The 576,716-nt window shown below is 32.0% G+C and overlaps 19 protein-coding genes across 22 annotated transcripts in view; 11 read left to right on the top strand and 8 right to left on the bottom strand.

Annotated features, from left to right (window-relative positions):
- Positions 1 to 128,646: 128,646 nt before the first annotated feature.
- Positions 128,647 to 139,463, bottom strand: LOC131848366 (WD repeat-containing protein 5). The gene is made up of 8 exons (XM_059198190.1): positions 139,099 to 139,463; positions 138,882 to 138,978; positions 137,893 to 138,038; positions 135,021 to 135,165; positions 134,643 to 134,745; positions 134,146 to 134,377; positions 133,494 to 133,694; positions 128,647 to 128,964 (listed from the first exon to the last, which is right to left on the bottom strand). Exons 1-7 carry the CDS (start codon positions 139,225 to 139,227, stop codon positions 133,506 to 133,508), a joined length of 1,041 nt encoding a protein of 346 aa, XP_059054173.1. The 5' UTR covers positions 139,228 to 139,463; the 3' UTR covers positions 128,647 to 128,964; positions 133,494 to 133,505.
- A 527-nt stretch (positions 139,464 to 139,990) lies between these two features.
- Positions 139,991 to 145,181, top strand: LOC131848379 (phosphoglycerate kinase). Its single transcript, XM_059198202.1, has 10 exons — positions 139,991 to 140,164; positions 140,237 to 140,440; positions 140,670 to 140,896; positions 141,205 to 141,322; positions 141,590 to 141,728; positions 141,996 to 142,130; positions 142,718 to 142,839; positions 143,202 to 143,302; positions 143,885 to 143,983; positions 144,871 to 145,181. The coding sequence occupies exons 1-10, from the start codon at positions 140,103 to 140,105 to the stop codon at positions 144,909 to 144,911; spliced, it is 1,248 nt and encodes a 415-aa protein (XP_059054185.1). The 5' UTR covers positions 139,991 to 140,102; the 3' UTR covers positions 144,912 to 145,181.
- An 8,864-nt stretch (positions 145,182 to 154,045) lies between these two features.
- Positions 154,046 to 172,813, top strand: LOC131848364 (PDZ domain-containing protein 8). 3 transcript variants are annotated; one of them, XM_059198185.1, is made up of 14 exons: positions 154,046 to 154,203; positions 158,131 to 158,313; positions 158,676 to 158,868; positions 159,551 to 159,761; positions 160,014 to 160,179; positions 160,786 to 160,986; positions 161,341 to 161,571; positions 161,833 to 162,470; positions 162,935 to 163,160; positions 163,839 to 163,947; positions 168,908 to 169,012; positions 170,593 to 170,716; positions 171,139 to 171,331; positions 172,657 to 172,813. In XM_059198185.1, the coding sequence occupies exons 1-14, from the start codon at positions 154,051 to 154,053 to the stop codon at positions 172,810 to 172,812; spliced, it is 2,889 nt and encodes a 962-aa protein (XP_059054168.1). In that variant the 5' UTR covers positions 154,046 to 154,050; the 3' UTR covers position 172,813. The 3 variants fall into 3 exon arrangements, with proteins under 3 accessions (XP_059054168.1, XP_059054169.1, XP_059054170.1); XM_059198186.1 differs by having other exon boundaries at positions 171,123 to 171,331; positions 172,657 to 172,742; XM_059198187.1 differs by lacking the exon at positions 172,657 to 172,813 and having other exon boundaries at positions 171,143 to 171,246.
- A 3,702-nt stretch (positions 172,814 to 176,515) lies between these two features.
- Positions 176,516 to 185,879, top strand: LOC131848361 (leucine-rich repeat-containing protein 40). Of its 2 annotated transcripts, none has more exons than XM_059198182.1 (4): positions 176,516 to 176,853; positions 183,867 to 184,010; positions 184,405 to 184,572; positions 184,853 to 185,877. In XM_059198182.1, exons 1-4 carry the CDS (start codon positions 176,691 to 176,693, stop codon positions 185,017 to 185,019), a joined length of 642 nt encoding a protein of 213 aa, XP_059054165.1. In that variant the 5' UTR covers positions 176,516 to 176,690; the 3' UTR covers positions 185,020 to 185,877. The 2 variants fall into 2 exon arrangements, with proteins under 2 accessions (XP_059054165.1, XP_059054166.1); XM_059198183.1 differs by lacking the exon at positions 176,516 to 176,853 and adding an exon at positions 183,098 to 183,368 and having other exon boundaries at positions 184,853 to 185,879.
- A 5,648-nt stretch (positions 185,880 to 191,527) lies between these two features.
- Positions 191,528 to 243,469, bottom strand: LOC131848375 (probable E3 ubiquitin-protein ligase HERC2). Its single transcript, XM_059198197.1, has 91 exons — positions 243,233 to 243,469; positions 241,913 to 242,087; positions 241,269 to 241,413; positions 240,992 to 241,156; positions 240,605 to 240,862; positions 240,080 to 240,235; positions 239,672 to 239,800; positions 239,340 to 239,460; positions 238,685 to 238,853; positions 237,809 to 238,019; positions 237,036 to 237,184; positions 236,415 to 236,574; positions 235,865 to 235,962; positions 235,621 to 235,776; positions 235,382 to 235,487; positions 235,056 to 235,161; positions 233,316 to 233,391; positions 232,122 to 232,266; positions 231,955 to 232,040; positions 231,807 to 231,880; positions 231,508 to 231,650; positions 230,750 to 230,946; positions 230,093 to 230,309; positions 229,399 to 229,636; positions 228,810 to 228,980; positions 228,122 to 228,313; positions 227,676 to 227,778; positions 227,556 to 227,581; positions 227,086 to 227,266; positions 226,663 to 226,781; positions 226,268 to 226,440; positions 225,467 to 226,053; positions 225,261 to 225,385; positions 224,823 to 225,190; positions 224,376 to 224,542; positions 224,158 to 224,297; positions 223,749 to 223,932; positions 222,866 to 223,099; positions 222,459 to 222,577; positions 221,969 to 222,155; positions 221,576 to 221,727; positions 221,177 to 221,270; positions 220,944 to 221,095; positions 220,394 to 220,535; positions 219,944 to 220,069; positions 217,983 to 218,144; positions 217,391 to 217,492; positions 216,963 to 217,064; positions 216,353 to 216,582; positions 215,837 to 215,905; positions 215,586 to 215,757; positions 215,242 to 215,337; positions 214,757 to 214,911; positions 213,927 to 214,157; positions 213,689 to 213,808; positions 213,477 to 213,578; positions 213,240 to 213,395; positions 212,851 to 213,012; positions 212,443 to 212,673; positions 211,868 to 211,991; positions 211,421 to 211,539; positions 210,908 to 211,063; positions 210,157 to 210,397; positions 209,422 to 209,561; positions 208,882 to 209,034; positions 208,271 to 208,390; positions 207,569 to 207,704; positions 207,144 to 207,296; positions 206,406 to 206,573; positions 205,945 to 206,042; positions 205,470 to 205,626; positions 204,970 to 205,184; positions 204,249 to 204,538; positions 203,879 to 204,099; positions 202,948 to 203,042; positions 202,719 to 202,825; positions 202,433 to 202,610; positions 201,973 to 202,096; positions 201,314 to 201,443; positions 200,776 to 200,882; positions 199,895 to 200,022; positions 198,789 to 198,947; positions 198,246 to 198,368; positions 197,476 to 197,686; positions 196,681 to 196,875; positions 195,904 to 196,076; positions 195,316 to 195,446; positions 194,756 to 194,919; positions 194,141 to 194,295; positions 193,659 to 193,771; positions 191,528 to 193,558 (listed from the first exon to the last, which is right to left on the bottom strand). The coding sequence occupies exons 1-91, from the start codon at positions 243,467 to 243,469 to the stop codon at positions 193,333 to 193,335; spliced, it is 14,559 nt and encodes a 4,852-aa protein (XP_059054180.1). The 3' UTR covers positions 191,528 to 193,332.
- A 401-nt stretch (positions 243,470 to 243,870) lies between these two features.
- On the top strand, positions 243,871 to 253,876 carry LOC131848363 (cyclic AMP-dependent transcription factor ATF-6 alpha). Its single transcript, XM_059198184.1, is given in 13 exon segments — positions 243,871 to 244,074; positions 244,916 to 245,111; positions 245,514 to 245,635; positions 246,135 to 246,232; positions 246,774 to 246,861; positions 246,943 to 247,205; positions 247,645 to 247,835; positions 249,602 to 249,752; positions 249,832 to 249,956; positions 251,238 to 251,289; positions 251,966 to 252,209; positions 252,466 to 252,855; positions 253,022 to 253,876. Coding segments are annotated over 13 exon segments (2,373 nt in total). The 5' UTR covers positions 243,871 to 244,031; the 3' UTR covers positions 253,432 to 253,876.
- A 62-nt stretch (positions 253,877 to 253,938) lies between these two features.
- LOC131848367 (uncharacterized) lies at positions 253,939 to 255,950 on the top strand. The gene has a single exon (XM_059198191.1). It carries the CDS (start codon positions 255,238 to 255,240, stop codon positions 255,889 to 255,891), a length of 654 nt encoding a protein of 217 aa, XP_059054174.1. The 5' UTR covers positions 253,939 to 255,237; the 3' UTR covers positions 255,892 to 255,950.
- Positions 255,951 to 256,484: 534 nt separating this feature from the next.
- Positions 256,485 to 258,151, bottom strand: LOC131848371 (large ribosomal subunit protein uL30m). Its single transcript, XM_059198194.1, has 3 exons — positions 257,994 to 258,151; positions 257,246 to 257,375; positions 256,485 to 256,833 (listed from the first exon to the last, which is right to left on the bottom strand). Exons 1-3 carry the CDS (start codon positions 258,104 to 258,106, stop codon positions 256,537 to 256,539), a joined length of 540 nt encoding a protein of 179 aa, XP_059054177.1. The 5' UTR covers positions 258,107 to 258,151; the 3' UTR covers positions 256,485 to 256,536.
- A 371-nt stretch (positions 258,152 to 258,522) lies between these two features.
- LOC131848368 (uncharacterized) lies at positions 258,523 to 266,138 on the top strand. Its single transcript, XM_059198192.1, has 5 exons — positions 258,523 to 260,178; positions 260,335 to 260,395; positions 260,537 to 260,661; positions 260,839 to 261,059; positions 261,406 to 266,138. Exons 1-5 carry the CDS (start codon positions 258,599 to 258,601, stop codon positions 261,498 to 261,500), a joined length of 2,082 nt encoding a protein of 693 aa, XP_059054175.1. The 5' UTR covers positions 258,523 to 258,598; the 3' UTR covers positions 261,501 to 266,138.
- Positions 266,139 to 266,575: 437 nt separating this feature from the next.
- LOC131848343 (GTPase-activating Rap/Ran-GAP domain-like protein 3) lies at positions 266,576 to 455,094 on the bottom strand. The gene is made up of 25 exons (XM_059198160.1): positions 455,040 to 455,094; positions 407,189 to 407,294; positions 313,135 to 313,204; positions 296,824 to 296,919; positions 293,292 to 293,373; positions 287,450 to 287,556; positions 286,726 to 286,857; positions 286,086 to 286,212; positions 285,905 to 286,003; positions 285,085 to 285,188; positions 284,059 to 284,164; positions 281,037 to 281,179; positions 280,538 to 280,660; positions 279,133 to 279,292; positions 278,725 to 278,865; positions 277,742 to 278,008; positions 277,189 to 277,298; positions 276,776 to 276,889; positions 276,076 to 276,187; positions 274,945 to 275,034; positions 274,385 to 274,506; positions 268,332 to 268,489; positions 267,671 to 267,810; positions 267,286 to 267,412; positions 266,576 to 266,657 (listed from the first exon to the last, which is right to left on the bottom strand). The coding sequence occupies exons 1-25, from the start codon at positions 455,092 to 455,094 to the stop codon at positions 266,576 to 266,578; spliced, it is 2,973 nt and encodes a 990-aa protein (XP_059054143.1).
- On the top strand, positions 372,579 to 373,391 carry LOC131848346 (uncharacterized). The gene has a single exon (XM_059198163.1). The coding sequence runs from the start codon at positions 372,579 to 372,581 to the stop codon at positions 373,368 to 373,370; it is 792 nt and encodes a 263-aa protein (XP_059054146.1). The 3' UTR covers positions 373,371 to 373,391.
- LOC131848344 (ZZ-type zinc finger-containing protein 3) lies at positions 380,259 to 381,646 on the top strand. Its single transcript, XM_059198161.1, has 2 exons — positions 380,259 to 380,424; positions 380,584 to 381,646. Exon 2 carries the CDS (start codon positions 380,589 to 380,591, stop codon positions 381,591 to 381,593), a length of 1,005 nt encoding a protein of 334 aa, XP_059054144.1. The 5' UTR covers positions 380,259 to 380,424; positions 380,584 to 380,588; the 3' UTR covers positions 381,594 to 381,646.
- Positions 455,095 to 461,076: 5,982 nt separating the features above from the next.
- On the top strand, positions 461,077 to 461,978 carry LOC131848370 (coiled-coil domain-containing protein 28A). Its single transcript, XM_059198193.1, has one exon. The coding sequence runs from the start codon at positions 461,095 to 461,097 to the stop codon at positions 461,746 to 461,748; it is 654 nt and encodes a 217-aa protein (XP_059054176.1). The 5' UTR covers positions 461,077 to 461,094; the 3' UTR covers positions 461,749 to 461,978.
- Positions 461,979 to 462,232: 254 nt separating this feature from the next.
- Positions 462,233 to 465,908, bottom strand: LOC131848358 (putative uncharacterized protein DDB_G0282133). Its single transcript, XM_059198179.1, has one exon. The coding sequence runs from the start codon at positions 465,733 to 465,735 to the stop codon at positions 463,180 to 463,182; it is 2,556 nt and encodes an 851-aa protein (XP_059054162.1). The 5' UTR covers positions 465,736 to 465,908; the 3' UTR covers positions 462,233 to 463,179.
- Positions 465,909 to 466,855: 947 nt separating this feature from the next.
- Positions 466,856 to 475,539, top strand: LOC131848348 (RNA-binding protein RO60-like). Its single transcript, XM_059198165.1, has 12 exons — positions 466,856 to 466,966; positions 467,228 to 467,556; positions 469,496 to 469,670; positions 470,111 to 470,269; positions 470,809 to 471,020; positions 471,436 to 471,641; positions 471,929 to 472,065; positions 472,340 to 472,471; positions 472,947 to 473,114; positions 473,360 to 473,493; positions 474,134 to 474,381; positions 475,184 to 475,539. Exons 2-12 carry the CDS (start codon positions 467,362 to 467,364, stop codon positions 475,317 to 475,319), a joined length of 1,902 nt encoding a protein of 633 aa, XP_059054148.1. The 5' UTR covers positions 466,856 to 466,966; positions 467,228 to 467,361; the 3' UTR covers positions 475,320 to 475,539.
- A 3,926-nt stretch (positions 475,540 to 479,465) lies between these two features.
- On the top strand, positions 479,466 to 483,524 carry LOC131848350 (serine/threonine-protein phosphatase 6 catalytic subunit). The gene is made up of 6 exons (XM_059198168.1): positions 479,466 to 479,753; positions 480,479 to 480,624; positions 480,832 to 480,973; positions 481,694 to 481,848; positions 482,115 to 482,227; positions 483,257 to 483,524. Exons 1-6 carry the CDS (start codon positions 479,589 to 479,591, stop codon positions 483,445 to 483,447), a joined length of 912 nt encoding a protein of 303 aa, XP_059054151.1. The 5' UTR covers positions 479,466 to 479,588; the 3' UTR covers positions 483,448 to 483,524.
- Positions 483,525 to 483,964: 440 nt separating this feature from the next.
- Positions 483,965 to 487,048, bottom strand: LOC131848365 (eukaryotic translation initiation factor 3 subunit I). The gene is made up of 5 exons (XM_059198189.1): positions 486,954 to 487,048; positions 486,585 to 486,811; positions 486,010 to 486,142; positions 485,304 to 485,471; positions 483,965 to 484,497 (listed from the first exon to the last, which is right to left on the bottom strand). Exons 1-5 carry the CDS (start codon positions 486,954 to 486,956, stop codon positions 484,039 to 484,041), a joined length of 990 nt encoding a protein of 329 aa, XP_059054172.1. The 5' UTR covers positions 486,957 to 487,048; the 3' UTR covers positions 483,965 to 484,038.
- A 5,760-nt stretch (positions 487,049 to 492,808) lies between these two features.
- On the bottom strand, positions 492,809 to 522,722 carry LOC131848349 (hormone receptor 4). The gene is made up of 8 exons (XM_059198167.1): positions 522,635 to 522,722; positions 511,548 to 511,652; positions 504,950 to 506,056; positions 504,648 to 504,862; positions 504,171 to 504,566; positions 502,541 to 502,733; positions 495,226 to 495,341; positions 492,809 to 494,530 (listed from the first exon to the last, which is right to left on the bottom strand). Exons 1-8 carry the CDS (start codon positions 522,648 to 522,650, stop codon positions 494,450 to 494,452), a joined length of 2,229 nt encoding a protein of 742 aa, XP_059054150.1. The 5' UTR covers positions 522,651 to 522,722; the 3' UTR covers positions 492,809 to 494,449.
- A 50,358-nt stretch (positions 522,723 to 573,080) lies between these two features.
- Positions 573,081 to 576,716, bottom strand: part of LOC131848376 (uncharacterized) — a 4,105-nt gene continuing 469 nt past the window's right edge. The window contains exons 2-5 of the mRNA XM_059198199.1: positions 575,905 to 576,597; positions 574,571 to 575,521; positions 573,814 to 574,502; positions 573,081 to 573,139 (exon numbers count right to left, since the gene is read on the bottom strand). Coding sequence (XP_059054182.1) covers positions 573,081 to 573,139; positions 573,814 to 574,502; positions 574,571 to 575,521; positions 575,905 to 576,597 — 2,392 coding nt within the window. The remainder of the gene's footprint in view (positions 573,140 to 573,813; positions 574,503 to 574,570; positions 575,522 to 575,904; positions 576,598 to 576,716) is intronic.

Here is a 576,716-nt window from a genome sequence, read left to right on the forward strand (position 1 = left end):
GCATTCCAATAAACCATTATACAATGCATTATACCTAAGTTACATACAAAACTCATAGACTCATGACGCATAGAACGTCAGCTTAATTGCTGTTAAAGTGATATCCACTTCATATAGTTCTATATATAATCAGTTCTAGCGTAATGTTGTATAAAAGTATCATACTAAACTATAGTCATCATAATAATATGCATAACAAAATCTTTGTACGCAAAAATGTTGGCACTAAAACTAAATTATGCAGTTAAAATTTATAAGGGAAAATTCTAAACTATTTTTTATAAATATTATGCTTAAAAAAACATTAAACTTGTAAAAAAAAGCATACATACGTACTCTACTTTGCGATATATAACACATACTCTTCACTCCCTTTATATCTATTATTTATCTAAAATAAAAAAAAATCTAACTAAAAAATAATAGACTTTCCATCACATCGCAAATCAATATATAATGTGATCGCCCATCACATTATATGTTGATTTATTAAGTAATATAAGTCTAATATTTTGTGACACTAAAATTTTCTTCGCTTATGCGCGAACTTTCCAAGTGAACTCGTTAAAAACATACCGGACGGTCTACAGTATAGTCAGTATGTAGGTGCGTATGAAAAGTAGGTCTTATTCGATTCGTGAAGCACAGCATACACGCCAATGTCTTCTTTGTCTCCTTTATTTCAATTTAGGTCGAGCGGGATGAAAATGTTGGCGGAATTTCAACAAACATTTGGTGTCAGACTGAAGCGTCCATTTAGATTCTCCGTCCAACTGCACATGCAGTACAAAGCAAAAACTTGATGGCCTGCAAACTCTACTGTCGCATTGTTTCACTATTCATAATGTCGTTTAGTCCTTTTTGAACTGGTATATGATACGGACTGTTGGCCTGGATATAAATAAAAATTACTAATGAGTTTTAATAAAACAAAAACTTTTTAATGACCGTCCGATATTATTATGAATCTATAAGCAATTAATTTTCTCCTAATGGAGATTTAATGTGCTCTTCATATAATGAGGTGGATTTCTGTATACAGACCGAGATATATTCGAAGAGATATTTCGACCACAATGATTTGTCTCTATGTAGGATCAAATGAAACCCTGGGTTTTTGTGTGAAAAGCCCCTCAGTCTATTGAGTCATCGAGTTAGTTAAGTCACATTTTGTAAGTAAAAAATATAAATATAGATGTAGTTCTGAAATCGAACAAAAATTATATAACTAATTATCTAACTGTGTCTTCCGATTTCACTCATGAATTTCCCCGATTCACCACAGCGCGTCTCATTGCCCTGCCAAGCGCAGGCTTTTTTTTATCATTTATCTAGGTCCTTAGAATTATTTTAAATAATCATATGTTAATAAATTTGCGCGTTTAAAAACACAAACAACCTAATATTATAAATTCCAAAGTTATTATGTCTTAAAGATTGTCCGATTGTGTGTACTCTTTGCACAAATCGCTGAATGTTTTTTTTACCTAAATGTTTTTTTACGTGAACATAGATCGATTTACGTGGGCAGGGTATAATAGTATAATAATTAAATCTTCTATATTAAAATTATTTTACAGAGCATGGTTCACTACAATGAATGTAATTCATTGCCAAGAGACCGTAAAAAAGTGTTAATTAATATTTTTAATTCATTCTCCGGTGATAAAGACGGCGATAGGCTCGCCCCCTACCACGTTTGATTTAAATATGCCTTCGGATAAGTGGCCATGTTAAGTTTTGCGTTAGCCACAATACTGATAGTCGACAATGCCTCTGCCTACGCAATCTCGGATAGTAGTCATGACCGCACATTTTTTGTTTGTTTTATTTAAGAAAATATACAGAGTCATATAATATAACTAATATATTAAAATAGATAGGTAAAATCTACAAAAATGAATATACCATTCGATGTCGCGTCTTTTAATTTAGTATACAGACCTATAGTAAACAGCTAGCAGTTAACTATACTTCCATAAGAATAATGCCACTGAAGTGTTGAACACTCAGTGCATGCCCGGGTCGACTGATCAACTCACACGCTCCGTTCGCTCCATGTCTTTGACATGGCAAACAGAATTAACCCCGATTTTCCGTTATTTTCTTCCTATACGCTTAAAGTGTTTGGAAAATTGGCGAGTTCAGGGAAAAACGTTCGATTTTTTAATTACGACATTGCACTTTCACGTTTGATTTTATGGTATACTAGTTACTCGCACCGGGCTTCGCATAAGTGTACATGTATTATATATATAAACCTTCCTCCTGAATCACTCTATCTATTAAAATAAAACTGCTTTAAAATCCGTTACGTAGTTTTAAAGATTTAGGCATACATAGGAACAGACAGGGAAAGCGACTTTATTTTATACTATGTAATGATGATGAAGAATTGTATGTGTATAATGTAAAAGTTAATTGGCTCCAAACTTTATATGTATGATTAATAATGATTAATCATAAAAAATGATATTTTAACTGGTACACCTGCCTACGGTATCGTATACGCTGGCGGAGCACCAGTGAAAGATGATAAGATGAGCATAAGGTCAGATCTAACTGACCTGACCTTATGCTCATCTTATCATCCTATCGTGACAAATTCACCAGTAATTTATCACGATGGTTTCCAGACGGAACCTAACTAACAATCCCATTCCCCATCTGAAAAAGATATTAGTATGTGAATAGTATAATATATAAAAGTACAAAAATATAAGAAATCCAGTTGATTTCACTGCAAAACTGTTGTAATGAAGGATTAAATGTCAACTTTATTAGGCTGAAATATTTTAGTGAAAATCCCGAGAAAATACTATTAAAAAACATTGGAAATAATGCAGATTGGTCGTATAGGATGTTCTAATCTAATAATGCGTCCACAGAGGTATTCCTTGTACCAGAAGACTACTCTGTCAATGTTCTTTTGTCATTTAATTTAACTGCGTACCAAGGAGTATAGTTATAGAGCAGACGCGGAATCAAAGCGAGACATGTAAGAAACACAATATTTTGCCAAAATTATTATAGAACGATAATTAGTACGGCACGAATCCAATTTATTCAGAAAGCCGCATTGTGTGGTTGCTAGCTGCAGATGTTGTACAATTTGCTGGTGAAACGGTCAGTTTAATCTTATGATTTACAACTCGAATATGATTTTAGGTTAAGCTGGATGTATCTACTTGTATATGTAGCACTTTAGTGCTCAGATGTTTAAATCTTATGACTCAGGTGCCTCGATACTAGTAACTTTGCTATAGATTAGTGATATTATCGTGAAGAAACGATTATGTAAAATATATACGAATAATTAAGGTCACCTTATACATTTATAACATTACAGGTTTTTTCCTGTGTTCATATTTGCTGCACAGATGTCTTTATTATTATTATTTGAGCAAGTTTTGGATATTACAATAATAATAATATTTATATATGAAAAATAAATGAAAATGTTTCCTTGAGTGAAAATTTAATTGTAAAATGTATATCCTCAACGACAGTAGGTAATTCACATTACTTTATACTGCCACAACAGAATCATCTAGTATATAATTATATAAACATATAGTAATAGTCAGTGACCTCTTTCAATACAAATTTTAAATAGGAAGGGACCCTGAGAAGTTCTCATGTATGTTCTCTCCTATTATATTCACGCTTGAAGCTATAAAGACATGTAAGAAGTATGTTTGTAATATGACTGTATGTAGATACACTATTTTATAGGTAAAATACACTATAATAATAATAAAAATTAATTATATTTAATATATATGAATTGTTATCTTTACACTACAGTGTAATTACCGACAATTATAGACAAATTGAAAATTAAAAAGTTATCTCATAGACAAAGTATAAAACTCACAAACTGATACGTAATATTTAATCACAACAACAAAAACTTTATTAAAATATATTTTTAATGACAATTTTATTATTTTTGCTATATTAATATCTTAACTATGATATAAGTACATAAGTAAATTTAACAAACTATTATATATACTTATTCAGAAAAATATAAATAGCAGATATCTAGTTTTGTCAATTCCCATGAGAACTATTAAAATGAATATTATTAGGAATATTCCAGAACTTGAAGCGATCCGATGATGTCGTAAACTAAACCAATCGTACTCAGGGGGTTAAATTAAAATCATCTTGTATTGCTTATCATGTATATATATTTCCGTAATAAAATAAGTGTAAAATATTAAGTACCTGCAGTTACTCGCGACTTCGTCTGCCTATTTTGTGTCTTACCCTATGTCCACACTCGTGATATAATCTATCTTCATCTCAAATTTGCCTAAATTTGTTTAGTCATTAGTCAAAGGTAGCATACATATAGAAACACTTTGTTTTTATGATATTAGTTTGTTTAAAATAATATAAACAACTAATATAATTTTTAATGCTACTAGGTACGTATGCATAAAAATCATATGTAAAATATGTAGTATTTGATAGCATCCTTAAATTCGTTTTTTTATATATTGTTATGCATATATTAATTATTTATTACAGTACCTATAAAAAAGCTCTTCTTCCTTTGGTAATAGATCGCATTGTGTGAGTTGTTCAAGATAAATTAAAAAGAAACAATTTATAATTTTAGATTTCTCTTCATTACATTGGAAAACATACACCAATATAGCGCAGAAATAAATTTTATTGCTTGTAACAACACAAGAAATGTTAAGGCGGGAAACTAAACTACAAACATGTAATACTTTGTAAGAGTATAAATCTGTGCATAACAAAAGTCGCGTTTGCGTGCTGCCCAGTAATGGAAAAACTTTTCATGGCTTTGACAACTTCTCACTAATCACTGTTGTGATAACACAACCTTATTGTAGTTGTGGAGTATGACAAACAGTAGCTGGAACCGGACAAGGAAATGACGTAGGTTCTGGTACTCGGCTGTTAATGAGTATGCGATTTATATGTTTTAAAGAATCTAATTAGCTGTCTCTATAAATAATACAATCGTAAAACTGTAATAAGACGAAAGCAGCGCGTTTACTGGCGTTTGTTTGTCTGTCTGTCTGTTTGAATTAAGGTTTCTTGTAAAATCGGCTGGAGTAATCGAGAAGTAATTTTTAGAAACTTCTTTACTTCATTAAATTTAATACAATCGTTTGATGAGTTTTTATAAAGTCCACTTCTGCATATTCACGAAGATACCTGCTATTTCGGGTAATGTACAACAAAAACCAATAGATTCCCCTTCAGGGATATATGATTGTAGTCTGGTATTATAATCATAATATTTATTTATTATTGGTAAACTGTTTGTTACATTTATATTATTTAAATTACTCAGATCTACCAACCTTAATAAAAAACTGAACCAATAAGTTGAACGCTTGAAAACAATAATTTTAGGATTATTTATAACTATGGTGATTTTTAACCTATACCTAGCATATATATTGTTCTTTATTTTCTGCCTTTCCTCTGGAAAATATTATTGTTTTTATTAAGCACGTAATACATACATTTCATTTAAACCGAATTAGTTATTTATAAGCTTGAAAACAAAAGTTCTCTATTTTATAATTATAATAACTATAAAGTAATAACTGTGTAGAGCAGACAGCAAAACATACAATTCCATGATAATGTAAATAATTCGTGAATAGCTTTGAATCCCGGTAGAAGATCAATGTTTCAATTAGTTTGATAGTCTTTGCGAATGAAAACCTGAAACGGTTCTCTAACATTAAATAAAATCAGGATAATTGCTGTTTCTACTCAGTGTTAAGAAAATAAAACATGAGAGCCAACGAACAAGCTTCCTGGTAAAAGACATTAATATAGTGCTTTCCCTGTATAATAAATCAACTATTTTATGTACCACCACGAGTACAAAATCTACACTGCTTTTTGTTAGATTATATCGCGTCAACCAAAATTTCCACCTAATTACTTAGACTATATTAATATAGGGAAAGCGGCATAAAAATAGGTCATATATTGGCGAATGAGCGAGACGGAAATTAGTGCAACAAATTGTGGTATGGCGCCGTCTCGCTCCCGCGCCGGAAATCAATAATCGCATCTCGCCACGTGGAGGAAGCAAAGCCTGTTCCATTTACACTAGCCAAACGTCGCAAACGGTCGACTTCGACAACCCAACATTATTTGAAAATTGAATTCAAGGGCCTTCTATTTCTGTTGGGCAAAGATTGTGATTGGATTTGGAAATGTAAGAGTGGAATGAATTGTTTTGAGGCTTCAATTTCGGCTTTGTTTCAATAAAATCGGAATTTAAATCTGTAATTAAAACAAATTAAACAGATGTTTATTGAGAGATAATTATTAAAATGGATTGTAAGAAAATAATAATAATGTATTATAGATTATTTTTATACATATTTTTTTAAATATATATTTGTTGTAAATTTTTGCCAACTATTGGTAAATATTATAGTGAGAAATCATGAGAAAAGAGATATAAAGAGAATAAGATTATTATAACCTATGCATCCACTAATACTTTTATTTATATGGACAAAAAAATATCAAAATAATATAATTTCCCTATCTAAGATAACCAGTGCAGACCTCTATCGGAACATATCATAAATAGAAGGGTGGATTTGCTTTAAGGCTCTGCGAAACAACCCTATGTTACAACTCGAAAACGATAGATGGGAGTAGCAAGATGTTTTAGTTCATGAATTTTCCGTGGCGCCTCTGTCGCGTGCGTGCCGGATTCTTCGCTGTTTAGTCTACTTGTATTACAACGCAGGTAAAAGTTTTGTAATTTATACCCAGATGGCGCTCTGTCATTTATACTCTTTCACAAAAACTTTACATGATATCCTGAAGAAAGAGGCTATTTTTCTTGAGTAAGTTTAGATACTGAAGTTTACTGCATCTCTTTTATACCACTTTTTCTTCTTAAATTGAGTTATAATAATAGATAAGCGGGAAAAATATTGTATACAATATACATCATTCACTGCCTGTGATGAACATTAATTTTGTGATTTGAATATATTCCTTAACAGTGATAATTGCATATTCAACATTTTTATACATTTAAGAGAAATGGAACAATTTGTATCACTTCTATAATATGCTTTAGAAAAGTATTCAGCTTATCATTTAAGACGGCGGTCTTAAACTTATAAAGTAATATGAGAATAGATAAAATTGGGCTGATTTAAAAAGAAAAACAGTAATTTCGTTGAACCAAAATTATACTACAAAACGTGAGCAGTGCCTGATAGATCATAACAAACAAACGAATGAAATTTTACATAGTTCATAATATTAACATTTCACATAGTGCCATCTAGTCCCAGTTTAGGCAGAGCTTGTGTTAGGGGTACTAGACAACTACTAGAAACACTTAGATTTTTTTGTTTTCTATATGTATATTCGGGTCATTGGGCTCCCTAAAGTCTGCTCTAATCACTACGCCAGACTTAATCTAATTATGTATTTATATTTGATCCTAATAAATTTGTGTTAGACGGCAGTTTGTACACTTTTCGACTTAAAAAATCTAAATTTAGAACGATTATTCAAAAGAGCAAAACACAAGTTTCTTGCTTGTTCTTCTTGGGAGGAGACAGCTTTCCGAATGAGCGGTAGATTAAAAAAACTATTTTGATCATAACATTTAACCAAAATAGATATCCACAGATTTTATATAGTAACTTAAAAACATACTACCTACAAAAGCCTACAAAATAGAAATTTAGATGATATAGGAATTAATTACTTCGTATTTTAATAATTAAATGTTAATGGGGTTCTACTTTTGCTACGAAGGGCTCTACCATCTATTTCAGGACTATATGAAAAAGTTCGTGCTCTTTAAACTTTTCAAATTGAATATTATCGTAACATTATGACAGTGTAAACATACATGATGTCCCCCAATTTGAGCCTGGTATGTATGAGGGCGCATGTCTTTTGGTCGGTGGCGGCGAGCGCGGCGCGGCGTCTCCGCATCGGCCGCGGCGATGGCGGCGGCGACTCGCCGATGGCGGCAGCCATGCGGCGCACCCCCGGCGAACTGCCGCGCCGACGCACCGATGCGTGCCGCCCTCCCACGCCGCCCAGCATTCTGAAAAATATAAAATATAACATGAATTCAAATAAAACAATAATACAATAAACATGAAACTTTATACACATTTTACTTAACGAAAATTTTGCGGTTGGAGGAGTATGAAATAACGCACACTTACTCTTTATATAGACAAGGAGTGCATGCTAATATTTTTTTTTTAATTCATGCATAAAAAAAAATACATTAAATTAATAAAAAATATTACACACACAGCACTATATGTTTGCCATAAAATTCTTCGACATTTGAACCCTAATAAAGTTAAAACTTATAATTTGAATTAATTATGATCGATTTTCTACCATTGGACTACCATTAGTTTTAATAAATATATCTATATATTTAATTTTTTTTTGGTATTCTGTCAGTAATACTAATTTACTTAAATATACCTCTTAATCCTTATCGATAACGAATATTGTAAGTGATATGGATACGACACACATACACACACATAAAACACATACATTTATTTTTTGTGTTGTTGTTTTAAATTGGGAAATTTTAATGCCATACCTATAAATTGTACATGCTATAAAATATATTCAGTACTGACTGGCTACTGACCATTGGCACGGCTTTAAAATGTTCATTGCGGTTTGTTTTAATAATAACATCCCATTTATTAATATAATTACCCATTTCGCTACACATTGCATCAACGTTTCGGAATATTTACATTAGCCTGTTACGCGTAAATATATTGTTTTGTTCAAAATATATTATTTGTATAATTACAAAATATGTTTCATTTTCCACATTTAATGTAGAAATTATGTACAATCAAGTTAAGTTTACATAGGATACAGTCAGACACAATTACTTTAAAATTTATAAAAAATCAAGTACACCGACTGCTATACTGAAGTCACAAGAATATACTGATTACTGTAACGGAAAAAACTAGTCTATTTTCTTCTTCATCACATATGCTATACGCATATTTAGTTTCAATATAAATTGTTTAAGACAAAAGGGTAAGAAACATATAAATTGAATCTGTTGTAATATTGGTTGGGATTTCTAAGAAAATTTATAGACGGTTATAATAAAATGATTTTAGAGACTTTTCCGCTTTGGTTTTACTACATAACAACGTACGACAGCATGTAGACGTTGAGGAAATGTCCCTAAATGTATTACGATAAAGTCAATTCCTTTTATCAATTTATTAAGTTTAATTATTTTGTGAAAGCAAACACAAATGGAAATGTTGGGCCACTTAAAAATTGAAAATGGAATCACCTCATGAGATACAATTGTTCATTATTTTAACAGGACCTTTTGACCGGCCTGCTAATTAAAATGACCGCGCTTCGTCTGAAAAGGGCAGTTTTGTAATTAGCTGATTAATATGTCGGACAATTTTATTAAAATATATTTTGTTAAAACTGACAGTAATTTACCTACCTTCCTTCATTCATTCATAATTTAAGAGCTGTGCTCTTGTCCGTGGAGCTCCCGTCACCTTCCACGATCTTCTATCAATCCTTTTTGCTGTTGATACGATACTACCTACTATATGATACTACCTACCTATGGATTCAAATATAATACCAATGTGGTATGAATGTTAAGAAATACTTCTTATCTATATATATAATCAGCAATATTTCGATAAATCTTTCAATTTAGTTTATGCTTATGATTAGTGAAAATCTATGATGTTATCTTTGTAAGTAACCGAAAGTTTAAAACTATTGCTTACATTATCTGTCTCTAGTTAACGTGGTTGCTTTCACAAACTTATACCAATTAATCTCCCGATAAATGACCCTTGTAGAAAGGATCTACAAGTGTTATTTATCAATGAAGTTAGAAATATTGAAAATATTCAACGCTAATTGTATCTTACATACATGTTTTTAATCACTGTTTAAATTTTATTATCAATCAATAAAAAATCATAATTGGTAATAAATATTTAGTAGTAATGTATACCTAATGATTTTAATTATATACCGCCTATATTATATTGGAATTTTCACAACTCGTTTTCAATCCATTACATTCAACATTTTTGCAATGAAATTACCTAAGGATTAGAATTATTCAATAATGTAGAGCGCATAATACTTTAATTTATATTCACCAATATGTAAATGACTTGTAGAGTTTACTCAACCAGTTCTCAATTATTTGCTCCTAATATTGATCCTGCACCTATGTTCGTAGATCATTATTCCAAGAGGAATCCCCCGTTCCAATTTGCAATAGAAAATTGTCCGAGCGGAATCTTGCCGAGCTCAAATATCCAGAGTACAGCGCCCTACCTGTTGATTTTATACAGACTGCTTACGATCCATCCATACTAATACATACTATAAATACAATACATATTATAAAATTTTCAAGAATAAACATCTCAAATATTACATGGACATAAACTGTAAGTATTTAGTAAAATCTTACTTTTCTCTGACTAAAAATCTTTCTAAAATATGTTTTGTTCTGTAGTATATGTTAAAAATAATGTAGTTTAGTTCTATACAGATTTTATTTATATATATATATATATAGTATTGTATTGATATCATATTTATTTCTAAATTTAATTCAAATTAATTTAAAAAAACCCACATCCGTTCTCACTACACAATCTCAATAAATATAATATTATAGATGTTTTCAGTCATTTAGTAGTGACAAAGTAACAAACGAGATATCGACAGATTGATTGTATTGATAGTATGGATGGTATGAAATACTTAAAAAAAATCCATACAATTAAGTACCTACGTGAGTTATCTATATAATAAGTGTGTGTGTGGTAATCAGATGTATATTTGTAAACTCTTGTTTAACAAACACTATATTCCATTGAAGGGGTTCCTTTTGTTGTATGCGAACTTTAAAAAGTCACCCGCATTATTGCGGTCTTTAAAGGCACAGATTTTAACTACAAAGAGATACGCTTCATGCAACAGTGAACATGTTAATTGTAAGCAATCCCAGTTCAGAGTTGTTTATTTCGATTGTCAAAAGTATCCTTCTATCCAATTATTTTACTTTCTGTTTATTTACATTATATCCGCATGTTGATACCATCTATTGATGATAATAATCAAATGACAAAAAATATGTAGTATATCGTATAATTCAATACTCCAAGGTACAAGTGAAAAGGTACAAGTTTACAGAATTTTTACCTTATATATGTTATAAATGTTACAATATATACTTAAATAATTTAATTAATAACTACAACTAGAACAACTACAATACAATTGTACATGTATTATACATATAACCCTTGTTCTTGAATCAGTCTATAGACCTATTGCTAATAATGCATCAAAATCAGTTGCTTAGCTTAAAAAATCTAAGCGAACAGACAGAGGAAGCGACTTTATTTTATACTACGTAAATATTAATTAACAATAGTAGATGGCGAATACAAAATTATTAAGAAAAAATATAAATTTAGCCTTTTGGGGTATACTTTCTTGACATATAAATAAATATCTTTACCATGTCTGGTGACATTTACTTAATATTTCTTGTGAAAATTTTACTATATTTGAAAACAATTTTATTATATTGAAAGGAAGATAAGTACGATGGAAAGTAAGATTTTTTAAACAAATCGTAGTATCGCCATTATTTTAGCAAATAACACAATGCCTTACGAGGTGTTAAGATGAATACAACGAAGATGACTAAAGTACTTTAATTAAGTATGAATACTATGATTAGACAATTAAATATGTTATTACATCAATCTTGTTAAACAAAACAATTTTATCAAAAGTTATAATTGCTACACACCAGTCCTATGCGTCAATTACAGAATGTTCAATACAGTTTTTAATTCTTTTGGAACATCATTTATGTCCAGTGTTGTTTATTTTGTTGGTGACAGTTATCTAGGGCTTAGAGGTAATACTAGGAACAACGCTTCCCTGTAGTATTTGATAGTACTTTGTGGTCACTGCAGCGGCGACTGGTGCCGAGTGATAACCAAAGCTGTCCAATAACAGTATTGCATTTGTGAAACCCCTCGTATACAGTGACGTACCTAGTAAATATATTTTGAAATTGTTTTATTATGGTACTAGCTGAGTTTATACCCTCATAACTTCTTTGTATTTGTAAACTGATTGGACTAATACAAACACTGAATTTTATAAGTAATATTTACATAGAGTAAACATTACCCTACTTATAGAATTCAGTGCATTTTTTTATCAAACAACACCCAAGTCGGTGTTTTATGGCGTACAGACTCATAAAGAAACAGACAAAAATTACAACAATCATTATTTTAGATTCTGTTACGTTGACAAAGTTCAAGGATAGTTTTTCTTGTATATTTTCCATGTACAGACTTGACAGTTATATTTTGTTATATATGTATAAATTTAAGAAAATATAATTGTCATGTCTGTACATTTGAAAAAAAAAATATATATTAGGTATATTTAAACATGATTTTACTGCTATTGATTCCGTTCTTCCCTTATTTAGCAACGACCGTCATGAAATATAATTATAATAGATGGTTTGTTTATAATACTTTATTGTACAGTAAAAACCACGTAATACGAAAGGACAACGATCTTAAGAAATAAATTGTACAATGACGGACTTGATAAGGGATTTTCCAGCCAATATTTGAATGACTGAGAGGAATTGTGAAGTGGTGGAAACAGATGCTTATTAAGAAGTATTTACATTGTAGAAGAATTTATTTTAATTTTTTTCTAACTTTGTAACATAAGAGTTATTAAGTAAATCAAACTCATTGAATATAATAGAAGAAAAACAACTGTAGTTAATTCTAAACAATAAATGCCTTTAACATGTGCTTTTATTATGTATTCAAATGTGTTATAAACAATTTTCTTTTTAAAAAAGTTTATTATAAAATTGAAGAATTTATAAATGATAATTTTGTTTTTGTATAAAATATCTAACTTAAAATTCACAGTGCGGACAATGTTGTCAGATTGAATAGAACTTAAGTGCGTAGCGGTTTCTATGTTGATTGTCGCATGCCTAATCCTTGTTGTTAATTAAATATAAGTAAATCAATATTTGTTTAAAAGAGCGACACACAAGTTTCTTGCTTATTCTTCTTGTGATGAATCTGCATTCCGAATAAACGGTAGAATAAAAAAACTTGATTATTCAAAAGTTTTTTATAATAAATTTATTTGAATAAAGATTATTTCTATTTCTATCTATGATAAAAATGAATCTTTACATAGTATAAAATAAAGTCGCTTCCACTTTCAGTTCGCTTAGATTTTTTATACTACGCAATGCTTTTAATGCAATTTTAGCAATAGATAGAGTGATTCAAGAGGAAGGTTTATATGTAGGATGCCGGAACAGGTAGCTAGTAGTGAATATAATGTTTATAACATTGTAAAATGCGGTATGACAGTACTTCTTATTGTAGCAAAGCAAGGCGCCCGTAGACATTCGAAGTCGCAATATCAGCAAGTTATATTATTCTACACATTGAATATTCGGGTCATTATCTGCTTTGTTGAATATATTCAATAGACTTGCAATTTCAGTTGTCCATTTCAGGTGAACAATACAGATCTCTACGTTTAGTTCGGAGTTAATTGCTCTCCAACGTGTACCTAGCTTCGGCGGTATTGAAATATACACGTTATTGTATATTATATTTGCTTTATATTATATTCACTGCTTCATCAGCTCGACGCTTTTCAATATAGCGTATCTACTGAGCAACGTGTTATTGAATGTATTGTTCCATAGCAAGGCTTTGTGTTGAGTGAAAAGCGTTATTGATATAAGTATATATTTTGTTTTATAAAATATTTATTACCATAGTAATGTAAGTAGTAGGTAATATTAAATTATTTATAAATAGTGGTGCCCTCAACTTTGAAGTACAGGCAGTATTTCTGTAGATTTCTATTTATTGATTGTGGAGAAATGATAATGAATATAGCATCTATAGATACTCAGCTCTTACTTTACTAATTTTAACTATATAGAGAACTAGAAGAATAGAAAGACTACATAAGTTAAAACATAAAAGTAAAAGTATACAAATACTTTCACGCAGAGCTTTATATTAATCTAGTTTCTAAGACTTTCTTGAGAAAAGTTAGGAATTACGTAACTAAACTTAAGCGAGAAAGAGTTTTAGTTACAGCTAATGTTTGTGTTCTCATTTTTGCTGTTATTAGAAAATTTACTTATTATTACATTTTAAATGGAGTTACTATTATAGCTAAAATATTAATATTCTTCAATAGTTATTTCTGTGTTTGTACAATTGTTTGTGTCGGTCTGAGTGATTTATATGTATATTATGTATTTACAAAAAATGTGTATTTATGACAGTTATCTAGTACCCATTAGGTACATAATCTCTGCTTAGCTTGCGTTTTGATGGCGCTATGTGGGTTATCGTAAAATATTATATTGTAGTATTAGATATGTAGAGGCACCTCTTGTCGATACAATACATTGTTTAAAGTTTTTCCCAGAAATGAAATAAGTTGTCAACTGACATTCAACAGAATGTCAGTTGACAACTTATTTTTGGGATTACTGCCTCTATTGTTAAAGTACAATCTCATTAAAATTACCCAGTCCATGGAAACGTTTTCGTTCAAGAAGGCGATGAGCGTCAATGAAAGTATCTCTCTGATAACCTCTCAGAGCTGCATGGTGGTGAGCATAGGAATGTCTATCTTCCATTTTGAGGTCAGATGAGGATTAGAGCTGTAATGGTTTTAGTTAAGCACTTTAATCTCAGGAGATGTAACAATGAATAAATATTAATCTCCAGACATATTTATGGAAAAGTTTAACTATTTTGATTTACGATTAAGTGTAGTCAAGTGATTATTATAATAGATAACGTAAGTAATCGTTTTAACATGCGAAGTTTAGCGACTTATAAGTATAGCTATAGTATAATTGATTAAATTCTTAATTTTAGTGTAAAATAAAATTAAATGTAATTTTTGTAAATAATGAATTTATTCTATATAAAATAAGTTTTAATATATTTTTAACAATTTATAATTATAAAAACCTTTTAACCTAAAATAATAGTTATAGAAACATAGTGATTCATATTAAAATTGTTCTTTAATATTCTATGATTTGAATTAGGTAGGTACTTACATGTCTATAGGTGAACAGTTTCTATTTTACATAAACAAGGTTAACCATTTATCAAACTAATTAAAACGGGATCATAATTGCATCAATTTCACAATGTCCCTACCGCTACAAACATTATATGTACATATGCGTACCATCGCAATACTGAATGGATGTCGTGAAAGGGTCCAATTTACAGAGCACGAGGAAATAATGAGAGTGTGCGAGTCAATTTATGGTTCGAGTGGTACCGAGGTGAGTTGGAACAAAACCGCACATTAGGGGACGTGAAGGTAAGAAATAGTTTGTTTATTTATTTACTTGCTATGGACCCACGACTTACAACGTCACTATGAATACAACATGAAGGTAATGTAAAGAATCCCGTAGTTTCTTCAAAGATCAAGATTTTCTTCAGGGACATCCCTATGCAAAAATAAAAGTAGAAATTTATGCAAATAATAATTATAATATTTCCAGAACAATTGTCACAGCTTCACATAGTCCTAAGCTAAGCAGAGCTAATAACTATGTTATGAGTACTAAAAACCTCATGAACATACTAAAATACCTTTTTTTAAATACTTAAATATACACCCAAACTATATAATGCAAAAAAAATATTCTCATGATTCCCAATATTTATATCGTGCGAGGAATCGAACCGGCGATTATTGTAGATAAAATGGTATACTAAAACGCTAGATTGATGACTGTTAAGAAAAAAAAATATCAAATTGAATAACTTTTGAAAGATCATTTCTATATATTCTATTGGTAATTTAGTAGTTTCTGTCAAGAATGTGCGATTAGACTGCTTGATGTTTTACGATACCAAAATAAGATTTTACTCTAGTATGTTGTAGTACAGTGCAGTCTAATATTAATAATCTTTTTTCATTAATAGTTCCTATCACGCAATTTCGATATAAATCTAGCGGAACACAATAAAGATGTTTCTAATTCCCTCCTCATGCCTTCGCCAAATTGATTCTTCATTGCTTTGCTCTTCTCCCGCCTGTATTGGGAAACACATTTGTTGACGTTAAATAATTGATATAATGAAAGTAGCTTTTTTATATAACTGGAATGGTAATCAAGCTTTTGGTAAGTAGCAAATGACGCCGTCGTACGCGTGCTTTGAAATTCATATTGATTTATATATTTGTAGTCTTAAGTGGATATAAAGTATCCACGTTAAAACACGAATATTAATTATAAATATATACATATATAAGATGTATCGTAATTTTCATATATCATAAATCCATACTATACATAACTATGTATAATATAATCTAATATAATCTAATCGGGGTCATCACTGTTGCGGAGTATTAATACGATGTTGTCGGTTGAGACGATGTATAATTACATGAACTGACAAAATATACATAAATTATTGATCTTATATACTAAATAACAATAGTAAAATGTAAGGTGGGGTGGTGTCACCCAGTTTAGATGGCAATGCTTAGTAGACAATATTCAGATTGTCTTACCATAATTAATTGCAAGTATTACTTTGAAGTGTCTAGGTGTCCTATATAAATATATAAACACATATATATAATAAAGAAATTTTAGACTGGCTGAGTGAGTTCTTAGTGAGCGGGCATGAAACTCGTGGTATTTCTAATAAAAATATTTTATAACATTTTTTATATGTAAACCGATTAGAGAAAACGCATCCATATCAGTTACTCCGTTCTTTCGGCTTATCCAAATAATTGCTGACAGAAACACGTCCATGAGATATATACTAATCAAAAACATTATTTATATTGTTAACCGGTATGAATAATTTTATGTTAAATAAAGGTATTTACAAGAATCGACTAGGTTGCACTAGCAGTGGTCACAAGCTGATTGCTAGTGTAACCTAACTAAAACATCTCTCTAGAAAGAGAGAGAGGTACAAGGACAAAACATAAAAGATTATTAGATAGAAACAATGAACATGTTAGAATAATGCAAACAGACGTCTGCATCAATATTCATTATGAACAACAAATAACCATTATGGATATTCCTTGGAGAAAGGTTGAATAGGATCAAGGAGGTGTCGCAATAGTTACGGCACGATGGCTTGATAAGGGTTCATCTAACGGCTATGTATTATTATGTTTCCATAAAAGTATGGATATCACAATCGATCTCGTATTTTGAAATCTCAGTGCGTGATATAATTTATCAAGTAGATTGTGAGTATAAATAAAAGTAATATTGTTATATATTGTTCTTAGAGTTATTAAAAAAATGCCGAATTAACACTCCATACGACCCAGGCCAGACCGTACTGGCGAAGATTGACTAGACGGACCGACCCCAAATAAATGGGATTAAGGCCAGGCAAAAGAAGATTTTGCATTGTTATTAATTTCGGTTTTTTATGTAATTACTATTACGTGAACTACAAACATTACATTATCATGTAACGCCCTCGATATAGCTCAATTATGTTGACATGCCTCTTGTCTTGTAATTACACCGAGGTTTTTTACCCAACAACCGAGACACAACTTCCAAAGTAAGCTGCTTCGTAGCTGAAATAGGTTAGATTGAGGTAGACGTAGGTTTTACAGTATACCTCGGCATTTTTAATTTTTCAAATTTTTCGTTGATGCTGTTATAAAATATTTACTTTGTTTTAATGAATATTATCTTTACAGACTCCACAGACATCACTTGTCACTTAATTAGGTACCTAAGTCTGAAACCACAAACACTTGGTGCGGATGGGCGATCATTCTCGTACACGAGTGGCAACTTTATGACGTTTATTAATGAACACTCGCCAACTGTTTATTCAGTCTTCATTCATGTTAACACGTGTAACATATACACTAATTCTCATAGCGGAAATAATTTTATATGAGTACTGTAAACACTATTATTTTTATAAAACTATATAGGTGTACCAAATGAAGAAAGTAAATTTTCTGGTACACTAAATAAGAAAATACTTACATATTTTGTATCGCATAAAGTAACTGAATTTTATTGGATTTACATTTTCATTTTTTTATGGAGTACAAATAGACTAACACCAGTTCCCATCTTTTTGATGTCCAAGTAACAAGTGATTAAAAACAAAATCCAAATGCATAATATAAGGAGTACTTACAAAAACCGGTCAAGTATTCAAAATAAGTATAAATATCTACAAGTATTGTTACTAAGAGCTACCCTCGAAGTTTCGACCCATTATAATTTGACGCTCGAATAAACTTTTTCACTTATGGCTCGTGATCTAAAATCATGGAATTATTTAGCCTTTTTCTTCGTCCATTACATTTTGTTGTTATTATTATATTTCCTTGTAGGTAATTTAACAGGATAATTATTTCCAAAATGGATTATTGTCTAATAAAATGATCAGCCTTTTTACTTAATTCGTACACGTGCAAAGCTAACAGTTATTAATTATTAATAGTATATAATAGACAAGAGAAGCAAAAAGTTTCAAATTATTTAGTTGTTCCAATTATTAGTCTTACACTGCCGTCTAGTAAAACAATAATAAAAGAATACGTAATTTCAGGTCTTACTTGGCCGCTACTAGCTCGGAAGTGGGACACTCCTTTCATAAGATTCTGTATAGGGTAATACGAATGAGGCCGTTGCAGCTTTGATAAATTTTGATAAATCTCGCTACATGATGTAAGCAAATATATCTACATATTTATATGTAGATATATTCTATATATATTTATATATCGAATGCTATTCTATTGTAAAAAAAATACTGTCTAATTTAAGTATGTATGTATTTACACAATCGAAATACAGCTTAAAAAGTAAGCTGCTTGGCGGCTGAAATAGGTGAGACTGAGATACCGATACACAGATGACTCTACCATCCACTATGGTATTACTCCCATCGCATATAAAAGTTATTAAGGTATATTGTATCTATTACATTAACCTGTAAAATTTACTCCGAGAACAAAATCCCAATCTTGTTTGTAAAAAATATTTATCGAAATCTTCGTAAGTGAGATATTAATTTTCAGACTTGCTTGTATTTAAATAGGTTCCCAATTTTGATTTACGTCGTGGAGTTGGAGAGCGTATGATTTAATTTTAAAACTTTGAATACATAAATTAAAACCTCGTAAGGTGTCGTTCATTAGGAAGGAAGCTGGCGGAAATAATTGAAAATGAAAAAGGTGATATATTGAGCTGATTTATACAATACTAGCTCTGACCCACGACTTCGGCTACTTATTGGATATAAAAGATAAGAGATTGAGAGAGTTCTCGTTATAAAATTAATCTACATGTGTAATTTCATTAAGTTTTGTTTAGTCACCGGAAGTTGGTAACTTTGTACAATTATTTGTAATGGGCTAACCTTATGAATTAATTTCCCCTATAAACTGCATATTATATGATCATATGACGCCCGTCATAGCATTTCGAAGGACTAATATCATGCCTAATATCTAATAAATTCACTGCTCGACTCTATCTCGACCCTTCAATATAGTTTTCAAGCAAGCTTCTTAGCGACTGAAATAAGTGAGACTTGCCCACGCAGACAACTTTCAGAAAGTCTACCTGGTTGAAATTGTATAGCTAAGGATTCCACTCTTCGTTACTTTGGTAATCGTTTCAATTGTTATTAAACTTTGTTCAATTTGAATGGCTGGTTTAACTAAAGTACTTAACCAAGCTAAATGGGGGTAGGCAAAAATTTATGAGCACTATTACAACACACTAATACAGAATTACCTTCATTTAAACTTCTATAGGTATATGATAATCTAGATTAAAAACATTAACCATTTACTCATAAACAGTAATATTTTGTACAAATCTATTATAATTATCTTACAGAGAATTGTCTTACCTCATCGGTTTATGGTTTGATACCTACTAAATTGGTTTATTTAATTACATAAATACTTCTCGTGTTTTTTATGTCATTGGAATATTAAAAAAGATGATGCTCCGCCGGATAATCAGTAGAGACAGTAGTATCTACATGAATCGCATGAGCAATTCTTCGAACATCACGTGACACATCGTGAACATCATGTGATTGACCCTCGTGATATTCCAGAGGAGTTAGATGTCCCGCCTCTTATTCTATAATTTCACTCAGTAACTTTACGTTTCATTCGAAACATGGCATACAAAGCAAGCTGCTTGATGGTTTAAATAAACAGACCCATGTAATCCTTAGGAGAACTAGCGTCTAAAATACAGGCATGACCTAGACCAAGTTTAAATATTAGCGGTACTATTATATAGTATACAGTACTTTAATCTAAACAGTATACTGAACAATAAATATTATTATTATTTACTTATGTAATACCAAGTTATCTGTGCTTTTACTATTGTTTTATTATTTCCTTTTCAACTTCATATAAAGTGATTACTATAAAGTTTTTACTAGTATTTGTGAGCATCACATAGAGCCATAACAATTCTCAACAAATGTAAATTGATTAAATTGTAAGAACGAATGAAAGAACAATAAAAAGATACTAATAAAGAATATAATTTCTTTGAAATATCAAAAAACCAAACCAAAGACAGACAGCTGGAATAATGAATCAAAGATCTAGAGGATTTATAGTTACGTAATATACTTGTATAGTAGGTACTTTATTCATGTCCAACAAGAATTGTGACGATATCTATGCAGACCAGTCCGTTTTTGAATTGAAATGAAAGCTCTCACATATAGAAATTTCTATACCAGACAGACATGAATAGTAAGCATTTATTATATAACTACGAGTATATGATACAGATAGAATAGAATATAAGTAGCTTTCAATCGTTTTGTAACTTATATAATACTAGCTACTCGCCCCGGCTTCGCAAGGTTTGATAAGTATTATATATATATAAACCTTCCTCCTGAATCACTCTATCTATTAATAAAAACCACTTCAAAATTCGTTGCGTAGTTTTAAGGATTTAATTAAGCATACATAGGTACAGATAGTGACAGCGACTTTGTTTATTCTATGTAATAATGATGATGACTAGACTCGTAGACGTGCGACCCGTCCCGACTTCGTACGGAGTATACAAATCTTTGAATTTTGAATCTTGTTTGAATTTTGAATCGCAATTAGCCTCTATTTGGGCCGTTTTGTATACTAAAGTAACAAAAGCGCAGTATGTCTTAGGCTTATATATATAAAAGCCGCCGTTTCTTCTTATTTAATCAATTTTGTATAAGTGTTTGTTTAAGGAACAATGGTCCGTTATTGTCATTATTTTGATGAAAATTAAGTGAATTGCCACTTTAGATTGTTTGCAATCAGTGGTTAGGTTCCATCTTGATTGACATTTGAATCGGCTTATTTTATACTATAACACGTATGTATTATATGTATATATAAAACTTCTTATTTAATCATGTTTTAAATATAAATGAAAATTGATAAGGGAACAACGGTGGCCACATTGTTTTATAAATACATATATGTCAAATTATTGAGTAAGAAAATAATATATTCCTTAGGATTGGTAATGAGTGATATCATGGATGACAATGATTTTTTTTACGTTTTTGTTACTACTTGTGGCCAGATTCCATCCTGATCGCCAATTATTAACTACCCCAGTTACTTAAAAAGTTTGGAAATTGCTTTAAAACAATTACAAATACAGTAAACAAATGTTAATCCAACTTATTAGAAAATTAACAAAAGGGTTAATAATTAATCGATTGGGTAGAGGTAGGGTTACCAGTTTCGTTGTAAATCGATGTTACAACACCAGTTAGGCGGTTGTTTCGAATGATTTTCAATTACTCTTCTAAATTAATTATTCAGAAAAGGTTAGATACTTAATTAGTTTTTCCACTCGCTGATCCGCGATTATTTTTGTGTTAATTTTCAATGGTAAACAAACTGAGGTAAATAGGTAATCCGAGAAGATTGAAATGAAAGAGAACAAATTATGTAGCCTATTTTGTTACAAGTTAATTTCTAATTTTATTTAATTATTTGCGTTTAGAAATGTAGTTATTTACAATTTAGAGGTTACAAATCTTCCTGATGTTGTTTGGTATATTTATACATAGTTTATATCGTTCAAGATTTATCCTTTCTGATTTTTTTAAATAATTCTGGATATGACAAAATTGTAGGTTGCCAGTAGAACCTACAATTTTGTCATATCCAGAATTATTTAAAGGTTATGCTTGCTGCTATGCATATGCCAGTTAAAAGGTATATACTTTTGCAAATATTGCTATTTATTAACCAATGTTACAGCTAAGGTTTTGTTGGATATTGTATAGTTTCAAAGATTTAAAAACGTATTCGAAGACTTACAAGACATATTTTAATGCTGGCATAAATCAAACGTTTTCTTATTCCGGAGTAAAAATCACATCATCGTGTATAAATTTAGATACATACAACTTGACCTTAATACACATATTAAGAAACAAATTGTAAACTTAAAATCCTTTCAATGTAATAAGAGCTAAAGCGGCATGACCAGTTGAGTTGTTGAAAATGAGTTTATCATGTCTCGCCATCTGGGGCTTGCTGCGAGCGAATAATTAATTTGTGAAAGAATCACAATCCGTGAAATTTATTTCGAGCGCTATCGATTTTCTTAACAGAAACCTTGTCTAAGATTTTCCGAGGAAATTATGGTAGCTGCACACAAATAATTGGATCTACTTATGTACAATGTATTTATATATTCTGGCATTCCGTTCCGTTTATAAGAACTAAGTGGAATTCTTTTAATTTTCTCAAGAGAAATTATAAAATTTATTAGGAATGTACATATATAGAGTCTCTATGTAAACTATAGAAGATTCCATTGCATATTGCATATACACAAACAAGAAGAAAATATTGTATCGCATATATTTTTTATCTCAAGTTTCTATTTATTGCTCGAGAAAATGATTTATTAGCAATTTAAAGCTACTAACATATTCCCAATATTAGTAGGATAATTATATAATATACATATATATATATATATATTTATCGAAATAAATTAATATCTAAAGCGTAATATTAAAAACTGAGGCCAATTGCTACTATTACGAGCACATCTCTAATTTATATACCTATAATTAAAAAAATATGTAATAAAATTAAAATACCGCATATGCTATATAGGTTTCTGCATGGTAAATACATATTATAACAAAATGAAATACACATCTTGATTACAGGTACAGGTATATGGATGTTCATTAAAAAAGTCCGTCCATTGGTAGAAGTACCTAAGCACCCGTACATTGATTCAACGTTCACACTAATGTATAGGTCCTCTGTAAATGCAACAGATTCCATTAGAGTGGGCGTTTTATTACTTATTTAGAGATGTCGATAAATGGAATTGAACGCTCACAACAAAAGCCAAATTCAATCACTTTTGTTTTCGTTTTTTTGTCAAATGTTTCATTACGAAGGTATGGTACTTCAATTTCACTATTCAATTGTTGTATTAGGGCTATATATTATAAAGAGATTTGAATATCAATATTTTGAATACAAACTTTTCTTCGTTACCTTCGTTATGAGTGAATTTAGAATTAGATTTCACAATTATATTTTCTAGTTTTTATATAACTGGAATAACAAACAGGCTATTAAACATTATCTATTTTCTCTCAATCTCTCTCTCTATATACATATATATATATCTATATCTGTGAAATATAATTTTCAAGTACTATTAGCTATAAGCAAAGGGCGACGAACGTTGTTAGTATAATTTTCTAGGACTTTAACTCTAAAATTTCTTACATGAAATAGGTTCACTATTGCCGTCACTCTAGGCATCGTATATTTCTTTATCTTCTATATATATTTTATAACAGACATAAAATATACTTGAATATTGTAAAGTTTTATGTAAACGTAAAACGGCTGTTCAATGACCGAGCAGACCCTATATTTCTTACCAGGAACAAATCACTCGAACTTGCAAACTCACATTATTGAGTTTCACGAAGAAACTTCAATACTGTATAAACTTTAAGACTGATCTTTATTAACGTACTAAAACAGCACAACAAATAAATTATAGCTCGTTATCAATTTACCTAGTAGCCACTAACTAGTTCGCTATGAACACGTCCGCTTGTTAACGACTTTGTAATAGTTTTTAGAGTTTAATAATTCCAGATAATAAAGCTATTAGTTAGGCATTGCTGTAAATAAATAGGCTTTACTGGGTACTTATCTTCGTGAATGAACTCTGGAGTGACATGATACAGCAAATGTTTACTAACGGTTACCTTAGCCTCTAAAAATTTTTTTTTTCATTATATTGTGCCTTGCTATACGCTAAACGCAAATACTTTATTCTTATTATTATTAAGCAGAGCGACTATCGCGTATTATCCTTGGTCAATACATAAGACTACTTCCCCAACTTATTTTAGGGGGAAAATAATGGTGTGGTGTTCCTTGGTCTACGATAATGGTATTTTGGCGGGGCACCAGCATCCATCAGGATGGACAGGATATAGGATGGAATGATGGAAGTAGCTTAATTATGAGAATTCGACAAGAATTGGTCACGATGGTTTATAGAGAGAACTCCGATGGATCTGATACGTTGCTAGAGATTTAGCAATGGGAGCTCAATTACTAATAATATTAAGCGAAGGGTAAGCTTATATATTCGGTACTGCTAAACAAGCGTATCAGTATATCTGGATCAGTAGTCTAGGCAAAAATATACTGAAATTGATACTAGGTAATTCATTAAGCCATTTGACAAGAATTTAATAAAGCATTCATGCACGATCTCGATCGATATGAACCCAACAAATCATACCAAATTTTATCATATGTAGATGATAATAGTTTTACTTCTCAAATATTAATAACAGACCATATCAATTTCTTATACCTAAATGTTATTGCAAATGAATAATTAATGGTGACATTCCATTTCATAATAGATTGTCGCTAAAGTTTTGAACGCAAATTCACAGCTGCGGCCGCAGTATTCTAGCATTCTTGTTGTGCTTGAACTCTGACATCTTCATATACATAATTAAATATCGTGGTCTAGTGGTTTACTTCTCTGACTTGAACTCAAAAGTCGTAGGTTTGAATCTGGCCGATATAGTAAAACTTTGTGAATTTTATATTCCTGTCTGACTTTTTGAGATGGATATGTACATAAATATCAAACCAAATTAATCCAAGCTAATTTATAAGCTATCTATTCTATATTTTTTGTGATATATTATCGAGGAAATAATATACAAAATATTAATAATATAAATGTTGTATTTGGTGTTAAGAAAAATTTCTATAATTTACAAAATCGCCTACATTATTCATCTTTTAAAAAAACATTACAATGAAATAGAAAAAGTATATATGTACATAGTAGCCATTTATGAATTGAAAAGGACTTCTTCTTTTTAAAACAGCACAATATTTAACTAGAAGAAGGCAATATTACCTACTAATAATAGCAATGGTAACAACAATAATAACAATCCTTGGATACTTAGATATTGCTTCCAGTATGAGCTGACTACTATGAGTATTAGATTTCAAGATAGCTAGTTGCGAAACTCATCGCGTTATTGCACGCAATACAAAGGATTACAGTACCGTCTACGAGGACCAGAGTTTGCCGGGAAGTTAAGTAGCCACAGCACTCTCCTTAAGAGTACCTGTATTCCTTTAAGTTTTACTTACGTATCTTAAGTAATTACTAGAGGTAGATTTTATACTTTGTTGGCGTTTGCTATCCTTTATACTTTACTGTGTTTCGTTTAAAGAGTATTATGTTCTATTGAAATTACAAGGAACTTAGACTAACTTACAATTAAGAGAGCTGTCAGGATTAGTCTACCAATCTAGTTCTACAAAAATATTTATTAATAGATTAGCTTTAAAAATAATAACTTTTGAGTATCGTGCTAAATTTATAATACCTACTTGAATGAAAATATTAACATGACTTCAGTGGTAAGGAAGACAAAACTCACTCAGATATACATACTTTTATATTGGTTATGTCTAAAACATGGTAGTAGAATAATAAAAATGTCAATTCTAAAGTGATTTTATATTTAGTTTGCTTGAACAAAGATTATACACACAGAAATATTCTTTATTCAGGCATAGTGTTCTATTCTCATCAAAATATGTCAACCATCGAACAAATCCAATCTCAATGTGTCAATTACAATTACAGCGAGAACCTATTGAATGCAAAAACAGATTAGGTCACGAATATCATGAGAATTATATTGTCAAGCTTATATGTAGGCAAACACTCAATTTCAATAAAGGGATCTGGTCCTGAACTTTCTTGCAAGACTTGAAACATACAAGTGAAGTTAAATAAACGCTTGTACAAATATTACACAGTACACGTTACGTCGTAGGCAGTATTGGAATTGGTTTCCAACAAACTTGAAAGCGAAAGAGAATCTCAATTTATCCGAAATTGTTTGTACGTATTACCTTATTCGATATCACCGTCTGGAGAAGTTTGATGGTCTTTTTTTAATGAACTAGATTTTGATGTTGTAATCTTTGTCATGCGTAGTGACAATTTTCGTACACATATTAAATTTTTAAATGGCATCTATAATTGTACACTTGCACAATGGGCTGAGATTGATGATGCCATTCGAGATACTGTCATGCTTTATTTTCTCTTCATTTAATTAGGTGCTTAGAATAACAATAGTGTGTATGTTAGGTCCGTCTTGGTTTTTCAATTAATTATACGCATACATATGTTGATGACTCGTAAATAAAATGAGTAGTGGACTGTAAATTATTATATTTAATACGAGGAGTTATATAATATTACAAGGAACATTGTCTAATTAATAAGGTACGCGTGCGGTGACGTCGTAGGCGCAAGGCAAAGTGAAAGATGTCCCGGCTTAGCGGCTGTCAATAGCTCATGTTCGATAGCGCTCGAACACATATATTATATTTACATTAAAGCTAAACTACTCTAAAGACAAATATTACTGATTTATACTTTTATATTCAAATGTATACATGGGTACAGATTGTTTATATTCAAGTTCTGTTAAATAAACTGTCACGGAAATATACAATCAGCGATCCATTTGGCACATAACAGAGAGTACAGTATTAGTCGTAAGGAGCATTCCTGGTGGACGACCTTCGCTTTTAGGAATCGAATAAGAAAAAATAGTAAACAGTATTTAGTAACTGTCTTAATCTATCTGTATCTCTGCATACCTGATTATTCAAAACCACGCATGGTATGTACAATGCTGGTAATTATATATATGTTCATTATATTTTACTATTTTCAAGCTTACAGTGCAGTATAAATTGATTAATTCTTGATAACTTATACATCCAACTGCACTAAGTACACAACACTGATATTGTCATTTCCAGTATGGAATGCTCTGAATGTTGGTGTATATAGATTAGTGGTTCAAAACCTTTCATAACCACAAGATTAAGTATAAAGTTAATCAATCAATAAACTTCAAAAGATGATAATAATAGTGAAATAGGAATTTATTTAATTAGTTCATATGATTCATCCCTTACCTTTCTTATGTATATTACTCGTATCCATATTATAGTACTTAACACAACATTAGAATTAATGATATAAAATGACAAGTTGAATGTTGTTTAGAATTGTCGGACTATATTTTAGCTCAGCGGACCATTAGTGGTCTGCAGAACACTGGTTGGAAATCAATGGTGTAGATAGAATGTTGCAGATATCTCTCGTGTAAACAATACATGCCTGTTACTGTTATCGAACTGGTGTCAATACCGTCAGACCCTGTTGTCTGCACTAGGGAGCTGAACATGTCATATGTGATCTGGTTTCAATTCGTTAACATATTTATTACCTCTGTGTATTTAAAGTTTCTCTCAGGTTGAAAATAAACTTTTTATTTGGAGATAGTGAGGAATACATTCCTAAGAGAACGGGAAAAAACAAGTTCTACGCGAATGAATTTACGTTTTCAATCTTCCTTTTAAACTGTACTCGTACTTCTTTTTTACTGTTAATTAAAGTAAGATTTAGTTTTGTAAACAAATTAATACAATTAAATATTTAATACAGGGAGTAAAATAATAATTGAGAATTTCTTTTTCATAAACACAATTAACGACTTACTTATCATCATTTTTTAGTCGAATAAGAAAGTGACTTATCTATTTCAAGAAGAATCTTAAAAATTAAGAATTTATTTCGTAATATAATTACTAAAAACATAGTAAAGTTGAATCTTTTTATCACTGTCTTAAAGTTGATATTCATACTCTCTACTTTTGTAGCAGAGGAGGGTGAAGATAAAGATACATCCTTATATTACCAGTATTACCATAATATATCTTCGATATTTATATTATCTCAGTCTCTTTGATGCGACATACCAAGAGGGTGGCTTACCAATGTTTACAACAAGCAAAAGTAGGACGTCACTTTGCTCTACTCTGCTCTAGCTTGCGGCGTAAACATGCCAAGACAAGTAGGTAGAAGTGACTTGAATCATGTTCCAACATACCATTACAAAGTTTCTTATTAGCTATGAACAAAGCTATCCTGAAATCTGTAAGAAAGCTTCAATTAGATATGTTTTGTAAAGATTTTCGAAGACAAGGTGAATAATACATTTATGTTGATATTATAATTTATATACATTTATTTAATTATATTTCACTATAACAACTAACCAAAATTATGGTATGCTTGTAGTTATGATTGTTTGAATTTATTCATTATATACAAACATAATAAAAAATGTAAACATTCCTCTATAACTAATAATATAATTTATAAACTCAAACATCATTTTATCCAAAGGATTTATATGTATATTGACGTATAATATCAAATATAAGTAGGTACATGATTGTTGCTTCTTTATTTCCACCCATAACACACATAGAATGCAAGAAAAGCCACTAATCTGGCCTTTGAATGTAATAAAACATCCACCTAAACATATGTACTTACCCTATAGCCCCATTTAATCCGCTTAATTGAACACTAAAGTTACATAGTATCCGTCGAATTCTCCCGCCGAAACAATAATTATTTATACCCAACACCACTCGTGTTTCCATTACGACCGTTTCAAGCTGTAATAGAAATAAATTGTCCGCATCAAATAACTTTATTTGTTGACTGTACAGAAGCAACACGTAGTGGTTGTTTCCATTATTAAAGCCCTATTCGTAAGAAGTTTCCTTATATCTACTTACTAAATTAGAATGAAACATTGTTAATTACGTATTTCTTCAAATCTAATAAAGTAGGATCTTTTCAGAGGATAGTTATATGACAGTGATGCTGCTTGATTCTATGATAAGTGCTACATTGGTCATCTGTCAAGAATTAAAGAATGATAATGTAATAAGACCACAAAGTCTTTTGTAGTTAATTCATTGGAAATTAATTACAAAAAATCCTTGTGGTTATTAAATTGATAGGGTATATTACAAACAATGAGACCAATAGATCCAATTATCTACATCGCTTTTAGACTTATATATGAACACTAAAATTGTAGAAATTAATTTAATTAGTAGTATTTGTCATCACGGATTGAAATACGTGCTGAATGAAATACATCGCGGGTAAAAATATGTACGTTTTGTCAATGTAACAATTTTAATATATGATAATTTTCTGATATGAAATCTGGTAATAATTGCCATAATGTAGGAAATTTAAAATAATCTCAAGTTATCGAGTCCAATGCAATATCCTCATACAATATACATTGTGTACACACGTCAATCAAACATCAGGGCGGGAACTTTGCCAATATAAATGCAAAGCGTTCATCTCATAGGGCAATACCTGGATAGGTATAAATAAAACATGCTATTCTCAAAGTCACAAGAGAGCACGCGAGCGACATTGTTTCAAATGCTGACTTCCGATGCTGTACGTTCTCGCATGTTGAAACAAATCTCTATGATGAATATTGTACCTACATACCACAGAATATACAAATACAGCATATAATATTAGTACCAGTAATACAACTAAACAAATATTAAGATTTATCTACATATTAGTGTATTGTATTGCAACAAAGTTTTATTAAGATCTTACTTTGTATCTCGGTTAAGTACTAAGCATAGTATTTTGTACCTGTGATATAACAACTAGGTGATATTAAATAGTAGTAGTATCTACGTAGTATTTTTTATGGATAATAATATAATGGTGCGTCCGCCTGCACTACCGGTCTACACTGGCGCGGCGGGCGGGGTACCAGTAGAAGATGATAAGATGAGCATGAGGTCAGGTCAGTTATCCCATCATGACATATTCACCAGGAATTTATCACGATGATTGCTTATCAAACTTAAAATCTTCACTTGAGCGACAAAGATTTTTTTCTAGTAATAAAAAGCAATCTACATAATTAAAATAAAAAACGAGTATTGGCTGTAGATTATTTAATTGAACAAAGCTTCGAATAGAAATTTCATTATTACTTCATTATTTAGTGAATTAACAAGAGAGCCTAATGTTAAAATCGTTAATATAAAGAATAACAAAAGCAACAATTTTTTTGGACAAATTAGTGCGTTGACGTAACAGAAGAACATGGATAAATTAATTGGCGGAGCTCACAAAATAGCAGAATATTTTATAATTGAATAACTCACTCCTCCCTCGTCGGAATAATTTGTGTTCTATTGAATATTTTATGAAATCTTGACATAATAAGACACAAATGTTATTACAAACCATGGAGCTGAATTATTATAGTTTAATAAAACAATGAAATAGGAAAATCAGAATAGATTGATATAAGTATATGTATATTATGAATTTTTTATCATTGTTGATCAATGATGCGTCATTAGCGAAAACCTATAAAATGTATCATCCTTGAGTCATCATATCAGTTAATTTATATAATATTCATAAATATTAAACTATGACTAGATGTCATTCATTAAATCATTATTATCATTATCATTTTATAAATGATGTGTTGACAGCGAAGACCAAAAAGGTAGGCAAGAACACTATGTTATTATCCACCAAAATATTTTATATCAATAAAATATACAAAGCAATATCTTACACAGCATCTATCTATCTATCCTTACATCTCAATGTCACTTCATTAAAATAATATTTTTCATTATCCTTACTTTTCTTATTTATTTCTCTATAACATAATAAAATACAAAAATTGTGACGAAAGGAAAAGTGTCTGTTTACCTTTTAAGTTTAGTTTGTATGTTAAGATTTACGTAAAAACGGCTTTAGAAATTAGGATAAAATTTTCATAGACTACGTTGTTAAATATGTGTCTACTTATAGAATAAAGAAATTTGAGAAATATATTCACTAGAAGACATAACTAATATTTTAAAAATTGTTGAAAATTCTTACCACGCAACCTACAATGCAAATAAATAATCAAACAATGGACGGTTTATTACTGTACCTTCAAAATTCAAATACAACAGTAAGGATCTACAAATGTACTCGAGTTTAAAGTCGCGGGCACCACTAGTATTATAAATAATAAGACGCTTCATGGAAGGACTACGAAAATTGTATTCATAATCAATAACAGGCTCTGGAGAATATTAGCAAGTATAATTAGATCTAGACGAACGTCAATGTCAGAAGAGTTTGATGCAAGTAATCGCGTAACGTTTACATGGAAGTTCAATTTGAAATTCAATTAATGGTACCTTTATTATGTATTCATGCGCTTTAGGTGTTCCCCGTAACTCAATAGTTGGTTGCTGTATCCCATTACCCAAGATTATATTACAACTAAATCAAAACACAGTCACGGTCTAGTGGTTTATAATCGCGAGATACACCCATAAAGTCGTGAGTTCAACTTTGAAAAAAAACAAAAATACGAAACTTTTAAATTATTATATGTGTATTTCTACTAACTCTACGGTGAATAAAACACCGAAAACATAAATATAATAAACCAGAAGTTAATACGTAAAGCAACGGGAAACTCGTGCCTCTGACACGTTACGTAAGTTTATATCTAGCGTAATGTAGGTAAGTTTACTGACAATACCTCTGACAGTAAATTTATTTATAGCAGTCATTTTCAGAGACAATTGTTTATTAAGTACTGATCATTAGACAGAAAGAATAGGAACGCGTTCGATTTTCTGTCTGACAAAATAAACAGACGTTACCAACAACATATCTCTACCAATTTTTACTTTCTTTGCAATCTATTGAGCGAACTCCTATTACGCTTTCATACCATGTTATATGTAAGAGATTATTTATAGTAATAAGACCGCTTTTGTTACGTATTTTCTAATATAAATACTGTTTTGTACTTTGTATTTGTTCTATGTACGCAAATAATTCTTATGATTATTTATTTCCATACTCAATTATTTTTAACAAAACAACTTAGTAAGCTTTAACAAGAACATGTAGCGGGTAACAGCTATCTATACTGGTAAATAAAATGACGAAAACTCTGTTTGGTTTTGACAGATAATAACAAAAACAATTTTAAGAGTATATTTTTTCTCTCCGCTGTCAACTCGAGTCAGTGAACCAGTCTACTGTTGTGCGAATTGGTTACTGAAAATAAAGCTTTGTCGCACATTGCACGAGCATGTGTCTGTAAAATTACTAAAATATAGTCTTGGTTTGCCTGTTAGGAATTCATATTGAATATGATGTTATATGTGATATATATATTTTTTTATTAATAACATTCAATATTAAGTCAGATATAGTGCCCCTTGGTGTACCTTGGAATAAGTATATGTCCATCACTGGACTGACGTATATAGATAACGATGAAGTTAGTATTTGTTTGACGCGATCCCCTAAATATACACAGATGCTACTTTTATCCTTACATTAATATTAAAATAGTGTTTGTCACTTTGTCGTCACGTTTTCTTTTTATGACTATACGACTGAAAAAACCGTAATAAAATTTTACTTTTAAATAAATTGTATCGCAATTACGGAATAACTTTTATCATACAAAAAGCAAATAAACTAATGAAAACTACCTGGAAAAAAATGAGATTACGAAAATATGTGTATACAAAACATAAATACTACTGTATGTTGTTATATGTTTATACAATTTTACCTTAACAAAAAGCGGAGCAACGATTTAGAGCCAAATCTGCTGAAGTGTGTTTATTTCTTATCCACATTTAGACAACCTGTTGCTCAGTACAACATTGAAGCCGAGTGCAGCAATAAAAACTGAGCCTTACTCAATTCATGATAAAGCAACATTTTGCATTTATTTTCAAGTAGGTAGTAAATGATACTCGAGCTAGATGTAACATTGGAGTGAACTCATTTTTCTGATGCGTCAAGCGATACAAGTGAGGTAGGTTCTTCCTTTTATAAGACTTTCGTATTCATCATGTGGATTATGATGGAAATGTCCGAAAACAATCTTGTGTGTTCCCTTTTTATAAATCTGTATAGCCTTATATATTTACTTCCTTTTACGTGTACTACTGCACTGTGTATGATTAAGTATTACATTAGATTTCGTGGTAACACAGCAAATCTCTGTTGTCAAAAACAGCTTATTTTTATAAGCTATTATTAATTATTATAAAAGAAAAGATATTATGAATTTACTAAACAACTTAACGATTAATAATAGCCATATGAAGTCGCGGCCTAGACTAGTGTATATATTAGTACTTTATATATAGTACTCTTCTTTATAAAGTGTAAAATGAGTCATCAAAACTGTTTGTACATAAGCTTAGGAATTAAGAAACTATTTTATTTTAAGTAGTTTTCTGTAATACATGTACATACATAATGCAAGGGGATGATTTATATGCATAATAAATTAATATAATAGCACAGAAAAGCCGACAAATTCAAAGATTTGTAATCCAATGTCAAGTAAATCCGGGCGGGTAGCAAGTTAATTACAAAGCAGTATTTTGAAGATGTACCTAAGACATCCTTTTAGTTGTCTACAGAGTTCCCTTTCAAAGCTTTGAGACTACATTTATCCTCAAAGATTTTGAAACATTGAAATATAGAATGAATAAGTATTTAGAGACGAATAATATGAAAGAGAAATATAAAAATTACGTTACATTATTTAAATTGCGTTATAAAATCACAGTGCTTAAAGAGGAGATATTCGAATGCATTCATCCAAATATACTGATATGTGTGTTTTAAACTACTGTTATTACATGGTCGCGGGTTCCATTCCTCACACGATGTAAATATTTGTATTTATGAGTATGATAGTTTGCATTGGTCTGTGTTGTTTTTATATATATTACGAGTATGTATTATTATTATAACTACTGATAGTATAAAATAATGTAAATCTAAATTAATGTAATCAACAAAATTTTTATACAAGTATATAACGCGATATTCATAAATTACGTAAGGATTTTGGTGGTTATTTATTAACCAATATGGTTTATTACCATGTAAAAATTAAAGTATAATGAAAAACGTTTTATAATTGTTTTCTTTTTTATATAAATCGAAATATCGCCGCATTACATATTATATTTCACAACAAGATGTTCTTGAACTTTGGAGTTGGGTATGTACACAAAATATGTTTATCTTTATGCCTGTCAACCTTTCCCCTTGTCCCCCACTTAGACTTGAAAGTACTGTGAAGTTTGCGCAACGAATTACAATATAATCGAGTTTTAAACTAAACACGAGAATTGTCAGTTTTAGTGGTGAGATTATTTTTAAAATCTATGATTATTTTTACACTCTTATTATTATAACTATATACAGGAGATGCTTAATATGAAAGTGGATGAACATAAATGGAGAGGACGACCGAAAAAAAAAGATGGATGGAAAGTGTGAAAAATGACATGCATAAAAGGAGAATATATATATATATATCGACCTCAAATGATGGCAAGGATATGATGTTTTCGTTTTTCGCGACAATTGATCTGACTTCATCCAGAAAACTTCTACAGTATAAGTGCAGCTTATTCATCACAAACAGGAATCGGGAAGAAAACTCATAAATATGAGAAGTCTAATTCCTCCTTAGTAAAAATAGCTATAAGCTATAATGGTCAATAAAGCAGCTTGTTCTAGGTCATTTATATATTCTCGTAAGAATTATTTTAAACATTTTATTGTTAGTGGAAATCATTTACACTTGTTTTTTTCTACGAGTATCTTCCCTAAACACAGTACAATATGTCTGAGAGGATGTATTTTTAATTCCTAATAAGTATTTTAGGAATTAAAAATCTATGACAGTAGTCTCTGACCTAGTTTAGTGTAGAGCCCAGTCCAGTTTAAATGATCAAATAAATATATTTTTTAAAATGAAAAGAACAAATCTGAAATTCTAATTCCTAGATAGGCATACAAATAAAGAAATAAAACTACAACGAAATTATACTGAACGAAAAATATAGAATAAAATTTTTGGAATTTACTAAAATGTAATAACCACGGTAGCAAAAGCAAACAGCAATAAATAAATGTATCTAGGCGTATAGTGTAAGTATTAGTAATAAGATATTTTATTTAAATTAAAAAATATATTAACTTATAAAGTAAAAATAAAATGAATCAAAACATTGTATAGATAATCGTAAATAAAATATATGTATGGTTTTAAAGTACTGTTGTATTCCGTAGTAAATAAGTAGTGTAGTGTATAGTAAATAAATAATTAAGTGAACAAGCTTGGAATTTATAATCCGGGAATAGGTATTATTATTAAAAAAAAACACTTTAACTGATTAAATACATAAAATTTTTCAAACTGCAGAAAATGACTTTTATAAATTTACTACATTACAATAAAAACATAAACTAAATATGTACTAAAACTTATTTTGTATACATAGTATATACATATTTTAAATTGTGGAGATATTAGATGCGCCGTAGTAAGATGGGCGCTGTATCCACATCAATCACGGACAACTCTCGCGACAGTATTCAAAGGAAAATATTTCTTCCGTATTGTATTCGACTTTGTATCGTCATGGTAACCGGTTATCCGGATCTAACCATTATACCGCTTTTTTATAGTTCTGAGTACCAAAAGCCCATAAAGATTTGTAGCGATACGACATGTTCAAACATTTACGATGTGCAAATTATGTACAAACAATTAACATAACCTGTAATTACCACTTTATGTTTAATTGATATTGTAAAATTACGATTTTGTCATAATATTACACGAAACACGAAAAAAAATATATAAAATTATTGAAACTATATAAAAATATAAACTTTAAAAAAAAAACTCACACTTACTCTATATTGTCTTTCGATTCTAAAGTGTACTGATTCAATATTGGTTCTTTCGCTTTTCAAACTAGTTTCAGTTATTAAATCAAATTTCCCATTATCTTTCATTATGAATTCTATCTCAACTGTATAAACAACCATAAACAGTATTTTACAAAGAATTTAAGTACTTTATTTTGTTCCTATTTAATGCACAGCTGACATTTTACGAATGATCACCCATTTCCGAGTAAGTGAGTATATACAGAGTCCATCATACTAATTCGTTTACGTATAAATCTGGAAATTAAAAAACAGAGACGACACTGGCTGTAGCAATTTGATTAAAAAGATCTGATGTAATCGGATTTGGCGTTTCAGAGAGTATCTCCACTGTTTATTTTAGAATTAAGCCTGTAATTTCTTTGTTGGCCATTTATACAGTGTGCTCTGCTCCACACTTTCTTAATAAAATTCTTTCATTTAAGATCAGTCTTATATTTTTCTTTTCAATAACGTCTTAATAAAATGACAAATATTTGATAAAATTTATATATGAAAGTATGTATTTAACTTTAGAACTAGAAGTCGTGTAGTGTTATTAATGTTTTTAATAGCAAACAAAAAATATTTCTATTATCAAACAGCATCCACTTGATCAAAGTAATACATACACATATATCCACAAAAACTAAATATATTTATAAATATATCTATAACGTAACGTTTTATAATGCTATTTTAGTAATCCTACACTATATTGCTAAAATAGGGTTATAAGACGTTTTATTATATTACTTCAGTATGTATGTAAGTATATTACATATACATATATGTAGTCTGCCTCAATATATACATTTGCGGTTAGCGCAGAATGCTTAAAAATAAATACGAACTTTTTTTTCACGCACTTAATACACAGATTATAAAAAATAAGAGAGAAACCAGAGATATAATAAAGTAGCGGTGAAAATCATGAAATAAACGCAAATCGAAGTCATATGTCACGTCGAAACAGGTCACTTGGAATGTCTTCACGATGTCGGTAAATGGGTTCCCGATCGTTAAACGGTGTCCACACGACCCTAAAATAAAGGGGCTATATGGGGAAGTGGTAGTGAGTTTCCGGGATCACTTCCTAGATCGCCTCGTACGTAGGCAAATCGTTAGGGACAATTATCGTCCGGAAAACGGTTTCTTTATGTGTAGCGAAAGAGGGTGCAATTTCACGTCTGCATACACACCGACCGATTTTACCCCCAGAATCACTGCTCCGATGTTGCCCTTATTTTTAAACAGTCTTCACACGGCTTTACACTCAAAAAATCTAGCACCCAGTACGACCACTGCTTCAATATTTTCTTAATTTTAGGGTTGTGTGTAGACTATTTCAGAATAGCTTTCTCTGTGATCAACAGTCCATTACATCACAAGTATTAGTTTGTGTACATACAAGCTGATGATTTATCTTTGCCAAAAATATAAAAGGGTGTTTTATAAGATTCTGTTTGTATGTCTGTCCGTATATGCAACCAACTGTCCAATTATTTTTTGCCTCGTGAGTATTGAGGAAAGTTTAAATCATAATAAGATTTATTTGTTTGGTCATGTCTAGTTCGAAACTAATTATATAAATAAACTAATGCATCTAGCGATTAATTACAGAATTTCAACAGACAGATATTAATCTATCTGTATTATTGTAGGCAGTAGCCTAAATACAAATATGTCTGGTGCAATCTTTTCAAACAATATAGATGTATTACTGTTTTTAATCTCTTGTATGTTGTTTGTTACCTCTTGGCACTTTAGTAGATTTTAAAACATTTAAATATACATTAAAATTGTGCCTAGAGCTAATATATCGAATGGAGAAGAACATATTCTATAACTTAGGCCAACAATCAATTTAATTATGAATCAAATAAATAGAGCTCTCTACTGTTACTCCACGTCAACCATAACATATTAACGTATTAAATACAGATTCTTAAATCACACGACTCATATATACATGTAGCACAGTGTATACACAGTGAAACAGCCGCAAATTGCCAAACGCGCCATATAACCCGCTTGAAGGGTCACAAAACCAATCTGTGTTTACGAGCACAAGCTCTCAATAACTATGAGCCCTTTATTATCCATCTAAAATGATTACACACTCAGATCAATGTACTTAATGTAACCAAGACGTCAATCAGTGTTATTAACTCATAAATACTAGCTTACGCCTGCGATATCGTCTGCTGAGCCTTAAAACACTTCGAGTACCCCAGTTTTGTGTTGATGAGTTTTATATGCAAACATTCATACACTACTTAAATGCCTTGAAAGGCAAAATCTGAAGATTGTACTAGTTATAAATTTATAGCAAGTGTCCTCATGAATTAGGATCAGTCATTTAGTTAAAAGGCAATAAACAGAAACACAGTCATACTTTAGGATTTATAATTTAAGTATAAATAAATAGTCCATATATAATTATTTTATTGATGACCAACTACGGCCTAGTGTATACTAATTTCGTTATACTTTTTTATGCATGATAAATGAAATATTTCCCGCCTGTTTACGCTGACGGTACATCGATGGAAGATAATATAATGAAAAAGAAGTCTGCTCAGTGAATTCGTAGTGGCGAATTCTTGGGGAACATATTACGGTCATAGATGCAGTTGGTTTTACATGCGACGAGGGTAGCTACGTTTTTTATGATTTTCCTTAAACATTTAGATAATGCATTCAGTCATGCGTTTTGTTGAATCGTAAAGACTCTTGTGGGTTTTATAGCCTGTGAAGTAAACAGTAAACAGCTCGTAAAACGAATGATGGATCAAATAACCCACAAGAGACATGACGTGCTGTGAGAATGAGTGGATGAGAGTATACACCTTTAGGTATGTCAAATATACTGTATTTTTTAAGAAATTGCTTATAGCGATAAGATCGTCTTTTGTTATTAATTTTCAAGTTACTGTTTCTTCTATTGCACAATTTATTATTATTATGATATCTAAAAAAATGTGACATATGAAACCTATTTTAAATGAGTTTCCTATTTTATCAAATTAAACCAGAATTCTTACAGGAAGATAAGTGAAAAATATTGATTAATTACTGATCAGCCGCAAAACTTACTGAAATTGAAAAAAAAATACTTAGTAGGATGATACAAGAAATGAGGAATAATAAATTGTTTATAGTAATTCTACACATTACAATATAAATGAGAAAATCGAATATATTAGAATAATAAAATACACAGACAAACACAGATTTATGCTTTGTAAATAATTGAGATAAAACTCGTAACTTTATTACGTTTATTTGTCCGCAACTTTAAACTAAATCAATTAATATCAGTTCGTATATTAATTGTTCGCCTTCAAACCTAAATTGCGAGGAATCATAAACAAATCCCTTCATTATCAGTTATTGGCAAATATCTTAAGAATTTATTGCCTACAGTAGTACTTAAAGGTTCATGATTGTCCTTAAATAACTCCAATAAGCTCCTTTGTGAGTAAATATAAAGCGGATCGATGGTACGAATGATGGAGGTAGGGAGCTATATCAACAGGTCTCGCGCCATGGTAACCGACAGCTCTCTGAGGGACTTGTGGTGATTTTCCATTAAATTATCTTCTCTCTACGGTTTTTTTAAATATTTCGTGCGAACGCAGCTGAAGCGTATACGTGAGATGGCTTCATCGCATTTTAATTAGACGCTGTTATTACATTAATATATGAACACTTTTTCTATTAATATATAATTAATATAATTAAAGATAGGTGAAACGTACTCTTAAATACAACTTGAACAAAATACCTAGAGTGTGTGTTCAATGTACTTTGTTTTTCCGTGTGACGATATAATAAAGAATGAAATGTTTTTGTTCAAATAGAAATGGTAGGCAGATGGTAGTGATAAGCATATATATACAAATATGGTTAAATAAGTGCAGTAATATGCAATAGTCGATACAAACAGTCACAGGATAGAAACTTCGCATAAGTTTCTTCGCGGTAGAGTAATGCATGCCTGAGTTACTCTACCGCGTGACTCGTCATAAAGAAACTTGCTTTGCAACTATTCCTATATCAAAAATGACATCTAAATTACTAGCTACCCTATAGTGTTGCAGTAATCAGAAACAGCAACAAGTTAAGGCTAAATCACAACAATTTTTTTAATAATGGTAATGATATTCATGTATTTGACTTAAATATACATATATATTTACAATATGCAGCAACTGTCAGTTATCTCATTTCATTTTCATGAAAAAACAAAGTGGAAATCATATGACAGTGATCACGTGACAGTGCGAAATATATAAAGGTTTAAAGGGATGTTCAGGTTTCACTTCGCTTATTAAATAAGAAAAGAGTTCCATTTTCATGAGTATTACTTTTAGATTTCACCTTTGTTATACCTTACACGACTAATCATGTATTCTTTTTTAAGTTTAGGTCCATGGTTACCTTCCATCAGGTGGGCCACCATATCGTTTGCCATTTCAATCACATATAAAACACTCTCCTATAAAAGAAATATAATAAAGTTAAAACGCAAATAAATCGGACTCGTGCGAAGCTCACACCCTAATATTACTAAGCCCACCCATAGGGTGAAGCTTATACTCCGAGAATATTTACTTAAGTGCTTTGGTTGAGCTATAAAATTGTTCCTTTTTTGGTACTCAAGAGGTTCATACATACTCACGTTTTTTTAAGTGTTACTTATTTTTTTAATCTGACTGTATGGAATGACTCGTTCTTTGTATTTTTATCACCATAGCGTAAAAATTAAAAGATTAAAATAAAATTGTTATATTAATCTTATACTATTTTATTGATTTGGTTTAGGAACATATAAATCTAGAGCCTTATTTGATAAAAGTTCTCAGAACTCCTAATTTGTAAAAAAAATAGATGACAATTAAAAAAAATAGTCACAAAATACTCTATAATAATAGTTACAATGCGTTTGCTAAATCAAATAATTTTTGGTCTGAGAATTTATTGTCTAACGCTCAAAAAGATAGATTTACAAACAGATATTACTATCTGACAACAGAGAAAACAAGTCTTATATCTTTTATTTGTTTTTACGTTTTATACCTAGAAGCTACTTTACTTTCTTTCCTCCTATGAATTTCATAATTGCATTAATATTTACTTATTTCATAAAACCGCTTTCCAGAGAGCTTCTAAAGTCATTTGTTTTTACCTGCTTAGAATAGAATGGGGAATATTTTTTTCTAAATAACATTTAGTATCGATAAGTTTACTATATTATTATTTTTAATACAAAAGCGATTTTTAGAATATTACGGTTTTACTATATTTACAATTGGGTACGTTCTTACTTAATTTGTTTGACAATAACTAAATCATTTTACTGTACCGTACTTAAAACTTGGAATCGATAGATTAATGTTTTGTTGTTATGATATTATTAAGTGTCCATTGCCATTAGAATCCTACATTTTCCTTAATGAATATATAGGCGATAAAATATTATCAAAAACTTTAAGTATCCGTTTGAAAACTTCGACTTTATAACTCAACGATAATCTTATACTTCAGTTTAATAAAGATCATCAATATTGAAGGGTGTATGTGTGTATTTAAGTATATAATTAAGTAAATACGTACATAAAAAAGAGTAGATAGGTAGTATATAAGGAGTGAAGCTGTCACTGCTCCTCAGGAAAGAAAAACTTGTAAAAATTTGAATATTTTTTACAATTAATATTATGGGATAATAAATTTTAAAATATCGCCACAGGGTCCATTAATAAATAAATAATTATTTTCACCCAAAATAGAGCTGTAAATTTTCAGACATTTTGTATGAGATACATGTTTAAACAGATTACAGTCCTGACAATATTATTATGAAAGCCACGTCAAACCATATGATAAAAGTCAACGGAATCCTCAAAATCCTTTTAAGTCTTGACAAACATATCCTGTACTCGTTTACATATACATAGAAAATACCATCGAAATCGACGACGTTCTCCGAATCTATTTGACAGTCTATTGAAAGGAGGCTTTTTGTAGGCAATTGAAATTTCAATATGATTTATTTATTAACTCCTTATTGCATCATCATCTTACACAAGAATTACTTGAAAAAAGTAATTATTGTACAAAAAGCGATCTTATCGCTCAAGATAACTTTTTGGTAGAGAAAAACTTGGGATAATGTAAAATTTATATCAAAAACCATGTAATAACTTGACAAATATATTATTGCAATACCGATGTGTGAGGACATTTGGACTGGAAAATTTAAAACGGAAAGGATAAAAGGAATTCAATATCTTTGATATTGAATCTTTGATGTAGAGAGTGTCATGGTTTAGTAGTTAGTACTTTCTCGACTTACATAAAAAGATCATAGTTTCTGGGCGACAGCAAAAATCAAGCTTCGAGTGTAAATTTATATTTCTGACTGACTCTTTGATGATGGTAATACCGCTAACATAATAAACACCTACGTTGTATTCAAATTTATATATATGCTTCATACGATAGTTGATAATAATTTTGGGATAATTTACTTTCACTACAGAAGTATATTCTGTTAATTTTTATGTTTAACCATTTTGAGCACAAAAATTATAATATGTAAACGGAATTTCCTCGCTAATGAGCTGACATCTGCATAATTTTATATCGTGGGACTTAAATAGTTCAAAGAAACGGTTTACAAGCGTTGGTGTTAAAAAAGTTATTTCTTCTTATTAGAATAAAGCGGTGCTTTTGAGATTGTGTAATCACTTCTGTAAGAAATTAGTTGAGACTGTAGTTGAAGGCAATTGTATATTTAAATTAAAATATTCACTCTAATACAACGTGACATTTATGAATGTATTAATCGCTAGCTACATATAATATTTAGTAGACAGCGTACGTTTAAAATAATTTAACTTATTCATATCATTAACATTAATAAGTCAACGCTCCGAATGAGCGGTGGAATAAAAAAAAATACTCATATTATTAATGCTTAAAATTAAATTTGCTTGAATAAGAATTTCTATTTCGTGTATAGCTACAAATTATTGTTCAAACATGCTATATTAATGTGGATGTGCAAAGTATAATGTCTCATGACATCAGAGTATCATTTTATTGTTATTATAAATTAATATTAAAATATATATATTTATAAATTCACATAAATTGAGAACAAAATTCTAAACACAGTGAGAAATGGAAGTCAAGTCGGAAATAAGCTTGAAAAAGTTACTTTCAAGCGGAGCGAATTAGTGACTAAGATTTTTCTTCATTACTCGAATTGTCGACAATTTTGTAAATCCTTTGTCTTCAGGAGAAGCTAATTGTTTAAGCCTATATCGAATGAAAAGTTGTAATATATATCATTGCAAGTTGAGATAAATTTAAAGGTACTAACTTGCAGGCAACAATAGTTCTATTACAAAAAATATTAATAGAAGAGAAAGTATATAATGTCCATAACATTGTAATTAATTGTTAAAAAAATATTTTTAGGTGTTATATAATGTAAACAGCAATGTTAATTAATCTAGATAATATTATAATTAAAAGATATGTTTAAAAAATCAATAATATAATTCTTTACTAAATGCGACCCTAACGAGGGTATCAAAATCAAATATTTGCAAAAATAATGAACGAAATTTAGTTCGTTTTGTTTTTGTTTACATTCCGTAACATAGATACCAAACAAAATGAAAAATTAAGAAGGGTAATTGTATTAAAGTTCCTAGAATTATGTATTCATCACTACAAAATTAAAAGTAAATAAAGATGCGAGAAACATTTTTTCCGAAGCGGTTTAACAATTTTTAGAATGTCGGAGTCAACAAAATGAGAAAATAAAAAAATAACAACTAAGTTGAGAAATGGTTGTTTTTTTGTAGTTGATGCTTTCCAGAATAGAATAATATTCTTCGCAGACAAATCATAAAATATTCATCATATTAAAGCATTAGATGAACTGTGTCATATTTTTCAAATAACCTCATTTAATATACCAACCTAAATATTCCCAGTAATACCTACCACGTACAAGCTCATAATTTTGTCACGTGGGGGTGTAGGGCGGGGGTGGGGTCCGGCAACAGGTCGCTTGTCAGCCGCCGTCGATGTAACAAAGCTTTTGACGGCAAGCCAAACTCCTTTTATTATCGTTCGACCTCTCCTGGGTGAATTAGAATATAATTTAGAAACGTTTATTAATGATTGATAGACGTTAATTTTAATCCTTGTTTTGACTACACCAGAAAGTTGTCGTTTGTTGTATAAATAAGAACAATTGTATAGTATTTTATTAGGGACAGTAAAATTATATTTATTTTGGAAACGTAAATAACGTTTATATGGCAATAACAGTTATTACTGTTATTGTACGAAAATATTCAATCATCTTTTATGTTACAGTACCCTTAACGGCTAAGAAATTAAAAAGAAATTAAATTAATTTTTAATATTGATATTATCAGATGTCAGTTTCTTGTGATTTAGAAGTATGATTTAGATGTAATAGTGGTAAATATATTGTCTGTCTGATTTTAAGGATTAATTACATAAATAATTAATACAATATTAGTTGAACATAACAGTAATTTTAGTAAATCCTTTCTTTCAGTAGGTATCTATGAGTTCTCATAAGGATATTTTAATGGGAGTCACATTCTGGTTTATATATGCGTAAAACATTTCGCAGACGCTGTGTATATACTCATGCCTAAAATAAGACAAAAATTTGTAGACGATACTAAATTATATTTGTAGTATAAAAAGATAAACTTAACATACGAAAAATATATTTATTATCGATTAGTACAAAAATTCAGTACATATGTAGAAATTCTATATGAAACAAATAGTAATAGAGTTACTAGAACTCAAACACATCAACATCAAGCTTGCATACAGAAACGAACAAAATCCGACGTTCCTAAAACCAGGAAAATAGAAAGGAACGAATATACCATCGAGCGCAACATCGGCTGCATTTATTTTTATTTGGATCTCGTTGCAAAGAGAAAACTACATATAACAAACATTGAACCCGACTGTCATTACACTTGACATATAAGTATGTATCAAGTATATAACCATTGCAAGTTCTTAGTTACTTGTTCTGGAAATATAGAGAAAAAATTATAAAAATCTTAGATGACATTAATAAAATAAGATACAATATGATAAAAGTATAGTACATGAATATCGTACATTCCATACATACCTACTTCATGACCAAGATTACTCTTCCAATAAAATTTGTGATACAGGAAAACTGTCACATCAACTTTTGAATGTTTTATTATTCTTCAGATAGGAATCTCAATAAAAATCTCGTATCACCTTTCAATCAATTTATACATGTAACAAATACATTTATTAAATTATTAATATAGTAATTATTAGAGCAGCAAAAGTCAAACCAATTTTTTCAATAATTTGGTTTGTCTGTCTATATATCTATTTGTGCACATGTTACGCAAAAACTACTACACTACTAGTTTTCAGAGATATTTTGCTACAGGTTTATCTTAAAGTATAGGCTTTTACCATAGGAAAATATCTTTATCCGTAGTAAGCTAGGGCAAGCATAATTACTCGGTACACGAAACAATGCATTATTTTGCTACACACTCTTTTTCTGCAAGAAGCCACAAGGAATATACGCCATATATGGATAATGTATAGATAGGGAACTTTTACAATAAGTCCCTATTACATAATACTGCTAGACAGTGAAGCTTCATTTGGCGTTCTTACGGCTTCTCTAGACGTATTCCATTTATTTTCGTTTTCGCTCGCTTTGTGTTAAAGGAAAATTAATTTAATTACCTACAAACATTTGTATTTCTCTTGTGATTGAAGTTTTACAAGAGAGCTCTAACTTTGTAGGAAGAAATCTTGATCATATCTCACTGCAATGAGTGGTTAAACTAACAAAATATCTCGAGTATTTGCCACAGCTTTGCAACTTTCCTCATTACCAATTTCTGTAAATCTTTCTATGATACTTTTAGGAAGTCTTAGGCGAGTAACAAATAATGAAATAACAACCCAGGACAAATCACAGCGCCGTCTATTCCCAAACTAAGTAAGCAAGATTTAGTTCCATTTGTATACTATATAAGTAGTAGAAACTATAATATATAAATAGCTGAGGCAGCTCCTGTAAAGAATAGTTAATTTTTTGGCACTAAAATCTATCTATCAAAATCTATACTACCGGATAACTTTGTTTACCGTGTGAAAAAGAATGATATAACTACTGAGAAAACTTCAATTGGTTTTTTTTTTTTGTTAATAACTTTATATTAAAATATCTACGTATATTTCATTAATATATTGAAGAAGGTTATTTCATTATTTAAAGAGCTCTTAGATAGATAGCACGTATAAAAAATTAGATTGTGTGTGATTCTTTTCCTTATCTACGTATGTGTACACCACCGAAACTACAATGTAGCGGGTGGCACTTATTGGTCTATTTTTAAAGAAAATACAAATCATTTAACAATAATTATAATTCTTGTTAACCACGTGTAGTACAACTACTTTATTATAGCTTATATGTCATATTATTCTGAACAGCAAATACAAGGCATTCGGTATATAATCAAGACGTTTTTAAATACTACTAAACAAAATAATAATGAATTAAAAAGTTCATCAGGTAGACCATATCGAATTCTCTAGGGTAGCGAATTAACGTTTCAAAGAGAATACTCGAGCCGCTTTGAGAAAGATATACTCGTAAGTATCTACGCATTGAAACAAACTTTTCATATGTACCTGAAGTTGTTGTACGTAAATTGGATTTAAACTTGCACATATATGTAAGCTGAAATATGGGCCTAGAATTTCGTATGAAGTTGATAATAAAATTGTAAGCATATTCACATACCTATTACATATAATCATCATAACAATATGAGTTTCTTCGCAAGAGGTGGATTTTTATTCGCGACTATTGCGACGTTAGCCAAGAAGCATGATATAGAGTTTTAGTTAGAATTTTACTTATTTTGCACCTATTGGTGTATTATACACCTGGTCGCTTCTTTCGAGTGATAAAATTTTTTTATAATGTATATTACATATGTACTGCAAATTATACAGATAGAGTAAAAAAGTAAGCAGTGAGTTTACTGTACCAATTTGAGAAATTATTTCACTGTATAAAAGGTAGGTACACTATTCTAGAGTGATGTTAACATACACAAAACACACAAGCTTATGAGTACCCGATAGAGACCGGGGTGGGTCACTACTACGAACACAAACAATATATTTTGTATCTATTATAATCCTTATCGTTTTAGATATAGCATCGAAATTTCCCAACCATAATTATGCTATTTCCCGTGGCACCGCACCGAAACTATGTTATAGATAATAATTTCATCGATACCCTCACGTCATTACAGTAGGCTAACTAATACGTGGTCCCCACGTTAGTCCTATAAGCCGATTGATTACGTACAATATAATCCTACCCTCGCACAAATTAAATTATGGTTTCAAGATGTTCCCTTTGTGACAAAGGGTTGAATAGTCTATTATTACAGGCAATGTTATTTTTATTCATTACATTTTTCCAGTACCTATTAAACTCATCTTTTTTTGTTTTTACAGTTTTATTTACGTATCGTACTACATTTGTTTCGTATGAAGACGAGGTAAATAAACATATATCCATTTTGTCGTCATAAAAAAATATTGATAATGTATAAAAATCGCTTAGTTTAGAAACGCAAAAGTCGTGTGGTTTTTTATCTTCTCTGAACAAACAGCAAATAAAGAAACCATATAGGTACCATATAGAAACCATATATGTAGTGTTACTGGTGACTAGAATCGTACTTTGTGAAGAAATATGGATGCGAATCATGTTCATCACTGGATGAGAGACAAGTTATAATGATGATGACTACAACTTCTCTTGTTTCCTTGACTATTTGTTTTTTTTTCGATTCCTTGCAAACATTTGTATTAATGAATACGATTGCTTGTATTGGTCTAAATGTTCTCTATATGTTTATATATTTATATAATATTTCTTTATTGGAACTAAAAAATATAATATTTTACAAAGAAGGGTAGCTAGGTAGGAAGGTAACGATAACAGCCACATTAGTAAATAATACTGTGTCGTTCTCTACATAATTACCAATGAAACGTAGGTGTTTAAGTATTTCTATCTGCTGTCTAGTACCCATAACACAGCTTACCTTGAGACTAGATAGCGCTGTATAAATTGTACAGGATTATTATTATTACTGTACAGTCAAATACAGATCATACAATATTAGTCCTTCGGAATGGCAACGCATTAGCGGTACTGTTTATGTATATATGTATGCGACGGTTGCCACTTACTATCAAGTGGACTACCAACTTGTTTTCTATTCAAATTACAAAAATCAACTAACTATATTATCCATTATATTACCTACCTGTTACAATACACATTAACATTAGATTTTCGTACATAAAATTTCAATTACTTCCAAATTTTGCATTCCTACAAAGCTTTCTCGTGCTCTCTGTTACAAAGGTAGGCTTTTGTGTCGTCGATCCGTATCAACGCCACTCCGGCCACGTCGACTCCCCAATGACAGGAGGCTTTCGGCAAAACAGAACACGCGAAGAATTTGATAAATCGTAGTATTGTAAGGAAGAAAGGTTTTTGTATTTTTACCCGACTGACGGAAAAAGAAGAGAAACAATTTTGGGTGTAGGTGTGTGTGTGTTCGAATGTTTGGCCGTACCTGATGAGTTTAATGGATTTTGCTCATCATTCTACCTAATAAATATTAAATTTCTATTTCATTGACGTTTGACATTTGAAGTACGATGAATCTATAAATAATTATATATCAGTAAACTTTAATGTTGATAGAATGGAAGCTATTTGTTTTGTAATTACAAAATGAATATATAGGAAACAAATTAATGCCGGCATATTTAATAAAAAAAAAGATGCAAGTAAATCTGTACGAAAGTGACGATTATGTCAACTGTCATACACATAAAAGATAAATGATTATTATCATTAATTAAATTTAAGAACATATTGAATATCATATAATATATTATCAACCCCTATTAAAGAAATCGCACATTTAAGTACTAAATGAAATAAAAAAAAATATTTGTACAGCTTTACTTTCGTAAATACATACAGATGAAATTCTTTAATAACAATCCCTGCACTAAGCTGAAGGCTTGTGTCGTAGAAATCAGATATCTTTGAGTAAAGAAACTTTAACTTAATACAGGGTCTGTTTGAACTAGATACAAAACTAACTATTATATTGTATCTGAAAATAATGTACAAAAAAATAACAATAAAAACCAGGGGAAAGTATGTGAGAAGGCTGCGTATGTTATAATCTAAAAAGTTTAAGTAAAGAATCTTTTTCTCAATATTTTCAATTGTGATACAGTTTATTACAAAGCCCGTGATATAAGTGTAGAAAAAAATTAAGTACTTCGGTACAAAATTTAACACGAATCTGGTGACAGGCAAACAAATCTCTAAAACGTAGTTGTAAAGTGTGTGTAACTCATTTGAGAAGGCTCACTGTATTCAACAAAATAATTTATAATGTTGGAATGTGAATTATGATTAATAATTTGATTTTAACTCCAAAACTGTTACTCAAAGTATGTAATATTTTCAAAACATGAAATATTCACAGTAAAAATCACTAAAATAAGTGTCACCAGTGCCGTGATACAGCGAGCAAAGTATAAGACTTTTCATTAAGTACATTAATTATAGTTTCAGTGTTGTCTATTCGCTGATTTTGACATTTAATATTATTGTTAGTAAACCGCAGTGGTTTCAAATAACTACTATATAATATATTATATTATGTTGCGATGATATAACACCCTGCGGCTTTGTTGTTTCCATGTTGAAGTTTTCAGTAAAATTGTTGCTTTGAAATAATTTCAATTAGTGGTTTATTATAATTAATTATAACGTTACTTTGGAATAATTAAACCGCAACGTTTGCTCGCATAATTTATGTTTAGAGACTGCAAAGGGTTTAGAGGGAAATATGTCACGAAAAAAGTCACCCAAACAAGCCGACTTTTGTCTACGTGACTATTTTTTATTCTTTAAGTCGCCATTTATATATGGGTATATTTCAAGATATGTTCGCATGTGCAAAGTACATTACTTAAGTATTGGTACATTAGATTGACCTGGTGAAAATGATAAAGTTATCATCCAGCAATTACTACTATCAAAGTTACACCTTAAAAAGTAACTGCTATATTCGCAATGTCATGGTTTAGAACATTCAAGTAAACTAGTACTAGTGTAGTCTACTCAAACGTTCTAAGTTAGACACGGTAACTATTGACGCTAACGTTAACTACTATTATGCCGATACTATGTTTTAGAACTTTAAACTGTCTGTAGCTAACACAATCCCCCACTTTATCTCCTTTTTAAATTTACTTATATATGTATATATATATGCTTCATTAAACATTTTAATAAACTACAATAAAATGTAAGAAAAATAATTGGGGCGCTTAAAACAGCAATGATATATGACAAAATTTCCTGTATAAGGATTGAATGCACCCAAGTCTAACTTTCTTGAAAACAAAAACAATCGAGATATTTAATGACAAAGAAAGAAAAATCTTATTGCAATGATAGCATTCAAATAAATAAATTAAGAAAATCAATAATTTATATTATACGAATAAATTGTAAGTACGAAAATCTTATTTTTTATATTAGATAATACAAAACATACTAAATTACAAACAAAACTTAGTAAGAGTATACACAAAGGTAAGCAGTCGTCCAGAATGCGTAAACCCAATATACGTCACGTCACTACACGTTTCCTTTTATTGAGAATACACACCCTGATGAATATCTCATAGCGACTAGCTGTTTATTTATATCGTTTCCTGGAACCATAATATATTGTTGTACATTTGTATATACCTACCTATACGAGATAGAGATATACCTATATATATAAAAATATAACCCTGGACAATTAACACAGCGTAATCTAATAGTTTATGTAAAAGTACGAGTAGTAAAACAGGTTCTTATCTGTAGAAGCTGAGCAGCTTTCTTTTTAAACTGTATTTTGGTTAGCGACTAAAATATTATTACATGATTAAAGGCATTACAAGAAATGAGATAGTGCGTACCCCACTCGGCTAAAACTTTTTTTAGTCTGGTCAGTTAAATCTTGGTTAGGAATAATTTAAAATGACTATACGTATATGGCCTTTGTATTGTCACATCCACTAATAAAATATGTGTGTAGTTTCGCGGAAAGCGTTATAACGCTTTCCGTTTTCTATAATTGGTTACAACCAAATATCAGGAGATTACAATCATTATATTATAACTATACATTTGTATATAAGTACATTTATTATAACAACTGTGGGATAATTTGAACTTGCGTTCAAACCAATCTAATAATTAATATTTATTCTGTTCAGTAATTGTGAAGCATAACAAATTTAAAAAAATAAGGTAAACAATGCCACTAACATATGAAAGTTTTCACTCACCAAATCTATTCGTACTCATATATACGATTACATTTACGTTGGTCTATGAAAATACAGTGTTGCAATCCTATAATTCCTCTATTCTATTAATCACAAATTTCGCAATGATACCTTATGCAATAGTCTAGATTTAATAATGTTCTAATCCATGTTACTTCGACTTATACAGCTCAAAATTAGTTTCGTAGACTGAACGGGTGCTAAACGGGTGTGAAAACAAGGTAGAATGGGGAGGAAATACCCAGGCAACAGGTGCCTGGAGTGTTGCCAAGCGCCCCCCTACCAAATCAACGGGAAAGGCGATTTAATAAACGCTTACATTTTCCAACGATCCGTCCTGTTTAATATCTTTACTATTCATCTTATAAAGAGGAAGCAATGGAACACAGGTACAAGTATATTGAATAGAAGACGATAATACCAGATTTTCATTACAGTAATGAATGCCTTCTAATTAGTTGTATATTAACAAATATGGCAGTTATTGTTATTGTATATAATATTAATTTATGGTCCATAATGCTTTCATTATTGAGATTTAATAAATTATTTGTTTCTTTACTTTAGATAATCACAAGGAACAAGAAAAATTAGACGAGGCTAACTAAACGAACACCTCGTTTAGTTACGTCCTTTGAGCTCAGAGAAGAAATACTGGCAGGTAAAAGTTACAAGGCTGTGTGTGTACAATAACTTTTTGTTTCCTTGTGTAGGTACATAAAGTCTTCTGTTTACGTTTGGTTGTAGCGGCATTGGCGAAAATTGGAAAAATCGAAGTTTGGGCAGTATAATCAAATTATTTGTTTGTAAAACTTTTGGGACGGAACAGTAATTCAAAGCTGTAAATGGCCTTATGAGCACCCAAATGATGCTATATGAGTATGTATATAATCATGTATCATCTGTAATTTTTCAAAAACATCTTAGTAATTTTTAAAATAAAGTATTATATTTAACGTCTTTCACCGCTAAAACATTTGTAAATATACAATACCTTTACCCGCTCCTTTAATTATATACATTTTCATCCCCTATTTGACATTTCAAATTACTTTTTGGTATCAAAAATAGTCTTCATGTTTTTTTTAAGACCCATTTAGCCGTTCAGTTGCGGAAAAGCAGACAAGATACATATCTACTTTGGAATTTATATATTAGTATGAATGTACGTTAACAAGTCAAATTTTATAATTAGTACAGTAAAAGACGCCTTTAACAAATACATTTTAATGTGCTCTTTATTTTAATAATGATTCTTTATATACTTTTAATGATTTTTTAAGCCAGTACTGGGATTTCCCTCTAAGTAAAATTAAATAATTGTGTTATTTTTCAAACTTTGTATTCAGTTTGTATCCACAAAATTCTAAATGTGTAGTCTAATATGGGTAAACAACATTCATTTGAAAGAGAAACACGCAATATGCTCAGTTTTCTGAATAAGAGATAAAAAAAATAATATTATAGAACTATTTAAAAGTGCTTATATAAAGTAGAAATGAATAAATAATATTCCCATTTCTTCTCCTGTCTACAAAAGTTGAGGAAAATCTTGAATCTAAAACATTATTCATACAACAAGCTGCACTTACGTCTGCCATTAAAACTAACCCGTATTTAATATTTTATTAATGTCGGGTTTTATTAATTCTATCCCAAAACATGAGTATGCCAAGTATACCTCTGTGCCTAGTAATTTCAGTGCTATCTTACTCATCACGCCAAAACTTAGTTTGCGAAACACACTATTTAGCAGCTGAAAAGGTATAAGATCTCTTAATATATATTTACCAGGAATATGGTCAAAGTTGTGTACGTGTTTTCTTCTCTTAATTCGTGGTTTCTTTTAAGACTAAGATATGTCAGTGATAATATTAAAGAATATTTACATCAACATTCTAATTTAATACATAATATGTGCTACTACACTAAAAAAAGTTTGGAAAGTGAATACTAAACTCTAGTATTTAACATCAAAATAATGATCATTATTAACTGAAAAATATTGACGCCCAAATTAGCTGTATTCGTAACTAAATTAGTTTTGCTATTTATTTTACTCAACTCTACGAATATATACTTTTTTGTAGGTATATAATAAATAAACTGTTTACTAGTACGTTTGTTTATTTCTCAAAAGATTTATTCTAGATTTAGTCAATCAATTTTTTAGGTTATTCTTAGAAACAGTATAATCAGCTTATATTAATAACAATATCTTAAGACAATTCACAAAGCGTTATCTCAAGGTAAGCAGAGTTTGTGTTATGGGTACTAGAACTTTAAATACATAGATATTTTTTTATAAATATAAAAAAACGCAAAGATAAAGCCCAAGGCGATACAAGCAATCACAGTGCGAGGAATCAACCCGGGACCATTGGAAGTAAGACAGTATGCTAAACCGCCTTACATCCGATGGTGGAGGAAGCTAACCATCGGAACCGTCTATATGGTGTTCAAATCGTGTAAAAATAAATAAGTGACAGAAAAATTCATATAGATTTATTTCTTGAGACAGTTATCCTATTCATATAAATAAATACAGTGACATGTCAAAAAAACATGGAATAAAATTGGTACTTAATGAAATTATATTATTTTGTTTGATTCCACTACAATTAGCATATTTGAGGCCACAAATATTCGGTGTGGAAAGCTTAGAAGTCTTTGACTGTTCGACAAGTCGCAGTTTGGTCGCCGAACAATCAACACTAAGCTTCCTAGTTATATCCTAACTCTATTCAATGCCTGATGATGCCTTGTTCAGAGGCAAAACACGTGTCACCATTTGGGTGTAGATTCAATAACGGTCGGAATTTGATGACCATTAGAAAAGGTCGTAATGGTAGTCAAGTTCAGCACTGAATATTTGTTATCTCACACATGATAATTATAACAGAATTAAACGAAACAATATAAATGCATTAAGTAGTGAAATGAACTTCCGCAAAATGACACTTAATTCGCGAATAAAATTGTTTAAGTACGTATAGATACTATGGATATTTTGAGATTTTATAAAGTTAATTGTAGATAATGCTTTCACAGACCCAATTATTGGAATATTGTGTGGACTTTGCATCGTGAGTGCCGTATTAGTGTATTAAAGTGACAAGTGCGATACAGCGCGTCCAAATTTTCCATGTTTCAGTAGAGAGCTGTAATTACAGAGGGATAATGTTACAGGCGGTGGATTATAATGCACTCTGCACAAAGCGGAACCCACTGTATAATACAACGAGGAAATTGGAGCAAGATTTAGTGACACATTAAACAATTTACTCTTACTACAGAACCAAATATTATGTAATCGGATGTTTCAGGTTATAATTTAATGAATTTGTCAATTCACACTTTTTCTATAAGTATTCATTCCAAAATTGAGATATGTAGACTCACTGTTTATTATGTTAGGTAGAAACCACTTATATAATAAATTCAAGCAAAAACAAAAGCAGGGGAAGTCATAGGTAATGTCAGTTTTTTTAACATTAAACACTTTTCTTGCAAAAACAAGAAAAATACTTTATATCTGCATCGTGATAAGATCTTTTAGAAATTATTAGCTTCACGTTAAATTTCATTGATATTCATTCAGCCTTTTAGTCTCGAAAAGTTGACAATGTTGTCTACATGACAGACACATTTCCGTGTTTACATCATTACTATGCTATTAATAATTTTATTTCTCACTTATTATTAGAGAACAGCGTTGATCGTAAACGATAGTCTCCTATCACACCCAAATTTCCTTCATTTTATGTTTTTACTTGAAAATTACAGCAATAGATTCTGCTTTTTGCTATTATAATGTTAAATAAAAACTACAAAGAAACGGTACAAAATAACTCAATAAAATAAATAATTCTGCTCCAAGCTATTCTAAAGTAATGAAATCCTTTATTTATGTAAGTATATAGGCACCACAGCGCCGTCTTGATGAAGCTTTAAATGTAATAGATTCATAAAACCTTTCAATTAAGGTTATATTTGCGGCGGCTTTCACATTGGCATATTAAGTACAAACGTTCTGGAGCAAACATATTCAATTTATACATTATTCGGCGAACACTAAAATTTATAATAATTATTTTTAATTTTTGTGTACGCCGATTTTGGTTTTAAGTATTTCTTCAGTATCTTGACTTAAACCATTTTACGAAAGAATAGAAGTAATAGCAAATAAATAATAATTAATTAAAGAACTAACCTGCTCACGAGTTAATTACATGTCAATACCTACAGAGCACCTGTAATGATCGGGTAGGAAATCGTATAATTCCTAGATGCTTTAAAACTAGGAAATGAGTAAATAGTCTTCAAACGCAACTGAACAGATCTTTATAAATTCTAGCCAAGAAACCCTCTGAAACTTGACAGCTTTCAACAAAAAACTGCATTAAAATCATAAATCGACATATTAACTACGAAAGAAAGAGGGGCCATATACCCTCTTTTTTGTCAAAGGTCGTCATAATCAAATCTGAATAAGGGTTTATCAGCAAAATTGTGAAGTATTAAATGTTACAAATTTTCAAATAATTGTCCATCTCTTCTCATTCATTATTTACAAAAACATCTCTTCTAATTGGAGTTAGTAACTCACGGGATTTCTAAATGTAATGAGTTTTAATTGGACTTTAAATCATTTCATTAGACTGAGAGTCGAGTTTCATGATACTCGCTATTTTTCATTTAATATTTCCGAGCGACAAACCATGATCCTTTTGAAGTACCTACTCGCACTCTACTACTTTATATTTATAATAGTGTTGCTGGTGATAATATATAAAGAAAGTCATTACATATTTTAATACTTTTTTACTTTTTATGTAATATTAGCTGTATGTAATTTAATTAAATTTATACGACTATTTTAAAATCGACATACTGAACGTCGTTATTTACGCTAAGTTGTTTTATACTACGCGTTTATTTTAACTGTAACTCTATTGGAATTAAATAAAAACCCAAAATGTTACGGCAATACTGAAAAATGTAAGTTGTACCACATAAAATCAGTAAAACTGTTTCTAAGTTTAGCGCTCGGAAAAACTAGAGAATTCTAGATTCTAGACTATTTTTTTGACTAACTTAAGTACAACGAGTATAAATTCTGTGTTGAGAAAATTAATGTACAGACATGATCCATTTCAATTCCACAATTACAAGTAAGATAACATAGTGAAAACATTTTTATTAATAATATATAATATTCCTCTTAAAACATCATTAATTACTTATTCAATATTATGACATTGTATACCCTAAACAGTAGGTAAATAATATAAGCAATTGCAAATCAATCTCAAACCGGAAAGTATTATGAGATGAACATCAAATGAAAGTCACCTCTTCACCGATGAAACTCATTTTTATTTACGAGAAATAACACTTTCATCTTTTGAGCGGAATAAATCCCGACGGAAAGGCCTCAAAACATTCGGTAATCTGCTAAATAATCGAATATTTCACGAAAATGGAACACTGGACATCAGTAGTGACGGCTAAAGCCGCCGTAGATACTCAACAGACGTGCACGTATTAAATATAGCTGTAAGTGTTTCTGCAAAGAAGATGGATGAAATTACTGAGAAAAGCGGTTCAGAGTATAATATTTTTTTATGTTTATGGAATGGCTAGCAATTCACTGGTCCACCTAAAGGAAAGCGTTAACTATCACCTATATATATGAATATCATAACAGACATCACATAATCATGTGATATCATGTACTAAGTATTACGATTTTCCTTAAACTTGCTAAGAATATTGCTAAGAATAGTTTAAAGTAATCTAGTGTTAAAAGCCATCAATGATGTTAATCTCGCACTTGCGAGAACTTTGACACTTTAAAGATAAATTTTGATTATTATACTCAAAACGATGCCACAGTTACGCCACTTGCAGATTCCTTTTGGTTAAATATTTAATTAAACATCAATACAATAGTAATAGCCATTTTACAACAATGAACCTAAAACTAAAAACTTAAAAAATATATATATAATATCTATAATATATTTTATTAAAGGGAGTCCCTTTAGGCATGTGATATCTGTAATGTAATGTAATGAATCTTTGCCTCGTAATTTCCCTGTCTATTTTTACAATAATTAAAACTACATACTAGTTTTAATTATAGGTAAATGTTAATCCAGAAGAAATATACTAGGCTTAGACTAGGTATAAGTTTCAGGATTCATTATAGTTCGAACTGTAATTGTTATATGTATATTTTTAGGTGCAGTATACTATGTATATAGTTTTGTTATCATTTTATTCGAAGACACGATAAATAAAAAATTAACACCTTTATTTCGTTAATATGGTTTTTGTAATCGAGAGATTATCCGAGCGTAGGTGCACGGCACGATATATAATTATTCTGGTAGTAACTTTCCGTAATTGCAAAACTAAGTTATGAATTCTAATAACTTTCTATTATTAACCGTAAGAGAATCCGCCATTATATCAGAAGTTTACACCTAATCCAATCCCGGTACGCCGAGGACGTGGCGAACAACTTATGCAGTATTAAATTAACACTCTGCTGTCTTGGCGACAGAAAATATTCTCTGATTTTATTTTTCAATATTGGACAGATTGTGGGAAATACAAAAATAGAATGGAATCAGTGGAAAAAGGTGAAGGGGTGAAGGGATTATTTAGCCAAGAGTTAAAGTGAAGGTACTTAAAATGCCACATAATCATGACAATCGCCTTATTTCCATAATTATATACTGGTGGAACTGTATGCGTTGTACAATATTCTTAATTAATAATCATTTAGGAAAGAATATTTTTAATATATATTTATTATAAAAATATATAAATAAAAATTACATGATATATCATTTTTGTAAATAATAATTTGGATTGTACACGCTAAATAAAATACTAAAAGGTGAGATTCAGTAATTTTTTCTTTAACTCAAATTACAAACTATATAAATATATATTTTCATAAAGAGTTGTCAGGAGAGTCTACAGAGACTCCAGTATCAGCATGGAAATACACATGAGAGTTAACTACTCATATCTAAAACTATGATTAGTACTATATACCGAGATTTTTGAACAGTGTAGAATACTTTACCTACTTTGTTTTTTTATAGTATTTATAGCAAAGCATATAACAATATCGACATGCACATGATCTTGCTAACTTACAGGTATAAAAATATAATTAAGTAATACCACGGGAGAATAATATCAAGTTATAGCAACAACACAGTTTCCTACTAATATCTCTATGGTAACTACCCGCTACTCGAACTAATAGAACAACAAGTGAAACAATGTACGCGAATAACTTATCATAAGTTTCTTTTATGGACTTACATGAATAATTATTTTGTTTTACTTATTTTTATTAAGTACTGACATAAATATATATAATTAAATACTTATTACATGCTTTTTCAAAATATAATAGTTACAGGTAAAAGTTTGCAGACAGATATAATCTAAGTTGTGACTAATTGACTTGCCCCAATAAATATTTGTCAAGTTATAATTGCTTTTCGAGAAAGTTTCAACTTCTTCACTAACTTTCTACTGTATGTAGGCATAAAAGACCATTCGTTATGTAGTAATAGACTGTTAAATAGCTTGAATAAACAAATCGGTGACAGTAATTTCAGATCATTTACCACTGTGTTACATTAATCTGAACTTTTGTTAATGTAATTGAAATGATATTAATATTTTTTTCTAATAATCGGCACAAACGGACAGAGAGAGAGAGAGATACTTTCTCATTCATAATATTATTATAATGTAGAATGTAATAAATACCAATGCACTTTGTTTTACTGAACACAATAAACAGACGTGTCTTATTTATTACATTATAAACATGAAAGTATTTTCGTATATAATGTAATAAATATCTCTACATTTTGTACAAACAAACTATACAAAGAAAATATGACGATTAATTGTCTTTATTTTTTATCAACACCAATTGCTTTCTAAAGTCATTATGAAAACTGTTCAAGTTCGGTATAATCATCGCGTGATATACATAGGCACATAGAAACAGAAAACACAAATTAATAAGCTTCTTTTTTTAGATAAATCATTTCCAACCTTACACATTCGTTGCAAGCTCATTATAAAGCATCACAGATGTATTATAGCATTTCATGGACGATTCTTGGAACGTGCATCTCGGTTTTAAACAACTTTTTAACTTAAGTCGAATGCAAAATCAGCGGCTCGTCTCATATGAAGTGCTCCCAAGAGCACAACATAGAGTGTCGTGGTAGTATACCACTTAGTCAAATTAAAACTTACCTTCTAGTATTCTCTCGTCACCTTTATACGAGCACTGCATTCTATAATTATAACAGTAACAGAATATGATTCAATTCAAAACATTTTATTACAAAAGTAATAATATTTTTATATTTGGGAGTTCTTATTATTATCACACTTCGGTAAGCTCTTAATAATAATTACTTTTACAAATTAAGGCGCACTAAATTTTATACACTATCAGGCATATTTTAAATCAGGAATAAAAGTTCTTCATGTGAAGCCTTATATGTTCTCATGCTGGAGGATTAAGATATCTCTGTATTCTGTAATTTCACTACTATCACCCATTCTTCAAACCTTCTTGACGACAGCAATAGTTGACTTTGACATCCACCACCGCTTATTTTCTACTCACATTCACGCCCGTCACTTTGTACAAAGTGGTAGACTTTAATTATTGAACTCTATATAGCAACTTATACAAATTGACTTAAAAAAATTGTATAGACCTAAAATGATAATCATAAACCATTTTAGATACACATAATAATAATTCTATTTCAATTAATTTGATGATATATCTACGCTTAGTCATGACTTTTACTATACTCATATAACTAGACATATGTGCTGCAATGTGGTTGTTTGCAACGTCAGTTCACATGCAACAATTGATTCTGAATATATTGGCTGTTGTGTACATAAACAGATTCCCAATATTGTAACCACATGAAAGCATTTACGCTTCAGACTAATTAAGCATCCAACTAACGTAAATTGATGTACTTAACAGATATGCCATGTAAGCTTGCAGATTATTACTGAATTTTACTTTATTGATAAATGTGAAATCAAATTAAATATCTACATGCTTTTAAAAAAGAACAGTTATAAAATAAAACGGAGAAGTGATTTTGATTTTATTAATTGGAATAGTTAAGAAGCGTCGGGGGAAAGCCTATACATGAAAAACTATTGCCATAGAATTTACACATGTATGATCCTGTATATACGAAAATACACGTGTAGGACTAAGGGGTTGTACACATACCCTGTATTATATTTTAAAGTACAGAAGGAGCATGAGATGTCATAAATTATTAATATATTTTTACTTTGAATACACTTAAGTGGATTGATTTCTACACAAACATACCTACACAATTTTTCATAACACATATTATCGAACATATGGTTGGACGAAATATCAACATCATATTTACCTGGCAAGCAAAATGTGACAACACTCTTCACGCTATATTAAACATAGGTCGAATCGAAATATTAAAACAGCCCTGAGCAACACACAGAGACATATTGATGCGTACAACATCAAATAGTATCGCTATTGACTTAGATACCACCAAATGTAAACACATCCTTCAAGTGCTAAGGGTCAAAGGGTGACGTATCGCCGTATAGAAAACATGACAAAATAATATTCATTCAAATGTGATTTCTATATTTTAGATATCTGAAAAAACTATAATATCGTGTATGTTAATTGATATATTTATATTTGCGATGTCAAAGTTTTATTAATAAAATTAGTTAAATAAAATAATTTTTAAGAATGTATTTGTGTCTGATATTAAATATTAATTTATAAACTTACTATCTACAAAATATATTTACAAATTGATAAATGACTTATATTTGTGAGATTTACTATGTATTAACTGCATATAATCACGTAAAATATAGAAATCTTTGTTAATTGACAAAGACTACATAAAAAAACTAATTAATAGTATATAAATACAAATATTTTACTGAACTTAAATCTCTATTATACGATATAAAAAATAATCATAATAGATACTCTATAATATGTGTGTAGAAGTTGTACTTTAATTTCTGTACATAGAAATATTCAATATAAAATTTTATTTAGTCATAAATGGATATCTGTTTTTATTTTATGTGTTCCATAATACAATGAACATGGACAATAATAATGTTTATTTAAAAATTTAAGAGCTTTCCGAGTTTCTTCGAAAATAGCATTACTATTTAATAGTATTTTAGCTTTTATAGATACGGTACGATAGAACCTTTGCCAATATATTTTTATATACTACAGGGAATAACTAAACACTTGGTAAAGAAACGAAAATGTAATAAATAATATCGTGTTAATAATATATTACTGAAAATGTTGTTACTAAAATATTTAGAATATTTTAAACTGTCTGTAAGTCAACATTTTATTTCTATGCATTGCAAGTGAAATGTAAATGTAGCTGACGATTTCTGTGATTATAAGTATATATATTTACATGAACATCAGTACGTCGTCTTCATGTAAAGTAGGTACATAATAACAGACACCTGAGGAATGGAGTAATATTATTCCTGAGGAGACAGTACATTTTGCTTTCTTGTAATACAGATAGCATATTGTATTACAGCATTTTGCTTAATACAAGGAATGCAGATAGGATATTGTATTGTTTGAGTACTGACCTGTGTCGCGAGTCGTTGAGCGGCGTGAGGCGCGGCCGGCCACAGCCGTCAACTTAGCGGCATGACTGCGACCGCGGCCGGCCACACTCCCCCGCGGCACACCCACCTCACCACGTCACACCACTCAAACACAATGCACTTTCCATCACACTGGGCACATTGACTTCACAACACTGCACCTGTAACAAATGCAAAGACTGATTTTGGATAGATATTCTTTTAGAATTTTTGTAGGAAACTTTTATGGTCTAAGATGCGGTATTTATTTTAGGATTATTAATCGTGTAATTTTACATGTTACTGATCATATTGCACTGTCCTATGCAATTAGTATATTCCTTTCCCTTTTATAAGAAGTACTATATATTCCCCCATATAATATACTTTTCATGAACAAAATAAAGATATTGCTTTAAGCGATAAGGCTACTTTTGTTTAGCAGTTCTGTTTTTGTGTTTTTTTTTTCTGTACACAATAAAGTATATTATGTAATTATTATTAGATAAGAAGAATATAATAAATTAATTATAGAAATAATAAGTAGCGAAAGAGAGACACGCAGACCGTAATATGGTTTATTTATATAAATATGTAATATATCGTCAAATATCGTGTTTGACTTGACTAATGAAGTTGAAGCAATGACATTATGCGCTTTAATATCTAACGACATCCATTTGGATACTGGAAATCCATTTTCGAACAGAACGTAATGTAATTGTCGTAAATTGATTGAATGGAACCCACGCTAGCCTTGTGTGAATAGATTCATTGTTATTAATTACTTGAGCGACAAGAACAGATCTAACTATACTAATCGAGCCATAAATAATGAAAACAATAACAAAGATTGAACAGAAGATAATTCCGAAGAATTCTAAAGGGAAATAAATTCAACCGTCGGTAAATTCTTGATCAATTAGATGTCATTAGCAATAAAGATTCTGTAGTGACTTTTCATTCCGAGAAGGAATTCCGATTACGAAATTATGGTTTTCTTAATTTGCAATAAGTAGATAATTAAAAAATATTTTCTTTTCAAATACAACCGTCATAATTCTCAAAGGAGTACAAAAAAACTTCACCTTTGACAGTATTAGTGTAGAACTGAATCAGAATTATTATATTAGGCCTTTTGGAATAAAAATAATCATCAAATTAAGTTTAGAATATTAAAAACAATAACGTCGGGAATTCTGAATGTATATTTTAAAATACAGTCTAATTAAAACATTCGTCTTTTGAAAGTTGACTGAAAAAGGCGTATCAATTAGGCTGCCTTTACACATCTATAACACATGCTCACATACACTTATGTACGTATATGTACCTTACGGAATCAACTTACGACGTGACAAAAGTAAAATGCTCCCTACTTGTAAGTAATTTATCATATATTTTTGTGAACAAGTTGATCGTAAGTTAATTCCGAATGTTACTCAAATACTAACACTATTTACATCAAAAATATTTTGTAATAGCTATTTACGGATAGTGTTTAAAATATACACATTTACAAGTTTTATAGGTACTTATTGTTTATACTAGTCCATACAAATGTTATAAAGAGGAAAGATTTTATTGTTTATTTGATCATTGTATTGAATAGGCAACGAAACTACGAACTGCACCAATAAAAAAAAATACCATTAGAATCCTATCCTGTCTCTGGTCAACATATACTAGAATATAGATAGAATATTTCCAAAACCGGTAGGGGTTCCTGTGATCGGAACTGGTGAAAAGAAAATACCAAAGGAAAATCCCCATTTCGAGTACGGAAATTATTAACAATAGATTGAATTGATGAACTACAGTTTTATACAGGAGATCAATATCGAAGGGAATATAAGTGCGTAAAAATATACATTTTTTAAATGTTTGTTATATACTCGTGTGAAGCAGCCTGGGTCGCATGTAATACCATATAATAAAATTAGACTATTAGACTTTACATTTCACGATAAACAAAGAAAGAGTAAAATTATTGTCCTTACCTTGATTATACCTACATATAATCTTTACATAAATTAATTTGGATGTTGATCTATCTAAGTGCTATATATATAAGTACATAATAATAAATAACCTATGTATTCCATAGTATTATATATATATATATATATATATATATATATTTACAGATAAAAAATTGCTATAGCTATACATTTAGCGTCATTACTAAATGAGAAAGGTGCTATCGTAGTATTAAATTACAAAGGCGTAAAAATGATATAATCGTAAATAAACGTCATAGTATAAAAGTCTATTTACCAGAGCACCTCACAATATGACAGTCATAAATTGTTCGTTATTATAACGTTTCTCTTCAATATAAGCAACGAGCTTCGAAAATGAAGTAAGTATTATCTATATTAATATTGCAAAACAGAAGAATTTGTTCGTGTGCAAGACTAAGTATAGTCAATAACTGAAGAATTATCTTTGTGGTGATTGAGGATTCTATTCCATTTTACGACATTACTCTACGACTAACAGTAGAGAAACATTATTGAAATATCTTGCAAACACGGGGAAATAAATTATTGTTCAGCGCTTCTTCTTTTTTATGTGATGTATACAGAATTGCGCAGGTCAACTAGTAACAATTATACTGTCTGGCATTGTAAATAGTTACATTTTTAAAAAAGAAATTAATCAAAACTTTCTATCTCAATCAATATTATCATCGTTCTAATGTCTCTTCAAACCCACTCTTGTCATGCTGGTCTATCGGTTTTGTTCATAACATATGCTACTTCGACAACTATACGACTGAAATTTCAGAGAGACTATGTCTACAGTTGACTCTCTCTCATTTCTTCATTAGTTAGCTTTTCGACAATTTATTATATGTTTTGTGTCCCTAGTCCTACAAGATCTTTGTAATGATACAGTAGTAATATAATACTATAATATAATACAATAAATTAATGAGAAGTTTAGCTGTGTCCTGATATATAATCGTACAATATATATAGATATATTAGTAAAATAGTTAGTATAGTAATTTATATCATAGGTTAAGTAAGAATTCACTTAAATTAGCCTATGATATAAATTAATATAACCTTTGACAGTTATTCTTATTAGCATACCTATTACCCGCGTATATACGAATAAAAAGTATATTATGCGTAAACCTAGGATATGATCTATTCGTGTATCAACATTTATTCTAATCCATAGAATAGAATTTGCATAATAGTTAACAAACATCCATTCATCCGTTCATAATATTAATACCATTATAATCTCATTTCTTATTAATATAATTGTAGCATATTTTGCTCTCAAAGTATGTAAATAAATATCTACATAAAAGTAATTTCAATGAAATACAATTACGTTCTACCCAATGTTCCACCCTTGGGTAACGAGCGACGAAATGACGAAACGCTTCCAAACACACTCAAATTGGCAAACGAGTCAAATAAAACGTATACCTCCCTTTTTAACTTTATTGATATTATACTAGAGAATCTTTATTGTATTAATTTTAATTTAAATGTATTTTAGTTGTTGTATTTAGACTAAAATAATTAATATTTTAATTTTTTTAATTTATATGCGGGTACCTCAAATATGCCCGTGCCTGTGATCTTTCAAAATTATTAAAAACACCAAATCGTAAATTAACTTGTAATTATATTATACTAGTAATTTTAATACAATCCGCGTTCTAACAATAATGTGAAGGAAAAAAACAGAGGACAATCGTATTCTTGAAAACGAGTTCTCTAATTTAAAATGCAGGTTTTGTCAGATATAACTGCCTCAAAGTGTGATACTTAGATGCTGTTAGTAAATGGCTAAATTCTTAAATCTGTTTGCCTGAAAATTTAAATATGAGTATACAATTGCTGTCTAATATTCATGAACTAAATAAATATAAATTGTATAAAAAGTGCCTCTTATTTTTTTCGCATAAAGGGAGATAAATTGTAGTGTAATCACTCAGTCGCAATTTTTTTGCCTCGGGTGCCGTGCCTACTTATTTTGAATTCCTCCCTACGCTCAATTTTATTCACGTTCAATAAATACAGTATATACTTCATGCGTTATATATATATAGTACGATGCAATTGACAGGTCATCTAAAATTTAATTTACGTACGTGCATCACATTCGACAAAATAATTGATTAAGAGAAAATCTTATGTATTTAATATTACAATTTACTTCAAAAATCTCAATCTATCGTACAATTATATTACATACATTATTGTTTTGAAAATAAACATTAAAATGTTTAATGGTAACCAAATCAATCTACAATATGTAATAATGTTTTGATGTGGCGTCCCTTAAAAAGAGTACTACTCGTCCGGTTTGGTTAAAAGTAAACGACGAAAATCCACCTCAATCTTAACTATTTCGATCGCCTAGCAGCTTTGTATCGTCTACTTAGGCACTAAAATTATAGGATATAAAAGCATAACATCTTAGTCCCGCGCGTGTTAGAGTTGTTAGAATATAACAGGATGTCCCTGGTGCTGTTCATGTATAATTTATAGGCAATGATGACCAATTACCATTCAACTACATTAAAAACTAAATACAAAAAAAAAATTAAGACTCATCCTCTACTACCTGCCTAAAAACAGATCGTTCCCCGTAAAATAGAGCTATTTATTACTCTGAACACACTTGTCAATAATTTTATTTACTTGAGTTGAGCCTGATGAGGGCCCTCATTTCCCAAAGGGCACGGATTTTTGTATCTATACCTGCATTAGATATATTTATATATGTGTTTATTATTATTCTACAGAGAATAGTCGAATGAGTCTACGTTAACGAAATACACAAAGAAAGTATTTCAGTAAATTCTGGCCTCATGAGTGCTGTAAATTGACAAGAAAATTTATAGATTGTACACATTTTATAAACGAGCTATTTACCATGATATATGATTTCGACTGAAATTTCGGGAAATATATACTAAATATATTACAGTAAAACACCGTTTAAATATTGTGTACAATTGTAAACATTCATGAAAATTTTATAACAAATTTATACATTTCTACATCTCTCATATCATCTTAATCCGATAATTAAAGTATCAAAATCCATTTCAACTTATAAAGAAAAATGTTTGTGTGGATGAATATAATAGATAGTATTTGCTGCGTATAAATACGTAAAAACTATTACTTTGAAATATATATTATAAATAAATGTTCTAATCTTAAAAGTAATTACGTATGCCCGAGCGATCAGAAAATGGGGACATAACTAAGTAGACCTTTAAACTGTCCTTAATTTATTTAATTTGTGAATGTCTGATCTTTACCATAAATGTACTTGTTACATTATTATTTTAATTTAATTCAGGCAATGTAATACATAAATAATTATTAGAATATATAGGGTAAATAAAAATATTTTTATATGTATAAGTAATTATTACATTTATTTTTTCGAAGCAACTGTACAATAGTATAATAATCTTCATAAAGTGCTGTCATTTAGAAACCCAACATATTTTTGTTTTTTGGAGTACTACTCAGACCATCCCATTGTTTATAGATGTAATTCATTTATGAAATACATTTCAAAAGAAGAGTTACAACAGGAATAAGTAAGACTGTATTATTATCCAAGTAGGTGAGTCAAACTCAAGCACAAGCAAAATATTTATGTGCAATAGGTACAGCAATAAATTCTTAAACTTATAAAATTTTATTTTCTTTGAAAAGTGCAACAGCCAAGTTTCAAACCAACTGAACTAAACTTCTCAACTGAAATTATGTTGTTAAGTAAGTGGCAGTATAAGAAATAACGATTTCAAATTACTTGCAAAATATACATGATATATTAAATGAAGTATTTTTTATATAGTACAATATATTATTGACGACCTCGGTGGACATACCGATATACCAGTGGCGGTTTAGCATTCCGTTTTACGACCGATGGTCACGGGTTCGATTCCTCGCACGGCACCATCATTTGTATTCTGGAATATTATTGTTTGTATCGATCTGGGTGTTTTCTACATATAATATGTATGTATTTGCGAAAAAAATATATATATGATACAAATATATCGGTTGCTTAGTACTCAGAACACAAGCTTGATGAGAAAATTGATTCCATCACGATCATGGACATATTCGAGCTTACAACTAAAAAATCAGAAGAAGTGGGAGGACAATAGCAAGTATTTTATATTGTATTATAAATGACAAAGTGTGCCTGTCTATCTGTTTGGTTCTAAACGACTAAACGGCTCACAAACATAGGCATAAAGCATCTTTTATATTAAAGGAGGCGTACGACGTCCCGACTAACCGACAGTATTATTTAAGCCAAATTAAGCTCGAAAAAAGAAACTGCCTATCGCTAGTCCATTATTTTGTTGGCATGTTCCTGAATAAGTAGTTCAACTCGAAATCAGTTTGACGTAGTACATTAATAAAGGTAGATTATGAACATGGGTATTTATCAGCTGATAAGCTGTATCGCTAAAGTGCCTGTGGGGAGCTGTTTACAATGTACTTTTACGGTTTAATATAATACGTACATAGGTATGTAATTGAGCGAACTTTGTTCATTATAATCTCGGTGGTCTCATTATACACCGCCTTACCTCTGGTGGTCGGTACTCGACGCAAACATTTATATTAATTATTATGATTATTTGTATTGGTCTGGCTGATATTGATTTTCTTTTATATAAATAAGTTTATTCTTTCTATCGATTGTCTAATATCACCTCTATGCTATGACTATGTATTATTATCTTATATGTGCTTTGACTATGACAGTTTGGAACTAGATGGCGCTGTGAGAATTATTCTAGATTGTTTATTTCTTTATAATTTGTAAAGTATTCTGTTAGGAAGTGAAAACTTTCAGAACAGAATCAAGCAACATTTTAATTTGTATATAAGTAACATCATATATTTTCTGAAATATATTATAACAGTTATTTTTAACTGCGATAGGTAGTAGATATAATAAATCGAAAGTAACATTGTATCTACTTGCATATCCGATACAACTAAATTGTCTAGCCTATAGGTTAATTTTCTTGTATTGTATTGTAATTTCACTACTATATCTTATACTTCGACTAAAACACATCTTACAAGCAAGTTGCAAATATCAAAAACGGAGTCTTACTTATTTTCTCTTATAATATATTGGAAGTTATATCGTGTTACATTCTTCTACTGATGAGATCGAGTTAATGTTTCCAAGTTATTGAACAGAATAGATGAGCACCTCTAACGGAGCTATTTCCTATAGCAGTATTATAGAAAAATGTCAAGGTTCTTTTGTGTTCTATTCTCGAGCACATATCTCATGAATGAGCATTAAATTCGGTAAACTGATCGTTTGTCAAAATAGGTATATATCTATTAATAATGGTGCAAAAAAATATAGTAGTGTCTTAGAATGTGTATTCTTATTTTATCTAATACTAGCTGTACACGCGACGCCGTCCACGTGGAATGTAACTTTAATTTTCTAATTATAAAAGATTTTTTCTAAAATAAAGTTAGCCTAAGTTACTCCTTATTACATCAGCTACCTGCCAATAAAAGTCCCGTCAAAATTGGTCCAGCCATTTCAGAGATTAGCCGGAACAAACAGACAGACAGTCAAAAATAGTTAAAAATCTTATTTTGGTGTATGTACCACATTTATATTTATATGCATGTAGTAAAAAACATTACAAACAGACAAACCAATTTTATTTATATGTATATGTAGATCTAATATTCTTCTATTCATTGTCATAGACTTCTAGTATGTAATATTATGTTATCTGTGCCTCTAGTAATAAATGCAAGATTCATAATGCCTTTTTAATGAATGTTGCATTAATATCAAAATAAATAAATTACTGATATGTTTATCTAGATTGGTTATAAATTATTATATTCTAAAAGTCTAGCCAGTAATAATCAGTTTTTTATAAAATTAACAACCAAACCTGAACCAAAAGAAGAAGTCTTCAGTCTGCTATATTATTTAAGACAAATGTACCACGATTAAACACGTGAGAATGGAACAAATATACAAACATGCCTTTAGATTTATAATATTAGCAAACTGAAACTGAAAATTACTACACAAAGATAATTTTAGCCTAAATTTGTCTCAGGCTGGAAAGTCTAGTTTCAGTAGCCCATACTGTGTTTGGATCCGTTTTTACTTTGTTCGTTAACATTATTTTCTATATTATGACATGTATTCTAAACATAGTTCTTACTTATGTACATATTACTTATTTAATTAATATATTATACAAACATTTTATATTAATGGTGCGGTTTGCAACAAAACCATAAATACTAAACATTTCATCTATCCTGACCAACTGCACATAATGATAAAACATTTAAAAGAAAAGGGCAACATTTGGAATTGTACCTCTCTCTACTCATCACGATCTACATCAGTACCATAATATCAATATTTGATATATCAAGCCCTCTCTACGTACATTAATGAAATTATATATTTACCGAGGGTTCTCGTACGAAAGCGAATAAGCTCCAGAGTACAGTTACGCTAAAGGGTTAAGGATGGACATGCTCTTGATATAGTGAATGTTGGGAATGGAAGGCATAACGGTACACTTGTAGCAAGAGAGTAATACAATAAATATAAATGATTTATTGGAAAAGAATTGTAACGTATCAAATAAATCCTCAATATTCTGTCGAGTTTATTATTTTACTAGTCGCTCAGACGTCTTCGATACTCATAACGTGAGTATCTATTAATATACATATTATATTACTCCATAATAATGTAGCTGTCAGTGAAAGAATTTCTCAAATCAATGGAGTGTTATATTGTCTCCTCTCTGTATCTCACTTATCTATACATATAAATAAAATTGAAGTGTCCGTTTGTAATATTGAAATATACGTTTTTTACTACATGCATATGAATATAAATATGGTACATACACCAAAATAACATTTTTTTCAATTTTTGTCTGTCTGTCTTTTTGCACCGGCTAATCTCTGAAATGGTTGGATCGATTTTAACGAGGCTTTTATTGGCAGGTAGCTGATGTAATAAGGAGTAAATTAGGCTACTTTTATTTTAGAAAAATAAAGTTAAATTCCACGCATACGAAGTCGCGGGAACAGCTAGTTTTATAATATTCGTGATGATACTGATGATGATGACTCTGACAAATTAACAAAAACTATTAACGAACTGGCATGAATAAAATATACATAAACAAAGAAAAGTATAAAACCAAAGTCCATAAAGCAAGCTGTTGCAAGTCAATCCTTTGCAGTGAACCAGTCAGTGTTAAAAAAGTACGCATACGAAATGTATGTGTACACAACGTCCGTACACTATGTACCCACTATCTGAATTTATCAACTAACAGAAATGGATTCTGTAAAAGAAAATGGTAGTAATGAGACCCATCATTTTTTGTTTGTCTGGCATGAACTGATGTACTATTGACAGCATTATATAGATAGGTACATAATATGCATACGTAAATCGTTGGGATATATTGTTGTAGGACCCGCGCCTGCTACTTTTTGTAACAACACTGTAACGACGTGTTGTGCATCAGATAAATAAAATAGAAGTCTGTTTGTAATTTCGAATCAACAGCTTTGGACTCAATGCATGGTTGTTCCTGCTAATATCTGAAACGGCTGTACCGCCTTTAACAGGACTTTCACTCGCTGCTAATAGGTTTCTAAATTTTAGTATAGGTTCTGTACTTCTAGAATCACTGAACTCATATTAAAATATTCTCTCACCACATATAATATTTGAATAAGTATATTATAATTTGTAGAAATTCATAAGTATGATTCATATGGAGTGGATTCATAAGTATGATTATACTATAACTATTAAAAAGAAAATTTAATACTTACATCAAATGTTTAACATCGAAAGTATAAACTAAGCACTAACTAAACGACTAACTAAAGTTTAGATTATGCTGTGTTAATTATTCTTAATTATTATTTGTATTCACTTTAATAAATAAGAATTTTACACGCGAATACTTCACAATAGCTAGTAATATTGCAGATCTCGTCGTGGTAAATTGTTAAGATGTATTGTTTATATTTGTCGTTTATTTGCAAATCAACGGTATAAAACCATTAAGAGTAACTGCCAATCAAAGGAATTTCAATTGACTTCCTAAAGTTAAGCTTCTTAATTGGTTGCTTAAAATTCGGGCCACAAGGCAATAATAATGAAATGTAAAACGAAATTATATCCACAGATTTAGGGATCACATTAAATGTCAGCCATCCAAGATTTATTGAATATTGTACAGGTATATTAATAAACAATATTTTAATAATAATAAATAAAATTATCATGACAGTCATCCTGAATAGGGTAGTCAGAGTTAACTGTTGATGTCTAAGCAACACTTGATATGCCTACATTTCGCTCGCTATAGGGCGAAAAAGATCTAGGGGGGTCTACCCTTGCAGTATATTCGTAAGAGAAGCAAACGATCAACGCCTAGAAGTGCTTGCGGAAAACCCGTACTGAAAGCATTTGAGGGAAAATATATTTAAGGGATTTGGATATATTTAAATTCGATGTATAGCCAGTTTTATAACTCTTTTTACAATAATATGATTATTATTGTAAAAGTAATCATCAAAATGGCTGCAAAGTTGATGTTACTCTAATATCGTCTTCATATCTATAATTATACGACATGTATAAAAATACAGTTAAATTAACACCATCTTTATTTTTACAGTCGTATGAAATTCCTTGATCGCCGTCGATACTGTGAGTGTTTTGATGGCAAACGTCTATCTTAATATTGTTTTAAAAGTCTTTGATTTCATAAAATATTATCGCCGTCTACATCATAGATACGGTTCTCTTGTTGAAGTTATACCTACATAAAAGACATATTTTTCGATAATAAATCTGATATCAAAATTATGGTTGATATAAAAAGATGACGATCATTTTTATGTTTCTAATCTCATAGTCTATCAAAAGTGCTATTTTTGGATTTGTACGTCTATAAAATGTCATCTCTCAAAAAACTGCGTCTATATGAAAAATAATTCTACTACATGAAATATACTACGACGTATTTACAGATAGTCTATTTTCAAGTTAATTATGTACTTTGTTCAACCTGTCCGATACAGCGACGGACCAGTACTTCTTAATTAAACTTTATTACAAACGAATCACTAACAGTAAAATAGTAGACTGTAATAGATATTATGCATTTTGATTTAGTTAAAGAGTAGACTTTAACCGGCAACCCTGTCGATTACATCATCAAAATCAGTTTAGAATATTAAAAATTATACCGATAAAAATGGAAACAAAAACTACAGATTATTTGAGAATAAAAAATTATGTAAAGTCGGTAAAAATTGTTATACAATAAACTTTAATCTTAGTTACATACAAGTAAATATACGCAATAAAAATATATAGCAAATTAAACAAGAAACATTGAAATCTATGTATTAAATAACCACATACTTCACTAAAATAGAATCCAAAAGTTTTAAAATACACGTTTCCACTGGAAGTATTTCACAATAATATAAAAGAAAAAATCACGCACTTAGTTCCAAATACAAAATTCAAATTAACGTTCCACAGTGTAATGTCCCGCGCGGGAACGGCCGTCTCGCACTTTAGCAACCTCACTTCAACAGGTCGCGTCCCACACTGAGTACCTCAGCTCAGCCCTGCGCGGCGTTCGCGCTCGCGCCAAAAATAATACCTTCGGAAGGACATTGGGGGTTTCCAATGACCCTGTTGCTAAATGGAAAATGCCTTTCTCTGATGTTCCATTGTTGAACCCCATCTTGCCCAATTCTGATTGATTTGTTATTCGGTATTGTCGAAACAATTATTTTGTTCTTGCGGTTTTCTCTTTTCGATAGAATAATCAAATTTAAAATTAATTGAAAGTTAAACAAAAGCTATAAGAATCACCTAGTTTTCACAAGAAAAGATTTATCAATTTATGTACAAACTTCCATTCCCCATTTGGCCATCCTCGTGGTACAATCTGCACGTCAAATTTCATTAAAGCCCGTTCAGTCGTTTTGCAGTCCAATTTTCATCATTTCTCATTTAATAATATTTAAAGGAGTTTTCTAATCTGACAAATAAAATGCTAAATAGTTCTACTTACGGCATCGGGTAGGTATACTACTCCGCTGACTCTATCATTACAGTAAATATAAAGGTATATTTTTCATTATACTGAATTTAAATTAATTGTAATAAAGTCATACATATTTTTTTAAACTCTTTAATCTCAATTTAAATCTGCAGTACATTCTATACAGAATGTGTATCTAAACCTGCACTAGGAGCTTGCAACCAGATTTGGCTGGGAAAGAAACATGAGTGGTGAAGATAAGTATTGACATAGGTACGTCGGCCAGCGGCTCCTTAAACCTACATTTGGTCACAAGTTCCGGGAACTGGCCGAAGTTTCCCTCTCTGCCACACGACAGACCCGGCTCCCGCACGGTGAATCCACAGAATGCTAAGAAGTTCGTCCTTGTATTTGATTTTGTTCATATGAATGAACTAAAATATTTTATTTTTTTGTGAAAATCGAGTTTTTCAGTTATGATACAGATAACATAATTACATTGTTATGGCAACTACAAACTACTTTAAAGAAAATTTAACTAGTGTAAAACGTTGATATTTTAGTTTCATAGTAACACTTTTTGTATGAAGAGGTGCAGGAGATGTGAAAACTTAATAAGAGAAAAATGTACCCACATAAACGTTCAATTCACTTATGTTTCCATTAAAATCTAACATTTGCCTATTTATTGGTAAATGTTGGTATTCAATATTTTTTGTATTTTCTATAGATTTATTATTAGACCAGTTATGCCATAAAGTGTTACGGCCTCCGTGGTTAGTGGTTTAATACACTGCCTTACTTCCGATGGTCGCGGGTTCGATTCCCTGCACGGCACAAACATTTGTATTCATGAGTATGATTATTTGTCGGTCAGGGTATTTAGAAAAAAAATATCTATGTATTTGTATCAGTTACCTAGTACTCATAACATAAGCTTTAGCTAGCTTAACTTGGGTCTAGATGGCGCTGTGTTATTTGTCCTGAGATTATTAATATTATTATTAACTATTTCAGCGTGTACATTTGGTAATGGCATCTATTGCGAAAAAATAAGTGACTACAACATTTATATAATGTTAATTATACGTCATTAATTCATTCATTAATAGTAGACGATGTTTCTAATTGTTTTTTAAGTACCTATTTTAGTATTGTACTACATTTTACACCGTATCACGTGAAAATTACATCTTAATTCCTGCTTCAAGCTGTTTGGCGTAAAATATTAAGTCATACACAAGAAAGCAGACAGTTTTTGTTACCTGTTAATTTTATACCATACAATGATAAAGATTATATACAGTTAATAATTATAGTCTAACTGTTCCCGCGATTTCACCCGCATGAAATTTATAGCCTGTGTTATTCTAATGTATAAACTATTATATATTATTGTAAAGTAGTTTTTACATGAAATATTAACAAACATCCATTCAAGCGTTCATCCATCTATTCTCACAATCTTTCTCGTTTATAATGTTAATAAAATAAGAAACCATAATACGTAAAATCAATGTCACTAACTGAATATACCCGCAATTGTTTTGAAAAGGAAATCTTACTTCATAAATATAATATTTGAAACCAAATATTCGTTGAATAATTTCCACTCACGTTACCAACGTAGGTACATCGAACAAGCAGCTTTGAAATTCTGTGGTTTCTAATTACTGATATGATTTTGCAGATATTATATCACGTACCATTATACAAACGTATACCCCAATTAGAAAATTGAGTTCTATACTTATTATACGAATTCTATCATATTTCGTGTAATAAGGATAAGAATAGAAACATGATTATTTTTAAGATGATATGTTTTAGGAGATGTGTCTGACTATCTGATGGCATGGCGACGCGGCTCACCAAATCATTACACATACCACAAATTATATATATTTTTTAAGTAAATTATAACTAGGATTATGGAATGATGGACTATTCAGTCTGGTGTCAGACGAAATAGACTTTATCGTCACCCTATCATCCTTCACTGCAACCCCGCCAGTGCACACCGTTAGCGTAGGCGGGTGCATCATTCCATTTTTACCTATAATTAAGGTTACAAAAAGTGTAAAATAAAATTGTAACAATATTTCTTCGTTCGAAAATATAATTTTATCTTGTTGTATATACAAATAGATATCTAAATTCTTTTTATAAAACTATAACCTTTTAGTGTCAAATGCGTTTGTAATATAGTATACTTGGGTTCAGCCACTTTCACTATGATTCAACGTAGCTTGATTGATTACCTTCTAGCACGTTACTGTGTGGTGTATACACCAACGCTATATGTAAAACTATTCAAAAAGACCTTTCACACCGTTACTATCTGATACGTAATATATTTCCAATCAACTAAAAGGAGGTGCTTTTATTTTTCATTTATGTCCGCCTCTTCAGAACCGAATTTAAATTTAGAAAATGAATATTTTAAAAAATAATTTTTTATTTAAAAAATAGTAAGTACATATATATGCCGGCCTACTGAACCCATGTAAATTCCTTTTTAATTGAATTTAAATATGTTCCAAACTAAAAAAAGAATGTATATTCTTTTTTTATTATTTTATTACCATAATGGTAATTTAAATTTAGAACATTTTTTATGTCGGTGTTAATTCAGGTACATTGATGTAGAGTAAAATTACACGTAAACTATGTCGTTATAGCTTTGTGAAATAACCCACCCCAAAATTTGACACTGTGACGCCGACATCGTAAAATTAATTCTGTAGCCATTCTCCAAATATTATGTTTCCCAAACTTCCACTTCACTCCTGAGAAAAGCGATATTGTACCAATTCTGTGTATGTCAGGGAATTAATTTGATAGATTACGACACTTATATTATGTGGTACATATATTATTTCAAATAATAATTATATAGGTATTTAATAAATTATTCATTCATTTCAAGTGTTACGTCTCTGTGGCGACTTACTGTGGTAATTATACGTAGGGATTAAAGGAAAATCCCATTATTGCAAGTGACATTTATCCAAATATGTTCATTTCTACCAAAAAATGACTAACATATTCGAGCCATAATTTGTATATACCTAACAATAAAGGTAAATCTGTATAATTCATCAGTCATTTTTGATAATTTAGAATTTATAAATTATTATGTAATACGCAAAAGAATATAATGCAATTATGGTATACTACATAAGAACCACTAATTTAATGTTGGCTGTAAATATAGAGGCATATTGTTCTAGTATTCAATCTCGAGCCACAATTGAGCACTTCAGCAACGGCAATCTATTCAAAAAGTTCATAAACGCATACATGTTACAAAATCGAAAACGTACCATGTCTAAAATAGACATCAGAATTCATATATTCGGAACTCATGTATCTTTTTTTTATTTTTAACTTACCCCGTTATTGTCAATAGACTGAAGGTCCCTGCTGTAGTTTGCTTTTTATTCATCTAGTTTAGTTTTTTCTTTCCTCGCTTTGCTTGCTCCCCGAAAATATGTGGTGTGAGTTCCCGCAGTTTATCCATTAATTCATGTATTTTTGTCTGTACCTACATTTCTCCATGTTAATCTCAGAAACGGCTTTACAGATTTTAATGCAGATTTCACTAATATATGTATTGTTTCAAGTTTTATTTCAGTCGGGTTCTAAGGAAAATAATTTATTATTAATTCTAGAACCAATGTTTACGAAGTCACGGGTTGGACTAGTATAAATATACAACATATAAGTGTATACGTGCTTCAACCATAAGTGAAATCCCTCAACATGAAATCTGATTGCTTGTACGTTGCACTAAGACTTATGTAACCATCGCATTAATTCATATTTATCATTATAGCTTCCCTGATATAGTTCCCTCTAGAACAGCTCAAATGCTTGCTATTTTTACCTACTAACGAATAAATTCAAATTATAAAATAATATTTATTTTTTGCATATAAGCAATATGAATCTGTACACAAAAGTTAAAAGTAAGAGGGTATTCTTTACATAGTGGAAATACCGAAATTTTTAACCAACCATGTTAATAAACTGTATTTTATAGGATTCTAAAGTTATAAGTATAATAAGCCACCAAGAAATATATTAGTAATCGATTTTTTTTTTCTAAATAAACAAAGAGAATTTTTACTATCTAAAAATTCTTGTAATTAATTATGAATTTTCCTGAGATATTATGATTATTATAAATCAAGTGTGGTATGCAATATATTGTAAAACTATTATTTCTGATATTATACATTTTGTAAAGCTGAATTTAAACTAAAAAAGCATCAGAAAAACAACATACAATTTTCGAACGCAATGCAAACAACAAAATGCTTATAGAAGAAAAGCACGTGTATGCGGGAGAGGGAGCTGTTAGAATGTAACCAGACACCGTACCTTACCAAGTACAGCTCCACATATTAGATGTCTGGTTACCACCCGGCCGTCCCTAGAAACCATCGTGGTTAATTACTGATGAAATAATAGGCTAATTGAAAAGACTACATGCTATCATCTTCCCTGGCAATGTTAACTGAGGTGTATGCGCTATTTCGTATTCAGCCATTAAAACATGCTCGTGAAAAGGTCTCAACCTGCACATTAACAAAGTTTGAAAGAGTAGGGAAAGGGCAAGGATTCACACTCTTCATCTACTTAACATTTACAGTTAATTATTAAACAAACGGAAAATTTGGTAGTAGGCGGTTTATTCTTAAAATTTGTATTTTATATTGTAGAATATAAAAATGTTATTTTACAAACGTTAATTTTTTTAATGGTTCATGTTTCTTGGAAAGTTTTATTGTTTTTACTATATTATTTATTACTGGAAATTGAATATATTTTCCACATTTATATTGTAGATTTACAATGTATTATGTATATAATTATCATATGAAATATTAAAGAACGATTTTTATAGAAATTAGTGTCTACACTTTAGTTACAAAATACTCTAGAATTTTCAGACTTGCATTAAACGTAACTTAGTAGTTACGTATAAGTTAGTACTAACTTATATTCCACTTTGTAAACAGTAACGTAATAGATTAGAAAATAAATTAATTTTCCATTACAGTAGATAAACTACTACAAGCGTTAGATACTCCCATATACATCAATGGAGTTACTGACGAAGTGCCCTTCTTAATGCTAATTAAGTTATGAATTACACGAATAATGTATTCAGATAAAACTACATTATGCGGCTGCTCACGTAATCCTGGATTCATAACATTGACCACACAAACAAGTAACAAATCCTCGGAAGAATGAGATTCCTCCGTGAAGTCTGTGTAGACACCAAGGCTTCTGGGAGGAGTTTGGTTGACTACTTTAGTAATTTCGGCACTACTCGCATAATGGCCCAAATGAGCGACTAAATGCGGATAACAGAGTCTTTCGTACATTACATTACAAGCTTATATAATTACGCCATTTTTGTCGATAACAATATTATATAGGTACCATTTGTCTATAATACTTCTAATTAATAGTAGTATCACCTCAAATAAAAATTATATTGATAAATTAAATAGTTATTTCTTAAACTATTAGATATTTTAACTATAAAAAACGTTATTGATAAATTTCCGTAATAAAACGTAATAAGACATTATAATTTGATTAATTTTAGAAATATTTTCATGAGCCCTCTTCTAAGTAATCCATTGTAACTCAAAGAAAGTACGCGTACTTTAAAAGTTGTTTCAAAATACTTTTGATTGTTACAATGTTTCCTGCTTCTAGATTTCTAAATGTATTTCTTTTGTACTTACGTTAAAAATATTTCAGTACTAAAAATATAGTAAATTCGCCTCAAATATATAAAGCACTGTATTACTTTACAGACACATAGAATACCGTATAAATCTCACTATAAAGTCGTCCTCGTCGGTACCTCTCCTATTAAACCGCCAATCCGCATGCTTTGTATACGTATATGTCGGTTAGTCATTCATATGTCAATAGAACTACACAGTACGGAGAAATGACATGACACGACATGTCCTCTGAAATGGCAATGCATAAGTGGCGTCGCGGGTCTCATTTGAGATAAAATAACATAATCTCCAAGGAGGTATTTTGATATGTATACCATCGACACTTACTATTAGGTAGATTTTCACTTTATTTGCCTATTTGCATTCAAATTACATAAAAAATTACGATACTATTCCATGCATGAGTTATACTTATTACAGAAACTTTTGTAATGAAAAGGCAAGTATTATTGAATGAAAATAATAACATGCTACAAAGTTACAACTCAAATAGCTACTCCTTCGCATTTCAATTTCGATATTCTGTAGATATATTTGTAAATACAAACGGCCTTATTCTGTATTCGTTTGTATATTCTTTTTCCAATTAATGAGAGTGGCAAATAAACTTATGGCTCACTTGATGGGAAATGATAATCGGCGCCTATATGATTTTACTCAAAATAAAATTACGTGATAGTATTATTTTTTAAATTATTATAGCTATTATGATATTTTATGAAACCAAGAAGTGTTAAATAGCACTATATAGTTTTCGTCCTTTTAGAGTAGAACATTAGTTTACTTTTACTACAGTGGCCAAACGCACTGGCATAGACCTATTTCAACCAATTGTTAAACAATCTAAAAAAATAATGTAGTACGAAATTTACTATATTGACATTGATAATTCAATGTCTACGAGTTTTTTATTAATTGACTGTAATTTGGAACACCCTGACTATCAGAACAATGTTGATCTGTTATGTTCTTACACTTTTAATTGTCATGGAAAATAATAATAATAAATACCTGTGGAGAATAAAATATTAAAATATATATATATTTTTTTTATTTTACATTGTATTTTTTTCCCTCAAAATGTTTCATAAGTAGTAAATTTTTATAACCATGAAAATAATAATATAGTCTTAATAAAAAAAGGTGGCACCCAGAGTAGGAATAAGGCCGCCTACACTGTATGTACTCACTTATAATATCGAAGACTCTGATTTTTAATATTATTTTATATATAATTTATTTATTATATTATGGTTTTTTTATACCTGATATATAATTTTATAAGTACTTATGACACATACATACTACGTTTCTATCTGTGAAGACCTATAAGTGGCCGTTCTGATTTAATTTTGTTTATCACTATATTTGTAAATAGCCTTGGATTTCCGAAAATAAAGAAACATTGTTTGTTTTGAATATTCCTTATCCAAACTTATACTTACATGGTTAACGTGTCTAATTATACCTACATGTCATGTCAATATGAGAAGTACTATGAATTTTCCTAGAAATATCTTAAATAAATAACGCTGCTTATTTTGATTCTGCACCTTAATTTTTTAAAAATTGCTATAATGTATAGAAAAGAAAAGAATCTACCTTTTAGTCATCCATCAACATTAGTTTCATAGACTTTAATCAAAAACATTTTATTATATTATATAATTAGCTCAATGATTATGGAATCAATAAGAGAATAAACAAAATAATCGAACTCAAAAGAAAACCTTTTGAAATCATATAATAGATATCCTAGAAATAGATCAACCTTCAAATTAACATAGCACTAATTATACCTTGCATCTAAATTCCTAACATCCTTACCACACTTGAGAAATTTCTTGTTGCAAGCAATAACTCTCGCATCAAATAACTCCATACTAAATATCCCGCGGAAGCGCTCGAGGCTCCCAGAATATGTATATTTCCAGCAAAGGTGAAAGCCAGCTATCTGAACTATCGGACGGAAATTGCACCCCAGAAGGGGGAGATATAATCTACTCGTTGCGTGTACCGCCCCACAATCATTAGCGCTATCCACTGATAGTTCGGCATTTCTTTACATTCTCTCCACGCTTTATAACACAGTGATGAAGCAGGCTTTTCATTTTATAGCTACGAATGTTTTATTTTTGCCACTTAGAATGGCAAACAGACTGATGGTCGCCTAATGGAAAGATGGTTACTAGCACTTACAGACATAAACAATATCGTAGACATAGAACGAAGTATAATATGACAATAGATCGATTAGAACTGGTAGAGTTTATACTACTTGATGGATTTATATTATTTTGTTAAATTCCGCTACAATTAGCATATGTGAGACCACAAATATTCAGTGTGAAAATGTTACTACCGTTACGACATTCTCTAATGGCGATCAAATTCCAACAGTTATTGAGTCTACACCCATATTACGACACGTCTTTCGCGTCTGAACGAGGCATCTTCAACAGTTGAATATAGTTCGGTCTGATGTAGACTCATCGACGTCCAAACCGCGATTAGACTTAAATCCCACATAATTCAATTAAATATGTGGAGTTTGTACAATTTTGTCTGCTTGAGTACCTGTTCCTTACATATTCCTGCCGCCAAGCAGCTTGATTTGTACATTACGATTGAATATAATAATGGAATTACAGGAAATGGAGGCTCGTATAGGCATGAAAGTATGTTTAAAATTTGACAAATGTGATATCTCTTTGTATTGTTCTGTGTGTTTATATGTAAGCGTGTTTATAGGTACATGTGTTTATTAAGAAGGATTTAAATACTCTATTTTATCATCTAGTAATAACACATTATAGTTTCATTACATTAAGTTGATATTAAAGAAAATTTACATGTGACAAATTTACCTATACGAAGAAACGATTTTGACGATAAGACAAACTCTTTGAAATTAAGAACAGCGTGTGATATGTGGTACGTCCATAGGTTTATTATAGAAATAGTAAAAATATTTATCCAGGATACAATTTAATCTGCATGTTTTATAGACTGTTTGAATAAATTCATTCGTACCAACACTCCTCTAAATAGAAAAAAGTATCGTATTTTTTCTCTCCAAACAATCAAACAGCGATCGCGTGAACAAAACCCAATTAAGCGGTTTCGGGTCGCAAAATTGAACTCGACAACACTGATAAGGGCTGAGTTGGGAACTTTGTGAATAACAACGGAGCCTTTAATTTGATAATCTGTTTGATTTGCTTCATTTCAATTAAAATTTACATACGAATAAAAAGTGGTCAAGTGTACGCAAATGTGTTAATTAGTACATGCTGTCGGTATTATATTATATAAGTAATTTTATCTCAATATTTATAGCACAATAATGAGTAGTCCGTTGTCACTGTACTATTACATGTATTTTAATATATAAAATTATATAAATTATAGCAAATAATTATAGAATATAAAATACAATTCTGTGTCCCAAAAAAGGCAGTAATACCAGTGCAGTTACAATTTAAACATTTTGTCTTCTCGCCAATGGGCAAGTAAAATTATATTGTTACAAATTAAATAAAATATATATTTTTTATTTAACAGCGCTTAACAATGCGTAACTTCACTTGACGCGACCAAAGCTACTTTTCCACGAACCAAATAATGATGAAATATCATGATATATCGTCACACGTGCGCCGAATATATTTGCCGAAGTGGAAATCTGTCCTTTCCTGCAGTCAATTTTACGAAACTTTTTCTTTTGGTAATGTACATGCCAAACATGTATATAGTTTTCTAATAACAACACATAACTTCCAAATTTTGTCGTAAATTCCAGCAAATAAGTTGTAACTCTGTTGGAAAGTTTATTATAGTACAATATCCGTTCACTGAGTAGGAAGAATAAATAGTAGGTGATGGTAGAAGGTACCCGTAGTAGTAGTGAATTGGAAATAATTTAAGTCCTCTAATATTTATAAAACTGGATGGAAAGAATTAGCTTAGAATTAGGAAAGATGAAATACTAAGTAAAGAAGTACTGCAAAATGTTAACGAAAACATTATTCTCAATAATATTTATGATCATGATGAAAAATAGAAGTAAAGAGGGGAAGAGGAAGACCAAGACACAGCTACATCAAGTACCTAGATTAAGCAAACAGTTGGAGTTGTATCCTATTAACAACTAAAGAGATTGAATATTGTTGAAAATGGCAAAATCTCCTTCGACAAGCACGGCTCTTAAATTAAGAATGAATGAATGAAACATTTCTAAATCTTCTTTGTATCTTGTTGCATTGTGGTGACCTATCTGGTTCCAGAATAAAGACGTATGCGATTGCAACTCTATCCTACCCAGCTACTGCACTATCTTTCGATATTCCATTAATAGCAACATTATCCCGTTTTTCCTCATAAAGTCATTAGGTGCAAGTGCTACCTAACAACTTTCATTACTCACCTATATTTTTCGTCACCACACATCTTTTCAGGCCTATTCTTTTCTATATACCGTAGTTGACATTGATTAAAACAATCACCTAAAATATTTCGAAAGAAGGTTGATGTCATGCAGGCTGTTGATCATAAAACTGTGATATACTGTGATATGTGACTAAACTCATATATATATATATATATATATATATATATATATATATATATATATATAAATATCCCCTTGGGCACTTTGTGGCTCAGACGTGCCGTATAGGTAGTTTTTTGTTGATCCTTTTTCACTTGTTGATCCGGAGGCCTTTTGTTGATCTAATGCCAGATGACCATATATAAATGTTGATCCGTTTTGAGCCACAACTGTCACGACGAGTAATAATAATAATTACGCGATTTATACACGATTTTATACAAATCCACCTTTTTGGCATACGAGCAGTTCTTGATCCAATTCAAACGGGCCAATCAGGGTGCAGCATTTGCCAAGGGCTTCCTCATTGGCACGTTTGGGCTACTACATTATGGCTACAGTAACTTAATAATGTCTAGATAGTATTTCAAGAATAATAGTCTATCTAATCTAAATATTCATAGAAATCAGTCTGGAGTAACGTGACTCCAGATCAAACCTCAATACTTATTATTTTTTTGGACGGGAATCTTTTCTTTTGTAACAACGTTACTGAGCGAATAAAGAGAAGACGCAACGGCGGATCCAGGGGAGCGTCATGGAGGTCATGGGAGTCATGGGGGCGTCATGACTCTCCCCCCCTTAGCCCAGGACTTAGGTAGACCACTAATTGAACTAAAAAATAATGAAACAGCAAATTTTTTTGCACGATCGGAGTGTTGGTGCAGTAGTATTAATTATAATTAAACATTGTTACTTAAAACATATCAGTTAAAGTACTATAACACTAAAAGCAAAATAGGTATTTTCAAAATACTTTTTCAAAATAAATTACCCTTTGAGTTTTTGTCCAAACCTCAGATATTTTATTTATTTTAGGTATATCAATCATTACATAGTATAGTATAGTATAGTATAAAACAAAGTCGCTGTCGCATCTAACAAGTACATAAATAAAGAAAGAAGACTTTTTGGCTCTGAATATATTTCAAAAATCAATTACTTGTGTTAATCAATTTACATACTCGTTCTTATTTCATAGTATAGTGTTTTGATCCGAATATATACAGATACCGTAACGGTATATTAATTATGAATTTATTATACCTAACCTAGATATTTTATTTTGACGAAACTCCGTGTAGTAGTAGTATCCGATAAGGGTATGTGAACCCTAAGTATTATTTCAAAATGACCAGTAATTTCGAAGAAATAAGCCTTTGAATTTTGAATTTTGATTTTAATAAGCCTTTGAATCAACTTACCAAACGGACGCTCAAGGTTCGATTCCCGCCACCGATTTTTTTTGTTATTTTTTTTTGTCTTTATTCTAATTTTAAATTAACTATTTTAATAATTAAATGAATTTAATCGAACAAAACGTTGTTAAGTATTCAATTAATTTTAATTTACATTACCTATTGTACTTTCTAAATTGTAAAGCAGCTAACAATTATAGTAAGATCTTATAAATAACTAACACAACAAGTAAAACATTTTAAATGTATTTTCTTTATTATTACAAATATTTTTTATGCATAATATAATAGTTAATATCACTTAAAATTAATTTAATACTTAACAACGATTTTATCGATTAAATTCATTTAAATATAACCCATAAATGTATAAATATTATATATAAATAAATACATAATGATCTGATAATCATATTATAAGTACAGTCTCAAATTGAAAGTAAGAAAAACAGAAAATATAGAGAGAACTATAGGGATATAACAGAAAGATGTGAAAATTGGAGAAGGACAGTAAAAAAGTTACAAATTTAAATAATGTTCCCGCAATTTCTGTTTAAATGAATTTATTACATTATTATATATATTAGGCATACGACTAGCCTTATGACTGTTACTTTTTTTTAATCTATACATCTATACATGTAAATAAAATTGGAGTGTCTGTTTGTAATATTGAAATAACCGTTTTTACTACTTGCATATGAATATAAATACGGTATACACCAAAATAACACATTTTACAAGTTTTGTCTGTCTGTCTGTCTGTTTGTTCCGGCTAATCTCTGAAATAGCTGGACCGATTTTGACGGGACTTTTTTTGGCAAGTAGATGATGTAATAAGGAGTAACTTACGCTACTGTTATTTTAGAAAAATAAAATAAAATTTCACGCGGACGAAGTCGCTGGGGCCAGCTAGTCTATAGATATACCGAGATTTAATATTTAAGTTGCTATTATGTTGTTGACAAAATTTTACTGTAATGTTACTATTACGTTATCCTACACAATTTGTATTATTTTGGATGAATAAATAAATAAATAAATAATAATCTATACATCTATACATATAAATAAAATTGGAGTGTCTGTTTGTAATATTGAAATAACCGTTTTTTACTACATGCATATGAATATATATAAGGTACATATACCAAAATAACTATTTTTATAATTTTAGTCTGTCTGTCTGTCTGTCTGTTTGTTCCAGCTAATCTCTGAAATGGCTGGACCGATTTTGACGGGATTTTTTTGGCAGGTAGCTGATGTAATAAGGAGTAACTTAGGCTACTTTTATTTTAGAAAAATAAAGTTAAAAACCACGTGGACGAAGTCGCGGGTACAGCTAGTGTATAATATATTAGAGATACCTACGTGTTTTTTTATTGATGACTAGCTGTACACGGGATTTCGTCCGTGTGGAATTTCACTTTATTTTTCTAAAATATAAGAAGTTAAATTCCACGCGGACGAAGTCGCGTGTACAGCTAGTTATCGGTAGTCTAGCGATTTAGCTAGCACACCGCTTTGATTCCTGCTTGGTGGTCGAGGGTTCGATTCCTCGCACGCTGCAAACATTTGTATTCATGAGTATGATTGTTTGTAACGGTCTGGGTGTTTTCTATGTATAGATAATATATATGTATTTACCACAAAAAATCTTTGTATTTATATCAGTTGTCTAGTACCCATAACATAATCTTCAGCTAGCTTAACTTGGGTCTAGACGAAGCTGTGTGAATTGTCTTGAGATTACTATTATTACTATAATAAATCTTTTCAAATCAGCCGATGTTTATTTTTGCCATAATACGTGCTGTTACCATGTGATAATATTACGTACGTACTTATTAAACTATTAACTTATTATTAAATTATCAACTATTTATACTGTTTTAAATGTGATGCGTTCATTATTTATATTTCCTTTGAATTAAAGACAAATGTATATATATATATACATTTATATAAACTTGCACACTTAGTTGATCCAGCCACGATCCGTAGATATTGCTGATTCCACTGTCTCTCTCTTTCTACCACTATAACGGTAGCGTGGCTGAACGGCAACATGTTGCCGTTCCGCGTTCTACCACTATCTTTGTATTCTAATATGCGATGTTGCCGTTCCGGCCGAGACCATGCGTTGTTGCCAAATGTATTCGTCGATAGTAGTAGATACTCGATATATATTTTTTCAACAATTTCCTGCAATAGTGAATCCGTATCGGCAAAATTTTTTAAATGCACAAAGATTTTTTGGCTCTGAATATATTTAAAAATCATTTACTTGTGTGTTGATGAATTTATATACTAGTACATGAAGTACCTAATACTTGTTTTGATTTGAATAGGTAGCGATATTATGAATTTATTATACGTAATCTAAAGATTTTGACGAAATAAAAGTAATTAGTTATCTGTTAACCTTGACTTCATGCTGGCACCAGTATTATCAGATGATGAACATACTCTTCGAAAACTTACAGCAGAAATATCGTGTTTGGACTCATTAGATAGGTCTCGATGAATAGAGTTTAAAAAACTTAAAATAAATGGTAAATTAGAAATAATGTATAAATACCCCTTACGTAAAATTCAACCACTTTAAACTTAATAATAATAATAATTAGGAAAAGAGAAAAGCCATACATGCACTGAAAGTAATTGATGCCTTCCACACAATATTTTCAGTATTAAACAACTCTGTTTGTTCAGTAAAAGTGTAAATACACTGGTAACCTTTAATCCTATTTTATATGCAAACATTACATATGCAAACCCTAAAGTTTTATTTCAGAATGGCCAGTAGTTTTGAAGAAATAAGTCTTTGAAATTGTACGTGTAACATATATATACTAGTTTTTTCACCATAACAAGCAACACCAATATGGCCTAGTTAGTAGTTTACCTGTGTACCAATTAATAATAATAGTAATCTCAGGACAATTCACACAGCTTCATCTAGACCCAAGTTAAGCTAGCTGAAGATTATGTTATGGGTACTAGACAACTGATATAAATACAAAGATTTTTTTCGTAAATACATATATATTATCTATACATAGAAAACACCCAGACCGTTACAAACAATCCTACTCATGAATACAAATGTTTGCAGCGTGCGAGGAATCGAACCCTCGACCACCAAGCAGGAATCAAAGCAGTGTGCTAGCTAAATCGCTAGACTACCGACAACTAGCTGTACACGCGACTTTGTCCGCGTGGAATTTAACTTCTTATATTTTAGAAAAATAAAGTTAAATTCCACACGGACGAAATCCCGTGTACAGCTAGTCATCAATAAAAAAACACGTAGGTATCTCTAATATATTATACACTAGCTGTTCCCGCGACTTCGTCCACGTGGTTTTTAACTTTATTTTTCTAAAATAAAAGTAGCCTAAGTTACTAGGTAGTACCCTTATTACATCAGCTACCTGCCAAAAAAAGTCCCGTCAAAATCGGCCCAGCCATTTCAGAGATTAGCCGGAACAAACAGACAGACGGACAAAAATTGTAAAATATGTTATTTTGGTGTATGTACCGTATTTATATTCATATGCAAGTAGTAAAAAACGGTTATTTCAATATTACAAACAACAGGCTTCAACATTCTCAAGTACCACAAAAAAGATGTTTTTTCTATCAAATAAACCGTTTTTATTAAAAACAAGCTGTTCCCGCGACTTCGTCCGCGTGGAATTTAACTTTATTTTTCTAAAATAAAAGTAGCCTAAGTTACTCCTTATAAATCAGCTACCTGCCAAAAAAAGTACCGTCAAAATCGGTCCAGCCATTTCAGAGATTAGCCGGAACAAACAGACCGACAGACAGACAGACAAAAATTATAAAAATTGTTATTTTGGTATTATGTACCTTATATATATTCATATGCATGTAGTAAAAAACGGTTTTTTCAATATTACAAACAGACACTCCAATTTTTATTAAATGTATAGATGTATAGATTATTATTTATTTATTTATTTATTCATCCAAAATAATACAAATTGTGTAGGATAACGTAATAGTAACATTACAGTAAAATTTTGTCAACAACATAATAGCAACTTAAATATTAAATCTCGGTATATCTATAGACTAGCTGGCCACAGCGACTTCGTCCGCGTGAAATTTTATTTTATTTTTCTAAAATAACAGTAGCGTAAGTTACTCCTTATTACATCAGCTACCTGCCAAAAAAAGTCCCGTCAAAATCGGTCCAGCCATTTCAGAGATTAGCCGGAACAAACAGACAGACAGACAAAACTTGTAAAATATGTTATTTTGGTGTATGTACCGTATTTATATTCATATGCAAGTAGTAAAAAACGGTTATTTCAATATTACAAACAGACACTCCAATTTTATTTACATGTATAGATGTATAGATTAAAAAAAAAGTAACAGTCATAAGGCTAGTCGTATGCCTAATATATATAATAATATAATAAATTCATTTAAACAGAAATTGCGGGAACATTATTTAAATTTGTAACTTTTTTACTGTCCTTCTCCTTTTTTCACATCTTTCTGTTATATCCCTATAGTTCTCTTTATATTTTCTGTTTTTCTTACTTTCAATTTGAGACTGTAGGTACTTATAATTTGATTATCGGATCATTATGTATTTATTTATACATTTATGGGTTATATATTTATGTATGTATATTGTTATTTTTTTATAGAAATGTATATTTTGCTTTGTATTTATATATCTTTTTTTGACATTTCTTATTTATATTAGTGCACCGCCAATAATCTTTCGCTGCACCACTCATGGTTGCCTGGTAAATAACGCGGCAAGATATTAAGTCCGCCACATGTACAAATTTTTTTGTGCATTAAAGTTAAATAAATAAAAAAAATACAATACTGTTTAATGAAAATGCGTATTGTCTAGTGCTTTGAGATGTATCAAAATAAGGTCAACAAAAAAGTCCGTAATGGTATATGTCTATCTCTCAAGGATAACCAACAATAACCATTTTTTATCTTTTACATTTTACGGGAATTTTTTTTATCGTATGTTTCCCTTAAAATCATGTAAACTATGCTATTATGTCATAATCTAAAGAAATAATAATATTTTATAGTGAAATATCCACTATAAAATAGTAATGTAAGTAGCAATGTAATTCGTTCCGCGCGAATCGGCTGTTATAAGGTCAAAGGTCGGTGCACCCCGCGTATTTGATAAATAGTGCTTCTCTGGATGTCTTTAAGAGAAAATGGCAGTATGTACGTGTATATGTACAAGTCCTTAAGTGTTAAGTTTTTCAAATGTACAATAAAGAATAAATATTTTTAAGTACAGTACTTACGTACATTAATATAATACCTACTTTTTACTTGTATCTATTGTCATCAAAATTAAATTATAAGTTCTTAACTTGACAACGACTATGTGACCCTCTCTTGGCGCCAAAACGAGTGAAAAAATGAACAGCATACGACGACGACGCATACCTATAGAGTGGAGCAACTGCTTATTCAGTTTTATTCAACTATTTAGTCCCTCCACCGTTACAATGAATGGAGGCGGATATTATAATGTATGTAGCATTGCGAATATAAAATATCTAGATTAGGTATAATAAATTCATAATTGATAGTCCGTTACGGTATCAGAGCCAAAAAAGTCTTCTTTCTTTGTTTATGTACTGTTAGATGCGACATCGACTTTGTTTTATACTACACTATGTAATGATTGATATACCTAAAATAAATAAAATATCTGAGGTTTGGACAAAAATTCAAAACGTACTTTATTTTGAAAAAGTATTTTGAAAATACCTATTTTGCATTTAGTATTTGAAATACAAAACACAAAACTATTTTTGTTTTTAGAGTGACATTTCTATGAATTCACTGTCGATAGCGAGCGGTGCGATGGAAAAAGATAACCGTTTATAAAAATATAATAAATAGCCCTGGACAATTAACACAGGCTGATACTGAACTGATATAAATAGATATTTTTATTTTGTAAATACATATATAATATACATATAAAACACCCAGACCGATGACAACAATCGATGACCGATGAGTACAAATGTTTGCAGTAGTTTGCACCGTGCGAGAAATCGAACCCGCGACTATCGGATGTAAAGCGGTGTGACCACCGAGGCAGTCGAAATATATAAATAATCTTATGAATTTAATTTATTTTAATTTGTTTGTGTGCGCGCGGTGCGGTGTACGGTGCTCCCCCCTGCCTCCACCGTTGCTGGAGCTTGCATGTATGGAGCATTGCGAATATAAAATATCTAGATTAGTAAATTCATAATTGATAGACCGTTACGGTATCTATATATATTCGGATTAAAATAAGTATCGCAGTAAGGACCAGTATATAAAGTGATCAACACAATTAATTGATTTTTGAAATATATATACAGAGCCAAAAAGTCTTTGTGTATTCAAAAAATATCTAATTTGTTTGTGTGCGCGGGGTGCGGTGTACGGTGCAGGGGGGACCCTGCCTCCACCGTTGCTGGAGCTTGCATGTATGGAGCATTGCGAATATAAAATATCTACATTAGTAAATTAATAAATTCATAATTGATAGACCGTTACGGTATCTATATATATTCGGATGAAAGTAAGTATCGCAGTAAGGACCAGTATATAAAGTGATCAACACAATTAATTGATTTTTGAAATATATATACAGAGCCAAAAAGTCTTTGTGTATTCAAAAAATATCTAATTTGTTTGTGTGCGCGGGGTGCGGTGTACGGTGCAGGGGGGACCCTGTCTCCACCGTTGCTGGAGCTTGCATGTATGGAGCATTGCGAATATAAAATATCTACATTAGTAAATTAATAAATTCATAATTGATAGACCGTTACGGTATCTATATATATTCGGATGAAAGTAAGTATCGCAGTATGGACGAGTATATAAAGTGATCAACATAATTAATTGATTTTTGAAATATATTCAGAGCCAAAAAGTCTTTGTGTATACCAAAAATTTAGCCGTTCGGAGCCATTCAGTCACGAATTATCAGTAAAAAAATTGTCGAGTATATCGTACTATCGACGAATATATATGGCCGCATCGCAAAATAGAATGCGACGTTGCCATACCGCCTGAGATATACGCGATAGGGGTCAAGTTATTCAGTGCAAAAGGTGGTGAATTTATTAATTTACTAATGTAGATATTTTATATTCGCAATGCTCCATACATGCAAGCTCCAGCAACGGTGGAGGCAGGGTCCCCCCTGCACCGTACACCACACCCCGCGCACACAAACAAATTAGATATTTTTTGAATACACAAAGACTTTTTGGCTCTGTATATATATTTCAAAAATCAATTAATTATGTTGATCACTTTATATACTGGTCCTTACTGCGATACTTATTTTAATCCGAATATATATAGATACCGTAACGGTCTATCAATTATGAATTTACTAATCTAGATATTTTATATTCGCAATGCTCCATACATGCAAGCTCCAGCAACGGTGGAGGCAAGGGGGAGCACCGTACACCGCACCCCGCGCACACAAACAAATTAGAATAAATTAAATTCATAAGATTATTTATATATTTCGACTGCCTCGGTGGTCACACCGCTTTACATCCGATGGTCGCGGGTTCGATTTCTCGCACGGTGCAAACAATTGTACTCATCGGTCATCGATTGTTTTCATCGGTCTGGGTGTTTTATATGTATATTATATATGTATTTACAAAATAAAAATATCTATATCAGTTCAGTATCAGTCTGTGTTAATTGTCCAGGGCTATTTATTATATATTTATAAACGGTTATCTTTTTCCATCCCACCGCTCGCTATCGACAGTGAATTCATAGAAATGTCACTCTAAAAACAATAATAGTTTTGTTTTTGTATTTCAAATACTAAATGCAAAATAGGTATTTTCAAAATACTTTTTCAAAATAAAGTACCTTTTGAATTTTTGTCCAAACCTCAGATATTTTATTTATTTTAGGTATATCAATCATTACATAGTAATATAAAAACAAAGTCGCTGTCGCATCTAACAGTACATAAACAAAGAAAGAAGACTTTTTGGCTCTGATACCGTAACGGCCTATGAATTATGAATTTATTATACCTAATCTAGATATTTTATATTCGCAATGCTACGTACATTGTAATATCCGCCTCCATTCATTGTAACGGTGGAGGGACTAAATAGTTGAATAAAACTGAATAAGCAGTTGCTCCACTCTATAGGTACTGCGTCGTCGTCGTATGCTGTTCATTTTTTCACTCGTTTTGGCGCCAAGAGAGGGTCACATAGTCGTGGTCAAGTTAAGAACTTATAATTTAATTTTGATAACAATAGATACAAGTAAAAAGTAGGTATTATATTAATGTACGTAAGTACTGTACTTAAAAATATTTATTCTATATTGTACATTTGAAAAACTTATCACTTAAGGACTTGTGTGACATATACACGTACATACTGCCATTTTCTCTTAAAGACATCCAGAGAAGCTTTAGATTTATCAAATACGCGGGGTGCACCGACCTTTGACCTTATAACACCTGATTCGCGCGTAACGAATTACATTGCTACTTACATTACTATTTTATAGTGGATATTTCACTATAAAATATTATTATTTCTTTAGATTATGACATAATAGCATAGTTTACATGATTTTAAGGGAAACATACGATAAAAAAAATTCCGTAAAATGTAAAAGATAAAAAATGGTTATTGTTGGTTATCCTTGAGAGATAGACATATACCATCACGGACTTTTTTGTTGACCTTATTTTGATACATCTCAAAGCACTAGACAATACGCATTTTCATTAAACAGTATTGTATTTTTTTTATTTATTTAACTTTAATGCACAAAAAAAATTGTACATGTGGCGGACTTAATATCTTGTCGCGTTATTTACCAGGCAACCATGAGTGGTGCAGCGAAAGATTATTGGCGGTGCACTAATATAAATAAGAAATGTCAAAAAAAGATTTATAAAGATAATAAAGATAAGCAAAATATACATTTCTATAAAAAAATAACAATATACATACATAAATATATAACCCATAAATGTATAAATAAATACATAATGATCCGATAATCAAATTATAAGTACAGTCTCAAATTGAAAGTAAGAAAAACAGAAAATATAGAGAGAACTATAGGGATATAACAGAAAGATGTGAAAAAAGGAGGACAGTAAAAAAGTTACAAATTTAAATAATGTTCCCGCAATTTCTGTTTAAATGAATTTATTACATTATTATATATATTAGGCATACGACTAGCCTTATGCTGTTACTTTTTTTTTAATCTATACATCTATACATGTAAATAAAATTGGAGTGTCTGTTTGTAATATTGAAATAACCGTTTTTTACTACCTGCATATGAATATAAATACGGTACATACACCAAAATAACATATTTTACAAGTTTTGTCTGTCCGTCTGTTTGTTCCGGCTAATCTCTGAAATAGCTGGACCGATTTTGACGGGACTTTTTTTGGCAAGTAGCTGATGTAATAAGGAGTAACTTACGCTACTGTTATTTTAGAAAAATAAAATAAAATTTCACGCGGACGAAGTCGCTGGGGCCAGCTAGTCTATAGATATACCGAGATTTAATATTTAAGTTGCTATTATGTTGTTGACAAAATTTTACTGTAATGTTACTATTACGTTATCCTACACAATTTGTATTATTTTGGATGAATAAATAAATAAATAAATAATAATCTATACATCTATACATATAAATAAAATTGGAGTGTCTGTTTGTAATACTGAAATAACCGTTTTTTACTACATGCATATGAATATATATAAGGTACATATACCAAAATAACAATTTTTATAATTTTTGTCTGTCTGTCTGTCGGTCTGTTTGTTCCGGCTAATCTCTGAAATGGCTGGACCGATTTTGACGGTACTTTTTTTGGCAGGTAGCTGATTTATAAGGAGTAACTTAGGTTACTTTTATTTTAGAAAAATAAAGTTAAATTCCACGCGGACGAAGTCGCGGGAACAGCTTGTTTTTAATAAAAACGGTTTATTTGATAGAAAAAACATCTTTTTTGTGGTACTTGAGAATGTTGAAGCCTGTTGTTTGTAATATTGAAATAACCGTTTTTTACTACTTGCATATGAATATAAATACGGTACATACACCAAAATAACATATTTTACAATTTTTGTCCGTCTGTCTGTTTGTTCCAGCTAATCTCTGTAATGGCTGGACCGATTTTGACGGGACTTTTTTTGGCAGGTAGCTGATGTAATAAGGAGTAACTTAGGCTACTTTTATTTTAGAAAAATAAAGTTAAAAACCACGTGGACGAAGTCGCGGGAACAGCTACTGTATAATATATTAGAGATACCAACGTGTTTTTTTATTGATGACTAGCTGTACACGGGATTTCGTCCGTGTGGAATTTCACTTTATTTTTCTAAAATATAAGAAGTTAAATTCCACGCGGACGAAGTCGCGTGTACAGCTAGTTGTCGGTAGTCTAGCGATTTAGCACACTGCTTTGATTCCTGCTTGGTGGTCGAGGGTTCGATTCCTCGCACGCTGCAAACATTTGTATTCATGAGTAGGATTGTTTGTAACGGTCTGGGTGTTTTCTATGTATAGATAATATATATGTATTTACGAAAAAATCTTTGTATTTATATCAGTTGTCTGGTACCCATAACATAATCTTCAGCTAGCTTAACTTGGGTCTAGATGAAGCTGTGTGAATTGTCCTGAGATTACTATTATTATTAATTGGTACACAGGTAAACTACTAACTAGGCCATATTGGTGTTGTTTGTTATGGTGAAAAAACTAGTATATATATAAGTTACACGTACAATTTCAAAGACTTATTTCTTGAAAACTGCTGGCTATTCTGAAATAAAACTTTAGGGTTTGTATATGTAATGTTTGCATATAAAATATGATTAAAGGTTACCAGTGTATTTACACTTTTACTGAACAAACAGAGTTGTTTAATACTGAAAATATTGTGTGGAAGGCATCAATTACTTTCAGTGCATGTATAGCTTTTCTCTTTTCCTAATTATTATTATTATTAAGTTTAAAGTGGTTGAATTTTACGTAAGTGGTATTTATACATTATTTCTAATTTACCATTTATTTTAAGTTTTTTAAATTCTATTCATCGAGACCTATCTAATGAGTCCAAACACGATATTTCTGCTGTAAGTTTTCGAAGAGTATGTTCATCATCTGATAATACTGGTGCCAGCATGAAGTCAAGGTTAACAGATAACTAATTACTTTTATTTCGTCAAAATCTTTAGATTACGTATAATAAATTCATAATATCGCTACCTATTCAAATCAAAACAAGTATTAGGTACTTCATTTACTAGTATATAAATTCATCAACACACAAGTAAATGATTTTTAAATATATTCAGAGCCAAAAAATCTTTGTGCATTTAAAAAATTTTGCCGATACGGATTCACTATTGCAGTAAATTGTTGAAAAAATATATATCGAGTATCTACTACTATCGACGAATACATTTGGCAACAACGCATGGTCTCGGCCGGAACGGCAACATCGCATACTAGAATACAAAGATAGTGGTAGAACGCGGAACGGCAACATGTTGCCGTTCCGCCACGCTACCGTTATAGTGGTAGAAAGAGAGAGACAGTGGAATCAGCAATATCTACGGATCGTGGCTGGATCAACTAAGTGTGCAAGTTTATATAAATGTATATATATATATATATATACATTTGTCTTTAATTCAAAGGAAATACAAATAATGAACGCATCACATTTAAAACAGTAATAAGTACGTAATATTATCACATTTTCAAACAGTAAGTACGTAATATTATCATATACATGGTAACAGCACGTATTATGGCAAAAATAAACATCGGCTGATTTGAAAAGATTTATTATAGTAATAATAGTAATCTCAAGACAATTCACACAGCTTCGTCTAGACCCAAGTTAAGCTAGCTGAAGATTATGTTATGGGTACTAGACAACTGATATAAATACAAAGATTTTTTGTCGTAAATACATATATATTATCTATACATAGAAAACACCCAGACCGTTACAAACAATCATACTCATGAATACAAATGTTTGCAGCGTGCGAGGAATCGAACCCTCGACCACCAAGCAGGAATCAAAGCGGTGTGCTAGCTAAATCGCTAGACTACCGACAACTAGCTGTACACGCGACTTCGTCCGCGTGGTATTTAACTTCTTATATTTTATAAAAATAAAGTGAAATTCCACACGGACGAAATCCCGTGTACAGCTAGTCATCAATAAAAAAACACGTTGGTATCTCTAATATATTATACAGTAGCTGTTCCCGCGACTTCGTCCACGTGGTTTTTAACTTTATTTTTCTAAAATAAAAGTAGCCTAAGTTACTCCTTATTACATCGGCTACCTGCCAAAAAAAGTCCCGTCAAAATCGGTCCAGCCATTTCAGAGATTAGCTGGAACAAACAGACAGACGGACAAAAATTGTAAAATATGTTATTTTGGTGTATGTACCGTATTTATATTCATATGCAAGTAGTAAAAAACGGTTATTTCAATAATACAAACAACAGGCTTCAACATTCTCAAGTACCACAAAAAAGATGTTTTTTCTATGAAATAAACCGTTTTTATTAAAAACAAGCTGTTCCCGCGACTTCGTCCGCGTGGAATTAAACTTTATTTTTCTAAAATAAAAGTAACCTAAGTTACTCCTTATAAATCAGCTACCTGCCAAAAAAAAGTACCGTCAAAATCGGTCCAGCCATTTCAGAGATTAGCCGGAACAAACAGACCGACAGACAGACAAAACTTGTAAAATATGTTATTTTGGTGTATGTACCGTATTTATATTCATATGCAAGTAGTAAAAACGGTTATTTCAATATTGCAAACAGACACTCCAATTTTATTTACATGTATAGATGTATAGATTAAAAAAAAAGTAACAGTCATAAGGCTAGTCGTATGCCTAATATATATAATAATGTAATAAATTCATTTAAACAGAAATTGCGGCAACATTATTTAAATTTGTAACTTTTTTACTGTCCTTCTCCATTTTTCACATCTTTCTGTTATATCCCTATAGTTCTCTCTATATTTTCTGTTTTTCTTACTTTCAATTTGAGACTGTACTTATAATTTGATTATCAGATCATTATGTATTTATTTATATATAATATTTATACATTTATGGGTGATGAAATGAATTTAATCGATAAAATCGTTGTTAAGTATTAAATTAATTGTAAGTGATATTAACTATTATATTATGCATAAAAAATATTTGTAATAATAAAGAAAATACATTTAAAATATTTTACTTGTTGTGTTAGTTATTTATAAGATCTTACTATAATTGTTAGCTGCTTTACAATTTAGAAAGTACAATAGGTAATGTAAATTAAAATTAATTGAATACTTAACAACGTTTTGTTCGATTAAATTCATTTAATTATTAAAATAGTTAATTTAAAATTAGAATAAAGACAAAAAAAAAATAACAAAAAAAATCGGTGGCGGGAATCGAACCTTGAGCGTCCGTTTGGTAAGTTGATTCAAAGGCTTATTAAAATCAAAATTCAAAATTCAAAGTTACTGGTCATTTTGAAATAATACTTAGGGTTCGCATACCCTTATCGGATACTACTACTACACGGAGTTTCGTCAAAATAGAATATCTAGGTTAGGTATAATAAATTCATAATTAATAGACCGTTACGGTATCTGTATATACTCGGATCAAAACAAGTACTATGAAATAAGAAAGAGTATATAAATTGATTAACACAAGTAATTGATTTTTGAAATATATTCAGAGCCAAAAAGTCTTCTTTCTTTATTTATGTACTTGTTAGATGCGACAGCGACTTTGTTTTATACTATACTATACTATACTATGTAATGATTGATATACCTAAAATAAATAAAATATCTGAGGTTTGGACAAAAACTCAAAGGGTAATTTATTTTGAAAAAGTATTTTGAAAATACCTATTTTGCTTTTAGTGTTATAGTACTTTAACTGATATGTTTTAAGTAACAATGTTTAATTATAATTAATACTACTGCACCAACACTCCGATCGTGCAAAAAAATTTGCTGTTTCATTATTTTTTAGTTCAATTAGTGGTCTACCTAAGTCCTGGGGTAAGGGGGGGAGAGTCATGACGCCCCCATGACTCCCAAGACCTCCATGACGCTCCCCCTGGATCCGCCGTTACGTCTTCTCTTCATTCGCTCAGTAACGTTGTTACTAAAGGAAAAATTCCCGTCCAAAAAATAACAAGTATTGAGGTTTGATCTGGAGTCACGTTCCTCTAGACTGATTTCTATAAATATTTAGATTAGATAGACTATTATTCTTGAAATATTAGCTAGACATTATTAAGTTACTGTAGCCATAATGTAGTAGTCCAAACGTGCCAATGAGGAAGCCCTTGGCAAATGCTGCACCCTGATTGGCCCGTTTGAATTGGATCAAGAAGTGGTCGAATGCCAAAAAGGTGGATTTGTATAAAATCGTGTATAAATCGCTTAATTATTATTATTACTCGTCGTGACAGTTGTGGCTCAAAAAGGATCAACATTTATATATCGTCAGCTGGCATTAGATCAACAAAAGGCCTCCGGATCAACAAGTGAAAAAGGATCAACAAAAAACTACCTATACGGCACGTCTGAGCCACAAAGTGCCCAAGGGGATATTTATATATATATATATATATATGTATAGGAATTATATGTTACATTGACCTAAAAATATAGGATTAATTCAGAAGGATATTTTTTTTAGATCTTCATCATTATCATTTTAACTATTTTACAATAAACAATATTTACTTGATTATCTAAGTTTCGTCTCATTTCGCATTAAATGGATCTGTTGCTCTTTCCTGAATTCGACCTTTGACGTGCGTGACATCGCGCAGTTTTGATTAAGTTTAAATCTATGCTTCAGGCTGAACAGTATTGTATGGAAAACACGTATACTGAGGATTAGACACGGGAATGCAATTAATCTGGAAATCCTTGAAACAAAACCCATTAGTCGCTTCGGTCTTTCCTGTTGTAAATACATAATTTGTTTGTGACTGTTACTTTTAAGTAGCTAAGAATTATATAGGAAAAAATACTTACGAATGAAGTAAGCGATTCTGACTTCTAGTTCGGTAGAACTATAATCTAGTTCTTACTTCCGTAGACAAAAGGCTTAAATCTTTTTAATATGATAAACGCGAAACTTTGTAATTATGGCTGAATGGAGGTTTGTTAGTCTTTCACGAAAAAACTACTGACCAGATTTTGATGAAACTTTACAGTAATATAGCTTATACCTCAAAATAACAAATAAGCTGTAGATGTAATGCGGGTAAAGCCGCGGGCACAACTAGATTACAACTGAAATGATAAGTAAAGACATCATCAACATGAGATAATAAGTCACAGCCGTAATCACAAACAACAATTTAAGAAAATTAAATTTAAGCACTTTTTAATAGTTATACATACTTATTTTATTCTACCGCTCATTCGGCAAGAAAAACATGCGTATTGCTATTTTAAATTAATGTTATAACTTTATATTTTGAATACAAATTATTGACTAGCACTGTTTCACTACAGTCAAGAACATATATAAGTAATACCTATACTTAATTATTTTTTTGTATGCATTCTATATATGAGTAGTTATATCACTTCTACATGAATGAATAGATCTTAATACACATATATGGGTTCAATTGCAAAGTGTACCTATACATACATTTACACCTACACAGAATATTTAGATCAATACAATTGAATAATAAGTAAACCAGCATGTGTGTGCCATAGCAACACAAAATGGCCCATAGCTCAGTGTGATGAATCAATCAAGGGGCCAACAGAAGACATAATGTTAATAACATCTTAGAATCGAACCCGCGGTTAACGGAAGTAAGCTAGCATGCGAAATCACTAGACCACCGAGGTCGCCAGCAGTATTATTACTTCAATAATAACCCTGTTTGCATTAGTTTATACACAGATAACATAATATTACATAGTTTATACAAGCTATGGACTGATAAAGCAATACGTTTTATCAGTTACGTTTCATGGGGTGACCGTAGCATTACTAGTCACCATATCCGTCCGTTAACTGGGCGTGGCGACCATTTACCATTTATTATTGCCGGCACTTAATCGGAAAACTTCGATTGACACCGGTTTTTGTTCTGTCAATCACCATTAAGTATATTAGGAAGGAGGCGTCTTGCAGAGCTGACATCGTTCACAATCTTTCTTCTGTATGACAATTTGTCAATTGCAATTTATTTTTATATTACACGTAGCTGATATCTAGCTTTATTTTTGAACATATATTTTAGTATTTAGGTATTATTTAATTATTTAGCGACAATAATAATTTCAATATTAATTATTACGTCATAATTAATATGTTTTTTACCGAGGTAGACTTTGTAAAAATTCGTCTGTTTATAACTCAGTCTCGCCTATTGAAGCCGGTAAATAGCTAGCTTTGCAACCTGTATTCCGTTTAAGGGGTGAGTTTAGGCAATAAAATTACAGTATGAGTAGCATGACATTTTAGTCCTCTGGTATCACTAATGTTACAATAACGTAATATTCGTACCGCTGTTCATGTACGCGAACATTATCGCTTACCATCAAGTGGTACGTCATCCTGTATACCATTCCCTTGACCTACTTAAAAAGTAAATATACTGTTTATGGGAATATATTGAAATTAAAAAAAAACAAATTTCAGCTTTCTTAAATACTAACATTTCATTACTGTAATGAAGATTAAAAATAATGTAATTATGAAAAATCAGCATAGAAATCTTATTTAGTAATATAATAATAATCATCCTTATTTGTTTGAAAGAATACACTAATACAATTGCAGCCTATACAATAATAAAATTTAAATTCATTTAATGAAGGAGACAAAACGATCTATAACTCAGCCTTTAACAGTAAATTAATACAATATGAGATCGATGACGACAATAGCTTGTTAAGCTCTAAACTACTACTTACTAACAAAGTAAACATAAAAATTGAAAATAACTTAACAAAATTACAAACTAAAAAAATTGGACAATTTGTTACTTAGAAAAAAATTGTAGGTACCTACTTTTAGACTTATTGTGAATTTAGAAAATATTTGACCTGACTACTTGTCTATTGATAAACTAAATAATTAAATATCTACTAGTAGGTAATACCCCGTCGCACTGTCTACATAAACATTAATATCTAGGGTATATTATGTACCAAATATTTCTTTCGTGTTTATAATATTAGTAGCATTGTTATTGTATAACGTAGTATCCGGTGCCACTAACTTGTTTTGGTTGCAAATGAGGACCGCCCAGTAATCATAATCACAAAGAAATTGGAAGTCTCTAAGTGTAAATATCACGTCATTCTATCATAATTGTAGACGTTCATTGCCCACTGGTGAAAATAGATCCACACCATAGACTGTCAAATTAATATTCTCGATAACGGTGCTTTATCTGTAACACGATATTTCCTTTTGATATGAAGCCGTATTGAAGTATTGGTGATATATTTTAGAAATATAAGCTTTTACAAATTCAATTTGGACTTATTCAAATTCAAATTCAAAATATCTTTATTCATGTAGGTCTATTACAGACTCTTATGATATGTCAAATCTACCGTCAGTTCGGAATGATATCGAGATGAGAAGAACTGACAAGAAACTCAGCTCGTATTTTTTTCAAATAATAGTGGAACATGTTTATAATAAATATAGTTTTTAAAATTCAAATTTGGGAGAATAGAGTGACCACCAGCATATGCTATCGCAAAGAACAAAAAATTTAATCAGTGTTCACAACCTAAACAGACCAGTCCCCACAAGTAGCACCCGTTCACGAGTATGACGTATGAGCCAGCCATCATTGTACTCAACCATATTTGAGGGAGCACATCGACCCGGCCCACCACGCCGCCACAAGTTTGAACTTTATAGCGAGCATGACTGTTTCAGGTTACTCCACTACGTCAATTATATTATTTACAGCATAGGCTGTACCGATCACAGTTTTCACCCATTACAATATTAAATTTACATTATTTGATTTACAATATGTCATTACAAATTATAAAAAAATCATTTATAATAAGTTTCTTTAATGTTATTACATTATCCATGTCAATGGGAAAAATTATATGCCTCATAACAAAAGTTAAAATTGTAATTAAGTCCACACATTGTAGTCATTTAAGTAGTCGTTTATTTTATAATAAGCTTTAGAGCAAAGTGTTTTTTTTACATGTATCTTAAATTTGCCTTCACTTAAATTTAAAACACTATCTGGCAATTTATTATAAAAACGTATACAATGTCCCATGAAAGATGTACTTACTTTTTTGAGACGATAACTAGGCATATTTAATTTATTTTTATTCCTTGTATTATAAGCGTGTAAGTGACTATTTTTTGGAAATAAATTTAAGTTTTTGCGTACGTACATAATATTTTCATATATATATTGAGAGGGAACAGTAAGGATACCTGTTTCTTTAAAGCGTTCTCTAAGAGATTCGCGACACGGTAAATTATATATTGAACGAATTTCTCTTTTTTGTAATATAAAAATTGATTCTACATCAGCCGCTCTTCCCCACAATATAATACCATACGACATTATACTATGGAAGTAACTAAAATACACTAGTTTCGCTGTTGCAGTATCAGTCAACTGTCTAATTTTTCTGATAGCAAAAGCAGCCGAGCTTAGTCTTTTGGCTAATGTGAATATATGTGGACCCCACTGCAATTTATTATCTATTACAATACCAAGAAACGAAGTCTCATCAACAAAGTCCAAAACATGATGATTCAGACTAACAGTTGTCGTTACTTGTTTTACATTTGGTAAAGAGAATTTAACACATTTTGTTTTCATTGAATTAAGCGCTAGATTATTTGATGTAAACCAGTTTAGAACATCCTCAAGAGCAATATTTAAGCAATACTTAAACACATCATTACTGTACTCGCAATGTAGTTTTTTTTTTCAATATGAACAATCCGGAATTACATAGAAGTATCGCGAAGTTCAAATCTGGCTAATACTAAAATATTAATTTTCTATGTCAATATATATTTCTGTGCTACCTCTCCGGTACTCTATATCAAGACATTTTGAAATATACCTACCTACTCAGAAAAAGGGAAAGGTCAAATGCTGCATTTTCCACGATATCGAGGGTTGGTAATGTCTCTAATTAACTAATCCCATCTGAATTAATAAATATACTTTACTTATATACCTATAAGTAGAAATAATATATGTAAGTATATTAACTATATATTTGAAAAAAATAATAGTTTAGCTTTTTATATGAATGAAATTTGGACGTGATGTCTATATAACAGTTTCTTAGCCAAAACGGATCTGACTGAGATTATTATAAGGTTTACTGCACTGTCGGATATTAATTTTGTTTGAATTTATCACGTAAATTTACAGCAGTTGTTATAAATAATATGTGCAAAGTCAGAACTTCAGTAGATTATGTATATAATAAATATAAAAAAGTTCACAGTATCGTATACAAAAAGGAAAACAAATTTTGAAGAATAAGCAAAAGCTTTGCAATCACAATACAGTGAAAATCCCAAATAACCCTTGTGTATTCCCTTAACTCAAACACAACCTTGTCTCTAGAAATGCAATTTACAAAACGAAAAACTGATTGTAACAACGGTCTTGTAGGGTTGACTTTGTACACTTCTAAAATAAACCCTAATAAAATATACTAGATTAACATTTTAAATATTTAAAAACAAAAACTAGGAATATTACCTCTAAAGTTTTTTTTATTTCACAGCTGTAGGTAATATGAATTTATAAATTATATAAAAGACCATAGAAATGGTCATAATTATATATAAAATAGTATAACTATAAGTACATATTTTTCCTCAATCCCGTGGTCTTACGAGTACTTACCATATTTCAAATTTTTAATTTAAATTCTATCAACTATTCATACCCATAACACAAGTTCTTCTAAATTCTTAGTTGGGACTAAGTCTTACCGTGTCTACTGTCCTGTGTTATTATAATAATTGTTATATTATTTGCCAGATGACAGCCCTATAAAGATAAGATCCTATCATTTTTCACGGGCAGAGGTGCGTGACGAATAAAAATTACATTGAAGTGATACTACGGTAGGTATTCCTAATCTTTTTAACTCTTCAGATTCTTTTACCTTTACTGTTGGACGTTATTATCTTATGATCACATTAATATAGCACTGGAAATCGATAATAAGTTGACATTTTTTATGTAATTCGAAAAACAGACGACGACTCCTGGTGGTAAGCGGTAAGCGTCACCTATATACATATACAAGTAACATTATCATGTGGCACTCGTAATACCTACCACTCATTCGTTATCATTCCAGGGGACTAAGATATTTATCGTACTTCTTAGCGTGCAATTTTATTACCTAAGTTGCACCCTACAACCGAAACACTGTTTATATTACAAAGCAAGCTGCTTGGCGGCTATGATAGGTGAGATTGGGATAGCTACTGTTGACAACGTTTTACAGTCTATCTGGGTATATAGTTTCTAAAGATTAACTACACAACATATAAGTAGATAGATAATTTATATTATTATATACATAGAAACGGTGATAACTAATAACTTGCTATACTTAATTAAATATTCTGTCGCATTTCTGTTTCCTGCCGTTTTACACCGTTAAAAAAATGATATCAGTTTCCTAAAACCAATACCATTTTTTAAGTGGGTAAGAAGTATATATATAGTATATACATCACTTTTACTTTTTGTCTCTATCGACCTAACGATTTAATGAAAAGAAAATATCATACTTGTTCTACAATACTTATTCTGTATTCACTTCTTTCTCCCGTAGGTATATCATTTTCTCTAAGATCGGGATGAAAGTGTCATTTTTGTCTTTTCTTTAGGGAGTAAAAGGAAGGAAAATAAGTTTTTTGTACCCATTTACATAGATATCACATACGACAAGTGCTGATTAGTTTTAGTAAACAGTAACAATAATATGTGTTATATTAATCATATATATATATATATGTATATATTTTATTGATAGATAATATAATTGCCAATTATAAATTGCTTGTTTGCCACCTACATAGTATAAAAAAATACAAGCAATATTATATTACCTATCAATGAATAACGTAGTTTATAAATATTAGTCCATAGTTATATATTATTCATACAAGATACAGAATTAATAATTTATCGTATTATAGGGAGTTCTCATTATTCTCTGTTATGATTTTGTACATAGTGTTCCTGAATGTACAGGGGTTATAAAATTATTATTCTAAAATTTAATTACCAGCATCTCATGAATATAAATAATTTACAACAGTCATAACAACCAATTGCTATTTTAGTAACTATTTAACATATCAGGAGGAACTATAGTCAACATTTCAACGAGTTTGTAACTAAGGACGCTTGTTAATAACGATTTGTCAGTATCCATAGCATAACTCAGCATTAAGGATTTTTTTTTTCATTTCTCAGGATCTGAAATTAGATAGCTTTTCCGATAACATGAAATAAAGATATTACATTTCAGTTTTGTATCCCCAAACTCTACTACTACTACTTACACTCAATGAAATGTAGGCATGACAATTTCGATATTTGATAATGGCTCTGACTACCCCATCGAGGATTACAGTTCTGAACACATTTATACATTTTTTATTATAGTTATCGAAGAAGAAAATTTATCTTTCTATGGCAGATTTTAACAAAGTCCATTCTTCATTCACGAATTAAGTATAATTATCAGATTTGATTAGAAAATGGGTAGTCGCTAGAAAAATTTTATAGATGTAAGTGGAACTCTAATTGCTCTACTTAACAGCTACTCTACATGGTGCTAACCATACGAATAAATGCTACATCAATAATTGCTGAGTCCTTTGATAAATATTAGGTTGACATAAGCTTATTTATCGTAAGAGGCTACGCGCTTAATTCATGATATTTTTATTATTATATACATTAACCTCTATAGGATATTTTTCAAAACGTTATAATTTTATGTGTCACCCTTCACATTAAACGGTCTACATACGATGCTTCCTAGATCGTCTCAGGACCAATTTCTCATTGTGACCGTAGGGCCGATTTTAACCCCAACCACAACTGCTCCAATATTGTCCCTGATTTTAGTGTTGTGTGTAGGCCGTTTTATAATTACGCGCACATATTTCATATAAAATTTTATTTGATCTGTGTTTTCTCGCCTTCGCTAAGATAAAGCCATACATTTCTCACTCAAACTGTAGGTTGATGTTCTCGCTTCAGCCGTGCGCCTAAATGTCTTGTCAGCATAATGCCTGTTTTCTCGACTCGATTACCATATACTTACGTAATATTCCTTTGTGCAATGTTAAGTATATTTTTCGAGACAATTGTTATGGTAAACTCAAGATTTATTTATAGGCTAAGGAGGAATATTTACTATGATAACGGTTTAAGGAACTAAGAACATTTATTGTCAATTATTATAATAGTATGTTAAATAATTAATAAATATCCCAGATTAAATCATAGATGCGATATTTTGATTCTTTGTGGCAAAGCCGTAATTTACTATTTCAATAGTACCTGCAACCTAAAGGATTATGACTACAAAGTAAGGATTATGATATACTACAACGTAAAGATAAATTATTTTTTTCGACAGTCAACTTAACTAACATTTTGTTTATCTTATCAACCATAGGGCACTGACAGTTATTAACATCTTTAAGAATAAACACGACATTTGTTCGTGTTTATTCTTAAATATTACATACAATACATATAAATATTTTTTTTATAAATAATAGCAATAATATTCTAGCTACCACATTTAGCCCAGCTAGCATTATCCGTCAAGATATTAAAATCTACAATAATCCCACAACATCACTTATGCAAACCAAAATTGGTTTACGGTGGAAAAGCAATATCACCGAACGAAAGCAGCTATATTATGTAGATTCCGGCATCACGATAATTGCTACGTCACTGTCGGATTTTTCCACCGTTTTTCTTTCCCAAGAGTCGAGTGGCTTTTTGAATAAGAATTAGTTCTTCAAAAAGTTTCAATTAAAAGAGCCGTTCCAATTATAAATTTCGGCTTACCTTCATCAAAATGCAGACTACATGACTGATACTTTGAGTAACAAATTTTTTTACGTTTAAATTAAAAACAAGTTTGTTACTTATACCTAAGTCTCAAAACAGTATTCATTAGCGACACGGGACCTGTAACTGTGTGTAATTTTTATATAATCTCAGGACAATTCACACAGCGCCATCTAGACGCATGTTAAGCTAGCTGAAGCTTGTGCTATGGGAACTAGATAGCTGGTATCAGCTGTATAAATACATACAGATATATAGTAAACATCCAGACCGATACAAGCAGTCATACTCATGAATAGAAATGTATGTGCCGTGCAAGAAATGTATCGATGTATGGCGACCATCGGATGTATGGCGTGTGCTAAACGGCTAGACCAACGAGGTCGTCAAATGGAATTATAATTTTTACTCTATCGACTAAAATATACTTAAGTGAGCATATATTCTGTATGCATCTATAAAAAAAATGTATCAGTCGTCTAGTACCTATAACACAAGTTCTGTTTAGATTTGAACTAGATGACGTTGTGTGAATTGTCCACCGTTATTATAATTATTAATGCAAGTATTCGTATCATCAGCTGTGCTATTGTGAGGAATTTGATGCCCTATCTAAAATCATTATAAGCTACTTAACCCATAACTCAATAACATAGCAGCTACTATAAAGCACCAACAAAACATTATGCTGTCTGTTATCTATATATTCCATCGGTTTTTATTTTTTTCCAATCATCAATTATTTTGTTTGAGTGTCGGTCAGAAAGTTAACGTTCATAAAAACGTTGCATATAAGGGAGAGCTATGAATACAATATGCACACTGTCAACATAAACTTTTAACTAACTAACGTTGTCGAATATTTTTACATTTGCATTGGTTTATTTGGATTTTTCACGTAATCGAAATAGCAAACAAACTGAGTTCATCTGATAGCAATCAGTAACCGTTGATCATATAAACGACAACATGCATCATGAACATCGTGTCTTAATCGTGGTACCGTGCGTTGCGTTTATCATGCGTCGATATATCGAAAGACTGAAATGTTATTTTTAGTACCCTGTAATTGCAATAGATTACAAAATAAAATATAGCGATATTTTTAATACCGGCCTTTAACCTCATGTAGGTACATATGTTTGGAGAAATTATTTCACTGTTGTATATACACTGTATATAGATACATTTTTGGAGACCATACCAGACCATATCCTTACTATTATTATGTTTTTTTTATGATAATGGATTGGTGCACCCGCCTGCGTTAACGGTTTACGCTGACGGGGCACCAGTGCAGTCAGGTCAGTTAGGCCATCGTGGTAAATTCATCATAAATTATCGAGATGGTTTCCAGGGGGAACCTCATAGAGGTCAAGCTGACCAATGTACCATTGGTAGCAATAGGTTTTTTTTTTATGGATGATAATGGAATGGTGCGCCCGCATGCGCCCTAGTTAGTTAGCTAGCTAGTTTAGTGCCGCTAGTGTAAACCTAACGGTTTACACTAGCGAGGCCCAGTGGAGGATGATAAGATGAGGATGAGGTCAGGTTAGTTAGCCCATCGTGATAAATTCACCAAGATTTATCAAGATTTTTTCCAGGGGGAACCGCGTGGAGGTCAACCTGACATGGTGCATTGCTAGCAATAAGATCATCAGTCCACATTACGAACAATCCCCTTTCCCCCCGCAATGGGATTATTAGTCCCCATTACTAACAAACCCACCATTATTATGTTAATTCAGACCTACAGAAATACAAAAACCTATAACAACATATGTCGGTTAAGTGCAATGGATGATGATTAAATGGGTAGAAGCCATTAGTAATTAATGTGTTCAGAATGAATACTAGGTTTTTACAAAATCTTAAACATATGAAGTTGCATAGCGTTTATCGATATTGCCAATCTCGGCTGAATCTGCATTACCAATGAGGCGCTAAATTAAACATTACATATTTAGTGCCGTTTATATTTAGTTATTAGAATAAAATAATGTAATTCCATGATAAAACCATTTCCACCGCAAAGCTATCTATTGATCAAGAAATATCTATTAAGTTCTATAGAACATTATATTTTCCCTCCCACTTCATATTAAATGTAACAGCAGGAAACAAAGGCTCAGCGTGTGTTACTGGACTAATGGATTTCCTTATGCCTATAGCAGACGTGCCAAGTGCGAAGGCGACAAACGATAATGGAATGATTTATTTTTATATTACTCCTATATATGTATTTCAAAATAGAGAAATCTATATATATAAATATATTGTTAATAGTTAATAGTAATACAATATGGTATTACTATTAACAATATAGTATAGAAGTACATATTATTTAAGATTATACAATAAGTAACTTATTGATATTTGGTAACGTATATGATTCATATATAAATAAAAGTATTTACCCGTTTCTTTTGATCTTATCTAAAAGATGAAATCTTTTAAACGAGTTGATTTAAAGCTCATATAAGATATTTAAAAGGTCTAATATGAAATCATCTTGCCAATGTAAACTATACCGATGTATGACTAGCAAAAAATTTAAATAAAACGACCATCATAATATGTCTCTTTATGATACATAGCGATTTTCTAAAACCCCACAAAAACGAGTTTGGATAAAGTCCATTTCGGTAAAGTTATGAAATATTGTTAACAAGTCACCTACATGAAATACATTTCGGTCCTATATTTTTTAACGCATCGGCTAAAAAAAGAATTTTTAAACGGTTGCACGAATTTAGCTCATCAATATTGCTCAAGTGTTCCCTAAAAATAAATTTGACATTTAGTAAATGGGGACCCTAGGCTACAGATAGGTCCAGGTTGTATTAAAAGTACTGGATTCAGTTTATTATACCTAACCATTAATAAGAAATTATGTTATATTATGTACATATTTAAAAATTACCAAAGCATTAATAAACAATAATTGAACAAGCAGGATTTTTTTTATTTAAAGTTTACGACAATTTCGCAGTTATTAGACACACTTGATGTATTTCATGAGAAAAATGGTCTAATTTTGAATCGTCTCAGATTATAATTTTCATATTATAATTATTTTTAATTTACCCAATACCTACAAACAAAAAGTAGCCGTTAGTCTCTACTAACACGGCTACTTTTTGTTGTATATAGCTATAACAGACTGAACTTTAATTTAGAGACCTAGAAGTTTCGATCACTGTTATCCTTGTGATAATTTCAAAAAGACCTTTTTAATGTTTACTATAATAGTTATTTGTGACCTAACTATGTAGATTACGATTGTTTTTTAAAGAGGTAATATCTAGACTCAAGAAAAGGTTACTAACCTACAAGTACCTTCGTTCGAGCAAGCAATTTCTATTGTCTTTATATTAAAGACACTAGAAATTGCATGCAAATTTTATACAATGTGATTTTATTCAATAGGTGCATCTTGTTTAAATGAAAATGGTGATAAAGTAGATCTATAAATTATATTATTTTCAATAAACTGAAAACAATTATTATAGATAACAAAAATTAAAAACAAATAATATTCATTAATAAAACATATACTTCATGACAATCGTATTATTCTACTGCCGTAAGACAAAGGACACTACCTCTAAAATACAGAGTCTTAGATTTAACACTGTCTGTACATAGATATTCCAAATTCTGCTAATTTCGAACTTCGATAGAGAGATGAAAACCGCCTTTATAGAATTCATCATTTCCCATCCCCAGAAAGTCTTTATCAGGGACATCAATGAACTTCCTATAAAATTTCAATTAGGAAACGTTCAAAGACATTTATGAGGCAATGGCCAATCGATTCATTAGATAAACAAATTAAAAAATGTTCTTTGAATTTATGTGTGCTAAAGGACAATTTCGAATAAAAGCTGACATGGTCCAAAGCATCAACGTTTTTGAAAAAAGAATAAAATATGATGTTATTAATCATTTATAAAATTCAAATTTCGAATTAATATATTCTACGACTCGCCCTTTAATCGATATACTTAGAACATTAATAGTGACTTCGATCCGAAGTAATAGGTACGTCAAATTACTTTCCTTTCCAGTTTTCTACCCATATCATACTGGTCTATTTTTTTATATAAATAATAATGCCTTATGTTTGACATATCTAAATATATATAACTCAAAGGTGACATAGTGATCTATCAACGCACAGCCCAAACCACTGGACTGATCGGGCTGAAATTTGGCATGCAGGTAAATGATATGACGCAGGCATCCGCTAAGAAAGAATTTTGATAAACTCCACCTCTAAGGCAATAAATTAGCGCGAGCGAAGCCGCGGGCAAAAGCTAGTAATACATATACCTACAAATAAATTAATTATAAGTTGTTTGAAAACCTGTATTAATTAGCAGTTCCATTAAACAAAAGAAGCGCAGAGACTACTCGGCGCTAATAAATGTTCACAGTCTATGAAAGGAGGTAACTATATACCCTAGGAATAATTAACAGTATTGGTTATAGACTAAAAAATAAGTAGGTTCTAGAAATTATACAATGTACCTAATAAGAAAAAAAATACTAAAAGCATTTTTAAAGTTATATCTTTAAATGCTTTTGTTTTCTGAAGTTTGAACAACGTATATTTCAGTTATCACTTCAGCTAGTCCACAGTTGAAGTTTTTTTTCATTATGAACAACTTAGGTATGTCTTAGTTATCATTACAGCTAGTCAAACAGTTGAAGATAGACTACTATTCCTTATGAAACGCCCTATGTTGAGTGGATCAGAACCCTATCTGTCGACATCCATAAACTTCTTACACTTGACTAGATATGTTTCCTAATAATACAATAGTAAAGAAATAATTATTTAAAATCTTACCTAGAATTGACTCCTTATCTACCTGAGGAACAAACTATTTGCATTCAAATGCATTTCACAAAACATTGCACACTATTATTCGACCCTTATGATCAAGTTCTAATTTTAAAAACCCAATACTTTTTAATCAAATTCCAGATCACTTATTAATCAATATTTTTTCTGTACTGTTATTTTTTTAAATTTCGCGGTTTTCAGGCAAAGGCCTGTCAGTAGGGCTGAGGGCGTCCAAACCGTGATGTCTCGCGTCGCTCACTGGAAGCATCCGCGCCCACTCCCGCCATTTTCACATAGGTACCTGTGTTTTAAAGCTTCAATTATTGCATCGCCATGTCAAAGCCAGATTTCCACTATGATGCGCCCATTGAAAAGTGAATGAATTTTTTTTTCAATGCCTATAATAATGCTAAAATTGAATATAATTTATACTCTCGAATTTTTTTATTGCAGTCTTTATACAGTCCTATCATTGATTTTGTATAAAACAACTGACACGGGAACTTTGTAAGTACTGCCTCAGAATCAATCAATGTTGTTTTAACTGATATATTAATTTATTGGATAACTAACAGCTTACAATCTAATACATAAATCAACAGTACACTTCATTAGCTGAATTTAATAAAGTTATTTATTTATGGAAATTAGATTGGTTCTCATTTTTTTTTATAATTAGACTAGCAATCTAGCGAACATCATATGATGCTAAGTAATGTAAACGACTTATTGCAAAGTCTACTTCGCAGTATCGCGGGTATCACATAATAATGTGATGTCCGTACTGCTGTTACCATTTATGCGACAGTTGCCACTTACCATGAAGTAGGTCGTCAGCATGCATATTTATTATTTAAATACATGGATATGGATATTTCAAGTATCGAGAATTTCTTTAAGTATCAAGAGTTTATTCACTAACATAAAGTTAGTAAAAACGAGTTGGCCTATCGCAAATGTGAAATAAATAATAATAATATATATAGAATAAATTATAATATTGAATTTCGTTTTTAACAAATTCACAACAATTTCATCTGATCCCAGGTGAGAGACCGCATAGAATGCAAATCTACCAGGATTAAGTTCGTGATTGATGAAATTCCGCCAAAAAGAATTAGCGGCCAGTGGTTAATGAATCATCCTGCTGATACTGTGAAAAAACACAGTGATTTTTTAAACATAATTCTATTTTAAGATAACGCAATATAATTTTAGTTTATTACAAGATTTAAAAATATTGTGCAATTATTTCGAAAGTAATGAAAAACAATGGAGTGGTAAACTCGGGATAATTCACACAGCACTATCTAGTCCCAAGCTAAGTTAAAAAAGCTAGTGTTGCTGGTACTAGACGACTGATATAAATACTTAGATATTTCTTTTTGTAAATACATACATAATATACGAGACCAATACAAACCGTAATACAGATAAATACAAATGTTTGTACTGTACGCGGAATCAAACCCACGACCACCGGAAGTTAGGCGGCGCCGTACTAAGACGCTTTGACTATTGAGACCAACATTTTACTGCATCAATAACTGAAGCAGGCTTACCTACAAGCTCTTTTAAAATGTAGTATGTTTCATATATTTCCGAATCTAAGAAGTAAAAAAAGTAGTGGAGTATAGCTTTGTACAGACCTCCACCAGAGATGACCAATAAAAATCCGACAGCATTAAAAATAAAGGAGCGCTTGTGATTATTTCCACTTCATGGTTCCTGCTAAGATATACTCACTCTCATTTATTTTGATAGACCTACGAATTTATTTTACGGATGATTTTTCTTTGAAACATCAAGGAACGGTTTGTTATCTCAGATTATTGATTTCCGAAGTTTATATAAACGTAATGTAAATTGACTGTAGCGAGAAGTTGTCTTAACTCGAAATTTAAAAGTCGTATTTCTGCTGTAATCAAATAAAACTTAACAACCCCTGTAGAAATTCGTAAGATTTTCTCGTCTTATAAGTAAGTACTGAAATATTAATTAATTTTAATTGGTGCTATCAACGAATTAGTTTAATTAAACAGTAAAATCGATGTATTTCTTACAAATTAACTACGATCTTATAAACCATCATTACCTACCCTTTTATCAAGTTCGAGGGTGTAAAGTATAAATATCTTATAGATGATAATGAAATAGTGCACTCGCCTGCGCTAACCGTTTACACTGGAGGAGCACCAGTGGAGGATGATAAGATGAGCCTGAGGTCAGGTCAGTTGGCCCAGCGTGATAAATTCACCATGAAATCACGTAGAGGTCAACCTGACATGGTACATTGCTAGCAATGGAGTTATTAGTCTACATTACTAAGAATAAGTTTAAGTAAATTTATTCAATATCTGGTATTTTAATAAGGATTTACATCGATGGTTTCTGGTAGTCACATTTCACACACACAGAATTGGAACTGGAACTTACAGACAGTCTGTGATCTAGCCATATGGTCGCCTTACGGGAAGGTTGCGGGTTCTATTACTTGCACAATGTAAACATTTGTTTTCATGAGTACCCTATGATTTTTGTATCGGTCAGGTTTTCTCTCTGTATTATGTATGTATTAAAAAATGTATTTTAAGTATTTACATCAGTTTTCTACAGGGTTTTTATTATTACAAGCAGAAACGAAATGTTCAGTATCGTCATTGAAATGACTCAAGTTTCGTGTCTCTACCAACCAAGTCATTCCAACATCAACCATAATAAGTGCAGCATATAGTTACTTATTCGGTGACATTAAATAATGTGCACCAGCAGATGTACACACGGATTTTTAAATTTAGAAATTCATACTAAATTCACAAAGTACTAATGGTTTTTTTTTTTGTTGTACACAAGGAACCGTAGAATATGACGGATTTAATAATCTGAATTTAATTCAAATCACGATCGTGCTCCTCGCTGCAGGAAACTTGAAAGTAAAAAGAGTGGAGTTGTGGAATACCTACTGCTATTAAAAAAGGTTCGCGCCACAGAAATGGCGGATGGTGAGCGGGGCGGTGCAAATTCAATTTGTTAAATCGGGGTTAGAACCCGCACCGTGTACCCTTAGTCCGTCCTCAAATTATCAGAAATTTTCAACGGACTACCAAATAAATAAGAACTAAACTAAAGTCGTTGGTTTTTTAAGATGCATATATATATGGTTATATAACCTATATTCATAAAAAGATTTTAATGATTCTGATTTCAATAAATAAGGGCTACTTATAATTTTAGTTATACCTAATTGGTTTGTAATTGATGTTGGATTTTTATAATAATTATAATAAGGCTAGGTTCTCAAAAAGATTCGAATAACCGCTCGGAGCACAGTCTGTCGTTTAATGAGATTGCAATGCATCTTATAATGAAAATACCAGCCATCTTAGGGTTAGTATTAGAATTAATCTATGAATATCTACAACTATCGATGATATAGATATATAAACTTATGTGTTATCTGCGATACCTACGTCTTATTGGAAAAAATAATATTATTTACTGTCTGAAGTAAAATAAAACTCAATGAGATGTTTCCTTTATTGATATATAAATGTCAAACTGAATGTATTTGTTTACTTGTTATGCTTTCTTGGCTTAAGCAATCATCATAAAATTTTACACATACATTTAGGATGGCAAAGAACATAGGCTTCTTTTATCCAGTTTAAATATTGGTCACGCCGATAGAAGTTAGTTAATTATTAAACATGCAAATAAGCGTAGGACTCTATCAAGTCTGAATAAACGAATCATAATGATTTTGTTTAATATGTATATTGTTTTATCTGTTGCATGTCAGAAATGACAAAATGTGAGAAACTAATAAACCTTAAAAACCACATACGTACCACACTTTTTAATCAATAAATATTCATTTCATTTCATTTCACTATAATATTAATTCAGACATTCAATCCAAATCTCATTGGCTTTGAATAATCCTATCACATATCAATTATAACTGACAAGACACCAAGCGACTCTTGGCTTGTCTCTCGGACTCAATATTAAACCATCGGATTATATTATCATTACTTGTTGACTCAATCAAACATCTACAGGAAATATATCAATAGTTAACAATATACATATATTTACAGAATATGTAATGCTTTTGTTTTTTGTGTTAAGTGTTTTTGTTCTTATATTATCTTGTTGAGATTCTACAGGAATATACGAGTACATAGGTTTCTATTTTTGTTTTATTCTACAACATCACGTGTACTAAAGGCGAGTTTAATTCCATATGGCATTCTCTAACAGCTAATCTTTAGGTAGAAATAGAAATCATTGTAAAACATAATAATATTACATATGATATGAATACATAAAATATACAGTAAATATAGTCATAATATATAATGTACTTAAATACAATTTATGTTAATATAAATATACTTAGTTCAACACCAAGGAGTTAAATCTCATTCTGACGACTCAACAGGTAATTAAAAAGTTTCCTTTTAAATATGGGTTTACTCGGTGCACTGCGCAGGTCTACAGGTACTGTATTTCAAAGTTTAATTGTGGTTACTGTAAAGGAGTTGGATATATAGCTTGAATGATGGAAATGAGTAGAGAAAAGCTGAGCAGAGGTTAAGGGGATCGGAGTCACTGATAAAGTGAAATCTAATCAGATAAGTGGGAGAAGAAGAAGCTAAAATAATGTAGAAGAGTGTTTAAAGAATACGTAAGACTCTGTGGTTATCAAACCATTTAAGTTGTGAGCGAAATTTAGAAACGTGGACATACTTTCTTAGCTCAGAAATTAACCGAATACAGTTGGTAAGTAAACGGTCGAACTTATTCAACTGGTTTTGAGAGAGGTCAGTAAGATGTACGACAGCGTAATCTTACACAGATCCTGTTCTAGGTGTTCTTAATTTATTTCACAAAAAAAAAGTTAAGTTAGTGTTTGTTGTATGTTGTCTCAAAGATTAATATCAGAACGATTGCAATAAAAAAATGTACTCTGATACTTTTATATTAAAATTTTACTTATTAAGTAAAAGTTAAAAGCGAATCTCTAGCAAAAGCGAAAGAAAATGAGACAAAAATAATATGAACCCGAACGAAGTTAAGTAGCCTAAGTATTTAATAACCCGTAGCTAAGACTACTCAACAAGAAAAATAAATTTATTTGTTTAAAACGAGAAAAATGAGCTTCTTTCTCATTGCAAGTATATTGTTCTATTAAACAAATGTTGTTCAACTTGACATTTTTAATATTCTGTGTGAATAGAAACAAATAGATACCACTAATTCAATACACATATATAGTTACTTGAATAACAAATAAGTCAGTTGTAGTGATCAAAGCAGACTTGTCCCTACAAACAGCATCCATTCACAAGTGTTGACACAGATAGGCCACGTCACATATAATACCCTTTAGGACTAACCCTATATATTCTATTGTATCTGATTTAATTATGTCATTTCTAGAGAATAGTATTAAAGCAGTCTGAATAGCAATCTCAATTTTAAAGAATCCTAATACTAATGCCAAACGAATATCAAAACTGTAACATCGTATCTTTTTAATAAATAGTCCAGAGACCTTATCATAAATTTATAAAGACACGCTTCAACCTAAATGCAACTAACAACCCCATCGCGTCACATAAATGATCAGATTTTCCATTGGCCTAGTTAAGGAAACCAACTTTTCTAAATTGCCTCGGGCTTCAGTGTCCTGAGTACAGTCACTAGCGACAGAACGTTTACTTTGTCAGAATGATATTATTTAATAAACCAAATATTTTAATTTATTCTTAATAATTTGATATTGTGACACGGTACAAGTTTACATACTTCTTACTTTACTGTATACGTTAAAAATGTTACAATAAGTAAATCATTTTATGAATAACTAGCTATCCGCCATGGCTTTACGCAATAAATAAGTTTATATAATTGTTACTTCATTTACGTTATAAATGTAACAGTTAGTAAATCATTTTATAAATAACTAGCTGCCCCCCGGCTTTGCACGTGCGTATATGTATTACACATATAAACCTTCCTCTTGAATCACTCAATCTATTGCCAAAAACTACATAAAATCCATTGCATATAGTTTAAAAGATCTAAGTGAACAGACAGTGGACGTGACTTCATTTACACTATGTAAAGATAAAATAACAACTATTAGGTAATATTAGAACAAATGTACATACAATGTGTAACTAATCCCGAATTGCCGACAATATACCAAATGAATATTAGCATGGCCCAGGTGGTAATTAACCTAACTTCATCCTCATTTTCGGTACTGCTCCGCCATCGTAACACATGCGGTTTCAATTGATTTATTGATTGTCTACAAAAAAACAATACAAGCTATGATTAATTTGAAAATATATGGCGTTATGTTCGTTCTAGATTATTGACTATTTTATATTATCCGTTTCCCGTTTGTATGCTATTTTAAGATAAAAATTACCTATCTTCGTGATACAAAATAATTCATTAAGATACGTTCAACCATTTAATTAAGATTTATTCATGAAAAGGTACACAACAGACAGAGCACAATATTGTATACTAGTACGTATAGAGGACGAAAGGGAATTGTTAGAAATGTGGACTATTGATCCCATTATTAGCCACGTATCATGTCATGTCCACCTCCACGCGGTTCCAGAGAGAATAGCGTAGAAGTCAATCTAGCATGGATATCAGGAGGAAATCATTATGATAAATTCCTTGATTTGTCAAAATGGGCTAAGTAACCAGACCTCATGTTCATATTATCATCCTCCACTGGTGCCCCACCAGCATAAACCGTTAGCACAGATCGGGTGCACCATTCCATTATCATTAAAAAAATGTAGTACATATATACTATTTTCATATATTTTTTCTGAAAACTGCAACGTTTTAGTTTGTAATAAAAATCTTATGTAGTTACGAAATAAGCTTAATATTACAGAACAGACAGCACATTAAATGTAATTTTAGAGACTAATTGGCAAAGTTGAAGTCACAAGTATCATCTACAAACGAAAATTATAAAATAAATTGCATTTCCTTTTGCAGAACATAAAACCGAGCACTCAGTGCATTTACTACCGCCAGTGCTGGCTGTGCAGTCGTAGTTTTCTAGCATTCACCCAATAAAGCATGCACTATAACAGAGTTTCTCAAAGTGGAAAACGCATATTACTTTGGGTACACTAGATAATTGCAACAGGCTTAAAATTTATGAAATAGGCGAAAACCCCCTGTACCTGAAATCGACAAAAATTATATATGTCAGTTCTTCTAAAGTTAGTCAGTCAGTCACTGCCGCATCACTGCGAGAAGACCTTGGCCATGAAAGCTAGAAAACCTTTTTTTTTTCGGACTACTCTAAAGCTGTTAACAGCACTTTTACAGTTTCACCGGACAATAGGGGGCGAGTGCAGATGATACTCCAAACCCGCGGAAAGACTTTTGGAGCGGCTGAAGGCCAACTCTCGCCTAACGGATACGCCTTTAGTCTGAAGACACCACTAGGGGTTCGAATCTCGGCTCAAGCCGTCGCCGTCGTAATTTTGATCCCTGTTTGAGTTGATCGAGGCAGCGATCGGAGAGAGAAAACCATATAGTCGATACGTCATACCGTAAGATTGAGGAACAGTGCATTATACTCGTACATTCGCATCACTCGAATCTCGTTACCCCGAACCTCTACCACATGTTTACGATTATATGTTCATTTCTACGGCCGGTGTAAACTTCTCTCAGTTTGGTGGTCAATTTGATTTTCTTTATATAAATCAATAACATTGTTTCTCAAGCGGTCGCGTCATTTGGGAGGGTTGCTATTGTAGTACTGGGGTCACAATATTTACCTAATGGGCTGTGACACAAAAAAGGTTGTGAGACGTCTAAAATTCCATTCCTCTCAGAACCGAATGGTTTTTCAGATGAATTGGTTATCTATTCGTAGGATATCTATAAATAGTAAATAAAGGGATTTTATTACTGCTGCTCTTTCAACTTATTATTTTAACGAGATAATAAGTGGTTTTCTTACAAGATGGTAGTACTGAAACCTAATATCATGTTTTCATATAGATTGAAACTGCTTCAATTCGTTTATAAACACAAGCATTTATTTAAATACTCGTCATTTACTTTCATTCAACTATAATACTTATATAGTTTAACTGTTCACCGATTTGAATAAATTTTTTTTACTGATTTTGTACAAAGTGGTATATATGGTCTGCATGTGTCACCTCTATCTTCTAACAAACAGTTTTGTGCTTCTGTGAAATAAGACAGTATTTATTTATTTCCTTATTTACTTACTCGTTCATTTATGGCCAACGGCAAGCGGATATATTTGATTGAATAGAATATTAAAAATAAACTAGGACAATTTACACAGCGCCATCTAGACACAGACACACTAAACAGGACTTGTACTAAACTATTATAAATACTTAATTCCTTTTACATGGACTGTTTTGCGTTTGTTTGTACATTGACTTACTAGCTGTACTGTGCTGTACTGTCCTGATAGAACAGTATAGGCAACAGCTAGTAAGTACCAAAATATTTCTTAACGTAAGTACTAGTACGTAATATTATACAATAAGTGCGAAACCATGTTTGTCTGTCGGTCTGTTTGTTTCACGGCTGAACGCAACTTAATTAAATTTGACGTGAAGATTGATTGTAACTATCTATTTTAGGACAGACAAAGGCTAACATTTATCTAAAAAAAAGCAGTACTGACAAATAATTAAATAACAAAACATTTCTAGAGGTAATTTGATCATGAAATGTTGAAATGTTTGTTGCCTTGTTCAGCCACTCTAACGGGAAATATCTACAGCTGTCGTGCACAAACGAGCTGAATTGAAATGCGATGGAAGTGCACAGCCTAAGTAAATAATATTCTCCATTAGATACTACTACAGAGTAGCATAGGTAGCTAGCACAGTATAATGACTAAAGCAATAGAAACTGGACTATAATACTCAGATGGATTCAGAGTTATAACAGGTTTTTTTGGTAGATAATCAGATTTATAACACAAACTCAGTTTAAACTTGAACAAAACCTATCTAATTTTCTAAGATTTTAAGCAATTCGAATGCATGTACAATTGATAATCTATGGTCAGTAAGTACATAACCCTCTACCTCTAGTATAAGAGTGTACTAGAAATTTTACTTAAAGTAGGTACTTACTGACCACAGATTGTATAGTGTACCATAAAAATTTTAAAACGGTACCTACTATGTACTTACTATTACTACTACTCACAAATATTTACAAGTGTTGTACCTTGGTGTATTTCTAATAATTTCACCTTTTATAAATTGCTTAAAATACAACTAGCTGTTTCCGAAGGGTTTATCTGTGCGGTATGATTTATTTCACATAAATAAATTTCAATTTTTTTGGTATTAGACTTTAAGTCAAAGATTTAGAGTGGATTTTCCAAAATTCATCAATTCCAAATTAAAAAATCAAAACAAATAACCAAACCCAATAGGCATGCTAAATTATTATATATGTACCAAGTACCTACTGCAATTTATTTTTAATGTTTCCATATCAAGGAAATAATTTTCAAAAGATATTAAAATATTATAAGGATATGAGAGTATCTACCTGCTTACGTCTTGAGGAAATATTGAGCATTCTTTGTAACATTACATTATAAAATTCATTTCCGTACACAGTATACGCGATACTTTCTGAAGGAATTTATATTGTATCTACTAGGTACGTTTTTATTTGCGAAAGAAGGGCATTCATAGCAGCCTGCAAATTAGACGTTATTTTAAAAACCAAAAATCCATTTAGTACTGAGATCATATAGCAAACTAAATTCGTCGTCATAATTTGCTTTATTTTGGAATCACATCGTTTTCTTTGTTCTAGTCTATTAGATATTACCATTATTACCTATAATAAAACTGTAACCGCTGTATGCACATCGAAAGATATCTGAGATAATTATTGTTGTGGGATTTTATCAACCCAATGCAACTATTGTTAAAGTTTTGTCCGTTTGTATGTATTTTTTTATGCACTTTATTTCAGAAAAAGTTCAAACGATATTGGTGGTTCTCACTAATGTACCTATTAGGATAAGTTTCACTTTTTATTAACTCCAATTAGTTTACAAACAAAAATTTATACCAACATCACACATCACATATTTTTAAAATTCAGTACATAGGTATATATTAATATATTATACGTTAATATAAAAAAAAAAAATTTTATGAAATGAGTATAAAGTTTATTTGTAATTAATTCTGTAGTTAAGAGACGAGACCAACTGAACAGGAAATTATTATTGTTACGGAATTTATTGAATTTACATTTGAACCAATATTTATATAGGCATGAACATCATTGGTTCATTATTTGAATAGTTCCATTATTGCAACCCAACGCAATATCTACATAACTGTACAAGTTTATCGAAAATATTTTATTTTGTATTAAAATAACTCCATCTAGTTGTTTTCCACTATGTTGTCTGTGAAATACAAGCCGTTATTAATATTTATAGTTAATCAGGTCTTAACACTAAATTATATATTCTTTATTGCACTTAAGTACATTTTTAGATATTGATGGTGACAGGACTATAGGATCCCTGGTCGTACGGTCGGACGGCGAAGTAAAAATGCTCGGTTGTTTGCACTTATACCTATCGGGTCGCCAGTGAATGCTGACCGGTGTTTTTTTTCGGACTACTCTAATGCTGTTGGCCGCAGCTGGCCTTTACAGCTGCACTGGACGTTAGGGGGTGAGTGCAGATGGCACTCCAAATCCGCGGTAGGACTTATGGAGCGGCTGAAGGCCAACTCCTGCCTGACGGATACAACTTTAGTCTGAGGGCACCACTAGGGGTTCGAACCTCGGCTCGTCGTAATTTCGATCCCCGTTTGAATTGGACGGGGGATCGATAGGAGGGGGGCGGACCGCTGCGCGGCCGCGCTCTTTATATAGACGCCCGACAGGTGGCCTTCCCTACTGCAACTGTATGTTTCGTGTCTTTATTTTCTAATAGTTGTACATATTATTATTTATACGTAAAATTAGTAAAAATCACGGAATCTTACCACGTTTTATATTTATTTGCTGAGTTCCCGATATTTCGGTAATGTTTCAACCCATGGTGGTTTGTATTCATCTCGCATTCAACTCGCTCGATATTCATCTCGGCAAACTGGGAGCCATAGCGGAACACTTGTTGGGATCGGGACCCAATCACTGTATTGAATACACCAACCAAAAGTTAATTAATATATATATCCCAAGAATGGTTAGAGAGGCCATTGAAATACAGAAATATATAAATTTCAATCGAGAAGACGGTTATAGGCTCTCTAATGCCTGGAATCCAGTGATTGGTTTAATTAAACAAAAACAAAAAACGCGATCGAAAAGTGTATTAAATGTACGTAAAGATACTGTGAGTACAGTTTGCCGAGATGAATATCGAGCGAGTTCCAGTAGTAGCAACAAACGAAGACGTGTGAAGGTAGACGCATATGTCTGCCCATAAAAAGATTTCATTTTCCTTCTACCCGCTGCTCTTCAGTTTACCCGTGATCACGATGGTTGAAACACTACCGAAATATCGGGAACTCAGCAAATAAATATAAAACGTGGTAAGATCCCGTGATTTTGACTAATTATACGTATAAATAATGACCGCGTCAAGTTTAAAACAACATATTATTATTATTAACGAAATTGATCTTATTCACACTTATATACAAATTCTACTTATACTAATTACTTATATTTAGGGCAATAAAAAACACTATGTTATATATTTTATTAAGGATGACTTATTATACTAATTACAGCTAAAACTTATTTTCTAATTGATTCCGTCGTGTACAGATATATTAATTAGAAATAATGTCAACAAAGGAGGATTTATCTCTAAAAGTTATCTATTCCACTCAACCCAATAGAGTATGACATAGGAAGTGTTGAGTGGGTCAAATTGTACATAAATCTAATAATTTAATATAAATGTCATGAAGAATTAAAACAAAATGGTAAATAAAGGTATTTTATATATATATCTATATATCTCACAACTCGACGACTCACGTTTCGACTAGGATGCACTAGCCGTGGTCACGAACTGACTTGAATACAGCGATGTCAATATCGGTAGGTGTCAGCATTTTATTCAAATTCCTTCACTAGATTCTCCAATAAAAGAATCGCGAGATACATCACTCACGATATCAGTCCCTACTCATTGGTCCCCATTACCATCAATCACGCCCCCCTTTGTTAAAAACATTAATAGGTAACATACCTATATATAACACAAAATAGTTTTTTGTCTATCTCTTTTTTAGTTTATTTCGTCGAAACCCCCTACGGATTTTGATATGATTTCTCTATAATTGCGGAATTTTTCCGGGAAGTTCATATGTGTAATACTCGTACAAAACCAACACGACGTAGGTCGCTAGTGGATATATAAAAGCTTAAAGTATTTTGAGAATAGAAAAGGATAAGGTTTTTATCCGCAGATCCGTAGCCAACTAATGGGATGGCAGAACAATACTACGTGTATCTTCAGTGTAATAAAAATGATACGCTGTTTGAACAATCATTCTGTCTTCTCCCCTCCTGGGAGCCGGAGGCGAAAAAGGAACGTCGAAGTTTACGCGATATGAAAGTATAACATCGAGAATAATACGATTTGAAGACTAGTTACTGCGAACCATATGGATACTGGTTTTCCTATGAATTGAAATAAATTACATAATTGGTAGAGACACGACGGTAATTCCGAACAGGGAAGCCTGAGGCACTATAAAGTGTAAAGTTATAACGTTTCAATGCGAATATTTGCACCTGTTCAGTTTTATTTATTAGATAAAAATATTTATTTTCAATGAAATACAACCGATCATTCCTTGAATCATTTCAAACAGTAAAGACGGTAGGTAAGTACGACTCAAATTCTGAGCATCGTACTGCTAAAACAATCTTGCTTTTACTTTTAAAAGACTTTGTCTACTTGCACTAGCAGTGTGCCTACCACCGTTTATCAGATTAAGTTGATTTGTCATCAGTGTTGGCCATATCGTTGAATGTTAGTAAAAAATAAATAATTTATGGTAACAGACAAATTGATCGACAACATGATCTTTTATATGTAGATCTATAAATTGGGAAGTGAACTAGGTCATGACGCTCTTAAAAGTGACGTATATTAAAAGCAATTAGCATCTTAATTGCTAATTCACATATTTCTCTACAAATACAGTCACAGTATATTTTTGAATCGATTTATGTGTGGTACACACAAAAAGTAACGCGATATCTCAAAAAAAATGAAAGACGTGATTATTTTTGCAAACTCAAACTTTATTGACGTTATACTCAATACTTAGTTGACCTTATGCTCATTAGTAAACTGCGTAGCAACTGTGACAACATTTTGTCAGTTGCTACGCAGCTTACGAAAGAAGCTACTCATCTACTTCAATCGTTATTAGCTTTCGATATATTTCCTACATTATTCCCAAAGGCGCTATATTGACCTGATTTTTTTCACTTTACCCTAATGAGAGCAGTATCAGATTTATTACATTAAGTCCCAGCTGTGCAGTGTCGTTAGACTCTGCTGGTGTATTAAATCCATTTTACTCATGAATAAACAATATTCGTTTTCATTCAATAGGGTTGTATTCTTTTCTTAGTTTTTTATTTTCGAAGTTTAAATATATTGTTGATTTAATTGTGCACATATACTTTGTTTATATTTCTAGATTGAGATTTTTCTGTAGGCAGCAAATTACTTTGTAATCTGTGTCCCGGTTTGAAATATAGCAGTGAAGAGTACTTAGAAATGGGATAGGTATGAAAGCACAACTAGTATAGTATATAAAGTATATTTAGTTGCCTGTTTCCGTATATAGGCGACGGTTCAGCTTATTTGCCATTCCAAAAAGCCATATAAGTGCAATCGTCAATCCTTGGGGTAAAAAAAGGTTTTATAATCAAAACAGAAATTTCGTTATTATTATATAAACATTAATTTATATATATATTTTATTACACATAGTTTAAGGACAAAACAGAATTAAACACATAGTAACTACTAGATTTTTAATCGTATCCAACAAGTTAATTCTAAATGACATTCTTAAACTCAATCTTAACTAAACAAAATGGCTAAAACATTTCATCCTTTCATTTGACATGTCAGATACAAAAAATATGTATAATTATTACAACCGAAAATGCACACATTTCACTGTGATCAAATAATGAATGGAAATGAAAATATGTTCAGCGTCCAATATCCGGTACCACAATTTTGGTACCTACACAATTTACACAGGCTGGTGTCGTATGGCTTGCAATATGAAGCCACTTATACAGATCACTGCTTCTGCTTCTGCTAGAAAGCCTGTAGAAAAAACAACTATACTAAATAATTTGTTTTTTTTTTGTTTATTACAATACATTAAAGAAAAGTTAAGTTTAAATACTTAACTTTTCTTTAATATATTGAAATAAAATTAACAAACAAAAAATTACAACAACTAATAACAACGGAAATCAGTCAACGTAAAGTTTTACACACTTACAACTAAACTAAAAATATATTTATTAAAAAAATAATGTCATGAAGCTAATTAAGTAAACCGTCAAAATATTTATAAATATTTTATACTATTTATGGATCGTAAAAAGAGTATTACTATTACCAGTGGGGATCAATGGCATAGTAGCCATTTTTAGTTCGAAAAACGGATTTAGATGGCGTCATTGGTATCGAATGGAATTCAACATTGTTTTGTAATCGTTTAAAACCCAAAACTATGTTTTTAAAAAGGTTTAATCTATTTTTAAAAAGTCATATATAGATGTTAAAATGAAATAATGCGTTTTGAAAAGTAATTTTCATATATTTACTCATTTTGTTGTTGCCTTGTATTTGTTTACAATTTAATCATTGCTAATTGGGGCTTATTGTTTCCAAAATACTTTCATAGATGGCGCTGTTTTCATTTGTATCACCGTATTTTAAATGTTTATTTTATATTTTCAAATAATAAGTACTTACTATATTATTATGATAAATTAAACATAAAAAAAGTTTAAGTAAATATAAAACAGCTAAACAAGAAAACCATATTATTCCAGTAATACTTATTTAGAAAGTGTTGCCATATTAAATATAAATGCATAGATTTATCGATTTTTTCGAATAATCGATAACAAGATATTACAACGCATTATTCGATGGTGCTTTTAATTAGTCTTTGCAAACAGTAAAATTTCATCATTTTGTATTATACTCTTATTTGGAACGAATTGCAATGCATAATTTTTACTCGACGACGGCAAAATAGAGAGATTTTGACAGGTATGCAAGTACTATATATTTATCTGTTCGCTCATAACTTCGAAACTTGAAGAGGGAAATATTAATTAGATTGATCTGATACAAGTGTACTCTATTATATCAACCACCACGAGGTCGCCCTGGTAATTATAGCAATTAATGACATTAGTGACATAGTTCTTCTATTAAAAAAAATAAATACCTACTTATTGTAATTTAATGAATGTGAATTGAATGTGGTATAGAGTATATAAGGTCAGCTATACCTTTATGAAACCTCAATAAACAAGTGTTATCTATATGGTATCTAAATTACTGACATTGGTAGCTAAATATGAGGATCCTCGAATTTTTAAAAATACTCATAAGAAACTTTACAAATACTCGAATTTTGCTTTTGTAGAAGGATATTTTCAACCTTACTAAATTGTACAAGGTTTTGAAACGATAATCATTCATATTACTATGATATATTACTGATCCTAGTACCTACTATTCATGATAATTAGTTTTTTAATATCTCCATTCGAGGGTAGGTTATTCATAATTTATATTATTAGATTTCATCACAAATAAAAATATCGATTTAAAATCGTAGGTTGGTCCATATTTTTTTATTATATCGAAATGACAACGAGTACTGGCAACATAAATGAAATGTTAAAAATATAAAATATAGGAATAAAAGAATAGGATAAACGACTTTAAGTCAAATGCTTAAAACATATTTTCACTAGCATTGGATTTTTTCTCTTTTTTCATCATTTAAGTTAAGTAGGTACTTCAACTTTTGAATTGTTCCTGTTCAGAGTTCATTGAACTTCTTATTTTTTGTCAAACTCAATAATTTAAATGTGTCTAAGGACTACTACAAATATTTAGTAAACTATCGTGTCTTTGAGGATTATCTCATAACTATAAGTTGTTAAAAACTTGCCTATGTATGCGTGTGTATCTTTCATATTAAAATATAATAAACATAGGTACTTGGTGACCGCTTTAATGTGGTATTATTATGTTTTTATTATTGTTATGAATGTAACTTCAAAAAACTAACACTGATTTTATAATTTTTGATTGATTGAGAAAATACTGAAAATTGTTAATCAAAATAAAGTACTAAACAGTAGTATTATTTTTATATTTTATTAGAGCTGAATGAATATGATGTATGAATAATATGTTTATTCAGCAGTTTAAGGTTACAGTTTAGTTACTTTCATGTAAATTCATTCATGTAAGTTCATGAAAATGTAACATGGTATATGATATTGTTTTCAGATTTTCCTGACATCAACAACTTAATACTGAACAAAGTTTAAACAAATAAGAGATGATATTCTAAATCTCCTAGTCATTCAGATGAAGATAAATAACATTTTTACTGTAAAGAACAGGAGTTCAAGAGAATAAGAAGTATATATATATATAGGAACATTTTACTGTATAAAATAATAATGCAAGTAAAAATAAGAGAAAAAAGCAGAAGAAAAATCTGTAAATTATTAATCACAATGCAATTAATAATATAATTAAATAAGTAAGAAAGCAACGGACTAGTGATGAGAAGAAATTCCAAGTAATTATATTATGTGTAACCGACTGCAAATAAGTTTATGATTTAAGCTCATGATTATTATTATATTGCTTCATCAACAAATCCAGGAATATTTTGTGTACCAGGAATTAATTATGAAATGATTTTGATGAAATATTATGTCTTGATATTGATTTATTTGGAATATAATATAAAAATAACAGAAGTGTTTGAAGTTTTAGTGGTATAACAGACAAGCAGTGAAAGAAATATTATTGTAAATTATTAACAATTGTTTATTCTGTGATTAATAAATTATTTAAAAGTGTTTTATTACCTGAAATAAAAATTTTATGATCTTCAAGTGTTGTGTTCATGCAATGTTAGTTTCACCTCATTCGATTTAAAATGTCAGGAATTATTTACTACATAATGATTTTGTATTAGATGGTAATCATATATATTTTTTAATGCAATGTGTATAATAATTCCCATTTACATCAAAAAACTTTGTGTAAATCTATATTTCTCTGTCTATAGACTTTGGTTGCGGAATACTAATAAGAAACAAAATCTAGAGACTGTAGTATATCACAGCATCCCAGAACCTTGTATTTAAGTCATATAAGGACTTAGTACCTACCTAATACTTGCTACTTTTTTAATCAATTAATTAATTTGATCTCAATCATCATGATGAACAATGATGATAATGTTGAGAATACTGCCAATGATGAATTTTATGGTGGTCATAAATAAATACCACCGTCACTATCGTCAACAGTCATTATTGATCTCATCATCATCACCGTTACCCTCCTTCATCCATATTGTCAAAAGTTACTACCTACTATTATGAACTGAAATGGTAAATAAGCTGACGATCCATCCAACCACGACGCTATCCGACGTACATAATATTACGTATATATTATTAAACAGCATTACGTCATCATGTCGTGCCCGCTATATCCCGCATACGTTATCATTCCGGAGAACATAGATGTTATGTCCAAATATCCTGTAATTTCGCAGCTTAATTTCAACTGAATAACAACTTACATAAATACCAAAAAACTAGCAGTAAAGGCGTAGTTTGTAGATATCGAAGGTTCTACAAATAGGTATAACATCAAAATAAGTACCTACATGTCATTAGCACCGATGTAGTATCCCTGAAAGAACCTATACATATAACAGATTGATGGTTTGCAGATATTATTTTCAGTTTTACTAATTGCCAGTTTTACATAATTAACTACATATTGAGAAATAATTATATACTGAAAATTATATGAGGTACCCATATGCACATCAATTGATTATAGCTAAAATCTATCACTATCACATAACAATTTAAATAAAAAAAACCGTATTAAAATCGGGCTATTCGTTAAGGAGCTATTGCTCCTTAACCGATAGCCCGATTTTAGTGCAGACGCGTTACGACATATCTTCGTCGGGAGAAAAAAAGTAGGCATGTAAAAAAGTAACTGTAACATAGTATATAGATACATAGGTACATTAGCCGTGTCTGTAGACTGTCAACGAACAATATTATACCTACATTGAATTTTCGATTGTACCCAATCAGGAGTTCGATACAGTTATATATCTATTATGTACGTATCTTTGCAAAACAGATGTCATGTAGACCGAATTCTCTGCCATCTATTTTCATGCTTTATTACTAATCACCCACTAGTAATCCGAACTGCTTCAGATATAGCGACATCTAGCGCCTACGGCGGCGAAATAAAATAGCCCGAAGAATAGCCCGAGTTAGGAAGGAACCATTTTCTTGTATGGGATGGGGTATCTGTATGTAATATTATATTATCTGTGCTATTACTATGCCGTGCCGTATACCTAGCAGCGGCAACAATGAATATAATGTACCAATCGAATTTCTTACCAATTCTTCTTAACTAAAGTAGTTAGCCGAAATGCCTTCTAATATTTTTATTTTAAATAAAAGGCTACTTTTTAAATATTTTTTTATTTATTGCCATTAAAACTATATAGTAGTTAAATAGAATGCAAAACTCACCAAAGCTAAATTTTAAGTATCACTTTTCCAAAGTTTAATAGTCTTGTCGTTTTCAAGTGCGGCCGACGCAATTATGTTCTCGGTGGGGTGACAAGCAGTACAGAGAACCGTATCCGTATGTCCTGAGAGCCGTTGAACTATTTCTTTTGATTGAAGATTCCATATATAGACTAAGTTGTCTTCTGAACCTGATACTATCCACTGTAGACAAAGAATTGGAAAAATTAAATATTTTTTTACTTTCTTAACATGAATCATTTGTATGGGTTTGTGTGTATGGTGTGTACAAGTCAACAACGAATTTTATGTATAAGAATTAAAAATAACACAATATTAGATAATTTAAATTAGGGTTTCTAAATTAAGCAAGATGAGATGAAATCCTATAGAAGAAAATTGTTAAATGCTTAAAATTTTCAACTTTATTAGTATCCCAAAATAGATGGAGTTGTCTATTTTAAGTGTGCATATCGATCTTCTGATGGATTAATGACAATGATTGAGGATCGCTGTGGCTGTCACAATGTGATTGTGATGCTGTTCGTGTATTTACGCGCGTTACCACCTTCCATCAGGCGGGCTGTCATTTTGTCATTTTAGTTACATAAAATTCTACTAACGTATAATTCCATAGACAAAAAGATATAAGTACCTTTCCACCGGTGACACTGAAGTTAGCAAAAATACAATATTTCTCATTTTTATGTCCAGTGTATGTCTTTAGACACTTGCCGCGGCTGTAGTCCCATAATTTTAATGTGTTGTCTAGAGTAGCAGCTAATATATATTTTCCGTTTGGTGAGAACTTCACGAATGATACTGGAGGGTTGTCATCATCTATTAACGTCTTCAAACATTGCCCTGATGCCGTGTCCCAGATTCGACTAAAAATTCAAAAATAAAATCATTGATACATAAACTCAATAATTATCAATACTCCAAAATCTTGTTATTCGAAAATGAACATCCTTGGATATGTAAACTAATGTAAACTTCAGTCACAATATAATTATTCAATAAAATAAAATAATTATATAAATAATAAAAGTACTGTGCTTTGAACATTTTTATGCATGGTATGGTATATGGAAAGTGTGAATTGGTTTGTACCAATAAATTATAGGATATTAATTTACCAGATTGTCTTACCATAAGCCATCATAACTTGATGATACAATGAGACTCCCATCTCTATTAAAATGAACTGCCGATACTGGATCTGAATGTGCCGGTAATGTTTTCAAACACTTTCCTGTCAATAAATAAAATATATGTAGACAATCATAAGCCCATTCATAATCTTATTAATATCATAAACGCGAAAGTTTGTGAGTATGGATGGATGGATAGATGGATGGATGTTTGTTTGTTAGTCTTTCACGAAAAAATTACAGAATTACAGATATTGACGAAACTTTACAGTACATAGCTTATACATAGCCTATAAATTTCATGCGGATGAAATCGCGGGCACAGCTAATATTATACAAAAATAATATTTTATACATAGATCCTTTAAGTTCTTACCTGTTCTTACATCCCATATTCTTACACTTTCATCAAAACTGCCAGATACAATAAGATTGCTTTGAGGGTTAAAATTACAGCAGAACACATAATTACTATGTCCTTTTAACGTTTTTAAACATTTGCCTGAACTCAATTCCCACACCTGTAAATACAAAATAATGTACATAATTATGAAGAAATTCAATATAAAAAATTTAAATCAATATTCATAAAATAAGTATAGAAACTACTGTTAACTTTGGTAGAGATATTACGTAACACAGAACAAGTTTTATGACGCATTTTAAAAGGGAAAAATTATAATTAGAATTAATCTTTATTTAAATAAACTTAATATAACTTCACAGCACTTCTGAATAGTATTTTTTTTCTACCGTTCATTCAGAAAGCAGACTCATCACAAGAACACAGAAAAACTATTGCATATTCCTCTTTTAAATAAATGTTGTTCAACAGCACATATTCAGGATTTTGTTGAATACAAAGTTCCAAATAGCAAGATTGAGAAAAGTAAAAAAAACCTATTGAGTAACAACATATCAATCACAGTTAACAGAACAGAACCAGGCCCTGCAAGCAGCACCTATTCCAGCATGAGTATAACCGGTGACAATATTTTAGGGAGCCCAATAACCCGTCCTGGGTAATTGGGCTCCCTTGGTAATATTGTCATCACACCACCACTTGTAAATGTCTATCATTTAAGTGAGAATGACTGACTCATACACTTCACCAAGTCATAGAAAAGCTGTTTACAAGTTGGATAAAAAATGAGTTACATTACTTTTGATCGACACATAGATGCATCCTGACCACATAATTGATCAGATACGTTCCAAAATCAGTTTATTCATACACATTTCAACATGTAGAATATTTTTTTATAAATAATCTCCATTATAAATATACATATGTGACTGAAAATTATTTATAAAAAATATTCTGTTTCTAAAACTGATTATTTTGTAACTGTTTTACGTCAATTAAAAATATTATGACTAATATGAAACAGAATGAACATGCTGTATCTATAAATTATCTTAGTTTATAGAAGAATTTACATTTAATGTAAAGTTTCGCATACAAGATAATGTCCGTTTAACCTATACACTAGCACCTGCGGGACATTGCCCGCCGAACATAAATACCGACTATAAAGTTTATAATCGTGATCATAATATACGTCAGGATAAAAATGCAGGTGCTGCCCATATTATATGTACCTACAAATAACGTAAGTATTAATTTAATACCACGAGCTGTCTATGTTCAAGTTTACTTTGTTCAACTTTTCCCGCCGACTGTATATTACATTATCGTTCATATATTGGTCACAAATGAAGCAATTATTATTATCTCATAGTAATAAAAATGTTGTTTCACAAAGAAAACTGTTATCGAGCAAGAACTATTAAAGTTTCGCGCCGTCAGGTCAATCAACAGTTAATAAAAAAAATATGCGAAATTGAACCTTATCAAAGACCTCAATAATTATTTACTTTTTTTAGAAAGAAACTACTCTCTGGTCTCGTGATGTATAAGAAAACAAACAAGGCAACTTTAGTTAAAATCTTTCGAAACCAGTTGTTTGGGCTTTTATCACTAGTTTTATCAAAGTAAACCTTCCTTATCTAAGCAATAGTCATGAGAATTTTTTCTGGATGGTATCTTTGAACATATACTAAAAACTTTTACAATAGGTACTGATAACATGGTCTGATATGAAAATAGTAGATAAAACAAAATATAAATATACATATGTAGTAAAAGTTCTACACAATTAATATAAAATTATTAGACTGATTGTATCCGATATTATATATATTATTATTATTTTTATTATAGTCCTGTCATTTTAAAAACAAGAACTCAAAGCTAATTTTATTCTTAACACCTAACTTATTCATATTAGTAATGATATACAACTATTGTCTGCTTTCTTATGTCAGCTAATGTAATCTACTAATTTGGAAATCTGAAAAGACATTTGCAAACCTAACATTCATCAAATCACATCAGATTCATATTTGCAGTTTCATCTATACAATAATAATAAATGTCTATATATATTAATAAAAGTTATTTAAATAATATCAATAAAAAATCTAGACTAACATTATTATATTGTTAAGATTATTGACAGCCTCTGTGGTCTAGCAGTTTAGCTTTACTTCTGATGGTGGCAAGTTTGATTCTTGCAGTGTACAAATATTTGTATTCATGAGTATGATGGTTTTAATTGGTCTGGGTGTTTTCTATATACATTATCCAAGTATACAAAAAACTTTATATAAGTATTTGTGTCAATTGTCAAATATTAAAAATATATATATTATTATTATTATCTATAAAGATAAAGAATAATAATAATAATAAACTCTTTATTGTGCACATAGAAGAAATATATTAAGAAAAAAAAAACAATAAATAGAAAATATATAAGGTGGTCTTATCGCTATAAGCAATTTCTTACAGACAACCTGCAAGATAGGACTATCATACACAGAAGAGAAAGATCAATAACGTCATCAAGTATAAAATTAGTAGTTATTAATTTCTTGCTCATTCTTCTTGTGATGAATCTACCACCGGAATGAGTGGAGATTAAAACTAATGTCTATTCAAAAGTGCTTATATTAAGCATATTTGAATAAAGATTATTTCTACTTATAAGCTTTCCATTGAAAAGCCTCTAAGGATAACAAAAAGAATTATGAAACCGACAAGAACTATTGGGAGAATATTGAATAACTTTATCATAATAAAAAAATCATATGCCTCTAATTTTCAAAATTTGTTGGTAAATTAAATATTTCAGATTAGCCACTTTAAGTCAGATATGTCTATTTAAGCTGAGTATTTATAATACCTTTAATGTTTTGTCATCACTAGCACTGACAATGAGCCGACTATCTGAGGACCAGGCCACATCACTGATTCCCATTTTGTGGCCTGATATAGTCTTCTCAAATTTGCCATCGTAAGCACCCCACACCTTTATAAGTTTGTCAGCAGCTGAAAAGCAATACAAGTATTATATAAGTACAAACATTTTGTTTAAATTTGTATTTTTTTTATTTATAACTAACTAATACTAACTAATAAATTTCAAAGTTGGTGAATATTTAATTTGTAGATTGTCATAGGTACAAATATAGTGCTCTGGCAACTCCCTATATAATACCTATATATGATCTAATTAATACCAATTTATATTAAATATTAAATTTATGATACATATTTTTCTAATTAATACAAATCTAAGAATTTCATATTTTTTAAAGTACTTTAAAAGATATGTTAATTGTCCCGGGGTAATTTGTAAATATTATGTATTTTTAAAACATTAACATAGCTAATACTGTATTCATTCTGTATAAAGTACTTATTCACTGTTATTGAAAACCAGAATTATGTGTACAATAATATTAAACAAGAAATACTATGGTACAAATAACTTTCCATGGTAGTGTGTCATTAAGTTATCTAAAAACTGGGACATTGTGCAATATTTATCAAATATGGCAGTACCACCACATTTATTATATTATAAAGAAGGGTGGCAATTATAATTCTTTTTTCATTTAACATTGTGTAACATCACACTAAGTACAACAATAAGAAGCCACATTGGACCCTGACTTTTGACACAAGGTCCATAAAAGTACACAAACTTTATATACAAGAATTAACATATTTCTATCAGTTACACCATCTGTCATATATTTACTCATAAATTATGAGCCCTCAAGGACTGTACTTAAAGGTCTTATTTGAGTAACACTGCATATAGTATGCTAGCAACGACGAATTACGAAAATGTAGGATACTATCAAATCGAACAACAATTGTACTTACAAGAACTAGCAAGCCATTCTCCGTTAGGGCTGAATTTTACTGACGATACCGCTTTCGTGTGACCAGCAAGCGTAAATTTCAGAGTGTAATTCGGCTTCTGAAAAACAATTGAGAAATTAGCGCCAAATCGCACGTGTTCAATCATAAAGTTACATAAACATGTGCCGCTCGCGACTGACGCAAAGCTATGAAATAACAATAGTAAGATGAAACTTACCGCCACTGAAGATTTGTTAGATTGTGGAGCGCTTTGTGAAAGCGAATTTGGGCCTGTTAGATTAGTAGAAGGGCCACCGTGTGTTTGATGCGCAACAGGATGGCCTGGCCCCGGTCCTAGCGGCACCATGTTTTAACTTTAGACGCACTACGTTTTCCTTTGTTTGTCACCCACTACAGTCACTATCACACAAAGAATAACAATTATAAATACAGTTTAGAATAGATATCCGACGGAACTTGAGGGCCACTCGCGTTTTTTTATAATCTTCAACATAGATATTCATAGAAGATTCTAAATTCAGGCATCTCAATGCGTGCATATTTCGCGAAGAGGATCAATTATACCAACAACATAAAGTTAACATAACTACCGTGGAGGCCGCTGCCCGCGTCCCACTCTAATCTATGACCAACATACTAATAATGTAATGTTGCCATATTTAAGGATTTTCAAATTCGTACAGAATATTATATTATCTGTGGTAACACTGAGGAACAATTAGTGGACATTACAAATAGAATTATGAACTATTACTCAGAGCAAAAAAACTCGACTAAATTTCTTTTTTTTTAAAGCCAGTTTATTTAAATTGTTAAACACTTCGTAAATATTCAAATTAGGGCTTTCTGAAAATCCTCCTCCTAATAAAGGATTTGGTCCCTTTCGCACAGATAATGGTATAAGCTCATAATAAAATCATTATACATAATACAAAACCTTACAGTGAATAAAATTTCAAATATTATGCGGGTCATTAAACGTAAACTACCCAAAAAGTATAGAGGTACTTGCACAATCGTATAATCAATAAAAAATCCTTGGCTCTAAAACAGTTTTGATATAATTTTCTAATGTCAAGAATAGTTGTCATATTTGACCTATCGCAATCAATCAAGGTTAAATTTGACAATTCGAGTTCACCGTGTTGACCGCTGTGTTACGTTTATTTAAATTAATAATAAGAATTCTGCTTTACTTTAAATTTAAATATACAGAATATAATGGCGCTAAACAAACTTAGTATTGACGCTATTAATTTAAGTGGCAAAAGAGTACTGATTAGGTAATTACTTATATATCATGTAATAAAAGTTTACTTACTTCAATATACTTTAATTTCTTTGTATCTTTTTAGAGTAGACTTCAATGTACCGCTAAAAGAAGGTGTGATTACGAATAACCAACGCATAGTCGCTGCGTTGGACTCCGTTAAATATGCCTTGGATAAAGGTGCCAAATCTCTTGTTCTCATGTCACATCTTGGTCGACCAGACGGGCAAACAAATCTTAAATATACTCTAAAGCCGGTCGCAGAGGAACTGAAGAAGCTACTAAATAGGTAAATCAACTAAAATGTAAAACCAGTACTATAAAGATTATAACTTTGTAATATATATTTTAAAGACATAGATTTTCCCAAAGTGATGGTAAAGTTTTTCTTTCTTTTCAACAACGCAAACAGTATATCCCTGTTGTAGCGGTCTCCTTTCTTTATAAAAAATGTGATTAGTGATATCTGTTACCTAAATGCCTTAAAGTAAATTGTAATATAAATTTTTATTTTTTAGGGATATTACTTTCCTACCTGATTGTATAGGGCCTGAAGTGGAGGGTGCATGTGCTGATCCCCCAGTCGGATCAATTATTCTATTAGAGAATCTCCGATTTCATATTGAAGAAGAAGGCAAAGGAGTTGACACTAATGGATCAAAGGTTAAAGCCGACCCTGCAAAAGTTAAAGAATTCAGAGCCAGCCTTAGAAAGCTTGGTGATGTTTACATCAATGATGCTTTTGGTATGCATTGTTTCTAAATATGCCTAAATATTTATATTCATTGTGATATTGAGGCTTGACTAACTAAAATGGAGGATAATTTTAATACTACATTAATTTAATAGTTACTACTTACATACAAACATATGTACTAAAAAAAACTGCTTGTCAATGGGTCCAAACAGTCTTTCTTGTAAAGTACATATATACCACATTTCCAGAAGGATGTCTACTACAAATCAGTATACTGAAATAGAATAGAATCAATTTTGCTTTCCTCAAAAATATGTATTTAGTTTGGCAATAGTTAAAAAATACCATAAAAATAGGTACTGCACACAGAGCTCACAGTTCAATGATGGGAGAAGGATTTGACCAAAGAGCCAGCGGTTTCTTGCTAAAGAAGGAGTTGCAGTACTTTGCCAAAGCTCTTCATGAACCTGAAAGGTAAACTACAAAACTATAATTTTGCAACTTAACAATTTTACATGTTTAATGTTTCTCATATTATCAATATATATCAATATATAATGTTTAAAGCTCATGATGTAGAGCTTTATGTCATCACTATAATCATATTGAACTTATATCCCATTATATGTTTGGCAGTTTTCTCTATTTATCATTATACCAACTACTTTTTTTAACAATTAATTAGTACTACGATAAATAGAAATTTTATTAACCATCTAATAAATTGTATTCATCTTGTAGGCCTTTCCTTGCAATACTTGGTGGTGCTAAGGTGGCAGATAAAATTTTGCTAATAGAAAATTTGCTGGACAAAGTTCATGAGATGATCATTGGTGGTGGTATGGCTTATACATTCCTCAAGGAAACCAAGGGTATGGCGGTAAGTACACATTCTTTTGTTTCACCATTATTTCCTAAATATTCTAGATTATTAGATAGCATATACCTCTCATTGTTCTAAAATATAATATTAAAACCTGAAACCTCAAAAATCTCCTACTTTGTCGGAGATTTTTGATATTTATTTAAAATTACTTTACCAAAAATATAACATAATCTCATACTACTATAATCTCATCCTTTTTATTACTATTTTCTATTAAATTTTAATAATTATGTTTTAACAGTATACATTATTTTGTTTTAGATTGGCAACTCTTTATATGATGGAGAAGGTGCTAAAATTGTAGCTAAACTATTGGAGAAGGCTGCTAAAAATAATGTGAAAGTACACCTTCCTGTGGACTTTGTCACTGCTGACAAATTCGATGAAAATGCTCAGGTAATTCTTAATTTAAGTTTATGTTATTAATTGTAATAAACAAATCTAAATATATCATCAGCACCATCTAATTCTGAATTAAACAGAGCATTTGACTATGGACAATTGACAACTAATAGAAATATTTAAATACATTAAGGTTGAACCCACAGCCATTTAATATCTATAAATAAAAATAAAATTGGAGTGTCTGTTTGTAATATTGAAATAACCATTTTTTGCATGCTTTGATGAAAATAAATATGGTACTTACACCAAAATAACATTTTTAACAATTTTTGTCTGTCTGTCTGTTTGTTCCGGCTAATTTCTGAAATGGCTGGACCGATTTTGACGTGACATTTTTTGGTAATGAGAAGTTATATAATAATAAGGTATAATAATAAGGAGTTATTTAAGCTACTTTATTTTAAAAAAATATTTTATTTTAGAAAAATAAAGTTAAATTCCATGCAGACGAATTCGCGGGTACAGCTTGTAAATATATATTTTAGTGAAGGTGTTAATATATTTATGATTGAAATACACATGAGCTGTATAGAGTTTAATATTAAGATAATAGTAACTAATTTTATTTAACTGTTTAGGTTGGATCTGCGACCATCGAGAGTGGCATTCCAGATGGATGGATAGGATTGGATGTTGGTCCTAAGTCAAGGCAACTCTTTGCTGAACCAATTGCAAGAGCTAGAGTCATCGTATGGAATGGGTATGATTTAAAAATTTCTTAAATGTCCATGGTATCACTGCTGAACTGCAATTCCAGAGGACTAAGATGTCATGCCTCTTATCTTATAATGTCTCTGTCTAATTGGCATCCTACAACCGAAATACTGCTTTCAAAGCAAACTGTTTGGCGTCTAAAATAAGTAATACTATGCCACCAACATAGATAATTTTAATAATTATGTATTGACAGTATAAATTATTTTATTTGAGATTGCCAACTTTTTATATCATACCTCATATGAAGAGTTGGTATCCACATTATTAATTCTAAAATATCTACCTGGTTTAAACTAAAATAACTTTTTATGTATGTAATCCATATGGCTTATTTTTGTTTAATAGCCCCGCTGGAGTATTTGAATTTGAAAAGTTTGCGGGTGGCACCAAGGCCCTCATGGACGACGTTGTAAATGCAACTAGCAAAGGAACTGTCACTATTATTGGTGAGTATACTCACTCTGCAGTGAGACCATCGTACAAAAGTCTTAGTTAGTTACAGATTTTTTTATATCTGTAATGATTCAGGAAAAATTGCTTGTACATACTTAATGATTACATCTTGTATAGAAGACGGTTTCTACTTACTATAGCATGGCCTTTAGTTTGATTGGTATTCCAATGACATAAAAAATATTTCTGTTTTCGTATACGTATACGTGCGACTTTATACAAACATCGGTAACAAATACAGAAATAATAATAATAATAATCCCAGGAGAATTCACACAGCGCCATCTAGACCCAAGTTAAGCTAGTTAAAGCTTCTGTTATGAGTACCAGATAACTGATACAAATACATAGATATATTTTTATCATAAATACATACATATTATACATAGAAAATACCCAGATCGATACAAACAATTATAGGTACTCAAGAATACAAATGTATATGCCGTGCGAGGAATCGGACCAGCGACCATTGGAAGTAAGACGGTGTGCTAAACCACACCACACCACCGAGGCCGTCGTTAAATAAAAAATAGGATGGTACTGTTGTATTTTTATATTCCGTATATGACTAGGTGGTGGTGACACCGCTACTTGCTGCGCCAAATGGGGTACTGAGGACAAGGTCTCTCACGTGTCAACTGGAGGTGGTGCGTCACTCGAACTTCTTGAAGGTGAGTATTGTTTTTAAAGCCACTGTTGATGACTGATCGTTGCAAACTCTAGCATACCTAGCTGTTACAGCTGTGAATTTCGTCTGCTTTAACATCTTTAAAACTATTAAAGCTTACACGGAAATTTACTATTTTTATAAAACAATATGTACTCCTGATACAATCTATTTTTATGTTAAATTTCGTTACAATGTATACAACCGTAATAAAGTAATAAATAGCCTAGCATTTACAAGTATAATATTTGTACAAAGTTTGGTGTTAAGAAACCAAACTTTGTACAAATCTATTTTCCATATAACACACGTTTTCCAACATTTATTACTAATCTCTAGCTTTTACTGTCATTATAGCTCGCACTACTACTGATGAATACACAAAATTACATATCTGTTCACTTTAAAAGAGCATATCTCAAATATTTTAATATTTGTTGTATTATTTTATACTACGATGATTAAGTCAATCTATAACAATATATTGAACAACTGATATTACATTTTAATCTCTCTGACATACCATGACTTTGTCTAATGCCATACTATGACCAAAAAGATGCACATATACAATTATTTGCACATAGAAGCATGTTTATGCTTCTATGTGCAACATATATATATAGATATGTTTATATGTAAACGCTATTTTTACCAACTAGGGCTTTTGTCATGCGCCTCTTTTTCCAATTTGCTGACGTATATGATTTCCGTTTCGAGATGTGCCATGTTTGCAAGTTACTATTACTATTTTTTTATTGAAAATAAATTAAAATTTTGTATATATATATATAAATTATCTCCATCTAACTAGAATAGAACAATTGTAGTCTCAGTATAAAGTATTCATAATGTTTGCAACAGTTTTTATGCAAATATATTTGTTTTCAGGTAAAGTGCTACCCGGCGTAGCGGCTCTCTCCGACGCATAAATTACAAGAAACAAGAAATGAAATAACAAATATATTTTTACTTAATCATAATACATTTTAAGGCATAATAAAATGTGGTGCATTAAACAATAAATTGTTTACAAGTGAAAAAACAAATGAATGTATATTAGGACCTATATGTAGTGTATGAATTATGTAGAGTGATTAGATATTTGTACATTATGTAAGCACCAATGAAATATATATTGTAAATTATACATACATCAATTGATTCTTTTTTCCGTTTGTTTACAAAATGTTAATTAAATTTTAATATATTCAATTTATAATACTACTATTTTCGTATTCTTAAATTCTGCGTATATGAAAGACTTAAAATTCGCGGTATATTTCCGACGAAATAAGACGAAACGAATCAAAACCGAAAACACCACAGCTTACAGAGAATATGTTAGGTATGTAGCTGGCTGAAATATATGGATAGGATCGCTATACCTCTTCCTTACTCATAAACGTCTTTGTAAAGTCTTTCTCTGAAAAATATGTTAAAACTTACATTATCCATGCAACTCCACAGCTGATACACAGAGGCGTCCTGACCTCTGAAGTCACGCATAGTCCTTAGTCCGCCTACGCGGGTCCTGTTAAGTGGAGGCTAGGAGGCGTTTGATCATAGGTATATAATCTTATAAAGTATGTATATAAGCTAATTATATGTTATACTATAATATTATAGAATAGAAACTCCTTTATTCAAATAAACTGAATATAAGCACTTATCAATAAGCTGTCTCATCACAAGAAGATTGAACGAGAAATATGCGTGTTGCTCTTTTAAATAATAATTGTAACTTATGTATTTGTATGTGAATTGTGAATACAAACTACCAACTAGCACTAATTTATTAAGGTCAGAATATAAAATACTCAATAAGATTCTGTCAGTCGTAGTGATCGTAGTGAGCAGACCAGTTTCTACAAGCAGCACTCGTTCACGAGTATGACGGATGATATATAAAATACCAGACACAAGTATAAACATTACAATACTACGTTGCACTACTTGCTGCAATCTGTGTTTATCCAGTACCGCTACTATACGATCGCATAGGTCGGCAGAGGCACTATTTTATAGTAAATAATAAATAGCTGCAATCTGGAAAGTAATGGTCTCCTGGGAGCTGCAACAAAATTGCTTGCACATATAGCTCGGTAACAGTATCGTAAATTCAACAGGTGTTACGTACAATAGAAGTGGATACAAGCAAAAATATTTCGTTAGGCAGACAAAAGCCAGTAGGTACTCTATATTTATGGCCGTCCTCTGTGTGAACGTATATATTAACTACGTATGGATGCAGTTGGTTTGTTATAGGAATAGGATAGATGCACGCAATCGTTTATAAAACCCAAAGAGATATGCAAATAGTCAATGCACTTAAGCTCTATACTCCTATCCCATCGTAAATATTTTTGATGTTAGGATGGCAGAGGATCTAACGGCCCTTCTGATGCTAAATGGTAATCGTCAACTATATGGACACATGATCTGCGGTACCACTCATTTGATTCCATTCCGGAAGACTGTAGTCAACTGTCTATACCTACCGTATAATTTCACAGTCATCGCACTCTTAAACTTGAGACACAGCTAACATAGCAAACTGCTTGGCTGTTGAAATAGGCGAGACAGGGGTGTCCATAGCCGTGCCATAGACGACGTTTACAAAATGAATATAAATAAAATAGATAGACATATGATAATATCATCTCAGGACAGTTCACACAGCAGCGCCATGTAGTCACAAGCTAAAAGCTTGTGTTATGAGTAGGTACTGGACGATAAATACGTATACGTTATTTTGACGTAAATATTATACATACTTATCTAATATTTAATCCATAAAAAACACCTAAACCAATACTACTCATAAATACAAATGTCTGCATCGTGCTAGAAACGGAGTTCGCTACCATCGGAAGTAAAGCAGTGTGCTACACCGCTGGACCACATATAATGTCATTTATTGGTATTCTAAAATAATACTTGCATCCATTGAATAAAATATAATTTGATTTGAAATAACTAGAATGTATAACGTCTGTGTTTGAAGTAATATGAAGTGAGGGCGCGCATCCTATATCTTCATGAGACCGCTATAAAAATATACTAAGGAAAATACGTTATAAATGAAGTTTAACGATGTCATTTTACATGGAAAATGTTTTGAGGTACCGTAATTGAAATTAAATTGTCACGTAGTAAGTAATAAATAAAGTAAATTTAGGTATTTTCCTTGCCACATTTTCGAGAAATAATACCATTACGACAATATTCAATCTTACAATCATTTTTCGAGTAAAATAGATGTTATATCTATATAATATATTTTTGATGATAGTCATTATTCCATTTTGTCTTACAGAATACAAATTGGAAATTTATATAAGTTTCTATTTATTTTTATATCGGATCAAATAAGATTTAATTTAAGAAAATATAATATAGTGAACATAATAATATCTAAATATAGAAAATTGGCTACGCTTTCTAACATTTCTCCTCTATTCATTATAAATAAATTTCACCTCAAAGTACTTTACCCTTTATCAATTAGGTACAGATTTTTGGAATATATATAAATCGTTTTACGCCTGTGTACCTCATAGGCGTAAAACGAAACCAATTTGACCTCTATTGACATTTCCTCTCCCGTAAACAATTTGTTCAAAGTTCATGAATGAATCGGAATTCTGTAATGCTGTTGCATTTTGATCTTTACGCATTGGAGTTAGCTTAAATTTTTGCTGGCATGAGATGCCAGCTACTAAACACCTGTAACTTTATAGGTGGAACTGATTGTATAGAATAGGACAATATGGCAACTATCGATCGGTCCTACGCGCAAGCGTCTTACTTGAACATTCGTGCCAATTTCCAAAAAAATCTTATTCAATACGATTCTAGATCCAATGTAATAACAACGTGTAGCATTGGATACGAATAGTGTTGGAAATTATGCAGTGAATACAGTTTGATTTCAGGATAATCTGAAATAATCGAGAAATTATAACTGAAGATAAAAGACAGCTGTTCTTTATCAGTTTCTTCGCGTAAGACCTTTCCGATACCGAGTATGAACTTTGGTCCAATTGGCGAAGGGTCGCGCATGCCCATAGCCCTCCCAAAGAGCTTTATCAAAATAGTAAAGACACAAAATGTTAGTAATGTAAAAAACGCGCACGGCCGCCGGTGATCCGGCGTGCGTCAAAAAATGATTTTTAATAACACTTAAACAGCTCCTCTTTAATCAAAATAGGACAAACTTAGATAGATTATATAAGAAGATAGTGGTCAATGTCAATTGTTGTTGTGTATTACGAGTATGCGTAGTAAATAATTTGTTGTTTTTAGATATATCGGTAAGGTGAGTCGTGTTACGTTACGTTTACGTTTCATGGTTTTGTTGTTCGTAGAATGTAGTAGCATGTTTATTGTTTTTTTTTATTTCAAAATATAAAGCACTACATTACATTAAATCAAAATTAATAATTATTATAATTCATTAAAATTCTTAATTTAGCTGTATATGAAAAGATTCTCAAAATTTTCTTCTGTGTGTAATGCTCACGTGATGTCCCCGGTACATATTACTGACGTCCCTAGACTACGGGGACCCTTATCATCAGGTACTTCGCTCTACTGCCATCATCCATCCAAAAATATATATTTTTTATAGTGTAATAATTAGTTTAATTAATACACTTTCACTATTACAGAGTAGACAACAGTAAGTTCCCATATATCTATTTATGTCTATTATTATCGATTTATTATGAATTTTAATCGACTTAGATTACATGAAGGCTTTCAAGTCTTTTTTAGTGCTGTGGTATTACGTGATATCTTCACCAAAGGTCAACGAATTTGGTTATTCGTTATTTTTGCATTTATGATCAATCGTCAATCAACCGTATTGTTTCGTTATTTTACGATTATTAGGTACTTTTTAATTTTTTTAGTAGGTACTAAGCAAATAACTATTATTTCCTTAATATGACCATGTGTGGAGGTATAATTGTTGTCATTTGTACCATATGTGTGATAACTTTTAAACCCCCTCTGTAAACTACAGGGTATATACCTTAGTCCTCTAAAATGGCAGCGCTTTACCATGAGCGTCACATGATGACGTGATATCCCTAGTGCTGTTAATGTATATAAGCGACGGTTGCCACTTACCATCAGGTGAGCGGTTAGTTACGTTTTCAATTCAAATTACGTAAAAGAAAATTACGTATGTCAGCACAAAATGCGGGAACTTATTTTAATAACGAACAGATACAGTTTTTTATTTACTCTTATTCCAAATTCTCTATAAATTTATATATTTAATTTTAAATGTAACCAAAGTACGCAGTAAAACATTAGTGTGGCAATGAATACAGATGTAATCAAATCAATGAAAAAATCATCGATATCCGTACAAAATTGACGAAAATATCTTGTTATATATAAAAAACGATCTATTCGTGTACCTCCTCCTTTTTGAAATCGGTTGAAAAGTTGGCGAGTATCTACCGGCTGTTTTATTATGCATATGTAAAGTTGCTCTTTTTGTGCTTCGAACAAAAGACTATCCAGTCCTTATTCATTTTGCCCTAGTTTTGTACATTGTGTAGGCACTAGCCTTATTTTCTTCTATGAAAGTCTTTAGAATCCCGACATAATTTCAAACTAGGTACCTTGCCTTCAATTTTCCTGTTTTCTTTTAATTTACAAAATAAATGAATTTTCTGTTATATGTAGTATAGCTGTTTTTTTTTAAATTAACATATATCGCTTTTTTTGTGCCATCCTTTTGAACTATATTTTTATGTGTGTATTCATACTTTTATATATATAGTAGTGAAAAGGACAGACAGACATTAGTGCACATTTTTCATATGCATTAAAATTATAATATTAATACGGATTAAACAGTCACAAACTTTTTAAGAGTTCGAGTAACTCACATATTCTTTTTAGCAATAGAATCATTTTATTTTTAGCGAGAAACATAAGAAAGAAGCATGATATACTTCGATTGCTTTAGAGTCCATAGATTAAATAAAATAGGTTACCTACAATTGATTCCATCCGATTAGTGGAGTAGTTCCGTGACTTAACAACTGGGCTTATTGCTATTGCTATGCTCGTAACCATAGAACGATGTCGTAACCCGATCCGTGTAAACGGCAACTAAAACTGTTTGAATGCAGTAAACGCAAACCTTATGGCATTAGACAACGTCATAAATCATCAAATCACGTGACGCAATTCTATATATATATATATATACTTATAGTAGCCTAGTAGATTGTTGCTATCTGTTCGAATGGTGGCTGTAACGGGGCTAGTCGACGAAGCAGGATTTATAGAAATCTGAGTTAGTGACCCCATTGCTAGCAATGTCGACCTGACAGATTGTCCTCTACACTGTCCCTCCTAGAAACTATCTTGGTTAATTTCTGGTGAATTGACCACTATGGGCTAACTGGCCTCAACGTAATTCTATTATCCTCCAGTAGCGCCCCGCCAGAGGATATTATTAGCACAGGTGGGTACATCAAAATAGGTCCATAGCGAGCAAATACCCTGTCAAGTCGATCTATGGGAACCATTGCTATTAAATCATAGAGAATTTGTCACGATGAACTATTTGGCCGGACTTCGTCCTGAAACTATGATCCACTACTGTTACTTTGCAAGTGTTAATGTTAGAACCGACTGATGTTCTATTCAATCTATTCGTTCATATTTTCTGTATTGATGAATAGCAATGGAGTCACTAGTTCCCATTACTAACAATCCCCTCCCATTCCTATTCAAGTTTTTTAAACGGATGATCATGAAATATTCCAAATGAATCCACCATTATCGAAAAGTGAGGCAGTGTTTTATATGCCAACACCACTAGGAGTCGTCAAAAATAATAATAGCATTTGTTTTGTATAATACTCCGAGTTTAATGGACCTCTCCCGGTAAGAACGCAATTTTAACAGGCAATTTCATTAAGAAAGTCATTAAACAAAACAAAACATATTACAATTCATGTACAATATATACAATGCATTTTTAGAGACCAAATTCACAAATGCTCATCGAATAGTGCTCCACATTTTCAAATTTTGAATAGGTATATTATTTCATTTATTAAAAAAAAGTGAAAACATTACTGCAATATTTTTGTTTTTAATGGTCCAATATCTGTATAGGAGAGTACCTACTTATGTGAAGTATCCATAAATCTATGTTTATTATTTGGAAGGAATAATTACTTATTGGAGACTACTGATCCAATTGTTAGCCTTCTAACATGTCAAAACAACCTCCACACGGTCACCCCTAGAAACCATCGTAGTTAATTCATTCCTGGTGAATTCCTTACGCTTTACTAACTTCCCTAATTTTATGCTCATTCTCCACTACTGCCCCGGTAGCGAACAGCATCAGCACAGTCGGGTGTAGTATGGCCTTTACACTTTACAGGCAGGTAAGCCGTTAAAAAATCTAAACAACTTTTGTCGCAATAAAAATAGAAATAGCAATATTTCAGAATATGTCTTTACGTACATTGCATGCACGTCGGAGTTCGGTTGACATGTGTTCGTGTCCGAGTTACGAGGGGTGACACCTCTCCCGTCCTACCCTACCCTTGAGTGTAATACAAAACGTGACAGTCATCATCAACGTATGTTCTGAAAGCAATTTATATGTAACTTTAAACAAATAAAATACACACCACTTTCAAAATTAGTTATTATAAATAATCAAATATAATAGTTAGTTGTTATATAATTAATAGTTCGTTTATTCGCTATTATAAAAAATCGTAGAAAACCATTTAGTAATTTTCTCAGGATGATGCAAGCAAGTATTTTGAATATTGATAACTTTTCTTAAAACAGTTATCAATATTCAAAATACTTGCTTTGTTTTCATTTTAAAAAAGGAAGAGAGTCGTCTAAACATTTTATTGCTTACGTTATTTTTTTTCTTAATTTTAACACCGGTTTACCGTGTTGTTCCATAATAATAAATGTTATAAATATCTGACCAGTTGTGTTTGAGTTATCTTAAATAATTGGAATTAAGTAAAAATTTTGTCATCATCATTTCGTGGACTGTCGTAACATCAATAAAAGAGATATCGACGAATTATTACTATGATGTCAATGTTTCAATGCCACTAACCCAATGTAGATCCTATTAGAAAATCCATTACCAAATATTATGTAATGTAACTTAATTATATTATCTTATGAATGGTTATCTGTACTAATACGTTATTCGTGTATATTTTATTTTAGAAACTTATTCATGTTCATACTATTTCAGTAAATTTAGGAATCTTATATATAAAATTCTTGTGTTTGAATGTTAGTTACAATACTCCTCCGAAACTCTGAAATTTTATAAAATTTTATATGCATATTCATTAAGTCAGAGAGTCGGCTACTATCTCTTTTTTATACCGCTGAGTGATAAGAGTAGTTTAACATTTTTTTTATTTTTTGGAAATTTTTTTTATAATTTGGCATTAAAAAATACATACAACCCTAAATTTTCACCATTCTATCACGAACCCCTACTTTTTAATAGCGAGTTTAATTTATATGGCAAAACAACGTCTGCTGGGTCAATGTATAGTGTTGTTGCGTAGCGTCCTTGTTATGATATTTCATATATGGGTTCTTGATTCATTATCAATAAGATCTTTTGTTATTAAATAGATCCACAGAATAGATGACCACACAAATTTATTTTTTCGTTAGGAATGCCTTGCATGAGTGCATACATAACGAACCGTGTATTAGGGTAAATACCTCCACTTAAAACCTTAAATATAACCGGTTAATTAACTGCATGTAATCCAATATCAAATGAGGCGCAACGTCATACGAATATAAATTCGCACATGTAGTACCTACTTACACAATTATTTTAATGAATGAATAAAAAATAAAAACAAGTTTTCATGAAAACATAACTTTATACATATTGGCCTAAATAACCTGCAGACTATGTAATCAATGCTGATATGCTAACATAGTATCAGCCAGCCGACTATAGCTATGTAAACTCTCATAGTTTCTTCTTCCATGCTTATATTAGATATCCCCAAAATTATGAGATATTTTTTTATTACAAACTTCTTATAGTGTACAACTACATCATCAGACTATAATATTACACACCATAATATTATGTCTCACATAATTAATTATTAACTTGCAACTAGATCGAATGACACTGAATTATAGAATTGCCACCAATGTGTAGATATATACATACCTATAACTATATACTATATGTGCGGTGTGTACTATAGGTGCGGTGGTTCAAGTATATAGGTGTTTGTCGCTTATCTTAAGATAGGCCTTCTGCTTGTTCTTGACGGCTTCGGCGGTCTAGCGGTTTAGGACTCCGCTTTACTTCGGATGATAGCGGGTTCGATTTTATCGCACGATGCCAATAATTCTACCCGTGATTTTGTATACTTCTGGGTGTTTTCTATGTATTAAAAAAAAGTGTATCTAAGTATTTATATTAGTTGTCTAGTACCCACAACACAATCTGCTTAGCTTGGGATTACATGACTGTGTTAATTGTTCTGGGTTACTATTATTGTTGTTCTGTTTGTTATTGCTGCTTTTGAGTATCTAAATGTTAACAGAGAATAACATATCAGCACAGCAGCTGAATACTTATGAGTAGTGCCGCTGGCTACTACTGGTATACTGTAACTAAGTTATTTATATCCACTAACTTACCTACACATGTAAAATAAAACTAACCGTAGCCGATTATGATCGATCAGCAGAGCTTGAACGCTTCAGTGAACGCGGTCGTTGTTGTTTATTTATACTTAGACATAATGTGGAAATGTAACTTATTTACACTAATATCTGTATCTGATCTCACCCACATTAGCGAGGCAGTAAGAAAATTAAGAAATTTATTACTTAATTTTCTTGTCGCCTTATTACTTAATTAAGTAACTTAAATAAGCTCTCTTTAGCTTGGGACTAGATAGCACTGTGTGAAATGTCCTAGTTTTTTAATGTTAACATAAGAGGCCCAAAGGTTCTAGAAAAATAAATATTTTCTTACTTTTAATATAGCACCAAACAATGCCGGACTGGACGTGGTTGGTGTTAGCGGCTCTGTTTGGTGCACTATCAGCACTGGCGGTGCCGCTGCTCGTCATCTTGTACTTCGTACGACCCTTCGAGAAGAAATCATCCGTTGATGAACAATACTGTTTACCAGTTACATTGCCACCTGTAAGTAATAGAGATAGACATATTCTTTATTAAAATAAACTGAATGTAGCATATAGTAACTTGGGAATAGTTTTTTTTTATTTTACTTACTCTCAAAGCATATACAGGCAAGAAGAATGAAAGTGCAAGAAGCATATTGCTTATTGTTGCTATTTTAAATTAAATTTCTTCAACTTTACATTTTGAAGATTACTATACCTTCTTCTGTGTAAAAGTTACAGTTTAAAGTAGGAAAATTCACCTTGGAACAATCTTTAAAATCATAATCAGTAACTATAATAATATAAGCGTCTGTGTGTCTGTCTGCAGCATTGTTGTTCCTAAAGAAATGCAGAAATTATGTTGTGTTATTTTGTTGTGTCTCATGGGATAAATATAAAAAACTATCTAGATAGCTTTTAAATTTACAAAAGATTTATTGATTCGGGTTGACTTATTATAATTATTGTTTCGATAAGTTTCCTACCTCGACGACCTTTTGTAGGATACTTTATTATATATAACATGTAGTATAGAATAGGTTCTACTCTCAACAATAAATTATGTATTAGTTAATTATTAAAAACATTGTCATTGGCCTGAAAAAAAAACTGATAACGCTGTTATAAAGGTACTAAATATTAATAAATTAGTAGGTATTACTGCTTTCAATATGTAATTTATTCTTTAAAAATCTACTGTTAATTACCCTTCCAAATTGGCGCATTTAATTTTTAGCGGACTCCGTCATTTGGTTCGTTTTTCAGGCCTCGACCTAAATAATGACCTTTAATTATGCCTCCCTTATGAATAGGTACATAAATAACTAAGTACCTAAGCAATTAAGTAGTATTTAGATTGGTGTCAATAACTAACGTCTGTATCCTAATTTTTAATATCAATAACGGTCAAGGTTTTGTTTTTTATTATAATGTACTATCTAAATCTTATAATAAAAATCTGTCGTACTATTAGCTACAGTAGTTGTTGCATAAAAAATTTAATAAATCACATTTAATTAGTACTGTTGATGCTAAGTTACAGTTATCTCTTATACGTACAACTGTGATGTAATTGAAAATAAATTATGTTTACTACTGCACCACTGAATGTCTCCATCATTTACAATAACAACTTATATATTCAAATTAAAATATCTTTATTCATGTAGGTCTATTACAGACTCACACATATACATCACACAACATGTTTATATATAAATATAGTTTTTAAAATTCAAATTTGGGAGAATAGAGTGACCACCAGCATATGCTATCGCAAAGAACAAAAAATTTAATCAGTGTTCACAACCTGAACAGACCAGTCCCCACAAGTAGCACCCGTTCACGAGTATGACGTATGAGCCAGCCATCATTGTACTCAACCATATTTGAGGGAGCACATCGACCCAGCCCACCATGCCGCCACAAGTTTGAACTTTATAGCGAGCATGACTGTTTCAGGTTACTCCACTACGTCAATTATATTATTTACAGCATAGGCTGTACCGATCACAGTTTTCACCCATTACAATATTAAATTTACATTATGTCATTACAAATTATAAAAAAATCATTTATAATAAGTTTCTTTAATGTTATTACATTATCCATGTCAATGGGAAAAATTATATGGCTCATAACAAAAGTTAAAATTGTAATTAAGTCCACACATTGTAGTATTTAAGTATCGTTTATTTTATAATAAGCTTCAGAGCAAAGTGTTTTTTTTATATGTATCTTAAATTTGCCTTCACTTAAATTTAAAACACTATCTGACAATTTATTATAAAAACGTATACAATGTCCCATGAAAGATGTACACGGATTACTTTTTTAGACGATAACTAGGCATATTTAATTTATTTTTATTCCTTGTATTATAAGCGTGTAAGTGACTATTTAACTGTACTCAAATATAGAATTTAGTATGGCAGTTTAGGGAGTTAAAATTTAAAGATTACTTGACAATTTAATAATGTATTTATAGTTATGAATTATTATAATATAATTTATTATTATGAATTTATTATAATATATTATATATTAATTAATTGAGAATATACTATAGGAATTATTGGGAGTACAGTAAAAACAAAATAAATGTAGTAAAAATACTATTATGTAGGTAGTTAGTAACGTATTTTGTTGTTTGAGACTATGATTTAAACATTTCCAATATGAATCTCTAATATTTCTAATATTACTTTACAGTCAAAAGGAAAAAGAATTGTAAAAACTAAATACTTATTTTCCTATAAATAAAGTAAACAAGGAACAAACGTTAGGAATGTGATGAAATGACAACCTTAATTATTTAGATTAACATCAAAGTATTATTATTACGAGGTAATTTATATCATTAAATAGATTACTTTATCAAAGGTAATAAACACAATAGTTCCCGGTTTATCCAAAGATTTTCGAACTGCCGTTGACCCCGTTTGACAAGTTGACGAACGGGCAAAATTTCAAGAATTAAATCTTGATATAATCTTCAACAAACACTGGTACTTAATAATTATCACTTATTTTATTATATTTTATAAAAATATGTTTGTTTGTTAACGATTATTTATTAGTAAAACTAAATTAAAATATAAATCAAGTCAATAAAAAAACTTTCCCCCAGGTGAGGTAAGACCAAATGTACCTACGTTGTACGTGATACGTGGATCATCATTTTACATCATCTGAGGTAAGACCTCAGATGATGTAAAATGATGGCGAGCATAAAATGAAGCGTGCGTGTCCATAAGATACTTATTTATCAACTTAAAGTTTCTATGGTCCTCCATCGTGCATTGTCTAGAAAATTTTTGCCACTTAAAACCAAGTTGTGATTCACCTGGTACCTAGTACCTAGCAATGGTAGGTATTTCCTATCCGATACGATTTAAAACGTTCAAATGAAGAGGTTATTCCTCCATAAAAAGCCGGCAACTTACCTGCAATTCCAGTAGTGTAAAAGATGACAATGATTAAATGGTTACTTGTAAAGTAAAATTCCGAAATCATTACACGGATTAGGTAATTAATTAACTATTGAAGCAAGAGAATAAAGATGTTTCGTTTACATAGTGAAGTAATTATAGAACATATGTATTATTTTGACGTCATTTAGCACTTATATAACAGCATTGATATATGGTAAGGAAAGTAGGACTTCAGCTTCCATACAACACCTTAGAGAAAAAAAACCGTAGAAGTACTAGCCTCAAACAAATTTTTCTTTCACATTCGTAAAGCTTGCTCAGTTTTTTTCTTCTTATGGATGATGATGGAATGGTGCTCCCGCCTGCGCTGACGTTTTGCGCTAGCGGGGCACTAGTGGAGGATGATAAGATGAGCATGAGGTCAGGTCAGTTAACCCATCGTGGTAAATTCATGGTCAATTTACCAGGATAGTTTCCAGGGGTTTGCTAAGTTGGTTTGTTCATGTGGAAATAATAACTAATGAAAGGATAGCGAAAACGATACACATAGTTACATACAAGGCTAAGGCGAGGGATAATAGAACGGAGCAAATGAACCGTATATTACTTCTGATCAAGAATGAATCTGTCAAGAATCTTCTATATACAATTGTACATAGACGAGTGATGTATATTAGAGATAAACAAGTGTTGTATATCCGACAGGGGCATTTAGCTTTCGTTTCTTGCTTACAACCTTTACTGCTATAAATATAGACATAACTATAGTACTATAATAAAGGGGATATATTATTTTATGGTTGTTTGTTTGTTAATGTGATGTTTGGTAATGAATAAATAAACTCAAAAATATTTGAACAATATTAAACATTCATTAATTTCCTACATTATCATCGAGTAACATATAGAGTATATTCTATTGAATCAGCCGGATTTAGCTATTATACTTTAAAAATATATATAAGAACAGTTCTAAAATTTTAAGCCTTTTAAACCCTTTTTTTTTGCCTCAGGAGATCTTGAACGAGTTGACACGTGGAGCGGGTTGCACTCCAGAGGGCGCTTTAAACGCAATGCTCCAGTTCATCTTCCAACAGAGCACGGCGGATACGCGATGGTTACGACGGCGCATGGCCACCGAACTAGCAGAGCTCCTCGCCAAAACATCCTCGGGGAAAATATTTGAATCACTGACAGTAAATAATCTTTTACAATAATCTAACTTTGTAATTATTTAGAAAGTGAATATACATATTGAGAAAATGTTATTCTGTTTAGGGCATGATCACTTGAGCAAACAATACGTATTTAAGAGTATCTAAGTATGAAATTTAAAAACATTGGTAAGTTAGTCTCGAAGTCAAATATAAAATTTATATTTTATTTTATTGAAATTGATAATTTTTGTACGAAATATACGGTATATTTCGTATAAAAATTACCAAATCCAAACTCAAACTCCTTTATTCTTCACTTGTACGACCTTCCGACCTCTTGCATCTTTTATTTTTTATACCTATATATATAATAATAAAAATAATTAACCATTTATCACCAGCTCCGTTCCCTCGAGGTTGGTACAGAGTTCCCAACGATTACAAATCTGCGCCTTCTTAACGGTGAACTGGAAGACGATGGCGCCAGGCTCCGATCTCTCGACTTAAATTTCGATATTGCATATGATGGAAACTTCAAGATTGACGTGGATGCAGTTATGTTACTGGGAAAAATAGCAAATATTTCTATTACAGGTACAGTTTATTTACAAATTACTTTCTTGCTAATAGCTAAAGCTTATTTCTAAAGCTAAAGCTTTAAGCGTGTTTTGACTGGGATGAAAAATGGCCCATGTTTTTCTTCATCCCAATTGCGAAATGCACTTGCTCATTTATACCATTAGACTCGATAAAGTGTCAATCACCTTTAACGTCGTAAGGGTCAATTGATTAAATTGGATACGCAAAGTTTGACCGTTGCAAAAGATCGAAATTACGGCCACGTTTATATATTGTAGTTCGTTACCAAACCTTGTCTATTGAAATCAATGGTACCGATCTTAAAACTTTTCGTTACGTAACCAGAACTAAAAAAATCACTTCAAGGATTATAAAATCGAAAATCGATAAAAAATGAAAAAATAATACGAAATTGTGGTTATATTGAAATAATTACTCAGTTTACTTCTAATTTTGTGTAGGTGAAAATCTAGTACAAAATTGTATGAGGACGACGACTTATATCCCGTATCGAAGATTAAAAATCTCGTATCTGTATCTCGTAGATACGATTAGTTGGTATCTCTAATCATTTTAATAGATATACTATTAAAATGATTGCTAGTATTTTTGAGTTTGCGGGATTCTGAAAATACCAGACAGTTACACATAATGGTCAATATCTAACATATATGAATAACATTCGTATTTTTTGCAGTTGAAAGCATAAGTGGGAACGTACGGGTTATGTTCAGACGCACACCGTATACACATTGGGCACTGGCATTCGAAACCCAGCCTAAGCTGGAACTTCGTGTACGTGGTCGCTTTCAGGGGAGACAGCTCAAGCCTAGGCTGGCATCATTAGTTGCTGCACATATAAGACGAGCTATCGCGCAAAGGCACACGCTGCCTAACTATAAGATACGGTAAGTATTCTTATTGTGGTACAAATGTAGCAAGTTTTTACAGTATAAACCAAATAGAGGTCATTATTAGTTTCATACTTTCGTCATGAATAACCAATATAATGTAGATCCCTCACTATTAAAACAAATAACAATATATTTTTATTAAATTCTATCGTTAGTAGTATTTTCATTACGCCAAAACAATATTTGTGGATTGTTGAATAGTCAAATTGATTCTCCCCTTTTCCTGTTTCTTTAATTTCATTACAGATACAAGCCATTCTTCCCCAAGTCAGAACCAGGTAGTGTAGAAGGGGAGGACGGACCGACACCACAGGGACGCCTGACCGTGCGATTGATGGAGGTTACTCGTTTACAATGGTCGGGAGCAAACGGAACCGTGCGGGCCGCACTAGCTGTCGATTCACATGGTTGGGTAAGTTTTGTTCAATCAGATACAAATTAATAAGTTTAATTGAGTTTATTTGGCAGAGAGCGGCTTAACACAAAGACTACTACGTTGCCTGATTGAATTGATTGATACATAAAATATATTTAATATGTAATATTATGTTATCTGTGATTTAAATACAAGTTGACCCGGCAAGCGTTATTTTGCTATATAAATTATTAATATTATCTTATATGTGTTACTAACATTTCTCTTCCACCTATGTAAATACTTTCCCAGGGGGAAGAGGATTGTTAGTAATGTGGACTCATGACCCCATTACTAGCAATGTACCATGTCAGGTTGACCTCCACGCGGTTCCCCCTGGAAACCATCGTGATAAATTCCTGGTGAATTTGTCAAATTGGGCTAACGGATCTGACCTCATGTTTATCTTATGATCCTCCACTGGTGCCCCGTCAGTGTAAACCGTTAGCACAGGCGAGTTCTTCACTATTCCATTATCATCGATAAAAAAAAATACTTTCCAAATTTGAAAGAAAGTATCAAAACATTGTAAAGGTAAAAATAATTATGCACTAGATTGTAAATTTTATGAACAGAGGAATAATTATTACATTTTTCTTTAAGGTGTCCCTTAGGCGTGGAGTTCTAGTTCTGGACATAGTGTTACCGGCTGTGACAGGACCTCTCGGGCTAGTGTGCTGTCAAGGAGTAGGAGTGGTGTTGGTGGACACTGTGGTCCCCATGTCACCCGCATACCGCGCTGACTTGAGAAGAGATGACATCGTATTAGCCATAGATAACAAGCCGGTGAACAATGTTGCACAAGTAAGTTATATGTCATTTATAGGCTTGTTGTTCTTGAGTATAGGTGGAATTAGACTTCAGACGCCCTTCCACTTACCATGTATGAAAACAACCCTTGTTATATAAAAACCAATATTCTTTAAAGCGATGTGAAGAGAATTTTCATATCACTTATTGTCTCTAGATTATCTGCAGAACATTTTTTGTTGAATCAAGATGGACCTAATAACTCAATGGTTGAAACCCTATATACTGTGCATCAAATTCAAACTTATATTGACAAATTATGTTAATTTGTCAGTATAAGTTTCTTAACAGTAGAATATATCATAAGAGTAGAGTTATGTAGTATGGTAATTGGTATTCTATTTGTAGGTAGGTAAATTACTAAAATGCGTGGACCGTCGCGCGGTGACGGTGCGGGTACGTCGCGGCGCACGGCGTGACGACGCACTCATAACCAGCGGTCTGGCAGCCGGCGCCTCCGCTGCCAGCACCGAGCCGCGCCGCTTGCGCACAAACTTCACCTTCCGCCGCGTCTCCGAAGTTATGGAAGGAGTCCGGCTTCAGGGGATGAAGGCAGCCACGTCTAGAACTAATTTACATGTAAGGGATAACCCCATAAATTACGTCCCATATTAAAGGAAGTGTCAAAGTGTTATATTGAGTATCAACATCTATCAAACAAAGGGTGTGAATTATAAATTTCTCACCTCAAACTTTATTTTATATATTTATACAACATATTTAATTAGAATTCAATTATTATTAATTTCGGAATAGCTGATAGTTGTTACTTTTGTCGTTTAATTATAGTAATATATATGTATATATCTAACTTAATTCGTTTTTATTTTAAAATTTTAGGAATCAGATTCTCCCTCTAAACCAGCGGAACCACAAATGGAAACAGAAAGTCAGCCAAAACAAAAAGGAGAACTGACGAAGCAACCATCAAAGACATCAGACTCTACTGGGCCTGGCAATTTTGGATTAAGAAAACGAAGATGCTCAGTAGAAAATAAATCTTCCGACAGTTCTGCGGGTAGCACACCACCAGCATCGGGGGCTAGCACCCCTCTTCGCCAAGTTACTACTGTGAACAAAACCGTCAAACACCCAGAAATACCTATTATCCGAACCGACTCCTCAGAATGCAAAATATCGGAAAAAGCCGATATATTGGACGATGAAGACCCAATATTTGAGACAGGAGGACCCAGGCAGAGCGAGCACGTAGAAATCTGTCAGATGTTTTGGACTAAGAGCATACAGTTGAAACCGATAATACCTTTTGATGAGGAGACTGATTTCAAGTTAAACGAGAATCACAAATATTTGAATATAAACGTTTGGGCCACTGTACCTGGTGAAAAAGACGAAGTGCTATTAGGATATTTGAATATACCATTATCAGCTCTATTAGCTGAATGTCAAGATTCCACTGTACCTCATCATATGAAGAGATATCAATTTCTACCGCCAGATGTTGACATAAAATTTAGGTAACGTATTTGAAATTCTTATATATCTACATCCATTTACAATTCTCATTCATTTGTATATTAGTTAAATAATAATTTCTTATCGATTTTAAAAACTTTTGGTATTTTTCTAAATTATGTACTTATTTAATTTGTTTTAAATTTGAAATTCTCAATTCTAGTCATCCGTATTTGTTCTATTAAACTTTATTATCAATTATATCCTTTTTAACTTTGGTCTGTAGTATTCCTAAACTGACAGGATTCTACGAATACACTTTAACCTAATTATTTCATTACTATTAATATTGTTCATAACTTGTCTTGTTATGACTTATATTCAGCCTATACTTATCCTCGTGATACAATTTATTTTCAAGTCATATTTATTTAGATTCCGTCTTCCGTTGAGTCGAAAAAAGGACATAAACAGTTAGTCGGACACTCTTTCGCATTTGTAATATTAGTATTTATGGATATTTCAGCAAAAGTCACAAATTATCATCTCACCCGGGGTTTGAACCGTGTTTGTGCTTCGGCGATGCTTTGGTCTGGTGGGAATGGGAGGGAGTAGGTGGCGTCCGGTCATCAAGCCGCGCTGCGACTCGAGAAGCGGCGCCGCCCCGACCACCGAAACCAACGCGTGCTACACACGATTTTGTACGCACACATTTCCATCGATCGACGCAGTGCGATTTTTGTAACAAAAAGGTAATAAATATTAGATACATATGTACCTAAAATACCTTAACGACGTTACGATATGTGCTACACTTGACATATCGATATATTGAAATGATAATATATATTTGAAATCGACGTGCCACCGTGCAAGTTAAACGCGGTCTATTAGAATAATTTTGGATTTCTTTGTTTCTATCACATATAAAAAAAACTGAGACAACAATAATAACAATTTCTAAATTATTACAGATAAAAATGTTGTAGTTACAAATTTCGAACTCAAGACTCTCTGAAAAAGATAATTGAACTATCAGTATTAATCTTCTATTATTGAAATGTTAAACGACTATATTGCAGTACAAGTATGAGCTTGGGGTATAATGTCAGTCATATTTTAAAAACTGCTAACGGTAAAAACTACCTAGATGCCAGTGGATGATTATATTACGACGTGTTTCGCCTCTAAAAGAGGCATCGTCAAGCAATGATCTATTCATTGCTTGATGAGTGAGTATAGTTTGGAAGTCTAGTGTTGACTGTTCGGCGACTAGACTACAATTTTATTGTTTCCGTCGTCAAACTCAATCGTTATTCATAGAAACCGCGTTGTTTTGTACTGTTGAAAAATTAAGTTCCTTTAATTTAATTATATAAGTATTTGAAATAAGTATGTGTAATAAATAATATTGATATTGAATATTGTAGATTTGGCTGAAAGATGCAATGCAATGCCGCAACTGTGGTCTGTGCTGTCACAAAAAATGCGTCGCCAAATGTCAAGAGTCCTCGCCGTGCATACCTAAACAAGATCAAGGTATTTCTTTGTTATTATCTTCATTTGCAACTAAATTAAATTTATAAAATAATTCTGTTGGCAAACGCCTGTAAGATTACCTTGAGCACATTTAATTTCATTTACAGTCCGGAAATATCGTTTTTGCCAGGAGTTATTTTTCATTCCGTAAAAGGTTTCTAATACATTATACGCCTTTACTTAACATACAATATACGCCTGTATCGCGACGGGAAATAATTTATAATATGTATATAAATACTATTTCTCTCATTACGTGTGGATTTAGATAACGTACTACCAAAACTTATTCAATTTCGAGTCCTATTGCAAATATTCATCAGAAAATTTTCGACTTTTATGGCGAACAGTCTAAAGAGCATCCTGTTCTACCAAATTACACCCAGAGGTTCTTATGCATCTCTATTGCCTGCAATGCTGTGCCCTGCTGGCAAATTTTTAACAGCAATAATTCTGTGATATGATGTGTTCTTGCCATACCTCATAATGTAAACGAACTATGATATTTTCCTATATATAATTAGTAATCACATTTGTTTCTTAACCCTACCCAGGATATACTTGACAAAAAATAGATGTCGTTAAAAATGTTACCAACATTACTACAGTCTATATAAAAAAATCCACAAACAAAAATCAAGTATTTTCGATGAAAAACTGAGGAACTGTGAAATCGTCGTTTACAGCCTTTATCCTCCAAATGTACATCCTGCCAAGTGTTACATACATATTTCATTATATACATTTTTATTTTTCACTTGTAATAAAATTCAACCGGCGCCTCCGGGCGCCCCGCGCCCGTCCGATCGATCCCCGTCCAATTCAAACAGGGATCGATATTACGACGGCCTGAGCCGAGGTTCGAACCCCTAGTGGTGCCCTCAGACTAAAGTCATATCCGCCAGGCAGGAGTTGGCCTTCAGACGCTCCATAAGTCCTTCCGCGGGATTGGAGTGCTATCTGCACTCGCCCCCTAACGTCCGATGAAGCTGTAAAGGCCAGCTGCGACCAACAGCTTTGGAGTAGTCCGGAAAAAAATTTAAAAAAACAATGTTTTTTTTTTAATAATAAGAAAGGTGATTTGTAGGACAGGAGTCCTAAAGCGACCAAATTAATTAATTACGATCTCGGTGGATAAGAGGTTTAGCAAATATATATAGCATTGGTATGCTTGATTCTTTTGGTCTGGGTGTTTTGTATATATATTATGTTCGCATAACACTGCTGAGTTTGGAACTATATGGCGATGTGTGAATAAAAAGTGAAAATCTTATTATTATTATTATTAGACAGTTTCTGGTTCCGATAAATCCATTTACGGGTAAAATATTTTTTTGCTATATAATAATGAAATAAATTTTTAATTAACTATTAGAGGTTAAGATTTAGTTCATTTAGGTACGAGATTGTAGAGGAAGTAAAATACAATAGACATTGAATTTAATTGTTAGCAATAGTTTAATTGCAGGTAATAAATACTGCCCTACAACAATAAGCTGAACTCGGAACTGCTAAGTTGTTTGATTAATATATTAAATCGAGTATGTAGCAAAAAAAATTTTATCCTTAAATGGATTTAACGGAACCAGAAACTGTCATTATACTTACAGACATACAAGGCTGTTAGCTGTATGCAAGTACGTACATAGGTGGGTCAAAGATAGCTACTTAATGGATTTATATTATTTTGTTTAATTCCGCTACACATGCTAATTGCATGTATAAGACCACAAATATTCAGTGTAGAAACCTGACTTACCTAACTTGACCGTTACGACCTTCCTAATAGCGATCAAATTCCTGGTGTTGACTGTTCAACGACCAAACCGAACAGTCAACACTAGGATACCAAGCTATATCCGAACTCTATTCAATGCCTGATGATGCCTCGTTCAGAGGCGAAACACGTAGCGCAATATGGGTGTAGGAGGTAGACTCAATAACGGTCAGAATTTGATCGCCATTAGAGAAGGTCGTAACGGTAGTCTTCAACACTGAATATTTGTGGTCTCACACATACTAATTGTGGCGGAATTAAACAAAATAATATAAATTAAATAAGCAGTGAAATGTACTTCGGCAAAATAACACCTAATTCGATTAAATATATCAAAGAAAGAGATATAAAGTTATAAGTTATATAAAGATATTAGCGGAAATATCGTCCATCTGGTGACTATGCAATAGGATAATACAACATCCTTTTCATTCTCCATAAGATAACCTCCTTACTGATTAAAACATAATAATACAATTGCAACAGTGCAACTGAAACTATTCAACATATAACCGGATCTTGTAAAAATATTGCTCAAACCGATTATAAACACAGGCACGACCAAATAGCTTCCATAATTCATCAAGAACTAGCCAGGGTATGAGTTTATACAAAGTAAACAGCCTTACTATAAATACAGACCCGAAACCGTTCAAGAAAATCACAATTGTAAACTATACTGGGATAGGACTATTCTCATAGACAAGACAGTACTCTTCAATAGGCCTGATATCACATTACATGACAAAAACTCTAACACAGTATATCTTATAGATATAGCTGTACCTAATACACACAATATACAAACTACCATTTCAGATAAAGTTTCAAAATATCAGGATCTTGCAATAGAGGTAAGAACACAATGGCGAGCTGAAACTGTACATACTGTACTTATTGTACTTTCTTCTATGGGTATTGTACCCAAAACACTTCAAAATAGTCTGCAAACTTTAAATATTCACCCTTCCAAAACATATCTCCTACAAAAAGCCACAATATTAAATACCTATCGCATAACCTGAAAATTCTTAACCTCCTCAACAATATCTTCACCCAGTACAACCTCTCTCACACTTGGCTAAGGCCCGTGTAGGTGAGTATTACCTTCTTTTAAATGAATAAAAAAGAAAAAAAAGATAATAATAATGTAGATACCAGTTGATATTCTTACTAGTTCTTCATATCGAAGTATATAACTGGAGGGTAGGAACAATGCTAAAAATATATACTTGCATTAGTGCTAAAAAATGTCCTATACAACTAAATAATTTTGAGTTTGACTTGAAAAATATAGCACAAAGGCATCGGTCCAAGATAATTAATAAGGAATAGGTATAGGTTTAATATTTCAGTAAAGCGGTGCTTTATTGTTTTATATACATTCAGCATTGTGTCCAGTGCAATAAAAATTAAAGCCACAGGTCGAAATGGCATACAGAAAGATAGTTTAGGTTAGGTTTCGTATTATGATCTCTACACTATAACCGAAATTATATCCAATATAACATATTTGGAATATAATTTAACCTTCAAAGAAAAGACAATTTACGTGTTTGTATACTTTTTTATCCGCTTGAAATCGCGCCAAATATCTTTGTCCGTAACAGAAGCGGTTAACGACCAGAAGGTTACTGGCCTTCGGTTTCTTTAAGCCTAACCAATTCTATATTCATATATGTAACCATTATAATTAAATTATTAATGTAACTTATGTAAACACAATTATTGATATATTGAAGTTATGTAATAATAGTGTCATACATCGCACCCAATAATTGAATAAATAAATAATTTACTAAACCACCTGGTTAGCGACAGTAAAAAGAGATGTTTTAACTTTTTACAAATCTTTTGAATCAATCACAACTGTAATAAACAATTAGTTTAAAAATAGACACTATACAGGAAACTTCAGACGTTATTGGGTTATTTTAAAATGCTACATTTACCAAGTAGATTTAGTCATGAAAAAAAAACGATGAAATTATCTTTAACTATATGATATTTTACAATTCTTTAGTGCACAATAAAGATTACATACAAAGCATTCCAATCCAGTACATTTTAGAGGCTATTGCGTGACCACCGGTTGCTAGCACATGCGGAAGGTAAAAGAATGCTCTACTTCGTATTAGTCAGCGGTATGCACACAATCACAATCTCTCTCTTAATACCAAACTGCAGTAACAATGAAAAAATCATTTGCAAAATCAACTTTAAGAATAAAGCTTTAAAGTTGATTTCCCGAATTATTTTTTTGAGTGTAATGCAGTTTATTATGCAATATGCAATTGTACATGTTGTAGCTTATATACCGTGCAAGAATATATTGATATAAATTTCTAAATTTCCAAAACTCCAAAGTGATTTAAACACATATATCAATTTATTCACTTCGCCTATTTATTATCTCTATCATATCGTAAAGAAAATTTAAACACTTTCAATTTCAATACCTTTACAGTTATATGCTTTATAAGAAATCTCTTTATCGTTTTTAAATACTTTTAGTCAGTTTCCTCAAACATTTATTACTGAGTAGCTGACATAATATCTGAAAATGCTTATATCTAATTAGCACACTTATAATAAATGGAACACATCAGTTCCCTCAGATGGCATCTATCCACGAGCATGTGACGCATAAGACAGTCATTACCGAACCTAATCATATTATATTTTCAAGGAAACCAACTCATTTTGTCTTTTTAATATATACTCATGTAAGTGGATGATTTTTGTACTAATATTTGAAATGACAAATAAGCTGACAGCTCATTTATAGCGTTAATATAATAGTAACTAACTTGCATAATGATATTATGCATTTAATAATTTACAGAAACAGATTGTACCTAATTGACAGTTTTGTGATTGTGAACCAAGATTCAATTGACAGTTGAAGTTATAAATTAATGTGTAATCCTAAACAGTATATCATCACGTAATTAGTTTTAACCGAAATTATAATGAAGAAAGATTTCATTATTTATTTTTATTGTTAAAGTCATTACACATTTATTAATCAAAAAAGTTAATAGGTATCAAAGAGTAACATTGATTGCATACAATTTAAAAAAAATGTAGAGTTATCTACAATAATTGCACCCGTACAAAGCTGGGGCTGGTTACTTGTAAAATAACTTGTAAATATAAATCTCAAACCTGTGTTTTTATTAGGGCTTAATTGTCCACCGCCGGAGGTCATTATGACGGAACCTGATGCCGATGCCGATTCCGATGATGAACCTGAAAGAAAAGACTCTTTGGATGTTCACGAAGAAGGTATGTCTAAAATTGTACCAATACCTACGTTTTTATATTCTGCAAGTAGGTGACTACTTTGTCTTTCATCAACAAATATATAAATATTATGACGCACTTAGAATTCAATGTCAAGCCAAAATATTTTGAAATTATCTTTGTCTAACTTCCCATTGTACCATACACAGTTTGACTGCTTGTTATATAACTAGATACTACTGGTATTATAGTTTGTACATATTTTCTTTTTTCCTTCTTTGTCTCAGACGAATTGTACGAAAGCTGACGAAGGATACCATACCTCATTATTAACATCGGACACTCCCGACAACTACACACATAGATAATACAGGTTTATTCGGATACATGTTCAATATTTGTTTCTACATATTTTCCAGAAAATATGCAACATCCCTCTTCAACCACTGCCTTTTCCGTTTATTCATTTTCCGTGTCTCCACTATGTTCATGATACAAACTATCTAATCCTTGTACAATTGGTGTCATGTTCATTTTGTGAAATTCCAGTTTAAAAGAGATATAATTTAAAGAATAATTTATCTGGGAATTTACGAAATGAACTGTTCTCTACCTTATAAATTTGCTTAATTAATTGCCAAGTTTAAGTTCCTTATTAGCTCATTATACTTATGACTTGTCCTTTAACGCTCTGGTTAGCGCTATTACCAAGGATTGCAACTAATTTAAGCAGATATTTCAGAAACAATGCAATATAATGTATCTGTTACTCTGCTACTGTACGTAGTGTAATCTGGCACAGATTTCGAGAGCTATCCAGTATTATTCATTAATATGCGCAACTTCTCGCTTTATAATTAAAACTGAATTTCTATGACTACAGATTAAAAAGTGTAAGCTATAACCAAAAGTATATTATAATAAAATCAGACCTATATACTTGTACCTACTACATCTAAATAAATCTCTAAAAATAAAAAGTAAAAATGTAGTAGAGATCGAAAACTACCAAATCCGGAGAAATTATTTGAAAAATTACACAACATGTTGATAAAAACATTAGGTAGGCACCTATCGATTTCAAATGTAAAAAATATCACATAATTGTAAGCTTAGAATCAAAATCTAAATCTAAAAATAAATTAGAGAAATTTAAGTTTTTTTTTTATTAATATACAAAATAATATAATTGTATTTTTGAAGTGATTAATAATTTCAGAATCATATTTTATCAATTATGTGAGCAAGCCATACCACTTCACAATTATCAATAAAACACATCAGAATTGAATGACTTTCCTTTATGCCTAATTAGAGCACTTCTGTGAAATGTGATCCTAACCCAACAATCCGACAATATGTACTTGTAAATACTGTTAATGAAGTGACCACTTTGTTTGTTCATAAATACATGCAGAAAGTATCGTTCATGCAGACAATTAAAAAAAAAACTCATATTACTCATAGCCTCTCATTTACACAATTAATAAAATTGTTCTCACTCCACCTTCAGAATGGTTTACGAATCAATTAGACACATGCACCCATACAATAAAGTGGCCATTTTAGAACCTATCCAATACTTATGCAAGTGACTAAATAAATATGATCGTTTTGCTAAGGCGGTGGAGCGATGAGCGCGCTGGTTGCTGGATTGCGACGGGCGGGCTCAGCCCACTCCCTGTCAGCACCCAAGACTTGCGCATCCTCGCGCTCCTTGCCGCCATCTCCGAGCCACACTCCCAGGTACCTCGCCTAGTTTTATATTATTGTAGAGAACTGTAATATTATTACCTATTGATAATAAGTGACAGTAATCACGAGCGTTATCCCAGCTGGGTAGGTAGAATTATTATAAATCGTCGTGGGGATGAATTCAACATTCGCTAGGAATATTTGAATGTGAATCTAAAAAAATATTTTGATGTCTGTTGATTGTTTATTTGATGTTTATGAATATCTGATTGATGATGAAGAGTTTTTATAGATGCCTTATTACATTACAACTTACTTGCTTATTCTTGCATCCTTTTATTTAAGCTTTATAAAAATGCAACTATGACCAACTGTGCATCTAACTTAGCATAACAGAACAGCATGTAGCATATAATTTTATTTCTAAGAAAGAGACGACAACATTTGTCACGAACAGTTCTTGTAACGCAAAGGAAGCAGTCTCTGGAGGCGGTAGGCAACCCGTTCGGCGGTTGCGGCGCCACGTGGCTCCAGAAGGGGGGTGTGAGCGCAATGCTGCAACCAGCATTACGCAGCGCCCTGCCGCCGGACGCCCTGTTGGCAGCTGCCAGGGACTCCGCACCTGAGCTTGCCGCCAGGCTCTCGGCGCAGCAAATACATGAAATGGTAAATTCCGCATACTATTTCAAATCAACAACTCTTAACTCTACACGTTCCCCATAAAATCCGTTGTAATTAATTCTTGGTGATTTCGTCATGATGGACTAACTGATTTGACTTCATGGTCATAAATCATCATCCTATTATCCTGAATTAATGTCCCGCCAGCGTATACCATGAGCGCAATGGTCAATTCCATTACCTACAAAATAAAACCTTTCAACTATTCTAAACTGTTTGTAACTAACGGCCTTGCACTGTCTTTTAGTAGAAAAATTATTCTACTAATATTATAAAGGGGAAAGATTTGATTATTTGTTCGTAGAGATTACGCTCCATTATCTTAGTTTTCTTAAACAAAAAACTTTTCCAAAAATCTAATTCTGCTCGGGGGAAATATTTCCAGATTGTTAGGTACGTCGATCGTTTCCCACCATAAATATACCCTAAAATCATTTGAGCCAAATTTGCATTCATTAAATCTGTTGATGCATAAAATACTTTCAGAGAAGAAAAGTTCAATCAGGCATTTATACATTGTGAAGGTTACATGAATAATCAATACAGTTTATTACAGTGAGTTCAATGCACCGAAAAGCATATAAACATAAACAAGTCAGCGGGATAATATACTTCATATAATTTACAATTTTGTGTCTAAATAAATAATTATAAATATTTCTGTAAACAAACTGCCATCTTTCACATTCCACATTTCAGATTGTATCGTACACACGAATAAGCTACAAGAATTCACATTTTGCGGAAATATTAAACTACCAATCAACTAATTAACTAGCTTATACGTATAACAAATTGACCGATGTCACTACTAGCATTCAGTAGAAAACGTCACAAAAAGTTAAACGCGAAATAAAACTCTAAAACGATCCACGTAGAGGTCATAGTAGGGCAAATCCTTTATAAAGTGAGAGAGTTATCTACTACTGGGAGGATAATAATAATTTGAAATGATAATGACTAATATTAAATGCTATCTGAGCCCGCAAATTCGTACCTGTATAATGTTTTTTTGTTTGTAATTTAAACATTTGGAATAAAACAAAAAAATATGCGAACCTTAACACAATACATTACTGAAAATTACGGCGACCACAGCCACAAAAATTCTAGCATTGTTTTTTTTATTCTAATGGGGTGATAAAGTAAATAATAGTTTTTCTCATATACACACAGTGATTAGTTATATCCTATTATATGTATAGACAAGGATAATAAAATCTCTCTGATGATAAGGTCACAAAGTTTCAAAATGCTATTAGAACATGATGATTATGGACTACCCCTACATAATCGTATGATGGTTTTAGCTTCAAGCAGTTCGCGAGGAGTTATCAGCGGATGACGCAGGCGGTGCTGGCGAGGACAGCGGGGAAGGGCGAGCGTGCGCACTCACCGCTCTCATGCTGCACTGCTGCGCCGCAGCACAACTAGCCCAGCAGCGCGCTGAACCGGCACCCACTTGATACCAATAAACTATTGTTCATTGTGACGACATCGTTTCATTTCCCCAGTCCTAAGTCAATGATCTAATCATTATTTTTGGACTCTACATAAACTGTTTACGACTATGTTTATTCGAAAACATTATTTCATTAATTCGTCATTTCTAGCGGCTAAACTTGTATGTGACCTAGATGTATCTACCTAGACGCAATAGATAACACACAAAATATAAACAATGAAAACTTCAAGTCCTCTTGTAAACAACTGCAATGGCCAAGGATTTGTTAGCAATTTGCGTTGACGGTATTGTCTACTTTCTCAGAGTACCTTTTAATTTCAATCTACAACATGGTTATTCACAACATTTAAATTAAACCTGTAAGTACTTGAAGTTACTACCAAAATAACATTGAAAAAAACATTTCACACAAGTGGCAAGGTGGCAATAGTCTCATCTAAACATTAATTAAACAAAGAAAACCCGTGCAGGATCTTAAACAGTAATATAAACTGGGTATTGCTTAAGACTTTGGTCTTTATCACTTAGGACTACGGCACACTTTCAAATAGTGAAGAACAGGGATCAAGATACGAAACGTGTGCGATTTGCGTCGAAAGTCCGTTCGGAGAGAACTGGCTCGTGTCCAGGTTTTCCTGAAATAGCACAAAGGATCGACCTCTACGTTAAAAAATTTCTGCGAAATGTCAGCGGTCGAGTCCGCGCGCCGCTGTGGAAAATTTGGTGCGTCATTTAAAAAACTGCGTGTCCACGTGGCTCTTATGTTGTGTGTACGCCATAAACACGCAGTTTTGTAAATGTGGCAACTATTGATCAACCCTGACGTTGCGTCACATGTTATTGTAAGAAAGGGAAAAATTTGCACTTCATTGGAACTTTTTTAACCAAGATATAAGTTGCTAAAATATATATTCGTTTTATCTTCATTTATATAATCTACTTATAAAGCATTAATGCAAAAAAGTTCACTTTAAAAGCCGCATTTAACATTTTGATGCCACGCATTTTTTATTTATTATGTAAATTATAAAAAAAGGTTTCCCGGTTTCTTAATGTGAACCATTTATTTCTTATAAATAATACGTAGATAAATAATAATCATATCCCTAATATAAACACGTGTACCTAATTGAAACCGGAAATATAGGAACTATAGTCTACCGCCCGTTAATTCAAATTGTATATTTTTATAATTAGGGCGTAAGAGTATTTGTGATAATCCAATATTAATATGACTTTATAACGGGGTCATGAGAACTGTTCGACGCAGACACGAGGTCTCTGTATAAAATTAGCTAATGCGATCTATTATCAGCGCTCTACTTTCAAATATCGGTAGTCATTATTTTAATAAAAATTACACGTAATATACATCATAGATCATAGATTACAACAGATACAATTATACAGAGTACAACATATTGTCTCTCTAATTTTATGGTTTCATAAACGGCAAATCCAACGTGAGCTGTTTGTACATATAACAGCGATATGGTAGGCTAGTAACCTGCCGATTTTAATATTTATATTTATTTTAATCGAATAACTAAATTTTTTTGAGATTTATTAAAGGAAAACCTTATTTATATAAATAGAAATTAGGAATGCATGCGTATTTTCAAAATTATCAAATTATTCTTGCAAGATAAACGAATGTTGGTAAACATGGAAAGTTTACAAGCGCCTACTACTTAAATATTTAATTTCTTCCTTGTTTATTTGGTCCTAAAATAAATAGATATTAATCGGAGCACGAGACATAGGAATATCTTTGGCAAATATTCAAGGTTGGGTTGGGACATATGAAATTTTGCGTCTCAGTTTGGCAAACACGGCGACAGTGCGTTGAACGGGGCGACATGTGAAGTGAACGTCAAAGTTTTTCTTGACGCAATTTCATGCACGTATTATTAGCTAAGAGCATGCTTCAATTATAATTCTTAAATTATCTGTACCGAAAAGTATTAGAAAAGTATAACTAATCTGTCTGGCTGTACATGGAAGATATGTATATAAAAAAAATGACTGTAATATTATTGGGGACTTCGTGACATGAACCTAAAACAATGTTTATTAGAATTTTTGTTTGTGCGTTTAACGTAGGGTGCAACTGTCACTAAATTATTGCAGTACGCTGCATTTTCACTGTAGCGTTGAGTTTATTCCAATCGGTTTACAAAAGAGTTATAAACTATTGTTGTTCCCAAATTCAACAATATGCCAATAAATTAGTGTCTAATTTATAAGGCGAGTGAACAGAATATATCATATCGCACCTACTCGTACGTGAGATGCATAGTAAAATATGCCTGTTTAAATATTCGGTTAGGTACACAAGACAATGTGAATACCTATAATAATTATTATGAATAGGAATATAAATTTGATCTGATTTAATACACTAGCCATAAAAATTGTCGATCAACATAATAAATAAATAATTATATCTTTATTAAATACATATTTCCAAACAAAGAAAAGTTATCAGAGCATTTTTTACTGGGTCATGGAGAAATCATAATAGAGAATAATTTAGCTTTGTATTACGTATATTTAAAGTAAAATTATATAAGTACAGGCACATATAAAATATAATATTAAAGTTACAAGGGCATTGAGTTCTCAACTCCATTGTGAACTTCATGTCAATAAAAGTACAAAATACCTTTAAAAATAGCTATAGTTATATGAGTTTAATGACTACATTTAATTTTTAAACAATTCGAGTAGTTTTAAATGTATACTTGAACTTGGGCGTAAATAATTTGCCTATTTGCTGGTTCTGGATTTCCTTGGTCACGAACTTAAATAGGTACCTAAGCAATAATATTACATTGAAATTAGAAAATAAGTTCAAATTTGTTATGCGATACATTTATGAAATTAGAAAATATGGTCAAATGCGATACTTTTCTAAATAACATTTTTATTTTTTATTCCTTAATATTAAATATTTATTAAAGATCGCCAAATGTTTGTTGGGAGCCTATTTTAGTTTTAAAGTCGATTGTGAATTACATTCTTAATTTAAAAGAATGTAGCGAAATACAATTTGGTATTTTATTCTGTGTCTATTAAAATCTTACTTAAGATTCAATTAATAAATATATTTTAATTTCCGCCTAACGTTAAATAAACTTATCAAACATAGTAATATCTTGTTGTATAACTGTTTGTGTTTATAAATGAAAGAAAGTAACAAATTTATAAATGTGCGTCCGTAACGAAAACATTTTTAAATTTATCGCAATCGAGTGCGCATCGAGCACGTCCGCAATAAATTGCAATATATGCGCCCACCGTGATAACGTATTGTGAATTAGGCTGTAAAATTGTGTACGGCCCCCAGCCCATCCTTTCACATTGAACTGACCAACAATGATTGATTGAAATGATTTTTGTCCATAAACAAAGCCGCTTTGATAACAATCTTACAATGCCCTTATTGAAAATGTGACAATACAGTCAAGCAAAAACGAGACCGGAGGGTTATTTCCTGGTTTCCTTATGCACAAAACAGCCCTTTGTGACAGAATGTGGTCTGGACGGCTCCCCATAATTTCCACGTTTTCTCGACCCAGCGTGCGTCAACTGCGCAACAGACAGACAGTGCAAACGAGACGGACATTTGTTGTTGTTGCTGTCTCCCTCCACACCACGCTTCTTTGTTTTGGCAACGATATAAAGGCTGGTCGAGAACGCGGCGCTCGAATTTAACAAAGTGCCACCGTGTACCTAGGCGGTTTGCGTTTCGGGGCGGTGGTAGATGAGCAATTGAACATACGCGAATCTTTCAGTTTGTGAAAGACTTTCACTGTCGTGAAACCTGACTGTGACCTCAAATTGTGCAGTGACTGTTGGTGATAATCAAGTGCAGTGATGAGACCCCCAACGGAATATGATGGAGGCGCGCGCCTGCCGGCCGAGGCCGAGGAGCCGGATCCAAGGGCACCAGCCATGATGATATGTGCTAGATTAGCAGGACGTGCTATTATAAGGGTTGTGGGAAGATGCGAGGATGCACAGGAAAATAGTCAACTTGGTACGTAGTTTATTCATGATATCTATTACTGCAATGAACTTAAAATTTATTATAAATGAGGAGATGCTTATTTATTTCTAACTTGGAAATATTAAAATATTAAGGTACGAGTATATAGAAATAATATTGATTGTAAATTTTTACTGTTTAAATATTTTTGTAACATTTTTTATATAAGAATCACAAATTATTATACATACTTAGTACATACGTACAATATAACAGTTAACATAAAGAAATAGAATTCAGATAGGTGCTCTTAACTTTAAACATCAGTTACTACTAACATATTTAATATTTTTATAACATATGTTAATTTAATATAACAGGTACCTATATAAATAATAACGATATTAATTTTTATGAATCTATGATCTCAATGGATCATTGCGATCGATACAATATCGGGATCACAGATAAGATAATATTTCAGGACTCGTACTATTTAATATACACTCACAAATTTAGTTACAGTCACAAATAAATCAAAAATATAACCTGCTCATTACTTCACTTAATTTAAAGTTAGTTTCCTTCTTCAACAAAGAGTTCTTAACAAATTAAATATACAAATAGATCTGCCTGTATTGAACTCGTTTTTGTCAATTCAGTTATAAAAAAAAATACTGCCATAAGGGTACTATGAAACAAAATCAGTATTTTTAAATAATAGGTACGCCAAGCTATTTAAGCACGAGGATTTAAAAAAATTCAATTTATTTACTTACTTTAATACTATCCAAATGTCAATAACATTTACATTTGTTTTGAGATAGTTTTGAGTAGAAATATAGGTATTCTCATAAACCTATATTAATTTTTTAGAACTTAGAATAATAGTAGTAGGTATGTAAATACGTATTTATTACGGATAGAATATCTTATCTATAGTCGACAGTCATAATAAAAATACGTGTCTAATTTATGCGTCGTTGTTATTTGTAAATAAAAGAGAATTGGTAATTCTGTTTGTACCACGTGCGTAATAGTAGTTGTATGTGAAGTTTACATGATTGAAGGTGTAAACCTCACAAATATTTTAATTTGTAAAATAAGTTTTATATGTTTACCGGTAATACGTGACTATTACCGTTTAAACAACATAATTAATTTTGTATGTACCTACGTAACATTTGATATGGAAAAGGATATAGTTTACTTTTATCCCAGATATACAAACATAGTGGTAGGTAGAAACCTAAAGTTAATAGACATCTGCAAGGTACGCTAACAAAGCTTATACTCAGAATGGTTCCATTACAATAACAACTATTTATAATTCAAATGAATAATCTCCAGTGGTACATAATATTTATGAACTAGGTATTTTCATTAATTTGAAGCGTAAACTGAGAGATAGTACGATATTATTTTATTTGGTACAATTATAAAAACAGTAACTTTAATTTCATTATCAAATTCATGAGTCCAACGTTAGTCAATAAAACAAGAAACATTGTATAAACCGGCATGATCAAAGTAAAAATACTCTACATGTACCTACACGTACGTATCTACAAAGGCAAGTTGTTCTACACTGTTTCTGCGTAAATTTAACAAATTGGGCCAAGCTATTATCGAATCAATATAGTGAAATTTTGAGATGTGGCAAGACTACTATTTAAATAGGATATATGATAACACGATATAATTTTTTATTTACCGTTAAAATTATACAATTTATACAACTATTCATGTAACTCAAAATTGCAATAATTTGACTAAAACTCTCTTTTAACTAAGAACACAGAAGCAGATCAGACAGACTGAGTATCTGAGTACCGAGAGTTTTTAATTTTCTGTCTATTGTTTATTTTATGTTTAATCCCAAGATACATATTTAAAATTATATTAATTCAAAATTACCAAAGCAAAATACGCATTTCTGAAAAAAAACCTCACATGCGATTAAATTTAGAAATCCGCCTATTTCGACTGAGATCATTATATATTATAGTTTAGTAATTATTATTGTTTATAAAGATAACAAGTATGGCTTACTTAGATTCTATTTTATAAGTAAGTACAATGATTAGATATGCAAATGAACAAAACATTGAAATATAGTGTCGTTATCTATAAATTATAATCGACATTACATTATTGTTTCTATCGGTGTGTCACAATTAATCTCTGGATGAAAGTACATTATTTGACTTCATGCGAAATGCTTCTTTAGAAAGAATATATACTTATTCTATCTTGTTTGAAACATACGAAATCATTTTAAAATTCATAATCCTGCATTCGAAAATTATAAAGAAGTAAATGGACAAGTAATATTGATTGAGAAATTTAACTTTTCTACAAATGTTATGATTGCAATCTAATCACGTAGCCCTTTATGTGGTACCTACATAGCTCAAAAATCTAAATAACAACAGGAAAACGGACACATATCGTATTATCTGTTAGTTATTTATGCCTTAATATACCCAGACAGGTACCAATTAATCGTTTCTAATACTCAAGATCATTCGCATGTAAAAGGCGTTTAACATCCTTGTTCATTCTTGTATTGTTAATTACGACCTTTATTCATGCTTCGCCGCGATCTCGTAAACATCTCACTTGCAGTTAAACAATAATTAAGCAATATTTTAAAGGCAATGATTTCTTCACTCTTGTTTCATTTTAGATAATAGTGAGAGTTTGGGTAACTAGATTATTTTCAGACAATAATGTATTAAGGCATCAACATAGGCATACAAAAGTTCGAAACTCGATATTTTAGTAGAATAAATTATTATTTTTTCAAATATATTTTTATTTATTTTTGAGACAATAAATACGGTTATATTATTCTCTTATTTTTATATTTATTTTATAAATACACACAGTCGCCTGCAACCATGTAAACACTTTTACCCTATCATAATAACCTAATTAATTTAATTTAATATTTAAGAATATTACGAATTGTCTAAATTTTACTATGACTTAGTAGCAAAGTTTATATATCAGTACACGTGACTCCACCTACTTAAAAGCATGTCACTATGAAAGACGCTCCATTCGTTTCCCAATTATTACTAAAACACGTTGTGAACAGCCTAGTTTCTTGTTCACGGCTATTTATTGAAACAGATTATAACATACCTATCATTAGTTGCAACAAGCCACAGTTACGTGAGTTATGAGTTGCGATTTCTTCATTTTTCTCTGTGTTTTATAGAAACCTGAGTATGACTTGCAATTTAAATCACCTATATCTTATAGATGATAATGACTCACATTACACTATGGCGAAATGAATAAGCTTATTGAAATATGCACTTATAATATAATTGCAAGACATTATCTACGCTAATATGTATTATAAAGAAGTGAAGTTAGTAAGTTTGGTTGTTCGGCTATATAGCATCACGCAGACGAAGTTACACGGGTCAGCTAGTAAATTATATTAATAAATTACATTTCAAATTATAAAAAACTATACCTAGATCCTTAATTTTCTTGAATGCAAGAAATTATTTGATATATCTACTACCTAGAAACTACCACCAACCGACCAATTTACTAATATAGTATATATATATATAGATATGGTTCAAGCTCTTCATATAGGAAAGTACTAAGCACAGATAATGGTACTAGTGACAAATACCGTAGGTACATATTATATCACAGTAATTTCGCTCTCATAATTGCTATAGATAGATACTCTCATCATTCTAACAGTTCGTGCGTAATGACTTTCTACTGAGACTTTTTGTCTCCGCCATCCACCTTGTTAAATCGAGGACTTCGTTGGGGAACCGCAAGATTACCAACACAGCTAACAACGAGACTATCGATCTTATATTAATGAGCATAAGTTGAATAATATTTTGTCACATGTTAGATAATTACGCGAAATATGCTTGATTTACGCAACTAACTACTAAACTTAAATGAGTGTTCTCTTGCGTTCGCCTTTCGTAAACGAAGATATAGCGCAAAAATTTTGAAACAAACCAAGGTCGGCTCTACCTGGAAGTCTCATTGGCCTTTGTTACGAAGATTAATTTAATATACTTACGGGTACCTCTTTTAATTAATTCAATAATGAAATAGTAACGCATATATCACTTTCAACAGATGAGTTATAAAATCTGTAATCGTGTTGGAATACAAATAGGTACATGACAAAATATCAAACCTGAGATGTAAATTGTAGAGAAATATGTAAGTGCGTAATAAAAAGATCGCCCGCAAAAAGTAGCTATTTATTATTTAAGTATCTATAATTAATTATTAGATATTTATAGCTAATGATTTTAGCACTAGCTGATTATTATCTTTAGAAATTAAATCGAGGAAACATTAGTATATGATATCTACCACGCTAAATTCATTTATTAATAAACAAAATCTAAGAACACCAATTATATAGTTTACTATTGTTATTATGATGTTCATTTTTTAATATTTGAAACAAGAATATTTCTTTTCTTTTTTGCACCGAAAGACCAAGTGAACATAAAGACGTCTTTTCCAACCTTCATTTTAACTAAAAATAAAGTCCATTCCCGGAAAATCAGCTGCGCGGCCGCCGAACCGACAACCAAGTCGCAATTCCTAATATTAGACATGTTTTGAAAGGAAAATCTTTTGCGCAGTTATTGAAACGTATGTATTCAAAAGACGTTTTCTATTGCATGCCAGTCGTTGGTTAATTGCGGTTCATTAATCTTTACGAAAACAATTATTTTAGTCAGCGTTTATTAGAGGTATTTATTAATCCATGTAAGCACCGACTGTACTTGTGTGAATTAGTAAATACATGTACGGCTTAATAGATACTAACTGTAGTCGACACGTGCGAATAAAATATTTAAGAGATATACACCTATCTTTTTTACCATGGCAAACAAGCTGTCGGACTACTTGATGGTAAATAGTAACCTTCGTCTATACCTATAGATACATTAACAGCACTACGAATATCACGTTAATAAGTGAAGCTCTCGATACAGTTCATGCCTTATCATTTCGGAGGACCAAGATGTTATGCCCCATATCTGGAATAGGTGACACTGAGACTATGAAGACTTTTTACAGTCTACCTCTTTGATTTAAAAAATAATGGCAATTGCAACGGCTTTTATTAGGGATTCATTAGTTGACATTACTGGACCACGAGTCCAGTGTATCTACTTCTATTATGCTACATTTTGCACGAAACTTTCTTCCGCGTGGTCATATTTATAATACCGAAAAAATACTCGCTTTCTTATTTCTTTCTTAGTGTTATTAACTACAAAGACAGGTTTATAACTTTTATAAAAAATTTTACAATAATTTCCTTGATATTCCGTTTGAAATCCCGGAAGGGCAATTACTCGAGTACTACAATGATTGCCATGCGGAAGATATAACATATATGTCTGCGTTAGTAACTGACGCTCGTAGAGACATTACGACGTTACGCACACTACGCACAGTACCTACATAATGAAGAACCAATTTAGAACATCAGAAGCGCGTGCGCAATCGCAAACTAGCATCGACACATGTTGACCTTTATAGAGCAATTTATTCCATAAACAGTTGAACGGCCACATAGAGGTCACTACTCGTAAATATTGTACTTCCTTAAAAGAAACTATCTGTCTGTAATTATAAGTGTATTTGATAATTTTGAAATAAATAATATTCAGGAATCTTAAGTATGTATAGATACAATAACCTAATATGAATAGGAATTGAACTCAGATCTTTGTTATTAAGAACTCCGGCACTCGGTTCGCGATATATGTTATTAGAAACATGTTTGATATTAAAAAGGAGGATAAAACTTTTCAGAAGAATGTAAATACAATATCTGTCGTATAAAAAAAACTTAAAGTTATATTTTTCATTTTTCTAGTTGCATATGACCATATAATATAAAGTATATAAAAAAAAATTATAAATAACAATATTCAATAGAGTTTAAATAAGAAGTCAAAGTTGAAGGTAAGATTTCGAGAAGATAAGACGGTTTTCACTACTTTTATACATTTACAAACCACATTTATAAAATCAACACAATGAATCTTGTAACTTTAAAGCCTATACTAAAAACAGTTTCATTTTATAAAGATCCGTTATAAATATTATTTTATTGAAATGATTTTCAACCTGAAGAATCAAAGCAAATGATGTGTCAATGTCACTCAGTTGGCAAGTCAAATGTCATGTTTTGAAAAGTTCATACAAGAAAAATAATAAAAATATTTATTTTTTATACTTTATTAAAAAAGAATTCAAAATGATAAATATTTTATTTGTATATTTTCTATTTTAATATATATTATATTGGGAAGAATTTCTGTATAACCAAATGAACGCAAAATCTATTTTATAAATAGTCTATGTATTCGTTGTGAGCAAACTATTGCGCGATTTATAAATAACTGTAGTTCCTAAACTACATTTACTGTAGGAGCTTGTAACTAGCGTTAGTCGTAGTTGTGGAAATCAAATCATGGCTTTAGCCGTAACACGTGTAGTACTAAGGTGTGAAGAAGCCCAGGAAAATCAAACGTTGGGTATGATCAATTTATCTAATTTTACAAGTACAGGTGTTCTTTAGTACAATTCCAGTTTCTATATTCTGAAATATGACGTAATAGCTTAAACAGGTATTAATTTTATATAATTATTAATTTTGTAGCAAAATTCTAGTATATTCGCTAGAATTTTGCTACAAAATTAATAGCAAACTATAGCTACTAATTTTGTAATTGATTGATTATCACATCTTATAAAGAAACTTAAATAGTTTCTATACTTTGTGAGCTGTATACTCTCCCTTTTCGGAATCCTTAGAAATTGAACAGAATTCTTAAATATAACAAAGTATCTCCCTGATGGAAGGTATTTTCTGTTACAAAGTTCTGTCATCTTATTTACTAATCCAGTAACACAAATATTCTGTCTGACAAATATTGAAATGTATTGTCAATATACTGTTATTTAAATAAAAACCTCAAAAATTATACTTGACTACAAAACTGTACATTTATTTCACTGTCTATATTTTTCAGACTTGTCCGAGTGCCAGCTCATGCAAGTTCCTGATGCTGTATACCATCTCATGCGACACACAGAACTCAAGAGCTGCGACCTTAGTGGAAATGTTATAACAAAAATACCACCAAAGTTTGCTGTTAAATTTAGTTTAATCACAGGTAATATTTTTGATTTTTAAAGTAGAAATTTTTTCTTATCTCTCATTTTCATTTTTATATTAATTAACAAAGATATGAGAAACCAAACTTGGACTCTCCCAATTCACAATATATAATAAGATAATAAATGTGCTATAAAATTCAAGCAAATAATATTCTGTCTTCTTATCTGTCTTTATATTTATATATAAAATCTGTCTTTTTATTACATAATTACTCCAATATAGAGTAAATTAGCTTAAAATAAATTTTATAATTATAAAAGAATTTTTCATACATGTACATGTACATTTATTTAAAAGTAGTTTCTATTGTGTGTGTAAATGCCCATTAAATCTTAAAATTGTAGTAATGATGTAAGTGAAGTAAATAACATGAACTTCTTTAATTTCAGAATTAAACCTGTCAAACAATCAAATGGCGAAGCTACCTGATGAACTGTGTACCCTGGCGTGCCTGCAACGGTTGGATATCTCACACAACACCTTTGTGGCTCTACCAAGCATTGCATGCCAGTGCCCCAGTTTGCACACACTCCTTGCTCACCACAATCAAATAATTGGTAATTGATTTGTTTTAATTACATACTTCTTCCAAGGGAAATTATCAACTTATGAAATTGTGTAGACTCTACATAATTACATGCCCTACATTGTAGAACAAAGTCAAATAAAATTTTTGATATACATGATATTCAATAGTACTATCTTAACTTTATGGTTTTTTAACTACTAAATATTAATAAAGGTTATGTAAGAAGGAATAATATTGGTCAATGCTTCCAGATATTGAATATTCAGATTTTATTATTTATAATAAACAATTTTTTTATGTTATTACAGAAGTAGATGTCGACAGATTAGCCAGATCTCGAGCACTTGAATATGTAGATCTCAGTGACAATCCAATCCCTCCTCGAACATATGACGAACTGAAGCAGCTGTCACGACCATCAGTCACCGTTTCAGAGAGAGAAAAAGAGGACTGGGAAGAAGACCTCTTAATTTAGAATATTGCTCTCAACATACTCATGCATTCAGGCCAGAAATTTGTGATTGAAAGCAAGGCCTATATAATAAAAGGGATGGTGCAATCTGAAGCTAATTGATTACGAAAAGCTGGCCTTAACTCAACTGTGATTTATCTCTGTGAAAAGAGGACATTATCAACATGATATTGTGAATTTGATGTTTTGTGTATAACTCTATGATAATTATTATCATAGTTGGAGGCATGAGAATGAATTTAATAACACAGATGTGCTCAAAATATTTCATGTACCTACTTAATTAGAATAAGAAAACATTATGCCACATCCAAACTTATACAATTAAATATACTTCTGTGGCGTTTTGATATTATTGATCTATTTAACAATTACTTGACTAAATTCTATTGCTGATTATTTGGATTATATGAATAATAATATAAATATTTTTGATATGTAAAATGTTTGGATGGTATTATGTTGACGTATCTCATTGTATTGAATACTAGTCCATCATTTAATTAAGTGCAATTTTTATTAATAATTCCAACTATAAGAAAATAATATTATTAGTATTATTTTTAAGTAAAGGAACACCTGGGCAGTAACACTTAATAATGTTTAGCAAAAACAGCAACAACAAAGGATTGCATTTCTGCTAAAATATTTTTAGCTGTTTTTAGTTGTTTCAGTATATTTTGACTACAATAAAATATTTGTTGTGTCATAATTTACTATGTGATCATTACTATTGCCCAAAGACAATGACTGATGTTGTAAATCCCTTTATATCAACATGTTTCTAATGTATAATTAAGAAATAAGTCTTTGTGATGTGTTTTAGAAACTAAAATTTACTGTAAGTAATTAAAAAACATCAAAAAGATTCTTTGCTTTTAACTTGCCCATCACACCTTCCAAATCAATGTATTTATTAGGCACTTTGATTGAAAATAGGTTAATGTATAGGTAGATATTAATTCTAGGTAGGAAATGTTTACAAAAAAGACCTTAATAAATTACAATACTAAATAATAAATAATATTCGCTCCATGTTATAAATTGGAAAGTATGTCTGTCTGTTCCTTTTTGACAAGTAAACCGCCATACGGATATAAGTCATCCATTATCACAAATAAATTGAAAGGGCTGAAAAGACCTATATGCGAAAAAATACATGTCACAATACAATAGTCTCATAAGAAGTCAGAAAATACAAACTTACGATTTCACCCTCTTTGGTGTTGCAATGTAAAAAGAACAATTTAACATAAAAAAGAAAAGATGTTAAAAATCGCTTGACATGTCACATTTGATTTTTAAATGAAACATGCTTCTTCAATTATTAATATCCACATGTATTATTAGTTACTAATTTTAAATTAGCGTAATGGCGGGTCACGGAGTGGATGATGATCCTAGTCTAAAAGGTTTTAGCCGATATTTCAACAGCCAAACAAATAGGGGACGAGCTAATGTAAGTAGCTTCCTACCTCGATTACACGGACTATATAAGATGTATCAACTATATGTATATTATACATGAGGCTCACCACAACCGTAATTTGTGTTTGGTTTAAATGTAAAATATGGCAGTGAAGTTACAAGTACTTAAGCATGTCCTCCTATAAGAGATGTCAGCGAGGTAACGTACTATTTTTCTCATAGAATAGTTCCCCTCCGATTGGTCCCCCGTCCAATTCAAACGGGGATCGAAATTACGACAGCCAAGGTTCGCTACAAGCCCTAGCGGTGCCCTCAGACTAGTAATTGACGAAGTTGTAAAGGCCAGCTACAGCTGCATCAACATTAGAGCAAGCCCGAAAAAAATCATAGAATAAAAAATATTGGCAATTCGTTACACAGATATATTACGTTAATATTTTTTTATATTCCAATGTACTATTGTATTTATTATACTTTTATAATATAAAAAGAGAATTTAATATATACAAAGCAACATCTATTTCCTACGTTATCGTTTCACTGTGACAAAGTTCTATGTATTTAACTTATTAAAACGGCAGTATTTTTTTTCAAAATAGACAGCAAAAGTAACAATGGCGCTAGTGGCTGCATATTATGTATACTATAAATTATTCAAGTCTAAAAAAGCGAAATAATGCTGATAGATGTGTTTCATGGTAAGCAATTTTGTAATTGCATTTTTCTTAACTTATGTATATAATTGATAGGATAACATAATAGTACCTTTCATGTAGCTAGAACAGCTGACTATTGTAGTTATACCTTCTTATATATTAAAAAATCTATTTTTTTGCTATTTTATAAATTGTAATGTAGGCAACAAACAATAATACTAAAAAATATGTATATAGCCTGGAAATATCCGCATCTATATGTAGACCAAATTATTGTTTGAATAAAACAAGTTACTGACATGTAAATTGTATAAAATTTGTGAAAACTCACAAATTAAGTGAACTAAATAAAAAATAAACATTGACCAAAGTATTTTCTGTGATTGTCATACAAATTTATTCCGAAACAATATATTATGTACGAAAATGGATAATACATTTTTGTCATTAATTTTTCAGCTGGCGACACCGATCATAGTTCATTGTTGTCTAGTCTGTGCTTTGAGTTTTCTACCTAAATTGTACACTTTATTAATCTGTAGTCATTTTTCCTACATATTCCTCTTATTACATAATAAAATAAAATAAATTATCAGGTATTAAACTAAAAGTTTTTCATTATTTATGAAACTCTGTTAACTTACATTATGTAGGTAAATATATTGTTAAAGCTCGATTACACTACATTATTTGGTATACTTATTTCAGAATGGCTGGAGATTCTGTTGATGAATCCCAATTCAAGGGTCTTTCCAAGTATTTCAACAGCGCAACTAATAGAGGCAGAGCTAATGTAAGTTCAATATGATGTACTTTAGGTATAAATATTTATAATAATATCAAATTAATTCTTGCTTGATAAACCTGTAAAATGGAAGTTATATGAAAAATAATATGATTGTTGCAAAGAGTACATACATTTAAGTATATATTTGGTCATATGTTAATACCCGGCTTCTATGACAATGGCGATATAGAGAGAGAACGCGGGGCGCTCTCTGTGAGATGCTGACTCGTAGCTTTCCACGCTGTTGTCGAGAAAAGCTAAAATTTCATTATTTAGAGCATTTTGTACTACATCCTTTTCCACGTGCAGTTCGTGGGCTAGATTTACTCGACTCACATGTGCCAGTTCAGTGTAATATAGTATAGTATAGTGCATCTAAAGTGCTGTTGGGGTTGCCCCCTTTTCTGTAGTGCATTGGGTATGTATGCGGAGACAACAGTTGACTGCTTTAACTCAAGAGTTGTGGGCTCCCTTGTGCATAGAGTATAGGGAAATATTAACAATATCCTGGAGGAATTTGTTAGCAGACAGGTTTATTTATATGTGAACCATTGCAGCACCATATCTAGTGATGTTCTAGCAATAGTCTGGTCTGACTTCATTATTTCTATTTTATTATAACAAAATTAGTATTATTGACAAAATGAGCAGAGTGGCCTGCTATTTTAAGAAAAGAAATTATTGGCCTTTAATGCTTATATTTTAATTCATAATTGGGTATCAAACATTCAGGTTGATGTGCATCCTTTATAATGGTTGAGAGCTATGATATGAGGACTCGCTCATCTGTCATTCTCATGAATGGGTGCTGTTAGTAGGATCTGAATGAAACCATTTGAATATAGCTCTTTGTGATTATGTTAACATAAATTAATTATGATAGTGTCCATAGGGGGTCTGCATGGTGCTTGATCTGACATAGTACATTGCTAGCAATGTTCACCCATCCCCATTGCTATAAATCCCATTCTGTAAGATATTGTGATTTAATTTATGTTCAAACTGAAACATTTAAAATTATTAACTTATTGTGACATGTTACACTTCTAATTACTATTTGCTTCTGCTTACTAGTTTACAATTAATATCTATAAATTATCATGTGCCATTTGCCTTAATAATCTTCTTAGTAGATTCTTAAATTCTGAGGATCATGACACTAGGAAATATTCTTCTACTTTACTAACAACCCAGTTGATGGTAAGCATAACCATATATACATGAACAGCACTAAGGACATTAAACCACTCTTGCAAAGATATTTTAGAGGGCTAAGAGTAAGACTAAAATGGCATGTTTCTTATCCTGTAATTTCAATGCCTAAGGTCACTCTACAACCGAATCACAGCTAACATAGCAATCAGCTTGGAGACTTAAATGAGATGTCCATCCATGCAGACAACTTTCTATGAAATCTTCAAATATCTCTATTTGTTTTCCAATAATAAGCTATATGAATTATTTTTGTTTCAGACTGCAAAGGCGACATATGCTGTCTTCGGTGTAGTGATATTATATTTAACATTAAAACCCAAATCTAAGAAATAAATGGGCACATGTAACTATGAACTGTAATAATAATGTTATTGTTTTATCTTTATTTTAGCCTCATAATTCCTATTATGCAGTGTACATTTAGTGAATATTAAAATCATGTGAAAGTTTATTATGTTTAAATACTTATCATCATTCAGTCACTTATGTTTAGAGACTCCAAAATTGAATTTAATTGTAATTATGTACATTAATTCACAAAGGTAAATAAAATAAAAAAAATACTGCTTATTTTTTATATTCATTTGTAAAATTAATTGTAGGTTTCGACACACACTGGATGGATCTAGACAAAATTAAATTTATATCCGACATTGACTCGTTTTCCAGCCCAACTAATGTGGGATACAGCTACTAAGCACAAAACTCCAAAATGGCAGGCAGGATCCGAATTAGGTCTTTATTTTAGTTGAACCTTATTATCCGAAGGTTTTTCTTATTGGATGATAGGGGAATGATGCAACCGTCTGCGTTAACAGTATAAGCATGAGCTCGACTCAATTAGCTTGATCATAAATTCACCAGGTTTAGAGCTGACCATGTGGATATTGACCTGACACTACACTGGTAGCAATGGTGCCCTTAGTTTACTAATCATACCTTCTCCCATTTCAAGAAAAATTCTTATAAGAAAGAACAGTTATCACTACTACAGATGCAAAATGGAAAGCAGTGATACCCATTAGTTATTTCCATGGAACTATGAATGAAAATTACCATTGAATAATTATGAGCAGTTATATATCGATCATCAATTAGTTACGACATAATAGATAAGTGAGTGATGTAAATCATAACCACGCCTTTATTTTTCTGACGACTAGAAGTCATATATATTGCGTAACTACCAAGTAAATGAGCAAAATAGTTCGCGTAAATTAATAGATCTCGTGCTACTACCGTACAGACTTGTACCTCTGTTTCACCTAATTCAGTTGCACTCATTTTGCTCTGTAAGATGTGATTCCGTTAAAGGGTAAGATAATGAACTAAAATTACATACCTATATCTTATGCCAAACATAAGTGCGAATTACATAAAAAAAACACTTGCGTATAAAGGTTGAAATAAAACAAACATGTCATCATTGAAATAAATATTCCATACAATTATTTAGGTAGAAAATAAATAATGCTCCAATAAACAGATTATTATTAAATTATTAAATATGTAGTATAATATTTTCAGATCATTGATTAATAAGACATGAGTCTTAAGAAAATAGTTGTTCTTTCTTAACACAGTACTCTTTGGTGTATGAAGAATAGTTTTGTCACTTAATATACTTCGAATTTTGCATAAAAATGGAAGCTAATAACTTACTATATAATATAATAAAGTTCATAAATATATATATAGATTAGTAATGATTCGTTCTTGGCGCTGTTCACGTATAGAAGACAAAAGTGAATACTTGCCATGACAAATAGACTTACATTGTGTGTCAAGTTGTCATTTCAGTAAAATAAAAACAACTATAGTATTTTTGATATGTTTTATAAATATTTATGAACTTCACTTAGATACTTAATTTGACGGCTACTATTCGTGCTTTACCACTTTTCCATACAAAGTTTATACTAACCGTGAAGCACTAGCACCAAAAAATTTTAACATAAAAAATCCTAAATCGAGATCTACGTGAATTCGAAAAAATATGCATATTACAACAACCAATTATATACAAATTAAAATAATACTGTAATAAGCCTTATAATAGTTAACAACATATAATATCAGTAATAGTATGCGCTTTTGTTAAAGTTGTAGATTTATGAATCTTTGGGCAAACCAAAAATGTAACTAACACTGCTACAAATAATTATTACTTGTTTTCTAAAGAGTAGTTTTTTGCAGCGTGTCAGATTTTCAAGCAATATATAGATTACTAGAATATATAAGCAATATGAATCGATCCATCTAATAACCACTCTTTTGGGTTGATAGCATTGCCTTGAAAAAACAGATCATCCGCGACAATATTCCGCCTTACATACTTGTATTATGAAAACATACTAAATATAATAAATGAATAAATCATGTAGTAAACATATCGTATTGAAATAAAGTGTTAAACAATATTTTTTTGGGTTAATTTTTTAAAGGATATTTAAAAATATTATTTATTTTAGTAAAAAAGTATGCCAAGAGTATTTACTAAAGATGACAAGTAAATTCAACGAACTTTATATGAGTTTATACCTAACTATACCAACATTGCAACCTCAACTTGACTAGCTTTTCAATCCAAAATAAAAAGTCAAGATGGAACACTATGTACAAAAAAGAGAAGCCATAAAACAATATTCGCAACAACAATAAATATACCCATTTAGCAAACTCATTTTCGAAATGAAATAAATAAATATAAATTGAACTAATATCACTACTTCATTCAAGAGCTCTTCGTTATTAATGAATAGTATCTTCACATAATTTAATATTGTATTTGTGTCAATATAAATGTTTCATAATAATAGCACTTATGCTGACTGCAAACAATGGTATCACTTTTATTGTATATGGTGCTCAATCTTGACTTTTATACTTAATTAGATTATTCAATGTTTTCTAAAATGCACCTTTCATAATAATACCTATCTAAGTCTTTCAACTCGTTCACCAACATCTAAACATCACAGTTGCTTCAAGCTCCAATCTATTCGACTTTCATTATCAAATTAATAGCACTATGACCAGAATTATATAAAATATATCATAACATAACCAAATATTTAAAGTGGAGTTATAATTAGTATAGTTTGTACTCCTGTACAAATAATTGCTAATAGTGTCTACAAGCGATTCCGCAGCTATTTAGATATACGGTTAATCTAAGTATATTAGAAATAGCGTATAGTAATAACTATACTGAGTCTTATTTGGAACATAATTATCATAACTATTAACTTACTAGTCACGATATTAATGGAATGTTGGCAGTGGGCCTCGTTGTATTATTTATTAATCCGAAAAGTCTAAAACAGTATCCTAGTTATGCCATTATCAAAAGTTAATAACACCCGGAGAAGCTTCCTAAGCGACAACTAGCTTTGGATGGAATGCTACAATCAAAAGCAAGCTGCGAAACGCTTTATAAATATAACGTCGACTTATATTGCGACAATACAAGATAGTTATATACTATCGACAAATAATTATATAAAAATGTCTATACTAAGTAATAAAATGTAAATGTAATTAGTATAAGTATATGGATATTCTTCATGAGTATAGCGATAATAAGAGTATTCAATTACGATCGATATAGTATGTATTTCCAAAAAAATTTCGTCACATTCATGGTTAAAACAAAACTTGGAATTATTAAAAATATATCGACCAACAGTAACATATATCCGTTGACAGAAAACACTAACAACGTAAATAAAAAAAATGGTAGTCGCTCTTAGGTTGATAATGTACTTTGCAAAATATGCAAAATGTTCACGTCCAAGTGCTGTAATCGTAATAAAGAGCTACACTTCTTAACAACCCTATTTCAGATTGTTAAAGTTTATTTACACGCCTAATTTTAATACCAATAAATTTCAATTCTAAACATAAATACAATATCATTGAACACCATAAAAATGTAACCTAAAGACATACATCTACGGCGCCAGGCAACTTCAAAATTTGCATTTGAACAAAACTTGTCGCATACACAGCGTACCTGATTAATATACTTTGTAAACATGTGCGCCCACAGTATTCACTTAGTACTGGCCTTAACATAAGTGAGTTACGCTACATTTATTTAAACTGTGTACAGTTTGATCCGATACAAGACAGCAGCAGATTTTTAATACCCGTTCCGCTGTATAACTGTTATATGTGTATTTGAAGCTGTATGGTGCCGTGTTTATAATGTAATACAATGTATTTTGTCTACAACCATGTAGGGGCCCGAGTGAGCGAGTATAGTGGCGGCGTGTGAGTGGCGGTCGTGGTGGCCGAGGTTGAGGCGGACGCGAGCGTAGCGGCAGACTGACCGGAGGCCGGGATGACGTCACCGTCCGAATCCGACTCTTCGGAGGAAACGCGCTCGGCCGCACTCAGTGCGACACGCGCGTACTCGTCCGTGTCTATGCTTTTGCAGAAGTGTATGGCGTACCTAATAGAATAACACAAACGAGCAAAACATTAAGATGATGGCTAAAACCAGTATCACCATAAAGAAAAACTGAATATGTTCAATTTCATAATAAATTTACCTTAATTTCTCTCGTAAAACAGCTTTGCAGGAATATCTTGGCATCTTCAGCAGAAAGAAACATGTGTAACTCTCTGGCAAGAAGTGGTCGGCTGGATGATATTTATCGAGAACCTATAAAACAATCATCATTAGTAATTAACAATGTCATAGAAAAGTCTGTTTATATAGGATATAAAAAATACACCGTAGCTCGCTAAGTTCCAGGGCTAAATGCGGATAGCGGATTTTTTAAACTGTAATAACACAGCACTACGGACATCACGTTATACATCTCTGGTCCTCATACATACCACAGTACCCTGCAAATTCACTGTCTAATCCTAGGTCTTCAACTGAAATACAGAAATAATTGAAACAGAAGCACCCAATCAGACAATTAAATACAAAGTCTTCAAAATTAATACCTCAGTAAAAAAGGCATCATCGATCAACGTAACGTCGCTTCGCTTCGCGTCACTTCGCAATAATCTCTACACTAACCTGTAGCACAAAGTCCCTCTGCCTGGGGTCTTGAGGAGCACGCGGCAGTCGCGTCCGTCCCCACACGAAGCGCAGAAACAGAGCCCGTTCGCTACCTGACAGCTCTTCCATTACTTCCCAAAACCATTGCACTAGAGGCGCGTTCGGTTCTATACCTGAACGGGAATATTTCTCACTCTTTATACAATTTGGCATAATAAGACAAACCGCGGAGAGATGTTAAATATATTATAAGATATTTTAGATAATACCACTGAAAACAAATATTCAGAAAAGAAATATTGCATTCCATACTGACTTATTAAAGAAAAATATATAAAGATGTACAGAAAATACAGAAGAATAATTCTTATTATACCCAGCCATCTGATTAGTGTAGGAATAGCAGACTAAAAAGAGACCCGTGCTATGAGGTAGAATGATAATGTTATGGTTACTATAGTTATCAAGATAATAGACAAAGATTACTTTTGTTTAATAAGCACACGGCACATCTGATGATGAATGTTTACCGTAGCTGAGAACGTTTTAAACACAAGTTGTACCACGTGCGATTATTGGCCCTTACTGGTGTAGAAACAGAATTACGATGATATAAGGTGAGGTAGAAGGTACCTTTATAAGTGGCGGAAGCCCGTAACGCGTGTACGGGTATATCCGGCGAGCCGCATACGAGCGTCTCCAGCTCGGCCGCCTGGAACAACGCCAGCAGTGGCGCCGGCACCACGCGCGACATGCCGTCACGCACCGCGCGCACCTGCTCGTCGAACTCGTGCAGTCTACCGTCATATAAAACGTTGTACATTAATAGTTATCACTGGTTAATCAATAGTATGTTCATATTCTAATTTTGTACTAGTAATAATAAATGATGGAAAAGAGATATGTTTTTAGACGTTTACTATATCAGAACTCAGTGACACTATATACAAAAATAAAAGTTAAAAAGAATACTTCTATTTAAATATGGATAAAAGACTATACAAAACTTTCAGTTATAAGTCTAACAGTGTTTAGTTCTGTTATTGCACGATTTTGTTTTTACTTCAATTCTTGACAATCCTTCATGTAAATCTTCGTTTTCCTTGTATTTTTTTATACTGCTATTTACCTATACAAATGTTATCTCATATCTCTATATCTATAAGTAAGGTAAATTTGGTGTGGAATAATACCTGTAATGGAGCGCCAGTTGCACATATTCGTCCTTATTTTCAGGAGTGACACGTTTGTGCCTTGTTGACAGTGGTACCTCGTGACCCGCCGCCGATGGAATTGAGAAGGGCAATTCTAAATTCTGTAGCTCCTATAAAAATAGTATTTAAATTGTAGTATATCTTTGGTACTACTGTGTTTACCTTAAAAATCAGTATATACGAAACTAGCTGTTACCCGCGACTTGCATCCGCCATACGAAGTGCATCACTACAAAATATAGCCTATGCTAGTTCTCGAGAAACAATCTATCATTGTTTTGAATTTAATTAAGATCATTTTAGTCGTGAAAAGGTAACAAACAGACAGACAGATACAAATTTGCATGTATAATAGTATGAACAGCGTGAAAGTTCATACTATTTTTAAACGATTCTGCTTATGATCGTTTAAAAACAGTATGAACTTTCACGCTGTTCATACTATTATACAGAAAAAGCAAATCAATTAAAATTGTCACAACGCGTTCATTTATTAATTTTGATCGTATATTTTTAAATGAATCATGAAAAACTTCATTCTGAATAAAAGCATATAAAAAGATTTACCTTATTGTTAGGTGTCATATCTCTGATACAAAGTAGAGCAGGCAGAAAGTCTTTGTCAACTTCGGCTAGGTCTTGCGGGCGGAGCGGTTGACCAGCCAGTTGCCGCCATACTCCTTCGGCCAATGACAGTGACAGTGGTGAGCCGGTCCGAATTGCTATTCCCATTAATACACCTAATACAGAAATTTACGTCATGCATTAATAAAATACTGTATGACTCGCCTATATATATTTAATTGTATTTTCTGATAGTAGTAAAACAATATTGCATTATACATAAGTATTGTATGTTTGTAGTTATATCTATACTCATTCTACTCACTTAAAATAAGTAAACTTCGAAATTACTGCACCGATTTGAGAATTTCTTTCACTGTTTGAAAGATTTTAGGGGTTGAAATTGGGGATGAAAGATTGTATGGAAGTATCGTCATTTTTGAAGGTAGTGAAACTTATAATATATATTATCATTACATATATACAAAAATCATATCAATAAGCGATGCATTTATATTGTAATATTAAAAATAACAAAAATAAAATGCTTGTCCCTTTTTTGGTGTCGCGTGTTTACATTTAATCGATTCACAAAAGTTTTGCTGCAGTTAGGTACAGATTTTTGACTATTATTCAATTATTACATACAAAACAAATACAGTTGAATAGTTTAGCTTATTATATTCATTTCAGACTGCCTAACCGACATACGATAAAACAGACTTAGTCGAAATCGTCCCGTAAGAACTGTGGTTACAGTTAATTCAACAATGTGCTTACCGAGGAAACGGAAACAATTGAGATGTAGCGGCGTGTTAGCGGTGGGGTTGAGAAGGAAAGCATCTCGGGAGGCGCCCGCGTCGCCGCGCCCGTTTGGCGTCGCCATCAACAGCGGTAACGACCCGTTCTGCAGCTCTTCACACATCTCCGCTATACTCTCGCTGTACCCGCCGCCGCAGTCGTCCACACTCTCGCCTATTTGTTATTAATTAGAATTATAAGAAGAAAGCCTATTAAACCTTCAAGAAGGGTAAAATAAATCTATTTATTTATTTACCATCCTATCAAGTATTCTAATGGTGGTGACCATTATATTTAATATTAAAATAATATCGTCGAAATATTTTGTTTTATATCTTCCTAGCTATATCTACACAAGTGCGATTTCATCTATCGCCATTTTTGACTGTTGATTAAATATAAATAAAGAAAAATGGGTTGTAAGGAATTTAAAAGAGAGCATGTTTACATACAATATTGTCCTTGAAGTTTAATTTTTGAGAAATAAGGGGTTGAAAGAATAGCGTTTGCTTTGAAATTGTTTCAATGATGCGCTGACATCGAAACACTTTCAAACCGAAAATTGTAACGCAAATTGAGCATGAAATTACAATCGAAAGCGCACTGTTGTGAACTGTGTGGACGATCTTATTTATTAAAAGTCCCTAAAATATAATTATGTTGATACCACTTTTGATTAATAAACTCGCGTCCGTGTTATCACCCACGAACCTGGCACACTGAGCGCGTCAACGCAACATTCCATACAGAGACTTCTGTAAAACTGGTACGTACCGACAAATTTGACTTTCCACACCCGGTGCGGGAGCGCGAGAGCGTCCTGCGTGAGTGCGGGCAGGCGCGCGACCATCTGCCCGAACACGGAGCGCATGCCGGCCGCGCCCGCAAGCCCTGAACCGCCGCGGCGAGCGCGGCGAGCCGCCACACGCGACAACTCCACCACAGGCCCGTGCTGCCGCTCGCGCACCATCGTCGCCATTATCGCCTGCATACAATTCGTGTGAACGTTTGCCTACTTAATTTCAAAACCGTTTTTTATTATTTTCTCTAAATAAATCTATTTGGAAACTACAATACAATTAACGAAGACCTCGGTGGTCCAGCGGTTTAGCACACCACCTTGTTTCCGATGGTTGCGGGTTCGATTTTCGCACGGTACTAGCATTTGTATTAACGACTATGATTGTTTGTTACGCTCTAGGTGTCGTTTATGTATATATTATCTAAATATCTACAAAGAAATTTATTTATGTATTACTATCAGTTGTCTACTACCCATAATACAAGCTCTGTTTAGCATGGGACTAGACGGCGCTGTGTGAAGTAAGATAAGATATTGTTCTAAGTAAGATCGTAAGATATTATTATATAATAAAGAATGCTGTGCATAAACGAAATATACAATTAGAAGGAAAGTATATATGAGACGACTCAAATAACAGAAAATTCATTATTTATTTAAATATTGTATCTTAAGTGCTAAAATATAGGCTGGAAAACTTAATAATGTCACAACAGCAGAGAAAATTAATCACATATTTTACCTTCCTAAACGCTGCTTCCTTCACGCTATAAAATAGTAGAGTTCTAAGCTGATCTAGGGGTCCATCCAAAATCAATAGAGGCAAATTGGGACAAACAAGTTCCGAAAACTGATGTAGTAGAACCTGTAACAAAATTTGAAATTATAATCAATATCCTCTGGGCAATCAGTTAAACCTAACGATTGCCCAGAGGCAAGACATTGATTTAAAATATGGAATTTTAAAAGAAAATTACTTAAAACGTACGAGCTATTACGCACGAGGGAGTGATCACGAATAGTAAAACGCAATGACGCACGTGCCACACGTGCAATGACACACAGCTAGCGTCCGCAATGGCGCACGAATAAATTAAAGTGTATCGTGTAAAGTCATAAACAAAGAAACAGACACACTTTCACTTTTATAATATTAGTATGAATGTACAAATATGGTTCCCAAGGACTTCACAATGTATTCTACAGGTAAATATATTCAATATATGGATAGATTTTATGTTCACGTCGCGACGGTCAGCTGGTTTGTTGTTAGCGGGGTAGATACCAGACGGTGACAGAGTAGGTGGTGTTGGTTGGCGGCGAGGTCCCGCAGCAGGTGGCACTCGAGCGGCGGCGCGGGCGGCGGGCGCGGGGCGTGCGCGGCCTCCACACACATCGCCACCGTGTGCGCGCTGCCGCACGCCACGCGCGTCACGCGCTTGCCCTGCTTAACGTCACGTCCGTTCAATTCTCCATACATTTATTACTGGACTCTTATACTATGTTTCTTATTTTACATTTTTTTTTATATTATGACGTGGCAAACACATATACGACCCATCTAATGCTTAGGGTACTGTAACCGTTTATACACATGCGCATTGGCTAATTGATTTTGTGAAAATGTTCTTTGATTTTTTTCTGACGATAATTATTTTTTATTTCGTGTGTTCTTATACTATAATAAAATGATTTTATTATTTTACATAGTAGTTGATGATAATTTTTAATATTTTTTTAAGCTGCTGCTTCTTGTACAAATTCAAATTAGATCTGATCAGCAGTTTTAGAGTTATCCTGAAAAATTGAAGTCGTTATTGAAACTTAATAAATAAAATTTATCTGTTATAAATTATAAATCTGTATAAACTTTAAATTTAAAGGTAAAAAGATAAACATTAAACTTACAACAGTATTCTAATGTTTTATTTATCGAATTAATTACACTTATATTTGGTATTAAACGGGTACGGTAGTTGTAGGGCGTTTTGTATAACTGCATAGATAATTACTGTTACCGGGAATAAGTATTTGACTGTCAAAAACGTCTGCGTGGGTACCTCAGGCTCACATATTACAGCCGACAAACAGCTTGCCTTGTTAGTTGTGTTTTTGTTATAGGGTGCCATTAGGCAGTAAAATTGCAGGATACGAGGCATCTTTATCCTCAGGAATGGCAACCCTTGAGTGATATCACAGGTCTCATACGATAACCAGATATTAGTAGTGCTGTTCATGAATATAGGCGACGGTTACAGCATACCATAGGGATACTTTGTCATTTCAATTACATTAAAAAATCGCAAAAAAGTGCCGTTGTCAGGCATTATTACATTGCCAGTACACAGTACACACCGTGATACCAAGTGATTCCTATAGAATGTGTGTTACCTGTAACGCCATGAGTAGGCGTGGCCTCTGCGCCGCGAGCGTGGTGCCGTCCCCAAGTTGTCCTTCGTCGTTATCGCCCCAAGTGTACACTTCGCCGTTATCAGTACACGCTACACAGTGTAAACTACCTGCATAAAACAAAACCATCCTTGTAAAATTTTAATATAAACTAACGTCGGACTATATTTAGGGGGAAAGAATTATAAAATGTCCCCATTACTATGTGCGCATAACAACAGGTCGACTTCGAAAACCTTAGTTTTTAATATCTAATGAAATCGCCACGATTGGCAAAGCAACCTTACTTTGTACTCATACTATCATCCTCCAATGTCGTCCCGCCACCAGCGAGAATATGATTCCATCCATTTTAGTATTTACATCACAGAGATATATTGTGGAAATGTAAAAAACTGTTACATACTAGCATCAGCCCCGGCATTGTACTTATGGTTTACTGTCGGGTAGTGTAATTTGATAGAAAAAAAATATGATTGCCATGTTATAACATAACGTTATAATATGAAAAAATAGAAGCGGTTGGGCATTTCTTGAGTTTACAAGTTAAATTGTAATTATAATAAGCCTGGACAATTCACACAGTGCCATTTAGCTAAACAAGACTTGTGTTAAGAATACTAGACAATGATAAAACTACTTAAATACATTTCTTTTTGTAAACACATACATTAAAAATACCCAGACCAACACAAACAAACATACTCAAGAAAAAAATTATTTGTACCGTGCGAGGAATCGAACCCGCGATAATCGGAAGTAAAATGGTGTGCTAGACCGCTAATCCATTGAGGCCACCAAATATCATATATATCTCTTCATAATATTAATTTAAACAAATATGTAAACTACATAATTGTTACCTGTAGCAATGGACACAATCATTTTGCCCTGCATTCCAGTTACACGCATTGGACGTCTTACATGCTCATAGCTACCATGGCCCAGTCTATGATAGTCTCCTTTTCCCCTAAAATATTGAAGACAAATAAAAATTCGTAATATTTTATCAATTTTAAATGTTAAATAATTCAACTAAATTCGTCCCTGCTTGGCACGGCTGGATTACAAATATTTGAAATTTTCTGCGTGTTCTATACTATAATGCGCATGTATTATTATACATATAAATCTTCCTCTCGAATCTGCATTACATTCGTTGCGTAATTTAAATGATATAAGTGAACTGTCAGCGGCGAAGACTTTGTATTGTACTATGTAAAGATTTTGTGATTAGTTTATTCATTCATTTTTGTGATTACATTTGAATTTCCTTATTTTTCCCATATTGGTTCCTAAGTACTTGAAATTTATTAATAAATTTAAAATTAGTTTATGAAATAAAATTAAACGTACTCGTTTTTTTAAATATTAGCAAGTAACTACAAATTTTCTACATACCAAGTATAAACACTTCCACATTGGCACAAAGCAACGGAAAATTGCGAACCACATTCGACTTTTATAACTCGCAGTCCCTTTAGACAATCTATTCGCATTGGAACCTTACAGCCTTCTGAACCACCTCGCCCTGGAGAAGTTAATTAAAAAGTCGTATACATGACAGTACAAAGCTATTTATTTATATGAAACGTTCATCAATATCCAATAATAAGTGACAACCTTCGTCTAAGCCATGGACATTTCGTCGTTACATAATATCCGTAATTCCCATGGTACCCTATATGCTTTGCCATCATGCACGGAGTACAAAATTTTGTGTCTCGGTTCACTGTCATATGCTTATCCTTCAACCAATAGTAACCTACTAAGCGGCAGAAGTAAGTGAGAGTACACAGATGCACGCACGCACGCAGGCGCGCACACACACACACACACAACACAAAATTAATTACTACGGCAAACCGACTTTTAAAAGTAAATCAAATTTAGACATTAAAGGTAGACTGTTAAAAATGTCGGTTGTAAAGTTATAATTGGATAGTGAATTAAAGCATATACATGTATCTTAGTACTCTTGAATGGAAATGAATGAATATGCATGAGTCAGTTTCTTTGCAATTCCAATTACATTAACAATATTACTAATGTAAACTCACCTAATTTCCCATAGTCACCATCTCCCCAAGACCATACATTATCGTCATCAGTAATACAAAGTGTCTGAGCGTCACCAGAACCGCACGCGACGTCTATTACGCGAAAAGCTGTTAATGCTTCCACCTAAAATTAAAATGGTAATTAACACGTTCAATAGTAATTAACACGTTCAAGTACTGCTATTTTGTGAGACCATTTGAGTAACCTTACTTCGATAGAAGAGGTTATCGAAGAAAGACATTTTCACTGCATTAATTTAAGCTCAGTATACTACGGTTCGGAAGGTTTTCTCCTGGACAAGCTCCCGAATATATGCAATACAATAACTTACAAAGTGTAATTAGAATAGCAAAAAAAGCCTTAGAGACCTTAGAGCCCTTAGGACCCTGAAAAGACTAGCTTTTAGCGTACTCCTTGATTTAGCCAGAACAGATAATAAATATGGCTATTATTACTAACCATTTTCGGCACCAGTTGGTCCTCCGAGTCGCCATGACCGAGCCGTCCGTATCGGCCCTTCCCCCACGTGTAGATACGTCCACGAGCCGTCAGACATGCCGAGTGCGCTCCTCCGCACGCAATAGCTACTACTTCCATGCCAGATAAGGCTGTTATAAGTTTAGGACGGTCGTAGCTCCTGTTTAACAGAAAAACTACATCCTTAAAATTCCTATTATATGGAGACAAATGATATTTATTAGTCGATAAAGATAAAATCGGCTATATCGCCGCAAAGTTCACTTACACTCTGTTGCCGTGCCCCAATTTGCCATCTTCACCTTCACCCCAACTGTATACTTCTCCATCAGATGACAACGCTAAACAATGTTTCCCTCCAGAATTACAAGCGACCTGCAAGAAAGAAGTTTTAATTATAATACGTAACTATTACTACTGCATTATATACCTTTAAATATTCAGTTTGTTACAGCTATAAGCACTAAAATATTTAGATCCAAAAATGAACTAACTACCTTAGTTATAAAGATGTGCTGAATGGATGCTAATAAAGTAGGCTGAGCGACGGAATCAATACCACCTATACCTAGGCGACCACCTGCTCCATATCCTATAAAAAAAGGTAAAATAATATACAAATTTTCATGAGTAAATATACTAAAATGGACAATATATCAATTTAACTTCAGAACCGAACGAGTAAATAACCTATACTACTGTCGTATGTAATGCATTGGATATGTACAATGTGCATTGTTCTTGGGTAGCAAGATTAGTAGCAGTTTTATGAGTCAAATATATTAGAGTAACCAACCATCCTGTTTTATAAGGACAAGCCCCAATTTTTGTAGTGTCTTAGGATGTACTGAATAATTCTTAAGCAACGTCCTGGATGTTCAAATTTTGAAGTTCGGTTTTAAAATAAAAATTCTTTCCAATTTTAAATGCTGTTGTTTTAAATTTGGGTTTGGCCACTCTAAAATACATCCGACTTCGATTATTGACGGTTTAATGACTGAATCGTGAAGTGAACTATGTAAGATGTTATGTGAATGTGAACATGATTAGATTTTACCAGATCGCGAACAAACTGTGATTGACCTTATAGTGTGGATCTAGGCTACGCTGTTTGTTGCGGGGGTTAACTACTATAATTTATGTGTTGTGTAATTTTTTTTTCAGGGGTGAATATCTATGGGACACAGTTATGAATGTATGATATGAAGTATCTACTTCAAAGTAATATTTACAATTAATTATGGTCAGTAAGACATACTAAATATTGTGTCACCCCCCTTAAATTTTACTTTTGTTATTTAGTATAGAAGATCAATATTTTTGTGTACATTTTATCATTTCATTATCATCTGTAATATACATCGTCTCAACCGACAATATCGTATTATTACCATGCAACAGTTACAACAGATGTTATGGCAGGCTCACCAGTGGCATAGAGCTTCCCGTCGGGCGTGACGGCGAACAGCGTCTGCTCGCCCCCGACGAGTTGCACCGGGTTGAGCGCGGCGAGCGCGTGGCAGGGTGTGGGCGCACGCACCTTAGCGCCATCGACGCCGCCCAGCTGCCCGCGGTGGTTGTGTCCCCACCCATACACCGCGCACCCACGTGCCCCACCGCCCCACCACCCGTTCCACTCCTCCGGACGCCTGGCGCAAAACAATCGTACTTTAATCATTAATAAACAATTGCTTATTTTATTTATGGTTTATCTTGAATTTGAGATATTTGCTTTGAATAATTATGCATTAAGAAATATCTTTATTCTCTCTTGTAACAATATCTATACCATACTTACTTATTAACCCAGTGCAGCAACTGTTCGTCGTGTTGCCGAGTAAACTTCGTGTTGTCTTCCCAGGGGTACTGCGCATCTGTGCTACTCTCTTCCACATTATATATGCCCAGGTCCGCTAGACGTTTGCGGACGTCCGCTAAGAAAGCTATAGGCATCGGCACGCGACGTATAAGCGCGTCGGCCGTGCGTATACAGAGACAGTAGCGCTTGAACCACGTCCAACGAGCCGCATCGGGGCCATTACATACTCGTGTGTCCATACGCAAGCCGCATGCGAGCAAAACTAGCTCCTGTTTGACATTAACAAGAAAACATTAGTTTATAATTACTAGCGTTACAAGTAAATAGTCGCAAAAAGGTACTCAAATACGCCGAATTTTGATCAGAAACAGCTTTTGATCAAATCACATGTTGGTGTTACAAAAAGTTGCTAACTGTCCCATTTTCCCAAGACATGTTCTAGTTTTTGTAGTGGCCTGGGATATTCTCAATAGTTTTTAAGCAATGTCCTAGTTTTTAAATTGTAATGTTCACGCGTCTCTTTTATTAAATCGTTTTCAACAGACATAATTTAATTCAAATACTTTTAGTAAAAAATATGATCATTCCTGCATCCAACTTCAAATCGTGGTTTTATAAATTTCAAGTTGGCAACCCTAGTGTAATATTACGGCTACTAACCGTAACATTACACTAAGTTGTACGACAATGAGGACGTTACCTTAAAATAGTGCGTATGCATAAGGTGCGTGCCGGTCCGCAGCGCTGATTCCTCGTGCTCGTACTGCGCGTGCAGCAGCGCGGGCAGGTGGTGGAGCGCGGGGGGCGCGCCCGTGCCTGCCTCCGCCGCCGCCCCCGCGCCCGCACCCCCGCCCCCTCCCGTGCCGCAAACCACGCCGCGCAGTCGCCGCACGCACCACACGCGTCCGCGCCACGCTGTAGGGTAAAATTTAAGAGAGCCTGTAGAATATTAGTATCAAAACAGAACTGACTATTAACTTTATACGTACCGTGACCTCGATAATGGTAAAGATAGATTATATTTACATTTGAAAGGTTAGGACACATTGAAAATTCTTATTATCACAAATCACTCAAAATCACCAGGACATAAGTGTAAGTTATTTGTGTAGAGTTTTTAAAGTCCATAAACTAATAACCATTTACCTTTAAACAGATACCGCGTTGGATTACCACGCAAATAAAAAATAGTATACTTACACAAAGTGGGCAATTGGGCACATATGGCAAGAGCTTGAGCTAGCCGCGGCGCTAATTGGTGATCGTTCGATATAGCAGCCAATAGTGGTCCATCTAACAAGCGCCACGCTAACTCGACTGAAGGACACGACAACACGTAGCGATCTGAACCGGTCTCCTACAAAAAAAACGTTTAACGGAGTCATAAGTCTAAACATTAAAAGTAATAGTTAGTATAATCTATTACAACAAATTTCCGTTCTTCACTTATTGGTCAAAAGACATTCTGTGTAAAAAAATAGTAAAAAATACGTTTCACGTGATTATTAACTACTTTGATTGTAACACATAAAATATAATAACCAACTAATTCTAATATTTTATTGCCTAGAACAATACACAAAAAATAGTAATAAAAATAATATGTGACTAACCAACAGAAAATAATTTATACTGTATTTATAAAGTACAAATAAGGCAACAAGAAAGGACTTACAACAACAGAGTACGACTGTAATATAGGATGAGCAGTGAATCTCCAACCCCAGCCGTTGACGGAGCTATCACTTGTGAATCTCCATCGTAGTTCATCACCTATTGTAGAAAAATGTATCTATATTTAACCGCTCATCTTATTATAGCCATTAATTTTTAATACTAATAAGTCACGTGACGAAAATATTATATAACACTCTTATAAAATTTTATTTCACAATGAACCTGATCAGGTTAGAGCGGAAGTGTGAGATATGATACTTACAAAGACCGAATATGATAAACGATCAATTTTATTTAGGAGGTTCAGGTTCGGATTACACACATAATTAAATATCGAAAATTATAGGTAATATCAATGACTACACCAAAAGACATTTAGCACTGACCGGTAGAAAGTTTTTAATTCTATATAAGGACCGTAAGGCAGCTAGCTATTCATGAGTATGATTATTATAGTACCTTGTACGATGATTTCTTGGACCCAATCGGTAGTCTCGCGACCTGACCGCGTAGCCACTACGCGTCCTGTATTGTCGGATATAGTGAGTGGATCATTGCGACGCTCTGTAGAACAGCCCTGCTCAAAGGTCACACGAAGTGACGATGCGCCGGGAATCTTCACAACGCCTAACAAATAACATTATACATTAATAAGGAATTAAAAACATTACAATGGAGAATAAAAACATTTTTGGCTTATAATGTAATAGTGCAAACGCCTGTGCTAACGGTATGCTCTGGTAGGGCACTAATGAGGATGATAACATTAGCTCACTCTAATCGACATTATGGTCGGGTCAGTAAGTCCAGAGAATTACCATGATGTAGATAGACTGTGAAAAATCGTTTGTGTGGTCTCACCTATTTCACCTATTTTGCAGTTTGCTTTACAAGATGTGTTTCGTTTACAGGGTATGATTAGGCAGTGAAATTACAGCATAAGAGGCATGACATCTTAGTCCTCTGATATGGCAACGCAATGTTTGTTGTGCTATGTACATATATAGGCGACGATTACCGCTTACTATCAGATGGGCCATCGGCTTGTTTGCCATTCTAAATACATAAAAAAATGTGTACGTGAACATGATATGGTACACGCTAGCAATGGGCCCCTATTACTAACAATCTCCTACCGAAAAAATATTGATTTAACAGCACTGAACATTTAGACTACTATTACTAGTTTTTTCATACCAGATATATCAGTGTCATCTGCATACGGATGCGGGCTGTCGACGGTGACAGGCTGCGGGGGTGTTCGCCCTCCGCCCGCAGCGGCCTCCTCCAGTTCACACACGCACACTTCTACCACCATGTCTGCTACGGCAGGTTTGCTGGCACACAACGCTGAGAACGAAAGGAATATGTTTTAGTGGTGTTCTTTTGTAGCAGTATAATGTACGAAATAATGGTGTGAAAATAGGAAAACTTGGAAAATACGAGTATTGAAAAAAACAAAGGGGATTAGCACTAAGGTGTATTAAATAGCTGTGAAAAGGATATGAATTTGTTATTAATTTGAAAAAGGTGTATTAAGAAAAAGCTGCCCTAAAAATAAAATAGTGACTCTTAACTAAAGCATGTCAATCTTTATCAGTCTTTAAAAGCGAAAAACATACCCATCAACACGTCAGTGATGATCTTAACAGCATTATTTGCATCTGGTATCCGTCCAGCAGCAGCCAACTTGAGCAAATCCACAAGAGCTCTCGCATCCGACTCACCAAGTTGAGATGTAAAGTCATCCAAAGCCATCTGTAAAAACACAAGATTAATTATTGTTTCTAAGACAGTTTACTTTTGCTTACTTCTCGTCAAAGTAGTAATCGAATGCTAAGAAAACTACATTGATTATTTTTACATTATACGAGATACTATATGTTTGTTCCTAACCAACATACTGTTAACCTTAATAAAGGAAGAACTGGGTCTAAAGGGGCAGTGTGCTACCGAGGCAGATTTTCGTTGTCAGTACATTAGTCAATGTTTATATAATTATTTTTTACGCATATTTTTGTTATCTATACTAATATTATAAATAGGTAAAGTTTGTAAGATTCTAGGGGCAATGTATGGACCGATTTTTAAAATTCTTTTGAAAATAAAAAGCCACGTTATCTGTGAGTGGCATAAGCTCTATAACATCACGCTACGACCAATAGAAGCGGTACTGCTATGAAAAATGTTACATAAACGGGAAAAAAGGACGCAGACGGAGTTGCGCGTGGTACTAGTTATTTTATATGTATGTTAGTATGTAAAGCATATATGTCATGAGTAATTAAGGTACCTGAAACCAATAGAAAATAACATGGACTCACTTTAGGGGCCTCCGCTTGTTGTACAGTCATAGTAGCGGCTGCCACTGACACTGCGCTGGATGACATCACTGCCGAATGTCGCGACGATATTGAACCACTGAGGGGGCTACTTGCTCCACTCTGTGTATATTTGATGATATGATATTTTTACGTCGTAATGTATTAAATCTATACTTATATTAAAAATAAGAAAATAGTCAATAGTAATGGACTTTCTAATGGATAAACTCAAAAATAAACGCAGTGGAATCCAGCTACTCTAGTATAAATAGTCAGTGTATAAAAATAAAAATTGCTTGTTGGATACGGCTACTGCTTGAATTAATACATGAGTAGTAAAACTGTTAATAGTATTCCAACCAAAATAAGTACGTGTTAGAAAATGTTGAGTTAATGAGGTATTTAAATTATTTACAAAATATAAATCTTTGTTCATATGCCAATTAATTACCTTTACTTTAGATCTTATAGGAACATATCATATATGTAACGTCGGTTTGATTTTATACGAGCTTGTGTATTTTAAAGTATATCTAACGGTGCTTTTAGAAAATTTCGGTTTTAATTATTTAAAAAAATCTAAATAGTAAACACTCTTTTTGAAAAATTACCGGCAATGTGGCTCTATCCGCGGGTGCCTCGCCGCCTCCAGTGCGCGCGTCTGCTTCGGCATCTTCGTCCTCAGTGTCAATGCCGACAGATACAGGCGCTACGGTCGAACACGCTTCGTGTGCCCGCAACGCTTCTACTAATAAACTGCGTGCCTGTCAGCCATGAAGAAACATATGATCAACATAAAATTTTTTAGACCAGCCTACAAATCATTCAAATCAAATAAAAATATCTTTATTCATGGAGGTCTAAGACAGACTCTTAGGATATGTCTAAATCTACAGTCAGTTCGGAGTGCTTTTCAAATGAGCTTCTAGATAATTACTAAAATAAAAACTCATTTTTCAATTCAATTAAGGAGAATATAGTTTACGTGAAAATCTTTACTTTTACTTTATAATTAATATTATAAATCTGATAGTAAATTTGTATGTTTAATTGTTACCACTTCGACCTTTAGGATTCAACATGTGAAACATACAAATGTTGCAGTCAAGATGGATATGGACATAATTCCATTTGTTTAAATTTCTACTAACCTGAGTGATGTGTAATGCGAGTAATATAAGCGATAACGCATGTTGTACAGCCACGGGAGGCTCCAGCGCCAGAGCTGCAGCCGCTAAGGACGCTCGTGGACCTTGAGGCTCTTCCACCACGATCTCTTCAGAATACAATCCTAAGAACACATTAATTGGTGAAAAAACATCTTTTTCAACAAAATACAGTAAGTTTTGGGGAAGACGATATTTTTTAAATGGTTATACTGAAAGAATAAATAAGTAGGTGCTACTTGCACTGAAGGTTCACGCTGGTGGAGCACCAATAGTCTCGTTAATTATTCATAATGGTCTCCATGGGGCTTACTAATATGGTACATTATCAGTAATACGGCCACTATTCGGCATTTCTTAAAATCCTTAGGGGCTTTTCTTAAATTCCCTTGTAGGTTAAAGGGTTAGCTATTACAAATCGCTTTTTGTTAAGTACATTCTTCTAATGTTCCTTTTGTAATTTTATAAGAGCAAAAATAAAAAAAAACACAATAACTAGTTTCTACACAATAATTATACTCTAGTATCTGTGTTCGCGGCTACACCCGCATGATCTAATATATAAGCTATATTATTTTCAAGTTAGATTAAAATCCATTCATTGTTTTTGTTTGAACAAGCATTCATCGTGTGGATGGACAAACTTCCGCGTTTATAATACTAGTAAGATTTCAGGGCAGTAATAGCGCAATTATTCCAAGTGGTATCAGACTAACTTACCGAGACTTTGAGCTCCGAGCGGATCCTTGAGCGTGGGGAACGCCAGCGGCGCGATGTGCAGCGTGTGCGTGTCTGCGTGCGCGTGCAGGGCGGCGGGCCGCAGCGACCACGCGGCCGAGTGCGAGGAGCCGGCGGCGGCGCGCTGCACGCCCTCCACGCCGCCCACGAGCGCGGGCCGCCGGTTCACGCACGTGGTGCCGTTGCCTTGCTGCCCGTGGTCGTTGTCGCCCCACGCCCACACCTAATTACGCATTGTTGATCGATAGTTAGCGCACTTTTTTTCGGACTACTCTAATGCTGATGGTCGCAGCTGGCCTTTACAGCTTCACCAGATATTAGAGGGCGAGTGTAGCACTAGAAACCCGCGGAATGACTTATGGAGCGACTGAAGGCCAACTCTTGCCTGACGGATAAAACTAGTCTGAGGCTCAGGCCGTCGCAAGTTCGATCCCGGTTTGAATTGGACGGGGAGTGGGAAACTTGTAAATGGTGATCTTTAGCTAACTTAAGGATACAAAAATAATGTGATGTATTTATAAAATTACCATCATGAAAGTAGTTGCAATAATAAAATTCACACATTCTAGTCCTAAGTATAGCAGATCTTCTGTTATGAGTACTAAACAATTGATAAAATACATAGAAATATATTTTTTGTAAATATATATAGAAAACACACAAACTGATCAAACAATCATACTCATGAATACATCGGAAGTATAGCGTTGTGCTAACAACCTCACTCACTCACCTGGTGGTCGGCGGTGACGGCGAGGCAGTGCAGCGCGCCGACGGCGACGTGCACCACGCGGCGGCCGCGCAGCGCCTCCACCAGCGTGGGCCGCCGCACGTGCGCGTCGCACCCGTGTCCCAGGCGGAAATAGTCGCCCTTACCCCACGTCCACACCTGAGGTTTTCAATTCCATTGTATTATTTTTTTGAGTGTTGCCCGCAATAAAAATATATTCTCATAATGTTCATACAAGACAATTTATCCACTAAGATATTTTTCGACGAATTAAACCTAAGTTTAAATTAAAATACTAGGTAGGTATTCCTTTAGTTTTAATTAATTTCGAACCATATTGTGGGTTTTCGTGATTGACAATAAAATTTATTAGAAAATAAATGATTTGTGATCTAAATTAAAATTACAAGTTTATGAAATAATACCAAAATTCCATAGGGCAAAATATTATATAAAAGAATAACATGTTTATGTTCATGTTTTAAATAACTTAGAAGATATTTTCATGAATCTTACCTCTCCATCCCTAGTTAAAGCTAGGCTGAACTGAGCGCCGCATTCTACCTGAACTACTCCCAGAGTATTAAGTCTTTCAATGTTCATTGGAATTGCACATCCTTCTGAGCCACCACGACCTGAAAATATATATTAAGTAATCACAAACTTGTTGCATATATTTTTAGACATTTATTAACGATAATAGATCGACAAGTAACAACAATAAATAAAGCATCTATACGACGCTATTATATTTATTACTACCACTATTTAATTAACTAATAAAACAAATAAGTAAAATAAAAAAATATTCACGTACATAAAACTTGTGTGTACGCATAATTGGTGTCATATTCTGTTAACGTGTCATCCTAAATCCTGTAACTGTTTTTATGTGAAACCTTAACAAACAGATAGTTTTCGTCTTTTATATGTAAAGGTATAGTGGTGCTTATCGGGTTTTACCTAATTTACCAAAATCGCCATCTCCCCATGAGAAGACCTTGCCACAAGCCGTCAGCGCTAAAGTTTGGGCATCGCGCGATCCGCACGCTACTTGCACTACCCGGACACTGGCCAGTGATTCCACCTAAAAGTATTGTACAAGTATGATAATTCATATAAATACAAGAATTATACTAATTATAAGATAATAACATTATAAACGAATAAATAAAATAAAATATATATTCATAAATTACTTGTCTGTAAGATACATTGTTCACATTGATAAGAATTACTTTTGTAATGCAGATATAGATTTCGTACTATGTTTACTCTTTTTCAAGCTGTGTTTTGGTTGTACGAAATAACAAGGTATAAGTATTACACTGAAGTACCACTACAGGCATTACATGTCGACGTTATAACCATTTCTCTCAGCTCTTCTTGTATATAGATGACGATTGCCACTTATCATAAAGTGCGACGAAAATGCGCTTTCTAACTTAGTATAGTTTGTATTTATACTCTATACACAAAAAAAGTACAATATACTGATGTATGACGATTAAAAATAATATGTCATAATTATTCCTTACCATCTTAGGTACTAGCTGGGTCATGTCATCACCATGGCCGAGTCTCCCATACTCGCCGACGCCCCATGTGTACAGATGACCCCGGGCTGTAACGCATGCGCTGTGGGCGGAACCACAGGCGATGCTCACTACTCGCTCTCCAGACAAAGATTCAATTAGTCGTGGAATTTCAAGTGTGATGCGATTTCCGTGACCTAATTTACCGTCTTCACCTTCACCCCATGAATAAACCTAAAAAAATATGTAAATAATCGACGTTAATTACATAGCACACGTGAATTGCCAGAACTCTATTTATCTCACAAAACCTTATTAAAAAAATAGAAGATATGCTGCAGTCTTTTATAGAAGAAGTAATAACTATAATATATATGGCGGAAAATCATTACTTGCGAAAATATTTCATACCTTTCCATCTGCAGTAAGGGCGAGTGCGTGTTTTCCCCCCGAGTGAACGGCGACGCGACGCACGAGCACGTGTGACAAGTACGGGTTCGCTCGAGGCGTTGACACGTTATTACTGTGCCCCAGACCGAGTCGGCCATTCGTGCCCTCTCCGCACGCATATAACTACAACAATAAGTCATTAGTAGAAAAGGCTTCATTTACTACTAGGCTACAAAATTACAGTCTACTGGGGCTTAACATGTTCCAGGGATCTTCATTTGAGTCCATAAATATCTGTTAGAAAATAGTAGGAGATATAAATAGATATTGTACACTTTGAATTTACCTTAGAGTATGAAACACATAGAAAAAGGCAAATAGAAGTTTGTTAAGAAATTATAATAACTCACTTTTCCGTCATGAGATACAATGAAAAGTGTTTTCGAACCCCCAGCAATGTGAACAGGTCGCAATGCGCTGAGGCTGGGAGAAAATACTGGAACTTTCACTTTAGAACCTTTTACTCCACCCAGTTGGTCTTTATCATTTAATCCCCATACAAATACCTGCAAAATAAACAAACTTTTCACCTTGGCTCAATATTCTGAATTGTTTATGATTTAAACATAGTTTTCTTATTTTCTTACCTTCGGGCAGTCACTAGGTAGAGCAGGTGGGTTATTTTCAGATGCTACAGAACTTATTGAGTTATCTCTTTCCATCCAATCTTCGGCTACAAAATTCATACTCTACAACAACAATAGCAGGTTAGTTTTGTGTATAGAAATGAAAATGAAATTTATAGTAATTTAATCTAATCTAAATTTAAGTAATGTATTCCCAGAAATTATAAACTCACCAATAAAACGTCGTTATAAAGAGGGTTAGGTCTAAATCCCGTTATGTAGAGGCCATGCACGCGGCAATCTGCGTTAACGTTGCGATTTTGCTTAATGCCGATCTCGATGCACGGATAGAACTGTAACATTCACCAAATAAAATACATTACGTGTTTACTACATTTAGTAAATAGTCAACGTGACTATTTCCATAGGCTACGGTAACCATTTATTTCAGATCCCGATCTCCCAACCAACCTGTTTGCAGTCGGCGAGCAGCTGTATCTGCGCGAGGTGTGCGGGCGGGCGGTCTCGTGCGGTTGCGGAGGGCGGTGCACACGGCACGGCGGCCAGCGGGGCCAGCGCCGCCTCGTCGAACGAGCCGCCCGCGCGGACAGACAGCGCGGCCGCGCCGTGCCCGCCGCCGGCCACGCCCAGGCCCAGGCGGCGGATGCGGACGCCGCACCGCATCTCCACGCGGATCCAGTGCTGTATATTAAAAAACAAAAAATTACTTATCGCCGAAGACAAAAGAAGAAGCGATGAAGGTCTGCTTTATACGTTACAATATATAAATGGTTAATTAAAGTAAAGGTTAGTTATTATAAAAATAAAGTTAGATTTTTTCATATTAAATATTTTTACGACCTTTTAGCCAGACAATTATATTGTACAAATACAAGTCAACTATTAATTTCTAGAGCGTCCTTATAGTGATGAGGAATATATTAGATATATGAAAATAAATTTTCGTACTAAATTGATCACATCACCACGCAGTTTCCATGATGTTCTGATAACTTTAAATTATTCACTTATTGATGATTTTGTGCAGTTTCAAGAATAGGCATTGACTTTTAACTTATTATAATCTTTACAACTAAAAGTGTATACCACACGCGATCTTTATACCAATATGTGTGTTTCGAAACAAATACACATTCAATTCGAAAAACAAATACTGAATTGTTAATACTATATACTGCATTTGTTTCATAAACAGTAATAGGCTGCTTGTTATAATTAATATAGTAGTCGTATATCTAATATATCAAATATTCGGATTATTATAGTTATTTGATTGTCACCTGTCCATTGCCACTAGAGCTCTGCCAATAGGTGTGCGGCTGTGAGTCTATTAACCGCCTCGCCCCAGCACCCGGACGACAAGATGACACGCGAACAGCACGCACAGCTCCACGCCATCCAACAGTTGATCCGCCAGCACTTTCACCCCATTCGGCTACAAGATAAAAATAACATTTATACAACTACATGTATTATAGAACAGAACATTGCAGATTACAGTTGGACCAAGAGTAACCTGAACCTGAGTGTGACGCAGTGAGGTGAGCTTCAAAGCGTTTGTAGTCAAGGTACAAGCCAACATGCTGTCCACCTTCATAAAGGGATACTACTGGTCGGCGCTACCGCGACAGATTTCCACAATGTGAGTGTGGTGACCACAAAAACAATAAAAATTACTTTTAAAAATAATATAAGGTAAAATTGTTAATTCATCAAATCATTAATTAAGACTACCATAAAATTTTAACATTAAATAAACACTAACATTGATCTGTTACTAGTTCCATTTCATTAACTTGTCCAGTCCAACCCGGTTGTTGAGGAAAGTCAACTGTCAAGTCACGACCGTTTGCGGATATACCTGAAAAATAGTGGAAAACATATATATGATAGTAGATTATAGGGACTGCAAAAATATTTAACTGTTACAGGTCACGTCATACGTATCCAATATTAGTAACGTAGAAACACGAAAGCAATTTTCCTGAATATATAGAATCAATAAAGATAGCGCATACGCACGTACACCATAAACACAATTGCTATTATTTTTTCGGATGGTTGAGATAAAAGTAGAAATAATATTAAGTGCAGGTGTACTAAACGTACCGGTAACGGTGCCGACGCTGGAGTGATCGATGCATCCCCATTTGTATCGCGGCTGAGTGACGGCGGCGCGTACCCGTACCCTATCTCCAGGTGCAAAGGGAGGTCCGCCTGACACCACTTCTGCGTGCACTGCACGTACACCGAATACGCGACCCAGACCACGCCATTCCACCTAATAGAAATAAATTAAATTAAAAACAATAAATGAAACAGGAAGTAAACATGAACATTAATGAAAACAAAAATCTTACATGAAGAAAGATGTTTTGTTTTATATCTCGTTCAACTTTTTGCACTTGACCAACATCACCTAACGCCACCTGAAAATATATAAAAAGACTACTTTAGCGTAGTTATATCAGATTAATAATTTGTACAGTCTAACAACAATTATTATGACACAGTATTAAACATATCGAGCGCGATGCCAATAAACGTATGAAATGTCAATGTAACAACGTAAGATAAATAAAAACTACATAAACCACATGAATATGTATTAACAAGAGTAGCTGATAACACCTAAGTTGTACTGTTCACAATTGCAACTATTAAATAATCCGTATATAACTGCAAAGTTGTAGATTGTAATCCTAAATGAAATGAAGAGGATGTTAATTTATCATTACATAATTATGTTCCAGATCTTAATAAAATTTCACTTGAAATAGTTGATGAAACGAGTCACACTATATGATTAAATGAGTCACACTATCTTTTATCTTTAAAAGGCAAATTAAACCGCAGGTTAATAACACAATACTTACACTTTCGAATGCCTTACAGCATCTCACCGTCATGCCAGGTGTGATGACGTCAGATACATACTGAGCATACTCATCCTCGGATGCAAAACAACTACGCCACCGGTACGGCGTTTGCTTCTTCTCAATTTTGGACGTGTGTGGTTTTTCAAACACTGTATCGTCCATACCTTGCTGAGGTAGCTCTAGTAAATATGCAACTAGAGATTCCACTGATGGTAAACTAGTACCGCCTAAAAACATTTTAATGATTGAATATAACAAAAACGAATATGTAAGTAGCTAATTATTGAGTCTTAATATATTATTGTTTATTTTTAGTATTTAAAAATACATATACCGTTCTGTCAAAAATACCGTGGACACGATTTGTTGTACTTTATTGTGCATGCGGTTGTGTAATGTAATCGCTAATCAGTTATTAATACTATTATACTAATTTAAACCCAATTATTCATTAGAATAAGGGTACTTATAAATTGCAAAATATATATTGTAACAAATAACAAATCAGTACATTTACAGATAAAATATACTTGGTACAGCTTGTATAAATATGAAACATATTAAAAAAAATGATATTAATAACAATTTGGATACGAACAATTGTTACCTAAAGCTTGAATCGCAGCGTAAACCGCATGTCGGGAGAATCCCATTTCAATGACTTGTTGTACTTGCGACGAGTTCGCCCATGTATTGAGATCTTTACGAGCTGCAATTAGGTACGATATGATATTAAATTATACGGAATGACTATACTTATCTAGGACTTATATGTTTAACAGAATTAGAAAGCAGAAATTACCCTTCTAGCATGTGCATATTAATATATAATGTAGAAGCGAAAAAGTGTGTTTAAGTGTATACGAGTGTATTATAGTGAGGTGCGTTTCTGAAACTCACGTGTATGCAGGTTATGACTATGACATAGGATGAACAGAACCATGTAAGAGTAAATACGTTTCACACTCGTAAGCCTTGACCCATTGGTCAATATTGACAAAAAACTAAAATATAAAACAATTTTTGGCTACTTACACAACGAAGCTGTGCTAGTCGAGGGGCCCATTGATAACTGCATGACGTTACTTTTGTCAATAATGGGTAAATCGGGTGGAGACTCGTGCTCTTTCTCTTCACCTAAAATTATTTGAAAATGTATTATAAGGCGTTTCTATAAAGGAAACCGTACATCGGCAACGCCACCTGACCAATATTGGCGAATTTTTAGTAAAGTAATAAAAATAGAGTATAATAAAAAAAAGTATGTATAATACTGCTGATACTAGATAGTGTACGCTATTGCAAACTGTAGACGTTCCGTTAAAAATAACATTAGACTTTTACGCATTTTATAGAACTTAATAGTTCCATAAAAGGCGTAAAGTAGTGGTTAGGGAAGATAGTATTTCTTACCTCCGATCTGCGGTACTTATGGTCGGTAAGACCAATTAGTAGGGTGATTTTATTAAAAAACATCAAAAGACAATTGTCGTCCGCTGGTTTTATATAAAGGGCAAAAAATCAGGATCATATCCTTACTGATAACATTAATTTACTAAGTGTCCAACGAGGTTGATAACAAGCACTATAACAATGAGACCGCATTTCTATTATCCTAATTACGTACCATTAACATGCGCTGCCAACTGTTGTACTATAGTGAGTGCAGCGGCCGTGAGCTCGCGCGGCGTGTGCGAGGCAGATAGTGGACTGGGCCGCGTCGCCAATGCCAAGAGGCGCCGTAACAATGTACCCTCGGTTCCTAGACAGGTCCCTCTTTCCAAAGTACCTGTAATATTATCATGAAATAAGCGCTACTATCTGTAGCTTTATTTGCTTATTTAGTTTTATTTTTTCCGAATAAGTATTTTACGGGAATAAAATTTATGATGTCAACTCGTAAACGGTATTTTATATTAATATATATTAATTTGTTGTATTTAATATTAATAATAAAATCTCAGGACATTTCATGCAGCGCCATCTAGTCACAAGCTAAGCAGAGCTTGTGTATAAGTACTAGTCAACTGATATAAATATAAAGCACATTATTTTTGTAAAGAGTTAATATACATAGAAAACACCCAGACTAATACAAACAACTATACCCATTAAATCAAATCAATCAATCAATCAACTTCAGGGATAACGGACTGCTTCACAGTCAGCAATATGGTTTCACTGCCGGCAAGTCTACTACTGATGCAGGCGTAGCGCTTATTACACATATATTCGAATCATGGGAAAACTCACAGGATGCTCTCGGCGTTTTTTGTGACTTGTCGAAGGCGTTTGATTGCGTAGATCCTGAAACACTTTTGTACAAGCTCAAACATTATGGTATTAGAGATAATGACCTAAGTCTAATGAAAACTTATCTAGAGGATAGGGTGCAAACTGTAGATATTGATGGTGTAAAGTCTAAGGGAACTAATATAAAAATGGGCGTTCCTCAAGGTTCAATATTAGGCCCGTTTCTCTTTTTTAATTTATATAAATGACCTTCCCTACATGGTAGAGAAAGTTGCAGATATAGTGTTATTTGCGGATGATACTTCGTTAGTGTTTAAAATTGGTCGCCAATGTAATCAATTAGACGATGTAAATTATGCTATCTCTGCTTTAAATTGGTTTGTAATAATCTATTATTGAACTCCAACAAAACTAAGTGCATTAAATTCACGCTGCCTAATTAAAACAAGTAAATACGCAGCTATTGCTTAATGATGAAAAGTAAATTTTACAGTTTTTTTAGGAATAAAATTTATGATGTAGACAACAATTAGAAGGTATTAACAGTATTTTATATTAATATATATTAATTTGTTGATATAAATACTAATATTAATAATAAAATCTCAGGACATTTCATGCTTTAAACAATCAAATATCCTCACCGTTGCCTCACATACATTTATGAAAATATTATGTATACAAGGAAAAACTTAGATAGTTTCAAGAAACTTAAAGACTGTTAGAAACTTACGTAAAAATAAGCTACTTTTACCTAAATGCCGTCTACACAAAGTTAGTAATTCAATTGCGTAAGATATAATAAACTGCCAAATATAAAGCATCTTATATTAAACAAATTTTTGTAAGATAGATGAGTGATAGCAATATATACAAGAATAAGTTTATTTGCGGACAACGTTATAATTTTAATTTTCATACTGCTTTCTTGATATATGATAGCGTACTAATACAAACAACTATACCATATAGTAATTTTTATAGCTGTGATTAAATCTAAAATGTTTGGCGGCGTGGTGGGCCGGGTCAACTAAAATATGGTGCAGTGATGGCTGGCTCATCCGTCAATCGTGAACGAGTGCTGCTTTTAGGGAATTGTCTGCTCTTATCACTACGACTGATTTAATCTTATTGCATATTTATATTTGACCCAAAAATTAGTGCTTGTTGGTAGTTTGCATACAAGGATTATTTAAGACTTCTTTGTGCTAATTAAACACATACGTTATTTAAAAAAGATAGAAATAGTAAAATTTCCATATACATAAGTTTATGGTATGGAGTGTACCTGTAACACTTACGATTTATAATATTTTATATTATAAATTTTCTTACCGGCATTATCAGGCGGCTGCATCAACACTTTCCGAAGGCGTGTGCGTGTAGTCAATAGCCCACGTACAGCACACAGAGTTAGTAATTCCATTTGCTGTTTTCTAAGCCCATACAAGTCTATTTCGGCTAAAATTAACAAGTAACTAAATTAATCACTATACCTATTGTTTATTTTAATGTTTTATTTGAACTTGCTGACTTATGTCATCTTTGTTATTTGGAAGTAATTTGAATTCACACAAATTCTTATAAATGTAATTCTAAAGAACGTTAATTTATATGAGCAACGCGCGAATTTCGCGCTCATTCTTCTTGTCATGAGTTTGCGTTCCGAATGAGTGGTAAAATAATAACTTTATAGACCAAATAATACAAAAGACGGTCTTGACTCTATAATCATTCTTTACCAATCTCTACTTTTAGCATAAATTGATTCATCTTGATACATACCGGGTAAGTGATGAGGATGCATCGGTGAGGCCTGCGGTCCAGCACCTAATAGCGATGCACATACCCGCAATGCACTCTCGCCTCCGCCTAGCGGTTGACTTAGCCGGTCCAACTCTGAACTTTGTATCCCGCTCAGTTCACTCTGGTTAAATAACAACAAATACCGTTTCCAACATACTTAAATGAGTTGTGAAACGTACGTAGTACGTAGACGTAAAAATTATAGTCATCACAATACTAAATAATGAATATTTAGTATTGTGATGACTATAATTTTTACGATTTCCCGATATTTTAATGCCTATTACATCCTCGGTTATTTATCAGGATGCTTGTATTAGCATCGACATATTGGCAGCATATCAAACATATCACGATAAATGTCCTGTTAGATTCTTTTCATAAATATGTACAAATACTTACGTATCAGCCAATTTCTAAGTTTAGAGAAGAGATCTTATACAATATACGTTATAAATAACGTATCACATATAGCTTCTTCCCAATTGCATTTATAACTAGAAAGTAAGTTATTGAATATAACCAGTACCTTAGTATGCGTGTTGTCGTCGTGCACTAAAGTGATTTTTGCTCTAGGTGACAGTTGTGTGACGACGGCGTTCCGAGGCGGTGATCCAGCGGTAACACGTTGACCTAACCTTATACGCCACTCGACACCACCAACCACTCCCAAGACGCCCGCTGTCAATAAACCGATATTCAAGTTACGATCTTACGGTTTTGGAATATTAGATTATGTACAGAAAATGTAAGTTATCGTACCAATCAAACACGTGTCGAGCGTGGGCGGAGCTGGTTTGATCGTCTGTGTCAAATCTTGACTAGTATGTGGCCACCAATGCCAATCACTTGTTACCTGTCAATATAAAAATAAAATAAGTTTAAATTAAATATATATATTTCTCATATATCTCTCATGTCACAGGACTGCATGAATGTCGCATATAAAATAGATATTTTAGATATAATAGATGTTTAGAAGTGACGTCTTGAAAATTAAGGTACGTCTCAGTCCTTGTCACAGAATGTCACATTTTGCCGACTCTATCCCTCCCACTCAACCTATGACATAATTTTTAGATGAAATGGCAAGGTATGTGACAAAGAAGTAGATAATGATGATGATGATAAGCGTGTATATTGCGTGCAGCTGACGGGTACCATTTGTGCGGCGAGCTGCAGCTTGTCGAGCAGCAGCGCGGAGAGCGGCGTGTGCCACTGCGGCGCGGCGTGCAGCTGCCGCACCAGCTGCACCAGCGCCGCGCACGTCGCGCCCGTGTAGCTCGCCGTCGCTGGCGCGCGCCATCTGTTGTCTAAACGTCCACACGAGTGTAAACCACGATCGATTATCCGACATTTTGTAAGTAGGTTAAGAAATCTGACTTCATACGCATACTATCATCTTACACGGGTCGCGTATACCGATATCGTAGGCGAATGCACTATTCCATTATATTCAATAAAAAAGCAGATACCTAAGATTTTTCGCATCAGTTAAATTGTGAAATAAGTAGAAAAATGTCACATCGATATATAAGTTTGTTTTTTACATACCAATTTCTTCTTCATCGCCGCTGGGAGTGATAGCGTTATGGTTAGGTCGCAACGCTGTGTCAGATGCATGTGTCTCTAACCACAGCCGTCCAATTAATGCCAACAGTTGCGCTCCAACTGTACGCCGCCACTCATTAGGTCCGTTATGTTCTACTAATACTCGTCGCAGCAACCACAGTGCCTGGATCTGAAAGTATTATAATTGACGCCTATTTAAAAGAACATGGTAAAATAATTAGGATAGTAATAATTGGACTTTGTCTCATCAATAGAAATTGGTAATTTTAATGAGCAACGATTATATGTATTATTCATGCATCTTAATACAGAAAAACTCAGGCACTTTATTTATACTGGATACGTAAGAAACCGGGGATGGTTGTTAGTCATAAACAAAAAGTTTTTAAGTCATAATTCTTGATAATAATATAACTTTTCATGACTTAAATATCTAAATTAGTTATGAACACATTAAAAAGTCATGACTCACTTGGAGGTACACTAGATCTTGTGATATAGGTTTATCAGTGATCGAAATAATACTATAACATAGTTCAAACCACGAGTCAGTGCACAATGATATTCTCATCTCAGGACTCTGGGCGCTTGCTGAAATTGAACATCAAATATTAATACAAGATCATCATTATTATACAAACTTAAGCTTAGCTAGCTTGAGTCATTAATTTACGAGAAACTGTAATTACTCTTTAAAACAGTCACTTTATACGCAATTTAAATATATATAATAACTTTTTCATTTTAAATTGTAACAGAGTTGTCTCCGTCAAGTATCGGGATCGTGGCCTACATTGAGGGGATGGATTACTTTAAATTAAGTACTTTACTAGATATAAAAGAAAGCGTATGATAGAAAGTAAGTTCCGCAACAGGTACCTCTAACTAAGGCGAGGGCCGTATGTTGTTGGGCGGCGAATGCGGTGGGCGGCGGCGTGGAGTGCGTGTGTGCGAGCGTGAGTAGGCGGCGCTGCAGCGCGGCCACGTTCCGTCGCGAGGCCGCCGCCCGCGCCGCGCCCGCCGCCGCCCCCGCGCCCGCACACAGCGCCCGCACCGCGCCCGTGCACGCCGCGCGCACCTCGCTCACCGGCCACCACTCGATTGTGTTGTCCACTAGACAAAACGACCTTTTTATTTTTTAAGCCATTACAGTTAACGATTTCTTAATTATGCAGCATAACATTTATTTAAAAGAGCAACACGCAAATTTCTTGCTCATTTTTTTTGTGATAACACTGCGATCCGAATGAGGGGTAGAATAAAAAAATTATGACTATTTAAAAGTGCTTATATTAAGTATATTTGAATAAAGATTAAACAGACAGCACTACGGATATCACGTTATCTGAAGCCCGTGACTAATGCATGCGATTCCGGATAATTAATATCGTGGTATTTACTACTACTATAATTTCACTGCCTTATTGATATAAGGGATATAACAACTAATTTATGCTTTTCTGTGTATAAATGTACTTATGTACGTTGCCATAAATTTGATGTATATAAATACTAGGTTTTATGATGCTAAATATACAGAATTATACAGCTTTCTTGTTTTTTGCCTAAGTCTACATTAGGCAGGCGACAGAATCACAAATCAAGATAATTTTAAAGTGTTTAAATATAAAACAGTTCAGGTACACAATCCTTTCTCTTCACTTCTACTCTCCGTCACAGCTTTAACAAAAACTTCGAAAGCGATATATACAGTACACATATAAATAAACAATTAAACTGTATATAAAAAATATTGACTCACCAGTTCCATGAACTGTCTCGTCAATAGATGGCGGTGGAGACGGTGAACGTGCGAGTTTTAGGTCGTACTTGCCCTCTTTACCCATTCGGTAGGAGTTCGTTCCACCCGCGTCCCAAGCTACCCGCACCCACCCATCCTCGCCGAGCTCACCGATCACCCGACCCTCCCCGCCTGGCACTCCATCCTTCATTACAAAGTGGCAATAATTAACTTAATTATACAATATTAAGAACATTCGTTTCATTTTAGTTATAGTTATGCAAAAGCAATTTTAACGACTTTTATAGTCATTTTACATTTTATTTTAAGCAAGACCCACTAGATACGTCAAATTAACACATACCCAATTACATATTAATTTCAAATGATAAAATATGTAACAAAGTATATCAACATAATTATCGCTTACTTGATCACCCCATTTCCAGTCCTTGCCACGGACTACACGTGTTCCAATTTTCATTAATGATGCAAGTTCAGGCCCTGATAGAGAAGCACCTCGAGCGCGAGCACCTAAGCGTTCATCTTCATAGATAATTAAACAATCCACTAGAAAAAAATAATTGAGAGTGATTTCTGATTCTTTCCTATAAAATTTAAAAATATTTGTTTATACCTTTTACTTACTTTTTGATTTAAGACCATTACAAAGTAAAGAAGCATGTTGAGATGTATCACCACCAATTTGTTTTAATAATGTCAAACAAGAGCTTAATGCTCCGCTATTTATCAGTTGTTCGAGCTCTGGTCCTTGACATCCTTCAATGAGTAGGGATAGCAGCGTTATTAAGAACCTAAAATATTATAAACTTTAAATAATAACACACTTACTATCTTTATATTGCCTAAAAAGTGGTTTACATTAAGAAAAGACATTCATATGCATTAAAAAAAATGAAACTAGACATTTAAAATTAGTCTCACAATCACCTATTTCAGATATTGGACTATAACATAATTTTGTCGCAATTAATTTAAAAGAAAATGACAAAAAACTCCAGTAGTTAAAATCTGTATGCTTGAGGTTTTACTTATTATAGGTAATTCGATAATATAATATTCTAAAATACAAACCGTGCCCTAGAAGGTCGATTCAACAAAGCATGTGCTCCATAATTAGCACTCATCTTCAATGGTAGCGGTTGCGTATGTTCGCCTTCTAAAACTCTCGCCTTCAATTCTATGAGAATAAAATCCATTAACTTCGATCTTTCCAGAAGCACCATATATTTTGAATATGGTATTACAGATTCAATTCCTGCAAGTGGCGGGGTCAGCGGTATGGTAGGTTTTAGAGGTATTGGCGGAACTGAATCTGCAAATGATGCACCTAGTAAACCAACTAAGGCAGCATACTTAACACTCTCAGACATGGTCTGTGATGAATGTAAAATAGAATTTATCATATCGTATCCATTTCGTCTCATCTCTGCTCTTTGCACCTAAAATAAACAACATTATAAGAACTATTATCACATACAATGCAGTGTAAATCTGGACATGCAAAATTACCTGGCAGTATAAAGCCCTTCTAAGAATATCAATATCGCACGGATTTTCAGTCATAACGAAGTCAATAACGGCAGTAGTTAAACTTTGCTGCTCTGGGGTTACTTCTTCGAGCATCCAATATAAATCTAAAAAACAATATCATATTTATTATGTTCGTATTGGTATATACCTAGTAGTAGATATATAATAGTAGTATAAAAACTTACCTTTTTCATCGCAAGCTAGTCTAGAGACCCAAGCATTAACAAATTTATTTCTTTCAGAGTTATCGTCGTCTTTTTCTTCATTAGCCATAATGAGGTCATTTTTAAGATCATCAGCAAGCAACATTACTTGTTTCTCACTTTCCATTGATTCTTTCAAAACCGAATTGTCAGTCATATCGTTCATGGAACTCATAGATATTTCGTTTGTAGGCGTCTTATCGTCAATGTCTTTATCCAGTATATCCTCTCTCTCGATCAGTTTATAGTCACTACGTCCTTCATTGCGCATGTCATCGTAGTTTGATGCATTTTTCATGTCCTTCTCAAGAGGTTTATCTTTTATTTTTAATTTAGATTTCGTTATTTGATTTGATAATTCTTTAATGTCACCAACACCTTCAATTAAATGCCCTCTTGACGTTTCTACAATAATACTCGGCGGGATATCCTCTGGAGTTTTGGTAGATGCGTTAGCAATTGAGGACTTTATTAGCAAAGCGTCACCTTGTAATAAACTTCCGGTCGCTTTTAACATGCTTTTGCTTAAACTGTTTTGTCTATTTCTTAAGTCTTTAGTTGTTTCAAAACTGCAATCGGAATTCAACATGGTTCTTATTGAGAAAGGATTATTATACGACTTCTAATGGCAAACTAGTGAACAAGCTATCTGATTATAATAACCACATGTAGACATTACAATGTCTCGAAGTACACTGTAATATCTGTAGTAGCTCGCGAATTAAGTTTATACTATATGCAATTTTTGCAATTTTGCGTAACCATAATGTATAAAAAACTTACCATTTATTAAAACTAGGCGTCTTCGCGGCCCGCATGACCTTCTGGAAAATTCTCTTGGCAGTGGGAGGGCGATGTGAGGGCGGACGTTTCTGCAGCGCAGCGACCGCCGGCGATACGGCCGCGCGTACTTCGTGCAGAAGGAACCGCGCGCGCTCTAATGGTGCAGCGCATACCTAACAAATAAACGTGATTACATAATCAATATAACAGTACAGAATAATAGCACCTGACTTCGATTTGTATAATTTCCTACAAACATTCGTATTCTATGAATACATACATATATTCTAGCATATATAGTATTTACGAGTCTAAAATGTTTAATATTTATGTAGCTGTTATTTAATTATGTTATGGGTAAATAACATAATTAAATAACAAGAAAAAGATCTTACCTCCTTATATCCACGCGATAACTGTTGTCTTGTCCTCATTAGAGTCCATTTGCTTTGCTGTACTGCTTTAACGATCTCTGACATGGCAGGCGATAATTTAACTTCACCCTTTTCCATTTCTATACATAACAATAAAGATAAAATTGAATTAGAAATTATAACCTCATTGTTGTATAAATATGTAATAAAACTATTAATGATAATTTTTTTTTATATTTTTGAATAGAATAGAAAAAACCTTTAAATATATTAATATCAAAAGAGTTTTCTCAACATATAATCAAAACATATATATATAACAAAATACAACGTAACAAAAACAACAGTATCAAAAATACAACATAGTAAAATATATACACGGTTCCTTTTCAACCTCCGTGTACTCCACTCAAACGGCTAGACCTTTTCTGAGTAAGTCCATACCGAATCCATGTCCGATGTTCCATAAATAAATTACCCATTTGTCACAATTTCTGTTTTCCAATCTAGATACAACTACAGGACAAAGGTAATCCGTTGTATCTTGTTCTATTTTGGATACATTTCCCTTCTTGTCCCTTTTAAGTGGAACTATGTCCATACATTTAAAACATATAATAGGCCTCTACTTTTAATTGCGGTGGTTCTGGACATTTTGCTCAACAACTTGCTTTTCACCATTTCCAAAGACTTCAACACTAGAGTTTTCACACAAACAAATGAATGCAAGAGTATTTATTTTTATTGGTCTTTATATTGTCTAGTTAAAGTTCAATTCATTCCAACAGAATAATTTTAGAGACTGGAACAAAGGATTTACCTGCAGCAGCTGTAGTTCCAATAGCATCTTCATTTTAATTTCTAGCGTATATTGTTCACATTTTATCAATATTTTATTACCACAAAAATTAAGCCCCAGCATGGAATATGTATGACGCAAAAATATAAAAAAAAAATTATAGCCAGCATTACATTCGTCTCTTAGTATAAAGATATTTTTATTCTAATGGATGTTCCTGGAGGCTAAAGTGTGGCGATTGCTCGTCTCAACTCTTCTAATGGATGTTCCGGAGGAAAGTGTGGCGCGCAACCTTCTCGCCTCTCGCATGCCCACCACAGATGTAATGCTAAAGGATCCTGAATAATTGATAGAAATTGTTGAACATTAACAATAATTAAGCAATAAGCTATTAATTATAGCTACTTTGTTATTTATGTATACTATATTTTATAAATAGTTAATTCAACTGTATTTAATAAAAAGTATTCTGTTTACTTAAAGCTATAAAGCTAAGTAATAAAATAATAAGTATATACATAATATTCTCGAAAGTGAATATTAACAACAAAAAATATGTCACAAACATTATTGTAATACAACAAATTAATCTTTTTGACCTATTACTGGCATTAGATATATTTGCCCTACATCGCGTATACATAAATCTTCCAGCGTTTTAAAAAAATGTGTAAATCTTACATGCAATTTAGGTTCAGCGAGCGCGTACAACAACGCATCAGCGCGAGCATGCGAGGTGTTGACGTTACTCTTAGGAGGCGGACGCGAGTTACGTGCGGGCGGTGCATCGCTTGCAGGACTGTTTCCGCCCGTTGATGAACCGCTACGGGCTTCCGCTTTTTCCTCCTCGAACGGGTTCGTTAGTTGTGATACCTGTAATTAAATATTGTAATTAAAGAATACTTACAAACTGAATTGCTAACTGCTCCATCGCGATTTATTTATACGAACATTTTACATTAAACAAGTTAGACAATCAAATGATTTATACAAAAATTTTAATATCCTACGTATAAAATATATAAATAAATCATTATTATCCCTTATTAAATTATATATCATGTAGTACTAATTAGTAATTACTACATCTAATTAACAATGACTTCTGCTCCGACCACAAAAATGGGATAAAGACAACGCAATGTTGATAATGCACTAATTAAAAATTATATAAACTAGTACTATACATTATCTGAACAAATAACAGAAATCTAAACAAAAAAAAATACAAATTCTAAAAGAGATGTACAGTGAAAGTAAATGAATTAAGATGTGATGAAGGAATTATTGTAAAAAAATACGGTTGAAAGTTATATATATAGTTATATAAAAATGGTTAGATTAAAATATAACATATACTAATAATTACTTGAAGACCGCCTCTAAGAAATACGGCAGCGGCGTAAGGCGCTGCGTCTCGCTCCGCTGGCTGCACAGGTAGCGAGCGAGCAAGTCTCGCTCCGCACTGAGTCAGACCCACCGCTAAATGAAACGCACTCGAAGATAGTACGTGGTAAGCACGGAGACTTGATGTATTCTCCTAAAATGAAATAAAAAAATATCGATACAATCTACTTATCAGTTCCATAACAGTTAAAGATTCATTTTCACAGTATATTGTAGCAGCGTTCGTCGGGATCACCAATTCTAGCGCGATGGTTATCACCTCACCACTGTAGCGTTATATATGACGTGATAAGGTCGCTACTTTATTTATTTTTTTCCTGTAGTATGTATGTAGTGAGAAACAGGTGTAATAATTGAATTAAATTAGTAAGTTTATTTGATCCTGTGCTACATGGCTTATTAGAAACGCGAAACGAAACATTCACTGAAGTTAAATCTAAGTAATGTGATGACGGAAACAAATGGATGGGTGTCGAATATTGATAGAAATATTACAACTGTAGGCACATTATATTTACTTAGCAGATAAGTAATTCCAATGAAACACTCACCTGACACTTGTGTGTGTAGATTTGGTCTGCGTACAAGCCAACGCACTTGGTCGTTATGCGCGACAGATAAGCAGCATGTGGCTCTACGCTGAGCGCGGCAGTCGCGTCGCACCCGCGCAGCTTCCGTATCACCTCCACGGTACTGGCGCTTTCACATTCAAAGTTTTCTACGTCGTAGACATGCCCGCTTACTACGATCCATGCGCCACCATCTTTTGTGTGATTTTGAAGATCACATCTATAAATTTTATTGAATTTTTTATATTCATTTACAGCAAAATGACACAATACACCAAATCTAAATAGTACGCCGATTAGTCAGTATAAAGGCACTGGTTTCGCTATATCTATAACTATTAATATATTCCTAAAAGCCCATTGGTTACATGAATGTAATTTTAATTGGCCTTTTTAGAAACCTAATGTATGGCCCACTTAATATATATCCTCACTCTTATGTATCTCTTTCTTAAAGATAATATATCTCACACTGTGTGCAAAGTTATCGTTGATTATAAAAGATAGCATTTATATTCAGCTATGCAGTTAATGTAATCATAAACTTGTAAGAGTTTGTTATTTGCAACAAAGAACTGACAAAGTCATTTTACAATATGTGGTACAAATTTAGAATAAACAAAGGAGGCCGCCTAATTACATTTTTTATTTGAATAGTAAAATATACAATACTTACTTTCGTATAATACTGTTGTTCAATTGGTGTCTCTTAGATACTAGTCCAGGCCATCCTAGTAAATCAGCATCCAATTTGGCAGAAGAAGGTAGACACCGCGCGGCTTCATCACAAGCACGTGCTATTTTTACTAGTGAACTAGCAGAATCAGTCAAGGCACCGGGCGAGCGACTAGCGCAAGCGTTAACCCAAGCATTCAATTCGCTGATTACTCGGCCTAAAGAAAAAGTTAATATATAATGTAACAAACATTAATAATCGCTCCCCATCATAGATGTACGAACTATGTCTGTGAATTAATATAATTTCTTAAAAATCAATTTCTATACGTGGTATTAATGCAACAAACCTCAAAAAAATTGTTAAAAATATTTGTTTGCACATATGTTTACGATAATCGCAGAAAGGATTCAAACTATATGAATATGACTTTCACTGGTACTCTTTAATTTTTATTGTTTGATTAATTACAATCGGTTTACCAACAATCTATTGTCATTCCAAATACTACGTCGCAAGTACAGATATTTTAATACGCATATTACGATGCGAGTACGAGTAGTAGTAAATGTTTTAAATTTTATCGTTATCATTCGAAATTGTTTTAAGAGATTTTTTTTATTAATAAAAATTATGATGCGCTCATCATTCGCTCACCAACGATGTCAGCGGCGATGAGGTCGCAGAGCGCCGCGAGCTGGTCGTTGTCCGCGCGGTGCACGGCGCGCGTGAAGCTCGTGAGCGTGGCGTGCACGTGGTCGGCCAGCAGCGCCGTGTACTGCGCGAGCAGCGCGCGCACGCCGCCACGTGTACCGCGCCCACCGCGGCACCACATCGCCTCGCAGAATAACAACCTGCACGTGCAACATACACGTCTGATAAATAGCAAATAATGGATATCTTATATACAAAAATCTCATGTCACGATATTAGTTACCATACTCCTCCGAAATAGTTTGATCGAATTTTATGGAAATTTATAAGGTAGTAGGTAGATCTGAGAATCGATTACTATCTATTTTTCATATCCCTAAGTGATAACGGTTGTCTACCCCTATCATTTTAATTTTTAGGACAATTTTTTTTACAATATGGCTTTATTGAATACATACATATCACCCAAAATTTTCACCTTTCTATCACCAACCCCAATTTATTAATAGCGATAGTAATTTATATGGCAAAACACCGTTTGCGAGATCAGCTAGTTGAATATAGATCATATAGGATATATTAATGAAGAAAAATACAAAGGGATAAAATAAGTTTAGTTTTTAGGAAACTCAACTAATCGTCATGAATTTTGGCATATACGTAATATTTGTGACGGAGAAAGACGGGTTTTTATTTTTCTTAATAATATAAGTCGAGAAGCCAACAATTATATAAATATTAATATATAGAATTATACATACCTTTGGAATCGAATAAGAAGCTCACAGCTAGGGCTAACGGTGTCGTGTCCCTTTGGATCGTCAGTCTTGCTTGTATTGCCGTTAATAATACAACTTATATGCATTTGTGTCTGGCTACTAGTGTTTCTAATCAGATGTTTTACCTACGGAATTAAAATTACATTACATCAGAGCACAATTCTATATTTACATAGCAGAAATATCTTAATTTGCACATCGTAATATCCGACCAATCCTTAATAAGTAAAAATGTAACTCTACATTTATTGTTTGATTCAAATATTCGTCATTATACTAACCAGATGCATAAGAGGTACAGATGCCCCTTTATCTGAAGATGTAGCATTATTTATTTGATATTCCTCCGTGAATCCTGTAATAAAGGCAACAATATTATTGCAATAAAAAAAACAATAACGATTTTAAAAAAAAAGTTTATTTTTATACCTTGCACAGTTTCCCCGTTTTCACAAGATGACGCTGCTTGACGAGTCTTGCATTGTCCAGTTATTATATCTACTTGGTCATAGCTTCTACAAACAAAAACAATAAAATAATTATTAAATAATAATTTGAAATTTTTTTCACAATATTCAGTAAATGTTATAACTTACGTATCAAGTTGCAAATGATTATAGGCGTCCGAGGAATTAACTTGTAGAGCATGTTTTAGGGCATCCGTTAGCCCACCGCCTCCAAGTAATGACCACACCAATAATTCAGTCATAAACCTAGCACCCGCACTAGCTGGCGAAGAACCTGCAAAAAATTAATTTTCTTCAAATCAAGTGGGTTCAATAAAATAAATGCTAAGTTATATAACTTAACTTGAAAGAGAATAAATTGAGCAAAATAATAAAATATAAATGAAAGTAATTAGCAAAATAGTTTAAAAATACAATGCTTGTTTTATTTTCCATTTCTAATGTACAATACGATTTGTACGGCTCGTAAAAGTTTTAAATACAAATTATAAATTTCTTATTAAATTCGTCAGCCAAATCCCATCGTAAATACAAGTCAGGCGATGTGTATTATTTAATGCGACATTTGGATTTCGGCCGTGCTGACGACAGCGGGACGGTCCCAGCCCATTAAGTCCTGAGTAATCATAATTGGCTTTTGTTTGCTCGAGAAAAGTCGAGACTCGAGAAATCAAGTCTAGTAAGAAACTAAATTTCCGTTTGTTGTATTGCGTGGCGGCGCAATAATTCATGATATTAAGGTTTTCTTTTATGTATTTTTTTTTATTTTACGGAAACTATTTTTATTTACAAGTTTAAGGTAGATTTTTTCTAAATAACCAGCCAAAAATGGTGCTGTCATTATAAATATAAGTCTGAATAATATTTCTAAATATGTGTGTGTTTTTATCTGAAGTATTTTTTTTCAAATATAACATGTTTATTTAATCAAACTATGTACCATTGCTATTTAAATCGCGCGCCTTTATTGTTCCCTTTAGTGAAAAAAACATTTGAACGGGAACATTTGGACATATCAATTTTTTGTACTTTGGACAGAACCATCGATTTGAATTTTTTCCCAATCAGTTATCCAAATTTCGAAAAAAATGGTAATCTGTTGGAGCAAGAGCGCGATGAGCAATTGTAAAGTCTTAGCGCGCATCTCTTCTAATTGGGCAAATGTCAGTTGCCAGTGTGTGGTCTGGCGTTGTCGCGGCGCGCGGCGAATGACCAGCCTCGGTTGTTTAGCAACTAGCTTTTCCATTATGGTTTCTCAATTGCTGACAACACACATCTGCTGTAATCATCTGGCCAGATTTAAGCTGCTCGGCTCGCACGCGCCGAACTTGTTCACTAAACGCCGCAAGCCGTCAATTTTCGTGCGCGCGACCATTTGGTTGGTTTGCCATGCGTGCACCTGCATGTTTCAGATAATGTTTTTGTTTATATATATGGGGTTTAGTGTATTGAGGTTTACGGCGTTTGTCGTCGCGAATTGTCTACTCAATTCATGAGGGAATATTAAATCAAGTGTGTAAACCAACACCGCAACCTGTTTGACGTGGTTGCGATGGATCTGCTATCTACAAACTTCAATTTTACAACTTGGAGCTGCCAGAGTTGTTTTGCAGTCGAAATTTCCAGAACGAAAACGTTCAAATGTCTTAAAAACATTGTGTTTTCGTTTGTAAATCATTAATTATAAAATTGCCATGGCGGAGATTTTATGTAAATGACGCGATATTTTAAGTTTTCCATTTTGTAGAAAATAAAAAACTTAACATTTATAAAACAAATGCGCTGACAATGCGTATAAATTTGATTAAACCAAAGATTGAGATATTTAAGATCAAAGTGGCCAGTACGAAAAAACACTAATTTTATATGTAAGAACCTAATATATTTCAGTATTTAAAAAAAAATTTGCTTATTCATAATATGTATAATGTTTTTAAATATACTTCAAAACAACATTTATAATTAATTTTATAGTTAAATTTTATACAATATTTCAAAAAATGCAATGGTCTTCTTGTTATGAGTTTTTTGACGTTATTCAAATAATATGAGAAAACGTTAAAATATTCAGAAAGAGCTTATATTAAGTTTATCTGAATAAAGATTATAATCATAATTTCTATTCTATTTTTTATTAACTAAGCGGACCGCCGGAAATAATGTGCGAACGGATGCATCGTTCATTTTTTTATTTGTGTGTGTTCTATATTATACATATCAAACCATCCTAAATCGATTCTGTTCATGAGTGAATTAAATTGAGCGTATAGGCAGGTAAGTTTTTAAAGATATGTGCGCACAGACAGCGGGGCAACTTTGTTTTATACTATTTAAAGAATATACGTCTTGTTTGAGAGTTAGACGTCGGAGAGTTAATTCTGCCCGCGCAAGTCTGAATTGACATGATACGCCGCCGCGCATGTGTTATGACGGAACTGCGCGCGATCATACGCGTCTTTGTAGGTTAATGATGTTATATTACCGTGTGATTTATCAACAGCACACTATTTTTTTCAGTGTGTAACCAATGTTATTAAAGGTACCTTCTATTCAAAGGAATAAAATAAGCTTCTTTAACCATAATTGACATAATATTTAATTTTCTCATTAAATATTTATAAATCTTAATAATATAAAAGCAGAAGTTGTTGTTGTGAATGGATTGATGGATATTTCTTACTCTTTCACGCAAAAATTGGTGAATGGATTTTAATGAAACTTTACATTTGTTTTTACATTTACATATATTTTTTTTATTTAATATAGCACATACATAAGAAATAATAATAAAATATGAAAAATAAAATTGTCTCTATGGTCACGGCACTGACGACGGCAATCATAAGCTTATACATCAGAATAATCAATAGGTTATAAATTTCACACGGATGAAACCACGGGCATAGCTCATGAATAAATATTGTAATTTGCTTGCTTCCAGATTATGAGACGAACATTTGTACATTCTTTTATTATAAGACCTACACACTACTACGTGCTTAAAAAGTACATATTTGATTTTTTACGGCTCTCTACAATTAAATAAAATATAAATTTAATTACCTGAAGCCTCAGCAAATTTAAACAAGAAATAGCGAGGCATTCATTTTCTTTGTTATAACCCGAATTGCTTTGCTCCACGACTATCCTTAAAAGTCTTTCTAATAACCTGAAAAAAATATACAAATAAGTAACAAATTTAACAGTTTTTTCAACCTGACAACCACCTGGTAATAAACGGTAACCATCGCCTATATACATAAACACCACTGCGAACTGCAAGTTACTTGATGACAAAAATAGATGAGACTGTACCCAGTGTATCCTGTACCTACACACAGTCAACTTTTTACAAAGTTTAACTGGATAAATATACGAAATGTACTTACTTGAAAGTACTATCTGATAAATCTATAACAAATGGCATGGAAGAAGGCAGATCCCTAGGACTTTCTTGGCTCCAAGCAATGATTTGTGTCGGACCACTTGTAACACCTAAAAATTATAAAAATATTATAAATATCCTCCTAATATTACACCTAGTGTATGTTGGTATGGTAGGTACTAAGAATTTTTTTTTTATGAAACAAAACATGAGATAATAGTATAAATATAGTTGTCAAATTACCGTTTGCTTTAAATGAGGGATTAAGCACTTGCAACAGTTGTGGTACAGGTCGATTTATTTGGGCACGTTCATGCGTACCCCACGCAAATAACGCCCCTTCTGCTGACAACGCTATACCATGCGACGCACCCAACGACAGATCCACTATTCGAATATCTACAATAATTAAAAAAAAATACATTATGTTTTGAACAAAAATTATCAATTAAATTGTATTTTTAATAGGTATAAGTGTGTAGTTTACCTTGAAGAGTATCCAATAATTTAGGCACTTTAATGGTTTCTAAATTTCCATGACCAAGTCTATAACCATCACCTTTACCCCATGTATATACCTGACCACTGTAACAGAATTTTATTGAAACATTTTAATGTTAGTACATACGACATACATACAAACAAACCGATATTTACAATTTAAGCTACGCAAATGTATTTTATTGGTCACATTAGAGTTGGCAAGGAAAAACTGTTCTTACTTACTCTTACACTTAAGTTCATAATTAAATAAAAGATTGGAGTCATCAAGTAATAAACATCATTAGTTGTTAAAGTTTCTGTACTCAAAGATATTTGATTCCAGTAACACAAGCCTTGAGCTCAGTGCAGTCTGTTGTTGTGCATTTTATTTATATTTATGAATGTAAAAGTGTACAAATAAGTAAATATTAAAGTTGCTTTTTGAAATTAACATACACAAGAGCATTTCAGTAAATCAACTTTATTAGCCACACTAGACAAATTAAAATAATGTCGCTTATTCTTTAGATACGTTATTATATTAAAAAAAATACCCGTCAGTAAGCACAGCATGCCAATGCTCGCCGGTGTAGACACGAGTGATCCTCAGTACTGCGACGGAGGTCAGAGCTCGCGGCGCTCCGGCTTCGCTGTCGCCGAATACCTGCACTGCCCCCTCCAACGTAGAACAAAGCGTTTGTCCTTCACCCCACCCTACAAGAGTATAAGGTCATATTAAAATGTTGTAATATTCAATCATAAAATACAAGAAAAATAAACTTTTTCTCGGGTGTGTGTAACAGTAGCAAAGATGCCGCAGGTTGGTGGAGAGTATAACAGAAATTGAACATGGAAGGTAAAAGCCTATTTCAGCAATCAAGCAGCTTTTTCAATACACTAGCAAGGTATTAGTGCAGGATAATAGGATGAGAATACACATGGTCCAATTGTGGTTCTATTGAAAAGTTGAGTTAAGGAGTGAAATTACAGGATGCAGAAATCTTGGTCCATCGTAAAGTCCTCTCATGAGTATCATAGGCGAAGATTGGTATCTAACATCAGATGGATTCAATGAAATTTAATCGCATTCAAATCACGAATTGGAGTGACACGAGTTGATAGAGTATTTGGAATACACACAAGATCGCTTTGAAGGAATAAAGAGTGACAGGTACCTAAGGCGACGTCAACGACACGTTCTATGTTGTGCGCGCTGAAGGATACCGGTTGCGGCGTGAGGCAGCTTTCCAGCGTTCCGTGCCCGAGTCGACCCTGCGCGCTCCGGCCCCAAGTATATAAAGCGCCACGAGACGTAAGTGCAGCACTGAAGAGACAGATTTTCTTTTACAATATTTTTATTATTTTTATTTTATTATTAATATCACAAAAATTTGCATCACATAACATTCTTACATTTGTAATACTTTTATTAAAGATAAATTATTTATACCACCACATGGTATGTAAGTGATTGCTTATAACAATAAATGCTCCTTTTATAATGCATTTAATTTTTTGTTCTTGTTCTTCATTTGTTATTTGTGTGCAATAAAGAGTTATTATTATTCTTACAACTTTATTTTAATATACATCTGGCCGGTATACCTAATCAATAGAGATATGTAAACCTTCATGTTTCTTTTTAAGTACATTTAGCATGCTAATATTATGAATCCGAAAACGTGTTTGTCTGTATGTTTGTTGCCTTTTGACTACTAAAGTCAATTAATGTAATTTGATAAGAGTATAGATATCACAGGGTCGGAGTATCGGAGATAGGGTATCATTTATCTAAAAAAAACATGTAAGAGGGTAAAATGGGGGACGATATATCTGTTTTATTTAAAAAATCACATAGGTATAAGAAGGTAAAATGGAGGACAACATATTTGATCTCCTAACTATATTGGAGGTTACTCTGGGTTACGACGTCATGAACTGCGGTCACCTGCACGCTGGGCCGACTGCGACTCTGACGACCTCGTGGTGCGCGAGGTGGTGTATGGGCGCGGGCGCATCACGCGGCGCGGTGTCTCCGTGGCCGAGGCGGCCGTCGTCGCCGGCGCCCCACGACCACGCCGCGCCGCACGACGAACAGCACAGGTAGTGGCGCGCCGCCGAGTGGCACGCCACTTGGATTATCGTCTTGCTTTCTAGGCCTATCAAATTAACATAGATGTCGTATGCATTCATAGGATTAATCAACTATCTGAAATTTGATTACCTACCTATTAATTATAATTGTTGTATATTGGTCATTTTATTTTAATTATTGTAATTAAGATGTTATATATAATTAAAGTATTGCCATAATGAAGGATTAACAAGCCATGCCTAGTATCCTGCAATTTTACTGCCTAATCCCATCCTACAATCAAAACACAGCTTACAAAGCAAGCTACTCTGCAGCCAAAGTGTGAATAAGTGACCCTGAGGTATCCAAATTGCAGATGACATTTTACAGTCTACCACAGTCAAATACGGGTAATATTATATAAGCATGTTATATTAGTTCATCATATTAATCCACATCATATCTAGGATAATGACCAGAATGAGGCTTGAATTAGGATAATTCAGTGCTGTCCTGAGAACTATGTGTTATGCCACTGTGTTTTTAGTAATTTTATACAAATCAAACTGAAATGTATAGATAAAAAAAAAATAGTAAGCCTGTCTCACTACTTTTTTTAAGTCTTTCTGTGTAAGTGAATTGAAGAAATTTCTACAGACATATTAATAAGTAACCTCTATCACAGTCTAAAACGGTAAAATGCAGAATTAGTAGTATGAATATCTAAATATTACTGTTAATTTTTAATACCTGGAATAAGTTGTGGGGTCATAGTATCATATGGAAGTGTGTACACTGCACCATCGTGAGTTAATAATAATGCTAATTTTTCAGCACAGGCAATCTGCTGAATTCTTAAAGTTCCTAGTTGCAGTGGTCCTGAAGACACCGAGACTACATCTTGTGCTGATTCTGTACACTATAATAAATCAACATTTTTAATAAACAACTTGTATTATTCACAAATATATACTGATCAATAACAAAACATTAATTTAAAAATTATATGACCTCCTATTGTTTAATAATGTAACTAAAATTAAACATTCTTACACTAAATAAGAATCTAACACACTACACTATATAATCTAGCAAGAACCTAAACAAAATCTTTATCACAACTACAATAATGAACAAAACTATTTTTTATAATGGCATTTGTGTTACATACTTTTTTACATATTTAAAATAAAAATAAATATGATAACTAAACTAAGTAAGAATGTAACTAAATACTTAAACTTTGCTCTCTTTTTTAATCAGTTTTTTCAAATAATTCACCAAATTTGAATTTGGTATATTATTATGATACACCATAATATATAAAGAAATTTTCAAATCTATTCATATACAAAACTAGAAAAACTTTTCAGTAATATTAATATAAACAGGCTTAGACACTCACAGTGACAAATCCCTTTAATGGTGGTAATAAAGGTGCTCCTAGACGGTCTAAATGACATAATAAGGCAATGCCAGCTTTTTTAACTTCCATTAATCCATCTCCACTAGGTAGATTGAGTTCTCTGTAACATTATAAATCTTAATCATACTCTGTGATAAAATACTTACTGTTATATTATAAATCGTGTCATTTACGTGTGAAAAAAAAAATTATTATTATTATACTTATTTATTAAATACCAATAAATAAAAATAGATAAATAAATAATCAATGGTAGAACTACCACAACACGTTTTCTTTATTTTTTAATAAGTCATATTTACTGAACTTACTTTAGATATGTCTCTGTAGGATTAACTTCAGTTGTTGGTTCGTTGTTTAAAATAGGATTTGGCGCTGCTACTTTAGCCATACGTCTTAGAAATGGTCCTAATGGTGCAGTACATTCTTCCAGTGTTATTCTAAAAAAGAAAAATACTTTCTTAGTATAGTCCGTAATCTTAATGTTTTATAAGAGGATAAAAAAGCACATTATTATACAATGTCAATGCTGATGCTTGTTCTATCTTTACATCAAATCCCGATAGACAGCAATGTTGATCCCACTTTTTTTCAAATAACTTTTCTGGTATTTCTTTACATCTTCACATATTATTAATATTACGAACTTTCGCAGTGGGTGCAAAATTTTAAGAGCCGCCGATTTAATCGTCTTTGTCATATAAAGTAAAATACATTACCTGTTGTCTGGTTGCCGTTTCTGACGCGGCGGTAGAGTGACTAGAACATCAGCTGCCTTGAGCAGCGCCGGTAGTTCCGCGCGACGGGCACACAGCTCCACCCACACACATAACGATGTACGCCAGTCGCCAAGGGGAACGTTACAGCCCACCTCACTTTTTATATAAATAAATATATAAGTATAAGGGAAGGATATAAGAATATCATATAGTATAAGGGAACTCATAGTAATTATGGGCACATCTTAAAGGCAGCGTATGAGAGGTTAGAGGGCGTCATCTGACGACGATATGTCTGCATGGTGCAGGATATGTATATAGGCGACGGTTGTCAGTTACCATCAGACGAATCATCAGTATATTTTCAATTACAGTTACAGAAGACAATTACTAATGTCGTTACATAGAAACTTATAATAATCAATGAGAAAAGTCTTCAAAATGTAACCATACTTAGATAACATTGAAATTAAATTTCTTATTACCATTTGCATAAAAAAGTACCAATAATAAATAGATACTAACCCAGCCACAACTTGATGAAGGAATTTAGCTGCACTATCAACTACTTCCGCCCATATCTTTTGTGAACGTGGCGCTTGTTGCAGCGCCCCTGTGCCAGCGAACAAAGCCGCGTCGGGTAAGGCTCGCACAGCGTCTAACGCATCCCGCAACAATGCCGAACATACGTCAGCGTCTTCACCACAGCGCCACGCGCGCCTCACCAGAGATAAAGCAAGCCGAAGAGCCGCACGGGCACCAACTCGAGCGAGGCCAAATGCACTAAAATAATTAGGACAAAAGTATATTTAAGTGCGAAAAAATAATGAACAGTTTTTATAACAATTTTTAAATTAATAACAATACCATGAATTAGTATATTATAAACAAATAAATATGAATAAAACTTACTTTTCTGAATCGTCTATCTGTTCTTCTGTGTCTTCTTGACTATCAGTAAGTTCCACAGGATTATTCAGTGTACTGACAACTTTACTGAGAGCTCTATTACTAACACCATGTGGAGGTTTTTTATCTAATTTGTTATTTTTTAATTCTTTATGGTGATTTTGATCCCTGGGAGTTATGACACAACAATATTAGTTACATATAAGATCAAAGTATTGACAAATAAAAAAAAGTTCTTATTAAAATAAAGAATTATTATGAGTCTTATGAAATATAATACCTAATAACAGCTACAAGGTGTCGATAGCACATTACTATCAAACGTCGGACTTGTGCAATGTATGGACAAGTGGCAGCTGTGTTGATGGCACGGACACGCTGTTCCCATATCAGTGACTCCATTAGACTTTGTAAACATTCTGGACCTGTTTTTATTATAAAATGTAATTAATTTCGTATTTAACATAATGGTCACTGATATTATACTTAACTAAAATGCAAATTAGGATAGAATATGTATAAACTAATAATTTATTTGCATATTGAGCTTTTCTTATTAACTCTATATAAGTCTAACAACCTGATCTAAATTAATACCAGTAAACACAAACATTAACATGAATACTAAATATCATAGTGTCTAGACATTATAGTATTTACAATATATTATTACTTTGAGAATTAAACAATTAATTTACATTAGATAACAATGTATGAATATCATCCAAATATTCTTTATCATATTCGCAGATAAAAGTTCACAATTATATATTTTTTAATAAGTACTTTCAAGACATAACTTGATGCGATTTTAGATCATTACTATTGAATACATCACTGAAAATTGTAAATATAGAACTTCTTTGTCATACATTGAAATATCTATTTTTATCTAAATTCGAAAATTATGATATATTGTATCACCTGGATCTTGCTTCCATTTTAAATCATCTACAACTTGAATAGACGAAGCTGGTGCAACAGTTTTTGATAGCAGAGCCTTCCGGAGATCTTCCTCTGCAGACAGTGTACTACAAGGTGCACATGCACATCCAGAATGGGGGCCACAAAGACCATCACAGCATGTGCAGTTTAAAATCTATAAACATTCATAGTTTTTAGTTAATATCTAACACATTTTTTATCAAAACTATTTAATAAACTTAGTGTTTACATAAACGATTAATTAACAAAAATTATTATTTGTCATGCAGTACTTTTATAGGAGACAAGAAGAAAGGTTTTCTCTATCTAAACGACTAATATATTGAATACAGTATGTATTCATATATTTAACTTAGAACTTACAATAATTTCAAGTTTATTTCATTCCTACATAACTTCTTGGGATTTGCCACAAGACATGCTGACAAATAAGGGTTAAAAATAAGACCAGCTTGAACTTGTTCTGTGTTCTGAACTTATGCCACATTACAAGAAATGCAAATTAAAGATAAAAAGTATGGTAATATATTTAAGAATAGGATGGACTAAATATTTATTTATTATTTTACTTTCTTCAAAAACAGGGAGTGAGTTTTTAAAACTGTACAATCATCATCTACTTAATTGAAGTCAATTTTTTTGGATTTTCCTATTAAGATGTCAATAACTCCTTTTAGTGTTTTGTCCTTTCTTTCAAATAAAGAAAATAGATAGAAAGTCAAGGACAAATTAGCTATTATGTGAAATCATGTATCTCCTTCAGATCCATATCCATTATTTGGGATTGTAGAGGACATAGTACATTTTTATTATGATTCAGTTACCACACCATAAACATTCATATTTATACAGTTTTTTGAGTAATAATGATTTTTCTATTAAGATAATATTTTGCATAAAGGCAAACCTATTCTAGACAATACTATTATAGAAACCTTATGTCAAGAAGTTGTCAATTGATTTAAATTCAAGTGGTAAGATTTAAGTTGAATCAAGTTTACCAACTTTCAGATTTCCTCATATATGGTCATTATATAGTATTTGTTACTACTACTAATGATAACACAGGCCAGTCTATAAATTCTGATAAGTGTACTTGTATTATTTTCTAAGTCTTCACTCACTAATAATAATCTTAATACTGGTGTGAAGGATGAGGTTCAAGATTATTATGAGAAACTACTTAAACAAGTAGTCAGATTTAAATAATAAATGTTTAGATTAATGAGTACAGTTAGTGGTTATGGGTTACTTGATCAAATTAAAATGTACAACAGACATTGAAGTGCCAAATCTCACCCTCAATCCACAGTAATATTTGCCACTATCTCCCAATTTAGCTGTAATTCCAACACTATTTACGAGCCCGTTTCCAGTCTCAAAATATATTTCTCGGTCTTGTAAAAGGGCGTTAAATAGTGTACACATAGCTTCTGGATTGAGCAAAGCATCTTGTAGTTCCGGATTCAGCCATTTAGCATCCAAATGGTGCTGAGGACGAAATATGAAATCGTCCTGTTCGTCAGGGCCAGTCATTTTCGTAACCGGCACTTTCTAACACGGATTGAATCACTATATCAATATATTGATTAGTATTATCATATTTCTATAAACCTAAGCGAGTAGTCTAGCCAATAATACATAATTATAACTACAAAATAAATAAACTGTGAAACTGAGATTAAAATCAGACAATACGTTTAATAGTTACAGAACTTTTTTATTACTAAAATTATTTATTTATTATAGTACAAAGACAGAGTCACAAACACTAATACAGAAACATGCAATGGTACTCTGCTCTGTCACAAAGAGATACTGACTTAAAAATTGATGTGCAATGACATGACAGGCTGCTTAATGATTGACTGCATTTTGAACTGACAATAAACAGACGGTAGATAATTAGGTACATTATGACAGACAATGACAAACCATTAACCAAACTAATATTATTATAAAATATAAATAACCTAAACGCATGCTTATTTATTTTGACCGTGGCATTTTGATATATTGCAATAAGTAATTGTTATTATCATAGAAATAACGAAAATTAGTATATATTAGATTTTATGTATGTGTTCTAATTGTTCTGATGGATACGGATATTTTATTTGACAATAAGGACTGTCTCTACGGTAAATATAAGCGAATAATAGTAAAAATAAAAATCCTATTGATTGAATTCAAACCGGATGCTTTCTGTAAAGATACTATTAGTTTATAATAAAAAAACAATAACAATACAATCAAAGAAGAAACATTTTATCTACCCAGTTTTTGAAAGGATGACATTTTATTTGCTTTAAATCAAGTTTTCCATAAAATTACAGTGTTAAGTACACTGTAATTTTATGGATAATAATTTTATTTATATTTTTTTATGTTTCCTTTTTTTGTTTCATATTTATAATGCCCTAGTGCAAAAAATCAAACATGAATACTAGAAATAGTTGAATAGTGAATCTTTTATAATTTTATCGCCAGTTCTTTTACTTGAACTTGGCTTTGACACACGCTCTCGCGTGTCTAGATCTATTCAAAATAAACTAAGAAGTACCAGACTCTGCACTGAGCTCTGAAACCATCTCAACTCAAAAACAGACACAGTTTGTTCATATACATATTTTGGCCAATTTCTACTTTCAGTTAGAAATTAGAATCATTCGTAATTATTCGCAATGAATAATTTGTGTAAATTATTAAAAAGTAGTTACTGTATTACATCAATTGTTTTATAAAAATCATAATTTATTTATCTTTATACAATAGTCCAATATGATGTGCCTTATTTTACTGAAATGGTTGTATCTGTCTCAAATGATTAAGCTGGTCTCTCTCATTCTGTCTGTAAATCTTTCTGCTAGTCCTTGCTACCATATCTTTTCACTTGAGAGAATCATTCATACATTTTGTGTAGGTGACTAATAGACATAAGGTTATAAAACTTAGTATTATTGTTATATTTATATATTACAGTGGATGATTTTCTAGAAGAGTTAAACAAAGATTATCATTGGTCATCATTATTGAATGCAGCAGATGCATCACCTAGTGAGATATTAGCTGATGCAGCACCTGTATTGGTGCCATTAACATCACCAACAACTAGTGCCAAATCTTCTGTAACAGAGAGCAGTAATTCAGATTCTGGAAGTGATGATGATTCCAAAAAGTAAGTAAATTGCAACTTTATTATTAACTTAAGTTGATTAAATGAAATGCTATTATATACCTTGCAGCAGGATATAAAGATACTTTCTTTTGTATGTTATTGAAGCAATATATTTTTGTAACAATTGTCCCGACCTAAGATCCATAAAACAATTATGTTTATAGATTTTTATTTGTAATTCTAATTTTACACTTTGTTAAAATAAAATCTCTTGGTATATTAATAAAGATCATAAAAATGTTTAAAACATACTTAAATATGTACAAAACAAATTGAATTAGTTAATTGAAATAAATTTTGTATATTTATTAAGGAACTTGCAATAATATAATAAACATGTAATTATGAAGTAAACTAAACTGTTGAAACACTTTATACTAAAGCAAAATGTTATGTTAGCAGTTCTAGTCCTACATCAGCACGGCAGTCCTCACAGTCACCATTCGAATGGATGTCCAATTTGGATGAGGAACCACCAAATAATTTAAAATTGGAAGATGTTGAATTATTTTTACAGAAAGCAGGTACTTATGTTTTATTATTTGAAGGTGGTTTAGCACACCAATGTACTCCCCATGATTGCAGGTTTGATTCTTCTCACAATTCAAATATTAATGTTCATGAGTATGATTGTTTGTGATTGGCCTGAGTGTTTTGTATGAATAAAGAAAAGTATATTATTTCTGTCAGTTGTGGTTCCCAAAACACAAGTACTTACTAACTTGGGACAGGATGGCATTGTGTGAATTGTGCAGAGTTATTATTACTATTTTTTTATTTATGAGTATTGTAACCTCATAGATACTACACTGTCATAGATTTACCAGTATCAAGTTCAAATGTTGGATTAAAATATACTTATCGAAATGATAGTTCACAGTACTTCTTACCCATGTTGTGTAGCAATTGTGTAGGTGTATACATTTTTTTTTATACACATTACCATAGTAGTGTATGTAAATTGTATCTTCTAAGTAACTGTAGCACCTAAGTAAATATTGCGATATCTTATATTTGCTTCAGATACCCTAAGTGATGAATCACCCAATGTTACTGTGCCTAAGACCTCTCCTTCAGAAAGAGATGGACCTTTTATGGCTATTGAAAATGGAATCATAAAGGTAGTATTTTTTAATAGTAATGTGTAGTAATATAAGTAGGTATTTTATCTTATTTATTTTGTTATGTATATGTAGGTGCCTTTTATAAATTATATTTTATTTGGATGAAAAATTAATTTCACTTAAATTAATTTTTCATCCAAACTCTAACTCTAAAATCTTGAAATAATACAGTTCAAAGCTCAAAATTTGTGTTTTATCTCAAAATTTCCTTTCTCGGAGTAATAAAAAAATTGCAGACAGTAAACATTGGCTTGATTACAAAAATATGATTCAAATGTTAGTCTATCTCCTGAATATACCATCCTTACGCTATGTAAGGATCTTAGCTCTATGTGGAAAACTTCATACATGGATCAGATCTTTGTAATCAAACAGTAACGGAGTCCTGTATACCATACTTTCCATGCATACTTGGTACTTTTCAAATAATTCTGGAGTATGACGCTATTAAACATAAAAAAGGTGGAATTTTTAAACTACTTTTTTAAATTACTTGTTTCTTTTTATTCAAGTAAAATATTGCAATATTCATTTACAGGGAGTTAGGCAGGAATTTTATAATTCTGGAGTTCCATTACATTCTTCAAATATAAATCCAAGTAATTCAGTACCTTTTGTACATAATCGTAAGTATTTGTGATTTATATTGGCTTTATTTAATTGAGTAATTTAAAACAATTATGCGATAAAAATATATATTTTTTTAGGAAATAACAACATTCAAAATGATTATTTCAAAGTTGTTAATGAAAACTCTTCAAATGTTGTACCAAATCAACAAATAATATTACTTGATGAACAAAAATATTTGGTTGTGGACACAAAAAATGCACCTAGTATAGTTAGAAAACCAAATATATTGATGAAAAAATCAGCAGTTGTGAAAACAGCAGCGAGTACAAATAATGGAAAGATAGTCATATCACCACTACCTCAAGGCAAATTAACTGGTGTTAGTATTCCAAAACAGGTTAGAACTTTTTTAATTAAAAAGTACTCACATTAATGTAATTAGACCACTAGTTAAATTATTTTTTTATGAGTCTTATGTTATCTACTGTTGCATCATTATCTATGTGAATAAAAAAATATGACGAACGAAACCTACAAATATCATTGTAAATTTTAGTTCTTTTCATAAATTACTGGTTTATACATTTTGAACATTACAAAAACTTTTTTTACTTTAAAACTGAAATTAATCAATTTTATTTGTATGTTAACATTTTTACTAGAAACTATTAGAATAGATTTTCTGTCATATAACGAAGAATATAAAGTTACTATGAAGCAATGTAATATCACCTCTAAAAACCCATTTACTACTTATACATTACATTTACATTAGAATTTAACTTTTTTATTATTGTACAATGTATATTATTTATAATAATTTCATTACATTAAAGGTTTCTCCACCTAGAAGTAATATTGTGATAAGTCCAAAGCCACTAGCCATTAAACAAGAAATAGCTCCTACAACAACAGTACAAAATGGGTTACCAATAACTAATACCACTGAACTTAATGTAGACCTGTCAAAACTAAGCGATTCTGAAATAAGGGCTCTGAAGAAACAACAACGAATGATTAGAAATCGGTAAGTTTTATATACTGAAATAAAATAATTTAATTTCCATAAATTTCATTTAAGTGATACGGCAAGTGGATATTAATCCCATCAAAAACATAAATGTGAAATGATAGCCGAGTTTAATATTATGATATATACCTTGATTGTTGACTTCTACGACAAAAGAGATGAGATCTAAATGGGTGCCAAGTTCAATGGTCTGTCCTGAAATGTATTTATAACAATATAAAATATCATTTCTTCTTATAACTTAGGATAATATACTGTAGCCTAAGGTCTAACTTGGCCAGTTCTCATATATCAATTATTACTTTCGATTGCTAGTTACTACTAATAATAAAATAGGAACCGACAAGTAGCATGTTTAGAACTTGCGAAGGCTACAGTATATTTCAACTAGACAGAGAGAGGACTGCTAAAACTAAGGCCTTGTGATTTGTGGATAGTAATAGCATATGTTAAGCAAATACGGAATTGTTCTCTTTCAACATATACATTATTTAATATCTGAAACTTGGTATTGACACGTTATAGTTCGTAAAGACGATTATGTAACAAATTGACTTATATCTATTGAATTCTCAAGAAAACAATTTGTTACCAATGAGTTCTCATTCTCGAGTTAACTATACATTCCTACTTATAACTATACTAAAATTGTTATTAATTTTTGGTTTAAACTATTATCTAAAACTAAAATAATGTAATAATAATATAACCACAAATATATAAGTATAATTTAAGAAAGCTATAAATTTCGTAGCATAAATCGCAACCTTATAGGTTAGATATCGAGAAACAAAACATTGAGATTTAACAACGAATGATTAGAAATGCCTATTATTTAATAATTATTTATAAAAATAATGATTTTACACTATCGATGTGCGCTAAATATTGAAACAATAATTAATACCAAATCTCAGTTAACAACATAATAAATACGAAATTTATACTCCTAGTTATAAGTACGAGTATATTTTAGACAGAATCTAAATTATGGCAACTAGTGTTTACCGCTCAATGCAATATTTGAATAGTTATCGACACTCAACGTAAATTGGTAATGATCGACGTTTTCATACAACATTACTTTCCGTCCAGTACACGATGAAATTTTTCGCCAGGGATCAATGTCAATTGGTGGCTATCAACGTTTTCATAGAATTTTAGTATTCGTCCAGTATAAGTTGAAATAGAATTGAAAAATTGTAGTAAAATGATAACAATTTCAGATTTTTTCCTTTATATTCACCTAATTACCTATCTGCATGCCAAATTTGAACTTCCTAGGTCATCTGGAAGTGGGTTATAATTTTGATCTATAGTTGATCAGTGATAAAAATGACGATTTTTGGACATTAATATCTAAATCTAAATAACCGTTTGAGAATGTTTATGAAATTTGGAACACATATTTATCTCGCAAGTCTCAATATATGAACCAAATTTGACAGGTTTGTGTGAAAGAGTTTTTGAGTTATGAGGGGGTCAAAAGTGGCTCCAAATGGTTCGTGTAAATATACACACGGTGCTGCTTGCCAGTTTACTTGAAACTCGGCTTTGACACGCTACCGCGTGTCTAGATATTGACTCCTTCACTAGTTCAGTGATACTTCTGCTTTTACAGAATGGTTTAATTTTGATGCTTATTTTTTTATTGTTTTAATAGAGGTATTTGTTGAAGTAGATTAATTCAAATTTGAAAAATATTACGCCACATAATTAAATGTATTATTATTAATGACCATAATTGTTGGTTTTTTTTAAAGTGAGGCTGCTAGTCAATCACGTCAGAAGAGGAAAGAATATGTAACGGCGCTGGAATACCAATTGTTTCTAGCGCAACAAGAAATCACGCAACTGCGACTCGAAAATAAACAACTCAGAAAACAGCTAGAAACAAATGGCAGGCCTCGGAAAGTCAGTTATCTTATTACAGAAAATACTTTATGTATATAAATTTCAATAAACTTGTAACTAATTGATATATAATTCACAGATACCCAGAATCGACTTACCTGTATTAATGCCAAAGAAGAATATTGCTGTTATATTTGCTATGGTTTTCATGATTTCAATTAATTGGAATATTCTTGGGTAAGTTTAAACCATAATCCTTACTATGTATCTTTTTATTTGAAGTATGTAATAATCTTCCAAATTAAACTCTGTTATAGCCATAACTTTAAATGTTGCCAAGCAGAAAATGAATCTAGTGTATATAATACTGTCTTTTTTTTATGGATGATAATATAATGATACATCCGCCTGCGCTAACGATTTACGCTGGCGGGGCACCACGGAGGATGATAGGATGAGCATGGGGTCACGTTAGTTAGCCCATCGTGACAAATTCACCAGGAATTTAACACGATGGTTTTCAGGGGGAACCGTGTGGAGGTCAACCTGACATGGTACATTGCTAGTCATAGGGTCATGAGTCCATATTACTAACAATCCCCTTCACCCCTATAGTATTGTCTTATATTACATTCTATAGCTTCCTGAAGCTCTATGTTAAATATCTCTATAAATACTTTAAATAAAGATGATGATGATCTTATGCTTGAAAATAAATAGTTAATATAAAAACTATCATAGTATTTTATTTTGGAAATAGAATTACCGTGTTTTATAATGCGTTTCTGTACACAACAGTAACTGGATCACAGATACAATTAATTTAATCTGGTTAAGTATTTATCAATAAGCAATTAGTATCAGACATTCAGAACGTGCAAATGTAGTAGCATATATGGTACTATATGCTACCATATTTGCACGTCCGTTTACCATGGTGCAGTAGATAGGGCTACACTGTGATTAACCTAACCATTTCTAGTGTTATTAAGAATTGTTTTCGCCGTCAAAGATAGCGTTCCAGTGTAGTCGTATAAGACATTTCCCTGCATACGCTGAAGGGTTGTTAGTTCGACATTAAAAATAATCTTTGTATTCGTTATAATTCTGTCCGGTGATGTAAACACCGACAATAAACGAATTTAATCCGAGATAAATATCGCTATAAAGTGAAATATGGCGAGGTCGTCCTCGCCATAGACATAGTTTAAACCAAAAATTAATAACAATTTTAGTATAGTTATAAGTAGGAATGTATAGTTAACTCGAGAATGAGAACTCATTGGTAACAAATTGTTTTCTTGAGAATTCAATAGATTAAGATTCAATTTGTTTCAAAATCCTTTACGAACTATAACGTGTCAATACCAAGTTTCAGATATTAAATAATGTATATGTTGAAAGAGAACAATTTATTTGCTTAACAATGGTGCCTTAGAGCAGTCCTCTTCTCAACATAGGCTCCTCTATATTTAATAAAGCGCAGGTTTACGTTGGACTCTCCGTTAAAACCTTAGATGGAGTAGGTACGTCTTAACAATTTAGATCCAGTCAAAGAAATACAACCATCTGTGGACGCCATTTGTTATGGACAATCGTTGGATAATCGCTATAAAGTGAAATATGGCGAGGTCGTCCTCGTTTCATCAGGTTACTTTTATATATTTTTGATTGGAATCTATTATTGTGACAATTATCTATATATATTTCATGTGACAATTATCTATATATACCTAGAATTTGAATAAAACTGAAATTTTTAAACTGATATAAGTGATGATGATACGGCGACCGCTTCAATGATTTCCACGCCTTTTATATGACTAACATTTAAAATAAGGTAGTATAGCTCATTTCTAAAAGTTCGCGCACATTATGGTCATGTGGCGCACATTTAATGTAATTTTCGTCCTTCATGGTAATGTTTCAGTGTACCTAACACTAAAACATTGTCGTGAAGACATTATAGTTTATTAATTCATTTTATGTTTGTTTTATGATAACACATAAAACAAACATAAAATGTATTAATAAAATATAACCATAAATTTTAATCTTTGAATGAAATGACAACCTCGATGGTAATAGCCGTTATACCATAGGAAATAAGACGGTGTGCTAACACCGCCTTATTTTCTATGATCGCGGGTTCGATTCCTCGCACTGCACAAATATTTGTTTTGTGAGTATGATTGTTTGTATTGGTCTGGGTGTTTTTTATATATAATATGTATATATATATTTGCATCAGTTGTCTAGTGAATTGTCCTGAGATTACTATTATTATATTTAATTGATATAACATTGTTCTTGCAGATAATAATAATTTGAATAGCACTTATGGTACAGATTGTCAAAACGCAACAAATTTAAATGACATTAGTATTAATCAAACTGAAAGCATTAGGATAGCTGGAGAACTAAACCGTTGGATTAAAGGAGGAAAAACACTAAATTGGACACTTGATGCTCCCCGGAAAAAACGACAAGTGTATATGAATGATGAGAGAGTCAATGGTAAAGAAATCCTAAAATATTTCTATATTTTTTTACGGCCGAAAGGATGCGAATGAAATCGCATTAATATAGTAGTCATATAAAAAGTATAGAATAACAGCTAATAATTAATTAACATTTTCACATTTCGCATATTCTTATATGTTGAATGTATTCTAATCAATAAAAATACACTAGCAAGGATATATTTATTATAAGATATTTTAAATATTATACTTTCATACATACATATATAAAGGTTTTCCTTAAATTTTAGATGGCTTTCTGGAAACATACAAAATGTTTAATAAATTGAACATAGATGGTACTTTTCCTGACTTTGCTGCTACTAAGAATCAAGGCAGAAATGTAAGAGAGAAATCACGCTTACGTCGATTGAGAAGGAATAAAGATATTGATTTCACAGAAGATTCTGTCATAGATTACAATAGATTGTATCACAAACCAATGACGAAATCTGTCGATCCCTTCAATATGGATGATCTGAGTGAATGGAATGCATTTCTACAAGCATTACAGAGAAGGGATGACACATTTTATATTGTGGGTGTTGGGAAAGGAGAACACTTGTTATTGCCAGCGGTATCACACAATACCACGAGGCCGCCTAAAATGGCGTTAATTTTACCAGCAAGAAATGGAAATGGTAAGACTTGTCTCAGTCCTATATACCAATTACCATACATAATAGATTTTAATGTATTTATATGAAAAATAAACAAGCAAATTTATTGGTATTTGCTGATATTTTATGAATACATTCTGAATATGCAGAAGAAAACTAATTTATTAAAAAATATATATTGTTTCAGATTCATTGACTAAAGACCATGTAACACTCATGCAAATCGAATGTTCTGTTGTCAACACTTCTCTTGTGAAATTAAAATCAAACACATTACCCGAGAGCATTAGAAAGAAATCCAGTGATCAAGTTAAGTCATCTGTGAATGCATCATTTTCAGAGGACAAACAGCATTTTAATAGAGAAACTACCAAGGACACGGTTGACACTAGTCTGTCTGACATTTTATATAATACAAATAATAATATTTCAAACTTCCCGGACACTTTAAACAAAGTTAAAAATAGTCTGGATTCTGGTAAAGAAGATTTATTCGCTCAATACTTACGTTCAAAGTATGAGAGCTCAAAAATGTCCGAGAAGTACTTTAAAAGGAAATTAAAAGGAATGTCAAATGAACATCCAAATCAAAATTAGGTGTAATCTAAAATATGCTATCAATTATATCTCTCTTTTAAGGTTAATTAATATATATTGTTCATATAAAAAAAGGTCACAGTATTACAAGATCTTCCTTTTAGTGGGCAATACCTCTCGTCCATGGCAATAGTATATTATTTTACTTGCGCCTACATTACTGCAAAGTGTAATCACTTTAATTGCGGAGTTACATCCATTTCCTAAATTTTACAATTGCAAATTTCAGATTTGTTTCTTAACTGTATGGAAAGTAAAACTGTGATCTATATTTATGAAAATTAATACTTAAACATTACTTATTAACAGATCTCAATAGGATATGACAAGTGATAATACGTATAGACAGGGATATTTGCACTTATTTCTAAACTGTCAATTTTTTTTATATGTCTATGTTTACAAATTTAAGCATTCCTTAAAATATTTCTATTACTTATATATATATATATATATATATATATATATATATATATATATATATATATATATATATATATATATAAACTATCCAAAGCTCACATTATTCCTACTGTCTACATAAGTAAAACACTAAACGACGTTATTTTAAAAAGGTCGACTAGTTAACTATTACGTTTTCGATACGTAGCGGTAGTGTATTTAGGTATTGATTTTGTCACAGTAAGGATTTCGAGTATATTCACTTCAATGTAAACAGTGTCTATATTTTGTAATAGTAATTTCTTTTGGTTATTAATGTGACACTAGTGATCACACCCAAGACTTTTGCTTATGACATTTTCTTAAAACAGTGTCCATAATATAGATAGCTAGTTCCAAATTATATTTAATGTTTGGACCTGCGGATTGTGCTAGCCAAGAACAGGTAAGGATCCATTCCTTCTATGAGTTTTTCAGTATTTGGAACAATATTTCTATGTAATAATCACAAAATTAGTTGTTATATTATTATAGTTTCTACATATTTTAACGGGTGTTATATTTTATTACGTGCTATTGTGTGGTATGACCAATTCATTTGTGAGCCAGGAGAAAAATTTGAATTGCGAGAACTGTATTGGTATTATGATTAGGATATAATGCTAGGTAAAAATATATGTTGTTATTTTTGTTTTATCATTTCATGTCCCGTGCCGTCCCATTTCGTCACAAATACGCTTTTCTTCATTTCACACCTAAGTTTGTCGTACTATGCAAAATTATGTATGTATGTATGGTGTTGATTTTTGTTATACTTAATATATAATATCACAATGAGAAGTGTTTTATAATAAAAATTACTGCACAGTGCGCCTGAACCCACTTATACATCCATCAAACTCATTTCCATGGTTGAAAATGTCTTCATGTTTTATTATATAATATAATTAGATCCCATGCATAATATTAGTATAGGTTGTTAATCTTATACAAGCAAAATTAAAGTCCTTTATATTATTGATTCAGAAAGGTATGTAATTTATAAACAATATACCTATATTTGTATAGAAAAGTATTTGGCTGTACGGCACATTATCTTGTTACGATTCATGTAAAAATCATATCAAATTTTAGTTGTCACTGTCATATAACCACATGGTTCCTAATTGTCAGTCTGCCTTTTAGCGTTACAATCAGTTTCTTTTCATTCTGTAAGTCATTTCCAGTAATATAAAAGAAAAATAGTGAATTTCAAGTTGTATATCTATTATAATTATTTAAATATTATCAACAAATTATTTTGAACACTGTAATATTGTTACACAAAATAATTTGTAGCTTAATGTTTATTCAAGAAAAATAACTATTTCTTATGCATATCCGAGTTCTGTGTATGGTCTTACGATGAATTGTATGCGAATGTACAGATCAGTATACCACCGGCTATATAACTTTCAAATATCAACAGCAAATTATGTTACACAACACCCTATAAAATTCCTAGAAACACAGGAAAGATGGAGGAAAGCTGATGGTGTTTCTAAACGATGGCAGTTAATATATAAAGCACCTATGGAAAAGCCACTTAATTATTTGACTGCATATTTAACATTTTCTACAACTACCATTGCTTGTGGAGGGTTATATTATGCCGCATTTGAGTTTAATATGCAAGACTTGAATAAGCCTATTGTACTAGGAGAAGATGTAATTGTTGCGAATAGTCCCATAGAGTGCCTTGTTTATGTTGGTGCATTTGTTCTATTTCATGCAGCAATCAAAATTCTTCTATCTAAATATATAGTTAGAATGTATCAGGATGGCGACAATTACTTAGCCATATTTAGAGGACATTTTTTTAATTTAATCAAGAAACATGAATTTCATTTACAAGATTTCAAAAAATTATCGCCTACATTAGTAGTATCATGGGGCGATGCTAGATATGATATTGGAAATAAACATGCAATAATATTGGAAAATTATTTTAAAACACCAGAACACTTCAATTATTTGGTAAACAAAAAAGGTATTGATAATCCTAATAATGACGATTAACTATAATATCAATAGAGGTACAGCAGTAATTTATAAACTATTTATGTAGTAATAAAGTATAGATGATTTTATGAGGCAGTGTTTCATTTATGTTACTAATAATAAAAAATAATCACTTACATCCTATATTAGTGAAAAAATAAATGAAAACTATAATCTTACATTTGGCCTTTGCAATAACAAAGTTATGATCCTCATTATTACAACAGCATTCATATTTAAATAACATACTGTAATGTACCATATTTTACTTGTCAAAAACAATAAATTTATTATTTATTGTTTTTGACAAGTAAAATATGGTATAGACGGTACTAAGATCTAGCTGTACTGTAGCCTGAGAATATGATGATGAATGGATCATCTTATAGTAGACAATGAAATTTCTGGGAAATATATTTGCCTTCAATAAAAGGTTGAAAAGGTTTCAACATAACTGTTTTTAAAGCAGTTTGCCTGGCTGACAACATCCCTGCATTGAGCCCTTTAACATGCTCTTACAAGAAAGGTCTTTGCACAATGTCAATAAGTAATCTAGCCAAACTTAATTTTCTTTCACTTTCTGGTTGGCAAAGGAGAATCAATTAAAAAGACAAATAACAATTTAATCTATTTACTATAATATCCTAATTTTGTGCATGTCATTTAAAATCCACCAGTATATGGGTTATTCCATTTCATTCTAGAGTCCCTTTTGATAGTGGTGGAATCCATTTTTTTAACATCTGTATCAAATTTATCTAATGCTTCTATTTGATTGCTTTGTGGTTCTAGTGACTTTGTAACAACACACTGTCCATTTTCCTTCAGCACTGTGTATTTAATGTCTGCCTCAGTTGGTTCTCCATATGGAAATGTTATAGGTGTCACTTTGATCAAATGTTTCACTTTCCATAGTCTCATATTATTTTCAGGAATGTTTTTTACAATGGCTATATTGGACTGAAAAAAGGATTGAAGCAGTTAGTAATGTTATTTATTCAATGTAATATATATTAGATTATTTAATTTAATTTTATTTTAATATTTTACACATTCACAGCAGACAAATGTTTGGTTTTTATAAGAAACAATTATAATAACAATAGGTTTATGGCATTAGCCATAAGTTTGGTGTCATTAGATTTGCATTTTGGCATCTGATAGTTAGACAGTTTCTCATAGTCTGATAGTTTAACTATCAGATGCCAGCATGTGAAAATGAAATAATATAGATTTAGTGGTAAATAGCACAAGCAATACTATTTCTTGACCTATTAGCAACCTTAGTATGACACCTTTAGACAGCTATATCTTGATAAAATATTTAGGTATGTATAGTCCTATATTAATAAATTAAAAATCTGAGTTATACCCCATTTAAAATTCTAAGTTCTTCCAGAATTTTCTTATCCCAGTGTGGATAATGTTTGGCAGACTTAATTCTTTCTACTCTGAACAACTTTGAAGGTTTATATTCAGGGTCACTGTGAGTTTCAGGATTCCTAAAATAAAATAATATGCTAATAATTTTACATTTTTGTTTTATATAACAAAAATAATGGCAAAGTAGAAATATAAGCAATTTGATGGTTAATAATGGTCATGCATGATCATCTTTTTCATGATATTAGTTTACTGTTGAGGCTAAGATTTGATATTAACATTTAGAGTAAAAAATATTTTGACTTTTATAATTATCTTCAGATTGATCATTACTTCTCTTCAATTAAATTCTTACATAGTAAATAATGATGCACATATAACTTAAAAATGAAAATTGGTAAAGTGCATATACCTTTATTGGTATACTTATACTTAAAATTATTAAGGGCTACAAATTAAACATTTGTCGCCCTTAATAATTTTAAGCAACTTGAGTCAACAAGTTGACTATACTTTCTGCCTCTTATACTTAGTTCTAAGGAATCTAAATTTTACCAAATATGAACAAAATTTATGTTGGTTGTATTAATCGCCAAGCAGCTTGATGTCGACTATCATCAGGTGGACCGTCAGTTTATTTGTACTTCCACTTATAAATTTACTATAGTGAATTTATCGATTTGTTAGGAACCATGCTTTTAAAACAAATGTTGATAATCCAACATATTTATAATTACCTTGGATAATAAACTATACCACCAGGATATCGTATACCACCCGGAGGCTTATATCCTTTGAAACGACAGCATGAGAGAACAGGATTAAAGCTTTGTAGCAGCTGTTTATTCATTTTTATAAATAAACAGAATTGCTATTTTTCTTTCTTTGTATATTTACATTAATTGTTACAGTTTGATAGTTTTAAAAACAGGTTTTAAATAGAAAATTGAATATTAAAACTATTGTTAAATTTACAGCACAGGGTATATTCTAATCAAGATTGTAATAATGTGATGGATGGTAATGGATATCAGTCAGTCAGTCACAGTTTCACAGAACAAAAAGGCATACGGCCGTGCATAGATTTTTTTTAGCAGTTGACATTCATACTGATGTCAACATGACAATTGTCATATTTTGAGTTGTCAAATACAAATTCAAAAAACTTTGATAAATCGAACGAAACTGACAAATTAGATTTATATTTGTAACTTTTATGCTCTAACTTTGCTTATTTATGTAAATTGTAAATAAACTTTGACTGCATTCAATTAGAGATAAGATGCACAGGATTGTGCAGTGATAATTTGATTGATGAAATTTAATAACAATATAATTCTTCATGAAGAAAGTGCGCTTTGAAAGCCCTGTGAAAACCTACGGAACCATAACCATGAGCGACTCCGAATGCCATTCCCCACGTCCATTTATTGAAAAACGAGCAGACATTGGAAATCCTGGTTTATATTATAATTATCCAAAATTATTACCATTTAGCTTGGATCCAGTAAAAAGGTTTGAAAATAGTAATAGTACACCATATCCTCTTATACAAAAGACTACAGTGGGAAGCAATAAAATCCATGGAGACCAATGGTCACCCTCAAACGATTTGGAACTGAGTATGCTTGACACATCCATTCATGAACCCAGGCCGCCTGTACTGCGGAAGCCATACAAAGGTACACCGGTTGATACTAACGTTGATATGAATGGTAAGGGACAAAATGTACCTGAAAGCATGCAAGTTTTGACATCACTTGAAAATACTACTTTAAAAAATCCTTCAAGTCAAATCAGTGAACATAATAGTTTTTTTTTAAAACGTGGTAATATGAATGCAATGCAGTACTCAACAGATCCTCTGCAAAAACATTTCAATGTTTTAAATATTGATAAAGAAAATAACCCTGTGGTAAGAAAAATGGAATTAAACAAAGTTGGTCTTCCTAATAATGGTGTATTTAAAAATCATATTGATATTACCACACCATCTACAGATAACAGTACTATTAATGTTGACAAGGGTTATGACTGCAGATGTCATCATTGCTACAAAATTTTAAAGAATAAAAATTACTGTTCTATGAAACACCCTAATGAAATAATTTCAAATAAATGTCAATCCATGCATTCAAAAGCTCAACAGTTTTGTGCTTGTATAGCTCAGGCTTATTCTCCTCCTAGTTGTACTCATTGCAATCACCATGTTCTATTGAATCAACAGACTACATATAATTGCAACAGTAAAGAAGAATTGAAAAAAATACCCCAAAATATGGTTGATAAAAAAACATGGGCAATAGAGAAGTATGAACAAGACAATGCTAAAAGTATAGAGGTTGAAAAGCCTGTTAATTCAAAGGAGAAAAGAGAGCCAACTGTTTCAGATTTGTTTAAAATTATTAAACTGCAGAATGAGCAATTACAGTTACTACAAGAGAAAGTTGACAGATTTATTTCTATCAGTAAGACACCAAATATTCCAATTGAAAGTTGTGCATCTGAACATGTTGCTCTTGAGTCTATTGACCATGAACAGCACAAAATATCCATTGGAGTTATGACAAGTTTTGAAATGGTGAGAACTTCCACGGTAATTAACAAAGAGGTTGTCAAACAAATGTGTGAAAATGCTCAAATACAATGCAACAGATCCCAAATAAGCATTAAAGAAGTAATTGCAAAATCAAAACCTGTCAACCAGAATTTTTTGGAGGGCATAACTCCTATTACAAGGACAGTTCAGGTTGAAAGAGATGACACACAGCTTAGAAATGCACCTAATGTCCCACCTGAACATGCCATTGAAGAAAAAACATTGAATGATTTAAGTTTACACAATATCTGTGTGGATAATGCAATTACTCCTCTCATTTCTCCTGACCAAACATTATATTTAGATGTAAGAGATTACAGTGAGTGAGTATACTTCTTACTATACCTTATAAGGTATATATACTTACCATATAGTTATTGCATATAATTTGAAGTTGATTTTATGTAGTTTCAATTGTTTGCATACAAATTGTAATTATTGAAATGTTATATTATAATTTTGGTTAAAATATTTTACAGATCTGAGTGTGGCAGTAATGACCAATCCAATGCAGGATGGACATATTACAATAAAGTAATGGTAAATATCTGAATAATAAAAATTCATCAATTAAATGTTTCAATAAATCTTCTGTACTTCAGAATATTAGTAGTAGTAGAAGTAGTAGTAGTTTATTATTGTAGTTTATTTACTTTAATTAACATCTTCTTTTCATAACAGACACATGTGAATGGAATGTTACAAGATTCAGACATGCCATCATCTGCTAGTGCAATGTATAGAAATACAAGACAACAATGTCTTCAAATGCAAATTGACAAAACAAATGTTAGTGTCACAAAAAGGTAATGCTATACACCACCTCACCCTTTTATTTTTTACTTAATAACTTAAGGTTTTGTTGTATAGATAATAGCAAATTAAAATAGATTTTGTCACTCAAAAATATTTTTAATTTAGATATGCGTTTAATTATATTTTTTTAAATATAAATTTTGTTATATTGAAATTAATGATTTTAGAGTAAAATTTGGAGATGACCCACTTGGTATAAACCAACCACATATTTATGCTGCATCTACTGACACAAGTTTAAAAATGAACCAACTTGCAGCTAAGTATCTGAAAGCAGGAGCTCAGACATTAATACCTCAACCAACAATATCAGCAACTAAGACCACTGTACCAATTGACATGTCTTTTGCCACAAGGAATTACATGGAGAGACATAAGTTATTACAAGGTATTATGTTGTTTACTATCATATTATTCTTGCTGTTCCTATAGAATATAGTACATACTTATACTCTTTTTGATATCATTGCAAGGGCAAATGCGCAAAGGGCACTGATAGAAATTGGTTGGTACAAACCACTGTCCATAGCCAAATTCAGTTTGAGTACCATTGACTTCACAAAAACCAGTTTCTTTATTTTTATATATCTCACTGCCATGTTACATTCAAATATTTACAATGATATGTCCATACATCAAGTATTGTGTTCACTATGATGTCGACAGTTAGTGACTCCCATGTCCCAGACATGTAAATCAATATCAGGTTTGCCTACTATTTGTGTCCTTTCCAGGTTCATCAGGAGTACCAGCTAAACAACCATTAACAACTGATATACCAAAATTTTTAGACATAACTGCTTTAAAGCAACAAACAAAGTTATTATAAATTAAACTATTATAAATTGTGAATGAAATGAGTACGAAATAATTCTGAACAGACATTTATTTAAACTTCAGAGAAAATAACAGTGAGTAAAATACTAAATTGTATAGGTATAATTTTATCATCTGTTTTTGGAACAGCCAACATTGATTATAATTATGTTTAGTATCTTTTAATTATACAATTCTGACTACATTTTTTAATATATGGTATTATTATAATTGTTTTATTTTTGTTTTGAATATCACATTTTTGTGAAATGAAATATATTATACATAAAGTGTAGTAATTATAGGCCCATCAACAATACCCGACTTTTTTATCAATATTGAACATTATATAATATATGATTTAATTCATTTTTAGAGGTATTTAAGATTCATACTAATTGTACTTATTTAACATTGGGAAACACAATTTCAACAAGATATATTTATTTGGGAAATCATATAATATACGAAAAGTTGTTGTTTAGTTGTAGTCGATATACCAAACCAGTCAGTGTCTTCAAGAGTACATAAAACAAATTGTCGTATACATAATATATATTAAACCGCGAAATATACATCTATAACCGTCACCTATATTCACGGACATACCCCTGACGTGTTGCCCTTTCTGAGGTCTAAGGTGCTATGCAGCTATAATCTCGCTTTTCAGGCTCGCACCATATAAAGAAAATTGCTTAGTAGAAGAAATCAGCGAAACATTTATTAGGCAATACAATTTAGTTTATAGGTTACATCTATGAAGTTATGTAGTTTTAGAAACCAATTCCAGTATACAGAGAGGGGTATTGATGTATATTTCGGAATATGTATTTTAAAATATAAAAATATTTTTAAGTTATATGTTATACCACTAGCGTGTTATGAATGAATGATTAAAAATATTTTTATATATCTATTATTGTACATATGTAATTGGACTCTGGTTCGGTATAGTCAACCATTACGGTTAATCCTATATGTAACATCTACATTTTCTAGTTGTTGATTTCGCATAAGCAAGTGTGATTGAAACAAATTCTCTTGTAATCTACTGAGTAAGTACATTAATTTTATTATATAATAGTGTTTAAGACTTGAAAATTATTTTGGTTCTCGGCAAAAACAATATCTACATTATTAATAAGTAGTAATATTCAACTATCCCAATATTACACAATTCATTTCACCATTGTTTAATGTATATAGATAAAACACGTTTTACTTATATTCACATATATTTTTTTCGAGTCATTGCATTGCATTGCACGAACTTCTTATTCTTTTTCTATTTCGTTAAACACCTGTTCGTCTATACATATACTAAAATTGGACATCTATATAACTTTTAAAGTATTACATACTTATTAGAATATTAGAAGTAGGTATTTTTTATTATTCTAATATCTATTTAAACTGCAAATCCATTGTTTATCAATAAACAGTTCTTAAAACTATCAGTTTGGTTCTTTTCTTCTTTGGTAGATTTACATATTCCGTTACACAACATCGATACATATAAAGGCTAGCCCGGCAGCTGTATAATGTAGTTCCATACACAGAAAGTACTAGATTTTCTAGAATAATATAGAACTTATTTCCGCCTACGGTCATCTGTATATACGCATATAATTTTCTGAGTAGGTACAAAATTTAGACTAACTGTGGGAGTACTTAAAAAATATATTTATTACTATGAACTCAACTGTGCTAATTTATTGCTGTGCGATCAAAATAGGTTTTAAATCCTAAATAGAAACCGAATTTTATCTCTAGATTCAGTTTTGGTAAAAGTTTTCTTTTGAGATTGTGTTCTACGATTTTTAAAGTATCTTTTCTTATCTTTATAGCTAAATAATTTTAAAGAAACGTCGTTATGAGTTACATGTTTACTCAAAATACATTTTGTGTAGGATTTTTCGGATCCGTTATTACACATTAAAATCATCATGTTGACATTAGAAGTTTCTAAAATTATTTCAGTGTGAGTAGTTCTGTGTACGCAACTATACTACAGCATGCAAATAGTAGGCACAACCGTAACATCCACTATTCTATCGTAACATGAAGAACTGGTGAACGATTATAAATCCATAGGTACCTAGACATAATAACCTTTTTTATTACCTAGATGCAAATGAAATAAAAACATTAAAATATCGAAATTAACTTAACGTCGAAAGACATGTACTTACTATACTTGTATTGAAATCGTAACCGGATAAATATGTTACTTAAATTAAATACATCGTCAGACATACAAGCCTTATTGTTTTAATTGATACAAAAATATATTGAAGTGAGGTAAACTGCATAAAAATCCTTTTTTTCGGATTGTTTATATGTTATTGTACAGATTCTTCAAACCCACGGTTTCGTCTCAATAATTAAAATATTTTTATCGTAGGTACCTATTGACTTTCTACATTTTCATATTTCATCTCATATGCGATGTGCAGACCCCTGATTTGACAGCTATCAGTCAGTATCCCTATCTAAACACGACACCTACTGCATCGTCCCATTTTCGCATTAGGTTCTATCAATAGTACCTATCCCTCATTCTATCCAAATACCTAGTCATAAAAGGGTATTTACCAAACTTAATATTTATTTAAAATCGTTCACCATTTTACGGGTACTCATATAGTCTGTATCAGAAGGAAACAGTAACTACTTATGTTTAATATTTATACTACATAATATTTACATTGAAGTTAAAATTTGTATTAACACTTAAATAAGGTTTCAATTCTCTTGCATCGCAAAATATTACAGTTTTATATTATTAAAATCTAGAAAGATAACCAAATACTTGGATGGCACTTCTTTTCTGGTGTCGAATAGACATTAAACAGATAAAACGATAGAACCTTATTTTGTAACGCTAAAAAGACTATTTTACATCACTTTTTGTCTTACATGTCGCTCTTTATGTAGAACGTTCGATTATGAGTTTGTTTATAATCTAGTTACTTAAATAGTTATAATAATATTTATATATAAACTTCAGTATAATAATATACTCCAATTATAATAGTAAGGAGCTGTGGTAATTGTAGTAGGCATAGGTACTTAGCGCGCTGTTCCTAGATTGGGTATTTTTATGATAAAAAATCTGAAAAACCATTTAGCAAAAATTTCTGGAGTAAATGACAATGTAATATGTAGTTATAATTGTAATTTATCCACAATCAATACTATTGTGGAATGCTGTGAGCCTTTTAAAGAACTTTCATTTTTCATCATTTTTATTCATAGGTACCTAATGAAATAGAGATAATATAATTTATTTATGTATATTATATAAATATTTATATATTTGTGAATTAAAATTTGATGTTAGGTAGTAAATAGTAGTTACAAATTGAGAGATAATTTTCAAATTATCAATGAATACTAAATATGAGCGTCATGTATTTTAAAACAAATGTGGCAGGGGCGAGCTTACTATCATCTCTCTCAGATTAATTAGAATTATTAGCATTATTAATAATAATTAATGGCATACATGAATACACTCCTAATTAATAAATAATTTTGAACTCCAGAGTTGTAAACTGCTAGGCCACAAAACTATCGTAAAATAATACTTGTGATTAAAATATTCAATAAATAAATATACTTTTATACCTATGTATATAAATAATTTCCATAATTTGTTACAACAATTCTGAATACGTTGTATATAATTTTTTCACTACACATCAGCCATTTATCACATTTTTTCCAGTAATCATTCATAAAGGTATAATATCCATTCATATCTACAAGAACACTTACACTATATAATCTGACTACAAACAGCAATATTTATACCATTGAGGTATCAGATACCTACGAATCATAGAGTAGATACAAAGAGGAGGCCGCTTAAACAAATAGGGATAGTCATTGCATGAGACTAGTTAAGATTCTTTAATCGACGAAAATTTAATTGAAACTTAATAATTTAGATTATTTTCCAGAGTAATTATAATACATGAAGTTTTGTTCACATCCAACAATGATTTGCTAATGTAATTTTATCAATATTATTGCCATTTTATTTCGATCATGCCTTTTAGAAGCGAATTTAATGCTTTAATCGTTTCAACTATGTCATGTTATATATGTATTATTCATTATAGTACAATTACTTGCTATCTCTTTGTATTAACTCTATGCCACTATCGTACTAAAGAAGATACCTACTGAATATCTACTCAAACAACTTGCACCATGTAGAAAATAAAAATAATTCCGTTTTGCATTAATTTACATTTCTTGCATCTATCTTAATACAAATCAAGTATTTCGTTTACTGAACTTATTTTATGTATCCGTGACTACATAAAATGTGGTGATATAGCCGCAGTTGATTGGGACAGCAATGGCATGCGCGATATCTTCTCTAGTACTTTAGTATACCTTAATAGACTAGTACATCATATAAGATATCAACATATAATTATAATCTATATATTATCTCATTTAAAAATTGTGCACCTGGTTCCATTTCCTTTAATAATAGGCAAGTAACAGGGTATATGCCAACTATTTTATACTATACTTATATACAATTAAAACAGAAATTCTTTCCCGTAGTGAGGTAGACGCAGCATAGTAAAATTACATCATCCACGTCATCTTCCTGCTCTTGTCTCATTTATAATTTATAATAAATATTTGTTTATTATTTGAAATAAGGGATTTGACTTGACACTTTTATTACTTGCGTCCGACCTACATTGGAAAGTAAGATCCGAGAATATTTTATTTTATAATTTAAAAGAAAACTATTTTACACAACTGACAATTTATTGTTCAATATAATTAATCAAAAATGGACATTTTTCAATCGCAATACACAATATTGATATATTGTGTAATTTATAATTTTTGTTACGATCATCATTATCAAATCTATACAGTTTCACAGCAAAGATATTATTTTTCGCATAGTTTTTTAAATCTTTGAACTGTTGATTCGAAAATATTTATTAGTCATATCATTTGACTTCTAAATTCAAATGCAATAACATTTATAAAGAATAATCTTTACGTTGTAAGTAGGCATATACCCTTTTATTGTGGGGAATATCTGCTTGTTTATAAAGTTTCGTCGTCGCCTCCGCCCCTCGACTTGCTGTCTAGCCTCAACTCTGCTAGCCTTTGCCGGATACTATTTGGCCTGTAGTCATTATAGGATAACGTTAGACATATAAAGTTAAAGAGACACTTATATATCCTGGGTGCAGCTGATACTGATTATGTAGATTTCTAAGCTAATTCATCATGCTTGGTTTTTATAAAATTATTTTCAGTCATTCAAACTTTATATCATACAAACTATAATTGTAAATAAAAAATAATTTTATATGTGAATTTCGGGAAGTTACAAGTACGAATTCGTAAAATTAAGTTTCAGAAATAAGACAGAGCATTTGGTTCTCCATCTATGCATCGTGGGCCTATGCTCATATATCCTTCTATAAGGACAACTAAATACTACAATTACAAGACTACAATTTTTCGACGATGTATTATAGATATAATCGAAAAGCATGCATCTATTCCAATTTCAAATTTTTAGATAAAAGGCATGACATCTTATGATGTTAAGATGTGCTATCGTTAAGAAATACTATGGAAGTAAAACGTGCCTATACAGTTTTATGGACAGGTTTAATAATAGTAGACTTGTGGTCTTCCACAGTATTATTTTTTAAGTGGAGAAAGTACTAGTAGGACAAATGTTTGTACTATGAAGTCTGTATTCATTCATATTTATATTGTTTTTCGTAAGAAATAGATTTTACCTATGTGAGAAGTAGGAAGTGACGACTTGGTCCGCGGAGACGGACTGCCTCTGGTAGGCGCCCGCGCTGAGGTTACTCTGCGGGATTTTATAGATGCGCACGCAACGTCCACTGTTTTCTGGTAACACTGAAAATCATTATCAATACTACATGTATTATGTGAGCATATATATATATATATATGTATATTTGGTTAAAAATATTTCTTAGACATTTCAAATATATGAAACGTGTTATTTTTTTTTTAAACAAAGATCAATTGAATTTTTAAAAGTTTACCTATATTAGAAATAGAGTACGACGTAGTCTACTTTTAATCCCAGACTACGAATATGTTTGAATTAGCGATATCCGCGATAAAAACTACGTTTATTGTAAGTTTTACCCTGTGGCGAACTAGGCGGCGAGACTGGCGCCATGCGCTGCAGCGGCGGTCGGATGTTCTCTTGCTCGGATGATATTGAGCTGCTTCGACTGGACGCAGAGTTGTCCTCCGATGTACGGTTGTTATCTTTGGACTCAGCCCTGTTTTAAGTTTATTATTATTATAATATATTATTGTATAGTCTTTACCGATGTACAAAGTCCGAGTTTATAAGAGGGTAGTCTACGGATATTTCTGTAACACTATTTTAGCCGACAGGCAGCTAGGTTTATAAGCTGTTTCGTTTGTTGGGTTAGGTACGGTAGTGAAATAATATAAGACTACAGAGGAATATTATCTGAAATTTCAGCAATAACAAGGCATGGTGTTAGTGCTATGGGCGTCATAAGGCGATGTGATATTCGAGTTGTTATTCCTGTACCGAACTGGACGGTAGGATAAAAAAATATAATTAGAATGTAAAAATTTGACGTTCATAAGCGGCTAAAATGTCCTACATGAATAAATGATTTCTGAATTTGAATTTGAATTTGTATATAGGCGATAGCCATTTTCTATTCAGTGGATCCTTTCGGATGGGAAACCATTGGATGAAAACACAGTCTATGTGACTTAGTTAACATCCAGTAGGAACAATGGTTCAAAAACATAAACAACTAACTTGTCGTTGTCGTCCTCGTCGACGGAGTATGGCGGGTGCGGTGGGAGCGGTTGCTTGGAGGCCGCGTGTCGAGCCAGCTCGTATTCATGTAGCAGACTCTGGTCGAGTTCGCGGCTCAGCGGCACGTACTCCGGGGCACACGCCACGTAGAAGATATCCTATACACAAAGTTTGCAAATAATTAATTTAATTAAATAATAACTAATCTAACAAAATGTTAACAGAGAGGCTTGCCCTTGCCACGTTGGATTCAGTCAGTCGAGGTCGTCCGCTGGTCCTTACGGACCGCCGGGTGCGGGCCTCGAGCATAGGCTCTTTGCCCGGGCGTACTGCTGGGGTGTGCCACCCCAGCGTCGTTCGTTTACCGGCCGGCCTGCCGGCTATTTAAACTGCAAATCCATTGTTTCCCAGCAGCCGGCTGAGGAAGTCATGTGGGAGGACTGTTTTCTTTGGTCGCTCGCCGAGCCGGCTTAACGCCGCCACGTCACGTAAATGACGTGATCACTCGGTGGAGAGTTAGTCGCGCGGGAGCGCGCGAGTGGCGTCCGGTGGGCGCGCGTGGAGAGGGGCGAGGTCGCGCAGGTGCGCTTCGCGCCCGCTGTCCGCTCGCGAGAACATCGCGCGCGTCAACCGGACGACGAACTGCTCCACCGATGGGACCTTGAGGTCGCGGGCGATCACGTCATTACGGATTTTGTTGGACCTGCAGTCTCCGCCGCTGTGAGGCCGAGCACAGTGCGTACCATGCGGGGGCGGCATATGTGAGCCGCGAACGAATGTAGGTCTTATAAATGCCTACTTTCGTCCGCAGCTGCAGCCTGGATTGCAAGACCGGTCGCAGCATAGCGCGCGCAGCCTTGGCTTGGGTAACAGCCCGGTCTACCTGCGGCGTCATACGCAGCGACCGGTCGATTTCCACCCCTAGGTAACGCACTGTGCGCTCCCACTGGATGGGCTGGCCTCTCAGTAAGAGGGGCGGCGGGCATTTGCACCCGGGGCGGGTAAGCAGCGCCACCGTTTTACCCACGTTAACGGTGGTACGCCACTTATCCAGCCACTCGGGGAGCAGGTCCAACAGCCGCTGCATTTTGCGAGCGGCTGCGTAGGCTCGGCGAGACGACGTAAGAAAGGCACTGTCGTCGGCGAAAAGAGCGAGGACGACATCCCTCTCTCCCTCTCGGAGCTCATCCCTCAAGGTGGGGATGTCGTCTGTGTACGTCGCGTAGAGCAAAAATATATGGCGAAATGCAGCTGCCCTGCGGGACTCCGGCGGCAATTGGGCGTGTGGTAGAGTCACAGTTCTCGACCGAAACATAGAAGCTCCGGCCCGAGAGGAACGAGTCCACTACTCGCACGTATGCTGACGGCGTGTTGGTGTCGAGCAACTTCGACACCAAACCGTCGTGCCACACACGGTCGAACGCCTTCTCTATATCGAGAAATACGCCGACCGTGTAGTGGCCGCGGTTGTGCTCGACAGCCATATGGTGGAGCACGCGCGTCAGCTGCAAAGTCGTCGAGTGTCCGCCTCTGAAACCGAACTGCTCGTCGCGAGGCGACAGAGTCGGTCTCAGGCGGCGGAGCAGGAGGCGCTCGAACGACTTCGCTACGTGCGAGAGCAGAGTGATGGGCCGGTAGCTTGCCGGCAGGCGCTTGTCCTTGCCGGGTTTCGGGAGGACTATGACTCTACCCAACTTCCAGTTGGTAGGGAAGTGGCCGGTCCGGAGTATGCCGTTGTAGAGCCTCGCTAGACACGCTAGGGCTCTACGGGGCAGCTGTGCGAGCGCTGCGGTGCTGATCCCGTCCGCTCCGGGCGCTTTGCGCTTCGGCAGGCGGCTGACGAGCCGCCTTACCTCGCCGGGCGAAACGAAGCTCACTTCGTTTACGTCCGGCGACGGAGCGGTACGGAAATCGCATACGCGACGTACGACTCGCTCGTGGTGCTCGACGACAGTGCTGGGTGCGTCGGCGGCTATTGGATTGGCCGTGAATTGCCCCTCCAAGTGCTGTGCCAGGATTTCTGCCCGGTCTTGGGCTGCGTAACGACGTCTGCCCGTCTCGTCAAGCAACGGGCAGACGGGGGGTCGTGCATTGGTGAGCTGTCGATTGAGTTTGTGCAGGTCGGTATCGTGTTCGCCAGCCCGGGATATGACACCCTCCCAGGCGGCCCCACGCCAATCCCGCACTCCCTCCGACAGCTCTGCAGCCAGGCAGTTGAGCTCACGCTTGACCCGCGGGCAGCGGGTTCGGGCCCATAGGCGACGGAGGTTCTTTTCTGGGCGAGTTTTTCGCGCAGATGGTGTGGCAATTCCTCTCGACGGCGAGAAGCCACGTTTATTGTGGTAGTTGCCGCCTCCACTGCGGTGCGGATTCGCTCCGTTATGAGTGTGGAGGCGGCTTCGACACCCGCTGGCGATGATAGTTCGCCGTCGAGGTGTAGATGCTCCAATTCTGCGCGAAAAACACGCCAATCCATCCGCCGCCTCGACGGTCTCGTCGGTGTGGTGGTGGTGGAGAGGTCAAGCGTGGCTAGAACTGGGAGGTGCTGTGTGTCTAGATCATACAGCACCTCCAGTAAGACCGGGCAAGGCACAGCCTGCACTAGGGCAATGTCCAGAACGTCTGGGCTATGTGTGGGATTTGAGGGTACGTGGGTTGGGTGCGCTGGGCCCAACACCTCGTACCCGTGGATCTGCGAATCCTGGAGGAGTCTTCGACCTATCGGCGAGCACAGACGGGAACCCCAAGCCGTGTGCTTCGCGTTTAGGTCGCCCATAAGTAGGGTGGGACTCCTCCCATCCAGAACGTTCCGGACATCGGAGGGGCTGAAATCCAGTCCCGGGGGACGGTAATGTTATATAGGACCTTCAGTTCCGCGCCGTCGACGTTGATGCTGACTCCTATGGAGCGCATGACGCGGAACTCGGGGCGCTCTAACTCCACGTGGACTACGTCTCGAAACTAGTACCGCCGTACCGCGGTACGCAATGCCCGCCGGTGACGTTTCGTCGCGTCTATACACGTGGTAGTTAGGCACCCTCAACGTCTCCTTTTCTGTGAGCTTCGTTTCACCCAGGAGTATGATGTGCACATCCTGGGTGCGAGCTAGGAGACGGAGGTCCTGGACTTTATCCTTTATTCCCCCGGGGTTCCAGTACACAATGCGCAGGCTAGTACCCGCCATTTGTGTACTGTTGGATTTTGGCCAATCCATTTAATGCCGCCGACTTAGTATCTGCGCCGGCCGCGAGCGTAGTAAGCAGCTCCGTCAACAGGCTAATAAGCATGTTCAGTGCTCTGTCGACGGGCGCTTGTGTGAAGGGCGCGGGCGCGGCGTGTGCCGAACGCGGCGCGGGGTATGTGGGAGGCGCAGGAGGTGCGCGTCTTACGTCCGCCAGAAGCGGCTTGAAAGCCACTCTCGGCACATTGTGTGCCGGTGGCGCCGCCTGGCGGCGACGTGGCGCTGCACGCGGGCCCTGATTTGGGACGGCATACATGGGAAGGGTGGGGGGTGCGTTGTACGCAAATATTGGGGTGGGATCAGGTAGGAAGGGGATTGGGGTTGATGCCGTCACGGGCTCATCTCCGCGCCTCTTCTTGCCGCGTCTTCGGCGGCGGCGCTTTTTCGTAGCACCGGCGTCGGCGCCTCGTTGCGTCGGTTCGTTAGCCGGCGCCATTAGGTTGGCGCCAGCGGTTTCCTCGACCGTTATTACGGGAGGGGGAGCCCGGGCGACGTATGTACGAGGCGCCGCGGTGGGATTGTTGCGCCGCCGTTGCTGCGCTGTGGGCGCCGTCGACGTCGCAGTGGGGACGGGGGGACGGGGTTTGATTCCCCTCTGCCGGGCCTCTCTTTTATACACCGGGCACTTCCGGTCGTTGGCGGTGTGCGGTTTGCGCAGTTATATACAGGTCGGCTTTTGGTCACGCGGCCTGTCGCAGTTCGCCGCCGGGTGCTCCCCACCACAGCGAACGCATTTGACGGGCCGGTGACAATTGGCCGACGCATGGCCGAATGCCTGGCATCTGTGGCACTGAGCTAACACAGATGTAGATTTCCACGCTTCAACGACGACGTTTTTATAAAATTATTTTCCACGCATGTACAGGAGCTCGTCCACCGCATATAAGCGTGCGAGCTCATCCTTGTCCATGGGGTCGAGTTGAGCGTGGAAGATACAGCCGGGACGACCGCGACGGGCAGGAATACCCCGCACCATTCGCACTCCGAATCCCTTATCCTGTAGGGCATCCACTATCCTCTCATTAGGGGTGTCGGCGGGGAGGCCCCGTATCGCCACCTTGGTGGGCAGTTCCGAGGCCAGACTATAGAAGTACCAACTTATAGTTGGGTCCTTCTCGCTGGCCTCTATGAGGTATCTCTGGACGGCTCGGAATTCGTCGTCCGTCCTTGGCAGGAATCTGACCCCACTGCCGAAGGGTCGTGCATTTGGAGCCTCCCCCAGGACGCGCCTAAGCTGCTCGAAGTGGCGCGTCCAATTTGGGAGGCGTTCTGCCACTATGGGGGGTATTTTCCTCGCCCTGTGGCGGGTTCAGCGCCTGCGTCGGCGTTCCTCGTCTGAGAGGGGAGGGGCGGAGCGAGTGGCGGGGCACCCGAGGTGGCAGGGGCTGGGGTGGCGGGGGCCGAGGTGGCGGGACCCGCCGCTACTGCCGCGAATGACGGCGGGGTTCGTCGTCGCGGCGAGGGGACGGGGGGGAGCATCGGCTCGGGCGATTGTGGCATATATATATATATATATATATGACGTGGCGTAAAAAATACTCGCCCCTATCTAGCGTATAGGAGCGAGGTAGCGGCGAGGGCACACGCGAGGGTGCTGGCGAAGGCTCAGGCGAGGTCGCAGGCGACACATGTACGTCGCCGTAAAAACGCCTGTCTTCCCCTTCCTCCTCGCTCCCGCTATCTGGCGGGGGAGGGTGAGCGCGGAGGGGGTGAGGGCTTTCGCCGCACGGTACCCGACTGGGACGGTAGGGGTTGGTAGCCCTTGTCCACGAGCCGGATTCTCGGCGTCGGCGGCACCTTCACTAGGTCGAGGTCGCGGGGGGGGGACTCCTCTACGTCCCTCCGTTTGTCGCCTCTAGCGGGCGAGGTCGGCGACGGCGATGCGCGTCTTTTAGACGGGCCGGGTTGTGCGCATCTTTCCCCTCTGCCTGGTTCCCGGTCAGCGGCATCATTGCCGCTTCCCGCGAGGGCAGAGGGGGTGCCCTTGGATGCCGGGCGAGCGTGGAAGGTCCCCAGCTCAGTGGCGGGGACCAGCTTGGTCGGGTTCCTCAGATCCCGACGCACAACTGTTCGGGGAGCTCCCCTGTCAGGAGGTTTCCTGGGGGCTTTGCCCCTTTGCGACATCACGACACGAAAGGGGACTGGAGGGGTGGAAGAGGGTGGTGTGGGGGCTGGAACCCCACGACGAACCTACCGAAAGGTAGGGAATTCCGCCCAAAACTGAAAGGGCAGGTGATCGCACTGTAAGACAGTCGCAAGTGGATTGCAGCAACGAATTTGCGTCAACAAATTCGGTCTACAATCCTAGCGCGTTCTCTCGCTAGACAAAGTACACTTTGTGTAGCTGGATTACGCACTGTATCGCTCTCAACAATTTGCGCAAGTGGGCACCAGTTGCGGGGCTCACTCTGGAGACTCGACGGCGAACCGGAATCTCACAGAGGATCACACGACCAACGGTAAACTCAGCAAGCAACAAATTGGAAAGCGACCTCACGTTGGATTTAAATATACCCATCGAAATGTCATGTCAAGTGTTGCTTTTACGAAAACATTGTCAGTAATATGTTGTGTTTTAATATTATTCCAAAATAATTTACACAACATCGTCTAGCCCCAAGCGGAACAGAGCTTGTGTTATAGGTACTAAACAACGGCCAGAAATACTTATACATTTTTTGTAAGTAAATAGAAAACATCCAGATCAAACTCTCATGAATACAAATGTTTACAATGTGCGGAGAATTTAATTCGATTCGAAATCGCGAACATCGAAAGTAAGACGGTGTGTATGGTACATATAGGTGCTTACCCTTCTACCACAAAGCAACTTCAGTCCTGGAATACAAGCCGCGTGAACAAGCGACCCATTTGCTACCAATCTTATTTCTAACAAGTCCTCGGCAAACGCCATAATATAAGGGAAAGCACACACTGAAACAAAACAAATAAATAAATAACAACCTTTAATTCAATCTATGATAATATTATAAATATAATATACATACATAATCTCGGTATGTCTGTCTATATACTACATGTTTACAATTAAACGGTGCAACAGATCTAATTCTAGAAATATTAACTGTATCACAAAAACAGACAAAGGTGTAATTTGAGAATGCGTATAATAGAAAAAATATAATGGCGTAGAGCATAGGTGAGATTGAGGTGTAAAGAACCGGAGTGTGGCTGGTAGACTGTAAGTATTAAGAGACCCAATTTGGATGTTTTACATTGTACACACATATATTGTTCAAGTGAAAGGAAATGCCTTTAATATAGACTCAATCCCTATTGCCTAGCATGGTGTCAAGACAGCATACTTAACAGTAACGCGAAGTGACTTTGAGAGAATATAAATATTATTACCAACAGCAGCTGGCACAGTTGTCCAATGGAAGTCATATTCGCCGTCGCTTTCAAGACCTTTACTAGTTAATCTTTCGAAATGACACGTGTCTGAAACAAGAGCTTATTTTTAACTATCTTCAGAAAAGGATAATATACTCAGATTAGATAACAATTTGTCAGACCTGCAATGAGATTTACTGCAACTTTTGTATAGGTATTCGTTTATCTATACTTGAATTAGAAGTGTTATTTGTGACTGTTGTTTTTATTTTCACCTCTGTCTGGCGAATTCCGCCGGTGACTCGTCGCAGTTTCTTAATCCATAGTCGATTAGGAACATTTTCATGCCGACGATTCTATGACGCGAAATATGCTATGTCCTTCCAACTTGGTGATCGATGGGACTACACTTGGGATTAAACTTCAACTTGTAGTTGCCGAAAGGTTTCCCGATGCACTGGTGGTTGGCCCGCGCTGAGATTCCACAGTTTCGGTATTTTCTTTAAGCATGTTTGCCCATAACCAGTAATAATATGCAAAACAAATATGCTTTTAAGATGTTTATTATAACAGCGCAGTGTCAGAAGTGATAATAAAAATAGGCCGTGTTTTCGTGTATAAGCCGTATTTTTAAATTTTATTTATTTCTTTATTTCGCAATGAAATATGATATACCTACTATACATGGCGGGCTAAAAAGTTATGGGCAATCTTTACCAATTAACCTAAAAGTGTGCACATATATAGGTAAATAAGGAATCCGTTTGCATGGAATGAACGTATTAATACTCTGTATCTATGTCTCAAAAAAGTTCCGGCCTTCAATTTAAACAGAATTTTGGTCATTGCTAAGCTTCAAGAACTATATAAGATTATTCCGCCATCGCTTCAAGAACTATTCAAATGCTCTGCAACTTTTAAACCAATTTATTTTTTTATAAACATTTCAATTATGGACACATACATGGACTTAACACAAACTTATAATTAATGAAAAGATTAGGCGATATCGCCTTGAAGAATTTTTGAATTTCATGGATACTACTGAAGATTAGGCTGTATGGTCTCGTACCTTTGCCTATCCACTTGTGGATAAAATATATCACTACTAGTTTTTAAACTCATAAACATACTGACATATGTACTTACGGTTGTAACATAGAACTATCTGTCCATCCCTTTCATCCCCGATGTGAAGAGCATTGACTAGTGTACCGCGACGAGGTCCACTGTCTTCGGAGTTTTCTACACGTTTTACAGACTGTAATATTTCCATAGATAACGAGTTAACAATCTTTTTTCTAAGCTAATAAGTCTCACTCACTCATTCAATATTTCTAATAATAAAATACATTCACAACTTTTAATCCACACGGCCCTAATATTGGGCTTATCTAGCGAGTTGTATAAAAAAAAATGTGTTGTCATTGACACTAGAGATGACAGATAACATAAAAAATCCTAGAGAAGGCTGTATGTTTGTTATATTGGATTCAAATACTTATATACTGTGCTATGTTGGCATGTCAATTGTTGGGTTTACCACAGCATGGGCAGTTGACAGTGCTTATATATGTATATAACTGCTCTATCAGGATGTATTATATTCCTATATATTGAATGTTAGATATACGTAGTATTACAAAGCTCGTGAGATGCTTTGTTGCGTAAAATGACCCTGGGTTCCATTCACGATCAAATCACATTTGCCATTAGGTACTTATGAAGTCTTGCACCGAATAGCGTGTAAAGTTTAATTGGTAACTTTCTATTAATCGACAAACAGTTTGCTCTTTTTATTTGGTTAGAGTTTGGTTAAAGATCAGATGTAATTAAAATATTTAAATACCTGTCCAGCACTAGTTTCCAGCACTTCCCAGTGGTGCTTGTAGCCGACCACCATCGTCGCTACTTCACCGTCCATCAGTTTAATTAATACAGGTGATTCGCTTAGTTGGATGTCCTGGAAATTATACATATGTATACATATGCAAAGAAACGTAGACAAAAGATTATTTAGAATTTTATTTATAGATATTTTTTTAGCCTAAAATTTGACTATTAAAACATTTCATAGCTGAGATGGGGTTCCTTTTAATTTCATGCGCAATTATCTAGGGGTCTATGACGGAATGTAATTCGAAAAAAAGTTGAACTATTTTTACTTTCTATTTCCTAGAAAGAGTTTAGAAAAAAACAATAATACATATGACTACAACACACGTCATTATAATTTCACACATTAGGTACCTATATACTTACTTTGATATGTGTATATTCGAAACCCATTTCATTATCAGTCTTTGATTCTTCTGTCATAAGCATCACTCTTCTACCAACAGCTATTGCAAGTATAGTTTTACCATTTTCACCTGAAAATCAATAATGTATACATACGAGAGTATTTTTAACCGTTTTGCTTCTTTGTCTATAAAACTATAAATTATTTCATCATTTTATGTATGAAAGAAAAATCTTTATACAAATAAACTTATAAAAGTAAAAATTTTATTTAAATTATGTGGTACAAATATTTTCTTATTATAATTTATATTCCTACATCCTAAGATTTTTATGAAATATGTATGTAACATATGAAATAAATAAATATAAATTGTCTTTGTGGTCTCGACATTGAAGACGGCAATCTGCAACGATAGCGTTGATCGGGTGCTATATCGGCGAGTAGTCTTACTTCATGAAGGTGGTCTAGAAACTCGCTTTATTACTCGACTGCAGCTGCGTCACTCTCAATGTCAGGTTACCGCTGGTCCGTATGCCGACAAAATCCTGCTAGATGAAAACCACCACATACCCGATTCAAGTAGGTCAAAATAGTGTGCGGTTTTTGTGCGAGGCAGGCGTGCGTGTTTGCAGTCCTGTAGCGGACGCATGGCCCACGCGCCCGCGCATAGCTCCGACAGCGGCAGCGCATACATGCCCGCGCCGCCTGCTCCGCTCGTGGCGGTCCCGCTGCCGGCCAGCGCGCGCGTCCCCACGCGGAACAACCCGGCGCGCTCGCTCACACGAGCCGCGCGCACGCAACCCTCCCATCGGAGGACCACTCTAGTTGTGCCGCTTTCTAGAAATAAGATTGTCGAGTTAGTGTCGTAATACGGTTTGACTTTATACTTGAGTTAAATGTAAGTTATGTGGAGACGTAAACTAAATGGAAGAGTGCCGAGTGTTGACAGAAAAGTTACAAGTGTCTGCATACTTCTGTCTATCTATTTCAACCACCCAATAGCTTGATTTGTAAACCAATAGGTTGAGTGATGGGTTACGATTTCAGACAGAGAAATTACGGGATAAAATGTATGACAACTTAGTCCTCCTATTTGTGTGTGATGGATTCCAGGGTAACCCACTGTGGAATCTAACCCCATTCATTAACTTACAAATATCCTTTGTTCTAACTATATTTGATTACGCTGTACCTATTTAATTAGTTTTTTTCTCTTTACATTTGATAAGTATGTATCGAATAAACATATTATCTTTCTTCTTTATTCTAACGTACATATATACAATTCTCATTTGTAAAAATACCTTTTGTTCTATTTTTAAAGTCGTATTTTACAGCATTGTCAAGACATCTGACCCATTATCGCACAAGTTAGATTTAAAACTCTGTCTCGAACAAAACCGTTCATCTCGTTCCGCTGAAAGCGTTCATTAAAGAAGTAATTTTTCTTTTTTAAATCCACTTCCTTTTAAGTGCTTAATTTATGATAAACTGCAAAAAAGCTGATAGTTATCTATAAAGATTAAACTTAATTATTATTGTTATTTTAATACCTTCTAATATATAAGTATTGGAAGTAGTTGATAACAACAATCGCCCTTCAGCCATTTGTTCTGCACAAATTGGCGTTGCAGGCAATGGAGCCGCTCGCCATACACGTCCTTCCCAAGGTGCTCGACGGGAACCGCCGGATCCTTCAAAAACCATATATTAAATTATAAAAATTAAAGTATTTGTATTAAAGGACAAAATTCATTGAAAGAACTAGGCTCGAACTAAAACAATAATTTGCAAATAGTGCTTATGAAATCACTTCATTATTTGCGTTTATAACGCTTGTGTTTTATGAGCTACTTTATATATCGAAATAATACAGGTGAATTTAGATCCACTATACGAGGGAGTGTGTTGAAAAGATTATTATTATATTATTTTTGTTATATTATATAGACAACAATTACCAGTGGACACGAGACTGGTGGGAGCATCTCCTCGGAGCACGGCATCCAGTTTGAGCGCCTGTCCCACGTGGAGGAATCGTTCGGTGCGAGCCGCGCCCGCCCCGCCGGCACTCGCCCCGCCCGACCAGACGTCCGACAGGGCGCGACGAGATAGCATCGGCTATAAACAATGTAGAACAATTTTATAAAAACCAGCATTTGAAGACTAAAAAGGTCTTATATATTGGATTCACATTGGATTGAGTACATTTTTATATATTCTCAACAGACACTACCAGAGTATGCTTATATCATGAAAGCGCATAAAAGTTAACTAGTCCGCTATATAATTTATATTGCTTATATTATTTACTGTCGTAAATCTTGCTATTTGTATTCAGACAAAATCTTAAATACTTATTGCTGAATACTATTCCTTTAAAAAGAGCAACACGCAAGCTCCTTTGTTATGCTCATTCTTTTTGTAATGAGTTTACTTTCAGAATGAGCGGTAAATAAAAATAATATAGTATATGAGTATTGAAAGTACAAAAGTGTAATTCAATTTATTTGAATAAACATTATTTCTATTTATATTGATTGGTCCGCTATATCATATATTATTTATATATAGAGATTGTTAGTAACAGAGAATAGTGATTAGCTGTCATTTAGCACCATTGTGAACAGTATACCAGTCATTCGATCTTCACGCGGTCTCCCTGAAAGCCGTCCTGATGAATTCATCACGGTGAAATAACTAACCTAAACTCATGCTCATCCTATCATCTACCACAGGAGTCATGCCAGAATACATTTCATCTACATTGCTTTGTAAAAAATACAGCGATTTATAAGCTCCGGGATATTGATTGGACCTCATATTGTTTGACCAGTCATATTATATTTACATAACGAAAAGGAAAAAATATAAAGCCCTTCAAGGACGCCCTTTTCTATCAAAAGTGTCTACCCTTTTTTCAGATAAGAAATATTAACTTCTATTACCGTCATCTTTGAAACATTAAACTTTCATCTCAAAAAAATATATTCTATTATTACTCACTTCAAGAAAAGGTGAAGCTTATTTTAGCTTTCTTTATTCAACTTTAATTTTTTTATGTGTTACCTCGAACTTTTTTCTGCATACCTAACCGATTTTGTTAATTTGATAGCTGGTGCTTCCCGTGTAATCCCATATAAATTATATCTGACCCGTAGTAGTATGAGTTATTGGAAATAATGCGAGAGAAATCGTTTACATGACATTTACACTCTTAAGTCTTGTCCTTTGCTTTGTCTAAGCGAACAAAATCTTAAAAGAATCTTGAGTAATATACAGAAAAAATATAGTAAGTTCTTATGAAGAAATTATATTTAGTTTCATGTGTCCAAAGGTCGTATGATATACTCGTACGAGACTTACCACCTTATGATCGGAACAGTGTTCGGCGTAAATGTCTCGTATTAGCGTGTCCAGAGTGCGTTGCCGTTTGAGAGCAAATGTTGGTGTTTGGAATGATGCCTTTTCGCCATTCATGAGCTTTACCTACGAACATAATATTATATTGTGATATTGTAATAAAAATATTATTTTGATAATAGCAGAGTTCATTCATAGTTGTATATAAAATATAGGTGCAATGTGAACATAATCCGGTCGGAGGACTTGAATTGAGCTTACGATTGTAGTAATTGGCTCTTAGAAATTGGTAATAAGAAAACAAATAGATCACTTGGATTTATATTTCTTTTATATGATCTGTATAGAATTGGTTAAAATTGTAACACAGAATTACCTTTATATTTCAATACGTACGCAAGAAAGTTCCTAGAATACATAATCAACGGGGAATAATGTCCTTCGCGGAAATCAGGATAAAAAAACACACGTTGTTGGGGCTAATTTAAATAGATTTACTTACCAATAAAAAATCCCTAAAGAGTTGCGGGTCATTAAAAACAGCCGGGCAAGGCAGGGAGGGTCCGAAGGGAGGAACCGTATCATCGCTGTATACACTGAGCCTATATCCCTCTCCCTCCACTTCGGACACAACAGCAAAAATATCTGATTTGCTTCTAAGAAATATATTACGTATATAAATAAAACGATATATTATCGTAAGCCTAACACTTATATGTACTGAAAAATATACATATCAGTCTTATATAATAAAAAAACTATATTTTTTATGGTTTCCAATATTTGTTAAAATGATCAAATCTTAGATCATAGGAAGTCATTATAGTATCCATTTAGTAATCAGGATATATATAAATATATATATATATTTCCACATGATAATGAAGTGTGTACCCGTCTGCGATAATGGGGTACGTAGTCCAACGTGACAATTTCACCATGAGTTAATAAGTAGATTTCTACGGTGGACCACGCAAACCTGATTAGTGTGACCACCATAGTAACCAGTGGAAGGGCATTGTTAATTATGAGAACTAATAATGCCCTTCCACCGCACATATATTTTGTGAATTTATCAAATTGTACTAATATCATTACGAGAAAACAATTTTTTATACATTAATAACCCCTCTTCGAGCGATCCCCCGTCCAATTCTAACGGGGATCGATATTACGACGGCCTGAGCCAAGGTTCGAACCCCTAGCGGTGCCCTCAGACTAAAGTCGTATCCGTCAGGCGGGAGTTAATCTTCAGTCGCTCCATAAGTCCTGCGGATTTGGAATGCCATCTGCACTTGCCCCCTATCGTCCAGTGAAGCTGTAAAGGCCAGCTGCGGCCAACAGCATTAGAGTAGTCCGAAAAATAATTACTTACGTAGTATTTTCCTACTGCAGCGAATAGTTGGATATCGCAGAAAGACCGACATATCTTTAGGTGCTACACACGTACTTATAGACGTAGTATCAGGCAGTATCAGGTTCTAGAGCGTTGATAAGTACCTAATATCTAGCACGCGATACGTTTCTTGTAGCTCATATTAAGACTATTGGAATTTCGTTGGATATTCGCAGTAAATAAGGGTTATAAGATCGTTTACTACAATTTTCATCAATTTATATATTGTATATTCTATATGTTATATGCATGCTTAGGTAGGCATAATTATGTTCTACTGGCTGTGCCTGCGGTTTCACTCGCAGGAAATTTATAGCCTATATGTTATTCTGATGTATAGCTATATTATTGTGAAGTTTCATCAAAATACGTACCGTAGTTTTGTAACAAATATCCATCCATACTCACAAATGTTTGCGTTTATAATATTATTAAGATTACCACAGAAAAGAGATACCACCACTACAGATAAGATATTATATTAGTTACTTTACATTTGAATTAAGATATATACTTTAAAAAAAAATAATTACTTAAAATAATATCCGTTACAAAGTCATGGAAAATTTCTTATCTTTATTACTTTTTGTTGAAAACACTTTTCCAGTCTGTGGGAATGATTTTATACATTATTACATTTAATTTCAGTGTTGGAGCCTGGAGCCATTGGAAATGAAATTGTAATCGAGGAGGGCGAAATTTCAGAGACCGTTGTAGTAAAAGTTTACTGTTAGTATTTTACAATAATAAAACCTACTGACCACGTTATTTCTGTTTATGTATAAATATGTATATTTAATGAAAGATCAAGATTAGTTTTATACAGACGTTGCTTACTCCAATACGCTTTTCGCTGATAATATTGTAAATAAATAATTTAATTTTTTTTTTACTTTCGATTTTTAATTTTACAACCTCATGTACCTATATATGTATAGAATGCTTACCAACGTTACCGAGTGCTACGTATTTTTTTAATATTTTTTTTTACCATACTAATAATGTAAATGCATAAACACAATAATTTTATTTAATTAATTTATAGATATTTGTGGATAGTAATAGGTATGTAAATAAGTATCTACTTGACCTACATATATGGACTTTTAAAGTAGCAACAAATTTAATCATGTTGATGTTCAAATGTAAGTATATATAAACGGATTTGACTAAGTAAGCGTACGTAAACATATTAACATATAAGGTACCGTTACCTCACTTTATCATAATAATATAGCTAGTATAACGATTATTTACATAAACGCTGTTGATGCAAACCCAAAAGTGTATAATATTACAGTTACGTTAAAATTTTCAAGTTTTGTAAATATTAATATTATAGTTTACTGGATTTGAACACCAACTATTAATTGAAATAGTTACCTTTAGGGAATACTGTACATCGTTCAATCGTAACCACATCTAGTACAATCTAGTTGCGGGAAAGGATTGTTAGTAATGGAACCCCAATTACTAGTGATCTAGTTGCTACCAATATACCCAATCAGGTTACCTCCTAGCTGTTTATTATTCTTATGTTACATACGTAGGTACCTAACTTATATTTATATCCATATTGTATAAAAGTTTGTGTGTTATATTTGGTATGATATGATTAAATGTTACAGAATAAATTCACAAAATATAACTACGTGAAGTTAAGTCAAGATATTATATATATATACATTTATTTGAAAAGTTACTGTTACTAGTTAAATATCTATTCTTGTCAATTTTCTCTTACTGATTACCGATTATACTAATAAGTGAAGTAAAAACTTAGTACCCTTCATTACGAAAATTGCGCGGACGGAGGAGTATGAAATTGCGCACACTTATAGTTTATATAGTCCACAATGTTGATAGTATTTAAAACACTTTTTATATAGAGTAGGAGAGCACGATGTTAATATTTATTTAATTATTGCATATAAATAAAAAAACATTACGCACACTATATACCTATGTTATTTATATTTATTACTACAGTCATATTTCGACCACCGGGCGACCACTAGTACTAAAAGCAGTATTTAAAACTGTTCATATAAAGAGTTTATTTGCATAATTATTATTTTTTGTTTTGGTTGATGATTAGTTGTCCATTGTGAATAATATAAAAGGATACGAGTGAAGTGACTCTTGACGCATTGCGGGTTGAATGTGTTGTGAACAGAGTCGTCAGTAAATATGATGTTCACTATATCGTTGCCTATGTGTCTCTTCCGCTCGAGCTGTGAACACCAAAATAATAAAAAAATCCATTAGTAATATTTAATATATTATTCTTTCTACTGGTATTACGTGTCTAAATCGAGGTACATTGCATAAAATCGTTTGCGTCTCACGTATTTTAACCGCCAAGTAGTTTGCTTTTGATGCTGTGTTCCGGTTGTAGAACTCACAGATGACTTTGTACACTCTACCGGGGCAAAGTCTCTATCTAGAGTATAGTTATAAACAAAATAACTATCTCAACAAATAACAATTCAGTTGCACGTTTTAGAATAAGCATGTATAATTGGTTTGCTTTAACAATGTATTTCGAATTCCTAGACAACATTTCAGTTTTCCTCTAGTACAAAGTTGAAATCACAAACTTAACAAGCAGATAATATCTAGTAGTTAGAAGTTCTTACTGTCAGTGCTTAAAGTTTATGTAGAAGATAGGTACAGTTACCTACCTAAGTTTCTCTGTGGTCAGTAGTGGTAGTGGTGGTAGTCCTATGAGGGTTAGGTATAATAACATGTATAGGTAGGTATGTATGAATTACGTATAATTAAAGTCTACAAAAGAACCTATACTATACTGAAAGTACCTATATTCTAAAAACCTAATATATATTCACTATTACAGATATATAATACAATAGAGTTACGGCTACTTTTCTAAGCAATAATAAAATAAGGGAAATAATATAACCCCCTGTAAAAATAATCCATCACTTTATAATTTTGATAACCAGTTCAGCAATTGCATAGAGAGTAACATAATCGTAATAGGTCTGCTGATATCATCATAATGCCAATATAGTCTATGAATCGAGGTAACATAAGTTGGCCCTTACAATTGTCTCAATATTGTCAAATTCTATTAATATTAATAGTATTGCTTATATGTGTGCAAGTTTTGTAATAATACAATATTAGCTACCTGTTGCTTATTGTCTTTAGAGAATGGCAACATTGTGGAAACATGGAACATTATCTCGTGTCCTTGGTGCATCGTGTAAATGGAATGGCTGCCAGTCATGTCACCTGTAAACAGAACGACGTTGAGATGATGGCATGCACTTACTGTTGTTGATATTCGTACAGACAGCAGTTGTAGCTAAATTATTGTTTTATAAATAAAAAGAGGTCTTTGGAATTAATTTTTAATATATTATTATTATTAGATTACATTTACATATTATCAGACAGACTTATAGCACTAAAATTACTAAGTAATATTGTACAGTTAAATTTGAATTATAATATATAATTATGTATACCAAATGAATAATCTAAATATGAAGTATTATAGCGGAAAGTTATAGTTAGTGTAATTACTATTTGCAGCTGCTAATTTGTAAATCACTTAACACACACACAGACACAAATTACACGCATTCTATTCGGTAGTGAATAAATTTACTATTCCATGTGATTTTGTATAAAATGTTAGTAATGAATAAACATTAATATATTATTTTATTTACACTTTGTACTTGTTTCTTACGGAGTCTGTTTAAAATTAGTAAATCCAGTGTTTGTAGCCAATACAAAAAAATGCAATAATAGGCATAGATAGTGTAGATAAAATACAAACAATGAAATCTTTGTGCGTCATGTTCCCTAGCAATACTATTTTCCTTGTTTGTCTTTATTTCGCTTTAAGAATCTACGCATGAAAATTATTATTATGGCCAAAAGTCCGAGATACCCGTGCTTGAGTGTACCTACGAGATAGGTAGTTGGCAAACATTGCTTACCTTTGACATCGAGTCCTCCACGAAATCGGTTCCAGCTTCGTAATCGAATTTTGTCGCCCAAAAGTGAAATAAATCGGTCCCATTTCTCGTCTCCCTTCTCTGAAAGGTTCGCGGAATTTAAATTATCTCTCGTAAAAATATTTTTATAGCATTTTAATAATAAAATCTTTTTTTTTCTTACCGTTTGAGAGCATTTCATCGTCAGTCTTTTGGCCAGGGTTCATTAAAATAACACCTATTTTGAAGTTTACTGATCCCTCTTGTTCTTCTAAGAGTAGTATGTCTTTTTGAAGTTCTGCACATGTGATCTGCAATATATATATTTTTAAAACATATACATAAATAACAAAATGTATATTACAATTTATTTGTAATCAATCTTAATAATCTGTTGAGAGAAGGATTACAGGAACAAAAGTCCAGAATGTTGCATCGAATTAAAGTAGAACTCTTTTTTATGGTAAATATTTCATTTATATAATCTGTACAATATTTATCTGCTAAACGTTTTATCATTATCCATTAAATATACATCGATCGTGATATTTCATGGGAACAGAACCGGAAATGATTAGCCTCCTACAGCATGGCCCATAAAATAGGATAAAGCGGTCCGTAAACCATTTAAGTGTTATTTGGAAATCACGATATATGTATTAACTGATATTACAAAAAATAACAATATCGGGTCGTTATTCTAAGATAAAATAAGTGCGGTACCCGTTATTTATATCGTTAATTATATTTGCCAATAAGTAATTGTAACAGGCAAAATTAATCGATATGGGATATTAGACAGTTAGTATAGACAATATTCTAACCTCTCTCGGCACTTTGTCGACTCTCTCCATAGCGGGGAACTGTGCTAGGATCTGCTTTACTGTCGGTCTCGTCGGTGCTTGCCCTCCACTTGTGTTCCACGCACTTGGTGGTAGATATATTTTGTGAGCACCCTACGAATAAACGAAATTATTAGCTTCATCATAGCATATATACATAATATTTAAATTCTATTTAATATTTTTTTTATTTACGCTTTTGTTTCTATAGACTTTTTTAGTTTCATTTTAAATTATTTTTTTTGTTTCGTTTTCTCACTTAAGTTTGTCAAGTGTGTGTCTATTTCTATATTCCATCAATCCCCTTCAAATCAGACATTCATTATTTAAAATAAGCCGTAAATCAAATTAAATATTGAAAATACTGTCAATTATTTTATATTCTGTCAAAAATATTTAGTGCATTTTATTTGAAACATATATTTTTTAATTACAAGTATAATATATTATAAAAAAAGTATGCTGTAAAACAATATTTTTTGAGCCTCTTTTGCAAATATCAATAATTGTTCTGTAATATATTATCCAACAATGTTTCTACACAATTAATATAAATTATACTCAACAAAAACCGTTACGTAAACCAAAATAAGTATTAACCTTATGTACCTAAGTTAGCAAGTCGATCAACTGGATGTAATAAAGTCGCGCTGGTAGGTAATAAAGTATATACTTATTAGCTGTGTGATGTGTCCTTTCTGCTCACCATTTTGTTGAAAAGTATCGCTCGTAAAAGCCCAGCACCGCCTTCCTGGACCACACTTAATAAGTACGGCTCCCTGCTGCCATCCACTCCTATGTAATTCTGATGCACTAAAACCAAAATTGCTATGCTTAATAATTTTGAAATTTATTTATATTACCTTAGTGACAATTATTTTTTATATTTTGTTAATAACACTGAAGGAGTATTACTTGTATGTATAATTGTATCTTTAAAACTTCTAATGTCGATGAATTCTGTATATTGAATAATTGAATGTTGAATTGAACATTGAATACCCAAAAAATATAGATTATACATAAAAAACGAACAATAAGGTATTCTATTGCTAACTGCATAATTATTTGGTTTCTAAGTTTTAATATAGGTTTTCAGTTATATTACCTAAATGTCTATGTAGTTAACTAGTACAGTTATGACAGTTTAAATCCGTTAACTTTGTCTAGAGACTGGTCCATTCTGAATATCGATTTGTGTTATTTCGTAGAATATATTCTCACAAAATCTTAAAATGTATAATTGTGTAAAAAGGCAACTGACAATTTTTTTCTTTTCGTCTTAAACTACATACCAAATGAGTCGTAGAATAACATTCAACAGTTGCTTGTAGTGTTCATAAATTAAATTTATTTCAATAAAGATTATTATTTCTATAAATATATTTATTATTGAGCTTAAGCAACACCTCCAGATTCTACTAGTTCTGCCCGCGGTTTCACCCGCGTGAAATTTATAGACTATATATATATATGTTATTCTGATGTATAAGCTATATCATAAAGTTTCAATAAAATCCGTTTAGTAATTTCTGTGTGAAAGAGTAGAGTAACAAACACACATACTAACAGACTCTCGCAATAATAATATTAATAAGATAGGCTATATGAAATGAAATGATTTATTGTGTAATATTGGTACAGCAGATAAGTTATTACATAAAAATATTATTTATCAGTAATATTTACCATAACAGGCATGCTAAGTAAATGAAAGTATTTGTTTTTGTCAAATATTCTTGGACACTGAAAAATTATAAATCGACAGCCAACTATTCAGTTTGCGTTTAAACGATGTGTGGGATTTCAGTTCTGTAATATCTTTCAGAAGATTATTGTACATTTTAATTGTCAATTCTTTTATATAAATGTAAAAGACACATTGGTGTGTATAGTGTCATTAGGTTTCATTATTCGCATTGTTGAATCTGTTAATTTCCTAATATAGTTAGGATGCTCTCTTACAAATATACAAATGTCCTTAATATAGATTACATTATTCTATTCCATTCCCACGTTTTATCAGAGTGACAGTAAGCTTTTTTGGTATTCCCAGTTCCCAGCACCACAAAAATATTACAAAATTTTTAGAGTAATATATTGAAATCTCGTTATTTACTTTTCTTAAATAGAAATGTACCTAAAATGAAGGAAAAATCCATTACTTTTATTTTTATAATTCCCAAGATATTGCTACCTAAATGTCTCAGTATATTTAGTTCATTGATTTTCGAGAGAAACTCATTTTGTCGTCTTACAATATTGTATTTAATAACGTATATTCGTTATGAAATACAATATTTTAAGTTTAACAGAACGAGTAGTTACTATAACATTTAATAACCATTAAACTTCTTGCAGGCGCTGTACTGATTAATAATGCACTTAATTGCACATTAAATAGCATAGGCCTACATTACAATAAGCACCGCAAATTACTTTGACGGCGTTACAGCTTCTAAAGTAATTAGTACCTATTTACTACCGTTTTACGGTACTAGCAGTCGAATGCAATAATTATGTTAATTACAACATTTTTACTACACGGGAAATTGAAAAGAGGCCGGTGTGTATATGAATAAAGATAAATATATGTATGTACGAGTATACAATTTATCAAAAGAATTAATGTACGTATGTTGCACATATGTTTAAACTTATAGTATTCTACTTACTAAGAATTATAACCTGATGATGGTACATTTGCGTAACGTAGTCTTTAATTTGATACTCGTAAGTTACAGAAAATCAATTAGATTATATAAGATATTTAAATGAAAAAAATACGAAATATTAGACTGGTTTATTGAATATTACATAATGTGTATCTTGACTCTTAAAAAATTAAAAGTTATAAGTAACAAGATAAGAAGCCTAATTTTGTAAATTAAATTGTAATATTTTGTCGTAATAAACTCAAAAAGAAAGAAAGTACTAAAAAAAGTTATGGTTAAATTAGGTTCATTAGAAGTTTTACATCTTCATAATGAAAGATACTTTATTACACGATTGTGATCCGCACAGTGGGATACCATATTATTTGCTCTCAGTTCCAGTCCCGGCTCCCAGCTGCCGCCTACACCCGACATCTGGACCGGACAGTGGGTCAATAACAATCCCATTACCCCATCTATTGTGTAACGCTGAAAACGCGGTGAACAAACAAACTTTGTTACCGCCAACTTAACACCTAATACTGACTAGTTAGGACTAGGTATTGGATTTAGGTTAACCAGATTGACCGATTAATGAGATAAATTTTTATATAGGGTAATATATAATTAGATTTCTTAAATAAATGTAGATAAATAAATGTATGTAATACGAAATTCGGGAACTAATAAAAAAAAACATCTAAATCATACGTTAGTAATTAGTTCCAATTAATTAATATGTGACTTAAGTACCTTCATAATAAGATAATAGAGTCCACATAAAGATTATCATCAGCTATATGTTACTTATAGGATTCGATAAGATTAGCACTAAGGGTACAAATGACAAAAGTTTCTATACACAAAGCATTATTGCGTCACGCACGAACGATAAAATACCTTTATCGAATTCCTTGAGATAGTCTGTACGTTTGAGCAATAATGAGTTGTACTTTCAGTATCTGCTTCAGGAAAAAACACTTCCTCTATTGTAAATTGTTATTCATGAGTTAATTCTATGTAATTGAAACTCATATATGTTATTGGATACTTTAATACAATATGTGTAGATATTATAGGAAAATTATGTATTAATTATTCTATTTATTTTAAAATTATTTTATATTTTAATGACCTTAAATATTCGTCATTGTTTCAAGGTTAGAATGACTAGAATCAGAGATGTGATATGCTATTTTTCAGGTATATATATATATGGTTACAATTCAAAATAACTGCAATAACGTGCGATTAGCGAAAACTACCTACTCGTATATGAAAGGAGATAAAATATTACGACATTTATCTACATATGACAAATGTCGTGAAATAACTAGAAAATATTGTATACGGTAAAGGTTTAGATCGTTACAGCACCCATCGTTACAGTTTCCATCTTTCGTCGTCGGTTGTGGTATCATAATGGCGACCATATATTATAACACAAGCGGGTGACTGATCATAGCAGCCATTTCATCAAGATTTTTTTTGTAAGGTTTCAACATATTGGATTAGAAATTTATTAGAGTACATGTGGTTACACCTTCCACCACCGTCTTGTCTAGATATATATTACTCATATGTAATTTTATTATAACTTTCAGTATATTGTACAAAAGCACCGTAAAGAAGCGACTCTGCAGCTAATATAAAATAATTCCTTAGTACAATATGTAGAAACGAAGATGGAAAGAAATGTCATGACTTGCAGCAATGGTAATCAATTCTATCTAGAGTGTGTTAAATGCGGTGAAATGGTAATTATATCGAGCGTATGATATTATATAGTAGTATTAGATATGATATTATGTCTATCTTATATGATTTTTATTACCGGAATGCTAAAGTTTAATATCTCTCAATTAATGTGGTAAGTGTCCTCCATTACATGGACGTTCTTAATGGTTGGAAAACCAATTTCTAAGACATATAGACAAAAATAGAAATAATGAGGTGACAAAACGACTCCGATGTCTACCTCTACATAATATCGTAGAAGGGTGACACCGGTTATTAAGTAAACAATACATTTTAATAGTATGATGTAGAAGAGTATACGTGTTCATTTAACTGACAGTAACCAGACTCAACATACTGGTATATATTATTATGATACGGTAACCTATAATTTACTGATTACGGCGACGAAGGCACAAATTTATATGTCGCACGACAGAACGCAACTGCTTGTTACGCTCGTACGAGTCTGTGTTATAATATGTTTAACGCACATATTAATGAACTCTTGTGTATGAAATGTTCCTTATTATCACTTCACTTCGTGGTACTCCGTTTATGACTGTATTTATGTGACGTGAATTAGACTGAAGAATACAAACGGCTTTATAAATACATATATTTCTATTTCATACCTCGATTACCATAATGTTTCGCATTCCAAATGATATTTTAAAATACCCCAACTACATAAAATTGGAGCAGTGAGCAAATCTTCTTTATTTAGTATAAATAGTAGTCGTTCATCGGTGTCTGTAGGTATGCTTAGATCTTTTACTCTATGCAACGGATTTTAATGCAGTTTTCAGTAAGAGATAGAATGATTGAAGAGAAAGCTTTCATACCCGTGCGAAGCCAGGGTGGGCTTACTAATTATATATCTACTAATATTTGTGTTTGATAAACAGAAAATATATTTCACTATTTTAAATATTACGTACAAAGTTATGAATAGCTTACCACAGGCTGTATTCTACCTCAGCGCAGCAAGATTTCGCTGGTTTAAAATGACTTAAGATTTGTTACAAAAGAAAATTTCAATAGAAAATACGAGTAAATAACCATAATCAGTGTGTAATCACTTTATCACTTATATACAATTCAGCTAGATTTAAGTAGAATAGGGAACGTTTTCGTTTACGTCTCTAGCTGTGAAACTAAATATGTGTAAGAGGAGAAAATTAGAAAGTCTAAAAGAATGGCGTTCGCTTTTTATTATCTCTGTTTATATGGGACCTGGATAGCTTAAAGATGTACTAAGACAGATATAAATAGATAGAGATTATACGAATAGGTCTTAGTAGGAAGTTTAACGTTTGAAGGAAGTTCGTAGTCGACATAACAGTAAAAGGAAATGAGAATTGTTTTGCAATTTCCTTCTGAGTTTGCCGTATTTCTGAAGATGATTCGATGAAACGGCTAAGAGCAAGAGGCTAAAACAATTGCATTTAATCTAATATACTTACTAGACTATTTGTTTATCAATAATTCATGATGTAGCGCTAGAACGGAATTAATGTTTATATACTGTTTGGGGAAGTGAATAAAAGATGACACGGTTTATTTCATGGCGTCTGGAATTTTTATCTTAAGTAATTGCATTCCTAGAATATAGTTCCTAGAAGATTTTATTACAGTAAACAGGTCCTTATAAATGTATTATTTATTATTATATAACTCAAAGTGTAGTAACCAATTATTCTAATGTTGTTTACAGTTTATTTAGTAAGATATTGAAATGTCGGTGAATTACATATATTACTAAACATTTTTTAACATTTTTTTTGCTTTGATACAGCAAATAACAAAATGTAGGCAAATACTTCTTAACAGAAAATGGGGTAAATAATGTATTCTTTTTACAAATATCTTTTTATGAATATAGACTAAATAATTATAATAAATACCTAAATCTAACAGAACAGCACATTTAATTAAGTAACAAATTTGTAATTTTTAAAAAATTAAAATTACAAATTTGTTTCTTAATTAAATGTCTAGAATTATGCGTCGCTGTTATGTATGATTGTAAATGTTTAATTAAAGATATCTACATAAGTATTCAAATTATTTTTTCCTATTTTACGTTTTCCTCTATTATTTTTGCGATGAGAACAAAATTAAATTCAAATGACAAAAGATGATAAAAATACTTACTTTTTCCAAGAAAATACTTGAAGTACCATCTTGTTTGGAACTCGGGATTCTCAAGTACCGGAGCGCTCGGTGGTCCAAATAACTGTAACAAATGAATTGAAATGGAAATGTCTAAATTTTATAGCTGAGCATTTAGGTATACTGTATGCTAGGAGAAAGCTTCTCTTATACGGAAACTAAAGCAAAATATATTTTTGGGCTTCGTATATCAAATCCTTTTGGTTGTAAGGGTGAGTAAGAATAAAAATTGGATTACTAAGGTAATCCAATTTTTATTCTAATCTATCCAAATAAATAAATAATAATATCCTTATATTTAATTTGGTTTATTAAGTAGAATAAATAAAATATATTTTTGTTTGTGACTGTTTTGATCTGATCTACTTTAATGAAAGTTATTTAAAAGGACACTAACTGAAATTATAAAATGTGAATGATTAAATACGGCTCCTTATATATATTTACATACTGTCATATGTCACTATATGAATTTTCACGAAACTATTTACAGCAGAATGTCGATTTAATACACTAGAATACAGGATGATAGTGTTAGTGATGACAGGAGCGGTGGTGAGAGTAAACACACACAGTAGGGTGGACTTGTATATTAACTGTTACATCTTGATGTACTCTACCTTAGACTAATTACATAAACTATATATATATTAACAACTACGTGACCTACGTGTCCTTAAATAAAACGTATGCTGGCACAATCTACTATCGAACGTGCCGATTTGCATCACTATATCACACAGGAAATCCTATTATTTAGATCATATCAGCATCTATATCTACCTATCAATCATCTTACATTTATTATGTTGAATAATATTAATTTGGGCATCAAAATGATGCCAGGGAGCAGTTATATTTTTTACAATTTTCCTGATTCAAGCTTCATGCCCCTTGGCAGTTATTATTTTGAGATCTCTACGACATCTCCGTTATTTGCAGATAAAAACGCGGTCTTTTTTGACCCAATGGTTTGCATATTATTATGAATTAATAAAATTCTTCATATTTCTGAAATGCTATGCTGATATCTGATATATATCTGAAAGGCCTATGCTAAAACTACGATGAAAGACAGATATTTTAAAAAGGTACATTGTACTTTAGTATTGGAATGTTCTATATAGAAACACTAATATGTATTCAATAATTTTAATAGGATAAGGGCAGGACTATCGAGATCGAAATTAGATATATTCGATCGTTATAATTTAATAATACAATCTAGACTTTAATATTTCAATTTTAGTTATTAGTTGTTAGCTCACTATTAGAAGTACAAATGGGTTTGATATTTTTTTCTTATCTTTAGGATGTTTTATTGCTCTACCAATGTACCCTTCATTGATAGAGTAATAAAACGGAATGAAATAAGAAAAAAATCAGGTCAACCTCTACAATGTTTTTACAGGAAACCAATATTATTCATTCAGAATTAGTTACGATGGCATCTTACTGCATTCTCATCTTTTCATCTTTCAGTTGTGCTCCCCCAAAGTGTAACGTTAATGCCATAATAAATACTGTGACTTTCATCTCGTTTAATTAGTATATCTCAGTAATACGCATAATCTCGAGGATATATCTAATACAATTTGTGAATAGATAAACACGTGTCATATAGGCCAAAATAGGCGTAGTAAAATTTTATGTTGATTTCAAAATGGCGTCTAAGAATAATTCCGTATTAAAATTAAGGCAACGATTCTCTCGAGATAGCTTCCTCAAGATGTTACGAAACGTCTCAAGTACGTTTTAAAGAATAATTTCTTTAAATATATTTAGGACGTAGAAGTTATAAAAGTTTGTGCCCTTTAGCGAAATGTACCTACAATATTGCTGAAAGCAAGTATTCGTCAGCATTAAAGCTATTTAAATAAATTAAAAATTAACAAACGCTACGAATAGGCCAAAATTCAATCATAAGAAGGTCATCATAAGAATACATATAGTTATTATCTCAACTTCGTCTGTACTATCTTTCATCCTGTATCTTACTCCATTCCAGACTATTTCTTGAGGTAAACGGCTTATACACGTCATCGTGATACAATCTATTTTCACTTTGAATTTCATTAAGATACTTTAAGAATGTAACAAATAGACAGATCAACATAATTTCGCATAATTATATACTATTGGATTTATGCTAATGCAATGAAATATAATACAAGGAAGACGTAAGGAAACCCAGTGCAATCAAACAAGAAATTTGATTTACATTTTATTCCATAGACTTCTTTTGTCTTCTTAATTTTATTAGAATAATATTATTGCCTTCAAACTTACGCACTGCGCAAAATGTGAACATGCTAATCATTATTTTTACTGCAAATTACACTTGCAAAAGTATTTAGTTGTACGAGTATGTTTGCTATTTTTTGACACCTGGTAACCAATCTCAACTTTGGATCACGTACATAGGTCACATTTCACAAACCAAGTCACAATATTGTAATTATTGTAAGGGCTTCGCATACCGCTTTACTTCAGATGGTCGCAGGTTTCGTCGCACGGTGTAAACATTTGTATTTATGAGTATGATTGTTTGTGTCAGTGTGAGTGGGTGTTTTCTACGTATATTATGTATGTATTTACAAAATTACAAGTATATCTATCAGTAATTATTATCTATCCTTTGCACTAGATGGCACCGTGTGAGTTGTCTTCAGTATTATTATTAAAATTTATAAACTGTATTACATGTACAATAAATGTACTAATTAAGAGATATAAAAGTAACGTATATATCGCATGGATGCTAACTATTACGTTATGTAATACACTTCTTTCTATGGACGAGTATGGGATAATGTTCCAATATGTGCCAACGTTGTACAAGCAAAAAGATCAGCTAGCCCGTCGTGACGAATTCTGTAGGAATTAACGTATATACGCTGGAAATAAGGATTATAACGACGTTGATTTCAAGAAGGTACCGCGTGGCTGTCGACCTGATTGAGCACATTGGTATCAATGTATTCACTAATCCCTATTACTAACATTACTAACAACCGCTTTTCCTTGGCAGAACACTAAAATGGCCAAAATATCAGTAACGAATTATCAAACTTGTATATAAGAACCACAATTGAAATATTAAAGCCTAGTTAATTCCGATCATTATCATAGCCTTCCTGGCCTTAACCCATTTAAGTTACGCAAAGTCGAGTATCCGACTATTGAAGTATGTACAATAACCATTAGTTATTGAATTAAATAGCGTGCTAATGAGTAGTTATGTTTCACACGACGCACGGATGTAATATTATGTTTAGATACGAAGATAAAGAGATAATAACACAGATATGTACATAATTGTTTAGTCCTCTGTAACTGTCATTATAATCTCTGATACACAGTGACGATTCCATGAACTGTTATAATTCAATTTGGGACAGACTTTGGCAACTGTGCCCAACTTTATCTAATTTGTCGGAATTACAAAGACGATGTCGCGGATAAAAATTAGTAAATATAAAGAAGTGTTATAAAAAATAATTTAGTTAGTTACCTCGTCTTTCTCTCCGAGCGAATTCCCGTTTTCCAGACGGTAGCGTCGTGCCACCGCATCCACCGCACCGCTGCCAGGCTCCCCACTCGCTGACAACTGCGAATGTATAAATTTAGTTACAACAATATATTTCTTTTCAGTTTTACATGTAAATGGAAACCTCAATTCGTATTTCATTGATAGTAGGCATACGCGTATATGCGCTCTGATTTATTGATACAGAAATTCCAATGAAACAAAAAATCTTTTGGTGTTCCCTACCTGTAGACACGAACAGCAGTTATTCGAATTATATTTATACGATTGAATAATTCTCATATTATTCACGTTAGTCTATCTCTATCTTCATAATTAGTATACGAGTACACTTAATTAAACTTAAAACATAAGTATTTGAGTCCCTTTCAATACTCATTGAATAGGAATAAAAATTATATTAACCTATAAATTATGTACAATCTCTTTATACGAATAAAAATTAAATAACCATTTAAAATATTTAGTCTATATATATGATATTTGTATGCTAAAATGAAAAATTTCTTCCATGGACCATAGTTAAAAATTAAAATCAAAAAATTTAACTCTGACATATTTGCCGTGGAGTAACGTGATTAATTAAATATGAATGTTTAAAAACCATTTTTATAATTGGAATGTGTTTTAATAAAAAGTTATTTAGTTATATGTCTAGCAAGTAATCACTATGTTTTATATACGAGAACAGTTACTATAGACAGCAATATGTAGTGATTATACCCTCATATTTGCTTAGTGCTTATTAACATTCAGAGTTAGTAAAGGTACTTCTTCTGTTAAAATACATACTTATATACAATATTGCCTTGTGATTTATAACCTCTATTTAATTTGATTTTAGTTCAATTAGGTTTTGTTTTTTTATCGAATTCTAAGATTAATTAATCAAATGTTGACAGAATTTTCAATTTTAATATTACTTAAGAATTAATTTAAAGAGCCCTTTATAGATCAGCACGATATTGAATCGAAATCTCGAAATTCTTTGCTGATGAATAATAATTAATCGTAGGTAAATACTTTTTAGTTGTTTGTTTAATTTTACAGACTTTATACAAGCTGGTGGTAGCAAGATTGCGATTTGAATTTATATTAATATTTTCTATAATATTTAATGCAATATTAATTTAATGCGATGTATGTCTATTACCTTTTTTCGTCTAAACGACTGAACTGACTTTAATGAAATTTGATTTTGATTTGCGCAAATAGATTGTATCACGAGAATGTACATATAACTTTATTTTTCAAAAACAAATGCAGTTCAGAGTTACAATTAGTAACAAATTTACAAAAAGTAACAAAATTACTTATTTTATTTTACGAAGCTTCAAGCAGCTTCGTAATAGTTAATTTAAAATAAATGTTTTTATGTGGAACATTAAGTTTGTTGTAATTTAATTATATGCAAACTATTGTTAAGTACATTTCTTATGTACCTAATTAAAATTGAAGTTAGGTTACCTATGTGCCAAAGTACTATATACATACTCAGCAAAGAAAAAGGTAACATCGAAAATTCAATTATCTATAATGTACTTCACATTACAGAGGATAAATGATATATGATAACATTTAGATGTATTTATTTATTACTTTTTTTTAAATAATTAAATATGTATAACAAAAATATCGAAAGTATTTATATATATATTTAAATTAAATTTAATGTCTATGACATTCATTATAAGTAGTAGTAGATATTTTTTTATATAATGTAATGAGACCTACCTTTGATCCGTCTCCTCATTAAAGGCATATAATAAGTACCTGCCTAACCAATGGTTGAGTGAAAGCAATTAATTTTATAGAATGACGAAAAATTTGCGGACCGTTTTGAATGCCAAAAAAGGTCCCTGAAAAAAGCGGTCACGATAATTATCCTCTCGTCCCGTCTTCAAATCTGTGTTTTAATAAGAATTATTAATTTTCTAATGATGCCAAATTAAAGTCAACGGAGATTATTTTTTTTATATGTAGACATTTATATAATGTACGGGCCGACTTTATCCAAAATTATTTATGGATGTTACGTCTATTTCAACTACAAGTAGGCGAGACAAAAGTTCAGTTAAGTTTCAGCAATTAAGTAGTTCTGTTAGTTGTGCATTATAAGCTGCATTTCGGTTAAAAGGTGATTTAAAGCAAGTAAAATTAGAGGGTGTAGAGGCATGACATCTTAGTCTTCTAGAATGATAATGCATGAGTGGCTTCATATGATATTTATATTTATTTGATAACGCGATGTGACGTGCTGTTCATGTATATATACGACGGTTATCGCTGGCCATCAGGGGGATCATCACATATTATATGGAATAGTAAATTCCAGATGTATATAAAATATAAATTCGTTTTTTTATATTAATTTTTGTGATAAAATCCCAAAGATAAGTGTGTTTTTTTTGGGGGTGATTGTTGGTTTACTCTCGTGTTGTTATCATAATAATTTATTTTCATTTCATCATATAATTAAAATCTAATACTCATATGATAGCATACACATCAGTATCTTATTAACATGATTTTAGTCTTAATTTATTCACACTTCTTTTAATTATCTTAATATCACTATATAATGACCTAATACAAACAATAAGAAAATAAGAAACGATTAAAACGACTAAGAAATAATTGGTATGCGGATATTTTTAATATTGTTGCAAAGAGGTACAGCATAAACGAAAAAGTGAAAAATGTTGATTAATAATATTCATAATATAAAAATATATTAATTAATGTTAAGTTGTTGAGTTTTCCACATTGTTTCAGCGAATCATTACGGACTCTATTATATTATTCGAACACTACATTATATAATGTCTCAACAATCATCGTCCTAACGGTAATTGTAATAAAGCCACTCAAAGATAAATACAAAACAATATATCTTCTGTGAACTTTGGTAATATCAGATATACCTACGTTAAATTTCAATATAATGGAGGAAACATGAGTTTGGCGCGCTTTTAGATCTTCACAGAGCGAACGAAATTATGAAGTTTAACGTATCTTAATTCAATTTTTATGAATAAAGTAAGGTTACATACTTCATTTTCTGCAGTTAGAGTTTACTAGTTAATATTATAAATAGCCCATATCTGTCTGTCCATCTGAATATCACATTATTGTAAGTTTTATACAATTAATTTTGATCTTTATGAATCAACACAGAAATATATAAAATTGTAAAGCTGCTGCTGCTGCTGTACCTCAACTTTTTACAGTTTACCGTTTCCTATTTTTTTCTAAAAGTCATAACTGACGTGGATAAACTATAGCACACCACTTATTTTTCGATGTATGTGCTATAGTATGTAGTATATGTAGTAATGTTTCGGGTTATTTAAGTGGATATTAATGTAACGTAATGGGTACTCTATACATATAAAAAAATGTAACTACATGATTTGTTTTCTCGTATATTACCTATATAAAAATATACCTTACTTAGTTGAAACTCTGACACATTTGTAACTCAATTCTCAAACATTATTGTCAGGCGGACTCGTCTGACAATAATGTCCATTCTATTAAATATTTTTTAACATTTTTCTTGACGAAATTACTAATACATATAACAAAATTTTATATGTTTTAAACCACGTACCAATCCAATTATAATTTAAGAGTTTCTTCATAAAAAAACAATTTACATATTTAATAAATTGATATAAATCCCAAATTTAGAAACTTTTAAGTCCAGCAGATTAAAAATCAATTAGTATTGACGAATTAATTACATTTACTCAAAAAATAGTCGGTTTATTGTATTAAATATACTAATTCTAAGTCATTTTAGTCATTCCAGACTGCAAAAAACTAAGAAACTGTTCTCTCATTTGGGGATCTCCACATTGCGCCTTCTTATACTAATTCTAAATTATTTCTATTTACAATGTTTACTTTCTTAAATATAATACTATATTATAAGTATTCAGCTTTTCTTTACTATAATATGATTAAGTATACATGCATAGAAACCTTGCTCTTGAATCAGTCTATCTATTGCTAATAAAACTGTAATGTATAAAACTGTTACGTAATTTAAAAGAACAAAGAACTATGTATATAGTAGCGGGAGTAACTTTTTATACTATATAAAAGTTATGTTTATTTTGGAACTATGGACGGCTATGTTTTTTAATAATTTCTTAGGGGAATTAAATAAACTTACTACATTATTTAATGTTTTACGACCATTGTTTCTACTTCTTTCGGAACTTTTCTGCGGGGTAAGTACAGCGCATTCGCTGTAACGTGTACCCTCGCAGCCAGTGCTATTCCACAGGTAAACTATAGCTACTTATTTTCGTATATAGATAAAAATACGAACAACTTTCATGTTTAATATCGAACCAACAAAGAATTAACTCTGTCTATTACAAAAATAATCAAATAATCATAGAAATTATTCACAAAAATATGATCAAATATAAGTATACACTAAAAATACCACTAAACCTGTTATTTTTTATATTCAGATAAAAATAATGGCATAGCTACAACCACCTATCGTGAAATAGATATCTCATGATAGCCCTCGTGTCATATCTTCCAATTCATACATATTTATTGGATGATCAATGGATTGGCCTAATCTACAGCTGAATATAGACCCTACAAGTTGCCATACCATGTGATTGGAATTTCAAATAGAGTTGTCTATCAGACGGCATCGATTTGCGAGCCTCATTTGTTTTAATTTGTAAAGAATGTCGCTGGTTTAGACCGACCTTAATAGGTGCTGCAATGTAAATACACTTAATACGTTTTTTGTTTACGTCTATCACTCCTATTGGGGTATGTAATTTAGTTTAAAACTGTGCTATTTTGAAACTTATAATTAATGTATTTTTCGTCAATACGTTAGAATAAAAAATATGGGAAATTAAAGCAAAATATAATTTTATTCTGTTATAAAGAGATATAAACTTGAAATAAAATGTTATAAAAACATGACCATTCACTCAGTATCATCTAGTCACAAGCTCAGTAAAACATATTTTGGTACTAAATTGTAGTAGATACAAGGTTTTTTTTTATAATTTAATATATACAAAAACACCTAGACCAATAAAACAAATGTTCATACGTATGTATGTATTTTCAATAGTCCAGGGTTGACAGTTTGCTGAACTGCTAAACTATGAAAGTTATGATATAACGAGGCAGTAGCAAAATAAAAGAAAATAAACATTAATTACGATATATTTACCAATTATTGCCACTTTTTACTTGTTTATTAAACCCTCGTCGTTTCTTTCATGTTCATTTAGTCAATAAATTCATATGTGATAAGTTATGTTACAATGTATCTATTTGTCACGTCCCTTCTTACTTTATAGCCAAAAGCCGTTTAGCAAGCCCTTGTCACTTGCTAAAGTCTTGTGTCGTGACTCGCAGCTCCCCAGTCCCCACAGATGCTGTCGACTGTCCTGATATACTGAATGATTAATCACCCGTTTTATTTTGGATATTATACTAATACGGTGACTTGGCAATTGGTGGATCTTTGAATATATTTTCTATAAGCGCCCGCTCGCAAATTTGTAGCGGAATGTCAATCTAGGGATCTTTGCTTTTTTTAAAATTAATATACAGTTATGTATAACTTATTAACAATAAAATTTAACCTAAAATGTTTTTTCTTTTCTTGTCTAATTATTTAAGTTAGTATATTTATTTATATTTTTTTTTTAAAACTATGCAAAGTTAAGTAGCCATGCATTTATTCATGTATCTTTGCTTTCACCTCATTTATAGGGGTATTATAAAATACACATTAATTAACCTAAATTCAATCATGTTCATCGTGGCGTTTACACCCACAAGAGATATTATCTGTTTGCAGCAGCGTTTATAACTCATTTCCTAGGATATTAAACTTTTAGTATGAAGAAGGTTGACATCCGATTTATATTATCACTCACAAAATTGTATTGGTCATTAAGTTCAGATTTATTTCTGCAGAGATTAACCTTTATGGTATAAATTACATTAAATAAAATAATTAAGGACGTAGCTCTGTTTAGCTACTAACAAAAATATCTTTACTTTTGTGTATTTTTTAAAATAATAACTGTGGACAATTCTCACATCACCATTAACACACTGTCCCAAGATAAGAAGGGCTTGTGTTATGGGTACTAGACAACTGATATAAATACATAGATACACAGATATCTGTTTTTATTTTTTGTTATTGTGGATACAATTATGCACATTTAGAGCGAAAATATGAGTAATTAATATCGACTGGAAACGTAATATTGAACGGTATTGAGAAGTATTCAAATACAAATAGTCGATTATATTTACCTAGTAGAGAAAAATGTATTATTCATAATAATTTTTTTTCTTGATAGTTTGCATATCTAGTATTTGTTCATTATTAATGTATATATTTTTTAATAAATGTATATTACCATTGTGTTTGTTTAACATAATTTATCTGGTCCAATCTTTTAGCTTCTTTATATGTTCAACTACTACTATTTTGTTTACAAGCATTTAAAGCTTCAGGTATAATTTTATAATAATTAAAATAGCCTACATGTCATATTTTCAAGTTGACATGGGTTATGAAATCTAGTTTAAAATGTGTCATATGAAATAGGATAATTATATGTTTATTAATAATAGCTATACTTAAACGGATGTAAGGGAGGGGAGGGTTGAAAGGGCAGCCGGCCTACTCAATTTGCCCAAGGTTGGTCAAAAGCTATGACAAATTACACGTGCTAGTGTAGTTACTCTACAAGTAGGAATTACTTATCAAAGTGTAGTTGTAAACAAACTCACTTTTACTAATATTTGCCTGATAGTTCAGCTATCTTTGGTTTGTGCACTATAAGCAAAAAGTTAGTAAGTAGTACTTCGTAGTATAGTTATAACGTGAATATACCAGAGGTAGAATGTAAAAGTTAATCTGCGCGTGGTAAGTTTGCTTTGTAAGCTGTATTTCGGTAAAACCGTGTATATTAGGCAATGAAATTACAGGATAAGAGTCATGAAATGTTAGTCGTCTGGAATGATAACGCATCAGTGGTATCGTGGGTGTCACATGATAACGTGATGTCTGTAGTTCATGTATATAGCCGACCGTTACCGATTCTGTCAGATCTGCTAATTCAATTACGTCAAAATAATACAATCTTAACAATCATTATTTAAGGCTGAGAAGTTAGTACAAGTATAATTAGGATATTAAAGCGGCTATTTTTTTGCTGTTCGGAATAAAATAAGAAATGTAATTATACATAGCAGATATATTTTTTATACTATTTGCAATTAGATCCGTAACCAGGATTTCAATCTACTCTAAAAGTATAGTAAAACTTCCATCCTCCACGTGAAAAGATTTATTTTTATTAGTAGTTATTTTTTTACCAAGATATCAAAATGTTATAGAAAAAAAAATGGTTTTTACTAAAGTACTAAAACTATTTAGCCTAACAATAGCCTTCCGTCATATATAAAAAAGTGAGATATGTAGAAAAGTATAAATTGAACAGTCTTCAATGTACTTATATTAAAGATATATTTTCCACCCGATAAACTAACCCATATATATGTATATATACTAAATAATGGGTATGTTATATCCACAACCTAACCTGAAATACAATGTACCAATGTACATTGTATTTCAGGTTAGGTTGTGGATACGATCTCCACTCAATATGCATATGTAAATATTGTGTAGTTACAAATATGACTGTTTGTATTGGTTTAGGTGTTTATGTACACATTTATATTGTTTGGTACTGCAATGGTATAAAGTAATGCTTTCTTTAGAGCAGTGTTTCCCAACCTTTATAGAATCATACCCCACTTTAGCCTTTCTAAAATTCTTATGCTAGTTGCATAAGAATTTTAGAAAGGCTAAAGTGTTTTTTTTATTTTAAAAATTAACATAATTTATAAAATAAAAAAAAATTAATTGTCCACTTTCAAAACTTATAACAAAAAACTAATATTCACATTCCATACAATTTTAATAAAGAATACATTTTCGAATTACCGCCCTTAACAATCAAATTGCGCCCCTGTGGAGCGTGGGTCACACGTTGGGAAACACTGAAATAAGATTTAAAAAAACTCTAGTGTTATGAATCTAGTTCATGTCATACGCAATGAAAGTTACATCCCTAACATATGTACGCTAAGTATATACATATACATTTAGGGAGAGGCTGTGATGAGATTTTTTTATTGTTTTGTTTGTCATTGTTTAGAATATGACTGTACTTGTACTTGCGAGGAGCTGGGGTGGTAAAATACGTGCATTTCTAAGATCTTATTTTGTTCTCTTTGGGAATTAAATTGGGTACATTATACATAGTAATTCACTATATAAGTAACCTTAAAAAGATGATTTCTCATAAAAAGACGAATACTCATACTCCTTGCTTTCATTATAGTGAATTACGGTATTTATGGTACATAGAATGAAGTAAGCCCTTTTAATAAAGGTGCGGGTATTAGCCAGACTTATTACGGCTATTATCTCCTACACCAGCTTTTGCCTTTTAGTGTTGGGGCTTGAGGCACTGATATATATCTGTACTATATTAGATAACTGTACACTGTACAGTATATATAGTACGGTAGATAAATTTTACCAATATGAAAATTTTTATCATGAATTTGAACGAGTAAGGTGCAAAAATTACTCTTAAATTTTTTTACTTAATTAGTGCAATAAATGTTATTTTGCTTGTAACAAATTAATATGTAGCAATACCACAAATAAAAGAATAATACAAATAATTCTCTGTAGATTGTTAAAATAATAATTAAATATTTATACATCTACTTATTTTTTAATATTACCTTACGTATGTATATTCCTTTTCAGTAAGTAAAAAATATTTTGTAGGGATTAACAACTATACTAATTAAATTATTAAAACTATAATATATGTATAGTATATACAGAAAATTATAGAAACATCAATTGTATATATACTGGTATTCTTGAAAGCTTTGCCACAATTGAGTCGATTATTTATAGATTTATATTATTCAGCATAAAAAAAATTTTTGAAACATTTGTCTGATAAAAAATACATTCTGAAATGTACAGTTTCATTTAAAACAATAATTGTACAAGCCATTACAATAATTACATTATAATAATATCTATATTTAGCAATCAACAACACCAAACAATCCAATTTGTTTGCCATTGCTGATTGTTATATTGACGTAGGTAATATTTATATCGTTTTAAAATATTTTACTTACAATAAATTACAATTGATTACTAAATCAATATTAGTTGTTGCGTGGGTAGACACTTTGTTCCGTAATTAGTTAAACTCACCTAATGACCGTAACCTATTGTGATAAGTAAGTACCTTACAAGTACACTCGTACGAGTACGAACAGAAATATTTATTTAGTAAAGAAAGTGTCTATAATAAATATAATATATTGATAGAAATATTTTGTTTGCTATATAATATCTTTGAACTAATAAAAAATATCTACCTATTAAAAATAAATTCATGTGTATAGTACTGAAGTTTTCGAACAAGAAAACTAAAGTATTCATTACTTTAGTTTTCTTATACATAATTCGTATTCATAGATATAATATAATATTACATATTACACTAGATATCTACAAATAAAAAAAAATATGTAGGATTAAAATTCGAATATTTCAAAAGATTTGATATGAAAAAGAAAATAATATGCCATATAGAATTTACACAAAGAGTTACGATGTTTTGAAAGGAAAATACAGAAATGCGACTACATTATGGGGATGTTATAGGAAAGCCTGGGATGGATTCTTCCATGCTGTTCACAATTTATCTTCATGTATATCAAATAAAGCGGGCGAAGGGTTAAATTTGTCTAACCCTATTCCACTGTGAGGGAAATTCAAAGCCACGTTTCACGCTAATAAGACCGTGTCAGGGACAATGGTGACCGTCACGAAGGTAACATCGGAATGTGTCCAAGAGATGTTTTGCGTAAGTCTGCGTAACCCATTTACACAATTAATACCGTTAATGATGGTGAGTAATAAAATTAAACCTTCTTGCTATTTATATAAAGTTTAATACAAGTAGTTGCACATTTGTAATTTAGTGAATATATTATAGTACTCATCATAATTATTTATCAAGCAACTTTAAAAAAAATATAGTATACCTATACACAAAAAAATATAGTAGTGTTTATTAATAAAAAAATGTCGTATTAATAATAATACATGTTATATTATTGATAAATTAATATAACAATATAGGTAATAAAGGCAATAGTAAAACCTACATTAATTTTAATGCCTTACTATCTTCGTCGTAGTAGGCAAGATACACTGCTAAAACGAAACTTGGGGCTCAAATCTCGGTCTTATTTCGGTTTCATGACAGCAAAAGAATATTCCGCCTTTAGAGCATCTGAACATATACCTACTGTGCTGAAAGTTATTAGTATGATTAGTCAACATTTTAATGTATCTATATTACATGTTATTTATACAGAAAAAAGTAAGAGCAACTAGATAATTAAAAACATTAATTAAACCTTGCCAATATCATAAAGGTCGATTAGATGAAAGTAATTAAAAAGTAAGAACTTCAAAATTCTAAACCTCCGTTTGCTATTTATTCGAGATCATATCTAGAATCTCATAAAACGGAATAATTACTATGTATCATACGAGTAAAAGCCTTGATCTGATTTCTATATAAATATGCTTTAAATTACCGAGATATATGTGGATACTGTCAGAATAGATACTGTATCTATATAATATACTGAGGAATAGGGATACCAACCATACGAGCATCCTTGTATTAATATGAGATTAGCCTGCGAAAATTAGTCGTAATACTATGATGTATAAGGTTGAGAAAATTGAGTAAATATCTCATATTTTAACAGATTTTTTAGTACTTCTTAAGAGGCTAAGTGTTTTATAGTTGGAAACCGTACAAGCAGTGTGTGAGGTTTGAAAAAAAGAAACTCATCTTTTGGTATAATTTTACTGTATCCTGTTTATTTAAAATATACTTCAATTGCATAAATAATGTTATAACATAACAAAACTACATATTAATAACATGAATTTAATTAATAGTAAATCAATCTAAAATTATATTGAATCGTCCTCGAGGTCACTGTATAATATAATGCCTATTGTCTGGCAGTTATCACGTACGCTCATCATACTGGCATTGTGTTTACTGAATGTGTCCACTGAATCATCATATCATAACCGAACCTTACAGCTCAGTTCACGCAAAGATAATTAACACTAAATCGGCGTTAGTATGTTTTATTCGCATATATACTCAATTGCAAACAATCAGTCATACAACGATAAACAAAACAGTAACTGACGACATACATAGTACTTCTACGTCTATGGATATCAATGGAGTATTTCATATTTGGGGATCGTAATATCCTTATTAATAAATAAGGTGACACTGCGTCGTGGGATAGAGGATTACAAAACTGAATTATAACGAAGTACAAAAGAAACTTTGTGTGCCAATTAAAATTTTTGACATACTCTCCGGTTAAGGAGACGACAACATCAAACAAATAATAAAACAACAGGCAGTAGGCTCGCTCCCTTGCTTATGTTGGATTCAAATATACACAGCGAAATGCGGGTACCTATGTTAAGTGTTGTTTACTACAACATGGACAGTTGACAATGCCTCTGACTATCTCAACTGGAATAACAGTCTTGACGGTATGTTGTTTTGTAATTCCAAACGTTGGGAAATATATCAATTTATTTTTATTCCATGGGTAACAACATAGACTCATTCATTCTACTTCTATAATTTTGATTTATAGTAGGAGTACTAATTTAATAATAACTGAAATCTTCAGTCATTCCTTGAGTCTCTTTTGTGTTTAGTTTTTCTATAGTGGATCTAAGTTGAAGAGCTTAAAGAAGTAAGCGATCGTCAAGTCTCCGGTTTATGTTTCTGGATTATCTTTTCACCCCACTATTCTATGAATGTTGATTTCTTTGTAGGTTTCACCTTCGGCGCTATCTTATGGGTACATGTAGGTGGTTCTAGCGAGTAAAGGAGTCATGTCTTCGGAGTTAAAGAATTATCAAATTCCGTGAAAATGTGTTTTCGTTTTATTTACTACCTTTTATCTTCAAAATATAGTGTTTCCTAGATTAAAGACGAAACATTTAGTGATCTGTTTAATAGTTTATTATTTTATTATTAGAACATATTTATAACATCGCGTCTAGTGAAATGTAATTAACATTCCTTATTTACCTGAATTATCAATACCTCTTAACAATATACAACTACCTGCTTGAACAACTAACATAACTTAAACTTTTCGAACTCAGCTTACAGCATTAATCAAGTTGTTTCGCATGTAGCAGTCTATCCGCAGTTTAGTTCAATTTAGTTTGCTTGTTGTTAATTAACGCTGAAAACAACTAAACTACATTTGAAGTGAAACAAATTACGAATAACTGTTTAATATACTTATAGGTTGTTCATTTTTGATCGCCGAATTGGGCTAATTTCAAAATTATTTTGTATTGAGTAAAAATGAACGGACGTATAAACTTAAACGCGTCGGAATTTTATAGATAATATTTTTGGATACGGTATTAGTTTTCATACAGATTTCACATAATATTCCTGAAGAAAATCTTAATAATAAAAACAATCTATTATACTCACATAGGTATGTACAACTACAGTTCAACAAGCAATCAATTTTATTGTTTCGGCCGACTTATTTCAACTTTTCATTGTTACATTTAAATATCATTATTTCGGAAAAGTCCTAAAAAAATAAACGGGCACTGCTCTTACTCTTTCGCTCTTTAGGATCATGGTCCGAAAACGAGATCAAACTAATTAATTGTAGAAATATTTCACCCTACTGCGCGGCTTTGTGTCTACAAGAAAACGTTAATTAAAACGAATTTAGATTTCTAGTTCTTATTGAGGAGAGAGTCAGCCGAGTCATTTAGATGAAATTTGTTATATATGTATATATATATATATACATATATATATATATATATATATATATATATAAATATATATATATAACATATTATACAATTACGGGTAACATTAACAATTTTTCTTATGTATTACGTAATAATTATTTGTATATGGGGGTAGTAATAACAAAATATGAGAATCAATTATTTACACAGAAAATAGTGTACTTAATTAGTAAGTAAGTTGTTATAATATAATAACAAAAATGTAATATCTTCCTTTTGAAGCCGTTTTCCTCTTTATTGAAGGTCGTAGGTCATCATGCTCAGCACTATCAGCTTACCTCCGATTATGTTTCTACATATGTGTCTGTCTTTGGCATCATAAAGAGTCATTGAATGTAGTGTTGTACCAGGCACATATTGGGCTATTTTATACGCTAATCCAAAAGATATATCATTATTTAAGAATAAATATGTGAATTTAATAATTATTACGAATATTAATAAAATAAAATCACAATCAAACTGCGAGCAACACTCGCACCTCTAGTAGTTGTTGTTTCTACAACAACTAAAAGATACATAAAAATGCGATAGTTTTCTTAACAACCAATAAGTCTATGTTAGTCTCTATTCCATAATCAAATTATACCATCATATATATTGTTTTGGCCTGTAATCGAAGTTAGTTCACTTTATTGTTATTGTAATGTGTTTTATTTTTAATTTAACTCTATTTTATGAATTTATATTTATATATATATTTTTAAAATTGTTCTATGTACTGATTTTGCCTGCGAGCGAATAGTTCACTTTATTGCTTGTAATATGTATTATTTTAAATTTAGCTAAACATTCTATTCTATCATATACGTACATTTTTAATATCCCGCATAATATTAGTTTTCTAGTCTTATCAAAGTAGGATTGAAATTGGAGGTAAATAATGTTTTCATGAACATCCCAAAGCTAGAAGAGATTCCAATTTCCTCAGTTCTAGTATTTTAAAAGCTTAGTATATCTCGATAGTCAAATATCGTCGCTCCGTTTTTCTCGGAAATTAGTTTTATACGTATGGTTTAAGTAAACAGAAAAAAGCCCAGTTTTGTTTGAGTAAACTGGGGTGAATAACAATTAAGAGGTTTAACGAAACGAAACAAAGTTAATTAAATTCGGGAAAAAAACATTTATTTTTTAATTACTTATATCTTTTATTTCAATCTATAAGTGGTATTTATAATCATAGTGAATAATGCTAAGTAGCTATATATATGGATATCCTAGAATAACGCTATTTTTGAGTTAATAGCCTCTTAGGCTTTATTACTTGTTAATTACTGACACTTCTATTATAGTTTCGGAAATATGGAAAAGAGCCTTCTGTTTCACTTGCATAATTAAAATGATTGTACAAAAAACGGTCCCATTCTGCCGAATGGAGAAGATTAATTATTACAAGTTGCAAAGACTCGGAAGTAACAAGGGACCTACTCAAACTTTTTTGCGTTCGTTAGCGTTGCTTTTGTAATGAAAACCCAATTTTAAATGGATTGCTAGCAGGAAAATACTAGCATACGTATAATTGTTCCATTGTTTGTGGTACAGCGTTAAAAAGCCAAATGAGAGAATAATTTTGCTTTTATTTGTACTGATCCCACTTAATTTGTCTTCAGGAACTAATTGCTAATTAATTGGATGACGGTCTCGGTGGTCTAGCCGTTTACCACACAGCTTTATTTTCAGATGATCACAATTTGTGACAAATTAGATTCCTCAGATGGTGCAAACATTTGTATTCATGAGTATGATTGCTGGTATTGGTAGGAGACAGAAATAAGGTATAGAAACATCTATGAATATTATATATGTAGGTACAACAAGAAAAAATGTTTCAGGATTTATATAAGTTGTCTAGTATCTATAACATAAACTCTTAGCTTGGAACTAGATAGTGCTGTGTGGATTGTCCCGGGTTATAATTATCAGTATTATTAATACGATATACATTATAATAAATTAATTGCAGTTTCTTCATGACTGAATGTTACGATGACGTGTACATATGAATATGAGGTAGTAGATGCACAGACAACTGTGAGCATTCTCATAACAACACAGGGGGAATTACTAATACATTTTTAGACTTTTTATATTTATTAGTTGTGTAAGTACAAATGGCAAAGGAGAGATTTCAATTATGTTCGTTAATTATATTTATCATATTACTAACTCCTATTAAATCTGTGTTTCAGTAAAATGTAGAATCAGAATAGAAATAAATAAAAATAGTAACAAATTTCATATAATAATACTGAATTTTAACATTATCACCAATAGATAATTATTAGACGATTTCACGGATGCTTATAGAAAAATTCAATTAAATCAATCGTAAACATGAACCGTTTGATCCTATAAAGATTCTTTATATTTATTCCCTTTAGTGGTTCACTAAAGGGAACATATTAGACTTGTTTGGCTTTAACCTTAAAAGGGGACCAATTCAAATTGAAATGAAAGAAATAGGTGTATCTCAATTCGGATTGCTAATGGAAATGTAAGATAATATAAAAAAAGAACGAATTGATATTTGAAATTCGGAATGAAATTAAATACAAATAAATTAGCAGTCGTATAAATTCTGCGAAAAGTACTCGTAAAAGCGTATCTAAGATACGCTTATTTGGGAATAGGATTTGGCAGAATTTATAGGGGTTAAAGATAGGTCGTACCTGGCCGTACTGTATGCGAGAGATAAAAAAAACTAGTTTTGTATCTATACATATTATAAAACAAACTAGCCCGCCGCGTCTGTTTGGGTGTTTGCGATAACCACAAAAAGGACTGAATAGATTTCCATCTAGTTTTACATCTAAATGTATCGTCATCTTACTCAATTCGTTATGGTTTCGTGAAAATTAATCGAAAACCCTGTGCAAAAACCTACTCAATTTTATATTATCTTACAATAAGTAGTTAGTTTAGCTATTATATTATTAATATACAAATCTATCTATCTGACTATATAATCCCCGTAAAATGTAAAATCTCCTGTACATGTGAACAAGCAGCTTGCTAAGCTAACTGTATTCTTGTTTGTACGACGATGAAATATAACAGTGAAATTACCAGTAGGATACAATATTTTTGTCCTCTGAAATGGCAATGCATTAGAAGAATAAGGGGAGTTGTACTGCAGTTTGTAATATTAGAAACTCTGTTTAAGTCCAGTTCGCTTACCATTAATTCATATAAAAATAGTTATAAATAAATACTTGGCGTTATTGATAGCTAATTACCTGTTCAACGGATCCATACTGTCTTCGGGAGAATACGCCACGTCTCGAGATCAGCTCGCTCGCTGATGAACTGTGAACAAAATTCTTACATGAATATAGGTACCTCCATTACTGTAAATCCACATTGGGTAGTTAACTGTTGACGTCATAGTAATCGTAAGATATCCACATTTAAAGACATGTACATATTTCATATATATTTTCAAGAATATTTCGCTCATTGCAAACTTTGACAACAAAAAATATTTATTGCCTTTTTCTTAGCTGGAACATGCCGTAACCGAAATCTGTAGCACATATTATTTATACATACATTATATTATCTGTTCTCATACTAACTTTATGGTGATTAAACTTCGTTATTGATTTTCTAATATTAAAGAACTTGTTATCGCTCCCTGTAATAATTGTAATTGTAAATTGACTAACCCTTTATAGTAAAGCCTGGAAAGTCTAATAAGCCTATTTTATTGAATTATTTTGTTGATGCTCTACATTCGAGTTTTTGTAATTTAACAAAAATAGTAATTGAAAGGACGTTTAAGTTTTTTTATTAAGATTGTCTGTTACTATGTGAACTGTAACAGGACTAATGAACGTATCTAAATATTGGTAATGCTTTGTGTTCAGTATTCGTCGAGCCAATGTTAATATAACCATGAAACGAGTCGAACAATAAATTGTGTATTACAAATACACTAACTACCAATTGAATATAGATCAATTCCATTCAAGTCAAGAAGACAAAGATAATATTAATAGGAATAGAGTCTTGGGCTTTTAAGATGAGACTCCATCTTAATACTGGTATTCCAAATAAGTAATTGGATGTGGAAATTGTTGTGTGCGTTGCTTCATCAGTTAACACGATGTGGCTTAAGATCTTAATTATAAAGAAATATTATTTAGCCAAAAATGTTCATTGTAGTAGCTTTTAATTAATAACGACTGCTATTGGAACTCAGTGACATTAAAGAAAAAGATCTCATATTGTTTGAAAATTTTAAAAAAACTTTGGCGTCCGCTGAGAAACACTCTCTGAATGTATTTTGTACTAAATTTTTGCTAGAAAGTTTCAGAAAAAATAGAAACCGTACGTAATTATTCTGTACAGTTAATTGATTCCGTGCGATAACTGTAATTATATACAGACGCCAATAACTATAAACATTAATTAAATATCTAAAAATATTATTCTATTAAATTTTATTAATTTGGGAGCATATTTAGTGACGTGCTAAGAAAATATTTAAGAGTATATAAATTGACCTAGGTTCCAAATTTCATTCTTCTAAATTTAGCGTTTAGCCTTCTAGGGCGTTAGTGGTTCATCATGACAAAGTATTTTTTAACTATACATTATTTTCCCCATAAAAGTAATAGTAATATATAGATATACAATCTGCGTTTTACCATTACAATAAATTTCTCGTACTCGAACAGCTTTATATATGTTATATACTGGTATATGATGATTCCACAATAATGTTGTTTTAAAAATAACCTCTGCTAATACTATACACGTGTATATACTCGTATTCTATAGAAGCATAAGTATTTAGATGTTATGACAAATCGTATGTGACTGAATAACGTATATGGCAATAAAATAAAAATAATACTTTCGGTTTATATAGAAAATAGCGTTTTTGCTTTACTCGCACGTATATTAACCTCATATAACAACATTTTTCACGGAACGGTTTCTTCATAATAAATCTTCCTCTATATCAACTCGCAAAACAATTCTATTCTATGAGATTTATGTCGTATTTAGATACGGATAATTAGGTACTTAGTAACAGTAAGATAAAGATAATGAAATTGTTTATATAAAGAATAATAATTTACTAATTTAGAAAATGGTATTTACTTTATTCATTAGTAATTTTATAAACATTCATTTATCAATTTCTAAAAATATTATCTAAATGGAATATTGAGATTGATTTTGTTATAAAACTATTTAATTTGTATACATGTGGTTCTAAAGACCATAGAGGAAATATTATTAATCTCTAATTTCGCTTTCAATATTCTAAATCGGATATTTCTGTTTAAGTGATAATGTTTCACTTAAAAACGGCTGAAAGAATTAAGATAAAATTTTCACAGCCAGTGTGAAATATGGGTAGAATAAAATACCGCCTTTAATTAATAATGTTTATATGTAATCTACCATTTTATTAATTCATTAATTTATAAAATATAGGTTATAGTTTGATTATCGTCCATAGAAGATGTCTACAAATGTACTTTATACTAGTAATGAATAAATAAACTAAGTTTATTAAAAATAATATGAAACACATATATACAATACAGGTAGGTATTTATAGACTGTACAGTCTCTTACATCACAAACAATTTAAATTAACATCCAGATTATATTATATTTAACAACGTTTTAAAATATAATGGAGTTTATACTCTTCAGACTAATCTAAATGTACTTGTGCCGTTAACAATTAACGTGGCTTTCGGTAGCCCTTGGACCCAAACGAACTTAAATCTACTGCCAGGGAGTTTAATCTGCCTCTTCCACTAAGAGTATATAAATTTGGTCTGTTTCTATGCTGAGATCACTAACAACAAATGAGAACTTCATTTGTTAATTACAAATCATTTGTCTATTTTCTATTGACTAGATATTATTTATTAAAATGAGTCTATAGCGTTCTAATGGATCTTTATAGTTTTAGCTGACAGCTCACTTGTTGGAAATCTGTTGCAACAATCGCCTATATATTTGAACATCACACATCGCATTCACATTTTCCATACGTTGACTTCCGAGGACTGATATGTAATATCTCTGTATCCTGTATTTAAATGCCATATGTCACCTTTCAATACATAACACATTTTACAAAGCAACTGCTTAGCGGTAGTAATATATACAAAGGTAACATAGAGCTAACAACGCGGACGATTTTGTGTCTAACATATTAAACACGCTTCTTACAACAAAATTGACATAGAATAAAATTGGAATATTTAAATATAAGTTTTGTATCTCTTAAAGCAAACTGCCCTTAGTTTCGAAATTTAAATACTTGAAATCAAAAATATTTACGGTTCCAAAATTCATTAAATACATCTGAATCTCATTTACACATATGAATGCTTTTATTTTACCTAAGAGGTGGGTGTAAAACCATTACGACCAGCCAATCGAATAATGAAAGTATAATGAACGTGGAAAGCTAATTTGATAGAAAGGTGTTTGGATTCAAAATTCTATTTTTGTTACGAATGCTATTAGTGCGTGTTTGTAGTTAATGGAATTTTAGACCTGTTATTATGTAGTCAAGACCTTTACATTTTCACATGTTATACATATAAGAGCACCAATAAATATGTGTGTACACTGTACTTAGTGAGTTCTATATTATCAACTAACTTTTGAAACAACGACAATTTTATTTCGAATGTATTTTTTATCAACCGTTTTTAATACTAATAACTTACACAGGCTGTTTTAACCACTTATGAACGTATTTTTTTATATTAATATTTTTTTCCCTTCTTTCCAGTTTATGTTTGCTACTGGGTTTTATATGTTAGTAATAAATTATTGCACTATCATTTTTATTTATTATATTGTAATACAGGTAGTGTTTTATGTATTAGCATCTTGCAATTAGCTAATACTAGGAATATTAGAATTGATGATGGAAATATCAATGTATATTAGGTCAGGAATTAATGTTTATCATTTAAACTAAAAGAGATGAGAAGTATAATACAAGTATTGTTTCTAAAATACAAAGACAACAAGAGATATAGAGAACAAGAATAGATATAGGTTTTATAAAAGAATATAATTACGACTAATATAAAGCACAAATATTCTCAACATTGCTTCTTAATTAATATACTGAAATAGTCTTTATTAATACAGACAAACTTTTCACATTTTATTTCCAAAAATTTTGGAAGAATTGATTATTTTTAATATAAGTTAATTAAGAACATTAATATAATTTCTCAAGAGTTCTCGAAAATATTTAAGTTAAAACTAAACATCATTTTGTCTAACTCAACTGCTTGAATTGTAGTAAAATTTCCAACGATTTGGAGTGCTCTGTTCCACGGTGACTTTCTTGAGGCGACTTTTGAAATATCGCTTACCGAGGCCCTTATTCCGTACTGCTCTCGACATTGGCCACTCAAATTCAATGTGGGGTCGTGGTAGCTTCCACTTGTATATTGTTATAGACATGCCAGTAGGCATTTTGTTGGCAGATAAGAACAACCTTAAGGTTATGAGTTTGGTATTTGTGTATTGAAGTAAAATTGGACCGCAATAAAGCAACCAATCATAGTAATTTTACTATTTTATAAGCATAGATAATGAAGGTAAATACAAATTATATATTGAATTGTGGGTAATTTCGTTGGTGGGTTATAAATCTTAAAAATAACTTTATTATACACATTATTATCTGGTTGCTACGTGAAAATATTTTAAGTTAATGAAATAGTAATTATTAGTCTGTGAGTTGTCAACACTACCACTTTTATAAAGAGACATTAACTGCGATAAAGAATGAACAATAATTTAGTTTTATATTATGATAGGTAATGATTTTAATTACCCATAGTTAGGTAATTAACCATAGTTAGGTTGCAGATGGTGGTTGATGCTAGCTATAATTAAGGATATAAAATTAAAATTAAGCATACAAACTATCTGGGGGGGAAAGAGATTGTTAGTAATGTGGACTAATAATCCATTACTAGCAATGTACCATGTTGGGTTGAACTCCTGCGCGGCTTTCATGGAAAATGAAATGATAAAGTCACTATGGCCTGACCTCATACTCATCTTAATATTCTTCACTACTTCATCACTTCTTCACTCTCCTCGCTAGTGTAAATCTAAGGTCTACCACTCCATTATTATCCATAAAAAAATATAAACTATCGTAGATTGATTTGCTACAAGCAGGTATTAAGAAATTTGAAAAATATGCAGCTAAATGTAAAATGACTGTCTCGTTTAAACACTAATGAAATAAACCTAAAATTAGTAAATAATTGTTTAAGAGGATTATTATACACCTATATACTTCTAAAGAATATTATTATTCTTTAGAAAGTTTATTAAGTATCATAATAAAGCTGGTACAGCGAAAGTCTATTAAAGAGCACTGTTCCAATCGGGCAAGCTTACACTTTGCAAACCGTGTTTATCCCATTACGTATCGATGTTATGTTTTCTTCGTTGGCATTCATTATACATTAAGGACCAGGAGCAAGAATATAGTCTGGTTCATTTCAACCTAATTTAAAACAGAGGAGAGTTTAGATTCAACTGCGTATTTACTGTACGTAAATTTTGATGAATTGAAAAATTATGTATACTTATAAAAATACTAATAATATTTTTTATATTATATGTATTCATAAATTGTTCATTAAATTTTAACAACTAATAACTAATGTGATTATTATTGACAGCAGTTTAATTAAACTTTTGTTTCCGACAAAGATAGGACGCAATATTTACGCACGAAGAGAAAATTATGAACATTCATATCCCAAGGCACCTGTTTTTCTTGAATAATACAAGGAAATATCTCACACTCACAAGTGGTGAAGATAAATAACCTAGACAATAAACAGACGGCTTTGTATTTTAGACTTAGTGGCTACCTATTACTTCATTATAATTTTGTTTTGATTAAATTTTAACACAAAGTACTAAATTAAAATTTAATGGGCTTAACTCATTAAGAAATTATTATCTATGAAAGCCTAATACACTGTAAACCCTTAAACTATTAAAAAATCTCTCTCAAATAATCTTGCACATTACGTTTATTTCATTTTACAATTATCCTCATGATTAGAATATTTCCAATCCTCTTCTACCTTTTTCATTTTCTATAATACCTAATAGCTCTCAAGCTTTCAAGCGTTAAACTACCATAGCTTCAACCGACAGCTTCACTATTTTTTTATACCTCGTTATTCTGTCTCAGTGTGTTATCTTTCTAATTTTCTATAGACCTAGTTTTGTTATATGTTAATATAAGTTAATATTTAAAATAATCATCATCATTGGTTTATCTTTATTCCATTATTTGCGATCGACGCTAAATCTGAGCATACATTTATGCATATCAATTATTGAATCAATATTTGTATAAAAACCTCACATAAAATAAAAACTAACACTATATACCAAAAGATTTTCTTACTCCAATACCACAATAATTATATTATATCACTAAATATATCCTCATATTTTACTAATTAGAAAATATCGACTATTTCGTAACTACAATGATTAAAATCATGTTTACTCAATACGTGACTTGAGCATAAAATTAAACAAATAATATTCTATTGCTACATATTCTACACATAGACTGATAAATTAATTCCAGTTTACATTTCATTCGCACACACTATGGACATGAATATTATATTCTACAAGCCGCCAAATTAATATTTCCCGGCCAGGATTCACGTAGCTATTAAGATCAGTGGTGTAGAAATTTCTAGAACAAAAGGTCTTCCGGAGAATTATGTGAACATCTGTTGGTAATAGCAATTTTATTATACCTTTATTGTCTCAAACGCTTTGAGTTATAATATAACTTTCGAGTAACTTTCTAATATCACTGGGGAATATATTATTTTAAGTTTATCCTTACGATTGTAAGAAATGTGAAAGTAAGCAATTATATTTAAGTTATTGACGTCTTAATTTCTCTATCGTATGTATTTGGCGTACATATTCGTAAAATATAGGATCGAAAAGATTATGGGTTATTTTTAATTGCGATTTATAAATAAGTATGTAGATGAAATCGCAAATAGATAACACTAATTCTCGATATCTATCTAAGTTGTGAATTTCTGGTCGAATTGTGATCGCACTAATCGAGTCAGGAACACAGTTAGTAATACAATCTTCACTTTGGTGTATTGAGATATTTTTAATATTTAATTTACCTTTTTATGGTATTTACCTAGATAATGAAAAAATAAATTTCTCTGTTCTTCAACAAGAATAAATTCGCTATACCTACCAGTGGCATTTTCTATATGCAGTTATAAATAGGGGTCATTATTAGACGTTCGATATTACTTTGGAATAATGTCAAAGAGTTATATTCTTAGAAAATACATATTTGCAAGTAATAAACGACTGAACCTTTATTTGATACACTACTTAGAAAGGTCATCCCTGAATCTCACTCGATTTTATTGCCAGCTATTGCCCCCATTCCTTTGGCGTGTTTCGATGACTAAGGAAATTGAGCGCATATGGATTTTTAACATGTCTAGTCGTATAGAAGACGTTAATAAAAGATGATTAAGTGGAAAACATGATATGTACGTCGTTTAAATATTGTAAATAAATAAATAAAGCAAATAATATGCAAATTTGTGGGTACTCACAAGTTGTGTACATGAAAATAAAGGATTTATACAGGCTTTACAAAATTTAAATTAGGTATACGCCAATCTAATTTAAATTTTGAATAATTATAACAAAATCATTTATCCTGACTTTCCGAATAAACTTTCTAATGGTAATTATGTAAATAAATTATGTAGGTATATGAATTTTATATTACATTGGAATAAAACCAGTTAAAATTTACTTGTTTTACTATTAATATAATCTTAACAAAGTTCTTCATAAAACTTATTATAAAATTTCCTTAGCATTAGACTGAGCTGTAAAAATATACCTACGATTAATATTTTAAGTAAAATTCTTATGACGCGCGAAGTTAGTTCACACGACTTACATATCGATGATTGTAATTTTGGGGCTCACGTACCACAATACTTCGTACCCTGGCTGTCTGTTTATAGGATTTTATTTTTAACAGGTATTTATATTTTATTTGCCAAGTATTCAGTTGTCTAGTGAGTGTATGCTTTGTTACTAGAATAGTTTGGGACTAGAGTTTGTGAAATATTCAAAGCTCTTTATTATTATATGAATTTATATGATTATATCCTTACTAATACTACTTGATGTTTCTTTTGACACCTAAACGGATGGCCTTTACAGCAGATAATAGGCTATTATTATTCTAGTCACGTTCACAAAGTCACGAATAGAAACAAGCATTTTTATACTTTATTTTATACATATAACAGACAATTATTGAATCAACAATGTTTTGTATTCAATAAACGAGCTATACTGTATTTATTTGTATTGTGGTTTATTACAATAAATGGTACTTTGGAGGCGTGGGTGGGAATCAAGAGTATATCCCGGGAGCACCTTTATTTTTCACTTGACGAAAATAGTGCGGTGTCCTTGTAAGTATACTTCTGTTGGAACGTCTATATAAATGAGTCGATAAATTAAAAGTAATGAATAACATTTTCTATTTCTATTAACAATGAATTCTATCAGTATTCATATTTGGAAATGGATCCCTGATTACAAATGTTGTTTAAAAAAGTAGTATTATTATTAAAATTATAATATGCCAAGAATGATGTACTATATGTTAAATTTCATATGTAGATAGTATTATGATTTTATCAATCGTGAAAATAGTATAGATAATAACAGTAATTGATATTTGTTTTTGTAAGAAAGGAAGTTAATATCTTATATTAAATGAACTGCAGTTCAAATAATAGATATAGATATAACAGAAACTAACTAAGAGCGGTAACTTTAGTAGAAGTACTTTCATTTATGTAAGTTATGAAAATTATTTAATTATATCAAACTGGCCCTAAAATGAATTTTCCCAAAAAGCTAGTTATCAGTCTTATAATAATTTTTGTATATGAGTTTTCTGTACAGTTAATTATGGGTAAAATATTGTCAGGTAAATATAATTACGGTGTTTACAACCTTGTTCTACCTCATTACCAAAATACAGGGACCAATGCCACCTAAGACATGAATGAGATCATAGACGATTGAATATCTCTGTGACTAGGATTGTTGGAGATATGCTCGCACATGCCTTTATGAATATTAGAAAAATTCCGCGCAATATCAAATGCTCGTCGTTGTCGGGCCTTTAGAGATGTATTTTATTGAATGCATCCTGCATTCTATATAAAAAATATGTATATTACTTTCTATGTAGCTGATAAAGCGTTCCTTTCGAATTTGTGATGGTTTTACTTAATGTGCTTTTAGGACTAACTACTACCAATTTATAATACTTTATTACAATCTCTACTACAACTAATGATAGCTACTATATTACGAGCTTTAATAGTATAGAACTGGCGGTCCACGATATACCTATGATAATTATCACTTCACAGATTGTCTTAAGCAATTATTAAAGTACACGCATAGTTACTTCACACTATTAAGGAACTCAATTTAAAGTTACAGTACAGTCATGTTAATTCTATTAAAACAAACCCTAATTAATAAATAAAAGGAAATGATAGTCGTAGATTCAAGCTCTTTATAAAACAATACATTTTCAATAAATAATTTATTTCCAGATTTAATACACGAACCTGTGTAGCAATGTAGAATCATGCAGAACATGTTATCCTTTAAATCCTTTTGAAAGTTTCAGAAATCTCTTTTTTGGATATCTATTGATATTTACTTCAAATACAAAAGTATCAAATAATGTATCAAATTTTCAGTTTTTAAAATTGAACATTATTTTTTCTGACATGTCAGTCTGTATTGCGCGTATATTTTTTTTTATTTGAATTTGAATTCGTAAAATTTACAATTGCCGCTTGACAGATTCTGAAAAGAAAAGCCGGAAAATAACTCAATAGTTTTTAGATAGCAGATATGTTTTATAAATATGTAGTTTATAAGCATTGAATATCATTTTATCATTATCTGTAAATTATTAAAACCTGTAATTTTAAGTAATTTTATTGTAAGTTAGTCTACGCAACGTGTCAAAATTAACAAATATGTACAAATTTATCTAATATACGCAGATAGGTACAAAAATGGTAATGTTTTAGAACAGCTATTATGAATATATGATGTTTAGACATTGTTATCCTTATTATATTAAATATTAATAGCTAACCGTATTAATTATTTTACAATACCATCAAACAGTAATTCAAATTCTTTTCCTATATTGGTTTGTTTCACAACATGTAGTTTACATCCGATTAGTGATTAATTTACCGAGTACAAATTTCATATGCGGGTAAGCTTTATTGCTGGTTCACACAGAGCTATTTAAACATTCAGGTGACATGGTGGTCGCAATTTACATGTTGCATGTGCAAAGTGGGACATGCCGGCGATAAATGTTAGGTCTAGTACATTGTGCCCTAAATGTATTAGAGAAGACGCTCGCTGCATACTTATGGAAAAATGCTAACCTTATGTTCTTCATTCGATTTTTTTATCATATAGTAATATTAATTAAACTAATCTAACTACAATAACAGAACACAATTCACACAGCGGAGAGCCTAATTAAGCTGAGTTTCTACTATACTATATATGTGTATAAATAATAGAAATACTTATGTACATTTTACAACATTAAACTTTTAAATACATTCATTTAAAAGTTTTAAAATGTATTGTTGTTAGTGCACAGACTAATATAGAATATAAAAGTAAACAATAATAATATTTCCTTATCGATTTTGTACATTTGTGGAGTTGTTTAATATACATATATCCAGTTTAGACATATTTTATATATCTAAATTATATTTTTTTAACGAAATATTTCATATGCCTATTATTATTTGTCGTACAAATAGTAATAGAGAGTGCTCGAGTATGACAATAGTGCGGCAGTAGTGCCGCAATTTTTGGGAATGATATCTCTCCTCTAATTTCTACATGTACTTCAATAATCCACAACTGGACAATGAAATATATCAAATCTAGTGACGAGTATGGGTGTGTGTAACTAGAACTATTTGGACTTAAGCCAGGTGTAAATATCTGCCTCGAATGTGATAAACGGGTATATAAATAAAAGTATTAATTTTCTTAATAGTTTTTGATGCCCATTTTCAATCAACTTTAACTTGGAGATAAGTTTATAATTTAATGACTATATATTGAACATGCTATCGATTTTTAATTAGAAATTAGCTAGGATGTACCTAAGCAATTCTGAATCTCATATTCTATTATCATATTCATATTTTAAAAAGGCTACAATAATTTAAACTCTAAAGGTAATAATATGTACAGACGGATGCATTAACTTATTTCCGTGATACGGTGGAAATACAAAATAATTTTCCTATAACTAAGTATGTACTTTACAAATGTATGTGTTTGACTGATAAATAGCTTACGTCGGTGAATGTTTGTGTTTGCCCTGGATACATATTTTCGCCGCTAAAGTTTCGGGTTACGTATTCATGTGTCTTGCTCGCTAACTGACAGCTTTTAATTATAAATTATTTTATTTCGACCTCTGTTTATATTATGGGAAGATACTAATTTGAATATATTTACATCATAATTTTATTACGGCATTGTTGTTTCATTTTGATTATTATTTGTGTCTATAATAGAGATGACTGATAGTCGATACAACGTATCCAGACTGACAACCATACAAAGATTTTGAGTAATATATCTTTTTTTATGCAGTCTTTTTCTATTATATTGTTTTATAAGATATGTGTTAACTTTGGTTTCTTTTAAATTCTTTACCGTGTATAAAGAACTGATTCTGTTAAAAATCCCTATTTTTTATATGATGATATCCTTTTGAGAATATTATATTAATTAACAGGGATATTATTTAATTTGTCACGCTAATATTTCTGTAATTGTTGATATTTGTTATATTCTGTCATTTACTAACACTGTACCATAGACTTTTTACAGTACAACCGATAAGATTTCATGAGCTGTATTCAACTAATTTCTTTTCTACCGACCCTTTCATTGAAGAGGTATAGGAATTCAATTAATTGATACGGGTCCACTGCAAATGCACGAGAAAATTGTACTGGAATTGTTCCATTTTAAATTGAAAGGCTTTATTCTGCTATTGGTTCCAAAATAATTTGATTCTTTTTTAGATTTATGAGAAGTATTAAACTGCAATTATACTCTTTTATTAAGATTATAAAAATTCTTACCATTCTAAAAGCATCAATCTATCTACGTATATAAAACGAATCTATAAATGTCTTTCAAAACTCGAGAACGACTGAACTAATTCAGCTTTTCTTATATATTACTTGAACTTCAAGGTAGAATAGAATTAATGATTCTAATTATATTTCATAGAAACTGAAGTAGAATGGGGCAAATATAAAGCAAATGGAGTAGAACAGAATAGTTTTTAAATTCTGAATGTTATAGTGACAGATATCAGTAACTGTGAAAGCAATTACCTTCATATCATATAATTGCTTTCACGGATCATTGAAATCAAACAAAATTTGTAATAAAATGTATATATCTTATATACCACGTAGGTGGCTATCAGGCATACGGACCATCGGATAGTAAACGGTTACCATAGCCTATGGACCTCTGAAACACGATGATATCAAGTGCGCCTTGCCGAACCTTTAGAAACCTTAATATACCCTTTTTGAAAACCCCATGCTGTAGTCGCTCGAGAAAATCTCAGCAGATAGTTCATTCCACAATCTAAGTGTACGAGGGAGGAAGAATTATATAAATATACTAGGTATATAATTGATATATCAGCCACATACTAATCATTAGACAAATCAAACTTCACATACAAGACGTGAAGGAAGACGTGAGCAAAAGTCTAATTATATTAAAATCTCATCACAACGATGATTTATATAAGTGCCTTTGTCTTAGAATAAGACAGGTGGGTGTTTATCAACCCCCGTAAGCTAAGTGAAGTAATATCGAGATATTTACTTCTAGATAATAGGTCGACTGTAAAAAGTTGTCTGCATGGGTATCTCAGTCTCGCCTATTTTTACCGCCAAACAGCTTGCTTTGTAGGCTATTTCCGTTGTAACAGATCAGATCAGGCAGTGAAATTACAGGATAAAAGGCACCTTACACCACCTTGACACCTTAGCTCTCTGGAATAACAACGCATGAGTGGTATCGCGCGTGTCACTTGATAACATGATGTCCGTAGTACTGTTTATAGGCACCGGTTACTGCATACCTACGAGTGTACCGGCGTCAACCTGTTTTAAATTCCAATAAAAAAAAAACAGATATATAAATAATGAAGTAATTATATATTGTACAACTCGTACATAGAATACCTACCTTATTTATAAAACAGTAGAACTCACGTTCTTGATATGCTGGCAGCATATCTTCATCATTTATTTTTACCAAGAATACAATAACAATGTTAGTGGTCCTAATGCATCTGTTTTGTAATTATGTACAAGTTCATTTAAAAAGAGTAAATCTAAGTTTTTTCTTGCCAGTTCTTCTTAGTCTGAAACTACTTTCCGAACTGTCGGTATATTTGATTTATCGTGTTTGTATGTAGTAGACATACAAGTACGATATTTCGATTTAATATTTTTTAAATAACTGTATATTTTGTACACGAAACACTCTACATTATTCAATAAATTATTGATAAATGACAGCTCTTATGAATATATTTCAGATACGTACCTACTTACCATAAATGGATTTATAACTATGTCGTATACGTTTGGCAGGAACCTGAAGTTGAATCCCTCAGCCAAGAGTTGGGTTTCAGCTGCTACATAAGACATTCTTGGTTTGTAGTGCCTTATAAACAGGAGCCTTTTTCGTCCGACGATACTGTAAAGACCAACTACTGCCAACAGCATTGGAATAAGTCGGAAAAAGATACTTCCGATTAAAAGACTTGCCATGTTTGTTTACGAAACGTGCGAATTATGAAAAACAGTATAAAATTTCAATCCGCGTACTGTTTTCAACAGTGCCGTATGCGAATGACAGCTAACTCGCGTCCATTCAAATACAATGTAGGCGGTCTGTTTTGCATAACAAACTTAATAAATAATAGAATAGGTATATAAAATTATTTTGATTTGAACATAAATTATACATTTGATCAATAACTTCGGTTTATTAGAAATATACCGTAACTAGCTTTTGCCCGCGGCTTCGTTCGCGTTAATTTAACTCCTTAGAGATAGAATTTATCAAAATCCTTTCTTAGGGGATGCCTACCTCATAGTAACTTTATGCATGCAAAGTCTCAGCCCGCTCGGTTTAAAATTGACAAAGTTTCATACAAACTTTCATCCCCTATTTTATCACTTTGGGGATAGATTTAATCAAAATCCTTTCTTAGCGGATGCTTACGTCATAACATCTACCTGCATGCCAAATTTCAGCCCGATTGGTTCAGTGGTTTGGGCTGTGCGTTGATAGATCACTACGTCAATCACCTTTGAGTTATATATATTTAGATTTCGGTGTACCCCACACTAATATACTTAATATACACGAGTTCTGCGGTAATTTGTCTATACGCAGGATTACAAGGTATTGCTAGGTTAGTGAAACGGGAACTCTCTATTCTGTTTTTTTTTTTTTAAGTTTAATTGTCAATATTTTTTTTGCATTAGATTGCGAATCATAAAATAATTAATGGATCGCTGGACATTTTCTATAATATAAGTAAGTAATGTAGGAGGATGTAATATAAGTAAGGATGTTTGTTAATTTTGTAGAGAGTTAGAGAATTTGTTGTATAATTATTGGACCCTATCGTGGTATAAATAAAAATACATAGCTACTTGTATGGTATAAAGAACAATCTTATTCACATTATCTTCTGTATGATTATGTGTAATCTGTGTTTATATTTACGAACATGATGTTTCAAAAATATATTACCTCCTTACAAAACGTGCAAATAAGCCTGAGGTAAATATTATTGTTATACATTATTATTAACGACACATTACAATTAGCACATTATTGGTAATTTTACAGACGCAAACTTAATAAAAAGACGCCAGTCTTACTTAGTATTTCAGTCGCCAAGTAACTTGCTTTGAATACTATGGTATGTTTCGGTTAATTGTAATTGGTATTTCCTTCACCGCAGCTGACTCTGCGGTGAAGGAAAGCAAGGAAAGCAGAATTATAAATTGCCACACAGTTATTTTTCGGCCTTAACTTTGTTTGTATTCTTTGGGTGTAATTCAGCATATTAAACCACTAGGCTATCGGCGACACTCTCAACGATGTATTAGTGATACTAGTAAAATGTTTGGACTCATTAAAAATATCACTGGTAATATAGTTTTCATATATCAAATATTATATCTATGCAGTGTTGAATAGAAAGCGTGTCAGTTGGTACACTAATGATATGCAGTTCTCTTAGTTCAACTAGTGTGAAATCGACACTCCGGTAATTAATTTGTGCTAACTACTTTAATGGTAACTACAATTCAGTACGTACAACATGCTGGTAAAGTACATATTATGTACCTACAGCGCTAATTGGATGTTCCTATCCTACAGAACATAGCTATGTCATATGTACATTACTTAGTCAGGTTATATAGGGTTATGAACGCACCAGCGATCTGATTGAAATATCGGAATTGAAAAATAGACACAAAAAGTAGTCTATGTCTATCATGTAGATGAATTACCCACATGACTCTACTCATAACCTAACCTAATCTAACCTACCTTTCAAATTCTTCTTCTTCCCATATTTATACAGAATATATTTTGAAAAGTGACTAACCAACTTTTATAATAAACGATTTATTACTATTTATTGTATGTCTTTATGTTATTTGTGTAAAATAATCGCATATTTGTCGACTTTTTGTAAGTAATTGGAATGGTAAACAAGTTGAACTACCTGGTAAATGACAACCAGTTGTTAAAAAGGTTAAAAATATTACAGATAAGATAATATTACTTACCTATACCTATATATGAACAGCATTACGAAATATGTCTTGACTCTTACTGTTTTATTTCAGAGCCTTATATTTCCATTACAGCAAACAAAGTAAGTGCATTGACGGCTGATACGCAGACGACTTTTTAAAAAGTCCTTATTGATGGCAAAGTTCAACTACTTGCAAAATTTCCAGCAGATTTCAGTTTGAAGCTTGGAAGTAGCAAAATAATCATTCAACTTAAATGTAAAATGAAGGATTGTAAAATTTAAAGTGTAAACATTTTAAATTACAGTTTTACGATGCGATAAGAGATCACTCGAATTACCAGCACAAATAACAGTAACCCAGTTTACAGTGCTTTTATAAAATGCCGTGACCTTTTTAACTTTCGTCATTATATTTGAGGTATTTAATAGGTCTATAACAACATTAAATAAAGAAAAAATGTGAAAGCAGACGCCAAGTAGTTGAAAGAGAAATAATCTTGATACAAATAAAGTTATATTGATTTCAATATAACTTTATTTGTATCAAGATTTTTCTCTTTAATAAATAGGTATTTACTTTTGAACAGTCTTTTTTGCAGAATGGATAAGCAAATGGAAAGATATATACATCAATTCATTTGTATAGTCACTTTAGAATCTCTATATGTATCTCTCCAAGTAGATTAAAACACTTTGTGGCTTTGTATACACAAAATAAGCAAACAAAAGCTAGAAATCGATGGTAACCGCAACAGTACCTGTACTGTTTCTAGTGAGAAGTAACTTTTTAAGTTTTTGATGATTTTGTCTATTTTATTCGAATTATAATATAGTGTTCTTGTCCGTATGTTACTTTTTACAACTAAACGGCTGAATGGATCTTAATGAAATTTAACATAAAGATAGATAAATATGAGGAACGTAATATAAAGCTATTATTCATCTTAAAAAGCAGACGTAGTCGAGGATAAGCTAGTATTAAATTGTATATTAGTTCATATAAAATAAAAAAAGAGAACGACAAAACCTCTTGATATGTAGTAATTGTGGCATTTCATTCCGTTATCATGAAATATAACGTAAGTTATTGTTGTATAGATCAATATCTGTTTTCGCGTGACACCTAACAGACGGGCGTGAAAATAAGGGTGGAAAAGTACGGATTTTGTCGTGATTATTTATCGAATAATTGAAGAATGTTTATGTATTATTTTCTTCAAATAATAACTTTGTCTTCAACATAAGGTGTATTTCGAGTGATGGATAGGATTGATGACTTTTGTTACTTTCGTATAATTGATTGGGTTAGTACTCATAAATCATGTCTTATGCGAAAATCGTACTAATTTGGCTGGAAGTACCGACTTAGGAATATATATGGCTATAGTAGGTACTATAGTATCTTACATATATATTATACAATATGTAGGTGCAATGACGGTCTACCATAGGAATTTGTATGAATATAGATTAGATGTAAACCAGTTGTAAAATATATGCTGAAATTTATTGGTAAAAACAATGCAATAAAGAAAAGAGACTGATTTAAATACATGTAAATATATTACTAAAAATTTATTAAGTAACTAACTAACAAACTTAGTTTACAAGCCTGCATTCTTTTATATAACTTTTCACCTATAAAATATTACAAAATATCTTTCTGTTTAAAAAAAATAGCAAGAATTATGTATATCATTCATACATATTATACATCTAAAACATTCAGACCAATACAGACAATCATATTCATAAACATAACATTTTCGATTTTAAGTTGTGATCATTGGTAGTACAGCGTTGTGTTAAACCGTTAGACCACCACAAAAAAAATTCGAACTGCGTTTTATGGCTTGTTCTCTCCGAATAATAATAGCCTTTAAATTGATTATTTAATTTATAATAAAATAATAAATGCTACCCTATTAGAATATTTATATTATGTACATAAATATATTATTATACATATATTTTATAATCACTTTGTCGTCTGATGTTTAAGAACTAAAAAGGAATAAATAAAATTGTTTTACACTTGTGAAAATGGCCGAGTTAGAAGAGTTGACATTTTTTATTCTTCGAACCGCAACAAAGTGTAGAAATATATATTATAAAAATATAAGGATTTTTTACATATTCGTTTCGCAATCCAATATTATCAATGTACATTCATTTGGAGAAGGATCAAAAATAACTGTGGAACATCACTTTCCTCTTAAAAAACGCATGCATTATTCATGTAAAATTAAAATAATACGTAATGAAATCAGGGAGGTTTCATCAATTCATTTGTTAATTCAGTTTGTAATATGAACAAAATGAAATAAGAGATACGTCGAATGCTTAATATTACTGAGGTATTCAATTTGATATAAACGCAGTGCCAACTCTTAAATGTTGTGTTTATTAGCTCGGTAGAAGTAGTCGCTCATGAGACACAGCTCAAAGAGCCTTCGATTACTTACCACAGGAAATCTCGTCTACAATTTTCCGATATTCGGGAATGTGTGCTGCTTATTGAAATGGTGTGCATATTTTTACAACAGAGTTACTTTGTTACTTTTTTATTACGTTGATTGGATTTTTTCGGTGTTATCGACCTGTAATACAGAGACATTCGGAGGTCTATTGTGCTCGCTCTATATAGGGTTTGGTTATTAATTGCTGTCAGGGTTGAAAAGTGGAGGATATTTTTCAGAGATATTTTTTATTTTGTTTTGTCCTAGTGTTAGAGGCCCTTTGTTTTTTATTGTCTTATTCGGCCGTTTGATACTTTCTAGTATTGACTTGAATATTATTTAGAATCCTAAATTGATATTTACAAAATTATAGATTTATTTAAAAAAGCTACAGCTAAGTTTTTTGTCTTTCATGAAGAACTGCCATTGAAACATACTTACAGCAAGATGATTTAAATAAAGATTAATTTTACTTTTATACCATTTAAAACTGTCTATATTTAAAATGATTGCTCGATGAAAGCAGCAATTTATGTTACTTTTATGAAAAATGAAAAGAATCTACAGCGTATTATGTAAAAAATTAGGCAGGCATGGCGGTGTAACCATAATAACGTTGGCGGTGTTACCGCGCTCGTTTCCCGAGCTGATATCTATCTACCCGAGCTGAAATTATTCTTAAGTCGGAGACGTTTAAATGAAAATATAGACTCAAAATGAGTTACACCATACCTACGTAAACTTAATTTTGTATAACTACCTCCATCCCACATTTCCTTGGTGGTATTTCATTATGAGATATTTTCTGTATTAAACCAAGATATGTGTTGTGATGAAATATACATGTTTATAATAATCTTCTAATGTAATACTATCATTTAAAATTATACTAACCTATAATTTGTTTGGACACCGTGGACTATAAGATGGAATATATGCTGTATTGCATTACATATTTGCGTCAATCCATTATCATCCATCAAAATTCTAGTGGCCAATGGACACTTGTCATTTAGGAATGCAACTAAAATGGAATACAGAGCATTCCATTTTAAAATAATCCATCCATTGTAATTAATATAATAACAAATTATGATATGACCTTGGTGGTCTAGTAGTTTCAGTGCCTTAATCCGATTCGATGCCCGTACAGCTTATACATTTGTATTCAAAAGTATAACTTGTTATATCTACAGATTTTGTTTTTTACATTAGGTTTTTTAATGTTACATTTTACTGTTAAATATATAACATATATATTGTTCAATATTTATAAAAAATAATGAATGTTTGTAATTTGTCTATCAGTTGTCTTACCAATAGTACAAACTTTGCCTAGTTGGCGCTGTATTAGTTTATCCAGGATTTTCTTTATTATTTCACGTATCCTATATTTTTTAAAATAGAATATACATATAAAATATTTATCTGTATCGTTAATTATGTGAACATATCCCATAGTTACATTTGCAAGTAAGCGACGAGTTTTAGAGTTTTGGAATGTTTCCAAAACTGTGTGTACCTGTTAAAGTACTAATTTATTACAGACGCAGTGTACTACAACCTACCTCACGGTATGCAACTTGGCAAATAGTTTATTCTATTGAAAAATTTCATTTCTCAATTCTTTTTTACATAAAATATAATGATATCATAAAATCATGACGTGGTGAAAAGTGGTCAGACTGTTCGTCTGTTTGTGTTAAGCTTTCACATAAAGACGGCTAGATAAGTTAGTATTAAATTGTCACAAAACATGTGTTTATTGGCCCATATTAAAAGAATAATTCTCCCCTAAAGGAGTGAAATAATTAATTCGGTGAATATTTTCGTTACGCTATCTACTATTTAATTAGTTTGTTAAATAACAGATCATGTTATATAAATGCTTCATTTATTGTTGTCGCTTGATTGTCATCACTAGATAGCGTCTACAAACGACGACGAACGACGAAGTCGCGTCCACAGACAGTTATTTTATATATTTATAACAACTATTGCAAATATGTCAGTATATCCGCTCCAGAGGCACTGGATATCGTTGCACTGTAGCGAACCCAATGCTTCTGGACACGGACAAAGATAAATGAATTAAAAACATGGTTTATAATTTGATTACTAATACAATATTGATGCAATCCGAAATAAATTCAATTTCAAATATATAGATTTCAATCAACAATTGTACCACGTTTGTAATTTTCAAGACTTTCCTATTTACGTGAGATTTCTATATAGCTACAAATTGTCGGTGAAATAGAAGTGTCTATTTGGAATGGGGTTGGTCGTGCGCGAACACGCACACCGAACTGTAGACTCGCGTGAACTCCTTAACTTGCGTGACATTGGACTCAGAGGAAATCCGCCGCCAACCAAGACAAACAGACGATCAATATTTACGAGGGTGTTGACTTTGATAAGGCTGCGGTTAAAATTGGCGGTAATTTTTTCAACTATTCCGATACAAACAATCATACTAATAAATACTAATGTTTTTACTAAGCGCGGAATTGAATCCGCGACCATGGGAAGTACATCAAAGAAGTACATATATCAAAATCTCGAGAACTTAAATATTACACGACGTCGATTTCGACGGCAAAAATGGTTGAGATATATAGAATAAGATTTACTGTTAGGAAGAAACAAGATCACTGAACTGTGATTCGCTGATAAGAAAGGAAATCATTAAACTACAAAATATAAACGTAATATCCTTACTTACTTAATTGCAGTACCATTAGCATGTATGAGATCAGAAATATTTGGTGCTGAAATCTAACCACCACTACTAGAGACATTGCGACTTCCATATTAATGATGAAATTCCGACCAATATAGAATCTATCTATATTGCGACCCATGTTTCACCTTTGAATGAGACATCATCAGCCAACGAATAGAACTAAGATATATTATCAGATCATATATATATGTATATTTACAATACAGGAGACAATGGAGCATGCGGCTCACTTGATAGCAAGTGATTAGCGCCCATGAGCACCCGCAACACCAGTGAAAATGCAAGTGCGTTATCGACCCTTTAAAAATATATATTTGTGGTCTCACACAGGCTAGATGTAACAATATTAAATAACATAATATAAATCCATTAAATAAGAATCTTAATTCTTATGAACCTTCCCCAAAATAGAACATTATTCGATAAAAAAGTAGGTAATACCCATTCTGCCGATGTGCGAAACTCAATATTTTTTCTCAAGGAAAAAGGACAAAACTTGAAAGAAATATTTTATTTTAGATATTGTATCAATCAGTATTCAATTTTTTATATAGACCTTATCTTAAAAACGATTTATAGAAGGCTGGAATACCGGCCCGGGATTGGAGCTTACTTTAGAAATGCAATGTGTTTTTCTAAGAAGAAGAGTGGGAAGGGAATTCTATAATAAATAAAAGATATCAAACAGCGTTTCTTTCCACGTCATTGAAAGAAATTGATATTTATCATGATATTATTTTATCTATGAAAGTTAATAGGGTTAAAAAAGTCACGTGCTTTGAAAAGTTTTGAGCGCGAAGACAAGAGCGAATGAAACGAATGATTGTCATTTATTATTTTTAACAAGAATCTGGTACAAGAAATACAAATTTATTAAATATAATATTAGTATAGTACCTATAAAGGGCAAAACCTAAATATGTTAATTCACAGAACTAGGTGTCAAGTTATGTTAAGTCAAGTTATACCTACACAATTTGTGCAGTCGAATTGAAAACTGATTTCTAAAAGGATCCCTTTTGAAGGCTGCAAATGACAGCCATTTCTTTTGGATCGCCTCGTCGCTTACAGTTTGCGGAAATCATTAAGAGGAATTAATTTCGTCTGAAAACAAATAGGGTCAGTTGCAATTAAGTATTTAATAGAGATACCACGTTAGTTACGAAAAGCATAAATGTTCCTCGTTTAATTAATCTTAAATATATTACCACATATAACATAATATTACATACAGATACCCCATCCCATACAAGAAAATGGTTCCTTCCTAACTCGGGCTATTCTTCGGGCTATTTTATTTCGCCACCGTAGCCGCTAGATGTCGCTAGATCTGAAGCAGTTCGGATTACTAGTGGGTGCTTAGTAACAAAGCATGAAAATAGATGGCTGACTGCCATCTATTTTCATGCTTTGTTACTAACTACTATTCAGTCTACATGACATCTGTTTTGCAAAGATATGTATATAATAGATATGTAGGTAACTGTATCGTGTACCTCATTAGGGACGATTCAAGATTCAATGTAAATGTGTAGGTATAATATCGTTAGCCGACACACTCCAGATATGGCTTATGTGCCAATGTATATACCTATTGTGTTATGGTTTATTTTACATTCCATGCCTATTTTTTTGATATGTTGTAACGCGTCTGCGCTATACGTATAGCCTGATTTTGATACGTTTATACTCGTACGTATCAAAATCGGGCTATACGATTTTTTATTTCAATCGTTATATGTAATGTTATATGTATGTTAATTGTAGTTAAAATCAGTCTCATGATTTTAACTACAATTAATTTACTGGTAAAAACCTCATGTATTCTACGATGTACCCCTCTTTTACCTAATGAGAATTCCGCTATATCTTATATATAAATTTTGTATCACAGTGTTAGTTGCCATATTTCTCCCACATTTTGATGAAATTTGATATGCATACTTGCCAGGTCTGAGGTAGGGTTGTTATCTATTTTTTATACCCCTAAGTCATAGGGGTGGCCTACCCCGAAAAAATATTTTTTTGTATTATGGACAATTTTTTATTTATTTATAATGTTACATTGAAAATACATACACGCCTAAATTTTCACCCGTCTTTCACCAACCCCTATTTTTAATAGCGATATTCTTACAAATATTATAAATGCTAAAGTAACTCAGTCTGTCTGTTTGTCTCGCTTTCACGCCAAAACTACTGAACTGATTTAATTGAAATTTGGTAGACAGATAATGTAGACCCTGAGAAAGGCTACTTTTTAATGCGAAAAAGTATTGAAAGGGGAAATGAAAGGCTATATGAGGATATCGTAATTTTTAAAGTCAGATCTTGTAAGATTAAGTGAACAGGGTCGGTCTAGGTTTTTCATTATTAGAAATGTGTAACGGGGTAACACGTTATTTAGTGCGAAATTGTGTATATTACAATAAAATTTAACGAGAAAATATTATAATGATATCACTGGGACACTCATTGCCTTACTACTATATCGTCCGTTAGTCGCGAACTTTCTGGAAACACGAGAGGCGCGCTCCTATTGGTCGGTCGGCGCGGTTACCGCGCGTAGATGAGTAGATGAGGTACTTAGACGAGTCTCACGGCGCCGCAGCGTAAGTACTTACTATACATACGTAGTATACATATGGGTATTACAAATGTTTTTATTACTAGTAATATTACTCTGTTATCTAAGCAAGTAATGTGTGCTTATTTTGAACTTGATAACATTCTGAATTACTCGTATATCTTTCAATATCTTTAGCGGTATAAACCAGGTTATGTACTACTACTAGTATTGTTAGTGAGGGATAAAGTTGATGAACAAAAATAAAACAATATTCGTATTAAAAATATATTCATCTAATATTTTTGGCATTATTTTTAAGTTTCTTCCAAATATAAGGGGTCTGACATGGGGTGTTATGTACCTACATTAAAAAATACTTTTTGAAATGTATGAAAGAAACGTATTGTATGAAATTTTTGAAATGTGTGAAATGTATGCACCTACATTAAAAGATAATTTTTGAAATGTATGAAAGAAACGTATTGTATGAAATTTTTGAAATGTGTGAAATGTATGCACCTACATTAAAAGATAATTTTTGAAATGTATGAAAGAAATGTATTGTATGAAATTTTTGAAATGTATGAAATGTATGAAAGAAATGTATGTACCTACATTAAAATATAATTTTTGAAATGTATGAGATGTATGAAAACAATGTATGTACCTACATAAAAAGTTCATTTTTGAAATGTATGAAATGTATGAAAGAAATGTATGTACCTACATTAAAAGATAATTTTTGACATGTATGAAATGTATGAAAGAAATGTATGTACCTACATTAAAAGATAATTTTTGACATGTATGAAATGTATGTACCTACATAAAAAGTTCATTTTTGAAATGTATGAAAGAAATGTATACACCTACATTAAAAGATATTTTTGACATGTATGAAAGAAATGTTTGTACCTACATTAAAATATAATTTTTGAAATGTATGCTCCGTACAATAACAATACACGTTAAACATCATACCACAGAGTCATACGCAAGTTAAAAACAAACTGCTATGATATTAATGAGAAAGGAAAATAAACTTTATGGTATTCGAGTTAGGGTCGATTTCTCTCTTTTTTTTAAAACTATTTTAATCTTACCAGTTGCCAGTATTCGAAGACAGCTACGATTCGTACTCGATATTTTAAATTATTATGTAATCGATTTTTACAAGTACAAATGTAAATAACCAACGACACTAATAATGTACTACTATATTCCGTTCTTTGAAACGGAACACTGCTATAATACAAAATAATGAAAATTTACTGTTCACAACGACTCATTAAAAGCATCATCGAATAATGCGCTGTAATAAAATCCTGTTATCGATTATTCAAAAAAATCGATAATACATGTATTTATTTTTAATATGACAACACTTCATACATAAGTATTATTGGAAATAGTATTATTTGCTTGTTCGGCTATTTTTAATTTACTTAAACTTTTTTTATATGTTTAATTTACAATAATAATATATTAAGTGCTTATTATTGGAACATATAAAAAAGACATTTAATTAGGCCGATACAAATGACAACAATGCCATCTATGAAAGCATTTTGAAAACATTGAGCCCCGTATTAGCACTGATTAAAGTGTAATTAAGTACTGGAAAATAACAAAATGAGTAAATATATGAAAATTACTTTTCTAAACGCATTATTTCATTTTAACATGTATATATAATTTTTTAAAAATGGATTAAACTATTTTGAAAACACAGTTTTGTTTTTTAAAACGTTTGCAAAACTATGAAGAATTCCATCGATACCAATCACGCCATCTATATGCAACTTTTAGCAATAATAATGGCTATTTCCTCATTGAGTGCCACTGATATTACTAACGACTAAACTAATTTTAAAAATTATGATTAAACCAATTTTAAAAATTATAACTTATAATATAATGTAGTATATTTTAGTAGAAATTATCGAAATCTGTAAAAATAATACTATATTATTACAAATGTGAAATTGTTCGAAATAATAAACAAATCATTCGTAATTTATAAAAAAGCGTATACAACGTAAATGGTTTGATTACAAAAAAAGAAACATTAAAATCGATTAAGAATTTGGGGAAAAAAACGTATAACATATAACATATGTTATACGTTTTTTTCCCCAAATTAAATTATACAAAAAGTATATGACATTATCATCCTTGTTGAGTGGGTTGATAATAAAAATATAAATTTTATAATTGTATATTGTATGCAAACACAAATACGTATATAAAGAACTAATATCTCTTCATTCATGATCTTCTCTTCACTTCGTCGTGACTTTCATGATGGTATCAGCGAATTCTACTCATTATCCTCCTTGATGACAGACCTCCTCGCAATTTGTCTCCATCTGGTACAATTTTTGGCTGTACGAGAAGATTCCACAATTGATTGCTGTATAACCGTATATAACTTAGATCTATCTACTAATATACATTAAGATTCATGTGTAACCTCAAATTAACCCAACTAAGACTAATTTCTCTTGGCTATGTTAACACATACATATTAATATGCTATACGATTCCTAATGGAATTCTAATATTTGTATATAATACTCAGTTGCGTAGTAACTATTGTATGTTTAAGGCAATTATTTATTCTTAAATGATTATGTAAAATTCACTAAGTTCACAACGAAATAAGTACCTATACAAAAAAATAGGTATAGCCTCTTAGAATGTTTTTAACACTACACAAAAAAAAATTAACGACATGATAAAAAACAAACAAACAAGGACTGGCCTACTCATTGATTCTTCTGCCTTTCGAATCTTCTAATAAACTATGTGTAGGAGATATTAAACACTGTATTTAAGTCCATATGATTTTCTATCTTATACTTCCCACATGGAGTCAATAAAAGGGATTTCGAGTACCCATTTTCAAATTCCTTTTATTACGGCCACCCACCTATTCGCAGTTACGTTGGAAAGCATCCTAGATGTCTAAATCAAATAAACGAGTGGCACAAATTTTCTCGTCGTCAGTTTTATATTCGTTCGTGACTATGAGCAGTAAAGCCAATTTAGCATTCAGTTATAATACCCAATTACTCCAACACACTGTGTCCTGCTGCCCGTTCATGTAGATATGTGTTTGGTTAAAAAATCATCTAATTGTAACTACTTAGTTAAGTAGGTACGTAAGTATGTTTAAAATTGACAATATTTTTATCCTAGCATTACAAAATCTTGCAAAAGTAAGTTAGTAGCATAATTATATAACTAGTTTTGTAAACATCTAAAGAGTTTAAATACAAGAATTAAGTAATCATAATGAACATATATACTATTATATAATATTTTATTCTTTATCTCCCCCAAAGTTAGTATAACTCTAAATAGAAGCATAAATTTATTCCAAAAGAAAAGGAAGTGTGCACAATTAAGTAAAATATCTTATATGAATAAATTATTTTCAATTTACGAATGTCCTCATTTTTAATTTCTTTAAAAACTCTTATATAAAAAGAACTAATGACGCCGTTGCTTAATATATTGCCAAATTATACTAAACGATTTTCGTTGGATCATGAATGAAAAAAACTCAATAACCTGACTTTCAGATAATCGACTTTATGTATTAGATTATTATAAATTACGGTATGATGATCGGTATAAAATACTCGAGGAAATTGAAATAGGATTGGAAAATAAATAACTCAGTGATATATTATCATCCATATCGCAATATGTCGTGTGTCAACAAAAAATGGGTCTCATTTCTGTACTACCAACAGGATTTCATTACTATAGTTTTGGCGGAGATTATCTAATCGGAATGAGTCTTATGTTAAATAAAATAATTGTTTAAAAGTTAGTCTAAATAGGAATATTTTTGGGTTTTCCTGATACTATTTTATTATATATTTTTGTTAAAGTATAGAATTTGAAACTAGAAATTTGTCGTCACAATGTCGTTAAGATGACGGAAGTATTATTTCTCTCATTATTAATGCTGGAAGAAAATTCTAAGCAAAAATACATAGTGTATGAGAAGAAAACATTGAAATAAGACGCTATGCTACGCAAGCTATTAAGGTAATATTAGGCTATATTCTTCTCTCTTGAAAAGAGAGAATACTCAGAGAGGGACGATAAAGATGATATGTTCACACTATACTAAGATTTATATTTTGAATTATGATGTACATATATAAATACATAATTAGTATTTATACTAACCTTAATACTTTTAAAACTAAGCAAAATATTCAACAAAATTTTATTGTAGTGTCTTATCGACCTAAACGATATAAAATCGTAGCATGCCTGCACTAACTCAGCAATCAAATGGCTAACGGTTACGTGAGAAGCATTTGGAAACGTAGTAAAAATACGTTAAAGTACTATTTTGTGTACTTTCATCTTTAATTTATCATGTTAAAAGCTGGATCTTATTTATGATTAACTGCGCCTGCGACTACGTGATTGTGTAATTTTCTGAACAGTCGGTATAAATAATAACTAAGCAACAATAAATAAAATAAATATACAATGCTCTCTACTATTTTCTTAATAAATATATTATATAATAGATAGCGTTATATTAGCAGAGTATTGAAAAGTATTGACCTAAATTATAATACCCCTTTGGTGGGTATTTTGCTTAGCTTATAATTAAGCAAAGTTAAGAAAAAACATAAAGTTAAATGCTTATGTTTATTTTGACTCAAACTTAACACATAGTCCGTGAAAATTTAATCTTTTTTCTCTAGCTTCATTCATTTGTAAGTGGCATAAAAATAGATAGTTTTCGCTATATATCTTTATCCGACCAAAATACTCATAAGACGGATTTTAAAACGACGACGACGCAGTTTAAAAAAAATATAATTGAAGGAATAAGAAACTCCGCCTTTTGCCAGTTAGTTGAAAATTAATAACTGTTCTATTATGCCTGGGTTGTTATAAAAGATTACGTGTGTAGATATGAGAGGGAGCGTTGGAGGTTACAAAGTTCCTGATTTTATCAAATGGTGAAACAATGGGTCTTAGTAAATTGGTCACTTATTTGGAATGTCTTACCTAAAGGTATAAAAATAAAGTTTGTGGCTGAGCTTCGTACGGTGGTCACAAGATCATGTATTTCAATAGTATTGTATGCTAAGATATGTGCGATGATTTGTCTGGCTATTTAGTACAGTAAAATATTGAAATATATACATTATTACAAAATTTAATTTTAAATGTATTCTTTCTTGTGTTACGAGTAGATTACAAAGACCTACAGTGATTCTGTAGTGTCCGTTGAACAAGTAATGTTTACAGACGATGACTATCCATCAGTTGGACTATAAACATTTTTAATACTTTTTAAGTAAGTTTCACAAAAAAAGATGATTGCAAACTATTATATTTAAAATAACAGTAATCAAATTCGATACAAAATTTGCGAAGTTATCGCATATATTGTTTAGTAATAAAGGCAAGCTGTTTTTAGGTATCCTTACTTTATGGTCACACTCATAAAGTAAGGATACCTTACGACATACACACGGATACGGCAATTTATTCTTGAAAATATCCAAATATTTCAACATATTACATATTATTCTAAATATAGGTTTAAAGTATTTATATAGACGATAAATAGCAAGTTTTTAACATGAATATTAAAAATAATAATAACGAAAGACCCTATATATAGTATCCCTAAGTAGAGCACAAGCTCTGCTTATGGATGCTAAACAACCGATACAAATAATTAAGTACATTTTTTTAATAGACACAAAGAAAGCACCCACATCATTGCAATCAATTACACTGCTGAATATAAATGTTTCTATCACAGATAAGAGGTAATATACTTTGTAACGTGCTAGAATTACAATCTGCAACCATTGAAAGCGAGGCGGTGTGCTATACCGAAGCCGTCATCGAATTGAATACCTCTCGTTTACGAATTCGGTTTACACAATGATGTAATTAAGTAACAAACTCGACTTTCGACCTATTCAAATAGTCTATGACAGAGACAGCAGGTCACTGGGCCACTTAGATTATGAAATAGACGGGGGCATGACCTGTTTTTTTTTTTCACTCCCCTACATTACTGTCAGCCTGAAAGATGACTGGCTATTCATTAATTATTGTCTGCCGCAAGGCAAAGTGCAAATGATATTAGCTAATGTGACGGTTTCATGACATTAATATTAAAAGTAATCCTGTGATTATATAGTTATTTTTAAATTGAGCGTACCGTGATACCGAGAATTGACACTAACTTTAATCATAACTGTTTTCTTTGCGTGTCAAATTTTTTTAAAAAAGTTTTCAACTTTCTTCTTTGGAGAAACAGTACATGAAGGGCGATGTCATGTAGGGCATAGTATATATATGTAATATTATGACTATAGATGATAGTTTTTATACCAGATCGTTTGCCATTCCCAGAAGTGTACGTAAATTCTTTATTAAGCAAATTATACTTATGAGAATTGTTATAAATATAACTTGCTAAATAACTAGTTTATATACAATTTTGATACAATATTTAAAAATGGAACAATAGACGCTGATTACCCAGAGCTCGCGTCAGGCAACCGTATTTTGTTCGTCATACTCTAATTAAAGAGGCCATCCTGTCATTTAAGTATAAAAGAACCTTTGAATTAAATATTGTCGTCATACATCTATTACAAATATAAAATTTCTTACTTATAGTTAATGATGGTTAAAGGCTTCTTCTATTACAGATAGACAAACATTCGCATTTATACATATGTTTGTAATTTAATTAATTTTAAAACAATGTTTCGAGCACTAAATAATAATGAAAACCACAAAACTTATCTGTAATACATACTTTACTTATTTATATACACTCGGTATACTCGTAAGTTTTGTGGTTTTCATAAGTAATGTCTGTGTCTGAATATATATGTATATTTAGAATGCGTTTCAAGTCATATTAAATGTGTCTTAATCATTATATAATTGAAGTTTTTTCCCTTTATTAGAAAATTGAAATTATTTTAATTAAACTGTAATATAAGATACTTCTCAAATTTTTTGGGTATACTATAGTAAAAGTAACAATAAAAATATATACATATTAAGCCATTGCATTTTGGTATATACAGTACTTAAAATGTATCATTACGCTAGGCTTGTGCGTCAGAGGTATTTGTTGAACCAGGAACTAGGTCGGCCATATTTGTCATTTTGGCGGCAAGTGACGGTATCGAATTGCCATCACGGGTGAATGGATAGGCCGCGTAACTCCCTTTTAAAAACATGACAGTGCGACACCCTTGATAAAACACGTTGCAATTTGTCTTCATATTAGATTTGAATAATTTTAATGTAACTACTTATTAAAATAAGTAATTAATACACATGTTAATAAAACCTACAATAGATTCTTTTACTTATGTGAATATAATGTTTAACAATACTTCTAATGTATCAACAAGACACGAAAAGTTTGTGGTCCGTAGATTAGAAACATCTGAGAGTTTGACTTGTAAGTTGTTGAGAGCTCAAGCAAACTGACTAATATCAATTATATATATGTCTATTTCAATTTAAATAAGTTTCTACCAAATTCTAGTATAAGGAATATCTGAGAACAACTATATTGTATATATAGGTACTAATATCTAATTTCCTGTTACTTTATTCCCACTAACTTATATTATACATATTTTCTGGTATATAATATCTCTTTGCCTCGAATTTCGAAAAAGGCATTCTATTATATATAGCTATGTACCTAATATACTAAAATGTAATATCCATTTATTTCGTTTTTATTACAGAAACTTTTCGCATAATTTTCGAGAACAGCCAACTCTTTCCATTTACTTATAAATTGTATGTAAATCTAATAGCTATCGGTGAAATCTCTTATTTGAAGTTGTTAGAATTTCAATATTTCATATAGGTTCCGTTGTGGATATATATCTATCTCTATCGATTCTCAAGAGATTACCCATGGCTGGGTATATACGTTGTACTTACTATAAAATATGTTTATGTGGGGGCATATTGTTATGCAGACGATAGTATTGGGGACTCTATAATGCGGACCTTGACAATATAAGGGAAATTGTGTAGGGATAAGTTTTGAGGTGAAGGAGCCTTTCCTGACTGAGGTACCTGGTGGAAACGGATAGAAACTGGGTCGTTAATTTATATTATAATACCTGATGGAATCTTTACTACTCTCTAGACAATACCTTGAAAATACCAGAATGCTTGGTGTAGTTCTTTTTTTATTAAAGAGATAAAATATTTCAAGTCCGAGTTACGCATTACGCGAAGAGTGTGGTGAATTTGAAGTTATCATAAAGTATCATCTTATTATAGATATATGTTACATCACACTGTGTTCAGAAAGTCTAGAATTAATCCTGGATCAACACTACGTCTTTATGAGTGTGTAGAACACATAATTACAGCTCAGTTATGCAGGTTAATATCACGTTATACATATATCTACTATTATTGACGATAAATTGATATATTTTGCTAAAGAATGATAAGTATAAGTCTTATTACTTAATATCAAAAGGTCTAATTTAAAATATTATGTGTACGTATATTGTGCGTTGTTTTTGATATATGTGTATTAATTATACAAATTTTTAGAATATAGAGCCCATCATAGTGCAATTATTAGGAATTAACATGATTTCAATGGTTTCGGAAGGGACAGCGTGGTGGTCGACCTCACCTGAATATATCTTACATTAATAGGGAAAGTGCTACCACTCCTTATTAATAAATATTCCCTCCCGCCTATAGATATGGTTGTCATTTATCATGGTATGCCGTCACCTTGTTTACCATTCCAGTTGCATATAAAAAAAGTTATTCTGTTTTAAATTCGACTGCTTTACACAGAATGTTCATGAGTGTTACTTTTATATTAGCTTTTGTCATAATAATATCGTATATTTTGGTACCATAAAATTCTCAGGATTATTTGAAGTATGTATTTAAATCGATAATTGTAAAGAATTGCGATTTTTACAATTCGTAGCAGCTGCTACGAACATTCATGGTATTAATATTTTCAAGGTCTCGTGTACGTAGTAGGTCACCTCGGTAGCTGTAATATCTAAATGACGGGTGATCAATCTTAAAGGGTCTGTTGGTAAATACAAGTTAAAAGTTTTAACTTTGTTGAAGAAAAGTTGTCATTATTTTTACTACGAACACGATATCTCAACGCCAACTTTAAGCATATTAACTTGTATATTTTTAAAGTTTCCATATACATTTTCATAGGATTTAAGAAAAGCAATTGAAAAAAATAAATGTTATTTCAAATTTATGTTGAAAAAGTTTAGAACACTGATATAAATAGCTGATAAAAACGATTACAAATAATATTTTAGTGTTAATGAGGGTTCAATGATACGAGTAGTTTTCGTACGCAGATACCTATTTGCGGTGTTTTTATTTATGTATTTATAGTATGTGACTTCCAGTAATATTGCATTAAATTCGTATCTGGTATATATCTCAAGTTCAGTATAACTCTAATGTAAATTCACCTCAATTTTATATATAGTAAGATGCAAGAATTTTCACTATTGGAATTTTAAAAAATGTCAATATTATTCTAGTAACTTCTCTTTTATGATACTAAAGCATATTACAATAAATTTCTACAACTAAAAAGTGTGTTTCCTTTAAAATACAAAAGTAGCATTTCGAGACTTATTTACTTTGTAATATTATGTTCGGTTGTTGTTGTTGAGAGCGTTAAGGCTCTACAAATATTTCTCTAACGAGTTTTTTGTATGTATTCCACGTCTACGGTTTCACTCAAATTATTCCGTAAACAATAAATAAATCATTCGGACAACTCGTTTTATATTGGAATTATGATGTAGTTTATAAGGATGCTCCGAATAATTAAAAGGTTAATGATTTTATTATTCGCGACTTATTTCACTCGATGTGATGTGAGGCGATTTGGAAATGTTTCGGCATCACATCGCCAGCTTTTGTATTCGAGACACGAGTTGCCGTGGCATGATTTAATTCCAACGTAACTATAGTAGCCTTTTCCACAGGTCTACATTGAAATATAATCTTTATTAGAAGTCCATAAGGTGTACCCTGTTTTTAAGCAGGAAAATATTTTCTTCATTCAATATGACGACAACAGACGTTTACTGATCGTGGCACGAGATAAATATTTCCGAGTGGCGCTTTCCAGGATACTGTAATCACTGAATCGTAAATAATTTATGATGATACACAAGTACCTGTATAATATTGAATTTAAATTTGTTCTCTTCCTGTATGATAAGTGACTGCCAAATTAAATCATTATTACAGTTGTTATGGATATATCCCGGTGAAAGCGAGTTCTTGAATTAGAATAAGTTTCCCTCAGACGCAATGTCTGAGAATATTTTTTAAACTTCTATATGACCATTCATATTCATAATAGCTCAGCTATTTAATAAAGTATCACATTCGTGAATCATCCCTAAGGTTTACTAGTACAGAACACATTAAGGATTAAGTAAATATTTTACAGTATATTTTGAATTGGGCAAATAAGTTTTTAAATAAATGAAGTCCATAAAGCGTACATTATATGAATGTCATAATTTATTTGCTTTAGCAAAATAATATAATTACTTGATTTTACAATATAAATAATTTGATAAATCTGTGTCTTATGTGCAGAGATTTAAATTTATACAAATATTCTTTCTTTCTATTACTTTCTATTACTTCTTTATTTGACTTATGTATCTATTTACAACATATAATTTTCTTGTAATGTTGTTATATGTATCTATATATTTCAACCACTAAGCAGATTGCTTTGTAAATTGTATTCGATTAGTGGGTCAGATATGCCAGTGAAATTAGAAGATAAAGTGCCGTAATCTTAGTCCTCCGTAATGTCAACATGAAGGGTACCGCAGGTGAAACTAAGAACTAACTTCCGTTGAAGAAGAGCCGTTAGCTTGTTTGCCATTTCAGTTGCCTATTTAAAAACAAAACATCCACACATGTAGTTTCTAAATATTAATATATCTTCTAGTCATAGGCTTTAATCGGTTTTTGTATAAACATAGCGAATATTAAATTACGGCGACTATAAAGTGAGGATAATAATGAGCTTAATTTGTAAATGGATTCTCGAAAACTACCGAACATTTTAGGCATAATAATTAACAGGTAAGATAATATTAGATTTTGAGTTTTATAAAATAAAAAGTAATTTTAAGGAAAACTTTTAAGTCTCTATTTATTTTAACAAAATTTAGACGTAAGGAAATATTGGTCCGTTAACTCGAATTAACAATGTTCCCCTTTCTGATGACTTTAAATAAGAGGTGTTTAATATGGCTGTTTATTTTGTCTTTTTGTTAAAATTACTACAAATAGTCTTTGATCAAAATATGGTTTATTTAGTTAAATAGCAGTCTAAAGTGTATTTCTTTTCCAGAATTTGGCTCGATTGTAGAAGAATTTTAGAATTTCTTTGTTAATTTTTGTAATATATACAATATATAATAAAATGACTATTCATATTCACGAATATAAAGATGAAATTGATTCAATTAGTGTATTCATACTAACTGAAATGTAATACTAAATACTAAACGTAGTAAATAATAGTGATCAATCTAAATCTGTACCTGAATCTAAAATTTAAATGATATAATTACAGTGGGCTACCATATAAGTAATAAACTTTTGTAGAATAAAGTTAACGTTGAGAATAATACTAAATAAAATCTTATGATACTAAATAAAATGGTTCTAGAAGGAGTAGTAGTAAAACATACATAAAACAAAAATAAGAATATAGTATCTACCTACTTAATCATTTTCTTATCAAGATGCCCATTTAAAGAAAAAAATTACGCAGCCACCTATTAATTGCTTTGATAATTATCAGTTCAGCGAAGCTATTTTTATTGTAATTAATGTGTCCAACCGTCCAACCGATTAGTATTGTAACAAGAGGCTTGACTGTATAATGACTTTGTAGAAGGGGAGGCCGAAGGTGTCAGTCCGATGCTTATGGATTACGAGAGGTCAGGGAGGTAAGAAAACGAGGAAAAAGTGTTACAAGGTTCTCGGATAATCTCAGAGAGCGTTGGGCACAAAGGGCGTTATATTTCTTTTCGAACTATAGGCCTACCTATACATTTTAACAACCGTGATTTAGTTAGAAATCAAAGTGAAATACAATAGAATAAAATTGTAGAAAGAAAGAGAAGAATTAGGATTGAATATCAATTGTTAGGTAATACTATGTAGTTAAATAATAAATGCATTTCACGATATAAAACCGGTTTCAAATCCTGTTAACGTTTGTAGGATTAAAAGGGAATAAATCTATCACACGTTAAAATCCTCTGTTCTGGTGGAGATATCGCATAAAATATAACTAAAAATACCGTCGAATTTAGAATCGCTTTTCGGCTGAAAAAAATGTATAAAAAGTGTACATGTGAGTGTCCTGTATTTTAGAAAACTTTTGTTATTGTGTTGATAGAAAAGATATAGGTTTATTAATGTGACGAAAATTGAAGACATAATATTGATACCGAGATTGCTAATTTCGCATAATTTTGACTATATATTCTTAGTATCTATTATTTTGCACCTTCTAAAGTAGGCTATTTAAAACTGTGAATTAAAAAAATTACATAAAAATAAATCACTGTCCCCGGAGTCTTATTTAAACACATAGAGTAATTCGTATTTCATATCTGTTTCATAGCTAAAAAAACCTATATAGGCAACATTCTCAGAGTAGAAACGCTCAAGTATCACGGTTCCCCTCCGTTTACACGTCGCTGGCTTAGAATAAATCGCGTTAGGGTGTTTTATCTTCAAGGATCAACTCATTAGTGCACCATTTTTATGGGTCATAATACAATTATCCCAAGTTGTTTATTTAGATATTTATTTTAAATTATTAACTTATTATTTCAGTGCGTTACAGGACTTTAACGATATTTCAAATTTCTTATTATTTGCAACTTGACACGAAGAAAAGGAGACCAATTCCAAAGATGACAAACAGCTCATAGAATTCTTTAGAACAAGAAGAAGAAGCTATACTGCGCTGATAATATGATTAATGCAAATCAATATGCAATCATTGTGTTAGTTTTAAAATTAAATATGTAGTTAAATTTTGACTTATTTCATGTCACGTAGTATTTTTACAAGTTTTTATGTAACTTATCCGATGCGTAGTCTTTCTAATATTTTTAGTCTAATCAAGCACTTGCTGGATTGTTCTAAAAAATTTCATGCGTTTATAATAATAATAATATTAAAATGAGTATTATATTGTGACTGTTGTGATAATGCTTTGGTCTATGCATAATTAAGTAATTATGATGAAAGGAGTATAAAATATACAATAAATAAATGTGATATTACATTAGATACAACATACACATCACCATAAAAGGTTACTTTAACGAAACAATATGTAATAAGTTAAAAGAAGTATTTTCATTGTTTGTTATGTATACGAGTTTTATATTTATGATACTATCAAATATATAATAAATACGAAGCACAAATCATCATAAAAGTTTAAGGTAGACGACCTTATTAGGAATACCTGGGCTAGAGAGTTTCATTTGGATTCTTATTTTTTTGTATAGTCACATTTTAGAGCATAAATACAAGTAGAAAGGTTTGTTCAAATTGTTAGTCAAGTTTTTAATGGGATGTTTAATAAATGGTGGAGTTGTACGTTATTATTAATATATCTTCAGCAAGAACACTATTATTGTAAATATATAGGAGAATATTTGTCCTAAAAATAGGTTTATCTCGTAATATTTAGCCAAACGTAATCAAGTAGAATTATTTTTTTATATAGTCAGGAAAATAGATATAGACAGGAAGCACATTGCAAATATTTTGACGTCAGGAAACATTTCTATTATTGAATTTAAAAAATTCTGTGTTTTTATATAATCCAGAACAAAAAAATGATCGTAATCCCTCATACTTGTAATTAATGTGGGTTTATTTAACCCCGGATTTATTTGTGTCAAGTCCTTGTTAGAGCTCTCGTGTGGAACAGGAAGTAGAACCCCTACTTCCGTTGTCAAAATTGAAATAAACACGAAATACTCGTATTTAACAAACATTACTTCTATAAGCGTATAAGAGCATAAATAGTATAAAACAGAAATGTGTATTTGCTATCTATTCACATCTTATTATCAGAACTACTTTTTTTTCAAATATTACTAAATAATAACGTTTCCTTTATAAAAAACACCTTACGAGTATCAATTTAAATTTTAATGAGCTATTACTAGTGTAATAAATCTATAACTCTGGGCAGTCTGAAACATAAGAGTAGAATTTCCACTATTGGTAAAAAAATCAATTGATACATATATTTCGACATATTTTTACAAGTAGTTAACATAAAATCTGGACCGACATAAAAAGATATTCATGTATACAAATGTATTGCACCAATCCATATAATGTATATACCTAAAATTTGCATGGCCGTAAATTGGGGCAATTAAACAGTTGCCAATAATATTATTACCTGGACATGTTACCGAATGTCTAACTGTATAATACGAAAATAAATTTCAAATTACGCAAATAAATTTAATTTCATCCCGCCACCATTGGAAAGAGTAACAGTATACTAAACTACTACACAATTTAGTTCAAATTGGCTAGATTGAGATATAATAATAATTAATCAGATTTATTGTAAAATAAATTCAATATCACTTAAATTATTGCAATTACACTTATATATATTAATTAGTATTCTTGTGAGATGGAACGTTCCACTTACGGTACCGATTACAGAAAATAAAACAAACGTTCTTTTTATGACTCTCCCTACAGTCGGGAGCTATCTGAGAGAGATTTTTCTTGTTACTGGCGACGATTTTGTCGTATTTACCCCAGGGAACCGAATTACTATCTAATCTTCATTGATCGAGCTGTTCAGGGATTTATTACTGTTGTTTCCTTTTAAGAAGTCATCTCATTCTTTTGAGTGCTTCTAATCTGGAGGAGGATGAATGAAGAGAAGGTTTGGTCGAGAGCAGTCTATAATTGTTGTTTGTGGAAACGTTTCGGTCTCGACTTCTTCATCAGCATCTTATGGCGATATAAAGGGAACAAAGATATTGGTATTTATTTTATTGTATTTACCTACCTTTTTTGCCCAGGACTAGTCTCTGTGAAGATTTCCCCATGCTAAAAGCCATTCGCTTCAGGGGCACGAGAGGTTACTAAAAGATTTTACGCATTCGCTTTCAATTTTGTATATTGCTATTATATTGAATGATGCATGAATAGTAAGGTTGAAATTGCATGTTCTAAAATAATAATATAATAACTAAGGAAGTATTTAATAAATCCTAAAATTCAATAGGAACTGTAGATAACGTCACCAAAAAGCAGGTAAAATCACGGGAAACAATTAATAAAATATAAAAGTTTACGAGGCACTGGAAAATGTTATATTATAATAAGGGTATGGTAAATTCGCCGGGTGTCCTTTTGTAACGATATCGTAGAACGGCTACGTGGCTACGACGCTACGACATAGCTATGGCGCTCATTATTGTTTTATGCCGATTTTTTCTTCCCGGATACCAAAAACATCTTACATATATATTTATATTATTTACATATTTAAAATAGACAAAGGTATGAAATGGGTTCAGTTTATTTTTGCATATTTAAATCACTAATTATATTTAAACTAACAGTTTCCCAAACTCGTTAGAATATAGCTCTGACAAGTTTACATATTTACGCAGAGAGAGAGTCAAAGTTACATCCTATTTTATTCTTACGTCTTAAGTCGAGTAAATAAAATATTTTGTTTATTTGGTACAGTAAAATTAATATTTAATTCTGAACTTACTTGTTATTGTCTTACTATTCATTGTCTGTTGATTCATACTACTCAAAGTCCTAAGTAAACTAAAACTAAATCTTGTTTTCAATCAGGTTGTCTGTAAGAGATTACTTTAAGTGATTAGGTCGTCTTTTGTTAAGCAAACATTTATGCAAAGTGTCTTTTTTTACTTATATTGTCAGTTCTCAATAAAAGGTTATATTTTTATTATTAAACAGATTCAAATTTCAAAATGTATTTTATATTTTAATTGTACTCCTATATCGCAATACGTCAGACGTACACGCGAACTGCCATTGTTTCCGTTCGCTATTGAGAGGCACTAAGTTATTTGTGTACTACAGTTTCACATATTCCACTTTTACCGCATAATAAATGTTTTTAACATGCTGTTATTTTATTGTTGTACATATAAATGAGTTTATTGACTCAGCATTTAAAAAAATATGTATCTACACATATTTCACAAATACAAATACAAATAGGCTAAATTAATGTTAAAAAAGTCTAGCATAATATTGTAATATTTTTAATTAGTATTATATTTTATTTGTTATTTTTATTGTAGCACACTAAAACAGTACAGAACATTAAGAGATCATACATAACATAAAGTAGAATCCATACAAATTCTCTTAATTCCTGAGAAATGGAAGTTTAAAACGTATTCACTTAATGAATTATTAACTCCAGCAACGTCAATTATATAATGAATGAGCATTCAATTACAAAAAGCTGTTGATAAGTACATACCTACTGTCTTCAACTGACAATAAAAGAGCTGTATCAAACAGGTATTAAGTCAATTGTTGAGTTTAATATAACAGCAGACATTCTAAAGTGTGTTTCTTTTTAATAATTAAGTATATGTTTTTAATTATTATATACTTAACTATTAAAAAAAACTTTTAATGAAACTGGTAAAAGTGGTAATTATTTGGTATAGAAGTAGTTTACTTTGCCTAATACAGTTGAGGTGGGCCAAGTAAACGGTTTATACTTATAACTATACTATTACTATTATTATACTATTTGTTATAAGACTATAGTAGCTAAATCTAATATTTAACGCACATTCAACTTTCTCCCTTATTATTATGTTATACAGAATATTAAAGGACAACATTATAATTTTGTTCCTATTAAAAGTTGAACAGTTTTCTTTCCTATTTATTAATTAAAACTTTTCATAGAATTTCAAGACAGAACAGTCAGAAATACGCTGAGCAGCGAAATATCGTGGTTCTCATAAAATATTTGTCATGTTTTATTTATCAAACTGCATATGGAGAGTGTTAGAACAAAATGGTCTACGAGTGCTAACTAACGCAGAGTGACATTAATTATATTTAAACGGATTACAGAAAGAACTGGTTTTATTCGACATTATTTTCTCTTTTTAATTTAAGCGATGATTTCGCTTAAAGTGATGATCTTTTGGAAACAATTCGCTTCTGTCCCACGTCAATACAGTATCACAATTAATTGTCGGTTTCCTTTCTGAACCTCAAGTAATTGGCTCATAATAAATTTTCAAATAACATATACTGATTCTTTATTAATATTTGTCCTAGGTTACTTAAAAGAAACTTACAGATACGAAGGTTGTCTAAACATATACACTTTTTATATATTTATAAGGCGTGTTCCAGTCTCTACCTGTACTTCAGAGGATTGCATACACTGATTTTCCTAAAACTTATATCTATTTCATGTCGGAAAATTACATGATTCCCTTGAGACTGTACTTGGAATGTTCTACTTATGAAACACTATGAAGTAGTTATTTCTAAGAGGAGGTAGTATCCGGTAAAACTTTAATAAATAATATATATATTATTAAGTTGGTACTGAATTTATATTAAAACAATTTACTTATAGATGTGACTGTAATAAGTAGTTAATTTTTTAATGTACTATTTTATATTATTAAACGGTAATGTATGGATAATTAAAGTTTGACAAAAAAATCCGATGATTGATGATGTTAATTCGATTAAAGATATTTAAAACTAGATGTAAATCATTCGAATCAGTATATGTCCATCTATCTGTTTGTCTTTTGTAGCGGCTCTAAATCACCGTCTAGAAGGATGAACAATCGTCTCTTAAATTGATTTTTAATTTTTTACAAATTCCATATACCTACTTCAATGTTTTTCCCGTTTCTTAGGATGAAGGAACATCGTAGTAAATGTGTCTTAGAATAAATTTAATCAACATTTAGTTCCTAGTAGATATTAATTCAGAACCAGCCGATAAGTATGTCAGGCAATCGATTCAGTCCTGTAGATGGAAGTGGGCGTTTAAGTTAGTAGACGCTCATAACGATTTCAATCTTGGGATGGAATCTTAGGAGACCCATATTGACATCTCAGTACTTATCAATTGAGTTTATGATACCTAAGTCATTTTGGTTTATACAATTACAAACTGTAACAATACAATAATAGGTATTAATTTTATTTTACTCATTGTACATCAGAGATTCGGTTGTATCTTGTATTAAAATCGCTCAATCACTAGTCATTTTTAAGAATGATAGAATTTTTATATGTATGTTGTGTATAATGTATGTATATGTGTTTATATGATATGTACATATGTGATGTATTACTATTATTGTTTATGTTTATTCATTCCATCATGCGCCATCCACCACCTTCTGTCTTTTCTCCTATACCCAAAGGTTCTCTGGAAGAGATCGCTTAAGTGACCGCCTTATATATTTTTTTAAAGGTTCAATAAATAGTACCAAGTAAAAACAAATCAATTCGTCTAATTATATATGATTTAGAATGGCACAGCTTTATTACAAAAAATAGTCCTGATTTTAATGTTAGCAATAAACCTGTGTAATTTATTGCAATACCAATATATATCAAAATAGATACGTGGTCTAGCAATAGTGCGATTAGTTTTCATATTAAACAAACCGACCCGACAGACAAATAAAAAAATATACCAGCAACTTTCTTAATTTTTTCGTTCATAATAACCTTCTCCTTACAATAGCAACACAACAAAAAAAGAATTAACGAAGTTGGTCCAGTCATTCACGCGTGATGTCGTGACCATCGGAAATAGTGATTCATCTGTATATATATATATATATATATATATATATATATATATAGTTACTTACTACTTAGAGGTATAAAAATAAACATAAAGACAAAATTTCATAATAATCAGTGAATCGTTGTTTTGTGATATCAATAGTGAATCTGTATATATATATATATAGATTACTAGCTGACCCCGCATCGTTGTTTTGTCATATCAATTGAAATCGCTATTAAAAATAAAATAGGGGTTGGTGACAAAAGGGTGAAAATTTAGGGTTGTAAGTGTTTTTTAATTTTACATTATAAAAAAATAATTAAAATAAATTTTGTCCAAAAAATAAAAATAAATGTTACTTACTACTTAGAGGTATAAAAATAAATATAAAGACAAAATTTCATAATAATCAGTGAATCCGTAACTAACACGAGAATTTTATATAAGTAAGTACATATAATATTAAGATAATGATTCATTATATTTAAAAATACAGGACATTATATTACTTGTTTGTTTTAAATAATAGTATTAAGTTAAGGCAACAATAATGTTTAATATATTTAACGTCAAGGCTATTACAGTAGCCGTTTTGCCAATAGTTAATTATTCACGATCTCGATCTCAACTCTGTATTCAAGTTAGTAAATTAATTATTGGATTTGACTCTTTGTGATCTTCAAACGTAATTATAAATTTATAACCTACAATACACTGTAAGACTGACTACGATTATTAGATTAGGTATTTTCAACTAATCAAAAGATTTCTCGTAATACAATTACATAGACTGATTAAAAGTTCATATTTCAGGAAAAACAAGACGTAACATAATTACAAAAGCACTTTGAATATGTATGTACATATTTTTTAAAAAGTTCGTCCTGGTCACTCTCAAAATTAAAACAGCCTGGACATATTACACACAGAACTATTTCTTTAACACCTTGATGTTGAACCAGTAAAGAGTCTATTTAAAATACTTTAATATATAAATTTCCTGTCAGTATCAGACAGTATCTAAGGCAATCTTCGTAAACTCTATTTTTTCTCTGCGTTAAGCCCACAACTTAATTAACTAAATTGGTAATTAAAATGCTAAGAAGAACTTTGAGATGTAAGTTTTTACATAGAATTTTGTCGTGACAATATTGCAATATCGAACAGTTAAGATTTATTTTCAATCTTGGTAGATTTTCCATTAAGTTAATCATTATTCAATGTAATAGTTAGGTATAGATACAAAAATATATTGATAGGTGCCGGTACTCTTAATCATAAGATTTTAATTAATATAACATATCGTTTTTGTTTTGTAAACTACTCTAATAGAGTACCTACTATAAATATTAATGAAATGAATGATATTACTATTAAATACATTTTGCGCTTATATAAAATACATTATGTGATATTTGAACCCATCAAAGAAAACTTAAAATATCGTTTTAACATTCATAATGAACGAACAATTCTATTACTGATAAAAAAATCCTAAGTTGAGGACCGGTACCCACAAGAAAATTGATTTTCTCCAAACCAAATAAGATTTCAAGTTATTTTAATAAGTTCGTGTTTTGTGATGGTAAGTATATTGTTTCATCTACTCTTAAGATAAGATGTTTAGAATATGGGCCAAAGGACTAGCGCAGTGCGTGAGCGGCTTGCTTTAAAATTATATTACGTTTGTTTTATAAAAACAAGGGTTGTTTTTGAAATTAAACAAAAAAGGAAACGATTTCTTTTAGTAAATAACACCTAATTTAACATTTTTCTAATAACAAATATATTAAATTCTTAGGTAGGTATCTCGCCAAATTTCTGTGCTAGACTCGGAAATTATGAATGTAGTTTTTTTTATATACTTATTATATATGTAATGGTAATTATATTACTTAATATACTATTAAGACAAAGTTTTTAGACTGTGGGCGAAAATGTAAATAAATACTGAACAAAATGTAAAAAATATTTACAAACGCCATATAACACATATACGTATTATCTAACAACACAATAAAAAAAATTGGATCACATAACAAAATGCTCACGTATTCACATACTTATTCTTAGGATGTACGAAATTGGGGGAAGTTCGGGCCGTTGCATCTTATTGCCAATCTCCCCTCTCCGGAATGACCTAATTTGAACTATAACAAAAAGTAGGCCACCAATATTGCAAGTCATTACGAGTCATGAACATTTTTGCATGTAGATAACTTTGTTATGCATTTAATAACTCGTTAATAAAATTAGCCAGTATCAAGCCACTATTCCCAGTGCCTATGCCCCGCGGTCAGCCGCTACAGCTGTACGAGTATATAGAATATAAATAAACTTTATATACCCGAAGCATTATACAGTTTATTGCTGGGCTTTCAAGAAATATTCTTAACTATAGAACATTAATATTCGTTTATGTAATCAAAAAATTGGAATCGCATAGATATTATTTTAAAAACAGTTTTTCAATTAAGGTTGAGTTAGTGGCTAGTTAATCTATACAACTTAAAAATAATATACGCTAATGATCATGACTAACTATAAATAATTATATTACAAAATACTATACAATACTTACTTAATAGTAACAAAGACAACAAAACAAGATTTCTGAAAATACATTATTCTATATTTAATTTAATTATATTGTAATTAATTATAATATATTTATTATTTCAATTAATCGGTTAAGCCTTACGTCATCCAAGGTGATTGGACACAATTTACCTCTATAATTAAATTAATATGAACTAAATAAATAAATATTACAATTCCCTAGATACTGAATTGTTTTGTTAGTGATTTACTACCTACAAATGCGTAATTAAATCACTGACAAACCCACTCAGTATATTTATAAAAGGGCATGACATCTTAGTCCCCTGGAATAATAATACATGAGTGATTTTATGAGTGTCACATGATAACGTGATGTCCGTAGCGCTTTTCAGCGTCTACATATAATAATAATAATAATAATCTTTATTTACTGCTCACAAGGAAACTTACAATATTGACAAAGTAACAAAAGTATGTATTTAATCTTACAAGCTATTCCTTGTGAGAGTCTGGAGTCTGAACTAAGTCGAAACCTGTACTACAGATCTCCAGAAGAAGAATCTATAGACGACGCTAACTAAGAGGTTTAGCTTTAGTTTTAGCTTGTTTGCTACTTCTGTTAGGTACATAAAAATATTAAATTATGTGTAACAGTCGGATCGGGTAATAATAATCAACTATCACCGTTATATTATAATAGTGAATTCAATAATTTTGTAAATATAATAGAAATAGAAACAATCTTTATTCAAATAAACTTATTAGCACTTTTGAATAGTAATGACTTTAGAAGTGTGAACTTGTTAATAAAATATATTTCCTGAGAAAATTGTAGTAACAAACAATATTGTGATTATATTAATTATTTACACAAAAGATATGGTGGTGAAATAACTGGCGTAATATCACCATCTACAGTTGCGTAAAAGCATGAAGCAGAGTTCAATGTCTAAATAAACAGTAGCACTTTTATATCTGAAGGTAATAGTTACACCCTTGAGTCCTATTCCAAGTCATATAAAAACAATATAGGTTTGACTAAATACACGTACTAAAAAGTCCGATGAATTTGAAAGGAATGGTTTCTTTCTTTCTGCGATTAAAAATATATTTTAGTAATCGGTTGGATGATTTTAATAAACCTTTTATGCATACCATTATGTATATTTATAACAAAAAGAACTGAATTTACATATATGTACCTTATATGGTTTTAATGGGTTTTAAATGTTCCTTTTTTATATACAATACACCGCGTTGTTTTAGGAATCCGATTTTTATACATAACCAAAAGGTTTTGCGATATCAGAATATGCATGTAACAAATTGTTATATAGGTTCGTGATGTGATTGTTTTAATTGAGGTTTCATGATATACATGTATGTGATATGAACAGATGGAAACTATATTTCAAAACAAATTTTCATTTAAAGGGTTCTAAGGGTGATATAGATGAAAGGACAGACAGTGAAGTAGACTATGAGAAGGGCGATAGGGGTAGAAGGTGAATAAACAGAAATGGTGTCGGGAAAGGACTATTTTGGGCACTGCGAGGGTTAGTAAATAGTCTCACCGGAATTGGTAAGTTACCTGTCACCTATGTCCTATGTATATATGAAGGAACATTATACCAGAAGTCTTCCATGGAACGTGGTACCCCGGAGGATTAAGGCATCAGATTTATGTACCCTGTAATTACACTACTTTATCTTAACAATCAAACCTAAAGACAATAGAGAAAGTTGCTCGGCAGCTGAATGAAGTGAGACAGATGTCCCACGTAGACAACTTTGTAGCCAATATACCTCAATAACACTGTAACCATACTTATTCCTATATATTAATACGTCAAGCAAAAACTTTGTATTCCTTTTAACGAAAATTGCGCGGACGGAAGAGTACAGAATGCTAATATTAAAAAAAATATATATATACACCCTACCATGTATTTGACACACACACATGCATACTACATACTCTTTTGTTTATTGTTAAAGTCTGTGCTCAAATTGAGAATAGATATTAATCTTTAATATTATTTTTCTATATAGTCTTGCTGAATGTTAAATTAATTATGCTCGAATTTCGACTACTGGGCGACTAAGCCGCTTGGTTAGAGTGGTAATGGTAAACCTATATCCTTCTCTTAATAACGGAATCCTGTACCCAGCATTAGGACATGAATAGGTTATAATAGTAAATGCACATACTACTTCTTATTATGACTTACATGGCACTACTAGCTCTTCTATGGAGTAATTGTAGCAAGCTTCCATCGGCTGCTGAGGAACAAAGGCTACGGGATCGCGCGCGTCGTTCGCCTTCTCGGTCCGGCCGCTCGCCGCGCTCCCGCCACCGTGCCATCAATGACTCCAGGCACAGCATCGCGCCACCATCGCACACCATCCAATTTTTCGACGCGTATTATTCCAAAGCGTTCTTTTTTCAAAAATTCCGGGTCTATTTTTAAAATGCTACGAAGGCAAGAAGCTCTGCTACTTTTTATAGTTGTATATTCATGTTTGCTTTTTTTATTGCCTATTGAACATAGTTACTTCATGTTTATTAGGAAATTGTTAATCGTTTTCATATCATTATTTCTATTCTATAAATTTTCAAAAAAATCTCAACTTTTAATTTGGTAATTTACATATTATACATTAATTATAATCTATTATGTGTTACATTATAATGGCGCTAACATACAAAAGACACATTTACATCAATGGTAAACTTAGTTTACTCTTAAATTAATAACGCTTAAGTCAACCAGCTACTTTAGTGACACACAACTCTGTTACACTGGGAAACAATCGCATTAGTAAATGGGACTAACTGGTTACATCACGCAAACGTATCACCCACCGACAAAGTTATCGCATCAACTGTAAAAGTTATTACAAAGTATGCATTCGTAATTTAAGTAGAGTAGAACTGACAGTTTAATGCAGTGAGACTAAGTTTGTTAGTACGAAGTTTAATAGATCGCTCCGCGCCGGCTGGACTGTAAATCGGGGAGCATCGCGCGCGGACTCCACCACGTAACTGAAGGAAATGGTAGTGATACCACGAACTCAACCTTGCAGCCAACCACGGCGCATATGCGCAGTGTTAGAACATGCGGTAGGCAACGGAAAACTTTCAGTAATGTGGTTGACGAACTATCTAGATGTTAATGTTTCTGTTACAGCTGTTGTAAAATAGGGGTAATTTTGAAACGAATTAAAAATATTTTATCTACTCATTTACGGGTTCCATTCCGTTTCTATTAAGGAATACGACCTTCAAAGTGCAATATCAAGAACAACGAAAGAAAAATTATTGCACGCAATTATGAATGAAACATATATGAAATCAAAAATTGCATATGCAAATATCAAAAACACAATTATCATTAGCATGGTAATTACAATATTTTTGAGTTTATATAACTACTTTATTTTAGAAAGAAAGAAAGAAAGAAAGAAAAATATTTTATTCAGTGCAATGTAAAAATACAATATAAACACAACAAACGAAAAAAAAAGAGCAAATTAAATGTACATATAATTAAACTTAATTTACCATTTAATTTACAATTAAAAAATAAACATAAAATAAACATTTTTTACATCCAATAATGCACTGAAATGGCTCCACTCAGCTAATGTATGGCCTAGGTGAACATACAGCTGGTTTTCAGTGGCACCAAAAATATATATATAAAAGGGGGGGAGAGAGAGGGCACTATTTAAAATATTAATGATAATAATTAAAACAAAATTACAACTAATAAATACAAACCAATTACATATACTAGAGATAACAAAATAGAATAAAATAACATTAATAAATAATAAACATTAAATATATATACAACTACTTTGCCGTAAGATTTATAGGTTAAATAGTACATAGATAATTCTTGTATAGTTTTTTAAAGGTGAATAATGATTTGGCGTTCCTAACTGGCGGTGGAAGATTGTTCCAGCATTTCGTAGCAGCGTACTGGAAGCTACCACGAAAAGCAGCTGTTCTGTATCGTGGGCAAAGTAAAAGAGAATTTATTCTTATGTTACGCTTTGAAAAATTTAATTTATCATACAGATATGAGGGCTTTTTACTGTGTATTACGCCAAAAAGCAATGAAGCAAAATGTAAATTTCGACGTGCTGTCATATTTAACAAATTATTCTGTTCCAAAAAGAGAGTGATATGAGCACGACGAGCAATAGGAAAGCAAAATCGGGCACATGCGTTTTGGATACGTTGTATCATTTTCTTAGTTCGAGCTAAAAGGCACTCCCCAAACACATTATCAGCGTAATTAAACTTAGACAATACTAACGCTTCGCACAATTTGATTCGAATATCAACAGATAAGAATTCACGCAGCCTGTATTTTATAACTTTTTTGTCTTTATATGTAGTTATTTGCAAAAGCGATGTACCTAATGTTATTTCTTTAATTTGTATGTAGAAAAAATAAAAAAAATATTTAAAAAAATATATTAATTTGTTACTCTGATACGAGATCTCTTATGAATAGCGAAGCTATAAATAATTATCTATAAAATTATTATAGTTTGTTTTTCAGTCATGTTTCATCGTAATTGTTTGTTGCTACTGCCACTGAATACCAAATCTGTAAGATCACAAGCCATCAATATTTATCACAACAGATGGCAGCCATGTCGGACTGAATGACATTATTCTTAATTTTTTCATTGCAAAAAAGCCAATTTACCTACTCATTTACGAGCATAGTAAAAATAGGGTCTCTGGTCTAGAGACATCCTCTGCCCCAATAATCTTCTCCGGAGGTAACGGAGGTTCCCTAGTTTCTTGATTCATTGACTGACTTGCAGTGCTACTCATTTGTTTTTCTTCTTCTGACTTGAGTTTTATTTTTTCTCATTATTATATTTATTTACGTGAGAGGTCCGACACCTATTCGTAGTTTAAATTTATTAAATGTTACAAGAAAATAATATACATCTTTATGCGTGATAAACAAAGAACTTTTTCATTTTGATCCGTTAATACGCGGTGACATCAAATTGAAAGTACCGTCTTAGTGGAGTTGCAACATTTGTTGTGCACTGCAAATGAAATACGTGCTTTCCAAGCAATCTCCGGACTATTTAGGTAAGACGTCTTAACAATATCTACAAATATCTTTAAAGCATATATTATGGTAAAGAAATTTACATTGTATATTAAAACTAATCCAAAAAAGATGTGCAGGATAAAGTAAACAATATATGTCATATGTAATTTAATATAACCTCAAAGCCGTTTGTTCATTTATTTCAATAAACTTGAAATCAATATTAGATAAAAAAAATGTGGTCACCATAAACACAGTTTTCTTACTCACTTATCTGATTCTTAAAATATTTTATTTCATAGAAATCTAAATGAAATTTTAATTCTAAATGTCCAATGAAATCGCAATAAAAATAAACACTAGTAAACAAACACCCTGATTCTGACTCGGTAACATTGACCTTGACATTTCGTACATCTGGACTCAACCTGAGATGACTTAGATACGGTAATTTTTCAGGAGACGATAAAACGTATAATTTATTAGTTATGAAAATTAATTTTCATTTTACACTTGTATCATGTCACAACATTGTTTCTTGCAGAAATACAAATTATAATGGAAACATATTGTAAGATTTTTTATATTGCAAATGTCGAAATCAGGAAACCGCAGTAAACTTGTTATTCACTACTAAAACGTATTGATACAAAATCATCATCATCATCATCATCGCAGCCCGGAAGACGTCCACTGCTGGACATAGGCCTCCCCCAAAGATCTCCACGACGATCGGTCCTGCGCTGCTCGCATCCAATGCCTTCCCGCGATCTTGACCAGATCGTCGGTCCACCTTGCTGGAGGCCTTCCCACGCTGCGTCTTCCGGTCCGTGGTCGCCACTCGAGGACTTTACCTGCCCATTGCCACTTCAAAGTCGCAATTCTTCGGGCTATGTCGGTCACTCTGGTTCTTCTGCGGATCTCCTCATTTCTGATTCGATCACGCAGAGAAACTCCGAGCATAGCCCTCTCCATTGCCCTCTGAGTGACTCTGAGCTTATTGATGGGGCCCATAGTTAGCGACCACGTCTCTGTTCCGTAAGTCATCACTGGCAACACACATTGGTCGTAAACCTTCGTCTTGAGACACTGCGGAAATTTGGACGAAAAGATATATCGGAGCTTCCCGAACGCTGCCCATCCGAGTTGGATTCGACGATTGACCTCTTTCTCGAAATTGAATCTACCTAGCTGGATAGTTTGCCCTAAGTATACGTAGTGATCGACAATTTCGAGTGTAGAATCTCCGATTTTTACGGGAGCAGGTACGACATGGACGTTTGACATAATTTTCGTCTTATCCATGTTCATTTTAAGACCTACTCCTTGTGAGACTCTACTGAGGTCTTCGAGCATTTTGCTAAGGTCTTCCAGGGTCTCAGCCATGACCACGATATCGTCGGCAAATCGAAGGTGATTGATGTACTCGCCGTTAATGTTGATGCCCAGCCCGCTCCAGTCCAGAAGCTTGAAGAATCTTCCAACGCAGCGGTAAACAGCTTTGGCGATATAACATCGCCTTGTCTGACACCTCGCTGCAGTTGGATAGGCTTCGAATTCTGGTCGTGGAGGCGAACTGACATAGTGGCGTTTTCATACAAACATTTCAACGCTTCGATATATCGATAATCAATTTGGCACCGCTGGAGAGACTGTAGCACAGCCCACGTCTCGATCGAATCAAAGGCTTTTTCATAGTCCACAAACGCCAAGCAAAGTGGCAGGTTGTATTCTTCGGTCTTCTGAATTACCTGCCGCAGCGTATGAATGTGGTCTATGGTACTGAAGCCTTTTCGAAACCCGGCTTGTTCGGGAGGCTGGAAGTCGTCAAACCTGCGCGCGAGACGATTCGTGATGACTCTCGAAAACAACTTATAAACATGGCTCAGCAGTGTTACGGGTCTGAAATTCTTCAGAAGCGATTTGTCTCCCTTCTTGAAGAACAGAACCACCACACCCCTTTGCCATGCTTGAGGCGTTTTGCCCTCGAGGATGACGGAGTTGAATAGCTTCTGGAGGATTCGTAGAACAGGTCTACCTCCAGCCCTCAGAAGCTCAGCAGTAACTCCATCATCGCCCGGCGCCTTGTTGTTTTTAAGTTGTTTAAGAGCCATACCAATCTCGTACAGGCTGACGTCCGGGATATCTTCGGTATAGTGTCGGGTTAATTTGGCTCTAGGGTCTTTCGCCGTGTTGTTAACTGTCCACAGAACTTCTCAATTTCCCTCAAAAGTTCGGGTTTAGACGAAACGATCCTGCCGTCATCCGTCTTAAGTCGCGTCAGCTGGCTCTGTCCGGCAGCCAGATCCCTGTTAAAGACTTTTGAGCCCTTGTTTCTCTCAATAGCCTCCTTTACACAATTTGTGTTAAAGTGGCGTAAGTCACGAGTCAAGGACTTAGAGATCTGCCTGCTAAGTTGCCGATACTGAGAAGCGTCAGTCGGAGACTGCAGGACCATACTTCGCCTTTCATCCATCAATTTGAGGGTAGAGATAGATATTTTTCCGGTTCTTTCTGCGCGGCGGGTTTGAAGTGCTTAGACCCAGCCGCACGGACAGTTTCCACGAACCTGTTGTTGTAATCGTCCACGTCAACGCAGTCACCAAGGCTTTCGAAACGGTTTTGCAATTCTAGCTGAAAGCTTTCGGGGTTTTGGATCTGTATAGGTGTAGGGCGGAGCGTAGATTTCATCAGTATATATCAGATTCAATGTGTACAATCCGGTGATCACTTCCAATTTTGACGGCATTGATCACAGAGACATCATTGAAAATCTGTCTTCTCGTTGACAAGATGAAATCTATCTCGTTTTTTGTGGCACCATCGGGACTAATCCACGTCCATTTCCGGTGTTCCGGCTTCCTGAAGAAGGAGTTCATCATAAAGAGGTTCTCCTTCTCCATGAAGTCGGCCAGCATTTGACCTCGGAAGTTCCGATCACCGATACCAAATTGCCCCACTCTCAGCTCATCACCGCTTCGTTTGCCCAATTTTGCGTTAAAGTCCCCCATGATAACGCTATAATGAGTCTTTGTACTATGTATGGTATGGTAATATATATCTATTATGGTAATATATATCTATTATGATACAAAATAATAGATATATATTAGATCATTAAATAAACCATACAGCATACAAATGGCTCATGAATAATATCGAAACAGTAAGATAAAAAGCCGCGTTAAATCCAAAATAACAATATTATGGTATAAACTCACTAATATTCAAGTTGTATTATTAACTTATTTCATAATATTCACAATTGCTCGTTGTATACTATATATAGTAGGTATATAGTATTGTCCACTGACTAGTATTTACATTTCTAAAACTATACATAGACAACTAGTAATTTATATTTTATGACTAATATATGTCATGACGTAATAAGGATATACATACATATATTGGCATAAATAATCTTATTAAAGCGGTTAATTATAACCACATTAAACCTAAGTTTTAATTCCTTTTAAATAAGTAAGAATACATAATTCATAATGATTATAAATTATTACATACCGTTACCATTTTAATAATTCCTATTTTACTGATACCAGTTTGGTACAATTTATTCTATGAAAATGTTTATTTGGATATCTATCGACATACCTAGGTAAGTTATTTTTATTTATGTTTTTAAATAAATTAATTAAGATTGTTACGATGATGATGATGGTGAATAATATGATGTGATTTTATTTTAATATCTATTATTTAGCAAAAAAATATACCAAAATTACATTACATACAGAACATTTTTTCTAGCCGTGGTAGAAAGCCAGCCTACTCTATTCCAGGCAAAGCGTCGCTCTGCAGTACCGTCTAGCCGTCTATATATCTATGTATATAGTATATAAGTTTACTTAGTTTTATTAACACCCCATATAGATAATTATTATCTAAGAATGAAAATAAGTACCTTTACAGGAGGCGTGCACGAATGAGATGACTGTAACAATGGAAAATGCAAAGTGTTGAATGCCTATGGCTATTGTCACCATCGTAGTATAGAAATAAAACTATATGCTATCTGCCTAGTCTGCAGGACTTAAGGCGAAGTTAAATATAATTTTCTATAAAGAGTACCGTAAAGCAAAGTTATTTTCATTAGTCTGTTTGTTCACTTATTTCCTATAAGCAACCCAATTTATTTTTTATATAGGTAGTTTCGAGAACTTTTTTGCGGAAATGTCATATGTATGTATAATACATGTATTATATATGTATTATATATGTATAATACATGTTATATATATATATATATATATATGGAGTAAAAAAATATTTTATGTGAAGTCTGGAAATTTGCTGCAGTTATATATATAGTAGAATAGATGCAGGTCAAGTCAATGAACTCTTTATTATCTGTTACTTTCAGTTGCCAAAATCTTGAATGTTGTTAGTGTGCTCTTGATATCTATTTTTAGAGTTCAGTGTTTAAGAGGATATTTCCCGTAAAATTGTCAAAATCCATATTATGTGTATAACTATATAGATTAGTTTAGTGTTTTTAATATGAATCCAATCAAAATTGTTTTGATAATTCGCATGTACAGGATAGCATTGCTAAATAGTAAGTGAGAGTTACAAAATTACAATTTATTTAGCTCTTATTTTATTTAATATATGTATATACAAGAAATTTCTTCAAATGTGAAACACTAAAAATGCATGTTATTATCATGTTAAACAACGCTGAATATAGCATTGAATTTTTAATACAGATCTTCTCATAATGAATTATATTATGTAAAATATATTAGAATCTCAAGCTTATTCTTCGTCAAATACCTAACTTGGAACGTCCTTATACGGCCGGCAGTGCATAAATTGTACAGTAATTTCAAGCAAAACCTTAAATCATTTTGCTTCCATTCCGAATAAACCTAAAAAATAAATTTGGAAGTAAATCATTCGTAATCCCAGATTCTAGAAAATTCGTCAAATAAACTAACCGAACGGAATCCGGAGCTTTAAGTAAATAGACAAAAACAAATGCTAACAGATTTCTAGGAAAAAAAAAAAGAACTATCACAAGCGAGTTACAAGAGTGAATGAATATTGAAAACCGATGAACTTTATTGCGCTTCCATAAAGCCCATTTTGTGATAAGTCTTTATTGTTTCTGTGATTTAAAGAAAAAAGAGAATCTGAATCTGTTTTTATTTGTTCCCAACTAAAGTACAAATTTTCAATCTATTTAAATGAGAGTAATGTTCACAATTTAACACGAAATGTTTATCAATATAGATTCTAGTCCATTTTTTATTATTCCTTTTACAGACTTTACCTCCAACTTTGCAATATGAATAATGAAATATATGTTATAATAGTTATTCTAAGTAGTATTTTTACAAGAGACCGCCGCCTTTGCAAAATCAGTACTAATCGATTAAATACATGCTAGGACTAGTTGTATTTTAAGTAGGCAATATTTTTTCAAGAGTTTCCTCCTTGGAGATTTCAAGCCTTTTAATTCTTTACTTGGTGGGTGAGCAAATAAATCAACCCATCCGTAAAATAACTCAACCCACTTGAACATGTAAAAACTCTTATATGTTAATATATTTGCTTGGGTCGATTTATGCGATGTATTTCCTATAATTGTATATTTAGTGCTTGTTATTATAAAGCGTTTCCTTTTCATAAACTTTGAGTAACTGACTCATGTTTCATAATACAGTTTATTGAACTATATTATCTCCTATTCTTGAAATTATATTCTTACTAGATGAAAACCCGGCTTCGCTCGGGTAGATATTTCTGTAGTAATCGGTTCTCAAAGAATATTAAAGGTAAGCAAGGCATAGATTCGTAAAGCTTCGTTCATTGTATTTAATAAATACTATAGTAAATAATAAGTGCAAAAGTATTTATACAAATAATTTTTATTTTAAATTAACATTCAAAATAAATTAACAAAACTAACTTTTAAGGTTTATTCTCTGTTAACCTCTTTGTTTTAAGCAGTCTCTGCTTTGCCAGATATTTAAAACCAATTACTTCATCCAAATTTCCCATTTTTGATCGTCATTTTCATTCTTTTTTTTATTTAGTCCGCGCGACTCTCTGGGATTTGCCGAGTTCCTAGTTTTGTCGCTCTTTCAGTACGACGATGACGTGGTCCACCACCATCCTTTTCCCCTTCTTCCTCTTTTTCCTATCCATTTCCTCTTCCTTTGAACCTTCCCTCTCGCCCCGCGTTAGCCATTTGCTATGCTCCCACTCTGGGGTCGAGCCCCCATAAACATGCGGGGCTTGGGGCTACAGGGACACCAAGTAGCTTAGTAATTAATTTGTAAGTGCCATACTTGGTTACAGTTTGTTTTTTAATCCGGGAAACTAAACTGACAGGTTTAAATGTCAAATTTTCAAATAATGTAACCACCTCGGCTGTATGGGCTCAGTTCCCTATGCCTTTCCGATTAGCTTGGCTTTAGCGGGGTAGCCATACCGATTAAACAAATCAAAAAAAAATGTTATCACCTGAAACGGGGTAGCCATACCGATTTGTTTAATCGGAAACTTTTTTTTTGGTTCTGTTTATCCTTATAAAAAGAACCAAAAAAAATGTTATCACCTGTAACGGGGTAGCCATACCGATTTCTTTAATCGGTAACTTTTATTCTAACAAATTAGTTTTAAAGTTTAAAATGACGTTTCCATAACAGAATTGTATAATTTACGTACATATACTAATGTTTCCACTACTGTTGTAGTGTTATACAGAATAAAAATATATTTTTGTCGTTTCCGTACAAATAGTAATTTTTACAGTATTAATCTACAAACCAACATTTTCCGTCTTACAATCAGTTAAATAATATATGACACTATGAAAAGGTCATTTGTTTTATAAAAAAAGGCAGTTAGTCTATATTTTAGTGAAAAATAACAAAATCTATTTTGATACAACAACCATATATTTATTAATACCTACCTATACTTTATTAATTTTGTGTTAATGCTTTTTAAATAAACACCCACACATTATTTCCGTATAACCTATAAAAATGGGTAAATAAGATTAATTTCCAATAGTGCCACAACCTTATTTAAAAAATGCAAATACCTGGCATAATGTGTGTAATAATAAAATGTGAAGGAATTGTGATTGTTATTAAGTTTTTTTTGATAAGTTCATCAGAACAGAGAAACACCATTGAACATTTATTATTATTTGACATTGGACATTGACTTTAATTTTTGTAATTTATATTGTAAAACTTTAAGTTGGGCTAAAAGGGACTTGTAACCAGAGTCGTCAAACAAATTAATAAAAAAAATATTGTCAAATTTGTCTCGCAATTGGCCAATTTAAAGAAAAAACACAACTGTATTATCATAAAAAAGTGTCAAAAACTATATTTTTGCGAAACGTCAGTGATAAATGTCGTATGTCACAGTTCTTTGTGATGGATCTTTGGCGCGAACGCACGCGTAGTGTTGATTGGTTGTTAGCTAGTGACATGAAAAAATGGCGACTGCAGTTTGTTTCTCAGTGTCATTAGAATTTAACCAAATACTCCATAATACGAATTTTGTGGATATATGTTGTCGACTCGAAATCAATATTTTTTATGTTTTGTTATTCACATAAGATTTCGTTCGGGTCTACCGTACCCCTTGACGGAATTATTAATATAGAATAAACGTTTTATCACAGTACCTATGTTTATTTTTATTTTTTTTTAAATGGTGCTGTATAATATATAAAATTTTCATTCTCATGATTATTACCAAAATCGTACCGAAAAGGTTTTACCGATAAACGGCGGAACTAATTAAATATTTTTTCATTAACATAGATTGTATGACGGCCATATGCTACCTTTTGTCTAAAGAAAGCAATCGAAATCACGGGAAATAGCCATTATAAACAGGTAAATTTGGAATTGATAGACTCATCCAAACAATGTCTAAGCTCTACCAATTATACCCTACGAAAATAAATTGTTTTCAATATTATTCTTTTTATTTTGCGACTGATATTACATACATTTAGTACATACATTTATTGATTCAGTCTTTTTATAGTTCAGTGAGTTGAATTAGAAACTTTATTCGTACGTACCTACACTTAAAATTTTCATTATGTGAGCCTTCTTTTTGACAGACAGAAACAGAAAACCTATTTTCACTTTTCTATACTATCAGGTCTATATAACATACTTATACCTATAATTATTTACCTAATAATAATGTCTACAACTATCTGCAACTAAATTTATTACAACATAAGTATAACTGAAAAGGCTTATTTATATTTAAATAGGACAGTCATTAAGAGAGTTAATTACCTATTACCGTCCTTGTACTTGTGTACCTTTGATGAATATGCCGTCTATTTTTATTTAGGGGAAAATAAGTAAACGTAGGTACGTACCTACAAACATTTCGCTAAAGTGGAGTCTTATGAACTTGTAAAATTAATTTATTAACCGTAGGCACCATTAAGGATAAGAGTTTATAAATACATCTGCAATACAAAGCAAACAACATTTTGAAATAAATTTAGGTAATTTATATTTAATTAGGTACACGTTTCACTAATATATATGTACTACTAAAGTCTTTGCTATGAACTGCCATATTTTTTTATTTTATTGATTATAAATAAGAATATGGCATATTTTGTAGTAAGCCGGTAAAACATAAATAATATATTGTAATTGCCTTAGTTTACAAAACAAATCTCTTCCGTTGTAGTTGGAGAAAAATCTTCTTCTTTCTTCGATCCTCAGATCTCAAGCAATCCCCTAATTTTACGTTTAAGCTTCCAATGTAATTGATTAAACATTCAATATGAGTGAAGGGATTAATTGATCTAATACTTTATATACATATTACATTATATTAGTATTTATTTAAAAATATAAAACTCTAGCACTGAAACCACGAGTGCTCAGAAAATAAATGCACAAAGAGCAATCCTTCAAATATAATTTCATAGAGAGTTCCTCTGTGTGTATTATAAACAGAAACATTCTCTAGTTAAGTCACGTGTGCTCCACAATAGTTAAAGTTCTCGATAGACGTCAAGTGGCTAGTGGTAGTATGACGTGACATTCATTTCTACCATACGTATAGTAGAAATGAACGTGAACATCACGTGTCAGTAGACATATATATATATAGTTTATTATCTAGTCACTTTTGGGATATAAATATCAACAATGATACAGTAGTCTGCTCGTTCTATGACATACGCAGAAGCGGCAGCCACCTACCTGGCCAACGAACTCTGTGTTGCGGTCATGGTGGAACCCTACTCTGACCTAATACAAGACCAAGCTGAGGATCTCAGGAAGCAGATTGAGGTGAGGCTCAGGCAACAAATAAGAGCCAACCTGACACTCCCAGCCAAAACCAGAAAGGACCTGAAATTCCGAGGCAAGGCTCATTTTGCGGATGGCGTCCTCAAAACCTGGTGCGAGGATGACTTCACCAGAGCCTGGCTAGAACAGACCGTCCAAACCATGGCCTCTCCAGTGGAAGACTCGAGCCTAGTCGTTCGACCACAATCGGCCATCCCGAAGAAGGTGCCGTGCCTGCTCTTCGTTCCAGGGGAAACCGGGGACACCACAGAACTGCGGGAACTTCTTTCGGGACAGAACAGTAACCTAAACATGAACTCCTGGACCCTGACACACGAGAGGATCAGGACAGACCCACCAGGGACGTGTCTGTTCTTCCGTATTCCTGAGACTGATGTCGACGTGTTAAGGGCCCAGGAAAGAAGGATTTACTACATGATGGGAAACATCTACGTTCGCTTCATGGACAAAGATGGTTCCCATCAAACAAAACCAAATATTAAACAGTCGGAAGTTACGAAAGTTGCTGAGCAGCAAACGGATCCTAAACCGACAACGTCGACAGTGGTTCCCGTAACTGCGGCAGAACGAGTAGTAACTCCGACTGCGATGGAAGTGCAGGATCCACCTTCTCCGGATTTCATCCTGGATGAAGAGTGCTTTCCGGCGGAGGGGGGAGAGAGCGAAGCTAGCGATAGCGTCCTCTACTCCTCCCCCCTACGGGAAGACTAAGATCCTGCAGTGCAATCTCCAGCACAGCCAAACTGCGACGGCTTCTCTTCGCAGAGTGCTGGAGAACAACGCAGAGACCATAGCCCTGATCCAAGAGCCGTGGATCAGGAAGAACAAAATTTGTGGTCTCGGAAATAGCGGAGGAAAAGTGATACTGGATACCTCCGTAAGTAAACCAAGAACATGCGTATTCTTACCCAACCATGTACAAACAACACTAATCAACGAATTCTGTTCAAGGGATTTAACACCAGTAAGAATTACCAGTGCAGCACACCTCCCCGACATCGTCCTCGCCTCAGCGTACATGCCGAGCGACGGGGAGATACCACCACCAGAGCTCGGCCAGCTGGCTGAGTACTGTGAGAGGGAGAAGCTGGAGCTGGTCGTCGGCACTGACTCCAACGCGCACCACACGCTGTGGGGCAACAGTAAGACGAACAACAGAGGTGAGGAATTAGCTCTTTTTATTCTTAGTAATAATCTCACTCTACAAAACAAGGGCTCGGAACCAACGTTCATAAATGCCCGATCACAAACCATAATAGACCTAACACTAACATCAACAGGCATCTCGGGGTCCATTCGTGATTGGCATGTGTCCAGCGAGCTTTCATGCTCCGATCACAGATGGATCCGTTTTACTATTGACATATCACTACCAAAACCCCAGCCGAGACGGATACCCCGGAACACGGACAAATCCAAATTCATAGGATTAGTTAGTGCTTACGTAGGGGAACAACTCTGCCTCCCTGACAACCTTGACAGAACGGAACTAGACAACTATGCGAACAACATTACGTCCATACTTACCTCTAGCTACGAACGGTCTTGCCCTCTTACCACACCCAAAAACAAAGGTAGGCAACACTGGTGGTGTTTCGAACTAGAGAAACATCGACGGAAGCTGAGGAAACTGTTCAACGCAGCTATGAACAGTAGATCACAAGGTGACTGGGACAAATACACAATTAAAAGGAAACAATATAAAAAACTAATTCGCCACAGACGACAAGAGTGTTGGAGGCGATTCTGTACCAACATAGACAATAACAACCAAGCAGTCAAAGTGAAGGCCTGCCTTTCCAAAGAGAAAGAACACACAATAGGCTGTCTTAAAAAACCGGATAATAGCTACACAACAAATGACACAGAAACCTGCGAACTACTACTGTCAACTCACTTCCCAGGATTCCTTGCGGACAATGACCACTCATGGAATTCCCAGGAAAGTAGGACAACCAGCAGCTCGGACTGGGAGATAGCAAGCAGAGTAATAAACAGAGAAAGACTTACATGGGCAATCAACACATTTCTACCTTTCAAAGCTGCAGGACTAGACGGTATTTTTCCGGCTCTCCTGAAATGGAGCGGTGACATAATAGCTGAACACTTGGTTCAACTTTTCCGGGCATGCCTAGCTCACCGATACATACCTTTGAAATGGCGTGAAGTGAAAGTAATTTTCATTCCGAAACCTGGCAGAGGTGACTACACACAGGCCAAGTCCTTTCGACCAATTAGTCTCACATCGTTTTTACTAAAAACAATGGAGAGGCTTTGCGACAAAGAGATCAGAGACCTGATATGTATAAACAAACCACTGCACACCAACCAACACGCCTACAGTGAAGGCAAATCAACGGAATCAGCACTCCACAGCGTCGTAAGTCGCATTGGTAACTCGCTAAACTCAAAGCAGCCTACCCTAGGTGCCTTCATAGACATCGAAGGGGCCTTTGATAAAACGAACTTTACCAGTATCAGTCGCGCTCTTGCCATACATGGAGTACCAACAACTCTCATAGAATGGATAAACAACATGCTGAAAAACCGTGCAATCCAGTTCACCGTAAACACTACCACACGTGGGATCGTAAGTAGAGGATGTCCACAAGGAGGGGTCCTGTCGCCACTCCTGTGGAACTTAGTTGTTAATGAACTCATTGAGGAGCTCAACGACAACGACCTCTACACGGTAGGTTACGCAGACGACATTGCTGTACTTATATCAGGAAATTTTGAGGGAACCTTATGCGATCGCATGAGAGAAGCCTTCAGAACAATAGAGAGATGGTGCGAAAACCATGAACTCTCCGTGAATCCTTCTAAAACAGAACTCATCATGTTCACCAACAAAAGAGCTCCAGGTACTTTCAATTTACCGAAACTCTTTAATACAGAGCTTAAACTTAAGGAGGAGGTCAAGTATTTGGGAGTCATACTAGACAGCAAACTTCTCTGGAATAAACATCTTGATCACAAAATTAACAAAAGCACAATTGCATTCTATCAATGCAGGAAAATGCTTGGTAATAAATGGGGTGTCTCCCCGAAAATAACTCTCTGGCTATACACATCAGTAATAAGACCAATGCTGGTATATGGGGCCTTGGTTTGGTGGACAAGGTCGAAACTTACGACCACAGTCAACAAACTAAGATCTTTCCAAAGACTTGCATGCTCCTCAGTTACTGGATGTATGAAAACAACCCCAACAATGGCAATGGAAATAGCCCTTAACATTACACCCCTTGACCTATACATACAGCAAGAAGCAGCTATAGCTGCCACAAGATTATACCATCTTGGTCTATGGGGCAAAAACCATTACAGTTCTCACACAACCATCCTGAACCAAGCAATCGAATATGAACCTTTGATTGCCGCTCCGTGTGACAGAACTCAAGCATACCACTCGTTTAACAGGAAATACCAAATACAATTGAAGGAGGAGGAAAGGGACCAATCTGCAGTAAATGAACTACGCATCTACACAGATGGCTCCAAAACACAGAACGGTTCAGGAGCTGGGGCACATTCCCTTGACCTCAACATGAACATATCTATACCGCTCGGCAAACACAGTTCGATCTTTCAGTGCGAATGTGTTGCCCTGACCGAGGCAGCAAAAGCTGTATACAGGTTAGGGGTCAACAATTTCAACATTAAATTCATATCGGACAGTGCAGCCGTGCTTAAAGCACTACAGAACAGAAAATCCAACAACAAACTAATAATCGAGTGCCACATCGCCCTGGAAAAAATTGCAACGCATAACGGAGTAATTATCCAGTGGATAAAGGGGCACAGCGGATCATATGGCAATGACGCCGCGGACGAACTAGCGAGAGTAGGAGCCGGCATGGTGGTTGCAGGCCCCCTCCCGCTCATGCCAATACCATTCTCGCAATTTCGCACCTGGATTCGCCAGAGATCCACCGAAATACAAAACCAAAGATGGAACCTAACCACTGATTGCAAACAATCTGAAGTGGCAATTCCAAAAACGAACCATCGGTTAACAACACGTCTACTTAATCTAGATAGACAAAACCTAAAAATAATGATAGGGACAATAACGGGCCATTGTTCCTTAAACAAACACTTATACAAAATTGATGCTACAGACAGCCCCCTCTGTCGGGGCTGCTTTGAAGCTGAAGAAACGGCGGCTCACGTAATCCTGGAGTGCACGGCAGTGGCCGAACAACGAAAACAAATCCTCGGAACGGTGAGGTCGCTCCGTGAAGCCTGCGAAGACACCAGGAGTCTTCTGCGCTTTTGGGAGGAGCTTGGCTGGCTACGTTAGTAGTCTGGCTCTACACGCACAACGGCCCGAATGTGAGGCTAATTGCGGAGAATGGAGTCTAACATACCATACCATACCATAGTCTGCTCGTATACTATTTTTATCGGATGACAATGGCCTACCGTCGGGTACCAGTTGAGGATGTTATGAACAGTATAAATTCAAGTTAGTTAGCCCGTCTTGGCGAATTCGCAACGTTTCCAGGAGGTACCGCGTAACAATCTAGCTTACTTTGGTACATTGTTAGCGGTGAGACCATTCGTCCCTATTACAACTATCTAACAATCCTGTCTTCTTCTCGTGAACTATTGCAATTTAGTCGAAACGTCTTGTGCAAGTATTTTGACGTACTTACTGGTCTAGCGGTTTAGTACACCTACTTCTTCTAAAGGTCGCTGATTCGATTCCTCCTACGGTTAAAACATTTCTATTCATGATCATATGTAGAGCAAGAATAGTGTAGTCCTAAACGTAATATAACGTAAAAAGTACATAATAGAATTTACAGTACAGATTAAAGTGTACTTAATAGGTACTCAATATATTGTATAAGCTAAAAAACAATAAATATTCTATTCTATAACTTGGAACATAGTACATGAAATACATCGATGTACAATCAAGTCCAATAACGAAATGCAGTTTTTATCACTGTACATCGCACTTCAAAGTTTTAGTGCAACTTTATATGGTTTCTGGCAATTGTCCAGCGTTGCTACGAGTATGTGTATACTCGTACATCGCCACTCATAAATCGAACTTGCGCCATTGAGTATTAAAAACTGCACAAGATTATATCGATGTCCACATGAACTACTTTCCAACTTTATTGCAGTTCCCTTTTTAAAATCCCCATATAATACTCAATCATACCTAATTATTATAATTATAAATTTGGATTATTAATATGAGTTTACTTAATCAGCACCACAAACACAAGCCGTCTGATAACAATTTTTTATGCGATTGTATACAATAATATACGTAATACAAATATAACATGAATAATACCACAGATACCATAATAATACCAACTATGTCCACCTCGGAGGTCTAAAGCATATTCGACTCTTGTGAAATCGCTAAATAAACTTTATAGGGTAAGATATAAAATACTTTATTTTATACGACCTCAGGATTTTTATCTATGAAACTAGTTCAAAAAATTAGTTCTTCTTTATCTTAAATGTCTGCCAACAATTTTGATCGCCAATTTCGCCAACGTCTAGCGCTTCCTTAATGAAATTGGAATATTACAATTGACTCTCACAACATTAAAACTTTCCGAGACTTTAAGTTCCACTTTTAATAATAAAGCTCTTTATAGAACACTAATAAAAGTATAATAAGTACATCTTCTTGTAAGTATAAAAGTACACATGATGCTAAATTAATTAAAAATCGTGGTGAGCATAGGGCTTCATGTATTGACGTAACTAAATCAAAGAATTTGGTTTCATAAGTGCATTAAATGCATTTATATAACCAAACCCTTTAATTTAATTAGAGGTTTACATGTTGACGAAAATAGTCCGTATTATTTCATATCTGTAGACTAAAATTTGTTAGCTCCTAGAGTAATAGGATTTGTTGAGGTTTACCAAGTTTATTGTAGCGTCTTTGGAGCATATGGAAAGTTTCATAAATTGAAAACTGGAATCGACAAACCCTTCTCGTGGTCTTGACAAGTTTGATCAAAGTTATAATCGAATTGGAAATAATATCTACGAGCCACCACATTATATTATGATAGGTAGGTAGATACATCATTGTCTAGGTACATATCTAAATATCTAATCATGTATATGAGTATACTTTCTGCTCTTATCTAATACCACTGTTGTGCTTTCATTCCGTAGCTCAAGATATCACCTGCCGCTTTACATAATCTAGTTATGGAAACGGCTCAACGGTTGGTATCACATATTTTTATAAAGTCCTCATGTGAATGGCAACTCACGATGTACTCCTATACAGCTTCTATTAAATATATACTTATTGGGTATATACCTATATATTATACAAGTCAGCTATCTAAATTTCATCAATTTGAAATCATATAAACATGAATCACAGAAACTACAAAATTATTTTTTCCTTGTACCTATAGTAGGTACCGTTCGCGCATTGTCTTTTCTGACGAAAGCATATATAGCATTCCGTACTATTGGAGTCAGTTTCTTATAGAAAAAATGCAGTTTTAAATTAGTCAGTTACTTATAATATTTTAAAGTTTTATACAAATTTTTAAGGTATTTGCACAATCATTATATAATGTTTCAATTATATCTAATACAAAAAATAAATTCGAACAAAAAGTAATTCAATACAGAATGGAAATAGGTGTTAAGTTCTACATTTCAAAATACTGTAATTATTTTTAATTAGTATTATTTTTAAAATGTCACACCTCTGATTATATAATATATTTGCTCTACCCACGACGTCGTCCGCGTGGAATTTAACTTTAATTTTTTAAAATAAATGTAGCCTATGTTACTCTTTATTATATCAGCTACCTGCCAATAAAAGTCCCGTCAAAATCGGTCCAGCCATTTCAGAGACTAGCCGGAACAAACAGACAGACAGACAAAAATTGTTAAATATGTTATTTTGGTGTATGTACCGTATTTATATTCATATCCATGTAGTAAATAACGGTTATTTCAATATTACAAACAGACCCTCCAATTTATTTATATGTATAGATAAAAAAAATCTATCCAGAGTTCACACTATCCACTTCACAAACATCGTGTTTCTTAACAGGCAAATCAAACCTTAGTTTCATTAAATTCAATTAGAAATTTAAAATATTGACTATGGTACCTATTTAATAATATTAGTCAGAAAACAACTGTTTAAGAAATATTCAGAAGTTTCTTTCTTGTGAATAACGCCATCTATCTAAGAATACGTATGAATAACAAGTTAAGCTAAACTCTTCGTCAACGGATCTGTAATCCAACGCCCTCTGTAGAACTGTTGTAAAAATGTTTCAAGATGGCACAAGAGGGCTCTGAAATGTAATATGTCGAGAAACGAAATTTACAGAAAATATTATATTATATTCTATAATTATTGTAAATTAATAATTGTTTAACGCAATAAATTGTAAAATTAATTACGTTAAACAGAACTATCTACTGTTAGAACTTTTTGTAAATACATTTAGGAAATAAAATACGCTGCATACTCTGTAGAGTTATAATCAATACAAGATTCTCTCAGAGTCTCAGTACGTCTGTTAACTGTCAATGTAAATGTCAAATTGTCAAAGTCAACATGCATATTGTATTCATGTATTCGCCGATTGTTTGCTTACCTGTATTTTTAATATTTAACAATAATTAATAAATAACTGGCATAATAGTAAATATTTATATTTTGTAAAAAAAATAGTACTTGAATACACTCACCGGCTCGTCCATCCTTCAAGTGAGGAGCTCCTGTTTTCTGGTTTGCACTTTTTATGTTGAGAATTACTAAATTTATTTTTAATTTTAGCACTCAATTTCTTTGGACTGTTCGATAGTTTTACGTTTGACTTTATTATATTCATTGTATATATTGCCTTTGATCCTAATTATCATCAGGTTATTGCTATATTTATTTTAGGTGGAATGGACCCAATGGAAATTTCCGAAGACGTTGAAATTCCTGAACCTGATGATGAAGACTCAGAATCAGATGGCGAGTTTGCCTTTGAAACTGACCATTTGGCACTACGTGGTAATAAGGATTACTGCAACCTCCTCAAGTATATAGTAAAACTAGAAGCTCAGAAAGTAAAGGCCCTGCAAGATATTGAAGATTTGGCAGAAGCTCGAAACAAAGCTTTAGACGATCCTATTGCGTTTGTTCACAATCTTAAATCAAGTAATATTAATTTTCCACCAAGACAAACTATAGCTGACATACCAAATGTAAATTGGAGTCAATATGGAATTGATGCATCATTGTTTGACAGTGATGGTGTGGTAGAGAAGCCTAATAATGAAGATCTCGATAATATTAAAGTAAGAGGCAGAAAGTTCACAGATCAGAAACCAGAGACATTTAATCAGTTGTGGTCATGTGAAGAACAAAAACGTTTGGAGGAACTACTTGAAATATATCCTGAGGAGCCAATAGAAGCACATAGATATAAAAAGATTGCTCGAGATCTTGGCACAAGAACACCAATACAAGTAATGTGTAGAATACAAAAATATTTTACAAAATTAGTCAAAGCTGGATTACCGGTGCCAGGAAGAGCACCTAAAGGTGTAGGTTCTAAAAATAAATCAATACTGTATAAGAAATCAACATTTTTCCCTCAGTTACATGTGCCCGTCAAAATGGAGGATCCCCATGACATTAGCGACACATATGAGAATATGTCGACATTGGAAAATAAAGGCAATATTAAATCTAAAATTGAATTGCTTAAATCTGCAAGGGAGCAAAGGATGTTGGATGAGATATCTCCAGTTTTTCAGACGAAAGTCATGTGTGTTGGATGCCAAACTACAGGATTCCTTGGTGCAAGATGGACTGATAACGCTGGGACAGATTTTTGTACAGATTGTGTAGTCCGGTTATTACCAGCTGAGAGGTTAACACCCATTCGACAACCTCCTATGTAAAAATGTTAATTATGCTTATACTAAAATAAATGTACCTGACTTTACTATTTTTATTTCTGTGTAATTTATTATTTTAAACTATTAATATGCTTTGAAAATATTGTACAATGTTATTTAATTTGAAAAATAAATAGGCTGAAAAAAAAATTTCTGGATTCTCATGATCTCTCAGGAGAAATACTTCTTTTGTACTTGGTAAATCAATGATTAAAATATATCTTATTATATTAAGTATTTTTCGTTTTTAATGTAGAAATTTAAATTAAAATATTTTTTTTCCTACACGAGATTAATCTTTTTTAAATTACAGATTGTTAAGAATAATTTAAAGTAATAATTAATCTAACATTACTGAACAGAACATTAGTCATAGAATTTGAATTAATGAACTACTACTACTAATTACTATCTATATAATACTAATCATCTTTATTTGTCTCAAATAAAAACTAATACAATTACTGCTTATATAGTAATAAAATTTAAAAGTAACTAGTTACTCGCCCAGCCTTCGCACGGGTGTACATGTATTATACATATAAACCTTCCTCTTAATCTCTATCTATTAAGAAAAAACCGATTCAAAATCCGTTGCGTAATTTTAAAGATTTAAGCATACATAGAGACGGACAGACAGTGACAGCGGCTTTGTTTTATACTATGTAATTATGAACGAGACAAAACGGTCTATAATTCAAAGGGGCTGTGAATCCACCGTCTCTGCTATTCTGTTACAGCCTTTATTAGTAAACTAATACAATAAGAGATCGACGACAACGATAGTACGTATGTACGATATACGTATATGTTCCAACAATTAATTGTGCAATTTTCTTGCCACCTGGGCTGAAAGAAAGGAAGGGTAATGAATTTAAGGTACATCAGTAAATTCTGTAATTCTGCTGGAGATATTCGGTTATATGGTACTTATTTCATTATATTTAGATGGGAACTAACATAGGTTTGTTTAATTATGGGTGTGTAATTACAGATACTTGACAGTAATATTTAAATGAATAGTCCATAAATGATAACAGCTTACGAATATAATAATTTTTTTATAGATTGAAGTAGAATTTTTATCACTTTCACGAGATCTAAACTTGCCATATATATTACACATATTGCATTGTACTGTATCTAATTCTTCAAGATTCACTAAGTTATTTCAGATACAATATTCTTTGTGTAAATAAATAAATAAATAACAGCTTTCAATTGGACCCTACTGAGTGGGGCACCCGCGGCGACTGATGAAGATCCACTGGATTGGAACAGTGAACACGGCCCACTCGACTAATAGTACATCCCTACTGATATCCCTATATGTGCATAGCGATCGAGAGATGATGAGATACATACGAATGACGACTTAAGCTTCATTAACACCGATTAGACAAAAAACTTAGTACATTCTAAGAGACAAAAAAATATTTTTAAAAAATTTGTTAAACTAAAAGTTACTACTTCTGTAGTAACAAAATTAGAATGATATCAATATGAGTTAATAACATAGCAAAATTGCAGAATTGACGCGGATCTTCGTCAATTATGCACTGATTTTGGTACTACTTAAAAATTAATGTTAATTTGTGACTAGTTGTGTGACGTATAAATAAAACAGTATTAAATTTTTCTTATTAATTATCCATAATTTTACTTAATTTCTATATAATTACATATAATAATGCCTGTGTCAGAAGATACTTAATGTAAGTAGTTTAAACGTATCTGTGTGTCAATGGTTCCCAGCTTATTAACAATATTGGGCACTTCCTCTATTGTTCAATGTTGCTCATAAACTTTTAGAGTAGGTAGCTAGTACCATTTATAGTAGCTATAGAGTAAAAACAAGAATATATTGAATTGCTTATGTTTCTTGTGATGAAGTATACATTTCAAATTTCTGCAAAAAATACACGTAACAATGTTTTTATTATCTAACAAACTAACGGGTAACGTAGAATATCGTCTATATTATATTGTAGTATATATGAATACACCACACATACGTCAATTAATGATGTCCTTGTTACCTCTTGGACTAGAGAGCCTTCAGATAGCTTACTACACTGTAATTTCAATGCCATATCTCATCCTTTTTTACAGAGGCACCCACAAAGTTAACGTTTCTTAAGGGTTGCTGATGTACACGCTTCGGTATATTTCTTCATATTAGAGTATTGTAATTTATGACGACTTAGACGTGATATATGTTTAGTACTTACTCTATAATAAAGCTGTGTTGCGTTTGGGACGATGCTCTACCTATAGCACACTATAATTTGCCGAATTGTATGTCCAATATACATAATACTAAGGTATTTGTGTAGTTTGCCTAAATCATATCCTTTAATTATTATATCTCTAATTATTTTAGTTTAAATTAAAAGCTTCTCTTATAACTAACCATATATAGGTTAGTTGAAGGTACATCTAATACTAAATAGGTACCGTATTTTGCCAAAGTTACGGCTTCCTATTAAAGAGCACTGCACAGCGGTCTGATACAAAGTGCACTTTGGTAGAAACCTATTTGTTGTGGACTTTGGGTGTAACACAATTAACTAGATAACTTTTACTTCGTGCTGGACTCACATTGTTCATAGTCCGTTATCCATCCTAACTCACTTACATGTGCTTGTTAACAAATAAGCTATTATTCGTTTATTTTTGTAAAAATACAGAGCGAATATTTATAAAACACATAATTATACTGTAGGTATTATTTGGTTATTATGAGAATGTATATAACTGTTTTCCACCGTAGGTCAGTGAAAGGCATTATCAAATGTCGATATTGTAGAGAACGCATTTCTTAACATACTTATAACTAACTAAACCTTAATCTTGTGGGAATTATAAACATATGACGTAAGGTACAAAATAAAATCTAATCTTTCAGTTCCTTACATTTCGTTAAATTTCCGTAGCTTGTTGTATCTTTTTATATAATATATACAATTATGATGTAGGTACCACTTACCTATTCAAATTTGAATCATATTAAAATTAAAATATTGATTGTCTTAGAAAGTACCTGTTCCATTCTTGATAATGAAGCCCACCTAATGGAATAGCTGTTTCTCTTTATTGTATACCTACTTATTTCACCTATTACCTATAACAAACCTATTTAATTATTTATTGAAGATTTCGTGTCACTAAAACAATTGGACTTCATTCATTACAAAACTAGTGGGTATGGAGAAACAAAACAGTAGGTAATTAAAAAGGATTAATTAAAATCAGTTCAATTTGTGAAAATATCATATATGAAAATATAGTGTAGGCGTACTGTAGGTAAAATGTAAATTATTTCAGTACTTAATCCCATTCCGTAGTTAGTTGATTATTATCTTAGACAAACAACGTTTTTGCTTTTATATCAAAGTGGTAGGAAGGTAAACGTAGTTCATTTAACAAGCCGACTTTTACAATAATAACAATTTTAACGTTATATTATTCTAGTATATTACGGATATACCTACGGGTTACTCCTTTTCTGCTACTTTACAGCAAGCAAAGGTTTGTTCGTATTTTTCTTCTCTTCTACTGATGTTATTCTGTATCTGATAATATTTAGAAGACAAAAAGAGGTAATAACACATTGTATACTTAATTTTATCACCACCCGAATTATTCGTGTAGTTAGAACATTATAAATAAGCAGGCTTCGTAGCTAAATAAGTAATAGTCACAGGTTACCTACTCGTACCTGCATAATGTGAGCTAAGCGAGTTAAATAAAATTTACATGCACTTTGTTGACTCTGAAAAAGCTTTTTAAAATCTTTATAAAAAACGCCAAGCCCGATGTATATAATCGTTAAGAAAAATCAAAAGTGTATTTATGCTATGCACACGCGAAACTACGAGGTATTACTAGTACCTATACTTTATACCTATAGGATTTTTCAATATGGAAGTATATTTGTCAATTTAATCTCTCCATTTTATTAATTCAGCTATACAACAATTCGGCCTTTATTCAATTTCTGATGCCCACAGATGTAGGTGCATAACTTATATCTAATGTTTCAATATTAATATATCTAACACACAAAACCACAGTTATCACCAAAGAATACAATGCACAACTAAGTTTGTAGTATGTTCTAGTATATAGGTACTACAATAGTAGGTACCTCTGAAAGAGCTACGCTATATTATACACACGATATAATATTTTATACACAGTAATAAAATTAATTAATAAAACGTGTATCTAATTTATTAATGTATTTACATATCTACCACTACAAAGAAGACGTTTCTCGCACCACTGGCCTTTTGAAATTTATTTTCAGCGGGTCTGTACGTAATATACCTATGTACAGGTAATCAAAATATTATAAAATAATAGTTGGTGCTATAATATCGTAAAACTGTCAGACACGACTTAGATTTTTCTTTTTTTTTTTGTTGAAACATTGTATATATATATATATATATATATATATATATATATATATATATATATATATATAATTATCTATATATGTTTATAAATTACATTAAATATAGGATTAACATTGACTATGTTATATTTGTAATATTTGTTATATTACAAATATAACATAGTCAATGTTAAAGATCCTCCTTTAATTAGTTAAAATGGATTTCACAAAATGAGGTCGATAATTTTGTCACAGACACTAGTGTAGTTTTTATCAGAAAGTGATTAATTAGCTGCGTTAGTGTTAGTGCGTTGATGGTACAGGGTGTAGCGAAAAGAGGCGTTATAATAGGAAATTCAGTAATAGCATATATAATAATAAATAATGTTTTCAAGGGTCATCTTAAATACTGAGCAAACCTAACTTAAAAACTCCTAAATTGCATTTGAAAACATTAGAATAGGAGTGCCTTTAACTTAAAAAGACTAGAAATCAAGGTACTGTTTCCATATTCATGACCGATATAGAGGTATAATTGACCTGGATAAAATATGAACTACTGAAGTCCTGTATTCCACCTCTAGTTATGTACTAACATCAATTTTCATCACTACTGGTTGCATTGTTGAAATGTCAAAGGAATGAACACTCTCCAATGACTACACACACACATACGTACTAACAGTCTACCTACAATATCATTAAGGAAGTAGTTTCGACCCACATTCCAAGTGGAAAGTACAGATGATCAGTTTCACGAACGCTGCCAGTGAGTTTCAGATTATTACATTTCCGTTACATCCAATAGATAGAGGAATTTTTGATTTAATTTGCTAGGGTTACTTATGGCTCGCAAATTACACGTTTCATAATTGCGTCGCTATTCACTTGGGCTAAATCTATGCATGCAATTTCATTCCGACCCGCTAAGCATTAAGCGTGTTAGTGCATTCTTTGTTGACATAAAACCGGCACATTTCATATTTACGGCAAAATTCATATTTTGTTTAAAGTTTTATTCCACCACATTGAGCGTAAAGCATTCTCAAATACACCGACAAGAACAATTAAGATCACATACCTTATACATATATTTACATTAATTTAAGTATTTATAGCATTTTTAGGTATAAACAAAAATCTTAATTCCAGCAATTGCGATCGATCAATATTATAGGTAAGTAGTGTTAGTAATAGTTTTTCGCAAATTTTAGTATTTTTGCAACCATAGCAAGTTATTAGTTCTATATTTTGTGATTGAACAAATGATATTGTAATCGCTTTTTTCAGATGGGTAGAAAACTGTATTATATTAAAATCGGCATTGTACTCAAAGAAAGGTTTAATTTGGAACCTTAGGATTTATTATATGTTTTCTCAGTTAAATACAATCAAACAGGCATTTGAAAAAAGCGATATAAGATATCTGATACTCGTATATAATATGGAAAATCCGCTGAAACAAATAATTTCGAACGAATACTGTATCTGAATGGATATGGCGGAATAAAACAATATGTAATTGCCGAGGTTTTTACCTACTGTGAGAAATATGATATACAAAATTCCTATATTATTGCGCTACAATAAAGCATTTTTGTCGGCAACTAATTTTCACACTACCACTCAAATTTTGACTCACCTATGTCCGCTTTTGTACTGATACACTGAAAATAATGAAAATTCATCATAATCTAATATGGCAATCAATTATTACTGTAGTTTCTTATTATCTATTATTATATTTTAATAATTTGAATTAAATAATTTATGTAACGTAATAATATTAGCGCCCTGCTCCGACTCTACACTCTTTCAATTATAGCAGGGATATAAAAAAAGTTATAATAAATTACTGGCTATCTTACACGCTTATAAAATAAGCTTTCTATAGCGAGATAGAACTATTAACATCGGCTAAGTATTTTCAAGAATATTCATTACAAAACATAAAGTGTAATTTTCCCTTACGAATGTAAAAAGAGGAAAGATTTTACTACCCTATTGGCATAGACTACTATTATTAAGAGATAGAAAGTCCCTACCGTTTCCTATTCTGTGCAGTAGATTACATTTAACTTGTAAAATATTTTATATAACTTTTTAATTCAAAAAGAATTCAATTGTGCACTAGTAGTATACGCTAATGAAGCATCTGAGAACTGATTAGATATTTAGAAAATGAATGGAAATGGAACCAAGTCTGTTATCTTATGCATTAAGCCATATTCACCAGCAATTAAATACGATGATTTCCAGAGAGGACCGCTTGGAGCATAATTTGAAATGGTTTATTGCTGGCAATGGAGTCACAAATACTTATTAATAGTCACATCCTCTTAATATTATATACTGTGTACATAGGTAATACAATGAGGTAGGTAGGGGTAGTATATTATAAATAAACAGACGATTCTCGTCTCGTCAAATTTTATTATTTTATTGTATGTAGAGAAGTGACGATATATGTCACCGGCCATACCATAAAAAATAGAAAAATTCGAACCCACGGTTAATCATACCCGACATTCAGACACAACGTGACACGAGGAAGTTAGAATTTATTTTTTACACATATTACACATATCTTAAAACTTTTAACCAACTTCATTACGAGTATGACATTATTATTAATTATTAATATAATAATATGTGTAAAAAATTTTAACCAACGTTGTGTCTGAATGTCGAGTATGACGTGGGTATGACATTATTATTAATTATTAATTTATTATATTAATAATTAATAAATAATGTCATACTCGTTACAAAGAGAAAACCAGTGAAGAAAATAATATAGGTATATAAATAAATCAATTCCGTAAATAGTCAATTTTGAGAAGTAGGTAGACGTTACATTATCACTAATAGCTCGTTGGGTCCCTACGGGTTAGTCAAATGAAATGCTTTGAATCTGTCTACGCGGGAAGCATCGTAATTGATGGATTGGGAAGGGAAGAATGGAAACAAATGTCTTTGCATTATTGGGTCAATCTCTATATTCTTATAGAGAACAATTTAGTCTAATTTAATTCCGCCTCTTGCATTGTCATTTCATTTAACGATAACAATAAATTGACAAATCATCTACATGTTTGTACTTCTTTATGTGTACTGACACATCTTCTGACCTACTCGTATATAAAATATTTTTATGTCACTTTTAAAAACTGGATCATTTTTAATTTTGATTGATTATTTATATAAGTTTGAGTGGGTTGCTGGATGACTTCCATTTACATTTGAACGCGATAGGATTTCAAGAAAGACTGAATTAAAAACGAATATAATTAAAGTTAATTAATCTAACATCATTGTGAATTTGTGATGTTTCTTTATTGAAATAAATTATTACACCCAAGCATAAGCCCAACATTCGGGCAGGATACATGCATAAAAAGTTACATGTCATGATAACATCTACCTACTTATGTAATATGTAGCTATATAGGTACATGGTGAAACAAACCAAACATGGAATATTATCGCATTTCTCATCCGATCAAAGTATCTGTATCGGAGATTACATATTTAGGTAAGTATCTGACATTCAATATCCAATATCAACGATCTATGTTTATTGGTCCTTAGTATTACTTATGAGTTCTCGTAAACGTAACTAATGGATAATCTATCATAAACATATGATTTTTAAAACTTATGTTCATTTTCCACGTATATTTTGTAATAATGTATGAGAATTTAATGAAACCGTAGTAATTTTTCGTCTATTAAGACAATTGTTTTGACTTCAAACGAAACTCTTCTTCAGTGAGAGTACAGTGTGTTTATCACTAAAGTCGAATGTATATGTATATATACAATATACCTACACGAGTATGCATAAAATGTTAATACAGAACATCAACTGTATCTGTATTTAAATTCAATAAATGCAACAATCAATCAGTTGAAAAACGTTCTCATTTAAACTGTATATATTACTTTAATAAATAACTCTGAACAATTATCTTAGCACTCATCTAGTCCCACGGTAAGCACAACTAGTGTTATAGGTACTAGAAAAGATATAAATACTTAGATTTTTTTGTAAATACATAAGCAATATACATAGAACACACCCAGACAGATACAAATAATTATACTCTTGAACACAAATGTTTGTAGGTACCGTGCGAACCAGCGACCATCAGAAGTAAAGAGGTGTAGTACTAAATCGCTAGACTACCGATGACGTCAAAGTTTATTTTTTAAGTCGATCATCTCATCATCAATCATATCATCAGCTACGAGTAATTCTGTACAAATTTATATAGTCTCTCCAAATGTATACAGTAGATCTTATGTAACTACTCATACAAATGAAATATCTATAATATTTGACATGCAAATTAGACATTCCGTTTGGAAATAATGTGTAATACAAATGTTTGCATCGTGCAATGAATCGAACCGCGACCATCGGAAGTAAAGTACATACTATGCTAAACTGCTGGACAACCGAGATTATATGTATGACATATGTAGACATTCGTAGTATAGACGGTCATGAGCGAGAAATATTAAATTTGTTTAGAGTAATAAAATTTTATATAGAAGGCTCCAGTAAGGCGGACTCTCGCTATAAAGAGGGCGCCCAGTGGTATGCAAGAGCGGCGTTGAATCGTTATAAAATGAAAGAAATTATACGTAGCTGCAATCTTTAGACATGAAGAGAACGAGTCGAGCAATATAAAGTGTGTACAGGTTTTATCCCTAAATAATAAAATAACATTAAATGAATCTATGCCTCAATCTAAAATTGTAGAGAATATATAAATTCTAATAAACAACGAACGATGCGTAATGAATGTACTTAGTTGCCTAATTAATATTTAAAACAATATAAAAGTGTACATAGGTACAGCTCTGATAAATTGAGTATTAAGCAAGCTGTTTGCTCAAATATGTACCTGCCCACCTAATTCAACACTAATTTTCCTCATTATAACTTACAAAGACTTTAATGTGCTTGCTTATTATTCCCATCATAAAATTAATTATTATAATAATATAACCTAATTATAAAGAATTACATTTATGGCTGATAATACCTTTTAGGAAAGTTTATCTTTACGATCGAATTGTAAGGAGCGCAGCAGATCATACAAAATACCGTAACAATATCCTATTAATATTATAAACGGGAAAGTTTGTGAGTATGGATGGATGTTTGTTACTCTCTCTTTCACGGAAAAACAACTGAACAAATTTTTATAAAACTTTACAGTAAATTGAACTATATTAGTATAAGTAATAATAACAAACATTATTAGTAACAAACATCCATCCTTTCATCCATACTCACTTACTTTTGAGTTTATAATAGTAGTAAAAAGTAAGATTTTATTCTAATATTACTGTAGTTAGTATTTAACGTACTCAACCTCATAAACCAACACCACCGTTATAAAACAACACACTTCCGATATGATAGCTACATAAATTGGATCGATCGAATATAAGTAAAACTTTGTTTTTACAATTTTTAATTTCGTTTCATATTCCTATCTGCAGGAAAATTGAGCACGTCGTTCGTGCACGGCGTCCCTAAAACGGGCTTAGTAATGTGTATGCCCTCTAGATATTGTTGCTATCCTCGTAAACCTAGCGCATACTGAAACGTGGCTTCCGTAATACTCCAAAGATTATCATATATTTTTAGCAAATAGGTCAATAACGGATTCCATATAATAGGGTTTACCGTGATGTAGTATCGCCATAAATTCACGGGAAGTAAACTTATAGCCATAATTCAAAGAACATGACGCCAACACAAAGCTCAATTTTACAAAGATTGGGATCTTCTCAGTTACTAAGAAACATAGATAATATTTATGTTTTCTTACGTATTATATTCGACTTATGCCTTCAATAGTGCTATAATATAAGTATGTCACATAAAGTTATGTAATTAATTATTATTAGTAATCTATGTTTTCCCACTGTTGAGAATAGGTGTTCTCTATTTCTATCTCCTACGCCACCTCGAAACAGGCATTGTTGTATGCATTTTGAACATCACACCATCGCTTCCTGGACGGCCAAAGAAACTTATATAATACTAGCTACTCGCCCAGGCTGCGCACGGGTGTACATGTATTATATATATAAATTTTCCTCTTGAATCACTCTACCTGTTAAAAAAACCGCTTTAAAATCCGTTGCGTAGTTTTAAAGATTTAAGCATGCATAGGGACAGACAGCGACGGCGACTTTGTTTTGTACTGTGTAATGATGATGATAAAGGAAACTTTTATTGTTGGTTTATAACGAAAAACTTAAAATATTTTACTTAATCAATTTCTAAAATTCTTTCTCCACTCGCTAACAACCTAGATTCTCTTATAAAAATCTACATTGTTAGCGAGTCATGTGTACTCATTTTATTTTGAAAATTTAAAGTAGCTAATTTGAAATACATATATACCGCTGGTCGACTCTATTCGAATAAACTACATAACTAATGTATACAATTCTTAGCTAACACCTTTATAATATCAGAAAAAAGACTTACAAGAAGTAGATTTTCTCATGTATTTTATCGATTTTCTGTCGTAACCGAAAAGCTTAAATTGAGATAAGAATCACTGAGGTGGAAAAAAGTGTAGTCGACCCATTCATCTTATTAATTCTTTGAACGTTTAACTGTTCTGATTTTTTGCATAGTCACCTTGTAACCACTGCAGTAAATAGTAAATATTTAAATTAATTTATCTACTTATACCTAGCATTTTTTATCCACCTAACTAGCCATTCATAGACCAAACAAGTCCAGAAAGTTGAAATTTAGAACGTAAACCTCCTTGCGGGTAAAATACTATAATACTGACGTACGCAAATGACTTTTCACTAAGTCTACCACGGTTCTTATAAATCTTTAGAAATCTGAACCTAAAGTCATTTAGTAGCGATTAATCTTGACTCTCTAGTGTAGTACACCTAACTGCACGCAAGTCTAGGGTTAATGAGCAGTTCGGATAACACCATTAGGCGCAGCATAAAGTTAATATGTAGTTGGTCTAACATTCTATTAAGTTTTTCGTTGTTTGTTTCGTCTCTATTCAGTACTATTGCTTTTCTTCTGAATATTTAACCAAGTATATCTAATATCATTTTCTGATTTTATAGAGCCTGATCATGAATTTAGTTAGTTTTAAATCTTTTATTTATTTTATATTTCGATTATTGAAAATTATGTTCAGAATTTTACTCGTAATACATAAACAGTATTGCTTAATTCTGTACATATGTTAGCAACATTGCTTAATGGAGCTATATAACCACTAAATGTTATAGTAACTATAGTTATAAGTATATCCGCATGTAATAAATAGAAATAAGTATATATAGTTGGTATAAGGAAAGTAGAGTCCTTGTGTTGAAGTGAAATTGACAAGATGCTTGATGTTACAAGTAATGGCAGAAACTTCCAGAAATTTAATTATTTCATTTTGATCATTAAAATACTGATATAAAGAAATTTAATTTCCTATTAAATTATCTATTCTCCTTTCTACTTTATATTAGTAGTCGCAATTTTCGTATTTAAAAACATTCAATGTTAGTCGTAACAAATATCGTCTTATCAGACAAAAAAGGATCTATCCATCGTTGTTGCTTTTTTCTTCTGTGAAGCTGTGTTTACTTAGCCGTTGTGTCCTTATTCGTAGGTCACTCGTATAACATACGACTGTAAATTACGTATAGCCATTACTGGAGCCTCCCGACCGTCAGGCGTTGGGTGTCGCCTCAACTCGCCTCGTATCACTAATTAGGTCTGGTTGTACATCAAAGAGTAAAATCACAGAATGTACATTTCAAATAAGCAGAATTTATACCTACGCATTTCACACTATAGCTATGTTGACTGTGATTTTAATAGTTCTATAAATTTAGGCAAATTAAAATTTACAACGATACGGACACACTCAAGTTGGAAGGCACTATTCTTTAAAGAAAATCTTTGCGTTTGCCACAGTCTTTAAAGAGATCAAATTTTCATTTACTTTATATAATAATTACTGAACAACATCTGTAAGCGTCTTGCATTTACTTTACAATTTAATTCAAACAAATATACATAGTGTTCGGCCCGCATACTCTTTGTTCCATTAAATCTTGTGGTACTGTTGGTCTCGTTACGTTGACAAATAAAAAGCCAGCAAATAAATCTCTGTTGGAAATGTGTGGTTTTATTTACTCTATTTCCATGGCTTCTTTATATATTACTAGTTGTTTCCTGCAATTTTACGGCACGGAGAGGAACGGGAGATAAAAGAGCTCCTCCTTTATCTCCCGTTCCTATGGGAATATTGTCATATTCTTGCAGGTAAAAATCTTACAAGATAATAAAATATAGCTACATTGCTACTTTTAGCAAGGCAGAAATATGATCATAAATACATCATAAGGTCGTGCTATATATATAAATAGAATTTTGTAAAATTATATACAATTTACTTATTATGATAAATTATCTTAAATGTGATTATTGCATAATACTATCTACAGTTCACACCTATCGCAGATGTACCTATGTTTATATAATATATATATATATATATATATATAATCGTTATTGACACAATAACGATTTAGCCCTACTCGTATGTACTTAACGAGGTAAAATAAGTAGCAACGTATGTATTCAATTAATAATAATAATTCAATTAATTCATATTAATAGTCTTTCATTTATATGTATTCAATGAAAAACTATTAATATGAGATTACAAACAGACACTTCAGTTTTATTTATTTGTATGTACAGAGTTTAGATGTACAGATTGTAATTACTTTTGGGGTATATGATAGTTTATTGTACACTAAAAGAAAACAGTATTGTGGGCTACACGCCCACAGTAATTTCTTTTATTTTAATTAACATAAATCTTTTACGTATAAAAATGTTTTTCTATAATTCAACGAATACTTAAATAGCTCTGTTTTTAGGCGTTTGAAAAATAAATAAATATAAAATGTTGTCGAAATGTTGTAGAAGTATAGAAATTATTCTTTAACTAAAAATGGAAATAGTTGGATTATTTTTTAAAAGTTTTATCTATAACTTCACACTATTATAGATTATAAATAAAAACAACCGGTTTTATTAATTTCTTACTAATTCTACTAAATAATCTATTACTAAACAATACCAAGGTGAGTAATATATTGAGGTAAAATTGGATGCTTGCTTCTCGGGTATATGTCTATCTATTCTTTTATTAATTAAGTTTATTAATGAAGAACGCCTTAGGTCTTCCAATTATCCTCTTTCGTCCAATTTCCTTATACCTATATTGGATCAGTATTACGTGTATAAACATATTTTAATTCGCTTTTCATCTTTAGAGGTGGATCTTAGAAGTAAGTATTTAAGCAGGACTCTATAATTGTAATAATGATTTAGATGAAAAGGCGAAGATTCTCAATTCCACGGTGTTTTTAATGTTTTATTTGAAGGAAATAGCTACTACCGTTTCAATATATACTAAAAAGTACATACTGCACTTCAATATAGCATAGTAGTATTATAGCTAAAATAACTAGAAAAATGTATTTCAAATTTATTCCACAGATAAATAAATTTAGATAACAAAATTATTGACTTACTACATGATACTATTATATTAAATTAAAAGTATGATGGATTCTGATTACAGTTGGTAGTACTAATAATAAATGTATAATATTATTTCAATATAATTGTTAAGAAAATTAAGCCCACAAATATGTTCAAAGCGTGCCCTGACACTAAAATTTGATATATGTAAAGAGATAATATATAACAGTTATATAATACCTCACCGAAATTTGCAGTCTATATTTTAATAGGTATATCAGTAACACCCACTTAATACCGAATTATGTAAAGACTTAGCTACCCAATAGAAAGAGAGTCAGCAAAATTACTTTTTCTTGATATTTGTTAGAAGATAAAAATATGATTGAGTACATACTTGTATGTATAATAATATAAATATATAGTAGTTATATAAATAAATAAACAAAAAAAAACACTAAGTAATCTATGTAGTAGAAAGCTAAGTAGAGCTTATACTGTAGTTAACTAATGTACACTTTAATACTTTTTTGTAAATCCACAGAGAAAGACCAATAAAACATATACAATAATTGTATTATGTATATATTAGTACGTTACTTAAACCCTACATATCGAAAATCATGACCCTACATCTGTTAGCAATCGGTACATTGTCGTCATTTACTGCTTTATGAGTACCTAACTCGTATATAAAAAATAGCAAATAACATTAGACACAAGTCAAGTACATATATATCTACATAAAAATAACAATATTTATGGAAGAGAGGGGAATTTTGGGTAATGGGGACTAATGGCCCTATTGCTAGAAATGAACACCATTAGATCGATTCCCATCGCCCGAGGTTTCAATCTCATTAGGTATGTCTTCGTACACTGGAACCCATCGAGACATACAAAATATCCACCATCAAACATACTTCTATGCTTATATTACAAATTCGAAATTATGTCTGTCTATTACCTTACGAATGTGATAATATTGCACGAATATGATAATGTTTGACATGAAAAAGAAAGACACGTAAAAGACAGCCCATGTAGGTTCTACGATCTCGGTGGTCTAACAGTTTAACACACCGCTTTACTTCTGATGGTCGCGGGTTCGATTCCTCGTACTGTATAAACATACGTATTCATAAGTATGATTGTTTGTATATTTCTGGGCGTTTTCTATGTATATTATTTATGTATGTCCAAAAAAATAAATATCTAAGTATTTATATTAGTTGTACCCATAACACAAGCTCCGCTTGCCGTGGGACTAGATAGCGCTGTGTTAATTGTCTAGAGTTCTATATTTATTTATATCTATGTTCGTAAAAGGTTTCAGATGAAGTCGCGGGTAACCAATAATCATTTATAAAGTATACCTACCTATAACATTGCCATTTTTATTCTGGTACAATATAAACATTTGTACTTCTAGCGTATTATAGCGCCTAAATAAAATACCCTGACTAACTATCTCTGTTTCAAGTAAGCACTATAACTACTAAATTAAACAACGGAACTACACAAACAATATAAATAATCGTAAAGCGGCGCTAGTAGGTAATACAAGCACGATATACAACAAATAGAAATACATTTATATATTTATAGGTATTTCATAAATATTGTACATACAAAACATGTGTAACGAATCCACATGTACATATGACGCTATAAATATTAACTATGTGTTTTGTATAAATTTTATGAAAGTTATATATCATGAATTATTACAGTTATATGAGGGTAGAAATAACAAAGCAGTTTGTAATTTATCTTTGTCAACCAAGAATAAAGAAATGCCTAAAGTTTGGCCGGATAGCGGTTTTCCGCTTGAAATGCCTCTGGGTAGATACCTATTTAGGAATGATTTAACAAGAACAGATAAAAGTTTCTGATGAGTAAAAAAAGTATATTAAACAAACGGACATTTGTTTTATGACAATAAATTTATATTTTAATTACTTATATAGCTACGGGCAGACTGGCAGACATCACCCTGCTTCGAGAAGAAGCACCATCTGCTCATTGAAATAGTCTTAGGTGACAAACATGCATATATTATTATATATGATTTGTGTGGTGGTGCTGTTCATGTATGTATATGGCGACGGCTACCATTTACCATCAGGTGGGCTATTAGTTTGTCATTCCACTTGCATAAAGAAATATTTTTCATTTCATTCAAAACTTTTTACTATTAGTTTCTCTTCTGATCGTACCCAATTATATGTCGCAACAAAAATTAAGCTACCATATTTCGTATCGACAATTGACGTTATTCCCGTGGGCTTATATAGTATATATAGATATACCTATATATGTACGTCAACGGTGTCTAATGCCGTAGATTGTTAGCGAATAGAGCCCTGTAATCTTCCATTATGAAGCCGTCGGGAGGTAGGTACCTCAATAAATTAAGCTATAAATGTGAAATATGATCGTACCATTTTATTGCACCGCAGTAACTCCTTCAACAAGATTGTTTGGTTGCGACACGAATAAAAATTCTTTATTAAAAGTCGTTCCAGTGATACGTAACTAGAAATGAACATTATTAAGAAGTTCTTATGCAAAGGAAAGGTTTAGAATAGAGTATACTTACCAATATAATCTTAAAGTATCTTTATATAAATATACCCTAAGAAGGGATGTTCGAAGGCGTAGCCAATAGTCAACGTGTCACGGCGAACACCATTCCGCTGGGTAGGATTGCTATATATGAATACAAAGTAGCAACGGGCGAGTCTACTGCCATATCTCGGATTAAAATGTATATGTAAAATCGAAGTGTCAATGACAAATATAAATAGACACACAAAGATTATAGTATCGGCCAGATTCGAACAACTATCGGATGTACTCAAGCCAAAATAAAACCTACTAACCCACGACCCTTTCACATCTAAACTAAAAACATTGTAGTACAAAATATAACTATAATTATAATGGGATAACCATACATTAGAATGAGAGTAAACAAAGCGATGTAAATATTATAGTGTTGATGGTTGACGTTTTTTTATATTACTGAAATAGTGAACACCTAGCGGACCAACTAATGGCAAATGGTAACCGCCGCCCATCACGTGACGCCCGTGACGACGTACCACCTACGCGTTGAGACATACCGTCATGTCTCGTATCCTGTAACTTCGTTGCCTTATCTCATCTCTCAACAAAAACAGTTTACGAAGTAAGCTGCTTGAATTACACAGGTAAGACTGAGGTGTACACACAGACGTCTTTGTACAAAGTCTATCTCGCTATATAATATATATACCTTGAAACAATACTTTTTTTAGTTAGTGTGCTAAATCGCTAGACCACCGATGCCGTCAATTACATATATGTATATTCGAAATATTGTCAAAATTAAACTATACGACTTCGAGTATATGACTGCGATTACGCCATTAAAGATTAAATCATGTAGATTACTTTGTAAAAAGTTTTATTGTTTTGTTGGCGTAAATTATGTACCCGTATATATATGATATATTTGCTCTGTCCCTGTTACCAACAGAACAGATGTGAGTAGTAAATATTTAACTAAAGTACAATCCTCGAGGTCTCTTTTTATTGCTCTCGTTAGGGTCTTACGATGTGTGGTATTCCGTAATGCATTTTATATGTATGTACGTATTTTCGTATACCTACTATAAAGGCTGTACATTTACTATACTACAATCTAAAAAAATCCTTATAAAATATCCATTTATTTATTGCTTGGATTCTTACGCTATACCTAACAAAAATAGATTATTTTTTATTGTATGGCTAAATACTCGACGATTCTTGTCTGTCGTATTTGACTGCAGCTATTTAAATAAACTATTTTTTTAATAATATACCAAGTATTCTGTAAAAAAATTGTAATATTCTTTCTATTTCTTTGTATTATAGTCGTGAAGTACATAGGTATACACATACGATACGAAGATAAAAAGATCTATTTTAAATTCGATAAGATCCAAGATTGAACATGTAATGTTAGAATACCTGTCACGAAACTATTTTTATCACACCATTGACAAAAATATCGTAACATGCGATTTCGTTCCATATTTATGGAGGTTTCTATTTTGCATCTTCTAGTAAAATTTCATGACGATCAAACATAAACTGCAAAAGTTATGACGCTGTCACATACGGTTAGTCGTCTAGAGAAGTTATGTAGGTTACCGTTTTATCATAGGTGGAATTTCAACAAAATCTATGATTCGGACTAGAGTGTTATATATGTTTGGACGGACATTATATATTGATTATCACAATATATAACTGAAATACAATGGCAGGCAGGAGGAAATAAATAAGGTTTACCCAACATTGGTCATAACCGATCGACACATTGTAAATCGTAGGGTTTTGTTCACACAAAGATTATTATTATCTCACAAAACACTACCATTTGATAGCACATAATTTATTACATATCGGCAGAGGATTCCGACAAGGGAACTGAGATTGTCTGGATAGGTATCTCAGTATGTGCCTTACCTATTACCTACTTACTATTGTCACAGATAATATAACATTACATACTAGTATCAAGGTAGCTTGCTATAATATGATTCGACAAGATGAGGAGACGCGATATAGCTCTTAAATTATTGTGTACCATTAGTTAAGATATTGGAAGCAGTCATGGGCTTACCATCAGGCTAGACGTATGTTCAATTTTTTAACTTTATTGATGTCATATTTACTAATTCATCATCATCATCGCAGCCCGGAAAACGTCCACTGCTGGACATATTTTTAATTGTCGCATCCAATGCCTTAACGATCTTGACCAGATCGTTTTGAGGCCTTAGCGATGGTCGATTCTTTACTGCCCCAACGGCCATCTGTCCTACGAGCTATGTGCCCTGCCTCCTAATTAAATCGCAGTTATTTTTAATTGTACAATAGCGAAACACACAATAGTGATTTTGATGTGGATTAGTCTCATATTTTAAATGTGTGTGGACTTTTAAATACATATTCAAACAGCTTTAACATTAAATCGCGATAAATTATACAGCGTTGTGTATCCTACAAATTGCTTCTGAATGACAGATATTGATTTTACAATTTAACGTCACTTATAAATGTAAATTGAATATAGAACAGGATGAATGTGCTATTTATCTTGTATTCAAGTCACAAAAATATTATAAACTTGGTTGCTTACTTATTTAACGTTCTGTTATAATTAAATATTAATCATAATATAGTATAATACATAGTCACTGTATTTTTTATAACTTTTTTTAAAACCCAAACAAATAAAATACCCAGTTGTGATAGGTATAATTTTAAACTTAGAAATATTTAGTAGCTACTCGGCTTCGCACGGGTGTACATGTATATATATATAAACCTTCCCCTAGAATCACTCTGTCTATTAAAAAAAATGCTTCAAAATCCGTTGCGTATTTTTAAAGATTTAAACATACATAGGGACAGGCAGCGACAGCGACTTTGTTTTATACTATATAATGATTCCTAAGTATCCAAATAGTCATTAAAATATTTATTCAATTTATTCTCTATTCTGAGTGTAAAATGTACCTATATAGTAGGTATAATAGAAATAAGTATAATGTAGAAACATTGGATTGAACTCGAATTGAATCACCTCATGTGAATAGCATCACTCGCTTCAATAAATCTAGAATGTTATGAATGAATATTATGTTTCTTCTTTCATTTATTCACTTTATATTCGTAACTAGCAGCGCCTATAACTTCATATGTATGGCATAAGGAATACTTCATATTTTTTTAGCACCGATAGGAATGAAAAAAATATTAAAGTCATGGATGGGTTGCTGCAATATGTACCTTAGATTATTAGATAGGTACGTTAGTTATGATATTTTTTATGTCGGTATAATAAATACAAAGTGTACAAACGAAAATATTTCACAATAGAACAGACAGCCCTCGTTTAAGATTCTATAATAAGCACTCTGTATATGATCTTTACTCTTCGTAGGGGGAATGTTAAGCTTTAGATTAGAAATATTAATTATAATCTTCTTAACTTCAACTCGGTACACTGTTATACATTGATGTGTTTTCAATTTACCTTAGTCTGTAATAATCTTCTTTATCTTTAAATATCACAAACCTATATAATACTTGATATAAATTTACAAGACTTAACTCAAAAAAGTATAGTATATAATACTAAAATAATAATACATTTTCTTCAAATACATATAATATATATAGAAAACATCCAGACCGATAGAAACAATCTTACTCATGGATATAAATCTTTGTACGGTACGAGGAATCGAACTCGCGACCATCGGAAAAAAGACGGCGTGTTAAACCGCTAGAACACCGAGACCGTCATATAATAGATAATGTTTCTTAATACATAAATCAAAAGTAGGAATTATATTCTTATATGTTACTAGTTGGAATGGCAAACAAATTGACGGATTAATATAAATATAAATGGAGCCAAAGATTTTTGTATTAAACAAATTTGAACTTATGGCCTAGTCTAAGTAAACTACTATGTCACGATTAGACACAATAACAGCTATATACTAAAACCATAAGAATAATTAAAAAACATTACATACTATAATAATCATCATTAAAAGCCAAATAAAAAACTAATTGCCTATTCAGAGTGCCTTCATATATGGACCATGAAAATAGCCGTTCTACAATGAAAAACATTTCAAAGTGCGCCGACAATTTGCAAGTCCTTTGTTCAACTTTTATATTTTAGCGGAATTATGGTACAGCCCTTAATACTCGTTATAGACTTGCGGTTTGATTAATAGCTTTTTGTTAACACAAAAACATCTTTTTATCATGAAATATGTAGTCATTATACTATTTCATATGTTAAGTCCATAACAATCACGGCGATGTAGAATTTACAAGCGTAGTAATTACAAATAAAAAAGTAAACATTTCCATTACTTCATGATGCTAATATCAACTTGTATACGCACATGTCGTACCGTCACGACTGTTATATTAGATGGAGTAGCCAGAGACATTGGTAAGTATCGACGTCGTAATAAAAACAGAACACTTAACATATCCACATTTGACCAAGCATATTTGCTGACACGACAAGTCTTAACACGACTAATTTTATCGCAAATAAGTCGTCAATTCTCTAAAAATGTAAAAATAACAATGATCTCTATTGATGATGTCTAAAACGCGAAAAGTTAAAAATCATTAAGCATATTAATAACTTCACCCTTACTAACAATTATGTAAGGTAATTCCAAACATTATTACTTATTAAAATGAAGGTTTAAACCTCTTAAAAATTAACAAGGGTAAATGAACCACAAACTATGCAGGGTACAGTGGGCTCTATCTCGAGGTCGCCAAAATACGTGCTTATCTTATTGAAAGCCCTTTGAGATAGGCCTCTACGAAACTAAAATAGTCATATCTTGGGTTGCAGTTAAGGTAAGGTACCGTTGATTATGGTATATCTCAGTAAATACTTTATCTACGTTAGTCATGTTCAAAATGTCTGTAGGTTTGTGTTTATATCAGAAAATTATATAACGGTTTTATATATATAATTAACAGTTTCTTATGACTATTTAAATATATATATAAACCTTGCATTGAGTCATCCCCCCATCCCCATCTATTTTTGAATATTACATTAAAGTTCGTTGCATAATTTAATAGATATAAGCGAACAGACAGCAGCGGGTACTTCGTTTTATACTTAACTAGCTACTCGCCCCGGCTTTGTCCGGGTGTACATGTATACACTTAAACCTTCCTCTTGAATCACTCTATCTATTAAAAAAATCGCTTCAAAATCCGTTGTGTAGTTTTAAAGATTTAAACATACAATGCACAACAAACAAAAATGAAAGCGACTTTGTTTTCTACTATGTAATGAAGATGTAACTGGATTGGAATTTACACTACACCACGAGTATTAAATCTTACCTTACAACTGAAACATAGAAGAAACTGAAATAGACGTGCCGAAACAGAGGACTTTGTACAAAATCTACCTTGGAAAAATTATTCATGTACGCCCATTATGCATGCAATACTCTTTAATACGTCTTTGTTATATTTCTCCATGAAGTTATAACAAAAAAGATTGTAAGATTCCTTTCTATGAGTATATAAGATATTATCAGTCTATAACAAATTCAGCTTAAAAATAAGCTGTATATAAATATGCAATCATCCATCAAATAGTATCGTAACAATATCTAAACCCGCATATCATAATAGATACTCATATATCGAATAAATATGTACATATCAAATACAATGACAGATTACTCCTATGAACGGGAAATTTTATGTAAATAAATCGCATAAAATAAACGTCAAAAGGAACTAACAATATGATGTTAAGTTTGAGATGGTCTGAAAGTATATTTAAAGCAAATTATTCACTTTTCTAATTTATAAGTTTTCTTTATTGCCAATTATATACATACTATTAAAAGTAATAAAATATGGTCTTCTAAATATTTATTTGTCACAGTAATAATTAAATATTTTAATTTAAATCTATTATAATTTTTTTAATAATTCCTTCTTACTATCTGATTATATTGATTTATTTTTTGCACACAAAATTCTACAGATGGCGGATTTAATGCTTGATGGTAGTTTGTACCAGTGCACAATAAGGTAGTGCAATTGAAAAATAGATAATATTTAGATATAAATGATTGAATGAATGAATAAATGTATAATTATATTTATAAAATATATATTTAAATAAATAAGCAAAATAAAATATATGCATTTGGATTATGCACAAATTGAATATAAAATTAAACCATAATAAGTAATGTAATATATCTACGGAGAGTAATTTAGTTGAATATTGTTACAAAAATGTTACATTGGTTTGATAACTTTTGAGGTCAACAGATAATGCATTCCAAAAATCTTCGCTCTACTTCTAATCTCCCACTGTATATTTTCTATATTTAGTAGGACATTACAAGCAGAGCTAAGATCACGAGAATATGATGAACTTACATATAAAACATTTTTATGTCAGTTATATGAAAATTACTAAGTAACTTTATTGTTATGAACAGTTATTTTCACGTATGGCTTTAGTTTTTACGATAATAGCGCTTGCCTTTACGAGTGTAGTGGTCAGACGTTAAGTTTATTACTTTCTAGATTAAATATATTACCCAATTATGTTCTGTAAAATGTAACTTGAATCTTAATATATAATATTATAAACGCGAAAGTTTGTAAGTATGGGTGTTTGTTACTCTTTCAAGCAAAAACTACTGAACGGATTTTGATGAAAGTTGAGCTTACTTATGCATCATAATAACATATACTATATTTTAAATTGAAATTTAACATGGGTGAAACCGAGGGCATAGCTAGTCATTATATGTATATATAAACTGTAATAGATAAGTTAAGTAGATATTCTTCACAATAATTTTATTATTAACTAGTGGTATACAACAGTAGTATATTACAGTAATAGTAACCTCATAATCGTGTATTTATAGATCGCGATCTATTGATGATAATTAAACAATAAAAGTAAATGAAGCATCTATACTATGATCTTTATATTAAGACGGGCATAAAGATGGTCTATTGGTTTAGCACACCACTTTACTTTCGATAGTCCCGGGTTCGATGCAAACATTTGTATTCATAATTATTATTGTTGTATAGATAAAAATATTGAGTTGCGTATTTAAAAAAAACCACAAAAATTCATTAGGTTTCCTGATTGGGAGGTACTTTTCAGTTTTCTTTAACCCAAATCAAAATATGGACAAAAAAAAGGTTAAAATACCTTCCGAAGAGTTGTTGTCCCATATTTAATAATATGTTATAGGAAAATTTCTCTCTCTCCAGCCGTATTTACGCGATACCTCAGCACGCAAATAGACAAAAAACTCACGACTGTTATTCTAAATAGGTTAAATAGAGGCGTTTATTGTCAAAGTCATATTTCGTTTTATATATTTAAATAGAACTTGGCAGGAAGCGTGTCTGCCATCGATATAATTTTATTATGCGTAAAAAACTACCCTCCACCCTTCCACGCTACTTTATCTTGCCGTCACAGGGTGACTTCACACATTCCAATTTCTGCCAGCACAAAACTGAAATTCATACTTGACTTACACTAACCCCAAGGGTTAAAATTAAATTATCTGTACAGAACACGCCTGACCAATTTTTGTACAGGCTTATTAGGGTTACCCTAATGGACACAGTAATTTTATGTGCCATAGGGAGTACAGAAGTTCTTTGCTACAAGGAATACTGTGGTTGAAATTTAAAGAACTCTTCAGTTATCTATTAATATTCATTAAATTATAAATCAATTTATGATTTGATAATGATAACATATTAATTACTACCTCGGCATACGCCTTCTTTTCCATGTAACTTTTTATTTATTCAAAGAAGCCTTACATTTTAAGTAAAGTTACTACAATAGTCAAGTGAAAACCACAACCAAATCGGTTAAGCGGTTTCTAAGATTAACACGTACTAATGTACCGTTAAACAGATAATCTCCAGTAGTATATTTTTTCTTTGATCTTTCATGTATAAACTAGTCACTTTTTATTATTTGCATAGATCAGTGGTTCTAAGAAAATACAGAATTAATTAAGTAAGTTAATATAAACAAAAGGGTAAATGTGAAACATTTCAATTACAAAAACTTCATTGTTTAATCCACATTCGGAATCGGATACCAAAACTGTTTAAACTTTTGTTTGGGAAAATTAATATTTAGACTTGCTTTTCAATCATAGAAACTGGTCAATCGATTCCTTCACATTTCCCGTTCGGAAACATTGTAGAATGTTACCGGCTTGGCGTAATTAAAACTTTCTTCATTTATGGGTATAACTTCATAACAACAACCTGAATTTCAAGGAAGTATATGAACGATACAATGTTTCAATATTTGAGTTTCGTTGAAATGCTCAAAAATAATGTAAATGAATATTTATCGGTATATTTTAGTTATATTACCCTTATCCCATGACCCTCATCTCATTTCCATTGTGAAACCTTTAACAAAAAATGTTGACTTCGATATGTGAAGGTAGTTTTATTTCGAAGATAGAAAACAATCCAATATATAATCAATATTCCGTGATCCGTATTTAATATTTATTTATTATAAAAAATCTCCTTCCATATGATTCCTCAGTTGGTTCGATGAAATTGAACTTCTTTTAATTTAAAAAAATATTTTTGTATTCATAATTATTTTTAAGTCGCCGCGTTGCCGATTATTAAGAAACCTTAATATACCCTATTAAGGTTTCTTAAGAATCGGCAACGCGGTCGTGAAAACATTGGTGTTTCAGCCATCTATAGGCTACGGTAACAGTTTACTTTTTTGCTCGCTAATATATGACAAGGTTTATATAGTAAAATTGATACTTTTTTAATTTCAGCAGCTGATCTGAAGAATCCGTCTAGAGCGTTAGTAATATTTTTACTGTGTGACAAATATGCTACCAGGTATTTTATATACTCGTAAATTACATTAAAACTTAACTGTTTCGTTTCTCGGCAAAATCGTCATAATTTATGAAAAAGCGGCTGTATTATATTAAAAGAAGTTATTTATAAGAAAATTTGTGTGTAATTACTCACTGGTGGTCCACAGTGAGAGCACGACGTGGAGGAGCCACGAGTGCCACTGGCCACGCAGCCTGCACTAATGATTCTCTCACAAATTGCTCCCAGGAGGGCGACGTTCCTGAAAAGGAGATACCCATTAAGTTTATGTTTATTTACAGAAATGTTTTAGTTATTAGATGGCTATGTGAAATATGTAATGTATTGTATTATGTTTACGGCAAGTAAGTTCAAGATGTATTACAGTACCGACTTTTTAAACAGTCAATTACGGAAGTACCTCATTGTTTCAATTGAAGGCTGAGGTAAGGCAGTGAAATTATAGGCTGTGAAGGCTTAACTTTTTAGTCCTACAGAATGGTAACGCGTGAATGATCACGTATATAGGCCACGGTTATCACATACCTTTTGTGCCTAGCCTACCTTTCTGTACATTATGAATATTGTTTTTTTCTTTGGATCAATAAAGAGTTATAAATAAATAAATAAAATACCAGCTTATTTGTCAATGCACTTCCATAAAAATGGCTAAAAGTATTATATTCTAATTAGGTCTGCTTACAGTTTTTTTGTCCACAGGTCAATTTCCCTTCAATGCCACATGAAAATAGTCTTTTTCACAGAATAACTATTATATTTTTTAAGTTGTACTGTATATGTAATTAAATTATTTTTAAAATTATAAAATATGTTTTGGCTATGTTACTAAAATACAAAAATCATAATTTCATAAAAAAACGAACAAATATTACAATACAAATACAATAAATATATAAAAAATAGCAATTACTGGCATTTATAGTGTCATTTTTATAAAAATAAAACGTAGTTTGATTAGTCAATAAAACTATGCTTTATTTTTCCTCCTGAAAAGTAGCTATTATAGATAAATTGAATATAGATAATCCTTCAGAGGCACAGGTTTTATGATAGTATGAATTATGTATTATTATGGTGTCACGGACTGTCATGTGGATATGTCATACCTACCTACATGCCTAGTTTCTTTTCTACTTATACTTTCTGATCGCAATAGGTAGTCTTTTTAATAATACCATTACATTATATATTTATGGTGCACATTCTAATTATTTGATATGATTATTTATATATTTATTTAGGTTTAATAAAAATGAAAGGGATATGTTTCAACAACGTGTATTTCTGCCGGAAGTGTGTTGGATACAAAAGATAGCATAAATAATTACAAAAAAATTTCGTTATAAATACAATATTTAAAATGTACACTTAGTAACGTAATGGTAATATTTCAGTAGAGCGTCCTGTAAATATATCACTAGCTTTGACGTATTTAGAGATTAAAACAAATGTAGCCCTTGTTTCATGAATTGTTTTGAAAATAAAGTAAGCTTTCATGTCAAAGAAACATAACTGAGAACATTTTAATATCTAACGTATTTTACACTCCAAATAATAAAAAAATAACTGTCCATCTACAGTGTCTACAATGAATCAAGGCAGTAGTTATTAATAATTTAGTTAGGGCATAATAAAAGATACGTTTTTCGTATCTTTTAATATTTAACTCCGTTTTAACTTATAAAAAAATTGACTTTACCTTCTATTTTATTCAAACATGCCTAGCAGAAAATTATATACATAAATAATATCGAAATGAAACATTTATTTACATCTCTCTTCATCAATTTACCGGGAGCATAAAAATAATTTAATTTAATTTAGTATTTAATTCGAAGCTTTACTGACAAACAATTTATAAGTAAAACACCAAAATGTCTTTATAGGTGAATGACCTATTTATTTCCAATCCGTTCGTTGAAACTTCAGTTATCCAAAGAAGAGGAAAGGGAACAGTGAAGCGAGGCCTTTAGCCGATGGAATACCAACGCATCGAATCGCTTTACCAATCTTTTCTAAAATTCAGCTCAAGAACCAATAAGGTCAAAACGACAAAATGAAACTGAAACGGACAAAATGCGAGCAAGTTGACAACTATTTTTGAACAAATACATAGTGTGAGATAGCGAGATGCAAAAGGCAAGTGGTGACATACTCGTATCTACGGTCCGTAACGTGTGACGGCTATTTTTCTTTCACGGGCTTCAATGGCTCTTTGTGTCGTACCTGACATTTCCTTCTAGATATTACTTATCGAAATGGAAAAGAAATATTGACAGCAGGAGGGTTTGTCCATCCCGCTGTCTATGTTATTGCGTCGAGTCATCGAGCCGGAAATTTATATATAGGTACATTTTACTATTATCATATTCGTACGTAATCTATTTGCGTATGCTGGACGCCTAAAGGACAGGCGGGTTTTCAGTACCTATATATGTATGTTTATTACACATACAATCTAATATTGAAACCATTTAATTAAAACTCATTCCTATGATTTGAATGAAAATTTGGTATTCATTTGCTTCTATGTTCTTATATGTTCTATATACTCAGCTGTGTATTTTCTATTTATATTGAAATCTTTTGAGGTAGTTGCTATTACAATTAGTAGCCTAAATCTAACTAAGAGTTAAGAAACAAAACAATATTAAATTTAATAAACGTTAAGCGATGATAATGATTAATAAGTCATTTCAATATTTAGAAGCTGGAAGAGCATACCCACAATCTGACTAGTACTAATCATATTTTCATGAACCCCTATAAGTAATAATCAATAAGACATATAGAAGTAAGATCTTTTATGACAATTGATTGAGACGACGAATAATAACGAACAAAATCACTCTCACATTTTACAAGTAAAGTGCAATACCTTCTTTACTATTCTTTATAGGTACTGTTCTTTTTAAGGTCTATTATAATTACTATGATATTTTAAATCAACTTTAAAAAAAGTCGACTACAAATTACTACCCGTCTCTACAATACGTATAACATGTCTGAAACACAGTAGACAATAAGTAGATATCGACCAACACTCCACAGAGCGTTACAAAGCATTGTGCGCTGGTCTTACCTCACGACGATTAACACGACCTATTATGCCAGTGGTAATCCCTGGCCCACTATTCAAGTTTACAAGTTTTTTATGCAAAAACTACTGAATGGATTCAAAATAGATCTTTACTAAAAATATTATGGTACATATTACGGGACACACGAGCGTATATATATATATATAAGGTTTCCTTTGATCGATACTACTATATATGAGGAATACAACGCTTTGTCAGTATGATTAAACCACATTTATTACTATCTTATATCAAAACTAACACATTTAATTCATAACACCTTGCTACTAATTAATGAATGAGTAAATATAGATTAAGGTACTTTTGCGATTCATTTATCTTTGCACTGTATAAAACAAAGTCGTCGCCGCTGTCTGATCGCTTATATATTTTTTAAGGATTTTAATACAGGTTTCAGCAATAGTTAGAGTTATTTAAGAGGAAGATTTATGTGAATAATATATGCGTGTTATAGAACAAGCCGAAAAATTCAAAGATTTGTAATGCATCAATGTGATGCCGTGACTTGTTGATAGTTAACAATTAATTATTAAAGCTGTTATGGTAACATTTCAACAACAAACTTAAGCTGCTTAAAAATGAGAAAAATTATTTTTGTTGAGTTATACATATTAATATATAAATAATTCATTCGTTAAAATAAATGTAATATTTAAAATCAGTGAATCTTTATTGGCCTAAAAAGCCTTTATATTTAATAACTGCATTGTAATATCACAGTTGTAGTCAAATATGTATATAACATGTACAAACACAAATACGCATACAAATAAAAAAATATACATTAAGATACACACACTTAATAGAATTTACTGTCAAAACTGTATAATTTACTTTAATATAATTTTAAACGCAAAAAAATCTCAAATTAACTGTTACACAATGTAATGTAAGTAATAACTTTGTTAACCAGCCATAATGGATGCCGCTTCGTTAGCAAAAATTTCTAAACAAAGTTGCGTCCCGTATACACTTCCACTTAAACGAGCGACCGACACAAAAGTGAACTTTCATAATTTATATTAATTTATAATTTGAATGTAGCAATCTACGCACCAGAATATAATGTAGGTACCTAACACAAATAGCTTCAACAAAGTTTTCATAACACGTTGTTTGTATACTTAATATAAATGTAAGCAAAACCTTCCAAACACTTATTATAAACTATAGCTGTTTGCCACAGGCCTTCCCGCGTAAGGGAGTATTTGTTTTTTTAATATTACATTACGTTTCAAGCAATCAGATTATGGAGATTAATAATGTAATTAGAAAGCATTTTAATATTCCTAGTCTTCATTAAAATGGAAGAGGTTTATCACATGATCTTGATAAATCAAAAGTGCAATTTTTAGTTAAGTTTAATATTTCGCTGAATTATAAAATTAATAGATCGTATCGTAAGATATCGTATGATAATCGTAGATAGTACCTACGATTTATAATATTTTTTTATAGCTATGCTCTTACCCTCGCGTATTACGAAAAAGCATCCTTTGTGTAGTTCTAGAAAAATACATAAATACCAATACTCATTTGGAAATCTGTGCAGCGCTTTAGGCGTCATCAAATATTAAACATACGAACATCTTTACAAACTTTCACATTAGTGATATCAGTAGGGTTCGACAATGTGACATGATAGAAATACAACTGTCACTCGCTAAGAACAATATTATTAGTTGTATGCTTTTGTTATTGTTGTTACGTTATATGACAGAACAATATTTATATTTCTATCAAATAGTATTACCACAACCTTGAGATGCATGAAATTAATAAATCGTTTATAACTTCATATTAGTGGTGTAGCAATATAGCGGGTAATAGCAAGCGGGTATCAGCTTGGCATTGGATTTTGACGATTTAACTAAAAAAGGAAGGATCATTAAAAATAAAATTCATTTTAATAAACTAAAGATAAAATATAAGTTTATTTATCTATAATATAAAGCTTTTTTGTTTAGAAATACTTAAAGGATACAAAGTTCTTTAGAAATGAATAAATACAATGCGGATCCCAATAAAGATATTTCATTTTATTTCCTGTCAACCTTTGAATACCTGACAGGAATTATAAAGGGATAAGGGAAAGGGAAAGAGAAGATTATTAAAGAAAACAAGTAGCAATAAACAATTCATTTAAAATAGGCCGGCAGCCACTGAAAGTCCTGAAATACTTTTTTAACAGTGATCTTTGTTGAAAATTTGCGGTAAACAGCTAGTAATACAATAGTAGCTTTAAAGGCAATAAGAAATCGAGATATTATACAAATACACCTTTTACCATAACCAAACGTTTTAGAATTGAGATGGAACAAGTTTGTTATATATGTTATTTTATATACTTCAATTTGCTTTTTCATTTGCTTGGCATAACAACGATGCTTGTTGGTTTTGTTTAACAGGACCCTACAAATTAGGAACATAACACTAAATTAACGAAAACTTTTCTTTGATTTCACGCTTAATTTAATCTCAAAGGAGCAAAGAAGCTGTACAATATCAAAAATCACTTTGACTAAGGGAAAATGTAATAAACAAGGTATTGTGTGCTCACTTCTGAATAATAACAAAAGAACCTACTTAAATTCGATTCTAAAGCAGGTAAATATCCTAAACAGAAATGTTATAATATTATTTTGTTTATAATTATTTAATTATTTGCGGAAATAAATGTGATATCGAAATTGTTGTTTTACGATAAATACAGAAATATTTTAAAAATTATCATGTACAGGGAGACGGCTCCTAGGGGATTTTATATCTTAGAAAGTAAAAACTTGTTTCCGGCCCTTTTCGTTCCATCAAGTTGACAGTCGTTAACCACGTCTGATTTGAGATGGGCATCGCTCCAAAGGTGGGATCCGTCCATTAGGTAGTACCGTTAAGTAATCGCTTTATGTAAAGTAAAAAAAAAAATCTATACCTACGTACAGTCGTCTGGAATAATTTGTAAAAACTTTACAATTTTTACAATACAGTATTCCTAACAATTGCGTGAGCAAAGTAGTTTACTAACTCTCCTCATTGAAGGTAAAATCTACGCCGATCATCACATTATTAAAAAAATGTCCAACTACTACTTAGGTTACTACTACCTGTTCTTTGTACTTATGTTCAAATTTCAAAATATGTATTGCATTATCTACATAATCTAAATACATATATATAACTCAAAGGTGACTGACGTAGTGATCTATCAACGCACAGCTCAAACCACAGGACGGATCGGGCTGAAATTTGGCATGCAGGTAGATGTTATGCCGTAGGCATTCGTTAAGGAAGGATTTTGATTAATTCTACCCCCAAGGGGATAAAATAGGGGATGAAAATTAGTATGAAACTTTGTCAATTTTAAACCGATCGGTTTGAGACTTTGCATGCATAAAGCTACTATGACGTAGGCATTCCCTAAGAAAGGATTAGAAAGGATAAGAAAGGATAAATTCCACCCTTAAGTGCATGAATTAACGCGAGCGAAGTCGCGGGCAAAAGCTAGTTATATATACCGAGAGTTGTTCTACAAGATTGTAATAATTTCAAATATATGGTAAAATACGAAAACTGCGCTGTGGTATACAACAGCATTACAACTAAGGGAATAATGTAAACATACAAATAAAATTAAATTGTCATAATGGCACAGTTATGATACAATATTATTATACAATAGGAACCAGTTAACCAAACGAAGTCAACTGTTTTTGTTAATTTATGGCCGCCCTTTATCTATACTACATACATATTCCCACCAAGGTCCGGATACGTATACGTCTGAAAACGCTCCATTCTTCGATAGTGGGTTAAAGCTGGACTTATTTCAGCGCTTTAGATTCAGTACTTTATACGAGCTTTATTTGCGTCCCTTAATAAATTTGGTACCTACAAAGGTACTGTTACTTCTAGTAAAACCAGAGTACCCTCGTCAAAGTCGTATTCAGATTCGAATACCTACTATATATATATATGTATGTACATATATAAATGTAATAGTTGTAGTTTTCGAATAACTAGAGGGGTAAGTTCGGAAAAATTACGAAACAGAAAAAAAGACAATTCAATTCGTATGTATTATGCATTACGATTAAACATTAATAAAACATTTAAATTAATATACCTATATACGTAATTACGTATCTTATATATTTTTTCGTAATATTAAGCATAACGTTAAGTCAAAAGTTACATATTACTAAGTTTTTGTTTGCACAAATGGCAACTATTTCCTCCTACTCATATACCTGTAGATTTGCTTGAAATTCCAATAGTATGATACTCACCCTATGTCAATATCCTCCTCTTTTTAAACTATGGAAAATTTCATTTTGTAGACAAGAAATAAATATAATAATTTATTTATTCGACACAATAAAAATATTATAGGTGGGTATCTATTTTATAATAAAACCCGCGTCAACCCAAAACATGTTTTATTGCGTACCACGAGTATAGAGGTATACCCAAATCCGTTCAGCCGCATTCATGCATGATTGAATAACAAATATCAAAATGTATTGATACACTTATTTTGAATGCTTAGATAAACTGAGTTTGTATTTAAAATAACAAATAAATTAACAAAACCTGCAATTACTGTTGTTTGTATAGTTTTTGTAATAAATAAACGTTGGTGAAGGGTTGTATATTGCCTTAGCGTAGTGCTATTTCGTTATCAAAGTGATTAAAAATAACTAATTAAGTAACTTCATCTATCATTTACTAGCATCTTCCTCCTATTTCTTCCTTCCTATAATATAATTTTGTACTCCAAAAAATGTGTATATGAAATAAATTTATTAGGAAAGAGAGAACTTTTTCAAGAATCTCAATAAAAATTGCTATCAAAGTACAAACTTTAAAAGCATTTTTATTCAAATTCAGCTTTTTCGAAATTTTTGAATTATTTTTCCTTGAAAAATTAAAAGACTGAGCTAATCTCTCAGTATTACTATCTATTTAACATTACGCAGAATTCAACCAAAATATAAGGAAGGATATTAATATAATGATAAAGTTCTTCAAAGGCATAATCCGGTGAAGCAGTTCACTGTACTTAGATGAAGAAATGCATGTATATAGAGGAAACAACGAACACTTAGAGATACCTAAATGAGATACCTAATACAAGAAAATTTAGAATTTCAATCGCAACTAAATAAACGAGAAAGAAAAAAGCGTTTGTTTCTTTGTAGTCACTACAAATATAAGCTGAGAAACGTATCAAGGAGATTTCCTTAAATGTAGACAGAAAATGAGATTGTATGTAACTATTATTTATAATAACTGCGACGGAAAAGTATATGCTAATCTTTTCCTCTTTCTTGTGAAAATTAAAAAAGATTTTTAGAAATAGAAAAAAGTACTGTATTTATTGTAATGAAATTTTGTACTATCTTTTCGTATAAAGTTATGTAAAATATTACAGTATAGCCTACTCTTAGCACAATGACCTAACAGCTGTACGTAAGGTTTCACTTTGAGTTTTTTTTTCTCCTACACCTACATATTTAGCCTTTTTTGCACAGATCCCTCATTAACATAGTAATATATTGTATCCCCACAACGGATTTAATTAAGTTTAACAATTCCTCATCATAGTAAAAACCCTTATAATCTAACCCTATCATCACATTTAGGTTATTTTGAAGTAACAGCATATTGAATGAGATCAAGGTCGAACACTAAACGAAAAAAACGAAAACTGTACTTACAGTGTCGTTGAGAGTTGCGATGGACAACCTTCCTGATTAAGCCACTTTAAGCTGTTAATCGCATCTTATCTTAAACTATGGACAAGTTGTTAATCGAAATATAGTTTACCATTTTGTTTCAGAACCCTGAGAACAACAAACTGAAGGTTCTTCTTTATGTTAAGATGTTAAGTCAACGATTATATCAATTTCACTAAATAGATAAATTATTGAAATATTGAACTACTTTTATTTATTTTTTTCTAGAATTTGTAAGTATGTAATGTATATGTATATGCCATTGGAACGGCTTCATTCATTTAATCATTGTGTCTTACTTTAGTTCACGTAATCACAATTGTTAGCTAAATTTGTGTATAAAATATTATAGATACTGAGAAAGTGTAATCTTTTTCACATGTTTGCTTGATTGTTATAATTTAAAGTATACGATTATGCTTACATGAAATTTCCATAGAAACAGGAGATAATACTTTAAATCCAGTAGCATCATTATTTCTCAGTGAAACAAAAGATATAAAGTAAAATCGTATCAGATCAATACAGAGTTTAATATTTTATTAACAATACACGTAAATAGTCAAAGTAAAATTATTTCATTATACGTAACACTTCAGGCCAATTATACAACTTATATTTTTATCAGTATACCTACCGTCTAGTTCAGCTAACTACTTCGGTTATGAATAACTGTCGAGAAAATCAACTGGTACATTTTTGACAATTTCAATCTTCTACTAAATGTATAAGATTAAAATATTTAAATATCTTATTAACATTTTAATAAAAATAGTATTTAACTGTGGTAGAATGTTAAAGTCCCAAAATGGTAAACAATATTACGGCGTGGCTAATAAAACCTCAACTGGAAGACTAAGCGGTAACTGTAGCACGAAACGTTTATCGAGGATATCGTTTTAAATCATTGAAAAGCTGTTTTGAAATTGAAGATATTTTTACGTTATCACACCTCGGTAAACTTTACAAAGTAACCTGAGTAGATATCTCTCTCTGACCGCTCTCTTCAACCGCCAAGCATCTTGCTCTTTAAACTATATTTTGGTTGAAGGGTGAACTAAAATAGTGGATAGTGAAATTATAGGTATAAAGGCACGACAACTTAGCTCTGAACTCTTACTTAGGATTCGTGCGGCACATGACATAATCTTCGTGGTACTGTTTATCTATTATGCACATAGACGACGGTTGTCTCTTACATCGCGTGGGCCGCCAGCTTATTTGCTATTCCAATTAAAAAAAAAAGTCATTTTTGAGCTACTACCAAATAAGTAAACAAATTTTGTCCAACACTTTTTAAGCCGGATTTAGAGGCACAGCGCCTATTAAACGTCGGTCATCAAATCAGCAAGTTTCTGAGAACAACAACACGTTCTACTTTAAAAATTCTGTAATAGAGTTTCCAACAACTGAAACTTTTTGTTGAGGAGTTTGCAGATACTTCACTTGTCACTTGGGAGTGAGCCACTGCATAGGAATATTCAACCAGAAATACATAATATTATTTTGAAAAAACGTATATTAGACCAGAGAGCAGCAGTATGTCAAAGAAAGAATGTTCGGGAAGGGTGAAGTAAGTAGAATGAAATGCCAGCATTCTACGTACACGTAATATGAGGAAACGATTTGGGAATTCATATATTAGGTTACATTCTTTCGAAATAAAATATGTTTTAATAGAAATTAAGATAAAGAAATTACCAAAGGCTTGATGATGTTAAAATTGAATTATTGCATATGTTAAAACAAAAATTATAACTATTAATGTCAATAAATTATTAATATCAATTTTAACATCATCAAGCCGCTGATAATGAAATAATGTTATTTTGGAGGTCGTATATATACGTAAAACTTTATTCTTATTCTTTTATTAGTATCAAGTAGTGATTTCTTTTAAATCACTACTTGATACTAACGTCATAATAAGTATGGTAACGCTTAATACGAGAGATATAATGTTCTTTTTTATGTTGGCATTCCTGTTCATGTCTATAAGAAATTTTTTCGTTTACCGAACTAAAAACATTAAACGGAATCTTTATTATTATTCTAAATATGCAGGTTCATACCGCATACCGTCCTCGCTATTTGTTACGAAAATACTTTGTGCATAGGGGCATTCATGCATTCATGGCTAAAAATGTAATAAAATATGTTTAAGACCACTACGACACAAAGAAAATGTGCAGTCACTAACAGCTACATATGCGAGAGAATTGCTTGAGCGCGCTTTTAGGGGAGGATATAAGGGGTCGTATCAGGTGGGTAGTTTTCGTATTGTCATTCCAGTCACATAAAAAAATCTCATGTCGTCCTATTGGATCTAGATTAGATAAATTTATCAACGATGTCCTCATTATTTACTCATTCAAAACCGAAGTAAATTCTAATTACCTTATAGCAGGTTTTTTAAAGGATGATACTACTCGCCGGCGCTAACGGTATATGCTAGCGGGGCACCAATGGAGGATGATAAGATAAGTAAGAAGTCAGGTCGCCCATAGTGGCAAATAAACCAGAAATTTAACTTGATGCTTTCCAGGGGGAACTGTGCGGAGGTCAACCTGATATGGTACATTGCTAGCAATGGGGTTATTAATCCATATTACTAACAATCCCCTTCTCCTGTTTACAGTAGGTTCATAATACAACAGAAGTTGTACGAGAAAAATAACATTTTATTCTAACAATTTATCATACTCATAATAACTACATATAAGAATAAAGACTGAAGAAAAAACTTTTTTAAAAACAATCGAAGCCAAACTTAAACAAACGAAAAAGTGAAATCGCGCTGAATTTTTGCCTCCTCAGTTCAGGTAATAACGAGATTTGGAACAATGCAAAGATTGGTGGATATAATATCGTGATATTTGTGCTGTAATAATTTCAAAGTATGGAGTGTTTATTTTTATTAAGTATAAAGGCTGGATTCTATCTATATTATTTTGTAATGTCACATATTTGGTTTTAACTTAAGGTAGGCTGAAACATTGATATTTGTTACCGATACCGTTAACAAATATCAATGTTTTCATGGAAAGTCAGTTAGAACTATAAATTGACACACAAAGTTGAACTAAATTTGAACCACTAAGCAAAGGTGCTCGGCAAAGCAAAAGCAACAATCAAAGCCCAAAATTTTCCTTCAAAACGTTTTCCTATTATAGGATCAAGTGGCATTAAATATAAATAATTGTTGTGATTTACGAGACATACGAACAAATCCCTGTCGCGATAAGGTGGAGAAAAGCTGACCCTCGCCGTCTCTATAGATATTTCTCTAGGGAATTACAAATAGAGCGTGCTACATAAATCGTCTAAAGAGTCTTTTCAAACTAAGTTGGCAAACATAAGTTTATCTTGTGTATATTTTTGTCAATCGACTTGAAAAAGAGGGGGGCTCCTAATTTCACTGTATCGTGTATTATTTTAGACTCAGTGAAGACTTTGTACATTCTTACAAAGTATTTACTGAGTCTGACTGATAATTGTGTTTATGTTATTATTTTTGTCGATGAAAATCTTTAATTCTTTATTTTTCATATGATTCTATTATTATTTTCTTTTATCGTTTTTTGTCTATAACATTTATTCCTTAAATATTATTTAATAAATATAATTAGTTAATTAGTATACGGTAAATTAACTTCGGAAGTAGATAAAAAAATAATTCCCTATTTAAAATAGGGAATTAATGCACGCTGGAATCTAAGTGTTCTCGGACAGTGGAGGAACAGGAGCTTCCTCCGTTGTGAAATGTACTACCTGTCGAGGTTTACTCGAGAGACTACAACATGGGGTTTTTCAAGACGGATAGATTAAGGTTTCTTAAGTGTCGGCAGCGTGCACGTGACACGCATGGTTTTTAGAGGTCCCTGTAACCGTAACGCTACTGTAACCGTTTTACCATCAGATATGTTGTATTATTTGCCACCATCATATGTAGTATAAAAAAATCTAATCATTTTTAAAATATGAAATCATTCAGAAAGCATTTTTTAAGGTAACTTTTAAAATTATATGATTACATGCTACATAAGTACACTATATACCTTAAGTACACTGAATTTATATTTCTATTATTTTCATAATTTCTTTCGCCCTTCAGTGATTAATATACTATTATATACTAATGTACCTGCCTATAAATGAATTTATATTCTGCGTATATTAACTCCTTAATACGACTTAGAAGACCTTTCGTAATTACATTATATCATAATTATTACGTTATACTACCATCAATGTCAGATATTAGGTAGATATCTACTAAACAATATTACGCCCACAAAATATCCTTACTTATATGTTGTTAAATATAGTTTAACTATATTATGTAAAGTTGTTTCTCTACCTGATATGGAGCCAGGATAAATACAAGTATATTATTCATCTAGGTTATGTGATATCGATTAGTATAAATGTTATTTTCTTGATTCATATATAAGTTACACAATTATTTTCAATTTTCTTAATTGAAAATTTAAAACATGATAAGAAAAGTATGATTTCATATTTCTAATATAACCTTCATTGTAGTTAAACAAAATTTTCAGGGCAAAGTACATTCACCTTATATTACTGACATAGCTCCATCCGCTTCCAAACAAAACAAAACTAGTACTATAGGTACTATGGCTAATAAAGAAATTCGTAAGTACATATTTTGTAATTGCATAAATAATATGATAACAAATGAACCAAAATAATATATAAAAAAAGAAATGTACTTAATTAAACGGATATAATCAAGTACGCAAACATTGCATGATGTGGTGATCGTATCCGCGAGCACGGTGTACTAAAACACTAGAACTAGTCATGAATTGCGATGTGTTGAAAACTAATTCGCGACCACGGTGTCCTAAATCCTTAGAACAAGTCATCAAATGCGAATCAACAACTTAGTTTGTAACTTCCAAATTTTACGTAGAAAATCGCGAAACTGTAGATTTTAATCTGTTTCAAATGAGAACTGTAAACCACCGTCGTTACATAATAAAGCCCCTGGGATTATAGTCGTCTAATCTAATAATCTGTAATCAAACTAGACCGACATTAGCGAAGGCAGTCAGCATACCAATTAAAATAACAACCTAATAAACTCGTAACACAAGTTCTTTAGATAACGACTAAAATCTGGACCAGTGCCAAACAGACAACTAGTTGATTCCTTATGAACAACTGGTTCATGGTAGCTTGTAGAATTGCCAAATAAATGCCAATTTTATAACTGTTACCTACGTAATATTTTCTACGAACAATGATTGTGTTTTTATAAGGTTCCTACATTATTTACTCTTCTTTTTCAAGTACATTGTCCTTAACGTCCAAATTTATTTCATCTCTATTAGGTACTTCCAAAATAAGAGGATATTTGGAATTATCCCAAGAAAAACAAGCCATCAAATATTTCAGTACATAATATTTTCTATTAAGGAATCAAGTAATGATACATCATTTATACACTTATTTTGGTTATAAAAACGTGAAAACGTCACTTAAGTAACGTATTAAATCGCATTATTTTATTATATCTTGAGCTAGAGATGTTTTTTCGATTTTTTTATTTATTAGGAACAGCATAAACGCTGATCGTGTATCAAATGGTAAGTATTAATTGTCGATTATATAAATGAACAACACTACAAACATTACATCGCCAAGTGACTCATGCGTTAGCATACCGGAGGACATTTACATACATACATTACATTAAAATTACAGGGTATACTTCCGTATCCTGTAATTTTACTGCCTTATTCAACTCACCTTTTAACCAAATCAAATAGGTGATAATCTAAAACTAAATCATTAATTCAGATATATATATAACACATATTGTAGCATAATTACAATCAATTTTTATTAAAGAAACCCGAAAGATGCTTGTATATCAAACAACAACTCATATGGTATACTTCAAAGCAAACCAATTGTCAGCATATTTAATGTTCGAAATTATATACATAATATCAATATTTGATTTAATCCATTAAAAGTTTGACCTTTAAGAATCTTACTTATAATAAACGTCACCTTTTCCAAAGTTGAGGTAAAAAGTATGTATATTGTCTTTGACGTAGGATAATGATTAAACTGGAAACCAAATTTCATTGTAATCAGTTTACAAATTTCCATTTCATTTTCATTGTAAAAAAAACGCCTAAAAGATAGAACGAGGATGTTAAAATAAATGTAGCTTCTTTTCCCTTGGTTATATTTCGATACGAAATCCCAAAATGATTCATTATTATGTCATCTTACAGAACCCATGTCAACGTTCGAATTTTCTTGTTTCTACAAGACTAATACTTTATTTCATAGACTTATAATAGAGTACGGTGTCCGAGCCTACCTATACTAATAATGAAGAAAGAAGTTCGGGTAAGTATATCAATCAACGTAATGTCTATCTAGGATGATAGTCTTCGCGAAATTGATTATTTATTTATAGTATTACTAGGAGAGTTGTGTAATAATGAGTTGAAATCTAGCCGGTGTAAAAAAAATATGGTATATTTTATTTCTAACTCGGGTAAAGAAAGTATCGATAATAAACTAAAAATTTGTAAGGGAAACCTATCCTGCCACGTTAGATTTAAATGTGAGTATGATGACAGTTGCGTTCACTATGATAAAACTGTTGACAATGCCTTTGAGTGCCCTATCTGTATAATAGCCCTTAGGGTATATTATTCTTTAATTTATTATTGGTATGGTGTACTCAATGTAATATTGATTCCAGAGTCAGGGCAGAGCACCCTTTCTACTTCTCTTTATTTCGTATTTCTTTCACATTCGTCCCTTCTTTTCGTCGGTCGTCTTTTCTCTTTACATTTATTCGCGTTCTTGTTATATATTTTTAAACATTCCTCCTAATTAGGCACACTATCAATCATTATGTAGGTATTAATTTATTACAACATATCATATTTATGAATATATTCTATTTGTGTTTCAACAATAAATGATAATGGACTAATGAATAGATGGTTGCAAATATCACAATTATTTTTATTAAAGTATATACATATCTAACAGTATATCAAAATAGACAAACGGGTGATATAGATGCAGCATTCAGCTGTAGAGACAGTAGTAGATTAGTAGTAGATTGTAAATAAAGCATCATTTTAATAGTACCATAGAAAATACTAGTGTGATATTTTCTCATCTGTGTCAATTCTTAATTTAAAGCTTCGTATGATGATGATAGCTATTTAATTATTATTTCCTAAAAAAGAAAATGGAGTCAATATTTATGACATCACTCTACTCGTCCAAATATTTTTCTGTAAAATTGACATATGTTTTATTACTGTAACCTATCATATAAAAAGTTTATTACACATAGATGTCTACAAACCCATAAAAAGTTTAATTTCCGCGATCGCATTGTCGTGGCAACGATTCCTATTTTCGTACAATACTTAGATACTTATATATACCTATTAAAATAACCTGAATTCATTTTCTTGGAGAAATATTCTATACAATATTATGAAATCAAAAGTTATATCTGTATTCGATTGCTTCTAACATTTTAAAGCTAATATAATAAAGTAAAGTCCATTCATCTCTCGACCCTATAAGTGAACGGATATTATAATGTGAAATTAATGTTTTAATTTATATTACTGTATAATGCAAGCAGGAAGGTTTAATTTTTACTTTTTTAATGTTTTTTCCTACTTAACTCTTGCTCTCCTCTCATATGAGAATTACAATAGCTTACTTTTAGTATACGTACAAGGCAAGCAGCAATATTTTTTATTTTTTAAACTGATGACATACCATTCCGTAGTTAACTCTCACGACATCCAAGAGCTAAAAACTTGGATAACATACTTTAGTATTCTTATTTCGTTACTTCACAGCATAGGGAAAACTTCAGGAAAACTTTAAAACAGTAATTTTTTGTAAATACATATTTAACGATTCATATAATATCGTAAATTCTCTGCAGATGTATGTCATCTGGGAATTAAAACTTTAAAATCAGATATACTCTGTCATTGTTAAATTAAAATCTTGTTATTTGAAAACTTTCCGAATACACAAGACTGTCACGTCCTGTATCGTTCAACTGCTTCTAACGTGTCGACAAACATAAATATTTACGAAGTTGAATTATAAATTTACGAGATACAGTGTAGATGCCATTACACGTTCAAGATTTTAAATTTCCAACGTGTTAAATATTTATTACAATAAATTTATTAATGAATGCTTGTTTACGCCTCGAAACCATTCAAAAGGGAAATGATGTTGTTTTCACAAGAGTTTGTAGCAATATAAATCCTGATTACGTTATTACGACTCTACTTCGGATTTAATAACATTATTTTATATCTGTACCCAAAATGAACAACAAAATTAACATTGTAAAACAATTTTCTTTCCGTTCTCCCTTTTCAACACTTGTCCTTGAACTCATTACGTAAATTTAAGTTTAATAATAAATGCAACAGTAAAATACTACGTATTATCTTTTCCTAAAGAATTGTAAATTACTATCAAGACAAATGATGAAACAAACTATTTATGGAAATTTTTGATACTTAATATGGAATAAAGTCTACCGATATCAACCTTATTGATTACTTAATACATTAGTACTGATTAGTACCTACATATTTAGAGAAAATATAATGTAACATAAACATATAAATACAACAAAATCAAAAGAACTTCTTGAAGTTGGTAGCAAAGATTCACCAAGGATAACAAAAAAGTTTAAAATTTAGACAGTCTTTTTGAAGACGAAATTGAACAAATATAAACAATAATTCATTATTCAAAGTTTTATTTTATTCTTAGTATACCAAGTGACATTTTTTGGAAAATTATGTAAAATAAAACATACAACATATGAAAAAAATATTCTTCTTGTTTTTACCTAGGCACAAGTAATTATGTTTATCTTTATATATAAGCTGTGATAAAAGGAATTAAAGTAACGAACAGTTATGTTACTCGAACGAGTATTTATGCATAAAAAATAGAAGATTACTTACATGATATAAAAATGATAAAAGATAAGACACGTGTGTATAAGCATCAAATGAATAAAATAAATATTATAACAGACAGATTTAGAATTAAACCAAATTATTCCATTTTATATAACTTGAAGTAGAAGAACAAACGCAGAAACTTTGGTTCGTATTAGACCACAGTCAAAGGAAATATTCCTTTGAAGTAATCAATTCTATTATAGCTATAAGTAGGTATAATTATTTTTAGACGAACCAAAAGTTAATTAAAACCAATTACTGAACCGAACTAAACTTTTACAATTACCTAATGTATCGATTGAAATTAATGCAAAAATAAATATATATATATAAATTCTGTAACTAGAAGTATACAAAAAATATAATACATTTCTAAATGCTTCATTCAATTCGGTATTCGTGTCTGCCGCGTTGTGTATCAGCAAAAAGCTCTCTCGCTAACTCTATAACCTCGCTACCAAATGCAACTTTTGTAAACGTGCTTGCGGCATACATTCCTACACTTTTCAAAGGGAAGTACACACTACGTCTATAAAACGTAGGTACCTCTAATCGTTATTAACTCGCGCTACCAACTTTCGGAATGGTGGCCAAGAAGGACGCAATTTCGTTTCTAGGCAGTGCTAAATCAATCACGGCCTACCTTACCTTTTTCACTAAAAAATCTAAAAGCCTTTTCGATTACTCTATAAGTTAATTTAGTAGCAAATATCTCAAATTACAATCTATAACCTTGTAATGGAAAAAAATTGTCACGAAAGATTCGTTATTAACCTGTCAAGAGCGAGTTGTTTTTTTAGGTTTGTGAGCGGAAATAGAAATAAAATTTATTATTAGGTAAAAGTAAAGTGTATTATTAATTATGTAAATTTCTGAATTGAGTTTTATATATTGGTTACACTAGATATTACGTCATTTTAACTTTACTGCTACATGTACAATGCTTAAATTCTACTACTTGAGTGCTTTTTGCGAAATAACAATATGGTATAAACTTTAAATGTATTTATAAATCAATAAGTATATGTCAGAATTATCAAGGGTTTTACTATTTACACAGCACCCTAAATATTGTATTATATTTTTATTTACCATTCCGTGGGTGAGAAAAAATTATAGTTCTTTGTGAAAGGCAGTCATGCGATAGTATTACATCACTTAAGGAACGCTCTTTAATATTAATAACACTCAAATGAATAATTCTTTTATAACATACTACTAGTGCTTGCAACTTCGTGCGCGTGTACATTTATACAACATCGTCTATTAATGGTGATTATACGATGACTATAAATAAAATATCTAAAATGGGCTATATTTTAATTCATAAAATTGTAAGTGGTTTTGAAATGTTTTACAAAATTATTTTTTGCCCTATTTAGGATTTTCTTAACTTGTTAATTTTAAATATAGGTTAATTAACAATGCAATGCAATGCAAAGATAATGCAATTTTCACAGAGTATGTACAGATAATGCAATTTACACAAGGGTAACGACATACTCTGTGAAAATTGCATTGTAAATCCTCGAACCATTTTTAGGTGAAATTTAACACAGGCACTGTTCGCGTCACCACTATTTTACATTTTATTATATATAAAGAAAAGTATAAAAATTTAATATGTTTTTAGTAAGATTACTTATCTCACTAATAACATCTTAAATTTTTATATAAGTAAGTACTTGCTTAATAATTATAATCTTTAAAAACATGTTGTATCTATTAGATGCGTACACCGGAGTCAGTTGAGAGTATATAGACGAAATTTAATATAGTAAATACTGTAGTGTAACGTATGCAGACCGAGAGAAATAAATTACTGGACCTATGCGTATATACATATATACATCTATAAACTGCGCTTTATAGCACACTGCAGGTAACAGTCACATAAATCATTAAAATATAGATAATTTACGATGGTTCATGATACGATATAAGAATTAATAATGACAAAATATCGATTACATTTATTAGATTGCTTTTGCCACTACAACATCCTGTATGTACTATAGAAAAAAACTATATCAAGAGAAAGTCGATACAGTTCGTTTTCGTAAAATTTCTGCTGTCGTTATAATCGTAGCATGGTATGGTTATACCATGCTACGATTATAATTCATAGAAGTGATAATTCGGAAAGTGGGATGACATTCAATTTTATTAGAATAGCAATATCAAAAGGATTTCAATGAAATACAGTTAGAAATATTTACAAAACACACATTTTGTTTTAAATATTTAAGCATATATAGTGACAGATAGCGACAGCGATTTCATTTTATCTTATGTAATGATGACATTTTTTATTAAATTATTATTTGCACATTTTGACTCACTCAACAACTTGACATAGGAAGTGTCCTATGGAAAGATTAAGGAACTAACTAGATGAGATCTCTTTTATAGATAAGTCCTCCTTTATTAACATTATTTCTAATAAATACACCTAAATAATATTAAACTTTAAGTAATAGAAAATATATAAAAAGCATCGTACAGTTCAATTTCCATCAAACCACTTAGTCTACACGCTGCAACATAGATTCAAATTCTCTAAACATAATAATACATATTACATTACGATTATTTATTTATAAACTCTTTATTGCACCAAAATATTTACGAGAATTATACTGACAAGTGATATTGATGTAAAAAGCCGACTTTATCGCAAGCAAAACAATCTCTTCAAGACAACCTTTGGGTAGAGAAAAAACAACAAAAAATTGAAGTTGACACATGAATAGCATAGTAGAATATGTATACATAATATAGGTAATAATAAAGGCAGAGTAATATTACAAATCAATTTTAGAAAATAACACACATTATACTACATATATAAAATAAAAACATAATAATTACGATTATGTTTGTTACATATACTCCTTTACTCGGCAATTTGGTATAGGTATACACATGAGTAAATTTGGCAGTTCTTATCGTTTACTCTCAACATGTAGAAAGCAAAAGGAATTAGGGCGCTATATGTGATAAAACGTGACATAGATTCCTTACATTGGGAAGAGTTGGTTGCTCTATTTGAAGAGCTCTGATGAAAATTATTCTCTGCACTATCTGTTATTAACTGGTAGAAAATGCTACATGTTGTTAAATCAATCCAAGTTTCGTTTCTGTATTCGTATTGAGTTCATAAGAGTCATAAAAATAGATAAATGAAAGTTTGCTAGGTACATCATAATCCCTACAGGTGCACAAAATACACGCGCCCTTATATAGGAAATCACCCAACAATAGGCATCTGGGACAATAGTTGTTGAATAAAGAAAGTCAATTAACTACACACATATTGAATAAAGTAAAGTTATTTATCTTTTGTACATTCAAAGTTGGACTCAGCTCTCTCGCTCTTAATATTTTATTTTTTATTCACGATTTTCTTAGAACGTTATTTATATCATAAACTTGAAAAGCATAACGTTATCAAAGTGCAATTTTTTTTTCAAATCTTTATGTCGCCGAGGTAATAAATTCATATGTATAGATCTGGAAGAATTACTTATATCATATTATATGTAGATATATTGACTTGTTTACATGGGCATCGGGACCTTTTTTCGGAATTAATTTTTAAAGGGGTCGATGTATATTGTATGCGGGTTAAACGTTTCATTCATGTATCTACATATTTGCCCCATTTATTCAGATAAACGTGTAGGTATGTTGCTACCAATAGATGCTGTACTATGTACTGTTGAGAGAATATTTTTTATAGCAACCTCAAACTTAATAATACTAAACTTAATACTGTAAAATTAGATTGTCTTGTTTATCTCTTAGTGCCTTAAGTATTTAGAAGTCAGTCGGGTCTTTTAGTTTTTCGTCCTTGCAAAATAAATCATTTTTTATCTTTTTAATGACTTTATATATAGTCTAATGCTCATGCATTAAACTATATACAAAGTCATTAAAAAGTCCCTCTACTTTACTTTTATAGCATGTGTTTAGGTTTAAAGGTCGAATATCGCAATGAAATTACTAGCTACGGAAACATGACACCAAAGGCCAACAGATTAGGAATACATGAGAGCACAGGCATCATGTGATGAGGTAATGTCCTTTGTACTGTTCATATAAATCAATTCCTGTAACCTGTGCCACTTATAACTCAGTTTATTTACCATTCCCTTTACATTAGTAAATAATTATGTACCAGATTTAATACACTTATGTGCTAGAATATTGGGTACCTATATTCTAACAGTAGTGAAAAATACTAGCCGTATAAAAAAATATGTTACTAACATTTAACCTAGAAATCGAACCGAGTAATCTAATTCACAAATCAGTAGCTACCGCTTAAGTAGTTGCACGTAAGTACGTAATTTATAGTACCCATTCACTGATTAAACGATCCAATCACATAGAAAACCAATTAGAACAGAATATACAAAATGTATTACAATATGTACGTGTATTTTTTATTTATTCGTTTATTTACTTATGTATTTTATTTATTTAGTTACATTTTACTTTTATTATTTATTTTGGCATTTATGTATAACTTGTATGTCTATGAATTTTGTATTGGTATCTACATTATTTCTGTATCTATAATGAGACACCTATTCTCTGTTCATAGCTTCTAACTCGCAGGTTATCTGTAAGAGATTGTTTTAAGCAATAAGGCCGCCTTTTATTATATAAGCACAAAATACATATACCTAAGTGTCGTAGTCAATATTTCAGTGCGGAATAAATACAAATCACTACTTATACATTACAACATTACTATTAAACCTTTGAAGGCAAAAATTGCTAAATACAAGAAAATAAACAACATATAAAAATTATGGTATAGGAATTTTATTAAGCCCATTTTGCACAAATATCTAAACAGCGTGCGTCGGCCTACATTCACATTACGTGACAGCATGTCCGGACCATTCACACGTAAAACCGAGGTGGGATCGTACCCCGGTTCCTGGATGGTCGACTGGCCGGATGGAATCATCCGGTCGCTTGAGTTAAATATCGCTTTCTGTCAGAGTGACCACTAAAAGCACAACCTCAAGCTTTCAATGGTTTCATTGCTTACTATAGTCATAATTACTTATCTACTGAGATGGCACCTGAATGCTGAAAAAAAACAAAAATTATTAGTTTTATTTTTGTGATAATAATTATTATATGTATGTATATGTTATATGTATTGAACAACTAATGTCTTTTATAAAAAAACAATTAATCCTGAATTTCTGACCTAAATAATAAATTATTTATCATTTTAAATAATTATCTGACATACTAAGACTATTATATTTGAAAGAAACTATATATGTACTTATAGTCCTATCAGTAGATTCGATAGCCATATATAATTTTATTTTATACATATTACTGATTTATTATATAGTTAGAGCTATATTTAGCAAATATATTGTTTCGTATATTTAGTTTATTTAACATGCTTATATAATTACTGTACATAGTAGCGAATATGAATCTGTACATATTAAATATATGGGATCTTTACGATAATATTATTTATGAGGCTTCGAGACAATTGTAAACAACCGTGAAAAAGTTTAATACATTGCAAATATAGATTATTTTTATTAGGACAATTTTTTAAATGTTTATTTTTTCATGTTTCTTTCGTTTTTTATCTTCCGATTTTCATCTAAAATTCTTAATAACACTGGTTTACACATGTTATTTGGAAATAATGAAACGTCTATTATGATATAATAGGCACATAAGTGGTGTTTGTAGAAAGTATTACATTTTTCTTGCAATAAGTCTCATTTTCTCTGTATTATTCTCTCCACTGCAGTAAGAAAAACAAAAGAAAGCGGAACTTGTCGGATTCCTCTGGGGAAATTAAAACCTCATCGACCTACAACTGTATGCACACTATAAACTTCAAACAAATATTTACGGTACAACTTGAATTTAAACCCTAAGCTTAGTTTTAAAAGATTAATAGATAAGTAATTGTAAATATATTTTAAGACATATAAATAATTATATAAATAGACGTATAAATTTTGTTAATGGTCGAGTGGAATGAGTGTTCATGCTCACTAAAATGTCCAGACATGTGGCGGCGTGGTGGGCCGGGTCATTGGGCTTCCTTAAATATGATCAAGCACAGTGATGGCTGGCTCATCCGTCATACTCGTGAATGAGTGCTGCTTGTAGGGACTGGTCTGCTCTTATCACTACGACTGATTTAATCTTATTGTATATTTATATTTGACCCAAAAAATTAGTGTAGGTTGGTAGTTTATATTCACACGTTTCGACTTGTAAATGTAAACTTACAAGGATTATTTAAAAGATCAACACACAAGTTTCTTGCTCGTTCTTCTTGTGATGCTTTCCGAATGAGTGGTAGATAAGCGAGAGTAGAGAAGATAAGTAGAGAGTAGAGAAGCACTTTTGAGTAATCAATCAAATTTGAGTAATCTTAATTCAAAAGTGCTTAAATTAAGTTTATTTGAATAAATGATTTTCTATTTCTATTAAATTATTTATGTTTTCTTCTATATTGAAACTTTTTGTTCAAACAAAAAATACTGGAAATAATTCAAATTTTGGAATACCTTTTAAAATAATCATAAAATTTCATGTTTAATTATCATCAACTGGAATATACCAGTTCCAGATTGTAAAACTGTTCCTTAGGCTGTCTATTTCTCATATTCGACGTATTATTCAAACGCATAAAACTCAAAAATCAAAATAGTGATATTAAATATATAAAAAAATACTTTTGAATTCACTATCGAATTTTTAACTCCCGATGGAATAAGAGAGGTTTTATTTTAAAGCTTTTCTACTTATTTGTGCGTATCTGTAGCATCGTTTGATCCACAAAATAAAAAATTCACCTACATGAAGTAAATCGATTTCTGTGTCTTTTTCTATCCAAAACCTAGTTTCATCGGGTTAGGTCCTAAGAATATATGCGCAATATTCACCGTCAGATAAGACCAGTAATTTGATCAGATATGACGCAATTGCAATAATTCTCATTTTGAAACAGTATGAAATTAAAAGTTATGCTATTATAATGTATAAACCACTTGACTAGTCCATTTGTGACTAATTCATCTCTGTGTATATTTGTGACATTATTCAAACAAAACGAAAATTATAATGTATGTTTAGCAATTCTACTTCCAATTAAATTCTATATAGTTTGTATGTAAGCATTATTTATAATTATTTGTTTAATCACTGAATCATAACCCAATTAATAAAGTAAAAATGAATAGTAAAAATATTTACTGCCAAATGTTATCTATATGTTACAGAGATTTTAGTATTAAGTAGGGCAGTTGTGCATGAAACGCTGCTCCGACTGTAATTGCATAATTAGTGACCTAATTAGTGGAAACGGAACAATGTTAACACACGCTTCTGAATTATATTTCGTACTAGCCGTAACATAATACACATAACCGAGTTACTATCATATTTATTTTGTTTTATAAATATAATATCAATGGGGTTGTCTTAATTTGTTTTAATATTTTTTTAACATTTGACGGCTTTGGTAGTAGTTTGTTTCATAAATATGATTGTAGTCTGAATATTTTCTATGTAATTAGTTCTATGTATTCAGGAAAAAAGGCACTTAAGTATTCCCGTAAGTTTTTTCATTCCCATAAAACAAGCTCCGATTAGCTTTGGACTAAATGGCAGACTTTGTTATACCACATTGGATAGTTAGAATCATTGTTAATGGTTAACGTAATGGTAAACACAAATACATATGATCCAACGTGACATAGACCCAGCTTACCACCGTTTCAGGTATATCCATCGTCAAACAGTTGGTCTGAAATATAAATAAATAAACTGATAAGTAAAGTTTTTTGTCGTCAACCAAATTATACTCAAAATCTTTGGAAATTAAGTCCACTATTAGAAACATTACAAGTATAGCATAATTATAAAAAATAAGCCAATATTTATTAGTTAGTTATTTGAAGGACATTACGCATTAAAATCACGTTGCAGTGTTCATGATCATTTCATTGGTTTAGCCTATTCATAGTCCGTAGCGGGTGCTACGGAGCGTACACACGCATGCTTAATGTCCGTTATATCGATTCGACGCATGACTGTTCCCACAGTTTCTACCATCTGACAGTATTCTGACATACATTTGGATATACAATGTAGTTATACGAACATTACATTATTGTCTTTGGCAATCGGGAAAAAATACAATAGATTTTTATTGAAATTGTATTTTAGAAAGACAAGGATTTACATTACTCTTCAATAGTCTGAGTCTTGTTTTTTTTATAGTTATTCCCGCAAATATATTATATTCACTAAATCTGAGAGACGAATGCGACACATGTAAATTACAATGTAATGTATGATTACTACCACATAGATACTGTGATAGTATTAGGTGAGACGACATAAATTATTTGCTTCGAACTGCATAATAAACTGCCTGTCGTGGTTTCTATGGTTAGATCAATCGTTAAACCAAGTTGAATGATTTCTTACTGCTAAAAGAATCTGCCAGTGTCGTCCCTGGAGCCGAATGATAAATTAGGGCCGAAAGTAAGATATTGCAGTGTTGCCATATTCAAATTCAACATTTACATTGATTGGATGTTTGCTATATTCATTATTATTTAAGAGTAAAGTCTATAGCAAAACTTTACTTTATTCTCTTAAAAAATAACTCAAATTCAAGTCTTGTGGATACTAGTATCTTGTGATTCTTTTAAATATCTCCCCACATCTACTATAATGTTAAATAGCGTTAATAAACCTAATTCATACAAGAAGTGACAATAAATTAATCACTTGTAATTTGATTCTTAAATATTATGTGAAGAAATAGTAATTATGAAATAAAAATTTTTAGGTAACTCCTAAACGTAAAACTGAAAGTAAAACAAATAAATTTACAGTAACTCGATCACGTCATCTTTTAAACAAAAACATTACGCCATTATTTTAGGAGACACAAACATGCCAAACTTGTATTTTTCGTCTGGATTTAATAAAGGCAATACAGTACATATTATATATTATAACAGCAATGTCTAATAAAAAAGTGAAAATAAAAGGTAACGTCTAACTAAAGCCTGGTACATAGTGATTGACAAGGCTTTAACGTAGTCAATTTCTAATATATGAAAACGACATGATGTTTTGGATAGAAAACATAGATGGAAGGTTTCAAACGGTAAACTAATTATATGGCAAGCTGTAAGAGACATGACATACCAGTGTAGACGTCATGTCACTCTAATAATTATATATCCATAGACATATATACCTTTAAAGTTAGTTCCCATATAACACATTTGCTTATTTCATGAATATGAGGGCTTAACTTCACTTCACTCGCGTACTGTTAATCTGTCGCTTTACAAAGACATTTCACGATCTTAAGCCAAATTCATATTTAATTTAGTTGATGAACAAAATTTACGTTGAAACTGGAGTTCAATTTTGTGCAATAAGACCTATAGTCTCTCTTTAAGAGTGGCAAACATACTAACGGTCCACCTGACGATAAAAGATAATCGTCACATATAAACATGAACTGCACGTCCTACGTTATCATGTGATACCCGAGTTACCTCTTTCTCCAGAGGACTACGTTATCAAACCCCGTACCCTGCAAATTCACTGTTTTACATCGTCCTTCCGAAATATAGCAAGCTGGTTAGCAACTTGCTTTTAAAATATATTTCGGTACTGATATAGGTTAGACGAAGGTCCTACGATATCTTGTGATGTCCGTGCTACCTCTTTTTCCAGAGAACTACATTAGCATGCACCTGTACCCCGGAATTTCACTGTTTTACCTCACCCTTCCGAAATACATTTTAAAGGAAACTGCTGGCGGCTGGTAAAGGTGAGATAAAGAAGTACCTTTATCACCTCTATCACCTTTACCACCGTTATCTTATGATGCCCATGCTACCTCTTTCTCCATAGAACTACATTGTCATGCCTCCGTACCCTGCAATGTTACTGTTTTATCTCATCCTTCGCCCGCTGGCGACTGATATAGGTGAGACAAAGGTACCTAGTTAGGCGACTTTGTACACACTATACCTCAGAAATACATACCTACCATTATTATATGTACTTACCTATATAAAGTAACATAATTTGACACACTGCCAAACGTATATATCATGTTATTCTGATTACGGATAAATAATTTTAATGAACCGATTAAGTTGCTTTGACCTACTTCATAAAAACAATTATAAACCATGTCATAAATAATTACTTGTGATGTGTTAAATTTTATTATTCTTATGCAATAAATAATATTTCTATTTCAATATTTGTTATAATTTTGACTTGTTCTCTTGTACTTTTACCTCTATGTTATAATATACCTAATATTTACAATAATTCAAATAATTGTAGTATAGTTGGTACATAAAAATTCTCCTTACGTTTTGTGTCAGCACAACTTGAACTATAGTTAACAAATTCAGATTTTTTACACGACGTTTTAATTTTATATCTACATTTTTTTAAATAGTCTATAAACCTAAACTCAGAGGAACGGGAAATTAATAATTAATGAGTCATAGCGAGGTGTAGTCAAGTTTAACTAATGTACCTACTACTATAGTGACTTCAAGTAACAATTTTGATCGTCAATGTAATAGAATTTTTAGACATTCTAAAAGTCCGCATTGAGTATCGACGAAGAAAACTTGACTAGCGTTGCAGACGAAATAATAGTAAGATGTGTCTATTTATAGTTCAACCGCAGTCAATTCTACTAATATTATTGATATTACAACTATTTTTATATCTTTATTACCCAATTAAGCTGAAACATTACGACAGATGCAAATTAAATTTCTTATACAGTTAAATCATATTCTAAGTTTATTGCTACTGAAATTTATTTTATCTAATAATGACAACATTTTAATATTAAACAGTTGTTAAGGAATCTAAATAATGGATATCAGTATTTTAGTGAAACTACTGTTTCACGCAAATAATGGATAAATTTTAGTGAAACTTTACAATAATACAGCTTCTATATCACATAGACTATAAGTATTATGCGGGTTAATTCGCGAGTACTCCTAGTATGCTATATAAAATACTTAGTAAAAATAATGTAAGTATAGTATTCTTATCCAATGTAAAAATTTCATCATTAATTAAACATGTATAATATAATATATACATTTGTAGAATATCGCTGCTATTTATTTATATAAAAACTATACTAACTATATATATTAAAATATATGTACCTACGTACTACGTTTATCACGTACACATTTCTTTTTAAAGAAAAAGATTACTACTGACGTAGTCCTCATATAATCTGTATTATGCAGGTATAAAACAGACCTCCCTTGTGAACACTTTATTCTGAAAAGCGACACTCCGAATATTGTATATGGTAATGAAAGCATTACTCAGTTACAGAAATATTGTGAAAATCATTCAAATTTATATAAGTACGTTGCGTAAATTTTATATTAAGATAGCCGTGCCCGCGGTTTCACTCCGTAAAGTGTAGGCTATACCTATGTTAATCTGATGTATAAATCATATTACTGTAAAGTTTCATCAAAATCCGTTCAGTAGTATTTGAGTAGAAGAGTAACAAACATCCATCCACCTATCCGTCCATACTCACAAACTTTCATGTTAATAATATTAGTAAGATATGAATTCTACTAAGTATATTTATATACTAAGTATAGAGTATACTATATACTATATACTACTTATTATATACTATTCCATTGTTTCAATACCTTGATTACTTACAATATACATATATAATCTGTATAATCGTTGTAATGATTTTTTTCTATTAGTTCAACCGTTAGTTTGTTTGCCAAAAAATGTATGTATTACTTATTAGTTGATTAGTTGGATTGGTTGTTTTAGATTATATAGTCAGCATAATCTTTTTATAACATTTACCCAAAAAAGTATTCAATAGAATCATATTGATTCTACACAGGCTACTCTGTATACTGGATACCTAATAAGAATTAGAAGCACATTACTTAAAATCCTGACAATACTATCAAATTTTATTCAGTAACTTACTGAATATATATTTTTTGTCTAAAAAGTAAATTAGAGTAAATTGTAATTGTATTAACCAATTTCACATATTTACAAAAGACACATAGAAACATTATAAAAAGTGAGAACAAGTAAATAATAATGGTACTCGTGTTTATTTACTAATTTCCCACCAGTTCCAAATGTCATAACATTTTTATGAGACTTATTCATTCATAATAAATTAGATCAAACATGATTGTCATAATGTTAACTGTGATTCTTTATAGATAAAATATCATCAAATATAATTACATAACTATATTCAATCACACCTGTACTCAGTAATTTGTTTGAATAGAGAGAGCATTGATTCGCATGAATAGATTGGCCTGATGATCCATAAACGACAGGCATGATAAGTGCCAATTAGAGTCGGGAAAGGGGATTGTTAATAATGTGTACTAATGATCTTATTGCTAGCAATGTACCATGTCATGTTGACCTCCACGCGGTTCCCCCTGGAAATCATCGTGATAAATTCTTGATGAATTTGTCACGATGACCTAACTGTATATGTATGTATGCCCCGATAGCGTAAACGGTTACAGCAAGCGGGTGCACCATTCCATTAACATCAATAAGAAATGCCAATCAGAAAGAGACCACCTGAACAACGTCTACATACAGATTATATATGCATATGTAATAAATTAAATGAAACAGCTTTGTACTAAAAGAGTTACCGAATTTTTATATACATAACTGAAATGATATACAAGCTGACGATTCATCTAATGTTCAGTTGTCGGTGACACAATTGCTACCTACGCAAACGATTTTGTAGAGAGTCTACCAAAATTATCTAAACTAGGTAGGCTAACAGTTGTAGGAGTCATAATTTAAGCATTTTATTTTTGACGGCGTAATAATGTTTGGATCATCTATAAAAATATTCAATAACTCTTTATGGCACCAGAAATGTATAGATCAAGAAACATACTTTACACAATAATAAGGTATAAAAGACGAACTTATATTTACCGTAACCATTGGTTATAGAAGAAAAGAAGGTGGATGATGCATTAATGGTTTATAAGAAAATTTATAAAACAGTAGTAGACCAAAAACTATTGTTACTTATTTCGTCCTATGGATACGATACACTTGTCATTCGTTAAGGTACAACTCAAGCCTTTTTATATGCAACAACAGTATAAAAGAATTTTATTCACGTCATTAAATGACATTCACACACTGTAGATTCTTTGTATCTTACTTTATTTCTGAATATATGGATATCTACATGTATATATGATCAGGAATATATTATTTTTGCTCAAACCCATATTACCGCAGTGAATAGCTATACATAGCTTCATATAATATCTAATGAAAACCACGGAAATATATTCGCGTAGAAAATATTACGATATTGAAATTCGGAATGCAGATTTTGTTTAAACGCTCTTCAAATATTCTTCTTTAGCAACAAACTTTGCGAATAAAATTACCTCACTTGCGATGGCATTTATGTAATCTAACTATATATTTATTTCCCGAACTCGTGAGAATTTTCAAAGTGTCTCTTAGCTACTTTCGTTAACGAACTTATTTTTCAAAATTCTGTTTCCCCGACTCAGGACAGACTATTTTATAAGTAGATTCTATCTACATTTACCTATTTGGGCGTCGAAAGATGTAAAAAACTCGAACGTAGGAACCCCCCGCACTCCGCAGGAACGAAGCAAACATAAAGTTTACTTACATTTCATGCACAAATGTTTTTTAAGCAAAGTAATATCGAAGTAAAACAGAAAACAATACTTTTTGTTGTTTTCCATTAAGAGTTAAATAGTAGTCTGAATACAAAATCCTGTCATACGAAACCACAAGCGCCTTTAACGGTGGTGAAGAAACAAAACAATAAAAACATTTTATAATCAGATACTCTGCACATATCCTGACGTCGCCCGCATAGTTGCAATGCGAATTGCAATGTTCCATACACTTTCATTATCTAATCTAGCCATATTAAATTTACATTCAAACATCTATTATTAAATTATCTTGTTCAAATTACGAGCGGCAACCTCAGTCTCTAGATTCAGTCATCAGTTCGAACCAAAGCGACAACGAAAACTTTGGGTGTCAATTTAAATTTCTAACTAACACTCTGATATCAAACCAAATTAATTCGAAATACTTCGGTTACCTTAAATTTAAATTTGCATAAGCTCACCACAACGATGTCAGTTGAAATTGCTTCTGACTTGTCCTGGTGTTACAATCTGAGACATATTTCTTTATTCAAACATATATAGTAATTTTTAATATTACTTAACGTATTTAGTAAATACGTACACAGTAACATTTTTTCGATAACTCTGTACAAATAAACGGAAAACACAAAAACTACAAGAGAAAACACAACCTCTTTTCACAACCATCCCATTTCGCTTGAGTAAAATACAAATAGGTACCTACAATGAATACTTGTGGTCCGATACTGAAATTTTGATTGAGGTCTTATTGCGACGTAAACAAAGAAATAACAATGGAATATATTTCGAAACGAGAGCTGAAAGGAATTTAATGGCTTCAACCGCAGTCGGAAGGCGTCGGTTTCATTAATGTTTAAATCCGAGGGTACTTTATTATATTGTATTTTTATACGTAAACGTGTAGTTATGTAACAATAGTCTCAACAAAAGGGAGACCTCGTTCGGAGTCGTCTACGTGGGTTGCTTTGTCTCACCTGTTTCTGCCACTGTCTTTTAAACGACATGCTTTTCAAGTTGTGTTCCGGTTTGAAGAGGAAAATGTGGCAGTAAAATTACGTGGTACGGAGGCATAACATCTTAGTTGAAATGAATGGCAAAGAAACTTATAATACAGAATGCAACGAAAAAAACTGTAATATTTAAATATTATTGTTTGTTCTTGTAGGCTTGCATTATACCGAAAATACGAAATTATAACGTCCCACTTATTGAGTGGAAAATGTATTGATGATTTCATATTGTTTAAATATATTTAAGTTAATAAACATCACATAAAAAGTATATTTATCTACCAAATTATGCCAAGAAAATACCCATAGTCAGTTTTATAATCCCAGAGACTAAATTGACAGGTGTGAAATCTTAAATTTTTAAATAATGTTACCAGCTGTATCGGGGTAATGCTGTACCTGCAAGTACAACATACTTATTTGTTGAATCGTATTTTTTTATTTTTAATATTTACGCACGTATACTAGTGTTTCTATTATTTCCTTTCGTTTCATTATTGTGGTTTCATTACATACAGTATTATTTACGGTATTAAACTACAAACCAACTAGTTTTTTCTTTAAGCAGCGAAATATTTTAAATAGGTATATGTTTTAAGAGATACTACACCATACGAATGTTATAAAAATGGTAGTTCTTGTTTCAGTAAAATAATGTGAATAATATAAATATATTTTGATACAAAACCTAAAATTAAAGACACCTTTACTATATTAATTTTGTCTTAATGCATGTTAAATGAATATCCACATGTTATTTGACTGATATAAATCGCTAATTAATATTAATTTCCGTTTGTGCCTCAACGCTATTTAAGAATTGCAAAACGCTAGCAACCTAAGTAGATCTTTGTCCCTGAGATAAATAAACAGACTACACGTATTTGTTAGCTACCATTTTCCATTGCATCATCATTGCCTTGCCTTTATCCCATTATTTGGGGTCGGCGCAGTATGTCATTCTCTTCCACTGCTCTCTATCGGTCGTCATATCTAAACATACTCTTCTTTTATTCATATCAACTTTTGACATAATCCATCCATCTTTTCTTAGGGCGTCCCCTCCCTTTACATCCATCCACATTCATATATTACATGCACTACCATGTATGTGACATAGACACACGTATACGATTCTCTTTTGTTTATGTAATCAAATTGAGAATAGATTAACATTGTTTGTCTTTAATATTATTTGTCCATAGTCTTACTGAATGTTAAATGAATTATTGTCGAATTTCGACCACTGGGCGACTACTAGTATGGATAAGAAAATGAGGACAAATTACGAACCTACATAGTTCTTTGTTGACTTGTGATAATTAGTTAAAGTTGTTAACTAAGTTTTACATAAAAGTATGTAACATAAGTTACAGGTTCCTGATGGTTACCATGGGGACCCGACAGTTCTTCGTGGTATTCCGCAATACTTGTTGTAGTGAAGTTTGTTACGAAGTTCCAACAATTACAACTTGTCTAATGCCGACCTCATTAAAATTAAACAACTTAATTTAAGACTTTGTTCCACAAAGCAAAAGGGACTTGTACAAAGATGCGTGGATCTTATCTTACTTATTCTGCTGCTAGCAGCTTATCTAGCGAAGTATATTTTAAACTTAAAGGTAGCATCACAGCTCATCAGTATGAGAACTAACCGTTGACTATGCTGATTAGATATAAAAATAGGAATAATCTTTATTCAAATAAACTTAATATATGCACTTTTGATAATTCATATTTTTTTATTCTTCCAATAATTCGATACGAGTAAGAATCTTCCGTGTTGCTCTTTTAAATAAAACTTATGCATAATTACATTTTTAAGAATTTTGTGTTACTACAAACCAAATAGCAAAGTTGACATAAAGAAGTAGTTACTTGAGTAACAAAATAAATCAGTCATAATTATTAGAGTAGACTAGACCCTACAACAGCACCCGTTCACTAGTATAATTCATCATTTTAACTTATTGGGGACAATAGAGTTTTTTTTTCTCTACTTGATAGTGCCAACGCGTTCATATTTCGCTACTCTGCATATTTTTAGTAGAATGTACATAATTCTGTTATATTTAATCGACCGCTGTATACACAACAGAATAATAAATCGTATCGTGTATAACGGTCATGTATTATTTACAGCTACTGATTTTATTATTACTTAATTATATTTTGGTAAACTAGTGAAAACTAAAGTCATATCCAGTTTATTCTATTTATAAAAAGTGATCACTAGTTCCGTATAAGTACATATGTGTAAGGTATATACATTAAGTACTAAGTTTTACAATAATATTTATATGATATAGATGATAGATAAATATATAAAATGTACAAAAGTCCAGGAATCCGCAGTTATGCGTAATAATATTAATAAGTAGTTTTATATTTTACTATATACAATCTGCATTAAATTGTTCCAAAATTTGTCAATAAACAAAATTCTAAATTTATATAGAAAAATAGTATATACCTACGTATAAAATTAATTAATTAAAGTACTTTAATAGGTGTATTAAAAGTTATCTTGTTAATGCAGAGGTATATGCATGAGATAACACTTTCAAAACTTGTGCTTTTTCAATATTAATTTAACTTGTCTAGACTGCACGTCCAGACACGAATAAATTTAGAAATTCGTTCATTAAATTTGCCTTATTGAGAATCGCCTGGGACCTCGTTTACGTTTGTGACATTTATAGCAGCAATGTTGTGAAGGGCAAATATATATGAGAGTAGTTTACTACACTAAAATATATACAATATTTTTAACCTATCCAACGATTTTAAAAAGGAATTAAATATATATATTTTCTAATTGGAATGGTAAATAAGCTGACAGCGCACCTAATGTTAAATGGTAACAGTCGTCTGTATTAGAGATTAATAACACTACAAATATCACCTTATCATGTGTTTCAATTGAGGAGGACTAAAGATGTCATACATTTTATCCTGTACTTTCACTGCCTTATCTCACCAGTCAACCGATGTTTCAACACGGTTTAGTAAGCGAGACTCAGGTATCCAAACTGACGGATTTTAGAAAGTGTAACTCAGAAGACAATACGTATATTATATCAGATATTCTTCAATGCAGCTAAGGAGAAAATGACATTAATAGTAATAATGGAGATGTTATCTAGTCCTAAACTAAACCTAGCTTGTGTTATGGGTACTAAACAACTAATATACATACATACATATATGCAGACATATATATATATGTCAACCGCTATAAACTATAAAATACTATACCAATAATAATAATGTAATTGTATGTTACTAGAGATGAAAAATAAATAACTGAACTCAGTAAGAAGTAAGAAGTAAAACGGTCAGATATTTTGTTCTGATCTCGACTTCGACAATTGTCAAAGGGAATTTTATTTTGTTTTTTTATAAATATACTAGTTATTGCTTTTAACTAATTAGTTGGCTGAGTAAAGAAATTACTAAACCTATAAAATATTAATAATTATTTACCTGGTGGCAAAAACAAAATTAATTTGGTGTTATCGAGATCTAGAGTTTTGCACAAATTAAACAAAGGCTAATATTGACCGCGTGTTCAATTTGTATGTAAATCAGGCAGCTATTGAATACAGTGTAGTAAAACTCAAATACCGCCACATTTAGAATTCATTTAGAGTCATGGGCTATTTAAAACAAGTACATTTTTTAATCTATAAGTATTATCAATATATCTTATATAAACTAACCAGCATCAAAGCACTTTTTTTAAGACATCTCTCTAGTTGCACTTTATTACATTATATATTTCTAGTATTCTAAGTTTATCTGTCAGTCAGTCATAATTATATTTATTAATAACTTACGATATGTAGGTATTAAAAAGGTTAATTGTATTATTACAGTAAAATAAAATATATCTATTTTCAAATGGAACAAACAGCTCAACGAAAATATTGATATTTAAAAACACTGTTAGAGTTTCTGCACCACAAATCCCCAAAGCATTAATTTGTTTCAAAAATTTCCATTTACGGACTCGAGTTCTCATTGCTGTTTTATTATTATGTTTTACAAGAGAGTGCTCATTGCTTCTGCAAAAACGGGATTGTATCCCATGGGTATGTTCCTAGCATAAAAAGTATCTGTTGTTAAGACCTTACCTTTGAATATTCTAATATTAAAGTATCTTCATAAAACTTCTAGTAATATTATATATCTACCTATATTAGTAGCTCTGTTTAGTTTGAGCGTAAATGGCGCCGTGTGATGTATTCAAATGTATTTATGGCTATTATTAATTTAATTATTAGCACACCAAACGTGAATAATGTTATTACCATGTCAGGGAGTAGACAATCATATAAGGTTGCTTGTGACAATTATTTGACCAAAATGCGGACAATATCGTCGCAAACGCGTTGGCGTTGGGAGGTCCAGGTTGAGAGGGGCAAACATTACGTCGCTTTGTATCCGGTGACCCAAATTATCCCACTTTAAATGCAAATCATCCACAGATCGTTTCCATAACAGCGGATATTTAATTTTGTTATATTTATTTTACTTACCAATAAAAAATATTTCCTGCTGATAGCATAAGGAAATAGTAAGAAGTTTACTCGCAATTCAGTATCGTCAGCTTATAGTTTCATCTGAATTACTTGTATCAAAATAAAAAAAAGTTGAGTTTTAGTCGCCTACCTAGACCTACACATGCTTACAGCATGTCAGAGAGAACCGACAAAAAAAGACGGCGCAATCTAAAACGCTATTTCGACGTCTTCTGACGAATGAAAATAGCCCTTTTCGACATTAAGCCTGAAAATTATTTTTACCTATTCTAAAACCATATACCATATAAACATGTCCTTGTATATTGATATTATTGATAATTGACTCGACATGAATCAGGAGGAAACAGGATTAGTGGGAATCATACCACTAATTCTGTTTACACATGATTCCTTGACAAACATGCTGATTGATGAGCCAAAAAGTATCACTAGCACTTTATCAAATAAACTTAACATAAGCATATTTTTGAGTAGTTATATTTTTTTTTATTCTGGTAAATTATAAAAAATACAAAGTAACAAAATAATTTAAACAGTGACAAATTGAAAATTAATTCCGCAATACAAATTAAGCTCAGAAAATATTTAACAATACATCTAAGAATTAAAATTGTCTATTTACTCCGCAAACAAGTCAAAGTTCGTATTGAGGGACAGGAAATAATTGATAATGAAAAGAATGCGATGCAAAAGGGAACTGTTTGGCTGAAGAGTAAACAAAATTACCTACTTTGTTATATGGCCCATTAATACAAATGACAGTCCGTGTACATATACATTTCCATTGCTCTTGGTATTATTTTGCAAAATATTCATTGATACTAATGATTTAAATACGAAAGTGTAATAGAATACAGAGACAAACTGACAGATGTCAGTTCTTTGCCTTTCCACAACGAAATGGCATTTAACATGAGAACAGTTTGTATTACAATAGTCAATATGTCTGATATCTTTTATCTCAAAAAATATCTGAAAATTTTGAAATAAGAGATTTAAGTTTGTACAGATATAGTCGCAGGTAACAGCTAGTAATACTATAAATGCGAAAGTATTTATCCGCCTGTCTATATGTTTAATATATTTTCATAGCTGAAATTTTCTAATTTAATTTGGCATGAAGATAGATTGTATCCTGAGTGACAAAACTCTCAGCACAAAAGGTCTCAGGAATAGCTAGTAAATAAATCACCCTAGACATCATAGTTCTAATCCCAAATGACAATAACCTTTCCTATTTTTTTTACTACTACCACAGATAACATAATATTACATACTACTACTTTGACTTTGTCGTCATAAATATACAGTAACGTTTTTAAATTTTGCCATATTGAGCATACGAGGTTTGCCGCTCAATAAATTAATTGCGAATTGTTTACACCGACCACCCACGCTGCCGCCAACGATCAGAACAGATAAATGTTTTCGATTTATTTACTCAATTTCTAACTTACGTAACACCAACTGCTACCGAGCTAGACTTTGTACAAAGTCATAGACGTACTTCAGTCTCACCTATTTCTCTCTAATCTCATATCATATAATCTCACCTTAGCTGCGAAGCAGCTTTCTTTTTTTGATTGTAGAGCAGTGACATAATGTCTGAATCCTTGTCTCCAACAGAGCACACTTTCGCATTCATAATATTAATATGATATACTATAAATGAAAAATTTTGATTACGACGATTATTAATGAAAAAAGCTTACAGAATGTTTAATGCGTAATATTTAAAATGGTTATCTCGTTTTGTATTCCCCTATCTTTCACGCTGGTCACGAGTCAACTGGAGATGACGGTGGATGTCAACTTTTATTACGAACAGACAAATCTACCCATTCGCGTTCTTAGTATTTTTCGTTATTATTACCAACGTACAAAACTTTAGACAAAAACCAAGCACACTTACTTACAATGCTCTTTTTGGTTCATAACTAATATTTAAATATATCTAACATTGGATTACATACAGAAGATGACAAGCCATATTTTCTATTAAAATTTTAATATTTGAAAATTTCTGAAGCTGCTTTTACCACTCTTCATCAAATGTTTTCAAAATATAACTGTGTGACAGTCGAATGATGCCGTAAAAACTTTTAACGGAAACACTTTTCAAATACTTATTTTAAAGAGGTATTCTTTAAAATAAGTGTGGAAAAGTAATATCTTGAAATATTAAATAATTATTGATTACTCTAGTAATTTGAGGGCATTTCATAAGAATTCAAAGTTAGAGTCAATAACTTTGTTATATTATATATTATTCAATATTTTGTGCCACTTACAAGAATACATGTTTACTAACATTTTCATAAAATTTTGCTAACCCTACCGCTCAAATCGACTACGTTGATAAATAATTTCAAGAAACTTTGGTACAGATTTTTATTGTTATTCTTTACAACATTATTGTTTAGATAGCCAAATACATTTTGTACCGTTTTTTCCATTATATATAGTTTGTAAACTAATATATAGGGGAGAGTGGGGCAAGACGGGGTAGCGAGGTAAGACGGAGTACCCCCCTTACAGAGAAAACCAAATGAACCTCAGTCAAAACAATAATACCAGTAATAAGCTATTACTTGACCCCCTCGGTCGCCTAAGAACCACCGCAGTTAGACGTCGCGTTTAGATGTTTGAGCGAAAAAACTAGTTTTGACCATGTTATTGCTATTTTTTGGGAAGAGTAAAAAAGCATAAAGTAAGGTGAGAATATTTCGACCGCTTAAATTTATTATTCCTATTTTTTATTATTTTTTTATAAAATTAATACCCGAAGGGGCAAGATGGTATATGGGATACCCCATCTTGCCCCGTCCGAGTCTAATTTTGTATTTTTGAAGAATGGTACGGACCTACGTGCGGGAAACCAGTAGGGTAAGTTGGTCAGAGCAGACAAATGGCACCCCGATATTTTATATAGAAAACCGGAGAACACTTCAGCGGCAAGAGCTGCAGGACTTAATAAAATAGCTATAGATAGATTTTTAATTTGTTAGGCCAAACCCTCGACCTCAAGAAAATTTCTCCTGACAGAATAAATAACACAGACGAGACTGGGGTATCCATCGTTCCTAAAAGTAAATATAAAATTATCGCCAGAACAGGGAGTACGAAAGTTGGATTTTATCTTCAGCTAAAAGGGGAGCTTCTATCACTGTAGTGTTTAGTTTCAGTGCATTTGGGTACTACATGCTACCAATGATGCTATTTCCTCATAAAACGATGAAGCCAGAACTGATGATAAATGCTTCCCAAGGTACGTGGGGTGTTTGCAGTGAGGCAGGCTGGATCACAACAGAGCTATCCTTGCAGTTCATCCCCTTTGTAGTTTAGTCCATTACTTATAATCGTATTAAACATGAGACTGTTTTGTTATATTTTAAAACCATTTGTTTTTAGTTTCTAACTGTATTTACCGTAGCAGCTATTGTTATTTTACGTACACCGTCGTACCCTATAGGGTACCCCGTCTTACCCCAGGTATGGGGTAAGATGGAGCAAAGTGACCTTTTCGCTTTAACTATTGATTGTGAGAAAAATAATAAGCTAATTTGAGTCTATTGTTATTTATACAATAAACCGATTACCAAAGTTTGTAAAACGAAAGAAAATATGGTTGTCCTTATTTAAATGTGAGTTTTATTCAATGTCAAACCTTAACTACCCCGTTTTGCCCCACATTAATCATAATTTTCACTTACTATTACATTCTATGATAAGTATTTTTTAATTTTTTGGTAATTTGACTTTGAAACATAAAAGGCCTTCCAATGTTATATTAAGAATAGCTCTTTATTCAGTTTATGACAATAAAAGTTAAGTTTATAGACCCTTTTAATATTTTATGATCAAACGCCTGAGTTTTTATTGCATATTAAGAATTCTACAATCACAGAAAGATCAAATCTCTATATAAAATTAAAAATATTTCTAGATACAAAGACTATAATAACACCCAGATATATGTCAATGTATCTTTTATAGAAAACATATTTTCATCTTAAAGTTTTTAACTTTAAAAAATAACACATATTCTACACAAAATCAACAGAATTTCTGTAAAGGACAATTATTTCTAAGCATTTATCATATTAGTTTTTGTTTATTATAGTTGGAAAAACAATACAATGCTTCATTATATCCTTGCTCTTATCGTAATTAAATTTATTATTCAAGTAAATGCGCGTTTCGGACAATACAAGATAGTGGAGTAAAAACACAAAGCGGTCACTACCTACTCAAAATGAAGGAATACGAGAATTCTAAAGCTAATTAACGCTCTAGGATAAAAAACCTTCTTTAACCTAATACTGACTGTGATACAAAAGGATTTATACTAGTTATTACACTTGTACCTACAGAAAAAGATATATTATAATAGACTTAACTGGGGGAAGGGAATTAATTAGTAATGTGGACTAAAGACCCCATTGCTAGTATTATACCTTGTAGTTGACCTCCACGCGGTTACCTCTGAAAAAATCGTGATAAATTTCTGGAGAATTTGTTATGATGGGTTAACTGACTTGACCTCATACTCATCTTATCATCCTCAATTGGTGTCCTGCTAACGTAAACAGCGCAGGCTCGTGCATCAGTCTATCATCCATAAAAAAATAAACCTAATGAACTAAGCTGGACAGAAATATTCTTAGAGAAATTAGTAAAACTAAAGAGGTATAATATATATACGGAGTTTATACATATGTATATCGATCTAGACTATATGAAAAAGGCGTACCTATATCGTTTAATATACATATATGGAACGACAAAATATTGCACATTGCGCATACGAGTACTTACTACTCCAATATATTTCTTATTTTTTTATTTCAATAATAATATACGAAATCTGTTATCTGTTCGTTGAATTAATTTTTCAAACTTAAACGAAGGGTAGGTATCTACATTCAAGGAGAGTGAAGTCAAATTAACATAATTGATACTAACTTTATTATGTTAGGTGGACCCGACATTTCCAAATATTTCATCCCTAGCTAGACGGGTCGTCAATTTAATTAATTTTATTTCCTTTATTACACAATTGTATTCACCAACATAGGGTATGTTATTGAACATACATGATCGTGTCTTCCATTGGCCAATTTCTTTTAGCTTCATTTATAATAAATAATTTGAACTCAGGATAATTGACACAGAGCCATTAATTACCAAACTATGCAGAACTTTCACTATAGGTACTAAACAACAAATAGTTTAGTACAATAACTAGTTATTTACAATAAATTTTTGCAATTTACACGAATCGAACTTTATCGCCTTAATTCCAATAATGGCGACTATTGGAACTAAGGCGGTATGTTAAATTAAGGGTTTGACCATCAACTAAACATGTAGTTCCTACTAAAAAAATACACTCAATTACATTTTTAGCCTTCTGCTATATTCTATATAGACTACTTGACTATACTTATACTGTTGAAATGGCTCATAAGATTGTAGAAACCTCTCAGTGGAGTGAACCGTTTTTATTAACATAGGCTATTGTTGTTGGACTGTACGTAAGTGTTTTATACAAGTGCAGGGTGAGGCTTCCGCCAGCCGCTCGCCCCACATCCGACGGTTTTATCTCGACAGCATCGTTTGACATACATCCGTATACTACGTATACAGCCTCTTGTCTTTGACACTATGTGAATGTTACAGACTATATGTATTCAACAAAACAAATCATCTCACTGTACAATGCTATAAAAGGCAAGTTTAACGTTATTCTACTAACAAAGAGTATTAATTTTAAATAAGAATTTGTACCACAAAATCAATATCAACTGTCGTAACATAATGAAGTCGGTAATATATACAGTAAGTAAATCCTTTTTACTATAAAAACTATTCAAAATCTGCAAAGATATCAACTACATTACCGAGGTAGTATATGTGTAAAAGACGTCTGCGTGAGTACCTCAGACTCACTTATTTCAGCCGCCAAACAGCTTATTTTTCCAAGACGATTTTGAGGTAAAACAGTGAATTTACATAGTACGAAACCATTGGGCAACGTATAAGTGACACTATGGTAATCACGTGACAATGAGAATCTGTGTGTGTCTGTCTGTCTGTAAGTGACGGTTACCACTTACAATCAAGCGGACCAACAGCTTGTTTACCACGCTATTCACAAAAAATATTTCATATTACAGTTTATATTTAAGTGATAAAATGTAAATAAGTCATTTTGTTTTGTAAAGTTATTATTTCAAATAAAATAAGTGTGTCACGTGTTTTCACCCATTACCTTCTTCTTAACTTCTTCGTATTCTCTAAAATATAAAGTAGGTACACATCAAAAAGAGCACTTTATTTTCTCTATAAACAGCGTTAAATTTGGTATTCAGAGTATAAAACTTTATGTACGTTTTATCCGAGCTTGATGAAAATTGAAAACAGATAAACAAAATAATATTCGAAAATATTTCAATGGCTCATACATTACATATCATTATTAGGTCTGAGTTAGAAATAATACACATAGCAATATAATGAAGACATACTATTGTATTTATGAGTTAAATTATAGACTAGAGTAGCCAGATAAATGAGTACATATTTAAGGAAATCTTTATTAAAGTAGTTCCGTTACTCCCTACACTATATATTAAATCTAGCGAGCAGCATACTAGTCATTCCAATATTCGATTTTGAACTCCCTGAAATACTGCAAACTTCCTTCCTTGTAGCCGAGTAATGTCGTGCACTTAAAGAACGTTATCTCCAATATACGGACAAAGTTTACAACGAAGAATTTATAGACAAGAGTGCATTTTCTATCGTTATCGTATCCATTATACAAGTGACGTAGATTCATTGAAGATAACTTTCTTTAAACGCATATTTTATTTTACACTATCATCATCTTTATCTTTATTATCTTTACATATAATTAAATCGAATACTGACGAGCTAAGAACTGTCTATTTCTCTTTGTCTATCTATTCTGATTATCATATGTTTTTATATCATAATTCAAAGATAACTAGCTAACATAACTCTAATAAGATACGATGGGACTGGCATTATCATATTATGATAAAAGTCCCTAAATAAATGTAAGACGTTCAAATTATATATAGTAATATACTTATACGATTTACATTCTCTTTTCGACTTCTCCAGTCAATACTGACACAAAAAATAAGACAACATCTCTTCAATACAATTCAATTTCAAAACATCTTCACCTATACAACTATAAAGTTAATGCCAGTACCGGTATACACAAAATAAAGAAAGTTGTTTGTCGCAATATTGCCCACAAAAGTGGAAAGCTCCAAAACTCGCCTGTCAATTTTATTACGGAGGAAGTTTTGGGTCACGTGACACATAAATAAGCACATAATAAGGAAAAAGAAAACCAGCGAAAACCTCATGAATGAGAAACTGTAATAACAGAGTTGGCAAACCAATCATTGCTGGTACAGGGACATAAGAAGATAGTCATTTCTATTTATTGTAAGTAATATATACAGTAACAAGTAATGAATAATAAAGTATAAAAATAAATGTACCTGTAAATATATAATACAAAAAAAACTTTGTTTGTCAATTTATATTTCCGACTGGCTGTCCGAAATTATAGGGGATCATCTATAGCGGAACCAAATATATCAGAGAAACGGCGGTAAGCACGCCCTTGCTCTTTTAGAATTTCACCACACCACGTCGACTATAATGACAATGCCTCTGACTACCCCAATTGGAATGACAGTCGTGACTATATAATGTTTACTGTTGATCACACCTGTTGTAATTAAGGGAACTGTTACGAATATCAGAACACTCAAAATGTGCACTCCTAGTGTTAACTTATAACACTAGGAGTGCACATTTTGAGTGTTTGTGATTTAAGTACTTACTTACATACATGTGAAGTATAAAAGACTGACTGTTTCCAACGAGTTCACTTATTCATTATAATTTTAACTAGTCTTTCTAGTCTCATAAATAAAAGTTAACGTCAGCACTTTGTAAGTATGGTAAATGTATAAAATTTAACCTCTAACCTTTTTTAGCCTAGTTTCTCTTAAATAATACTTTGAAAACTGCCACGGTATATAATAATGTGGCGCACATTAGACTGCCTTTTACTGTACAAAAGTGAAAAGAGCGAGAGTTTCTATGATTAAAGCCGTCGCTTTGTGTTTAGTTGCTCAGTGGGCAGGATTTCAAACCGTCAGTATACATTTTTAAATCACGTAGGTGGTAAACAAGCATACGGCCCATCTGATGGTAAATGGTTACCGTAGCGTACCAAGGGTGTCATACTATTAAGGTGTAGAAAAATTAAAATTACTTGTCATGTAGAACAAACATCAATGTTATTGTGAAATTATAATTTTGAATTAAAGATGTCAATCGATCTATCCATGCCACCTGTGGATTACTGAGGCACAATTTCAATAACTAGCACACTTAACTGTGCTACTTACTGAGCAGAGAGGCTATTATACTCTCAGCATTTGATATAACAATGCTTTATGGTATTGATGAACTCTCTCTGTTTTGTACAGTATATTACGGTTGTTTGCTCAATCGCTTATAGCTTTCACGATATAGTGCACAGAAAACAGCAAATGTTACCTTAGATCCGAAAGAAACAGAATCATAAAAATTATTGCTAAATGTACAGGAAATTAAATATTAAATGAAACAATATGATAAGAAAAAACACAAAAAACGATCATCTTAAAAAATTTTATTATTGCAGTCATAAATTTGAATACTAGGTAACTAGATTGTTCGTAATTATTTTATTACAATCCACGAATTTGATATCATATGCTATGTTTTATTATTTAATATTGTCTTATCTGTGGTTTAACTTAAATCAGAACTATACATGCGAAGCGATTAATGGTAAAAGTAACTGTTATCCCAATCTTCTCATGGGTAAGATTACAGTAAAAATAGGGTTTAGTATGTACAACTCCATACATCTAAGCACAGGGAAACACGACATTTGTAAAGTATTTTCATAACCTAAATCAACCAAACCTCTATTAAATATCAAGCAATACTTCTTCATGTTCATAATAAAAACAGAGGTAAATTCAATTTGAGGCAATTTCCGTTCCCCACAAAACTAATGTAACAAACATAATAAAGCAACTAAAACTTATATATATTAAACGTAATATAACCAAAATACTTAGGAATATTTCCATTTCTTCAGAAATTTATTTAAGCATGCATGCTTAAATAAATTTCTATATATCGGTATAGAATTGCATAATCCGTATTTATGATAGTCGCAAGGAAATTTGAATTCGCGAAAACTCGAAATAGCGGGTAGAAAAAAGATGTTAGGTAATCTTATTATGCGCTCTTACTTTATGAATCCAGTAATTGAACGAAATTACTAACTGTTTTCGTGATTATATTGAATGAGAGAAATGTATTGAAATGATATGTTTGTTTGAAGAATACTGCAATATGGTATTTATAATAAACTATAAATTTGATAAATCGTTTTTAGACGTTATGTCTTTATTGGTGACGCCGTGGAATATGTATGAAGAATGTAACATATAAATTTATAAAAAGGTTGGTATCGTCAACAATAGAATTGCCATATTCGAAATTCTATTGTTGACGTTCCATTTACAAAATGAGTAATAGTATTTTTCAGATATATGTATTTAAAAGCTATATGTGATCGTAAATAGTAGGCATAACATTTATCCAGTCTTATTTTACTTTTCAACAGATAGGACTTGTTAATTTCGATTTTCCAATTTACTTACCAATTGATCCTAATTTAGAAATCGAAAAGAAAAGAAACGGCAATTAATGAAATCGGTAGTTTAGAGGCGGTATTTTAGTAATAGATCCTTCTTTACTGTCATTAAGTATGAATAAATACCATAAATAAAGTATGTATAATCTCCTAATTTTAATATTAATTTCTCACATGTAGGTACTATCACTGTAAGGAAATCTTAATTATTAGAAATTACTCTACTGCATAAACATTTAATAAATAAATAGTATATGTTGCTTGAAATATCACTATCTGTAAATTGGTCCCGACTAAACATAATGTAAGTGCTGTTATAATTAATTAGAAATACCTCAGTGAGAAATCTAGCGTTATCTTAACAAAGAGAGAGCATTTCAGGATTTAATGCCTCAGTTCTTGTTGAAATAGTTTGGATTTCCGTGTCTTAAATAACTACAAAGGCGAGGGTCTCTAGTTCACACGATAATGCTTGTAACTTTATTCCCATTATAATTTAGAAATTCAACGATAGTATATATGTTTAGCATATATATTTATATATATATATATATATATATATATATATGTAGATATTAAATTTTTAATATAAAGATATTGAAAAACCCTTTGTAAATATTTTACCATGTCTAAATAGATTCGTTTTTTTGTCATTATATTCACGATGTTCATTATCAATATTATAATATATGATTCATCACGTCATACATCAATTTAATTTCAATGTGAAATTAATACTATATTAGTATATAGAGTACAAATTACATACATATGAAACAACAAAACTGTCGGTATTATTTTTGAAACCGCTGTCCCTCAAGAATATCTAATATCAGGAATGTACACGAAATATTCATTAGAGGACTGTTTAAATTAATACTCAATATTCTTAGTAAATATTTAATTTACATAAATAAGTTAAGGTTAGGGACCTGTACGTAATTCTACATCAAGTTTAAGTAAGGAACTTATTATTATTCAAATACTTACCTTGTTCTTGGGGCGTCGGTATTCGTAGCCTCGAACCATCGGGACGTTTCTCCATTTCACTAATCGATCCACTTACACATTACATTTCTACGAATACGAAAACAAGTTTACAGTGGAATATATTCCATTTCGGTAAACACGTAGTCATTAAGTACATTGAACAGTTAAGTACTTTAATACATTGTTATAAGATGTTTTTCTCGTAAAAGATACGGTCCTGGAAACCTGAGCAGCTGATATATATGTATACCGATATACACATGGATTGCTATTTCGAATGTATACTATGTTAGAACTATAATATAAATATAAACGTTTTTTCAATGTAGTTCACCATTGCTATTATACATAGGGTAAACACATGCCCACTTTTCGCTGAATAGATATGAATGCAAACCTACCTACAATAGTAACAGTACCTACTATTGTCACAAGAAAGGCAATGAGAAATATAAATTGATAAAAACTTGAAACATCCCTCTTTTGGGATAAGTCTGCCATTGTAAGCATTTATTCTTTCAATTGTGTCCTATTTATAATTTTATTGCATAATAAATGTATGCGAACAAACTTTTGACATCGCCCGAATTCAAACTCAGATCTCTGCAATGATTAGTTGAGATAATAAACTAGGCCGCAACACTGTTAAACATAGTACATATTTTTATATTAATCATACATTTAAAAGCAACAGATAATAAATAATATATAAAGATAAAGCATAAAATAACTCATGGGTTTCAAGGCATTAATATATATCATTGTCATACTAGTATAGGACATAGTAGAATGTTTGTTGTGCGGCTGTCCTTTTTTCTTTTACACATAGCTCTGCTATATACTGTATCTCATAATGATACAGAATTATAGGGTTGATTTCTTTATGCTTTTTATAATATACGTTTGCCAATTTTATGCCAAGTTTTAGAGTATAAATATATTTAATGTAACTAATAGATTCTATTTAATTAATAAAGAAGAGTACCTACATATCAATAATAAAACACATTCTATTTTGTAAAATTATTTACCTACATAATGTTCTTTGCTGTAATTACGTATTATAAAAAATAGATAATATTAACATCAATCAAAATTTTAAATTGTACGATATTCACTCAATATCGTACAATTTAAAATAATATCGTTATGATTAAAAAAGTACGATATCGAGAAAATTGCAGCTTTCTTTTCGATGTTTTAACTCAGCATGCTCTATATGAAACCACTGAAAACCTGTTAGTAATCTCTTTAATGTTTATTTCAGTTTCACAGAATATAAAAAGCAGCAGAAAACGTACTAACAGAGCTGTATATCTAAATTATCTTAATGTACCGGATATGCTGCATGCCTTTGTTCGCATAAAATAGTAACTCATAACGTTTCGTATGTTTATAAAGTTGTAACAAAATACAGAAATAAATTCCAGATTTCACGTACATGGTCTGTAGTTCGGATTATATGTATTAACATACGGAATATATTTCCTTATTGATTATATTTATATTTTTCTAATGTATTTGCCAATTTTAATTTGTACCCACGAAATATAGTAAAATATTTTACTATTATTATTGGTTGAACATCAAATAATCTCAAGTAATATAATAAACTAAGAGTTGAACAAATCTCAAGAAAAAACTCTTTTAGTGATGCATAGCCCGGTAATCGAAGTTATGAACTATATAACTTCACGCTATGGCCAACAGGAGTTGAGCATCAATGAAGAAAGAAGCAGACAAAGTTGCGTGGATGTATTTATTGAACACAATGTTATAAAACGCTATATGTAGCACTATGAGTGCTACGGATATCTTGCGTAGCAAGGCCGTAGAACTATACAAACTATTGTGATACGTGAACGATACATAGTAAATAGAAAATGTTTAAATTACAATAGGTACTTTAACCTTTTATGCTACTTTATAATAGCTAGGTAGGTATTGCTAATCTATTCCCTGTGTTAAGGTATTAAAAAGATGAGTAGATTTTTAACTATATGCCTACCACGAATTTCATGTTGCCGACACAAATTTTCATTCGAATATGCATATAAATTTTTAGCGCAATCAAGTCAAATTGAATTTTGAATAAAATTGATATAACAAATAGATGTCAAAGGATAGTCTTGATTTTTTAACTTCCAATTTTATTTAACTAGTACCAAATAATGCACATAAATAAAATTCTTTTTCGATCATATTATTTGAAAGTCCTCTATTTTACGTAATTTCAATTGATTTGCAACATTTATATCATCTTATTGTTAGATGTATTAAGGGGTACCTAATTAGACATTCATTAAAACATTTACTATACAAACTATGTAGATATAGTATAATAAAAATAATAATAATGATCTCTATATTCGTCTCCAATATTTTTTTGTTAATTTTAATTCTATTTGAGCACAATCAACAATATTAATAATACATTTATTATTTTTTCTGTATACATCTGTGCTAAATGTATAGGAGAACAAATTTCGTAAAATGTTTTCAAGTCTACAGCAATAAAGATTTTACGAGATCTCTCTCTATAACCCGCCCACCTGAGACGACCTTGCGTACACAATTCGAATTGGTATTCCCAAATTTCTTGACGACCTCACGTAACACGCGTTGTTCTCGTAATTGAGGTATCGGATTCGTTTTTAAATTAGAATTTTTAAAAAAATATTATGTACAGTATTGTATATTTTTGTGGTACGTTTTATCCACACTACGTTACTCACACCGTTTTTTTTTGTACCTGTATTGTATTGTATTTTGTTGACTGACTACTACAATGTAATTGTGTATCTACTTTTTATTTTTGTTGTTAATATTACAGTTATTATGTATATACCTTTAAAGTTAATAAAAATTGTATCTATCTATCTATATACTCATAGTGTTTATTAAAGCCGCCTTAGAATTGTCGATTTAAACAGAACCTGTGTAATTACCCAGCGGAAGGATATTGGTTTTTTGATAATAAAATGCCTCCATTTGTTTTAGGATTTTTAGTTGCCCACATAAGTTATTTCATGAATTATTTAATATTTGTTTGAAACCTTGATAAAAATGTAGTACTATGATTTGGTAATTAGCAGTATTAGATTTATATAAAGTACTGAACAATGAAATTGTGTGTCTACTTTTTATTTTTGTTGTTAATATTACAGTTATTATGTATATGCCTTTAAAGTAAATAAAAATTGTATCTATCTATCTATATACTCATAGTGTTTATTAAAGCCGCCTTAGAATTGTCAATTTAAACAGAACCTGTGTGATTACCCGGTGGAAGGATATTGGTCTTTTGATAATAAAATGTCTCCATTTGTTTTAAGATTTTTAGTTGCCCACACAAGTTATTTCATAAATTATTTAATATTTGTTTGAAACCTTGATAAAAATGTAGTACTATGATTTGGTAATTAGCAGTATTAGATTTATATAAAGTACACTAAAATTATTATTTTTTTATTAATTAACATAGAATCGACTTGCATCTGAAAAGAGTACAAACTTTATTAGGTACATAGAAATTTCCCACGACCGTAGCTTTTGCGCTTCATTCAATATTCAAAACTTTTCCTAATAGTTACAACACTTTTTTAAGAGGGCACCAATGTTGAATATTAAAAGAAACTTAATGAAATGTATGTATATTAAATTCTAACCAGTTTTCTGTTTTCAGATTCGATATTTAAAATAAACAGGATGCGTGCAAAATGCGCGAGAATATTTCGCGGTATACGCTCACGCAGAGAGCGCCGTAGCTCGCAACTGACCGTAGCCGCTACGCTAACGTTCGAGCTACGAAGAACAGCAGCGTGTCCTCGCTTATGTAAGCCACTTCATGCCGGGTATCGACTTGCCGCCGTCATCAAACTTTCAGTACCAACAGCATTTGATTACCATCAGGCCAACTAGAAAAGTACATAGAGCTTAGAAGTTTTATCGTTCAAGAGTTAAAAATGTTGTAGCCTACTGTTGCCGTAGTCTTTAACATTGGTGGTAAGTTGTATCTTATCTCGTAACTGTATCGTCGTATGATGTTTATATTATTAAGTAAGTTTTCTAAATAATTTTTTTTCATAGAGACGTACTTATATAAAATAACATTATTTATTGCGGCATGTTTGATATAATCAAATATACCAAAGCAACACGCCTTTGCATTGGGTAGGAAAATAAGTATGAATTACAAACTAAATGCATATTATATGTTTTAATTTAATGCATTCTATATTATCCTTAATTTAAGGCTAATATAGGCTAATAAATAATATATTACAATATAGTCATATAGTATAATTATGTAAACTTCCATAAGGTAATTAAAGATGTGTGAGCAATCACTATGCAGTCAAAGCGTTAACGTTAAAAACTGTACAATATCAAACTTTAAGTTTAGTTAGGTCTTATTAGTTGATGCACAGCGAATCATTATTGTTACATAGTATAAAACAAAGTCGCTGTCGCTGTCTGTCCGTCCCTATGTATGCTTAAATCTTTAAAACTACGCAATGAATTTTGAAGCGGCTGTTTTAATAGATAGATTGATTCAAGAGGAAGGTTTACATGTATAATACATGTACATCGGGCGAATAGCTAGTAATATATAAAAATGTTTGGAGTCATCAATCGGTCTGATTCCAATCAGAAATTCTGTAAAACATCTAATACCAAAATTTTAGTTTGTGATAACTCCTTAGTACTAAATTCGTAATAGACATAAAATATTCTCGATAAAGCAACAAGCCAACAGAGTTTATCTTTGGCGTAAACGAAATCCTTTATTTTCATTATAAAGAAATATTTAAATGCCTACCTGCAGAATTTATGTATTGCCGCCTGTAGAAATGCAAAAAGAAGATACCTATATTTTTTTATTATTATTTGTATATTACATATACAAATAATATTACATTTATAATCACACACAATCACATGTTCATAAATATAAACAATACATAGTACGACATGATATGTTTAAGATATAGGCTCAAAAAGAATATATTTTAATGGACCACAATGGGCAATTTGATTTGACCTAATGCTCATCTCGTTATTCTCCACTGGGGTGCCCCACCACCTATAACGTTCCTTTAAAAAAGAGAACAAGATGTTTTACTAATCACACACAATTACATGTTCATAAATATAGACAATACATAGTACGACATGATATGTTTAAGATATAGGCTCAAAAAGAATATATTTTAATGGACCGCGATAGGCAAACTGATTTGATCATATGTTCATCTCGTCATTCTCCACTGAGGTGCCCCACCTTCCTTTCTCCGTTCCTTTAAAAAAGAAAACAAGATGTTTCATACAGATTTTACTTAAGCCTGTTTCTCATACAGTGCACAACCCTATTGAAAAGTACTAAAAGGCAGAACTTACGCGTCGAAGAATAAACGTGGCCGCAATGTACCAATTTGAATATTGTAATTGAACAGCTTCAATTGAAATATTGTTAATTTCATATTAAATCTGAAAACGAACAATATGTTTTTATGGCAACTGTGGTTTACGTTACAGTTTTGAACTACATTCTTTCAAACATCGAACGAATCAACTATTTTAATTTTAGTTTTAATTACTGAGAATGTAGTATTTTATTATATAAATTAACAAATAACATGTCAACTACTTCATGTCTGGACAACATTCAGGTTTATAATATTTATAATATGATTTTAATGACATAAATAAAACATTCATATTACAAATCCATGACTGTTCAACATAATATTGGTATTTCTAAAAATAGTTCAAAAAGTAGTAGCACATATTTATTTAGTCGTAGATTTAACAAGAATTTGAATCTGATCACACTGTTCATGTGTCAAGTATGATTTTTTCCAGGGCCGTAAAATAATTAATAAAAAAAGTTTCAAGTAGGACGTAGTACGAAATGTCAATGTCATATTCTGTTGTCAATTTTCTGACCTGAGATGTCAATCGATGTCATAATAATTTATTAAACTATTACATTGTTTGTACCTGAATGATAATAAATTATAATTAATTATATTACAGCCATTCCGTTCATTTAATGTCATTGGATTTTATTACTTGTGAACATCAAGTTTTATTTTCTTTAATACACACCTACATGAGTTTAGACTTGGAAGAAGCTAACGAAACACAACAATTAATGCAGAATGAAGGAGAGGAGGAGGAACAGAAGACGTTCCAATCAGCGACGTCTCCTGTTACCAGTAATAAAATGTCAAGCGGCGCAGCCAGTCTTAGCTCACAGCGGAACCCACAGCTCCAGCCTAGTTCAGGGGCAAGCTTAAATGAGTCTACTAAAGTATCATACGTAAACGAAAGACGATTACATCGAGATTTAATGCGTTCGAATTATAATAATAGACCTAAACATATACCAAAAGAGGCACCAGATGTGAAGCATATGGAAAAGGCTTTACTAGAATTACTGGATGATTTTCATACTGGTAAGTTAAGTGCTTTCAGTTCTGGGTGCAGTATGGAACAGATGATCAATGTCAGAGACCAACAAGAGCACTTGGCTCGATTACACTTCCGGCTGTGTGCAGATGTTGAGAAACCAACTGACAACAGTTTTGACAATTCAGCCGCACGGGATAAGATGGCACAATTAGTGCAAAGTCTTGAACAATTATCTACTTCAATAGAACATTTACACTCTGGAAATCAAACAAACTCTACTAATGATCAATAACTTATTGTGTGAAGAAACACATGTTAATTACTTAAATAAAATGATTGTATATTGTTTTAAATAAATTAATATTTTGTTAAACATTTGATACTTTTTGTATAAAATATTTAAATAATGTGTTTAAATTAATGTGATCAATTTCTTATATAATCCTTCTATTAATAATATTTTATTTAAGTATTCAATTAAAATTTGCATTCCAAAACAATAATAGATCGTTTTTTACTAACAAATCAACTTTATTAAAAATATATGTAATTGTAAATAAATTGTATTATAATAATATAATGTTTTATTTTTACTGGATATTACAAAAAAGAAAGCTGGTTTAATAAATTTATGAATTTTAATAAAATTCAGGTGTTTATTACATATTGTTTTAGATTTATCTTACCTTTCTTTGCACTATTTTTTACACTATTCTTATATCACATTTTTGTTATATGTTAATTGGATATTGTACAATAATATTTATTTATATACTAATTATCACTGAAATAAAGAACTTAATATGTAAGTAAATATATAAATGTGCTATACATAAATTACAAGTCTAGTAATCAAATCACAATATTACAAAATATCCTGTATATTCTTTGGTAAACTAGAGCACTAAAAACATAGTGTCAGAAAAATGTTTACTTTATCAATAAGACTTTTTATGCCCCAAATGATTGTTATCATTATAGGGGTTAATTTCAATTTAGCACAAATTGTACCAAAATTATGAAATAATAGATTCTAGACATACATTCTATATCATGTGTATTCTTACATTATTAAATGATATAAGGTATAAGTTATAAGTACCATCAATATTTTTTATATACACACAGCACCATCCCAAGCAGAAACATAAAAAAGTTACAATTATATAGAGGAATACAATGTTTGCATCAAGAATGGATTGAACCTGCAACTACTAGAAAGTGAATCAGTCATAATCACTACACCAGCAAGTTAGAATTTGTACAGTTGTATAAAATTTGATAACTTTTAAAGGCCCAATTATTTTTTAAACCAACATATTTTGCTGTCAGCATACCATTAAATTTAATATTTATAAAGCACAAAAATTATAGCAAGTACTACCACATCATATTCCAAATGTAAACTTTCAATGTTTCAATTCAAAATGAATCTTGTATGTGCTTACAATATATTTTAATAACTTTAACTATTAATATAATTAAAATCAACATATTTTGTAATCAAAATATTATTGACAATAATGTCTACTAATATACTCCTGATGACGACTACAAAATATTGTCTATTCATGGTATATTCAGTCATGATATTTATAATTTGAAAGGCCTATATTGTATGAAAGAAGGACTAATATATATATTATTATTATCTGAAATGATAAAATAATTACTTATCTTTATTTAATTATGATACTGGAATCAAAGTTGAACAATACAATAACTATAAAAACAATTGGTGATAACCAACACCTTTCAAATTTTTTCGACATGTTGGACATCGCTTACTACTTGCTTTGATGGCAGCTTTTATGCATGTCATGCAAAATACATGTCCACATAATGTTGATGCAATTGATTTATTAGCAAGACTGTCCATACATATTGGACAGTCACCAATACCATTTGATTTTTTATTTGCTTGAAATACTGTAGTTTGTGCTGGTAGCTGTGGGAATGTAGATGAAATAGGCAATTGCTTTTTACGATTCCTGATATTTTTTCTTTTTGTTCCAATATCTTGCATTACAGATGTTATGGTGTCACCTCTGGCAATATTGCCTACATTCATTGTATTTCTGTGATTAATTGACTGAATAGAAGTGTTGTTGTTCATAGGCATTATAGTAGATGTTATGGTGTCACTTTTGGCAATATTGCCTATATTTGTTATATTTCTGCGACTAATTGAATGAATAGATGTGTTATTGTTGTTATTGTTCATAGGCATCATAGTAGATGCTATGGTGTAACTACTGGAAATATTTCCTATATTTGTTGTATTTCTACGATAATTTGAATTAAAAGAAGTGTTGTTGTTCATAGGCATTGTTGTAGACGTTATGGTGGCACCTCTGGCCATATTGCATACATTCAATGTATTTCTGTGATTAATTGACTGAATAGAAGTGTTATTGTTCATAGGCATTATAGTAGATGTTATGGTATCACTTCTGGCAATATTGCCTATATTTGTTGTATTTATGATATTAATTGAATTAATAGAAGTATTATTCTTAATGGAAGCATTAACTGTGTTATGAACTTGGTTAAACTTAGTCAATGGGGTTACTGTATTCTGCAAATTGTTTGTGTAATTAACAGTATTAACTGACGAAATATTGTTATTGTCAAATTGAATTGGTAAATGTAAAACTAGGTCAGTATTTGATGTTGTGGGTAATGAACTATTAACAATGCACTCACTCATATGACCAGGTGATATAGTAGGAGTTCCATTTTTATTTATAATGTTACGATAATTAAAATTTTCTAACCATGTTGCAAAACTATCCAATACTTTATCAATTTTATTCTGTCCTCTAACACCATTGACTTCATTAATTACATTATAGGTACTTTTCCCAGAAAAGAAGTTTTTTACTATTTTATTAATTAAAGTGTAGTTATGACATTCATTCACAATAGATGCCTTAGGAACACTCTGTATATTATAGTCACTTGATAAATGCAACTCTTCATTTATTAAATTGGAATTATTTTTCTTTAAAGTTACACTTTCATTAAGTGTTATTGTTTGATTATCTGTATTGTTTTGTTCACGAAGATTAACTTGAGTAACAGAATGTAAGTTTTTAACTTGAGAAAATTTTTCAATAATGGCTTGATTTTCGGCAATGACATCATCAACATCAATTGTCTCTACAATATCTTCACAACTCAGATTTAAGTTAAAGTTGTATTTATCAATATCAATTGGAAGTGTAGAACCTATATTTTTAAGTTTTTTATTTTCTATACTGGTAGGTTCTACTATCTCTGCATAATCATCACAATCATCCACTGTGATTACTTCAGGAATTGTTTTCTGCTCTGTAATTAGATCATCATCAAGTATGACAGTTTCACATGACAGTTCAACTGCTTCAACATCATTTTCAGATTCATTATTTATTTTTTCTTGCATTAAACTATCATTAAATCTTTTGTCATTTTGTAGTATAGTATTATTATCTTTAGATGTACTTGGTAATGGTGAAAATGGACGTGGCATAAAACTCATATATTCATATGTTACAGTTTTATCACTGTCTGAACTAGCATCACTGTCCTTTTCACAATCTTTTAACCATGCAGCAATATCATCACTTTTAGCATTAAAAACAGATTTTGAAAAATTCATACCTTTTGTTCTTTTTGCTCGTTTATTAAGGCAGTCATCAGAGTTTTCTGAATTCTCAATAATTCCATAATCATCACCTTTACTAAAACTTACCGAAGGCTTGTATGGGACTTTTGGGCGATCTTTACAACCCACAATATAAGGAACATCAGGTTTCTTCCGTTTTTTGGGTGGTATAACTGGTGGTGGAGGAGTGTCATCTTCAATAAGTGTAACAGAATCAGGTACATTTGTAACAAAATTGATTATTTTATTTGTAATTTTCTCTAATGTTGTAGGTGAAGTTAATTTTACATCTGGTATAGACATAGATTGAGTTTTACTTTCTTCATCAGAATCTGCAAACATTAGTTCAAGTTCAGCTAATGGTGGCATAGGCTTACCATTTCCACAGATTCTAGGTTCAATTCTCACCACTGCAGAGCGTTGCTTTCTTGTACTTGATTTGCCACCAGTTGTTTGCAATTTTTGTATTAGCTTTTTCGATTTTGTGATACCATCTTCCTGATACATCTTAGCAACACGTACTTTTTTCTTAGGAGGTACATGTTTTGAATTTGTAGACCCAGCACCATAAATATTTTCTGAATTAGGCCGTTTTCTTGATACGCTTTTCTTCACTTTGTTTTTAAACATATTCAATAGCCGATTCTCCTTGCGTCGGCAACTCAATTAAATTAATTTAATTTATGACAAGGAATTTTAATATAGTTTTCTAAAAGTTGTTAAAAACTAATAAAAATTTAAAAGAAAACTTTTACTAATATGATAACCAGAATCATACAGACATTAATCAACAACCAATCATGTTTATGTTCTTTCCTTCCTTGAACCTTGTCAACAACCAACAGCGTTTTTTTCTTTATTAATCTTGTTTACGGGCCTGGGTACTAACTCCTTAACACGCCACTCTAAATCCATGGTTGCCAACCTTAAAAGACATTGCTTGCACAAAGAAAAAAATATCATTATTATATGTCATTGTAGTTCTCAAAATTCGTACATTATAGTATTTTGATTGTATTCTTACGAATTACGAGTTGAAATACGGTACAAGCTTATACGAATATTGTCGAATATGTCTTTGCCAGTTATAGACATCTCTTACATTTTAATAAGTATTTGATAAATGATCATACCTACTTTAAGAAATTTGTGCAACGACTGATATACTTATACGTCTATAGTATATTGCGTTATATTTGAAGTAGTAATAGAAATATCGATATTAGGTTAATAAATATTGATTAATAGGTTATTATTTTTATGATTCGTATTTTTTTATATGCAGTACTAACAGTATACAGAACAATTAGCATGGACTACTGTTGATTACACTGCTACAACACTACTCACTTGTTTGTCGTTATATGTTAAAATTAATAAATTACGTTTAATACATACATCCACGGACCTCGTTGAGATGCACACAACGTTGTTATACTTTAATTTCAGATTCACCATAGAATATAAATACCGGGCAGTTGTATATTTCTGTATAAATAGTGAGTTTGAGGTTGGCAGTATATTTTTAATTTAATCGGATAAGTAGTTTTGCGCATAATAGCGATGCGACTGCGTTTATTCGCTTTAGTTCGTGTCTGTTCGGCCCCGGCTAGATTTAGAGAAATACTTTACTACATCAACCTCTACACCTATCAGTATTTTTTCCTGGCAATGTAACACATATTGACTCATTATTGTTTTAGTAACATTATTCTTATTGTATCAAATTAATTAACGAATTATATCCCGTAAGGTCTGCGAACTAATCCTCTGTTCGTCTTTCAGACGCTCTTCCGAACTAGGTCGTTTAAGAACAACACAAATATACTGTCAAATTGTCAATTAAAAATCGAGACGCACGGTATGTGCCATAATATTTTCTATTTTTTGGAATATTTGTATAGAATCATAAATATTAGTTTAAATTTGTAAAAATATTTCTAACTAAAACGACGGACATAATATTTTTGTTAATAAGTTTAATTTTCGGCTATGAATTACATTCATAAGCGTCCATTGTCAATTTTTTCTGGCCACATCCTCAATTTATTATAGCACATGTTTCGCTCGAATACCGACAAAAAATTAATAGCTTTCTATTGCAGTGCGTTTACCTTTTCAGTACAGTTTGCCGTTTCGAGTTGCTGTCGAATTCTTCACGGCGCGACTGGATGATAGTGGCGCATATTTTGCAAATATTGTATCTTGACCAGAGTCTTGAGAAACATTGGCAAATTTTAAATACGATATACGAAAATGTCAACACCATCCCTTGATCCGGTTTTGCATAACCGGCTAACACGGTACATCCACACTGGCAACGAAGTTCCGACCTACTTCCCTGGGTGCTGGACGTCTCATAAGTACTTTGAGGCTGACAAACTAACTGTACTAAACGAGGCGCTTGCAGACGGTGCCAACAATGTTGAAGTGGTCAATGTAATTCTGCAGGTAATATGTATAAACCTACCTTACAAAACCAAATTGCTCATTTAAATTTATTATTTCCACTATAAATATATAATTTCTTACTGTTGAATTTTTTTAATGGATGATAATGTACTACTGGCCTATGCTAATGTTTTTACAAGTGGGGTACTTGTGGATTCATCTAGGAGAATTCACCAGGAGTTTATTGCAGTGATTTCCAGGGCTGATCACATAGAGGCCAATCTCACATGGTATATTGCTGGCAATAAGTCAATACATAATAATAACAATCCCCATCTCTCCACAAGTGTATTGTTAACAGGTTGCAATTAATGTAGAAAAAAAAGAAATGTAGTGTATGTAATTTAGTGGCTGGCTAGAAGAACTAAATAACTGAGGTGTAGTATGACACATACTGGAAGTTATATGTGTGACATATGACTATGGAAAACCCACATAAGTTTTCAACTTCTTTATGCCAACCATGGACATTAGTTATATGTACTTAGATTATTATTTTATACAGTATTTTGAATATTATAATTTAGTTGTGTATATGTGGTGTTAAGTAAAAAGTAGCGGAGTAATTACTGAAAAAAAATTACACAATGTGTGCGAAGGATGGAGACCAAGACGACAAGTTTATATATATAACAGTATAGTTGTAAAATATGGTGTAATAAATTACTTATTGCATATAAAACAATATAGAATATAATAAAAAACATGGAATAAAAAAGGTATAAAAAATAGTTCACAACAATGTGGCTTGAAACATTAACAATAGTGGAAGATGTCTTAAAAGAGATATACCCTCGTCTAATTCCCTATATAGTAATGACAATGTTTATATTTTAGATAATTAAAAAAATGTTGATAAATAACAAATGAGAGCAAAAAAATAGTTATAGTGTATATCATTTGATACATTAGCTAGCCCCAGGATTTTATCAGGCAGTAACTTGTGCAATTTCTAAATCTGCATATTACATGACATTAAAAATTGTCATAATAAAATAAAGAAATAAGATAATAAGTAATAATCGAAAACTAATAATAATAACTATAATGTTTGAAAAATATTATGTAGAAGATTAAAGCTATAATATTAATAAATAATCAAATAAAGAATGAGGATATATCACTCTTAGAATTTATTTTAGGTTACAAGTTACATGGCAATAAGGAGAGAGTTAAGTTATCTCCTTAATGCCTTGTTACTGTAAGCCAGATGGTGTAAAAATCTAATTTTTCAGATACTTTAACCAATTTCTATTTCCTTCACTCCACAGATATATTATAACTTGTATTTTTAAATGACTACAATAACAATACTCTAATGGCCTACTTGAAAGAAAGTTGTACTGTGGGGTTTGTTAGTAATGGAGTCTAGTGTCCCCATTCCTAATAATGTACCATGTTGATGTTAGGTCGATCTCTATGCTGTTCCCCCTGGATAAAATCATGATTTATTCCTGACTTTACCTCATACTCATCTTATCATCCTCCACTGGTGTCCTTTTAGCGTAAATCATAAGTGCATCAGATATATTATTCCATTATCATCCATTAAAAAAAGTTAATAAAATTCAATACAGATATTAATTTTTTTAATTTGTTTTACTAAATGAATCATGCATTATACAAAAATGTTAATGTACATGACAAATTATAATCTAATTTCAACAGATGACATAAAAATGAAATTAACTATGTTGGAATATAATCCCACAAAGTAACCCTTTAAATAATTATTATAATATTTTTTTAATAATAAAAAAGTCTACTTAACTCTAATACTGACATTGTTATTATATTGAAAAAATGTGATATTACTGTGTCAGTATTTCCATTTAGTGAGTTTGGTGATAATTTTGAACATACTTTGTTTATTGTTTTTGTATATACTATTTTAACCTAGTATACTTAGTAATTAATTGTCTTATATTTGTTTTTTTAGGCTTACAAAGATGGATGGTATACTCGATTCGAAACTATTGCTTTTGCCCTAACTAAGTGCTTACTGGTTGGTTCATCGGCTGTAAAGGAGGCTACATATAAAGCTGCTGCTGAAATATGCAAAACCCCTGAAGAAATGATGCTTTTTAACAAGTTTACTCGGTTATTGAAAACAGGTAATTTTTAATAAATGCCATTGCCTTGCTCTCTTTAGGCTAAGCTAAAAGAATTATGGACTGTAATTTTGTATAATTTGAACTATATAGTACATAAAAGGAGTATGAAAAATATAGTAGATTGTCGGTGGTTTTCGGTTCGGTTCTATTCCGGCCTCCCTTTCTGAGATTATCTTTAAGGAATGCATAAAATAAACATACAAAATTCTAACAATCATTGTTTTATTTGTTTTACGTTAATAAAATCTTATCTAATCTAATCTTTTATATACAGACATGAGTTATATTTTTACATAATTATATGTAGGTCCATTCTTATACACTGTTAACCGATATATATTTATAACAATTGCTGTGTACTTCTTAATGAAGGCTCTCTTTTATATACATATTATAGGAAAGATTGAAATCAGAACATAAACAATTTCTTTATTTCTCAGGTAATGGCCGAGGATGGTGCAAGAATATAAAGGACTGGTATCTCAAGAAAGAACCCTTGGAGCTAGCCAAGGAAATGACGAGAGTCCGAGCTCGATATGGCCGTTCTCATAAAACACTGCTCCGGAAATCTCATTTCAAAATACCAGAAGAGGACCATGGTACATATACTGACTTAAACTATTACATCTACCAATATTAATATTTTTATTAAGAAGTATAGTCTGTTAGTTTGGATGTATAGGGTGATAGTCTCCAGTACTGTTTATCGATTTTGAAAATTCTTTTATTGCATTTCTTATGTTGAATAGCCGATTTATCATTGAACGGCATAGGCTATAAAACATGAACGCTACGACCAATAGGACCTGAGCGGCACTGAAAAATGTTGCAAAAACGCGGAAAATCTTGCCTAAAGTGGCGCGAGTTAGCTAGTAATACATAGCAAGCTGTTGCATACCTCGCTAGCAATTAGTCTGCATACATCCATGTGAATCTTATGATTTTGTAAATAGGTTTTGTGAACAATTAGTGTTATTCTTCAAATTTTTACTGCTCTATTATAAATGCTGTAGAATTAGAAGTATATTAATTCATGATTGCTACCTGTATCCATGTAATATAAGTTGACTCTGTTTTCTTCATTCAGACTTTCAATGGGTCCGTTGTGTGTGTAGATTATATATGTATGTTTGTACAGCTCGTGATGCAGTGGTGAAGTATGCTATTTTCGGCTTGAAACGCGCCAAGCAACTGGTGGGTGATGCACAAGGCACCAAGGAGATATTTGACTACATCCAGATAGTAGAGGACATGCGACACTGCGAGGATCCTGTCGCGGCCGGTGCCCTAGCGGCACAGCATAAATTCACTCTCGACCATGTCCCTGGACATTTACTTACTTCTCAACATGTAAGGCATTTGTATTATATATATATATATATATACACATATAAGATGGCCTCAGTGGTCTACCGGTACAGCACACCACTTTACTTCTAATGGTCTCGGCTTCAATTACTTGCATGGTACAAACATGTGTATTCATGAGTATGATTATTTGTACCGGTCTGGGTGTTTCCTATAATATGTATGTATATGTTTATATCAATTGTCTAGAACCCATAATACAAGCTCTACTTAGCTTGGGACTAGATGGCGCTGTATGAATTGTCCTAAGATACAATTATTATATGTACCTACAGTAGGAAAATTAATGATTTCAAATAATAATAATATGAAATAAAAATATCTTTATTCTATGTTATATGTAGATAAGTTAATAAATTAATGCTATTATATATTCAAATACTTATTAATTTCTCAGGTATGGAATGCAATAATGCCCCAGTTCAAGTTAGAAGAACTATTGTACCATATCCAACGCATCCACAATATGGGCTTCCTAACCAGTGATTCTGCTACAACTGCTATACTTATCTCTTTGCTGAATGACCAGGAATTCGTAAAGAATTCCAATGTCACTCCTCTTGCAGTTTACATCACTTTGTGCAACTATAAGAAGAAAAGCAGGTAGAATTATATTTTTAGTATCTGTTCACCATGGTATTCCAAATATTATTGTGACTATATAATTTTATGTTTTTAACTTATTGGAATAAAATAAACAGCTAAAATGAATGAAATAACGGATAAAAGTTTGTGTAGGCAAAAGCAAATAAGCAGAAGAATTTTAATTTTTTTTTAAACAATTTTTCTCGACTTACTGGACTAATACTGTGTGCTGTAGAATTATATAAATTTGTTCAAAATTAGAATTAGTTTCTGTGTTGTAATTATCTTTATCACTTTGTACACAGACCTCTGAAGCACGATAAAGCTAGAGTGGCGGCTGATAAAGAACTGCGTCGTCGGTCAAAACAAATGTTCGACAGCAAAACTGGATTATGGGAGTGGACTGTGACCAGGAGGCATCCCAAGGAAGTCAAGCACTGGGGTTAGTTGATTTATTTTTGGGGGTATTCTTTTATTTTACTAAATCTGTTTGAGAATTCACACAAAATGTAAAACATGTAAATTTGTTTGAAAATAGCACCAGCCAGGTTAAATGCCAAAGACTATCTTCTTGGCTTAATCTGCTATCAGAATGTAGTCCTAGAGTAAAAGAAATTACTTAAGTAATGCACTAGTAGTATTGTGCATATTACTAGTGTTCAGTATCTTTGGATAAAAAATATATCAATTCCATATTATGAAACTGTATATTTCAGGTATTGACCAACCACCAAATCCAGCAGTTTTGGCTGCACTCAATAAGTTGATTGATCTGTCATGGTTGCTATCGCCACCAACAAAGGCCCGCTACATGATCACCATGGACATGAGACATCACATGTTTAAAGGTATTGTCCCACATGTATTACTATACAAACCCATTATTTAAACAACCCTATGACAGTACTTATTAATATTGTTGATATAGTTATAAATTAATAATATTATCAAACAATATTAATTTATAAAGCTTGAGATAATTATAATATATATTCTGCAGTGCAGAATTGGGTTAATTAATAGTTTCAATTTATTTACTCTTCTTGCCCTCTTTTCTTTCATATGAAAAGGGATGTATTTATATAATTATATGATAGAGAGGACTTCTGGATTAAATAATTAAAAAAAAAACAGAATTCCATAATGTGATTCTGTTCTTTTAAGATTCTTAGCAAGAAGACCTTATTACTGCATTCATTGTGAATAATTATATTGAAGAACCCATAACGTTGCGTTCATACTAAACTTAATTGAGTTACAAATACAATGTGAATATGACGAAAGACTATATTTTTCTTTGACATAGTGTCATTTGTACGACAGGTCGTCATTTTTGCACCAACTACGTAGTTCCGAAGAAAGGAAAACGGGCAAAACCCAGCAATCCTCCCGTAATCCCCAGCAGTGACGCTGCTACTGCCGAGAAGAAAAACAAGACGCATTTATTGGCAGAGTGTTTTTATAATAAACATGTTACACCAGGCCATGCAGGTAAAAATTTTAGATTTTTCACAACTTATATTATATGTCTTAATGAATTGTATATTTTCTTCTTTTGTTTTTACGTGTCCTCCTATATTTATAAAATCTTTAATCCTGACTGAGTATCAACACTTCATTATCTGGGAGATTGTGATGGAGACAACTAGTAATCAAGATTTTCGTTTAATGATTAATTTGGACAACTGATATCTATTTGTGTCATATTAATAGTATTAAAAGTAAATACATTTTAGCTATCATTCTGGCGCTGCAAATATTGAAACGCGAGAAAAATGTAAAGTTGGCAGTATTCACCGAAGAGGGTGTGCAGATTGTTACGATCGAACGGAACTTCAGCAACATTGAAGAAGCAGAATTTGTGCTGAGAGTAAGTACATTATATGTATCTTGTGCCTAATTTTAATATGAATGATTAAAGTTGAGTATGCTAATGTTCATGTTAAAACCCGACCCACATTTTTTTGTAAGTGGTGAACCATTTTAACCAGGGTAGTTTCTAAGAGTGACTATCTAGAGATCGGCCGGACGTGATGCATGTCGGGTTACGTCACGTCAGGTCGACTGGGATCACTATAATAAAATAACTAAATTAATAACTCCAGTTGGTTTGTCTTTTGCCACGATGGATTCCAATGATATGTTTAGTGTTGCATTCGCCACGACTTGGACATATAATCCCATATAAAATAAAGGTCAAAAGTGGAATTTTAATAGGTAACGGCGGCGCTGTCGTTTCAATTTAAGTATTTCAACATCATCAGCCCACTGCAGTCCACTGCTGGACAAGGCCTCTCCCAAGGCACGCCACTGGGCACAATCTTCAGCCCTTCTCTTCAAGTTATTACCTGCAACCCTACGTATGTCGTACAACACTACGTTTGACGATTCGCATTCTCCACTAGAACACGTTACATATAAGACCAGGCCACTTTAACTTGCAAATACGAAGAGAGAAAAACCAAAAGTGCTTAAATTAAATTTACTCTATTCAATAATTTTAAATTTAGAAAGCGAACTTGGGTCGCGTTCAACTCGACGCCCCAATCGAGTGGGCCGCCAAGAATAATCACAAGGTGGACGTGTTCATCAACATGGTTGATCGCACCACTCGCTACATGGAGCTGGAACAGGCGGCCCGCGGCGGACGAGGACCGGGCGGCCGTTTCGGTGCACCACCAGCTCCTGAACTGACCGATCACTGTCCGGTGCGCTCACTTCAGCGATACAGGGAGAGCGCGGGCGTTAAGGATGCTAAGTATGTTATTTTGATAATTATTTCTACTACGTAATTTCATTGTCATCAATACCTTTATCGGCCTATGATGGCCTCGGTAGTCTAGCGGTTTAGCACACTGCTTTACTTCTGATGGTACTTTAGTTATGGATATGATTTTGTATCGGTTTGGAGTGCTTTCTATGTCTATTATTTTTCTTATGGAGGATAATGGATTGGCCATGGTAAAAAAAAGCACCCGCCTGCGCTAACGGTTTAAGCTGGCGGTGCATTGGTTACACCGGCGATGGATAGGATAATAACCAGTGGAAGCCTTCGTAATAAATTCACCATGAATTTATTACGATGGCTTCCACTGGTTATTAGTCCACATTACTGTATGTATATTATGTATGTATTTATTTAAATTTTTATACCATGTGTGTTATACCAAGCAAGCTCTGCTTATCTTGGGACAGTGTGTTAATTATCCTGAGATATAGTTATTATTATCATCCTATTATTTATCCGCCCATCTTTTTATTGTTATCTTCTCCTTTTATATTAATCCACATTCACTTTAAAATCTTTTAATACCTTGTCGTTCATTCTTCATATGATCCATTCTTTTTTCTTACTATAATCCTATTAAATCCAATATTTAAAGGCCTACACTGCAATTATATATTTATTTCATTCTTTCTCAACTCTTTTTACTGACAAAGTGAGGGTATTGTGAATATTATCTATATATCTTGTCCATATGTATATTCTTCTTATTCACTATTCAAAAATACAACAAAAAGGTTGATTCGAATGTTTCATATATTATATGTCTAAACAGATTGATCGTCATGTCCCTGGCATCGCACCGCGTGGCCACCACCGATGGCAGCCACGAAGGAGTCCTCGACATCATTGGAATTGATGAACATGTTCCCAAGGTTATGGACGCGTTCACACTTGGCCAATTCAAGTGAATAACTCACATTCGAATATCAATATTTAAACACATCTGTTATTTTAAACATGACACAGCGTAAAGTAACCTAGATCTCAACGGGAGCAAGTATGGAGGCCTACCATCCTCTAAGTAAAAGTATTATATGAGTGAATTTTTGTTCCATAATTCTACTACAATAAGTACATTAAGTTTACAAATAAAATAATGATTCTTTACGCTGTGATTATCTGTCATTAATTATACTTTGACGTCTGACCTCGAAATTGCAATTCTATAAAAAAATAACCATAATGTGTTCTGGGCCTCATTAAATAAGATTGGTTTTATTGTGACATTTCGATAGTACGTGAATTTTATATTAGAAGCGATAGGTGTTTGTTTAAACTATAAGGACATATGTATCTTTTCTTTCGCTGCAGTAATCTGTTACACATTGTTGTTGTCTACATAGTAATTAGAACTTTAGTCTATCTTATGTAATGATATTAACAATACTAGCAGGTAACGAGATACTAACGAGTAATGTCTTATAGGATAACGATAGAGCAATATGAATCCTATAAAGCGCAATTTTTTCTTAAAATTAGAGTTTTGATCAATTGTTTGGTCATTGGTAATAGAAAAAATGTTACATACATGATGTCATCATTGCATGTGCCTGTATTAATTATTGTACAAAACTTTGGTGCAATCAAGTGTGGTCTAAATGTAGTCAGTCGTCCTATCTTCACTATTATTCATCAGTTTGTGGAGATGTACATATTCCCTTTTTACTTGCATATACTCGTATATCAATCTCTCATAGTATTAACATTAGTAAAACACCATTACAGTATAATATTAACTGAAGACAATAAAACCTATTTCATATTGACGAATAACATTTTTTGCTGATTAGTCAGTTGTCATTTTACTTTGTAATATGGACAGTTTCCTGGCAGATGATGTAGTTAACTTTGTTTTTGGATCTCTGCTTATTGTTTTTCTTTTTGGGATATTGTGTAAGTACTTTTATTCGAAAGTATATGTTCTTATGTTGTTTAGGTTTAATTTTGACCGAGATATTTATGTCTATGAGTTATGGGTCACCTCGATTTACTGTATACGACGTTACAGTGATCACATACTATTCAGTCGGACGATTCCCCGTTCCGATTGGCTTATTTGTTTGCTACGCCCTGCCTGAACGACCGTACTTAGTCGGAAAAAGAATATCTACAACAGTTCGCGGTAAATTACATTAACAAAACTCTCAATTAAGGAACCTACGCAGTAAATTTACTTCGTGAACATAGGACTGTCTGTAATGAGCACAGTTAAAATATTTTTTTTTAAAGCTGAAACCAAAGTACTCCCCAAAAATTTCATTAAACCTCATAGTCATGTGAATTGGAGTGAAAGGTATCAAAATATTTTTCTATTTCAACTATGTTCATAGATCAGGTTTTGTCATTCTAAGTTTATATTACAGTACATATTTATAACTGTCTTAATTAAATGTCACGTTACAATGTAACGCATCATCAATCATTAAGTATTTTGTAAATCGAGGTGGCTATTTGGTTTATTGTTATTTATATTTAAGAAAAACATTGTATGGTTTAATTTTAAATATTGTGCTTGGCTTACGCTTTCATATTTACTTTCAAATCTCATTGCAGATTCATTGATTAGCCAACGCCGTTCTTTGGTTATATGCATATTAATATTTTAAAAATATTTTATAATCCAAAAAAGAGCACTTTTATAATATGTTTGCGTGAGCTTAATTTTGTATTAAGTATAAAGTGTGTATTTTGTAGTTAATTTTAAGCTTAGTATTTGTAGCTTGAACCGTTACAACAGGGTCGTTTTGGTTATTCAAAAATTTGGCGCCTGATGCTCATATCTTAATGCTATGTGTTCATTCTTACAATTAATAATGATGGGGTAAACAGTGACAATAGAGGGATATTTCTTTTATGTATTTACTTATAAAAGAAAGTATTTCACAAGTCCAATGTCATTTCACCTCCTCGGTTTGATCGCCAGTACTCTTTTAGTTGATGTTGAGTTTCAAATTATATTTATTACTTTGACTATAAATAGAAATAGTCCTTAGGTGAGTGGTTGTGTGTAGTAAATGAACCTTTCAATTTGCCAAAGCAATTATGCATTTGTAATGTTTTATTGAGTACTGGTCGTCAAACTTTTTTTTTTAGCAAATAGAAAATAATTATAGCATATCTTTCGTATTTATAGACATAATGAAAACAGGTACATGCTCATGTTTTTTATATTTACTATGTTGTGTTGTAGTGTGTAGAGAAATATTTCCAAAGTAAACAGTAACCATTAGTGAATATACTATAGTAATATAGTCATATTTGGATACTATGGGCATGAATCCGCTTTCATACTGTTTTGTAGTAATAGGTAAATCCGTTGTCAACATGTTGGTTACTTTTGTACTGATATGAACGGACTTTCAAAATCTGTGATCACTTGGTACTCTCTCAGGTTTAAGTCGTTTTTATAACTGAAAATGTTGAAATTTTCAAAACTTAGATAAAAAGTAACTCTAAATTGATGAGCACGCTTTTTTATATTGTATGATATTGTTTTGTTGAATATTTTAGATTACTAGTTCTCTTAGTATACTCTTGTTTATTGTACCCAATTATTTATTTAGGCTTTTTTTATTGATATCCTTGTCATAAATGCATTATTATTTAGTAACTGTTCATAAGTGTCATTTGCACCATTCTTGGTACTTACGCCAAGTCAAAATATTCGACTAGACAATTGTTTTTATGACATGTTATCTGTACCTAAAATAGCATACTGTGATTTGGTGATGCCTTGGCAACTTTAACCTAAGTGATATTTTTGCTAAATGGGGGCTGAGTTTCTAACATACTTATTTACAGAATTAATTACCAGTTGAATTTAGATTTTAGTAATTAGAATAGGATATCTGTCATTATTTGCATACACATTTTGTTACAACTATTCAACTAATTTTTAATATTATTTTATTTCTTTGGTTGTTGAACCGTAAAAGTTTTTTTCTGCTAGTATATTTTTTTTCAAAAATATAAAAAAGTGTTCCGTCCCATGAACTTCATCTGTTGTATTTCGAAAACGCTTTAGGAATAAGTTAATAATAGTCATAATAATAATTATTATGTTTATTAACCCACTCACAGCATATCAACAGCACCATATGAATAACAAAGTGTAATAACATTTATGAAATGTACTTGCATGTTTGTTTTCATGTTAAATAAACTCTTGGATAAAAAAACTTCTTGGTTTATTTATTTAAAATAAAAATATATGTATTTAGAACTATCCTTGATCATATTACATCCATAGAGAAATTCCTATATATGCCTGACATTATACACTTGGTACTATTATGTAATATTATCTTATTTGTACTAGTAATATTATTTATATTTTTTATATTTGTACAATTTTGTACTAGTAAGAATATATGACTAGAATTGGAATGGACCGGCCACCCTTGCTAACATTGTGCTCTGGGCTGTGGTTAGTTCTTTGGAGTATCCACCAAGAACTAACAACTATTTTTCAGGAACATAGCGGTATAAGAAAAATCCTCTCCCAATGACTGGTACACTAGAATAAAACTATCCAATCGCATCTCTGTCTCGGTTCTGACGCATATATGTATATACACTTGGTACTATTATGTAATATTATCTTATTTGCACTTGTAATATTATTTATATTTATTATATTTGTACTATTTTGTACTAGTAAGAATATAGGACTAGAATTGGAATGGACCAGCCACCCTTGCTAACATTGTGCTCTGGGCTGTGGTTAGTTCTTTGGAGTATCCACCAAGAACTAATAACTATTTTTCAGAAACATAGAGGTATAAGAAAAATCCTCTCCCAATGACTAATGACAATAAAACTATCCAGTCGCATCTCTGTCTCGGTTCTGACGCATATATGTATACTATAATAAATGGTAAACAAACTTAAACACAAAGTAGCTGATAACATTTTACTAAACAAATAGATACTTTCTACACTCAATTTTGTTTTAGCACAAATTAATTATTATTTAACTAGCAACACATTTTTTTCATCTGTACCAATAGCTTGGTACGTGATAATGTAAACGGAATGTACCTATGGCTGTCATTGTCTCAGAGTAGTTTATTACATTAGAAATTTGGTTCTGTTCTCTTCTGTGAACTTCTGTTTCTTTTGAAGTTTTATTTAATTTAGATAAAAACAAGAAACGCCTATTGACAAAGACCACTAAAATGACCGACGTAGATAAATGGATTGAAATTGCGAAGACGTGTAAATATTTGCCTGAAGACGATTTACGGGAACTGTGCAATATCGTGTGTGATTTGTTGTTAGAGGAGCCAAATGTGCAACCGGTTCAGACCCCTGTAACGGTCTGCGGGGATATTCACGGCCAGGTAATATTGATGATTATTCTATAGTTTCTGAACACTAATAAACATTCTGTACTGTAGCTGAAAGAAGCAACGGTTAGGTAGGTTTCTATCCAATATGTAGATAATGTTATAAGATAAGACTACTAACATAGATATATATATATATATTATTGATGCAGAGGTAATCAGATCATAATATTAGCTATATAGGTCTATAGATAGTGGTCCTATCTGAAGACATAATATATATAGCTAATATTATAATCAGAGTTTCAGTATTTTTTCTTTCGTTAATGTTTTATTGCATGGGCAACAGTACTAAGTATTAAAAGGCGTTCTTAATGCTAATCAGGGCTGAATTAATCATGTCATGTATAATAGATAAAGATATTTAAGAGTTTTAACAGTTGTTAAGTACCCATAGAAATATATAGTTGGAGACTGGAAAGCTGTATGAATTCTTCAGGTTTTTCAATGTAAGGTCACTCAAATTAAAAAACAAGTTGTTGTTGACCTTTAGCAACTCCAGGTTTTACTGCCCTCTCTTCTGTAAGCTGAATTTGTATAGGTCAATATCAATAGAAATGTTCACACAAAAGAGTACTAGTAGTAAATTAGTAAAAACTGCATTATCCTTAGTATTGTACATTGCATAATATTTCCATATTCAACTAATATGTAATAGTATGTAAAATCCTCATAGAGGTAATGGTTCTGTAATTAAACTATTCTATGCTATATTTCAGTTTTATGATTTAGAGGAATTATTTAACCGAGGTGGTCAGGTGCCACAAACTAAATATATATTTATGGGAGATTATGTTGACCGTGGATACTATAGTCTGGAAACATTAACATTACTTATGGCATTAAAAGCAAGGTACCCTGACAGGTAATATTTATCTTATATTCTATTTATTGCCTGTATGTATTGAATATATATTACACGAACACAACACGAAACAACAAAACTACTTGCATATAAGTTGCTTAAATTTTCACAATGCGACTATTACTATGATCCTAGAAAAGATGATTGATGGACAAGAATTGTTATACTACATTTGTATATTGATTCTATAATTTGCATTTATTTCAGGATTGTTTTACTAAGAGGGAATCATGAAACATGTCAAATCACAAAAGTATATGGTTTTTATGATGAATGTCTTAATAAATATGGAAATGCAAATGCTTGGAAAGATTGTTGCAGAGTTTTTGACTTACTCACAGTAGCAGCTGTATGTATATTTATTATATCAATATATTCTAATTTGTTTTGTAATAATTCTGAACACTGCATAACTTATTGTAATGTAAGGCCCTTAACAATTCTTCACCTTACAATGCTTCTCAAATAGTGCATGCATATGGACAAACATATTGGGACTAAAGGAAGGGGATTGTTAGCAATGGGAACTAGTAACTCCTATTGATAGCAACATACCATGTTAAGTCGACCTCCACGCAGTTCTCCCTGGAAACCATTGTGAGGAATTCTTGGTGAATTTGTCACGATGGGCTAACTGACCTGACCTCATGCTCATCTTGTCATCCTCCACTGGTGCCCTGCCAGCGTAAACCGTTGGCGCAGGCGGGTGCACCATTCCATTATCATACACAAAAAAAAAATTCTGTGCTAAACACTATCATGCAAGTGGCAGGTGATTATTAAAAAAAAATACTGTATGAAAACTGTACTTAATAGGAATTTTGAAATCAAATATTGTTTATAAACAATTTTGTTACAATGTTTTATGAATGCAGTGAGCTTATGACAATATTGTGGAGTAGATAATATGTGTTAGCAAGCTTTGTTTTGTGTCTTAAACTACAAAAACAGTTGAGAAGTTCATCTTAAAATATGTTTTATTTTATTTATTTTCTTACTATACACAACTTTATAGATTATTAAAACTAGTTGCAGGTAAACAACAATATTGTATAGTATATTGTTTCAGTTAATAGATGATACAGTTCTATGTGTCCATGGTGGTCTATCTCCAGAAATATCAATGTTAGATCAGATACGGTGCATTGATAGGAACCAACAAATTCCACACAAAGGAGCCTTCTGTGATCTGTTATGGTCTGACCCTGCTGATGTAAAAATGTGGTAAGTTTTCTCTCATTACTTTAATTCTAATTAATCCATTATATTTAAATATAATGTCTTAAATAAATGATTATTCATATTATAATTATAATAATATAATTCGTCATACAACACTTTCTTATTATCGCCGTATCCCAGAGTATGTATATATATTTATTGCCACTAATGATATTGTCACAGAAAACAGCATTTTAGCCTAGGTACGATATTTAACCCTTTTATTTACCAATATATTATTTTGATTGCACAATTTGCATTTATTTCAGGTCTGTAAGTCCCCGAGGAGCTGGTTGGTTATTTGGTGGATATGTAACAGAACTGTTTATGAATTACAACAATCTAAATTTAATATGTAGGGCTCATCAGCTCGTAAATGAAGGCAAGTATATCTTTAGTATAAGAGAAATAAGCAGGATGTAATTTTTTTTTTTAATGGAAGCGGCAGAAATATATCTTTATCTCGTCACGGCAGAATAATTATGTTTTCACAAGACAAACAAGAGTATTGTTTGCTCTAAAAGTACAATATAAATACGAGTACTATTGTAGTGGTTCATATGTGGTTGATAATAAAACCACTATATACCATCGACATATGGACCCAATTTACAAAATTCATAATTGTTTTGTGTGATGTGATGACTTTGTGTTACAAAGTCTGTTTATTTTACTAAACAGATTTTCTGTTTACAGTTGTTTCTCAGGGGTCTAGCAGTTTAGCACATCGCCTTACTTCCGATGGTCGCGGGTTCGATTCCTCGCATGGCACAAACGTTTGTATTCCTTAGATGACTGTTTTTATTGGTCGGGTTTTTTTTGTTTTATATTTATTTAAACCAACGGTATCTGGCGGGTGTATTTTTATGAAGTTGTTTAGTACCCATCGTGACAAACACACACGATGGTTTAGACGTGGAGTTAGACCTGATCGTAGAGATAGCAATTATATTAATACATACTAAGAATAATTGGTCGGGTTGTTTTCTATTTATTTAAACCAATATCTATGTATTTATATCAGTTGTTTAGTACCCATAACACACGCTCTGCTTATTCTTGGGACTAGAGATAAAATTATATTAATAATGACTAGAATAATCGGGAATGTAGAGACTAGATTATTAATGTAATTTTCTCATTAGATACATTGAATAATACCTAATATAAATTACAGACATATATGAGTATGATTCTTTGTATCGGTCTGGGTGTTTTCTATGTATAATATTTATATATTTTACGAAAACAAAATCTATGCATTTATCAGTTATCTAGTATCCATAACACAAGTTTTAGGCAGATTAACTTTGGACTAACTAGATGGCACTGTGTGAATTGTCTTTAGATAAAAAAAATTATGAACATGCACATAAAATTCGTTAAGATTTATATAGAAATTTTTTTTTAGGTTACAAATATATGTTTGACCGACGATTGATCACTGTTTGGTCAGCACCAAATTACTGCTACCGATGTGGTAATATAGCGGCCATATTGGAATTCGAGACTGTAAACGACAGAACTGCTAAACTATTCCAAGCAGTGCCAGATAGCGAGAGAGAAGTACCACCTCAACATACCACCCCGTATTTTCTGTAAGCTCAGTGATAGATATACTCATAAGACAGTAAAAGTATTCCCAATTGTAATTAATATTTTGTACAATAAATTGTTGAATATTTATGTATTAAATTAATTTATTTCACCTGACTAAATATTACATACTATGCAACAGTAGCTGTAGTAGTAACTTTGTTAAAAAAAAAATAAAAGAAATTATTTGACAGATTGACGAAAGTAATTTATATCAATTTGAAAAATATTTACTAAAACAATCCCTCCCACCCTTTTCCCACTTGCAAATGAGCCCAAGTTGATTGCTACGATTACCTAAACTAGAGTAAACATACCTGCAGTAAGTGTAATCCTATGTTATTAGTGTACTCATCGGAATAAAGTAATGTTTTGTACTGCAACTATTATGTAGCGATATAGCACTTTGTAGATGCTATGTAAAAAATTCCAATGTATATAGGCATATTTGAAATTAATCTATCCATAAATTGTTAGGGTTTGAAATAAAACATTTATATTGTGACAATTTGATATAATAGTAATTTTATTTTAATAAATTGTTCACAAATATGAATTTCTCATACAATAGAGGTAACCAACAAATCTCTTATCGTCTTAGTCTCTGTTGTAATCGAAAGTATAATCAAAGTAGGACTGATCAAAACTCTGTACTCTTACATAACCATCTTCACCACCTGAAGCGTAGCTCTTTCCGTCAGGGTGGAAGGCTAAACTGTTGATGGGTCCAAAGTGACCCTTGACACGTCCAAACTCCTCTTCAAATACCAAGTGGAAGAATCGAGCATCGAATTTTCCCTGTCTTGTTGAGGTAGTGGTTACTTCCATAGCATCTTGGCCACCACCAAGAACCACATGGTCTAGAATTGGACTGAGAGCAGCAGAGTTAACTGGGCGCTCAGTTTTGTATTCCTTCAACAGCTCGAGAGAGCTGGTGTCAAACAGCTTAGCAGTTTGGTCCTTGGAAGCTGTGATAAACATGGTGCCATCTCGGGATAACTGCATATCATTGATTTGATGGGTGTGTTCCTTGATGGAATGTACTTTCTTCCCAGTCTATTAAAGTAAAAAAAATTGTGCTAGGATTAATTTTAACCATTTCAATAAGAAAACAAAATTCTAAAAATTTGTTAATTACTAGAAGGTACTCCACAAGAAAAATCTTAATAGTCTGCAGTTCCCAGAGGTTAGAGGCGCTATGTTAAGTGAACTATAATGTAGGGATTTAATTTTGATAAAAATGGTTACTTTTATTAATAATTGCATTACATTAGAACATGGCACAAGGTAAGGAACAATTTCAATTGATTACATTTATATGTAGATTCTTTAATTTACAAGGAAATGTGTTAATACCAAATGAGAAGTAACAATATTGGCTACATAAGGTAAATGAGTTTGCAGGTCTAATTTAGCAAATATTTGTCAATTAGCTCAACACTGAGTTAGTATGCTAGTGAATTTGTTAAGAAAAATATGTGACTATATGATAGCTTATTATCGCCGATCCCAAATAAATTGGATAAGGAAGAAACATGATCAGGACATACCTTATTATCTGTTATATTACTTAGGATATTTTATAGTGTATCACATCAAAATAAATCATGTATGTCATTCTAACTTAACTTTTTTTGGTTACATCAGTTCACACAATCCCAATCAGTGATATTGGAACATATAAGCAATATATACATATATGGAAATGTAATGTGTAGGCATACCCTTATAGTATCAGAATGTCTTTATTATTGTGAATGTGTTTACTACTTTTAGTTAAATTATTCTGAATTATCCCACATGTTTTTACATGATCTATCGGAAATAAATATTTATTGATTTTTACATGAAATTATCCTTACCCTAAGATCCCATTGAATAAGGTCCCCAGTTTCATGGCCTGTGATGATTGTCTCATCTAGAGTTCCCCATACCATGGATGTCACCTTTGAATCTGTGATTTCCCATTTCAGGATAGGTGATTGGGTGGAGATTGAGTCATCAATGGTCCTTGTGTCAATTATAAAAACCTGCAACATAAATGCAATAGGTAAATAATTAAGAATAAAAGATTCCAATAGTTTTCCTGATGGATTAAACGGTTGGAAATCTTGTAAGATTTAAGATTATACAGATTAGTTATATATATGTACTTGTTTGTCCATTTAGGGAAGATTGGGGTATATTTGTAATGCTATATCATTATATAATAATGTAATAGTCAAACTTTAATTACAATGCAACATATGATTAAGTAATACTTTGTTATTTTTCTTTGTAAACACTTTGAAGATTCCAATTTACTGTCACTGTACATATAGATATACCATCATATTGATTTAGGATAATAACCAGAACCTTGAACTGTCTTCAAGATGGGAAAATATATCATGTATTTTTGTTACTTGTCAAATATTATTATAGACTAAAGTTCTTTATTTAAAAATAAAGTGAATTCTCAAAAGTATTAATGAAAATTTCTTAATTGTTTTTAATAATTTATTGTCCATTGAATATTCTTGTAGCTATTATGCCATATTTTTTTAACACAAACAAAGTCATCCATACCTCACAGGGATGTCCCATAGCCTTATCTGTAGTGTAGGCAGCCTGGTATGCACTGAAGCTGAAGTTACATGTTCGCACTGATGAATTTGTCTTAATTGTTGCTATATTCTTTCCAGTTTCTAGGTCCCATAATCTGTATAAAATATCATATGATTACTACATCATACAATACTGTGTATGATTTTTATGGTACTTACTTAATTACTTACATATGTACAGAATTTCCATATGCACTTGAATACTTATTTTGTGTATTTTGCCTATATTAATTATTCTTATGATTGCATTATGTGTAGGGAAAATAGTAATAATAATCACATATAATATTTATAATGATAAAATTGGGTGCAGACATGAATTATTGTCAATTTTTTATCTCAATCACAATGGCTAATTACAAAAGCAAACTAGTTGATATTTTAACAATTATTACTATATCGTAATCAATCACTAATAATATTATACAGTTACTAAAAGTAATATAATAATACATACATTCATTTACAAGGGCGTCAGGTAAATAAGTTATTGTTTGACCACATTTCCTTGAATATGTACTGCTATACTGTACAAACCTGCAAGAACTGTCGCCACCGCCGGTGATCAGGTTTATAGTTTGCCAATCTACATCCAAGCACCACACTACACCGCCATGACCATTGAATGTACCGAGCCGCTCGCCATTTAGTGACCACCAGACATTCGGTTTAGAGTCTTTAGCAGCCGAGAATAACAAATCTCCTTCACGATTATATTTGATTTGCGTTATGGCACGCTCATGCCCTTGCAACATAAGGGGTTTCTGTAAAAATAATTGGTCATCATCAAGACGCATCAAAACATTAAAGGTATTAGTAATGGTTAGAGGAAAGACAATTTTTAGCTAGAAATTAATTTTAGTATGTTATGCTGAGTTTGAATAACTGTTAAGTTTAAATACTTGCCATTTTTGTGGTTATTTGCTAATTTATATTGTGAATTATTACAAAATTAAAATTTTACATGTGGCGAAGCCGTGATGAGAATTATGTTTGACAATGACAGAATAATCTGAACAATCATACTGTCATTGAGCGACTGACAGACAGAATGATAGTACTACAGATTAAAAAAACATATAATTTCAGTAAAAGAGAATATGTGGAAACAATTTATTTCATTGTGGTGTAAATATTATCCATATTGTTGCAAAAAAATCTTTTGTATATTCAAGCAGTTCTTGTCCGATGTTTGCCATCTAGGTGTAGATGAATTAGTTTTCTAGCAGACGAATGTCTACAATTGTATTATTAGCAATATAAGGCCCAATATTTATTCCTAATTTTAGTAGTTTAGCCGCTTTTGACTAGATGGCTCTATCCGATTTATTAACAATAATGAAATAAAGACAATGTTCATTATATTTTTAACAAAGGTAACCTTAACATTTATAATAATATGATGTATAACAAATATTTAAAAATATTTTGCCTCCTTTCATGAGTCAGGTGGATATTGAGTCGAGTGTAAATTGCGACACCTCTATAAGCGAAGGGACTTAAATAAAGCCGCTGCGATGTTTTTATAAGGGTTGCGATAAGTACTTTTAAAGTGTGGTGACGTCTTCAAAAGTATCACGATAACTATATACTAGTGAAATGCAGTTATAAAAGACGCTACAACGCTTCATGCGTCGCGACGGTCCTTATGGGCACCTTTATAAAAGCCGCGATGCGGTTATGCTCTTAACACTGTAGCGACTACTTTATAAGAGTAGTGAGGTCGATATGAGAATCCCGGCGCGTTTATAAACGCCGCGATAACATTAAAAGAGCTGTGACGCATTTATGCGATAGCTTTGAGAGTGTTACGACATAATTTTGAAATGTTTACTTCTGAATATATATTTTAAACTGACTGATTGTCTAACTCTAGACGCAATCCAGTTGGTTAAAATAGTGACTTGTTTACTAATAAAATAAAGGAAGTTGAAATTTATTTGGGTATTTTATTTTAATGAAGTACCTATTTTGAAAATATTATATTGTTAAAATACAAGGTGAGAATTAGTATTCTGTATTGAAATTGGAAGAAGTACATTTTGTAATTAAATACATTTTGAAACGCAATTTGGACATTTCTGTATATATCTATGAGTACCTACTTACATCTTACCAAATCAGATAGATCCAGAGGATGTCGCCTACGTAGTAGAAGCTGGGATAAAGAGACGGGGGTCTCTGCAACTACCTACTGCCTACACAGGAGTGCTTAAGATATGGACCTTCGTCGTCATATTGTGATTTGGTTTTGCTTCGCCACATGGGGCTAGAAACGATAGATGATTTCTAAAATAATTTCGATACTCGGATTGATTGGACAGTATCTTAGAATTCTTCCTTATTATTTTAGCGTATCGTCGTCGTTTTAAGTGATTATTCGACCTAAATGTTCATAATAAAGAAACATGTAGTCAGCAAAAACAAAAGCGGCTAACTTAGACAAAATCTGTATTTTGTGTCAACTGTGTTGAATGAAGGTAGTCGCTAGTAGATGGAGACTAGTGGTTCCGTAGGATTAACTGGGTTTAAAGTTAAAAGTCATCGTATTTCACATACATTTTATTTTCTTAAATTATTAACCATTGATTTCCAAGAGTACAACTAAAAAACAAATTAAAGTACAAACACGTTATGCATCGCTAACTAAACACAACTGTAGGTAACTTCTCTTGGCAAACCGTACTTTCGTTTGACTAACGACCGGCGCACCACTCAAACGAGACAAAACAATTAGTACCACTTACAGTCATCTAACTTGGTCGTATAACAGCCTTTCCTTCGAGAACAGTACTGCAGTCAGCAACTAATGTGATTTGCTAGTATAAACATAGAATTCTAGATATTGATAATACTTAAAAGTATGCTAGATCTGAAAGCGATAAGTCTTGGTATTGAGCGAGCCCAACTAAATACGTGAAACAGCACACTCATACAAATTGAAATCCTTAAACAGTGTTGTCACTATTTCGATAAAGTAAGTCTATTTTGAGTCACTTTATGCATACGGTGTATAAAAATTATATTCGACTGATTTTGGATGATATCAAATAACACGGGAGGCGCGATTTATAGATTTCTACACTGATAGGAGCAATAGAGGGTCTGTCAAATATATATGGTCATATGTACATTTTATCGTAAGTTATGAGTAAAGGTAAGAAGACAAAGTTATAATTGCTCATTTACGCAATACGTGTATTGCAATGACTAAAGTGATGTGAAAACCACATAAATTTGTAGATAAATAGATAATACAATAATACATTGAATTAGCTGTACATATACAATAAATACTTGACAGTATAATAACACTCTATTATAATCACACTCATTTCAGTCGATTCTGCATATTTTGTTAAATAACAGTATGCAGAACCCAATTTTAAATCTATAAATACATGCAATTTTTATTTTATTTGAGTAAGTACTCCTCCAGTGTTAAATGCTTTTATGGCACTGACAATATTTTTTTTTACAATATCAATGCTATTTCAATTTAGATACATGTTCGAATCAGAAATAAATTAGGGTAACATATACTTAGTTTTTTTTAATATATCAATAAACTGAGTATGTGAACATGTGCATGTGTGATGAAGCTCAGATTTAAGTCATATTGTATATTACAATCGGTGCTTGAGGCGCAAATCTGAAAACATCAATGAAAGATTTAAAGATAAGCTTTTGATGTTTATCGATATGCGTACAAAAAAATAGACTGTTTTATTTCTAATGTAAAAGAGTTGAGTAATCATAAAAGATAGATATTATACAATTCAATAACGATGAAAGAACAGAAGCTAAACGTGTTTGTTTCGCAACAAATATCGATTACTGTTGAATAAATTATGAAGATTAACTCGTAGAATAGATATCTAATATGTACCTATAGTAACCATCTGTGACACGAATTACATACAACAAACACTCGTCAACGTTTCCAAATATATATTCTCTTACAGATTTACACTCGTTATTCATAACTAATTTATTACAATGTCTAATGTACACAATTTCAACCCTTCTTTTACCCGAAATACATGCAACGCTATTTTTATACACAACAAACCTTATGCTATGAATGTGAAAATATTTCATCACGATATCTTACGGCGTAACTAACTATTCTCTTATGGACTGTAAGGAAACTGTGAAATGCATTAAGTTTTTGTTACATCCTTACATTAAATTATTAACATTATTATGTTTAATTACTATTTTATCAGTCAAAATATTTTCGCAGTATTATCTACTCATCAGCTGTTGGATTACTCTTGCCTGGATGATGTCATGTGTATTAAAAATATTTAACATGGTTTATTAAGGCTTCGACTATATGTAACTGTTGCTACAGTTTGTCACATTATTTCGTACAGTACACACGTACGTACACGTACACGTACATACACAGTCATTTATAAAGTTAATCAGTTTACAATTAACTAAATGTATTTTATATTTGTATATGGTGTCTTATGTTTATTGATTATAAACTTAACATCAATCATCTCAGACACGAGCATTTCAAAAGCTAACGGGACTGTCTGATTCTAACAACAAGATCAGAGAACTAACATTATGAAAACATTTAAATAATCATAACAGCAAGCAGAAGCAAACTATTGTTAATAATTTAGTTTGTTTCAATCAGTCATTGACAACGTTAGAAGTACCAAAGTATTAAAAAGGCGAAAAAGCTTATAAACGAAACGCAGCAAACAATTTAGAAGAGCAATGAAATTTGCGAGTGGCCATTTTACACGTTGATTATCATATAGTTACATATGAATGTATAGCCTCTGTGGGCTTTCGTGTACTATCAACTAATTAGGTACTCGCCAGTAATGCGCCAATTTGATTTATTAACAATACTATCCTTTGTACAACGCCAATAACATGCTTAACTCTAATCCCATTTGATACACTGCCGTTAGTTTCGCCTTAACGCTATTATACTAACAAAATAAGTGTCAATATTACTTACATATATATATACCATTAATATATTAGTAGAACGATGCACGATTCTCGTTAATATTTATTTACGATTTCCGTCGTTACTTGTTTAAAAATCTATAAAGGCATCTTTACCTCAGACTTTAGATTTAACACCGTCGATTTGATGGTGTTTTATAAACTAATGTTTCTTTTAAAATTAAGTTAGATAAAAATAAATAAATGTAGTGTTACCAATTGTCGTGAAAATAACCGCGGAGACCAAGATCACTATAGCTCTGAGACCGAACGGACCGCGTTTAAGAACGCGCAGTCGTACTTACTGCGACAGTGCATTTAGACTATCACTGTTTAATTATCACAATTAACTAATAATTTCATCAACTTCATTATCTTAAACTAAAACGTACATAAAGTATAACAAATTAATTCAAAACTATTTAGGCATTTGATGGCAGTATCGTAACTGGTTACTGATTGTATTCAAACTAATTAAAATTTACAAAACACGCTTCATATCCACTAACACTTATGTAACTAATGGTAACACGTGAGGAACGGACGTGTGTCGCTCATTCAGGTAACAGGATTCGCAAATTTAAAGACCCCTTTAGAAAGGCAAGCGTAAGTAAGGTAAGGTTTAAAATCCTTCTACGAGGACGGCCAGATTTGTAAATAATATAACAAATACACATAAATATACGCAAATTACAGACGGGTGCATATATTAATAACATATTTATATTTTATTATATAATATTTTAGGTTATTCAACCATCTGTCATGCACATTCATTAACGACCTTCCCTCTGAATCTCCTATTCTTTTTTTTTGTTGGAATTTCGGTAAAACTGGATTGAATACTATTTGAGATTACAAAATACTTAAGTCTAGAGTTAATTTAATACCTGTGACGCAATTGTTTGCATGAAAACAGAAATTGTAAAAAGACTAGCTTGAAAATGAACCTAAATTCTTGTATAAAATCGACTACGCTTATTAATATATTATATTCCTGATCTATGGAAAGGGGTCGACATGTATGTACAATTGTACGTATAAATAACTTATAAGGCTGTTCAAGCTTATCGTGCTATGCCTTTCTATTTCTATGCATGAAAACAAGTTTCGTAAAAACGATTTAAATTACAGACAATTTTTATAAATTGTCTTCCGATATCTGTGTGCTTTAGATTTAGACAAATTATATTGTCATTGTGTTTACATCGTGATAATGCTAAGGCATATTGTTAATTAACTAGAACCTAAGTCCCTAGAACGAACTTTTTGGTTGTATTACTTAATTTTAATAGGCATACACTGCCATTCCTATACTAAGGTAACTGTTCACCGTTGTTGGAACGTTTATTACAAATTTATTATTAACGATTAATATGAGAATTATTAACGATAACGGCAGATAACGACTATAAAGAAAACAGGCAGTGACATTGACAGTGTAAGATTAGAAAAGTCTATTATTATTCATAAACTAACTATAGGTTACATGGGTTTTCTGTGATATTAAGTAGAGGTATTTGAAAATTTGACAGTTTTATTTTAGGGTCAGTAATAATGAGAACTAAATCCATACAGGCTTCAGTAGTAGCATTCATAAAACTGAAGTAACCACTTTTAATAAAATACGTACTTACATAGTCTTAAATTGTTGAACCTTCTGATCTATGTTCCTCGTGGAAATTTATTCAGCTTTATGAGAAGTAGGTACACTTGAAGTTTGTGTATTTGAATGAAAAATAACTTGCTTAGGATCGTCATAATGAATGAAAGTGATTTAATCATGATGTAGAGAAACATATTTAATACCGTATTGGTTTGTACTTACATCGATATTCATTATAGATACTTTTAATTGTGTGAAAACAAACACCAAATTGAATGACTGGCGAGGTTTCAACATTAGTGGGGTATAAATGATTAGAGATCATTATTATCAGCCACGTCAAAATTTAATATACTACAATAGCACTAGTAGTATTTAGAATTAGAATTTTCTGGATTGTTTGATTATAAAAATGACAATAACACTGAGTATGTTTAAAATGATATTAAAAGATTGAGCACAATTTACGTTTGAACACATCAAAGGAAGCAGAGCATAAATAAGGTTGGTAAAATTCTCAAGCACCTATACGCAAGTAGCAAGACTAAAACACAAAAGTGGAAAATATCACACATCTATCTGCTTCAAAATTCATCCTATTCGAATAGAATATTTGGTATGAGTCCAAAAACAACATTGCACGTATGTGGATTGTGGAACCAAACAGTGTTATTTATCATGTAAGTGCACGCGGACATAACAATGAAACAAGTGACAAACACACACGTAGAACCGGTTACTTACACCTAGTTAGACCAGAATCAAGAGAAGTATATTGTAGGACATAACATATAAACAAGTTTAGTGTTATGCGAAAATATTGGCAATAAAAATGCATACTTAAGTTGTGACTACAAGAACCGTGCGAATGAACGCCGTATTAGTTATTGAAAAACAGTAGTTGTATGTAAACAAGCAGTCTTAGAAAACTGAGAGTAGGTACTTAGTGCTACTTATATTAATATGAACAAGTCATATAAAATTAAATTAAAACTTTCAATATTACACACCCAGCAATATACCCTAGTGGTTAATCCTAGAGGATACAAAATGCAAACTAAAACAGCAATATTCCATTTACAAGAAACAATTCTGTTTAAAAACAACATCTTATTATATAAACTATTTTCTATATTTACAGAAATAATATATTATGCGATTCTCCATCTGACATAATTAAATAGTAACATAATTATATATTTTATTCTATTTAACACTATGTAGTATACACTACCACGTATAAAACACGCATTCAAGTCCCTGGTTCTTATCACTAAGTATTTAATAATAAATCAGTCTGTCGATTGGGACGTTTTAATTCCTCTAATAAACAATAAAACCAATTCACACATCGATTCAACAAAGGTATAAAACGTACCGCACTTTTCTCGTGCTTTTAACTGTCACTCACAAAAGAAGGTACTCGTAGGTACATACTGAATGTGGGGAGAATTGACTGTGTGCACTTCTTCAGCTCTAACACAGAGGAGCCCGCGAAAGTCTGTACCACTCGTCCCTCGTAGTTCACACTCCTTGCTATCTGATCATAAACCTTAGTGCTATTACGAGTAGATCTACTTTTAAATCGTTATGTTTGCATTTGCGAGCAATAACTTCACATAAAGTCAAGAACTAAAGTGCTGAATGAACAGCATTGTCTATGTGCCCGAGTAACATTTGTACGAACTTGTGCTGGACCGGTGCTCTGAACACAGGGTGGTTCTATGTGCGGTGATCATAAGACGAGGGTGCGGCGTGGGCTCGGGCGAGGGGTAAGCCGCTCGTACATCGAGAACTATACACCCTGTTGTGCCATATACTATCTGATCTCAGCCGAATTCAACACGAAGGGCACGTAGAACATTTTGCTTTCGAGCAATAGGTTTGCAGCGGCTTGGATCTGAAAGTGGATGGTGAAAACGAATGAGTACAGCGAACCGAACCGTGTACTTTCTATTGAAATTGTAACTGGTTTATTGGAACAACAAGCAGCAAAAGTGATTGGAACTAAAATTTATTAATAACATTTTATAAAGAAATTAAATAAAATAATTTAATAACTATTCTAATAATATCTATAAATAATATATGTATATAGCCAATAATATCTATTAAATGAATAATCATATTATTAATTTAATAGATATTATTGACAATGTTTAGGTTAATATAATTTTAGAGTTGTCACAGAAGACATTTGTAGTCACTTATGCATGGCAACCTTCTATTTATTGATTATTGTTCCACCTAATACAGAATACTAAATTTAATGCAATAACTTAAGTCCAGGTTAGCCATTATATCATGCAGACCTTATAAAAATTAGGTAGGTATATTCATTGACACGTAAATTAATTTTTATGATGGCCTCAGTGGTTTTGCGGTTCAGTTTTACTTCTGATGGTCGCGGATTCGTTCCTTGTATTCATGAGTACGATTCTTCGTATTGCTCTGGTTGTTTTCTATGTTTAAAATGTATACATGTATTTAAGTATTTCTGTCAGTTGTCCATTATACGTAATACAAGCTCTGCTTAGCTTGGGAGTAGTTGGCGCTGTATGAATTGACTAAGGCTATATTATTATTTAGAGTTACCTCGGGTATCCTGGCGAAGAGTTCCTGAAGCCGCCCGGGGTGGTGCGGAGCTGCGTGTTCCAAGTAACTTCGTAGCACCTGCACATACCTATCCTGAATGCTCTCCAACTCGACTTCTGTAATAAAAATATTAATTAAAAATAATATTTTAGACTGCATAAATTAAATTTGCATATTTAAATAAAAAGAACGAAATAAATTAAAAAACAATAGCGAAACAATTCATATAAAACAATGGTATAAACGGAATTATTAAAACCATACATTTAAATTTATAACTAAAAAGATGAAAAGCAGTCATGTTTTTTTAAATCGAAAACAAGAAGTAAATAATATTACAAGTATATTATTGAATATACCCATATTTATAAGGGTATTTTTTTCTAAGTTAGCTTACTTAAGTCCTAGGTAGGTATAAAACTGCATGTAATCACGGTTTGCATGTCGGATGGTAACCTGCTGGCCATGAACTGGCATAAGTAGGCATTGGTAATAGATACATTCGCAATGTTATAACTTATACAATATTAATATTTTGGGCTTTAAAATAGTCAACATGGTTTATAAATTGAATTGTTAACTATTCAAATTTATTACTATGTAATATTTATTTAAATTTTCTCAACTACATTTGTGTGTGTGATCCCTACTCGCCACTAGATGGCGTTGCATGGTAGTTATTAATCAATGCCATCGAGCGCGCGGTGCGGCGGTGACGTCACGCGCTCAGTAGGTCACTCCGATAGCAGGGCAACGACCGCGGCTAGCCGTTGACCTCCGCTCGAGAGCGCTTGCTCACAAACTGTCGTCGTCTCTTTCTGGCGCGCGCGTTTATCCACTGTATTGTATGCTCGGCAATTTTATATGTGTCGTTTGATGCAGCTACAGCATCTTTTAGATTGAAATGTACATAATTTTAACATAGTCGAGTATTTTATTAGGTAATATTACAGCACTTTCTTCATTTAATATGTCCGACGTGTTTACTGTTTTATTAAAATCGTACTGCAACCTACTGCCTTATAAGCATTTTTCAGAATGTAAATAGCGTAATTTGGTTAAAAAATGCATCGAGAATCAGGCGTTTTCCATAGTGTGTTATCCATAATAATAATAACGTGTATTCAAATACGATTATAATTCATAGCAATAACATATTCTGATCATAGATAGAAAAATATTACAATATCAAGAAACACTATTTGAGGCATATGCTATACCTATAGATAGATCGTACGCTGAATTAACATATAGAATACTCTTTACTCGATGTTACTAATCAATTATGTGACGTAAAAGTCAATCTGCGAATTGCAACGGTACCGGCGCAGTATCATAGAATGACGCGAGCGCTGCGAGGTCGGTAGGCGTAATCTGCGCTTTTTTCAAGCGCCCGCCGCGCTGCGCAAAAGAGAAAGTTTTTCTTCCGCGTCGTGCTTTCCGCTCTGAGAGTGAAATGCTGTCCCATTTCAACTGACGTAACTATTCAACATTCATACTAATAGTAGGCATGTTATTATGCGACTGTTTAGTTTATGGACGGTGTGTTTATTTTTGTTCGTATTTTATGTAATATGTAATCAAATGATAACAGATTGCAATGGATGTTATGTAGGCAAATTCGCATAAACACTTGTGAATAAAATAAAACGCGGAAGTTATGATATTCACTGAATTACACTTTGTACGAAGTCGTTAGATTTGGTATCTTCGTCTCACTTAACAGTTGCAATACAGCTTCATTTGTAAGTGTTGGTTAGAGGGTGATAAAAGACAATGAAATCACAGGATGCCTCTCTTACCTCTCTCTCCTCCTATATATAATCTGTATATTCTTATTAAAAATGTATTTTTGTTTATATCAGTTGTTTAGTACAATAACACAAGTTTGCGACTAGATAGCGCTGTAGGGACTGAACAGGTTTGTTATTATTATAGGCGACAGTATCACATATTATAGGATTATATAGTTATTTTGCCGTTCTAGTTACATAAGAAAAAAGTAAAATGACACTCTAATAGCATATTGAGAAGTATTAGGTATATTATTAGAAATAAGTAAGTAAGAAAACAATAATATTCAGATACCTAGTTAATTTAGCAAACTATAAATAGAAGTGGCTAACTATGGGATGTTTTACTTCATACATTAAATAAATGTTATAACTATATAGAGTCATTAAGTGTATTTGAAATGCATAAAAAAGAAACGCTTCGATGCTATTGAAGCAACGAAAGTTGCGTAAACGCTTTCCATTTCACTTTGCACATAATGCACCGCTAAATATCACGAAGTACATACAAATATATAGTTTTTTTTATCCAGAAACTACATAACTGTCGTTTAAGAAGATATATTGAATAGTCATGTTTTTTACGACTACTGTTTTTTAGTTTCTGTAACAAGATATCTACTTGTTTATTACAATAAACACTTGACATATCTACATGACATTTGTAATTTGATGCCAAAGTTATTATTTGTAAAATAGGTGTGTATCGCACTGATATTACTGAGCAATAATAGTAGAATAAAGAAACATATAGTCAGAGGAGTAAGAGACTAGCGGACCGCTATCTCTCCGAGTCAGTCAGAAATATTACTTGAAACAAAGTTTTTATTTTTAGTATCGGTCATGACGATATGTTGAATGTGTAATTCTAAACAATTAGACCAAAGCCAGTAGAATTATACTGATTAATATTGCAAGAAAAAATTTCTGGTGAAGGTAAAATATAATAGTTATGTGCTATAAAAAGTGCGACTGAAAGCCGTGAGCGCGATCTATAATTTTCTATTAAAGTCCTTGGTACGACAAAGCTTGCATTAATTTAATATAACCAAGAAATTTTCACATATTGTAATATGTAGTACACTATAATACTTGAAGCATAAAGATTAATAAAACGTTATGTACAAATTTTATTATTACTAAATTAAGTATGTACAGGTGCGACTCCATAGTTTTTTATTCGTACAAGTTATAAAAGCGGTAAGTGTCTCTGTTCAAATTTTCAATCTAATAAAACAAACGAACATATGCTTACATAAATATAGCTAAAAAAAAGTATAAAATAGACTGTGTATATATTTTCTCTACGTTACACAAACTATTAAGAGACGGATATATTATCGTTGTATTATCACTGACACATTTAGGTACCAACAACAATGACTAGTTAGTGCTTTCATAGTTTGATAAGTAGTGTAACACGAATGCGTGTACGCAGTGAAAATAATTTTCAAACATGGCGTGTGCGGGCGACCCAGTTACAGTGTACGATAACGCAGGATGTCATAGTTTCCCCAATACTAGGACATTAGTGTTGCACTATTTTCATATGTAATATTGTTATTTAACTATTAGTCACGTATCTATCTATATCAATTTAAATGCACTGAGTTAAGTTTGAATTCGAAGAGCTCCGACAGCATTTTAGGATTCCTTATTCTCTATTTTTGCTTGGGTTTTATATTTCTAGTCACCTAATAAAGCATTCTGTTTGTTGCTCAAACTACATTTGGTTATACAAGTATAGTTATTAAAAAAAACATATTAATATAATTAAGATAGATAGGTATTTAATCCAAAAAGTATTTGAATTTGTTGAATATATGAAGATTTGTTTGATTGATTTGTTATCCAATTTGATAGATATATATCATATGTAAATAATAATAGACTTGCCTGCACATTAAAATTCATAATATCTAAGTTACGTTTCAAAGAGAAAAATCGAAGAAATATTTGTTGAAATCAATATTCGTACTGCAGTAAAAATTTCCATTATATATGAAACGACTACAACATTTTATAAAAAATCAGTAATGTTAATAAAACATAAGATATTTAAATATTTATTTCGTTTTATAAGTGGCAAACCGCTAAACCTTATATACAAAGCTAACGTATATACAAATGTATGTTGACTAGATTCTACAAGCGCTGTATTTGTTACAGAGAAATGAATGAATTCGAAACTTTCATTTCGCTTCGAAACTGAGCAATGCCGGTGAAATTGTTATCACCGGCAACTCGCTCGAGTCTGAACTCCTAATCGATTTCGCAATTGTATGGACTCTCGAAGCACGACTTCCAACTGGGTTACATGTATCATAAATCATAATAATACTAAAGAGCGAAGTGCTCCGTATCGCCGTTTGTCACATAATAAACTAATGTCTTTGCATACATAATTTGTCAAATGGAATTGAAGTAAATAATTCTAATAAAATAGTAAGTTTTATCAGAGACTAATTGAACCGTGCATCACCTTTTCCCCTTTTTTTACAATATTTTTATTGATGCCCCGATCTTATTGTTCGCAACGTGAAGTTACACAGCCTATAATGGGAATCCAACACTATAAAAATATTTCAATTTGAACCAGAAGTTACTGAGATTAGCACATTGAAAGAAACAAACTCTTTAGCATTATAATATTAGTATAAATAAGTTAAATTTAAGAGACGGAAGTTAATGTATGTAATATTATGTTATCTGTGGTTAAGGTAAGTTAAGATAATTTAATTTACTGCACATTTTCGTTAATAATGTCTTAAGAATATAATTTTTTAAACTGCATTTGCACTTGATGAATGATGCAATTATCTTTTAAGGTATTTATCATTAAGTATACGTAAGAGACAAACAGATAAACTTATGGAAGCCTGTAGATCGTAAGGTGAGTATGAGTTGATAAGGTTTCATAGCCAAGGCAACAATAAAAACTTGTAGCTATATTACTAACTAGCAATCTTGTGATGCACTATATTAAATGTAGACAGATACCAATAACTAATTTATCAGTACTAAGTATTACAAGTTTATCGTGAACTGCGAATCGTGAGAACACATCACAAATTTATGAAATAATTTTATAAAACATAAAAAAGCCTTAAATGGTCATTACATTTTTCATACTTATATAATCAAGGTGCATCTTATTCAATGTGTTATACTCAAATAGATTTATGAAACCAATAGGTTTATATAAACATATTAGAACACCACATACCACTGTCATTGCATTATAAATTTATTCTATAAACAGTTACATAAGATCATAAAATCTGTGATATATAATTTTGCGCAAACTTCAGAATAGCTGTCGCTACCGTAATTTACGCCAAATAGCGCAAATACAATGTTAGTGATGACGTTGTTAAAATTCATAAATTAAATGTAATATATCCATTTAAATTTCTGAATTAAGAAACTTCTAGCTATACCTACTGTTATGCGTTATATAAAAAATAGAATCTCCAGCAACCAATTTCTAAAAAAATTTGATGTTTTTTAATAAAAAAAATATATTATAAGAAAATTATAAAACGACTAAGTAAGACGACTTAGGAGCTTTTATATGCAAAATATAGTTTCTAAAGTCGTAGGCACTCATATATATGAACAAAAGTAAAGTTTTGAACAAAATAACATAAAATATGATAATAATATAGAGTAGAATCTAAAAAGGTATAATAATGTCTTTGAAATATCTCACTGTATGATATTTGTAATGAAAAAAAGAAATTGGCTTGTACACTTCACTTGCATGACAGCAACATATACTTAAAAGTAATTTTGAATATTTCATTGAATTACATTCAAACTGCAACATTAAATATACAATTATATGTAATTTGATTTACATTTTCTGTTGGAAATAGAATATATGTTTTATATAGGTAGCGGTATACTTAATAAGCTAGACTCTATGAGTAGAGCACTGAACCTTTGTGTTATGAGTATGAGTCAGTATGAACGTCACATTGGATGCCTAAGTTGCGTAACTGGAACTGACCTACATGAACTGTAGGTTATTCGTTCCTGTTAATTATAGCCGGTATAAATAGTATTTAAAATAATAATACACATAACATCTCTAATAACAGCGACTCATATGTACCTAATATCTTAACTAAAAGGTTATCATATTGTATGATATCTGAAATCAAGTTTAAATAATAAATGTATCGATTTAGATATAATTTGCAACTTATTATTCTTTCCGAATTTTACATCTTATGCAGTTGCATAAGATGTAAAATTAAATAGTAAATCTAAAATAGTTATTTTAGCGCACATATTTTCGAACGAAAATATTATGTTGCAAATTTAACATTATCGATCACATGTCACTCACTGAAGCTTCATTGTAACAGTTTAAAAACAATTTTATTTTGGAAATTGATTGATGATTTTATCTCTATTTGTATTCTTTAAATAAATATCTAAACGGCTTAATCTAACGAATGAAATACATAAACAAAATCAGCAACTTATTTGTAGGTATAGGATATCTGGACCTGACCTACATGAACCTAGATGCACCCCTGTCATAACCCTGTCCAGTATAAATGGATTACTTCCCACAGTGCGTTGACATGCTAAACTAATGAAGCGAGCTCTCCCTTCAGGGTCCGCTGACGCTCTGAGTGGGATTTATTTTGTTTCATCTCTAAAGAAAATAGGTCGTAGTTGATTGTGACAGTTAAACAATAGTTTTTTTTTTGTAAACTATTATAATATTATATAGAGTTAGGCGATATCTATATATATATATATAATAGAATACTCATGAACCCTGAACCACTATTACCAACCAACAAAGTTAAACTACGAATATAAATATAAGAATTTTAAACTTTACATACTAAATTGATCTAGTGACTCCACGGTTAGTATGAAGAAGTTTCCATATTACTTCATTGCTAAAGTTGGTGAGTTTCATGTATATTTACCATTTTCAACATAGTATATTGATTCTCTTTATGTCTAACCCAGTATAGAGAAGGTCAGATATTTTTTAAATAGATGTACTCCAGAAATGTTAATCGTTGTAAAAAATCACCTACATAATGTTACATTATTAGCGAGTATCAGGGGTAAGTAATATAATTATTAAAACATTTATTTATAGTTTAGTAATACTACTTGTATAATAAAATAATTGTAAGGAAAATAAATATAATAACATACAAGTATGTACACTTTTAACCTTACTTGTGGATATTCAATGTTTTTATTACTTCGATAGTTACATTATTTATAGTTTAGTCTTTATGTACCATCAATACCATTCAAAATATTAATGAATTTAGTGATTACGGGAAAATTTAAAGTTTTTTAGAAGTCGAGACTAGTTTATTGGTATAAATATGAAATCCTATATTAAAAATAAAGAAAAAGTTTGTTCCATTTCTAAAGAAACTAGGTCACAGTTGATTGTGACCATAAAATCAATAGTTTTTTTTTATTCCATAATCAAAAGAAAGAATATAAATAATAACAGTATTAAAATATTGTCATACCTTGATTCAAAAGTATGTAGACCTTTAGACACACGTACTCTTCCATCCTGAGCTGGATACGTCTGAATACGCATGTAATCTGTGTCATCTTCTCAACGACGAGTCCCACATCTAGTCTTAGCTGTTCTAACGTTATGGGCCTGCCCATTAACGACGTTAGACAGTTTTGCAGAGTCCGCAGGTTGGCGTTAACCTGATGAAAATGAAGCTTTATATATAACTGAAAATTAACATTTGGGCATTATAGCTTAGATACAAAGCTGGGCGATAAACAATTTGGTCGCAGCTGTATTTATTCAATCATTAATTACAAAACTGCATTTATAATACTTAATGTCCTGTGTATATATATAAAATGTTTGCTTTGTAGATTGTATGGGCCAATGTAATGTTATTAGCAAGCCCATACAGACTTCTTATATTATTACATACATATATTACAAAATGGATAAGAATAACAATAAAAATATTAAAAATACGCCTGTCTGTCTATATGTTAACTTTCAACTTTTTAGAGTTGCGGTTGTACCGATCTTATTGAAATTTTGTCTAAAGATAGATTGTATGTCGAGAACCAACAAAAGTGATATAATATTATATCTCTAAAAAACGCTAATGAATTCCTAGAGAACATCTAATATTATTTTAAATGGAATGAATGATTGTCATGAACTTTGGCTTAAATATTGTTTGGCACTACTTTTAATACCAGTAATATATGTCACACGTCGACAAAGTTGTAAGTAAAAAGTAGTATTGCTTGCCAATGTGTTACATAACGTTGAACACGAAACATTTTGTTTAGAAATAATAGGTACATTCTCTAAGGTAATTAATAATATGAACAGTTAACGAGGGATAACGTAAAATTGAACATGAATGTCTATTTTATGTAACCACGAACATGCAAGTTAAAAGGAACTGCACTAGACAATGAAAATTACTTTCTGTAACTACCGTATTACAGCACCGTTTATGTAATCCTAGCGCAACTTGCAGAATGCAATTGTATTTTCATAATTTAATAATCCTAATTAATACTTTATGATATATTTTAATCTTTAATCTACGAGTAAATATAGACGATATTTACTAGTAGATTAAAGATTAAAATATATATAATATGAATGGGAATGAGGCAAAAATTGTGTGTACAGACGGAAGCCACTAGGTTCAATCTGCCTACCCGTGAAAGATCTAGTATTGCGATGGATAGATAGATAAATAAAGCACGATTTAATTATGTTGACTTTCGATTTCTAATATCATAAACAACAATTGTAATCAATTTCTATTTACTCACTGCATAATTAAGAATAGATAAGTACGATGTAATGTATAAATTTATGATTCTAATACAGGTTATGTAGCGAATGTGTTCGCGTCCGAGTGCAGCTAGCTTAGTAGGCGCAAGCGGCGACTTTCTACGATGTTGCGCAAGCGCCGATGCGAATCACGTAACTGCACTCCGGTGCATATGGCGGAAGTCTCTGGAGCGAATTTGACCTGGAGTTCACCCAGCCACTCGCTCTAAACTTTAGTTCATTTATTGCTTTCTTTAACGAGCAATAAACATATATTATGGATAGTTTATTATGTAAACTAATTTTAATAAAAAAACAATGCTCACCTCTTGTACAAAATCGTGTTCATGATCTGAAGAAGGCTGCGTGTGTGCGTGCTTCCCATGCATCGCCTGGTAAGCCGCCGTCGTCAGGACTGAGATCTCGTGCCATTTCTCCATTAATAACTTGGAATGAATTTCCATAGGTATTTCCATTATGAATGGAAGTTTCTTCGTCCACGCCACCATTTTATGGACAATTGAATCACCAATTTTGCAAAGTTTGTCACCAATTTCCGATGTATCATGAAGCAAGTCTGGTAAATGTCGAACGGTGGCTATATCTTCCATTGCGTCGCAATCGATTAATGCTCGGATCATATGTAATGCCCTGTCTAAAGGAACAGCACGATCCCGTGACGAAGACACAGCACTTTCGAGGCGCGCTCTTAGATGGACCACCTGCAAAAAATTGTATATAGTCGATAGGAGAATAATGTATTCTAAATATTTTTCGTAGTATTTTCATATGGAGCATATTACCTCGCTAGGATTGGTGAGCGCAGTCTTAAGAATGGTACCATTAACAAGGTGCGGTGGGAGCGGTGGTAGGGGTTCTTTAGGTTTTTCAGGTGGCGATGCTCGACTTGTCGCCGTCGCTGCTTTATTTGCTTTCTTGTGTTTCTTATATTTAACTTTGTACAGATTATAGACAGCACCGCTGTTCCGCCCTCCTGGCATCCGATCCTCTCGTACAGCTGTGATAAAAGTTTAAAATTTTACATACCCGATATTATTAAAAATTCAATTGATAATTACAGTAGGGATCTGTCTTTATTACGTACCTTGTAATACCATTCCTTGTTCAATACACTTCTTAAACCGGCAATATTGGCATCTGTTCCGTTGTGCTTTCGTAATTTCACAGCCACCATCGGCGACGCACGTATAAACTCGCCGGTTTTGTACAGTCCGTTTAAAAAAACCTTTGCACCCCTCACACGTGATAATACCATAATGAAGTCCCGTTGCTTTATCTTCACATATCATACAAATCATAGGTTGATCGTCCTCATCACGTTCCGCTTCAGGAGCATAGGCACGTAATTCAGGTCGTGGAAGAGCTAGTGCGCTGGCTCCTGCTACAGCTGATGCACCTGGTATGCTCCCTGCTGTAGGACTTAAATTTAATGCATGTAACTGTTGATGCGCAGGAAGTTGCGATACATCACCGGCCCATAACAGTTCCATATTCAAAGGTGGTCCCCGCGGTCGCCTAAGATCACCACCTAGATTCAGAAGCAATCTTGCTGCAGATTCTTCAGTGCAGTTAGTCGGATCGGGAGTAGGAGGTGTTGGAGTATGAGAAGCACTTGCTGCTGGCTCTCCGCTAGTAGTAGGAGCGGGTAACGTCCAAAACATTGTCCGTACTCCACCTGATTCTCCCATTATGACTGCCGGCGTTCCTCGCCATTGCGTGGGTCCTCTCGCACCTGATTTGTGTTCCAAAGATTGCGTTGGGAAATGTCCACCAATAAGTTCTGGTTTAACACCATTGATACAAGCCGCCGGTGGCCATGCAGTCGGCGAGAGTGATGTATGTGATCCGGGTGGTGGTGGAGCAAGAACTCGAGGCCTGTACGGCTGGGGTGGTTCCTGCGGTGTGCCTTCTAACTTCACCGAGGAGAGTTGAGAAGGCGAAGGTGTGTCATGTTTCATAGGGGTTTGATTCTCTATTTTAATGGCAGATGGTGCTCCCTCAAATTTAATGACGGAATATGGCGGCGCAGAGCGAATTACGGTGGGGTGGCAAGCAGGCGATGGCAACGGTGAACCGCCGCCGTCGAACACGGGCGGAGGGTGCGGCGGCGTGCTGCACCCCGCTTCGGCCATGCGCGGCGACGGCGGGCCCGGATCCGGCGACGACGTACTGGTGTCGGCGGCTGACTCGCCTAAGAACAGACAGAAGTTGATTAATGCAAACACCAAACTCCTTCCGGGCTTATTGAGAATGAAAAGGAGTACCGCAGAGTTTGTAGATGCAACAATTAGAAACTAGGTGAAATGTCAATGACCGAACGCCGTGATCGTAGTTAGAACGCGCGGGGCGCGACGCGGGGACGCGACACTGCACTTCCCGACGCCGCCGACTAGATTAGCCGGTTGCGTCACGATGTGAGCGTCGCGGCGACCGCGGCCATAGAAATTTGTAGTTTATGTGAATGCAGCATTAGGGTACATAGAACTATGAATTATATATAGAAACGAACTATGATTCAGCAATGCTAACTGATGAAACTTGAGTTCAGATGGACGGTGTAATGGAGTTATTATAGATATGATTTCTGTTTTTATTTATCCAGAATGAACTAAAAAGGAATCGTAACTGCAGGTCTGCAGATCGGACTGAATACGAACAACGAGCGCGAGATACGGCGCAGCGTACGAGGAGAAAGTGAAAGCGGCGCGAGCGCAGATGCGGTGCCCGGAAGCAAACGCTTGCGCTGCGCCAACACCACAAAGGGCTCTACGTCAAACAATAGTTATGTATACGCGAATGGTATACAAATAAAGTCGTGACGCACAAATAACAAATAGGTATTCAAGAAATAAATAGATTAAATATAGTGAAAACAAAATACACACCCTGATGTTACAACTGCAATAAATTATTTATTTTTCACAAGCACAATAACTATGGATTATTTTTTTTTCGATAAAGCACACATCGACAATCAAATAGGTAATTTAAAAATTAGAAACTTTACCGACTTTTTATTACTAAATCCATAGGCGAAGTTTTACCCTCTCTGTCACCTGGCTTACATTGTTAAACACAGTCAGTCCATTGACGTCGGAAATGCTCTATAAAATCACATAACTGTCCGCGAGGCTTTAACCGTCAATAAGGAGTAAGTTAATTGAATATCCCGAATGACGTCATTCGCGGTAAGCCTGTCCGAGCCTACGAGTCGCAAAAGCGCGAGCGCAATTTTTTCGCGGTTTCATATTCGGGAGGAAAAGTCACGAAGAAAGTTTTCCACTGTCGGCGGCGCGACGGCGGGCGGCGGGCGCGCGCAGTGAGCCCGACCTACCGCACGAACAGTCGCGCCCCGCTCCCCGCACTATGCTTCCCGGTCCCTCCCTCCAGCCGCTATTAGGTCACCCAGACGGCCGTGCGTGCGAAGTGCAACCGCACAATGACTAGTGCAACGCGTGCACCGCTCTCGCTTCGAGGACGATCTCTATTTCACTTCGCGTCCTTTGCCACATCATTGGTGGGGACCGATCTTTCTAGCCGCGTGATGCAATCTAGGTTCTAGGTAGGCTCGGTCGCCTAGATAATTGTCCCGTTTTGATTGCAGCTCGTTATGTTAGCAATGCTAACTGGCCACCTAGGAAAGCGAACACGGTTAAATTTCTCATAGGGCTTTCGTAAGTGAATATCGATTACGTACTTAAAATCTCATTAGCTGGTGAGAAGTGAACGGTTACTTTAGTGAGTTCAAAAATCTATTGAAAAAGTATAAAATTACAGTGTACTTATTTCATAAATAATACGAAAACGAAGAAGAGAATGAAACGCGAATCGAGATAGACAGATAACAACAATACACCGATGTTACGCAACATGCAACTTTTATTCGGTGGCAGTAGATCGCGGGCATTTATTCGATCGTTGCAAGCTCGAAGGTCGCATGCGGTCACCGACTCTGCGGAAACTAGGTCACACCCCAAGCCCAAGCCACCCTGCGCCCCAGCGCCGACCCAAGCAACGCGACGCCACGTGCCGCTGAGCCCTGCCCATGTCGCGTCACCTCAAGTTTTCGATCGAAGCGAATTTATTTAATAGCATGTAGTTAAATGATGTTATATAATGTTCATAAAAGAATGTTAGTAAAATACATGTGTATTAACAGAACAGATATCTTGTGAATAATTTACGAATATACTATTGTAATAAAACCTGTACTCATAAAATAAATTAAAAATCTTTCACAATTTTATCAATGTGGTTTTCAAGTAACTGTATGATACTATAGATAGGATTTAAATTCACATATAAATCTATTGATTTCAATTCTTTAATTACGCATATATAGCGCAGATATCTAAAATATTACCTATAAATACTCATTAAAATTCCTCCTAAGACAAGGATGCTTTCTGTAACCCTGGTTTACGGAGTTTCAAGGTATATCGTGTAGTTTTTAGTGGGAAAAATCCCACATGTTACACCTGCTTACCTACATGGACGAGTACTTGATGAAAATTTTAAACACATTAAAAACATTTTAGTACACTCTTGGTATAGACCTTATTTTAAAGTTCTTTTCTCTCGCACTGGTGCGTATGTTTAGTTCTGAGGAACCACAGGGGAAAATCATTTAAGCGGAGAGGCTTACAAACCAAAAATAAACAGAATTTGATTTTTCAAGCTTTTGTAATTTAGTTAAATATTTCATGTTCCTGTAACTAAAATCATTGATAAACATTAGTAAATCGTATATTATAAATTTTATCTAATTTTCAGATGTAAACACATTGGGGTACATTATTGTATATTTTACTTACTTCTTTGTTAACTGAAGGCGTTTATCCGTTCGTTCAGAATGCTCTGTGTAAACTAGTGTTTATAACTGGCTGGCTTAAAATCCATTGACATTTGACTCCAAATTTTCATTGAGGTTATTGTCCTAATAACAAAAGGTCTGAGTAAACTACGCACGCAGAAAATGTGTAACGTTAAGAGCAGGACGCGTCACGGCGTCATTGTGACGGCAGGTTGCGTCACCGCACGTCACACCCCCAGTCACAAGTCACGTGACTTTGCGTGTACTAGCCATCGTCACACGATACCGTACCAGATTTATCGGAATCTGTTAAATTTCATAGTCACGTGGTCATTACGTATTACTCCACGTTCCGGAAAACATTTGCTAAAACGAGATTTTTTTTCAATTTTTTAAATATAAATATAATTCTCATTATGATCTTCTGTACTATTTTTCATTTATTTAACAATAAAATGGTAAAATTGTAATGGCGCCGAAACTATCGACCTGTTTATATACAGAAAGTATAATATTTTAAGTAGAAAAGAAGAATAATAATGATATTTTTAAAGATTAAATTTCAAAGCCAAGTTATAGACTTAAGACAGTAAAAAAAATTGGGGACAATAATTATTTTTTTGATCTTGAAATTATTAATAAAATTGTAGTACCATTTAATGACGTTTATAGATTCATTATTTATTATCTAGCTTGGTCACCACCACCAGATGGCGATCTATAAATGTACAGACGTACGATGTCGCCGTTACCATTAGTATATAATAAGAAATAATAATATATAATGACGTTCTCATACATATTATTTTTTGATCTTAATACATAATAACGCCATTCATCTCGACTCCGACAATTGCGAGCGCCACGAACTAAACGTTGTGTTACATAACAGTGAATCTTTCTCTCATGTGTTATTCATGAAGCCACAATAGCAATAATTACGACAACATTATTTATTGCTTTCACCTCTATGTTTACGTAAACTTTCTTCGTTGTGATTACACGCGATATGTCACGATTATGTAATTTGAACTGAACGTTATAATTATTATAGATTTATAGAGCTTATATGAAAAAAACAATATTGTAAATCCATAATGTATATTTATATTATTACAAATAACTAATTTCAAACAAAATTCATGAAAAATTGTGATATTCCAGAAATTGTAAATTTTACATAAAAGAGAGAACTATAAATAACACCTCATACCAAGTCGTATGGCTTCATGGTATTACAGTAGGCTAAACTATCCCCATAGTACATAGAAGAAAAACCGGCGGCCGGCAGTGATACTAAAATAGATCATGTTATAGGTTATAATGACTTGTTTTATGTCTGTGATACATAAGTAAAATTGAAACATAATAAACTCTTACAAAATTTACCGCAATAACAATAAGTCACTATTAAATTTGTAGTAGTTAAACAAAAAGGAAAATCCGTTTGTCTGTCGTATTGTAACGGTCGATTATAGAAATTATACCCGCTATTCATAATCCGCACGACATTGTAACCGTCTGTGAAACCGGACCTCGTTTCGGAACTTTTTGTCAGAGTGAGTGAAAGTTACGGCATTTCTCAAAACCGGTTCACTTCTCTCGCGTTATGTCTACGGATTATTCAACTTTCTGCAGATGACGACGATTATCAAATACTAATTCGTTTACGATGTTTTCATGTATTGTGTAATACGGAATATTTTTTATCGGACTTATTTTTGTTTTTGTGAACGTAGTTTTGTATGTAATGGGTGGACACCATGAATTCACTGTCGTTGTCGAAAGTGACAGCGAATCGTGAGACGAGTGACAATGTTGGATAGTAGTGTAACTAGAATAATAATATCTAGTGTATGAACTATATAAGCCTGCGACTACATAACAGTAAATAATTTTTGTAAACCGATTGAAATAAAATTAACACCAAATTTACTTATACTTGTATCCAGATAGGTGGTTGAGTAACTTTGTTTATTGATTTTTATTTTATTTAGTATTACTAAATCATTTAAAAAAAATCAAAAAAATATAATTTAATGATATATTATGTGGTTATTTAGAAAGTTACTATGTAGAAATTAATGTGCTGATTTATAATAAAATAAACAAAGAGAGTTTGGATTGAGGAAACGAAACCCTAATATCAAAGTGCGTCGAAAATATCTTCCATCAGTCTCCACAAGAGCAACGATATCTGTAATGGGTTATTGCTTCACATAAAATAATTGAGTTCTTATTCATTCCGTGGGTAATTAATTATTGCAATATCTTCACAATTTGCATAACAATATTACAAAAAGTTACATTATCTTTAAAAAAATAGGTAACTATTTTTTAAAAGTGTTCAGTCATTTAGTTAGATTACGGAAAAATAATAAATTGAACGACATAAATATAAGACTCTGGGTACTCTTTTTCATGACACATACTAGCAAGTATTAGAGTAAAATATGAATCTAAAGTAATTTGCAAATATGGCCGGTACTGGTCAATTTTGTGAAAGGTTGCCGTGAATACTTCAGTCTCACCTTATTTCAGCCGCCAAGCAGCGTACTTTGTAAGCTGTGTTTTGTTTGAAGGGAATAAAACAGTGACATTACAGGATATGGAGGCGTGACATTTTTGTTCAAAAATAGCAACATGAGTGGTATCACCAACGTCACACGTAAACGTGATGTCCATAATGCTGTTCATGTATGCCACGGATACCATTTACCATCAGGTAGGCCGTGATTTTGCTATTTCAATTGAAGAAATAAAAATATTTCTAAACAAGAAATGTTTACAATCATTAAGTCGATACGTAGATGTATTAAAAATATACATAATTATTGATAATTATCAATATTATTCGCTGTACACTTACCATCGCTACTGCATCTAGAGTCAACTTTCCGCCTCTTTAGTTTGAGGTCTTGGAACAGACTCATGTTGTCGAGGTCACACGGGCCGCGGCTGAGTGTCATTATTCCTGCGGACAAAACATAAACACGTGTTATTTTTATGTATAAAATTATATTACATGAAAACGCTGAACGATTATTTAGTTAATAACTTAATGAAAAAAGAAATACAATTTAATAAGTTACTAAACTGTGTCCCCGTCATTTTATCTTTTAGTTTATTAACTAACAATTAGTTTATCTTTAACTGTACTTTTTACACATAATATCTAATTTAAGTTTTATTGTAATTTACGATAATATTAAATAATGTTTAAATTGTTAAATTTATTTATTATGAATACTTATTTCTATTATTAAATTAGATGAAAAAATTATTTGGAATAACTCACTGTAACCCGGTGTCATATCAGGTTTATCGTCGTAATACGGCCCAGAAATCAATGAATAGTCATCGTACATAACGAATAGATAATTTCAAAGTATTATCTCTAACATATTTAATAAATATTGTATAATAAAAATATATATTCTAAATTTAAATATATTATATTCTTTTTTATTTTAGTTATGTTTATTTATAAATATATTTATGTATTAACAATATATTTTCCTTTAAATTTATAGATGTTAGCACAGTACCAATGATAGACGTGATATTCTGCGCACGCGCGAGCGTCCCCCTGTTTTATTTTAATCAAGATTTTCTTCTACGCAATTTTACGAGTTCGATAATGAAAAATGACATAAGTCTTTGTACGTCATTGTAATAGAACTCTGACAAGGCAATTTCCTAGTTAAGTACGTAATATTACGTATTCACATTTCATACGACTGTGAAAAGGACGAGTTCTCGATGAGACTGCATTTGTTAATTTTGTATAGATATCTTAACCAATTAAGAATATACATATTATCCTTTAATAAATATATTTTATACATCTATAAATTTCAAATTTCTGTAAATTAATTTTTAATTTTAATTTAATTATGCATGTCATCTGTTGTATTCACCATATCAATATTTGACGATGCATATAACTAATTCATCTAAAAAGTTTATCATAACCTTATATTATTATTTAAATTAAACCATTAAGGTCCCAACTCGCTCTAACGGTCCATTCGAACGATTAGTCATTAGATGGCAATGATGCAGTCAATGCAAGATATCATGATTGGTCAGCTGCTCACAGACTTATTATGACTTTCTACATGATCGATAGCACACATATCATCAGTACAATCAGTCAATGAACTGTACACTGTTATTTTGATGATGTCTAAAAATATTTTGTGATAAACTCACAAAAAAATATTATCGAACAATATATTGAAGTGGAATGAACTCACGTTTGAGATATTAATGTAATTAGTAACATTATACCTTGAACTTGTTCCAACAAAACAATCATCGGTCTGAGAATGTTTTATACAATATATTTCTGTATTTTTTTCTGATCTTTTAATACGTAGATTTGTCATCAGTGTCACACAATCTACAATAAATCCAATTTGAAATAACTACATAGTAATCTATTCCGAAGTTTACATATTGCAACGTTCTTTATGTAATATATTAAATGTTCTTTCGATTTGCGTAGTAATGGCCATGTGCGTTGACATTGACGCAAAATGCTCAAGAAAATATAGCTACAAGAATTGTGCAGCACGCGTTTTGATAAGAGATTGAGTCATGCTGTTGCCGTATATAGTACAACTGTTTGTATTTGGTTTGCACACACTATATATAAGCGTATTTATAGTGTGATTTGTTAGATATCGATATCACAAATAGAAAGTATACAGAAATACAATTAATTTATATAATTATAAATATCGTTCTAAAAGAGAAATAAGTTATTACCACTCATTATTATAGTAGCTTATCGGGTCTTAATAGTAATTTAATGCTGACAGTCCCATACCACCTGATCACCACTATTAACTATGAAAACCTTCGGCATCCCGGTTCATTCCTCAGGAATTTCTTACAACAAGCTAACGTATGATTTCATTCCGATAAAATAAGCGACTACTAATTGTTAGCGCAGGCAGGCATACAATTCTATTATAATCTATTAGGATTAGTAACCGCATTTAGGAATTTAGAATGTAGCTATTTTATAAGTTCCTAAATGCGGAAGGTCGGTATATTTCTGGAGAAAATATTCCCTGGACGTCTTCATTGCTTCGGATATATAATAACAGCTCGGTCTTAAAACTCTTCTTAGAAAAATAAGTAATAAATTAAAACAATATTCAACTAAATATACAAACAAAGAAGTAAGCACCTGACCTTTTCGTGTCATGATAATACGAATTCTATTAAATTGCAACAAGAATTTGGAACTGTGTATTAGTTAATGCCTTCAGGGTATCTTGCAATAATGCCAGCCGTCATGGCGAGCATTTGGCATTTAGAATATCCATTTTCTGTGTATTATTTTTTTGTTTCCATCAAGTTCACAGAAAATAAAGTACTATAAGGGTTCATATAAATAATTTTACTTTGTATAATTTATATTATTTTCAAGGTAAAGCCACTTGCGTCTACGCCGAACTCTTGCTATTTTGAGGGTACAGGAGTGCAATAATCTTATATTCTATTTTGTCAACAAAGATAAACGAACTCTAGAGCCACTGAAAATAAACTAGTATGAGTCAAAGACCTTGATACTGGCGTTATAATCAAGTCAATATAAAATATTTGGCGAGCGTCGCGTCGCCACATGAAAAAGTTTGCTTTTGCGTCGATACGAGGCCTTTGTTAGACTTCCGTGAATTATAGGAAATGATTAATATGTTTATTAATTTTATTTATATTTATATTTTATTATAGTTAGTATAAATAGACTTACCCTGATTATTAATCAATTAACTAACAGCATGAAAATTTAGAAATAGGTTCCATTGATAACGTTTATGTCCACACAATAATAACAAACAAACAGATATTATTGAATAATTATGAAATTAATCAATTAGAATGTAGTGTTTTAAAAAAAAAAGATTTGTACATTTGTATTTGTATTCTTTATTCAACCTATCAAGTGACGCTAACATGTTTGTCGCCTCAACTGTAACTACTATTATCTTCAAAATAGTAGGCTACCAGTATTTTTTAGAAACTTGATATAATCTGTTTTTTTGTGCTAACTACCTTGTGAATTTTGTTACATTTCATGATGATCCCCAGACGTACGAGCACAGGATGTTCGTAGAATAACTCATAAATTCTGAACTTATCACAAAAGAGGTTACGCCCATAATAATTTATTGATATGCCTAATCGTTAATATTAATAAACATAAACTTGACAGCTCTTTTATTTATAATATTGAATTTTTTGTATATAGTTATCAGTCATGTGCTGAGACATAAAGTCATTTAAATGCTACCAATTGTAAGATTTGACTAAATATATTACCAGGATTACAGCAAACATATGGAAACAAAGAATTAGATAGACGTAATATATCTATATTAACTCATAAATTAAAGACATTTATATGCAATCACGTAGCTGCGCAATTCATTGCAAATCACCTACACAAGTATTGGACACCTATGGCATGCACTTCGATCCTTTACAATTTAGTGGACATTAATATCCAATGTGGAGTGGGTCTGAAGGAGTTCTATAGTGAGGCAACGTTGTGCGGAAATTACATGTGCAGTGTGAGGCGTCCTCGCTCAGGGTCGTCGACTTGACTGGCCGCTTCAAGTTTATTTGGGGGCTTTGTTTTAATTACACGTTCTTAATTTCATACTATAATGATTGTATTTGTACTCTAATGAGGAAAATTCCACGAATTTTCATATAAACAATAAGCTGTTGCAACAAGTTAAATTTGCAAACAGTAGGTTCAGATTTAGTGGTAAAAGACATATTTATAAATTTCAATTGATTACATAATAATATGTATTGATTAACTAAGAAATAAAGATGATTTTACATTATAATATTGTAGAATACTGGCGACTTAACTCGGCTTCCGCAGGTGTACTACGAAAGTCGTATAAGTACATACATATAAAGCTCCTAAAATATATTCTCGAAATGAAACTGTAATAAAAAAATTAAGTAAGCAGTTAAACAGACAGACGGACACGACTACATTGCTATATAGAAATGGATGAAGAACTATAATTTGAATCTGATAAAATTACCTTTTCATTTTATTTTCTACATTGAAGCACAAGGAAAAATGGAATGTAAAAGGAATAAAATATTACTGAAGGTCCTTCGATATCACTAAGTAAGTTAGAGCTTGAATTGCATTATTGTAAGTTATAGAATTGGATCGTACTATTCCCTCTACATCCATACTAAGTACCTTTAAAATACAATGTTATAAGTAGTTGTGATAATTTAGCAGTATCAAGGTAGATTTCGTAAAGTCTGTACCTCAGTCTCATCCATTTCAACCGCCAAGTAGCTTCATTTGTATACTGTTTCGGTTGAAGAGATATGGTCGTGAAATTAGGTGGCATTATGATATCCGTAGTCCTGTTCAAGGAGGTAAAGTTAAGTCAAATAGTTTGCCATTTCAATAAGAAAAAAATATTGACTTTGAATTTGTAGACTTAAGTATTGGGATAATGCACATCTTGATTGGTCCATGTACAATACAGGAAACGGTCGCTGTTCCGGTCACAATGTCAGTGTCGACGCGAGGCCGTCTACCTGATTCGGCGTCAACGGCCTACTGCCTGAATCGACGTGTTTGGAGGATTCTGTAGCTTATTTCCTATATTTTTAATCGACAACGCACATATACAATATCTAACTAATTTATGAAACAAAGTAAGAGGTAATGATAGTGAGAAACAATATTGTTAAACCAATGTTATTAAAAAAGTTAAATTAAAAGATTATATGTATTAACTAGAAAACTTATATAACTTTCAAATACATATAATATACACAGGAAACATCCAAACCAACACAAACAATGATAATGTTGAATTTAAATAATAAAATATCAGTGCTGTTAGCAACTGAACGGATTTTTTAGACTTTTCTCTCTCTCTTTATTTTGTATCTGATACAAAGTCAAACAAAGATTATATATATATCACACCATAGCTATTATTTATATAAGCTTAGATAACATGTATAACTTACTATTGAAACAAAAATCATTCAACATTCCATCTGTTTAATATTAAAATAATATTAATAAAAAAATCTATTTACGAAAAATGTAGAAGGAAGTGTTTTTGTTCAACGGTTGCTAGCGCTCGTTAAGGATAGTACACAATTAAAATGTATAGTTAATGGTGAACAGATCGTAGTAACCTTGTATAGTTCTGTTATATACTAGCTTGTAATAGATGCATTCAAATCACGATCTTGTCAATCGCAATACTGACTACAAAGCATTAGGAGACTCTTGACGTCACTGACAGGACTGGTCGACGGAAATCGTCTCAGATGTTGAATTACGCAGTAGAATTTTAATTGGAATACATTTATAATGAACAGTTTGTTTTGGTTTTAAATTGCATACTAAAATACTGTACACGTGTAAAAATAAATGTTGTAATTTGTTTCATGCAAGTGACTCATATCCGTCTGTTATGTTCAAATTCAGGAAACTTAATCCCAGTGATATATGTATATGAAATAGTTTAAAAGGTTATACACAACAATTGCAGTCAGTCATAGTACGTAAAGCTATAATAATAGCGTGTCTTTTTATTGTACATTACGGCTTTAAATATTATAAAATAAATAACTAGTTTTAGTTGTGTTATCTTTTGGATGAATGTAAAGTATAAAAGACTTTCTAAAACTGCATAGTGACCTATCAACCGAGGTAGAGTGGTGACTTACGGTTTCAAACTCTGCAATGAAGAACAAATTATATGGTCCCCAGTAATGTGACTTATTTGTGTCTGCGGAATTTAGAAAAGTGATATGCAATAACTAATCGTGTTGTGGCAGGAATATTATGTTAGTTAAATCCCTCTCTTATAAAAGACCTATGCTCGACGGTGGGACTATAATGGGTAGTTATAATGATTATAATATCGTATAATTATATTATTTAACTTATTCCATCACTGACATGAAAATTATACAATGATATCGATAACACATTTAATACAAAAAATATAAATAAATATTTGACGTCAGTTCGATTGCAAGAACTAACAACATAAAAACATGTTTTTATCTAATGAATTCACTATAAACACGATTCAGGTGTGGAGTAGTAAGTGTGTTTTATATTTTATTTGGTTGTGACCGATTCAAGGCTCTATTTCAGTGTAATGTTCATCTGAAGACGAAAAGACTTCAACGCGAGTATAAAGGTAACGTGTAGAATGACGGAATAATATTCGAAACAAGCGAACCACAGCTTCATTTTGTAATGCTGTCTGTATTATTTTAGTATATTATTTTCATCAATTTAAATGAAATTATATTTAGACATAAAAACAGAACAGTCCCCGCCTTCAGGATATGATCTATCTTGGCGTAAAATATTAACAAGATCCGTTAAGCAGTGTAGTCGTAGTGAAATAGGCATATAATACGAAGTATAGAAATTTTGTAATTTCAATGAATTGTAAGTTAATAATTGCGTCTCACAATATGACGAATACATAAATTTACTATACCAAATAAATTCGAGATGTTCTGCTTGTGACTTCAATATTGTTCTTCTTTTTAACAATTACAATAAATATTGGATAAGTGGTATGATATCTTAAATAGTGATCTAATTTAAAGAAATCATCAAAATTTCTGAATCAAATCAAACCGAATAAAATGAGAATTCTCTGCACGTTTACTCTGTGATCAAATAAATTGTGAATCTCCATAGTACGGTAGAATATGAGATTGCATTCTAATACTCCGTTTAAAAGCATTTCCATCTCCTAGAGTAAGCCCTTAACCATTCGAGGGGCTAGGTATCACTGAACTGCCATCACAATCTTATCTACATATCCAAGCAGCTTATATATATATAAGATTAATTATTACTGGCAACCTAGTCTATTTTTTCTTAAGAGATGGCCGTACGAGGTTTGCTAGGTATAATAATATCTTCACGTCAAATTTAATTAAAATTTGTTTAGTAATTTCAAAAGTAATCGGATACTTCTGAAATAGAATAGGTAGCAAACAAATACATTTTTGCATGTTGATATTAGTATAGATTTACATATACTAATAAATTTTAATTTTTCTTACTAATTAGCGGATCTACCTACAGTCACATAAACATTATTTGGGTCCAAATATTTTGAAGTTAAAAAAAGAATAGGATAGTACGGGATTATACAAAACATCGAATATATACGAGAGTAACAAAAACAATTGATATCTCGATGTCATTCATATCAACTCGGATGAAATCCTGTCACGATCGCATTGCCTTCTTATATTTCGGCCGTGGCGCTGGGGCCTCGCATCTTGTGGCCTCCGTTGCACCTTGACATTCACGTTGCGCGTGCGCACAACACTAAAACGTTCCATTTTTAAACACCAACACTTCCGATCTAACCACTTCCTATTTTGATCATATTGCAAACTATATACGTTTTTGACACAAGATTTAATAACAGATTAGCAGTCGGTAGTTGGCAATCGTCTAGGTCCTTCCGTATTTCAATAAATTGACTGACATTTGAAATTTATGTACAATATTAAATATCACTATGAATATTGTAATTTCAATATAGAAAAGATTTGTATTACTATATCTTATATTCTTAAAATTTATAAGGTCATTAAAACAATAACCAGATTTAAAATGTATTATTTATAAATTGAGAATTTTGTTACCTTGTTTGATATAACGATTAAACGTTAACTATATGAACAAACAAGTATAACACAAAATAATATATATGTACCTCCCTATACATATAATTATATAACATCGTTTTGCATATATTACCTAACTGGAAGTATCTATAGCTCAATTAACCGGATGGTACTATTATAAACAACTTTAACTTTCATTAACAACATAAACAATGTCAAGTGTGCAAAATAAATACGTATATCTACGTAATATCTACGTATAACGCCTTATGTAATTGGTATATCAATTTGGCCCACCAGACGGAATGTGGTAACCGTTATTCCTATAATTCGATTCAATGCAATTCCTGTGAATTAAAATAGTTAAGTTCCCATACTAGTCCCATAATAGTTCACTACCACATTTCATCTTATTAACAAGAACATAGCATGCTTACAATCAGAATTAGGTTATCTGCCTTTATATAATAAAGCACAATTTCAAATTGTTGATGACTGCAGGTACATTCTTGCATAGTCGGTAAATAGATTTTGTTGTAAAAACCGCCTGGTAATAAAAACCAACTAGAAATAGTATAAAAAATATTGTGTGTGTATTCAAATGTACGAACAATGCAGTTTTCTAATGGCCACTATTACACACGGCTATTATTATTTAAACTCGACATCTACATCCTCCCACTACAATGGTTTGAAAGGAAGCAGTGACATTTGGTACATTTTCGCTTTCACTGTATTGGAAAGTGAGCGTAAAAAACGTATTTCGGCAACGGCAAAATGACGAGAGATCAACGACCCCACCGAGTCATAGACCAACACCATAGACAAAGGGCGGCCATATTGTAACGAAAGTAAAAGTTTGCCGGGTCATAGACTACAGAGTGGATCAGTTATGCAGTCACGATCGTGATTCACGAGATGATTTGGGAATGTCACGGTTACTGTCGAACTGCATCGCTTTGTTTTGCAACTGTGTATGGTTTTACTTTTAAATTGAATCTGAACAAAAACAGATATTTGCGTAATAAGACATTGAGCCAATTTGTGTAAGTCAAAATATCAAAACTGTGTGCCGCTGACATTGCATTACATTGGATCAGAAGTACATATAAAACATATTTGTTTTATTTAATTTCTTTATATTTGTCATTAAATTTGGTAAATGGTATTTCAGAGTTGTAGAATATTTAATTTATTACATAAATTTATTTAAAAAATTTTCATCAGCATTATAAACGTAAATATTTAATTAAATTTTTGTCATGAATATTTATTGTGTTTAATATTATCATTAACTTTTTCAAGAATCAAAATCAAAATCATCGAACAGTGTTTTCAACAGGTGTGCTAACGCACTCGGGATTCATCAATATTTGCAAGGACGTATTGAATATAAGTCGAATATAGGCTGAACCGCACCTGCGCTTGTAGCACTTCGTAGCAAAGTTCTACAGCAATATCTTAAAATAGTATTACACTACGCGTATTACACTCACAGACAGATTTAAATATATAAACGGTGCACTTGTGCCCCTTATTGTTATCAGTCTAATACGAATCATATATAATTATTATAAAAGTTGTATTTTTATAGAACTATGAGTACGTTTTAAGTAAAGGTTTTGTTTCTACTTTTTATTATGTACACTTTACAACAAAGCGGTTAATTGGAGTTCTTTGAAATTTCGACTAATCCTTTTACATTATATTTGACAACCTGAGATTATTATTATATATTATAGTATAATAATACCAAAAACGAAACGTTCCAAATACTGCTACAGGAAATGTAGTGGATTTCTTTACATAAGATAATATATTTCTGGCGATAAGTTTCTTTGCCATGACGCTATGTCGGACTAAAAACTTTAGTGAAATAATACTACTTAGTATTATTATTATACTATTACTGATGCAGTAAATATTTTTTACTGTATTAGTAATAGTATAATACTGGCTATTATAATACTGCACATATTAAAGAATCGTTCCAACCTCACTATTAAAATCGATTGTATTAAGTTTTTAATAACTTATTTTATTGTGGAGATGAGTCCAAAAATAGTATATATAACATTAGTAAATAGTGCATTTCTGTAAATTAAAAAAATAAGACGATATATTAATATTGTTTACTTTTAAAAATAAAACTGCAGCATTACATTGTTGTATCATGAGGATTTAGAGAGCAATTGTTTTTTATTCATGGCCAGATTTATTGAGAACTTTACCATAATGTAAATTACCATCCCATACTCAGGAAATCGTAGGATCCTACTAGAGAAATACAATGCATAAAATAGTACAGGGCTCTTAATAAGACTCTATAGCAGCATACATGACGGGCTCTGGTAACAGAGCCGTTATCCGTATAATATTAGAAAGTTACTACTATTGTTAGTAATGCTTCTTAGAAGTACAAATATCTAATTTAGAACCTTGTTCATGTTTTAGTATCTGCATACCACAATAATCTTTATTCTCCTAGTCAAACAAATAAAGATGTGTAAAATTTTATTTAAGATTATAATAAAATTAAATAATTATAAACGAAGTTTTAGAAGACTTCGTTTAAAATCTTTATTAATTATATGATAAGTATAATTGGCGCCTTTTACGTAAATGTCGTAACAATAGTTTTGGTTTTGTTTCAACATACTTAACGATAATAGTAACTTTAAACACAGATGTTAACATCAACCAGTAAATAAGAGTAATAAATATAACTCCAGTAGTAATTCCGTGATAGACCGTCTATTTAAAAAACAGAAACTAAATTAATTACAGTTTATTTACATAAAATCTGTTATATTAGACACAAAATCTATAAATATAAATTATATAATAAATATTCATTGTTTGTGATATAATGATAGTTTTTTAAGTTTACTGACAAATACATAAATTATTCCATAGTAGAGTAATTAAATCGCTTCAAACTGCCTTTAGTGAGAAAATACTGCATATAACTTACATATCTATTCATTATTAAATTAATATATTTTTTATTTTAAATTTCCTTTTTGTTTTAATTTATCAATTGCGCAGTGAACGTAGCGCGGTGCGTAGCAAACGCTACGAGCCGAGCTACGGGGCAGTATGCGCTTGTTTTAACATCATGTACATACAGTAAATTATATTCATTTATATAATTTTTCCACTATAATAAATTTTAATTTTTTTTTTTGTTTAATTTTAGGTATTTTTACATATTTTTTACAATATTTTTTTTTAATATGTCCCAATATGCAATAGTATATTTACCCATTGTGGAGGTCATCGTCTGAAGTTGTTGTGCGTGCGCGGAGGCGTCGAACGCCTCTTCAGGCCCCAGCTTGTCGCCTGCCGACAGCTTGCCTAAAGCACCTCGTACATCACACGAACGTTCCACCTGGTTCCTATACACCGATCACCTTTTTAATTTACGCCTCCGAAAATTTTTTGAAACACCAACTCTCAGCATAGTTTTTCAAAGCACTTGACACGCTCCGCATGCGGAGTCCGGCGCACTTCCTGCGGAACAACACAAGTGATGCGCGGGCGCGGATCGCAGTCGCGTCACGGTCGTCTGCGCGCTCCCTGAACCTCTAGATTCGGCAAAATCACGATAACGACTGCGCGCGAATGTCGTCATGTCGAAATTCGAAACACTTTCACCTAAATATTCCGCCTCCGTTTCGGCGGACGCGGGCGTCGCTCTCGGCGCTCACGCACACACCGCTCGCACCGTTACTACTCAATTACGTACGCTGTAAAAATTGCGTCAGTATTTTTCGTAGCTGATCTTACATTTGACGAGTGCGCGGCCGAAATATAGTTATCTCTCTCTGCTGTTCATTCACCGTTATTTAGGATATATTTTGTTTCGGTTTTTTTATCTGCTCGTTTCGTTGGAGGACGGTCGTGTGAGTGTGCGGATTTCGATAGCGGGGTCAACGAACTACCAAAAGGGATTTCGTTAATAGTATGCCATGATGTTTTAGTACTAGGCTGGGTTGCAACTGATGACGATGGGTGTATCGAATCGTGTCTTGTGTGGTCTGATGGCAACCACTAGCAGCCTTAGTAAAGCATAAGTAGGTCGGACGTACACGCACGCGCTGTTCTTCATGACCGCACAACAGCCGACTCAACACGTATCATCTTCATACATCAATTTACTTAGTGTTTTAGTAACCTACTAATTATTGATTTCAACTTCTTAAAAGGTTATCGTTCCATGCATTGATTGCATCATGAACTTTTGGATGTAATGTAAAACGCGACCTTGAAAATATCAAGATTTGCTCAAGATCTGAGTGTATTATTTTCGCAATACGACAAGGTTACTCCTGCTATTTAAAGGCTGTAGTATTTTAATAAAGTGAATAGCTATGCATTTCAAAGTAAAATAATTGCAATTTAAATAATTTTTGTGCATGGCAGTTCATATGTCATACACTAAAAAACACTTTATATATATACTTTATTATATATATATGCCAAATTTCAAGTACATGTCACTTAATGTCTATATGTATATCAAGCCTACTATAAATTTTACACTGTGGTTTCATATGTTCATCGGGCGTTAACACTAAACTTTTAATCATGAACATGACAAACCATTGCCGGTTTTTGTCAAAGGTTAGGAAGGCCGATGGCACAGTTTGGTGTTGGATTACATTAAAACCGAGTTCATTCGCATCGACTGCTATTCATAAGTACCCTAGATTACGCCTTTGATTCATTGTACACAGGACAATGACGCTATTGATATAAAGTACCCCCATAAAATACTTTCACATTGTATTAAACACAATAACTATAATGTCAAAACTATTTGGCAAACTGGAACAGAGACTGTCCAGAAAAGTTTTACAAAGAAATACATAACATCACTTGATTTTTATATCTACATAAATAGAAAAAAACCCACAGACAATTCTGCATATGGACATGTCGTGTACAGAGTAGGAAATTTCTATAGGAGTTTGTAAATAATTCTATCGTTTATATATATTTTTTTAATATACGTATAATGAATACGTATATAAGATTATTTCAAAGATGTTACAGTTATTATTTGAAACTAACCTATCACATGTTTATCAGTAACCTAATTCAATATAACGACACTACAAAAAAACCTTGATTGGGAAACAAACGATTAAAAATAAACTACCGTTGTTAGTATGTCTGACCGCTGCGCGACGGATGCCGAAGGTATGCGTTGGTTAGTATGCGCCCACAGTCAGGTAGCCAGAGTATTATATTTAGCCAGAAGGAACCCGAAACTGGGTTAACTATTCTCCTGAAGAAAACACGGCCACTTGAAATATTGACGCAACGCACTATGTATGGGTGGCCTATCTGAGAATGGGTGAAAGCAACCGCGTAACCTAATTCGGCACTGAAAACAGGAAGTTCATGCAACATTTGATGCCATGTACATTATTCTTAGAAAACATTGCCAGTCTCCTTTGTGAAGCTATTGTTTAATGGGTGATGTATGATTGCTTTGTCACAATTGAATCGAAGTGGGTTCTACATTCTATTGTTTTATTGCCTCAATACGTCTAGGTTCTATACAAATTTAATTCGATATTTTATTATTTATTTACTATGATAATATATAATAATGTATCGCGTATGGTAGTACATACGATACTGTATATTTATAGTTACCTACTAGCATATTGTGTAACTTAAAGGCACTAGCGATAATTTGAATATCAACGAAATTTGATAAATAAATAAATACCTTTAACTTTAACTTTATTTTCCTAAAATAAAAGTAGCCAAATAAACAAGTAAGTGTTCAAATAAACTCATTTATGGAAAAAAAAATTGGTAAACTGTAAATAAAGAATTTCTAAAATCGAAAAAAAAAAATTATAATCGTTAATTAGGAGTAGCAAGTGATAGATGCTTCGTCAACTATCTATTGTATTGTAACTGCATTCAAATGTTTGTCAGTGCGTTTGATTATGAAGACACTCAACAAAACACAATTTTCGATACTTGTTTATTTAATAACACAAGTGTGATAAGTGACAATCAATAGACGATGGCTCAAGATAAATAAACATTGATCATAAGGTGAACGTATTTGTCAAGCCGAGTTTTGATGTTGAAGGCACACCTCACTATTATTATCACTACGCCAACTATTATCTTCATTATTTGTACAAAGATGTATTCAGGAATTTTTCTATTCAGTCAATATCTATATACATTATTTTTTTAGTGACTAAAGCATAAAGTTCAAAATATAAAGAAGGAAAGTTGATCTTTTCTCAATATGAACTAGTTACTTGACTGGAAAGATCAAATATTGTTATCGGTTGTGTACAATATTCTTTGTGGCCCATCAAATAGAAACAGCGTACAAAAGGTTTCGCAATAGTTATACAAAAATGTGAACAGTCCACAATTCCCACAGCAGTTTTATCAGTTGACTATTGGGCCATATCGATCGAGAAATTCATTGTATCGATAATGCGGATGTTTTTCACACGGTTTAGCGGAGCTGGCTGATTTAGTTGAAGTTCAATAACCTAACTTAAAGAAAGATGATAATCTTATTAAATATGATTAATGGAAAAATCGTTAAAGTCATCGTATGATAAGAGTACGCAAAGGATTGTACAGTGTGATTGATCTATTCTAAACTTTGTCCAATAATTTTCTAAATAAATCTCTATTTTATGTTACGTAATATATTGTTTGTTATACATTTATATATAAAGAAATAATACTGTTGTGAATTTATGCAAATATTTTATTTAATTACATACCTAAACATAAGATAAATACATTTATTGAAACTTATTTAATTTGTAATAAATAAAATAAAATTTCACAATTTTTTTCAATACTTTTTTTCATATCGAAATTAGAATATGACATGAATACTCTTTACTGATAGAGTTCTATACTTCTTTGAGAGATAAACAGGGTAATGTCAAAACATATGATATTACTTTCCTAAGAAATTATCCGTAATTAAATAAATTAAACTAACTCGATATGTTTGCCAATTAATATATGCTGACAATTCTGTTTAGTTAAAATGGTTTCATCCATATTGTTGTTAATATTAAAATAGTTTTTTTTTGTAGAAATATATTTTCTAGGTTTAGGTCTTGTTTAATATACGTAGAAAACAAAATGCAAAACTAGTAAGCTACTGAATGAATCGTGAGATCTTTATGAATTATCCGTATCTGTACATTAATAATATTTTACAAAAGACCCTCCTTAGATGATGCTGATTAGAATAAAATTATTAAAAATTATTTCTAAAGACTATACTAACAATATTAAAAAATATTAGCTAATAGAACATTATACACTATCAATGGATGAGATAACGTTTTCTTTTGTTTTACGGATTACTTAGCCTATCTTACTTAGACGGCCGTGCCCATGTGACGAATAACTTTTTACCTAAAATGTACGATAACAGAGTTAATGACCTCGCATTGTAAGTACCTCAACAAAGCTATTATTATCCTAATGCCTACTGCATAACATTTTTCGATAGCGTAGTTCTGAAGTATTTAAGGTTAATACGTGCATATTAATATTTATCTATTTCTTTATTTTACTATATCATAAATAATAATCCTGTGTTATTATTATCATAATATTTTACTTCGCTTGATGTCATATTAAAATATGTCGCGGTCCCGTCTGCGTTCAATGAAGCTACGTGGCAAAGACGTGCATCGCATCTGCACACGAAGATGCATTATCAGTGTGATGTCATAATCACTGTTTCAGCTATTCATATCACAGTCTCTAGGCCATTAGTCTAAACATAGATCTTTCTTCACAAACTGCCAAAATCATTGCCTGACGACCTAAGCTAGTTTCATACACTGTTCTGCAATATTTCAAAATATCGCTCTATCTAAGGGTTGCCATATAGTGTTTATTTTTGTAAGGTCATTCGGTAGGCCAGGTCTTTCGGTATATATGTAGTAGTAGTGCATGACTCGAATTAAAAAAACAATATGCGTTTTACGTTATGTTTGGTGTCAGTCTGCGATATGTTATTGTCATAAGGAATAACAACGCATGTGAAGTGCTCGTATATACAGTACTGTCAGTGATCTATATGAAAAATAAAATATTTTTTATTTGAAGACACTGCTACTGATATACAACAAATACAAATTTTCGACTCCAAAATCTTTTAAAGCATTTCTTATTATTTATACAACTTAGCTATGATGCGTGTACAGAATAACAGATGATGTTACCTTGAGATTTCACTGAGACTAAGAATAAATTCATTAACAGTTAGGAAGTGCGTAAAGAGCACCTCCAAATTAACAATAAACAATAGTTTGATGTCAATGACATGTAGTCGGCGCCATTGTCTATAAATTTTGGTGCGCAAGAATCACAATTAATGAATGCTTTGCCAAGACCGTATGAACTATAGTGACTGCCAACATTGCATAATATTTTTAGTATATTTAATACAATATAATTACATTGTAAAAGGAATAAGTACGTGTATTTACAGTCGATTACAAAACGGTTTTCAATTTATTTGTGCTTTTGTGAGAGCATTATCAAGCTGTTCATATTTTTTTTATGATTTTTAGCAAGTGATAGGGCTCACCCTGTGTCAGTTCCCTACATTTTTTAAATAATTGTAGTCGGTTTTTTATGCAATAAAATATTAAAGTAGGTTATTAGATAAACGGGAAACTATTCCTAAATTCAATAGATATATTTTAACAAAACAATTTTATTTTATTATACTTTGATTTCTGGAAGTTGATTCAGTGATATATACATATTATGTACATACGTATATAAAAATGGAGTCTACAGAACATTTCCTATTACATAATGTGGTGTGTGACCGCGCAGTGCGAGCACCATCGTCGTCGCGAGGCCTCAACGCCTAGTTTCGCAACAAGTACCACAACGTTTTCACTTTTTCGCTGTCAAGAACGCACGCTGACGATAAACAAACTAACATTTTGGCCGTCACTGCCAAATCGCCGGTAGTTACGAAACGTCTAAATAACCAAACACAAAAAAGACAACTTCGCTCTTATATTAATGCGTTTGAGCTTGAAATGCGATGCAGTACTCGATTAACCTACGATGGGGTACACAATATACATTCGCTTTCAATAGGCAAAACAAAACGACTCATATCTGTGACAGACAGATCGAATTTTCAACCTTAACTTCAACGAAATAACAGTCTATATTTATTAGCTTATTTCGGTTTTAAATGATGTTATGCAGTGCATAATAAGGTTGTAGAAACGTCGAGGCTGTTCATTGACCTTTTTAGGCACATAGCACTAGCGAAACAAAAGACGAATTTAAACCATAGGTATTAGAAGAACCTTGATAATGTATATTTATAATCAGTTGTGAAACAAGGGAGTAAATTTTATTAATTAGATAAAATATTTATAATCAAGTTCTTAAGTTAATTTAAACTTATCAAACAATTGAAAGTACCTATTTATTGAAGATTGCTGTACTGGATTGAACTATACTGGACAGAATCAAGTTTGGAACAAATAGTACCAAATCGACATGACATAGAGCAAATGCTATATGTTCTTTAGAACCTATATAGCTTCCTATGACAGTATCGAATATTTATTGCGTATAAATAAATATTATTTAATTAGATTTTAATATTGTTGAGCCTATATCCATCGGTACTTTTAAGATTTGATTATGTTTAAAATTTAATACAAAAACCTACTTATCTCGGATAGCGACGATAACTAAGTTACATTTACAGATTTACAAACATGTCTAATGTTTTAATCTGTGCTGAAACCACTTCAAAACAGACATCTTCCTTGAATAAAGGAATATTTTGAAATTAAAAATGAAGATAATATCAATCTTTCGTTTCAAAATGCGGTGCGCTGTTAATCGGTAACAAAATACACAATGGGCCAATTTGTTAACGAGATAGATTAAGATGAAAAGGTGTTGGTATCTCTCTGAATCCAGCATTGTGTGGGACAAGAAGTGCTTACTTGTCATAACAACACAGCGGTTGCATTGGCTGACATTGCCTCTCACTGGCCTACGTAACTGAGTTACGTAAAAGGTCTTTACCCTGTTTATTTGGGACAACATTATTAAAAAGATGTATTAATTTACGAGTATTAGCACTTGCGGTGCTGTTGAGTAATACCGAACAATACGCTAGACGGTTGATCATCTGCAAATCACTTTTCAGTTTGTGTTTGTGCAACTCGGAGCTTTTAGCGCGTTTGTGAACGGCAGAAGTCAAAGTTTGCTGTGTTATTGCGAAACTCGTACGTAACTATGTGCTGTATTGAATATTAGAATCTTGACTTTGAATTAGTGCCATGTTATATAAATTTAAGGTGGTGTCAAATTACATCAAATGAACGACATTTTGAAATTTAGCTTTTCTAGCGTTGGATAATTATTACTTTTGCAAAACGAAGAATATTTTACATATAATAATATGTAAAATAACAGTATTATAATTAAGGTTTAATATATTTAAATAAGGTTTACTACATAAACAAAAAACTTTATGATTTAGTTCATAAAATAATTTACTGTCTTGACTCCCTCAGGACTCGTATGACATATGTACAAATATTCATCACTAGCTGTATCCCGCGGTGTTGCCTTAAATTCGGTAAAAATGTTTTAAGATCTATCTGTGTATCAACTTTTATTAGAACAAGTCTAGTAGTTTTTGCGTGAAAGAATAATAAATAGTATTTCATCGATCATAGTATTAAATCCATACTAACTGTATGTTTGTCACCTTTTCATGACTAAACGGCTGAATTTTGTTCGAATAAAAGTTGTCTGAAAAATATATTATAGACATTTTAAGTATTATTTATTTTGTTCTTATTTCTTACTTAAGTTAGTTTTTACTGGAGCGGGTGTGGCATAAGTCGGATTACTTTACGTATGCATACGGGGACAATCACTTTCACAAGGAGCTGGTGCATCTTTGCGTAAGGGGCCATTGGACAGCGCGACGCGGCAATGTCAGTTGTTATGTAAATGTCGCTCTCTGACAGTAAAAATACATACAACGCCTTTCCTTATAGAAAGGTAAGGAACAACAGGCCTAAATGTGGTATCAGTATTTGCAGACTTTCAATTTCACGTGTTAAACGCTGAGGTCATTTGCGAAATTTTATACCCACTGGAGAAAATAACAAGTTTTATGTGTAATTGACCTCTTGCTTTGTAAGTTTCTTTCTTTGTAGGTATACATATTAATTAAAATCAGTCTCCGTAGTATAGTATAGTATCGTGTGTTCAATATTCCATTTCCATTGAGGTAGACTTCGTACGATTTCGTCTGTTTGGGTACTTTTTCTTAACTAATTAGTATTTCAGCCAAAAACCTAGCTTGCTTTGTAAGGTTTTTAGGTTGAAATTACATGCGGAGGCATGATCCTTAATCCTTCGGAACGGTAATGCAGGACGGGTCCTATAGCGTACGTAACTCAATATAATGCTAGTGGTCCTGTTGAAGTATTACCTCATACCTACTATCACTTTGCTAGCCAGCTTATTTGCTATCCTAAAAAAATCATACTTGACAGTTCATAACTTCGTACAAAACAGTATTTTGAAACTGCCAGAGTAATTTAGATGAAACAATACAATAAATAAGCTCCATTATAGACTTATGCAAATTCGTAGTCAGTATACAATTAAGATTGTTTCTAAAGATAACTACAATCTACATATATACCAACAAATAAGATTACTTAATCGTTAATCTCAAATGCATTTAATATAATTTTGAAAGTGATAAGTGACAGCTTGCATAGTTTTTACTCGTATTGTGTATATATAAATTTACACTTGTCTCGATGTGAGCTCATTGCCGTTACGAAATATACCTACACGAGAGCAAAACAGTTAAACAAATTTCTTCATAGAACCGCGCGTAAACCCAGCTACAAGAAATATGCGTGATAGGGCTACCGATTATTTGTTAGACGTATGTAGATAATACCTACTCAGAGTAGCCTCAGAGGGCCAAATTTAGGCCGTCAAAGAGCTTGAATTATAAGCTGTGTTTCGGTTGACAGGTGAAATTATTATATTATTATTAACATCTTAGTCCGCTGGAATTGTAACGCAGGAGTGGTATCAAGGAAATCAGATGATAACGTGATGGCTGTAGTGCCATTTTTGTAATATGATATAGTTATCACTAGCTGGTCCATCAGTTTGTTTGTCACTACATAAAAAGGTGATTTATTTGTGGTTTTATTCGTATATCTTTATTTTCATACCTGTTCTTGTTTCCTATAGTGGAATTAATGTATACAAATGCCGCTTTACTTAAAAATGTGCTTTATCGTGTGGTCACTGACTATTGTGCAAATATTTTGATAATTGATGGTAGTTTGTAATAGAACCTACAAACAATGCAAAAAAAGATATTGAATTCTGTAACAGAGAGTGTTCATTTTTCCAATCCTATATTGAATATATAAATCCCTATGTCCGGGCTATTAAAATAAAATATATTTATGTAAAGAATAATTAGAATTTTTAAAAATGTATTATATTAATTAAATACTTCTTTATAAAATCTGTTTGGTACGTTCTTAGTGCATGTGTAACATGAAAATCTTTTTATTTGATAGACAACCCTGATTGCATGTACTTCGTAGATAGTAAAAACAAGCGGGAAATATTTTGGTTTCTCTATATATCGGTGTCATCTATTTCTGATACTATGTCGTAAGATTTAATGCTTCGAATTTCCATGATGCGTTTTGATCTAAACTGACTGAATATTACTACAAAATACCTTTATTTTTCTCTAATAATAATATGTCGCTGAATGTGTACATTTACTTATATTTTTTTGCTTAATAATGAAAACGATTCTTACAGATCTACTCTGTTCAAAGATAAATGTTCTATATAATGCTTAAGTATATTTTTGTAATGAAGATATTATAATTATTAGGTAATATTGACAATCTTCACTATGTATGAAGTAATTGAAGTAACTTTTTTGTAACAATCACGTAACTTGGTCAATATCTTAGTCGTCTTATAGCGGCACGCAATTATACATTGTAAACAAACGCTTAAAAATAAATTGCCTAGTGGAAATGTTTGTAGCGAATGGACGCGATTTTGTTTACATAAAGCACTAAGAATAATATAAATAAACAAATTAAATTAAGAAGTCGTTTACAAAAAGTTTAATAAAAACGAAGTTCCGTTCCAAAAAAGTAGATGTATTTAGATAGATATTATTATGCGGAAAAAGAAACTCGATATCAAATGCTAAATCGTCTCGTTGATATATTTTCTTAAATAGTAACGGTTAAATAGTGGTAATAGTAATATTAGTAGTATGTAGGATTAACGTTTTACATTCCCTGGATTTTATAGACAGAAAAAATAAAAAATGAAACGTGAGATGTATCTGTTAACAAAAACAATATATTTAAATCTGCATTTGGAGTGCAGAGATCCGGCTCTAAGAGGGTGTGAGGGTACTTATAGAACACGCGAGCTAGTCACGCGACTGCGGCTCAGTAACACACTAGTAAAGAAACTGCAAGGAAAACGCCTTCCGGGGTGAACGGCCGCGTTGCGTAAAGTGCTCGCTCGTTGTGGCGCAAGCGCAGGCCGTAGCTGCGCGCGCGCCGACCATTCTAGCAAGATTTCTTTTCAGAGCCATCTAACAGTTCGTTACAGTACTACAGATTTTATAATTATGTAAAGGCCTTATTATGGAATTTTCATGTTATGTTGATAACACAAAAAGCTTTCGATGATGTTGACAAAGAGTACGGACAGAATAACTTATACGCATTACAAATGCTTAATTATTTACTATGTAGTTTCACATTTGTTTCACAGGACAAATGTATTTTCTTTTGAATTTAAAGTTGGTTAATGATACGTGATTAATATTTTTTTAACAATGAGAACAGGTATTTTTTGTTGAGGTCAACAATTAGGATTCTAGATGCAGCAGACTGAAATAATTTCAAAGAAACGCATTGTATACAGACCGTTTGCAATATATATTGAGTAGTGACGAAATAAAACTTAATTCCTAGGTCAAGGTTTGGCTTCTCTTCGAAATGGGAAAATTGCCACACATCGGCGACCTTAACTTGCGCGAGTCCGCGAGTTTCACAACACGACGCTGCCAATAAAGCTGCGAGTACACTAGTTACAAAATCAAGTATAGAGCTTTTTTCGAACTATTCTGCTAACTGTTTGCCGTAACTGTTATTCACAGTTTCGCTAGATGAAAATATGGACTAAACAGATGGCACTCCAAACACGAGGTAGGACTTAGAAAGCGGCGAACTTGTGCAAATCGAAAACCGTGAATATCAAAACTCTGTTCATGCCGTCGTAATTCCGATCCACGTTTGAATAGGACAGAATTTATCGGGGAGCTTGCACTAGTCATTACATAGTCACTGTGGCTTTGAGTGGGCGGTGTCAGATTTGCATTTCGCAGTATATTTTTAAAGCAACTTGAATGGCAAACATGATGACCCACCTAAACGAAAGTGGCAACCGTTGCTTTTATGCATATACAGCACCACGAATATTACATCGTACGAATAGTTCTTATTCGTTGCCATTTCTGAGTACTAAGATGTTATGCCATCCTGCTCTGTAATTTCCCTACCTCGTCTATCACTTATTCATTTATTTATTCAACTGCTTGGTATCAGATGTAGGAAGTGCATCTTTTAACTAATCAAAAGATTTCAAAAAGTAGAACATTTTTCTATCGTCGCATTATGTCTTTGGGGATCAAAGAGTTAGTGCCACTTAAACCTTAGCCAACAGTCCAACACATTAGTCTTTAATTTGTTAGTCCAAGCATACACAGACTAAACAACTCCAACTTTTGGGTACATTGTCCCTGATTAAACGTTTTTATCTATCTAGGTTGATTCGAAATGATTGTTTCCATACACACATACATAAACATATAAATATGATAGTCTAGTTGCATTTATATGTCTTTTAATTCCGTAATTTAAAATATTAACGAATTTAATTTATTTATGTTTAAATTGTAAATTAAAATAAAAAACAGATTATCAAAATTACTTAACATGTACAATACAAGCCGAATTACCAGTTAATAAATAATACAGGTGGTGATTCAGTTTCACTTTTTATTCATTTAGAAAATATAAATGTTGTATATACTTATAGCACAACATTAATTTGGTTAGTTTTATATATATATATATACATAACGAATGTGATTATGAACTTATTAGAATTTAATAAAGTGAAATTCACTCAATTACTGACGCCTCATCCTTAATTAGACCTCCGCTCGTTACCAACTGCGCTGATGTACAGTATTTATATCTGAAAGTTTGAACTAAACGACTACCATCACGACTATTATCGCAGATGGGGCAGTCAGAGGCATTGTCAATTATTGACGTCATGGTAACTGCAACATCTGACATGTCTACATTTGGATATATTCTACGTAGCAGCGGGCGACTCTCGGATTACTTAGTTTTGTTATCGATATTTCCTTTACCTGAGAGTCAGTCAGAAGTATATATTGACCCACAAAGTCTTTTTGGTGTCGGCTAAATTTTAACTCACGCACGACCTCTTGGTATATGTAGGTAAACTACGATCGACGCTCTCAATTTCGATTGACTGAACAAAGTAATGATAATGTAAGTAATAGTAAGATGAAACTATACGTGATATCATTAAATATAATGATTATCGGAAATCGGAGGCTATTCAATGTGTTTATAATAATCTTATATAATTGAAAGACCAATGCAATAAATGAAACGATTGGTAATTTAACAGCTTAATGAATTTTATTATAGCTATTTATACTTACTTATAATAATCTTATTATTAGATTTATGAGTGTTATTACAAAACTTATTTCTATTTCAAACAGTGATTAATTTTAAAATACTACTATTATAAAAACTATTTTTATTCAGTAGCTAAACAGAGTAAAAACATACTTGAATTTTAACTCCCTAAATTATTTTAAATAATAGTCATAGAAGCAGGAAGACCCTATCTTTCAATCAAGAAAGTACAATACATTGAAAGAGTTTGTATAAATATATATATCTAACTTATTTCAGCCGCCAAATACCTTGCTTTGTAATCTGTGTTTCCGCTGGAGGGTGAAATATATCAGTGACATTACAAGGTATAAAGGTATAATAATATCTTAGTCTTACAGGGGTATTATGTCTAATGATATGGATAACTATTGTCTTACTATGTGGTAGTCCGTTATATATTTGCTTTTCCATTTCTAACAAAAATAACTGGAGTATCTGTTGAAAATATACTTTCTATTTTGGATAATTTTCAATCAATTTATTTCATTATTAGAGAACTTTTTGGAATATAAATTCAATAAATTGTGTATGAACTATGACACGATTCATTGAGAAACTTGCAGCTTTAGTTAGATAAACGTTGTTTATTACTATCTCAATGGAGTAGTAGACGGTAGTTGTTAGATATTTGTCATTTCATCATCAATAGCTTCTGCTACAATTGAATTGACCTGGACCAAAAACAGTTACAGTTCAGGTCAATTCACTCATTCAGATCTCGGTTTGGGTTGGAATGAACTATACTTATGTAATTGAATTGTCCATTAATCATATTTACCACTGAGTAATAAACAATAATTCTGACAGACGCAGTAAAAAAATAGATTTACTTTTCGATGAGTCATCGAACATTACTTATTAATACATAATTTTGTAATGTAGAATCAGCACCAAAAACAAAATAACATATTAGGATTTTAAAAAAATTGTTGGTAACAGAACATTTACGGATTCTAATAGAATGCTCAATGAAATTTTGCTTAAACCTTTCTAACACAGACTTATGTAAATTACTAAATATTATTTATGGCATTTTTTGTGTATGATAATTCTGACTGCAACAAAGTTTAGAAGGTCAGGTGACAGTGAAGACTTCCGTGGGTTATAGGTTTGAATTCTTTGTACATATTTGTGGAAAGTTGACTGTCTATACTAAGTTACTACTTGTCCATGGTAGTAAAAAAGACTGTATTGTAATTTCAATATAAAAAAGAATATTGTCTCCTATTCTTTTATATGCAGATTTAGTAAAGGTTCTGGACTATTCAAGAGGACTATTGAATAATTCGTATTTAGTTATATTTTCTTAAGTATGTACATTGTTTTCTAAAAATCGTTAAATATATGTTAAAATGACAATAATTTTTTATTTATTTCTTTTATTTAGGGAATTGAAAAGAATGAAATACAATATAGTATATGTGTATCAGAATTGTTTTTAGACACTTTTCTGTAAAACTGTATAAAAAAGAGTCTGTTAGAATAAATCAGAAACTGAATTATAAAAATCACACCTTATTAAAAATCTGTTATTATGGATTTATTAGATGTCTAAATGCGATCGACTATCAATGGAAATAAAGCCTTACTTTGCAACAAAACAAATGGAAAGTCTGTTATACAACGTCCACTTAAGTACCGTGAAAGGCGTGTAAGTTTTAATGTCAGCCATCCGTGGTCAAGGTTCCAACATTTTGACTGTGTAACTTCACGCGATATTATGATCTGTTTTAGAAGTTGTTCGCACAATGTGGATAGTGTCATTTTTATTAAATAATAATATATATGTATATAATACAAGAACACAAGTTTTATAATTTTTATATTTTTATAATAATAATAAAAGTGTTAATTTTCAAATTTATTTATTTGTCAAATTGTTATATTTAAACACTCAAAAGAATCTAATAATAAAAAATTCTAATATTTAAAATATTTTTATTATAATAAACAATTTAAAATAAAATTTATATTTGTCGTTTACAATTATTGAAATTATAATTTCCTTTTTTTACTTTAAATTCAGTCTTTTTCATGAAAACAAGGATTCTTATTTCGTTTACGAAAGAATTATCATGATACCAGTATGGGAATAAATCTTATTATGAAGAAATATGATAATCTAATATGATAATATCGCCAAACATACAGAAAAAGAGAGACTGACAGACTTCTCCTGTTTAAAATATTTTTCAAGTATCGCCCATAACAGATCGTGAGTGACTAATTTAATATTGTTTGACAATTACATTTAAAAATGTGACACTATCGTATCTGTTAGCACTAAACACAATGATGTCACCGCTGTGTAATTTCAGTGATAGGTTAATATTTTTATACGTAATTATAAAAAAGTGTAGTAGTGGTACGGTCACAAAATAAGCTAAGTTGCTTATTTTGTGACCGTACTACAACTACACTTTTTAATCTTATAATCTTAATAATTAATAAATTTGTATTTTCTGCCAATTCAAAAATTCACATACTGATACTAGAAGTTGATTCAAGTTATCAGTCTTTAGGTTTTAGGCAGTAGTCAACAAAATTAAAAATAAATCCCATTTTCATAATTGTAATAACATAGACAATCTAAGTTACAGCTGTGGGTACAATATTCATAAGCAAATCATGCGAGAAATCGTCAATTGTTGTTTTGAAAACAAATGAAGTATCTGCTATAAATTGAACGTGAAATATAGTTTTTAATGTACAGGTGTTAATGCTTGTTGTTTACGCTTTTCGTTTTATAATAGCACATAAGCATAAAATTAAAGTTGCTAATGGTAATAAGTATTCATTATTTTGGTTCTATTTTAGTGTTGCTAAAATACTTAGAGTATGAAGAGAGAGGGAGTAAATTTCAAATTGATATATTTTATCATAAAGAAAAGATTGATTTCAATGAAAGTATCATTATAATCACAATGCATACATCGATACCTCAGACTTGTTTTACGATTCAATGATATGGAAATTAATAATTTAAAGATATCAAGTAACGCTGTCAATTGAAAAGATTACTTGCAAATGTTAAGAAAGTTCATTGTCTTCTGAAGTTCAAAGAAGTGGAAAGGCCGAAAGCTGTATTACATTTGAACGAGAGCGTGATACCCGCCTCGTGATTGAAAGCGAGAGTCGTCTGTCTAGGCTGCGCGGGCGCACCACGTACCGGTATCGAGTCATCGAGCTGTGCGCGCGCAACGGTAACGGGTGTATGTTACGGTACTTCCCGTAGGACGGACTGACACGTACCCGCTATAATAGTGAGGAGAAAACCCGTTGGTCAGTTATCGATAAATTCAATATTTATAAGCGTACATACTTTGCAGCTAGCGCATGTAATTAATAGATGTTTCTTAAAAGATCAATGTAATAGAGTTAATTTAAAAATTTTATAAACTAATTTTTATTGAAATTGAGCCATCACGGAGTGGATGTTTATGTCCCCTACATTACCGATTTGTATAATTTATATACAAAAGGTCGAATTATTTACGCAGTTTTGCTACAACGAATATATTTATGTATGTAATACATACAATTAATAACAATAAAATTGTAATTATTATCATTTATTACATGCTTATAGTAAAAAATCTTAGCCAGTATTTTATTTAAGTACGAGTTTAGATGCGTCCTTATCACATCAAATGAATACGAATGAAACATAATCGAATAGAATACAATATTATTCATGTATTATGCTTACTCATTAAAATTCAAATACCTACGCTATGCAATTTCCATTGTATTTTATTGTATATCAGAATACAATTAGAAAGAATTGCTTCATTTTTATCTTGCGTAACAACAATATGCACGCCTCATTAGCTTAAACTTTCTACAGACTTCCATGATGCTAAATAATTTCAGTGAAAGTTTGAAAACCAGGGTCAACAAAGTCATGGTCGTGTAAATAGGGAAATTTTTAAGTAATTTCTTCAATTATTTGATAAGAATTATCGATATCAATATTGATTGTTTGGCTGCACTATTTCAAGCAACGATCTGGCACCGTTCAGACTAAGGTCTGACTTAAGACCACTTTCTATTTCTATTGCTGTAAATCAGTTGAACACACCAGTGCAATGCTTTCTTACATGAACAAACGTATCAATATTACAAGTTGTATGCATGTTGTACGTATGTGTGAGTATTCTTGATTACATCACGTAACTTTGGCTGACGCATCAAACGAGCGAAAGGTCACTATCTATTTATATTTAGTAGCGTTCACTTTCCATAAGAACGTATCTGGTTTATTTTTAGATTCAGGGGTCGTTCACCTTTGTCAACGTTAATTTATAGAACTTCAAGTTTAATTAAAATTATGTTTGATTTGAAATAGGAAGGTATAAGACGTGGGCTAAAGTAATAAAGATTTAATATTCGTGATTATTGATTTGAGAGTTCTAAATTAAAAATGTCGTTCTTGTTAAGTACAATTTAATTCGTGTGAAGGAAAAACTAATTCCAAAATCTCAAATAAAAAATTGCAATGATTCACATGCATTTCTGATACAACCTACATTTACTGAGTCTATATCGCGAAAACAAAAGAATGCCGACGATTTTATATTGTTAATAATATCTTATTTAATACTGAAAATATATAATATACTCGTATAAAATAATATATATCAAACTTAATATTCAATGATAAGATAGTCAATAATCGGGTTAGTATAAAAAGAGGTTATATTCTAGATTTATATTTATCTCCTAACGAAGATTAGCACATTTAAATAGTGACAAACATAAAAATTAAAATTAATGATTTATGATGTTTAACTTTATTAATCATATTTTTTTTTATGTAATCAGAGTGGCAACCACGTGTTGTCACGTTGTGCCAGAGTTCTATTTATTATTTCATAGGTTACAAACTATAGGTGCGTAGATAAAATATAAGAAATCTGTGTAAATATAACAAACGTCCATAAACATGCAAGTTTATAACATTACAATATTACGAGTCAGAATCCGTGACTCCTGCAGTATTGTTCAAAGGTTTAGAAGCAAGGCCGCGCAGCAAGCTAACTGTGTGGGAATGGATGCTATATGATTTGTCTAATATAAGTATGTACAATTTGTTTTTCTATAGTCTGAAATTGGCTGGGAAGTTTCAATTAATTGCAAATTTAATCTCTTTTCTAAGATGAGAGATGAATTAGGGTTGTTAAGCATTCGTTGTTTAATAGGGTAAATATTATAAGCAGTGGCATTATCTTTACATGACAGATTCTCCTTATCTGTAGGGATTTTGACAAATCACAGAAATCATTTCAATTTTGATATTTCATTTGAATCTCTTCATGTAATTTTAAGATTTGTGTTGTGATAAGGATCACCTAAATACAACGATAAGTTCTACTCAACTTATCGTTGTATTTAGGTGTGTGTAAGGTATTTTAAAGTTAAGGAAAGTTATTAGTATACAAACTACTAACTGTGTCTTACGGTTTTTCTCGCAGTTTAATTAAAAATAATTTATTTTTTTATTTTCACTTAGCATTTCCTCAGAATTTTTCGTTTTTGCTCGGTTCTTAAACGTTGCACTGTGATGTTAAATCGTCTATATCATGATAGAAGCAGCGGTCTATGAAATATATAAGAGTTATTGAATTTAGACCACCATTTCTGCAATTAGCGTCCTCAAACCATATTTCAGCTTTATATATTAGTAGAGATTAGAACTCTGAGCAAAACCAATTCACTGAAAGATTTCCTAAATCACAAATATGCATTGCAATAATTGTTTTATTGTCGGAATTTTCAATTTAATGTTAGACGTAAACAACTAAATAAATGATTTTTGTATCATATTATAATGTCATAAGGGGGAGTCAGTCTCTAACACTAATGTTTAAAGGTAGTTCAAAGAACATCAAGGCCGCGAATATATACAGCCTGCGTGGGAAATTTTACTACGTACTATTAAATTACCCGCGGGGATTAATGTCAAATAAAATTAATATTATGTTAAAGCGTGTCCACAGATCCCAACAAAACAATAACTAAATAGCCAATCATTGCGTACCATGGGGGCGTTATTACTGATTTACAGGCAAAACATTGTCACTGGACATGATATAAAATCCATAATAACCTATTGCCTATGGTAGCACCCACATGGACTGCGTTATCTATAATTCCCGCTGGAATTCTTGAAATTACTTTTTTATTAGATATCTACCTACACAGATCAAAATATCAATTTGTGAGTTTCAGCTTTATAATAAGCCTATTAGTGAATGCGTGGTATTTCGCTTTTATATTGTAAGATTGCTTTATAAATATAGAAGACAACAAAAACAAAATGTAATAAGAAAGTATCACGCATGAATAGTGATTCTTATCTAATTAGGTATTATTTGATTGCTATCTGTTTAACATTATAATTTATGAAGAACTGGGAAGTCTCCATATTTTTTTAACATACCAAAATTTAATATAATAATAAAAATCATTTATTAAAAAAAATAACAATTATTTAAAAGGTCATAATAAAATATATAATAAGTAAAAGTATTTTTATCTTCAAGATTTGCCATTCTTAAATTTATTTATTTGTGATCTCTCTGATACTCTCCTGAACTCGCAAGTGTTGAAATGTAAAATGACGTCAAAAACAATCCGAGAATAAAAAATGAAGTTATGTTTGTAATAAATTTATTACAAACATGACTTTATTATTAACAACATATAGCTCATTATCAGTCGTATTCGTTGGTCAGTGTCAATTAATAGATCGGTTTCCGTGTTTAGGGGACAAGTTAAGAAATCTGTCCCGGTTATTAGATAACAGTTGGTTTTTGACCAGTAACCTCCATCTATCTATCTACTAAAGGTTTATGTTAGTGAACATAGTTCATGACCCTTTCAACATGAGCAAAAGAAGAATCTAATAGTAATTGTATAGAGAAATTAAGAAGAATTTGATAGAAAGACCCGGTTTTGGACTATCTTTTGGGTTTATCATGACCAAAAATGGTTGGTAACGTGTACTCTGAACCTGATGACGAAACGTAAAAAAAAAATTAAGTCCTGACATTATTAAATAGATTAGATTATATTCCATTGCTTCTTCAGAATACACATACAGCCAAGAAGCATAACCAAAAACTAATTAGTTGCTCTTTCAAATGTACAAGTTTTTATTTTGAAGTTATGACTTGTGTTATAAACTTCTAAAGAGCACTAATAGTCAAATTGATACTATTTATTTTTACATTGATTATTCCCAATTTGACTTACATTTATGAACATAACGGACAAAACTAAAATATTATTACTGTAATAAAAATATCGGACACCTTCTCTGTAAAGTTATTAAAAAAGCAGCGTAAAATTCATTTCTATATAGACGATACAGCCATTTTTCTCCTTTATCTAACGCCTACTAACGTGATCTAACAGGGCTAATAATATATTTTTTTATCTACAAAGTAATAGAGATAAAATTAAACAGCCTACATACAAATGTTTTTAAATAAAACTCAGTGCAGAGTTTTGACTAAAGTGCTGTTAGAACTGTGTTATTGCATTTTCTGTAAAATATTTGCATAAATCTTATCTCAAAAATCTGGTTTCATATACTTTACAGAATAAAGAATTAGTTCGCTTTATATATGATTAAGCATTACTTATTATGTTAGTGTATGTCGTATGCCTTCATTAGAGAGACCAAAGTTTTTGGCGAAGTAAGAATTCAATTAGTATAATGAATGGGACGTCTAATTAATTGCAGTTAAAGATATGCTAATAAGTACCTATCTAATCTTAAATAACAGGACAACTACAGTATTTCTAAAATGGAGTATTAAGAATATTAAGACATTAAACCCTTCATAGCCAAACATTTTGTAAATTATGCTTGATTGAACTCACAACTATTTACAAAACCAAAAAAAAAAAGAAAAAAATGTAAACCCAAGTTCAGAATAAAATACGAATTCTATTTTTATATTTTACATATACTATCTTATTATTAACATTTAAAAAACGAATGGTCATTTACCCCATATTCTAAGAAATATAAAAACTCTCACGATGCGTACGTAATAATATTTAGGTATAGATAACGTTATTTCGCTAAACAAACAGCAGCACTTTACTTTGAATTTGACACTAGCTAGATATATGTGTCTCTGTAAATTAATGAATACAACATTTATTAAAGGTTTCAGTAATGCATCACCGTTTTTTTTTCAATAAGCTTCGTAATATTATATTATATTTGTATTAGATTAGGTATTAAACAATACGGCACAATATATGCATACGTAACCGTACAGCTTTCCCATGTTATATGAATTAAACAATGTAAGTCTCTACATATTTAGAGTCTGAAATAAGGAATATTAAGGATTAAAATTCAAATTAAAAAATCATTTATTCATGTAGGACATATTAGCGGCTTATGAACGTCAAATTTTTACATTATAATTTTAACTTTTTCCCTACCGTTCAGTTCGATATACCGTTCAATTGAGAAGAACTGGCAAGAAACTCATTTGAATTACTTTTTTTTTAAAAGCCAGTTTATTTACAATCTATGTAAATATAGGTATTTATGTCTAACATAAAATTAAAATCCAGTGCATGAACAACTATTGCTATGCACGCTCGTCATTCATTCATTCTATTCATTTGCCAAATAACAAGAACGAAGTTTTGAAATATTATAAAATGTGTGTTTGATTATCTGTACGAATGTTTTGTTTTTCCTCTAATTTAGCAAGTTTTTCACACACGTGTGAAGTGAAAACCACTTTGTGTAGATATATCATACATATAAAGGTGTATGCTTTACGGGATAGCGTCTCCTCTTTCATCTGTTATATATTATTTTGTCACATTCAAAATCTGTTCTAAAACTGTCTGTTACTTGTGAACATATGTATCTTAATGTGTTTTAAAATAAAGAATAGAAATAAATAGGCAATAATTTTTTAAGTTTTAGTAACAGAAACCACAGATTTTAGTAATAGAAACCACAGAGACCCGTTATATTTATGTCATCGCATCCACTGCGTATAAATGAATTTTTCAACGTGTTTATGTATCTACAGTACGTAACATCGTGCATTATTACGTTAATACATTCCTAGTGACAATGCGTCACCTTGCAACCGATCGTTGACGCGTAGACGTTTTGTCAAAGCGACCTTACATAGCGCGCTGTTAGTCTAACTGCTAATAACAATATCTGATCTAACACTTCTCATTCCATCACATTGCCATTTTAATAAACCAGAAAGAGATAAAACGATGTAAATGATGAATTTAACTGAGATCGGCGTTCACCTTCATAAAGGCGAAGTATGGACGGCGCTAACGAAAATGAAGGGCGATAGTAGCTTCAAGTGTTTGAAGGCAACCAGCTTAGTTTACTATAATTGCTAAGACAACACGGTGTGCATTACTATTGAACATTATTCGTCGGCATATTGGTAGTAATTTTGAGGCATGTAAAATGCCAATGAGGACTGCGGTTAGACTTACAGGTAGAGTCACGTGTACTGTAGATTTATTTCTAGGCATGTGCTCACTTCAGTAATTTAATAGGTTGTTATTGTGACAAGGTGCACTGCATTTGTATGTAAACACTCTTGTACTTTGTCACAATGTTCTTGTTTTCAAGTATACGACAGTAGCGGCGGTCTCTTTCAAATTCTGATGCCGCTTGTTACTCTGGGATCCTTCTAGGGTTTTTTTGATAAGAGATATACAGATTACGAGTATATAACACAGTATTCCTTAAGAATTGCATCTCATAATTCGTGGTGACATTAACATCAATGGATGTGTACCAGTGCGATGGATGCCAATTTCCATCAGGTGAAAACCATATACCAAACCAATATAATTAGTAGAATATCAAATTTTCTAAACAAAATGGACCGATACACTCCGATGTATATAATAATATAATCCTAATATTCAAAATAAGTAAAGGAAAAGTGTTAATAAGTACTTTTATAGATGAATAGGATGTCGATGAGGTGTTATAGTATTTATAAATTAATTAATTCTATAGTTTGGAATTGGAATTTGGTATTGGGAAAAGTATTCACAAAATTACTATACTTTTCGCAGGCATCTTTATCTTATATTTTCACCAATGTGTAACAATATAATCTGTTAAAATTTCAAGTAATAGTCAGTACGTTAATAATTTATTATATGTTAATCTCTTATGAAGACAAAATATACCATTCTGGCATTCGCCACTATTCGATTTTTGGTACCGCTGTATCTACGTATATCAATTATAATATGTTACAAACTTGCAATTGCATGTTACAAACAATATACAAGACGCCTCACTGGCGCATTGCGTACTCTTGTGACATTATGATCACGAGTTATAGTTCCCAGTTATTTTACTGCCATAATATCTTACCTTTGAAACAGGAATACAGTGTAAAAGCAAATTACTTGGCGACAGTGTAAATCAAATACCCAACAAGCAGACGGTTTTGTACAATTCTTCCATGTATTTGTATAGGCTCTTCCAGATAACCTTTGTGTAGAGTATAGAAGACAGAAAATGGTGGTGGTGGCGAATGAATGGAATAAAGTGATAAAAGAGATTATATGTGTATTTCCTGAATAAATGCCTACAATAGTGTTAGATAAATTAGCAGATTGACAGATACATTTCTCGTATATCTATAACTGTCAAAAGACGGAAAAGATTTGTATTGTACGTACGTATTTAAATATAATCAAGATATATGTATTTGGTATGAAACATTAACTGCCATGTGACATCACAGTCGCGTACATGGTTTCTCTTTACTTTCTCTGACCTTGACAAGCAAATTTTATTTATATAGCAATTAAAATAAAGAACAAATTCAGAACATAATTACACGACACATGTCATAAATTTTATAATATTCATTAATATAATAATAAAAAAATGTCCTAAGATAGCAGAAGTATTTCTGTGATATATTTATAAAAGTAAGCGATCATTGGAGAAAGTTAAGTATTTTATAGTAGATTTATATATATTTTTAGTGAGCTTAATGGACTTGAATTGTTAACGTTAACGCACGTGTTTTGTTTATGCAGCCACGTCATGTCTTTATTAGCCGTAGAAGTGGTTGTGGAAAAGTGCCCACCCACATTGTTTTAAGTGACAATATATCACAGAATTGTTTAGAAAATCGATTAAATAGATCAAAAATATACAGGAACAGTAGACATGTTAGAGAATAGATGAACAATACATAAATACATACTCTGTAGTATAAGTGGTTATATTACAAAATATCTATTTAGATATTGTGTGTAATTATAGGTAATCACAATCTATCCTAGTCATTAGAGGTGGCAACGTTAAAGGGATAACATAGACAATTACACCGTAGGTTTCCCCCAATAGTATTACGCATATAACAATATACTCTTGATCATATTCCATCAGGTGGGTGTTAGCATCTTAGTCGCAATCAATGCCAAACTTGCACACCAAGGTAGATTGCGTCCATATGCGCATGCTTATGAGTTGTATTAGGAAACAGGTTGTTTCATAGATAGCCCACACGAAATACGAGCGCGTGGTGATAGTTTAGTGATAACACGGCGAGCCGGTACGGGCAGGGCTTCGCGCCCGAACCGCAATCGTTAGATAAACAAATAGGTCACTGAACCGACCCAGTTTCGCGAAGCCCATACGACTGCTCCGTGTGCGCGTTTTCGTCAAAAAACGCACACATACTGGTTAGGCTGAACCACTAATCGACGCACACGGTCATACGCTTGTACGCATACGATAGGTTTTCATACATACTACGTTACACAAAGAACTCACCAACTTCTCGAATTTAAAATTAACTCGAAGAGAAATTGGATAACAATGTAACAAAGAAAAAAAATGTAGTGTAACTACTTATTTGTAAAAGGAGGAAAATTTGATTTCGGTTACTAAACACCGAAACTTTATGGTGTGTTCGTGATATTCATGACTCATCAAACGATTGACAGAAACTGATGATTAAGACATACGAACTAAATTTTCAAGCAACATTGCAAGTAGTGTAAGAGAAATATTAAGTCATCAGCTAATCGACACATGTTTACTGTTTTCGGAATTGTAATTTGATATTTCGATAAACAGATTTATTATGCTGTATACTTATAAAATACGATTAGAATAAAAATTTATATAATTTGTCTTCTAATATTGCTTTTATTGCTAATTCTCTAATTTTATTACTTTTAGAAAATTAGCAATAGAAGCAATATTAGAATTTTATTATTTTCATGCCACTAATTCAACTATTTATTTAATAACCGTCACTACGATGGTTATAAATAGAGAATATATTGTATGCATTAAGACCTCGGTAGTGATTTAAATAATCTGTAACATCGGGCGAGATTGAAGTGAGATTGTCTATGATATCGTAGTACTAAAATGCCATTATCTGAATGCTACTGTATAATATATGTGTGACTGTGTACAAACTGCGCTAGTAATAATGCATTAGTGACGGTTGAAATACAGCAATAGGTCATTTACGCCTATTACAAATTGTACTGATATTTAAACGTTTTCATGTACTGTATTATATATACTATATAAGAATGCATATTGTATATATACTATATATTCTTAACACCAAATAATAAAGAATAACAAATTTATTTAAATAAAAAAAATATATATAGCTGAATATATATTAATGAATAAATATTAATTATTATTAATTAATATAAATATTGCTAAGTAGATGTAAATAAATCTTCAATTAAACAAAGTACTTTCTTGTAGTAGGTTTAATGCACTTGACGATTTGTTTTTGTAATTATGTAGTTAAAATGGCAGCATAAATAATATTGTTACATAAATAATATCAGAAACTATATCATAATATTATATTAATATTTAATTAATCCTCAGTTAACTCAGAGTGTGTACTGAAACTTTTAATAAAATACGATGAACTTATGTTGTTCGTAGATATTCCGCAAGAGGGCGACACCATCAAAAGCAAATACGTAAAACAACATGGCGGCCAATGCTCACCGACAATTTTTTGAAGTTCGATACCATATATCATACAGTCTATATTAAAAAATACTTTAAGTACATAGAGTACATATATGTAAAGGTACATAAACATTTCTAACAAATATTACTATATTAATAAAATACAAGATAACGACAATAGTTGTGCGACTTTACTATTGCTAGTGATTGGTGCAAAAGTCATAAATAAAATTCAGAAAGTGTCTAAAGTCACACTGATACAAAGAGCAATGATTATACCAAAGCATTTATAGTGTATATATAGTACAAGAAAAACGAAATTATATTATATATTTTAAATATTGTGTTCCTGCTGAGTTACGAAGTAATGCAATAAGAATTACTCAAGCTCTTTTTCTAACAGAAAATAAAGTTAAATGTAATGCTTTTATTCCAATTCCATAAGTATATTATAGTTTCAAATATTTTTGTAATGCCTATTTTTTTATAAACATCTTAATTCTTATGAAATGAGTAGATATATAAGAAAGATAATGGAATAGAAATATATAATTTCTTTCTATATGAAATATCATTATTATCATATCAATACGTATAACGTGCGGTGAGTGCGTGGCCGTCATTACAAACGAATGAATGAAAACGATAAATCTGCGAAGTGCATGCCAACGTGAAAGAAAATATAAATAAAAATTAAGCTTTTAGTTCTAAGACGTACACATCATCTCACCATAAAACATTTTGTTCATTTGCCTCGGCCCGGTTAGATTTATTGTGAATGAAGTCCATTCAAGAGCAACGCTCGTGCGTCGCAGAGTTCTGTAAAATCGTTTTCATAAAACAGTTAATCACTGTAACGTGTCATAGGAATACCGTGGTAGTGGTCACAGGGAGCGAGCGAGCGAACAAGTGAGCGTGCAACGGAACGAGAGTCGGACTCGCGTTGGCGCCCGCACGGAAGTAGGTTAGTAACTAAAGTTTTGTTTGCGTGAGGCTGCGGCGCGCTGCACTCGGCTAGCTAGTGTCGGCGCGCTACTCTGCTCGCACTCGCGATCGCGACCCTCCTCGTCTCCCCCCACCGCGCTCGCGCATCTTTGATCTTTCACTTTCGGAACGTCGCCGCCCGCCCTCATGCGGCCATTGTTGCGCCCCTGAATGCGTCGTAGCGATGCCTCTACCAATGACTCCATTCAAACATACCCCCGGGAAGATTTACGCCTCGTAATAATTTCCTACAATATACGCATATTACCTTGTAACTAAATTATTGGACATAGTTTCTGGATATTTTTTTAAATGAATAATGATGCCATTATTTTGTATATAATCCTGAGATAACTGTATTACACAGACTAAATTAATTTAAATTGAATTAAATCTGTAGCGATTTAAATTATCTGATCAAATTGATTTAACCCTAACTCAACAGCTTAAATTAGAATTGACTCGAGGGGGATTATAGACTGGTAGGTACATGGTACATCACACGCATTCGAGCACTCATTGTCGATGGTTATGTAAGGCGGAGGCCGCGTCGGTGCCGCTGCTTCGAGTCAACGAACGGCATTGACATGCGCCCGCCGCCCGCGCACCGCGCCCGCCTCCGTGACGCCCCTCGCCGCTGCTGAAACCAGCAGCTGCGAAATTGGGTCACTAGCTCCGAGCCACCTCACGTACCGACGACCAGTCAAAAGTGACCTCTAGCGTTCCGCACATTTCCAATAGACGTATATCACAACGGAAGACTCAGCAGTCTACCACGGCTCACTAATAGTGGTGATAAGACAAAACAAATAAAACAAACGTTTTGCTGCTAAAAATAACAAAATGGGTATGAATTTCATCGTGGAAATTTGAATACGGAATTACTTCTGATACCGGCTTATATTCCAGTCAGGATGTACTTCTCTGTTTTGCTTTTTTATTGTTGACAACAGAAATACAAAGATATATTATTATATATCTTTGTATTGTATAAAATATAGTAATACTGGTAATACGAACGTAATAAAGGGACTAAACAGAAAAATATCTTGTAGAACGCAAAGAATTTTGCTAATTAGTCTAAAAATAATATTTCAGTTACTGACTTCTCATTCAGACATTAAATCTGAAATAATAGATTAAAAGATTATTAAAAGTAATATTTTTTATCAGAGCAGTTTCAATAGTTTCTAATATCAATGCATGGAAACGGAGAAGGAAAACAGCACTGCGCCGACATCGAACGCTCGAGTCAACGAACGTCATTGAAGTGCATTGCCAACCGACTCTCAACCGTTACGCTCACCATTTAACGTTTGAAATACATTGACGAAAGCATACAACCTAGCCTTGGCTCCTACTGGCCTGGCTGACTTAGACATTCTATCTACTTTTACAAGTACATAACGAAGGCTCCAGTACTCTTTGGTACTTATTGCACTTCGTACTAGCCGTTGCTAGTTTATTGCTAACGTCAGCTTTTGTGTTCAACCTTATGTAACGTTCTAATTCTTGTTCAATACTTTCATTGGATTACTACATGTATGTAGGTGCGTGAAGACGATTACTAGACGATATTTACTCGAAAGATCCATCAAAGAACCTTAGTTGCTCTGTAATAAGATATACAGGTGCTACTACATAAACTACATATAACGATAAGCAATCAAATGGTTGATATAGATGAGATTTTATGAATGTTGGTCAACTATAAAATATAACGTAAACACGGTTATTTTGATGACTCAAAACCTAGACCTAATTTACACAGCGTTCCGAGAATGAAAATATTGTTAAATAAAACAAAGATAAGGAAAATTAAGGTAATAAATTAGAATAAAATATAAAATGAAAATATTAAATCTAATCCATAGATATACTATAAACTCTAAAGTGTATCTGTCTGTCTATTTCTTTGTTGCCTTTTCATGTTTGAATGGATTTATTGATTTTTTTTATATGACAATAGATATGCATCACGGGAATGGAGACGGGGTAATTTTTATTTCTAAATATATTTTTATATACCAGCAGTTGGACTGTATAACTATGATAATAATTTAATTAATTAAAATATTTTAGCATTATATATTTGTTTTAATTTTATAATTTTTATAAAATAGATCGAATATCAATTATCTGCATACATCTCTATTTATATTTAAAAAGTTATATCGTTTTTATGCAATAGTTCTTCGTAGATTAGGATGACTAAATTCTTTTATGTTCTATGAATAGATAACAACAATAATATATAGTCGATCTATTTGTACAGTGATTTGTTTTATTTTCTTATAGCAAATCAACATAAAACTAATAATTTCAGAATATATTATTATAACATTTACAATACACAATTATGATAATAGAAATCTATACAATTAAAATACAACTGATAAAAGATAATAGTATTAGAGATCGACATTCAAACCGGATCATACAAGGTCAAGTAAATAATACTATATCACTGTACCTACTATTAATACATGGATTTATAACATTCTATGTAAAACAATACATTGAAATTAATCATTTTATTGTAAACTGTACTAACTACTAAATTTAAACTCACTAAATCTTCATACTAGTGACGCATATATAAAAATATAAGTAATACCTGTAGTATTGAAGATTGTATTACGGTTAAGCTTCTAAAGAATACAAACACCCAACCAACGTAACATAAAACCTTTCATCTTAACACGGGTAAAAGGATCAAAGGTACGAAGCGTTTGAGGCGTAAAAAGAAATGCTACGTGCATATAGGTATAAGGTATTTAAAGTGCAGTACATAATTCCAAGGGTGTCATAGCCGCCCTAGTTTCTATGCGCGCAAAGCCTGCATTAGGTGAACGAACGTCATTGACCTACCTAGTACCTGCGCGGTAGTGATACCCCCCTCTCTAACCACCACCCTCCGACGTCCGACCAGACTGATATATATAGATATCTCCGGGAATATGGCATTGAAACAGCTATGCACACGATAACGTTGAATAGTACATTAGTGTGTGTGTTCAAATATCAAACGTCAAACTACTGAATGAATACTGACCCTTAACAAGCCAAATACTCAGACAGCATATACTATCATAGTTTCTAAAAACATCTGAAAATGGTGTAACAAAAAAGGCACAATCCGAAACCGCTATATTTCATTGTTTGCAATTTGAACAACATCGCTATAAAGCAAAATTATTTATTCGGAATTAGAAATAGCACGGTCGTGTGGCAGAATTAAATCAATAAAATATAATGAAACCCTACAGACCGACCAAGCGCTAAAACGACAAAATGTTAAAATTGAAATTGATGAAAATACAACACTAGTGAGACCAATTACCAAACACCTAAATAATTAAACCTAAATAAATACATTATCCACATTCCTTTTATACAGGTAGCTCGTATTGTAGGTATATTAATGTGTAAAGATATTCCTGATGAATATATTTCCTCTTATCCAATTTTAATATTTTTTCGTTCGCTATAACCTTTTTATTTCCTTCATAGTGGACCTAGTAGTTTACATAAAAAATATTTATTGTATTTATTACTGAAAAATTCATGTAGATGTCATAAAATATATTGTAGGTGATTCAAAGTTCACGGGGTCATATAAGAGATATATTTGCTATACCTTATTATTATACCATACTATATACTTATAGCTTATTAAGCATATATAAGCTTTTATTAGCAATTCAGATCGTCTTTAGGGTAAAATTTATTATCAGTTTATATTAAATAGTTTTACATCTAGACCTCCGACGTCAATTTAGTCGGTCTCAATTTATACCTAACAATAAGCTCCGACGACTATAGAGCACAGTTTTAAGTCAAAAATAGATAACTAAATAAGTGCAGTTGTGACCTCCACATAATTGCATACCTGTTGTGAAAACGTAATAGAATATTACTAATAATGCAGTGAGATATTTTGTCTTTTCTTTTTATGTGGCAACCGCTAAGTTCTGAATATTAATGATTATCTTTATTTGTCCAATACTGGTTACATGACATGAATACAATCAATAGATTAGATTATTGAAATGATTAATTTTCTGATTAATATTTAAATATAAATTAGGTCAAAATAAGTATACCGTACTTACTCATATATATATATATACTTAAATAAGTAAATACCGAGCTTTTACTGGGCTATGAAATATATTTTTAGAATAGAAAATAATTGAAAATGCCAATATTGACAACTATTTTCAATAGGGCAAAAATAAAGAGATTAAATATATTGAAAGTTAAAATATAAAGTAAGTCGAAATATGAATGCTGAACTGATCTCTTCTTGTTTAACTAAACAAGTAAAACCTACATTTTATATATACCTAACAAAAAATGTTTAGTACATTAAATACAAAATACCTAACCGTACGAGGCTGGTTTGTAGAAAGACGTCGAAGTATATTCAATTACTTACAAGGGTTCGAAAATATTGGGGTATTATTTCACGTGGATCCTTGAAGGGTAGGAGGGGGGGAGTGCGAGGCCAACACGTGCGGGTTGCACCGGGTGAACGAACGTCATTGACCCACCTCCGGGGCCTACTTATAACGCGACGATAACACCCCCACCGATAACGTTTATCTGCGCACCAGTTTATTTTAATAATAATAGTAGATAGAAAATTTCTTTGAAGTGTACAGCCGTTTCATTATTTTATTGCTGACATTAAAATTTTATATGTATATTTAAAATAAATAATCTTTCAATAATTAGAATGGCAACCAAAAGAACGGCTTATCTGATGGTAAGTTACAACTGTCATTTCTGTATGTAAATAGAGTTGACTCTATGGCTGTGGTTCTGCCACAGCTATCACATCGATGATGATGGAGGATAATATAATATCAATATTTACATCGTTTCTTTCAAATATTTCGACTAGTTAGTTCGTTTTGGCGGTATTATTAATTGCCCTTAATGACTGGCATCATTCAAGACAATAAAGCATGGATTTGAGGCGATACTGACTATTAAAAAAGTACGCTTCATTTCTTTAAGTCCTTCAAGGAATTAAGTTCCAAATCAGATTAAGATTGCGTGAATTTCTTTACAATATTAATTAATAACTGGATTTGGTAATTTTACTAACTTTCCGTAATAATAAAGCTATGTGGTTTCTGTAAATGAGGAAGACAGTACGTTTAGATATTATATAATGAAGGGCCTACTTTATGTAATCAGAGACACGTGATAAACGTAGCACTCTTTAATCCAATATGGCAGACGGAGTACTAATCGCTTTATGATATATTGACACTCAGATTTACAAATCTACCAAATGGATATAGATTATAATTAATTTAGTATTAATTTATTTTTTAAGGTAATACTCAATTGAATAATTTGTTAGTTCAGACATAAAGTAGAGACCTTTCATTTACAATTTCTAGTCTGCCGGCCAGGCTTGCTTGACAACCACAGAAAATTCTGAATGACGGTATTCAAGTCAATCGTATTATTTCAATAGTTATGTTTGGACACTTACTTCAAATTGACCATGTTTTTATTACCAAATGACATGCGCAGTAACAATTTTGCTAAAAAATCATGCGCAATCTACTTTTCTAGCACTAGTCCCATTCCTAAAGTACGAGTGGTACTTTAAAAATGGGTATTAGTGCTAGACCCTATTGCTAATAATGTACCATGTCACGTGCTAACCTGATATGGTACATTATGGATACATGGATGCTAATCCACGTTGTGCCTTCTAGAAACCGTGATGGTTAATTCTTTCAAATATAAATGAGGATCGGTGTAAGGAGGGCTTCCTTACACTAATCCTCATTCATATATGATACTGGATTAAAAAATATTCTATTTACTTTTTGCATTACATGTCCATGCAAAAACAAACTAGTACTACTTATTATTACTATATTTTCTATGATTTTGTTCAAGTTGTTGCATCTAATTGCAAATTCAGTTAAATATTATAAACGCTATTGTGTTACATACTGGAAATATAAACACTATCATTAAATTGTGTTTAACAATTATATAATTATTTGTTAAATCCATAGGAGTATATGAAGTAAATATTTATTTTTAAAACTGTCGCGATACAATGTTCAAATAGCCCACGTTATCATGGTTTTCCTTCTATAAATTTTATGCCAATGTCAAGTATAACCAGATTAATACTCTTCAGCCAATTCATTAATCTGACTACTCAATGAAATCTATCTGAAACTGAATACTATAGTTATCCAATAATAAAAATTTGAGGATTTAAAATAAATTGGAATAATGTACATACTTAAATAATTACTTTTGTGTTGTTTTTGATTAATGTTTTTCAATATCCCATATACTATTTTACTAATCAATTTTATAATAAAATGAATGGATAGAGATAACAGATACATTTGGAAGCTTATGACGACGACTACCTATGACGACGTTATGACACATATCAAGTTTACGAAGTCATACAATACAAAACCATACATACATAAACATTAGATAGCAAATGTTCATGCGGGTAGAATCGCTAGTGAAAGCTAGTTGAGTACCTGTTTTTCGCTTTATGCTTCTATTATAGGATTGGATTCGTTTTTTAACAGGAATTTAATAAAAATATATGGTAGGACATGACAAGTTTGGTTCTAAAAATTAAAGATGACTATCCAAATTAAAAAAAAATATTTATAAAAAATAATTAAAGAAATAATATTATATTAAGATAAACATGGGTCAATACCACATAGGTTTTAAAGAGGTTTTGTATTGTCAAGTATAGTAATTTACCCTAATTGACAACAAATCTTTACATACAATAAAACTGAATTTAAAAGGTATCGAGTATAATCCTTCAATATTATCGCCTTACGGTGGTGTTATCTACACCATCGATGTCCGTTGCACTGTAGTCCGCTTCCGGCCTCGGAGGCCGATCAATACGAATCGGGGAACGAACCCGTGACCTCCAGCTAGGAACTGGGGCGCCGCGCAAGCGCAGCCACCACCTCACTCGGTGCATCCGCTGCCAACACCAGTTTGAATTACTAATGTTCTATCTGACGTGACGCGACTAAAAGGGATTACGGCTCTTATTCTCTCTAATACACTTATTTCTCATTAGGATCTGTAAAAGCCCTTGTTAGAAAATTTACATTTAAAATTGTACTATAGAAAATAAAAAATCTAAATTGTTGTGACCTTTACTAGCTATAACTTCAATACTAAATACCTACTCACAACATTATTCATTGCGACCTTATTTGGTACCTTTCTTCTATTTCCCTTATCTATTATAACAATCCATTAACAGTCCACTAACGAGCAGGATATCTATTTTTACTGTTACTACGTTGACATATAGCATGGTATATTGTATGATTTGTTCTCGAGTTTCTAAGAAAATTCAATACCTGAATAGTTGTGTCCTTTACTAACTATAACTTGAATCCTAAATACCTAGAACATTACTCATTGCGACCTTATTCGGTACCTTTTTTCTATGATCCTTTATCTATTGTGACAATCCATTAATATCCCACTAATAGGCAGGATATCTATGTTTTACTGTTACTACGTTGATATATAGCATGATATATTGTATGATTTGTTAAGAAAATTAAATACCGAATGGTTGTGACCTTTACTAACTATAACTTGGATACTAAATACCTACATATAACACTACTCATTGGACCTTATTTGGTAACTTTCTTCTATTTCCCTTATCCATTGTAACAATCCATTAAAACCCAGGATACCTATTTTTACTGTTACTAGCCTGATCAGATAACATGGTATACTCTATGATTTGTTCTGAGTTTCTTTCTACTGCTTTGCTAAATGACCTATTAGGGCATTGTAAGGATGAAAACAAACTTAGAGTATGAATTAAAATAATCAATTTATATATATTATAATATTATTATTACAATATATATTATTCTTAGTAATTTTTAATTAATATTAAGAGAGGTCTCGTACGGTGTTTTCCCATTAAATTGCCTGCGTTAGAGAAACGTTATTGTGAAGAGACTCTTAAGTAACTTTCATCTTGGGAAATCAGGAGCTTTGCCGTCTTCATCGCTATATGGCACGACAATTGCTAATTATGACATACCTATTGTACTCAGAATTGTGAATATTATTGTGTAATTAAAATAAATTCTAAACTTAAAATATAAGTTACAGTAACAACGTTAGAGATATTATTTGTTTTTAAAAATACTATGCATGAAGAGGTCAACCAACGGATATCATACATGCATTGCCATTCCAGTGGACTAACTAATTAGTCTGCATAATCGCATCTAAATACAGCATACAATATTTTGTTAGCTGTATTTAGATGTAATCTGCTTAGCGCAGAATAGTTCAGACCTAACCTGTTTCCGACACAGAATTCTTATTAGTTTACATCCATTAGACTGTAAAATGTCGGATTATAATCTGATCAGGGTAAACCCAAAGGTCTGTCACTATATACTAGGTAATGAAAATATTTTAACAAATTATATTATATCTATATTCAATTGCCATTACCTGGGACTTCTGCACAAACTTTCGTCCCTTACTTCACTCTTTTCCAAATATTTTTTTGGTAAACCCTTTATTTGCCAATGATATAATGTATGTTAGAATTAATTAAGATACTTTCCACTGTTTTATAGACAGACACACTTCTGTATTAATAATATTAGTATGGATTATTATCTTACTAGAATGATGGATGGTTAGAGAGTGAACTTTCATTTTATTTGGTTGCAAATGGTATTATTAATTGCAGTCGTCATGTTGACAATTATTTGGATTGATAATAGCTGTCCGTAACTATTCAGTTTAGTTCCGCTTTAAATTTAAATGAGGTCAGAAAAATACAGCAATTTCTACATAACCAATATTTAACATACCTACGTATGTTAAATATTTATTGTGTAGAAACTTTATGTATTGTGTACAGAGATCTAAAATATGTATACAAATGTAAATAAGTTTGTGTATTGGAAATATTTTCTTATATATTTCAAGTGATTGTGAGTTCAATTCTTGGCGACATCAAAAAATCTGTGTGTCAATTTAAATTTTTGACTGACTCTCCGGCGATGAAAACATCAATGTTCATATATATAGAATATATGAACATGCCGCCAGCCCTATATGGTATGTGTATGTATATTGTATACTATGTATAGTATTATATTTGTATTGTAATATCACGTATAAATAACTATAGGTTTAATTATGTAATTTAGTTGCCATTATGTAAAAATTGGTACTTAATATATAAATATACTGCGGCGTTACTCTAGAATATGGCACCTATATACCAAGTTTAATTCGCATCCAATCAGACATTTAAGCGTGTTTGAGTAACAAATATTCAAACTTACTCAATCAACTTTCAAATGTACTTACATATAATATTAGTAAGGTGTAACTTTGATTGTCTGTTAGGATTAGGAGACGGCAGGTGCTGGTTGCAATGTACCTAAGTATAAAGTATAATTAAGGCGGCAGGAGTTAATATAAGCAGTGGTATAAATAATATTATCTATAGATATTATAGAAATTAATAATAATTAAGTGTAATTAATTTACAAAATAATGCACATTCCCGGTGTTTCGTCATTTCATTTTATTAGTCACTGTCCGGTCTTTCATTTCTGGTCTATGTAACACGAAAACACGTCATTAAGAAAACAACACCAAACAAAGAGGAATCACTGAGCCAAGTTCTATATTTATAATTAATTTATAATAATAGATGAGAGAAATAAGCTGTAGACAGGCGAAGGTAAAGGCCGCCGAACGTTGGTAATTACTTAGTATAATGTTCAAGCTCTTGAATGCGGGCCTGTTGCAATGCCAAGGCGACTGCCAAAAGGCGGTATGAGGTCAAAATCCAATGTCAGGGGCCCTCAAAATTTTGTGTTCCATGCATTTTGATATATAACTTGAAATTAAATGAAATATGAATAACGTATGCATCACAGTAATTGCAATTCGTTGTTTGTTGTTTTAAGTATATAACTATATAACATATAAATTAAAAATATACCCAACGTGACCGCATAGAGATTTTTATTTAACTGTAATACATGTATATTAAATTTATGCCTATAATAAATTAAATAACGCAACTCAATGATAATTGCCACAAATTAATATTACAATATCAATTTTTAATAAAACTGTAACAGAATGTTTAAAAAAAACATTTTTTAACATTACATCAGGAATTATTACTACTAGTATTATATTGTAAATCTCTACAGATACTTGTATAGACATTTAGATACAGACTTCTTAGTTGGCCTAAACGGCTAAACAGATTTGAATAAAATTAGTCATCTAGATAGACTTTTTCCTATAACATATACAATCCTTTCTATGTATATTGGCGAGGTCGAATTCGGAAGATACAATTAGTACAATATAACATAAACATGTGTTCGCTCTGTGGGGTAGCATAAAGCAATTAAGGTTAGCAACTCCGCCATATTCAAAATAGATTAATTATTTTTATAGAACAAGCAGTTCATCTGAATACATAATTTACTTACCACTTACCTATTCTGAAATGATCTAGAAACGAATAATAATTAACAAAGTAGGTTCTTATTCTGTTGTTGTGGTTTCCTTTCGTACAGTTAGTATTCATATATTTTAATGATGATATGATGATAAGATGGTATTCTCGGAGATTACAGATAAATAGAATAGGAGAATTTTTGAATAATTATTTCAAAAATTCTCCTATTCTATTTATAGGTGAAAGTTGGGTACTTGAATATCAAATATAAATTTTGAATATTCAAGTACTTAACTTTTACCTACTTGCAGACGAAAACTTTTTTAGCAGCTTTTTGTTAGAAATTTAAAGAAGTGTAGTTAGATTGGCTTGTATAATTGTTTACATCTCCAATTGATATGTGCCCAAACGGTGTGGATATATCCGGAAATAATGAAAAAACAATCAATATAATTATTCTGTTATATAAAGAAATACACTTACTACACTATAAGCCGACAGTTAACTAAAATTAATAAATCTCTATGACTATTATAATTTACAAGGTTCTTAATTAGAAACATGTGGCTTTGACGAAAGTGCATGGTGTTAATGTTAGTATTACATTGGTACAAGAAAAGGAAAATTTGAAATGAATAGTGGCGATTTACCTAATAACTTTGATATATAAAACATTTACATCAAGAAAGAAGAGTAAGACATATAAAGTAATCAGTAATGATGTATATATTTACTGATTTATCGGTAACAAGTTATCTTGGGCGGAATCGAGAAGTTTATTTTCAGTTTCTGGGACGAGTTACAAAACACCATGCATCCAAGCTAGCAATATCAAAGAATATCCGATGAAAAATTGGATGATACATATTTTACATGCCTAAAAATTACGTCTCTTTTTCACGATTGAATAGCAGCTTGATATGGATAAAGGTACATTGTACTCGTACATATGAACAATATATAAAAAATCACGGAATTCATTCGTTTGTGGCTAATTATGGATCATCTAAGAACTCATATACGAAACATTATATTGTGTGTGCGTGTAATTACTATGTACAATTTTATAAAATACATACAGGTCATATTATTTGCTGATAATTATTAATATTATTATTTATTATAAAATGATTAAAATTGTCTTATGTCTGTCGATTTCAATAAAAAATAATTCTTTGTAGTAATAATAATATTAATATAGATTACATAGATTTTATTACTATCCCTAATGACATTAATCAGAATTAACTCCCAAATCGAGAGTTGTATTAAGGTTCGTTACACGTGCCACTATGTTGTTTCATCGAGAGACGCGTCCAGACTATACCTACATAGCGTGCATATAGTATGACAGTGACAGTGGATCTGCTTCGGCCCCCTTTGACCTATTTTCAAGTCCCTTCTACTGGTGGGATTGTGACGCAAGCACGCTCATAGACGCGGTATTCCCGAGTAAACTGTGAATAACGGCCATTTGTATTAAAAACAATAAACAATACTAGCTATTATTTATATATGCTTTTTTCAAGTCCAACCACAGCATACGTGGGTTCTCATGACACAATCTATCTACAAATCAAATTTGATTAAATCTGTTTAACTATTTAGTTGTGAAAATATAACATACTAGTACGTATAGATGACAATATACAAATATAAATATTTATTTTAGTAGTATAATATCTTAATATATATAAATATATATTAAGTAAAATACTGTCATTTGAAACTTAATACTTACAAACTTTTTATTCTAATTTTTTTGTCGTAATTTTAACTATAAATATTACGGATTATATAGTAACATAAAAAAAAATTAAGTATAAACCTTCAAAGTATATTCTACCATACTTTTAAAAAAGTTATTCATACTTTACGTGGTCGCTCCTGACATCCGGGCTGTTAGGTGGGATTGCTTTAAATAAACCCTTTGCTTATAATCTATAAACTCTTTGAGAGCCGTTAAGTAGGGTGACGGACGTTTTAGGTAGGTGCCGTTCTTACTTTGCAGGTGTGAAGCAGGCTAACATCACATATACTACATACATTTCTTCTTAGCGTACCTACATATTTTAATACTTGGAAAATAGTAAAAATAATTTTAACTTATACGATATATATACTTATATTATATTATAATAGCATTTCCATATTTTGGAATCGATATACATAAATTGATATATAAAATAAAGTATATATAACGTAAATTTTGTAATAATTATATTTATATTTTATTGCCATTCAGCAATAACCTAAATAAAAAATCAACTAACCTAACCACGTGTACGCAAATATAGAATTACGAAACGCCAGAAATAACCTCAAATATCTAAACAAAGCCAAAACAGATCGGCGTTTGGCGGGGCGTCGGCGGCGGCATCGTCAGTCGGTTAGCGTCGTGGCTGCAGCCGTCGGCGACGCAACGACCTACTTCTGCGACCCGAACGCCCAAATGTTAATGACCTCCAAACACCAGGTCGAAGTTCACGTTACACGAGGAACCATCTCTAGCTACCCCTATAGACTTTTTACGGGTCACACCATGTATTGATCCGTAGAAATTTTCTATGAGATGTACGAAAACTAGGTTAAATCGGGCCGATCTCGAACCACGTGGATCCTTGGAGATTTACGTTCCAATCAGGAGGCGTGCCTATGTCATTAAAACCTTAATATGTTTCTATTAACTAGTATTACCTCTTTGTGACTGAGTTTTGTGTATGTTTCGCGAGTTCAATGATAATAAATAGTAAACCAAATTAATTCGTTGATTCGTAACGAAGTAATTTATGATCTATTACAAAATGGTTTTCATTACGATCTTCATTTGATTGATTTAGTTGATAAGACTATTTTTCAGCCCTTTATTTAAACTTCTATCTAAAGTTGTATCATAAAAATATAGTCTAAGCAATATTATTGAATTACCATCACTGTCTCGATATTTTTTCCAACGTGTGTTGGAAAAAAAATATATACAGCATTTTTGTAATTTCAGTTCAATTATCAACTTTTTTTTTCAATCCACTTCAATTTTTATTCACTTTCTTTTTCAATCTTTCATCATAAATTAATTATATAATATCTACATAAGAGTATATTCATAATGGTATATTGTTAAATGCTGTAACATTTGTGTAGATACCACATAATTTGTAAAATAGACAATACCTACAATGCTGCTGAAAGGAAATTGCGAGCGTTTTAGTCGTTGGTTTTAGTTCGCCACAACCAATAGCTGTTAACCACTAGACGCGCTGATCTTTGTGTGAGTGTATGCGTATACAGGATCTATGCAATTACATGCGTAGGATAAACAGTGACAACGCATACAGAGGCAACTGTAACCGAAGGACTACCCAAAGTACCCGACATGCATCGGACGCAACGCTCGTTATGTGTTAGGGCAGGCAAAAAGTAACATATATTTATATTTGTTACATAATGATAACAATTATTTGCAGATCGATTTTGTTACTACCTTAAGAAATTCACATTATACCTATATATGCGGGTTAATCTCATTTTTTTTAGGATAATGGTATGCCCTACAAGCACAGACATTACAATACGAGTATCATACATTCCTATTCCAGAGAACCAAGATGTCATGTCTCCATGCCTTGTAACTTAACTGCTTAACCTATATCTCACCCTTCGACCGAACACAGCTTACGGAGCAAACGGATAAGCAGAGAACTGAACAGAGAACTAGATAGAACAATGTAGCGTCAGAGATACCCACGCAGTCTACCTAGAAAAATAAATTAATAATAAATAATGAAAGCTAAATGGAAATTGATTTCTGATGCAATGTAGACAATGACAACAGTGGCAGACTAGACTGACTTCGATGCCTCAAAAAGAATCGCAAAGTATGTAAAGCTGTCAATTTTGTATTTTTATTAAATGTTTGGATATGTATGTTCATATATTACGTACATTTACGTTCATTAGATGCTATACCTATCCTTAATTCTTATCATTACTTACTCTACCAGAAAGTAGAAAAAGTAATTATAAGAAAAGAGTATGAAGAGATTGCTCAGCGATAAGACAGATTTTTATCAGTTTATATAAACTTATTATTTAAATTATTTTTTCTACTATGGATAAAGAGTATAAATAATACATTTATTTATAGATGAGGTGAGATATACTGAATGGTAACATTTCCTGTCATGTTAGTGGTAAACTATCATATACTAACGATAGCGGCCTCTTTTGTCAAAGTTGGCAACCCTGCCAGCGCATATCGGTCGCGCTTATTTCATACACACATTAATAATGATGCAACGAGTTCTTTGCTCAGTTTTACGATCTCTAACATTATTTACAATGTACTAACGTATATTATTTCTGAAGTATGATTGTTAATCAACATCGACACTAGTTAAATTCAGTATGGACAAGCCGCAAAATATTTCCCAACAGGTCATATTAAAGTGAGCCTATAACTTTTTTATTGCCCCGAGAACTTAACGATGCACTTAAAGAAAAGTGTAAGTCGTCTATATACTATTGAAGCAATCCCTCAAAATAATTTGTTCAGAATTAACTTACATATGAATACAATACAACTGTTTTTAATATTCTATTTATTAAAAAAAGTTGTTATCCACCCAATTAGTAATTATATTAATTACTCTAACATTTTATGATTAATTTAAATTTATATTTTTTACTCACGTTGTCATTATATAATCTTATGTGACTTACTGCAGTAAGACATTTAATGGATTTTGGTTTATTCTTAAACAGCATCAGGTATTCTACTTCATTCATTTAGGATACATCGTATATAGTATCTTTTTTCTTAAACGAGATGGCCATGCTTTTTATACTAAAACAATAGCGGACACATTGCTAATTCTTTTCATCGAAAATACTCCAATGAAAATATGACGGTTAAGGAAAATATTAATATACAACTTTGGTTTATAAGATAGCGACTAGATGGCGTTGTAGATTTTTATACGCAACTTTTAAACTTTTAAATATTTGTATAATTACTATTAGGTATTATTTGACACCGGCATCTAAGTATTATCTTACTACTTTGTACATTGTTTTAAAAATGCATTTTAACTATTTAACATTGTTAATACTTATAATGCATTTTTACTTACACAATTGTACTAAAATAAAAGTGATAGTGTAAATATGCTGTGATTTTGACTTCTCCAATATGCGTTTGATAAAATTTGATACAATAGTAGATTATAGATAGATGGTAGATTAGTTTAGATGGTGATGGTAGAGTAGATGGTAGATTTGACATATCATTCAAATTCAAAATATCTTTATTCATGTAGGTCTATTACAAGACCTACATGGATAAAGACATTTTGAATTTGAAAATAAATCATATTCTAGATACAAAATAATACTCCTATACACTCACGTAAATTGACGTTCTTCACGCGACTTTAGCCGCGGGTTAAATCTAGTTGTCTGTAATTTAAGTATAATACTATAATAATTTATAAAACAACAAATAGTTAGTTCTCTATACGTCACGTCAATCATGAATTTGCCATTCCAGTGAGCCGAATAAAGTTCAATAACTTAGAAAGTGGTCATGTTTATGCTCACTTCTGCCCAGTGCCCTTATGTAAGGTGCTTAATGAGTTGTGAGTATGTAGTTTACTGTGTTACATTACTGCTACGGCCTAGTCTGAGTTTAATGTATTTGGAATTCTAACCATTTCCACAAAGTATTATATTTATAATTTGCCGCACAGCTATAACATAAAATAAACTATAGTAATTTTTGGTATGATATGTTAAACCTGGAGAATAAACCAGGTTTTTTTTAGAATTATGCTTTGAAGTATGTAGTAAAGGAAGAACAGAAATGATAAGCACATATAATAAGTAATAAGAAAGAACATTTTAAACTATTTATAAGTTTGTTTCGTATACGCGTTAGGCTTTGATTAGTATATTGAAAGATCCAGAGTCAACCATTATACCTCTAGATTTTTATGTTATGGCTAAAAATTATAATAAATATTTTATATCATGCATTTATAAACTCTACAAACTATAAAATTTAAATACACGTAGGTAAAATTAAAAGTAAATATACAACAAATTGAAATACGATGTAAATATGTGAATGTTTGAAATATAAATACTTCATAATAACTATAGTTTGTAAGGGTTAACCAAGGGTATGCGTGTGTGCATGGGCATGCATGCATGTGTGTATGCGCGTCCATGTGTGTCCTTTAACGAGCGAGTACTTGGCTTGTACAGGGCACGCGGCGGGGGCGGCGCCTATTCCTAGCGCGAAACTAGGCCGGCCGCCGACACCGGTCGCTTGGTACAAGTCAAAAGCAATTATACAGAAAGGGTTAACTATGTTTTTTTATACTACGATGGTGGCAAACAACCGTACGGCCCATCTGATGGTAAATCGTTACCGTAGCCTATGGACGCCTGAACACCTGTGACACCTAGTGTAGGTGTCACTTGCGCGATGCCGACCCTTAAGAAACCTTATTACACCCTTCTTGAAGAACCCCATGCTGTAGCCTCGTGAGAAATCCTCAGCTGGAAGTTCATATCACAATCTAAGTGTATGCGGTAGAAAGCTCCTCTGAAACTGCACTGTCCGAGACCACTTATGTATGAATGTATGTATGAAAAACAATTATGTGGATTTTATATAAGTAAACTTGGACAAAACTATTTGATTTTTCATATAGCATTTGATGGAGATAATTATCATCTGTTATATTATATTCTTAGCATTACATATAAATATAACATGCAGTAGTTTATATATATTCATATATAGTATACGATATCAATGAATATAAAACAGATTCATTAATTTTAATTCATTTTTTCTTTCTTGTGTCCCTGTTTATAGGCATTCCTATATAAAGAGACACACAAAAAATTAAATGTCTTGATATTTCCAGACATTATTTATCTAATCTAATAAGATGAAATTTTACTGGAATTGTCAATACATGGAATGAAGCAACTGAACTGAGATATTAGATCAATACATAAAGCTCAAATCTTTTCGGTCGTTAAAGAATTTTTCTAAGCAAACAAGCTGATATGGTACTTGGTAACCGTCGCTTATATATATGAACAGCACAACGGACATCAGCAATCTGTAATTCCCATTCAGACAACAACCTGCCTCGTCGTCAAGTCGCTGCAATCCTATGTTTGGGTCATACAACAATTTTAAGTCCGGTGTAGTTCACGCGCATGATGCCAACACAAAAATGAATTCTTAGAACAGGGGTTCAAGAATCAAGATCTATGTCGCTTGACACGGACTTAAATATCAGATCCTCTTCCTAATGAAACTGTGCCGATGAAAATAGCAATATGTATGACGAGACCGGCTGAGTGATATTCACAGTCTATATTCTTTTGTTCTATATCTGACTTAACACTAAAGTATCATTTTACAATAATAATTTATATAAACATTATGTATTAATCAATATTGATTTGATTTTGATTGATCTTTAACATCGACTATGACATAGTCATTTTATGTTTTAAATTAGCTGTAGCAAATTATAAAAAGAAAACAGTAAGTTTATGTGTAAATATGCATATATGAACGTATTTAGACAAACTCTTTTCGACTGACACTTTACGAAGTGGACGAATAATGTAAATTTTTAATTTAATGACGCCTCATAGTACCTGACGCATAAAAATCTACATTTAATAAATATATAGTTAATTTTAATTATGGTATCTTATTAAAAAACAAATAACTTTTTAATGGATCTTGATAGATATCTGCATACAATTTGTTCCCTAAAAGAATTTACCCGCAAAACTTCTATTTCCTTGGTACGTGATTATTTACGAAATGAAGTAATTCAATAATAGCGACAACGCATTGGATTGATGTTTAGAAGTTCGAGTCTTGACCTTACTGGCGATTGATCGTGGCCTTAGTGTTCCAAAAACTGCGCAGGCGCACATCAGCCAATAGTGGCAGCTGTTTTAAAGCGCAGATCAAATAATCGACATTATGTATGTATATATCTAACTATTTAACATTGTTTATACTATAATTCTAATAAGTTTTTTTTTAATATAAACTATAGAGGACCGTTCTTTTTTACACTGGTATATTGTGGGGGTGCTATTGTTTATAATAAGTTTATTGTTATTTATATTACGAAAATATATTTGTTCACAGGAATCAATCATCCTAAAATAAATCTTTGTTTTCTGTTCAAAGAAAAATAATAAATAACCGTGGACGATTAACACAGCGCCATCTAGTCCCATAGTAAGGAGAGCTTGTGTTGTGGTTACTACACAACTGATATAAATACTTAGATTTTTTTTTTAAATAGATACATATGTAAAATATATAGAAAACACCCAGACGGATACAAACAATCATACTCATGAATACTTATACATACTATAGAAATGTTTGCATCATGCGAGGAATTGAACCCGCGACCATCAGAAGGTAAGCGGTGTGCTAAACAGTCAGACCATCGAGACCATAGATAAAATAGAATATATAAGTTGTACTAATGAAGTAAATAATTTACATCCTTGATTGATATAGATAGCGTTATTGTTCATAGACGTTTCAATGGTAATATATTGATTGTGTGATTAATTTAACGCCATCGTGGCTGATTGACCTGTTACCTGCCTCGTACAATTATATGTTCTGTATTGATCGTTTAGTACTTAGAGATTTCTAAATATATTTCTTTGTTGTCTTATTATAGTTACATACATATGTTTGAGGAAATTTATTTTATTTAATAGTTTAATAATAGTGCATTGGGTTATCTCATAAATGTTACACAAAGATTATACCAGAACTGCGATGTAAGATGTGATTTCTATGATACGAGTATATTCAGTCTTCAACGTGTAATACACGGCGTAGGCATACGACTTAAACATATATACGTATTATATATATTTCGCTTTAATACTTTTCTGTCTCTCTTGTTGTAAGACAACTTTTTACAAAGTTTTATATCAGGATATTTATAACTTTATAAGTTGATACTAGACGAAACAATAACACGCACACAAACATTGACATAATAGTATCTAACACTCCAATAAAATGCATACAGAGTCGCTCATTGTTATTCGTCTAATGAAAGTTAGCCAACATATTGTTAGTCAGAGGAATTGAGTGGCAAGTTACAGTATGGTCGGCCTCCTAGCTGTTACGAAACATCCGCATTCATTACTCGACTAGTAGATGATCTATGGCCCAGCCGCGAGAGGTTCAGTTACCATTTCGCTTGCACTTTAGAAAGCGAATCTTTGTTTTCACTCGGCAACGGTAATTTGTACTAACCAGATGGGATCATTGCACCAATGCTCTGTAAATTTCTTCGCTATACAAGTCGTCTGAATGCGCTCTAAACGCATTTTCGTAATGTTTTACCATGAAATTGTCATTCTAATTAACGCATTGCAATTAACATGTGAATAAGAGCTGAATAGTAAAAGCATTTAATGCTGTTAATTGTCACAGCTTGATAGAATAAACACTTTCTCTGAAAAGTAATTTGTTTACCGTACCTCTATATAGGATATGTAGGTTACAATATATTATTTGTTTAGTATTAAATAAATAAAGGCAAAACGAATGGACTCTGTTATAAATCGTCTAATAGATTTGTACATATTTTTCATTTAGAATAGCATTATGTGTTACTGGAAACAAATTTTAGATTGTAGAGTACAATTCTAAATAACATCTACTTTACGAATGAATAAACTAACAGACATATGTATTAATCACTGAAGATGGAAATATGAAATATGTATATGTGAGTTGAGGAAAAAAAAATTCAAAGGAAATGTAATAAATAAATATTATATCATAAATGTGTTTTATTTGAAATTTATTTGTATTTGTAGCTATTATGTACTAAAAGAAATTTCTCTTATAAGTTGCATAGTTTATTTGCACTGTTTTTTAGTTGTTTCTACTGTTGAACGCGGTTATCTCAGGCCCTTCTAGTTAAAATTAAACAAAATATATTATATATAGAATATAGGAAGGCTACGGCTTAAGTAAGTTGAAGTTGCGCGAATCAACGAGTTATGTATAAATATTAATAAAATATAATATATATTTATTTCTCCTCACTACCATGGATGACAACAAATACATGTAGTTTTTTATTACCTTGACAAAAATGTACTGTAAACAATTAATATGAGAAGCCGGTGCCTGAAATAGGAATATATCCGTAATACAGAAGTTGAAGTATAAATAAATTATCGAAGTATAAACGTTGAAACCGTAGAAATGGTACGTTTTCTCATAAATGTTCACGAAATCATGAACGAATGCAACGTTTATAATTTTATAAATATATGTTATATATTAGTTATTGTTTGTGTCGACTTATCACAATAATCCTTCAGTTTTCAGACTGCGTAAACAGAGTCAGGGTCGGTTGTCGATCTCCTAATTTGATGGTCACTCCCTTATCTTTATTTTTCTCTATCTATGCGTGTATCTGTGTAGTCTGAAGTATTGAAGGTAACCAGATATCTTTTATTACCTGATACCAACGTCCTTATTTATAAAATAGTTTGAATACGGATAACGAAAGTTAGAGTAGTATTATAGATACTAATGGATTTCCGTACCTACTATTCTCATTAAATTTTGCAAAATTATTATTACAACAAATATTTGTATATTGAATTTTAATTGAACGAAAAAAAAATAATTTATAGTGTATATATAATTTAAAAATTATATTACACAATAGTAATTTTTATTTTCGTTCACAATGTTAGTGGAACGTAGTTTCGCAAAAATGTGGAGCGTTTGTTCTTAGGCCACGGTCTCGAGCTCGAACTTGCCCGATTTTTATTGCCAGTTTAAAGAAGCGAACGATCTTGCCCTAGTGACCACCACCGGCTTGATATAAATATAATGTACACACGTAGAAAATACAACAGAATCAGCATATCCACTCCCAGACAGACGCCGAAATTATCGTCGTTATAATTCGGATTCAGCCATATAGCGACGTGTCACTGATAATTATTACTAATACACATTTCTATGTTTATTAATAGTTTACAAGTGTTGTATTTACCGTTCGACAGAAAAAAATTAACTAAAATGTTCTTCCTTTTTTTAAATTTTGTTTGTTTTTAAACTTCTTATGTAGTTTGAATGACAAACGATCAAACTACTCGCTTGGTAGTGAACCATGCCGTGGCCTATAGACGAGAAGAAAGCAGATCTAGGATACCAAAGAAATAGAACTCGTGTTGCCACCCTCATACGTATTCTTTCAGGTGATAACTAATGTATATATCTTGTAATGTTATTCTATATCTCTTTATTTAAACAACAACGCTGCTACAAATGAATTTGCTTGGCGGCAAAAATAATTACACGACCTTGAATAAATTCTCTCCCAGGAGTTATCATATTAATATCTGCTTCAGTGGAATAAATGTTAATATTTTTAGAGTCACAACTTTGTGTAAACCATAATAAGAGTAAAGAGGGATCTATCGACCGTTATTCATAAATTTTATCCAGCCATCCACGTCACACGCTGCGTCCGGACATATGTATATTTATTTACATATATTACTTAAATGTCATATATATACGAGTACATAAATCTATTCAATTTCATAATAATTAGAGTTGTGATTACAATTATTATGCTTTATATATGCCTTAAAATATTTTAGTGGAATGTACCAAGGTATTAGGGTGCCTACAAAAAAGTATTGTCTGTAGATGAACTACTGTATTCAATAACTTTATAGTCATATATCAATAATAGAACGCTGCCATCACGTTGGTGCCAGTCCACGAATCTCAATATAAATAAAAAAATACATACAAAATACAGAATGCTAAGATGAACTATGATTCTTAAAATACTAAGTAGATTAATAAAACTTTATGTATTTTAGTTAATTCAATAGTAATAATTAGCTTTTTAACAAATTAAGTTCACAAAGAAAATTAAAAATACTATTCTTTTAGTGTCACTAACGTATTCGCATTTAAGAAAATACAAGTTTATCATTTAGGAAGATTTGTAATCATTAAATTTCGAAACTATTTTTAATAATAATATTATTAAATATTTGAGCAAACAAGATAAATAATATTATAATAAATATTTAAAATATCTTATGTAATACAGCTTCTTCAACAGTACAGAATGAGTTAAGACAATTTGAAAATTAATATGTTCAGCATATGTCTGCAAATATGCAAATTCACTCTTTCTATGGAACTGGTCTACTACGGAAATAGACAACACTGAACGAAGATAACCAGCCAACAAAAGTAAAGACCATTGTGAACTACTACAAGTTAACCCACTTATTTTTTAAGCTCAATATGCATTCTGAAGAGTGCATTTGACATTTCTCGTTGAAAAGTGCACGGATCATAGGTAGTTGCGTGGCATGGTGTGCGAAGGGAAGTCGCGGGGGAGGGGGGAGCTCGTTGGTTTGCGCGGTGTAACCTACATACCGGTCAACACTCCGCCTCAGTCAACACTCGCTACAGGGACATTAGGAGCATTTGATTAGCCAGTAAACTTGTACAAGTTAATTTAATACTAATAAAAAGAACCACAAGGAAGAGGAAACTACAAATATCCCATAACTCTTATAAAGGCAGATAAATTCAGCAAAACAATAGAAATTGCATACAAAAATTCATTTTGTATTCTTATTTCGATAATTTAATCTACATATTTAGTTAGTTTGATGTTTAGGAATTGAAGTTTATTTTTCATACATTACGTTTGTTTGTACATACAAATTGAATGATAATTAGTTAATTCATAAAAATAAGTTATATACTAACTGTAGTGAACAGATCTTCAATTTAATACATCACAATTGGGTCGCTTCGTAACTGATATTAAAATAAAGATGATAAAACCAACGGCGTTTTTAAAGATAAGTAGATTATGTAGACGTAGGTAGGCTGGCGCTTTCGGCGCATAATAGTCTGTCTCTGCTACGCGCTCGTAGCGCGGTTACGGCCGCATTCACGCAATAAAGAACGATCTCTAATTGCTATTAGGCAGAACAGTATTAATATTATTTCATTGTAAATATTTTCATAACATTTCTAGCACCGATATCAAAATATAAACATTGTATTCAGTTTTATTTAATTATATTGTAGCACCGTGAAGTAAATATTAACGTGTATATTTGTGTTTCAGCACGGAAGAGTGTCCAAGTTAAATATCTAAAAATTCGAATTCTCAAAAGTGAATTCAGAATTTCTTCGAAATGTCGAAATTAGAGCAAATCGTACAAACCTCTCCACACTTGCTGTTCCAAAAATGTAACACACTCACCTGAAACAAAATAAAATAAACATAATTTAATCGCTCGACAAAGAGTGTAATGGTTTCCGTATATAACTAAATAACCATGCCAATGACCGTAAAATTTCTTTATAGAGTACATCTGTGTATACACGTTTTTTTGTACCAATATATCTGTAACCTACTATTAAAATTAATTACATGTATCTGTGTTATATGTATAATATTATTATGCGATAATTAAAAGGACAGAAGAGCTTGGGGCGAAATATGAATAGATTACTTTATAATTAATATTTGTTTTCAACGGATTTCAAAGTGAAGGCGCTACTTATCTTTTTCAAATTCTGTATATATTTTTTTTAACAGAGTAAAATAGATCAAGAAGTACTATAACGGATCGGTGGACTGTATGGGTGTCTAAATGATGAAAACACGTAGTTTGGAATAATAATATATTAATATGTACAATTGTGAACTATACGAAAGACAATGATAGAATAATTGAAATGTATCAAAAAACATGACGTATAAAAAGAACTGTTCTAAAAATATAGATTTAAAAATAATAAAACTATCAAAAGAGGTTGCGGCGGCCGGTCGCCAACATACCGGGCCCCCAGTGGTACACTAACTACTGGTGGCGACCGACTGCGGCTCTTCTTGCATTAAAATTAATTTTCGGACTGGTCTGCGCAACGTACCGCCTTTAGTAAGGACGTCCGCCACGCGGACCACTCCGTCCGGGCCTGGATAGACCTTGACTATTCTACCTAGGGGCCAGAGGCCACGAGGTAGGGAAGAGTCGGCGATGAGCACCACATCACCCTCAGCTACGGTTGCCGTCCCTCTGTGGGGTCCTCTTGACCGGAGCGTCGGTAAATATTCGCGCAGCCACCGTGCCCAGAAGTGATCAGCCAGACGCAGTACCCTCCTCCAATCGCATCTGCGTACTAAGTCGGCGTCTGTTAGCGAACTTGTCCATGGTGTTGTTGATGAAGTGCCCAGGATGAAGTGGAATGGCGTTAATGCCTCGGGTGCGTGTGGCGATGGTGAAATATACGTGAGTGGCCTCGCGTTGATGATGGCTTCCGCTTCGAGTAGGAGTGTGACTAATGTTTCCTCCTTTATTGTTTTTCTGCTCAGACAGGATCTCAAGGCTGTTTTGACGGTTCGCACAAGTCTCTCCCAGGCTCCGCCCATGAATGGCGACGCAGGTGGGATGAAATGCCACTCAATTTTGTGGTTGGTTGCGTACTCTACCACCGGGTCGTCATAAAAGCATCGTAATTCACGGAAAGCACCAACAAAATTCGTACCATTGTCCGAGTATATGGTACAAGGGATCCTCGACGAGCTATGAAACGCCTCAGACTCATTATGGCGGCGTCGGCTGAAAGCGAAGGTACTACTTCGAGATGTAACGCTCTTGTGACTAGGCATGTATAAAGGGCGACATACCGTTTTTCGTTGCGACGATGTACGGTAACTACAATAGGGCCAAAGTAATCGAGCCCTACATGCGTAAATGGTCTTTTGCTGTGGTCAACTCGTTCTAGCGGTAAGTCGCCAGTCTGTGGCTTGATTACCTTGCCTTTCCATCTACGACACTGCATACATGTGTGTACTACGCTGCGGATAGTATTTCGTGCTCTTAGTATCCAAAATCTTTGTCTTATTTCGTTTAAGATGAGCTCATTGAATGCATGTGCTGACTGTATGTGATGATGGAGAATCAGTAGCCGTGCGATATGGTGGCGGCCATCCAGAATGATAGGTGATTTCGCATTCTCACACACGTCTGGGGCACGTTTTATACGAGAATCTATTCGTAATAATCCATCTTCGTCTAGTACCGGTGCAAGTGTAGCAATGCGACTGTTTCTGGGCAGGGGCTGCGTAGTTTGGATGGCTTTCAGCTCTCCGGGGAAGCTGTCTATTTGAGCTCGACGGAATAGCATCTTCTCGGCTTCTATGACGTCCCGAACACGAAGTTGCGAGGGAGATGTGGTGTCATCTAGAAACAATTTAGAATTTATGTTAATTGGCCGAGATAGTTTAAGCCGAAACAGACGTGCACCTTGGAGAACGCGAGCGGTAGCACGTAGTAAACGAAGCCACGAACTGAATCGAATTGCAATAGGTACTGGGGGATCAGGTGATTGGACGCAGGAGAGCAACATCACAAGTTCCGACTTTAGCTCGGGGTCTGGTGAAATCTCCTCTGCGTCGCTTTCATTCTCAGTCGGCCAAAGAAGTGGTGGTTCTAAAAGGAATGGTGGGCCGGTAAACCATCTGTGAGATAGAGATAAGTCTATATTTTTGGGTTTAGTGGCATCATCGGCCACGTTGAGAGAGGTAGGAATCCACCTCCAATTGCACGGATTTGTGGTCTCCAGTATCTCTCCCAACCTGTGGGCGACAAAAGGTTTAAATGTCCGAGCGTCACTGCGGATCCATTTAAGTACAGTGGTCGAGTCCGTCCAGTAAGTTATCGTGGAGGGGTTAAAACGATGCGCGCGTAGAATGGTTTGTGCGAATCGCGAAGCAATGAGTGCTGCCTGCAACTCAAGCGAGGTATGGAGAGCGGTTTTAAAGGTGCGACACGTGCTTTACTACCTATAAGAGTAGTGGAAATTGAACCGTCGTTGTAGGTAAAACGCCAATATGCGACACAGGCGTAAGCCTGCTCGCCGCCGTCAGCTACGACATGCAGCTGAACGTCGATAGGATCTGACTTACACATATACCAACGTGCGATTTTGATATTGGCAGTACCCTATAATTTTGTGTACCAGTCTTCGCATTCAACGATAAATTTGAGAGGTATGGGGGTATCCCAGTCAATACCTGCTCGCCACAGTTTCTGAAATAGGATACGACCCGAGATGATGATAGGCATTAATAAGCCAAGTGGGTCATACACCTTCATAATATTGGACAGTAAGCTACGTTTGGTTAGAACGTCAGGTAATTGGTGTCCTGTACGAAAGGTGAGCGAGTCATGGAGAGGGTTCCATTTAACGCCTAGAATACCAACGTCGTTATTTGGTGGTAAGTAAACGTCGGAATTCGATTCGCTTCTGAGGTTTTTGGGGACGAGAGACAATGCTTGTGAGTTGTTTGATATCCAACCCCGCATTTCAAAACCGCATGTTTTATGTACAGTGATTATATCGGATGCTATCTGTGCTGCTTCAGTGACATTAGAGTGGCTTCCGAGGTAGTCATCCATATAATGATCTTCCACTATTGCTTTATATGCGAGGGGATAGGTGGCCTCTGCTTTCTTTGCGTTTTTGTTTTTAATATAGAGCGCAATAAATGGACTACATACAGCACCGAAAATCATAGCTTTCATACGGTACTCCATAATTGTGCCATCTTTATTACGCCAAAGAAAGCGTTGAGCATCCCTATCCTTTTCAGCAATTTTTATTTGCGGAAACATTTCTTTAATGTCAGCATTTAATGCCACAGCGCCCTCTCTGAAGCGAAATAGGATATCTAACAAAGAGCACAATAAATCAGGGCCCTGTAATAGCAAGCTGTTGAAGCTTACGCTTTTGAGGTAGCCGCCGCGTCGTGAACCACTCGTAACTTTTTC

Source organism: Achroia grisella, unplaced genomic scaffold (genome assembly GCF_030625045.1).
Source record: "Achroia grisella isolate CSIRO2021 unplaced genomic scaffold, CSIRO_AGI_Agris_v1 utg551, whole genome shotgun sequence".
Classification (NCBI taxonomy): domain Eukaryota; kingdom Metazoa; phylum Arthropoda; class Insecta; order Lepidoptera; family Pyralidae; genus Achroia; species Achroia grisella.

Bases quoted from the DNA above. Each gene is read 5' to 3' on its own strand.
- LOC131848370 (XM_059198193.1), top strand. From the start codon at position 461,095: ATGTCATTGGATTTTATTACTTGTGAACATCAAGTTTTATTTTCTTTA.
- LOC131848358 (XM_059198179.1), bottom strand. From the start codon at position 465,735: ATGTTTAAAAACAAAGTGAAGAAAAGCGTATCAAGAAAACGGCCTAAT.
- LOC131848350 (XM_059198168.1), top strand. From the start codon at position 479,589: ATGACCGACGTAGATAAATGGATTGAAATTGCGAAGACGTGTAAATAT. The intron at 479,754-480,478 runs GTAATATTGATG...GCTATATTTCAG, and splicing joins GCGGGGATATTCACGGCCAG to TTTTATGATTTAGAGGAATT. The intron at 480,974-481,693 runs GTATGTATATTT...ATATTGTTTCAG, and splicing joins ACTTACTCACAGTAGCAGCT to TTAATAGATGATACAGTTCT.
- LOC131848371 (XM_059198194.1), bottom strand. From the start codon at position 258,106: ATGAATAAACAGCTGCTACAAAGCTTTAATCCTGTTCTCTCATGCTGT. The intron at 257,376-257,993 runs GTAATTATAAAT...ATTTTATTTTAG, and splicing joins GGTATAGTTTATTATCCAAG to GAATCCTGAAACTCACAGTG. The intron at 256,834-257,245 runs GTATAACTCAGA...TCCTTTTTTCAG, and splicing joins AACTTAGAATTTTAAATGGG to TCCAATATAGCCATTGTAAA.
- LOC131848364 (XM_059198185.1), top strand. From the start codon at position 154,051: ATGCCGGACTGGACGTGGTTGGTGTTAGCGGCTCTGTTTGGTGCACTA. The intron at 158,869-159,550 runs GTACAGTTTATT...TATTTTTTGCAG, and splicing joins AGCAAATATTTCTATTACAG to TTGAAAGCATAAGTGGGAAC. The intron at 160,180-160,785 runs GTAAGTTTTGTT...TTTTTCTTTAAG, and splicing joins CTGTCGATTCACATGGTTGG to GTGTCCCTTAGGCGTGGAGT.
- LOC131848343 (XM_059198160.1), bottom strand. From the start codon at position 455,094: ATGGAGAAACGTCCCGATGGTTCGAGGCTACGAATACCGACGCCCCAA. The intron at 281,180-284,058 runs GTATCCTTTTAT...GAAGCAAATCAG, and splicing joins CGTCAAGAGTCACTTCACTC to ATATTTTTGCTGTTGTGTCC. The intron at 267,413-267,670 runs GTAAAACTTACA...AATGATTTTCAG, and splicing joins GCCGCCTAGTTCGCCACAGG to TGTTACCAGAAAACAGTGGA.
- LOC131848344 (XM_059198161.1), top strand. From the start codon at position 380,589: ATGGACCCAATGGAAATTTCCGAAGACGTTGAAATTCCTGAACCTGAT.
- LOC131848349 (XM_059198167.1), bottom strand. The intron at 504,567-504,647 runs GTAATATGCTCC...AATTTTTTGCAG, and splicing joins CGCTCACCAATCCTAGCGAG to GTGGTCCATCTAAGAGCGCG. The intron at 494,531-495,225 runs GTAACTCTAAAT...ATCCACTTTCAG, and splicing joins TCTTCGCCAGGATACCCGAG to ATCCAAGCCGCTGCAAACCT.
- LOC131848365 (XM_059198189.1), bottom strand. The intron at 486,143-486,584 runs GTTTGTACAGTA...TATTTTATACAG, and splicing joins GGTGGCGACAGTTCTTGCAG to ATTATGGGACCTAGAAACTG. The intron at 484,498-485,303 runs GTAAGGATAATT...TTACTTTAATAG, and splicing joins TTATTCAATGGGATCTTAGG to ACTGGGAAGAAAGTACATTC.
- LOC131848366 (XM_059198190.1), bottom strand. From the start codon at position 139,227: ATGGTGCCGCTAGGACCGGGGCCAGGCCATCCTGTTGCGCATCAAACA. The intron at 134,746-135,020 runs GTAAGAACTTAA...ATTTATTGACAG, and splicing joins AATATGGGATGTAAGAACAG to GAAAGTGTTTGAAAACATTA. The intron at 133,695-134,145 runs GTACTTATATCT...CTTTGTCTACAG, and splicing joins TCAGTGTCACCGGTGGAAAG to TGGATAGTATCAGGTTCAGA.
- LOC131848367 (XM_059198191.1), top strand. From the start codon at position 255,238: ATGAATTGTATGCGAATGTACAGATCAGTATACCACCGGCTATATAAC.
- LOC131848361 (XM_059198182.1), top strand. From the start codon at position 176,691: ATGAGACCCCCAACGGAATATGATGGAGGCGCGCGCCTGCCGGCCGAG. The intron at 184,011-184,404 runs GTAATATTTTTG...CTTTAATTTCAG, and splicing joins TAAATTTAGTTTAATCACAG to AATTAAACCTGTCAAACAAT. The intron at 184,573-184,852 runs GTAATTGATTTG...ATGTTATTACAG, and splicing joins TCACCACAATCAAATAATTG to AAGTAGATGTCGACAGATTA.
- LOC131848368 (XM_059198192.1), top strand. From the start codon at position 258,599: ATGAAGAAAGTGCGCTTTGAAAGCCCTGTGAAAACCTACGGAACCATA. The intron at 260,179-260,334 runs GTGAGTATACTT...AATATTTTACAG, and splicing joins GATGTAAGAGATTACAGTGA to ATCTGAGTGTGGCAGTAATG. The intron at 260,662-260,838 runs GTAATGCTATAC...TAATGATTTTAG, and splicing joins AATGTTAGTGTCACAAAAAG to AGTAAAATTTGGAGATGACC.
- LOC131848379 (XM_059198202.1), top strand. From the start codon at position 140,103: ATGGCGCTAAACAAACTTAGTATTGACGCTATTAATTTAAGTGGCAAA. The intron at 142,840-143,201 runs GTATGATTTAAA...TTTGTTTAATAG, and splicing joins AGAGTCATCGTATGGAATGG to CCCCGCTGGAGTATTTGAAT. The intron at 143,303-143,884 runs GTGAGTATACTC...GTATATGACTAG, and splicing joins AGGAACTGTCACTATTATTG to GTGGTGGTGACACCGCTACT.
- LOC131848346 (XM_059198163.1), top strand. From the start codon at position 372,579: ATGGTGGAACCCTACTCTGACCTAATACAAGACCAAGCTGAGGATCTC.
- LOC131848348 (XM_059198165.1), top strand. From the start codon at position 467,362: ATGTCAACACCATCCCTTGATCCGGTTTTGCATAACCGGCTAACACGG. The intron at 467,557-469,495 runs GTAATATGTATA...TTGTTTTTTTAG, and splicing joins TGGTCAATGTAATTCTGCAG to GCTTACAAAGATGGATGGTA. The intron at 473,115-473,359 runs GTAAAAATTTTA...AATACATTTTAG, and splicing joins TGTTACACCAGGCCATGCAG to CTATCATTCTGGCGCTGCAA.
- LOC131848375 (XM_059198197.1), bottom strand. From the start codon at position 243,469: ATGACTGGCCCTGACGAACAGGACGATTTCATATTTCGTCCTCAGCAC. The intron at 224,298-224,375 runs GTAAGTAAAAGG...ATTTTTTTCTAG, and splicing joins TAATGGTCTTAAATCAAAAA to TGGATTGTTTAATTATCTAT. The intron at 222,156-222,458 runs GTGAGTCATGAC...TAATACTTTCAG, and splicing joins AAGATCTAGTGTACCTCCAA to ATCCAGGCACTGTGGTTGCT.